The sequence below is a fragment of the Ovis canadensis genome, chromosome 1 (genome assembly GCF_042477335.2).
Source record: "Ovis canadensis isolate MfBH-ARS-UI-01 breed Bighorn chromosome 1, ARS-UI_OviCan_v2, whole genome shotgun sequence".
Classification (NCBI taxonomy): domain Eukaryota; kingdom Metazoa; phylum Chordata; class Mammalia; order Artiodactyla; family Bovidae; genus Ovis; species Ovis canadensis.
Window position 1 is genome coordinate 95,828,022 of NC_091245.1, and position 576,716 is coordinate 96,404,737.

At 40.2% G+C, this 576,716-nt stretch overlaps 3 protein-coding genes, 1 long non-coding RNA gene and 1 pseudogene across 9 annotated transcripts; 2 read left to right on the forward strand and 3 right to left on the reverse strand.

The window, feature by feature from the left end:
- The first annotated feature begins 25,475 nt into the window (after positions 1-25,475).
- LOC138446839 (uncharacterized) lies at positions 25,476-98,914 on the forward strand. Of its 2 annotated transcripts, XR_011259573.1 has the most exons (3): positions 25,476-25,567; positions 44,042-44,147; positions 98,683-98,914. It is a non-coding gene; the product is annotated as an uncharacterized lncRNA (long non-coding RNA). The 2 variants fall into 2 exon arrangements; XR_011259572.1 differs by lacking the exon at positions 98,683-98,914 and having other exon boundaries at positions 44,042-44,475.
- On the reverse strand, positions 93,036-181,335 carry GDAP2 (ganglioside induced differentiation associated protein 2). 3 transcript variants are annotated; one of them, XR_011259558.1, is made up of 15 exons: positions 181,106-181,335; positions 170,513-170,755; positions 168,780-168,919; positions 159,485-159,638; positions 158,989-159,077; positions 149,673-149,749; positions 146,098-146,257; positions 144,196-144,352; positions 132,355-132,431; positions 131,504-131,580; positions 128,658-128,797; positions 128,300-128,354; positions 118,526-118,669; positions 114,114-114,337; positions 93,036-93,684 (listed from the first exon to the last, which is right to left on the reverse strand). XR_011259558.1 is itself a non-coding variant. In XM_069602136.1 (14 exons), the coding sequence occupies exons 2-14, from the start codon at positions 170,686-170,688 to the stop codon at positions 93,532-93,534; spliced, it is 1,599 nt and encodes a 532-aa protein (XP_069458237.1). In that variant the 5' UTR covers positions 170,689-170,755; positions 181,106-181,335; the 3' UTR covers positions 93,036-93,531. The 3 variants fall into 3 exon arrangements, 2 of the variants coding, with proteins under 2 accessions (XP_069458237.1, XP_069458242.1); XM_069602136.1 differs by lacking the exon at positions 114,114-114,337; XM_069602141.1 differs by lacking the exon at positions 93,036-93,684 and having other exon boundaries at positions 113,870-114,337.
- WDR3 (WD repeat domain 3) lies at positions 180,607-220,605 on the forward strand. Of its 3 annotated transcripts, none has more exons than XM_069602128.1 (27): positions 180,607-181,209; positions 186,095-186,302; positions 187,536-187,745; positions 190,117-190,235; positions 191,993-192,071; positions 193,204-193,299; positions 194,225-194,338; positions 194,498-194,599; positions 195,029-195,126; positions 196,543-196,650; positions 197,155-197,385; positions 200,382-200,475; positions 202,195-202,296; positions 203,613-203,698; positions 203,866-204,001; positions 204,733-204,789; positions 205,953-206,053; positions 206,260-206,371; positions 206,507-206,641; positions 206,909-206,959; positions 207,863-207,928; positions 214,608-214,700; positions 215,142-215,189; positions 215,900-215,943; positions 217,600-217,728; positions 219,493-219,586; positions 219,881-220,605. In XM_069602128.1, the coding sequence occupies exons 2-27, from the start codon at positions 186,132-186,134 to the stop codon at positions 220,034-220,036; spliced, it is 2,832 nt and encodes a 943-aa protein (XP_069458229.1). In that variant the 5' UTR covers positions 180,607-181,209; positions 186,095-186,131; the 3' UTR covers positions 220,037-220,605. The 3 variants fall into 3 exon arrangements, with proteins under 3 accessions (XP_069458229.1, XP_069458225.1, XP_069458231.1); XM_069602124.1 differs by lacking the exon at positions 180,607-181,209 and adding an exon at positions 181,311-181,439; XM_069602130.1 differs by lacking the exon at positions 180,607-181,209 and adding an exon at positions 181,430-181,624.
- Positions 214,464-474,119, reverse strand: SPAG17 (sperm associated antigen 17). Its single transcript, XM_069602119.1, has 49 exons — positions 473,939-474,119; positions 436,766-436,906; positions 436,092-436,175; positions 406,752-406,883; positions 392,769-392,955; positions 391,078-391,272; positions 389,056-389,237; positions 383,932-384,093; positions 380,989-381,094; positions 380,624-380,736; positions 375,575-375,712; positions 375,376-375,489; positions 372,403-372,553; positions 366,459-366,686; positions 366,172-366,363; positions 357,224-357,285; positions 356,543-356,656; positions 346,022-346,176; positions 332,105-332,286; positions 330,444-330,541; positions 325,304-325,543; positions 323,776-323,887; positions 321,213-321,368; positions 319,745-319,858; positions 308,540-308,715; positions 304,150-304,267; positions 299,863-300,041; positions 298,983-299,142; positions 287,319-287,434; positions 282,886-283,030; positions 280,761-280,915; positions 271,643-271,831; positions 269,617-269,762; positions 269,382-269,512; positions 267,486-267,613; positions 262,189-262,371; positions 260,918-261,031; positions 260,116-260,161; positions 257,168-257,267; positions 256,627-256,674; positions 253,744-253,843; positions 252,925-253,027; positions 251,150-251,281; positions 240,819-240,955; positions 234,783-234,967; positions 232,534-232,594; positions 229,743-229,887; positions 226,564-226,710; positions 214,464-214,650 (listed from the first exon to the last, which is right to left on the reverse strand). Exons 1-48 carry the CDS (start codon positions 474,023-474,025, stop codon positions 226,571-226,573), a joined length of 6,582 nt encoding a protein of 2,193 aa, XP_069458220.1. The 5' UTR covers positions 474,026-474,119; the 3' UTR covers positions 214,464-214,650; positions 226,564-226,570.
- On the reverse strand, positions 265,568-266,438 carry LOC138446834 (inorganic pyrophosphatase 2, mitochondrial pseudogene; annotated as a pseudogene).
- Positions 474,120-576,716: the final 102,597 nt, after the last annotated feature.

Below are 576,716 nucleotides of genomic sequence, written 5' to 3' on the forward strand. Positions count from 1 at the left end.
AAAATTTAAAACCACTGCAATATCTGAAAGCATTTATATGGAGAGGAGAGAGGCTGAGCCTCAGAGAGGGGAAAGGTTGAAGATAGAGACTGGGTGTGAGGGAGACCTCTTCAACAATGATCATGCTGCCCCTCAAAAGGGCACTAATGGAGCAGATCCACTGTCAGGGATGCTAGAGAAAGGGCTTTTCCTTTGATCAGCCTAGATGAGCCCAGTGATACCTTCTAACCTGTAGATGTCTCAGTGTGACAGTGGCTTATTGATCTGTTTGTATTTATATTGCTGCACACTGACCTAGGTGGAACATTCAGATAAACTGAAGCCACATCTTAGTTTGAATCAGTCAGTTCTGTAATCAGACCACTTGGCCCCCTTGGCCACTCGCAGCGCCGTGAGATTCAGAGGTCACAATGAATTAATTCAGGGTAGAGGTGATTGTCAGGCCAGTCATCTCCTCAACAACCTTCCCACATCTACCTTGGGGAAAAACCACGCAAGGCCACTTCTCTCCAACTTCTAAGGCAATATTTGCCTTCAAAGTCTACTTATTTAAATTCAACTCAACTCCATTCAGTTAGTCAAACATCCATTGAGGCTATACTGCTTGCCAAGGTTGCGGGATAATAGGAACAGGCTTCCTGTCCCCAGGAACGCAGTCCTTCCCCAGTCACTCATCTTTCCTGTGAGCTGGAGGTGAATAGAAAAGTTGGTATGACAATCAGGGGAGTGGTTTTCGAAGTATGTTTACAAAGCCCTTGGATTTGAAGGAGGCACTCCCCGACCAAGGAAATGGATGGAAGGAGAAGAAGCACCGGCTCCATAATTCCCCATTTCAGCTTCAACTCAAGCAGCTCCACTTTCTTTTTATGTATTTATTTTTAATTGAAGGACAATTACAATATTGTGTTGGTTTCTGCCATACATCAACATGGATCAGCCATAGGTATACATATGTCCCCTCCCTCTTGAACCTCTCCCAGCCCCCCACCCCTCCCACCGCTCTAGGTTGTTACAGAGCCCCGGTTTGAGCTCCCTGAGTCATACACCAAATCCCCACTGGCTCTCCATTTTACATGTTAGTGTATCTGTGTCCATGCTGCTCTCTCCATCGTCCCATCCTCTCCTTCTTACCCTGTCCCCACCCCAGTGTCCATAAGTCTGTTCTCCACATCCATGTCTCCGTTGCCGCCCCGCAAGTAGGTTCATCGGGACCATCTTTCTTGATTCCATATATATGGGTTAATATACACTATTTGCTTTTCTCTTTCTGACTTGCTTCTGACTTACGCTCTGTATAATAGGCTCTAGGAAGCAACTCCACTTTCATTTGCTTTATATATCCAGGTTGTCATAGATTTTTGTTTGAACCAGAGCTTCAGTGCTAAGAGACGCTGAAAACCCCACTAAAGTCATACTTGCCAATCAAAATCAAGAAAGGCCTAACTCTTAATACTAAGAATTACCAGAAAGGCAGATTAAAAGCGTTGAATAAAGAGGTTCTTTTGTTCTTTCAAAACTCTGTTGATGTATTAATTCATCTGAAACACAAACATATAGCAGTAGTATATAACACCAGTTCCATGCTGGGCACTGGGGAAACAGAGGCAAAGAAAACCTGCTCTTTGCCCTTAAAACTTCATAATCCAGTAATGGAGACAGCCAGGGGAATGCTCGCTGTCTGGGATGGTAAGTGTCACGATCAAGCTGTGGATTAAGGGTGCTGGGGAAACAAAGGAAACGAGAACGAACTTTGAGAAGTAGGAGGAGAAGATTTGTCAGGAAAAGCTTCACAGGAGACCTGTTTGGCCTGAGTCCTAAAGGGCTTACAGGGGTTTGCCGGGAGAGGGAGGAGGATGGGGGTGCCCCTAGTCCTATGGGGGAGCCCCAAGGGCAGGGAGGCAAAAGGCAGGAGAAGATGAGCAGACTCCGGTGCTGAGTAAATGTGTGCGGATGAGTTGAGTAAGCGGTCTTGGCAGCTCTCTCAGGCTGCACCTGGGCCTCCTAGAGGCCCTAAGCCCTCTAGAGCTCTTGGCACCAGTCTTGACTGCAGCTCCGTGTCCTTCCACGCACTGCCACCTAGTGGTCACGCTCGATTTCCACGTTTCCCTGGAGAGTTTTGAATCTGGATGCAGACTAGGAGTCATCTTGATCTTTCTACTGATTGGAGGAAACAGTGGACCTAAAACATCCATAAGTGACTCCTCTGGGAGCACAGGGTTTGTGAGAGCCGGAGATGAAATACAGCCCAGCTCTTGTGACCCCAGGACCAGCCTGGGCGTGATCTAGCTTGCTCACAGCCACACTCTGGCTCTGGCAGGCTTAGGCTGAAAGTCAAGTGAAACTCAAGCTGTTGACTGGCCTCTGGAGTGTGCTTAAAAGCCTCATCTCAGGCTTTGGTGGGGTGGGGACACTTTAAGAGAGAAGGAATGTGGCAGTAAGTAGTTGAACTGGAGAGAAAAGAAGATATATTCTCTACATACCCACTGGTCCGGCCTTCAGATCTCTAACGGCAATGAGAAAAAGGTAGCTAGTGATGTTCTGGATGGATAGAGACTATATACTTCAGGCACCGAAAGCCAGCCTGAGAGACGGGGAGAGGCCTCTGCAGCCAAGTCCTTCCTGAGGAATAGATGAGGGTGGAGGAACCCCAGAGCCACAGGCAAAGGAGACTAGTTCAGGGACAGGCCTAGAGGCCTCTGAAAACATCGGTCAGCTGCTGAATGTTCAAAAAAGTGCATTCAAGTGGGATTCTCTGTTTAAGCCAACCGTTTTCATGCATTGTGTTTCAGAAGCCAATGTGGAATTGCAAAACCCATTAATGTTCCAACCTGTAGTGTGATAGAGCCATGCCGTGCACTTTTTTGATTAAACCTCCTTTGTCACTGTGCATATGTGCAGTTGTACCTCATGGTGCCTGCATGTCTTTCATATTTTATAAATATAGCTGATATGTATATGCTTAGTTTATACCCGGAAGCTAATGCAGAATGGATTTTTAAAACTTTACAATAAAAATCATAGAAACAATAAGGCTAGCTGATTGACATAGTCAAAAGAAAATAGGAACTAGATAATTAAGGAGGTGGGAGGAGAAATTGATGTATTAAACAATAATGGTTTCAGGCAGGGGACTCCAAGACTGAACCTACGCTTTGGTCTGAGCATCCCATCAGCTTGGGAGAGAAGAGAATTGCCGCTTACGAGCCCTGATTGAGCACCAGGCATCTCATACATTATTACATAAGCATACTATCAGGTAGGTATCTTGATCTTCATTTTGTAGAGAAGAAAACTAAGGCTCATGGGGTTATGTGACTTTCATGCGTACAGTCATTCTATGAAATAAGAAATGGGAGATCCCTTAATTATTCCACGGGCACCATAATCTGTTAATCTGTTTACTTCTAAAACTCTGAGCTGTCTCCACTCCCTCTTGGTTTTTTTTTTCCCCAAACATCCTCAGAATAAAGGCTTCTGGCACAAGAAGAGAAAGTTTTCTGGCTGGGAGTAGGATGAGCTGGGCTTGCTCATAGCTCATGAGAGAGTCCTGGCCAAGGTGGGCTCACAAGATACTCCCCTCCCAACTCCCAATCGGAAAACTCCTTCAGTTGTTTCTGAACGTCTGATAATTGAGGCTAGGCGGCATGGCCAGGGGTCAACTTGCACCCATCAAACTGAACTCATAGAGGGAGGGAGAGGAGAGAGATGGAGAGGCTGGAGGCTGCTTCTGATTAGCCTATGTCTTCTGCCAAAGTGAGATGTCCTCTCTCTCTCTGCAGACGATTAAATGGTTCTCATGAACCTGCCATCTGGACTCAACAAATGTGAAGTGGCTTGCTATCTCTCCACCCTACCCCATCCTGGCCAGGCCAGAGAGATTTAGAAAACCTAGCCCTTTCCCCACTTCCCACCCTTCCTGGCATGGCTTCTGCTAACCCAGTCCTCCAGCTACCCTCCTCTCAATGGAGAAAGCCAGCCCAGGAACTGACCCTCTCAGTGGTCCTGAAAAGGGCCAGGGAGCCAACCCTGTCACTGGGTTGGGCCTTGGGACAGGGACTTACGGCCCCCAAAGAAGAAAGTGGCATCAACTTCCCAATCACTCCAAGGGATGCAGTTCTTGGAGAAGCAAAGCCCTGACTCAGTCACAGCTTACTAACGGCCGCATGCCTTGCTGTGGCTGTTACTGTTCTTGTGTTTTTGAGTGGACTGACATATGGGTGGGCCAGCAACGGGTAGTGCCAACAGAAACAGGCTCAGACAGCGTCATCAAGCGGGGCGGAATGTCTGACATCCTTGTCCTGTCTTCTCTGACCTTATCATCCTCACTTAGTCATCTACAGCCGCAAATCCATGTGTTAGCAAACAGATACTTTGTTCACCTCCTGTTTACCCGGCACTGTGCTAGGTTCAAACCCTATGACCTATCTCTTGGCCAAGGAGGATAAACAACCCGGTAAGCAGTGAGATGACTGTTAGGATTATAGAGAAGGGACCATGAGAAACCAGGGTGAAGGCATGAGAAAGACCTCTGAGACACATCTCAAAGGGTTCAAGGGAGCTTTTTGAGCTTAGGAGACAGCTAAGTGCACGAAAAGAAAATAACTAACGACTGTAGTATGCTTTGTTTCATACAATGCTTCCTCCTAAGTTATCTCGTTTGACCCTCAAGACAACTCTTTTAAGTTGGGAAGGGAGACATTATAGTTCTGGCCCACAGCCGATAACTCATCAGTATTTTCCAAGTGCGTCAATCTCCCTGTTTTATATGAGGAAACATGTTCCAGACAGAGTAGATCTTTCCCCTAGATTGCAGAGCAGGAAGCAGGGAGCCAGGGTTCAAATCCAGGTCTCTGACTTTGAATTCTGGGTGTTTCCCATCACATCTGGGTGGTTTTCAGTATGGGTCACAGACCCTCATAAGTTCTCTGTGAGGATTTTCAAATGTTGTGTTTATTTTGCTGATAGTTTAATGAATTAACGTAGACATATTCTAGGTCACTATGCTGACTCTTTGCAGACAAGTACACATGGGATTTTGGTGCCCACATCTGTGTTTGTATTTACATATGAATCAGAGGCAACATGGATTGGAAAGGAAGACATACAACTATTTTTATTTGCAGACAGCATGATTATCTGTGTAGGGTATCTGATGGAATTCACCAAAAAAAAGCCACTAAAATTAATCAACAAGTTTATCAAGGATGTAACATCAACTTTAAAAAGTCAGTTGTATACCATAACAAAGAACCAAAACTGAAACTTTTAAAAATACCACTTACAAGATAAGAAAAGAAATAAAAAATATTTAGGGATAAATCTGATAAATCCTGCACTTTGAATACTAAAAATCATTGCTGAGAGGAATTAAAGAAGACCTAAATAAATGCAGACAGATACTGTATTTACAGATCAGTAATTGAAGTTGGTGATGGACAGGGAGGCCTGGCGTGCTGCGATTCATGGGGTCACAAAGAGTCGGACACGACTGAGCTACTGAACTGAACTGAACTGAATTCAGTATTGCAAAGGCATCAATTTTCTCCAAGTTAATCTGTAGATTCAAAGCCAGCCTAATCAAAATTCCAGTAGGCCATTTTGTAGAAATTGACAAGATTCTAAAATTCATTTGGAAGTGCAAAGGGTCTGGAATAGTTAAAACTTTGAAAAAGAAGAAAAATGTTGGTGGACTAGAACTACCCGACTTTCGGATTTTTTTTTTTTAATTGGTTCCACAGCATGTGGGATCTTAGTTCCCCAACCAGAGAAATATGGAGTCTTAACCACTGGACCACCAGGAATGTCCTCCCAAATTTATCTTAAAACTTATAGTAGTCAAGACAGAATGATATTGGTGTCAAGACAGACAAATAGATCAATGGAAAGAATAGAGAATCCAGAAATAGACCCACATACATAGGTTAATTGTGTTTCAGCAAAGATGGAAAAGAATTTCGTAGAAAAAGGATAGTCTTTTCAACAGTTGATACTGAAATAATTGGTATCTATGTTAGGAAAATGAACATTGATCATACCTAACACCATGTACAAAATTAATTCAAATGGATATAAATCTATAAATATTTAGAAGTTTTACAGAAGGAAACAGTAGAAAATCATAATCTTGGATTAGACAAAGATTTCTTAGCTACAACACCAAAATAAAAGAAATAATTGACCAATTTGGCTTCATTAATTATTAAGAATTTGCCCTTTTAAGAGAATGAGAGACAAACCACAGATTGTGAGGAAGTATCTGCAAAACATACTTGATCTAGAATATAAGAAACACTCTCAAAACTCAATAATAAGAAAACAACAACAAATAGGAAAAAATGGACGAAACGTTTGAATAGACACAATACAAATGGCACCTAAAGATATACTTATTACTAATCATTAGAGAATGCAAATTAAAACCACAATGTGATATCACTGCTCTCCTATTAGAATGGCTAAAATTTGAAAGTCTGACCATACCATGTGTTGGTGAAAATTTGGAGGAACTAGAACTCATATACTGCTGGTTGGAATGTAAAACGTTACAACTTTGGCAAACAATTTGGCATATTCTTAAAGTTTTAAATACATGCCCACATATGATTCAGCCATTACAGCCCCAGGTATTCACCCAAGAGAAATGAAAGCATATGTTCGTCCAAAGACGTGTACCAACGTTCTTTGTAGCACTATTTGTGATCGCCTGGAAATAAAAATAGTCATTGACAGGTGAATGGATAAACAAATTGTGATATACAACTCATCAATAAAAAGGCATGAACTATGGATGCACACAAAATGAATGAATCTCAATATAATCACACTAAATAAAAGAAGCCAGGTGAATAAAACTGTACGTACTGTAGGATTTCATTTATATAAAATTCTAGGAAATGGAAACTAACGTATAGCAACAGAGAGTAGATCAGTGGTTGCCTATTGATGAACAAGAAGAGGGTAGTGTGGGATGGAGGAATTACAAAGAGTGCAAGAAGACTTTTACAGGTAATAGATATGTTCATTTTCTTGATCACAGTGATGGGACATGTCAAAAATTGTCAAATTTTACACTTTCAATATATGCACCTTTTGATGTTAGTTGTAATCTGTTTAACAAAACTTGAATGTAAAATCTTTTAACTTCTTTGTTTAAATGTCTTATCACCCTTATTTTTATTGTCTGTAAATACAATCAACTTCTTATTGAAATGTAGTTGATTTACTATATCATATTAGTTCCAGATACGCCAGAGTGATTCAATATTTTTATATTTATCCCCCATTTAAAGTTATTATAAAATATTGGCTATATTACCTGTGCTGTGCACTACAAGTTTGTGCCTTATTTATTTTACACCTAGTAGTTTGTACCTCTTAGTCTCCTTCCCAAATTATGCTCTTCATCCAACTCTTCTCCCCAAACAAGTCCAAGCAACAGTAGTGTGTTCTCTGCTTCTGGGAGTCTGTTTCTGTCTTGTTATATTCATTCATTTGTCTTATTTTTCAGATACCACATACAAGTGAAAACATACCGTATTTATCTTTGTCTGGCTTATTTCACTAAGCATAATATCTTCCAGGTTGACCTATTTTGTTGCAAATGGCAAAATTTCTTTCTTTTTAATAGCTGAGTAATATTCCACTGTGTGTGTGTGTGTGTGTGTGTGTGTGTGTGTGTGTTATACACCACATCTTCTTTATCCATTCATCTATTAATGGACTTAGTTTGCTTCCACATCTTGGCTATTGTAAGTAATGCTGTAATGAACACTGGGTTCGTATATCTTAGTGTTTTTCTTTTCTTCAGATATATACTCAGGAGTGGAATTACTGGATTATATGGTAGTTTTGTTTTCTTCAGAGCATTCTTTGTAGTGAAAATAACTACCATATAAACTAAATTCTTATTTCCAGTCAAACTGGTCGTCAGTCAAGTTGACTGTGTGGTATAGTGTAGCACATGGGATGCCTGTCTGATTAGTGGTTTATGGGGAGAAGGAAATGCGTGACCTGGCATTCTCCAGACCAGTACTTCAAATTTAATGAGCTTCTGAACTGCTTTAGACTTGTGCTGTTCAGCACAGGAGCCACTGCTACATGTGTCCATTTAAGTTAAAATTAATTATGATTAAATTAAAATTTATGCTAGTCTTCACAGCCACTTGTGACCTATGGCTCCTGTATTGGACAGTGAAGTCAAAAAATATTTCCATCATTGCATAAATTTCTGTTTGACACTGCTGTTCTGAAGACTCACTTTTCAAATGCATGGTCAGTGGAAAAACATTGCGTTATCCTGAAGTTTGTTAGAAATTCATACTCTCTCCTCCCAGGGGCTTCTATGCTCATGAAAGTTTGAGAAGTCCTTGTCTAGGTAGCCTAGAAACAGCTCAGTTCAGTCGCTCAGTCGTGTCTGACTCTTTGCGACCCCATGAATCACAGCATGCCAGGCCTCCCTGTCCATCACCAACTCCCGGAGTCCACCCAAATACATGTCCATCAAGTCAGTGACGCCATCCAGCCATCTCATCCTCTGTCGTCCCCTTCTCCTCCTGCCCCCAATCCCTCCCAGCATCAGAGTCTTTTCCAATGAGTCAACTCTTCACATGAGATGGCCAAAGTACTGGAGTTTCAGCTTTAACATCATTCCTTCCAAAGAAATCCCAGGGCTGATCTCCTTTAGAATGGACTGGTTGGATCTCCTTGCAGTCCAAGGGACTCTCAAGAGTCTTCTCCAACACCACAGTTCAAAAGCATCAATTCTTCAGCACTCAGCCTTCTTCACAGTCCAACTCTCACGTCCATACATGACTGCTGGAAAAACCATAGCCTTGACTAGATGGACCTTAGTCGGCAAAGTAATGTCTCTGCTTTTCAATATGCTATCTAGGTTGGTCATAACTTTTTTTCCAAGGAGTAAGTGTCTTTTAATTTCATGGCTGCAGTCACCATCTGCAGTGATTTTGGAGCCCCCCAAAATAAAGTCTAACACTGTTTCCACTATTTCACCATCTATTTGCCATGAAGTGATGGGACCAGATGCCGTGATCTTTATTTTCTGAATGTTGAGCTTTAAGCCAACTTTTTCACTCTCCTCTTTCACTTTCATCAAGAGGCTTTTGAGTTCCTCTTCACTTTCTGCCATAAGGGTGGTGTCATCTGCATATCTGAGGTTATTGATGTTTCTTCTGGCAATCTTGATTCCAGCTTGTGTTTCTTCCAGTCCAGTATTTCTCATGGTGTACTCTGCATATAAGTTAAATAAGCAGGGTGACAATATACAGACTCGACGTACTCCTTTTCCTATTTGGAACCAGTCTGTTGTTCCATGTCCTGTTCTAACTGTTGCTTCCTGACCTGTATACAGATTTCTCAAGAGGCAAGTCAGGTGGTCTGGTATTCCCATCTTTTTCAGAATTTTCCAGTTTATTGTGATCCACACAGTCAAAGGCTTTGGCATAGTCAATAAAGCAGAAATAGATGTTTTTCTGGAACTCTCTTGCTTTTTCCATGATCCAGTGGATGTGGGCAATTTGATCTCTGGTTCCTCTGCCTTTTCTAAAACCAGCTTGAACATCTGGAAGTTCATGGTTCACATATTGCTGAAGCCTGGCTTGGAGAATTTTGAGCATTACTTTGCTAGCATGTGAGATGAGTGCAATTGTGCAGTAGTTTGAGCATTCTTTGGCATTGACTTTCTCTGAGATTTGAATGAAAACCGACTGTTTCCAGTCCTGTGGCCACTGCTGAGTTTTCCAAATTTGTTGGCATATTGAGTGCAGCGCTTTCACAGCATCATCTTTCAGGATTTGAAATAGCTCAACTGGGATTCCATCACCTCTACTCGCTTTGTTCGTAGGGATGCTTTCTAAGGCCCACTTGACTTCACATTCCAGGGTGCCTGGCTCTAGATGAGTGATCACACCATCATGATTATCCGGGTTGTGAAGATCTTTTTTGTACAGTTCTTCTGTGTATTCTTGCCACCTCTTCTTAATATCTTCTGCTTCTGTTAGGTCCATACCATTTCTGTCCTTTATCGAGCCCATCTTTGCATGAAATGTTCCCTTGGTATCTCTAATTTTCTTGAAGAGATCTCTAGTCTTTCCCATTCTGTTGTTTTCCTCTATTTCTTTGCATTGATCTCTGAAGAAGGCTTTCTTATCTCTTCTTGCTATTCTTTGGAACTCTGCATTCAGATGCTTATATCTTTCCTTTTCTCCTTTGCTTTTTGCTTCTCTTCTTTTCACAGCTATTTGTAAGGCCTCCCCAGACAGCCATTTTGCTTTTATGCATTTCTTTTCCATGGGGATGGTCTTGATCCCTGTCTCCTGTGCAATGTCACGAGCCTCATTCCATAGTTCATCAGGCACTCTATCTATCAAATCTAGGCCCTTTAATCTATTTCTCACTTCCACTGTATAATCATAAGGGATTTGATTTAGGCCATACTTGAATGGTCTAGCGGTTTTCCCTACTTTCTTCAATTTAAGTCTGAATTTGGTAATAAGGAGTTCATGATCTGAGCCACAGTCAGCTCCTGGTCTTGTTTTTGTTGACTGTGTAGAGCTTCTCCATCTTTGGCTGCAAAGAATATAATCAATCTGATTTCAGTGTTGACCATCTGGTGATGTCCATGTGTAGAGTCTTCTCTTGTGTTGTTGGAACAGAGTGTTTGCTATGACCAGTGCATTTTCTTGGCAAAACTCTGTTAGTCTTTGCCCTGCTTCATTCTGCATTCTAAGGCCAAATTTGCCTGTTACTCCAGGTGTTTCTTGACTTTCTAGAAACAGCTACAGGATGGATTTTGAGGTATAGGGGGATTTAATGTTGCGTATCAGGATAAGAGACATAGTCTTTCCTCTGAGCTGCCGTCATGAAGTTAAACACTTAGGGAAAGGAAATGAATCATAAATCCCAGCTGGATCCTGGAAAAAAGCTAGAATACTATGGGGATAGTTGCAGAACACAACCAGACAGTGAGATTCAATCACAGGTGACCAGCCCTTAGCTAAAGTTAGGAAGAGGAGTGGCGGAACCAGGCATGGTGGTGGATACACCACAATTCCATTTTCACAGGCAGGGACGGGGCAGGCCATGGCTCTAGAACACAAGCTGGGGCTGTCATCACTGTTTGCTTGAACACCTGCCTGGCTGACCCTGCTTCTTTTTCTTCCAATTACAGTGTTCTCAAATCTTAAAGCTAGAGGCCCTTTACTGGCAACTATTACCTCATGATCACTCAAGTATCATAAATACACTAAGACTTCTACAGGCTTCCTGCATTTGTGCCACGATCACTAAGCATCTACTATATGTCAGAAAGAGCCTCTGTCCATCTCAGAGAGGACTGTGGAAGAAACCTGGTCTTCCCCTTTGCAGGAATAGTAAGTTTCTGACTATTGCCACTGACTGTAACAGGTACTGTTCTAGGTAATATTCTAAAAGTCTGATTCAGGGGGGCAGAGACATGCATTCTAAGGACTTGAACATTCTGGATAAATGTTTAAAGTCCAGTATGCACACTCTTCCCCTGTGGTTCAAGTGGTAAAGAATCCACCTGCAATGCAGGAGATGCGGGTTCAATCTCCAGGTCAGGAAGATCCCCTGGAGGAGGAAATGGCAACCCACTCCAGTACTCTAGCCTGGGAAATCCCAAAGACAGAGAAGCCTGCAGTTCATGGAGTTATAAAGAGTCAGACACAACTGAGCTACTAAACAATAACAAATGCATACTCTTACCCTTCCTTGCTTCTTTCAAATATAACCCTGAATAAATGGACCAGTTATCATTTCACATTTGTTGAAATGCAACCATACATTTAAAACCCACAGTACTGTACCTCTGCCTTCTTAGGCTTCCTCATTTCCCTGTTATGCTGTTAAACATTATTTGCCCCCTGGGACTGCTTTGGCCACACTTCTGTCCTACTTTATCCCTCTAACTAACCTCCTGTTTCACCTCCATGCCCCACCCAGCCCTGAAGAGTGATCACTTTCCTAGGCTGCTCTGACCTAGGTAACTTTCAGCTCCCTTTGCTGATTGTTCTCGGTCCAGCTGGGTCAACTCCTTGGCGGTTGGTGTGTGTAACTTGTCTACAGTTGATGTGCTTTGCACATTTTCTTGACATTTGTTTGTTCCTGCTTTAAAATCATTACAAAGACGTTAAATAAAACCATATCTGACCTTGCTCTCCAGGGAAGTGCCCTCAGCACCTCATCCCCTTTACTGGAGCTGTTTCTGGGTGTTTATATCATTATGCTTCATTTGTGATCTCCCAGCCAGTGGTGGAGTCCATGTGACCACATTCTCATCCAAAGCAATCTGAACCGGCCTTAGAATAGAAATGGTGTGGCAGGCTGAGCAAAATCCTTCACCCAGGTTCCAAATCCTTTAAAGACCTGGCCTCACTCGAATTTTCTCTTCTGCCGAGTCTCTTAAACTCACTCCTTTCCATAAATCCTTTGTAACTTCATCTTTTCCAGATATTGATGGATTTTTCACTGTTAACATCTGTTTTATTACTATCATGATCCAATTTACTGGCCAGTAATTTCCACAATTAGCTTTCTTTTTTGAATGTTAACACCATATTTATGGCCTCATCTTATTCTCTGCCCTTGATTCTCAATTCTCTTTTTAGTTCTCCAATAATTTTTAAACTCTTTGCACTTTAACCCAGGATGGCGAGCTCAGGCCATCATTCTTGGTGACAGATTTGAGCATTAACAGAGGTGTGTCTTAACCTAAATTTGGAGCTATTAAAATTTTTTTGCCAATTAATTGTCCAGGATTTTCTATAAAAATCACTGAGATAAAAAGAAAAAATAAACAATGATATTAATAGTAACTCTACTTATTTAAAAGTCACTTATGTAGTCACTCAGGTATCTAGAATTATAGCAAAAGAAAGAGAGCATAAAACATATAAAAATCTAAAATGAATATCAGAAAGAGTCAGAAAAACCACTACAAAGCCAAAATAGATGTCAGTAAGTCCACATCCTGAATGATGCCAAATTTCATCACTTTTTGCATTCCTAGGAATTATCTAGTAGTTTTCCTGCACGCTCCATGGACAGGGTGCATGTGGGTGCATGTGTGTGTCATCTCCAACTGTTTGCAACCCCATGGACTATAGCCTACCAGGCTCCTCTGTCCATGGGATTTTCCAGGCAAGAATACTGGAGTGGGTTGCCATTTCCTCCTCCAGGGGATCTTCCCGACCCAGGGATCTAACCCCCATCTCTTGCATCTCAGTCATTGGCAGGTAGGTTCTTTACCACTGAGCCTCCTGGGGACGGTGGTTGCATGGACAGTGAGAGATGTTATCTCTCAATTTCTTAGGCATCTTCTCTAGAAACACTCTGGTACCAGGTAACTACTTTGGTGTTCTCCAGACCTGCCTACTACCTGCTATGTGAAGGCTCAGCACTGTATGATTTTCAGTGAGAGAGAAGAAAATCTGGGATTAGAACACCATTCAGCCTCACCCACTTTGTAGAGTCATAGCCCATATAGCTGATAGCACTTTTTCTAACTTCTGAAATTGTCTTCTCCCTCTCTCCACTTGAAGAATTCTATTTGTCACCTGAGATCCTTTGACTTTCAAGTCACATCAGAACAAATGAGCAAGGGACTTTCCTGGTCCGACGGCTAAGACTGCTGCTGCTGCTACTGCTAAGTCGCTTCAGTCGTGTCCGACTCTGTGCGACCCAATGGACGGCAGCCCACCAGGTTCCCCCATCCCTGGAATTCTCCAGGCAAGAACACTGGAGTGGGTTGCCATTTCCTTCTCCAATGCATTAAAGTGAAAAATGAAAGTGAAGTCGTTCAGTCGTGTCCGACTCTTAGCGACCCCATGGACCGTAGCCTACCAGGCTCCTCTGTCCATGGGATTTTCCAGGCAAGAGTACTGGAGTGGGGTGCCATTGCCTTCTCCGAATGGCTAAGGCTCTGCACTCCCAATTCAGGGGACCCAGGTTCAATTCCTGGTCAGGAAACTAGATCCTACGTGCTGCAACTAAAGATCTCACATGCCACAATTAAAGATCCTGCATGCTACAGTGAAGATCAAAGGTCTTGCATGCCACAGCTAAGACCCAGAGCAGCCAAATTAAAAATAAAAAGAAGAAGAACAAATGAACAAGTCAGAATGGGTGGGAGTGGGGTAGGGAGGTGGAGGGGTTTAGGGTTGCTAATAATGGTTGCTGTAAGTAGTCACTATAATAACAACAAACAGTGATAGCCATCAGGGAAGAGATAGAAAATCTAAAAAGTAAACCAAATCCCAAACCTCTGGAGGCTTAGAAGTTTTGGAGTCATTTAGTATAGGGGCAAATAACACCATATAACTTTAACTTTTTTGGGTTTTTTTTTTTTTTGCATAACACTATTTAGGAACAAGGCAACAAATAATATTTGTAGTGATTTCCTTGATTCAGAAGGAAGAGTTATATTGGGTTCAGCAGCTACATTGAAAGAAGTAAGGAAGCGTGTCATTTGTTTTAAATTAAGAGGTAATATATATACAAAGAGTCAGACACGAATGAGCCACGTCACTTCACTTCAATAGATATACATCAGTTAAACTCAAAAGGTACAAAAGATACATGGTGAAAAATAAGTCTCCACCTACCTCTCCCCACTAATCTCCAAGTCATCCTCTGTGGACACAGCCACTGTAACCATTCACATTTGAACTTTTCCAGAGACATTCTAAATGGCTTTAGAAAAGGCATTATAAAATCATTTTCAAAATTTTGGATTCTAATGAGTAAGCTCCAGTGATTTGGAAAATTCATTTAGATGGAACTGCTTATTTCCCAATGATTCAGAGTGAATTAGGCATCACTGAGTGTGAATTTAGTTTTTTTAATTTATTGGGTCAAAAAAACGTCATTGTCAACCTCAAAGAGACTGTAGGAGAGACCTGGTTTTGCTCTTTGAAGACTTGGAAGTTTCTGATAATTACCACTGATTTCTGTGGTAAAGATTGTTTTCTCAACTCTATTTTCTCAAGTTTTTCTTAATGCTACCATGAGCAGATGCAGGGTGGCTGGGGGAAATGCAGAGCTTTAGGGTCAGGGTGATATGTAAAGAAGAATGAAATTTCTCTCATGAGATGCTTAGAACTTAATTTTTAAAAAGGTAAGGCATGCACAAAGTGCTGTAATGTAAGATATAATATTTGTTATAAGAAAATTTAGAATGCTCTGACAAGAGAGCCTGTTTACTTGGAGCTGGAAGACTCCAGGAAAGTGTCATAAAAGAAGTAGCACTTGAGATAACCCTGGAAAGAAAAGTAGGACAAGATGGAAGAAGGCAGAGAACAACCTAGGGAGAAGAAAAAGCATGAACAAAGTTTGGAATGGAAAACCATTAACAGAATGAGTATTTGGTGTCCCTTCATTCTCTTTCCTGAAACACTTTGAGCCTGATATTAGAGCTCTCAGATATTAGAGCTGTGACTGGACATAGGTCTGCAGACCCAAGAGATGTTTTAGGGGAGGGAGCAGTGATCATGTTCAATCAGGATTTGTTTGCAAGAGAAGCCAACAGTCTCCTCCGCCCTGACTCCAGCAAGTCAGCTCTTGGCACCTCTTTGCTGGCCTCATGTGCCTAAGCCATGAGTCTAGTTACAACTCCTGCTTTTCCTGGAACCATCCCTCATTTCTGTGGTAGTGCTTGGAGGAATATGCCCAGAACGTTCCCAGAACGCTAGGCCATCTGCTCACTCTGGCTTGGATTGGCTCACTGGCTGCCTCGCTTTCCTGAAGCAGAGTCCCTGAAGCAGCACCGAGAGCCAGAGGAAGGGGACCAATGCCAGAAGGTAAACTTTCCTGGAAATGGGTTTGCATTTTTCTAACATGGTCTCTTCCACACTTTCCCAGAGGTAGGAATGGCCTGAGACCATGTGTTTGACATTTTCCTCTGGCAGAGACCCGCAAATACACTCATGTACAAAATGGGTTTAATGAGAGATCCAGACAAATTCTTTTGTTTTAGGCTGGAGGGGTGCTTTCGTAGGTGTTGGGTTCTGTATTCCTCTCTATTCAGCCCACCACTCTCAAACCGCAAAGAGAAAAGGCATTTGCCTTACCAGAACACAAAGGTTTGTTTGACGTGTTTTCTTTTTTTATATATATCTTAGAAATACACATTTATAGACCTCCAGAAGAGAACTCCAGGGTCACCTAGTTCAAACCTATTCAGAAATCCCCAGGAACTGGGACATGCTGTCAGATTTGAAGACCCATGAGGACAGACAAGTGCCTTATTTACTATGCTGTATTCCCAGTAGATATTCTGTTAATAAGTGTTGAATGAAGATAGCTCAGTCTCTTTTGCATGCTTCCAGGGACAGAGATTTCAGTCTCTTCTCATTCTTTCTCATGGGGAAAATATTTTGAAACTGATAAATTGATTTATTTTTTATTTCAATCACACATAATCATGTTTTTCTGTTTGTTTGTTTGCAACTACCTCTACAGTTTGAGGGAGAGGACAGGACCAAATACTACCTTGAAAAGGAGGATAATAAGAAACAGTATAACTCTCTATTGGACAGACTTGAAAAATGAAAATTAAAGAAAAATATAGACCTAACCCTAACCCCAAAATAAATTTAAATAAAATAAAATGAACTGCAATATCTTTAAAAAAAAAAAAAAAGAATAAAAGAAAAGGGGACCAAAAGTGTTAAGATGAAATTAACCAAAGAGTCGGACATGACTGAGTGACTTTCACTTTCACTTTCTTTTCATTTTCAACCATCTTTAGGATTTTGAAAGGAACTTTGGTGTTTCTTAGGGTCTTAATACCATAAAGGACACCAGACGAGTACAGGGAAAAGTCAAATATTAATGGAATTATTTGTTTATTTATCACACTTAAGTTGATCCATGTTCAGGTCAAGGTATTCCATCACCGTTTAACAAACATTAAGTGATGTGGAAACAATAGAGTTCTCACTGCTACTTGAATGCTGATGAATGACTCTGGAACTTCAGGATTTGAGAAGGCAATTGAAGCTCTCCAACATCTGTCCATGCTAGTAAAGGAATGCTCAAAATTCTCCAAGCCAGGCTGCAGCAATACGTGAACCATGAACTTCCAGATGTTTAAGCTGGTTTTAGAAAAGGCAGAAGAACCAGAGATCAAATTGCCCACATCCACTGGATCATCAAAAAAGCAAGAAAGTTCTAGAAAAACATCTATATCTGCTTTATTGACTATGTCAAAGCCTTTGACCATGTGAATCACAATAAACTGTGGAAAATTCTGAAAGAGATAGGAGGAATACCAGACCATCTGACCTGCCTCTTGAGAGACCTATAGGCAGGTGAGGAAGCAACAGTTAGAACTGGACATGGAACAACAGACTGGTTCCAAATAGGAAGAGGAGTACATCAAGGCTGTATATTGTCACCCTGCTGATTTAACTTCTATGCAGAGTACATCATGAGAAATGCTGGGCTGGAAGAAGCACAAGCTGGAATCAAGATTGCTGGGAGAAATATCAATAACCTCAGATATGCAGATGACACCACCCTTATGGCAGAAAGCAAAGAAGAACTAAAGAGCCTCTTGATGAAAGTGAAAGAGGAGAGTGAAAAAGTTGGCTTAAAGCGCAACATTCAGAAAACGAAGATCATGGCATTTGGTCCCATCACTTCATGGCAAACAGATGGGGAAACAGTGGTTGACTTTATTTTTGGGGGCTCCAAAGTCACTGCAAAATGGTGACTGCAGCCATGAAATTAAAATATGCTTGCTCCTTGGAAGAAAAGTTATGACCAACCTAGCCAGATTATTAAAAAGCAGAGATATTATTTTGCCAGCAAAGGTCCATCTAGTCAAAGCTATGGTTTTTCCAGTGGTCATGTATGGATGTTGAGAGTTGGACTATAAAGAAAGCTGAGCACCGATGAGTTGATTCTTTTGAACTGTGGTGTTGGAGAAGACTCTTGAGAGACCCTTGGACAGCAAGGAGATCCAACCAGTCCATCCTGAAGGAAATCAGTCCTGAATATTCATTGGAAGGACTGATGCTGAAGTTCAAACTCCAATACTTTGGCCACCTGATGTGAAGAACTGACTCATTTGAAAAGCCCCTGATGCTGGGAAAGAATGAAGGCGGGAGGGGAAGGGGATGACAGAGGATGAGATGGTTAGATGGCATCACCGACTCAATGGACATGAGTTTGAGTAAACTCCAGGAGTTAGTGATGGACAAGGAGGCCAGGTGTACTGCAGTCCATGGGGTCACAAAGTCAGACAGGACTGAGCGACTGAACTGAACTGTGGGTCCTAGAAGCTATTGTGATGGTGACTTAGTCACTAAGTTGTGTGACTCTTGCGACCCCATGGGAGTAGACCTCCAGGCTCCTCTGTCCATGGGATGTCCCAGGCAAGAGTACTGGAACAGATTACTATTTCCTTCTCCAGGGGATCTTCTCCACCCAGGGATTGAACCATATCTCCTATATTGCAGGCAGTCTGAGTCACCAGGGAAGCCCCCTGTAAGCTATAAATATCTACAAAAGTCTTACTAAAAACAACCTAGGATTACAATGGCTGTTAGTGTTATGCCCAGAGTCTGAGTCCCCAAAACTGAGAGAATAAGATGTCCACAGCAGTGCAAAAGCATGAAGGGGTTTATTGCTAGCTAGGGCTCAAGTCTCATCCAGCACAGTGGAGTTTTGATGAGAGCCCCGAGCTCTGAATCACATCTACTTTTATACAGACGGTTCTTTGTTCCTGTAGCAGCATAGCTGATTGGTTAAACTGTATGCGCGTTTGGGACTTTTAACCTCGCATCCCTATCCGGATTGGCTCAGGTCTGGCGCAGGTGGGGGGCTACAGGGATTTTTTTCTGATTGGTCGAGCTTCACTGCCTGCGGGAATTCCCAGTGCCTCAGCTTTTCTAGAGACTAAACCTCAGGCCTAGCCTGCCCCTTAGAGCCTGTCCTGGCTTCAGTTTGGTCCTAACATTCCCCCATCTTCAGCTATACAGAGGAATCTTCCTCTTTATTTTGGGGCAGGGCCTGATACTGTTGCCTCAGTACCATCAGTTGGACGGTATTGACACAGTCTTTTACAAAGGCAACAAGCTTAGTTATTATGCATGGACCAAAAGTAAGTATTAATAGTAGCACTATTAGATGGCCCACCAGGGTGGAAATTAGCATTGTTAACCACAGGGACTGTTGGAACCAGGACTCAAATTAATTTTGAGACATTTTTCTTTCTTTCTTTCTTTTTTTTTTAAATTTAGCCCTTTTCTTATCTTGGCCAGGGACTCCCTGATTACCCCTGAGTGATTCACATAAAAACAACATTTTTCCCCTAACACAGCACATAGGCTCCCTGAGAGACTTCATACTCAAGATACTTTTTGGAAATTGGGGCGGAGGTCTCTTTTTTCTGTAACTTTTTCCTGCTGTGCATGGGTGTAGGCCTGCCTAGCAGAGCAGAAGTCTCTCTACCTGATCTAAGTTGGGGTTTTTCACATCTGAAACCAGCTTCTACCCTTGTAGTTGCAACAATTTAGTTGGCCCCTCTCAGAGATGAAATAGACAAGGGCCAAACAAGAGACCTAACAGGATGGTCATCTCTGGTCCCCAGAAACAGAAGGCAACATTTGGGGTGAGGGTTACAGAGTTTGTGACGCCTTCTGATTGGTTGGTGGTGAGGCAACAGAGCAGTGCTCCAAGAATCTTGTGTTCAGTCTGAAGTTACCATCTTCTACCTGGGTGAGGGCTCAAAAACATTGTTATGCATATTTCTTTGAGTAGGAACCAGGACTCTGTCTGGAGGCTGTACCAACCTTTGATTGTTTCTGTTTTCGTATCCCCTCCCTTCCCTGATTAGCAATTGTTTGAATCCATGCTTTGGAATTCAGGGAAGGCCAAGGAGGCTGAACAAAGTCTATATCCTACAGATAAGAAATGGAGAACACAGAACAGATCTGCACTCCAGAGCCCCACAGAGTCCCGCTCAGTTTTAATTTTAGGGAACTAGGCAACAATGACTATGATAACTTCCTGTCAAAATGGGGCATAGGACTGCCCCAGCTTGGAGCAATACAAGCTCTAATCTGGAAGTACACCCATAGCATCACCTAGTTATTTTCCAGGATATCTGAACCGTAGCTACTCTATTTTGACTTTTAATTCTAAACTATTTTTTAATAGCCAAAGCAGATTTTACCATTAATGACGTCAGTGTTTTTCTAGATATGAGAAGATGCAAGAATTGGGACTCATAAAATCTTTTCCTGAAAAGATCTAACTATCTGATGGCCTGTTCTGCCAGTTTTTCCCAGAGCACAGAGTGCCTCATTCCTGATTTCCACCCTGAACTCCTTTTAGGGGCCTTGAAAGTCAGCAGTTGTAGCGGCCATGATTTAATCTTTGTAGATGCAGATAGCGAGTGTCAGTCTTCAGTTGGCAGAGCCTCTTTTTGCTCATAAACTTGACCATGATTATGAGGGGGAGCGCTTCATGACCATTTTATCCCATGGTGCTGAGAATGTCCATTCTCAGGTTTGGCAAAGATTTTGTTGACAGGCCACTCAATGTGTTGTTACTGGATTAGGCCATAAAACAGTATCCAAAATTCTCTGGACCACCTGTCTTATTAGCTTCTTGGTCCAGGAAAATATTTCCTCTTGTTGCTTCTTGCCATATCTAGAGTTAAACTGTTACCATCATTGATCTCATATGGGACTATATATTATTCTATTAGAGGCCTCATACACACATTTGACAGTGTAAGAAACAGCAATTTTGTAAGACAGGGGAAATACAAATAACATAGCCAGCAGTATTAGTAAAGTCACAAGTAAGACTTATGTTAAGAACTTCCATTAGATGTAGCCCAGTATATCTTCAGGTCATCTGACTTAGTCCGTCCTGTAGAATCTTTATCTTTTAGGGAAATTATATATTGGCACCATCTATAAGGCACATAGTCCAGTTTTTTAGTGTTACTAGACTGATTATCTTTAGTATGATTTATTTATTTATTCTAACAGAGGAGACTTTAAACCTAAATTATTGTAGCCTGCTATTATCTATATAAATCTATCCCATAATTGTGGGAGATTTTTTACTTCTTTTTGGAAACTTTTCTTGTTCTGATTAAGCTTGGGTAGTAGAAAAAAGCTCAAATTTATAGCCAGAGTCAGAGCAGGCATTATTAATTGGCCCGGTGAGGGGATCCTATCTAGTAATACCATAGTGACCTGAATATGACTATAATTTTTAAGTAAATTTTTTCAGAGCCAACCAGTTAGAGTCTGGTAGTAGAGAAATTTACCAAGATAACCCAGAACTAGACACAGCTAATTGGCCACAAACCCAACAATTTGATTGATTTTTAAAACTAGCATAGGATCAGGCCTATGATAGAAAAGCATTTGACTTATATGTAAAGGTCTAAGAAATCAAGAAAACATAATTGATCATACAAATCAGGTCCAGCATCTTGGGGAGGCTGTCTACCTCTGATGTCGTCGTCTTCTCATCCTGGTGTAGTGTAGTTTCTCCTGATAAAAAAGTCCTTCCATCCAGGTTGGAGACAGTCCCTTAAATTATGTCTTTTTTCCAGTCCTGGTTGCAGGTCATGAGGTATCTGATCTTCATCCAAAGATAGATTACTGAGATAAGCTTCAGAAACAAACTTAGGGTGTTTTTCAAGAATTTAGTTAAATTTTACATCAATATCACATAACAGCAAAGAACTATCTAAGAGATGAGTCTTATAGATGCAGACCTCCATTAACAAACTGGGATTTAACGTTTTGAAATATCTTTTTGTCCTTATAGTTACCCTTATTTTTATTAAATATAACCAAATTAAGGCTAGTTTATTTGCAAAATAGGTCTGTTCTCACTGATTTCGGTCTGATGATTTTTATAACCATAATTGATTATAGGCTTTTTATTTTGCTGAAACATTTATAGAGTCTCAGACTGAACTTTTAAAATAAAACAGGGCTGGGAAACTCACACCAAAGGCTTATCACAGATTCTGCCTAACAAATCTAGGTGAATTCTTCTCTTTTTAAGGTCTCAAAAATTTCTTGAGATTTTTTGTATCCGTGAGATAAACTTCCTAACTCATTTGATGAACTTCCTGGAAACCTAAGAACTCCCAATCTTTAGAGGAGTCAGAAAATATAATTGTTTTGTTTATAGCGTTTAATTTTACCAAAGTATTGTCATAATTAGTTTGAGAGGAAGATTTTTTCTACTTCTTGAAAACATAAGATTCAAACCCATAATTTTTCAGATAGAAACCATAAAAGTTATAAGCAAATTTACTGATTTATTCAGTCCTTTTGCTAACTTTTGTGAAGTCATCAGGTTTTTCATTAAAATACCAGGACATATCAGAATGTTAAAAACTCCATATAATTTCTAGGATATCTGTATTAGTTTATTTACCATATATTATAACATGAGCGGATTTATTACTCATTTGATAATCTTTTCCATGTAATTTAACCAACCAAATAAACACAGTTTAATATCTCTCCTTGGGATGTTCCAGGGGCCCTCTGAAGCACCCCAAAGTTAGCTAGAGATATAAAAGCTCATATCTCATTTACATTTTTAGAAGTTTTTTCACTTGAGGTAATTTCCTTGTTGACAAACTTGTAACAGATATAATATTTAACTTATATTAATCCTAGGTACAATGAAAATATTCTAATTAATGTTAATTATTTTAAGACATGTCTATATTAGATAGGTCAACAAACAAACATTAATATCAGGTATTTAACATTGAATATTTTCCAGTTCACATGAACCTGGAATTTATTGTTTAATTTAGAATTACTTGATTTGTAAGCGCTTACCCCCCTTTTTCTTTTAAGCCAAATAAACAGAGCTCATATACATATTAACCACAAAAATATTACCAAGACATATTTAGACAGACACAGTGCAAGATCTAGCTTTAAGTCTTTTTTTTTTTTCCCCTTTTTCCTCAGTGTCAGGAGTTAGAGATGGTCTAGATAAGTGTTCCTGAGAGCCCTGGTCTCAAGGCACAGGGAAAGAAAATCAAGTTCTAACAAAATGGTGGCAGTCTAAACCACATGATGGCCAGACAAAGCAAAATTTCCTTCTCCAGGGGATCTTCTCGACCCAGGGATCGAACCCAAGGCTTCCATATTGTAGCCGAGGCTTAACCTCGGCTCCACCATGGAAGCTCTTAAATACAAAAATATAGTCTCTCAGGAAACCTCCTATAGAGACACAGAACTTCAGATCTAAGTACTAACATCAAAGATTTCAAGGGAGGAAAGGAAGCCAGGTTGAAAGAAGAAGGGGGAGGAGGCAGGAGAGGGGGGCAAAAGGGGTGGCCTTACAAATGTCTCCTGCCACCTACAGATACCCAGGCGTTATGGGACTTTTCCCTGGGCCTCCAGAGAAGGAAGGACTGGAACTCGGCCCTACCAGAAATCAGAACCAGAATTCGAGTTCTCTGCCAAGAGGAGGTGATCAGTCTCCAGTCCTCAGCTCAGGCTGAGGGCCCTTCGACCAGATTCCTGTGTCCAGGACCGGGGGAGGGACTAGAAAAACAGGGAAGGATAGGAAGGGTTAAGGAGAGGAAAGACAGAGGGGAGGGGAGAGAGGTCAATAAAGTCTCTTGTTCCTTACCAGTCGGGGCACTCTGGCCAGTTGTCCGAGTCAGGAGGAGACCAGGGACAAAAGGGTCCAGGTTGCGGCCACTGGGTCTGGTCCATTGGCAGGCAAACTGGCCCCTGAGTACCCTGAGTGGTCAGGATGTCAGTCTTGGCTTTTTCACCAATAACGATAGATTTTGCTCCCTAGATTTGAAATCAGAAAAATGGTCAGTCATAAGGGACAAAGGAGTAGAAGTCGCTTGCCCCATGATTGCAGAGAAGAACACAGGAGACAAAATGAACACACAAAGAGCAGAGACAATGCTGGCACTCACACAGACACGACAAACAGATAACAAATACACGTCGGCCGAGAACACAGCACTAGGTCTTCCTGGGCCCCCCTGAAACTTTCTTTCCCTCGAGGTAATCTTACCAACAAGGCATCCACAGAGCCAGCCGCCTCCCCAGCACGATACCAGGCCTCGGCCTTACGCTGGTCTTAACCAGAACTAACACCGGTGTTCAGATATCTCTCCTCCTAGTGAGGAAACCGCTTCTACCGGGAGAGTGTTATTCTTCCCAGTTAAAGGGATCCCGGACGAGCCCCCAAATGTTATGCCCAGAGTCCGAGTCCCCAAAACTGAGAGAATAAGATGTCCACAGCAATGCAAAAGCATGAAGGGGTTTATTGCTAGCTAGGGCTCAAGTCTCATCCAGCGCAGTGGAGTTTTGATGAGAGCCCTGAACTCTGAATCACATCTACTTTTATACAGACGGTTCTTTGTTCGTGTAACAGCATAGCTGATTGGTTAAACCGTACACGCGCGCGGGACTTTTAACCTCGCATCCCTATCCGGATTGGCTCAGGTCTGGTGCGGGGGGCGGGGGGAGGGCGGGGAGGGGGGGGGGCCAAGGGGATTTTTTCTGATTGGTCGAGCTACCCTGCCTGCGGGATTTCCCAGTGCCTCAGCTTTTCTAAAGACTAAACCTCAGGCCTAGCCTGCCCCTTAGAGCCTGTCCTGGCTTCAGTTTGGTCCTAACAGTTAGAAGGAGCATTCCAGTTAGGTAAGATCACCTAAGAAGTGCATTTAAAAGTAAGAATTTCCAAATTAAATAAACAGAATGGGATAGATATTCTATTGGTATACATAAACTTCTAGAAGGCTTCAAAATTCCAAAATAGCTTCATTAAAAATTCATTGCAAAAGGATAATGAAAATTTTGACTTAGATTATAAACAAAAGCCCACCAAGTTAATGGCCTTACAAACACTCCCGTGTCTACTCCCATGCCCAGATGACACCAAGCAAGAGTCTGTGGTGGTCATGGGCACAAAGATTTTTTGTGTCTCCCTTTTCTTTGAGTATAAGAAATAGCTTTCATTCAGCCTCCGTGACCTTCCCTGAGTTCCAACAGGCAGATTCCAACAGTTGCTAATTAGGGAAGGGAGGGGATGTGAGACCAGCAAGAAATAACCAGTCAAGAGAAACAATAGTGCAGCCTTGGGGCGAAGTCCTGGTTCCCCATCAATGGACACACAACAATAACTTTGAGCTATTTTGCAGTTCTTGAAATCCCCTCCTGGTGGGAGAAGTTAATGATTAATGTTGGTACGCTGCCCACAAGCATGTGGATTCCAGCACAACTGGAAGTCTGAAGGTTGATGATGCTGACTCCAACTTACCTCACCACCAACCCATCGAAGAATGTCTCTGTAAAACTTCTCACCATCCTCCCCAAGTGAAGGCACACAGTTTCTGAGGCAGGAGCCCACTGTGTCCCCCTTTGCCTGGCAAAGTAATAAAGCTATCCTTTTCTACTTCTCCCGAGACACTGTCTCCAAGATTCACTTCAGCACCAGTATACAGAGAAGCTGCGCTTTCAGCATCACAGAGTTGGTGGGACTCTTGAGGAATTTTCTGGTAAGCTAATGACTATGTTATTCCTTTGCATAACAAAGAGGAAATTAAAATTAATTGTAAAAAAACTCTTGCTAAATTCTGCAAATATCAGAGCTGTGCTCTCCACTTTACCTCAGAGCCTGCAGATGGGATCCTGAGAGAATATGCAGAAGTCAGTGAAGTGTGAGAATTCTTACCAAAGCTGACTCTCCTAAATCTTCATCTCAAATATGTAGAGAGGAAAATTAAATTTCACATTGTCCCTTTCTTTCCAGATCCAGGCCCATTGGTTATTGACCCTTTTTCTTCTAGGGATAGCTATTGCCTTCGTTCTTGTAGCATTTTGTATCCTAAGAGATTGGCTTGGCTTTCTGCCTGCCCGGGACATGTAGGTTGTCAGTTCTTCTTGGCTTTTCTTTAGGAGTGACTCCAGATATTGAGAAGGTAGTACAATCTGCACCTTCCCTAGGGACACCTCTTGAATCCAAGAGGTTGTTCAGCATTGCCAGAAATATTTGCTATTTGTCCCAGATGAAACCTGACAAGATATTTTAAAAGATTGAATAATTCTGAGATTAGAATTATTATGAAATGTTGCCATTTTGGAAGCTGATATTGATAGTGTGATAGAAAAAAAATCAGGCTACCTATCCTAAACTAAATATACTCAGAGGGAAAGAAAAACTTTCTAAAGCTCTTACAAAAGGGTTTATGGTAGATCAACATATGATGTCATTCAAGTTGCAACCCAGGTCTTTGAGCCATTAAAAGCAACTGTCTTTATCATCTAAATCTTTGCAAAGCCAGAAATGCAGCCCTACAGTTCAAAATTTACCTATTCCTTCTACCAACCCCCCAAACCTCTCTTTTTTATTTTAAAAGGCTTGCAAATGTTGGCCTTGGGAAACCAAAGTCCTTCTTCTGGGAACTTGTATTCCTTCCCTTGTACCTTTGAGGTATAAATATTCAAGAGCACTAATAAATTGGATTAAAATTGAATAAGTGCAGATATGAGTTAAAATATAATAGAAATTGGCATCTTCCCTGGTGGCTCAACCTGTAAAGAAACCGTCTGCAATGCAGGAGACCCAGGTTCAGTCTCTGGGTGGGGAAGATCCCCTGGATGAGGGAATGGCAACCCACTCCAATATTCTTGCCTGGATAATTCTATAGACAGAAGAGCCTGGTGTACAGTCCATGGGGTTGCAAAGAGTCAGACTCGACTGGGTTGCTAACACTTTCACTTTCATAATATAAACTAACCCAAATGCTTTCCAAGTTTATGTTATCTAGGGTTAATCTTCAGTACATTAAAGTTAGTTTAATGTTGTTGGCTTAATTAAAACAGGCATTTGTTTTTAGAGTTATCAATATTGAATATAAGGCAAATATACAACTTTTATACTACTTGGATTTACTAAACAAATAAAATACAAAATCTGTCAACAAGAAAAGTACCTTGGTATGAAAACATTTTCGTAAGTCATCTAAATCTAATTATTGAAAATGAGCAGATGTAAGTGGGATAAACGTTTTTAAGTGATTTTTTTTTAAAAAACAATAATTGTTTTATGATGTGTGTACTTAAAAATACTCACTGAAATCTCTTTGGTGACTTCCACTGTTAAGAGTTTTGCTAAGCTAAATTAAATGATAGAAGTTCATTGAATATGTAGATCATTTCTAAATAAGATAAAATGCTGAAACGCTAATTTTTGAACATAGGTTAATCTAGCTTTGGCTTCCTTTTGCAGAGGAATTAAAGATATTTGGGTATATCAACAAACATATATTATGTAATTTTCTATAAAAGGGCATATGTTTCTAAAAATTATAAAGAAAATATTTATAAATTTTCAAGCAACAGAATGCTATTATAGGACAGTTCACAAATGCTTACTTAACTTTCACTAGAAATTAAGGCCTTCTAAGGCCTTTCATTAAAAAACAAAACTAATACTTGTGATTAAAGCTACAAGAAATAATAAGGAAACTATCTCTGTATACAGGAACATAGGATGTATGTCTTCAGTAAAAGAAGGTGTAAGAAAGGAATTCCCTGGCAGACCAGTGGCTAAGACTCTTAGCTTCCACTGCAGGGGGTACAGGTTTGATCCCTGTCAGGGAATTAGGATCCTGCATGTGGTGTGGTGTGTTGTGGCCAAAAAAGCAAACAAGCAAAAACAGAAAAGAAGGTATGAGGAATAAAGATGCATTCTCTGTTGAAGGAAAAGAAAGTAACTTTGTTCTAAAGAACAACTGAGAAAGAGAACAAAACATAGGACAAAACCTGAATGGAAAATAAAAAGGGAAAAATATTTAAGGTTTATAAAAAAAAGGAATCTTGGAAAGGAATTTTGTGCATTGTCAGGACTTGATAAAATCAGAATAAATTTAATTGAATCAGTGAGTTCTAATCTAATATCAATAGCAATCTGGTACAAAATTAAAATTTGGTTTTTCTCTCTGTTAAAGGAATAAAGTATTATTGGACTATGGGTCTTCTCTTGAGAAGAGACTATAAAAGTTGGGTTTTCTTTTTCTTTTTTTTAACCTTTAAAAATAATCTTCTTGAAAGCAAGGGTTCTGTGTTTTGTCAATAATTTTCTGTATTCAGAAAGCTAAATCTTCTGTACTAACAAGAGAAAAAGCAAACCAAAAAAAGCTAAGGTTTTTTTTTTTTTACAACTATTTACCTTTCTGTATTTGCCTTTAACATCTTCTAGTGTCACTTTGATTAAACAGTTAACAAAGTATAATTTCACAGTTGCCTATGAGCCTACTTGACCAAGTGGTTAAAAACACCAATACAGTATATTAATGCATATACATGGATTTTAGAAAGACGGTAAGGATGATCCTATATGCAAGGCAGCAAAAGAGACAGATGTAAAGAACAGACTTTTGGACTCTGTGGGAGAAGGTGAGCGTGGGATGATTTGAGAGAATAGCATTGAAACATGTATATTACCATATGTAAAATAGATGACCAGTGCAAGTTCGATGCATGAAGCAGGGCACTCGAAGCCGGTGCTCTGGGACAACCCAGAGGGAAGGGGTAGAAAGGCAGGTAGGAGTGGGGTAAAGGATGCAGGGACACATGTGTACCAGTGGCTGATTCATGTCAATGTTTGGTAAAAACCACCAAAGTGTTGTAATTATTCTCCAATTAAAATTAGTTAATTTAAAAAACCTTCTGATATTTTTAAAACAAACTCCTCTTCCTAAAAATCAAATTTTAAATGAAGTCTTTTTCACCTCAAACTAAATTTGAAATATTCCAGGGGAGCCCTGGATAGTATATGTTATGTGTTTCAGAAATTATGTAATTCCTGGAAATCTGATATGTCCTGGTATAATATTCGCAGTCATAATACCACTTTTCTTAAAACACGATGTGCCACAGAAATGATCACATTTTGACTTCCCTGGTGATCCAGTGGTTGAGAGTCTGCCTGCATATTCAGGGGACATGGGTTCAATCCCTGGTCCAGAAAGATTCCACATGCTGCGGGACAACTAAGCCTGTGTACCACAACGGCTGAGCCCGTGCTCCACAACTAGAGAAGCCACCACAATGAGAAGCCTGTGCTCTGCAATTAGAGTAGCCTCCACTTGTTAGAGAAAGACTGTGTGCAGCAACACGACCCAACACAGCCCAAAATAATAAAACAAAAATAAGTAAAGCCAACCTTATTTTTAAAAAAGAAATAAACACAAATTTCCTTGTCAATGTCATTATAATAAAATCTCAGCAGATCTTTAATAATGGGCATTTTTAAGTCTTTTGCCATCTATAGACAGTTACTGTTTTATTCAGATGCTTTTACAAAAATGTTCCTGCAAAAGTACTTCATTCTCAAGGAGATTCATGGAAAGGACTTTGGACAAATGCAGGTTTCTTATTAGATCATAAAACTGAACTAGGTAACAAATCATAGAGTTCTAAAGGAAAAGCTGATGGCTTCATAAAATTGCTGACAAAAGATCAAGGTCAACAAAAATTAATAACATGGGACTAAAAAAATTGAGGAGGATGATCATTTCTGTTTGAAACATTATTTTAAGGAAACTTTTTCTCTCAAGCTATTTATGACATACAATTTTCATTAAAATATGTTTTTGCAAACAAGAATGAAATATTTAATTTTTCTCCCTACCTGATCCCTCCAGAATTTGGAGATTTAACTATTCTTTTTAAGGCAATATAATTAGTTATTTGCATAAGTTCCATGAGAATCTGTTCTTATAAAATGACACAATTGGAAACTTTTGGCTATATTACTAACGCTTTGACTGGAATGTCATATTTGTAAGAGATAGTCATAGACTCAGATACAATCAGACAATTTTAAGGAAATGCTTGAACTTTGACTTGGCTTCCTAGCCTTGAGAATTTCTTAAGAAGTTCAATCAGAGGTTCCACATAAAAAGTATCAGCAAAGTAGTCTTAAAAGTAATTTATGTATTCAATCACTATTCTTGCTGCATTTGTGTAAATAATTAGGCCAAGCTTAATGCAAACAAATTAGTTGTATTGTGATTATCCTTAGAAAACTATTTGGGATAATTAGGGAGAAAAAGTATGTTTGCACTTCTGTAAATGTTATTTTCTAGTCCTATTAATTGTCTTTGAGGCTTTGTTGTATGCATTTAAAGTAGATTGGATCCTGAATTCTTCTAAGTTTTTGCAAATATCCGGCTATTATTCTCAAAACTAATGCTTCTAATTTTCCCCCACTCTTCTAATTTGGAATCAGCAAGAACAATGATTGCCCTTAAATCTCCTTGTAAGGGACCATACCAGGTCTTCTTCAGTACCCAGTAGCAGCAAAACTTCAGGGATTTAAGCCTTGGGAATACATTCACAGCTTAAGAAGACTCCACTTGACTTGTGGTCCTGTACAGATGCTGGAGACCTCCAAATCAAATTGGGAAGAACAGTAGCTCACATCAACATAAACTGCTTTCTCCCAAGAAGCCAGATCAAGACTTCATACTTTAATTAAACATGAACCCCTGTCTTTTCTTTTAGTCTGGCATTGGCCTGCAATGATAATTCTATCACCCATATCTCCCAGCCCATTGCCAAGACAGCCAGATTTTTCATCTCTGATTTGTCCACTAACAGTGCCACTCTAATGCCAATGGCATGTGCCCTGACAAGGTTTGTTTTTGGCTGTGGTGGTTATCACTCTTCTTGGGCCAATCAATATCTAGGAAGCTGGCACGGAGTTGGGCAATACTTCTTAGGTTGTCTAACTATACTACTGCCGACAAACAGACTGAGATACCTCACTGGTTGACTTCCCTGAATTTACAGTGTCAAGTTAAAAAGAAATTACCAGGAGGCACTCATGATTTAGGATCACTTCCTTTGGCAGTACCCTACTTCCCTGATTAGGAGTAAATGTGAGGCTATGATCAGAAACCTCTCCTTAGCTCTTGAAAATAATGCAGAATCTGCTGCAAAAGCAATAGGGGTCCAACAAAATTCCTTAGACTCTCTGGCCAAAGTCTAAGCTGCACAAGAAGGTGTTTGTGCTATAACCATTAGTACTTGCTGCACCTGGACTAACACCTCTGGAGAAGTTAAAACTCATTCATATAAGATCACCAAGCAAGCCACTTGGCTTTTCAGGGTGACTCCTTCAGGAGAGTCTTTCTTCGACTTATTTGATTTTGATTGGTTTAGGTCTTAGTGTTGTAGCCACGCATTCCGGGAAACAAACTCACTCAGAAGGACAATGCAGATAGTGGAGTGCAGTTTATTACACTGGCGGGCCCAAGGCAGAGTCTCCTCTTAGCCAAGGACCCCGACCAGTTTTTGTGAAAACCTTATATACCCTAAGTGTACATGCTCAAACTCACCTCCCCCAATTCCTTGAAACTAGTCTGAACAAAGGAAAAGAAAGATACAATCAAAGTTAACCCGTGATTCACATGCCTTAAGCCTAGGCAGTTAACAGTGGACAATTATCAATAGGCCTGTGGCCATACCCCAATAAGCATAATAGAATGTATGATTCTATTCAGTTACACAGATAATTAGGGCATTCTTTTAGGCTACTGAGAGTCTAGGTAAGAGCCCTGGAGCTCTTCCTTTCAGGGACCTGGTTTTCCAGTTGGTATGTGGTTTCCATAGATACTGGGCATATGGCTCAAAGTCCACAGTCCGGCCCAAGATGGAGTCCTGCTTTCAAGATGGAGCCTGTTCTATTTCCTCCTTCATTAGTAAGAATGGATCCAAAGTACACTCTAAACATTGGGAATTATCCTGTTTATTACAATCATAATTTCCTTCATGCATCATATTCCTCAAAAGCTTTAAATGCATGTTCATAGCCATCAACTGCCAAGCAAATGATCTCCTGAAGACTGGAATATGAGAAAAGGAACAAAGTGAATAACTGACTTAAAAATTATGAACCCAAAGACGTGACCTGTGAATACATTAGCAATTAAGCAAAAAAAAACAAAAAAACAAAAAAAAACCCCAAAAACCAACAAACAAAAAAAGCCCTTAACTGTTAATAACACACAAATGATGAACAAAAGCTGTAAGAATTATAGAGAAGTAGGTGAAAGTGGTACTAGTGCCTTAAATTTTGATCATATCTTTAAGTTAAGCTGAGAACCTGATCAAAAGAGGGAAATTATTAAAAAAAGATACAACAGGTCCAATATAGAGCCATTCTTGGTAGGTCCAATGCCAGCAAACCAAGACTTAATACCTAATCTAATAATTTCAACTAGGAAGTTTCAACTTCCCTAGGAATGTGACCTTCAATCAGTCACTCTGGAATATCCTAGTTAGCACTAGGAAATCTGCTGATAGACTGATGGCACCCCACTCCAGTACTCTTGCCTGGAAAATCCCATGGATGGAGGAGCCTGGAAGGCTGCAGTCCATGGGGTCACTGAGGGTTGCACACGACTGAGCGACTTCACTTTCACTTTTCACTTTCATGCATTGGAGAAGGAAATGGCAACCCACTCCAGTGTTCTTGCCTGGAGAATCCCAGGGACGGGGGAGCCTGCTGGGCTGCCATCTATGGGGTTGCACAGAGTCGGACACGACTGAAGTGACTTAGTAGTAGTAGTAGTAGCAGGAGGGCAGCCTTGCCTAAAACAATGAATTCTTTGCTAATAACTTTCTTTTGTAAGCTCCTTCTTTGCCTTTAGAAACTTATTTCCTGCACCTTGACAGAACTTCTCTCTACTTAGTAGGTGGGATACTGCCTGATTCATGAATTGCTCAGTAAAGCTAATCAGCTCTGTTAAATTCACTCATTTGAATTTTTTAAACGGAGTCTGAAGAAAGCACAAAGTCTAGAGAAAGAAAAGACAAAAGCCTCTGCATTCCCAGCACTCAGCCTCCTGGGGAGGCGGATGCAATAGGCATTAGGATTCTCAGGCTCACTCCCTGGTTTGGATTCCATGCTCATCAAATCACTCTCTGATAATAATTTGGCTTTCCATGTAGACTTTCCAACAGAGGAGAGATTCTGCTAAGATGATATTTGATTTTTATTCTTAACTGAGAATGAGGCAGGAGATAGACGGGCCCCTGGTGCGAACAGTTGGAGTTTGTTCTCTGTGGACAGATACTCCAACACGGATAGCAGGACAACTGAGGGAGGAGGCTGGGCCCTGCCCAGATAGAAGTTAAGAGACCATATATTTCTCAGTCTCAAAGTCAGGAGACCTCTTCAACTATACCTGTGCAGAAAGGCTCCTTGGAGGTCAAAGGGGAATGATGCTAAGAGATGCTAACTACCCATAGGCTTTGTCGGTGGAATCCATCTTGGCTAAAAGATGAGTGCTCTCACAGGGGAGGATCCTGAGCTATATCAAATATGGACTCTGAACCAGGCCAACCAAAATGATTGGCTAAAGAGAACTTGGAAGAAATGCCCCATAAAAGAGATTCAAGCTGCCACAGGGGTGCAGCTCTCTCTCTCTGAGTCTGTCCATGTGCTATGTCCACGTGTACTGTACTCTTTTTCCCTCCTAAAAAATACTTTCACTACTCTCACTATACTTTGTGGGGATTCTTCTGCAAAGCCAAAGAGCCATGGCTCTGTCACTGCCCACTGGTCTAGTGGCTAGGGTTTGGTGCGCTCACCATGGTGACCCAACCTCAATCTCTAGCTGTGAACCAAAGCCCCACTTCAAGCTGCAGGCTGAAACCACTTGAGATCAAGAATATATACATAGGCATCTGCTTTTATGTGGGTTGTTTGCCATCAGTCTCCCTAAGTCAAATCACCTTTGTGTGAACCAAAAAGCTTCAGTTTTGAACCTTGCAAAGCTGAGAAACAGACCTAGATTCTGGTTATCACAGCAAGACATAGCAAGTCTCCTCAGCTACATTTTGGATTGTCACTCTAACTTGAACACCCGTGAGTACTTTAACCCAGGAAGAGATTAAATAATTTATACAGCTGTGTCTGTGCCTCTGTGTTAAATTTCACTGCGTGATAGTAACTTGTGAAAATTAATAACTCTTAATTATATTTTCTATGGTAGGGTACTTAGAATTAAGTAATTATTCCACCTACAAACGAAATAAATGCCAGCAACAGCTGGGATCTTCAAAGCTATTACTTCTATATTTCTAGACTTTTTTTTAAAAAGCAGCTTTCCTCTCTCTTTCCTTAGTCTCCTTACTTCCCTTTTGGTCTTTCTCTCTCAATTATAGTGAACACTTCCACAACAATAAATGCCTTTAAACTCTGATGCAAATGATTAGATTTGGCTCTGAAGGGTTAAACGGAAGTGAAAGTCATAGATTTCCTGTTATGAACACGTGGAAGTTTTCCTCCACAAGGTCTTTAGCTGGTGTCCTTAAACACTTAGGAAGGCAATGCAGATATTGTGCAAACTGAAATGCAACTCTCGAATGGGTCAATTAGCCTGCACAGAAGAGTAACTCTGAAATTTAGAAACAAAACTGCACGTGTCCAACTATAGAAACTTTAAAAAAAAAAAGAGTTGTTTGATTCAACATATGCTGAGAACTTTGCTTCGGGATCAGATGGCGGGTCAGCACTGCTTGTTCACACCTTGTCTGTGAAAGGACCCCTTCACCCTCCACCATGCGGCTGACTGGTGCTCCGTGGTCATGACCTACTGGACCAGCAGACTCAGTGCATGGAAAAGCCTTCTTGGCTTGACAAGAAGCTCAGCCTGGGAGGCTAACCTGGGGCTGACCAAGAGCAAAATAGAAAAACCATAATCAGATCCAGCTGGAACAAATAACCTCTATTTTGGGAAAATAATGTTATGTCATTATGACACATATCTAACTCTTGTGTTTCCAACGGAACAGGCCAGATATGTGAGCAGTAACTCTAGCCAGACTCAACTTCTCTGCTGAAAGACAGATTTATTTGTGCTCATGGTCTTGCTCTTCAGGTGTGCCTTGCATTAAGCAACTGCATTATCAAGAATTTCAAGCACTGGAAATCTAGGGAGGCTGCTTCTCTGACATAAAAACAGATCAGAGTCAAAAGTGATTTTTAAGTGATAAATGCTGGGTTTAATGGCAGTAGCCTATCTTGCACCTTTAGAAACAACGCTCCATCCAAAGGAGGGAGGGACCAGCCTTTCAGTAGGCAACCACTTGGTACTCTAAGCAAGTGAGGCATCTCTATGGTCTTGGTCTGAGAAAACATGAGAGGAAAGAAAGGGAAGACCTGGGAGGCTACCAGAGCAAAGAGAAGAGCAATGAGCTATAAAGTGTCATGAAGTAAGTCACCCTGCCAGGAGCCAGGCACAACATCCAGCTTACAGTAGTGATGCTGAAAGCTCAAATTCTCTGTATGCTGGTGTTCAATCAACATTTAGAGACAGAGTTTTGGGTGAAGTAGAAAAGAATATCTTTATTACTTTGCAAGGAAAGCAGGCCACAGGAATCAATGACCTCAAAACCATGTGTTCCCATGGGGAAAATGGTAAGAAGTTTTATAGCAATTGTTCAAAGAGGGCCTGGTCAGCTTGTGGACATTCTTCTGATGGGTTGGTGGAGAGCTAAGTAGAAGTCAGCATCATCAACCTTCATATCCAGCTGGTCTTTGTTCTATATGCCAGTGGGAAGCATACAATTCAGTTCAGTTCAGTTCACTTCAGTTGCTCAATCGTGTCTGACTCTTTGTGACCTCGTGGACTACAGCATGCCAGGCTTCCCTTTCCATCACCAACTCCCAGAGCTTGCTCAAACTCATTGAGTTCAAGCCATTGAGTCAGTGATGCCATCCAACCATCTCATCTCATCTTCTGTCGTCCCCTTCTCCTCCTGTCTTCAATCTTTCCCTGCATGAGGGTCTTTCCAATGAGTCAGTTTTTTGCATCAGGTGGCCAAAGTATTGGAGTTTCAGCTTCAGCATCAGTCCTTCCAATGAATATTCAGGGTTGATTTCCTTTAGGATGGACTGGTTTGATCTCCTTGCAGTCCAACGGACTCTCAAGTGTCTTTTCTAACACCATAGTTCAAAAGCATCAATTCTTCAGTGCTCAGCTTTCTTTATAGTCCAACTCTCACATCCATACATGACTGCTGGAAAAACCATAGCTTTGACTAGATGGACTTTTGTTGGCAGAGTAATGTCTCTGCTTTTTGATATGCTGTCTCTGTCTAGGTTTTAGTCATAGCTTTTGTTCCAGGGAGCAAGCGTCTTTCAATTTCATGGCTGCAGTCATCATCTGCAGTGACTTTGGAGCCCCCCCAAAATAAAGTCTGTCACTGTTTCCATTGTTTCTCCATCTATTTGCCATGAAGTGATGGAACCGGATGCCATGATGTTAGATTTCTGAATGTTGAGTTTTAAGCCAGCTTTTTCACTCTCCTTTTTCACTTTCCTCAAGAGTCTCTTTAGTTCTTCTCCACTTTCTGCCATAAGGGTGGTGTCTTCGGTGTATCTGAGGTTATTGATATTTCTTGCGACAATCTTGATTCCAGCTTGTGCTTCACCCAACCCAGTGTTTCGCAGGATGTACTCTGCATATGACCTCTCCGGTGGCTCAGAAGGTAAAGCGTCTGCCAACCATGCGGGAGACCCAGGTTCAATGTGTTGGGAAGATCCTCTGGAGAAGGAAATGGCAACCCACTTTAGTACTCTTGCCTGGAAAATCCCATGGGAAGAGGAGCGTGGTAGGCTACAGTCCATGGGCTCACAAAGAGTCAGACATGACTGAGTGACTTCACTTTCACTCTGCATAAAAGTTAAATAATCAGGATGACAATATACAGTCTTGATGGACTCCTTTCCCAATTTGGAACCAATCTGTTGTTCTGTGTCCAGTTCTAGCTGTTGCTTTTTGACCTACATACAGATTTCTCAGGAGGCAGGTCAGGTGGTCTGGTATTCCCATCTAAGAATTTCCCACAGTTTGTTGTGATCCACACAGTCAAAAATTTTGACATAGTCAATAAAGCAGAAGTAGATGTTTTTCTGGAACTCTCTTGCTTTTTCAATGATCCAGCAGATGTTGGCAATTAACATGCCATTGTTAATTGTCAACTTCTCCCACCTGGAAGGGGTTTCAGTATGTCCAAACTATGTCAGAAATACTGTGTGTATCCTTGATGGGGGAAACAGGACTTTGCCCCAAGGCTGTTCTTGACTGTTTCTCCCTGATCTCATATCCCCTTCTTTTCCTAATTAACAACTGCTTGAATCTGCCCAGGGATTCTCAGTGTCAGGTACACAAATCTGAGTATCAGTACCAGGGATACTCAGGGATATCAACAACCTCAGATATGCAGATGATATCACTCTAATGGTAGAAAGGAAGAGGAACTAAAGAGCTTCTTAGTATGGATGAAAGAAGAGAGTGAAAAATCTGGCTTAAAATTCAACATTCCAAAAACTAAGATCATGGCATCTAGTCTCATCACTGGGGAAAAAGTGGAAGCAGTGACAGATCTTATTTTCTAGGGCTCCAAAATCACTGGATGATGATTGCAGCCATGAAATTAAAAGATGCTTGCCCCCTGGAAGGAAAGCTATGATAAAACTGAAAGTGAAAGGCTTAGTCAGTCAGTCGTGTCCAACTCTTTGCGACCCATGGACTATGCCCACCAGGTTCCTCTGTCCATGAAATTCTCCAGGCAAGAATACTGGAGTGGGTTGCCATTTCCTTCTCCAAGGACACTTCCTGACCCAGGGATTGAATGCATGGCAAGCAGATTCCTTACCATCTGAGCTGCCAGGGAAGCTATGATAAACATAGACGGCATATTAAATAGCAGAGACATCACTTTGACGACAAATGTCCATATAGTCAAAGCTATGATTTTTCCAGTAGTCATGTACAGACGTGAGAATTGGACCATAAGAAGTCTGAGCGCCAAAGAACTGATGCTTTCGAATACTGCTGGAGAAGACTTGCGAGTCTCTTGAACTGCAAGGAGATCAAACTAGTCAATCCTAAAGGAAATCAATCTTGAATATTCATTGGAAGGACTGTTGCTGAAGCTGAAGTTCCAATACTTTGGCTACCTGATGTGAAGGGCTGACTCCTTGGAAAAGATTCTGATGCTGGGAAAGACTGAAGGCAAAAGGAGAATGGAGTGGCAGAGATGGTTAGATAACATCACCAACTCAATGGACATGAATTTGAGCAAACTCCGGGAGACAGTGAAGGACAGAGGAGCCTGGCATGCTGCAGTCCACAGCGCTGCAGGGAGTCAGACACAACTTAGTGACTGAACAGCAACAACAAATCGTGCTTATCTCATAGGTTGTTGTAAAGATCAAGCCAATTAATAAGTGTACTACACTTAAAGTAGTGCCAGATAAATAGTATTATATAAGCATTTGCTATTATTGGAATACTTACGTTGTTGTTGTTGCTGTTGTTGCTGTTTAGTTGCTTAGTCGTGTCAGACTCTTTGCAAATACATGGACTGTATCCCGCCAGTCTCCTCTGTCCATGGGATTTCCTAGGCAAAAGTACTGGGGTGGGGATATCCTCTTCCGAGAATACATGTAAGTACTTGCTACTTTCGCTTTCCTGACAGCTCACTTGGTAAAGAATCTGGGTTGGGAAGATCCACGGCAGAAGGGATAGGCTAACCGTTCCTGTATTCTTGGGCTTCCCTTGTGGCTCAGCTGGTGAAGAATCCGCCTGCAATGCAGGAGACCTGGGTTTGATCCCTGGGTTGGGAAGATCACCTGGAGAAGGGAATGGCTACCCACTTCAGTATTCTGGCTTGGAGAATTCCATGGACTGTATAGTCCATGGGATGGGAAAGCGTCAGACACGACTGAGTGAATTTCACTTTCACTTCTAAATGATTTACATATGTTGACTTACCTAATTCTCATAAAAACCCTATGAGGTAGGTTCTGTTATGATCCAGGTTTTATGGAAGAGGAAACCAGGCACAGAGAGCTTAGGTAATCTGTCTAACCTTGTCCTATAACTAGTAAGTGGTGGAGCCTCTTCTGGAGTCTGTGACCTCAACTGTCATGCTATAGAGCAATGTTCTTTTAAAGAGGGCACACACTTTTGTTCACCACAGTGCTCAGCACTTAACATTGTATACATAGTCCTGTTCTATCTCCCATACCTCACCCTTCAGCTTATTTTCCTGCCAGTTGGCATTTGAATTTTAGTTTTTTATTTTTTAAATTTTAAAATCTTTAATTCTTACATGCATTCCCAAATATGAACCCCCCTCCCACCTCCCTCCCCATAACATCTCTCTGGGTCATCCCCATGCACCAGCCCCAAGCATGCTGCATCCTGCATCAGACATAGACTGGCGATACAATTCTTACATGATAGTATACATGGCATTTGAATTTTAGACCCTGATCTAGCAAATGGATATGCTGCATTGCTGATGGACAGTCCTCCATGTGGAGCACCTTTCCTAACAGTAGCCAAGCAGAAGACAAATTGTGTCTATCAAGGGCCTACTCTAGTGTGGGTAGTCTGTGCTAGTGAAGTGTGGCCCCCAGAGAAGCAGTATCAGATCACCTGAAACTTATTAGAAATGCAAATTTGGGGGCCCCATGCCATGTCTACTGAGTCAGAAACTCAGGTGTAGAAATCCCAGCAATCAATGTTTCACTAAGTCCCTCTAGTGATTTTGATGCAAGCTAAAATTTGAGAATCAAAGCCTTAGAAGGTCATAGTCTTTTATGCAAAATACAGAAGCTAAGACTTCAATGGTGTAGGATAACCATGTCAGCTCCTACAGAGTTGGCCAAGAGTAAGATGTAGAAAAATCACAGAAATACTGCAGTGGAAGCTGGGGACAACATAGCTTTCCAGTGAAGCCATCAGGAAGAAATAGTAGCGTACTGTGTGCTTAGGCAATTAATTAATGACACTTTTTGTTTATTGTCCTATAAATTACATGCTTCCTACAGGATGAACCAATTAACATTTGGAGACCCACTGTTCAAAATTATGATTGTAATTTTATGGGAGCATTTTTTTCCTGGCAATAAATGGACAAAATGTCCAGTTGTGTGCAGAGGCCAGTATGAAGGAGAACACATATCCACATAACTTCCTGTGGTGGTGTGCCTGCATCAAGTCCTGCAAAAGTTGCAGAAAATTACAATCTGTCAGGACTCTGGTTATAACCGACAGAAACCCAACTCAAACTAGCTTAAGCAAAACAGGAAAAGCATTTTAAAAATAATACTGACCACACTGAGGTTCAGAAGATGAATGTTTTGGTATAAAATATAAACCAGAGGTAATTTTATGTGGGTCAATAACACCTAGTCAGAAGAATCTAATTACTGATTCCAACTTCCTAATAATTGAGTCAACCCTAATTAAACCCCGATTGACCCTTGACTGGGTCATTGGAGGAAATAATTCAGTGAGTGATAAAGCCAATTTGTGAGAGTATAGCCTCAGAGGAGAATGTCCAGAAAGACCAAGCCCTGCTGGCGGGCAGTAGAAATAGAGGAAACTTAATACAAATCTGAGTCCTGAACACAGACCAGGCTCTTGCTCTTTGGTGCAACACATAGTCTATTTGGATTGCACCATGACTCTACCCTACTTCCCTAATTATCCTGGGAAGGACACTGGGGGATCTTGCAGCTGATCTATTGTCTGGGAAAAGCCATTAGCATGGCACCTGCAGTCAGCAAATTCATACGCAGGAAAAGAATGCCCAAACCTTGAAAGCATCTTGCCCTGAAATTATGGCAAAGGGAATGTGGGTGGGTGCGCCACTTCCTTCTCTTGGATGAGTACCACCCAATAAATAAGTGAATCTCCTCTTTTTTTAGTTTGTGGCTTAAAGAACGTTTATTTGAAACTTATGAGTAGGCCATAGGGCATTTGGCTAAGATGGTCCAATTGCTTTTCAGTAATTCCATGTTGAGTTTTTACTTTATCCTGAGGGCAGTGGGAAATACTGAATGATTTTAAGAAGAATGACATAATTAGATGTGAGTTTTAGAAAAATCGACCATGGTTGCTATACGGAGACTAGAAGGATTATAGTGTTCAAGGCAATAGTTGATACTGGCCCGGAAACAGTCTTACACTATCTTTAACAGATCTGCTCCTCTTGTAAAATATCACGTTGATAAATCAACACCTACAGTTTGTTAAAGAGTAAATTTGCATGAAACTTCTTTCAAATGTCAGACAAGCTAGTAATCTAAAAGTATAATAGATGATACTTTTGTTTCAGAGAGTTAGATTCAAACCTGTGGAGTTAAGCCTATTGGAAAGAATCAGAACCAAGTTAATACAAACTTTGACTAGTTTTAGAGGAAAAATTTGTTCTGATCATTTAATATTTTAAGCAAGTAACCTATATAAAGAAATGTCCATGAGTCAAGGCAACAACCCTAGAACTTTAGAGCTGAGAGAAACAGGCCTTTTGGGCATAGAGTTGTATCTGTATTTTCAGGGCCTCTTTCAAACAAAATTGTGCTATGGACCATGACTCTAAAAGTTTCTCATTTATGGTTACAAAGCCAGACGTCTGGCTTCTTAGAAGTATTTATTGCATGTATGTTAAGTCACTTCATTCATGTCGGACTCTGTGTGACCCTATGGACTACAGCCTTCCAGGTTCCTCTGTCTATGGGATTCTCCAAGCAAGAATACTGGAGTAGGTTGCTATGCCCACCTCCAGGGCATCTTCCCGACCCAGAGATCGAACCCATATCTCTTAGGTCTCCTGCATTGGCAGGCAGGTTCATTACCACTAGTGCCCCCTGGGAAGCCCATTTATCACACCCAGATTTTCTGGAGGCAATAAGTTTAAAATGAGATTTAAATTTGATCAAGTCATGGGCCATAGAAGGTAAGCAATGTAACTTGTTTTCTTTATGAGTCAGCATGTCCAGGTAGAGCTTACAGTTCGTTTTCCTTTGGCTTTCCAACATGCTTATCAAATCAGGAACTTGCTCAAAAAGGAAGAAGGCAATGCTGGACCCAGTTTATCAACAGATCCCCTGTAATAGGAAAAAAGGGATGAGTCTCATCTAAGCAGAGGGTGGAAATCAAATAATTAAGCAATGAGAAGATCATGGTATATTCTGCAAGTAGTAGACATTTTTATAAAGAAGGTAAGTGTCAGTCAGTCAATTCAGCTGCCCAGTCATATTTGACTCATTTTAACCCCATAGACTCCAGCATGTCAGGCTTCCCTGTCCTTCACTATCTCCCAGAGTTTGCTCAAACTCATGTCCATTGAGTCAGTGATGCCATCTAGCCATCTCATCCTGTGTTGTCCCCTTCTCCTCCTGCCTTCAATTTTTTCCCAGCATCAGGGTCTTTTCCTATGAGTCAGCTCTTTGCATCTGGTGGCCAAAGTATTGGAGTTTCAGCTTCAGCATCAGTCCCTCCAAGGAATATTCAGGGTTTATTTCCTTTAGGATTGACTGATTTGATCTCCTTGCTGTCCAAGGGACTCTCAAGAGTCTTCTCAGCACCACAGATGGTATGTGTAGGGAACGTCTAAGTCTTTAGGAAGGGAACTGTTCTAGCAATACCAACACCAGCTGCCATGATGGGTAAAGCAGCCCACTACATTCTTTGTATGTCAGAACCTTCTTGGGTTGAGGTCTTGGCCCCAATTAAGCCAGTTCTGAGCTTTTCACATATTTCTAAATCAAGTCCTCCAGAAATTTGCAGTAAAATTTTGTTCTTGCTGTTATCTCTCAGTGATGTTAGCTTTAGGCATTTCCAGACCTTTCTGTCCAGCTGAGTCCTCTAGAGGAGACTTGTACAATTCTGCCTTTTGTTTCTATTTGTAAAAAGTCCTTGCTTCTTCTAGGACATCTGTGTCTCCTCCCTACTGGAGGAGGAAACTCTTGCCCTCCACCCACACTCAGGAATATAAGGGCTAGGTTCACAGCAGGACAACTGGTTTAGTCATGCAACTCAAAATTGCTAGGTACACAAACTAAACTTAGACCAGGAAAATACAAAATGTGCTCTCATGTTTGGCATTGTATAAGCTTCTATTATCACAGAATTTAGAATTTAGATTCTTGTGGTATGGCATAAGCCACAAAGAAGTGGAGAACTAAAAATCAAAACCAACTTGGCCTGTTTGAGGTGACCACATGACACTCTATCAGCCCAGTGAGGAGTGGCCAGGAGGGTTCTACAGAGATGAGCTCACACATGGTCTCACCTAGTGGCATGCATGCAAATGCTGCTCACACTGATGTTAAACTGGATATATATTTATACCAAAACCAAGAACCTTCAAATAGATCATCCACATGGCATGCCTGTGACTTCCTATCCTGGAGTATGAGATGGCTTCTTTTCAACCATTTATGAGGAACACAAATTTTTAGTTTGCTTTCCCAAGTGAATTGCAACAACTCATGATGGGAGAGATTCCACCAAAAAGAGGAAAACATCCCCAGTCACAATGAAAAGAGATGTATGTTGTTTTGGCTAGAGAGAAACAGCATTTCGAGTCTGAAATACAAGAGCCTGCCAACTCTCAATGGGAAGGGGGATTAATGTGACCCAGTAAGGCCTAAGCAGAGAAAAATCTACTAATTCTGAGCTGTTGTCAGACTTATAAAGAAATTGGTGTGGAAGAGTAAGAGCTAAATTGGGAATGCTCTTAGAGATGTTTCCTGAGGTCAGCACTATCATGCTGAAGATGGTGAGACTCATCCTGACATAAGAATTCAAGATTACTGAGGATTGACATAACCAGTCCCCATTTGACTTGGCAAATGGGCAAAGTGAGTAGACAGTAGGAAGTGCACACAATATTTTGGTCTAATCTTATCAAAGTTCGGTTGGATGATATATGCCATATTTTGTTGACAAAAGACAGTCTAGATTAAGGACCATGGCAAATATGTGCTAACCTAGACCCTTTCCCTCAGAAGGGGAAGGCAAGTTGATTATTCACTGATGGATGAATGGACACACAAAATGTGGTATATGTGTACTGTGGAATATTATTCAGCTTTAAAAAGGAAAGAAATTCAGATAAACACAACACATGCTTTACCCTTCCACCAGGTGAGGACACAGTGAAAAGACCACTATCTATAAACCAGGAAAGGGGCTCTCACCAGACATGGAATCTGCTGGCACCTTGACCTTGGACTTCCCAGCCTCCAGAACTGTGAGAAATAAATGCTTTTTATTTAATTCAGCCCACCCAATCTATGGTATTTTTATTATAGCAGCCTGAATGGACTAAGACATAGGAGTTGTTTGATGAGTAAAAAGTGTCAATTTTGTAAGATGAAAAGTGTCCTGGAGCAATGTAAATATACATAACACTATCTAATTCTATACTTAGGATAAAATGGTAAATTTTATGTTATATGTATTTTATCTCAATTAAAAATTTTTTTAAACATATGAAACTGCATATTTTATATTGGTGCAGTTTATTGTATACCAGTCATACCTCAGTGAAACTGTCTTAAGGAAAAAGAAAAAGAAAAGCAACTACTCCAGTACAGTTCAGTCTCTCAGTCGTGTCCGACTCTTTGTGACTCCATGGACTGCAGCATACCAGGCTTCCCTGTCCATCACCAACTCCCAGAGCTTGCTCAAACTCATGTCCATTGAGTCAGTGATGCCATCCAACCATCCTATCCTCTGTTGTCCCCTTCTCCTCCTGCCTTCAACCTTTCCCAGCATGAGGATCTCTTACAATGTTGCTAAAGAAGGTGGTCAAAGTATTGGAGCTTCAGCTTCAGCATCAGTCCTTCCAATGAATATTCAGGGTTGATTTCCTTTAGGATTGACTGGTTTGATCTCCTTGCAGTCCAAGGGACTCTCAAGAGTCTTGTCCAGCACCACAGTTCAAAAGCAGGTGGGGTCAACAGGGATGAGGTCATTGTCCTCATGGTTAGAGGAGGCTACAGTGCAGGTCTATGTGGGATAACTGTACTAAATGGATGTGAGTGGATTCACGAAGTATACTTTGTGAAGTAGTCAACACTAGCATTCTGTTGTCTGAATCATCTTTCTGTTCATGAATCCATGTCTAGTGATTTCATGATTCAAGTCCTTACTTTCTCTTGTTTATATTTTTTGAGTAACTCCCTAAATTGCTTTCCCACCTAAAAAGTCATGTCAGTGGGTTGGGTGAACTGTGACCTTTGAAAGCACAATTTCAGTAGAAAAGTAGGATATAAATTATGTCATAACAATCATCTCTAACACTAATTGGGCTATATTCTTAGTTGTCTCTTCACTTAACCCTAATAAAAATCCTGTAAAATTACATACATTTTAGAGATTAAATCTGGGGTTCTGAGTGGTTGAGCAATTCATCCAAAATCCCCAGCTATATTGCCGAACAGGATCTTGGCAAAGGGAGAATTTCATTCAGATATTCAAATGAAAGATACTGTAATGAGTGGACCACTTCCAGGGGTATGTGGGCCAGGTTGAGGAAACCAAGAAGAAGTGTTATGTCACACAAAGTCTAATAAAAATGAAAAGCCATTTCTATATGAGAAGAGGCCAAAGAGGAAACAGATGGGTGAAAAATCAGATGGTTATAGGATTGAGATCACATGACAATGTGAGCTAAGGGGAAGAAAGTACGAGAGAGGTTGAAAAGGGAAAGCTAGGAAAGCAGGAGGAGACAGGAATGGGTGTGATCAAGAGCACAGGGGAGTTAGCGCTGGGGACAAGACAGAACTCATCTTTCTAGCAGGTGGGAGAGCAGATTGGGAGGGCAATGAAGGTGACATCGTCCTCTGAATGTTGAGTAGATGGTGAGGATATCAGCTAGGAGGAAGGAGCCTGGGTGCCTCAGGATCGGAGAAGAGCTGACACAACAGCTGTTGGGGTGATCTGAAGGAACCTCAGCTGGAGATGGAAAAATAATTAGGACATGGTTCTGTGGAACATACAAATGCCTGTGGAACCCCAAATCTGCCACATATTCAGTCAGCATTGTCACAGAGCAAACATCACATCAATTCTTTTATTGATTTCATCTTTAAGAAAATGCTCTAGGGACATCCCTGGTGGTCCAGTGGCTAAGACTCCATCCTCCCAATGTCAGGGGCCCAGGTTAGATCCCTGATCTGTGAACTAGATTCCACATCCACAGCTAAGAGTTTGCATGCCTCAGCTAAGACCTGGCATAGCCAAATAAAGAAGTGATTTTTTGTTTTAAAGAAAATGCTCTAAATAATAAAATTGAAATGGTAAAAAGGGAATCTAAGAGATACTTACTTCTAGAATTACAGCTACTAGTAATCTGTATTAGTCATATATTCAGTTCAGTTCAGTTCAGTTCAGTTCAGTCGCTCAGTCGTGTCCAACTCTTTGCGACCCCATGAATCACAGCACACCAGGCCTCCCTGTCCATCACCAACTCCCGGAGTTCACTCAGACTCGCATCCATCGAGTCAGTGATGCCATCCAGCCGTCTCGTCCTCTGTCATCCCCTTCTTCTCCTGCCCCCAATCCTTCCCAGCATCAAAATCTTTTCCAATAAGTCAACTCTTTGCATGAGGTGGCCAAAGTAATGGAGTTTCAGCTTTAGCATCTACCTATAGAGAGAAGTTTTATATATATATATATATATATATATATATATACACACATACATATACATATATATTATGTATATATATATACATATAAAATTGTATATGACAAGTAGATTTATTATGAGGAATTGGAGGCTGAGAAGTCCCAGGATCTACCATCTGCACTCTGGAGGACCAGGAAAGTCAGTGGTGTAATTCAGCCTGAGTCTGAGGATCTGAGAACCAGGGGAGCTGATTGTGTAAATTCCAGTCTGAGGGCAGAAGATGAAATAAGTTGTACCAGCTTAGCAGTTAGGCTGGAAAAGGGGGGTGAATTCTTCCTTCTTCTCCCTTTGTTCTATTCAGGCTCTCAGTGGATGGGACATATCCATGGAGTCAAATGCTAATCAGTCTCATCCAGAAAATCCATCATGGATACTAACAGAAACAATGTTTAATATGGTACTCCATAGCCCTCTCTAATTGACACAAAAAATTAACCATCACAAGTCCACCCCTGGTCAACTTGACACACCATATATCTCCTTAAATAAAACCACAAATCTGCAAATTGAGACAATAATAGGTCATAATTTCACCCAACACGATACAACTAACCTGCATACAACTGAAAACACACTAACTCCCTCTCTCCAAAAAAGGAGGTAAGGTCCTTGAGTGATATTTACTCTTCTCAATATGCTATAAACACAATGATGTAAAATTAACAATAGTTAAATACAATGATATAAAGTCAATACATCTTATGTTATATGATATAGGAATAAGAGAGGAAAGAAAACAAAGACTATCTATCTACCTATCTATCAATCTATCTATCTAATGGTTTTTGGTTCCAGCCTATTAATAGTGATGTTCTTGGCTAGAACCTGAGGCACTCATCCCAGGCAGCATTTACTCATAGACAGCCCCAAATTCACTCCACCCCTCACAAAGGCTGATGCTGTGGCTGGGCCAGCCCTTGTGGTTCTTATAATCACTGGATATGTTTCAACAAGAATCTATCAGGGAACTTTGAAGAACAAAATTTATTATTCACAGGCCCTAAAGGGCAGATGGCATGCCTGATGGCCACACAGAGTTCAAGGGGAGAGAGAGAAAGAAGAACAGATTTTGAGCTCTGCCTTTTATTAGAATCTGAGGGTGGAGTGCCTAAGGTTTTGCAAGTTCACTCTGCATTAGTGAATTAGTGTATTAATGAATTTTAAAGCAAAAGAGTGGGAATTGGGTCACAAGAAGAGAGAAGCAGGGTCACTCAAGCAGTCAGGTTACTCGGGGCTTTCTAGAAGGGGACCTTCATGGGCAGAGACAGCCTGGTTCCTTAACTGCTTCGCTAGTAGCTGTGTCACACAGCTGGTAATAGGTTTATTCAAGCTGAATGTCTTCAAAAAGACTACTTTGGCATTTGAAAGCTTAATGTCAGGTACTACTATATATTTCTGTATCTATCTATCTATCTATGTCAGTAACATGGACTTCCACTCCCCAAGGCCAGTCTGACATACCCTGAGGAGCACAGTACAGATATATTGTTGGCCTTGCCAGCTGAAAGTAAACTGCTTCTGGTGGGCTTTATGTACAGGTGTGGAGAAAGAGGTGTTTGCTAGTTCTATAGCTACATGTCAGGTAAAAGGGGATCTGTAATTTGCTCAAGCAATGAAACCATTTATTGCTATAAATAGACATGCCTCCTAGAACTGCTTTTGCTGTGTCCCACAAGTTTTGGTATATTCTATTTCCATTTAAATTTTTCTCATGATACCTTTGATTTCCCTTTTGACTTCTTTAACTCATTGGTTGTGCTGGAGCATATTGTCTAATTCCATATATTTGTGGATATTCCAGTTTCCCCTTTGTTATTGATATCACTAGTTTCATATCTCTGTGGTCAGAAAAGATGCTTCATATGATTTCAATCTTCTAAAATTTGTTGACTTGCATTGTGGCCCAACATATGATCTATCGTGAAGAATATTCTATGTGAAGTGGAGAATATGTATTCAAGTGCTGTTGGATGGGATGTTCCAGATATGTCTGTAGGTGCCTTTGATTTCAAGTATAGTGTAAGTCCAGTGCTTCCTAATTGACTCTGTCTGGATGATTTATTCATTGTTGAAAGTGGGGTGTTGGTTGCCTACTGTTATTGTATTGTTATCTATTTTCCCTCTCACACCTGCTAAATATATTTAGATGCTCCAATATTGGGTGCACATATATTTATAATTGTTATGTTCTCTTGATGTTAATCCCTTTATCATCATATTAAGACTTTTTCCCTTGTTATAGCTTTTGAGTTAAAGTCTGTTTTGTCCATGTACAGCTATGCTTGCTCAACTTTAGTTTCAATTTGCATGATATAATTTTTCTATTCCTTCACATTCAGTATATGTATTCTTAAAGGTGAAATAAATCTCTAGTAGGTAACATACAGTTAGATCTTATTTTAATCTATTCAGCAACTCTAAGTCTTTTGATTGGAGAATTTAATCCACTTATATTTAAAGTTCTAAATGATGCATTAGCACTTACTATTGCCTTGTAATTATTTTCTGAGTATTTTGTAGATCATATATTCCTCTTTTCCTCTCTTGATGTTTTTCTTTATAAATTGGTGATATTCTACAGTGATATGTTGTGACTCCTTATTAGCTGTTTTTAGTGTATCTACTATAGGTTTTTGCTTTGTAGTTACCATGCATAAAACGTCTTATAGTATACAAGCAGTCTATCATGAGCTAATAACAACTTATCTTTGATCACATACAAAAGCTCAAGATTTTTACTCTTCTCCACATATTTTAGTTTTTAATGTCACAATTTACATTTTTTAAAGTGTATATTTGCTTACAAGTTATTGCATCCATAGTCATTTTTCATAGTTACAGTCTTTTATTTTTATACTAGAGTTATAAGCAATTTACACAGTACCATTATAATATAGTATTCTTTTTTTTTTTTTTTTTTACTTTATTTTACTTTACAATACTGTATTGGTTTTGCCATACATTGACATGAATCCGCCAAGGGGGTAAATGTGACTCTCTATTTACCTTTACCAGTAAGTTTTATGCTTTCATATGTTTTCATGTTACTAATTAGCATCCTTTTATTTCAACTTGAAGAACTCCCATTATTATTTCCTGTAAGTCAGGTCTACTGGTGATGATTTCTTTAGCTTTTATTTGCCTAAGAATATCTTTCTCTCTCCTTCAGTTCTAAAGAACAACTTTGCCAGCTAACATTCATACTCTTAGTTGACAGGTTTTCTCCCCAACCCAGCAATTTGCATTTTGTTTCATTCCCTAACCCCACAGGCTTGGGAAGTTTTCAGCCATTATTTCTTTGAATAAGTGTTCTTCCCCCCTCCTTTTTTCTTCTGTGCTCTTATAAAGCATATATTTGTCCACGTGATAGTGCTTCATAAGTCCCTTAAGTTAAAGTCACTGTTTTTCATTCTTTCTCTTTTTGCTTCTCTTGTTTTGGGTGATATCCCAAAATTTTGTTGACCTTTTGCTGCGTTCACCAATCCTTTCTTCTGCTTGAACTAGTTTGATATTGAACCTATCTATTGAATTTTTATGTTCAGTTATGGTATTTTATGGCAAAGTATCTGCCCGCAATGTGGGAGACCTGGGTTCGATCCCTGGGTTGGGGAGATCCCCTGGAGAAGGAAATGGTAACCACTCCAGCACTCTTGCCTAAAATATTCCATGGATGGAGGAGCCTGGTGTGCTATAGTCCATGGGATCGCAGAGTCGGACATGACTAAGCAACTTCACTTCACTTTCATGGTATTTTTCAGTTCTATGACTTCTGTTTGGTACTTTTAAAGTATTTTCTATCCCTTTGTTGAAATTTTCACTTTACTTATACATTGTTCTCCTGACTTTGGTGAGTATTTTATGATCGTTATTTAAAATCCTATAATGAACAAATTAACAAATTAACAATTTAAAAGCAAAATTGATAAACCTGTCATTAAACTAGATTTTAACACACCCCTCTCAAATATTATAGAACATATATGCTAAAAGAATATAGCACTATAGGTGATTTGAACACAATTCATGAACTTGATCTAACATATAGATGATATATAAACTCTGCTTTTCAAGACTAGAGAATCATCTTTTTCCTTAACACTCACAAACACTGATTATAAACATGTAAAGCAAACTACAATACATTTTAAAATGGGTACATAGAAAATAAAACTGACAAGAGTATAATTTGCTAAGAGTCAGTACAAAAAGTTTTAAAATCTTCATATCTGAAAATTTAAAAACACTCTTCTAAGTAAATCATGGGTCAAAGAACAAATTGTATTGGATATTAAATTAATTAAATCTAAATAATATTAAAATTATGTATACCAAAACTTACAGCATGCAATTAACAGAACTTTGAGGGTAATTTACAGCCTTAAATATTTATCTTGGAAAAGAAGAAACCTGAAATAAAATGAGATTAAGAAAATAGAAAAGAACAAGGGAATAAACACAAAGGGAAAAAAGATAATGATGAGTATAAATCAATGAAATAGGAAACAAAGATGTAAGAGAGAGCATCACAAAAGCAAAAAATTAAGTCTTTGAAAAGGCTAATAAAATTGCTAAACCTCTGTTAATATTGATAAAGAAGAAAAATGAAATGTACAATTAAACAATATTATATATGGTAGTGATTAAAAGGAAAAGATACTACAGACTTCATACCAATAAACTTAAAAGTGCAGATAAAATGGACATACTTCTAGAACCTAAAACTTACCCTGGAAGACATAGAAAACCTTAATGGCCCTACCCATATAAAATAAATTGAAGAAATACTGAAAACTCTTTCAATACTAAAAATTAGCTGTACAAGTGAATTCTACCGAATTTTCAAGGGACATATTCCAGTCTTACAGAGTTTCTTACAAGGCAGAAGAAACATTCCCCCAGTGAATTCTACAAGGCAAGAATAATCTTAATGCCAAAACCAGACAAGGATGGTAAAAGAAGTCAAATAATAGGAAAAAAAAAAAAACACTCATGAATTACACACAAGTATATTAAATAAAGTTAAATCCATCTGCTTTCTAAAAAGAGAATATAGGGGACTGACTGCAGAGGACATGAGAGAATGTTATGGTGACAGAAAAATCTACATGTTGATGGAGCAATGGCTAATGACTACATATGTTTGTTCAAGTTCATTGACTATACACCTTAATAGGTGGATTTGGTTTTACGTAAATTATGCCTCAGTAGCCTTTTTAAAAGAGAGATTTTATGGAATTTCACACTCTTTCATGATAATTTGTTTTTTGTAAATTATATGAATAAAAGAAAACATTCTTCCTCTGAAAAAGACTATCTACCAAAAGTATACATCAAATATCATTCTTAATAAAAAATATTAAAAGTGTTATCTTTAAAATTCAAAAGAAGACAAAGGTAGCCACTATTAAGACTTCTATTCAACATCATACTGGAAATTCTAGGCAAATGGTAAGACAAAAAAGCCACTAGAGGCATAAGAATAGGAAGAAGGAAGAAACAAAACTAATATTTCCAGATATATGTTTGTCTATGCTGAAACTCTCAAACAATAGAGTTAGAAATAATAATAGAATTTGGCAAGGTGACTGACTAAATAAGCAAGAAAAAAGATAAACTTGTATTTTATGCCAGCAAGAATCAAAACCATTTTAAAAAGTAAATCACTTGGAATAGCAATAAAAGATGAAGTATTTAAGAATAAATTTAACAAAAAATGTGCAAGACACTTGTAGAAATTTAAAAGTTTTCATTAGAAGAAAGGAGATGAATGGAGAAATTTTCTTTGCCTATGAATAGAAGGATTCAATATCATAAATATGTCAAGTTTCTTCAAGTTAATTGAATGATTCTATGCAGTGTCAGAGTTCCAAGTGGTTTCAGTTCAGTTCAGTTCAGTCGCTCAGTCGTGCCCGACTCTTTGCGACCCCATGAACCGCAGCATGCCAGGCCTCCCTGTCCATCACCATCTCCCGGAGTTCACTCAGACTCAGGTCCATCGAGTCAGTGATGCCATCCAGCCATCTCATCCTCGGTCGTCCCCTTCTCCTCCTGCCCCCAATCCCTCCCAGCATCAGAGTCTTTTCCAATGAGTCAACTCTTCGCATGAGGCGGCCAAAGTACTGGAGCTTCAGCTTTAGCATCAGTCCTTCCAAAGATATCCCAGGGCTGATCTCCTTCAGAATGGACTGGTTGGATCTCCTTGCAGTCCAAAGGACTCTCAAGAGTCTTCTCCAACACCGCAGTTCAAAACCATCAATTCTTCAGCGCTCAGCCTTCTTCACAGTCCAACTCTCACATCCATACATGACCACAGGAAAAACCATAGCCTTGACTAGGTGGACCTTAGTCGGCAAAGTAATGTCTCTGCTTTTGAATATACTATCTAGGTTGGTCATAACTTTTCTTCCAAGGAGTAAGCATCTTTTAATTTCGTGGCTGCAGTCACCATCTGCAGCAATTTTGGAGCCCCCAAAAATAAAGTCTGACACTGTTTCTACTGTTTCCCCATATATTTCCCATGAAGTGATGGGACTGGATGCCATGATCTTCATTTTCTGAATGTTGAGCTTTAAGCCAACTTTTTCACTCTCCTCTTTTACTTTCATCAAGAGGCTTTTTAGCTCCTCTTCACTTTCTACCATAAGGGTGGTGTCATCTGCATATCTGAGGTTATTGATATTTCTCCCAGCAATCTTGATTCCAGCTTGTGTTTCTTCCAGTCCAGCATTTCTCATGATGTACTCTGCATATAAGTTAAATAAGCAGGGTGACAATATACAGCCTTGACGTACTTCTTTTCCTATTTGGAACCAGTCTGTTGTTCCATGTCCAGTTCTAACTGTTGCTTCCTGATCTGCATACAGGTTTCTCAAGAGGCAGGTCAGGTGGTCTGGTATTCCCATCTCTTGAAGAATTTTCCAGAGTTTATTGTGATCCACACGGTCAAAGGCTTTGGCATAGTCAATAAAGTAGAAATCGATGTTTTTCTGGAACTCTCTTGCTTTTTCCATGATCCAGCAGATGTTGGCAATTTGATCTCTGGTTCCTCTGCCTTTTCTAAAACCAGCTTGAACATCAGGAAGTTCACAGTTCATGTATTGCTGAAGCCTGGCTTGGAGAATTTTGAGCATTACTTTACTAGCATGTGAGATGAGTGCAATTGTGTGGTAGTTTGAGCATTCTTTGGCATTGCCTTTCTTTGGGATTGGAATGCAAACTGACCTTTTCCAGTCCTGTGGTCACTGCTGAGTTTTCCCAATTTGCTGGCATATTGAGTGCAGCACTTTCACAGCATCATCTTTCAGGATTTGAAATAGCTCTACTGGAATTCCATTACCTCCACTAGCTTTGTTCATAGTGATGCTTCCTAAGGCCCACTTGACTTCACATTCCAAGATGTCTGGCTCTAGATAAGTGATCACATCATCATGATTATCTGGGTTGTGAAGATCTTTTTTGTACAGTTCTTCCGTGTATTCTTGCCACCTCTTCTTAATATCTTCTGCTTCTGTTAGGTCCATGCCATTTCTGTCCTTTATCTAGCCCATCTTTGCATGAAATGTTCCCTTGGTATCTCTAATTTTCTTAAAGAGATCTCTAATCTTTCCCATTCTGTTGTTTTCCTCTATTTCTTTGCATTAGCATATGTATATATATCTGTTTATATATATCTGTTTATAGCCTGCACATTTTTGATAAATACTTTTTTGAATGTACCAAGTATTCTATTAAACACAATAGAGGGGATGCTTCAAAAATGAATGAAGAAATGAAAGGCTGAGGTGGGATAGGTATCTACTCAACTTAAATTTTTGTCTTGAATGTTAAGAGAATTTTGCAGATGTGGCTGCTAAAATCTTGACGAAAATCATGTGTAGGAGACATGACAGTAAGTTACTTATTTATAGCTAAACAAATACCCTGAGTTTTTAGAAGCTAAGAAAACTAGACTTTAAGAAAGAATTGAAATGAGCTTATTACTGATTTCTGTCACAAATTTCTAACAGATGATATGTTGGCATTTAGGAAAGAGTCATGTGCTCACCGGGAGCTTCATGGGTTACTGACAAATGTAATTTCCTGTTGTTATTGGGCACCTGAACTTGGAGCATGACTAGGGTAGGCATGAATATAGTGTAACGTGATTTTAGCAAGGCTTTTGAGTCTTGTCTGTTCAGAGAGCTACGGATTCAAAGCAGTAGAGTGTTGGGGGTATGTGACTGATTAAACAATCCAAAGGATGGGTCATTATCAGCCCAAGTTGAGGTACAGTGAGCTCTGTGTTTGGCCCACTTGTCTTTTTACGCAAATGTAAAACGTGGAAGGAGAGCTGATGCATTGAGTGCCAGAAGTAAGACTGAGGAAGACCTGGAGAAGATGGAAGAGACACAGATTCAAAACAAAGCCCTCAATTTCAGTTGAAAACATACTTGGAAAAACAGTTTTGAGGAACAGCTGAATTAGCAGCCAATATCTGAAAAAGGGATGGGAAGCGGCAGAGACAAGAGGTATTTACTCCAAGTTCAACATGAGGAAATGGTCTGCTAGGGCTGCCAAAAGAGCTGTTAAGACTCCCACTCTATTTTGCCAATGGTTAGAATGAAGGGCATGGCAACCCACTCTAGTGATCTTGCTTGGAGTGTTCCACGGACAGAGGAGCCTGGTGGGCTACTCTCCATGGGATAGCAAAGAATTGGACATGACTGAGCAACTAACACACACACACAGAATGCATCAGGAGTTTGGGCCCAATTTTGGGCAACATATTTTAAAATAGAGGGACACTGACCAGCTAGAAAGAATCCCGTAGAGGACAGGCTGACTGAGTGTGAGTCACCCCGGAGAGAGTCAAAGAGATTTTAGAATTTCTTTGATTAAAACGAAATCACACACCTTGGGGTGTGATGCTTACTTTTAAATATTTAACCTACTATCATGCTAAGGAAAAGGATTAGGGATTAGATTTAGGCTCTAAAAAGTCTAACTTGGTTTGGTAAAAGGAATCTTCAGGAAGACAGATTTTCTTTCTGGGAGGGGGTGCGGAGAGAGAGAAAGAGAGAGAACTTTCTAACAAAACCATCCAAAGACTGAATAGCTGCCTCTCATAGAAGGAGTTCCCATAACTGGAAGTGATCAAGCAGTTCTGGGTGTTTTACAAGAACTCTACCACTGGATGAAAGGTTTCACTACATGACCATCAAGAACTTTACCAGCTGTTAAGGTTCAGGGATTCTATACATAGCCCTCACCAAAACCCCTTCAACCATGCTACTGAGGTGATATTAGAAAAATGCTATTTGACTATCAGTTGACTAAAAGTACAGTTGCTTCTGGAAGTAGCAAGCTTTAAGCAATTAGCACATAACCCTAACCTAATTTGTCAAAGACTGGCAATACAGCCCGCCTTAAAACTCTGCAGGGAAAGAGAAAGAAATTAAAAAAATATTACTTTTATTAAGAAAATATGATCACAATAACTGTAAAGGAATTTTTATGGCAGGAAAAGAAGTCACCCTTGCCCTATTGTCTTAAAACTGATTTCACTTTGACATTTCCTGCTTTTGTCACTTCGCGCACTTAGGTCTTTTCTTTCTCTTTTCTTTCCTTTCTTTCTCTTCTTCTTTCTCTCCTTCCTTTTTTTATTTTCCTTTTTTTGGGGAGAACATAGTAGTAGACATATTTTGATGGGATAGATCAAAATATGTTGGGGGGATAGATTTAGACTTAAAAGTTAGAAGCTTGGCTCAGAGCAGAAGAGTCCCAAGAGCCTAAAAGTAAAGGGCTGGGAAGAGTGAAGGAGATAAGGAACTGATTTGGTTAGGGCCCAGAACAGCGCAAAGAATGGGCTTTTGGGTGGTGATTTTCTACTTGCCGGGTCCTGCTTTACTCAGGAGGAATGGCCATTCCCTCCTCAGGCGAAGCCCACATGCCCTGCCCACTTCCACTGCTGATAATTCTCCTGTGTCCTCTCCTGCTCTGCCTCCTGGGCCTCTTCCTGCAGGGAAGCCCAGCCAACTGAGCCTCCTTTTATTGCAATGTGACCAGATACACTCCCAGTTCCAGATGTTGCTGGCATCAGTTGAACAAACCTCATTAAAACCATAAAGCCATGCACAAACCCTAGATTAGCTGTTTTTGATGTTTGTGTTTTTTTTTTCTTTCTGGGACAGGAGTCTCAATCTTTTTCATGCCTCTCTCAAATGAAAGCTATGCGGGGACAAGCAAAAGTCAGTTTTCATCATTAATCATGATTGTGTAAGAAGAACATAGGGTCCAGGAGAGACTACTGAATGTTACCAAGGGATCCAGATATGACGCTGAGGAATCTGGCTCATTCCTGTTCAGCACAGTGGGGTTGTGGTCCAGTTGGCCTAGAAACTTCTAGAAAAGCAACAAAAGGGGGTATTTCCTGGCTGTCCGGTGATTAGGACTCTGAGGGCCCAGGTTCGATCCCGGATTGGAGAAATAAGATCCTACAAGCCATGCAGTGCAGTCAAAAGGAAAAAAGTGACAAGATATTTTAAGGCTTGTTTCCTTACTTGAAGATAATGAAACACATCAGGATGGCACAGAAAAATATCCCGCAGTTAATGCAAGTGCCAATCCATGCCAGAGTTGGGTGAACCCGTGACCCAGGTGTGCTCAGTCCCTCAGTCGTGTCTGACTCTTGGCAACCCTTTGGACTGTGGTCCACCAGGCTCCTCTGTCTGTGGTATTATCCAGGCAAGAATACTGAAGTGGGTTGCCATTTCCAGGGTATCTTCCCGACCCAGGGATCAAACCCACATCTTCTGCGTCTCCTGCATTGGCAAGCAGATTCTTTACCAATGAGCCATCTGGGAAGCCTACAGCCCATGTGAGAGGCATTAGAAAAGATAAGGATAGTGCTGTGATGGGGCAACACCAGGAATCTGTTCTCCCAGGTAGAGTCAAGTCTGAGTTCCATGGGGGAAGCTGTCACCTGTAATGCTAGAATCCTGGTAGGGCCTGGAGCCCTGAGTATTACAGGCACATCAGGTCCCAAAAGTTAAGACAAATATTTACTTTTTTAAAATCTCTAACTCACTCCTATGCCTCTGGGTCAATGTGTATGTTATCCCCCCTGCCTAGGACTCCAACCCTATCCTAGATCCCTTTGTCTGGTTTCGGCTCATCCTTTAAAGTGCTTCTCTGTGTAACACCTCTGGACATCTTGCTGAACCATCACTTCCAAGTCCAAGTTCCCGTGGCTCTGTGATTGTGTTGTGTGTTTTTGTCTCTAGTCTGCAGGCTCCTCTGAAGTTAGGGCTGTGTTTTGTCCACTTTGCCACATAGGAGACACTCAGCATTGTTATTTCAATAAACAAATACAGGAATGGCATCCTGGGATTCTGAGGAGCTGCAGCAATAGCAGCAGAGATATCCTAAAGAGACAACATCATCAGAAGGGAGTAGAGAGACTTCTCTCCGGGACCTCAAGACCAACAGTTCCCATCAGGGTCAAGGATGGGAAAGAGAGTGGAGGTCCAGGGATGGCTTGATGGCCATGACATTATTAGAATTAGATAGGCAGAATGGTGTAGCAGTTTAGAGGCAGCTTCCAGAGCAATGAGGCCTGTTTTAACTTACGAAGTGCCTCAAAACAGCATTGGGAGGGGCCCCCTGAGACATCTGAATATGGTATTGCCTCAGAGAGGCTTCCAGGGCTGGACAGATAGAAGCCCCAGTTAATCCATGTTCTTTTACCAGATACAGGGCAGCGTCCAGACAACCACGGGGATGGTCACTATGGTGTGGGGCCTTGACATGATAAAGCAACGCATGAGATCTGGCACTAGTTTAAGTCAGTCGAGTTGCCACACATGACATAAAGCTCATAATTCTTGGCAGAGTTAGCTCTGTGTATGGGAGAATCATAATGGCAATTATGTCATCATTATTATCAAGCCAAAAATTAATATGACTAACATTAAATGGCCAATTATCTGTGGGTGGAGGGGTTGACTATCTATGGCTCAAATGGTTTCACCACGAGATGAAAGGAATAGGGATTAAGTGGAAGCCAGGAACCCAACTAGGTCTGGGCATCTAAAGCCGTGGGAATATTGCATTTTACTGGTTGATAAGTCACGTTAGACAAACATCGCATAGATTTATGCTAATGGGCAACTGTTTAGCTTCCATGAAAACGTCTTTTGTTTCTGTCCCTGTGGCATCAAGAAGCTCTCACTGAGAGGAGTGGTAAGAAAATTGAGGGAATCTGCCCCGGGGAATTGCTGCCCTGCTTCAACCAGCAGGCAAGGGCTCCTCGTGCTCTCCTTCCTGGAGAAGGAATATCCTCATCTCTACAGGGTGCTGTGCTACTTTGTGGGAACAACAAGGCAGCTGCATCTCCTCTTGTCACTGACATTTTGTTGTATGGCATTCACTAATATCTTTCAAAGGCTCAAGCACTTTTTTCTTTAATATTTCTGTTTGTTTATTTATTTGGCTGCACTGGGTAATAGTTGTAGCACGTGGGATCCAGTTCCCCAAGCAGGGATCGAACCTGGGCCCCCAGCACTGGCAGCATAGAATCCTAACCATTGGACCACCAGGGAAGTCCTATAAGCAACTTCTGAATAAAACACCCACACACCACTTCAACACAGCAGAAACAATCTGGGGACCTTATTCGAACAAGCCTCAGACTTGTCAAGGTATATTCTAGGTCAGAGGCTGATAATTTTTTTTCTTTTTTTTTTTTTTTGGTAAAGAGCCAGAAAGTAAATATTTTAGGCTTTCTGCAGACCGTGTGATCTCTGTCACAATTACTCTGTCCTTGAAACATGAAAATAGCCATAGACAGTATATAAATGAATGGTGTGGCTATGTTTCAATACAGTCTTACTTACAAAATGGTAGGCCATATTTGACCATGGGCCATCGTTTGCTGACCACTAAGTTAGATCAACTGAAGGCTGTGATTACTGAAATGGTCCTTCCACATTATAGCAGGTTACTGGAGTGTTCCAGTTTCCTCTGGGGAACAAGGCTGAGGATGGTTGCCCTTGAGGGCAGGTGGTCATCAGTAGCTTAACAGTCCTGTACTATTGTTCTCAAGGCCAACCTGAGAAGGGAGCAAGAGGAAGAGGGACTTTTCAGGAAGAGAGGGGAGGAAGAAGAGGGAAAATTAGAATGCATGGTGAAAAAGAGAATTCTGTCCTCTGGATCTGAAAGAGTAGGGCAGAGAAGGGATTGGGGAGAGGTTGGTGGAGAGTAAGACAAGTGGATGAGGGTAGGTAAGGACCTTTGCTTTAGGCAATCTCCTTTCTCTGGGGCTGGGACCAGGAAATACCACTGGTCTTAGCCATAGCTGACTTCTCCCAGAAGCTGCTGGACAAAAACTCCAACAGCTTGAGCTGGGTCAATCCTGACTTGGTCCATGGTGTAAAGACCTGGTCCATTCTTTCTGCTATCTCAGTTGTTGCATCCCTCTCCCCAAAACTCACTAACACATATTTACTTTCAACTGAATGCAATGAAATAGACGGTGTCCTTAGAGGTGTCCCAGGGAAAATCCTCACTTCCCAGGCCTGCTTCTGCTCTCCACCACTGCAGAGCTAATCTTTCAAAACATTGAGTGCCCAGGATAGTCATGGACTCCCTACTGGATGAGAGGAAATACTCAGTGACTGTTTTCTTTCTTGGGCTTCTTGTAATACTTCTTGTGTTGGGAATTCTGCTCTGCTCGCTGTTGATAGCTCCCAAATAATGGATGGTAAAGTCATGGAATGACTTCAGAAATGGCAGTCAGCTCAATGACAAAGTACAGTCCTTCCAAGGATGCTTGGGTCATGTGGAGTTCTACATTATGCCTGTATGAGGGCTTGGTAGAGGGATGCATGGGGTGTGTGGCTCCATGGTGAGAAATTTTGAACAAATATTTCATTGGAAGGAAGCATACAGGAGACTGAGTGGCCTTTGGGGAGCCTTTACTTCCCTCTCCTGGCCGAGATTGTTTTTCAAATTGACTGACATAGGGGAGAATAGCAGAGTGTTTAAGAAGGGGGGCTCTAGAGTGTGACCCTAAATCCCTACCTTGATTCTTTATTGTTGAGCCACTGGGGAAGATGTATTAGTCTGCTAGGGTTTCCGTAACAGGATACCTTAAAGTGAGTGGCTTGAACAACAGAAAAGATGTAAAGATATTCCCATAAAACCCCCACACCTCCTGTTCTGAGCCTTTTCTAGCTACATGAATTCTCCAATGGAGATAGCTTTGAAATAAAAGTAAATCTCTCTAGAGATAGAACAACGTACATCATTATCAGCTATTTTTATCTCAGGGAGAGTTAATACGTTCCTCTATGCAGTTTTTCTTCATTTCAATGAAACATTTTCAAATACATTACCATGTTCAGTGCTCATACAATTTTGGAAAAGTAAGGTCAGGGAGGGATCATTCTCATTTTACTAAGGGAAAAATGAGTCACAGAATCTAAGTCATTCTGCGAGAGCCTGGACAGAAACCAAGTGCTTATTGCACTAGGAGAGTTTCTTGGCGAATTGTCCAAGGATGCTCCCTGGTCCAGAATTATTTTGGAGACTTAGCTAAAAATGCGCATTCCTGGCTCACATCCATGTGAGACCTATTTAATTAGGCTCACAAGAGGTGGAGTCTGGGAATCTGTATTCCTAACACATTCCTTATGTAATTCTGATACATATTACAGCTGTGAAGATCGTTCCTCCAGAGTCTGCACCAGTGGTTCTCAACCCCAGGGGAGACATCTAGATTATCTGTGGGGTTTACTTAAAATATACTCAAGCATGCCTCATCCCCACATTCCAGAGTTCTGATTTAGTAGGTTCAGGGTGGATCTCTGGCACCCACAGTGATTCTGATCCTCAAATTAGAGTTGAAAGTTTCTGCTAAAACAGCAGTTCTAAAACTTGGCTGCCACATTAAAATGACCTGCACAGGTTGCACTCCAGATCCATGATGCCAGGATCTCTGGGGCTAGAACCTGACCATGGCTACTTAGACATCTCTCCCAGTGATCCCAATGTGCAGTCATGGCTGAGAACCAGTGGTCTAGATCAGGGGTCAGTAAGCTTTTTCTATATGTCCCATGTAGTAAGTATTTTTTGCTTTGTGAGCCAGGTGGTCTCTGTCACAATCAGTGCTGCCATGATAGTGTGAAAGCAGCCACAGACAGTGTGCAAATGAAAGGGTGTGCCTGTGTTTCAAGAAAACTCTATTTACAAAATTAGATGACAGGTTGGGCCTGGCTCATGGGCCAGAGTTTGCTAACCTCTGGTCTGGATCAATGCTTCTTAAACTATCTATGGTATAGGATCATTATATTATAAAAATTTCCAGCCTGTGGTAGACCAATTCTTTTGTAAAATACAATGAAGGTGAATTATAACAAAAATGAAATAAAAAAGACAAAAGGTAAGCCCGCTAATTAGGAAACTGGTTGTCATAGCAATGTCAAATCGCTCTCAATTTCTGAATACTTTCTTTATTTATCTTGCATGAACTGGCAACAAACATTTCAAGACTAGATCCATCAGGCTATATTGAGCTGCACTGGTCAAATCACAGTAATTTTTCTATTTAAGGGATAAAAGAACAGAATCAGATAAATTAGTTGGTATAAACTTTGTAGAGAAAGAGCTTTTGAGTCCAACTTTGAAAAAGGTAATGGGCCTTGATAGAAGGAAAGACAAGGCATCTTAACATAATACTTGCCACTTAAAAATCTTTTAGTAAAGTGAGCTGGATTTGAATCAGGCAGTGGAAAGCAAGATTTATTTGTTAAACAGATAGACAGAAGTGCTTTTGCCACTGTGTACACTGTAATGTCGAAGGACCCCTAAGTGAAAGAACACTGAGGGGCTTTGAAGTCAGGCAGGATTTGAAACCTGGTGTTGTCACTTGTTGGCTGAATTGGGGGCTGTCAGTGACTTCCTCTATGAAGGCAAGGCTACCACTAACTCCCCTAGACTGATGAGGGAATCTGAATCACACATACAAAGTCCCTACCTCAGTACTCATGCAGCCGTGGAGGATGGTGATTGTTGCTGAGAGCACCAAGCCCCAGAAGAAGACACCATTGCTGCAGTCAGGCAGACTGAGTTCAGATTCTGACTCTGCCCCGTGTGTGACACTGGGCCATGTAAATCTCTGAGAACATACATTTCTTTATCTGTAAAACAGAGACATTAATACCCACCTTTCAGGTTACACAAGGATTTGGGGGTTATAAAAAATATGTCAAGTGCTAGCACACACACACAAAAGAAAACAGTGCTTAAAAGGTGGGAGTTATTATCGTTCTAATTTTGTATTGAGTGATATCCATATATCATAAAACATCCTTTCAAAGTGTACAGTTCAGTGATTTTTTAGTATATTCACAAGGTTGTGTGAGCATAATCACATCTAATTTCAGAATAGCTATGATTCTTTAGTTCATTTGACTCAATAACCCTGAGGTCTGCCTCTGCTCTTACACTCTCCTGAAAGCTTTAGTGTTAATAAATAAAGCTTGTTGATTTGCTCAGTTGTGGCCGACTCTATGTGACCCCATGGACTGTAGCCCACTAGGTTCCTCTGTCCATGGAATTTTCCAGGCAAGAATAATGGAGCGGATTGTCATTTCCTTCTCCAAAATGAAGCTTGAAAAGGGACAAATCAGACCACAAACACTCAGTACCAGCACTCAGTACACTGTCTTAATCGGTTCTTCCCGAAGTTTCACCTGGATGGCACCTGCTCCAGTCTAGTTTCCAGAACTCTGTTTTGACCGGCTCTCCTCCTCACTCCTCTCCCTTCTCTCAGCTCTTCTGTAATCCTTACCCCATAACTTCCCGTGCTCTTCCCCTGTGGAGTGATGTATCCCATTCCTTTAGCTTCTTCCTTTTGCACTTCGGATCATGACTTCGCTGTGTCAGGGACAGCTCGCTGTGTTTCTGAGATCCGGGCTCCCCTCTCATAATGAGGCAGTCTCGCGGAGGTTCTTAGGGTGGAGCTACATTTCTCAGCCCTGCCTGCCCTCCATGCCCCTGACCCCATCGCTACCCCACTACCCAAGCACATCCGGGTGGAGCCCTGTGGACTTGGTAGACTAGACCTTGTCACTAGGAGGTGAGCAGAAGTCATGCATGTCACTTCCAGGCCAGAGTGACTGACAACTAGGTATTGCTCTTCTGCCTTCCCTTTCTTTGTCTGCCAGATAAAGGCAAAGGACCCCAAGGCCCCAGGGGATAGCTCAGCCTCAAGCAAGGAACCTGCAGGTCCATGAATCACAGCGTGAGACTGTCTGCCAGGTACTTGATGTGGACTGATGGGAGCAACGAATAAAAACATTCTGGTTATGCTACTCACAGTTGGAGGACTTGCTTATTACAGAGGCTGCTGCTGCTACTGCTAAGTCGCGTCAGTCGTGTCCGACTCTGTGTGACCCCATAGACGGCAGCCCACCAGGCTCCCCGTCCCTGGGATTCTCCAGGCAAGAACACTGGAGTGGGTTGCCATTTCCTTCTCCAATGCATGAAAGTGAAAAGTGAAAGTGAAGTCGCTCAGTCGTGTCCGACTCTTAGCGACCCCATGGACTGTAGCCTACCAGGCTCCTCCATCCACAGGATTCTCCAGGCAAGAGTACTGGAGTGGAGTGCCATTGCCTTCTCCGATTACAGAGGCTAGTTTTGCCTTAATGGACTTCAAAAGAAGTCCCCAGAGGGAGAATGGTTATAAATATTTTGCTTTATATAGATTTTTCTGTTATGCTTCTATTACTCTTATTACATACCCCATTCCATTTAAGCCTGGTACTTAAGCCTGAGAATAATATTAACATGTCCCTGGTGGCTCAGATGGTAAAGAATCTGCCTGCAATTCAGGAGACTCAAGTTTGATCCCTGAGTCAGGAAGATCCTCTGAAGAAGGAAATGGCAACCCACCCCAGTATTCTTGCCTGGGAAACCCCATGGACAGAGGAACCTAATGGGGTACAGTTCATAGGATCGCAGAGTCAGAAACGATTGAGTGACTAACACTTTCACTTTTTTTTTTTCCCCCACTTTGTTGACAAAGAGAGATATTGAGTTGTTCCCCCAGGGTGAGTGCTTCTAGGGTGGTTGGTGAGAGCCCTCCACCAGCTGGGCCCATGAATCTGAAGCCAGAAGCAATTGGCAGGCACGTACTTTCCAAGGAGACACAAGATCTCACACAGAGAAGAGAACAGGAGACAGGCAGAGAAGCCTTCACACTGACTAAGGAGTAGCCATAGCTGTTGAATACAGGGAGGGCGGCCTGCAAATCAGTACTGTTGTCTCAAGCTTGGAGAAGGCAATGGCACCCCACTCCAGTACTCTTGCCTGGCAAATCCCATGGACGGAGGAGCCTGGTGGGTTACAGTCCATGGGGTTGCTAAGAGTCGGACACGACTGAGCGACTTCACTTTCACTTTCATGCATGGGAGAAGGAAATGGCAACCGACTCCAGTGTTCTTGCCTGGAGAATCCTAGGGACAGGGGAGCCTGGTGGGCTGCCGTCTATGAGGTAGCACAGAGTTGGACATGACTGAAGCGCCTTAGCAGCAGCAGCAGTCTCAAGCTTGGGAAGACGGTGGATTGGATGGTGATTCAGGCTTTGGCTCAGGGAGACAGTGGGATGGACATGGGGCCCTGTAGGTGAAGCTCTGAAAACCCAGAGCCTTCAAGGTCATCTGTGAATATCTTGCCCAAGTCCACATTCCTGTGGCCAGAGAGCAGGGTGGGCATGGGGCACAACCTCTTTTTCTTATATACCCCCACCTCCTATATGATCCCTTTTACAATGTCTTTATCTCCCAAGGCTGCCTTTCATCCACCTGTGTCCTTATCTCACCTTACTGTTAGTGGAAGAAAACACAGTGTGTGAGTGGGCAGAGGACTGGCCAAGAGTTGAGGATGCCAATAGCCCACCTCCCTCCCATCTCTACTCTAGACTGAGATGCTCTAACTCAGCTCCCAACTCAGTTGGTCAGTGGTTTCCGATGTTTATTCATTTGTGCATTTACCTGTTTGTCTACCAGACATTTCTTGAGAGTTTACTCTGCAAACAGTACCATGTCAGCTGCTACTATGTCAGGGCATGGAGAACTGAAGAGGTCATCATCCCCATCCTTAAAAAGGAGAACAGAGTAGTGAGAGCAACAACTTGTAATTCTGTCTCTGTCAGCAGCAGCAATCCTCTGGCAGTGTATCAGGAAGGTCTGGGGATTTGGTGGGACTGAGAAAGTTGGAGGCCCACAATGTTCTAGGGCCTGTGGTCAAGAAAGATGAAGCCTTTGGCAGTGACTGCTCATCTTGCAGCAGGCCTAGGGTGGAGTCCGTTGGCATGGTGCTAAAGCACAATAATGAGAAGGCAATGGCTGCTTGGAAGTACTTGGGAGTAGGCTCTAACTGACTCCAAACAGAGATGACACCTGGGTCCCTGAAGTTGGCTGGAATAGTTCCAGAGAAGAGAAGAAAATCTTCCTTGGAGACTGGCACTTGGGCTGAATTCAGTGGCTAGGCCTGGCACTCTCCTCTTTCTGCATCTTCAGCCTTCAAGTTCACCAGCCCTTAAACCAACAGTGCAGGTGAAACATTGGCCAGAACCGTCCTGTCCGAGAAACCTCCATGGTGTGTCACATGAAGGGGATCCAGCACACCTTTCTTTAGTGTTAGATTAGAGGATGGACCTGCTGTGTGTGTTGGGGGTCAGTGGGAGTCCCCTGCCGATGAGCAGGACTCCTCGGGGCAGGTGCGAGGTTTTCAGGCCACTGCTACCTCTTCCCTCTCTCCCCTAGAAGGAAGTCAAGAGGGTCATATTTCCCAAGGCTGAGTGGGTAGGCAAAACAAGTTTGAAATCCACCTGCAATCTGATCTGGGGGCAGCTCTGGGGTCAGGTCACCCAACGGTTTGACCTCTTTGGTGTTGTCGAAGTTCACAACCACACAGAGAAAACACCCAGTGTTTCCTCTTTACAACAAGGTGAGAGAGAATGGGAAGATGATGATGGTTCCAGCGTCTCTCCATTTGCCCCAGGGACCAGATGTTAGAGAGTATGTCACAAATAATTGTGCTACAGGACTCAGGTATCCCCACAGGGAGCCAGCCCCAAGCTCACGGATCAGATGTCAGCCATCAAGGCTTCCCAAACTCCTTCCCACCTGCCCAGTTCTGGACAGAGAATGTAGCTCCAGAATTCTCATGTGTCCATGGCAAAATATCACTTCTCCAGTGATCAACTCCCTCTGTGTGAGATGTTTCCTTACTGTACTAAATGATGCCCCTGGGAGAGAGACTTGCCAGAGGTTTCCATACCTGGTCACCAACATCCAGAAGTTAGCTCTCAGCTTTGTTGGTCTGGGAACTTAATTCCATTAGTTTCTCAAAGATAAGCAGGCTAGAGAGAACTGGTTCTCTAAATAAGAGCATTAATGACAACCGAGACATGGACTTGTCAGTGAGGGGTATCAGGTAACATCACTGGGACCCAACATTTCTTCAGATCACCCCTGAATATAATCCCACTGTGGATGCTGAAACAGAAAGCATATTTTTCCAAGAAGACAATCCCACCGTGGATGCTGAAACACAAAGCATATTTTTCCAAGAAGACAAAAGTAGAGCAAAGCCTCAAGAGTGAACCTGTTTTTAAGGAATATGTCATCATTCGAGGGTATATGGATAAACTGCCCTTCTGCATCCTGGAGGTGTTTCTGGATAAACAGCGCTGGTTCTCAGAATTAGAGGGCTCCCACTCTGGCACACAGAGCCATCTCCCCCTGTGATGCCAGCTCTGCCTCCACATAATATGACACAACTGAGTAGATAACAGCTTTCTTTATAAGTTAGCACTTTCCAGCTTTCTGAGCATCACTGCACCTCACTGCACCCATGCTGCTGCTGCTGCTGCTGCTAAGTCGCTTCAGTCGTGTCCGACTCTGTGCGACCCCATAGATGGCAGCCCACCAGGCTCCCCCGTCCCTGGGGTTCTCCAGGCAAGAACACTGGAGTGGGTTGCCACTTCCTTCTCCACCCATACATGTCTATATGGCATACTGGGCTGAACTGATAAAGGGACTCCAGTCACCCCTAAGTCCTGTTCTGCCACCTTACGATTTAAAGGAAGTAAAAGCCCCCACACATCTTTGACTCATCGTTGCCCATCAGTGGGCCTTGGCACATGGGCAGGAAAGCTCTGGTGCATGCCATACTCTTCTTCACTAGATCTGGGAGTATTTAGTAGTGACAGTAAGTACTTCAGTCTCTAATGAGCAACACACCTGTTTTTAGGATCTGATTCTCTTCATGCTCTGTCTTGAGGTGTTTTGATATTACTTTCAGCTGGTGAATTCTTCTGACTCTGCCACCCCCAAATCTGGAATGCCTTTAGTAGAGAACATTTTATATTCTCTCCAGATCCCTTCTTCAGGGTTGATCTACCCAGCTCCCAGCTGCTGATGCCTCCCAGCTATGTCCCTTACTAGGCAAAGCCCTTGGCAGATAACTGCCTGGCATGAAATGAAGCCCCTCCCAGTGTCAGCTCCAAGCCAATGACTGGCTAATGCAGCAACATAAAGGTTGGGCCTCCTTCCTTCAGTTGGAGAGAATTCTGAAAACTCATCCCAGCTCTAGAGCTCCCTGGAAGATTGCCTAAGGCCTCAGTTACCATCATGCTAAGGGTCAGTTTCTCCTTTTGACCAATCTTTATATGGAAACACACCCAGTAAAACTTTTGCACATGATTTTCTGTCACCAAACCTGCTCCCAGTAAACCACACTCTCTTGGAGGTCTCTTTAGCATTTTAAGCACATAGTGTCATCTACCTTTTACTATAGAAAATGATCAAATTTATATCAGCACAGATTAAATTGTTAAGTTACTTGATAATGTGAGGATTGGTGAGCTGTTGGAATGTCCGAGAAAGGACAGTAATTCAAAAGAAAAAATTGAGTTTCCTTGTGGGAAAGAAGAAGAACCCAGAGGGACTAAAGGGTCATTTGTCTTCTACACCTTCTAGGACAATGCACCTTTTTTCTCTGGGCCTCACTTCCTTCATCCGTCCTATGGTCAGGTGGCCACCTGATTGCTCTGTATTTTTTTTTTTTTGCACCACACAGCATGTGGGATCTTACTTCCCTGACCAGGGATTGAACCTGTGCCCCCTGCACTGGAAGTGTGGAGTCTTAACCACTGGGCCACGAGGGAAGTCCATCATGTGATTGCTCTGCTCACACTTCCTATGGATCTACATTTCTGTTTTTCTAAAGCAGTAGTTCTCATGCTTGAGCATGCATCAAAACCTCTTGAAAGACCCATTAAAACACAAATTGCTGGGTTCCACCTCCAGAGTTTCTCACTCAGTAGGTCAGAGCGAGACCTGAGAATCTGCATTTCTCACAAGTACCTGGTAATACTGAGGCTAATACTGTTGGTCTGCGGTCCACACTCTGAGAACTACAGCTCTAATGTCATGGGAAGGGCTGTCTGTTCGCTCAGCTAGAAGAAGGACCATTTCACAAATCGTAATGTAGTGGCATTATTACTCAAGTGACTTTAAAAGAGTTAATGCAACTTCTTGATTTGCTTGGTGAGAAATTCTCTGTCAAAGGAAAAAAAGTTCCCAGCCCAAGAGGCCTAACTATCTAAAGCTAAATCTTATGTGAAAAAAGAGATCACTTTTTCCAGAGGAGACTATGAAGATCATAAACCAAACAGATTTGGATTTAGGGAAAGTTCATCTAGGCAAGAGGAAGGAGGGAGGGAAGGAATTGCCTTTTAGAGAGGGTCTTCCTGGACCCTCCACACCCTTCGTGTGCAGAGGACCCTTGCCACCTGCATGCAATCCGGGAGGCTAAGAGCCGCAGATGCTGAAGCTCTCGCTTGTGAACAAGATCTCAGACTTCAGCCCCCTGGGACCCTGGGGTGTGCCCAGTGCCAGCAAGAGTTGTCTGCACAGTGCTGCACTGCTGGAAGCACTTTCCCTTCTCTGGCCTGGGGCCTTGCCACCCAGTCTGTTTTTACTGGACATCTTGGAGGTCTGAGAGCCCAGGCGTCAGGGCACTTCCTTCTTAAGAGTGTAGTGTCTGGGATGCTGAACCTAAGCCTGCCAGTTCCCATGCACGCCTCCAGGCCATGATGTAGCCCTGCTGGCTGGAGGAATATAGGCTTTGCCTGTTCTCACAGAGTATTTGGTTGGACAAAGCCCTGGGACTGTGCTCTGGAGGTACTTGGGTACTGCATGGGATAAGGAAAATCTTCAACTAAATCTTTCCTTTCTCCTCAAAGACAAGTTACCCATCTTGAAGGCATCAGAGAATCTCAGGACTCTGAGGACCCTCCAGAGACCATCTGGTCAAGCTCTCTTTAATAATCATAAAATCCTATTCATAAAGAAGGCTGAGCACTGAAGAACTGACTTTTTCAAACTGTGGTGCTGGAGAAGACTCTTGGGAGTCTCTTGGATACCAAGGAGACCAACCAGTTAGTCTGAAGGGAAATCAACCTTGAATATTCATTGGAAGGACTAATGCTAAAGCTCCAATACTGTGGCCAACTGATGCAAAGAGCTGACTAGTTGGAAAAGACTCTGATGCTGGGAAGGATTGAAGGCAGGTGGAGAAGGGGTGGCAGAGTATGAGATGATTATATACCATCACTGACTCAATGGATATGAATCTGAGCAAACTCCAGGAGATAGTGAAGGACAGGGCAACCTGGTGTGCAGCACTCCATGGGGTTGCAAAGAGCTGGATATGACTTAGTAACTGAACAACAACAACAGCAATTCATAATAATGATGATAACATTTTACAGTTGGAAAATTTTACAAAGTGCTTCCATGTATATTATGTATATCTTCACAGGCTACATTGAGTCTGTGAGAAAGTCCTGTTGGCTCTTCCCCAAAATTATGTCCCATTGCTCTGTCCACTCTTTCCATCTTTTCTGCTACTGGTCTAGCAACCAGTACCTCTTCAGCACCAGCCTCCAAATATATTTCTCCTTTGGACTCTAGCTTCTTGAACACCATCCATTTCCTACACAGCAACCAGAATGATCTTTTAAAATATAAATTGGTGGTGATTGTACAACATTGTGAATGTCACTGAAATGTTCACTTTAGAATGGTTCATTTTTTATTATATGACTTTCACCTCAATTTAAAAAAATGTGTGCATATAAATCAGAACATGTTACATGCTGGCAGAAAAACCCTTCAGTGATTTCCCACTGCACTTAGAATAAAATTCAAATTCTTTACCATGAGAATAGCAGTCTCCCTGATGGATCTTGTAACCTTACCTACGTTGTCTCCTGCCTTTTTTTTTTTTTTCAATATTTATTTTTTTGACTGTCCTGGATCTCAGTTGTGGCATGCTGGATTTAGTTCTTTGACTAGGGATTGGACACAAGGCCCCTGCATTGGGAGTACAGAGTGTTAGCTGCTGGACCACCAGGGAAGTCCCTCCTGCCACTCTTTATCACACCCACTTGTTCCCAGGCACACCATCTTCCCCTCTGCCCAAGCACACTGAGGTCATTCCTAAGAAACTTTGTGTTCCCCTCTCTATATCAATGCTTCACCCAGATTCACTCAATCCAAAGGAGCTTCATCCTTCACTATCATCTCCCTGTTTTGTATTTATTCACATCACTCCCAGGTATTATAAGGGATTGGCTCACATGATTATGGAGGCTGGTCAGTCCAAAATCTACAGTGTGGGCTAGCAGCCTGGAGACCCAGAAGAGCTGCTGGTGTGGATGAAGTCTTAAGGCAATCTGCTGGAGGATGCCCTCTTGATGGGGGAGGCTGATCTCCTTGTTCTAGTCTGGCCTTCAACTGATTGGATGAGACCCACCCAGATTATGGTGGGCAATCTGCTTCCTCAAAGTTTACCATTTTAAAAGATAATTTCATCCCCAAACATTCTCCAAGGTGACACAGTAAATTAAGCATCACAGTGAGTATTTTATAGGTGTTTGTTAATTGAATGATCTAATCTGGCACTTGGAAATTCTGTGGTGTAGGGATTACTAGCCCCACTTCATAGGTGTCCCTGGAGCAAGGAGGTTAAATGATTCATTGAAGAACATAGAGTTGGAAAGTGGCAAAGGCAAGTCAAGTCCCCTCTTCTACCACTGAATCTAGAGCTTGAACAATTTAACAATGTTCAGTGCACTCTCTATGCATACTGTCTCATGCATATTCTTGTTAGGACTGCATCCAAAGAGGTAAGAATCCTCTCAGCTCTTCTCTCTGGAAGTTGCTCTGTAAACAGTTACAAAAATCATCCTGCTAGGAAAGCAGGCAAGAAGAGAAGAATCTGAAGAACAAGTGTGGTGCTTTTCCCTACGATTCAACGCACTTTGGTTTCTTGGGCCCTTTGCCCTTCAGTCATTCTGCTCTAAGTCAGTCGCCAATGCTTCCAAGGGAAAAACTGAGCCACATTTCTACTCTAGCCCAGTACTAGCTTAAGTAGCTACCATTTATCAGATGCTTACTATATGACAGGAAACCTTAAAGAGCAGATATTATTAACTTCCATTTTTCAGTTGAGAACATGAAGGTTTGGAGGATAAGTAACTTGCCAAGGTCACAGCTTGTAAATAGCAAGACAGATTCAAATCTTGTCTTATTCCAAAATTAGTCTTCTCACTCTACCATGGGACCTCTTAAAAGTATTCAGATCTGTGACTCATTCCCCCTGAATCCCCTCCTCACTCCCTTCTCTTCCTCTGCCAAACTGAAGTGGTCTGGTGTAGTGGACAGTTCATAGGTCCTCGAGAGAGAAGCACTGGGCCCTTTCAAGCTGTCTGAGCAAGTCATTTGGTCTCTCAATCATTCTATATTTTCAGTTCAGTCGCTCAGCATGTCCGACTCTTTGCGACCTCATGAATCACAGCACGCCAGGCCTCCCTGTCCATCACCAACTCCTGGAGTTCACCTAAACTCATGTCCATCGAGTCGGTGATGCCATCCAGCCATCTCATCCTCTGTTGTCCCCTTCTTTTCCTGCCCCGAATCCCACCCAGCATCAGAGTCTTTTCCAATGAGTCAACTCTTCGCATGAGGTGGCCAAAGTATTAGAGTTTCAGCTTTAGCATCAGTCCTTCCAAAGAACACCCAGGACTGATCTCCTTTAGAATGGACTGGTTGGATCTATCTCCTTGAAGTCCAAGGGACTCTCAAGAGTCTTCTCCAACACCACAGTTCAAAAGCATCAATTCTTCGGCACTCAGCTTTCTTCACAGTCCAACTCTCACATCCATACATGACCACTGGAAAAACCATAGCCTTGGCCAGATGGACCTTTGTTGGCAAAGTAATGTCTCTGCTTTTGAATATGCTATCTAGGTTGTTCATAACTTTCCTTCCAAGGAATAAGTGTCTTTTAATTTCATGGCTGCAATCATGATTTTCTTATGTATAAAATGAAAGAAAAAAGTCCCACTGTTCAGTTGAAAAGAGATGCTGTCTGTGATGCTGAGTATTAGAAAGTATGTATATAATTAGGATTGTTATCATCTAAATATGTCACTTTCTTTCTAGATCTGAAGGAAAAACTTAACTCGCAGGAGTCTTTTTCCACTTGACACAAACCCATTTAATCATTTGCTTGATTTATGTACCCTGAGCATTAACAAGTAATTATGAGCTCATTTTCAAATAAATTGGGTATTTGCTTTGTCTCTTCAAAGGGATTATTAACCAAGGCAGGGGTTGAATTTTCTATTTCTGTTTTATCTTCTTATCTTTCCCAGTGCAGGGATCTTCATTTACCAGGAGCTCAATAAGTTCAGGATGAAGAACTGACTCAAGAATGAGAGTCTGTGGGAAAAGTCAAGATGTCATTATGCTTATGGAGAGTAACACATTTGATGAAGACAAGTCTGAGGAATCCAGAAAGTGCAAGTTAAGTTGGGGAGATATGTCCTTAAATGGATTAGTAAGAAATAATGGGGTCATAGAGAAGGGCAAAGTCCCTAAATCCCAATCTCACATTCTGTGAGGATGGATATTGGCTCTTTCTGGTTTAGGGATGGTATGGTGAAGTGTAAAAATGACTAAACTAGGACTCAGCATCCCCGGCTGGGGATTTGATTTAATATCTTTAAATCAGTTAAAAAATCTGTAGCATGATGAAAGTGAAAGTGGAACTTGCTTAGTCGTGTTCAAATCTTTGTGACCCATGGACTGCAGCCCACCAGTGTCCTCTGTCCATTGGATTCTCCAGTCAAGAAGACTGGAGGGGGGTAGCCATTCACTTCTCCAGGGGACCTTCCCAGCCCTGGGATTGAACTCGGGTCTCCTGCATTGCAAGCAGATTCTTTACCCGCTGAGACATCATGGAAGCCCTTGTAATACAATAGGCTGAACTAGATTACTGTCAGGTTATTACCTCTGCTTCAAAAATGTTACAGAATCACAAACAAGAGACTGACTTCTAAGTCTTAACATATAAAAACCTTCTACAAACCAAATTTAAAAAGCCAGTAACCCAACAGAGAAGGTGAAGGATGTAAGTAGAGAGTTCACAGAAAAGAAATCACGGCAACTTTTAAACCAAAAGAGCAATGCAAGTTAAAACTACAAAGAAATTCAATGTTTTCAACTATCAGGAAATAATGAGTTCCACAACACACTGTGTTCACTGTGTTGCTGAGCATGAGGAAGCCAGCACTCTCAAAAAGTAGTGGAAGTGAATATTGGAATATCCTCTAGGGAGGACAGTTTTGTCATCACCAAATTACTTATTAAAATTAAGGGCTTCCCAGGTGGCACAGTGGTAAAGAATCTGCCTGCAATTCAGGAGACGCAAGAGACACAGATTTGATCCCTGGGTTGGGAAGATCCCTTGGAGTAGGAAATGGAAACCAGCTCCAGTTTTCTTGCCTAGAAAATTCCATGGACAAAGAAGCCTGTCAGGCTACAATCCATGGGGTTGCAAAGAGTCAGATGCGACTGAGCACACACACACACACACACACACACACACACACACACACACACATTAAAAGTAAAAGTTCACATACCCTTCGATGTGGCTATCTTACTCCTACATGTTTATCCTTACAGATATATTCACACATTCGAGAAACTATGCATGTAAAAGGACATTCACTGCAGCGTTTTTGTACTATCAGTGGATTTAAAACAAACTAAATGTCCACCTATGGACTGCTAATTAAATAAACTATGGTATACTGTGTTTCCATACAATGCAATCATGACAACCTTTAAAAAGAATGAGTCATCTCTAAATGTACTAGCATGAAAAAATCTTCAAGATATATGTTTAATAAAAAAGATAGGAGCAAGATAGTGTGTATAATATAGTACCATTTGAGTTATTAAACAGAAAACATATTTATTATATAATATGCATATTCCTTTTTACTTAGAAATACTTTAAAACTTACAAAGTTGTAAAAATAAAGATATAATCTTTATTTTTTATCTTTATGGAAAAATAAAAGATAAATGATATTCACATACCCTTTACCCATTCACTTACTGTCAACATTTTATCCCATTTGCTTTAACATATGAATATATATAGTTTTAATGTCTCTGGAAGCTGTCATAAGAAAGTTGTAACAATGGCTGCTTTGAAGGAGGGAACTGAATGACTAGAAGACTTACTTTTTACTCTATGCCCTCTGGGACCTTTTGAATTTTTTATGACATTTCAAAAATTAAATTTAAATTTATATGAGCATCTCTGCAAAATTTCTGAGGTATGTAACTTCAGAGTAAAGATCACTATTCCACTGAAGGAAGACAGATATCTGGAAATGAAAGTCAAAAGGTAGCCAAGAGTGACTACACAGTGATGAGAGATAGCTTCTCTTTATAGAAGTCTTCCAGCTGATAAAGAAAGAAAGATGATTATTTTATCAGCATTTGTAACCCCTGTTGTGGCAGTGGGTCAATAGCTGTTAATATCAAAATGACATTTATTAACACATTTGGATGTCCCCTGATGGAAGTAACATCACTGCCTGTGAAGGATTCCTACCCAAAAACTTGATTTTGAATTAGGTCAGCTTCTACTGCATGCACTCAGTCGCATCTGACTCTTTGCGGTCCCACGCACTGTAGCTCATCAGTCTCCTCTGTCCATGGCATTTTCCAGACAAGAACACTGAAGTGGGTTACTATTTCCTTCTCCAGGGGATTCTCCCAACCCAGGGATCAAAACTGAGTCTCTTGTTTTCCTGCATTGGCAGGTGTGTGTTTTTTTGTTTGTTTTGTTTTTTTTAACTACTGTTACCACCTGGGACTATAAAGAAAGCTGAGTGCCGAAGAATTGATATTTTTGAACTGTGGTGTTGGAGAGACTCTTGAGAGTCCTTTGGACTGCAAGGAGATCCAACCAGTCCATCCTAAAGGAGATCAGTCCTGGGTGTTCATTGAAGGACTGATGTTGAAGCTGAAACTCCAATACTTTGACCACCTGATGTGAAGAGCTGACTCATTGGAAAAGACCCTGATGCTGGGAAAGATTGAGGGCAGGAGGAGAAGGGGATGACAGAGGATGATATCGCTGGATGGCATCACTGACTCGATGGACATGTATTTGGGTGGACTCCGGGAGTTGGTGATGGACAGGGAGGCCTGGCGTGCTGCGATTCATGGGGTCGCAAAGAGTAGGACATGACTGAGTGACTGAACTGAACTGAACCACCTGGGAAGCCCTCAACTTCTGGACTTGATGTATCAGTTATAGGATACACAGGGATCAGAAGAATGCATCATCCTTGGTGGGTGCATTCCTGTGGGCTGTGCTCCCAGCTCTCGTGTCCGCAGGCTTCTGGTACATTCAGGCCATGGGAGGTCCTGGGAGGTACGTAGGAGGCTGAAGTTGGAGAGAAGCCAGGGTCTTGTCTATTCTGTTGTGCCCCTCATGGAGGCCCCCCACACTGGATACTTCTTTTCTGCAGCTCAAGCTCCTGCTAGTTACACCAACGTGATTCCTGTCTCTACCGCCTGACTTTATCCCTTAGACTCCAGTAAAACCTTCTCTTCCTTTTGTTCCTTCTGGGTTAGGGGTAACAGTTGTTTCCTCCTACTGTAACTTCACTTGTTTGGCTTTTTGGCTCCTCCCATCACCTGTGTAATTAATTCCCCTCTTTTTAAATCCTCTGAGTGGTTTCTGTTTTCCTGATTGGACACTAACTGATATACATGGCTTTAATGATTATTTCAAACATATGTGCCTTGGAACAAATAATTTCTAAAGTAAGTATTTTTCACTATTTCTCATAGAAAAGAGATCCTCTGGTCTCTATTTTATGAGATTACCACAATCTTGATACAAAACCTGTAAAGATGACAGAGTAAAACTATAAGCAAGTCATAAGAACTGTTTTCCATATGGCTACCTGATTTGTGACAAAGATGCCATTACGCTGCAGTGCAGGAAAGTCTTTTCAAAAATGATGTTGGGTCAATTAGAACTCATTAAAATAAAAGAGAAGCATTGATCCTCTATCTCACACCATACCGGAAAAAAAAAAAAAAAAAGATTGTGATGACCTATAGACCTATACAGGCTTCCCTGGTGGTGCAGTGGTAAAGAATTTGCCTGCAATGTAGGAGACGTGGGTTTGATCCCTGGGTCCAAAAGATTCTCTGGAGTAGAAAATGACAACCTGTTCCAGTATTTTTGCCTGGGAAACCCAATGGACAGAGGAGCCTTCTGGGCTACAGTCCATGGGGTGGCAAAGATTCAGACACAACTGTAGACCTATATATAAACCCTAAGGCTATAAGTTCCTAAAAAAAGCCATGGGGGAATATCTATGATTTAAGGTAGACAAAAAATTTTAAAATAGTACTTAAAAATCACTAAACAAGAGAAAAGCTTAATATGTTGGTTCATTAAAATGAAGAACTGTTCATCAAAAGATAACATTAAGAGATTGAAAAGGCAAGTGATATACTGGGAAAAGAAAACCTCTCTCTGCGTGTCTCTTTCTCTCTGCCTCCCTACCCAGGCCCACCCTGCTCCCCTCCATGATAAGGGACTTAACCAGAACATGTAAAGAAGCACAAATCAAAGGAAAAAGACTTCCAATCCAATGGAAAAATGGGAAAACCTGAAACAGGCACTTAACAAAAAAACACATTCAAATGACCAATAAGTATATGAAAAAGTGCTCAAAGTCATCTGATCAGAAAAACATAAGTTAAAACCATAATGTGATATCACCAGAGTATGGCTAAAATTAAAAGGACTGGATAAAACCAAATGTTGGCAAAGGTGTGGTAGACAACTAGAATTCTTATACATTGCTGATGGAATATAAGTTAGTTTAACCACATTGGAAAATTATTCAGCAGGCTTTTTAGTTTTTAATAGCTCTGAGGTATAATTCATGTATAATAAATTATACATTTTTAATGCATATAATTTGATGGCTGAGTTTTGACCTATGTGTGCAATCATGAAATGACTACCACAGTCAAGAAAATGAACATGTTCATCATCCCCAGAAATTTCCTCATGCCTTGTGGAATCCATCCCTTCCTCTCTACTCCCCCCAAGCCCATCCTTAGGCATTACTGATCTATTTTCTATCACTATGAATTAGTTTGCCTTTTCTAGAATTTTATACACACGGAATCATATAGTATTTTGTATCTAGCTTCTTTTACTCAGTTATTTTGAGATTTATCTATGTTGTTGTGTTTTTCAATAGTACATTTTTTATTGCTGAGTAAGCAATGGCACCCCACTCCAGTACTCTTGCCTGGAGAATCTCGTGGACAGAGGAGACTGGTAGACTGCAGTCCATGGGGTTGCTAAGAATTGGACACGATTGAGCGACTTCACTTTCACTTTTCACTTTCATGCATTGGAGAAGGAAATGGCAACCCACTCCAGTGTTCTTGCCTGGAGAATCCCAGGGATGGGGGAACCTGGTGGGCTGCTGTCTATGGGGTCGCACAGAGTCAGACACGACTGAAACGACTTAGCAGCAGCAGCAGCAGCAGCAGCAGCAGCAGCAGCAGCAGCAGCAGCAGCAGCAGCAGCATTCCATTATATGGCTATACCTCAATTTGTTAATGTAGTCATCTGTTGGTGAATATTTGGGTTGTTTCTGGTGTTTTGCTATTACAAATAAAGCTATGAACATTAGTGTACAAGTCTTTGTGTGGATAGATGCCTATTTCTCTTGGGTAAATACTTGGAACAGAATGGCTGAGTCATAGGTCAATGTATGTGCAACTTTTAAAGAAATGAGCATAAGTTTTTAATTGAACTAAATATTCAATGGATATTGAATGGATAACATATTCAATGGATAACATATTCTCTGTGATCCATCAAATCCACCTTGGATATATTTCTAAAAGAAATGAATGCATATGTCTGCCCCAAAATACATACTTTATTCACAATGGCCAGAAGTCAATCAGATGTCCAAATATGTACAAACAGTAGCCAAGGATCCTCCACCACTGTGGTGTTATAGAATTTCCCTGGGCCAACAAGGGTACTTTGTTGTTCAGTAAATCTGACTGTCACGACCAGTCCATGACATACACCCTCAGTTCCCCTGTCTCTTTCTTCCATCAATGTTGTTGTCTGTCAAACCCAACACTTATCAACCCAGATTTCTACCTGTTTCCTGCCAGTACCGAGCTGCTGAAGAAAAGCATACCATAATCTTGTGACTGGTTCCCAGTTGTTCTTAATTGAGAATGGCTTGGCTCCCTAGAGGGTACTTGGAAATTTTGTGGGGAACATTTTTGATCATCATAATCAATGATACAGGTATTACTTAGGGCCAGGGATGCCAGATGCTGAAAAACATGCATTCCCAAAAGGCTAATTGCATCTCCACTGAAAAACACTTCTTGATCACAAATCTCAAGTGTTCAGTTCAGTTCAGTCACTCAGTCTTGTCTGACTCTTTGGGACCCCATGGACTGCAGCATGCAAGGCCTTCCTGTCCATCACCAACTCTTTCCATACATCTCACCCTCTCCTCCCTTCTCCCCATGTCTGTAAGTATATTCTTTATGTCTGTTTCTCCATTGCTGCCCTGTAAATAAATTCTTCTGTACCATTTTTCTAGATTCCATATATGTGCATTAGAATAGGATATTTATCTTTCTCTTATGACTCACTTAACTCTGTATAATAGGTTCTAAGTTCATCCACCTCATCAGAACTGACTCAAATGTTTTCCTTTTTATGGCTGAGTAATATGCCATTGTGTATATGTACCACAACTTCTTTACCCATTCATCTGTCGACGGACATCTAGGTTACTTCTATGTTCTAGCTATTGTAAATAGCACTGCAATGAACAATGGGATGCATGTATCTTTTTCAATTTTGGTTTCCTCAGAGTATATGCCTAGAAATAGGATTGCTGGGTCATACGGTGGTTTTATTGCTAGTTTTTTAAGGAATCCCCATACTGTCTTCCACGGTGGCTGTATTAATTTACATTCCCACCAACAGTGCTAGAGTGTTCCCTTTTCTTCACACCCTGCCGGGAGCCACCACGGGAGATCCCACCCATGACAAAGGTCATGCGGAGAAGACCTGACAGGCAAAGGCAGATCAGGATTTGAGGGACTCCCTGGACCTGCTCAAGCATCTACCCCCAAACCAGAATCTATCTGTCTTACTATTTTATGTCTTTCACCAACTCTTCTGACATTAACAGGGGGCTATCCCTGACCACCTTTCTCTGGAGAAAATCAACTTAGGGCTCTAGCTAATAAGTCTTTGGGCATGAAAGGAGTATTTCAATTCAAACCCCCCTGTTAGCATTCTAGCTTGCCTGACAGGTTTATCCAGACTCTTGCAGCTATGCATGTGATGATTCACAGCCTCCCAACTGTGAGAGGCATGGGAAGCCTAAAACATTCTAAAAATATAGAGTCTTTCAAAGAGTTAAAAGCTATTAGAGTAGTGCTGATGTAGGATTTCACTGTTGAGCCAAGGCTTGCTGCTAAGTTCCCATATCTCTTATCCACTGTGCACCTGGGAGTGCAATAGTTAATGTAGTTGAAATTTAAGAAAAACAAGCAATAGCCTTGAAATTAACCATATCAGACCTTTGAGCTAATTGCTTCTTTCTTTGTTGTAACTCACTGCACCTTTGCTCCATGAGAAATGTAACTCTGTTTAATACTTTCTGAGGCTGACATAGATTAAAAATATAAAGAAAAAAACATTTCAAGGGAAAATAAGGTTGAGCAGCCTTTATCAAAAGAGGGTCATAAAATGTCCACAGGCCTCCAGGGCCAGAAGATAATGTACACAACATTGTTTATGGGAAAGGTATGGAGAAAAAAATCCTGGTTTCAATAAAGACAAAACAGATGTAATGTTTGGGCTGACTCTATGACTTTGCATCTTTCATTTACCTCTATGTATAAGTCACGGTATAAAAGCTTCCCTGAAAAATAAAGTGGACCAGGACCAGTGCCACGAAAGCCTGGTTCCCCCGTGTCTTTCTTTCTCTCTCTTACTCTCTTTTTCAGGCTGATCCCTTGGAGCATAGAGGCTCTCTGCATTCACTTTCCTGCCTGGGCTTCTAAGACCTGAACCGGAAAGTGCTCTGCATCTTCACTTCCTCGGGAGACCGGGAGGGCGCCTGAGGCCTATGTGAACAGAGCAAGTCCCTTGTCTTGGGACTTTATTGGCGTTCTGTGTAAACCAAGGAATATCAGCTTCTATCCTTTCCTCTCTCATTCATTCATTCATTCATTCGCCGACACCGTCACACTTCGGATACCCTGGGTCCAACCGGGGCAGGACCCCGGCAACACCCTCTCCAGCATTTATTGTTTGTAGACTTTTTAATGATGGCTATTCTGACTGGTGTGAGGTGATATTTCATTGTGGGTTTGATTTGCATTTCTCTAATAATGAGTGATGTTGAGCATCTTTTCATGTGTTTGTTAGCCATCTGTATGTCTTCTTTGGAGAAATGTCTGTTTAAGTCTTTTCCCCACTTTTTGATTGGGTTGTTTGTTTTTCTGCCATAGAGTTGTATGAGCTGCTTGTATATTTTGGAAATTAATCCTTTGTCAGTTGCTTCATTTGCTATTATTTTTCTCCCATTCTGAGGGTTGTCTTTTCACCTTGCTTATAGTTTCCTTTGCTGTGCAAAAGCTTTTAAGTTTAATCAGGTTCCAGTTGTTTATTTTTGTTTTTATTTCTGTTATTCTAAAAGGTGGGTGATAGAAGATCTTGCTTTGATTTATGTCATCGAGTGTTCTGCCTATGTTTTCCTCTAAGAGTTTTATAGTTCCTGGTCTTATATTTAGGTCTTGAATCCATTTTGAGTTTATCTTTGTGTATGGTGTTAGGAAGTGTTCTAATGTCATTCTTTACCATGTAGTTGTCCAGTTTTCCCAACACCACTTATTGAAGAGGCTGTCTTTGCCCCATTGTATATTCTTGCCTACTTTGCCAAAAATAGCATACCCATAGGTGCATGGGTTTATTTCTGGGTTTCCTATCTTGTTCCATTGGTGTATATTTCTGTGTTTGTGCCAGTACCATCCTGTCTTGATGACCATAGCTTTGTAGTATAATCTGAAGTCAGGAGGGTTGACTCCTCCAGCTCCATTCTTCTTTCTCAAGACTGCTTTGGCTATTCGGGGTCTTTTTTGTTTCCATATGAATTGTGAAATATTATGTTCTAGTTCTGTGAAAAATGCTATTGTTAACTTGATAAGGAGCACATTGAGTCCATTGCATTTGGTCGTATAGATATTTTCACAATATTGGTTCTTCCTATCCATAATCATCTGTTTATGTCATCTTTGATTTCTTTCATTAGTGTCTTATAATTTTCTGTGTACAGTTCTTTTGTCTCCTTAGGTAAGTTTATTCTTAGATATTTAATTCCTTTTTGTTGCAATGGTGAATGGGATTGATTCCTTAATTTCTCTTTCTGATTTTTCATTGTTAGTATATAGAAATGCAAGTGACTTATGTGTATTGATTTTGTATCCTGCAACTTTGCTAAATTCACTGATTAGCTGTAGTAATTTTCTGATACTATCTTTAGCGTTTTCTATGTACAGTATCATGTCATCTGCAAACAGTGAGAGCTTTACTTCTTTTCTGATCTGGATTCATTTCTTCTTCTTCTCTGATTGCTGTAGCCAGGACTTCCAGAACTATGTTGAATAATAGTGGTGAAAGTGGACACACTTGTCTTGTTCCTGATCTTAGGGGTAATGCTTTCAGTTTTTCACCATTGAGAATAATGTTTGCTGTAAGCTTATCATATATGGCTTTTACTATGTTGAGGTGGGTTCCTTCTATGCCCATTTTTTGAAGAGTTTTAATCATAAATGGGTGCTGAATTTTGTCAAAGGCTCTTTCTGCATCTATTGAGATCATCATTTGTTTTTACTCTTTCAACTTGTTAATATGGTGTATCACATTGATTTGTGTATATTTAAGAACCCTTGCATTCCTGGAATAAATTCAACTTGATCATGGTGTATGAGCTTTATGATGTGTTGCTGAATTCTGTTTGCTAAAATTTTGTTGAGGATTTTTGCATCTATGGTCATCAGTGATATTGGCCTGTAGTTTTCTTTTTCTGTGTTGTCTTTGTCTGGTTTTGGTGTCAGGGTGATGGTGGCCTCATAGAATGAGTTTTGAAGTATTCCTTCCTCTGTAATTTTTTGGAAGAGTTTTAGAAGGATAGGCATTAGCTCTTCTCTAAATGTTTGATGGAATTCTCCTGTGAAGCCATCTGGTCCTGGGCTTTTGTTGTTTTGGGGAGATTTTTGATCACAGCTTCAATTTCATTGCTTGTAATTGGGTTGTTCATAATTTCTATTTCTTCCTGGTTAAGTCTTGGAACATTGACCTTTTCTAAAGATCTGTCCATTTCTTCCAGGTTATCCACTTTATTGCCATATAGTTGTTCCTAATAGTCTCTTCTAATCCTTTGTATTGCTGCATTGTCTGATATAACTGCTCCTTTTTCATTTCTATTTTGTCGATTTAATTATTTTTTTTTCTTGATGAGTCTGGCTAAAGTTTTGTCAATTTTGTTTATTTTCTCAAAGAGCCAGCTTTTAGTTTTATTAATCTTTACTACTGTTTCTTTCGTTTCTTTATTTCTGCTTAGATCTTTATGATTTCTTTCCTTCTATTAATTTTGGGGTTGTTTTTTTTTTGTTCTTCTTTTTCCAGTTGTTTTAGGTGAAAAGTTAGGTTTTCTGTTAGATGTTTTTGTTTCTGGAGGTAGGATTGTATTGCTATAAACTTCCCTCTTAGGACTGCTTTTTCTGCATCCCACAGGTTTTGATTTGTCATGCTTTCATTGTCATTTGTTTCTAGAAATTTTTTCATTTCCCTTTTGATTTCTTCAGTAACTTATTGGTTATTTAGAAACATGTTGTTTAATCTCCATGTGTTTGTGTTTCTTACACTTTTTTTTTTCTTGTAATTGATATCTAGTCTCATAGTGTTGTGGTCAGAGAAGATGCTTGATATGCTTTCAATTTTCTTAAATTTACTGAGGTTTGATTTGTGACCCAAGATGTGATCTTTCCTGGAGAATGTTCCATGTGCACTTGAGAAGAAGGTGTATTCTTCTGCATTTGGATGGAATGTCCTGAAGATATCAATGAGATCCATCTCATCTAATGTATCATTTAAGACTTGTGTTTCCTTATTAATTTTCTGTTTTGATGATCTGTCCATTGGTGTGAGTGGGGTGTTAACGTCTCCTACTATTATTATTGTGTTACTGTCAATTTTTCCTTTTATGTCTGTTAGCGTTTGCCTTATGTATTGAGGTGCTCCTTTGTTGGGTGAATAGATATTTACAATTATTATATCTTCCTCCTGGATTGATCCCTTGATCATTATGCCGTGTCCTTTCTTATCTCTTGTAATCTTTAAGGTCTAGTTGGTCTGATATGAGGATTGCTATTCCAGCTTTCTTTTGCTTTCCATTTGCATGGAATATATTTTTCCATCCTCTCACTTTCAGTCTGTATGTGTCTTTTGGTCTGAAGTGGGTTTCTTGTAGACAGCATATATATGAGTCTTGTTTTTGTATTCATTCAGCCAGTCTGTGTCTTTGGGTTGGAGAACTTAAGCCATTTACATTTAATGTAATTATTGATATATATGTTCCTATTGCATTTTCTTAATTGTTTGGGGTTCATTTTGTAGATCTTTTTACTTCTCTTGTATTTCTTGACTATGTAAGTCCCTTTAAGATTTGTTGTAAAGCTGGTTTGGTGGTACTGAATTCTCTTAACTTTTGCTTGTCTGAGAAGATTTTTATTTCTGAATGAGAAATTTTGAATGAGATTCTTTCCAGGCACAGTAATCTTGGTTATAGATTTTTTTTTTTCCATTCAGTACTTTAAATATATCCTGCCATTCCCTTCTGGCCTGTAGAGTTTCTGCTGAAAGATCAGCTGTTAAGTGTATGGGGTTTCCCTTGTATGTTACTTGTTGTTTCTCCCTTGCTGCTTTTAATATTCTTTCTTTGTGTTTAGTCTTTGTTAGTTTGATTAGTATGTGTCTTGGTGTATTTCTCCTTGGGCTTATCCTGTATGGGGCTCTTTGTGACTCTTGAACTTGACTATTTCTCTTTCCATGTTGGGAAAATTTTCAACTATAATCTGTTCAAAAATTTTCTCATACCCTTTCCTTTTCTCTTCTTCTGGGACCCCTATAATTTAAATGTTGGTGCATTTGATATTGTCCCAGAGGTTTCTGAGACTATCCTTAGTTCTTTTCATTCTTTTTACTTTATTCTGCTCTTCAAAAATTATTCCCACCATTTTATCTTCCAGCTCACTGATTCATTCTTCTGCTTCAGATATTCTGTTATTGATTCCTTTAGAGTATTTTTTATTTCAGTAATTGTGTTGTCTCTGGATATTTATTCTTTAACTCTTCTAGGTCTTTGTTAATTGATTTCTGCATTTTCTCTATTTTGTTTTCAAGGTTTTTGATCATCTTTACTATCATTATTCTGAATTCTTTTTCAGGTAGTTTGCCTATTTCCTCTTCATTTATTTGGACTTCTGTGTTTCTAGTTTGTTCCTTCATTTGTGTAGTATTTCTCTGCCTTTTCATTATTTTTTTTTAACTTATTGTGTTTGAGGTCTCCTTTTCCCAGGCTTCAAGGTTGAATTCTTTCTTCCTTTTGGTTTCTGCTGAAGGAAATGGCAATCCACTCCAGCAGTCTTGCCTGGAAAATCCCATGGATGGAGGAGCCTAATAGACTACAGTCCATGGGGTTGCAAAGAGTCGGACACGACTAAGTCACTTCACTTTCACTTTCTCCTAAGGTTGGTCCAGTGGTTTGTGTAAGCTTGTTATAGGGTGAGAGTTGTGCTGAGATTTTTGTTTGCTTGTTTGTTTTTCCTCTTATGGGCAAGGCTGAGTGAGGTGGTAATCCTGTCTACTGATGACTGGGTTGTATTTTTGTTTTGTTTGTTGTTTAGATGAGGTATCCTGCACAGGGTACTACTGGTGGTTGGGTGATGCTGGGTCTTATATTCAAGTGGTTGCCTTTGTGTGAGTTCTCATTATTTGACACCCCCTAGGGTTAGTTCTCTGGTAGTCTAGGGTCTTGGAGTCAGTGCTCTTACTCCAAAGGCTCAGGGCTTGATCTCTGGTCAGGAACGAAGATTCCATAAGGGGTTTGTTATGGCACTAAGTGAGATTAAAACAAATATCCAAAAATGACAAACCAAAGATGAACCCCAGACAAATGGCAATTACAAAATCAGGCAAATAATAATTAAAATAATGAAATATACACATATACATAAAAACCCATGAGCAAAGTCAAAACAGTCCAACAAAAATTAAGTACAATAGGTTGATCTGGTGAACAAAGGAAATAAAAAATTATATTTACCAGTTAAGGACAAAACTAAAGCACCAACTGGAAAACAAAACTAAAGCGAGGTGTCAAGTGGGAAATAAATCAATGAAAACAAAACTAACAAATATTTTGAGAGGAAAGGAAAGAAAGCAAAGAAAGAAAGGATAGATATACAAAGTTAAATAGAGGTAGATGAAGAAGATTTATATACATTTAAGATTAACTGCAAAGGGAAAAGAGCAGAGGGAAAGGCAAGCAAAGGAATAAATATAGGAAAAATATAATAGGTTTAAAAATTAAAAATTAAAATTATAAAAAAGAGGAAAAAAAAAACCAGAAGAAAAAAGAAAAACTCCATAGAACTGCAAAAGCCCAACCTAGATGCAGAAGTTTATAACATCAATAAAAAGTGTGACTGAATATACACATATACATATATACACATAAGCAAAATCGTAACAGTTCAACAAAAATAAAGTACAGTAGATTGACCCAGTGAACAAAGGAAACCAAAAACTATATCAGAACAAAACTGACTAAAGCACAAACTGGAAAACAAAACTAAAGTAAGGGGCCAATTGGGGAATAAAGCAATGAAAATAAAACTAACAAATATATTGAGAGGAAAAAAAAAAAGAAAGAATAGACATACAAAGTTAAACAGAGGTAGATGAAGAAGGTTTATAGACATTAAAGATTAACTGCAAGGGGAAAAGAACAGGTGGAAAGGAAAAAATGGAATAAATGTAGAAAAAATATAATAGGTTAAAAAAATTAAAAATTAAAATTATAAAAAAAGAGAAAAGAAAAAAATGGAAAAAGAAAAAAGGAAAACTCCACAGAATTGCAAAGGCCCAATGTAGAGGCAGAGGTTTGACTGAATATACACATATACATATACACACATAAGCAAAATCCAAACATTCCACAAAAATAAAGTACACTAGATCAACCCAGCAAACAAAGGGAACCAAAAATCATGTCTACCAGAACAAAACTCACTAAAGCACAAACTGGAAAACAAACTAAAGCAAGGTCCCAACTGGGGAGTAAAGCAATGAAAATAAAACTAACAAATATGTTGAGAGGAAAGGAAAGAAAGAAAAGAAAGAAAGAATAGATACACAAAGTTAAACAGAGGTAGATAAAGATTTATACATATTAAAGATTAACTGCAAGGGGAAAAGAAAGTAGAAAAAGCAAACAAAGGAATAAATGTAGAAAAAATAATAGGTTTAAGAAATTTAAAATTAAAAAAAAGAAAGAGAGAAAAAAAAAAAAAGGAAAACCCCCAGACCTGCAAAAGGCCAATGTAGAGGCAGAGGTTTACAACAATAGAAAGTGTGACTGAGGAGGGGAAAAAAAAAAAAGCTCAAAAGCTTAATTAGATTTCATAGTGCCAATAAAATCGACAACTACAACAGAGGGGGGATAAAAAGGAAAAAAAAAAAAAAGGGAAAAAATCCAAAAGAATCTACAGAACAAGTCAAAACATAAGAATAATACACTTCTTGAGTCACTGCTGTCAGAGTTCTTTCCCTCGCTGGGAGTCACAGTCCACCTCACCTCCCTAGGATTCACTCTAACACTGTGTTATCACTGGACCTGCTGTGGGGGCAGCTCAGATTCTAATCTGGTTCTACTCCTCTGTGTTCTTGCCTCCAATGTCCACAGCTATCAGAACTAGTGCGTTTTCTTTTGTGGGAGCTCTCAGTGACCTTTTATATATTCCATAAACACAGAGTCTGCCTAGTTGATCATGTGGATTTAATGTGCAACTTATACAGCTGGTGGGAGGGTTTTGGGTCTTCTTCCTTAGCCACACTGCCCCTGGGTTTCAATTGTGGTTTTATTTCCACCTCTACATGTGGGTCATCCACTGGGGTTTGCTCCTGAGGCTGCCCTGGAGGACTTGGGTTTGCCCCTGTGAGGGCCGGGTGTGGAGGTGGTGCAGCTTCTTGGGTCGCAGGGGTTCTGGCAGCACCAGGTACACAGGGGAGTTGGCAGCTAGGGCAGCAGGAAATATAGTGCTCTATAAGGGTATGGCGACCAGTATTGGCCAATACGCTCCAGTACTCTTGCCTGGAGAAGCCCCCTCCCTGACAAGAGAAGCTTGGCAGGACACAGTCTGCAGAGTCGGACACTGCTGAAGCGACCCGGCCACAGAGGCACAAGACTTTTTCTTGCCTGTGGCAGCTCTGCCCCAGTGAGAGTTGAGCATGAAGGTGGCACAGCTGCTTGGCTTGTGGGGACCCTGGCGGTGCCAAGTGTGCAGGGACATGGACTGCCTCCGCAGCAGGAGTTATGGCCCTATCAGAGTCTTTTTTCCAGCCTCTTGTACCTGGCGATCAGAAGGCCTCTTTGGCCAGTCTTTCTCCGCAGCTCCACCTGTTCAGGCACTTAGAGGGCTTCCTTGCCTGGAGTCCTTCTCTGTGGTTCAGCGCATCAGGTACATAGAGGGGGCCCCTCGACTGGGGTCTTACTCTGTAGATAGGTGTGTCAGGCACTTAAAGAAGCACCATGGGGTGCATCAGGCATTTGATGGGCCAGCCTGTCTGTTGTTCCGCTGCCAATGCTGGCGTCTTGTGGGAGGGAGGCTGTGGTGATGGCTCCACCCACTACGTGTGACAGCAGTATCTCCTTGTTTCCATGGCTGCCCAGCTTTCCTCCACAGTCATTTCCCGCCACAATCTCCTCCCTCACAGTCCCTTGATTCGTCTTTCCACAGTCAACAGCAGCCCTCACCCAGGGAGTGCTCCACAATCCCTAAACTCCAGCTCCCAGCCGCTGCATGGTCTGGGGTGTGTATGGCTGCGGGAAGGACTGTCCGATTCTCATTCTATTTAGGCTTCCACAGATCAGCTTCACTCTCAGCCTTAAATGTTTCTTCTCTGACTCAAACAATTGCCTTGATGTGGGGATTGGACCCCTGCTTCAGTTCCCCCACCCACCAAGGGCAGGCCCACTAAACTAACACTCCTGTTTTTCTCCTTAGTTCCTTTGCCCTACCGAGTTTTGTGTGGGTCTATATATTCTTTTCCGTTTCTCAGGTACTCCTGTCCTCTCTCAGCTGGTGTTCTGCATGTATTTCTGTGTCTGAAGGTGTATTCCTGTTGTATCCGTGGAGAGAGATGCACCCCACGTCCACCTACTCCTCCTCCATCTTGTCCTAAACCTCCCATATTTCTTATTCAATAGAAAAAAAGAATTCAGGAAAAAACTTCCACATGCTCTTGATATCTGCCAATATATCTACATATACACCCACACACTCAATGTCCCCATTATCACTATGGGTAAACTGTTCAGGCCATTTTCTAAGTCCTTTCTTCAAATACTGGATTCCATCCCCCCCTCACTCAACAACTTCCCTCCTGCAATCATTATATCATCGATTTTCCTTTCTCTGCTCTACTTAGTCCCATCAGGACACAAATAATCCATACAATTCATGACCATCAAATATTTTCCCGACACCACGTTCCCCTCTACATTTTCAGTTCAGTTCAGTTCAGTCGCTCAGTCGTGTCCAACTCTTTGCGACCCCATGAATTGCAGCATGCCAGGCCTCCCTGTCCATCACCAACTCCTGGAGTTCACTCAGATTCACATCCATCAAGTCAGTGATGCCATCCAGCCATCTCATCCTCTGTCGTCCCCTTCTCCTCCTGCCCCCAACCCCTCCCAGCATCAGAGTCTTTTCCAATGAGTCAACTCTTCTCATGAGGTGGCCAAAGTATTGGAGTTTCAGCTTTAGCATCATTCCTTCCAAAGAAATCCCAGGGCTGATCTCCTTTAGAATGGACTGGTTGGATCTCCTTGCAGTCCAAGGGACTCTCAAGAGTCTTCTCCAACACCACAGTTCAAAAGCATCAATTCTTCAGTGCTCAGCCTTCTTCACAGTCCAACTCTCACATCCATACATGACCACTGGGAAAACCATAGCCTTGAGAAGGTAATAAATTGCAGGGAGTCAGGGGCCCTGGCTCTGTCACCATCTCACCTTGGGTGGCTGAACTCTGGCACACCTCCGTTTTCCCATCTATACAACGAAAGGGTGATACTAGTTCACCTCTAAGGTCCCTTCCCTGGTTAACATTTGACATCTATGACATGTCACCTTACAATGTGTATATGCGGCAAGGCACCAAGGAAGTCAAGTTAAGAAAGCTGTCAGGTTCAAGAAGCACCACAAGAAGGGCAGGGGTGGGTAAGAAACACACTTTTCCACCTGAGAAAATGTTGGGGGACCGAGATAAGAACACAATGATCCTGATTCCATCACACAAGAGATGGAGAAGGTCCGGGTGAGATTCAGCTCAAACGTTTGAAGATAAAGGAAATACTGGTAAGACGATCAGGCTGCAAAAATAGGCTGGAGTCACATTGTTGGGATCTTGAAGTTTTGATGAAAAGCTTGTATCCTTTCGGAGAAGGCAATGGCACCCCACTCTGGTACTTTTGCCTGGAAAATCCCATGGATGGAAGAGCCTGGTGGGCTGCAGTCCACAGGGTCGCTAAGTCAGACACGACTGAGTGACTTCATTTTCACTTTTCACTTTCATGCATTGGAGAAGGAAATGGCAACCCACTCTAGTGTTCTTGCCTGGAGGACCCCAGGGACAGGGGAGCCTGGTGGGCTGCCATCTATGGGGTCACACAGAGTCAGACAAGACTGAAGTGACTTAGCAATTTGGTCAAAAGACATTTGGAAATTATAAACAGAGAATAAATAAGTAGCCCCCAAATATTATTAAAGAATTTTTCTTTCTGATTATTACTATACATTGAAGTCTGGCATCCAGTTTCTCCAAATCAAAAACATTCAAGTCACCATAGGAGAATGCCCATTTCTTGTTTCATACTGGGATGTGCTGTTATTTGTGGGGTGGCTAAGACAAGTCTTGTTATAGGAAGGGCAGTTGTTTAATGATATGACATACTCAGTTCTAAGGTCAAATATACATTCCCATTCAATTGCTAACATATTCTTTGTTTTGTATAAAGCTCAACATTAAACACTTCAATGCCTAAGAACCTTTAACACTGATGCCAGTTGCAAGGTTTGTAAAGCTGTCTGAGGAGCCCGAGAGTCTGAATTCCCATCGACCCCACCATCAATCACAGTGTGTCCTTAGGGAAGGACCTGACTCTATTAGTTGGAAAATTGGAAACCTGGGGACTTCAGTACTAGGTTCAAATCCTGGCCCTCCTACTGATGTGACTTAGAGCCCTAACTCTCATTGTGCCTCAATTTCCTCATCTGTAGCGTGGGGATAATAACTAGCTTCACAGGATTCTTGGGAGAATTAAATGTGTTCATAGATAGAATAACCCCTGGCACATAAGGGATTCTATATACTGACTGTTACATTACTCACTTCACCATGATATCTCAGCCTCTTTGAGGATATCACTGCTTACTGAAGATTTTAAATACAAAAGGCAAGAACATATTTTCAGTAAACTCAAATGACTGAGAAACAGAACTCAGGATGCTCAGAAATGTGACTTTATACTTTCACTTCTTCTATATTCACTGGTGTGTATCCTATGATCAGAGAACTCTGGGAAGAAAGGAAGAAGTTCTGTGGGAATTTTCCTCTTGAGCTGGTCACAGTCATCCTCCAAAATAGCATGTTGTTCAGGAAAACTCTTCTGCTCACCCATCATGTAACCCATTTCCATCTGCCTTTTTCAATGTTAATTCCTTTCCTTTTTTTCCCTTTGATTGGTTCGCTGATGCCAGTTTCTCTTTCCTTCCTTTCACAGCCCATTTTTTATGCGTGTTTATGCACATATGGCGGGGAGGTGGTGGTGGGGTGCTTTCCCAATGGCTCAGTGGTAAAGAATCTGCCTGGAATTGCAGGTGACACAGGAGATGTGGGTTCGATCCCTGGGAACCTGGAAATGGCAACCCACTCCAATATACTTGCCTGAAAAATCCCATGGACAAAGGAGCCTGGCAGGCTACAGTCCAAAGTGTTGCAAAGAATAAGAACAGAGCAAATGTGCCAGAGGTCAAAGCCTGATAACTTGGGTCAGAATATCTGTGTCTCTCATAAGAGGTTGATAAGAGAGTGTAGAGCTTCTTGGTTGACACAATGAAAGAAAGTGTTTTGGGAACCATGTAGGAGACTTTCAACAGCAAAATTTCCTCTGGAAAATATAGAGAGCATGCATTTTCTATTCCTGTGTGCTTTCCTCACACTTGGAGGAAAGAGAGTTAAAATTTCAACTCATGAGTGCCCGTGCGGATGCTCTTAAGACATGGTAAAAATGCAGTGGAATTCAACATACTCTCAGATCTGACCCTCTGGAAAATCTCTGCAAGGTCACAGCTCACTAGTACCGTGACAAAACAGGACATCCTATATAGTGTGATTACTATGGAGTATTTCCGGAACAGCCTTGAATGCAAATAAAGTTCTAGTCTCAAAAATGCTCACTTGCAACTGTCATATCCTAGAGTCCCAGATGTTTATAAGAAAGAAAGTACTAAAACTTTAAGACATGAAAGTACAATATACTATTCTTGTCCATAGGTCACCCAGAACAAAGGTCAGGACTGACAGTTCTCTGCTGGAATGTGTTTATTTTCAAGTCTTCACAGCAAAGTGGGATTCTTTGAATAAGACAGCAATAATTTGGTGAGGAGATGGCCAGTTCTCTTGGCCTTTATCACTGAATGCAACATCCTTGTCTGCCCCCACTCATTCCATGACATATCTGCTTGAGGAATCTTGACATTTTCATCACTTCTTTTCTCTGTCTTCAGGTTGGTTGCCAGCCCTTGCTAACACAGCAGCAGGATGTATTCATCAATCAAAACTTACAGAACTTTGTGAACTGCTTCTGTTGCACCGTGTTCTTTTCAGCAATTTGCTTTGGCAAAGTCCTTGCATTTATTATGTTAAACTTAAGTGACTAGAGGTCATTGCTAAAAAATATAATTCTAGTAGATCCTTACAGTATCCAGAGTCAAAGGGTTGGTACTGAATTTATAAAGGATGTGATGATGGTTCTTTACTAGTTGGATATTGTGCTTTCCAGTTCATGGTTTATCTTCAGCTACATTTTGAGTGATGAAGTATAAGAAGACAATAAGCTTAGAGACAAAGGCCAGATTTTGAAAAAAAACGAAGCTGAGAGGTTGGGGTTCAAACCCAGGTCTTCTAATTTCAGAGCCCATGTTCTTTCTGCAACATTCCACCAAGTTAAGTGCTATAAACAAGACAAGAAGAAAAGGAATCTTCAGCTCTTAAAACATAGGATACTATTAAGCCTTTACAAATAGGGGCAGGCTCTCTTTCACCAAAGAATATACTGTTGGTGAAAATATATCCATCCTTTATGTCTTTACAAATAACTCATGCAAGACCAAAAGTTATTTAGATATTTAAGCAGAGCAAGACATTGATTTTCCTGCCTCTTCTTCTTCCTACCTTCTCTACCCTCCAGTTAAAATGCATAGCTTTGTAGATCCATGTCTAATTATTTTTCACAATAATATTATAGTATAAAGCAAAAAAAAAGAAAACCACACATAAAAATGGGTGTGAAACTGTTAAGTACTGCCCATATCCCTGGCAAGAAGTAGGATATTTTAAAAATGTGTTGTATGGGGCTTCCTGGGAAATTCTGTGGTTAAGACTCTATGTTTCCACTTAAGGGGGAATGGCTTCAATCCCTGGTTGAGGAACTAAGATCTTATATACAAGGCAGCCAAATAAATAAATAGGACATGAGGTTGAGCAAACCCTGGGAGATGGTGAAGGACAGGGAAGCCTGGTATGCTACAGTTCATGGGGTCGCAAAGAGTTGGACGTGACTTAGTGACTGAACAAAACAAAAGAAACTCTCTGTATTAAAAAAAAATAAAATGTGGTGTAGTCAAGGAGTGTATATTTATATTGTCATAGCCAGAAGTAACTATAAAGGGCAGGGCTTCTGATTAATGTGAGAATCCAAAGTGGCACTTAGCTCAGTGTCAGTGAAAAAAAAAATACTTAGTGCAGGTGTTGTGCCCAGCGCTGTAGATACTGGGGTTTTAAAAACAGGTCCAGCATGGTTTTCCCTGCTGGAGGGTATAGTCTAGGTTGTCTTTTGCCAAAACCTACATGGAAGGTTAACACGGTTCCCTTTGTTACTGCAGCAATATGAAGAAAATATTTTGTGGCAGGCAGCATCCAGAGGTCTATTTGCAGAATTGATGAAGCTTGGCAAATCTGAATACCACAAAGGTTTCCAATAGGTAGAGACACGACTGCAGTGACAGAAATACAGCTGGTAAAGATCTTACATGTACAAGCTTGAACCTAGAGAAACCGCTCATAGTGACAAGTAACTCTCTGAAATTTGTTGCTATGTGAAAGGAAGGTCACCAGTCTCTAACAGACCCCCTGGATCCCACAAGCACATGCATGACACAGACCAGCAGAATCTTAATAAAAACAGGACTCTCATGAATCAGGTACTGGCCTCCTGATGGTGACATTCTGCCAGAAGAAGAAAGCGCTATCAGGGACTGAATCATCATAAATGGGAGTTGGTGGTTCCCCTTCCGAGGATGGGCACGTGGTCCCCAAACACATTCAAAGGATAGATGCTAGTGTTTACAGAAAGATGGGTGGGGGGTGTCCCTTGTGGTCCAGTGGTTGAGAATCCACCTTGTGGTACAGGAGATACCAGTTCATGGAGCAACTAAGCCTGTGTGCCACAACTACTGAGCCCTCGCTCTAGAGCCTATAAACTCCAACTACTGAGCCCACGAGCCACAACTACTGAAGCCTGCACAGTCTGCAACTACTGAAGCTTGTGCTGTGCAACAAGAGAAGCCATTGCAATAAGTCAGTGCGCCGCATCTAGAGAAAACCCACGAGCAGCAACAAAGACACAGTGCAGCCAAATATAAAGAAAGATAGATCTCCGAGTGTGACACGGGAAGTTCTAGACAGGGACAATCCTCCGAATAATGTGGACGCAGTGAAATGCACAGCAAGAAAGGCTAGAATTATGGTCTGGCCCTGATTAACTGCTGCTGCTGCTGCTAAGTGGCTTCAGTCGTGTCCGACTCTGTGTGACCCCATAGACGGCAGCCCACCAGGCTCCCCCGTCCCTGGGATTCTCCAGGCAAGAACACTGGAGTGGGTTGCCATTTCCTTCTCCAACGCATGAAAATGAAAAGTGAAAGTGATGTCGCTCAGTCGTGTCCGACTCTTAGCGACCCCATGGACTGCAGCCCACCAGACTCCTCCATTCATGGGATTTTCCAGGCAGGAATACTGGAGTGGGGTGCCATTGCCTTCTCCCCTGATTAACTAGAAAGCCTATATATCACCTTGCAGTAAGTGGGTCAATGAGTCTACGTGCTTCCAGACATTCAAATACCAGATATATGGCAGTCATGGAAAACTGAGCAAATACATGGTACACCAACTGTTACTACTAGATTTCAGCATCTTCTCCTGCTCAGCCCAGGAGGACAGCATGATCATTCTTACCACAGTGATGCAAGTAACTGTAAGTTAGTATCCAAGACATAAGCTTTTTGCAACACTTGGACTAAGGTTTTTCCAGACCTATCTTCTAACTTGTTGCGTATCAAGATTCTCATTGGATGCAGGACTGTGAAGGGGAGCTTTCAGGTAGCTGAGCACATTTTAATGCAGAAAGGAGAAAGACTCAGAATATACACTTCTTTAGTCCCTTTGGCTAAGGATTTTGTCCATCCCTTGTTGTAAGAGAACTGGTCATTAATACCAGATTCACATTTGTCCTGCATGTTTACAAGAAAATTTTAAAATTTAACATCCCTACCAGGCTATGAGATGCATGAAGTTTAGAACTATGACCCTCTTGTACAAGATTATATTCCAGGAGCTCAGGGCATAGTTGCTGCTTGACCATTATTTTTTTGAGTACGTAGTAAACTTGTAACTCCAGTAGGACACAGGAGTGTGGATTCAGTTGCTCACAACTGCAGTTCATTCTATTATTTGTGATCCTTATGTTCTATAAAGTTGCTGCAACCACTTAACAGTGCTTCTAAGAGAAATACAAAGATGAAGTTCCCTTGGGCCTCCGGTCATATTTTCATCAACCAATCAATCCATCACTTTGTTTTATGTGTGTTTCTGTTTAAAGATTCTTTGTATGATATAGACTGTTGATTCATTAACATTGAATTCATGGCCAACAGTACCATAACTGATGCCTGAAGGAAGCTTATTCAACACTTTATGGAGTCATTTTTTCCATAAGAAACACCATAGCCTTCTTGCATTTAGCAATATGAGACAGCACTTCAGCACTCTTCTGGGAGCCACTTTAAACAGAGAAATCAATAAGGAGCAAAACTGCCAAATAGACGGCACCAAATAAACATAGAAAGGAAACGTGCTTATAGTATGAGACCTGAACTGTGCAGGCAGAAGCAGCACTTTGTTCCACATCAATTATTTTCCTGTCCTGAGGGCGAAAACACAGAACCTCTTTGGTATGATTAAGAAGAGTCATGGACCCAGACGGCAGTCTGTGGTTACCACTGGGTGCCCTGCAGTTCCCCAAGAACATGGGGCCTGATCAAGAGCTATTTCCATCTGGGGATGGTGTCACAAGACAAGAGACATTAGGAAGATGAGTGTGCCACAATTTGATTTACAATTTAAACCAAACTGTAAAAAGCTTTGTTTAGCTGGTATTTCTCAAACCTTAAAAAAGGCTTTTTTAGAAAATAAAGTAGAAGATTCTATATCACAGACTAAAAAAAAAAATCACAGTTTGGAAACAGCTTCAGAAGTTCAGGGACATTCAGAAGGGGCTTTTGAGGAAGACAGGAAGTGTTAGAGAACTCTTAACCATGTACCACACTAAATTTTGGATTCTGCTAAAATGATGTGAAATGCACATTTCTTCTCTAATCCCTAGCTTGACAAGACACACACGCTGATGTGGTACCCAGGTATGTGCAGGTAAGCTTTGAGAGTAAGAAGAGAGGGGAGACAGTGAGCATCCACTCTTTCTCTGTGTGTGTAGATGCCCAGCTGCCAGGAAGGGCAGGAACAGCTCTGACCACATAGGCTTTACAGCTCAATTCAACTATTCTGGGTAACTCCATCTCCACCATTACAGAAGACTGCACAAAACTCGGCAAACCTACCTCATCATCTCAGAGCCTTGCCTCAGGCTTCCATACCTTGCTGGCTTAGCGTAAGACGATAGGCTGCTGCTACCTTCAGGTCTAGTATTTCATCATGAATGAGGCAAATTTGGACCTGAAACCCAATCCTCACTTACATTCACCTTTCCTGAAAAAAAGAGAATTATTAAGAGCTAATGTGGTGAAGCAAGGCTGCTCACCGAAGGAAAGGCCATTTGGCTGAGACCTGATTTGCACTTGACTCATGTCTTTTCTGCTCCCATGCCTTATTAAATCATTCCCAAATCCTGACTGATCAAGTGGTTCTCCTGCTTTAGATCTAACTTCTTTGATAACATAAGCACAAAACACAATCTTTTCTTTTAACAATTATTTAAAAGCCTACTACCCATTGGGGACTGTTCAAGGAGACATTGGGAATATGGCAATGCATAAAAAGGAAATGTTTATACCCCTAGTCATTCATATGTATTCATGTATCTATTCATATACACTATATAGTATATATGAATGTGTGAACTCACACACATTATATATATATACACACATACATACAATACATAGATATATATACTTATTTATATATATATAGTAATATAGCCCACCTAGTGGCTCAGGTGGCAAAGAATCTGCTTGCAATGTGAGAGACCCTCGTTTAATCTCTGGCTCCAGAAGATCCCCTGGAGAAGGAAATGGCAACCCACTCCAGTATTCTTGCCTGGGAAATCCCATGGACAGAGGAGCCTGGAGGGCGACAGTCCATGGGGTCACAGAGTGGGAAACGACTGAGCAACTAACACGTATGGTAATACACCAGTGTGATGTTTAAACGGGTGTGGCATTGGAACTGACCAGTCAGAAGAGACACTAGTCATCGTCTTGGAGTCGGGTTCTAGAAGAGCAAGTGGCACTAACTCTTTAGTTGCTAGATTATACAGGTCCTGATGTAAATAATAAGGGTATATAAAGAATAGCTGTCTTATAGAAGAAAACAAAATTCAGTTAGCATCTGAATTTAATAATGTTGGAGTATCAATAACCCCTTCTCTTTGACTTCACAGAAGGCCGTGGGGTAGAGAGTAAAGCTGTAACTGACAAGAAGCAACTGCAGAAGGCCTCTTCTGAGTGACTTCCTGGATTCAGATCCAGCTGGCCTTGGGCACTGAGGAACAGACACTGCTCTCACGGCTGTATCCCTGAGGGCAAAAAATTGCATGTTCATTTTAATAGGGTGTGGTTTCTCCTTTTTCACGTTGAAGCAACTTGGACCCAATAAAAGTCACTTTTAAGTAACATTTTGAAAATGTGCTTTTTAAGAGAATCCAGAGTTTTAAAAAGTATGCCTGGGAGCTATGAGCAACTGTAGAGAATAAAATGTTTTAGGCCTGTTTAACACTTTTAATATCATGATTTGAAGTTATCTTGACAAGAAGAAACAAGACACCTCCAAATCCTGTTTCCATACTTAGGGTAAGAATTGTACTTAGTATTATTCAGAGTATGTGAACAGCATCTTCTTTCAGCAGCTAGCCAAATACTTAAGGCAAGGTTTCTCAGTCTGAAATTTATATGAAGAGATGGTTCAGAAGTTTAAATTATTTCCCAAATGTATCCCTGATCTTAAGAAAGATTAAGGGCCACTGGCATAATGGATGGGTTCATTCATTCATGAATTCAGTTCAGCATTTGAGCAATGTTTATTATTTGCCAGGTGCTAGTCTAGGCACTGGGGGATTTAGCGCAGAGTTACGTCCAATGAGGTGCCCACTGTCATGGAGTGTTTTCTATAGAGAAGCTTACAGGGTTGATAGGAGTCAGACACCTGGGTTTAGACACTGGTACTGTAATCTGGAGCAGATTATTTGCCTCCGAGTCTCCATTTCTTCATCTGTAAATTAAGATAAGATTCACCCATCTGTAAATGTGGACAATAAGATTGGAACTAAAATGATTCAAGTATCAGCACAAAAGCATAAATTCAGTAAATGAATGAATGATAAATATTATTAAACTCCCTTCCCCAGGAAGAAGTAGGTGTGGGTCAGAGAGTTATTACTTCATTTTTACAGATAAAAAGGTTAATCTCAAAGTGGTTGCATGACTGTGTTAGAGCAGGGAGTGATTAATATAGTTATGACCTGGGCTAGCTAGTTGATAGATCCATTAGCTCTTAATTTTCTTCCTTTGCATTGTTTTTCCCTAGTGAGAACTTTGCTGGATTCATTAACTTTAAAGAATTATTGAATTATTTAAAAAGAGGTTGGCAAAACTAAGGCCCACTGCCTGTATTTGGCCTTCAAGCTAAGTGTGACTTTGGCATTTTTAAACTGCTGAAAATAAAGAGAATTTTAATAGACTTGAACATTATTTGAATTCCAGCCTCTGTAAATAAAGCCTTACTGGAACACGGGCACACTCATTTGCTCGAGCACTGTCCACGGCTGCTCTCACATTACAGCAGCACAGATGAATAGTTGTGACAAGACACCATATGGCCCGAAAAGCCTAAACTAGTTACTATCCAGTCCTTTCCCCCAAATGTTCGCCAACCCCTGATTTAAAATGTCATTTCCTCTGGAAGGAGATACATACCAAATATAGCATACATCTTCTGAACTGGTAATATGACACAACTTAAAATTAGGGGGTCAAATGCCTCAGTCTGCGAAGGTGAGACATTTTGATCATAGCACTTAGAATCTTTAAATGAGACAACAGCTATTATATTTGAGAATTTTAGAACTATGAAATCATTGGATACTCACAACTCTAAGAGGTAAGTACTTTTTACATATGAAAGAACTGGAATTCAAAGTGATAGGGAAATGAGCCCAAGGTCATAGAGCTAGTGAATGGTTGAGATACAGATGTGAATAGAAGCCTCTGAAGAGTGGGACTGACCACACCTGTACACACACACGGTGCTTCTGCATACCAGACCGATGGCACTAATGGACGGCCCAAGATTTAAGAAAGAGGCTTTGTATTGGTAGTTACCCAATCTTCTCTGCCCTTCCAAAACCTATTCCCTATGGCCAGTTTCTTCACTTTAAGAATCCCACTCCCCGCCCTCCCCTCAGAAAATGGGGGAAATACCTGCTTACAAGCTTTATCCTAAGGAGGAGAGAGAATATATTTACAATGCCTGGCATCCTGTAGTCGACAGAGGCTAGTATTTCATTACTGTTGTGTAGAAAAGGCTTTTGCAACACGCATGCACAGCGAATCTGCTGAGGTAACTCCGGGGGCAGAGGGGAGGTGGCTGCTTTAAGAGAGAAAAAGTTAAATATGGGCCACAGTCCCTGAAAAGCCTATCAATCAGCCTGAGGTTGCCAATTGCTCAAATTAGGCAGCTTATCCTCCTAGAGAGGATTTCTGCACCCCTGGTGATGGAAAGAAAGTGAAAGTGAAGTCGCTCAGTCGTGCCTGACTCTTTGCGACCCCATGGACAGTGGCCTGCACCAAGCTCCGCCATCCATGGGATTTTCCAGGCAAGAGTACTGGAGTGGGTTGCTATTTCCTTCTCCAGTGAATCTTCCCGACCCAGGGATCGAACCCAGGTCTCCCGCATTGTAGACAGACGCTTTACCGTCTGAGCCACCAGGGAAGTGGAAAGGAGCAATAAATACTGCTGAAGTTGGGGTGAGGTGGTGGTAACCCACCTTGGAGGGTCAGTCTTTACAGCTGATGGACAGTGCTTGATTCTGTGCTCAGTACGGGCCCTCCGTGAGACTCAGCATCAGCAGCAGTGGAGAGGAAACAGCCGGCAATGCAGAAACGGGAGAGGCCGCAGTTGTGAGGTAAGGAAAGTAATCTTAAGTTGCACTCTAGAATTCCCTCTTCTTTGAGGAAAGAAACTGGGGGGACTGAGGTCAGGAAAGTGCACTGCCACTACTCTGAAGCCCTCGGGTTTGACTTTCATTAGGCTTCAGAGCAATCTGGTGGCGGGGATTTCCCCTGGTCATTGCCCTGGGGGTTTCTCTTTCCTTGATGGACAAATTCATAATTGCCTTCATGGTGTGGGCCGGGCTCTATGTCCAGCACTGTAACTATTTTCTCCAGTGATTCTCACAACCATCCTTTGAAGCAGATATTGCCATCTACATGTCATGGATGTTAAAACTGAGGGTGAGAAGGGCTTGTTGCTCACTCACTCAGTCGTGTCTGATTCTTTGTGACCCCGTGGACTGCAGCATGCCAGGCTTCCCTGTCCTTTACTATCTCCCAGAGTTTGCTCAAATTCAAGTCCATTGAGTTGATGATGCCATCCAACCATCTCATTCGGTCGTCCCTTCCTCCTCCTGCCCTCAATCTTTCTCAGGTTCACGGTCTTTACCAATGAGTTGGTTCTTCACATCTGGTGGCCAGAGTATTGGAGCTTCAACTTCAGCATCGGTCCTTCCAATGAATAATCACATTTAATTTTCTTTAGGATTGACTGGTTTGATCTTCTTGTTGTCCAAGGGACTCTAAAGAGTCTTCACCACAGAGATAAGGGTGAAGTGGCTCTAAACCCAGAACAGCACTGCTGGTGAGTATCAGTCAGGATTTAAACCCAATCTTTTGACACGGATTCCACTGCCCTTTCAATTACTCCTAAGTTGCCACCCCCTAGCTGGCGGCTTTGTGGGTCTTAACTTATTCAACGAATATTTATTGAGACTTTCTACCAATGAGCACAACACAAAGTATCTTAGAGGCAGGACGCATGGCAGTAAGATCCAGATGGAGGAGGGAGGTTGAAGAAGAGTGGGAATGGGAAATGACAGTTAATAGGTATGGGGTTTCCTTTCAGGACACTCTGTGTGTGTGCGCTAAGTCACTTCAGTTGTGACTGACTCTTTATGACCTTATGACTATAGCTCACCAGGCTCAACGTAGACAATGGCGATGGCTGTGCAACTTTGAATGTCCTAAAAGCCACTGAACTGTACACTTTAAATGACTGAATTATATGATATATGAACTTTATCTTGTTAGTGGCTCAGACAGTAAAGAATCTGCTTGCAGTGCAGGAGACCTAGGTTCGATCCCTAGATCTGGAAGATCCCCTGGAAAAGGGAATGGCTACCCACTGCAGTATTCTTGCCTGGGAAATCCCATGGACAGAGGCCTGGAGGGCTACACTACAGTCCATGGGGTCACAAACAGTCAGTCATGACTGAGCATCTAACACTTTCACTTTTAAAGCTGCTTAAAAAAGGAAAGAGAAAATAAACATACCAAAAAAGGATATACTCCATAACATTAGAATAGAAATAAAAGACTTTATATTCAAGAAGAATATAACATAGAATTATATTATAATTTGATTTTGGTACATGTAACAATAAATTATAAACACAAAGATAAAACAAACAAACACACATAGATACAGAGTGGCTTTGCACTATTGTGACTAAAACATGGGATTTTTGCCTTTTTTCCACTTCTTGTGTAAGTCCCGTGGGGGTTAGATGAGGCTCAAAACTGAATTGGTTTGTACAACATACCCACAAGATGGATTCAACAGGAAAGTGTTAGTGCCTCTTAGTTCTGGTCTTGCATTAAGTGTTGTACAAAGGAAACAACTTGCAACATTTTGGACCTCACTTGTCAGATGGAAAGGATGATTCCTCTATGACTTGGGAGGCCAGGTCTAAATGCATACAGGCATATACAAATCTAGACTGAGGTGCTCCTATCTGAACTAAAATGCAAGTGGTTCTTGTCTTGTTCCTTTCCTTGAGTGAAAGCCATAATAGTTAGTCTTTCAATTTATTTCCTAATTTTAAATAATCTGATGAACTACAGTAAGCCACCCATAACATCAATAAACATAATTTAATTAAACTGAAATTTTAAAATTGTAACTTAGGAGCAAGAGGAAAAAAATCAAATAAGCTGATATTAGGATCTGACTTTAAAGATGCTTTTAAGTCTCAGATTGTATTCTTAGAGCAGTACCTATTCAGCCTTAACTCTGATAAATTTCTAACCACATAACCACTAACCACATAGGATTAAGAGAAACAGTATTAAAAAGATAAACCCAAGGTGCTGAAAGATCTAGATATGCTTTCTAAATCATTACATAAAGCAAAAATTAACTTTAATATGCATATATTACACTTACTAAATGAGGCACAAAGATTATAGGCTGAAAACCAAGTTATTTTCTAGTTGAAGCAAATTATTTAATTTATAAAGAAATGGTTTTTCCTGTTTCAATGAATCTAAGATTAGATTTCCAAAATCTGAAAGGCTGAAAACCAAGTTATTTTCTAGTTGAAGCAAATTATTTAATTTATAAAGAAATGGTTTTTCCTGTTTCAATGAATCTAAGGTTACTATATATAACTAAAGTTCCTTAAGAATTTACCGTCTTTCAAGCTTTGGCAAGTACGTAGATCATGTCTGTGTATACTTTAAAGTTTACAAAATTCATTGATTGAGATCATGGCTGCTGTCTATATTAGGGCTTACTAGGACAAACACCATTCGCTGACTTTGGAAATGTTTATTTTTTCTGAGCTGACACATTTCTAAGGGACACTAAACCGTATGAATAAAAGACCTCTCACCATTTCAAAGGGCTGAAGTCCTAAGGGTTGAAAGAGGATGCGTTCAGAGAGTTAACAGTTCAAAGAGCTGTGTCTCTTTACAGTTGTTTTTTGAAGTAAATACTTAGCCTAAGAAAATATCCAATGCTTGCTGACAGTCAGGTATTATTTTACATTTGCGTACATTATCTCTAGAGAGATACCCCGATATCCAATTACCCCCCACTCTACAGATGAAGGGAAGGGACAGAGTTGGGACAATATGGCGAAAGTAACACTAATAAGTGTCAGAGCCAGGATCACAATGTGACTCTCAAAATTAATGTGGATGCCAATCACTGGGGGAACCTTGATAAGATGCACATTTTGATTCCATAGTTCTGGGGTAAGGCCTGAAGAGTATGCATTTCTAAGAAGTCAATACTCTTGATCCACAGAATTGAAGTAGTAAGATATTATAAGATGCAGTAAGAGGCATCTGGATGCCTCTGTATTCTTTCTGCTCTAGAGTACAAGCACATTTGGTGTAGAGGGTCTGAACCAGGAGCTTCAGTTTACAGGTATGTCCTAAGCTATGCCATGGGATTTTGTTTCAGGCAAATTTGTGATCATTTGCCAACACCCTTCTCTGACATTTGACATCTCTCTAGTGGAGCATTTCTTTCATTGCAGGGTGATTTATTCCTTTGTGGTTGGAACATATTTTTTATATTTTTTCTAGCATGTAGTAGACTGCTTGGATTATTGCCAAAAGCTGGGCACCAAGTTCCTATGCCTCTCTTCCTGGGCCCAGTTAGTCTATATTCCCCACCTCCTGACCTTGCTGTTAGGTATGCTGCTGCTGCTAAGTCGCTTCAGTCGTGTCTGACTCTGTGCGACCCCATAGACGGCAGTCCACCAGGCTCCCCCATATAGCCAATGATTAAGTTCTAAATAGAGGAATATGAATGGAGGTGCTATGTGTCACCTCCAGGTCCGGCAAGTCCTCCGTGTTCTTCCCCTTCCGCCAGCTTGAAATGGAAAAGTGTGTATCTTTTGAAAGCCATGGGGCTTCCCTGATGGCTCAGAAGGTAGAGTCTGGCTGCAATGCAGGAGACAGGGGTTCAATCCCTGAGTCAAGAAGATCTCCTGGAGAAGGGAATGGCTACCCACTCCCTATTCTTGCCTGGAAAACTCCATGGATGGAGGAGCCTGGCTGGATGTATAGGCCATGGAATCACAAAGAATCAGACATGACTGAGCAACTAACAATTTGAAAGCCACATGTTGAAGATGATGGAGCCACAAAATTGAAGGAGTTCAGGTCTCTGAATCAGGACTAGGAGTGCTTGCTCACCAGTAATATCTATTCAAGCTTTCTGTGCGAAATACATTTTCTAATGTGTTTAAGCCGTTAAGCACGTCCGTTGTCATTTGTTACAGCAGCCAGCATTATTTTAATGTATGGATCCTTAGGAACCATTTACTGAATGAGTGGAAGAAGTATAGCATTCCTCTGTACTTCCTTGCTCACTGACTCAGGAAGAAGTAGAGAATTTCTATGCTATAAAACCACATGACGTCATGTTGATGTATGGCAAAACCAATACAATATTGTAAAGTAATTAGCTTCCGATTAAAATAAATAAATTTACATTAAAAAAACCCTACATGACAGAAAAATGGGCTCATAGATAAGAATTTAGTTTCTCCTGCAAGAACCTCCACAATGTTAATACAGAGCCTGTTTTGGTGCACTCTAGTACTTGATAGGGTACCACTGCCAAAGTCTGTGCAGTTCTCTAGGTGGTATAAGTTTATCATATTCAGATTGGCATTTTCTCAGCGTTTCCAAAATCAAACGCTTTAAAAGCTGCTTTCTTGTTCAGTTTTGTTGGAAGAAGGAATTTTTACTTAAGAGGTGGACAGTGAATGGGAGTGAATGGATAGCTGGGTAAAAAACTAAAATCTCACACCTATAACTTCAAATGAACAATTATCTCCCATCCCCAAATATTTTCACAGTCCCTGAATGACTGATAACCTCTGCTGTTAATTCCCGAACTTGGTCCTTCCCTGGAACTTGGCTAAGTCAAGTGCAACATAAATAAAAAATGATAAAAATAAAATCTGCTTTGGAGGACATAAGAAGGAATGTGAAAATCAAGCAGCTGGGCAAACACAGTTAAACCAAAGAGCTCCAGCTATAGATGTCAAGGTCACCTTCAAACAATCTGAAATCCACAGGATCTGGTGAGGAGTCCAGGCTGCCTTAACCTGCCTGGGCCTCTACTTCTTCATCAATAAGATGAGAGAGTTCAGTGGTTCTCTATTCTTTGAGAACCAACACCCCCTTTCACATAAAATTTTAAAAACCTACTTTTACTACAAGAAATAAAAGTCATAGAAAACATAACCCATCTATGTTTAAAAAGTCAATGATGTTATAATTCATAACCAGTATTTCAGAGTGAAAATGTCAGATACATCTGAACTAGGAGACATAATGAAATAGTCAAATGCTTTATATACCTACTTACAGAGAACAAATCTGGATTTTAAAGAGGCAAAAAAACCAGAAGGCACTATATCCAAATAATCAGAGAAAAGGTAGAATGAACCAGTCTTAAAACTAATAAATGAAAGAGGAGAATAACATAAACTAAGGAAGGACTCATACCCCAAGTCAATGAACAGACTGCTAAAATAGAGAAAATCATGTAGAGCTCGGCCGTATCTGTAATATGAAGCCACAGAAAGATTTTTATGCTGTGATATGGGGTGAGGCAGTGAAGTAACACAGAGAACACATCTTTTCTCTCGGTAACTCACATGGACAGAGAGGCACACATTCACTGAGCTTAAAGATCTTGCTGATGGGGTGGGGGAAAGAGGCTGGATTGGAAAAAGAATCAATAATTTCCACAACAGAGATTATCCTGCTTCTGTGTAAGATGGCAGAAAGGGAAGTAGTTTTACGATAGATTTTGATAAAATTCAACGACAGCCTCACATGTCATGTGTTTCCGACTAATTCTAATCGTTTATGCAAATGTTTACTATCTTTGTTAATAAATGAGTTCCTCTTACAACTCCCTCCTAGTATATTCTCCCAATACTTAACTAGAGAAAAAAAGCAAAACAAAACAAAGCAAGGAATAAACATCTGGCCAACAGACATGTTAGTTTTTTAAAATTCTAGTTTGTTTTTTTTTTAACAGAAAACTAGGAAATGACAGATGTACTAGTAGTAACTATTTTAAAGAACAGTTAGGACAATTTTTAAAAATGTGTCTCACAGGTAAAAATTAAGATGTTTGTGTATTATTTCTCAGACTATCAAGGAATACCAGCATAGTACCATGGGAAGGGGGAATTATTTTCTGCAAAATAGCGATGTTGAGAGAGATTCAATAAGAATCTCATGTTATATAATACCATGAGTTACAGGTCTTAAATATACAAGAGAACAATAATGCACAAGTGAAGCCTAATGGACCTAGTATCTTCACTGGACCACAACCTAGCAAGAGAGCCTTTAAAAGAAACTTAAATTTATTATGTGGCAATTTGATTAGCACATCATACAATCATTAAAAGGAACCTTAGCCATTTCCCCTTCAGGGAAATATCATTAATTTTATAACAAAAATTTTGAGAAAATACAATTTAACAGTAAATAACTTTTAAAATAAGCAACTTAGTGTTGATGTTCTATATTAATTATTTTTTGTAAGAGCATGAACTTTGCAGTCAGACTTGGATTTGAAGCCCAATCCTACAATTGAAGCTCCAATACTTTGGCCACCTGATGCAAAGGGCCTATTCATTTGGAAAAGACCCTGATGCTGAGAAAGATTGAAGGCAAAAGGAGAAGAAGGCAGCAGAGGATGAGACAGTCAGACAGCATCAGTGACTCAGGGACATGAATTTGAGCAAACTCTGGGAGATAGTGAAGGACAGGGGAGCCTGGCGTGCTGCAATCTATGTGGACACAAAGAGTCGAACGCAACTTAGTGACCGAATAACAACAATCTACAACTCAGTATGTAAGATAACATATGCAAAGAGTTTAGCAACATTAGAGGCACAAAGTAAATCGCCAAATGTTACTTATTATTACTTCTAATCAAAGCTATGGTAGCTACCACTTATAAACACTTACTATGCATGTTTTATGAATATGATTACATAGATTTCTCTTAGTTATTGAATCAGTATTATTATCCCTGTTTAATACATGAAAACAGTGAAATTCAGAAAATGCTGAGAAACATGCCCAGTTTTGAATCCAGGTATGTCAGAAGCCAAAGGACCAGTGCTGTTAACCACCATGAAAAATTCTTGTTGGGAGAGAGGAGGGGAAAGGGGAGTTAAGAGTCTGTGTGTATGTTTGCAGGATGAGAGACTCAGGAGTTTACTATGAGAATTAGACAGTTTTCACATTGATGGAACTTCTAAAAAATAATCAGTATTCATGTTCTGAATTATCTGGATAACTGCCTTACAGCCAAATACGTTTCACAGCCCTGGTTTGCATCATTTAACTTGAGTGTTAAAGCCAGGCTCTGCTTTAGTTGTGGAAGCTTATGGAGAACAGAGACTAACTTAATAGGGGAATGATGTACTGAAGCTACATGAAGACCAACCACCACCACTATATGCTACACAAAGAAGTGTTACAGTTTGAACAAAGAACGGGAGAGCTGAGTCACCACACGTGGTAGTTAGTAGGGGCATGCTGAATACATAACCTGTGGCACAGTACTCAGTACCTTAATCATTTCACAGCTTCACCTTGGCAAAACACTGGCATCCACCACACTTAGTCAATGCTATTATAAATTGCATTAGTTTTATTGTTTGTGTCTGATCTGTGAACTTTTGATTTTATATTTGTGCAAGAGCTATAAGCATAAGGCATGTATTATATGTAACTTTATATATACATAGATAACACTATAATAAATAAAGTAAAAAACTGAGGAGCTAAGAGAATTTTTCTGTATTAAGAGGGGATGTGTGTTATTCAAGTTTGAGAAACACCACTCTATACTGCATTGCTTGTGTGTTTAGGCTTTAGCAGCACTTAACCGCTATCACCACATACTTCAGAGGATTTGTTAAGAGGATTAAATGAGATAAGGAATGTGGGAATGCCTGGCCTGCAGAAGGTATTATTACAAGGATAAGTTCTGTCCCTTTTACCAGAAACAGGGACAATATGGAAGCTAAATATAGTCTAGGCTCTTGAAGTGTGGTCTTTCAACCAGGAGCACTGATATCACCTAAGAGCTTGTTAGAAATTGAGCATTGAGAACTTCCTCAGTGGTCCAGTGGTTAAGATTCTGGGCTTCCAAGGCAGGAGGCATATGTTCAATCCCTGGTCAGGGAACTAAGATCCCACATGCCGTGTGGCATGGCCAAAAAAAAAAAAAAGAAAAGAAACTGAAAATCCCAGGCTCCACCCTGACCTACTATATCAGAATCTGCATTTTAATGTATTCCTGGCTGATTTAATACATGCACATTAAAATTTGAGAAGCACCAGCCTAGGTCTCCATAGAAAAGGTTGACAATAAAATTTACTGCATTTTATATTGCTCTGTAGGTGAATTTAAGTGATTAGAAAAATGCCAGGTATAGTGGCCATAAAAGACTGTCCTAACCCTGGGGTTCAATATAAACATTACCATTTTACTAACCGGCTCTTAATGGCTGTATTTGTATAGAGGGGGACTCTCTTTATAAGGGATCTAACTTCTAATTCAAAAAGAACAAAATATATTTTTAAATGAAAAATATTCAAAACTTTTGAATTTTGAATAACCAAATCTCAAGATCACATCGATCAAACTTTGTTAGGTCTCCTTTGCCCAGAAGCAATTAAAATCATATACATATGTTCGGCTCGTGTTTAGATGTTTTGGTCTACAACATCTGGTTTGACAAAGTATTGGCTCAGTTTATGATGACTGTGTGATTACACTAACAAAACACACCACCAGGAAAAAAAAAAGATATGATTGTATATACAAAATGTGTTGGTTTCAACTGTTCAACAAAAATATTAGCTCACATTCAGCAGTTATGATTTTGTCAGTATAATTTACCTAGAGAATATTTATACTTTTAATCTTGAACTCAGACTTTGTTCATGTTAGTTGCTCAGACATGTCTGACTCTTGACATCGCATGGACTGTAGCCTGCTAGGCTCCTGTGCCCATGGAATTCTCAAGAATACTGGAGTGGGCAGCCATTCCTTTTTCCAGGGGATCTTCTCAACCCAGGGATTGAACCTGGGTTTCCTGCACTGCAAGTAGCTTCTCTATCATCTGAACCACGAGGGAAGACCTGAACTCAGAGGCCCTATAAACTTAAATCACGTTGTACTTAAGATTCAGAGATAGTGTTCTTAGAAACACAGAAAACCAAGTTAGTAACTGATATCCAAGGGAGTCACTAATATCTAAAAAGACCTTGATACCATCTTTTCAAGGGCTATTTTGGTAAAATCAAAGCTTAAACTAGGCTATTTATTGCTTTATGTTCTCTACATATGGGCCATTTAAACCACATTCAAAGAATGTAAAACAAACCAGATTACTGTGTGTAAATATAAATATGTATGTAGATATAGATATACATGTATAAATGGTTAGACCTTCTAGGCAATCCTTATAATCTGTGTTTATGACGTGACCTAGATCACAGGTCAAAATCCTCCTTTATCCTTCACGTTCTTTGGCATTGCCAACCAAGAGTCCATCCCATACTACGAGGTATACTAGCACCTGCCTAGGTGAAACACTCTAGCGCTTGTTGATTATGATGACGATAGCCTAAGAGAAACACAATCTGAAAGTCACTGGCTAACTCTAATCCTAAGAGGTTTACATGCTATCTTGTAGTACTTTTGGTCCTTAATACAATCAACCCGTTACTAGAACCATAAAAATTTTCTCTTTCCAAGGCAAATTCCAATAATTTCTGTTCATATATTAAGCAATTTAAACTATATACATACATACACAGACAATGTACCACGGGAAACACCAGGAGTGATTTTTTAGCTCATACTGAACCTATATTTTCTGGCTTTCCTATTAACTGCGGCAAAGGAAAGATTAAACCATTATCTATAGTTTGAATTCATTAAATAATATCTGAGCAAAGACAGGTAGAAACAGGCAGGCCATGCTTTGCTACTACAGTGATTATACCCATCTCTCTCTAGAAATGAGATTAAATCATTTTGAACTTCAGATATTTGATAAAAAAATCTATATCCATTTACCCTAAAAAGTAATCTAAAAATCCTCTCTTAGTCTCAACTATTATAGAGGGTTTACTTTAGAAAAAATAAATATAATGGCGCATCAGCCAATGAAATAAGATATATTATTAAATAAAGAAAAAAAATCTTTAAGATACGAACCACCTGGTCTCTAAACCTTGAGTCTAATAAATACTGAGCTTTTCTCAGGTCTTTTTGCCATCAAGAAATAGCAAAATAGAAGAGTTAAGAATGAATACAGATGAGTTAGGAACCCAAATATATACTGAAGCAAGAAAGATACTTATTTTAAAAATCATATTATGTCTTCCATGAACTAATTTAAATTAACAGTCTATAAGTAGTTTCTACCTCAATTCAACTAGCATTTGGCATGACAGAAATTAATTAAATTAAGGACTTGAGGATGCTTTGAATTAATATCAGATGCTAGAGGTCATCTCCACCCATTTATTCTCTAATGTGTGTATCCTTGAAAGGGGTATGTGTCACCTAGGCAGGTACCCTGAAAGTTACTTCATCATTTCAACATCAAGGTCACTATGCTCCCCTCTTAGGATTTAGTACATTGAAAGAACTTCACTACATAACATTTCAGACAGCTATATAAAAGCATGAACTTGGTCCAATACCAGATTCAGTTTCACTGAGAAGAGCAATCTTATCTTTAGTCATTATTAAATTATTAGATGCAGTTGACATGTATATAGCCCCATACCATCTTTAACCCTAGGACATCATTTGAACATTCTTGCTTGCTATTAATCATTAATATATTGCTGTGAATATTGCAAAGGGACATCTTTTATAAATTACTGCCTATAAGAAATTATAAAATTTGGTTCTTTCCAAACAGCAAAGTAGCTTGAATCCTCTAAGGAAATGATTCAGGCCAGATGCCAACGTGAGGTAGCCAAGTCCAGCTATAACAGAGAAAAGCTGGTGTATTTTTACAACTGGTCCTAGTGAAATGCCACCTCAAATATGATCTAAGAATTGACTGGAGAAGATTAAGCTAATTTTTCAGATTTTTAAAAGTCAAGGCTCTAAGGATTGAAGTAGTACTGTTTGAGATGAAGGTTAATACCAGACATCTGACTGGCTGTCTAGACCTGATGACCTAGGGAACATAACAGGAAGTCCTTAACAAACAAGCATATGCAAGAAACAAGTGGTTTTGATTACTGGCAGAAAGCAGATGTGTCCATTACATGCAAAAGATAAGACTGGTTTTCTGAGAAATGTAAAGGCCCTTCTTGTTTATGCAGGAAAACAGAGGATGGGGTTAACACAACTACAGGGGCATTTCTCTATCATAAATGAAAAATGATGTTTCTTTTATCTCCACTGAAGAACTAATTTGGACCTAAGGGGGTGGGACCCTTGAAAGCATCAATCCTGAGCACATTAGAAGAATTCTAATTTTTCTTCTCCGAACCGCCAGTGTACATGATGGGGTGGGGGATGGGGAATGCAGGAATTAAAAGGAGCATGAAGAAACCCAGATGGAAATGATGTCGGTGTGACCTTCATTCAAGAAGTAACATTTAAAATGGCTAACACATGCCTCTCGCTAAAGTGTAGCACTGGAGAAGGAGTAGGCCAGAAGACACCTGGACAAAATAGGAGGGGATCCTAAGGGTTGGGATTCTGCACTAACTCTTGTTCCAAGGAAAGGGAAGTCACTCAAAATGTGCCAAGGACAAGCGGAGTGTCCTGCAGCACTCCCTCGAGGATATTTATTTATTATTGAAAAACTAACTGAAGACACCCCACCGCACAGCATTTTTCATCCAAAGATATCAAAAGCCCTTTCTGAATGCTATCCTCATGATACCTCTGTGAGGTAGCTAGCATTATTCTAATTTTTAGTCAAGCTAAGGCACAAATAGAGGCTGAGTTGCAAAAGTGGTCTGGTGTTTTGTTCATGTCAACACACTTCCTTCATATTGATGTAGGCAACTCAAGACACACGGCTAGGAAATGTCCGCAGAGGAAGTAGGCCTGAGAGCCAAATAGAATCATTCACAACTCTGGGAAAGCAGCTCTCTCTCTAAAGTTCCCTGACGGCGTCTCAACAGATACCCTCTACTAAGATTACTAATATGTGCTGTCCTGTTGAATATGGAGCCCAAACCACCTCTGGTGGTAGGAAAAGGCTGAAGGAACAGTCTTCTTGTTTTTCCTCCACTGTTGAGACCGTAACAGGGACAATCTTAAATCATACAAGCTCAGGAACTTTAGTCCTTAAGTCTTTGTCTTAACTGGTACAGTAAAATTCTAAGACCTGTATCTTGCTAACGATTTCTGACATTTTTGATCAGACGCTTTTTTCCTACATCTCTGATCCCAGATGATTCTCTTTTATCCTCAGCAAATTATCTTTAATAAAACGTAATGCCAGGATCTGAAGCAAACAATGCATCCAGTCAGCATTCATTGGTTCTATATATTTTGAGAAATACTTGCATACACACAGAAGGCGTGCAACGTGAGAGGGATGATGTGAATGATATTGTGGCTTGTCTAATGGAGAATCCAGTGCCCTTCCAAGAAACTAAAGATACTCAGAAGTTGCTCCCCAATTGCTATCAACAATCCTCTAAAAGTGAACATTTTCATTTGATACAAATATACAAATTTAAAATAAGTATACAGTTCAGAATGGCCTACCATTTTCAGATTGCCTATGTGCCAGAAAATATACAGTCAATAAAAAAATACCAGAGAGGTGGGGGACAAAAGGCTCTCTGGAGCTGTACAGCAAAAATGAGCATCGCTTCAACAGGTAGTGGATCTGCAGAGAAAAGTGGAGTCTTTAGAAACCAGGAGCACGGAATGACAGCAGGTCACAAATCTGGTGATGGAAGATAAGACGTATAGTAAGGTCCATTTTCCTGCAGAAAGGAAAAATGACAAGAACATTAAACACTAGGACCAATGTAACTGGGAATATAAAAGAGAAGGATTTAGAGTCAATGATATAATGTATGTGAAATGTCCAGCACATGCTTGGCCCTGAGCAGGCTTCAGCCAACACAGCAATTTCACTGGGGTCAGTCAGAATTGCTATAATGTAGGCAGAAGTAATCAGGATAATGATACTTAAAAATATTACCATTTATTAACATTCAATATGCCAGACACTTAATCAGCACTTTTCTTTCATTATCCTTTCATAGTGCCATGAAGTAGGTAGCATCCTCATTTTAAAGAACAGAAAACGGAGGGTCACACAGATTAAGTCACCGAGATGGCAACCAAAACAGCCTGAATTTAAATACATGTCTGTTCAAATCTAAAGCCCAGATTCTTTCATATTAGACTGTGTTGTTCCGCTGTGTGCTGAATCTTTGAGATAAGAAACAAAAATTCTCCTTGAGGAATTTAAGAACCATATTGGCAGAAATGAGCTTCTCCATGACATGCCTGTGTGGCAAGGCTTTTAACAAGGAAGGTTTTTAGGGCATCCAAGATCAAGATGGAGAATCAAATGCCAGAATTTTACTGTCAAATGCAGAAAGCAACAAATCAGTGTAAGGGGAAAGTTTTTGACTTTATCTTGGCTAACTTTATCTTAAAAATCAAGACAGTTTTAGCTGGACTCTAAATTAGATTTATGAGACTTAAGATTCATTTCCTGTTATTAAAGTATTTCTTTGACAAGTAACTTTTTTAGTAAGCTATAAACAAAAAAGTAAGATAACAATTAGGTATGAAGAATGAGGTAGGGTGAAAAACAGCATTGCTTGAAGGTATATTTACATTATAGTTCTGGAGCATTAAATCTATTCAGTATTAAACATAGTAGGAAGGTAAATGTTATTTGAGTGACTAAGTCAATCAAAAGCTTTGTATTCTTCAGAGCAGACGCTTTGGAGCAGAAATTGATCTGGGACCATAACCAGGAAAACAAAGAGAATATCTAGGAAAACTTTCTTTTTTTTTAAACTTTCTGATTATAAACCTGACGAGGAAGCAAAAAGGTAAAAAAAAAATTTTTTTTGGTAGAATCAAATCTGAAGATTGGCTACATTTTGGGATATTTGGGGAAAAAAAAAATAATGGAAGTTTTTTTGTGTGTGTATTTTAGTATTTCCTACCAAGATCTGTTATACTAACCCCACCAGTATCTTCAATATGGACAGATGCTATGCTTAAGATACATGCCTGAAGAGAGAAATCCTGAAGTTCAACTAAAAAGAAACGGTTTACTATCCATCTTTAAGATTTCTCCATTTTATTCCAATATGGTATTTTTCTAAGCTTCCTATATTAACATTAAATTGTGATAAAGTAAGAAGGGAAAATCTAATTCTTAATGCCATGAAATAGATCTTTTATATTAGTCTCACACTGTGGAAGAGCCTTCTGAGCAATCAAATATTTTCTCTCTTTCTGGAAACAACTGTAAAACTTTGAAGAATTGTGACCAGGAAAATCTCTACACTCTCTTTTCTGACTATACGAATGCTGACCAGCTCCCTTTCTGAAATGGTCTCAGTACCATTTTGATCTAGATAGATAAAAATTACCTTCAAAAGTGCCTTTTAATCCTATACAATTTCTGTTGCTATTCTAAGTCACATAAGATCCAGAAAAATAGAAGCTGACTGCCAATAATGAACACTATATCGTATCTTCACCAAATAAACAATCTACCATGGGCAAAGCATTCTTGAACATGATAATCAAATTGACCAACAATACACTCATTTCCTTTTTTCTAAGCATATTTTTAATTCTTTCTAGGAAAGGAAAAACTTTTCTTTACAAGGAACTATCTATCCAATTTCTAGACCTTCACTTCAATGTCTCATTTGCTGTTCAGTCACTCAGTTTGTAACCCCATAGACTGCAGCGTGCCGGGCTTCCCCATCCTTCACTATCTCCCAGAGTATGCTCAAACTCATGTCCATTGAGTGGATGATGCCATCCAATCATCTCATCCTGTGTTGTCCCCTTCTCCTCCCATGCAGCACCTCAAACCTAATGTGTCACAAACTTAAGAGACCACCTGTCTCCTCTCTTTGAGCTTCCTAGTGCTGTTTCTCCAAACTGCTTTTCTGGGATGGTGGCAATAACATTCTCCAAGTCTTCCAAAGCAGAAATGTTGGCAGTTACCTCAGGCTTGTTTCCTCCTTTATTCCTCCCAGTGGCTGGCTGCTTGGTCTCCACACTGCTGGGGATCTCATTCCCTAAAATACCTAATTTTAACTATGCTTTAAGACCTTCACACCTCACCATCGTCACCACCACCACCTAGCTCCAGTCTCAGGCCTCCCCTGGCTCCCTCGAACTGCCTCTTCCTTGTCTCCTTGCCTAGGGTCTTACTCTGTCTAATGCTTCTCTACATGGCTTCTTTAGCCATCTTTCTAAATAGAAGCACACGAGTTCTCTGTGTACAACACTCTCCACTGACCACAAAGGCACCAAAGGAGCGCGCCAGGATCTAGGGATGTGCTCTCTGCCTGCTCTGTCCACATCATCTCCTGACACCTTCAGCTGTTTCTTCTCTCTTCTTATTCCCCTCCTTGGCTTTAAGTATAGAGCACGTAATATTTCAGTTTTAGAACGCTCTAGTAGGCAATGGCAACCCACTCCAGTACTCTTGCCTGGAAAACCCCATGGACGGAGGAGCCTGGTAGGCTTCAGTCCGTGGGGTTGCGAAGAGTCGGACACGACTGAGCGACTTAACTTTCACTTTTCACTTTCATGCATTGGAGAAGGAAATGGCAACCCACTCCAGTGCTCTTGCTGGAGAAGCTCAGGGATGGTGGAGCCTGGTGGGCTGCCGTCTACGGCGTCGCACAGAATCAGACACGACTGAAGTGACTTAGCAGCAGCAATACAGATACAGAGACATAATTCAGAGATGATGTTATATTACAGGTTATTTAATTTTAATAAAATTATTAATTAGGCCTGTATTTGATAGATTAGATCTTAAAAAAAAAAAATCAAACCTAAAAGCACATACATATAAGACAGAAAAACAAAACCAAGCTTGAGGATTGTGTTGATATCTAATGAAAGCCTTCTTTGTAGGCCCTTTAGTATATAGAATGGACTCCCCTAGTGGTTTAGTGGTAAACTATCTGCCTGCCAGCGCAGGAGATGTGGGTTCGATCCCTGTGTCAGGAAGAACCCACTCCAGTATTTTTGTCTGGAAAATCCAATGGACAGAGAAGCCTGACGGCCTACAGTCCATCAGGTCACAACAGTCAGACAGGACTGAGTACACCACATAAAGGGAAACAGAAATCGCATCTGAAGTTGGAGAAATTTTAGAGAAAAAATGTCTTGTAGAATATTTACTTTATATATGTTGTACAATAGTTAAGGAAGAATAATTCACTTAAAGCTTAAGATAACCTACAAATATATGCTCTGGTTCATCCCCCAAAATATGCAATCAGCAATAATTAAGTAAAGCAACTGATAATTGCCTTATTATCACTTGCCTTATTTGGCAAGCATGTTACACTTTTTTGTTTTTAACTACTAAAGTGATAGTGCAAGTAACCACAAAGGACTAGAGCTCTGATGAAATTCTAGAGTAGCCATTTCTTAGTGTTTAATAGATTGATATAAGTAACAATGTTACTATTATTGGTTGACACTCTTACAAACATTATACAGACGGAACTTTTAGTAGGGTAAAGACTAAAATAGGCTACTTGGCTTACAATGAATGCTGAAAAATGCTGGATACCAACAGATTCTTCTGGTTCTATTTATGTAGATGAAAAGTCATTTAGTCTTAATAAAATTAGGCCTAGGTATGTCTCAGAGGTGGTGGAAAACTGACAATACAAGCAAGGATTGGATTTATACTTACAGCGAAAATGTTTCTCATTGAAAAGAGGGGGAAGGCCCTGGGGGGTAAGGCCTCTCTTAGAATCAAGCATTTTCCTAAAAGTTACCTTAGGAGAAGAATGTCAAATGATACTATCCAGTTTACTAAAACACATTAACTGTATCAACAGCATCTTATAATGAAAAGATTATGTGCTTAGACGAACTGCATTATAAAATAGTTACAATAATACTCTAGGTGAGGAAGAGTTCCTGGTACTTCTTACCCTGGCATCATATTCAAGGACGAAAGGAGGAAAGTCGATCTGTTCTGGAGAGATGGCAGAAAACAGCTGGTGGAGGCTGTCCACATGGTGGATTTTGTCCTTCAGTCCTGAGACAGAAAAGGTGGTAAAAAACCATGTTGATACCTGATTAATAGAAGGAAAAAAAAATGATTTAAGCTAGTGGCAAGAATCAGAAATACACACACGATCTTGAAAATTTATGTTAGATAAAAACGATTTCAGAATTGAAGTTGATATCAAAAAAATCTTGTCATAAGCAGTGTTTTTTGAAATGCAGGTCATAGTGCATCACTGAATTATGCAATCAGTTTAGTGGACTGTGAACAGCATTAAGAACAAAAAGAAATGTGCTAGAGCAACAATTATTAAGGAACGCAGCAAGAATGAGCTGTCTCCTGAAGCGTCAGTTTCTGTTATATGTCTGTGTGCTCCTGTGCCCACAGTGTCTTGTGATGTGATACAATGTGCTTTTTGTTGTGGGTAGTGGTCAAAACCATTGCACTCTGATGGAATACTGACTCACTGGTACTGTGAAAATGTTTAATACTTCCAAACCTCAGAAACACTTTTCACTTTTTAAAAAATGAGATTGAAACTTTTTGCCAATTTTTGAGACATTTATTTTTCAGTTGACACTTGGCACCGAATCTCTCAAAGTGCATTTTCTGTGGATGAGCCACTCTTGCTCATTTTACTTCACAATATGCAGTTTTTCTATAAAAGCTAACCTGCAAAATTTGCTCATTGCAAAAAAAGAAAACACAGAATTCTTGACAGCAAACAATACTGGCATGAACTAGGCAATAGCTAGAACTTACAAATTATTGTTCATCGATCCAAACTGACCATCATAAATAGTCTTGCTTACCACAGGCTTGAACAACAGTCCCATGAGGTAGGTACAATGTTACTGCTATCCCCGTTTATAAAAGAAGGCAACCTATGTATGTGAATTCTCCCTGCACTGGCACGGCACATTGCAAGATACAACTGGGTACATTATAAATACACTACATGACACTTTGGGCAACTGCCAATCATTTTGTTAGTTTCTCTTTAACACCCTAACATGTTTTTCAGGGCTTGTTCCAAACCTTTCACATATTCCCAGTCCCTAATGCAAAATACTTTCTTCATGCTTACTTATGAGAAAAAGCATGGACTAACAGAGCCAACACTGAACTTATCTTTATCAGAATCTTGCCCAAACTTCCAGATTTGGCAGAGACCCATCTCCATTTCTCCCTGACAGCTCCAAACAGATTATCCCATCTATTGAATTCTCACAACCTTATGTTTAAATCTCATGTACAGCACTTACTTCTATTTCACAGGAATAGAATAGTTTCTTATAATTTCCCTAGCAATTGGCAGGCAATCATAGCATGGTCTAAAGTTTTAAAAGTTACAGACAGAACCATGAATTCATTGAAAAAGAATGAATGAATGACGACAAGGTCTATTTCATAATGAGTTTTATGACCTGGGTCACTATTCTATTTTGGCTATACTATGAGTGACTAGTATAGGGCTCAATAATAACATTACCCTCCGTACCCTCTCACCTTAACAAGTTTTATTTGGAGGGTGGTGGAGGGAAGGGGGACGCACTCAGCCTTTCTAGAACACGGTGAGTTAATATAAATCAAATTAGGCAGTCATTTAATTACACAAAAATACCCAGTTTTTTTACATCATTAAAAAAAAAATACAGGCTGTTATATACCTAACTGATATGAACTTCTGCAAACTCGATGAGTGAAAATTCTGGACTAGGATACAACCAGCCAAGAGTTAGCTGATAAATTAGTAAGAGCTACAGAGAGGGCATGGAGATTTCAGAGATCCTGGGAAGAGTTCAAGAGAATAAGACTGCAGAGTCAGAACAGAGAAGTATCTCAAGGATGTATCAGGAGGTGCATTTGCACAAGAAGTTATACATTTCCTGGGAATCTACTAAGTTCTAAGCATTGTGCACAGCTGTCAGTAATACAGGGTAACAGTGATGTGGCCATTCCTCTAATGTAAATGAGGAAACAGTGGAAACAGTGTCAGACTTTATTTTTCTGGGCTCCAAAATCACTGCAGATGGTGATTGCAGTCATGGAATTAAAAGACACTTACTCCTTGGAAGAAAAGTTATGACCAACCTAGACAGTATATTCAAAAGCAGAGACATTCCTTTGCTGACTGGAAGAAAAGTTATGACCAACCTAGACAGTATATTCAAAAGCAGAGACATTACTTTGCTGACTAAGGTCTGTCTAGTCAAGGCTATGGTTTTTCCAGTGGTCATGTATGGATGTGAGAGTTGGACTTTGAAGAAGGTTGAGCACCGAAGAATTGATGCGTTTGAACTGTGGTGTTGGAGAAGACTCTTGAGAGTCCCTTGGACTGCAAGGAGATCCAACCAGTCCATTCTGAAGGAGATCAACCGTGGGATTTCTTTGGAAGGAATGATGCTAAAGCTGAAACTCCAGTACTTTGGCCATCTCATGCAAAGAGTTGACTCATTGGAAAAGACTCTGATGCTGGGAGGGATTGGGGGCAGGAGGAGAAGGGGACGACAGAGGATGAGATGGCTGGATGGCATCACTGACTCGATGGACGTGAGTCTGAGTGAACTCCGGGAGTTGGTGATGGACAGGGAGGCCTGGCGTGCTGCGATTCATGGGGTCGCAAAGAGTCGGACACGAATGAGAGACTGAACTGAACTGAACTGAAAGGAGCCAGCTGGTAAGCAGAATAACAATCTCCTAAGGCCAAAAAAAAACAAAGCTAAATGCAATGAATGGTTCAAGGACATACCCAACTACCTGTCCTAGGCAAGGCACTGTGCTACTTGGATAAAAGTATAAAATTATGGAGCCAGAAGAAACGACACAGTGAATTAGTGTTCCACGGTCTCTTATCTCAGGACATTTTTACATGCTGCTTTGTTTACTTCTAAACCCTTTTTCTTCAATTCTTTGCCTAGTGAAAAACTGTCCTTCAGAGCTCAGGTTAGAATTCATCTCCATAAGAAAGCTTTCACTGACCATCCTCCACCCGAAGTGCGAGACGCAGCTTTCCGCTAAGAGTTCCAACAACACTGTGTTACTCATATTACTGTGTAACTGACATTCTCTGTGGTAGTAGCTGATTCTTTCAACCAATTCCCCCTGTGGGCATTGTCTCCTTTAACACTATATTTATAGGGTCTAACCAAAGCCCAACATGAAAAGTAAGGAATTCAATATATGTTGAAAGAATTAAATAGTTTCTGGACTTCCTACTTTACTATGTAGGGATGGTCTAATATTCTTCCAATCTACAATAGAAACAAATGTACTTCACTCTGGGCCCAGTCTCTTCATCTACAAAATGCAGAAGTTATACCTGAATGATTTTTAAGTCCCTCTTAGTTATACAGTTCCATGAACGGACTCGACTACGCTGCACATACTGACATGGTGAGGGGTGGTGGTAAATTCAAAGAGAAGGCTGGGCTTAGGAAGAATGGACAGTGATCATATACACTCAGTATCTGAAGGACAAACACATTTCTCCATTGCATTTCCCCCCCATTTTCCCCCGTTACCTCCCTTACATTCTTCAGACATTAACAAGAGAATGTTACTCAAAGCAGACAGAAGTGGAAACTTAGTTAAGAGTTTTCTGTCAGGGAGACCCAAGAGCATTGTCTTCAGTTTTTTTGTTTTGTTTGTTTATTTTTATAAAGCTCAGCTTTTAATTTTCAATTTAGTTCAGTTTAGTAGCTCAGTTGTGTCCAACTCTTTGCGACCCCATGGACTGCAGCACGCGAGGCCTCCTTGTCCATCACCAACTCCCGGAGTTTACTCAAACTCATGTCCATCGAGTTGGTGATGCCATCCAACCATCTCATCCTCTGTCATCCCCTTCTCCTCCCACCTTCATGTTTCCAAGCATCAGGGTCTTTTCAAATGAGTCAGTTCTTTGAATCAGGTGGCCAAAGTACTGGAGTTTCAGCTTCAGCATCAGTCCTTCCAGTGAATATTCAGGACTGATTTCCTTTAGGATGGACTGGTTGGATCTCTGTGCTATCCAACGGACTCTCAAGGAGCAGTGGCGGCAGAGGTGTGGGGTGGCAGTGGCCTGCTGCAGGGTCAGGGGCACTGAGTGCAGCAGTGCTGCATGGGACCTTCTGAAGGAGGTCACCATTATCTTCATTACCTCCACCATAGTTTGGCCTCAGGTCAATTAACAGGGAGGGAACACAGCCCTGCCCTTCAACAGAAAATCGGATTAAAGATTTACAAGCATGCACCCATCACAACAAGACCCAGTTTCCCCCTCAGTCAGTCTCTCCCATCAGGAAGCTTCCATTAGCCTCTTATCCTTCTCCATCAGAAGTCAGACAGACTGAAAACCACAATCACAGAAAACTAACCAATCTGATCACATGGACCACAGACTTGTCTAATTCAATGAAACTATAAGCCATGCTGTGTAGGGTCACCCAAGACAGATGGGTCATAGTGGAGAGCTCTGACAAAACGTGGTCCACTGGAGAAGGGAATAGCAAACCATTTCAGTATTCTTGCCTTGAGAACCCCATGAACAGTAATTTTCAGTTACTTACAACGTAAGTCATACATATACATTTATTTAGGTAAATTTGCATTACTCAGTATGTAGATATTTTTAAAAACAGAAGAAAGGTTTTCAGGTAAGAATACTGGAGCGGGTAGCCATTCCCTTCTTGAATGGTTCTTCCTGACCCAGGGATTGAACCCAGGTCTTCCAAACATGGAGGCAGATTCTTTACCATTTGAGCCACCTGGGAAGCCCAAAGAAAACTAAACATTTGAGAAAAAGACTGCTGAAATAGTCTGTGAATTGCAGAAATTCTTTCACCCAATTATTCACAAGTGCAGAGCCAAGAACATGGGACCACAAAACAACATAAATTAGGAAAAGATTGTTCACATGTGTGCACTCTAGTGATCTAATAGAGCCAGAATCAACAGTGGGTTTAAATATTATTAGTTTGTATCCTATTAGGAAATATCAAAAAAGAAAGAGAGTAGTGATTTATACGAGCAGTCAATTTATTATCACTTTGGGTGGAGTGCACTGGAAAAGATTTGAGAAGTATGGAAATCAGAAGAGTGTGTGTGATTCAGTTGTTTTATTATCCCTTGATTTTTTTCATCTCATTCTTTTATAATTACAACCACTCCATTTACAGTTTTTGACTTAGTATAAAATAATGGTGGATTTCTTTACATATGAGCTTTATTCTCTCAGTCCTCCAATGCTTTCTCCAGGCCAAAGTATTATGGAAAGGTAACAAAATGGTTCTCACTTCATACATTTTCCCTTCAGCCTCTGCCCAACCTGTCATTCACACTGACTCCTACAAGAAGCAGTTTTGGTGATAGCCAAAGTGACTGACTCGAACACTGAAACTTCTGGTAATGTTTATCCACTGATGTCACAGCAGGGGAAGGATAGCTGTTCACTCTCTCGTGTGGGGGATGAAAGGTTAAGTCAGATCTTCGAAAACAGTGGCTATATATTTTCATAAGTCTGGTGAATTCACAAAGAAATGCTCTTTAGATAAGTTTGAATTTGTGATAGAAGTAAAAAACAGTTTTTACCATTAAAAAATTATGAAAATGTTCCAACATTTATCAAAGTTGAAAGAATTTTACAAGGGACATAAGTACAGAAACCACTCAGACAATCATTAACATTTTCCTTATGTTTTCTTAAAAAAAATTTTTTTTATTAGTTCTGTCATTCATAATAAATTATTAGGATTCAACATTTTCTAGCTTTATGAATAGATACTGAGGACCACAAAAACATCTTTTAAATTTTAGCCATTCTAGTAGGAATGTAATATCTCACGTTGCTTTCATTTGTACTTTTCCAATAACTAATCGTCCTCGACATCTTTTCATCTGCTTACTTGCCATCTGTATATCTTCTGGTTAAGCCAGATTTTTGTACAAATCTTTTGACTATTTCTAAACTGTTTCCTTATTACTTACAGATTTCTTTACATATTCAAAAGACAAGACCTTTATTAGATAAATGTTTAATTTACAAAGATTTTCTCTTAGGCTGCAGATGATCTTTTCATTCTCTTCAGTTCAGTTCAGTCGCTCAGTCGTGTCTGACTCTTTGTGACCCCATGAATTGCAGCACGCCAGGCCTCCCTGTCCATCACCAACTCCCAGAGTCTACCCAAACCCACGTCCATCGAGTCGGTGATGCCATCCAGCCATCTCATCCTCTGTCATCCCCTTCTCCTCCTGCCCCCAATCCTTCCCAGCATTAGGGTCTTTTCCAATGAGTCAACTCTTAGCATGAGGTGGCCAAAGTATTGGAGTTTCAGCTTTAGCATCAGTCCTTCTCATTAACACCCAGGACTGATCTCCTTTAGGATGGACTGGTTGGATCTTCTTGCAGTGCAAGGGACTCTCAAGAGTCTTCTCCAACACCACAGCTCAAAAGCATCAATTCTTCGGCACTCAGCTTTCTTCACAGTCCAACTTTCACATCCATACATGACCACTGGAAAAACAATAGCCTCAACTAGACGGACCTCTGTTGGCAAAGTAACGTCTCTGCTTTTGAATATGCTATCTAGGTTGTTCATAACTTTTCTTCCAAGGAGAAAGCGTCTTTTAATCTCATGGCTGCAATCATCATCTGCAGTGATTTTGGAACCCCCCCAAAATAAAGTCTGACACTGTTTCCACTGTTTTCCCATCTATTTGCCATGAAGAGATGGGACCAGATGCCATGGTCTTAGTTTTCTGAATGTTGAGCTTTAAGCCAACTTTTTCACTCTCCTTCACTTTCATCAAGAGGCTTTTTAGTTCCTCTTCACTTTCATTCTCTTAAATATCTTCAAAACAGCAGAAGTTTTCAATTTTAATAAAGTTCAATTTTTTTATAGATTATGCTTTTGGTGTTAATTTAAGAAATAACTTGCTTTACTCAAGGTCACACAAACCTTTTTCTCCTATACTTTCTTCTAGAAGTTTAAAACATTTTATGTTTTACATTTAGGTCCTTGATTCATTCTCAGTTAACTTTGTACATGATGCAAGTCACAGATCAAAGTTCACTTTTTTTGCATATTGATATTCAATTGTTCCAATATCATTTGTTGAACAGACTATCCTTTTTCCACTGACCCAACTTTGCACTTTTGAAAAGATCAGTTATCCATATATATGTGAATCTATTTCTGGATTCTTTAATTCTGCTCTGTTGATCAATTTGTCTACCTTCATGCCCATACCTCAGAGAAGGCAATGGCAACCCACTCTAGTACTCTTGCCTGGAAAATCCCACAGACAGAGGAGCCTGGTAGGCTGCAGTCCATGGGTTGCAAAGAGTTGGACACGACTAAGTGACTTCACTTTCACTTTTCACTTTCATACACTGGAGAAGGAAACGGCAACCCACTCCAGTATTCTTCCCTGGAGAATCTCAGGGACGGGGGAGCCTGGTGGGCTGCCGTCTCTGGGGTCGCAGAGAGTCGGACACGACTGAAGCGACTTAGCAGCAGCAGCAGCATGCCCATACCTCACTGTCTTGAGTACTGCAGCTTTAGAATTAGCACTGAAAGCAGATAGTGTTGGTCCTGCAACCATGTTCTTTTCCTGAGTTGTTTTGGCTATTTTAGATTCTTTGCATTTGAATTGGTCAATTTCTACCAAAAAAAAGCTTGCTGAAATTTTGGTTAGGACTGAGCTGAACCTATAGCTTCAGCAAGAAATGACAATTTAACAATATTAAGCTTTCTAATCCATACATACAGTATATGTCTTCATTTATTTAGGTCTGTTTTAATGTATGTCATCAATGTTTTACAGCATACAGTGGGCTACCGTCCATGGGGTCACAAAGAGGCAGACACAACTGAGCAACTACTACTAATATTACTAACTTGTACAATGTATCAGTCTTTCACGTTTTTTGTCATATTCATCATTAACTACTTAATATTTTTGATGCTAGTGTGAATTATAATGCTTTTTAAATTTCAAAGTATTTCTTTCTAATATGGATAATAGATTTCTGAATATTGATCTTAAACCCTGAAATACTGCTAAAAAGTTACTCATTAATTCTAGTATTAATAGCTTTTCTGAGGATACTACAAGGTTTTCCACATAGATAATCATGTCATCTGTCAATCAAGACAGTTTTTTTTACTCCTTTCTAAATTGAGATGCTTTTTGTTCCTTTTTCTTGCCATATTAACACTGGCTAGCCCCTCTAGTACCATTCTGAGTACAAGTGGGAAATGGCAGGCTTTCTTGCAAAAGACATACTAAAAATCTAGCTAATCCTTCTCTGTGTCTCCATTTAAGAAAAAACTTCAGTAGCTACTGGATGAATAAAAAAGAAAATGGATGATGAAATTTTGGGAAATAGTCAAGCATTACTTCTGTAAGTGCTATAGAAAAAAAAAAAATTAGCCACCTGCTGAACATAATGAAATTAACTTGCCCAAGAGTGGGGAAGTTAATAGTATACTATCTGGTAAGGCTATGCAGTCAGAAGTCAATTGAATGAAGAGCAGGAAAGACAATTATAAGCGATTTAATTGACTACTCAGACATTTTATGTTTTTAAAAAAGCCTGACCAAGCATAAGCATAGCACTTAATACTGTGCTGTTGTGACACTGAGGGACCAAAAGGAAATTTGCAGCTTTTAAAAGAATTATTTAAAACATTTCATGCAAAATTTAAAGATGGTATTTCAATGAGAAACAACAATTTTGTAAACAGTGACAAATTTCCCAAAGTGGAAACCATTCTCATCGAAGTCTTCACTCATCTTAGTTATGAAATATAATGAGGACTTTTCACTACTTATCTTAATTTCTCTACAGCACTTTAAAATAACAACTGTTTCTACCATCTCTGATGCTTTGCCCATCCACTGGCTTCCACAGCATTAGTCAACCTTGGTTCTCCTGCTGCTTTTTTGATTACTTCTTGGTTTCCTTCCCTGATCCCAGTGCTCTGTCTTCAGCTGTTGTCTTTGGTCTAAGTCTGTGGTTTTATTCATTAACACTTTTAAAGAGTTAAAGCTCTATTTACTTGATGATGACTCTCAAAATTTACATCCCAATCCATGACTGCTGTATCTGATGACTTGTAGGAGTACCTACTAGTGGCAGGATTGGTCAGAGAGGTTTCTTTTTTTCTTTTTTACATAAAGTAATTATTAAGCTGAGATCTGAAGGATAAAATAGGAATTAGCCAGGAAGAGGGGCAGGAAAAAGCCCAGATTAACTAAGAGCTGCGCTTAGTCGCTCAGTCATGTCCAACCTCTTTGAGACCCCATGGACTGTAGCCCACCAGGTTCCTCTGTCCATGGGGATTCTACAGGCAAGAATACTAAAGTGGGTTGCCATGCCATCCTTCAGGGGATCTTTCCAACCCAGGAATCGAACCCAGGTCTTGTGCATTGTAGGTGGATTCTTTATCATCTGAGCCATCAGGTAAGCCCAAACAAAGACCACAGAGAGGCAAGGACAGAGGGGCTAATGGCTTGTAAAGGTCACTGACAAAGACATCTGAGTTACATGGGACCAAAACATTAGGACAACTAGAGATCCCTTAAAAATGAAGGGTAAACAAGGAAATTAGCAGTCACAATGGTAACAGCAAGAATTAAGATGATGAAATATATCTTAATATGCAGGTATGTAGTGCACTTAACGTCAAGATTTAGCAGAAAGAAAAATACCTACCTTTGAACGAAATGTTGGATGAACAAAATAAACAGCTTTCAAATTCCTCTTGTACCTGATTCAAAACAAACAAAAAAAAAGGGTCAGTATAAGCCATGCCTAAAACCAATCACCATTATGAACAATTAACTCTTTCTGCAGGAGTTTAGAAGCAGGAAAAAGTTTACAGATGAATTTACTCTGACACAAAATAAACTGGAATTAAGGGGAGACTCCTATTATTAAAATACGCAATCAATACATTATAAAAATCTGTTATATGAACTATCCTTTCACAGAATATACAACAATGTTTGCTACTGCTTAATACTGGGAAAGGAAAAAGCTAGTGACCCCCTTCAAAACTTGAGAAACTGACTTGACATCGACGACGTCATAGAGTTTCTTCAGGAAGTCTGAGTCCAGGTGGTTGTACTCGCTGGTCAGGGTGTGGAAATACACTAACACATATTCCTTCACAGCAATGTGGTCCATTACGTGGATGAAATATAAGAGAGCCTAGAAGAAAGAGGAATAAAAGTAACGGTCACTTTGTATAGTAGTCTGTCTCATAGCGAGTGTGTGCGTGTGTGTGTGTGCGTGTGTGTGTGTGCGCTCGGCTGTGTCTAACTCTCTGCGACCCCATGGACCATAACCTGCCAGGCTCCTCTGTCCATGGGATTTTCTAGGCAAGAATATTGGAGTGGGTTGCCATTTCTTACTCCAGGGGATTTGCCTGACCCAGGGATCGAATCTACATCTCTTGTATCTCCTCCACTGGCAGGTGGATGCTTTACTAATGTGCCACCTGAGGCCAAGAGAGAAAAAAAACCCAGGAGCTTAATCTAATATGTGCTCCAGACACTGCAGACATCAGGAACAAGTCTCTCTTCAAAAAGATCTTCCCAGAATGCTATGGTACGTTCCCTTTCTGTCCTAATTGATGGAGGAGAGTATCTCCCTCCTCTCAAATGAGCTCTTGGTATATACAAAAGAGCTCTTCAGTCAACAACCAGGTCTTTTCTCTCTGGGATAATGATTTCAAAACCGTTAGAGAATTTCTAGACTTTTAATCATTCTTGAAGGTTCTACCTGAGTTCAGTGACAAAACTTTGCAGTCTCCACTGAGATACGGACTCATGCCTCACATGGCTCACTATGAGGGCTAATCTGTTCAGCATCTTTAACACTGAACTGAATGAGGAAAATGAGAACAGGTTTAGTGAGCAGAAGGCAGTAGGCTGGGCAGCACTTCTACTGACTCAAACTTAATGTGACCTGGATCAGTTAGAAAAGTATGCCATTACAAGAAGGATGAAATTTAAGAGAAGCATTAAGTTCAAAGCAGAGATACAACATGGGCAGGGCCAGCATGACCCACTGATGTAGCTATAAACAATGACACACAGGACGCTGAGAGGCAGCCACTGAAGGATTACTATCAAACAGGCTATTTCCCCACTTTTGCCTCAGGGGAGTCCTTGGCATTCACACGAATGGACTGCTAAGGATTAGTTAGCATGGGTCCAACTGCTACCAGAGCAGAGGGAGGAGGGCACTAAGGAAACACATCTTATTTCCAGTCGTTAGCTGGTTTGGGCCTCACAATATAAATGAAGTGATATATCATAAACATTCAGAACACCATGCAAATACCCGTCAGAATCAAAGAGGTTTACGCTTTTATTGGTATGAATCATATTATTACTGCTGTGAATAAATGTCATGCTGATTACTATAAATAGCTGAGTGTTTAAGGGGTGTGTGTGTGTGTGTATGTACTTATTATTTCTGCTCTTACCAGAGTGCTTCTGGTCCTCTTTCTGTCCACTTACCACCTCCTGCCCAGGGCAATTAAGATACCCATTTTCAGCTTCAAATTCTCCATCTTTAACTTAAATTTTTTCATTTATAAAGAAGTATAGCCACATGACAGAAAAATATAGAAAAGAAATTCTCCCTAAAATTACGAAATCCAGTTTAAGATACTGACTTCCAGTTTTGACCTTTATGCTTAAACTCCCGTCCTGCTTCCCTTGCCCAAAAAAAGGTCAATGTGTACATACTATGTATCACTTTTTCTTCTATTGATACTATATCATAAACATTTTCTTATAGTACTTAACCTCATAACCATGATTTTTTCAGGGTCACAGAACATTCCATTTATGGATGCAAAGTAATGAACTTAACAGAATTTGTTATTTTGTGTCACAAATGAGCCTGTGAGTAACATGCCAGATTCAAGGCTTTCCCAATTTTTTCTTTAATCTAAACATCAGGGACTAGGACTCTATGGGCTTAGCCAGGTGTAATCATCTGCTTTTGCACAATGGTGTTTTATCTTAAAATTGTATGCAGCTTTTACACTTTTGAGTCCTTTTTTTTAAACTATAGTTAAAAATTATTTATTAAAGTGAGTCTCTTCCTTTACAGTTAGTTTCTATCACGACTAATCTTCTAGGATGATCTATGTATTTATCCTTTGGATTCGACTGTCCCTTGCCCAAGTATTCCACAATTCGGGCAGTTTCTTGGCCAATAGCTATTTTCATTCTTAGGATTACTTCCTTAGTAGTTAGTACAAATTCTCAGAAATTACTAGGTCACTTTGATAGTTTTAATTAATCTTTGATGACAATGATTATTATTTAAAAGTAATGGCTAAAAAATAAAAGGAATGGCTAATTTTGAAGGTGAAAAAAGATACCTCATTTTAATTGACTTTTTTTTTTCACTACTAATCAGGTTGAACATTTTCTTATTTACTAGTAATACTGTTTCTTCTGCTATGAATCATCTGTTTCTGTTCTTTAACTTCAAAAGAAGGGATTACGAAATGACGACATCTTGGGTTAACTACATCTCTGGTTTCTTCTCTTCAGATAGATTCTCAAAAGTTTACGTTTCTTTTTTCAAGAAAGGCAGATAATACAGAATGAGTCCAACCAAAAACTTGCCGTTTACGTCATGCCTAAAACACAGTAGCTGAATTTTTAGAAACCCCATTGTGGCATTTCAGGATTCTGTTTCTCCAAGAACACAAGGCCAGATCCCCCACTGACAGAAATGGTGTGCGCCACCCTGTAGAACCACGGCTGCCACTCAGTCACAGACATGCAACTCTGTCTCAGCTCATACTCTAAGCCCTGACTCCAAACTCATACCCTACTTAGTTTTTAAAAATCAATGTTATTTATAAAACAAAGCCTCTTTATGGCTTACCTTGTCCATGTCTATTAATGTTACAGGAATGTTTCTTCCAACTACCACCATCACCGTGCGACCACAGTTATCCACACCTACAAACAGGAAATGTGATCAGCACCCAGAAACTTTATTCCAAGAGTATTACTTGTCCTGGGCTCTGACCTTATAAAAATATTCTAAACAAATGTAAAAGACGAAAAACTAGAATATAAGCTTTCCAAATTTCATCTTCGGATTTCTTTCACTAGATGGAAAATCACTTTTTAATTTTTTTTTCAGCTTCATGAAGTTTTGATGACTGCCGTTGCTTTTAAGGTAAGCCCTCTTATAGGTTTTAAATCTGGGCAAACCAAAGGTAAGGTCACAGGATAAAGATCATTTTATAAATAGCTTTCTATTTAAGTTAACTAATAACGTTAGTGATCCAAGAAAAACTAAATGGAACTCAAATCTGAAAATTAACAAGTACTGCCTGGAAAAGAAATATAAAGGGGAAATCTGATAACTTTCACTGTCTCTGTTATATATTTATATAATGTTTGAATTCTGTATAAAGAGATAATGGTACTTTAAAACTAGGAAAAAATTTATAAGACACAAAAAAGGAAAAAAAAGGACTTCATTTAAGAAATGAAGTTGGCCAATATAGAAAAACTAGCTGAAAATCTTACAGGTTGATATGATATTTTTAACATATTGATGATGAGCAAAACCTACCTTCACTGTACCAAAAAAAAAACCACAAAACAAAAACAACTATATATAGTCAAAATGGGCAAAATCAGAGAAGAATGAAGTCCATAACAGCATACCAAATAATGTCTTTTAATCAGTAAAAGAATAAGCTACCATGTCTTTAAGCTCACCTGTTTGGTATAAGGCTTTTAGAGAAGCAATATCAGATAGATCCTCAGATCTTGCTTGACACAACCAGCGATTATAACTAGAGAAATAAAGGATATAATTATAATAAACAGTTGTAAATCTATAAATGAGACCTGTTTTTAGTTTAAAGAATGCTTTATTATAATGAGGAAGGAGTTAAAGAGGCTGTTACACTATGCTGAATCTCTACGGTTATTAAAAAACAAAACAGATGAGTTACTGAGAAAGGAAGATGTTCACACCAGACGACTTTTAAAATTATTTTTTGAGCAAATGAAGGCTACTCATATAATTGGCTAAGATACCAAGCACTCAAACTAACGTTGTTTTTAAAATACTATTATTTTCCTCTACTTGAAAGAAAATGCAAATAAAGCTTAAAGCAATAGCAGTTTTCCACAAGAGATGTTCACTCATTCGACGAAGACTTACTGACTGCTTACTTCATGAGAGGTATTGAGAATACTCTAGTGAATGGACATGGTCAGACACTCAAGGAATTTACTTTTCAGAAGAAAAACAGCTAAGTGTTGTACATGTTTTGCCAGATCACAAAGAAACTAGGTAATTTTTTTCTGGGAAGTCCAGGCTTATTTAATGACTGACTAATCACACTAGCTCTGCTGATACTCCATATACCAGATCATAGAGACTGCATTTTGGCTTTGGCTAAGAGAATGTTAAAATTGGAAAAAACATTAAAAATCTCAAAGAGCTTTTAGGCTCTGAAGCTTTTAGGTCTCATCTGGCAACATCCTACAACATTAAAAACAACAACAACAACAAAACTAAACCAGGAGAGAGGATATTTGGGTTCTCATCTTATCACTTTCTGTGCAACCTTAATAAAGACACTTCAGCTCTATGGACCTTAGTTTCCTGATCTGCGAAACAGTGTTTCTGCAGAACACCTTTCAGCTATAAAACCACACAACTAAGGATATTTAATAGGAAGGCTATTACATAGGGGCCTCCCTGGTGGCTCAGAGGTTAAAGCGTCTGCCTGCAGTGCGGGAGACCTGGGTTTGATTCCTGGGTCGGGAAGATCCCTTGGAGAAGGAAATGGCAACCCACTCCAGTATTCTTGCCTGGAGAATCCCAAAGACGGAGAAGCCTGGTGGCCTACAGTCCGGGGGGTTCGCAAAGAGTTGGATACGACTGAGCGACTTCACTTCACTTCGATTACACAGGGACTGTAATCAACAAGTGATATGCCTGCTAGGTTCATGGAAACTGCTGCTTGTGAAGAATAAACTTAGTATTGGGAATTCCCTGGCAGTCCAGGGTTTAGGACTCTTGTGTTAGATTCCTGGTCTGGGAATGTAGATTCCACAAGCCATGCAGCGTGGCCAAACATTTATTAAAAACTGGAAAACAAAAACAAAAGCCCACTTAGTACTGCACAGTTCTATAGTCTGCCTTTTCAAATTTAGAAACATGCCCACCTGTGCTAACTGAATTTAAAGTCAACAGCTCTTAGTGTTAGTCTAAGATACAATGTGCAAGTCAAGAAAGGATCTATGTTTATTTTAGTTCTCCCTGTTCATATGTACAATTCCATATTTTCACACAGAGCTATTTCCCAGGTTATTTACACTAATCCCCCAACTGTACTGCTTTCTAATTGTTTTATGATTAAACCATCTCCATATCAAGACTAAAGAGAATAGTATATCTTAAGTGTCTTATAAGCACCACAGGTTATAACACAAACATGCAACAGGAATTCAGTAAATATCTGTTCATTTCTATACTCTGTGTATTCATTGCCTCATTTTTCAAAGACTTATTGCAAAAATGCAATGCCTGCATCATAGTAGGGATTCAAATCTTTGTTGAATGAAATAATAAACATAAGTATTATTCAGGGTATTTTGGAGCCCTGAGAAGAGCAAAAGGCCCTTGGATTCAGAGTTTAAGGCTGAACATACGAGACAGACATATTACAAAGACAACTAACACTGTAATAATACAGTATGAGACAAGCAATCTAGCAGACATCGAAATGCTCTATCAATCAAGTATGTCTCTAAGAGGGGGACTGTGGGAGTAGGGGTCTGGGGCAGAGTGAGGAGTGGGTGGAAGCAAGTTCCAGAACTGTGGTAGAACTGCTTCCCGCTTCATACCACAAAGATCAGCACAAGGCTTTTTCCCCACTCACTGCACTATTTGTGTCCATTCTGCTAGACCTCGAGATAGGGACTATGTCTTCATTGTCTCTATATTTCTGGGAAGTCTCTAGGGTAGTTCCTGATACTCAGTCACTATGTATTCAATGAACTCTAAAGAAAAAAAAAATTTTAAATGGGAACTCAGACGCACAGAATAGAACTAATCACCTTGCTTCAAAACACTCTCATCACTGGTACATGCATGGTTCTCTTTTAAAAAGTAGTTATCTAGTTAGTTATTTTTAATGATGTCATAAGCACTCCAAAATCTACCCCAAACAAAAGTTAGCACCATCACAAACCTCCATCTAATCACCATGGTCCAATTCTAGCTTCTGCCTCTCCTCACTCATCATGTGGAATCTCAGGTTCCTCATTTTCTAGTTTTCCTTTTTATATAATTTTAATTTCTCTACACATATTCCTAAAAAGCTTTTTTGGCTATTTTTAACTATTCTAAACAGACAAAAGCTTATCACAAAATTTTAGGGGTCTAGTTTTTGGTCTTACTGCTAAAATTCATCTCTATTGTTGGGTATCAATGTTGTTCATTCTCTTTGACTATTACCTATAATGTACTTACACTATATGAAAACAGTAGTTTTCATCCACTCTCCTACTGACAGGGACTCGAGCTATTCCCAGGTTTCTGCCACTGTGAACATGCTACAATCAACTTATTTCACATATCTCCTGGTATATGTATGTTTGATTTCTCCTGGGGACACCCCTAGGTATGGAAATGGAACATACAGGGTATGTTTGGTTTCAAGGTCTAAACTGTTTTCCACATTTTTCACTGGTTTATGCTTCTGCAAGCAATGAACAGGAGGTTCTAAGAATCCATGTCCTCTTCAATACTTGATCTGAGCAAATATTTTAATTGTCAATCAACTAGGTTTAAAATCATATTTCATTTCCCTGGTTGTTTATGATGCTGAGATCCTGTTCATATTTCCTGGCTTTTTCTTTTTCTGTGAGATGCCTGTTCATACTGTTTGTCCATTTATCTATTGGGTTGCTTGTTCTTTTCTCACTTATTTGTAGGAGTTCTTTATATATTTTTGATCTAATCATTTGTATTAGATCAAAAATACAAAGGTTCGTGACACTGTACAGGAGACAGGGTAAGACCATTCCATGGAGAAGAAATGCAAAAAAGCAAGATGGCTGTTTGAGGATAGCTGTGAAAAGAAGAGAAGCAAAAAGCAAAGGAGAAAAGGAAAGATATAAGGATCTGAATGCAGAGTTCCAAAGAATAGCAAGGAGAGATAAGAAAGCCTTCCTCAGCGATCAATGCAAAGAAATAGAGGAAAACAACAGAATGGGAAAGACCAGAGATCTCTTCAAGAAAATTAGAGATACCAAGGGAACTTTTTATGCAAAGATGGGCACAATTATAGACAGAAATGGTATGGACCTAACAGAAGCAGAAGATATTAAGAAGAGGTGACAAGAATACACGGAAGAATTGTACAAAAAAGAATCTTCACAACCCAGATAATCACAATGGTGTGATCACTCACCTAGAGCCAGACATCCTGGAATGTGAAGCCAAGTGGGCCTTAAAAAGCATCACTATGAACAAAGCTAGTGGAGGTGATGAAATTCCAGTTGAGCTATTTCAAATCCTGAAAGATGATGCTGTGAAAGTGCTGCACTCAATATGCCAACAAATTTGGAAAACTCAGCAGTGGCCACAGGACTGGAAAAGGTCAATTTTCATTCCAATCCCAAAGAAAGGCAATGCCAAAGAATGCTCAATCTACCACACAATTGCACTCAGCTCACACTCTAGTAAAGTAATGTTCAAAATTCTCCAAGCCAGGCTTCAGCAATATGTGAATCGTGAACTTCCAGTTGTTCAAGCTGGTTTTAGAAAAGGCAGAGGAACCAGAGATCAAATTGCCAATATCCGCTGGATCATCAAAAGAGCTAGAGAGTTCCAGAAAAACATCTATTTCTGCTTTACTGACTATGCCAAAGCCTTTGACTGTGTGGATCACAATAAACTGTGGAAAATTCTGAGAGAGATGGGAATACCAGACCACCTGACCTGCCTCTTACGAAACCTATATGCAGGTCAGGAAGCAACAGTTAGAACTGGACATGGAACAACAGACTGGTTCCAAATAGGAAAAGGAGTCCATCAAGGCTGTATATTGTCACCCTGCTTATTTAACTTCTATGCAGAGTACATCATGAGAAACGCTGGGCTGGAAGAAACACAAGCTGGAATCAAGATTGCTGGGAGAAATATCAATAACCTCAGATATGCAGATGACACCACCCTTATGGCAGAAAGTGAAGAGGAGCTAAAAAGCCTCTTGATGAAAGTGAAGTGGAGAGTGAAAAAGTTGGCTTAAAGCTCAACATTCAGAAAATGAAGATCATGGCATCCAGTCCCATTACTTCATGGGAGATAGATGGGGAAACAGTGTCAGACTTTAATTTTTGGACTCCAGAATCACTGCAGATGGGATTGCAGCCACGAAATTAAAAGACGCTTACTCCTTGGAAGGAAAGTTATGACCAACCTAGATAGCATATTCAAAAGCAGAGACATTACTTCGCCAACAAAGGTCAGTCTAGTCAAAGCTATGGTTTTTCCAATGGTCATGTATGGATGTGAGAGTTGGACTGTGAGGAAAGCTGAGCACTGAAGAATTGATGCTTTTGAACTGTGGTGTAGGAGAAGACTCTTGAGAGTCCCTTGGACTGCAAGGAGATCCAACCAGTGCATTCTAAAGGAGATCAGTCCTGGGTGTTCTTTGGAAGGACTGATGCTGAAGCTGAAACTCCAATAGTTTGGCCACCTCATGCAAAGAGGTGACTCATTGGAAAAGACCCTGATGCTTGCAGGGATTGGGGGCAGGAGGAGAAGGGGACGACAGAGGATGAGATGGCTGGATGACATCACTGACTCGATGAACATGAGTTTGAGTAAACTCCAGGAGTTGGTGATGGACAGGGAAGCCTGGTGTGCTGTGATTCATGGGGTCGCAAAGAGTTGGACACGACTGAGCGACTGAACTGAACTGACTGAGCTGAATCATTTGCCAGTTGTGTGTATTGTGAATACTCATATTCTGCAATTTGCCTTTCACTTACTTTAAGCTTAATTGCCCCACTTTCTGTAGTTCTTATCTTTAATATAGTCAAGATTAATTTCTTTTGAAGTCAGTGCTTTTTATATTTTGTTTAAGAAATCTGTTTTTTCTTATTGGTATGAGGAATACTAACCTATGACTCCTTCCATGAATTTTAAGTTTTTAAAAATTTAAGTCTTTAACCCATCTAAAATTAATTTTAGCCCATAATATGAAGTGAAATAATGTAAACTCAAAAATGTTTTCAACCTCATCTGTGATAAACAACTTGAAATCCTAGGATAGGCAAATCTTTATGAACATGATTATGGAAGAAGGTTATAGCTTACATCAGATTCTTAAAGGCTTTATGATTTAAAAAAGGTTCAGAATCACTGCTGAGACCCTAGCAACTATTATTGTTGCTAAGAACCCTGAGATGAATTCCGATGCAACAACTTACAACTGCCATCTTCATCTGGTTTCTTCTTCATTCTCACTGTCCCCTCTGTTCTATAGATTGTGTATATTTGCTTTGATTATCTCTGTTTCCCCCACCTATTCAAAGAATATTTTAAACTTTCCGTTCTATTTTTGAAAACTGCACCTCACTTTTTGCTAGTTTCCATTTTATTTCAATGAAGACATGGAACCTTTCATCCTAATCCAACAATCAAAACAAAAGCTAAAAATCAAACAAGAAAAAACACCCCAACCTCAAAAGCTTATTATTTTGATAGGTAAAATTTAATCACTGGTTAACAGTCACACAAAATACATCACAATGGCAGCAAAAGTACCCACTACTGTGCTCTCCAGGCAGATACACTGAGTAGATGGTTTCTCAATAGACTACAGTCAGCTAAGGTTGGATGTTGCCCTCACGAAGCAAACACAAGCCTGTTTCTTCTAGTTAATAAATTACCATCCAACTGCACAACCAAGAGTTGAATAATGAAGACAATTCAAGCTAAATTACTCTTAAAAGTCTACTAACTAACCTACTTATTGGTATACAACCAACAGCCCAGGGAAAATTTTCACTTTGAAATTAACACAAGCTTTCCCTGACCTCATGCAGCTGTCCCACATTGGACTTAGTTAAAACTCTTGTTATATATACTCTTAATGCATCCTGTAATTTAAATACATTTTCATATATTAATGGGCTTTCTCGGTAGCTCAGCTGATAAAGAATCCTCCTGCAATGCAGGAGGCCCCGGTTTGACTCCTGGGTTGGGAAGATCCCCTGGGGAAGGGAATAGGCTACCCACTCCAGTATTCTTGAGCTTCCCTGGTGGCTCAGACAATAAAGAATCCACCTGCAATGTGGGAGACGTGGGTTTGGTCCCTGGGTTGGGAAGATCCCCTGAATAACAGCTACCCACTCCAGTATTCTTGTCTGGAGAATTCCATGGACAAGGGAGCCTGGCAGGCTACAGTCCACGGAGTTGCAAAGAGTCGGACATGATTCATGCAGCTGTCCCACACTGGACTTGGTTAAAATCCTTGTATATACTCTTATTGCATCCTACAATTTAAATACATCTTTATACAGTAATTAGTTTAACATTTTTTTTTTTCTCTGCAAGACCTTAAGCTCAATGAGGCCTGGGGCTAGATCTGCCCTGCATGTCACTTTGTTATGTTTCTAGCTTGGCACAACAGTAAGGGTTCAATAAATATCTAATAATGAATGAGATAAAGTTTTTACTATGAGAAATGACATAAGAGTTACAGGCAACTGGATCTTAAGCCAATCAAAGAAAAAAGAAAAAGAAAAAAGTACTTGAAAAACAATTTAAGAGTTTTAAAAGCTGGATCTTTGTAAAAGAATATCTGGATTTCTTGCTAATTTTTGTAAGGAAGCCAACTCCTATCTTATGATACACCCAGATTAGTGTCACAATTGGATGGAAGTCCTGAAAATAATAATCAAGAATTAGGCAACTTATCTGATTATTTTAAATGTTACAGTGGAATTATTACACAGCGACAAGCCGATGCTACAAAAGGAATGCGCTAACCCTCTAACCTATCCATGCGACCATTAGTTTTGTTACTGAAGCAAGAACTGAAGGCTTTCAAAAAGATATTCCTAACTAAAGGCTGCCCTTTGTTTCTTGGTTCAGGCTTTAAAAACCAGAGGTGGTGCTCTTCACCAAGCCTGTAGGTTATTACGTGTAAACTAGATGTCCACAACAACCAGAACCCATACATAGCACACCCTGATGTGTTAAGGCAGGGTGGCTCGCTCATGAATTTCTAAAGGGACTACCTTCTTTGCCTGTCTATTTCAGTTCTAGAATAGTACCCTGAACAGATTAAATATCCAATGTTTCCTGAACTGAACAGAAACTGTCAACTCTGAGACTAATTTGAATCTCAAGATCATCACTTTCTGCCAACAAGGGCAATGCTTTGCAGGCTGCATTCACAGTCCTTTGTAACCTACCCCTTGGCTAAGAACCCCTTTCCAGAAAGCATGGGCTCAGTGAATACAGATTTATTTTAATAATACTGGCTTGAACAAGTCATTAGTAAGTGAAACAAATCTCCTCACTAAAAAGAGAAACACAAGACAGGTAAGTATCCAGTCCAGACACAAACAAATGCCAGTTTATCTGCATTACCCACAGAGAAATGAAAAAGGTGTGTGTGTGTGTGTGTGTGTCTGTTTGAGAGAGAGAGAGAGACAGGGAGACAGGAAGAGAAACTAGGGTAATTGATCTGAGAAAGGTGATAACAATGTAATTCTCTGCACATGCATACAGAATGTGTCTGGTCCTTTCCCAGCTTCTCTGAATCGGGTCTTTGTAGATGGCTGGAGATGGTAGCAGAGAAGGGAGATAAGCTTCAGTGTAGCTCATCCTCAATTAGTTGTAACTATGGTCAATTTGCCCTTCTATAAGTTAAAGGGGCCAGACCAGATCAGGCACAAAACAGTCTAAGAAATCATTTAAGAAACCTTAGAAGGATGGACCCTGAGCTCTCCCCACAGAGGTTCTGATTCAAGAAGTTTGGTGTGGGGCCTATGAAATTTTAGAAAGTACCCCTGGTTGATTCTAATGCTATACTACATTTCAGAAAACCACATCAGGTAATTACCAAAACTCCTTTCAACTATAAAGTACTGCTAGGAGACCCAGACCAGTGGTTCTCAAAGTGTGGTCCACAGTCTGAAAACTATCTTCATAATAAAACCAAAACATCTTCTTTTTCTTTTTTTTTTTTACTGTGTTGACATCTGCACGGATGGTACAAAAGAAACTGCTGCGTTAGCATGAATCCAGGTGGAAGCCCCAGATCATAGCAGTCATTGTGTTCTTAACTGTCAAAAGACTCAGGGGGAAAAAAAAGCCAGTTTCATTTAAGAATGTCTTTTATGAGGAAGAAAAATTATTAATTTTATTACATCAACCCTTGGGAATACATCTTTTCAATATTAATGTGTCACAAAACGGGCAGAACACACAAAGCATTTCTGCAGACTGAAGCCTAAGGCTGTCCTGAAGTAAAGAACTAAGTGTCTGACCTGCTAACTGAACTAGTTGCTTTTTTTCATGAAACACCATTTTTCTTCAACTAATGACTGGCAACAAAGGTCCGTCTAGTCAAGGCTTTGGTTTTTCCAGTGGTCATGTATGGATGTGAGAGTTGGACTGTGAAGAAAGCTGAGTGCCGAAGAATTGATGCTTTTGAGCTGTGGTGTTGGAGAAGACTCTTGAGAGTCCCTTGGACTGCAAGGAGATCCAACCAGTCTATTCTGAAGGAGATCAACCCTGGGATTTCTTTGGAGGGAATGATGATGAAGCTGAAACTCCAGTACTTTGGCCACCTCATGCGAAGAGATGACTCATTGGAAAAGACTCTGATGCTGGGAGGGATTGGGGGCAGGAGGAGAAGGGGATGACAGAGGATGAGATGGCTGGATGGCATCACTGACTCGATGGACGTGAGTCTGAGTGAACTCTGGGAGTTGGTGATGGACAGGGAGGCCTGGTGTGCTGCGATTCATGGGGTTGCAAAGAGTCGGACACGACTGAGTGACTGAACTGAACTGAATGACTGGCAAACTGTGATTATTCACTATGAGTATTTGGCAGATATTTTCTCAAAAATGAATAAAGTGACCCTGTCATATCGAGCAAAACAACCAACAGTATTTGTTACCAGTGATAAAACTTGAACTTTTATATATATATATATATATATATATATATAAAATGTTGGCAAATTTGTATCCATTACCAGAAGGTAACCACTCCTAACATTTGAGGACTTTTCTGATGAGAGCAGTGATGATACCAACAAATACAGTATTTTGATATTGTGTAATGTAATGTGTCAATATTTGGAACAACTGATTAATTCAGTGAGTCAATACTTTCCAAAAGGCCAAAGCACCATGTTATAAATTCATGCTATAAACTCCTATTACAAAATCTACTCAAAGTGCAGGATAAAACAACACATTCTAATATAACAATACAAAAATTCATAGATATAGTCTGAGATTCCATATTATAACTAAACATTATTAAAGTACCATTTATTGAGTTATGGTATAACATCAAAGAATATCCCTACTTTAAAAGGCTAGTAAAATACTTTTTCCAATTATGTATCTAGTGAGGTCAGATTTTCTTCATATACTTCACACAAAACAACATATTGCAACAGTCTGAATGCTGATATTAGAATCCAGCTGTTTTCTATTAAATCAAACATTAAAATATTTGCAAAAATGTAAAATGATGCATTTCTTACTAACTTAAAAAACAGACTTTTTTTCATAAAAACATAATGGGTTATTTTTCAAATGAATTAACAAATAATTCTGTTGTTATCATTTAGTTGCTAAGTTCTGCTGACTCTTTGAGACCCCATGGACTACAGCCTGCTAGGTTCCTCTCTGTCTATGGGATTTCCGAGGCAAGAATACTGGAGTGGGTTGCCATTTCCTTCTCCAAAGGATCTTCTTGACCTAGGGACTGAACCCACATCTCCTGCATTGGCAGGTGGATTCTTTATCACTGAGCAACTAGGGAAGGCCGAACAAGTAATTTATCATATAATAAATATCAATGGGTACAAGCTGTAAAGATAAAAGCTCTTTGGGGTCCTCAATAATTTTTAAGCATGCAAAGCAGACCTGAGACCAAACAGTTTGAGAACGACAGCTCTAGTCCAAACAAAGGTATCCAAATCTAGCAGTGCATGAATCATAATATGAAAGTTTCAAAACATATATAAAGGCCAAAGTCTCAGACATGTGAGGCAGAGCCCAGTCACTGTATTTAAAGAAAAATGTTTGCCAGATGATTCTTACGCATGGTCAAGTTCAGAAACCACTGAAGCTATCATTTGATGGTGCGTGCCTTTGGAAAAGCTGTTTACTGATGCCCTCTAGTGGTTAATTTGCTTTTCTTTATGAAAATAATAAAGGGAAGAGCAGGAACTCAGGAAAAACAAAATTCTAATTCTGTCAGGGACTCGGAGATTATCTAGTACAACTTCCACTTTATATATGCAGACTGACGACCGTACATCATTACAGTATAGTGTAATAAATGCTAGGCTATGCTTTGGTTGGTTAAGCATAGGGTGTAAAGAAAAAAGTATATGGGGGAGACAGACTTCTGTTCCATCTATTCCAACTTATCTCCAGGGAGCTAAGTTTCTGGAAGCGATCAAGTCTGAGCTGAAACCTGGAGAATGAATTGAAGGACAAGAGTAATCTGGTCAAAAGGGGTGGCAAGTACCCAAGCTCAAGGTATATAATAGGTCAAAATTTGCTCAGTATTAAAGAGAACAGCAGCGGCCAATTTTAAGAGCTTGTTAGAATTACCAGGTACTGTGCTAAGTCCATTACACTATCTTATTTAACACTCACAACAACCCTAAGAGATGTTATCCTCTCAATCAACCCTAAAAGATAGTGGATATTAACCAATTATGGTTTATGATTTTTCCTTTCCTTTAAAATTTTTTGAAAAGCAGCTAGTTTTCCAAGGATAATCTGTTAGTACTTGGACAAACTTACCAGAAATAACAAAGCTGCTTTTCTTTATGTTTCAAAATGGGTTTATTCAGAATTGTTTTAGAAAACACCTAAAAAAAAAATGGAACGACTTTACAAAGTCCTTCAGATAAATCAGGGGGAAATAAAGCTCTTTAACCATTAATGAGATAACCATAGACTCTGCTTTAATTACAAATATAGTAATGTTATGTAAAAACTTGGTAATTCGGCTTCCCCTTTTCCCTACTTTCTGCTGTTAGAATATAATCTAATTTTATAGAGGTACTATAACTGCAATAGAACGTGTAGAAGCTCTGAAATCAGAGGTGCGTCTGAATACTGCCTTCATCACAACATATTAACTGTGACAAATTAACTTTGAATTTCTGCATCTACTAAGTGGGGACAGTATCTTCCTTACTGGATTGTCAAGAAGAATAAATGAGACCACATTATATGTAGACCATTTAGTAGAGGTAGCCCCTATCTTGTTTCTCTAGTCCGTATGTGTCTGTCTGTCCAAAGGGTTTGTCTTACTTTCTCTGATGCTGCTTTTGTAGAGCTGCCTCTGATAACTGCCCTTGAAGGATCAGTCTTCTTTGCTTGTCAATATCTCCTTCCATTCGGGCAAAAGCATGAGAGCCAATGAAAGAGAGATCAACTCCCAAGCCTTCATCCTCTTCTTCCTGGTTATCTGTAATAAAACAGCTATCAATAGCTTATGGCTATTTATCCATATGATCATTATATGTTTTGCTAGCAGACAATCCTTTGGGAATGGATCACCTCTTAATGTGTTCCCCACTGCCTCACCAGATCTTTTTTGTGGGAGGGGTGGGCAGAAACCAAGACAAAACAGTTTTTTTTTTTAAGAAAGAAAAGCAAACAAACAGAATCCTTGGACCATGGCAGGCGTCCCAAGGCAATGCCACCATCTAAGCTGTTCAGGTGGGACTTCTTCACATTTGTACCACTGTTCCTCAAAGGGTGATAGGCAAGATTTCCAGAGTTTGCTTTTATTAAAAAATACCACTAAATGAATCTTCTTTCAATCCCTCAAGCTGATTTTACATCTCCTTTAACAGATTCAATGTTCTACCTGAAAATATTTATGAAAACTACAGCCTATGAGGTAACAAGGTTTCTTGAGATACAGGTGGAAGTCAAGCAGTGTTTGAGGATGGTGGAGAGGGAACCTTGCGGCTAATGACCACCCAGCACTGCCACCTCAGCTGGTTTTGCTCTTCACTGCCCGCTGACACATAAAATGCATTTTGTGCATTTAAGAAAAATGGTATTCTACCATGGCAGTCACAATTCTGAGGATTTCTGAATGACGCTGGGCATACTTCAAGCCTGTACTCTACTGGAGGCTCCCTAAAGTACTCCTCCAGCAAAGCTTGGTTACCAGACATTTTTTGATGCTAAACCTGTTATTATTCCTTCCATTTGATTTAAATCTGTATACTGGTAACAAAAAAGAGATGAGTAGCTTTCAATAGATTTTAACTTGATGCTCATTTAAAAGTGTTCACAGTAGAAATCTCAGAGGAATCAATCCTTAAATTGCTTAATTTTGAGATCGGGCCCCAGCAATGAAGCTTGTGAGGCATGTCTCCAACTATGATCTTGAACATACATCCATGAAGATCAGTGAAAGCTGTCACACAGAACAGCTCAGAGGGGCTCCCATCCTGCCCTGCTCTACTATCATGTCAATCTACATTGGCATGCAACCTAAAGAAGCAAAACATATGGTTACAGCATTCTTGTTTTAGGGATGGCTTTCAGAGGACATAGTTGAATCTGCTGAAAATTTTAACGATAATATACTGTTTCCTCAACAGTGTCCTGTGTGAAACCATAAACTTCACAAGGGTACAAATGTTGTCATACTCACCTCTGAATCTCTACTGCCTAACACAGACTTCACATCATATATACAATTTATTTATTTTATTTTTTTTTTTTATGCAGATCATATGCTACATTTATTTGCAGGTAACAAATTCTGTTTTATGCTGTTGACATTCTAATCTCTTTAAACATATCTTAGATGGTCACTTTAGTATTAATTTGTGTTATTTTATATAAAGAATTTTTTGGATAATGAAAGGTGAGAGGCTTACTCTTGTCTGCTGGGTTGGTTTCAACCATATTAGTGAAAGACTGTAATATTTCAGCTTAAAATACTGGAGGAAAATGTTTTTAGAACCAGAGTGGTTGCATTTTGTTTTGGGGCATGTTTTCCAACATATATACAATTTAAAGAGTAAATCTCAACAAGAATAAGTCTCTAAAAACACTTATGTTGGTTTTGATCTTAGTGTCACACTAAAAGCTTCCTAAAGAACAGGCTGAACTTGCTATGTCTTTGGTGGCTGATATTTATCAGAGCCTCTGCTTCCTGAAGAGGGAAGTTAAGGAAAGGAAACTCACCCTCTGGGGCGCCAGGTTTTTCACTTATTCTAATCTGCCGTTCAGGTACCACAGGCTCCCCTTCTGCGTTGCCAATATCTGCAGGTAGGTATGGCAACGAACGGCTCTCCTCCTTCAGTGACCTTGGGAAGTACAGAGGTAGCAGCTTTTGGTAAGTAGCCTGTGTAAGAAAAGCCAAACGTTCTGTGAAAAACACCGGAGTGATGAAACAGGCATCAGCAGCGCTCACGCCACTCCACAGACTGTGAAGACAGCCTCCATCACGAATGAAGACCTTACCACGCCTAAGCTCAGACTGGATGCTGCCTGGGCCCCTCAGTCAGTTTCTGTGTCAAAGACCAGGATTCGTTAGTCACTCAAGAAGACCCATGAGTCCTGATCCTGACAGCTCCAGGTCACTGAACCTGGAATGGATATGTCGTGTGACCCCCATCCCCAACCCCTTCTTCACCTCACTAATGATATTTGTCTTTCAAGATTCAGCTCAGACACCGACGCTACTTCCTTAATCCTCAGTGTGCCATCAGGGTCCATGTGACCTAGATTTAATTTTTGACAGTTTTGTTTTTAAACCGTTCTCTCTGAAAAGATTGCTATTTCCTGACTTTTATTCTTTCTTAGAGGTTTCCCAAACAACAAAGAGATATCTTACTTTAAAAAAATTAGAATAAAATTCACTGTATCTTATAATTTCCATATAGGTTGGTCCACTGGACTCATTCTAAATCCACGATATATTATGGATACTTAGTGCTCTTATTTTTCCTCAGTCTTGAAGCATTTTGCTTTTTTTCATCATCCTAGAGTCATTTTATCGTTTCTCACCAATTACCACCAACTCTAACAAACTAAAACAGAATACTAAGAAACCGAAAGAATGATGGAACTGCCTAGAAGGACAGTGAAATCACTGAAGAAATTATTATCCGTCAGTCTCTTTACTGTGTCACCCACGACACTGCATAATCTTTCATGCAAATGAATGTATATATGAGGCATATAGGCTCAGCTGGTAAAGAATCTGCCTGCAATACGGGAGACCTGGGTTCAATACCTGGGTTGGGAAGATCCCCTGGAGAAGGGAAAGGCTACCCACTCTAGTACTCTGGCCTGGAGAATTCCACGGACTGTGTAGTGTATGGGGTCCCAAAGAGTCGGACATGATTGAGCGCCTTTCACTTTCATTTCATGAGGCATATAAGAAGACTGGATTGTAAGTCAATTAAAAAAAATTGTACCTCAATTTAAAAAAATAATCAAAAAAAAAAAAAGAAGATTGGAGACACCACCTTTGTAGCCTTTTAAAAAATCAAAATACAATTCACATGTCATAAAATTCACATTTTAAAGTATACGATTCACTGGGCTTTAGTATATTCATGAAGTTGTGGAATCATCACAATTAATTATAGAACATTTCATCATCTCAAAGAGGAAATCTAAATTCATTAGCTAGGTCATTCTCCATCCCTTCCTCCCCCAGCCCCTGGCAATCACTAACCTTTCTGTTGTATGGCTTTGCCTATTTCAGAATACGCATTCTATTAAAATGGAATACGGTATGCGGTTTTTTGAGTCCAGTTTCTTTCATGCGGCACACGTTTCTAAGGTTCACCCATGGGACAGGATATGCCATCACTCCATACTTTTTAATAGGCTAGTGACATCCCACTCTTTGTGTATACCACACCCACCTATCCATTAATGACATTTAGGTCGTTTTCACCTTTTGGTTACCATGAATATTGCTGATATGAATATTTGTGTGCAAGTTTTTGTGTAGACATATGTTTCCAATGGGCTTCCCTGGTGGCTCAGACAGTAAACACTGCCTGCAATGTGGGGAGACACAGGTTCAATCCTTGGGTGGGGAAGATCCCCTGGAGAAGGAAATGGTGAACCACTCCTGCATTCTTGCCTGTGAATTCCCATGGACAGCGGAGCCTGGCGGGTGAAAGTCCATTGGGTCGCAAAGATTTGGACATGACTGAGCAACTAATACTTATGTTTTCAATTTTATTCTGCATGTACCTAAGAGTAGAATCTGTGTTTAACTTTCCGAGGAACGGCCAGATTGTCATTTTGCCACTCCTAGCCTCACATTTTAGAGAAGGAAATGGCAACCCATTCTAGTACTCTTGCCTGGAAAATCCCATGGATGGAGGAGCCTGGTAGGCTACAGTCCATGGGGTTGTCAAGAGTCCAACACAACTGAGTGACCCCACTTTCACTTTTCACTTTCATGCACTGGAGAAGGAAATGGCAACCCACTCGTGTTCTTGCCTGGAGAATCCCAGTGACGGAGGAGCCTGGTGGGCTGCCGTCTATGGGGATGCACAAACTCGGACACGACAGAAGCGACTTAGCAGCAGCAGCCTCACATTTTACGAAATACACTACACTCTTTCTGCTATTTCTTACATGTACTGGTACTTATGCTTGTATGACTACCATGATTTGCCCTTCCTCTGGAAAATCATAGCTATCTTTTACAATGATTTCAACTCACATATCACTTCCTACAGGAAGTATTTCCTAACCCCACGCCAGACTGGAGCTGTGTGCCCCTATCCTTCCCATGCTTCCACTAGAGCACTTATCACAACTATCATAACTTATCTGACTTTTCTGTCCCCACCAACAGACAGTGGGTTCCTTGGGGATAATGACTGTGACTCATTCTGGTGTAGTCCCAGAACCCAGTGGAGTAAACCTGATGTATGCCAGACATTCAATAAAAGGTCACTGAGAGAATGAATGAATAGGTAAACCAGGTAAAACAGGAAGAGACACAGCAAACATGGTACATGTGTCTGTCTTCAGCAAAGTCAAGATGGTTTATATCTCATATATGTACCTATATATACTCTGAATAGATATTTCACATGTACTAATTCATTAATTACAAAACTCCTGTGATATAAGTACTGTCAGTATTCATATTTTATCCAAGCACAGAGAGGTTAAATAACTTGCCCAAGGACACAAAATTCAGAAATAATATAAGCTGAATGGGACAGAGAACACTACAGCTGAACAAAGCTTAAGAAGATTTTAAAAAGAGCTTATTTCCTAAAATGGCTCTAAATTAAGTTGAAATATAATAAACCTCACCACATACAATGAAACATAAACCTCATAACTGACGCAATACTCGCCACTAGGCTAAGCTGTCACCTGTTTCCAGGTCAGGTGGATACCACGGTTTTTCCAGCAGAGGTTGTTTTCCAGCTCTGTTGCCCAAGGGCCCAGTGCTTAGGTCATAAGGTAATGCCTTGAGATGTCTTGAGAGCTAACATATGAGTAAATGAGAGCAGTCCTGCCTTGTAAGGTTTCACTATGTGATAACCATTCACCAGTGAAGAATATGAACAAAATGCTTCTTCTTGACTTGCTTTTAGTCTCTAATATAGTCTTTCATGGCAATGATGGTAAGCCCCACTGCCAAACATATGTACAGATAATGAGGATGTGCCTGCTGGCAATTCAGTTAACAGATAACGAAGACACAAAGGCAAACACAAGTAAAAATAATGCAAGATAATTAAAACAATGCAAGATAATTAGCAAAATACCTCTTCTAGTTCAGAGACAGCAAATACTACTTTTTCAAGAGTCTCTCCATGAATTTCAAGGAATCTCCTTACAGTGCCTAAAGAAAATAACAGAAAGATTATTAATAAACAATAATAAATGAGAAATTGCTTATGTGTGAAGAAAAATCAGTCCAAGTTTTATTTTTGTAATGGATCACTCCTCCCTTCGTTCAGGCCTGTACTCAATGACACCTTATCAGTAAGGCCTGCCCAGGCCACCCTATCTAACAACGCCTCCTTGATTTTGCTTTCCTCCACAGATACTATTTTAGACGCTTTGTGACGCTTCCTGTTTATTGGATATCCGCCCCCTCTGTCCCCGTCCCATCCTTTAGAAGGAAAGCTCCACACAACAGCAACAGTTTTATCTACTGCTTTATTGCCAGTAAACAGTGGCTGGCCATAGAAGATGTTGACTCCAGACAATTCTCCCTTATCCAGTATATTTCTTCTGTTCTCTGGGGCTTCTCTCTCTGACCAGAATGGTCTAGCAAAAGTGCCTTTCCATTCATCTGTTACAGTATTAGATGCCCTACTCAGCCCTTTCATTGTTGCTGTTCAGTCGCTCAAACATGTCTGACTCTCTTTTGAGACCCCATGGACTGCAGCACGCCAGGCCTCCCTGTCCATCACCATCTCCTAGAGCTTGCTCAAACTCATGTCCATTGAGTCAGTGATGCTATCTAACCATCTCATCCTCTGCTGCCCCCTTCTCCTTTGCCTTCAGTCTTTCCCTGCATCAGGGTCTTTTCTAAAGAGTTGGCTCTTTGCATCAGGTGGTCCTCTCAATATTCTATCAAACCAAAACTGAATCATTTTTTCCTTCATTTCTATCTTATTCTTTCTCTAAACTTGTTAATAATGAGACCGAGTTGCCTTTTCTCAGTCCTTAACTTACCAGCAATTTCTTTCTAGATGCTCACATCCCAACTTTTAAATATGTTGTCCTCTCCAGGTTCTGTCCTCCACATTTTTTGTTTTATATATATATTCTCTTGAGCTCACTAATTTGATGGTTAGATAGTACTCCAAATGCTGATGGCTCCCAAATTTTTATATTGTTTTCTTTTTTAAATTGGAGCATAGTTGCTTTATACGGTTATGTCAGTTTCTGCTGTACAGTAAACTGAATCTGCCATATGTATATACAAATCCCTTCTTTTGTTGGTTTCCTTCTCATTTAGGTCACCACAGAGCACTGAGTACAGTGTCATACAGTAGGTTCTCATTAGTTATCTATTTCATAAATCAGTTCAGTTCAGTCGCTCAGTTGTGTCCAACTCTTTGCGACACCATGAACTGCAGCACACCAGGTCTCCCTGTCCATCACCAACTCCTGGAGTTCACCCAAACACATGTCCATTGAGTCAGTGATGCCATCCAGCCATCTCATCCTCTGTCATCCCGTTCTCCTCCTGCCCTCAATCTTTCCCAGCATCAGGGTCTTTTCCAGTGAGAGAGCTCTTGCATCAGGTGGCCAAATTATTGGAGTTTCAGCCTCAACATCAGTCCTTCCAATGAACACCCAGGATTGGTCTCCTTTAGGATGGACTGGTTGGATCTCCTTGCAGTCCAAGGGACTCTCAAGAGTCTTCTCCAACACCACAGTTCAAAGCATCAATTCTTTGGTGCTCAGCTTTCTTCACAGTCCAACTCTCACATCCATACATGACCACTGGAAAAACCATAGTCTTGACTAGACGGACCTTTGTTGACAAAGTAATGTCTCTGCTTTTGAATATGCTATCTAGGTTGGTCATAACTTTCCTTCCAAGGGGTAAGCATCTTTTAATTTCATGGCTGCAATTGCCATCTGCAGTGATTTTGGAGCCCAGAAAAATAGTCTGACATTGTTTCCACCATTTCCCCATCTATCTGCCATGAAGTGATGGGACCAGATACCATGATCTTAGTTTTCTGAATGTTGAGCTTTAAGCCAACATTTTCACTCTCCACTTTCACTTTCATCAAGAGGCTCTGTAGTTCTTCTTCACTTTCTGCCATAAGGGTGGTGTCATCTGCAAATCTGAAGTTATTGATATTTCTCCCAGCAATCGTGATTCCAGCTTGTGCTTCCTCTAGCTCAGCGTTTCTCATGATGTACTCTGCATATAAGTTGAATAAGCAGGGTGACAATATACAGCCTTGACGTACTCCTTTTCCGATTTGGATCCAGTCTGTTGTTCCATGTCCTGTTCTAACTGTTGCCTCCTGACCTGTATACAGGTTTCTTAAGAGGCAGGTCAGGTGGTCTGGTATTCCATCTCCCTCAGAATTTTCCACAGTTTATTGTGATCCACACAGTCAAAGGCTTTGGCATAGTCAATAAAGCAGAAATAGATGCTTTTCTGGAACTCTCTTGCTTTTTCCATGATCCAGCGGATGTTGGCAATTTGATCTCTGGTTCCTCTGCCTTTTCTAAAACCAGCTTGAACATCTGGAAGTTCACGCTCCACATATTGCTGAAGCCTGGCTTGGAGAATTTTGAGCATTACTTTACTAGCATGTGAGATGAGTGCAATTGTGTGGTAGATTGAGCATTCTTTGGCATAGCCTTTCTTTGGGATTGGAATGAAAACTGACCTTTTCCAGTCCTGTGGCCACTGCTGACTTTTCCAAATTTGTTGGCATATTGAGTGCAGCACTTTCACAGCATCATCTTTCAGGATTTGAAATAGCTCAACTGGAATTCTATCACCTCCACTAACTTTGTTAGTAGTGATGCTTTCTAAGGCCCACTTGACTTCACATTCCAGGATGTCTGGCTCTAGGTGAGTGATCACACCATCGTGATTATCTGGGTTGTGAAGATCTTTTTCGTACAGTTCTTCTGTGTATTCTTGCCACCTCTTCTTAATATCTTCTGCTTCTGTTAGGTCCATACCATTTCTGTCCTTTTTTGAGTCCATCTTTGCATGAAATGTTCCCTTGGTATCTCTAATTTTCTTGAAGAGATCTCTAGTCTTTCCCATTCTATTGTTTTCCATATTTCTTTGCATTGATCACTGAGGAAGGCTTTCTTATCTCTCCTTGCTATTCTTTGGAACTCTGTATGCAAATAGGAATATCTTTCCTTTTCTCCTTTGCTTTTTGCTTCCTGTCTTTTCACAGCTATTTGTAAGGCTTCCTCAGACAGTCATTTTGCTTTTCTGCATTTCTTTTTCTTGGGGATGGTCTTGATTCCTGTCTCCTGTACAATGCCACAAACCTCCATCCATAGTTCATCAAGCACTCTGTCTATCAGATCTAGTCCCTTAAATCTATTTCTCACTCCCACTGTATAATCATTAAAGATTTGATTTAGGTCATACCTGAATGGTCTAGTGGTTTTCCCTACTTTCTTCAATTTCAGTCTGAATTTGGCAATAAGGAGTTCATGATCCAAGCCACAGTCATCTCCCGGTCTTGTTTTTGCTGACTGTATAGAGCTTCTCCATCTATGGCTGCAAAGAATATAATCAATCTGATTCCGGTGTCGACCATCTGGTGATGTCCATGTGTAGAGTCTTCTCTTGTGTTATTGGAAAAGGGTGTTTGCTATGACTAGTGCGTTCTCTTGGCAGAACTATTAGCCTTTGCCCTGCTTCATACATAGTGGTGTATATATGTCAATACCAATTTCCCAATTCATCCCTTTATATCCCCCCACCACCACTATTTCCTCCTTGGTATCCATGTTTGTTCTCTATACTCTGTTTAATGAACTAAAAAACCCTGAAATCCCTACTCCCCACCAAGACCTCCAACTCAACATGTCCAAACCTGGTCATAACAGGTCCAGAGCTGAGTTCCACTTCTCCCCACACTGCTGCTCCCTAACTGCACTCCTCATTTCAGTTATACAGCAACATCCAGCCCTTCACAAAGGCTAGAATCCTGAATTTTTCTGACCCTTCCTTCACCCTGTACTCTCAGTGGGTTGCCGTGCACTTTATATTCTATTGCTAGTATTTCTAACAGTCATTCCTGCTCTCTTCCAGCTGCTCCCAGGCTCTCAATGCTTACAAAAACTTTGGCAACAAGCTCTCAACTGCTTTCTTGTTTCTCTTTTCCAAGCCTACATATTCACTGTTGCCCCTAAGTTATCTTATGTTGCCCACCTTGCTAAATATTTTTGATGGCTCCACACTGCTTATAGGTTAAGGTCCAAAGGCCCCAGCATGGCTCTCCACACTGACCACTAACCACCCTTCCACCTCCACCCCTTAGTTCTATTTCCAACTGTAGCATATGCTTCAGCCACTGGCTTCTTTGCTGGACTCAGAATATGCCACTTGCTGTGATGTTCCCCTACCTCTGCGTTCATGGTCACCTCTGACTAGAATACCCTTTATCCACCATGACCCTCTCTTAGTGAACGCCTGCTCATTTCTCACTACCAGTCAAAGACCATCTCCTTTGTAGATAACACCATGCTTCCTTATGTTACCCCTATAATTGTCTGAACAGCCCTCCTTGTGTGAACTTCTCACAGCAGTTTATAGCTAGACTCTGAGCTTTCTGAATGTCAAGGAAACTTAACATTAATATTACTAAGGCCTACCACGCCTTAGGAATATGGCAAGCAATCATTCAAAAATAACTAATAACTGAATGAACATTTTATGGCTCCAGTTATTGATGTAGTACAGCCTGCCTTGTTCACTAATGTACCTCGAGAACTTAACAGAAAAGACCCATTTGTTGAAGGACTGAACAAAGCTTCCTAATTCTCTCTCTATCAGGTGACAAATTTCTCATCTCTCCCTCTGTTCTGCTTTAATAATTAAAAACAAATTAAAAAAAGAATTTCTTCCATCCTATTCACTTTGACACCAAATTTTAAAGTTCACACACAATAGTTTCCCAGCATAAAACTGTGAGATTTCCTTTGGAAGACAAAATACAACACTCACTAGTAACCAAATTGAATTCTTTCAACAGCAGAGTTCATTCAGAAAAGTAATTCTGCAAAAAGGAGAAAAAAAAAAAGAGTGCTATCATGGCTATGTGGTTTTAGTACTCTACACAAAATCAGACTGCCATGTGCCTAACTTCTAGTAAAAACTGTTCAACGGGAGACCCCGGTTCCATTCCTGGGTCAGGAAGATCCGCTAGAGAAGGGATAGGCTACCTACTCCAGCATTCTTGGGATTCCCTTGTAGCTCAGCAGGTAAAGAATCTGCCTGAAATATGGGTGGACCTGGGTTCGATCCCTGGGTTGGGAAGATCCCCTGGAGAAGGGAAAGGCTACCTATTCAAGTACTCTGGCTAGAGAATTCCATATACTATATAGTTTATGGGGTTGCAAAGAGTCGGACACAACTGAGCGACCTGCACTTTCACCATTCACAACGGGTGAGAATGACATGTAGGACATTAAAATTTCCAACCTGGGAACACAGTAAAGACAACATCATTGCCTTTTTTTCCTCACCATTGTATTCTCTACCACACAGCACAGCTTAGAACACAGTAGTCACTCAGACTTCTGTTGAATGAGTAAATAACCTGATAAATTTACCTAAATGCAGATGGTTCTTTAAGGTTTCTTCTGGAGAAAAACTAAACTGCACATGAACTAAGGAAAAATAAAAAGATAAAGAGCCTTGGTACAACTATCAAGAAGATATTACTTAGACTTTAGATAAAATAACTTTCAATGATAGTTTAATAAGTGAGACAGCTTTTAGAACTAAGGACTTAAGAGTCACATCCTTAGATTTGTTTTTGGCCAATATATGCTATAAAAGCCTAAAGGTCATTTATTTCCCAGATACTCAGAAAGCATATGGGCAAAGGCACAGTTGGGTTTGTGTGTGTATATATATTTTTTAATGAAATGGTATAGTTTTGCTAGTAGATTTAAGGTGTAATAAGTCAAGTAGGTCTTCTAAAATACAAGTTAACCTGCTTATCTGAAAGCTTTACATTTCCTTTGTGCTAATTAAATTTCTGGAAATTGTTTCACCAAAGTCCCTTATGCCTATTTTTTATCTTTATCTGCTATTTCTACAATTACTGTTCAAAGCTGACTCCTTTATGGTACTGTATCAAGTAACTTTCCTGGGGGCCACAGAGCTAGAATTAGATTAGTAGAACTGGGACCAAAAACCAGTAGTCTTAAGTCGTTTTTCAGAGACTTTTCTACAAAATAATGGTGCCTCTCTTTAAATTCTAATCCATATGATTATTTCACTAAAAAATGGAGACACAAAAGGCCTAACTCAAGCTAAGAGATATGGGGCACAGGTTAAGTGAAACCAGAGACAGTTGAAAGCTGCTAAAAGCCTTGCCAGGAAGAATTATATAGAGGCAAGAACTTTGCTTTGGTACGGGATCACTCAGAATACATGCAGGCTAGCCATAACATAGTAGTTTCCCACCAAAGCAGTCCTAACTCGAGCATAATGAATTATGTAGTATAATACACAGGTTACTAGACTTGGGAGTCAGAAGGCCTGGCTATATGTTCCAAGTCCGCATAACTTTAAGAACATGATAAATTTCTGAGCCTCTTTATTCGTAAAACAGATACTACGCTATTTAAAGCTCAGGGTTGATGGAAGAAATAAAATGGAATTTCTTTATCTGCCGGGAGCCAGCGTGAGGAATTCCACCCGCGACAAGGTCATGTGGCAAGAGCTCTGATGGCAAGGCTAATCAGACCTCAGGTTTGCCCCCTGGAATTTCCTGAGCATCCACCCCCCCGAAAAATAAGAATCTGCCTGCTTTTCCACTCTTCTAATATTCTCTGGAAAAAGTCAACTCAGGGCTTTAGTCTTCTGCATTTGAAAGGGATGTTTTCAGTTAACCACTTCTGATTGCTCTCTAGCTTGCCTAACAGGTTCCCCAGACCTCTTACAGCTTGTGAATTGCTTACAACCCCACAACCGTGAGAGGCACAAAGCTTGAAAGCATCTTAAGATACAGAGCCTTTTCTAAAGAGTTAAAAATTATATCGGTAGAGGGTTTTCACTGTTGACTCAATGACTGCTGCCAGGCCTCCATATTCTTTATCTTTTAGGCACCTGGAAGGATGTTACTCAATGTAAGCAGGATGTAGAAAAAGATACATAGTAGTTTTGATGTTAGCAACACTAGACTTTTGAGTTAATTGCTTCCCTTTTGCTGTAAATCACTGTACTCCCTCTACTTGCTATAAGTTGCTGTATTGTTGCTGTGTAAGAATGTAACTTTATTTAGTGCTTTCTGAGAGTGGTACCAGACCTTGGGAAGATCAACACAAATAAGTCTTCTGGTTGACAAACCCTTATCAGAAAAAAGGCTGTAAAATGTTAATTGGCCCTTTTGGCTGGAAGATGATGTAAATTACCTAAGACTTGTGTATACAATTAGGTATGCAGAGAGAAAAGCCTGGTTTTGATGAGTCTGGACTGCTAACACTGCATAACTTTGTGTTACCCATTGATCTCCATGTTTTATCAAAAGTATAAAAGGCCTTCTGAACAATAGAGGACAGAGCCAGTCGCTGCACTGGTTTCCCCCGTGTCTCTCTCTCTCCTTTTCCCCTTTTCCCTCCCTCTGCTCTTTACTTTAATTTCAGGCTGAATTTCCATCTGGGGCGCGGAGGCTCGCCAGGTCTACTTACTTGCCCTGGCTGTTAAGACCCGGCAGGCAAGGCACCCTTAGATATTCAAGCGAGCACCAGTGGCCCAACGTAGATGGTGCAAATTCCTTGTCTGGAATTTTATTGGTCTTCCGCGTAAACCAAGCTATTCAGCCCTCTTCCTCCACTTAATTCTCCTACTGCACTATTTCTTCCTAATCTAATCTTATATTTCTTATATCAGTCAGTAAATAAGTTTTTCTCACGCCAACGCCGTCCACCCTTCGAATTCCCTGGATCCACCAGGGCTGGACCCTGGCATTTATCCCTTTTTAAGATACGTATTTCTTCGGCAAGGACCATTTGTAAAGTACAACAAATACACAGGTGATAAGAAAAGATCTCTGCTCCTCAAGAAGGTTAATGTAAGTATAATGTATATAAGCTGTAACTATAAAATATACAAATTTACTATAAAATCCTTGCATAAGAAGAATTCTAGTTTTCAAAATAACTAATCATTAAATACATTTAAGATTGAATATGCTCTCACTCTAAATTCTAGACATATAACCTGGTAATAGCAATAATAATTTCATACATTCACACACTTTTGTAATTTTTTGGTGAATATAAGACTTCTAGCTTCCCATCTTTAAATTCCAGAAATAGAAAGGGGTTGGAAAATGATCTCGTATAGTATCCTTCCCAAATAAAATGATCATTTAGCCTCGGCGTGAACATTCTAAATGACAAAAAATACACTTAAAATACAGCGAATTTCTATTGCAGATAAGTCCATCTCAGGTGGGACCAAATCTTCCTTGTCACTTGGTCTTAGACCTATCTTGTAAAGCTGAACGTCTTACCTACAATCTTACAAGGATGTGTGAACTTCCTGAAAAAGCATGTAAATGTCCTATGTATGTACATTCCTCTGGGAAAGGGTCCACAGCTTTCTTTCATCAGGTGCTCACTGTAGTTTATGACGATTTCCCAAAAGGTTAAGAACTACTGCTCTAAAAATGTCACATAGAATAAGTCCACATGAGACTCTCTGAGATATCTGGGTACCATGCATGCTAAGAGCATGCTCTTCTTTAGGAGAAATAGCACTAATGTTTCAAACTGTTTGCCCTCCAATTTGTCCGTCTCAGGAGATAGGACATGGAGAACCATATACAAAACTCGAGATGTGGTCTGAACCTGTATAAGACAGTAAGATCAGGGACTCCCTAGAGTATCATATTTTCACATAACATATATGACATTCTGACTCATAAAGATTGAGTCTAGTCTTTTAAAAACCTAAATACAGGGTTTTATATTTAAATAGCACATGTGAAAGCTACTGTTTAAACTGCAAAGTGCTCTATCAATCTGATATTATAAAATCTGTTTTGACATCATTGTTCCAATCTGCTAAGATTATTCTGAATTATGATTTGAATACCAAATGTGTCTCAGCTTGGTATCATTTTTCAAATTTAATAGGTAACTTTTCTAAGCCTTTATTCAAATGGATTAAAACGTCAAACCTAGAAAGTAAACTGAGAGCTCTGCAACCTGTCAATACAAACTTCCCTCCAGGGTGCCATGATCAGTTAATCAACAAACCTTCTTTAGCTATAACTGTTTAACTAGTGATAAAAAGCTTTTCTTTTTAAATTCAATTTATGTACAGCATCCCCAATCCTACTTAGGAAATATTCTGCTAATTTATACAGTTTCTCCAACATTACTTACGAAGAGCTATGTGTGTTGCATCCTCTAAAGGGTAACCCCGTTTTGCAGAGTTGATGACACAGAATCCAACAGAAGACATGGACTGCTCTCTGCAATCAAACAGAAAACACAAAAATTATACTACAAACCTTCAGAATAACTAAGTAGAAAATGCAGCTTTATTTCTCCTTCCCTGTCCCTTCAACAAATCTGCCATAGGTAACCCAACTGCACTATGTAATAATTATATTAATATATAACTTAACCGCACCATTTGGAGGAAATACATTCTGAGTAAAATGGGAACTAAGTGAAATGGGAACAGGTTAAATTCTCAAGTTGCCTAAATCCATTCCTTTCATTCTGTCGAGTTTGAGAAGATGATGAATTCTGCTTTCAGTGTCCTTCTAAATTGTCTAAATTCCTCAAAATTTGACTTTCAAAGCTAGATTTCATTTGAAAACAGGGCCTTTAACAATATATGGCATGCTATATCTAGGAATTGAGTTAGGCGTACTTTGCCAGCTGGAGTACGTTCCTGTAGCAGCTGTACAGGGAACTCTCAGCGGCAGTGCGATAGCGGCTCTTGTATTTAGGTCCCACCGTATGAATGATGAACCGGGCAGCTAGATTAAATCCTTTGGTTAATTTTGCTTCACCGGTCCGGCAACCTGGGAATAATGGAGAATATGTAAGTCATGGAGTTGTTAGGAAAAACAACAAGAACAACAACGAACCAACGGAACAATGCATGGAACAGAGAAAGCATTAAGAACTTTGAGAAATTTCAGTTAAAAATATGGACTGAACACAAACATCTCTAATCACCAAATGACAGTAAAGCAATACAATAGGTATAAAAACAGAGACAAAGAGGGTGGGAGAGAACATGAAGCCGAAAAAAACACCATCAAAAGTTTGGAAGGAATAAAGTCAGTGGACTAGAAGCAACTGATTAAGCAAAGCAGAGAAACCTAACTGCTTGCAGAAATAGGATGACCAGTATGAAGCAAACCGGTGTGCTCGGCAAGGTAGTGTTGGAGGGAAGACAGACTGGTCTGATTCAAATTCTGAATCTACCATGTTCCTGCCATGACACTTTGGACAAAGGTTTGGCCTCCAATTTCCTATATAAGAGAGACACTAGTAGTACTTACTTCACAGGATTAAATGAGTTATTAATATACACAAAGTGAATTCAGAAATCAGCTATTAATATTATTATCGTTGTTATTACTGAAGAACACTAAAAAGGCTCAGGAATTGGATGTCCTAAGAACTTCTAAAGATTATAAGGTGAAGTGCGACTAAGAAGAGTCTGAGTTATAAGTCTGTATAGAACCATTTAATCTGCAACAACCTCTCCCCCCGCCAGCACAGCGAGGTGATGGTTTCTTTACCACCACAGCAACAGGAAGGTTATTCTCAGGAGATACTGAAGTAGAGAGTTTCTGGACTCCAGAACCCCAGGCACGGCTGAAAAGATGGGATTTCATTAAAGTGTTATACTCAAGAGTAATAGCTCCAGATCTCTGCTCCTAACTGGCTTCGAACACAGACACTCATGCTTATACCCCTGGAAGATTCTCTTTCAGGAAACTAAGAGGCTCAAACCGAAGGGCCTATAGATTCTGATACATTAGGGATGGTTCCTCAATGAAACAACAGGGTTCCTGCTCATCATCTGCTTCAAGATCCACCAAGCAATTAATGACCCCTGCCTATGCACACCAGAGAAGGCAATGGCACCCCACTCCAGTACTCTTGCCTGGAAAATCCCATGGATGGAGGAGCCTGGGGGGCTGCAGTCCATGGGGTCGCACAGAGTTGGACACAACTGAAGCGACTTAGCAGCAGCAGCACACAAAGCTTCCCAGTAGCTTCTCAATTCTTTCCTGCTGAGTAAGCTGACACTTGAGGATCACCAGAAGTGAGGAACTGTTTCTGTTGTTGTTCAGTTATTAAGCTGTGTCCAACTCTTCACAACACCATGGACTGCAGTGAACCAGGCTCCTCTGTCTTCCATTATCTCCTGGAGTTTGCTCAAATCTATGTCCATTGCATTGGTGTTGCTATCTAACTACCTCATCTTCTGCTGTCCCCTTCTCCTTTTGCCTTCAACTTTCCCAGCATCAGGGTCTTTTCCAATGAGTTGGCTCTTCACATCAGGTCGCCAAAGCACTGGAGTTTCAACTTCAGCATCAGTCCTTCCAATGAATATTCAGGACTGATTTCCATTAGGATGGACTGGTCTGATCTTCCTGCAGTCTAAGGGACTCTCAACAGTCTTCTCCAGCACCACAATTCAAAAGCACCAGTTCTTCGGTACTCAGCCTTCTTTAGGGTCCAACTCTCACACTTGTACAATGCTACTGCAAAAACCATAGCTCTGAATATACTGATCGTTGTCGGTAAAGTGATGTCTCTGCTTTTTAACACGCTGACCAGGTCTGCATAGCTTTCCTTCCAAGGAGCAAATGTCTTTTTATTTTATGGCTGCAGTCATCGTCCACAGAGATTCTGGAGCCCAAGAAAATAAACTCTGTCATTGTTTCCACTCTTCCTCTATTTGCCATGAAGTGATGGCACCAGATGCCATGATCTTAGTTTTTTTAATGCTGAGAGTCAAGACAGCTTTTTCACTCTCCTCTTTCACCCTCATCAAGAGGCTTTTTAGTTTCTCTTCTCTTTCTGTCAGTAGAGTACCATGTGCCTATCTGAGGTTGTTGATATTTCTCCCAGCAATCTTGATTCCAGCTTGTGATTCATCCAGCCTGGTATTTCACATGACATACTAAGCCTCTCACAAATGGAGCAGGGAAAAGGCAGAGGACAAATGTTAAAAAAAAAAAAAAAAACAGACAATGTTGGGACTTCCTTGGTAGTTCAGTAGTTAAGAATCTGCTTTCCAATGCAGGGGAGAGTGATTGATCCCTGGTCAGGGAACTAAGATCCCACGTGCCATGGAGCAACTATGCCCACATGCTGCTACTGAGCCCATGTGCCTCAACAAGAAGCCCTTGCACCACGACTAGAGAAAGCCCATGCACCATGACGAAGACTCAGCACAGCCAGGGAAAAAAAAGACAATATTGGGAAGGGCAATTAAAAAGAGAGCAAAAAAACTCCCAACACCATAATTACTGCTCTCGGAGAGATAAAGAAAACATAGTACATCTGAAACAAAAGCAGAAGGTTATATTTAAAAAAAGAAATATTCAGGGAAGAGGAAAAGGCATTTATCTCATTGCTATAGTTAAGTGAGAAATATGACAGCAGGCATAAGAAGTTCAATAGACAAGTTAAATCTAAAGTTGAGGAAATCTACCAGAAAATAAACAGATGGAAGACAAAAGGAAACAGATATAAAACCTGGAGGATGAAACGGGAGGTACAGATTCAATCAGGTTTCTTCAAAGACAGAACAGAGAATACAGAGGGAAGGAAATTATTAAACAAATAAGATAAGAAATTTCCCATAATGGAAAGGTGTAAGTTTCTAGACTCAAAGAGCATACGGAATAACCAAACTAGACCACACCACATCACTTAAATTATAGTAAAAGAACATCAGAACTAAAGATGAGATCATAAAAGTTTCCAGAAAAGAAACCAGTAACATACAAAGAATCTGGAATAATAACATCACATTTTTTAAGAGCAATAATGAAAACAGAGAACAATGGAGCAATGCCTTCCAAGTCTGGAAAATAATTTCTAACCTAGAATTTTATTTCCACGCAAACTACCAATTAGGTTTGAAGATAGAAGTAAGATCTCAATAGTTTTGCCCCCTTTCACCTTTTCCACAAATCTTACGGTGGATTTACTCACAAAAATGAAGGACTACATCAGAGAAAGGAAAGTGATGTTACTGGTTTTATTATTACAGCTTTATAGTATAGTGTGAAATCAGCAAGTGTGTTGCCCTAACCTTCGCTCTTCTTTCTTAAGATTTCTTTGGCTATTTGGAGTCACTTGTAGTCCCGTAAGATTTTAGAATTGTTTTATCTATTTCTGTGAAAAATACCATGGGAGTTTGGATAGGGATTGTACTGAACCTATAGATGGCTTTGAGTGGATATTAAACATATTATAGTAACAATTTTACTTCTTTTGGATTTGTTTGCCTTTTGTTTCATTTTCTTGTCTAACTGTTCTGGCTATGTTGAGGTATGTTTCCTCTACATCAAATATTTTGAGAATTTTTATCATGAAAGACGTGTTGAATTTTGTTAAATGCTTTTTCTTCATTGCTTGAAAGGATGATATAATTAAATTGCTGCTGTGTTTGGTTTGCTACTATCTTGTTGAGAGTTTTTGTATCTATACGTATCAGGGATATAGGCCTGTATTTTTCTTTTCTTGTAGTTTCCTTGTCTGGCTTTGTTTTCAGGCCTTGTAAAACAAGTTTGGAAGTATGCGCTCCTCAACTTTTTGACCGAGTTTGAAAAGAACTGAAATTAATTCGTGTGTGTGTGTGTGTGTGTGTGTGTGTGTGTGTGTGTGTGTGTGGTATAATATACCAGGGAAGCCACCAGGTCATGGGTAATCTTTGTTGGGAGGTTTTGATTGCTGATTTAAACTCCTTACTCTTTTTGTCCATTCAGATTTTCTATTGCATCATGGTTTAGTCTTGGTAGATTGCATGTTCACTAGGAAGTTATGTTTTTTCTAGCTTATCCAATATGTTGGCAAATAATTGTTCATACTAGTCTCTCATAATCCTTTGTCTTTCTTTAGTATTAGCTGTAATATCTCCACTTGCATTTAGAATTTTGTTTGAGTCCTTTTTCCTTCTCTGGTTAGTCTGGATAAACATTTCTCCTTTTTAATTTTTTTAGTTTTAAGTCAACTCTTTATTGCTTTTTTTCAACTGTTTATTTTCTAATTTTTATTTCTGCTCTAATATTTGTTTCCTTCCCCCTTTGATAATTATAGGTTTAGATTGATTTTTCTTTTTTTCTAATTCCTTGAGGCTTAAAATTAGGCTGTTTGAGATTGTTCTCTTCTCTTCAGTTCAGTTGCTCAGTTGTGTCCAAATCTTTGAGACCCCATGAACTACACAACACCAGGCCTCCCTGTCCATTACCAACTCCTGGAGTTTACCCAAACTCATGTCCATTGAGTCAGTGATGCCATCCAGCCATCTCATCCTCTGTTGCCCCCTTCTCCTCCTGCCCTCAATCTTTCCCAGCATCAGGGTCTTTTCAAATGAGTCAGCTCTTTGCATTGGGTGGCCAAAGTACTGGAGTTTCAGCTTCAACATCAGTCCTTCCAACGAACACCCAGGAGCGATCCCCTTAATGATGGACTGGTTGGATCTCTTTGCAGTCCAAGGGACTGAATTTGGCAATAAGGAGTTCATGATCTGAACCACAGTCAGCTCCCAGTCTTGTTTTTACTGACTGTATAGAGCTTCTACAACTTCGGCTGCGAAGAATATCTGATTTTGGTGTTGACCATCTGGTGATGTCCATGTGTAGTCTTCTCTTGTGTTGCTGGAAGAGGGTGTTTGCTATGACCAGTGTGTTTTCTTGGCAAAACTCTATTAGCCTTTGCCCTGCTTCATTCTGTACTCCAAGGCCAAATTTGCCTGTTGACTTCCTACTTTTGCATTCCAGTCCCCTATAATGAAAAGGACATCTTTTCAGGGTGTTAGTTCTAAAAGGTCTTGTAGGTCTTCACAGAACCATCCAGCTTCTTCTCTTCTCTTAATGTAGGCATTTATTGCTATAAATTTCTCTTATAATTGGGCTTAAAAAAATTTTTTACATCCCATAAGTTTGGCATGTTTTATTTTCCTTGTCTCAAGATAGCTTTCTGATTTCCCTTTTGATCCAATGGTTTTTCACAAGTATGGTACTTAATTTCCACATACCTCAGATTTTTTTTCATTTTCCTTTTGTTATTGATTTCCAGTTTCATATCACTGTCGTCAGGAAAGATTCTTTGCATGATTTCAGTCTTCTTAAATTTGGCAAGATTTGCTGTGTGGCCCAATGATTGGCCTGAGACAACATGCCATGTATGCTTGAGAAGAATGTGTGTTCTGGTATTTTCTGTACAGGTCTGTTAGGTTCATTCGGACCACAATGTTATTCAGGCCTGCTGTCTCCTTACTAGTTTTCCGTGTGGATGATCTATCCAGTGTTAAAAGTAGGGTACTGACGTCCTCAATTATTACTGTATTGTGTCTTATTTCTCCATTCAGTTCTATTAATATTTCTCTTTGATACACAGGTGCTTCGATGCTAGGTGCATACATATTTACAACTGTTATATCTTCTTGATGAACTGATCCCTTTACCACCATATGGTGACTTCTATTTCTTCTGAACAACTCTGACAGAAAGTCTATTTTATCTAATATAAGTATGGCCACTCCTACTCTCTCTTGGTTTCTATTTGCATGGATTATCTTTTTTTAGTCTCTTCACTTTCAGCCTGTGTCATTAAAGCTAAAGTGAATCTCTTGTAAACAGCATATTGGTGGAATTTTTTTTTTTAATCCTTCAGCTACTCTGTGTCTTTTAGTTGGAGAATTTAGTCCTTCTGCATTTAAAATTATTAATAGGTAATTATTGTCATTTTAACTGTTTCATGGTTTTTTCAGTCCTTTATCCTTTAGTCCTCTCTTACTGTATTGTTTTTTTTTTAACTAGTATGCTTTGATTTTGTTCTCTTTATCTTTTGTGTATCTATCATTACCTTTTGTGTATCTATCATTACCTTTTGTGTATCTATCATAGGGTTTTTTTCTTTGTAGTTATCATGAGGATTACATCAAACATCTTATAGATTTAATTGTCTATTTTAAGCTGATAACAAACCTTCACTTGTGATGTTATAAAATGATGCATCTGATACTGTTAGTGCTTTCAGTAGAAATGATGTATTATCACCTCTGAGTCTCATAAGTTAAAATCCCAGGGAATGTCTATTCATTTATTTATTAGCTACTGAAAGGATGCCTTTACTGTTCTTGGTACTGGGAACACAGAGGACAGTAACACATGCAGTACCTGTCCTCATGGAGTTCAAAGTCTAGTGGGGACATAATCATTACATAAACAATTCATATAATTACAATTAAGAGCTCTAAGAGAAGTACTGCAGGCTGGAAGCATATACCACGGGTAGAATGACCAATTCTGAAGTAAAAGAAAATAGTGCTTTCAGGAAGAGCGGAAAGCAAAGACTTAAGAATAAGAGTTAAGAATTAAGAGAAAACAACAGTACATGCAAAATTGAAAAGGAGCTGGATGACAAGGCAACGGGAGATCAGTTTAGTTCACGCACATTGAGGAAGGTAAAAGGGGACCTGGAAGTGAGTGAGCGAGATCTTGCAAGGCCCTGGAGACCAGTATAAGGAGTCAGGATTTTATTTTAAGTGTAATGAGAGGCCACTAAATGGTTTGAAGCAGGGGAGCAATAAGAAGGGATTTACAATTTAAAAAGAAAATACTTCCTGTATGTGGAAAACAGGTTTATGAAAAGAATGGATGTAGGGAAACCAGTTGGGAGGAAGGCAATGACTATAACCCAGACGGGGATGATGGCAGCACAGGCTAGGAGGAAGGCGGCAGTAACACAGAGAGATTCAAGATAGGTTTAGGGCTTAATGACAGATACGTGGGGAAAAAGAAAGAGCAAAGTGTTAACCCTGAAGCTTTTTGCATGAAAAATGCGGTGGTTGATGATAGTGCCATTTTACTGAGATAGCAAATTCTCACCGAAGAAAAGCTGTTAGACTGAGCTTTCCCATTCTGAACTTGGGTGATTAATATTTTAAATTTACTGCAATACTTTTATATTCATCCCTGTCAATTTTTTCTATTTTTTTTGGCTCATACTTCCAGTCAGTTCAGATATTTAAGAATCTTTAGTCTAGAACCTAATGGCTCTCCTCTTACTTCTCTCACCATTTATCATCATCTACAGATTTGGTTAAGTCATACTTTGTAATCATTTACTAAGTTGTTATTAAAAATGTTAAAAAGAGGACAGAAGTATTTAGCCCTTTAATGCATCACTGATAATCTTTATCCAGGTTGGCACTGATTCACTAAGCAATACAACTGAGGAGTGTAGCCAGCACCATATACAATACTGAACACTTAGGATGTGCCTAGCACTTAATATGGAGAAAGCAATGGCACCCCACTCCAGTACTCTTGCCTGGAAAATCCCATGGATGGGGGAGCCTGGTGGGCTACAGTCCATGGGGTCGTGAAGAGTTGGACATGACTGAGAGACTTCACTTTCACTTTTCACTTTCATGCACTGGAGAAGGAAATGGCAACCCACTCCAGTACTCTTGCCTGGAGAGAATCCCAAGGATGGCAGAGCCTGGTGGGCTGCCATCTATAGGGTCGCACAGAGTCAGACACGACTGAAGTGACTTAGCAGCAGCAGTAGCCCTTAATATCCATTACATAATTTATTCTTCATGATAATAATTTTTTTCCATTTTCAAATATTCAGGAACTGAGGTAGGGATTATTATCAGGGACTACTATCATCCTCCTCCTTTTAGAGATAAGGAAACTGAGGCTCAGGGGCAAAGTAACTGGTCTTAAGTCACATAGTTCATCAAGGACAGAGTTATAATATGAACCCCAGCTTGAAGACTCTCCAAAGATATGCTGCTAAAAACTGAGTTTGTATGTTGTAAACTTAAATTTCGTTCTTTGTTTTTTTTTAAGTCGTAAGTCCAGATTTAAGGTGTGAGAATATGCACACGCACGCACACACACACACACACACACACACACACACACACACACACACACACACACAGGCCATCAGGAATTTTTCCAGACCGGTTTCTGTTACTCTTTCCAAAGAACTTCTCAATTTTATCCCTAATATGTTTTGTAATTTCTACATGTTTTTCATGGCATCATGCTTTTAGTTAAATTGAGGGCTTTTTTCCCCACTTCTCCCCTCACGGTCAAAGTTTAGTTTCTTGATCAGATAATCTAACTCTTCTCTATCTCTTCTTTCATGGTCAACATTATAAATGTTCCTGTTCAAATTCTAATATCTTTATTAGGTTAGAAACCATCAGTCAGTGTTAAATGGCAGTGATCTAAGAAATGAAGACTTTTATATAGAAGGGATTTGTTGTTTACATTTTAAGAGAAATTGCTTTATTTCATAAATATTTTTTATAAAATGGGATGACTAAATTTCACAATATTCTCTTTACACTCAAATAACAGTAACAAAAAGTTGCCAGGTTGGCAAATTAAGAAAATAAATGCAAATAAAGTAAACAAGGTTCCTCCTATTTCCAATTCCAAAGAAATATTCCCAGAAGAATAACATTCTGGTTAAAACAAACAAACTAAAACAGCAAGTACAGAATTAACCCAGAATGCATTTGCTCTTAAAATGCATTTTGGTTTTTTTGCCAGTAATTCAATTTTATTACAGAAGTGCAACATTGTTGTGTTCAGGAGGTATATAAAAATTTCTCTATCAATATCAAAACTCAATAAAAAAAGCTTCAGTTTAGACAAAGCATAGTTGTTTTCTAAGGCTTATCAGGGCAAGACAATATACAGCCAAGAAAATGTTACCAGAAATCTAACCGGCTATGACAACTGTCATTTTAAAATTCAGGAACACAACAGAGTTTTACTGAGTAAAAGTCTCAGCATTCAGTTTCTAACACATTGTGGGTTTATCAGAGGCTGTAACTTAACACCACCAAAAGAGCGACATCTACTTAGAACGAAAACTATACTTCAAACATCAAAATATATGCTTCCTAAGCACTAACAGACCTAAGAAAGTTCACTTACCTCTAAGTTTCTGGAGGTCCTCCTTCAAATCAGGCCCTGCAAGCATGAAGATACTTTCTGACACAGGATTCTTATCCGTAAGACTTTCATTGCTGGTATTCACAATAGCTGTGCAGTTCAGTAATGCCACATCTCCTTTCCTGAGGAAACAATAATTAAGGGCAAGTGGAGGGAAGAGGAGGCAGATGAGAATGCTAGTTTCTGATTCTTTCAAAACATTCTGTCTTCACTGCCTTCACAACATCGGTTTTACTAGCTCACAAGCTTAAGCAGTAGTAAAAAGTTATTCCTAATTCAGAAAGGCTAATAAGGCATCTCACATAGATCCTGTTACAACTGTGAAACCCAAAAAGCTATCATGTCATTCCTTGGCTTCTTCCATATGGCTGTTACATTGTAACAGAAGTTATACAGAGCTGAAAGTAGGTGGTTTTTAAAGTGTTTAAACACAGCAACATTATTCATAATAGCTAAAAAGTGGAAACAACCCAAGTGTCCATCAACTAATGAACTGATAACTAAATGTGGTATACCCATGCAATGAAATATTACTTGGCCATAAAAAGGAATAAATTACTGATTCATACTACAACATAGATGAATCTTAAGAACATTAGGCTACATCACAATTGATTCCATTTATATTAAATGTCCAGAATAGGCAAATCTAGAGATAAAAAGTAGATTAGTGGTTGACTGGAGCAGAGAGTTGGGGGTGGGTACATTTATTTACTAGCTCACAAAACTGAGCAATAGTGAAGAAGCTGTTCCCGACTCAGAAAGGCTAATATACCATATCAGTTCTTGAATACAAGTGCTAAAACCTTGAAACTCACAAAACCATCATGCCATTCTTTTGCTTCTTTCTTAAGAGATGAGTATAAGACAGGGAGTGACAGCTAATGGGTACAGGACTTTGGGTTGATGAAAACTGTCCATGGTGATGGTTGTACAACTTTGTGAATGTACTGAAAACCACTGACTTGGACAATCTAAATTAGTGAATTGTATAATATATGAATTGGGGGTTCTCAGCTGGCTCAGTGAGTAAAGAATGTACCTGCAATGCAGGAGATGTGAGTTCAACCCCTGGGTTGGGAAGATCCCCTGGAGGGCATGGCAACACACTCCAGTATTCTTACCTGGAAAATCCCATGAACAGAAGAGGCTGGTGGACTACAGTCCATAGGATTGCAGAGTTGGACATGACTGAAGTAACTGAGCATGCATGCATGATATATGAATTGCATCTCAATGAAGCTTTTTTATAAACAGCTTTTTAAAGCAGTTTTTTTAATAAACAGAAGTGTACTACTACTACCAATACATGCAACAATATAGCTCAATTCTCAAATAATTATTCTGAATGAAAGAGGCCAGGCTAAAAAAAAAGCACATGATTCCATTTCTAGAAAATGCAAACTAATCTATAGTGACAGAAAGATGAGTGGTTGCTTGGGGATGTAGAAACAGGGAGGAGCAGGAGAAAGGGATAAGCAAGAGATACACTGACTGGTTCACAGGTGTATGCATGTCAAAATTTACCAAGCTGTACACTTTAAGTGAAGTTTATTGTATATCACTTATGTCTCTATAAAGCTGTAAATGTACATGAAAAGTAATACTTCAATAATGAGGTTTTACAAAAAGAGTTTAGAAAAAATTATGAAAAAAAGAATTTAGAAGAAATTATGAGCGTATTATATCACAATATGATTTAAACAAGGAATTACCAAAGAACTACTTTTCCATTGATATCCTTATTATAAAGAAAAGGTGATCTAATAGTCTCTTCCTGGTATGTTTCAGCTGCAATCGCAGAAGCATTTAACTGATCTTCACAAGAGTTGCCCCAGCTTGGCAGTGTATCCACATCCACAAACTGGGAAGGTGCACCCAAGGGATCCATGGAACGGAGACTTCAGCTTGTCTTTTCCCAAATTTCTCAGCAATTCAGTATTCACTGGGGACTTTAGCTTAAGAGAAAAGAAAGAATCATTTTAACAGAGAAGCATAGATACTCCTTTACTTCTATTAGAGCAAAAAACAAAACTCTACTGTGAAATGCTCCAATAGGACATTGTGTGATTACAGTCACTTACATAGTCCATTAAAAAATCAAATGTACAACAATGAATTACTATGGTTTTTTTTTTTAAACAGAAAAAGAGATTATTTACATATAAACTATTTTCAAAGAATTAGTCATTCAAATAATCACATGGCCCACCAGTTCTACTTTCCAGAAACACAAGACTATTCACTCAACATTCTTTGAGTGTCTGCTACCGGCAGGGTGAGGGGAGTGTTAGATGTTGCAAGAGATACCAAGACAAATATTACGTACAACTTAAAGAGTTCAGTCTAACATGGAGAGTGAGAAGCAGGGAGGTTACTGCAATCAGGTAGTAAGAGATAACAAAGGTCTCAGATACGTAGAGAAGCAGGAAGAGAGGAAAGTATAGATTTGTGAGGCAACATACGAAGGAAGCCTTAACAGGAGCTGATGATTTAGAGAATATAGGGTATGAGACACTGATGTGGTAGGAGGCTGGTTGTACAGAAATGTGGAAATTAAAAAAGAAGAGTGATAGGAAGACACACAGTGTCAAGTACCACAGAGAGCTCATGGGAAATTTAACATGAGAAAAGGATACTTCATTTGCCAATAAGTCAAACAGCTGTTTCAGTAAAACGGTAGATTCACTCATTCAATAAATCTTTGGAAGCATCTGTTAGGTGTCAAGCATTGTTTTAGTCACTGGGGACACACCGGTGAATAAGGTAGAGCAGTCCCTGCTAAGCAGTCCCTTAGAGAGCTCATGCTTCCCTGAAAGGACATGAAAAAGAAACAAGCAAGCAAGCAGGTGTCTAACAGAATGGCTAGAGGCATAAGTGTTACAAGGAAAAGGTGATATTTGAGCAGAGAGCTAAATAAAGTGAGAGAGCTCTAGGGGGGGTTGTGTCAGACCAAGGCAATAGCAAGTACAAAGGCCAGAAGGGCAGGAGGGAAGGTACTCTGTTCCAGGAAGAGTGTGGAGGCTGGTCTCGGTTAGAGCAGAATGAGCTAGATAATGAGTAGCAGGTGATGAACTTGGTGAGCAAGGAAAGGTCAGATGAATCAGTCTGTAAGTCATAAGAGGTTTAGATCTTAACACAAATAAGGGCAAGCTACTAGAAGACCCTATAAAGATAATGATTAATATAAATAATATTTGAAAAGATTCCTCTAGCTACAGTGAAACTGAGTGGGGGCAAGAGTAAATGCAGAGACCGGGAGAAAACAAGTGGAGTAATCCAGGTGAGAGGGTGATGAGGGTGGTGAGGAATGGCTAGAACTGGATGAGTTCTGAAGACAGAGGCAACAAGACCTTCTAAATGCACCTGAGGGGTGAGGGAAAAGAGCAAAGATTACTCTTAGATATTCTGCTTGAGCAGGCAAATAGATGGTAATGCTATTTACAGAGAAAGAGAAGACTGGAGTAGGTTACAGGTGCAGTAATAATCAAGCTATTTTTTTCCTTATGTTTCTGCCTGTGTTAGGTTTGAAATGCCCATTATATGCTCAAGTATTTGTATCAGACATGCAATTAGCTACCGGAGGCTAGAGCTCAAAGAAGAAATCAGGTTAAATTTGTAAAATTGGAGGTCTCAGCATACAGATGCTATTTAAACCTATGGGAACTGGGCAAGACCACAGAGACAGAGAATGCAAATAAAGAAAAGACCCAGGGACTCAGTCCTAAGGCAAAATTTGGAGGTTGGAAAAGAATAAAAGTAAAAAAAGAGAAAGAGAAAAGGATCGATAAGAATGGAAGGAAGATCTGGAAAAGTGTGGTAACAAAAGCTAAGTGAAAAAAACAACTTTAGGTGGGATCCTCAAGAGGGATCATCCAGGGTTAAACACTACTGAAATATGGAGGAACAGGACTAAAAATTAGTGCATATGGTAAGTGAAAGATTGCTGGTAACATACATACAGGAGAGCAGACAGATGATTAGGGAACGACAGCTGGTGTGTGAACTTCCTGAGAAGTTTTTCTGTATGATCCTAATGTTCGTTAAGAGTCAAGGAAAACAAGCATGCTCTTCTATACCTACTTTCTTGGTGTTTCTTGCTGAGAGACATGGGATACTAATGGGATGAACTACAGATCTGATACAATATTCTAATTCCCGTACCAACACTGTGTGGGAGGAAATGTGCTCATTTATATAACAATCTCAGAAAGGTCTTGCAGATTATGAAAGCAGTGAAAGTGTTTGTCACTCAGCTGTGTGTGACTCTTTGCAACCCCATGGACTGTAGCCCACCATAGGCTTCTCTGTCTATGGGGAGTCTCCAAGTATGCCCTGGAGAATACTGGAGTGGGTAGCCACTCCCTTCTCTAGAACATCTTCCTGACTCAGGACTGACCCCAGGTCTCCCGCATTGCAGGCAGATTCTTTACCATCTGAGCCACCAGGGAAGCCCAATTTTGTATCAAAGGATTATTCTCATTTAAGTTCTGCTTTGATGCTATTTTGAAATAAAGAAACAAATTCTATCTAGAAGCTGATGTTCAGTCCTGTCCAATCAGCCTTTGAAACTAGAATGTGCGTTTTTGTATGTGTGTTCAGTCATGTCCGACTCTTTGCAGCCCCATGGGCTGTAGCCTGCCAGGCTCCTCTGTACATGGAATTTTCCAGGAAGGAATACTGCAGTAGGTTGCCATTTCCTACTCCAGAGGAAACTAGAGGCAACCACAAGTCCTGTTGATCTGTTCACAAGTATTCAGCCTGGAACTGGACAACTGAATAGAGGAAACGTGAAGGCTACATTCACCGTCTATGGCTGAGCTGCTTTGAGTTCAACACAAAGACACTCTGTAGAAATTCATACTTTCCAAAAATTATCCAGATTTCTGGTGACTGACTCATGCTGAAACTTAACCAAAATATTAAAAAATCCATTAAAAATTTACTTTCATTTTGCAAACTTGGATGTGAAATTACAGGACAAAACCTTTACTTTAAAATAACTTTTTTCTCCAATTCTAAGTAATACTCACTCATAGAACACTTGAAAAATACCAAAAAGGAGAGAAAAACCTTTCAAAATCTGATGTAGTTCCTACCTTTTTCTATGATAGGTACATATAATACAATTTTGAATCCAGTTTATTTAGTATTTTAAGGTAAAAATTGGTTCCAAATAGGAAAAGGAGTACGTCAAGGCTGTATATTGTCACCCTGCTTATTTAACTTATATGCAGAGTACATCATGAGAAACGCTGGACTGGAAGAAACACAAGCTGGAATCAAGATTGCCGGGAGAAATATCAATAACCTCAAATATGCAGATGGCACCACCCTTATGGCAGAAAGTGAAGAGGAACTCAAAAGCCTCTTGGTGAAAGTGAAAGAGGAGAGTGAAAAAGTTGGCTTAAAGCTCAACATTCAAAAAACGAAGATCATGGCATCTGGTTCCATCACTTCATGGGAAATAGATGGGGAAACAGTGGAAACAGTGTCAGACTTTATTTGGGGGGGCTCCAAAATCACTGCAGATGGGGACTGCAGCCATGAAATTAAAAGACGCTTACTCCTTGGAAGAAAAGTTATGACCAACCTAGATAGCATATTCAAAAGCAGAGACATTACTTTGCCAACAGAGGTCTGTCTAGTCAAGGCTATGGTTTTTCCAGTGGTCATGTATGGATGTGAGAGTTGGACTGTGAAGAAAGCTGAGCACTGAAGAATTGATGCTTTTGAACTGTGGTGTTGGAGAAGACTCCTGAGAGTCCCTTGGACTGCAAGGAAATCCAACCAGTCCATTCTGAAGATCAGCCCTGAGATTTCTTTGGAAGGAATGATGCTAAAGCTGAAACTCCAGTATTTTGGCCACCTCATGCAAAGAGTTGACTCATTGGAAAAAGACTCTGATGGTGGGAGGGATTGGGGGCAGGAGGAGAAGGGGATGACAGAGGATGAGATGGCTGGATGGCATCACTGACTCGATGGACGTGAGTCTGAGTGAACTCTGGGATTTGGTGATGGACAGGGAGACCTGGCGTGCTGCGATTCATGGGGTCGCAAAGAGTCGGACACGACTGAGCGACTGAACTGAACTGAAGGTAAAAATTTCCACATGAAATTGCGCTTTGAGGTAGAAGTAGGTTGGTAAAAGCCTGGGCTCTGGGCTTCCCTAGTGGCTCAGATGGTAAAGAATCTGCCTGCAATGCGGGAGACCTGGGTCTGATCCCTGGCTGGGAAGATCCCTTGGAGAAGGGAATGGCTACCCACTCCAGTATTCTTGTCTAGAGAATTTCATGGATAGAGGAGTCTGATGGGCAACAGTCCACGGGGTCACAGAGAGTTGGACATGACTGACTTCATGTCCAACACTTCACACTTCTGTAATCAGAAGGCCTGAGTTTGGGTCTAAGACCTACCACCTAATAATTCATGATCTTTGACTCTGAACCAGAGTTTTCTTATTTCTAAAAGAGTCAGACTGATAGTTCTTTTTGAGGATTAAATGATTATCATCTGTAAAACTGCACAGCAGACCACCTGGCACAGAGCGAGGCACAATAAACGCTGTGTGTTATAACTTTCTCAGTCAATGTGAAAATCACCTGCACCATTGTTGAGATACAGATGCTTTCACATGTGGCCAATACCAAGACACTGTCAAAGATTCCCTAACGAGCACCACATAAAGCAGACACAAACTGCTGAATTAAGATATACTCTTATTTGTCTGCCCTTGTAATGATTCGTTAATCCCTAAAACACCTAGATCAACCCAACATCTGTTTTCTCTGATTCTGCTCCTGTGCCACTAGGGAAAGAAAAATCAGAAATTATTCTCTCTGCTGCCAAAACAAATGCATGTTTTCCTGTGTCTGCTGGGCCCTCCATCAACACTGAGAGAAAACTGTTTGAGTCATTCTTGGATGACTATGCTACTCCACACAGCATCCGTGGTAGACAGCCTTCAAGATGTCTTTCAATGACACCTGCTTTCTGATATAAATGCCCTTGTGTAGACCTCTTCCTTATGAATAAGGCTGGCCAATGTACCCAACTGGATATTGCAGAAACGACAGCATGTGACTTTCAAGGATGGATCATAAAAGATGTTGTAGCTTCCGCCATGCTCATCTGGACTGCCTGTTCTGGGGAAGTGAGCTCTCATGATGTGGGGACACACTCATGCAGCTCATGAAAAGGCCCCTGTGTGGAGAAACTGAGTTCCTGCCAACAACCACCAGCAACGGCCAGACACAGGAATGAATCACCTTGCATCCTCCAGGCCCAGCTGACATCTTGACCACAACCTCATGAGAAACCCTGAGCCAGAGCCACACGACTAAGCAACTTTTGAATTCCTGACCCATAAAACTGAGAGGTTATAAATGCTTATTTGCCTATTATGTACCAGGCATTCATTCATTCAAGCACTGTTAAGTGCTGAGTCTCTAGTGGAAAAGACAGCCCCACAAAAATCACACAAACTTATAATCATAGCAATAAATACACATTGCTACAACAAAGAAGGGGAGGCTCTTTAGGCTGAAGAAGCAGAGAATGTCTCCTTCAGAAAGTGAGCGTTGAGACCAAAAGTAGCAGAAGAGTTCTAGAGACAGCACAAAGAGGACGTCTGGGAGCCTTAAGGTACCAAAAAGCCTAGGACACTAAATAAACAAAAGAAGGCCACTATGGAAGGTATGGTGAGCCAGGAGGTATCAGATCTGTTAGAAATATGCTTTCTAATCTTTACAGTACTCCCACAAAGTAGGTATTCAGTCCAGTTCAGTCGCTCAGTTGTCTGACTCCGCAACTCCATGAATCGCGGCACGCCAGCCCTCCCTGTCCACCACCAACTCCTGTAATCTACCCAAACCCATGTCCATCAAGTCGGTGATGCCATCCAGCCATCTCATCCTCTGTCGTCCCCTTCTCCTCCTGCCCCCAATCCTTCCCAGCATTAGGGTCTTTTCCAATGAGTCAACCCTTTGCATGAGGTAGCCAAAGTACTGGAGTTTCAGCTTCAACATCAGTCCTTCCAATGAACACCCAGGACTGATCTCCTTTAGGATGGACTGGTTGGATCTTCTTGCAGTCCAAGGGACTCTCAAGAGTCTTCTCCAACACCACAGTTCAAGAAAAACTCTTATTTTACAATTAGGGCCTCAAGAACCAGAGACTCAATTACCAGCTCAAGGTAACAGAACTAGTAAGTAGTACCTTGAGATCCAGATCAAAGACCAGCTGACAATGAAACCCATGTCATTTCCATTACATCATACCATATTGCCTCTCTTCTCTTCCTGATGCTCTGAGAAGAGAGAAGTCAGTGTTCAAATCACCTTCTCTACAAATCAAAATGTCTCTATCTTCATTCACTCTTTGCAGCTTGCAAGGAATTTTCAGTGTATTTCACACTTTTAAGCTCGCCAAATCTCTTTCATTTAAGCCTTTTACTGCACCTGACTAGATCTCCTCTAAGGGAAGGTAATAACATTGAGTTTCCCTTCACAACATCTGATCTCTCCTTCCCCTGAGTCTCCTCCTCCAATTTTTTTTCCTACCCCATTTTTTCAGAATACCAACAAACTCCACATTTCACTTTTTAAGAGTAGTCTGTTTCACAGCTCTACTTTCTTTTCCTCCATGTACTTAACCCACTGCAGCTCTGCTTTCATCTCTGTAACACTAAACCTGCTTCTTCAAGGTCAACAATAATTCTCCAAATGTCAAGTCCAAGAGCTAATTTAATTAAATTTTAGCTGCATCTACTATTTATTATTCCCTTCTGGAAACTCTATTATATCCTTTGATAGTACACTTTAGTGGTTCTCCTATACCTCCAACCACATCTTGTCAGTATAATATAAATACGTAGTAAGAAATATTCAGAGCTCTTACTGTAGGGCAAAGTTCAATGGTATTATATGAAAGTGTCATGGTATTTAACAAAGGGTGAATTCTTTTTCAGTTCCGTCTCTAAATAGAAACATTTTTCTCGTTAAAAAGAGATTTAAATCCCCCCTTCCCTCAACACACACACCATGGCAATAAAGCAAATGGAGCAGCAAAGCCAAGCTAGTCAGGACAAACTGATCCCCAATCCTTCAGGAAAAGGCGTTCTTAACATTCTTGGGATCACAGACTCCTTTGAGAAAGATAAACACCCTTTTACCAAACTGTGAGTACATGAGCTCATACAAGCACCGATCTGGAAATAAATCTGAGGGGTTTCAGACTCAATTAGTAATCCCACTGATAAAAGAATACAGAGTGCTCAGGTGATGGAAAGAGGAGAGAAAGGCTATAATAATCTACAGCTGTATACAGAATTTCACAGGGGGCTTCCCGGCTGGCGCAGTGGTAAAGAATCCATGTGCCAGTGCAGGAGACACGGGTTTGACCCCTGGGTCAGGAAGATCCCCTGGAGTAGGAAATGGCAACCCACTCTAGTATTCTTGCCTGGAAAATTCCATGGACAGAGGAGCCTGGTGGGCTACAGTCCACAGTGTCTCAAAGAGTCGGACACGACTGAGCAGACACACACATACAGAATTTTGGAAAGCATTAAAGAAGAGCGGGACTTTCTACTGAAAATCAGTTGATCATTTCTGTATTTTAAATAGGTTCATAAGCAAACACAAAACCTTAGTAAAAAGGCTCCTGAAGCAAGACTTTTATGTCCCAGAATCTGAAAGTTTACCTAGAACAAATAAGATTCCAGAATCAGGCCTACTTCCTTAGCCATACTATCTTAAGGGTTGTCTTCAGTACCTGCCTAGATGAGGTTAAAGAGAACTCACAATGTACCTTTTATAATTCAAATTTGTAGTGAGTATAAATAGTTCTTATTACAGTGTAGCTTGTCTTTTTTCTCAAAATCTTGTCATCTTCTAGTTTAAGAAGTCCTCTAAATAGTGCTTTATAAGAATAACTAGATTGGCTAGAGAGCTCAGATTTTTAATGTTCAAGACAGGGCAGAATCAGGCAGAACATCTTAGATCACTGTCTCAAAAAACCCCAATATTTTGCCTGAATAAGGAGAAAACTATATCATTTAAAAGAGAAAAGAACTCCAAATCTTCTTGTTCTTCAAAATGCTTACACTGACTAGACAGGCCTGTATAAAAGTACAGAGTTGCTGGTCCGTGCTTTTGATCTTCACTAATTACCAGCTCTATTTCACTGTTTTTGCATAAATTATAAGTTTACCATTCTTTATATCTTTGTATGTCAATATTTAAAATTTCAGGATACATTAGATACATCTGCATAATACCCCTACCCCAACATCAAATCTATTATATCTGAGAATCATTCTGTGCAAATATAAAGAATGACTTTTTTAAACAAAAGAACAAATGGAAGCAGTCAAATTATGTCAACAATAAATACAGTATAACAAAAATATTTCTAAGCTGTGTTGGTGACCCAGGTCAAATCTAACACCATCATTCAAAAGCAGCCAAAGCACAAGCTCCAATGGTGAGTTAGTACTACCAACTTTATATTAAAAGAACTTTACTATGTTTCAATTACAATATTAATACATTGAGCAATTCTGAAACTTTGAAAACTAAGTTTATGCTCTTGAAGTGGTGTATTGGGAATTTATAAGATGCATTATCTTAGCATTCATTCATAGTTGATCTTAAAACAACTTTTATTAAAATTATATTTTCTATTTGTGGTTGTCCCTCCCCATAATATTTAATAACATTAATTTTTAAGAGAGAAAATCATGACTCATTCAAATACAAAAATGAACATGGTTTAAGATTTTAACTCACAAAGGAACCTGCCAGATGGCTGATAAAGGGAGGCCCATAAATCAGGTACCTTAATAGATCAAGAATACTGAACCCAAAGTATATGAGGCAAAATCGAACATTTAAGAGACATTTCCATGTCTATAGACAAAATTATTTAGTATTTACAACTGCAAAATAGATTTCTTAGAATCAGATAATCCAAGGGGTATCATCGAGACTGAATCTAGACTAGTGAATCACATTTATTTCTCATATATATAAATACACACATTTTCATGTATGTAATATAATGCACATCACTTTAAGACATATTAACCATACCTCCATCCAGTCGTGTCCGCCTCTTTGTGACCCCATGGACTGGAGCCCACCAGGCTCCTCTGACCATGAGGATTCTCCAGGCAAGAACACTGGAGTGGGTTGCCATTTCCTTCTCCAGGGGATCTTCACCACCCAGGGATCCAACCCACATCTCTTAAGTCTCCTGCACCGGCAGGCGGGTTCTTTACCTCTAGCGCCACCTGGGAAGCCCAGCTTCCCATACACGTTCACCTAAAGGCTCCATTCCTCAACAAACTTACTGAAATAATAAGTCTATTGCTACAATTACTTCCCTTCTCATTCATCACAGTAAGCTTCTTTCAAACACCTACACTTTTACGTCTATTTACAGCCTGATCATATCCATTCTTTACTATGGCAATTTTCTTGAATAAGGCAGACTAGGTGATCATGTCTTAAAAACTCAAGACACGCCCGAAGAAAATCAGATAATATACGTAAAAGTCTAATTTCAAGGCTGGCTGAAGCTATCCTGTACAGTAAGTGACGGACAGTCTTATTTTATATAGCTCTATGTTAACTCTAATTTTCCACAGCTACAGACATCAGAACTCCTTCCTGTGCAGAACACTCCTAGGCAGCCCAAGAATAAATCGGACGGAACTACAAGAGAGAAAAGCTAATCCCGACTTGGTAATAGAGCACCTAAAGCCTCAATTATCAAGCAAGGAGGAGTCAGCGCTGGTCACTTCCCCCTCCTGCGGCCAAGGAGCGGAAACTGAAAGCCAGACCAATGTCACTCCAGGGACTGCGGGGATCCAGACAACTCAGCATCCTGGGCTCGGTGCCTACTCAGCTCTGATTCGAGCCGGGCTTTCGATTCGTGGAACGCCCAGTCCACACGGGCGCCCACACAGACTCGACTCTGGAGCTACAACCAGCAGGACACCGGGCCACCCAATTTCATCTGCACCCCAGGGCGCGCGTCTCCCCGAGGGCAACAGCAGCCCTGCTCCTCGTGCCCGCCTCTGCCTACTCTCTATATTCTGGTGGGTAACTTGTCCCTGACAGCGCCTCGGGCGAGAGGAACCCGAGCAACAGCAGCAAGAGAAGCACCAGGCTCTTTTTTGCAGAGAACGGACAGAACCAGCCTTCTCCTCCCGCTCCCACAGCCGGGGCCAAGTCCCGCGCGCCGCCCGCCGCGCCCCCGGCCCGCTCCGTCCCGCCTTTCCTCCCGGCCTCCGTCCCGCCTCTCACAGCATTCCGGTGGTTCCATCCGCGTGGCAGGCGTGACGGGCTAAGTTCCTCGTGGAGAGTGGCCGAGCTGCATCGCCGGACAGCCCTTACCAGGCGTTAGGCAGGTAAGACGAGCCAAAGTCCCAAGAGGCTGGAATGACCAGCTGCAGGAGCAGTGAGCTGCAAAACACCGCCTTCCGCTCCCGGCTGGTGCTCACCAATCGGAGCCCGACTCTTACGTCATTTCCCCCAGAAGGCAAAGGGAACGTTGGGCGGAAGAGGGTCCGTGAGCGGACCCGGAAGGGGTGCGTTCGATGGGCGGGTTTAATCTGCTCCAAGCCGCGTGGAGTCCCAGGTAGGTACCGTAGGTGCGCTGCGGTCGAACGCCTTTGCTCGGTTCCTCGGATTTGTTTGGTTCCGGCAGAGGCCTTCGTGGTCCTAGCAGCAGACGAAGCAGGGGGATTTGGGGCCGGTCTTGAGGGTGAATGAGTGCCCCACCGCCGTCCTGGGAGGGCGCGGACGAACGCCCGAGGTTCACCGGTGAGATGAAGAGCGAGTTGACCGGCGCCTGCAGGGCTCGCTTAAAGAGGCTCTGGCAGCGTGGTGGGTGTCCGGAACCCCCACCTCAGCCTCTCCTGTCTAAAGACTTGGTTTAGACGTCTAATAGGTCTGTTACCGCCGTCCAGCCTTGCAGCGCATCGTAGAAGCATGTTTTAGGGTACTATGGGTTAGGAAGCGGGGAGAAAGGAGCATAGAGAAAGGTTAAGTTGTGAACTGTCTCCCCAAAAGAGTAGAAATATATGCGTGTGAGACACAAGTGACCTGTACTAAGTTGTGTGAAAGATCGTGGAAGTATTGATACAATACAAAGACTTTAGCCTCGAAGGAAGTGGGTCTCAGAGGAAAACACTTAGGTAGACGGGAGAACGCACGTTATTCTAAGTACAGTGTGAAGGAAGGCAAGGTAACAGGACAAGGAGGGAACCCAACTAGCCTGACAGACAAGGTTATGCGAGACGTAAAGAGGAATATGTAGGATGAATTCTTGGGAACTGTAGTTTGGCCCTTAAAGGGCTTCGGGGTAGGAGCAGCATGTTTGAAAAGATTAGTCAGGTAGTATTAATGGCTTTTAAAAAGGAAAGAATGAAAAACATGGAGGTGGGAATGCTACATAGAAAATTAGTGCCGGAACCCAGTGATAAAGAGCTGAAACAGAAAGAAGTGGAAAGAGAGAAAGGATCCCACTTCAGAGAAACAAGTTTCTGAAGAGAGAGGACAGAGGCAAAGAGAAGTAGTTTAGTGGTTAAAAGAAGAAATTTGTTGGAGTTTTGATTCTAACCTGGCTTTGGCATTTAAAACCAACTGAATGATGTTGGGCTAGCTATTTCGCATCTCTCTGCCTGGATTCCTTGTCTGTAAAATGGGGTAAGAATAGTACTGTGCAAGGTAATTGTGAAGGACTTTTAAAAGTGCTTTACATGTATTAGAGCTTCCCTGATAGCCTTTACTCAGTTGGTAAAAAATCTGCGTGCAATGCAGGAGACCCTGGTTTGATTCCTGGGTTGGGTAAATCCCTTGGGGAAGGGATAGGCTACCCACTCTGGTTTTCTCCGGCTTTTCTTGTGGCTCAGCTGGTAAAGAATCCACCCACAGTGAGGGAGACCTGGGTTCGATCCCTGCATTGGGAAGATCCCCTGGAGACGGGAAAGTCAACCCACTCCAGTATTTTGATGGAGAAGTCCATGGACTGTATTGTCCATGGGGGTCGCAAAAAGTTGGACACAACTAAGTGACTTTCAGTTTACATGTATTAACCCACTTAATTAACTCAACTACTATATGTAATTATCTGCATGTTTACTCAGTTATATACATTTTATGTATTAGTTACCAGATAGTAAGCACTCTTAACTATTGGTTGCTTAAATAGTATTAATGAGCCACTGCTGCTGCTAAGTCACTTCAGGTTACTACAAAGTTTTGCACCTGAATGGCTTGGAGAGTTGTGTGTCGCAGAGCCAGAAAAAAAATGAATAGGGTTCAGGAAGCAAGTTAGGTGTTTTTATACATACTAAATGTGACAGTGTAAGGTATTTGGATGGAGATGTCTGATAAGTTCTCAGAACTCTGTAGTTAATATTACGTCTGTGGGCAGGACTGGAAATAGAGATGCGGGAGTCCCTGGGCCTAGGCATGCTATATGAAGTCTCCAGGGAAGGTACTGTGGTCAGAGACTTCCAAAAAACAGTTACAGATAAGGCGCTGGGGCCGGGAGAGTAAGACGAACTGGGAAAGAACTGATCAAATGGCCTAGGTTAAGAGCATTATTGCCATGTTAATATTATCTTTCCTTCATTTTTAACTGCCTTTATGTTGGTCCTTTTGAACTGTGGTGTTGGAGAAGACTCTTGAGAGTCCCTTGGACTGCAAGGAGATCAGCCGTGGGTGTTCTTTGGAAGGAATGATGCTAAAGCTGAAACTCCAGTACTTTGGCCACCTCATGCGAAGAGTTGACTCATTGGAAAAGACTCTGATGCTGGGAGGGATTGGGGGCAGGAGGAGAAGGGGACGACCGAGGATGAGATGGCTGGATGGCATCACTGACTCGATGGACATGAGTTTGCGTGAACTCCAGGAGTTGGTGATGGACAGGGAGGCCTTGTGTGCTGTGATTCATGGGGTCGCAAAGAGTCGGACACGACTGAGCCACTGAACTGAACTGAACTGATGCTGGTTCCTAGAAGAAAAATGAAGCCAGTGGGTGGTCATTAAAATATCAGTGAAGAGGAATATTAGTAAAAGCATTGAACATTTCCCTGTTAAAGTAGACTAAAACAAGACGTTGTACTCTGAAAGAGACACCCTGTAGCATTAAACCAAACTGAACCACCACCACCAACAAAAAAAACAGCTCTGAAACTGTTTAGTATTGTGGTTTTTAGTGGCACAGGTGTTTCAGGGAACACTTTTCATATTTCCGTACAACAGACAAGCTTGTTATCTCCACCTGTTGTCTCTTTCCTCCATAATATAGTGTTTCAGTGAATTTGATTCAGTTGTTACCAAACCAAACTTGGATCTGCTCACCCATGAGCGCTCAAGCTAATCTCCTGACATGGGATTGTGCTGAGGGAGAGTGCAACATTTATATTGTGAGCCCAAACAAGGAGAATGTGGGGTGGGGTGGGGTGGGGTGGGGTGGGGGGGCGGGGGGAGGCAATCCGCGTGTGTGCGCGTACACACACACAGTTGGCTTTCAAAGAAATGTTTTTAAAGACAAAATGAGGGAGAGGAGGTGGGATGTGTAATCAACTGGTGGAGTGGTAATTGGGAATCAACACCATCAACCTGGTCCAGCCAGTTTGGGGTGTAAGTGCTGGTGGTCAGCATGCAGTTGACTTCTTCCTCCTGGTGGGGATATCAGTATCTGTGAAGTAGCTCAAGGATATGACTCAGTATCATCTGTATAGCCCTTGAGAAGAAACTAAAGGTCCTTGATTTTGTTTAATGGCTAAATTATTAATATTTTGTCTTGATTAATTTCTTTGTTTCTTCATTTCTCACTTTTGATTAAATTTGCTCTTTGGAACTCAGGGAACTTTAGGAGACTAAAGTTTTTCTATAAACAGTAGGCAGATGGAGGGGAGTATTGTCTGACTTGGCAGTTTCGGGTTTGCCTGGTGGCTCAGTCCATAAAGAATCTGCATGCATTGCGGGGGACCTGGGTTTGATCGTTGGGTTGGGAAGCTCCCTTGGAGGGGAACATAGCAATCCACTTCAGTGTTCACAGAGAAGCCTGGAAGGCTACAGTCCGTGGGGTTGCAAAGAGTCGGATATGACTGAGCAGCTATCACACAGCACACACATGGTGTCCTCCTCAGTCACACAGGAACGACGGCATCTGTCAAAGATAGTGTGCAGCTTGTATTATTTTTCTGTTCCAAGGGAAGGTGGCTGCCCTGATTTGGAAATCAAGGATCAACCTACACATGTTGCAGTACTTCTGAAAATGAGGAACTGTAGCAGCATCACCTGGGAACTTGTCAGACTTGAAAAATCTTGGGCCCCACCCCAGACCTACTGAATCAGAAATAGACACTAGGGAGGTGAGGTGGGGATGGTTCCTACTATCTGTTTTCATAACCGCTTGGGTGATTTAGATACATTCTGGAGTTTTAGAGCTGCTGCGCTCAAAGATAAGTGACACGAGATGAGGCATTTTTGTTTTGCTCAACACCGTATCTCTAGCATCTAGATCAGTGCCTGTCTAATTATTAATAGGTTTATAATAAATGCTCACTAATAAATATTTTCAGTCTGAGACTGTCAATCTCAGTGTAAAATCTTTGGTGGTTGAACCTGGGGGGCAGAAGCAAATTGTTCAGGTGCACCGAAGCCTAAACAACTGTCAGATATTAGTGAGGTGGGCATGACGGTGTGACCAATTTGAAACTTGAGGAATGAGAGATGACATGTTGAGTCACCCGTGAATAAAAAATGAAGCCGTTCAGGTAGTTTATGTCAATGGTATATTCAGAGTAAATGAAGCTTTAGCAGCCACGGGGTCAAAGGCTTTGAAGCACATGATGAATAGCTGCTGCTGCTGCTGCTGCTGCTGCTGCTGCTGCTGCTGCTGCTGCTGCTGCTGCTGCTGCTGCTGCTGCTGCTGCTGCTGCTAAGTCGCTTCAGTCGTGTCCGACTCTGTGCGACCCCATAGACGGCAGCCCACTAGGCTCCCCCGTCCCTGGGATTCTCCAGGCAAGAACACTGGAGTGGGTTGCCATTTCCTTCTCCAATGCATGAAAGTGAAAAATGAAAGTGAAGTCGTTCAGTTGTATCCAACTGCTCGCGACCCCCTGGACTGCAGCCTACCAGGCTCCTCCATCCATGGGATTCTCCAGGCAAGAGTACTGGAGTGGGGTGCCATTGCCTTCTCCGTGATGAATAGCTGGTGTTCACCAACTCAGCAGAACCAAAGTGCCTGAAGTACTGAGTCTTCTTTGTTTGTAGGTGCAGCTGCCTCACTTGCGGTATCAGATGTTAAAACATGGGACTCACCAAGCAGTACCTGCGCTATGTTGCCAGTGCAGTCTTTGGCCTTATTGGCAGCCAAAAAGGTAACATTGTCTTTGTGACACTTCGTGGTGAAAAAGGACGCTATGTGGCAGTACCAGCCTGTGAACATGTTTTCATCTGGGACTTAAGGAAAGGAGAGAAGGTAAGCCAGCAGTCATCCAGGTTGATACTATTTATAGGTATTTGAGGGCGGAGGCAGAAGTGGGAGAGGTCTGTCTTATTATGCACAGATTTTTTTCTTTAATGTGTGTGCCTCTAGAAATTGTTTTTTTAAATCTTTGGATCTGGATAGCCAGGTATTTTATTGTGAAATAGAAGACAATAGAAAAGATTCTATTGTGTTCTTCTGCACTAAACTCTGAAAAGCACAACGAAATAGGAGCTTATCTCTTAGGTATTTCTTTGTAGTGATGTTACCAGGTAATTATTTGTAATCATTATTTCCACCATTGTTTTTCATTTTTATTCACTGTTTTTTCTCTGCCAGTTCTCCACTTTTCAACTTCTACTTGCCCTCAGAACTAATTGTAGAATTCTTATAGTTGTTTTAGTCGCTAAGTCGTGTCTGACTCTTTTGCAGCTCCATAGACTGTAGCTTGCCAGGCTTCTCTGTCCATGGGATTTTCCAGGCAAGAATACTGGAATGGGTTGCCACTTCCTTCTCTAGGGGATCTTTCCAACCCAGGGATCGAACTTGCATCTCTTTCATTGCAGGTGGATTCTTTACCCCTGAGCCATCAGGGAAGCTCAGTTACAGAATATTAGGCATTTAAAAGGAACATGTTGACTGAATGTTAAGCAGATGAGGCCAAAACGTTGTTAAACTATCCTTTGATATTTTGTATAACTCTGAATTCCTAAGCCTACCACTTCTGCCAAACCAAATACAGGCATTTTGATCTTGTCCACTCTCTTTAAGACTCCCACCAGGTTAATACTTTGATACTTATTGTCCCTCAAAGTCCCTTGGGGATAAACCACTCTAGTGCCATGCACATTGGTTTCTGAGATGAGGCTCAGTTAAAGTAAGGATGTGTTTATAAGCCTTTATGGAAAATCATTTGGTGTTGACATAGAATGAGGACTTAGGAATTTATTCCTTTGCCTGGGAAATTTTGGCATGTATTATGCTAATGTAGAGCTTTGGAGAAATAGTGTAGTATAGCTTTACATTTTCTTGAATGTTTCATTACCCAGTGAAAATAGTAGTTTTGTATTAAAGAACTTGAGACAGAATGCAGAGTTTCATTATTATTCAGAAGAGTGATTTGGAATTATTGATGCTTTTAATTTCACTGTGCCTAATCAGTCCCACACTTTTTCCTTGATGACATGCTTACCTCCTCTACATTATTTTCAATTTTTATTATTTCAGATCCTCATCCTTCAGGGGCTTAAACATGAAGTCACTTGTTTGTGCCCCTCCCCAGATGGGCTGCACTTAGCTGTTGGTTATGAGGATGGATCTGTCCGAATCTTCAGTCTCCTGAGTGGAGAAGGAAATGTGACCTTCAATGGGCATAAAGCAGCCATCACATCCTTGAAGTATGATCAGCTAGGAGGCAGGCTGGCTTCTGGATCCAAGGTGAGACCTTGAATTAGGTGCCCTGACTTTGATCTGGCAAAGGAGCATAAGACTAATGCTGAAGCAGGTTGTTCACAAAAATTGTTGGTTGAAACAGTGGGCACTCTGTGTACAAAACAGTATCAGTGGTAGTATAGAGTGAGAAGGATGCGTTTGAATTGGGTGGTCCATCTTGTTTCCTGTCAGATTCTCTGATTAAAGCCTATAAAATATGGGAACAAGATGAGGCTGTCCATGATAATTACCATGTAACATCGTTGTACATTTGCCTACCCAAAACAGTACACAAGTGGGTGGATGAAACATACTGGAAAGGCAGAGTCAAAATGATGCTTCTTGGCCATTCATTTTGGTAAAATTTCTCACTTTCCTGTATCTCAGTCATTAGGTAGAAAATAGAATGTAAATGATTCCATTTACACTTGTGTGTTAAGTAATGGACACAAAAATACTGTGAAACTTTACTGAAGAATGTAACAAAGACTTGAATGACTAGAGACACAGGCCATGTTCTTGAATGGCAAGACGAAGCGTTGAGATGATACTCCTATGTTCTAATTAGTTTATATAGATAAAACGATTAAACATACGAAAGATTTTTTTTTTGTCTTTGTTTTTGAACATGACCAAATGATTTAAAAGCGCATGTGTAAAAACAAATGAATAATAAACAGAGTTTTGGGAAAAATTAATAAAAGGGTTTCTGATTATTTTTCAGGGTTGGATTTTTTTTAAGAGGTTTCAGATACTACAATGCATTATGAAGTCATAATTTATAATATGTTATCTCAAGCTGGCATTAATACAAAATAGTCAGATTATTGCAACCAAATGGGAAGACAAGAAACATATCCACTTGATATACCTAGTTAGTGTGTGTATATATATAAATTTCCTAATTAGTTTATTTTAAAGGTGACATTGTGGAGTAGAAAAACAATGGTCTACTTCTGAAGTAGTACTTAAACAATTGGCTCACCATGTGGGGAATTTTATGTTAAAACTTTACCTCATGCCATGTACCAAAAAATTTCTCAAAGACTTAAATATTAAATCATGGTATTTTAAATAAGCTAGAAGATATATAAACAAATATCTGATATCAAGGTGATAAAATATCTGATTTCAATCTGATGAAAAGACTTCAAGCCTATCAGTAAGGAAATAAATTAGAAAGGAAAATTTGAATGCTTAATATTTGAATATTTACAATGTATTTTAAAACATTAAAACAATATAAGAAGGTTGTTAAGAGTAAATCCTAAGAGTTTTCATCACATGGAGAAATTTTTTCTCTTTTTAATGGATCTAAATGAGAAGATGGATGTTAGCTGAATCTATTACGGTAATCATTTCAAAAGATATGTAAGTTAAACCATCATGCTGTATGCCTTAAACTTATACAGTGATATATGTCAATCATTAAGTAAAACTGGAAAAAATAAAGAACAATGAAAAAGGGAAAGGATTTCATAGTTCTAGTATAAAAGGCAAATATTAATATCATGTCTTAATAACAACAAACAAGTAAATAAGACCCAAAGGAAGACGAAAGACGTGACTTGACAGTTCACAGGAGGCAACGAAAGGCCAGTAATCACCACAGAGGACGTACAGAATTTCTCATTGGTATTCAGAAATGCAGATCAGATACTGAGGTAGCCTTTCAACTTGTAAAATTGGCAGTGGTTTTTGAGCAGCTGATAATACCCAGTGCTGAAGGGATGAGAAAACTGGCCTTGTCACCCATAGCTCCTGTGGACCTTTAAATTGGTGCAACCTTCCTGGAGGTCATCCTGAATTTCAAATTAAATTCCATTAAAATTATTATTCTATTTAAAGGTATTAAAATAGAAAAAAATACCTTTTAACCCAAGAATGTCCGTTTTTAGTCTTTATTCTGATCAGAGATATATAAAAGATTGATGTACAAGAATGGTCATTTCCACATATTTATAATAGCAGAAATTGGTAACTACCTAAATGGCTGAAATAGAAAAAAAATTAAAAATAAATAATGATATATCCTTAAGGTTGGTTACTACATGACTATTAAAAATGAGAAGAGTGTAATGATGTGGAAATAGAGAAATATATTAAAGGAGGAAAAGAAGGTTCAAAACGATAGTAATAGCGCGATCTCAATTAACAGCATGTACGTATACACAAAGACTGGAGCAGTGTACACAAAATATCTATGTTGATCATGTCTGGGTGGCGAAATCAGCTGGTGTTTGTTTCTTTATTTTTCTGTATGCTTTCCAAGTTTTCTATAAGAACTACATATCAACTTTCTAATAAGAATATTACACCCTGTTAGTCAAGTTAGGCGTTATGTGATAAAGTTCTTCTATTGATTTGATTCCTTTAGGACACGGATGTTATTGTGTGGGATGTGATCAATGAAAGCGGCCTCTACCGTCTAAAGGGACACAAGGACGCCATCACGCAAGCATTGTTTCTACGAGAAAAGAACCTGCTGGTTACGAGGTAAAGTAGTAGTAACAGTTTCGGGTCCAGTTCTTTTTCTAGGTGAGTTCACAGTGAGGCTTTCACAGAAGGAATTTGCTTGATTCCTTACTCGTTTCTTCACACTGCACCCAAGCTCAGGTGCTAGTTTCCTCTTCTCTCTGCTTTCCTCTCCCCGTGCCTCCCCTCCCCAACTGTATCATGGATGCTGTGCAGAGTTCTTTATAGCATTTTTTAATTCCTTTTTCTGATTTGTCATCATTTCCCCTTGATATCAGCTTTTCCATGTTCCTTAACTCTGACAGATGCATGAACTGTCTATTTTCTGGATCCCTAGAAAGTCAGGAAAACCGAATATGGAACAGTGGGCAGATGTGACGACTAAATGTTTGTTTTAACCTGCCTCTTTAAAAGAGATTTATTTACTCCATACTTAGGGCTCCTGGACATCTAATAGGTTGAACCATTTGTATGGGTTAAAAGTGATATGTCAGATACCTGCAGTTTCATATAGTTCAGCCTAAATGTAATAGTTACCATTCCTAAGGAATGGCTACCCAGGAAAGTTTGAGATCCAAAATGTTGCCAGGAAGTAATTAGAAGGACCGTAGTAATTAGTAAGAACCACAGAAGAACCAGAAGCAGTGTAGAGGAGCAGCACAAAAAGCTGTCCAAATGGTGGATTTGTCCCTGTGGGGTAGGATACAGGGGTGGTAGCGTTCTTGTTCAGATAACACGAGGCAGTGACTCTACAGTTCTGCTAGAATATACATACACCTGATAGCTTAGGGGATGTAAGGAAAAGGAAATGACACCGGGAGGTAGGATTATATAGGAAAGGTTTTGTAAATTGGGTTTTAGGGTATCTCCAGTTTTAATCCTGGTACCAGCGTTATGGTAGATTTCTACTGGTGAAGAAGCAGAGAACAGGCATTTGAGGCAGGAGATTAAGAGCCAGTAAATGGGAGGTTTGGGGAATGGTGCCAAAGAGCTTGATTTTGATTTCATAGAGAATCTTGAGTTAGTGCAAAGTTAGAAAATTGAGATTATCTGCCAGGGGTATATTGGATGTGATGAGGTAACAGGAATAGACAGAGACCACATAAGTTATTAAAATATAAAATAATTCAGGCAATAGTACTTAGAATCAGGTTTGTGTACAGAAGTGGATTGGAAGGAATCAGGGCTTAGAGACTTCCCAGAGGAGGCATTTTCAGGACCTGGAGACTAGCTGAACATTGGAAGACAAGGAAGCAAGAGAGGCTGTGCTCTTTCTGAGTTAGACAGATGAAGGAATGTTGATGCTGTGGCTATGGAAATGATGTGTAACAGCCCAAGTTTTATGTTCTGTAGCACTCTGAATTCAAGGTTATTTTGGGGACATTTTATTTTTCTACCTCAGAATAGCCATATAGAGAATTAGGATTCTTTTTTTCTTACCCCACCCCCCCCAGCAAAAATGGATTTATTTAGGATCAGCAGAGAATTGCCATTTCATTCCCATTCAGCAAGGGGAAAAGAGCACTTTTATAGAGGGGAAGGGAAGTTGGGTGGCTATAATCAGTGAAGAGTCCATGGCTTTTCATTCACTCAGTTCTTGCCAGGAAAGAAGAGGAGTGTTTTGAGAGTTAGGATTCTTTTTTTAAAAGAAAGGTAAATATTAACATTAGACATAATTGCTATGTATTATGTCTTTTTAAGGCAACAAATGAGTCCTTGATCTTCATGTTCATTTGATTCTTCCTAATAAGATTTTTTATTCCTATTTCTTCTTTTAGTGGGAAAGATACCATGGTGAAATGGTGGGACCTTGATACCCAGCACTGTTTTAAAACAATGGTTGGCCACCGAACTGAGGTACGTGTAGGGTTATGGGGCCAGGGCAAGAATGGCAAGGCAGAAAGGGAGAGAGCATTTTTTCACTGCTAACAATAATTGGTATGTCCTGTCTTGAGAGAAGTTGGTATGGTGGACAAAGTGCCAACCATCAGAGCAGATAGAGCTGCTCTGGCATTTAGTAGATATTGGCCTTACATTAGTTTTTAACCAATGAATATGGGTTTCATCACTTTAAATTATAAGTGTCCACCTTTATGACTGTAGGGAAGTATAGTGATACTGCATGTATAGTGCCTGGCCTGGTGACATGTAAATAGCAAATTATAGCCATTATAATAGTTACCTGAACATAGATATGTTCCATAGAGATAGGGAATTTTTGCATCTTTGCATCCTCCATGCTTTGTTCATATTAGGCAGAGGCGAAGGTGAATTAGGGGTAAAAACTTCCAGTTGTGGGATGTAATGCATATATAGGGTACATAGTCAATAATATTGTAACAATTTTGTATGTCAGTGGAATGGTAACTCGTCTTAGTGTGGTGATCATTTCAGAATATATAAAAATTGAATCACAGTGTAATATGCCTTTAGCTAATAATGTAAATTATGACTCAGTTATATAGATTTATATGTGTATATACATGTATGTGTGTGTGTATATACACCCTAGAATGCATGAGGAACATAATAAGGAAAAGCAAATTAGACTTTTTTTGTAGATTTGCAACAATACTGTTATTTTCACTGTTTATTCATGCATGTTTGAGTCTAAAAATGATACTCTGACAGACATTAATGGAGCACCTTTTATTTGTAAGCACTGCTGAAAGCAAAGAAGTGCCAGACTTAAAAATTATCACTTGAGTGGCTTCTAATTAGGATTTATTCTGAACAGCCATTATCTAAATTTAAGGATAGGAAATTACAGAGAAACTGCTAGTTACCACATAAACATCAATTCTACCCTAGATCATTTTCTTTCTAAAAGTGAGCTTTCTTTTAGTATCTTTTGAAAAGGTTGCCCTTAGTATTAGACTTTGCAGTGCCAAAGTGATTTGACTACAGTGTACTTAGATTTTTGGGATGTCATGTCCTACATCCTGGATTCCCTTAAATTGTATTATTTGAGTTTTCTTATGCTCTCCAGGTGTGGGGGTTGGTTCTGGTGTCCGAAGAAAAGCGACTTATCACTGGGGCTTCTGACAGTGAACTGAGGGCTTGGGACATATCTTATCTACAAGAGGTAATTGCTTATTTTCTGATCACGGGCAGTGTCATGTTTCAGCAGTTTCATAGTTTTGTTGAATTTAGAATCAGATGTAATTACTGAGTACTTACACGTTGTATTGGAATTTTCTCTTACTGATAACCTGTGACTTCCACACAATTTTTTTTCCTTCATTCTGTTTTATTTCTATGCTCATTTGCACTTGGATGAACAATAGCTTTAGGCTTACAGCTCTTGGTAATGTTAATGTTTTAGTTTATAGGGCTCTTAGCTTGATATTCCTTGATCTTCAGGTGTCCACGGATGGACTTCAGGATATCTGTGACCCTCTTCTCTCAAACAAATATCTATGTAGAATTTCTGTATGTTTATATAAATACGTATGTTCTGAGACGATCTATAACTTTTTCTCGATCCTCAAAGATTTTGTGTGGATAAAAGGTCATGTACCTTTTATCCGGGGTTTAACTGGGGTGAGATATGTGGTGATGTATCCAGTAGCCATTCTGATGGGTTCTACATTAGTAGGCTAGAGTTTATCTTTTCTTTATATAAGCAGAAAATGTAACCTCTCATACAGTGCATTTGCAATTTGTAATGCTAATTTAATCCTTCCTTCTAGAATATAGTAGATCTTTCACCTAAGAATGTTTTAAAATTAATGAGGTCATCATTTTTTCAGTTTGTTATGGAACAATAGTCCTTATACTATGGGAAGTTATTAAAACTTGTATGATGAATAATGTTTTGTTTGTGTTTGACATAGTCTGTTTTTAATATATTCTGATAAGTGTGCTGCCATCAAAGAGGCTTGATCAGAGAGGTCACTAAATGGAAGTTATCAGTAGCCATGAAGACAGGTTTCTAAGTCATTAGGGTTAAGAGTCACCTCCTAGAACTAATTATTTCACTTTTTATTTTCCCATTTTTATAAAAACAGATTGAAGACCCAGAAGAACCAGAACCCAAGAAAATCAAAGAATCTTCTCCTGGTATACAGGACTCACATGAAGCAGAGGATGGTACCCTTGAGATGGATGAAGCTCCTGAGGATGTAATTCATTTTTGTTTCTTACTTTCAGTTGAGTTGAATGCTGGGAAGATATTCATTTTAGGGATGATCTTTGTCACCTGCATTTCTTGGAATCCTATCTTTTCAGGCGTCAACAGAAGTAACTGTTAAGCTTCACCTTTTTTCTTGCTTCTTCTGCAGCGCATCCTTACATGCAGAAAAGCTGGATCCATAATGCGGGAAGGAAGGGACCGAGTTGTGAACCTTGCAGTCGACAGGACAGGCAGGATTCTTGCTTGCCATGTGAGTATCAGGCTCAGGAGAAAGTAACATGGACTCCGCTGTTCCTTTCAGAGACTCATTTAGTATTTGGTGTGGACTTGAATTTTTCTTTGGTCCTTTTAAGATTTCATTATATGGTACCTTGTGGATCTATACTCCCTAGCTTCTGTTAGCATAACAGTAATTGCTAATATCACTGTTATTATTAGCAAACACTGATTAAATCCCTGCTTTTCTAAACAATTTAAAAACATTAACTTCTTCTTTAGTCTTCAGAGGAACACTGTAGAAAGTGGTATATTTCTGCTTTACAGATGAGACAACAATTACAGAGAGATTAAACTGTCTATAGTAATACCAATAGGGAAGAACAAGAAATGTTCTTACAGAGAAAAAGCTAAATTAACAAGTTGCCTCTCCTGGGCTCACATCAGCCTTTTCCTTTTCTAGGGAACCGATTCTGTGCTAGAAGTGTTTTGTATCCTTTCCAAAGAGGAAATTCAGAAGAAAATGGACAAGAAGATGAAGAAAGCTAAAAAGAGAGCAAAGTGTGTTTTCTTAATATTTACTGCTAATAACGTACCCTGGGTGGGCCACATTGTAGTGATAGAAAAATTGGGGCTTCTTTAAAGGAATATTTACTCTGGTTCTGATTACTATTAAATGCTAGGGAAGGTTTTAACGTGTGCTGGTAGTCCAAGTTTTAATTTCTATGTATAGTTTTATAACTTACCATATTCCTAAATCTTGTACTGAGAACCACACAGAACTAGAAAGACAGTACAGATATTTAAACATAGCTTCTGAATGATTTGGCTTCCCTGATAGCTCAGTTGGTAAAGAGTCTGCCTGCAATGTAGGAGACCCTGGTTCAATTCCTGGGTCAGGAAGATCTGCTGGAGAAGGGAAATGCTACCCACTCCAGTATTCTTGGGCTTCCCTTGTGGTTCAGCTGGTAAAGAATCTGCCTGCAATGTGGGAGACCTGGGTTCGATCCCTGGGTTGGGAAGATCTCCTGGAGAAGGGAAAGGCTAAGTGAAGTGAAGTCGCTCAGTTGTGTCCGACTCTTTGCTACCCCATAGACTGTAGCCCGCCAGGCTCCTCTGTCCATGGAATTCTTCAGGCAAGAATACTGGAGTGGGTTGCCATTTCCTGGATCGAACCCGGGTCTCCCGCATTGCGGGCAGACGTTTTAACCTCTGAGCCATCAGGGAAGCCTACCTATTCCAGTATTCTGGCCTACAGAATTCCATGGACTGTATAGTCCATGGGGGTCGCAAAGAGTCAAACACGACTGAGTGACTTTCAGTTTTCTAAAGGATTTAATTCTGAGAGGCTAGCAGTGTGTCTTCAATGACAGCAGCCTATACAGAAGGGGACTGGGTTGCTTGGTGCTGACCTGTGGGACTGTGAGAAGGAAGACTGGTTGGACAGTTACATAATTGAAGTTTAGGACAGTATCACCTTAAATAGGTCATTATAGCTATAGAAATCAGTTTCTCAGTGGTTGAAATTTATCAAGTCTCAAAAAGTCATCCTTTCTTAAATTTTTTATTTGCTAGAGCAGATCTTGTGAGACCTCTGGTTTACTTGACATGGTTGAGTTGCTAAGTGTAGGCTAATGGATTTTCTAAAAAGTCCCAAAGATAGATAAGCTTACCAGAAACACTTCAGTGGAATAGTTTGAACTACGAATACTCATCCCTAGCAATTTTATGGACTTCAGCGTTTGGAATCCATTTATTAAGGGTACCTGTTAGATGGAATAATACTTTATAATAATTGGATTGTGGTTCACAGTGCATTTCTACATACACCTCTCTGTTTAATTTTCATGGTAATTCCATGTGGTTAAATGACTTTCCCACATGGGTTGTTGGTCTCAGACTAAAACTTGACTCAAGTAATAGCAAAACTTCTAAAAAAGTGATAGGATGATAGTCTTTTTTTCTTTTCTCCTTTAGATTAAATTCTTGCAATGAGGAGGAAGAAGACCTTGAAGTCAATGTCAAAATGACTTTGCAAGATGAAATCCAACGGGTGGCTAATATCAAAACTTCTGCCAAAATCAAGTGAGTGAAGATGTAGTAGCTGAAGTATCTGAAGTGTTATAGAAATAGTAAGCTGCAAAGTTGTATCACCTTTTCATGCTGTTTGTAAGCAGTCACTACAAATTATATCTGGACACGATGGTTGCTCCTGCTCACCATGGCCTCACTTATTCATCATCTTCTGTTTGTTTCATTAGGATAGCCTTTTATCTTTTCATTTATAGTTCTTTACTGCTGCTAATTATAATTACAAAGAAAAACGGATAGCCCGTATTCCAAAAGGATTTTAGGTCACTTAGAAAATATACACAGAAAATCAGATCCAGTATCTGAGCTCAGGTTTCTTGGACTTAGCCTGTACTTGACTACTGTCCAATACTCAGAGCACTCTTAGAAGTAAAATCCTTTACACTTGTTAACTTACAAGTGGAGGGCATTGCCAAGCCTTTCTCCTAAAAATAAGTTAATGCTGAAAATGAAGATGGTTGCTGGAACATTTGAACATCTGAATATTTTCTCATGCAGATCCTTTGACTTGATTTATACTCCTCAAGGAGAGTTAAAGGCGGTTTTCCTGCTGCAGAACAACTTGGTGGAATTATATTCACTGAATGCTTCCACGACGGGTCCTCAGCCTATCCGGACAAACAGAATTACCATCGGAGGTCATCGCAGTGACGTGCGGACTTTGTCATTCAGCTCAGACAATATTGCTATCCTTTCGGCAGCAGCTGATTCCATTAAGATATGGAACAGGTTTGTGAAGTGATGCCCTTCTGTAGCTCTACTCAGTAAAGTTTTCTTCCCTTTGAGTTAGTTTTTAGTACTCTTGATGATTAGTTTTCCTTAGGGCCCTAAATACAGTCCCTTGAAAATGTATTTTCAGTGCATTTTGACTGTAGACCTGTGGAGTTTAGAGTAGGAAAAATTGCCTTTTTAAATTTGGTGCAAAGAATGCAAGTTTATTCCATGTCTAAAGCTTATTGCTGTACTTAGTTAGACACAAACACACCAGCTACTCTAAATTCAAGTAGGCTCTTAGTGCTTTCCAGTAACTTTATCTTGATTTCTAATTCCTCACTTTCCTAGATGACTGTCATACTTCTTTCTTCTCATACCTCACACCTCTTGCCCCTTTAAGCTGATGACCTTGTTTTCTAGTTCACTGAAGAAATCAGTTTAGTCGCTCAGTTGTGTCCGACTCTTGCAACCTCATGGACTGCAGCATGCCAGGCTTCCCTGTCTGTCACCAACTCCCGGAGCTTGCTCAAACTCATGTTCATTGAGTCGGTGATGCCATCCAACCATCTTAGCCCCTGTTGTCCCCTTTTCCTCCTGCCTTCAATCTTTCCCAGCATCAGGGTCTTTTCCAATGAGTCAGTTCTTCATATCAGGTGGCCAAAGTAGTGGAATCATCCAGAAACATTCATATGCTCCCATTACAACTGGCAATTTAGCTGCATCTGTATCACATAATCTTTCTTCCTATGACTGATAGTGCTCCTAACCAAAAGTTAATCACAACCTATATATATCTACTTCTGGCAGTTTTCCTCCCTCTCTTGCATCATTAATTTTCCTTCTCTGTTGGGTCATTCCTATCAGCATAAAGATATCTGAGGTGGCCCTAGTGGTCAAGAACCTGCCTGCCAATGCAGGAGACATTAAAGAGACTCGGGTTCAATCCTTGGATTGGGAAGACCCCCTGGAGGAGGGCGTGGCAACCCACTCCAGGTTTCTTGCCTGGAGAATCCAGTGGACAGAGGAGCCTGGTGGGCTACAGTCCAAAGGGTCGCAAAGAGTCGGACACGACTGAAGTGATTTAGCATGCATACGTGCATGCTACAGTATCTCCCATCTTAAAAGAATATGCTGTCTCATCCTTACCTCTCTCTCTAGTTATCTCTCCCTTCTGCTGATCCTTTTCTTCATCAGGCCTTTATCCCCAGCATTTCACTAAAGCAGCTCTTGTCATCTCATCAGTGGTCTTCATGTTTTTAAATCCAGTGACCGATAAGCTTTGTCTGACATCCTCCTTGAATTGGTAACTTTTTTCCTCTTTGAAACACTGAATTTCGTTACTCCCTCTTCTGCTGCTGGCTGGTTCTCCTCAGTCTTGGCTGGAATCCTTTGAACTTTACTGACCTGTAAATGTTGAAATGCTTCAGAGCAAAGATTTTGAACCTTTTCTCTATCTTCACTTACTTTCTCTGCTCTCTAGTCAGGTGGCTGTCTGTGCTAATGACGCATAAATTTGTGTCTGTAGCCTCAACCTCTCCCTGAACTTCAGACTCTCATATCCAAATCCTTTTCGTATCACCCCTTGGATATCTAATTAGGCATCCTAAACTTTTCTGTGTCCAGACCACATTTGTGATCTTCATTTCTTCAATAGCCTCCTCACCCTCTGTTCCTACAGACTTCCCCATCTTAGTAAATAACTACTTCCTGCAGTTAAAACCACAAATCTTTGTAGCCATTCTTGATTTTCTCTCTCATGTCCTATGTCCAATTCATTAACAAAACCTGTCAGCGCCACCTTCAAAATGTACCTGAAATTTCAACCACATCTCGTCACCTTCACTGCCACGATTGGGTTCAGACCACCACCATCTCTCATCTGGATGGTAATAGCTTCCTGACTGGCATCCATGCGTCCTTACTTGCTCCCTATGGTCTGTTCTCAGCACGGCAGCCAGTGTAATCTTTTTATCATGGAAGTTCCATCACTTCCCGGAGCTCCATTTAATGCTAACTGGAAGTCACAATCCTTACAGCCACTGTCTCTCATCACTCTCGCCTTCTCCACTGCAGCCCCTGGCCTTTTCATTACCGCTTCAGGCAACAAGAACGTGCCTGTGCTGTGGCCTTCGTGCTCCCTCTTCTTTCTTCCTGGAACCAGCTTCCCGTTCGGCTGCAGGCCGTCCTCCCTCTGCTGTCATTGCACGGCCACCCTGCTGTCCCCTGCCTCCCCTCGCATTCTGAGTCCCCTTCCCCCAGCTCTGTGTTTCTCCACAACACCTGCTGGCACCTGAGACACCCATACATGTCTCACTTCTGGAGGATGTTAAGCTTTATGGAATTCGGGGCCTTTTGTGTTTAACTCACTGTCTCATCTCCAGCACCTGGAACAGGACCTGGCATTCAGTACATATTGGAGGGAGTGGGTGTTTGCTGAATGGGTGAATGTTAATGGTCCAATAAAATGAACTTGACTTGTAGGGATATAATATGCTAATTTGACTTAGTCCTCTGGGCTCACACACTTCTTTGTAGCAGCAGATCGGGTTCTCTTGAACCCAGCAGATGGCTTTTTTAAGCTTTGTTTTTATAGAATCTGTTCCTTACGATTGGGAACCTCCTATAAAGAAAACAAAGTTAGGGCCCGTTTACTATTTTCTCCCTGACTATAATTAAGTCAAGAATCTGCCTGCCAATGCAGGAGAGATAAGAGACTCAGGTTCGATCCCTGGGTCAGGAAGATCCCCTGGAGGATGGCATTGCAACCCACTCCAGTATTCTTGCCTGCAGAATCCCATGGACAGAGGAGCCTGGTGGGTACAGTCCATGGGGTAACATGAGTTGAACATGACTGAAGTGACTTAGCACACATGCATTCAGACTTTGTCTTCTCTCATGTCAATTATTCTGTGTGGCTAAGTATGTATTAATATTAAATGTACATGCTGACTTTGCAGGTGGAAAAGCAGGTTCTCTTAACATATGAGTTCTTTATTCCTTCTTCCTCACAGATCTACACTGCAGTGTATTCGCACAATGACCTGTGAATATGCGCTATGCTCATTCTTTGTACCTGGTGATCGGCAGGTGGTCATAGGAACAAAGGTAAACAGACTTTTCTGTGGATTTAGGGGACTTTTCTGCTCAATATTTTTCAAGTTGTTTAAGAAACAACTGCTTCCCTTGTTAGCATATGGGAAATGTATTAGAGTTGGATAATATCAGAGTGTGATAGTTCATTGCCCTTTTTTTGAGGTTTTTATTTGTTTTAAGTTTTGTTTTCTTTTTGCAAACCAAACCATATGTTAAATTATGAAGAAAATTAAAATCATGACCCAAGATAACTATCATTAACAATTTGGCAATCAGCCTTTCATCCATATTTTTATGAGCACACATGTTTTGAGAAGATTAATAAAATACATTAAGTAGCAGCATGAAATGTGGCAGATAGAAGCATTCAGTAAAGAGAGACCAAGTGACCAAGTCTTCAGCTGTGATCACATGGGGAGAGAACCGTGAGGGAATGCACAAACATGGATTTGGATTCAGATTTTTCCCCCTACAAAAGGGGTAACTTGAGCAAGTTGCATAAACTTCTCCTAGTGTGTTTCCTTATCTGTATTAGGAGATGGTAGCACTTGCTTTTTGACAGAGCCTTTTGTGCCAAATTGCCTGGGTTTGAATCCCAGCTCTTCTACTCAACTAGCTATGAGTTGGGCAAGTTACTCCACCCTGTAAGCCTTGATATCTAAAAGTAAAATATGTAAATAACCTGCGTCACAGTCTGCAAGCACTTAGCACAGAGACTGGCTCCCAGAAAATAACTAATAAGCGCTGGCAGTGGAAGTGGCATGAATGGTGATAGTCGGGGTTGTAGTGGGAATAAAGTGTAATAGGTCTGTGGAATATTTTGAGAAGTGCTTTGCAAGTATTTGTCATTATCTCCTTAAACCAATGCCATATGTGCATTTTATTAGAAAACCTGTTATCGCAATGGATATTTTTTTTGCCCACCAAAAAGTATAAAACAAGCTGAAGAGAGTTCAAGAGTCAATGTCAGGGAACATTAAATTTTAGTTAAAAGTACCCTTATTTTTCATTCATTCACCAAATGTTCATCCACTATTTTTTTCAGATGGAAAAACGGGCTCATGGAGATGAATTTACCCATAGTCAGAGTCAGAGAGGCAGCCCTGGGAGTCAAGTCTTCTGCTTACATTCTTTCCACCACATGTTTACAGACTCAGCACACAGCAGGCTTGGCCGCTGTGTGTGTTCTGTTCCGTGCAGGCCGCAAGACCACAGCACATACAGGGTCTAAACAGGAAGCGTGGCTGATAGTTTTCTAAACTACCACGGGTTTTTTTTCAAATTCATTGTCCTCTCTAGCATTGTAGGTGGTATTTGTTACTGTCAATGTATTCTAGAGGGGAAGCCAACACTAGATAGAGAGGAGTTGTTAGTCCACTTAAAGGATTGATTACATTTTTAAAGGTTTTTAAATCCCCCATTTGCTATTATGTTTACTCTGATACGCCTCTGGCCATGATATTTCCCGTTTGAAGTTGAGGGAACCAGTGGAAGTGACAGTGGTCCTGTACTACAAGGTTGTATCGTTCCATAGTTGCAGAGTATAGTGACCTTGCCAAGACTAAACCGCTATGTCTATAGATTTAACAGCACTTATTCACAGAGGAAGTATAGTAGGTAGACCATGGAAGCCATTTCCTGAGTAGTTGGCCACATTGTTGCTGCTTGGTTAGGAAACCGTGGATGTGCATCTTGGAGGTTGCGGGTGTGTTCATTTTGTGTCTTCCATAGACAGGGAAGCTGCAGCTTTATGACTTGGCCTCAGGAAATCTGCTGGAGACAATAGATGCACACGATGGAGCTTTATGGTCCTTGTCTCTCTCTCCAGATCAGGTAACTGAACCAGATGTGACGATCTGGACTTGAGTACTCTGGCTGCACTTCCCACCTCTCATATCAAGTTCTGCTGCTGCCTGACAGGAATGTAAAGAAAGTCTACTCTTTGTGTAATCTCTATATATGGTGCCATACTTTGTGCCTAACAATGCGAAGAGCTGTCACTAGGATCTGAATTCTTGTTCAGCTGCTCTTGCTCATGAGCTACAGGACATCACAATACTTATCCTCCTACATTCCCAGTGATTTGTGATACTTCTTGAGGAAATATTTCCTTGGGCAACACAGTGCAGAGGATAGAGCAGTCTTTTCTGCTCCCGCTTCAGTCTGTATATCTATGACTATACAAGTCTAGTGGTTTCAGTCAGTTTGTGAGCCTTTTCCAGTCAACAGCAGTGTGTTTCCTTTCAAAGGAGTCTCTCTGGAGACCTGAAGTAGTACTATTTGTTGCTCAGAACATTTTGAGATTTTTTTTTTTTTTTGACAATACCTGAGGGGATTGTGGCCCATTTATTTGAATGTCCTCAGTAGTGGCAAACCTGCATTCCCTGAAAGTAGATATTTTTGGAAAAAATGGAACGTGGAATTTAGATTGAGTAATGCCATTGGGGGCAGAAATAAAGCAGCTTTTAAAATGTAAATCGTAGTTAGCGTCTTGGGTTTGTGGAGTGTTCTATTTTCCAAAGTGTTCTCACATCCATCATGTCATTTACTATTATTTTCACAATGGTTTTTTTTTGTTTGTTTTTTTGTTTTGTTTTTTAATTTTAGTTTTTTATTTTTTAAATTTTAAAATCTTTAATTCTTACTTCACAATGGTTTTATAAACTAGGTAGTCTTTATCTCTTCAGCAACACTAAGGATCATTGTAAGGTTTTTCTTTCTATGTTACAGATCTCTGAAACAGCAGGATAGACATTTGAGATCTAGTTTTCTTACTCCGTGTTCCTTATACTTTACACCAACCCTAAAATGTGATGAGACCAGTTTAATACTTCACAGCAAATTCTTTTGACTGTTGTGTTACCCTGTAGTATTTGTTGAGTCTTCCTTCCTGACACTGAATGAAAGTGTAACTGAAACTTCACATCAGTTATCATGTGACTACATTAGGCACTGCCAGGAGTTAGTTCTCAAATAAGACTTGTGGAGGCAGCCCTAAAAGAACAAGAAAGAGGGTTTAAGGAAAAACCACACATCTTAATTCTTATCCCGTGCCTTAAATAAAAATGGTCTTTTGTATTATTTTGAGGTGTCTTACCAAAGTTTCTGTACTAAGATACTTTTCTAACAGAAATGTCTTTGATTTTCAGCGTGGCTTTGTGACAGGTGGTGCAGATAAATCTGTCAAGTTCTGGGATTTTGAGTTGGTGAAAGATGAAAACAGTACCCAGAAAAGGTGAGTAGACTTTTTTTTTAAATTTGTGTCCATTTGTTGGAGTGAAAATAAGGCACCACTGAGTGGGTTTTTGACGCATGTGTTTCTGTTGAGCTCTAGAGGGTGTTAGGAGACTTTGCTTGCCTTTGTAGAATACTCATTTTTCTTGATGCTTTCTGTGGTGCTAGACTTTCTGTGAAGCAAACCCGAACCTTGCAACTAGATGAAGAGGTTCTGTGTGTCAGTTACTCTCCCAATCAAAAGCTGCTGGCCGTGTCTTTGCTGGACTGTACTGTGAAAATTTTCTATGTTGACACTTTAAAGGTACGATGGTTATGCCTATGGGTATTTTCTTTCTGACTGAACTTGGGTTGAGACTATAGGGAAGTGGCCTTGACTATTTCCAGCAGTAGTATCTTTTTGAAAGCTTGTTTATGAATCAAAACATTGCAAGTACACTAGGAAGGCTGGACTTCTGAAAGAATCCTTTGGTTCATAAATTTTGTTTAAAGCAAGTTATATTTCACATGTTCAGAGAAATCTGTGGACAGGAAATCCTGTTGTAGCCAGTAGTTTTAATAGCATTGCTAGCTGTCCTAGGCAGTGATCCCACACTTGGCGGTACATCCGGATCATTTGGGTTGCTTTTAAAAATATGGATTACTGGGCTCTACACTCAAGAGTCTTGGTGGGACTGTATTAGGCCTAGAGGTACTGTTGTGAACCAAGTGCTCCCCAGACTCTTCAGCTAAGAGATCCAGAGAACATCCCTGTGCTGTCTTCTGACTGAGGGATAGGCCTCAGCAGCATCATGGGCTCCACTATACTGCAGAGTTCTTGGCAAGAGCACCCAGGGTTTGTATGCTAAGTTGTATGGGTACAACCTTCAGTGGTTTGTCATCTTCTTTGAAACACAGACATAAAACCAATTCAGGACAGTGTTTAGCATTGTAGTTAAGATTATAGTTTAGATCTGCATATGATAAATTATGCCTGCATTTTGTAGACAGACGTGAGTTGTTTATATTCTTCTTTTTTTTTTTTTTAATATTTAGTTTTTTCTCTCACTATATGGACACAAACTGCCTGTCATATGTATGGACATCTCTTATGTAAGTAAAGTTTAAATAGTGTCTCAGTAACAAGTTATCTTTTCTAAATTGTTTTTTTCTTTATTGGCTTGATAGCTTCATTTTAGTATTTTTCAGTCTGGTATATAACTGACTATCCTAAAAAAATTACAGAAGTATTTATTATAATCATACCTTAAGTATATATCTCTTTAATCATTTTAGAATGTTTTCACAGATACCTGAATTAATCCTCATAACCAACTATCTGGTTTGAATTCCCCAAGTAGTATTTTCTTGTCTAAAGGACTATAATTGGTAGAATGCCCTAAATTGTGAAGGACTTTCAAAAAGGCATCCTTTCTTTGTTCTGAAGTATAATAACGCTCATAAGGAAAATGGAACTTTGCAATATCTATGGTATTTTTCACTGTGTATAGTTTTAGTCTCTTGACCAAAGTCATATGTTTTGCAGTGTCTAGTTATGAGTGGCAGTATGGAGGGGTGGGATGGGGTGGGAGGTGGGAGGGAGGTTCAAGAGGGAGGGGACATATGTATACCTGTGGCTGATTCATGTTGATGTATGGCAGAAACCAACACAATATTGTAAAGCAATTATCTTCCAGTTAAAAAAAAAAATCTAGTCTGTGTAAAAGGAATTGGCCCCCTGCCCTACCTATCTGCACTCAGTGCATGAACAGAATAAATTGGTGTCAGAAAATATTTTTCTTCTTAAGTTGACAGCCATTTGAACTAGGTGCTAAAATAGAAGAGAAACAGTGATAGGAGACATGGCATAAAAATGTCTAGGTCGTAAGCATTCTAATAGCTTCTTTCCCAGGCTCGTTCTTCTCTTTTCCTCTTCTCTCCCCCCAACTTTGTCAAACTCTGTGACAGAGATTAGAGAGTCTTTATTCTATCAATTTTAACAAAGTAAACAGATAACCTACACCAAAGCACAACAATGCCCTGTAGCAGGACCAGAAACATCTAAGCCACACAGTTCTTGCTCACTTAACAAGCTTTTAAAGTAGATTTGTAGGTAAAAGCAAGGATGTGGGTGCTCTTGATAAAGAGATGAAATTAATTTTTTGGCACTGACATTGACATTTTTGAAAGAAACAGGATAAATGTTCTGGTTAACTTTTCTCTATCTAATCAGGGTTTCAGATGATCTAGTAATGTTTCGCTTCTCTTCCTTCTAGGATGGAGCACTGATAGCAACTGGCTCTGCAGACAGGAACGTGAAAATCTGGGGTCTGGACTTTGGGGACTGCCATAAGTCTCTGTTTGCTCATGACGACAGGTAGATGTTGTCTTTTCAAAGACCTCGTGTTGAGTTACCTATCAGTGTCATTTCCTGGGAGCATCTTTTAGTGTTCTCAGATAGTCAGAAATTTAAAGTTCTATTAATTAAACTCTAGAACTAACTGTCCAAAAGCGATTTATGTGTGTTTAAGACTTTAATAATGAAGAAGTTGATGACATTTGAGTTTTTCTGTCACTTTTCAGTGTGATGTTCCTAAGGTTTGTGCCCAAGTCTCACCTCTTCTTCACCGCTGGGAAAGACCGTAAGATTAAACAGTGGGATGCAGACAAATTTGAACACATACAGACTCTAGAGGTAACCTCTCAGCTACTTTGATGTGCTCAGTACTTAACTTCTTTCAAGGTTGAGCACTGATTTCCCACCAATGTAGCAGTCTATGAGTAAGGTATTCTTACTCAGGATTTTTGGTTTTGTCTTTACTCTCTGCAGGGGCACCACCAGGAAATATGGTGCTTGGCTGTAAGCCCCAGTGGGGACTACGTTGTATCATCATCCCATGACAAATCTCTGAGACTTTGGGAGAGAACAAGGGAGCCTCTTATTCTTGAGGAAGAAAAGGAGATGGTAAGGACTTCAGGCGTGGTGGGTATCAGTCCCTGACACGCTGTCTCGGCTGAAGGTTCCTGTCTAGTTCTGTCACACCTCTCATTCAGTGCCAGTCCACTGGCCTCCAGAAGATGTTTCCAAGATTGCCGACACCACTTGGGCAGCCAAGTGGAGATGAAGATCCCATGAGGGGTTCGATTGTGAAAGAAGCAGCTCCTCACTGTCTCACTTCACATAGTAGTCATGTTTCGTCTTTGAAATTAATTCACATCCGTCTCTTGACAGCAAAGGGAAGCAGAATATGAAGAGAGTGTGGCAAAGGAAGACCAACCAGCAGTAAGTAGATCTTCTGGGCTCCTCATTCTGTGCCCTGTCATTGTCTTACTGGCATTTACTGTAGTTTCAAAAATTTCTAATGGAACTAGAACTGGGGCTAGATGCCAAAGTCATCTGCAGCTGATAGGGGAAAGAATCTGTGTAGTCCTTCTTAATTTAGCTGTATATCCTGATTTTATGGGACAAATGACTTGGTATTAAATGATTGATTGTCATTCTTGCTTTTTTTTTTTTGAGGGAGGCTTTAGGGAACCATTTCACTGTAAATCAAAAATCAGAATTGAGAAATTAAGCAATCTCTTTAATCATGTGTTGTAGAGCAGAGTATTCTTATGATAATGCATGTAACACATTTAACATAGTGTCTGGCACTTACTACTGGAGAAGAGAATAGCAACCCACTCCAGTATTCTTTTTTGGAGAATTCCATGGATAGAGAGGAGCCTGGTGGGCTACAGTTCAAGAGTTCGCAGAGTCGGACATGACTAACACTTTTCACTTTATTTCGCTGCTGCTGCTGCTAAGTCGCTTCAGTCGTGTCCGACTCCGTGCGACCCCGTAGACAGCAGCCCACCAGGCTCCCCTGTCCCTGGGATTCTCCAGGCAAGAACACTGGAGTGGGTTGCCATTTCCTTCTCCAATGCATGAAAGTGAAAAGTGAAAGTCAAGTCGCTCAGTCCTGTCCGACTCTTAGCGACCCCATGGACTGCAACCTACCAGGCTCCTCCATCCATGGATTTTCACTGGCACTTACTAATGTCTCATTTAATGGTAGCTGATAACACAGTATAACAATAATCATCATAACATAGTATGTCTGTTCTTTTCTGGATATAAGATTAATTTGTTGGTTCTTTAACACCCGTCAGTTTTATGTGAAAAGGATCTCTTTGTTTCTGGCAGGTTCCAGGAGAGACTCAAGGTGACAGTTACTTCACTGGAAAGAAAACTATTGAAACGGTCAAAGCAGTAAGTTGATATAGAATGTTGTATCTCATGTTAATTTTTTATTTTCCAAAAAGTATTTTATTAAAATCTAAAGAAAAACAAAGGAAATAATTATAAGAAATAAAAACAGCATGAAATTGCCCTGTTCCCATATTTGACCCTAAAATCACCAAATAAGCTTTAAGAGCCCCTAGTCTAATCTCTTTACTTGATGGCAGTAGTTCTCAGAGTGGATCCCCCAGACCTACTGAATCTGAACCACAGGGGTGGGGTTAGCAATAAGTGGGGGTTTTGTTTGCTTTTTTTATAATAGACTTTTTAAAAATTGAAGTATAGTTGATTTACAGTGTTGTGTTAACTTCTGCCGTATAGCAAAGTGATTCAGTTATATACATTCAGTTCATATATATGTGTATATATACACACATTCTTTTTCATACTCTTTTCCATTATGGTTTATCATAGGATACTGAATATAGCTCTCTGTGCTATACAGTAGCACCTTGTTTATCCATGCAGTAGCTTACATCTGCTAACCCTGGTTTGCCACTCCATCCCTCCCCCAAAGCAACCATGAATCTATTCTCCACGTCCATGAGTCTGTTTCATAGATAGGTGCGTTTGTCACATTTCACATTCCACATATAAGTAACATTATATGTTATTCCTCTTTCTCTTTCTGACTTGCCTGGTATGATAATTCCTAACTGCATCCATGTTGCTGCAGATGGCATTATTTCCTCCTTTTTCATGACAGAGTAGTATTCCATTTTAGATATGTACCTCATCGTCTTTATCCATTCACCTGTCAGCGGACATTTAGGTTGTTACCATGTCTTGGCTTTTGTGAATAGTCCTGCTGTGAACATAGGGTTGTGTATATCTTTTTAGATTACAGTTTTGTTTGATTGTATGCCTAGGAGTGGGATTGCTGGATCCTATGGTAATTTGATTTTTAGTATTCTGAGGAACCTCCATACTGTTTTCTCTAGTGGCTGTACCAATTTACATTTCCACCAACAGTGTAGGAGGTTTCCATTTTCTCCACATCCTAATTGTTACTTGTAGAGTTTTTAATGATGATCATTCTGACCAGTGTGAGGTAGTACCTCATTGTAGTTTTGATTGCATTTCACTGATAATTAGCAGTGTTCAGCATCTTTTCTTGTGCCTATTTACCATCCATATTTCTTTGGAGAAATGTCTCTTTAGATCTTCTGTCCAGTTTTTGACTGGGTTGTTTGTTGTCGAGTTGTAGGAGATGTTTGTGTATTTTGGAAATTAAGCCCCTGTCAGTCATGTCATTTGCAGATAGCTTCTCCCATTCTGTAGGTTGTCTTTTTGTTTTTGTTTTTTATGGTTTCCTTTGCTATGCAAAAGTTTGTCCCATTTGTTTTTTATTTCTATTGCCTTGGGAGACTGACCTAAGAAAACATTGGTACAATTTATGTCAGAGAATGTTTTGCCTATAACCTTTCCCAGGTGTTCCATGGTGTCATGTCTTATGTTTGAAGTGTTTAAGACATCTTGAGTTTACTTTCGTGTATGGTGAGAGGGTGTGTTCTAGCTTTGATTTACATGCAATTGTCCAACTTCCCAACACTTGCTGAAGACTTTTTCTCATTATATGTTCTTGCCTCTTTTGTTGAAGATTAATTGACTGTGTATGTATGGGTTTATTTCTGAGTCTCTGTTCTGTTCCACTGATCCATATGGAACAGTCTTTGTGCCAGTAACACACTGTTTTGATTACTGTAGCTTTGTGCAAAAGTATTGTCTGAAGTCTGCCTCCTGTTCTTTTTATTCAGGATGGCTTTAGCAATTCTGGATCTTTATGGTTTCATATAAATTTTAGGACTTTGTTCTGTGAAAAATGTCATGGGTAACTTGATAAGGATCACTTTAAATCTGTGGATTGCCTTAGGTAGTGTGGCCATTTTAACAATATTAATTCTTCCAATCCAGGAGCATGGGGTATCTTTCCATTTCTTTGAATCCTCTTCAGTTTTATTAACAGTTTATGGTTGTCAGTGTGTTAGTCTTTGATTTCTTTGGTTGGGTCTACTGCTAAGTACTTTATTTTTGGATTGCGAATTTGAAAGGTGTTCTGGTTGTTTGGGATGTAATGTCCTGAAAATATCAATTAAATCTAACTGTCCTATTGTATCACTTAGAATCTCTTGCTGTATCGATCTTTCTGAAAGATCTGTCCACTGATGTGAGAGGGGTGTTAAAGTCTCCTGCTATTACTACGTTCTTGTCGGTTTACCCCTTGAGGTCTGTTAGTGCTTGTTTTAGGTGTTTGGGTGCACCTGTACAGTGGCTGCATATATGTTGATGAGTATAAAACCCTTCTCCTGTGTTGACTCTTTTATTGTTATATAGTGTCCCCCTTTTTCTTTGTGGCCTTTGTTTTAAAGTCTGTTTTGTCTGATACGAGCATTGCAGCCCACACTTCCTTGTCGTTTGTGTTTGCACAGGCTATCCTTTTTACATGCCCTCACTTTCAGTCTATATGTGTCCTTTGCCCTAAATTAGTCTCTTGCAGACAGCATACTGTAGCTTTTTTTAATCCAGTCTTCCACTCTGTCATTTGATTGGAGCATTTAGTCCAACGTTTGATAATGAAGGTAACTATTGATACATATTTATGGCCATTTTAACCGTGTTTTCATATTGATCTTATGTTTTTTCTCTGTCTCTTTTTCTTTGTGGTGTTCTTTTGTGGTTTGTTTCCCTTTTGATTATGTTCTCTCTTTGTCTTTGTGACTCTGGTGTGTGCTTCGAAGGGGCCCTGTGTTTCAAGTATGTGGGCCCCATCCTACATCTACTCGCTTCAGTTGGCAGTCATATGGGTCAAGCCCATTCCAGGAAGTGAAAAAAAAGCCAGCCCTGCATTTTCTTACTCTCCTGTCCCACAGTTCATGATTTTGATGTCCTCTTTCACATCTTCATCCTTTTGCTGTTCATTGCAGTTACCATCACTTTCACAAAGACATTTTCTTTTTTTTCTTTCTTTAACCTATTATTGGAGCGACTTACTTTCCAGTTGTGATTTTTCTCTTTCCTATCTATTCTTACTAGTTTTCTATTAAGAGAAGACCTTTAATATTTGCTTTAGGCTGGATTTAGTATTGCTGAATTCTTTTACTTTTTGCTTGTCTGAGAAATTCTGTGTATCTCCTTCTATTCTAAATGTAATCTTGCTAAGTAGAGTATCCTAGGATGCAGATTCTTCCCTTTTAGGACTTTGAATATATCTTGCCACTCCCTTCTGGCCTGCAGTGCTTCTGTAGAGTAATCAGCTGATAGCCTTATGGAAGTTCCCTTGTGATGAACTTTTTTTTCTTGCTACCTTGAGAATCCTCTTTAGTTTGCCATTTTTATTATAGTGTGTCTTGGTGTAGGTCTGTTTGGGTTTACTTATTTGGGCCCCTTAAGTGAACTGTGAACTTCCTGATGTTCAAGCTGGTTTTAGAAAAGGCAGAGGAACCAGAGATCAAATTTCCAACATCTGCTGGATCATGGAAAAAGCAAGAGAATTCCAGAAAAACATCTATTTCTGCTTTATTGATTATGCCAAAGCCTTTGAATATGTGGATCACAATAAACTGGAAAATTCTGAAAGAGATGGGAATACCAGACCACCTGACCTGCCTCTTGAGAAATCTGTATGCAGGTCAGGAAGCAACAGTTAGAACTGGACATGGAACAACAGACTGGTTCCAAATAGGAAAAGGAGTACGTCAAGGCTGTATATTGCCACCCTGCTTATTTAACTTCTATGCAGAGTCCATCATGAGAAACGCTGGACTGGAAGAAACACAAGCTGGAATCAAGATTGCCGGGAGAAATATCAGTAACCTCAGATATGCAGGTGACACCACCCTTATGGCAGAAAGTGAAGAGGAACTAAAAAGCCTCTTGATGAAAGTGAAAGTGGAGAGTGAAAAAGTTGGCTTAAAGCTCAACATTCAGAAAACGAAGATCATGGTATCTGGTCCCATCACTTCATGGGAAGTAGATGGGGAAACAGTGGAAACAGTGTCAGACTTTATATTTTTGGGCTCCAAAATGACTGCAGATGGTGACTGCAGCCGTGAAATTAAAAGACGCTTACTCCTTGGAAGAAAAGTTATGACCAACCTAGATGACATATTGAAAAGCAGAGACATTATTTTGCTCACCAAGGTCCGTCTAGTCAAGGCTATGGTTTTTCCTGTGGTCATGTATGGATGTGAGAGTTGGACTGTGAAGAAGGCTAAGCGCCAAAGAATTGATGCGTTTGAACTGTGGTGTTGGAGAAGACTCTTGAGAGTCCCTTGGACTGCAAGGAGATCCAACCAGTCCATTCTGAAGGAGATCAGCCCTGGGATTTCTTTGGAAGGAATGATGCTAAAGCTGAAGCTCCAGTACTTTGGCCATCTCATGTGAAGAGTTGACTCATTGGAAAAGACTCTGATGCTGGGAGAGATTGGGGGCAGGAGGAGAAGGGGACGACAGAGGATGAGATGGCTGGATGGCATCACTGACTCGATGGACCTGAGTCTGAGTGAACTCCGGGAGTTGGTGATGGACAGGGAGGCCTGGCGTGCTGCGATTCATGGGGTTGCAAACAGTCGGACACGACTGAGCAATTGAACTGAATTGTGCTTCCTCTACATGTATATTTGTTTCTTTAGGTTTGGGAAGTTTTCAGCCGTAATTTCTTCAAATACATTTTCAATCCCCTTTTCTCTTTCTTCCCCTTCTGGAGCTGTATTATGTGTAGATTGGCACAGTTTATTATTATCCCATAGGTCTCTTATATTGCTTCCATTTCTTTTATTTGGTGTCTGTTGTCTTGATTGGGTGACTTCCATCTTCTTTTTTCCAGGTCACTTATTCTGCATTATTTATTCTGCTCTTATTGTGTTTAGTTCAGTTTTTGTCTCAAAAAATGAGTCTTCTTATTTTTTTTGGTTCCTCTTTATAATTGGTTGTTCCTTTAAGTTGGTGTTTGTTAGACTGAAGAGGTCTATTACTGTGGTCTTGCAGGGCAATTTACATGTGAGAACATCCATGTGTAGTTTGTGTGGGTTTGATATTTTTGGTGCAAGGACTGTTTTTAGTGTGGATGCCTGTTGCCTCTTTCCTCAGCGTGTGCCGGCCATTATCCCCTTGATAGGAGAAGGCAATGGCACCCCACTCCAGTACCCTTGCCTGGAAAATCCCATGGATGGAGGAGCCTGGTAGGCTGCAGTCCATGGGGTCACGAAGAGTCGGACACGACTGAGCGACTTCACTTTGACTTTTCACTTTCATGCATTGGAGAAGGAAATGGCAACCCACTCCAGTGTTCTTGCCTGGAGAATCCGAGGGCTGGGGGAGCCTGGTGGGCTGCTGTCTATGGGGTCGCACAAAGTCGGACATGACTGAGCGACTTAGCAGCAGCAGCAGCAGGGGGTGCACAGATGCAGCACTGGGTTCTCAGCGGCAGTGGCGGCTCAGGCGCACCCCTGGAGTACACAATGGGAGCAGAGGTGGCTGGCAGCCATTCCTGAAGCCTGGGGCATTGTGGCGACTCACTACCGCTCCTGGAGCTCATGTAGGCAGTGTCCTACAGCCTGAGCGGTCCCTCAGAGGAAAAGGCTGTAGGGTGGACACCATGCCTCCCGTCGCACACTGCCACACAACAGCACCTGGCCTCTAAGGTGGCCAGGCTTCCTCTACATGCACCTTCAGGTGTGGTTGCACTAGACTCCAGACCCTCAAGACTGCGTTTGCACAGCCCACCCCAGTCTTCTTCCTGGGTATGATCTCTGAAGCCCGAGCTTCCACACCCAGCCCTCACATGCACCCATGGACACACATCTCAGGCTGGGAGTGTAGAGGGGTGGCAGTGGCCCTCTGTGCAGGCCTCTCTCTATTCTAGCTGCTGCAAACCAGTTGCTGTATTCTCCACTGAGGCTCGGAAGCTCTCCCTCTGTCCTGGCTGACTTCCTCCTAGTGAGGGGACTTCCCAGGGTGCAGGAACCTTTCCTCTTTCACAGCTCCCTCCCTGGGGTACAGGTCCCAACCCAGTTCCTTTCTCACTTTTGTCTTTTGTTCTACCCGGTTATGCTTATGTGGAGATTTTCTTGTTCTTTCAGAGGTCTAAAGTCTCCTACCAGTGTTCAGTAGATATTCTGAGAGAATAGTTCAGCATGTAGATGTATTTTTGATGTACTTGTGGGAGGAAGTGAGCTTCATGTTCTTCTACTCTGCCATCTTGATCACTGCCCCATATCTAATTTTTAAAAGATCCCAGCCAAATAGCCCTTTTGTGGCAAAAAGATTGATGAAATTTATAGACGGAGATCATAATCTCTGTTTTCCCCCCTTGTAACCAAGGACATGAACAGTGCTGAATCTCTTTAATCAGTGTGTGGCTTCTAAGAAAGGAAGGGTTGATCGCAAGTGTACCTGTCAGGTGTACCTGGGAGCTGCCCTGCTCAAGGTGTCCACTTGCAATCTCACCTGAATTCACACTAGTCTCCTTGTAAATTAAAAAACAAAAGCCAAAGACATCTTTGAATGCTGTTTGGGACGCTCTTGGCACATCTTTATTAAACTGATTCAAGCAGTTTAAGTTGACAGCTTTTCGTCAGGCCTTCCATCTGCAGTGTTGTGGGATGATGAGTGTATTGTGATGACTTCCATTCTTTGTCATTGTCTGTAGGCTGAGAGGATCATGGAGGCTATTGAGCTGTACCGAGAAGAAACTGCAAAAATGAGAGAACACAAAGCCATCTGTAAAGCTGCAGGGAAAGAGGTAAGACAGCTCATTAAGTTACATTCTGAGTAACATTTATTTATAGAGATAATTGCTGAGGGAAAAACATCATTTGTATAGATGTGATAGAATCGTTTCTAATTCAGACATTAGAAAGAAAGAATTGAGAAGCTCTATCTTAATAAAAAGCCAAGGATAGTTAATTTGAAATCAACGTGATTACTGTATTGAGTTGCAAACTCAGGTTCCTGCTTTAGTTTGGGAGGCTGGTGAGCCATTTTGGATTTCTAGATGAAATGCATTACCCACACTCATTCATAAGCCCTATTGAAACTTAAAATATATTCTTAAATAATAATTCGTTAGCATCAGTTTTTAGGGTCTCCTTCAGAACTATAAAATACTGTTATGACCCTGCCTGCGATAAGCACTATCAAAGGCTTATTTTTTTAATGACTTGATTTAATCATTTCTTCATAGGTTCCTCTTCCCATCAATCCCATCCTGATGGCTTATGGCAATATCTCTGTAAGTAGAATGTTTAATGGTTTCCCCCTTAAGGTTTAACCGCCATTCTAAGGTTAAATTCAGACAGGCACAAGAGAGGAAGTGAAGAGGCATTAGATTTGAGCATTGACATATTGGGAAATACTTTGTTGTTAAAAATCTCTGTTGAATGTTGGACTCCTTTAAGATATTTTGTGTTTCAAAAGGACTGTTTTAGTGTAACTTTCAAGTTGTCTTTTCTGCTTGGACTGGACTGTTTTTTTTTGTTTTTGTTTTACTGCTTATTTATGTTTAGTATCCAAAGTGCTCTCTGAAAATTCTGTTCATTGAAACTGAAGTTTTTGGACAGAAAGTTGTTACAAATCAGTCAGATAAAAGAGGAGAGAGGGAGAATCACGGGACAGTGTATACGGGACAGTGTATACATACTTTAGTAATCTTTACTTACTCAAACTTTGCTTTCACCTTTCATCCATCACAATAGTAATACATGTCAGTGTCATTTTATAGACAAGAAACTGTCCTGACTTACAGATTGAAGGGAACATAGTTGGCAAGTGGCAGAGTCGGATTGTGAACCCAGATCTGACTCAGTCTAAGCCCATGCACGTATTGCCATTTTTAGAACATGGTTTCTCCTGGGAGAGATCCCTGGTTTTTAGAAGATAAAGATTAGAGAGCTTCAGTTAAGAAATAGAAGTATCACTAATGCTGTCACATTTCCATTCTAGCCTTCAGCTTATGTGTTGGAGATTTTTAAAGGAATCAAATCCAGGTGAGTGTCAGTGCATGGATTATTGTAAGTTGGCAGCTAACACCATTTACTGAACGTGAGATAAGTACATTATAATTGATGATTAATTGATGGCTATTTTCCTTAGAGGGTTAACTATGTCAAAACTTGGATCGAAAATAATTCATTATAGTGTTCTTTTTGAATTAGAACGAGAAGGCTCACTAGAAGGCTCCTCCTAAAATAGGAAGGGAGATACTTTTAAGGACAAATGAAGGGCAGTGCTACTTTACATCATAGGTAATGAGATTATTTGCAATTCAGTCAGAGGTACCAACTATTAACATTTTTTGTTGTATATTTCCTTTGAATTATTTTCTGTGTACGTACAGAATTGAAATCATATGTATACATTTTTATATCCTGTCCTTTTTCATGGGATAGTTCCTGAGCATTTGCTCACCTTAGTAACATTCTTCAGAAACACATCATTGAATTAATTCAAAATATTCCATTGTACATATAGTTACTATTAGGTGTTGCATAAGGGTTTTGCTATTATTAATACTGCTTCACTGAACACCTTTACATATAAATCTTTGCCATCCTCACTGATTATTTTCTTAATGGTCCTAGCAGTCTGTTAACTAATTAATGGACATGAACTTTTCAAAGGTTTATGTTGCTTACTTTCCAGAGTGCCTGTAATGACTTTCACCAGGCTTTTCAAAAATCCTTTGCTGGTTTGAGAGGCAAAAAGTAGTATTGTATCATTTTCATTTTTAATTAGCAAGGTTAAAATTTCATTATATTTGTTGGCCATTTGTATTTTTTCCTGTGAATTTTTACTTTCCCATTCTTGTGCTTTATGGATGTTTTTCTTACTGGTTAAGAATTTTTTTTTTAATATCTTTTGTCATTTTTGGAATAATGTTTCTTATTTGTGATTTGTCTTTTGGTTTTATTTGAGTTTGACCTACTTAGTTATCATTTTTATAACAAATCACAATATCTGAGTATGTCCCATATAAGAATCAAATAGAACCTAAGATAATTAAACTTTGCTAGAGAAATGTAAAGTAGAATATAGATTGATGGAGGTAGGGTGCATGCATAGATGGGAAGACTCTGTGTTTAAAGATTCAGTTTTTCTTAAGCTAATCTATAGGTTTGTGATCCCAGTTGAAAGCCTCTTGAGAATTCTAATTGGAATCGATGGAATGATAATAGAACTAGCTCAAGAAAAGTAAACAAACCAACCCAGAACAAGAAAGAGATTAAAAAATGATAAAAACAACAACATTGAAACAGTACAGGATTGTCAGAATCAATCATCAAAACAGACTCTAAAGCCCTGAAGCAGACTCTGTCATATAAGAGGACTCAATAAATAGTAAAAGAAGTATCATACAAAGATAGGAAATTCAATAAAAAGCTTTGAAGAAATGAGTTATCTGAAAGAAAGAAAGATTCTCCTACACTGCCATGGACCAAAATGCATCAAGTAGGTTAAAATACTGAATATAAGAAAAGTAAAACGTTGACAAGAGAGAGCCATCATAATGTAGATGGTGAATCTGGATGGGCAAGATCTACCGAAGTAAATAAAAGGAGAAGAAAAAACGGGAGGGGAAAAGACTTTTAAATTGACCATGTAAAGAAACGTGACATCTTTAACGTTTATTTCTCCCTCTCCAGCGAGCTGGAAGAATCCCTCCTCGTGCTGCCTTTCGCTTACGTCCCAGACATCCTCAGGCTCTTTAATGAATTCATCCAGCAGGGCTCCGACATTGAACTGCTGTGTAGGTGCCTCTTCTTTCTCCTCAGGTAACGTCCTTTCCCCAGAGAACATCATATGTCTCACGAGCCTAACTCCTCCAGGAGTGCCTCACCGGAAGCTCTCTCCATGCTTTGCAATTAAGAAACGTGACACTTCAGAGACTGTTAGGAATTGCAGTGCTGCCCAACACAGACTCTCTCTTATCCTTTGGTGGTCAGTCTTGCTCCTAAGGTGCCGATAGTGATGACCCACCTCTTGAAGTAACAGGAGGTACTATGCTGCTCAGGGTGCTCAGGCAGGTGGAGGTCTCCAAGTTACAGTCTAAGGCAGTGGCCCTGGTTCTTCGTAGGGTGCTGAAAGGCCATCCCTGAATGACCAGTCTCCTTCAGTGGTGTTTCTTTTTTTAACTGTTGAGTTTAAACTAAATGGTTTGGTTTTGTTTCCATAACAGAATTTTAAGGAGTAGTCAGCTTATTTCCCAGGCCTCTACAAGTACAAATGGAAGAGCAGTGGCATATTTGGAGGGAACTAAGAAACATAACTGCTTCCCCAGTAGCTTGGATAGTAAAGGATCTGCCTGCAATGCAGGACACCTGGCTTCAGTCCCTGGGTTGTGAAGATGCCCTGGAGAAGGGAATGGCTACACATTCTGGTATTCTTGCCTGGGAAACCCCACGGACAGAGGGGCCTGGCAGGCTGCAGTCCATGGAATCACAGAGTCAGACACAACTGAGCAACTAAGCACCCAAGAAACATAAAGAAAATGTTCATTACATGATATTCTTAAATAGGAAGGATTTGTATTAAATATGTAACGGAGGAAAAATGTCTTTACAAAGGCTTAGTATATTCTTAGTGAAGGAAATGGCAGCCCACTCCAGTATTCTTGCCTGGAGAATCCCACGGACAGGGGAGCCTGGTGGGCTGCACTCCATGGGGTCATGGAAAGTCGGACAGGACTGGGTGAAAAGCGCACACGCACCCTACATTCTTATCTCCTGCTCTGCCCCCCAGTCTCCAGCTGTTGTATAAGAGAACAGGAATACTGGCAAACTTGAACATTCCTTAAAATGCTGTTAGGAAAACAGTAGAAACTGCTCAGCCAATACCACGTAATTAAAAGAAAATGGTGTACTTGGTAAATTGGCATTTTTTCATGAACCTTAACCCGTCATTCCTTTTTCTTTCTTTCATGATAGTAGCAAATGAAGATATACACGTTTACAAGGTATTTCTTATTGCTGTGGCATATGTTGAATCAGGGTTACTGATTACAGTATTATCAGGTTACACTGACTATTTCTAGCATTTTGGGGTTGTAGATGGGTGTAACTCGGAGGTAGATATGGCAGGTCATAGCTGTGAATGAGGGTGAGCATGGAAGTTAAAAAGCATTACGTCATCCAGGGCATGTTGGTACTCTCAGTCAGAGTTTGATCATCTCTCTCTCTCTCTTTTCTTTTTTTTGGCTGAAATATAAATCTTTGAGTTAGTGTTTCTTAGAAGGCTCATTTTCCCTCTGAAATCCCTATAGAATACTGTTGTTAAAAATCTGTGGCCACTTGATAGATTGCTGGGAAAAGTCAGCTTTTTAGATGTTAGGACACTAGGTTTTAAAAGTATTAGATAGAACTGAATCGTATGGAAGAAACATCTTTAGCATTTTTTTCTAGAAGCATTTCTATATTCCCATGATGGGTGAAATGATTTTTTTTTTCCCTTGCTTTGACATTTGTTTTGTTGCTGGTTCTAGGAGGTATAGCCAAAACCACTATTCTTTGTGACAATGCTTGGTGTTATTTTTCTATTAGGATTCACTTTGGCCAGATCACTAGCAACCAAATGCTTGTGCCAGTGATTGAAAAATTAAAGGAAACAACCATTTCAAAAGTCAGACAAGTCCGGGTAAGTATCTTTGTAGAGGTAGCCATAGAATAAGAAGGGGAAATCCTAGTGTATATGTGACTTACAAGTAGCATGGTATGCTGTGCCCAGTCTTGGGTGATACTGACCTGACATACATACATATTTAAGATGAGGTTTTTATTGGAGCTGGTAGGCATAAGGAAAAAAGACAAGAAAAGACCTTAGGGAGGGATGGGTAACAACACATGAAGCGTTGGTTCCTCTGACTCACGTATGTGACACTGAACTGAAGTGAGGGGAAGTTCACTTAATCTCTCTTCTATTCTTCCTCAGGATGTTATCGGCTTCAACATGGCAGGTCTCGATTATCTCAAGAGAGAATGTGAAGCGAAAAGTGAAGTTATGTTTTTTGCTGATGCTACCAGCCACTTGGAAGAAAAGAAGAGGAAGAGGAAAAAGAGGGAGAAGCTGATTTTAACAGTGACTTAGAACTGAAATGTGCCTTTTCCAACTTTTCCTTGAGAAGGACTTCCAAACTAAGCAGCAGTAGCATTGGTGTAATCTTTAAGATATCATGTTGCAGAGGATCACACGATGTGTTTCCCAGCTCTGCCTAGAGGAATTTCAGCATAGCGGTGTCTTGGATTGAAACAGACTAGTTTAAAAATCTGTGCTCTGAATGGGGCGCCCTCTAAGAGGTGTGCCCTTTATAGTCTAGCAGGAAGCAGAGAACTTTTTAAATTAGGTATTGTTTCACTAAAGTTGAAACTAAAGTTGAAACATTTCAGAATGTTTCCTTATTTATGTCAGAAGATTTGATGAGTAATTTGTTACCTCTCCAGATTAGGTTTTATAGCCCACTGAAACAATCAGGTGTGTAATTGATCACCCATAAAGGTAGTCTTGAACTTTCAGAGCTGAAAGGGACTGTAAAAGTTACATGAACCAGCCTCCTTAAACTTAACCTCTTATAGGTTGTTTTATCTGTATATGATGATCCTAATTGCTGTTTCTACTCCTCTAAGTACTTGTCTCTAATTAAAGAGCAGTCAAGCTGAGATACCTGGCTGTGCTTTTTGGGTGACTAATATGCTGTATATGTATCTTCCTGGTGGGGAGGTGATAGTGTTTTAGGAAAGGAAATTGACACAGACCTTTGGGGCTGGGCTTTTCTTTGTGAAAGTTTTAAAATCACTAACTGGGTCTCCCTGTTAGAAATCAGTGCAGAGTTTCCCTATCTTTTTGAGTCTGTTTAAGTAGTTTGTATGTTTCTATGAATTTGTCCATTTCATCTAAATTACTGTGTTGTAGTACTACCCTTTTCTTGCCAATTTCAGATGCAGTTCTTATCTCTCCTAAAGCAAACACGTCTAAGTGTTAAAACAGTCACTGAACTGAAGTAAGGAATTGAATAGTACTATTTTTTTTTTTAACAATGAGAGTAAAAAGAATTTAGGCATAGAGTTCCTGACACTTCACTGTGAAAAGGCAGGAGGATAGACAGTATGATGGATTCTAGGTGCATTCCACTCTGAAGAATCAACCTTGGAGGCAGTTATTCCTTCCACCAGAAAGAGGAATTACTTAAAGTGTTTCTCAGTGACAAGTATAAATCACATTCACCCCAAGGAAATCTAGCTGAGCACCTAGGGCAGTAAGCAGGGAGACAGTGGTGTCTGTCACTGGGAGCTAGGGTTCCACTCACCCATCTGTGCAGCCTTTCCAGGCCAGACGAGGCAGGAGCTCAGGAAGAAGCACCTGGTCTACAAACAGGCTTCCCCGGGGGCTCAGTGAACCCGCCTGCCGCTGCAGGAGGCGCAGGTTCCACCCCTGGGTTGGGAACATCCCCTGGAGGAGGAAATGGCTACCCATTGTAGTATTCTGGCCTGGAAAATTCCATGGACGGAGGAGTCTGGCAGGCTACAGTCTATGGGGTCACAAAGAGTCGGACACGACTGAGAATGCGCACACTGCAAACAGTATCTACAGTGCATCCCTTTCCTCGTAAGAGCCTGAGTTTTGAGATAAGACTAAGGCTCTTAAGGATAACATCACCTTATATTCTAAGTCCTGTCACTTTATTTCTGAGGTTATGGGATGGAAGCAGCTCTGATGTATACAGCAGTCACTGGCCCATCCCTTGTTAGGCCAAGTGCTAGCTGCCCTTGGATAATTCCTACCCTTGAAGCATAGGCTGGACCTGTTCACCTGCTTCTAAAGAATAGAATACAATAAATAGGTTATTCACACCCTGAATTCTGCTGTGCTCACGCTCTCTCAGATCTTCAACGCTCTAGTATACACAAGCTGCCTATCGTGAGATGCCCTGAGAGCAATCTCCCAACACCAGCTAGTAAGGGACTGAGGTCCTCCGTCTAACTGCCTGCAAGGAACTGCATCCTGCCAGTGACTGAGTGAGCTGAAAGCAGATTCACCCCTAGTTGAGCCACAGTAACAACAGCTCTATCCCTGGATTCCTTACCCACACAAGCTAGGAGATCAGGAGTGTCTGTTGCTTTAAGTTACTGAGTTATAGAGAAATTTATAGCTCATTATCTTAAAGCAATAAGCATTCATGATGTCTGTTGATAACAACTGGAGTACTTACCACTGGCTCAGAGTAGAAACACAGAATATGTTACTTTTTCTGTTTGAGATACATACAATATGAAACTATATAATGATTCCAATATATACATAGGTAGAAAAGATTGGAAAGAAATAGATGAAAACATTTTCTGTCAGATATCACAGAATCTTTACAATAGGTGTTTAAAAGATACTCATTGTACTTACATAAATATCATTAACTGGTAATATGAAAAAAGAGGCATAAAGACGTACCATTTAAGACATTTCTATTAGGTACACTCATGTCATTACTTTTGATAGATTGGTGCCAACAGGCATTATGAATATTGGAAAGCTGTGCTGTAGTTTTCAAAATGGTCCAACTAGAGTTTCAGACTTCATCACTTTTTAGTTTAGGGTAACTTCTGAAAGTCATGGACTAGAACCAAGATAAACCACACCTTAACCAGTGGTTTCTAAAGAATGTTCCCAGACCTTTAGGGTCTGAAGACCCTTTTGAGAATAATCTGCATGGTCAAAAATATTTTAAAATGGTAAGTATAATAGTGTCCTCCAGAAATTCATGTCTACCTGAAACCTATAAATGTGACATTTGGAATTAGGGAGAAGGAAATGGCAGCCCACTCCAGTACTGCCTGGAGACTCTCCATGGACAGAGGAGCCTGCTACAGTCCATGGGGTCACAAAGAGTCAAACATGACTGACTATTTGGAATTAAGTTATTTATAAAACATTCTCTAACAAATAACCATGTGCAAAAATAGACAAAAAATGTATCAGTCCATTGGGTCACAAAGAGTCACACACATCTGAAGTGACTTATCACGCACACACAGGAAACTAATAGATTTTGGTACCAGGAAGTGAGGTGCTGCTTTACCAAATACCTAAAAATGTGGAAGTGGCTTTGGAATCAAGTAATGGGTGAAAGCTGAAGAAATTTTGAGCTGCATTATAGAAAAGTTCTATTATAGATTACCTTGAAAAGACTGCTGGTAGAAATAATAGATATTAAAAGCAATTTTGATAAAGGTTCAAAAGGAAGGGATGGGGACAGTAAAGAACACTTCAAGCATCTTAGAGAATTTCTGTATTGTGAACAGACTGTTGGTAGAAATATGAACCTGAAAGGTGTTTTTGGTAAGACCTCAGATGGAAACAAAGAACATGTTATTGGACAGTGGAGGAAGATAGATCCTTGTTACAATGTGGCAGAAAATTTGGCTGAATTGTCTTCTGCTTTTGGATAAAAAGTAGAACTTATAAACAATGAAGTTGTATTTTTAGTTGAAGTTTCCAACCAAAATATGGAAGATGTGTCCTGGTTTCTTACTGCTTCTAGTAAAATGCAAGAGGAAAGAGATAAATTGAGGAAGGAAACAGTCAGCAAAAAGGAACCTGAACATGATGATTTGGGAAATTCACAGCCTGTCCGTATTGTAAGATATGCTAAGGCATGCTCTGAAAAGTTTATCAAAGGTTTAACTGGAAAGCCTAGCGGAAAAACAGGTTTGTGACCAAGATGACTACCGTCAGCCATCTCAGCAGAAGCCGGGAACAGAGGTGAGACTTCAGGAAAGACCTGTGGAGAGCCCTCATGCCTAACGGTTTGGAGCCCCTTGACATCAGCAAAAACTTCCGAGAATGTTCTGTCAGCAGAAACACTGCCTGCTTGGCCTAGGGGACAGAGGCAGGAAATGAAGGGAGGCTGCCAGACTTCTGGGCTTCTATAAGCAGAAAGCGGGCTGCCCAGAGGATAATACTTTATCAGGCTAAGGACAAAGGGTGGGACCCAAAAGGCCTCTGAGGGCCCAAGGGTGGGGCTGGGGAAGCCCCTGGCCCAGAGCACAGATCAAGACATAAGTGATTGTGTTCATACTCTGAAACCTCAGCAAATCTGCCCTGAGCATTGCAAACACTTAGCCTGGTGATTGCTTAATTCTTTGCATCTTCTCTTTTTAAAAGGGGAATGTCTTCTTATGTTATCCCACCATAGTATTTTGCAAGTTTCTGAGTTTCACAGGTCCCCAAATGGAGAGGACACCAGGATAGGTGAAGACTTTGGGGAGTGTTGGGATGGACTGAGTGTATTTTGCATGTGAGATGGATGTGAATTTTTGGGGACCAGAGGGTAAACTAAATTGAGTTTGTCCCCACAAAATGCTTATCTACCAGGGACCTATGAATGGGACCTTATTTACAAATAGGGTCTTTTAAGTATAAATTTATTTAATTGGAGGTTAATTACAATATTGTATTGGTCTTGCCATACATCAACATGAATCCGCCACGGGTATACACTTACAATCAAGTTAAGATGAAGCCTTATCTTATTCAAGTACATGCATGCCTGCAAAGTCGCTTCAGTCATGTCTGACTCTTTGCGACCCCATGGATTGTAGCCTGCCAGGCTCCTCTGTCTGTAGGATTCTCCAGCCAAGGAGAGTGGAGTGGATTGTCTTTTCCTTCTCCAGGGGATCTTCCTGATCCAGGGATCAAACCCACGTCTCTTGTGTCTCCTGCATTGGCAGATGGGTTCTTTACCACTAGAGCCACCTGGGAACCCCATTCAAGATTAGGGTAGCCCCTTCATCCAATGAGGAGCCCCTGGTGGCTCACACAGTAAAGAGTCTGCCTGCAGTGCAGGAGACTCAGGTTCGATCCCTGGGTCGGGAAGATCCCCTGGAGAAGGAAATGGCAACCCACTCCAGTATTGCCTGGAGAAGCCCGTGGACTGAGGAGCCTGGCAGGCTACAGTCCATGGGGTCGCAAAAAGACTAACACTTTAAATCCAATGACTGTTGATCTTATGAGGAGAGAGGTATAGAAACACAAAGGGAAGAATGCCGCTGGAGACAGGCAAAGATGAGAGTGGTGAGTTGTAGGCTGAGGAACACCAAGGGTTGCGGGGAACCAGCAGAAGATAAGCTCACAGAGCAAGTTCTCCCTCAGAGGCTACAGAGGGAACCAGCCCTGCTCACACCTCGATTCCAATCATCTGGCCTCCCAGACTGCAAGAGGAGAAATGTCCACTGTTTTAAGTCACCTGGTCTGTGGTACTTAGTTAGAGCAGCCTTGGGCAACAAATACAGATTTGTTACAGCAGTCCTAAGAAACAAATGCAAGATGTTATTGGCCTTGTTCTCGCATGACTATACAGTGGAGTCTCCCAGAGACTCTGCAATGTGCGATACGGTGACAGACGGAAGACAGAGCAGCTGTGAGAATGCAGCTGTGTTCTAGTAAAAGATTTGCCAAGATTTAATCTTCCCCTCATTAATTTTTGTTTGGAAAATTTATTTTTCATCAACAATTTATTTACAGTAATGTACTGTTTTTTTTTAAAACAATTTTTTAAAAGTTTTTCCCAGTTTTGATTCTATTATGGTAAATACTGATAAAAAATGACCCACATACACAAAAGCTTTGGGGGATCCTCAGTCATTTTTAAGAATACATAAGGAGGGCTTCCTTGGTGGCTCAGTGGTAAAGAATCCGCTTGCCAATGCGGGAGACACAGGTTTGATCCCTGGTCTGGGAAGATCCCACATGCCACACAACAACGAAGCCCGTGCGCCACAACTTCTGAGCCTGCGCTCTAGGGCCTGGGAACTGAAACAAATGAAGCCCTCGTGCTCTAGGGTCTGTGCTCTGCAACAAGAGATGCCATTGCAATAAAAAGCCCATGCACCACAGCTAGACAGTAGCCCCTGCTTGCCACAGCTAGAGAAAAACTGTGTAGCAACGAAGACCCAGCACAGCCATATATACATATTTAAGTACATGTATACAGGCTTCCCTGGTGGCTCAGACAGTAAAGAGTCCATCTGCAAGCGGGAGACCCGGGTTTGAGCCCTGGGTTGGGAAGATCCCCTGGAGGAGGGCATGGCAACCCAGTCCAGTATTCCTGCCTGACAGTCCCCAGGGACAGGAGGCTGGCAGGCTGTAGTCCACGGCATCGCAGTCGGACATGACTGAGAGACTAAGCGCAGCACATAAGGAGTCTTTGAGTCCAAAAAACGCAAGAACCACTGACCTAACTGTAAATTCTCAAGTACAGAAGGGCATCCTGCTGTTGGTGTTTCTACCCTTGGAAAGTCAGATCAGTGTCAAAAATAGCACTTGAAAGAATAAACTTTAGAATCACACTGAAGTAAGTTAGATTTTTTTACTTCTTCAAGATTCTCTGAGCCTGAGTTTCCTTATTTATAAAGTGGGGGAAATATCTACCTTGTAGATAGTATGAGGATTAGATGGATAATGAATATAAATGGGTAGCTGTTATCATTATTAAAAACAAGTATTTTAATTCCACCAGACTAAGTGGCTCAGTGGTTGCTGGCTGAATGAAGATGAGAACAAATGTGAGGTCTATGGCCTCACATTTGAATGGATGACAATCAAATTACAAATGTATTACTTACCTGACTCCTAATGTGGAGAAATTTTACGGGACATGAAGACTCCGAGTGCAGAGGAAGAAATTGTAGAAATCCTCTGGACCGTGGGATTTTCTTTTCCCTGGGGAAAATCTTTTGGTCTCTTATCATAATTGCTGCTTGTTAAAACTGGTAAAATACCCATTAAGGACTATTATTTTCATGAACAAATGAGTTGTATATGCAAACTCAGATAATATTTTAGAATTAGAATCTTTGGCATCATTAGATCACTTTTAGATATTTTCGATTTAATGCAAATTCTATATGCCAAGCTTAGAGGATGAAGGATGGATATTGATCTGGAATTTCTCCGGTCCCCTCTAATGTATGTTTTTCTGTTATGTGACTGGCCTTTCTATAGGCACCATCAAACCATAACCAGGTCCCAGACCACATCAACATGCAGATTTCACGCTTTTTTGGTGCGAAGGGGAAGGAATAGATCTTGAGAAATAGGCTATGAACTATCATTGTTGACCCTGGAAGTAGACTAAAGATTTAGTAAAACTCTTTTCCCATTTCTCTGTGCCAGACAGATGGTCTCTAATCTGTAAGCAAGGAAATAGAAATGTTATTAGAGTAAATGCAAAATTATTTAATTGCTGTGATCATCAGCACGGATTCAGTCAGTCAGTTAGTTATTAGATTCAGCATCTAATAACTTGTGTGAAGAGGACGTAATTCCCAGAGTGGGGAAATCCTTCTCAGTGAGGTCTTTCCCGACTACTCATTTTAAATTTTAGTCCTTAACACTCCCTGAACTTCCTTTCTTATGTTGTCGCTGTTGTTTAGTCTTTAAGTTATGTTTAACTCTTTGCAACCGCATGGACTGTAGCCCACAAGGCTCCTCTGTCCATCAGATCTTCCCGGAAAGAATACTGGAGTGGGTTGCCATTTCCTTCTCCATGTGCTTCCTTTCCTGTTACATTTTCTATTTCTTACATTGTACTTATTGCCATTAGAGTCCACATTTCACTTATTTTGTCTACTGTCTGTCTTCCTACTGGAATGTAAGCTACATAAAGGCAGAGATTTGTTTCCTGTTCATTGCCGTATCCCTGATGCCCAGCACATTAGGGACACTTTTGATCTTTGAAAGAATGAACATACGTGCTCAGTTGCTAAGTCATATTTGACTCTGTGACGCCTTGGACGGTAGCCCACCAGGATCCTCTGTCCGTAGGATTTTCCTGGAAAGAGTACTGGAGTGGGTTGTCAGGGTATCTTCCTGACCCAGGGATTGATCTTGCATCTCTTGAGCCTCTTGCATTGGCAGGCAGGTTCTTTACCCCTGAACCACCTAGGAAGCCCATAAACAAATGAATACAAGTCCACTTCTATTGAATCAAGATCGCCTGACACAATTCCCCTAATTTCTCTTTCGCCTCAGAACGTCTAGACCCTTGCCCATCTTTACCCTCTCCCTTGCCAAGATTAACCCTTTAGCTCTGTTCTTGATTATCCTTTCGCCCTCTTTTGGATAGTGCTGCCTCAGTTCTCTTATTCATATTTTTAATATTTCTCTTCTGATCCATTCTTTCTCGCCTACAAGCATACGAAACATACTACACTAAACTGAAAATCTCTCCTTTGCTCTGTTCCCTCTCCAAGGCTGAGACACCATATGCTCTTGCTCTTTTCTTCAATAATAAATTGAAAGTGTATCCATACTCAGTATTTCTGCTTTCTCAACATGCAGCCATTCTTCATGTTTTGCAGTTTTTTGTCCCAACAAAATTGAGTAGTTCTACGTAAATCAGAATCCTCCTTGACATCTCCATAGCATCTGTCACCTATGTCCATATTTTCCTTGAAATTCTTTGAGATATTTCACATGTTGCCAATTGCTTGTTCTATCTCTCCTGAGTTCTCTTTTTTTCCCTCCTGCTCCCTAAACAAACCCAAATTTCTACTCATTTCCCCCATACTTTCTATCACCACTTCTGCAGCTGACAATTAAACTTATTATATTTCCAACTCTGACTCCTCAACTGAGACCCAGTCCTAAATCTCCATGATTCATTACCTGAACCTCAACACTTTCCAGTGAACTCTATGTCCTCTAACTTTCTTTTCTTAATGGGTTCCACAAAGGTCTTTCACCCACGTCCCTCTTTCATATCTACTGTTGCCACACTATAGTTATTGTCCTTACACTTGAAGGCTTGCTGAAGGAACCTTCTAATGGTTTGTTGCATATCCAGTATCTCTTCTCCTTCAACATAGCCTATGTGATAACAATGAATTCATTTTTATAAAGACATGCTGATTATATCACCCAGTCGATCAGAATTTCAATGATTCAGTGTTGCTTATATAATAAAGTTTAAGCCAAGAATTCAAAATCTCGCACAACTTGGTTCCAACCAGTTTTGCCACTATATTACTAATACTCTAAGCTCTCAACAAATTGAACTCCCTGCTTACCCTCCTGAACAACTGGAGCTTTCCTATTGCTACGTTTTGTTCATTCTTCCTAAGCCTCTTTTCATCAAAAGTTTTTGTATTCTACAAGACCCAGCTCAAAAATCAAATAGATATACCTATAACACAAAGTGGTATATGATTCATACTATTAGAGTTACAATACAGTAATCAAGCGTGAAAATTTTATTCCTGCTACCACCTTATGTGGCTTTTTAAGATAGAGTTCAATTTTCACTTTTATATGTGATAAAATATTTCATACAGGACATTGCATATACAAGGCTCTTGGTATATCTATATATTCTACATACAGGGGATCCCAATATGAAGGAATATGTCTGCAATTCAATACTTATTCATTCTCTTTCTATAATAAGGTATCTTCTATCCCCCAAGAAGATGACCAGGTTTTTTTTCTTAACACAAAGACTTGCTTTTTAAAACATTTCTGACTGTTTGATACCCCAGAGATGGCCAATAATATTGAGATTTATCCAACTTAAAGTTACATGTACTATGTGTCAGGCACTTTGCTAGATGCTTTCAAAAATGAATGAAGACACAAGTCTCTGTCCTAAGAAATTTAACTCTGTGGTTTTAAAACTAGAATAAATGAAGCTACAGAGGGCAGATGTGAGGGGATTAGGAAACACCATTTTGACCTCTGTGTTCTCCTTGCTCGAATGTAATTTTTACACTATATGTGGTGACTCAAATTGAACTTTAAAGGATATTTGCTTCCACAGGTAAGAACAGGACGTCATGCTCAGTCATAATCTCTATATTGTGAGAGATGTGAGCCAGTCCCTTGGTGCCATCCTCCCCGACAGCCATGGCGAATAACTCCACTCTCAGGTCTGCCTGCAAACCAGCCGCCACCTGAAATGCACAATGGAGCTTCAGAATCAGGCATACAGAAGCTCAAAACTTTACCATGATTCTGAGCACGTTATTCAAACTCTCCAATCTAGCTTCCTCATCTATCAGTCTGGCACAAAGGAATGACTGCTGTTTCAGCATTTAGAAGAATTACTTCATGGATTAGTTAGGTAGATTTCCATTGAGTAAGTGGGACCCAGGATAAATTTTGGAGAAAGTCAGGTGCCATTTAGGCAAAAGCCATGAGGAAACTAAATGCCAGGGTGCTGGAGGGCAAACTCTTAAGATGTCTGTAACTGTGCTATTTCTTGAATATCAGTAGTGAGGTTCTATTTATTGTCATCTCTGTGAACAAAGATGAATTTAATCAAAGACAAACATAAATTTAATCTTAAATTTAAGAGACCAGGTGAATCCCACAGTTCCTGTGCCCGTGTCCCATGGTTTAGCATATTCCTACTGTAGGACCTGTAACGTGGCAAAGCCAGCAGAGGGAGACAGAATTAGTTTAAATGCCAAACTGCTTAGATCCGAAAGATGCATGGAAGAGGGTGTATCAGCAAAAAAGAAACCTGATAGACCATGAAGGAGAAACACAGCAAGGAATGGGCTTCATGCCTTGTCCCCTGAAAAGAATATATCATCTAAGCCAAGAAGGAAAGGGCTGTTTATGTTTGGAAGCCACCTCCCTAGGAGGTGGGTTAAAAAGCCAATGTGTGAACAGTTATCTGGAAAAAATAAATCAGAAACCACCACATGGAAAGCAATTAGGTACGAATATACAGTTTTTTTTCTTCAATTGGGTTTTATAAATACTAGAATTGAAAAACGTTTCGGTTTTTTTTCAGTGCCGTGCTTGCGGACGTCCGCCTGCTGGAGGGTATCCAGCAGCTTCTGAGAACCAGGCCCTCAGCCCTCCAAGCCCAACAATCAGAGCAGGGCTGGGGGATGACGACGCTGCACGAGGGGAGCTGGAGGGCTGCCGTAACACAGGTCCACCTGGGTTTGGAGTGCATTCATGTGGTGCTGGCAATGAACCAAGCTGAACAGTGGTGAGATTTAGATACAGAGAAGTCTACGGGCTACATTTTTCTGCCAGAGCCAAAACTACCATCAGAAAGAAAAAAGGTATAGAGTGAGCTTGGGTTTTTAGTACATATAAAGGTTGATCTAGCAGTCGTTTAGGGTTTTGGCATAATCCCTACTTAAAATGAAAAAGATTTGCTAACTTCCCAGAACAGTGGGAGAAAAGCTTGCTTTAACTGTGTTTTTGCTCTATGTTGTGAAGATTCTGAAATTCTGACATGGGGCAGTGATGAAGTGTTTCAGAGAGGTACTCGTAAATTAGTGGATTGAATCCCCAAAAGGATGTCTGTTTTGGAATTGCAGCCTGCATATTACTGTTTTATAGATCATAAGATATTGGAGCTGCAAGAGGGCTAAGAAATGATCAGTCTAAGCTCCTTTTATAGATGAGGAAAGCAAGGCGCAGAGGATTAACCAACAGCATCACAGAGCTGCTTAGTAGCACAGTTACAAGAAACCAGCTGACTTTGCACTATAGCCAACCGATTCTTCTGTGTCAACACACAGCAACTGTGACTGCTTTTAGATCTTGGGATTCAGTCAGCACAATGTGCTGGTTATGGGACTGGATGCACTCGCTCAGAGTTCGCATGAGCCTGTGCAGTCCCCATCGGTGATGAATGGCTCATTTATCTACCAGTCTTCTTATACCATCTGTTACTCAGTCACACATCTCTTGAGTGCCCAGCACGTGCCTGCTTTGTATACTTCTTATGTGTCTCACTCATTTTTAACATCTCCTGTAGCCTGGCACTATTGCTGGCATATGGGAGGAGCTCAAAGCTTGTTAAATGAGATGACAAAAGTGTTAAAGCAAACGATGATATACTGCCCAAGAAATAAAAGTCAAGGTTGATGAGTGTGATTTTATTATATTTTGAGATAACTTCTTGTTTAATCATACTACACCTCTGAAATTATATTTTGAAGTAAGTGGCAATACACATTTTATACTAAATATAATGTATCAAATAAAATCAGAACAGTTTGACATTTTGAAATTCATATTTTCAGAGATTTTTGGAGAAATGAGACAGATGGTTAATTTAAATATGCTACTATTTCTTAATATGTCATTACTATTCTCTGACAAATACCAGGAGAGCAGAACAGATTTACATAAAATGTAAAGAATGGAGTATTTATTTTTTCCAATGACTTTTCACTTTGCAGAAGGATTTGTCACAGGATATCTTTAGGTAATCAGTTTACCAAATGCATGTTAAATCATATTTTAATTTTTTTTAAAGTATTTTCAGACAACTGTATAGAATTGCACTACTGGGGCAAGTGAAGTGAGCTTCAGAAATGGTTCCATAGCTGGAAGTTTAATTCTACGTACACATAGGAGTGCTTATGTTTGTTACATGAAATGAGTGACAACAGCCAGAGAGTGTACCAGGGCCAGGAATCTGATGCTTATGATACTAGAAAAAGTCGACTTATCAACGGCTTTAACTGAGTTGGTAGAATGGCGCAAAAGCTCACTTCACTGGAAACATATACATATCTGCATGCACACACATATGGACACACACAAGACACAGCACATGGACTTACAGGCCCAGGTTTGTAAGTCACTTTCAGTCCTGTGCTGGGTGGAGGCTGCTTCACCCTAAACCTACCAGGAAAAAAAGATGGGAATAAATTGATGCCATAATGAAAAACATGAGCACGAATGAACTGGGAAGTAATAAAATCAGGAAGGTGTTAATATTGGCTACACGGGAGCAGGGGGTCCAGACTAGTAGAAAAACAATCTAACATCCAGTTGGAAGGAGAATCTGGGGCCTGTTTCACAACTGCGTTTCCAACAGTTTTCATCGGCGTCAAACTGACTCCAAACCGGGTTTCAACCCTTTGTTATCAGATGCTGACGAGCAGCCTGGGCCTGGGCAGAGGGTTGTGAACGTTTGGCTGGCGTGTGCACCGCAGCGTAGCCGCCAGCATGAACACAAATGCTGACTGCCAGATCATTAAGCTGAAGAATAAAGGCTCTTTTGGAAAGCAGTGGAGCGTGGGAGCCAGTCTTGCTCTGTCGTGGTATGGGGTTTGCATGTTTGGGGAGAAGAGAAACAGAAAAGGCTCAGAAAATGTAGGAGAACTTGAAAAGCCCTGGACTCACACATGGTACTTGTTGATCTCTTCCCCTTCCTGCGGTTTGTGGGCTCTGCCTGAAGGTTAAAGACCTGGAGTAAATTAAAATGTCAAGGGCAGTCGATCTCCATGTTGACCCCAACTGGGCTCCCTCTACCATCTGCTTTGCTATCTGTCCTGTAGTGGCTGATCTGAACAAGCTGAGCAGTGACATCTATAAAACTAAAATTCTATACTGGACACACAGGGTCTCCTTGGGTGAGTTTAACTAAGTTTGAGGTTGACTGTCCATTTGTCCCCACCCATTTTGTGGCAACAACCCCAAAAAGCAATGATGTCTGATCTGGCGGTGTGATCCCCTCCAGTTTCTTCCAAGGAAATGAACATGATCCCTGAAGTTGAGGACCTGCCTCAACTAAAATGGGACAGTGATCTTCTCAATCAGATGCTCCTGTAGCTATGCCCTGTCTGACTTCCAATCCTGAGTCCAGAATCATAAATGCTCTCAAAGGACTTGTTAGTGACACTGAGAATAACTCTGCACGCTGAAATATACATGTATCTCATTTTTATGGGGGTAAAGTTCCCCACAATCCTGATGCTTACTACAAAATAGTACAGAGGAGATTTTGTAATTGGGAATTGTCTTGGAATAGATGTGGACCCAATGGGAAGGACTGATCTCCCACAAGAAGCAGTGACCACAGCTGTGTTGATAAAGCAAGGTGCTCCACAGAACTGTCACTCAGGGGATGAGAGATCTACCCTTGCTGAAGCCTACAAGACCTTTTAAGACAAGTTACTCAGTTCCCTTATATCATAACAGTCTCCAAGATCTCTACACACTTTAAGATTCTATTGGTTTTGACCTGGAAATGAAGGACTGAAGTGACTTTCTTGTCACTTAATGCCAGATAGAGTATATTTTCTGTTGGGAATACAGACTGTGAGTTAAGTTATTTGCTATTAATTTTGAGTCACATCATTAGAGTCAAAGTGACCTTGATGATTAAGGGTTAATTTTTTCCTTTTTGCCTCAATTATGCAGAATTAACATAATTAAAATCATGTTTAGATCACAGAGTGTCAACAAATATTAGTTGGTGTTATAGTTGGTGGTGGATTTGAGAAATGGACTTTCAAGTTTTCCACATTAGTTATTGTCTTGTGTATTGTTTATTGTAACACTTGTACAGCTTCTCTTTGATTTTTTGCTGGGACATATCAGGTCTTGAGGTGCTCCTACTAAAGTAAGAATAATCACTAATGGTAAGGCAAAGAAATGGGTCTTCCCTGATAGCTCAGCAGTAAGGAATCAGCCTGCAATGCAGGATATGTGGGTTCAACCCTCAAATTGGGAAGATCCCCTGGAGGTTATCAAACTGGCAAACCACTTCAGTATTCTTGCCTGGAGAATCCCATGGTCAGAGGAGCCTGGTGGGCTACAGTCCAAAGGGTTACAAAGAGTTGGACATGACTGAGCAGCACATAAAGAAATACCTACTATATAACTGAGGTTTGGTAAATACTGATTTGTTGAAGAATGGATGAATGGATGAATTAGTGAATGGCTGAATGAATGATGTTAAGATTCAAGAGTTCAGGTGTAATTACAGTTCAGTCCAATAAACATTCACTGATGTAGGCTACCAAAGGCAAGTCACAGAGCAAGGGAAGGTGATCTGAGCATACACTTGGAGCCTTGGCCTCACCTGCAGAAGTCCACTCCAACATTCTTGAGCTTTACAGTGGTGGCATACGTGTGTCCTTCTTCGAGCACTCCAAATTTCACCACGGGTGGGAGAAGATGGAATCCAAAGGGTGATGAATTTATATTATTAATGGCAGCAGATGCCACAGAGGATGTTCTCACTCTTCCTCCAACAGAATCTTGCGTCTTCGTCGAAAAAGGAAAAAAGCAATAAAACAATTGCATTCCCAAGGTAATAAAGACATAAGTGACTCATGTTTGACCCCTGGGTTGGGAAGATCCCTTGGAGGAGGAAATGGCAACCCACTCCAGTATTCTCACCTGGAAAATCTCATGGTCAGAGGAGCCTGGTGGGCTATATATATATATATATATATAGTTGCAAAGAGTTGACACAACTGAGCAACTTAACATGCAAGATAATAAAAAGGCTCAGGCCCTACACACATACCCACCCCAGGCCATGCAGCAAACCATGCAGCAAGCCTCCCCTGCGCTACAACCAGCCTTTAGTCACCACACAGGCATGGCCTTGCAGACAACTGAGTCAGGGCCCGTCTTGCCTCCAGCATGCCCATGGCAGTAGGCCCTACCACAACAGAAAGGCTCAGGCAGCCCACATAAGGACACCCCTCCCTACACAGCTCTGGTGACCGAGGGAAAAAGGACGCTGGGCCCAAGGGACATCTCCTACATGAGCTGCTTCTACAAGATCAGACACTGTAACCAACCTACTTAACTCATGGAAATAAACAAAGAGAACTGGGCAAAATGAGGACACACAGGAATATGTTCCAAACAAAGGAACAACACATAATCTCAGAAAAAGAACTGAACAAAGTAGAGGTGATCAATCCAGCCAATAGAGAGTTCAAGACAAAGATCATAAAGATGCTCACTGAACTCAGGAGAAGAATGAATGAATCCAGCGGAAATTTCAACAAAGAGTTATAAAAAATAATAACCGGGGTTGAAGAATATAATAACTGAAATAAAAATCGCACTAGAAAGAAAACAGTAGATTGGATGATACAGAGGAATGGTTCAGTAACCTGGAACACAGTAGTAAAAATCACCTAAGCTGAACAGAAGAAAAGGGAAAAAAGCAAAAATAAATAAATGAAGATAGTTCAAGGGACTTCTGGGACAATATCAAGCACACTAACAGTTGCAAACAGGGGACCTAGATGGAGAAGAGAAAAGGGGGCAGAGGACTTAGTTGAAGAAATAATCGCTGAAAATGTCACTAACCTGGGAGAAGAAACTAGACATTCAGGTCCAGGAAGCACAGAGTGTCCCAAACAGGATTAACCGTAAAAGGCCCATTCCACAACAAATTAATTAAAATGCCAAAAATCAAAGATACAGAGAGAATCTTAAAGAAGGAAGAGAACAGCAACTAATTATGCACAAGAGAACTACCATAAGACCATCGGCTGACTTTTCAACAGAAACTGTACAGACCAGAAAGGAGGGACATAATACATTCAAAGTGATGAAAGGGAAAAATCTGCAACCAAGAAGACTCTACTTGGTAGGGCTATCATTCACATTTGAGAGAGAGAGAGAGAATTTTGCAGACAAGCAAAAGCTAAGAGAGTTCAGTGCCACTAAACCGGCTTTCCCCAAATGTTAAAGGGACCTCTCTAAGGGAAAAGGCCACAACTATAATTACAAAAACTATGCAAGGAAAAATCTCACTGATAAAGACAGATATATAGTAAAGGTAGTAGATCAACCACTTATAAAGCCAGCAGGATAGAAGGTTAAAGGATAAAAGCAGGAAAATTATGTATATCCACAATGAGAAGTGAAGGGGTACAGAAAACAAAAAGATGTAACACAGCTGACATCAAAACACAAAATGTGTGTGTGTAAGGGGAGAGATGAAGAGTTGTTCGAATGCATTCAAACCCAGGAGATTATTAACTTAAAATAATCTTGTGTGTGTGTGTGTTTGTGTATATATGGTTATATGTTATAATATATGAACCTCATGGTAACCACAAACCTATAAAATATACTCACACAAAAAAGAGAAAGGAATCCAAACATAACACTAAAAACAGTAATCAAAGGGAAGAGTCTAAGAATGAACAAAAAAGAACTATAAACACATGCAAAAAAATGAACAAAATGTCTGTAAGTACATACCTATCAATAATTACTTCAGTGTAAATGTACTAAATATTCCAATCAAATGACAGAAAGTGCTTTAATGGATAGAAATCAGGACCTATATAAATGCTGCCAACAAGAGCTTCACTTCAGATTTAAAGACACAGACTGAAAATGAAGGGATGGAAAAAGCTATTCCATGCAATGGAAACAAAAAGAAAGCCAGGGTAGCAATACTTTCATCGGGAAAAGTAGACAGTAAAACAAAGACTGTAACGAGACAAAGAAGGACATTATATAATGATGAAGCCTATAAATAAACACACGCTTTTATGGTTAGTCTATGACAAAGGCAAGAGTTACAGTGGGAAAAGACAGCCTTTTTGATAAATGGTGTTGGGAAAACTGGACAGCTCCATGCAAGATAATCAAAGTGGACTACTTTCTCACATCATATCCAAAAATAATACTTAAAATGTATTGAACACTTAAATATAAGACCTGAAACTACAACACTCCTAGAATAAAAGAGAAACAACATGCTCTTTGGCATCAATCTTAGTAACTTTTTTTTTGGTATCTGCTTCTTCATGTAAGAGAAACAAAAATGAACAAATGAGACTACAACAAACTAAACTTTTTGCATAGTGAAGGAAACTGTCAACAAATTATACATTGCAGTACTGAATGGGAAAGGATATATGTGAACAATATATCAGATAAAGGGGTAATATCCAAAATATTCTTGCCTGGAGAATTCCAGGGACAGAGGAGCCTGGTGGGCTGCCGTCTATGGGGTTGCAGAGTCGGACATGACTGAAGCGACTTAGCAGCAGCAGCAGCATCAAAAATATACAAAACATTCAAACAATTCACATCAAAAAGTTAAGCAGCCCAATTAAAAAATGGACAGAGGACCTGAAAAAACTTTTTTTTTCCCAAAGAAGACATACATATAGGATAGGTAACAGATACATGAAAAGATGCTCAGCATGACTAATCATTAGGTAAATGCCAATCAAAACCATGAGATGCAACCTCATGCCTATCAGAATGGTTATCATCAAAAAGATATCAAATAACAAGTGTTGGCAAGGATGTGGAAAAAAGGGAATCCTCATACACTCTTGATGAAACTGTAAACTGGGGCAGCCATTATGAAAAACAGCATAAAGGAAATTTAACAGAAACTACCATATGATCCAGCAACTTCTGGATATTTACCCAAAGAAAATAAAATTACTAATTTGAAAAATTATATCCACACCAATATTTGTTGCAGCATTATTTATAATAGCCAAGATATGAAAGTAACATATATTTAAATGTTCACTAATAGACAAATAGAAAAAAAGATGTGATATATATACACATATATATACACACACATATATATATACACACACAGAATATTCCTCAGCCATAGAAAAAGAAATCTTGTCATTTTCAACAACATGGATGAATCTGCTGCTGCTAAGTCACTTCAGTTGTGTCCGACTCTGTGCGACCCCATAGACGGCAGCCTACCAGGCTCCCTCGTCCCTGGGATTCTCCAGGCAAGAACACTGGAGTGGGTTGCCATTTCCTTCTCCAATGCATGCAAGTGAAAAGTGAAAGTGAAGTCACTCCGTTGTGTCTGACTCTTAGCGACCCCATGGACTGCAGCCTACCAGGCTCCTCCGTCCATCTAGAGGGAATTATATTACGTAAAATAATTCAAAGAAAAGGCAATATTGTATGTCACATATATAGAGTCTAAAAAACAAAACAATCAAAACAAAATGAAAATAGACTCAGATACAAAACACAAATGGGTGGTTGACCAAAAGGAAGGGACTGGGGGGATGGAATAGGTAAAGGGGGTTAAGAGATACAAACATCCAGTTATAAAATACATAAGGCACAGGAATGTAATGTAAGGAATACAGTCAATAATACTGTAATAACTTTGTATGGGACAGATGGTTACTAGACTCATGGTGATCATTTCATACTGTATGAAATGATACAAAGTATCAAATACAAGTATCAAATACAAAAATTTGATACAAGTATCAAATCTCTATGTGGTACAAATGAAACTAACATAATCTTGTAAGTCAATTATATTTCAGGTAAATAAAGGCTCTGTCACTGGAGGAAAATAACTGCTTGGCTAGGAGAGGAAATGAACATTTATGGTCTACGTAATCCTTATCACAGCACAGTAAGGAAGTATTTTAGGCTTTAAGGATAGGGAAGTTCAAGTTCAGAGAGCTGGAAGACAGATAACTTGCTCAAAGTGGTAAGTGGCAGACTAAAGTTTCAGACTCAAATTTACCTGGTTCCAAAGTTGGTGCTCTTCCCTCTGTGCCTGTGGTTATCCTATTTTAACTTCTATCAGAGCCACCAGGAAGACCGGTTAAGACACCAATTGATGACTCGACTCCCAGAGTTTCTCCATTAGTAAGTCTGGGATGGGCTGGGGTAGAGCAGCGGTCCCCAAACTTTCTGGCACCACAGAACAGTGTCATGGAAGACAATTTTTCCACAGATGGGGCAGGGGTAGATAGGGATGGTTTCTGGATGATTCAAGCGCATTATATTTATTGTGTACTTTATTTCTATTATTATTACATCAGTTCCACCTCAGATCATCAGGCATTAGATTCTGGAGGTTGGGGACCTCTGGAGTAGAGAATAGGTAGGTGCAGAGGGGAAGGGCCTACAAAGATAAGGGAAACCTGCTCTGCAGAGGAGCGCTGTCTACTGAGAACAAATTGCTGACTCCACCCCCCAAATTTCTCCACTAGCACATCTGGGGTGGAGCCCATGAATTTGCACTTATAACAAGTTCTCAGGTGTTGCCAGTGCTGACAGTCAAATAATCATGCTTTGAGAACCATTGCCCTATGCAGTTATTTCCCAGGTCAGCAGCATTGACCTCACCTGGGGGCCTGTTAAAACTGCAGAATCTCAGGCTTCACAGCAGACCCAGTGAGAAAGAATCTATATTTTAACAAGGTTCCTAAATAACTCACATGTACATTAAAGTTTGAGAAGCACTCCTACCACATGTCAATTATAGACACTGCAGTACATTCTCTGACTGCAATGAACACAGTGTGCCATGAAATTTCTAAAGGAGGACTATCGAAACTTGGTTGGTGGGCTCTAGGAAAGCTTTCCAGCATAGCTGAGATGGATCTCAGAGGCTCTGAGGAAGGAGTTTGGTACTTTGAAAGAACTAATAGAAGGCCACAATGGGGGAAGTATAATGAGTCTGGAAAAGCGTGAGGGTAAAGAAGCAAATGGAGCCATGCCTTGCAGTCACACTAGGTCATCTGGATTTTATCCTAAGAGTATTGAGAAGGGTGCCCAAATGATCCCCTTAGCCAGCAGCAGGCTGGTAAGAAAAGAACCTTCATCAGTAGCATCTGCCAATTTCTATGGCAGAAGAACTCCAAGCATGACTGACTGCAGACTGGTTGTGATTTAGTCGCTAAGTCATGTCCAACCTTTCTGTGACCCCACGGACAGTAGCCATCCAGGCTCCTCTGTCCATGGGACTTCCCAGGCAACAATAGTGGAGTGGACTGCCATTTCCTTCTCCAGGAGATCTTCCTGACCCAGGGACTGAACCCGACTCTCTAGCGCTGCAGGTGAGTTCTTTACCACTGAGCCACCATGGAAGCTTGCCAACTACAAGCTAGTGATGGCTTAACAGTGGCTCATACAATTCCTCTCATGAGCCTATGTGAGTTGACTCTAGCAAAGCACTGCCTTGGTTTATCCCTGTGTGCCCTGAAGCCCTTCATGTTGAGATGGTTCGCATACTAAATAGCAGTTACATGGTGGCTGGAAATCAGTAACTTCAGTCAACCAGGAATACATAAAACTCTAACTGGCTCTGGCAGATTTATTTCCAAGTCCGTTTTACCTTTGTGAGAGGCTGAGACTTGGGCTTGGAACTCAGCAAGTAGTGAGGTAGCCTCACTTTCTGTTTTCTTGCTTGTCCTGCCACATCCTGCAGCATTGACTGGGTTGGGATTTTCAGAGGCATACACGATTCTGGTTCTGTTAGAGAGAACACTGAAATTACACCATGTGATATTGTTTCCAAAGACATCCAACGTCATACCAGGGGCCAGAAGAACACAGAACCTAACTTGGGACATTTTCTTTTCTTCTTAAAAAGCTTGTGTACTCTCTGCGGCGCCATGGACTGTAGCCTGCCAGGCTTCTCTGTCCATGGAAATTTCCAGGCAAGAATACTGGAGTGGGTTGCCATTTCCTACTCTAGGGGATCTTCTGGATCCAGGGATCAAACCAGTGTCTTCTGCATCTCCTGCACTGGCAGGCAGACTCTTTACACTAGCACCACCTGGGAATTCCCTTACAGGAATAAAGGCTTATATTAATTCTACTGTTTGATCTACATTTTACAACAAGATTGTACCTAATATTAGTTCTCAGAATAACCCTAAGAGATAAGCAGGGCAGATGCTATTTGCATCATGTTTTTTAAATAAATGAGAAAAATCAGATTCTAAGAAATCGAGTGACTTGCCTATAAATCAACAAGGTACGGTTCAATAAAATGTTGCCTCTCAGAGATTTCTTAAAACTAAGGAGTATAAAAATCTTAAGAATTTCTTTGTTTCAACTAGTAAGTTTATAGTTTGAAAAGGGGGTAGAGTTATCATGGATAAATTAAGCCAGGAAATTAAATCCCCAGATCACTAAACCTGGTGAAGGTGTAGCTGCAGTTGCGTGTATGTCTCTAAATATCCAGGAGGTTTAATAAAAATTGTGCTTTAGGTCACCTTTTTAAAACATCCTTTCTTGAGTTTAAATCATCAAGAGAGGAAAGGGAAGGAAACCAACGTCTGAGTGTCCACTGTCTGCAGGCAAGCACCACATGTACATTAACCATGCACTGTCTGTATGCATGTCTCCTGCACTGCAGGCAGGTTCTTTACCATCTGAGCCCCCAGGGAAGCCCCAGCATTTCACTCGTTCTCAAGTCCTCAAAGCCAACACAGGCCCTTGACCAAGATGTTTCCTGAAGCTAACAGGGATGACCCTATCTTATCCGCAGGGTTATGGGTCTGGAAGAATCAGAATTTTTAACCCCTCTAGACATGTCCCTGCCACATGGCTATAGCTCGTTCTTTGTAGGAGAGGACAAAACCACACAGGGACGAGCAGGGATGTGACAACATGGAGAAAGCCCAGGAAGACAGGCAATCAGATGCAAGCACTCTCGTGAAAAGCCTGCGTGAATGTATCCAGTCATCCCTAGGCTAGCACTTCCCTGGGCTACTTTTCTTCGATTTGAGCATTAACAAGCACCATCCCATCCCGTGTTTTGTTGTTCAATGAGTTTGAGTTTCAGTTCTCAAACTGAAGAGTCCTTACTAAGTCCACAAGGAACACACTCCCAATAGTGTGAGATACTAGAAGATGTTTCTTGGTCTCTGCCCCTGGTTCCTGGCACAGTGTTCCCAAATCTCTTTTAATTTCCTAAATGATAAGAGTACCAGGAGCATCTTTTGATATTTGGCCCTTGCTCCTGATTCCTGATACAGAGCTCCTAAATCCCTTGGAATTTCTTGGGGGATAGCAGTTTCTTCTGATCTGAATTAAGTGACTTTTGGTGGGCTCCTGGATAGCTTCAGGATGAGGGCTGGTCATCAGGAAAACCAAGCCATGATGAGAAGCTTGGAAATTGCAGCCTCACTGAAGAAGATGGGATACGGGGATGGAGTTCATTATGTCCACATGATGAAGTCTCCACAAAAATCCTACAGCATGGAGTTTGGAGAGTTTCCAAGCTGGTGAGCACATGCCAGGAGGGTGCTGCACCCCAGTCCCACAGGGACAGAAGCCACTGCTAGAGCATTCCAGACCTGGAGCTGCATACCTCTCCCTACATCTATTCATCTGTGCCATTTATCATGTTCCTTATTATATAATAATATCTGAGCTCTGTGAATTGTTCTAGCAAATTAGGGAAGCATAAGAGGAGGTCATGGGAACCCCACTTTATAGCTGACTGGTTACAAGCACAAGTGACAACCTGGACCTGCAGTTAGCATCTGAAGTGGATGATGGGGAGCCTTGTGAGACCAAGCCTTTAGCTTATAGAGTCTGTGCTACTCTGGTTAGTTTAAGGACTGAATTCTAGGACACCCAGTTGGTGTTGTAGAATTGCTTGGTGTAATAAAAGTTCCCACATATCTGGTCACAGAAGTGCTCTGTATGAGTTGCGAGTTTTTCCTACACAGCTACCCAGTGTGTCCCCAATTCATCTGTGCATCTTAATCCCCTGGGCTGACTCTGGAAAAATAGGGATTCACTAGCCACATGCCAGATAAGCTGTATTTCAGGCCAGAACAGAATCAGAATCCCCAGTGATGGAGATCATTGACCAGTGTTCTAATATATTTACTCTCTTTTGTCACTATTGCCTACATAGACAGCAATCATGATGGCCTGATGCATCTTCTTGTTTGTATTTCTTACCATATGCATATTTCTGTCTTATAGGAATGCATTTTATCAGTCTGATGGGGACCAAACAATCATTCATTCTATTATTATTAATAGTAAATGCTGATGTGGAGTTTCTCATGAGTTAGGCACTGCTGTAAGCATTTTACATATATTAAATTTAATCCTCACAACACTGTGATGTATATAACATTATATCCCCTTTATAGAAGAGAAAACAGGAAGATATAGAGGGGTTAAAGAGCATGTCACTGTGACTTCGGTCCAGTGGTTAGAATTCCACACTTCCACTGCAGGGGGCGTGGGTTCAATCCCTGGCAGAGGAACTAAAAGCTATTTGTAGCTCGGCCAAAAATAAATAAATCAATGATTGAAAAATTAAAGAGTGGATATATGTTATGTAGGGCTTCCCTGGTGGCTTATATGGTAAAGAGTCCAACTTCAATGCAGGAGACATGGGTTCAATCCCTGGGTTGGGAAGATCCCCTGAAGAAGGGAATGGCAATCCACTCCAATATTCTTGCCTGGGAAATCCCATGGATGGAGTATCATGGGGGGCTACAGTTCATGGGGTTGCAAAGAGTCAGACACAAGTGAGGGACTAACACTTTAACTTTCATATGTATATGTATAATTGATTCACTTTGCTATAAAAACCTGAAACTAACATAACATTATAAATCAACTACACTCCAATAAAAAATTTTTAAAAAAGAGCATGCTTACTGTAACACAGTTATTATATGAGGGGTGAGGTAGAGCCTTAACATAAGTTATTATATAAGTCATATTAGATACATGTCATTATATAAGACATATAATTATATATAAGTCATTGTCAGTATATAAGTCATAGTTGTTATATAAGGAGTTAGGTGAGCCTTAGCTCTGCTTTTTACCAGGTGTATTTCAGTCGCTCAGTCGTATTCAACTCTTTGTGACCCCATGGACTGGGGCCTGCCAGGTTCCTCTGTCTATGGAATTCTCCAGGCAAGAATACTGGAGTGGGTAGCTATTCCCTTCTGCAGGGGATCTTTCCAACCCAGGCATCGAACGCAATACCACCACCCATAATAGATGAATTACTATTCACTGAGCCTACCTAGGGCTTCCCTACAGATGGGGATAGAAGAGGGGGTATTTGAGAGGCTTGAAGCAGCAGCTGGTCATCAACTGATACAGAGAAATTTTAGTATTTGAACAGCTGGGATGGTCCAACTAGCGGTATCATCTGAAATTATGGCCAGACTTCACACAACTGAAGAACCAATAATGGTTCCCTCCCTGTTTCTATGCTGAAGTCAACCGCAGTATTTATGCACAATACTGTTTTTATCTTTTTTACTTCCTCTCAGAGCATGGCTTTATTTACGTCGTCTCTGAGCATGGCTTCCCTGTAGGTGGGGCACATTTCTTTGTCCACTGACTCTAAGCTCGGTCTTAGGACTTGCTCTGACCCACAAATGTGTGTCTAAGTGGCTGAGCCAGTTCTGAGCAGAGGCTGAGAGGGGCCTCATGGCATCTGTCACATCAATTCATGGCAAATTGATGGGGAAACAATAGAAACAGTGACAAATTTTATTTTGGGGGGGGTTCCAAAATCACTGCAAATGGTGACTGCAGCCATGAAATTAAAAGATGCTTGTTCCTTGGAAGAAAAGCTATGACCAGCCTAGACAGCATATTAAAAAGCCGAGACATTACTTTGTCAACAAAGGTCTGTTTAGTCAAAGCTATGGTTTTTCTAGTAGTCATGTATGGATGTGAGAGTTGGAGCATAAAGAAAGCTGAGCGCTGAAGAATTGATGCTTTTGAACTGTGATGTTGGAGAAGACTCTTGAGAGTCCCTTGGACAGCAAGGAGATCCAACCAGTCCAGCCTAAAGGAAATCAGTCCTGAATATTCATTGGAAGGGCTGATGCTGAAGCTGAAACTCCAATACTTTAGCCACCCAATGCAAATAAGTGACTTATTGGGAAAGACCTTGATGCTGGGAAAGATTGAAGGCAAGAGGAGAAGGGGATGACAGAGGATGGGATGGTTGGGTGGCATCTTCGACTCTATGGACATAAGTCTGAGTAAGCTCTGGGAGTTGGTGATGGACAGAGAAGCTGCAGTTCATGGGGTTGCAAAGAGTAGGACAACGACTGAGCGACTGAACTGACCGAGGGGGCAGCCCACAATCTACCTCTCCTGAGCTCCAACCCTTTGCCCTGAAGGCAGCCAGCCACAGAGGGAGGGGCCCCTTCAATGTGGGAGGGGAATACACCCAAGCCCTCCCTGCTGCTGCTGGTGTGCTGGAAAAAAGCTTAACAACTGCCTCCCTGGAGAAAAACTGTCCTGCTTGGTATACTTTGCACATTTGTGGCATTTGCTGATTTCTCACTGTGGCTGACTCAGGCTCTCAATGTGGTGTCACTGAACGTGGGGCTGGGATGAGAGAGCGCCATCAGCTCTCAAGGGCCTGGTGCCAAGCCCAGAACACGCCTCCTGCAGTCTGGAGAAGGCTGCACAGTTGGCCCACAGCCCCTGAAACTGGTTTATGTCACCATAGGATTTTTCACAGTGTTATCACAGTGAATGCTGTCAAATTCATTTTTATTTCATCAAATCTAAATCTCCTCTAGCTGATTCTACCGTATTTTCCAAGCATTTCTTGTACTATTACCAAATAAGAATAATCTACTTACATTTGTTTCCAGTTCATTTCTACTCAAGCTTTGAACACATTCTTTCCTTTCTTTTTTTTTTTCAGTATAAAATACTCTTTTCTGTTCCCTACATCTGGAGGGCAGTATAATAAACTACAGAGAATTCAGAGTCAAAAAACTCATTTTCTGGCCTTGGCAGAGTCCCAGATTTTCAATGTTGCTTGACTTTCTCTAGGTTTCAGTTTCCTCAAGTGAAATGAGGGCTGTCTCAGGTGATTCCATTTTTAATCTTAAAATCTATGCAACTCTATTTATTCTTTAAGACCACCTCTCCCATAAAACTTTCCCCACTGTTGTGTTAATCTCTTCCTACTCTGAACTTCTTTAAACTTTATTGTTTATATTAAAATTTAATTTACCACTTATAGTGGAATCACATCATTGTCTCTATTAGTTCAAGTATTTCAGTATGTCGGGGTGCTGGAAGAAAAGCTACGACAAACCTAGACAGCATATTAAAAAGCAGAGACATTACTTTGCCAACAAAGGTCCATATAGTCAAAGTTATGTTTTTTTCAGTAGTCATGTATGGAGGTGAGAGTTGGACCATAAAGAATGCTGAGTGCAAAGGACTGTTGCTTTTGAAGTGTCATGTTGGGGAAGACTCTTGAGAGTCCCTTGGGCTGCAAGGAGCTCCAATAAGTCAATCCTAAAGGAAATCAACCCTGAATAATCATTGGAAGGACAGATGCTGAAGCTGAAGCTCCAATACTTGGGCCACCTGATGTGAAGAGCTGACTCGTTGGAAAAGACCCTGATGCTGGGAAAGACTGAAGGCAGGAGGAGAAGGGGATGACAGAGGATGAGATGGTTGGATGGCATCACTGACTCAATGGACATGTTTGAGCAAGCTCCGGGAGTTGGTGAAGGACAGGGAAACCTGGCATTCTGCAATCCCTGGGGTCTCAAAGTGTCCAGCATGACTGAATGACTGAACAGCAACATAAGGGGTGCTATAGGTTTTTCTTTAGTTTCAAAACATTTTTTTCCTCCTTCGACCACTCCCATTCTTTTGAAGCTCATGCCATCAGACTATTTTATTATTAATAATACCTATGACATCTCCAAGTAGTTGCCAATCACTGACTACCTCAAACATTCCCTTGATTCACCGCAGTTCCAACACCTTAGTCGGTCTTCCCCTTCATCTCTCTTGGTGGCATCCCCGGATAACTCTGTCCTCTCTGATTTTTCCATCACCCTGTTTCTTCATCTTTTCCTCTTCTCCACCTCAGAAACTCCCAGGGTCATATCTTTGCCCTTGCCAACACCAATCATTTTACCACTTTCCAGACCTCTGTTTTAAGCTTCCCTCTCTAGATCACCATCTTATTACTCTATCATATCTGCTGAGCAATTATTTGACCTCCTGAGAGCTCCAGTCAACAGACACTGTCACTTTAAACAATAAGTCGCACCTTCTTGCTTTGCTTTCCTGTTTCTCTGGAACGGGTTCCTGTGCTCTCATTACATCCACTCCTTTGACGTCACACTCGTTCACCTTCCCAATACTGACCCACAACCCTCCTGCCCATGTACCTGATTCTTTCTCCTCTCTCCTGCCACTGTGGATGAGGTGACCCTACTCACATCCAAGGTCAACTCTGTCATTCAGTTCAGTTCAGTTGCCCTGTCGTGTCCGACTCTATTTGACTCCATGCACTGTAGCACACCAGGCTTCCCTGTCCATCACCAACTCCTGGAGTCTACTCAAACTCATGTCAATTGAGTCGGTGATGCCATCCAACCACCTCATCCTCTGTCCTCCCCTTCTCCTCCAGCCTTCAATCTTTCCCAGCGTCAGGGTCTTTTCAAATGAGTCAGTTCTTCACGTCAGGTGGCCAAAGTATTGGAGCTTCAGCTTCAGCATCCGTCCTTCCAATGAATATTCAAGACTGATTTCCTTTAGGATGGACTGGGTGGATCTCCTTGCAGTCCAAGGGACTCTCAAAAGTATCCTCCAACACGATAGTTCAAAAGCATCAATTATTCAGCACTCAGCTTTCTTTATAGTCCAACTCTCATATCCATATATGACTGGAAAAACCATAGCTTTGACTCAGGGTCTGCCCCAAAGGTCATGGTCTCTCAGCTTTTTCACACTTTGCTGTCCTGCAATTATGTTCCCTTCTCCTGCATCATAAGTTCTCTCTTGACGCAGAATTATCATCATTTAGCAAATCAACATGTTCTACTAGTATGTCTAATTAAAAGTTTTTTTTAATTGGCTGTGCTGGGTCTTAGGTGCAGCACGCAGGATCTTCGTTACCACATACAGGATCTTTAGTTGAGGCAAGTAAACGCTTAGTTGTGGCATGTGGGATCTGGCTCCGTGACCAGGGATCATACCTGGGACTGCTGCATTGGGAACATGGAGTCTTGGCCACTGGACCACCAGGGAAGTCCCTACTGTGTCTAATTTAAAACAAAGCCGAAAACCTCTCACTTAGTAACACAGCTCCCTCCACCTGCAGTCTTTCTTCTTTATTTTTTCAACAAAGCTCTTGGTTCCAGCTATCCATCCCCGCTGCTGCTGTTGGTTGCTCCTTAGCCATTCTATACATAGCGGCTCCAGTCGGCTTCGGTCTCCTCTGTGCTTTGGGGCTTCTCTTGTCTAGATCACCAGTGACCGCAATCGTATCCAATTCCACGGTTATTTTTTATCTTCCTCAGCTTTTCAGGAGCATTTAATATATTCAAAACACTCAGTGATTTTCGCGTTCCCATTTTTCGCCTATTTTGCTGGCTTTCTCTTCGTAGTTGCCTTAACTGGCTCCTCCTCTGCCTGATTTTACATTCCAGAGTTTGCCATAGGGCAGTGGTCGTCAACGCATGAGCCTGTATCAGTGACATCAACACCACCTGGAAACTTGTTGCAACTACCAATGCTCAGCCTCGCAACTGGTCACATTAGTTAACCCAGGAATCCCCTTGATTCTTCTTCTGTTTCAGCCCCATATCTGATCAACAAGCAAGCCCTGCTGGCTCTACCTCTGATCACACACACACACACACACACACACACACACACACACACACACATATACACTGGATATATTTCCAATTAACTTGCTTCTCACCACCTCTGCCTTGAGCCCCTAGTCCAGATCTCTGTCCACGCTCACAAATATCCTCTGTTGCTTCCTCCCTGCTTCCATTTCCTCCAGTCCTCCCCTTTCCCTTCTCATGAGCCACTGTCCACACAGTTGCCAGAGGGATCTTTTTAAAACATAAGCTTGTCATGTAATGACCCTGCTGCTCAAAACCTTCTGGTGGGGTTTAACTACAACTTCTCTCTGAATGATAGCTCAGTAAAGGATCCACCTGCAAAGCAGGAGACCCTGGTTTGATTTCTGGGTCAGAAGGACCCGCTGGGGAAGGGATAGGCTACCCACTCCAGTATTCCTGGGCTCTGTGGCTCAGCTGGTAAAGAATCCACCTGCAAATATGGGAGACCTGAGTTCGATCCCTGGGTTGGGAAAATCCCCTGGAGAAAGGAAAGGCTACCCCCTCCAGTATTCTGGCCTAGTGAATTTCATGGACTGTATAGTCCATGGGGTTGCAAAGAGTTGGACACGACTGAGCCATTTTCACTTTCACCTCTTAGAATAAAACTCAAAACTCCTCACGGGATCTTACTGCAGTCCCTCTCTCTGACCTCATCTTCCTCTGACTGTTCCAATGCCCATTTTCTTCCAGGTCCGTGCCTTCTTTTTATTTCTATTTCTTCTCCTCTAAGGTCCTTCATGTTTGCTGTTCCCACTTCCTGGAATATTCCTTTCCCTCAGTCTTTGCATGGCTGCCTCCCTCTTGTCTCTGTTGTCTCAGCTCAAGTGTCCCTTCACAGACGGGCCTTCTAACCCTCTAACTGAGTGGTATCTCTCTCCCCAGATACTCTCCATACATTATGCTGTTACATTATGTGACACCACTTAATATTATCTGAACTTATTTGTTTACTTATTGTCTAGGTCTGCTCATAGTATGTTCAGCTGCATATGATGTTAGCTTAATTGCTGTATTCCCATGCCTAAAACAGTGCCTGACATTGAGTAAGTGAAGTGGAAGTCACTCAGTCATGTCTGACTCTTTGCCAGTCCATGGACAGTAGGCTGCCAGTCTTCTCTGTCCATGGAATTCTCCAGGCAAAAATACTGGAGTGGGTTGCATTCCTGTCTCTAGGGGGCAATGAGTAAGTCACCTCCTAAATGAACAACCCTCACAAGAGACATAAGATTAGAGTCAGGAAGGCAAGAGGACTTGCATAAAGTAAATCTCTTAGTTCTGACTCATAGATGAAGCAAGATGTTGCTTCTGTAAGAGGTAACTAAGACCCTTCAACTGATCCTCACCTCACTTTCAAAATGGAACATGCCCACAGGAATCAGGGAGTGCAAATTTATCTATACCATTTAAATTATCCCTCCTTCCTTCCTTTCCTTTCTCCCTCCCTCTCTTTCTCCCTTCCTTTCCTTCTTTCCCAATCATATTTAGTCCAGCTGACTTCAGTGAAATCAGTATAATGTGACTCCACAGGAACTAGATATTATTCTGCAGTATTCCACACTTGAGTTTCCGCTACCCCAATAAGATGACACGCTGTGTAAGACAGATGTTTCTCTTCCAGCACCTGCAGGCCAAAGAAGTATTGAAATCATAGGTAAATCTAAGTCCAGCTACCAAGCCACTCATGGCTCAGCAAAGCTACTAGGTTCCCGACTTTCAGTAAATCACACAAACTCTTAGAACCACGAAGCATATAATAATAAATGAATCAAAATAAATTGAAGAAATAAAATAACAAATCTCAAAAATTCGTCATTTCTTTCCTTCAATCTGGGACTTATAGTCATTCTCAAAATATTTTTTGAGATACTCTGGTGTGCTAAGAAGCCTTACAAAGTCCTGCAGGTTCATGACCCATGACCCACTAGGATTTTTTTCTGTAACTGCCAACCATGCCCCGAGGGCCATCTCCCGTACTCCAAAAAGATATGATGTTCAGTTTTCAGAAGTAGTGAGATAAAGCAATAGACTGCCATACCTTTGATAGATACTGTTAAATTTTCAGTTTGCTTTTGGCTAGCAGGCTCCTTGGTATCTTCAAGGTTCTCTGATTTTGAAACACTAAGTATATCTGAGGATTCCTGTTTTGAAACTTTATTTTTCTGGGAATCTGAAATAAAAAACCCAAACAAATAATTTAAAGTGATATTTTGGACAGTGATACAATGACTACTAATGTTTGTATTACAATGAACAAGGTGCTTTCCCCCTATACTCTTTAAAGAGAGTAAATGGAAGCAAGCCATTAAGAGCCAGGATTTTTCGTTATATGATACAATGTTTGCCATTAACAAACAGGATACTGTCTGTAAGACTCACTCCCAAGGAACTAGCTGGTTCTTTCTGGGCCTTATGACCAGAGAGTAGTTGTTATCTTGGGTTATGAAACAGAGACCAGGTAATTCAATCTACTTTTACCTGGCAAGAGTAACTGAATCGTCATTTCTTTTTTAAAAAAGTTTCCAATCATAAGTCCATTTATTACTCTGAAAATGTAGCTCTGTATTAAAATGTGCTCTAAGAAATCAGTGCAATATGAAACAAATTTTAAATATATTTATTTCAAGGACTGGGGATGCAAATACATTTGAACTTGTGTGTGTGCCAACCCTAGTTCAATGGTGGCAACTACCTGAAGGACCATGCTGAAAATATTGTGGCCTTGGCCCCCTTTCAATGGAAAGATAGGCTTGACTGGTTAGTGTCGTCTGCCCAGGGTGCCTTCATCCCTGACTGGGCTCCATCACGTCTGTGAGTTCTTGTTCCAGCCTTAATCTTTGCTTTGCAAATGCTGCGGTAATCAGGTGTTTTCCTTGGCTGTCCTCATTCCAGGCAGCCGAGCTCGTGGTATTGCATTGTACAGCAGAAAATCCCTCTGTCTGGTTATTTTAACAACTCAGTTTATTCAAGAGAACAACTAAATTTCATTTCATCCCTAAATTCTTCAACATGCACCTCCTGAAATGAAGACATGTCCACTACATGTTTACTACACCATCACCATACCCAAGAAAACTTACAGTAATCCCACAATACCCTTTCATACAGTCCCTAAATCAGACTCAGCTAACTGCTCTGAAATATCTTCTATAGCTGTTTCTTTCTCAATCCAGCATCTAAAATATATGTGTTACAAGTAGTTTTCACGTCTCTTTTGTCTCTTTTAATACAGAACAATCACCTCATCTTTTAACATTTTTAAAATGACATTGACTTCTTTGAAGAGTTCATCAGTTGTCTTATAACATGTCTACACTCTGGATTTCTTGGCTTTTTTCCTTTTGATGAAATTCTGGCTAAAGATTTTTGGCAAGAATTCTACACAGGTCCTAGGAACTCTGTATTGTGCTATATGAGAAAATACTTCATGCTAGGTGGTCTTGCAATTGGTAGGAGCTTGATCACCTGATTAAGGTTGAAATGCCACCTTCCTCCATTCATTCACCTTATAATTAGTAGGCAATATGCGAGGTGATACTTTGAGACCACATGAATGCCCCATTCTCCAACAACCTTTCAATACTCCCATGATTTTTATGTTTAGTCAGGTCTTCTCAATACTTTTAGGCAAATTTTAAGCATACAGGGTGAAAACTAAATTTTATTTACAGCTTAGCTTCCTCGTATAACTCAGCCAAATCTGTAATACGTAGGTCACAGTGGGTTATATACTTAGCTATTACTGAGACAAAAAGTGGTAGGAAACTGGCTATGTTCTACGTGAGCAGGAATAAGAGCTACATGAACACACACCTGGAGGAAGACTGGATGTATCTTGAGCGGCTTCTTTGCTTGCATCCTCATCTTTCTTTGTAAAAGGAGGCAAGTTTTTGGAAAGGGTGTCCAGATAATTAAACTTAAAGGAAAAACCAAAGACTTATTTTAGACTTAACTCGTGGCTGAAAGGCAACTGCTACAAGCACACTGAGTTGGTGAGCAGTGATTAAAGCATGTTTTTTAGGGCCCTGGGAAAAAGGTTTGTAAACTACAAGTTTTTCAAAAGAGTAACTTAATTCTAGATTTTGTTCTCCATAATTTCCCATACTTTCTTGTCAGGCCACCTGTGGTAAACAATAGCATTTGGAATTTTCACAGAAGCACAGGGAGTTCTGAACATGTGACAATACTCCTTTTGCTTTAGAGTTTCAAAATTTCATAGAAGAGGTGAAGTATGTTCTCCTTCCATGGACTTCCCAGAACTTATAATCTCTTAGTGTTGCTTTAGCAGCTGATGAGTGAGGACATTTTAATAGAATAAAAATTTCAAAATGGGATTTATCAGAGGGTAGTCATCAATAGGGAGAATTCAGTCCCCCAAAAGGGCTTAAAATAGCGGTGGGAGAATGGAATTAATAGTGCTAATGCAAGGCAGGGAGGTGGAGCTATAGTAATACATTGGCAAAGAACCTCCCTCTCATATGCTTGTGAAAGCATGGACTTGAAGAGTATGGGCTAGTCAGTTGGGTTGATGGTTGAAGCAGGGAAGAAACAACATCACGACAGGTGGGTTACATTAATAGTGTAGGCATTGTACCAATTCTTACGAGGACTCATTCAATTACATTCAATTACCTGAGACTGATAAAGCTTGCTCAGTTCAGATTTGAAGTAGGGTGATATTGCTTTGCTCCTAATTTCCTTTAGATAGTTCTGTGTTTTTTCAATTTCCTTCCTGGTAGATATTTCCACAATGATGCAGAAGATGACAAAAAATATTTTAAAATATTATTTGCTTGTGTTTCAGCTCTAAATCCCACAGAAAGTGCAGTTCCCAAACAGTAAAACTGATAAGAATTAACTCAGGCATTTTTTTCTGTCAAATTGTTTTAGTTCATTTTCTGCTTCTTCTAGACTCGGTCACACTTCCTACATTGGAAATTAGACTTTCAAGTAAGCTAGGCAATAATGACACCAGCTTGTTGTTTGGTTTTACAGTTGATCTCGGAAGGCTACAAATCACATGTTGACCTTTTTGCCTGTCTTTCCAGTTCTCTGAAGTTTGATAGTTAGATTCTACTGATTTCCAAAATTTCAGTAGCAATGGTAATAAACATGGAAACTTGGGGCATGAATGGCTTATGAATAATAAGATTAATGATCATAAAGTAAAATAAAAACAATCACAAGAATACTGCTAGTTATCTTTCCAATATTAGAACCTGTATTGGGGGAAGGCAATGGTCTAACTAAAAAAGCTAAAAGGTATACTTCCCAGCCTTCCTTAAATATACGGATAGCCAGTAAGATGCAAACTGAAGTCACTGGGTAGGACTTCAGAAAGCTTTCAGAGAGGTCTCAGTTGGAAGGTTTTCCCTTTGTCCTTGCCTCAACTCTTCCCCTACTATTTAGAATATGAATGAAATGGCTGTAGTTGCAGCGGTCATCTTGCACCTATGAAGCAAACTTGAGGATGGAAATCATGTGCCAAGAATGATGAAGCAGAAAAAAGAAAAGAATGTTAGTTCCTGATGGTGTTGTGGCACTGCTTGCCAGGGATTACCCACCTCTGACTTCTTTTACCTTAGGAAAAATAAACTTCTTTCTTGTAAAAGTACTGATTGGGGGGCTGTTTGTTGAATGTAGCTGAACCTAACCCTATCTGAAATAATTTTCATTTTTCAGTGCTGATTGCATCCCAGGAAAAGTTTGCAAAATACTTTATATTTACATTTTATTGGTCAAAAAAATCAAGGCATATAGAAGTTAAATAAATGTGCATGTGAGTTTTAGTCACTAGGTTGTATCTAACTTTTATTGCAACCCCATGCACTGTTGTCTGCCAGGCTCCTCTGTCCATTGCATTTCCCAGACAAGAATACTGGAGTGGGCTGCCATTTCCTTCTCTAGGGAATCTTCCCAACCCAGGGATAGAACCCAGGTCTCCTGCACTGTAGGCAGATTCTTTACCACTGACCTATCAGGGAAGCCCACGTAGAAGTTAAGTAACCTACCCTAAATCACGTCACCTGTAAGAGGCAACGTCTGAATTAAAACCCAGGTAGTATGCCCTTGAGCCAGTGATCTTGATTAGCGCCCCTGCAAGTCAGCTGTTAGTGAACTGACAGAGGTCTTAGACATTAGGCAATGTAATCATCCTCATTTTATAGATAAGCAAACTGAAATCCTGAAGTCAATTTTACTGAAGTAAAATAGCCAGCTGGCATCATACAGTCTGCAGATAATCAAATGGAAGCTGATTCTAGGTCTGCTGCCTTTAAGACTAGTGCTTTTTCTCTTATACTAGACAGCCTCTCTAGAAATACTGGCTGAATGAAAATTGTCGTATTAAACAACTTGAATTTCTCTTTAAATCTCTACTGCCTCAGTGGATTCATTCGTCAATCTATGGCAGTCTAGCTACTGCTTACCACTCTCTTAAAACTGTTTTCACAAAAGAAATCAATAAACCTTCCAACTGATAAGCCCAAATTCCTCTTTTCATTTTCCTTTCCAGTTCTTCCACAGCATCTGTCATTTGTTGACCATCTTCTATATCCTGGAAACTTTTTCCTTCCTTCACCCTCATCTCCCACCCATTTTCCATGTTGTTAGCCCTTCTCTTTTCTAGGACACATATCCAATTCCATGTTACACTTTCTTCTTCAAAAACATTTGTTGGCTTGCCATTATCTAGGTTAAAATTCAAAATGTTAATGTTTCAAAAAAATTTAAATGAATGGATAACGCATGCACGTGTACATAAGTAGAAAAGAGTACATAATGGAAAGGAAGCTCATCTTTTACTGTCCCCTAACCTCTTAATCTCCTTTCCCACAGACTCTGTCACCAGGCTCTTGGAAATTCTTTCAGGGATATTCTATAGGACAGTACATATCTTCTAGTTTTATAGGGGGGTGGCCCATGAGACCTAAGGTCTTATATCTCACTACTTCTCCAACACATTCCACAACCCAGACGTTTTTATTAAGAAGCATATTCATCCTGGGAGCCATTCTGGAGAGCAGCCATGCAAATGTGTGCAATGGTACAATATGTACTCCTGTATACCCAATAAATATATCTGGCTTCTTTTCTTTAGGGCGAGAGGGCTGGGGTTGGAACCCTCAGCTAAGACTGAAAGGAAGCCAGCATACATAATGCTTAGAGTACATTTCTCACGTGCATTATAAGAACTCTTGCGAGTTTATGACTATGCTCTACATTAAGTTCTAGAATATTTATCAATATATTAGAATTACCAAAGCACAGAGAATACAAGAGAGCTTTCTTGCTTATGACAGAGAGAGGATCTACCTAATGTTCAAATGGGTTTCCTCAAAAGATTACAACATCATTGCACAATGAATGACCATTGGGCAGAAATGTATTAGCAGAGATTTGAAGAACAGGGGGAGCCTAGATGGTAGGACCTTGCAAACCATCCCATCCTAAAATTCTATGACTCCACAAAACTGGGCCTTTCCCATGCTTATGTAGACTTCAGGGTAGAATTACCTCTTTTGAGCTAACTTTTCTTTCCAGTGCTTTGTCGTCTCTGTGTGCCTGTGTAAAAGGAAAGGAAAAATATGATGAAAAAGGGCCACGCTCTCAGTTTACAGACAACAGAAGAAAAACCATCCTTGCAGGATAAATTGTTAACAGCGTGGAAGATGAAAGGCTGAGAATTCCTAGATATTATCACCCTCAGAAGGCAGTGGTACCCCACTCCAGTACTCTTGCCTGGAAAATCCCATGGACGGAGGAGCCTGATAGGCTGCAGTCCATGGGGTCGCTAAGAGTCGGACACAACTGAGCGATTTGACTTTCACGTTTCACTTTCATGCACTGGAGAAGAAAATGGCAACCCACTCCAGTCTTGCCTGGAGAATCCCAGGGACGGCGGAGCCAGGTGGGCTGCCGTCTATGGGGTCGCACAGAGTCGGACACGACTGAAGTGACTTAGCAGTAGCAATCACCCTCAGTATTATACTCTTATCTCCCCCTTTCCTCCTCATTTCCTTAATACTGATTAGAACACATTATTGGATCAGCTTACCTCAATTTCTTTTCAAGGAAATCTGTCTCAAAGGTTTCTGGTGGACATTCCATAGCATTAGCCAAAGACTGCTTAAACAGATCAGTTAGGTGGGCTGCAACTTTAAAAATAGATGGATTTAGCTTTTATCCTCACTTCTTGACAGCACAACACACAACCAGCCCTCACTTACTCATCTGAGATGTTTTCTAAGAGCCTATATTTAGCTTCCCAAATGTTTACTAGAATTTGATGACCAAGTTATAATATCACAGGAAACCAGGTAGCTCTATGAAATATCCGTCTAGAAAACACACATCTTAGAATCAAAACGTAAAATGTGGCAAACTCTTCATCTGTCCCACATCATCAGGGGAATCAGTGTTCTATATGAGTTTTTTCACATCTGAAGCACCAAAACTCCCCCAAAGTAGATATCTTATTGAAATTGTGTTTTTAAAAAGATATCTTAGGGTCTGAATCCAAGGATATGAATACAATATGATGGTTGTTTGATAATTTGGGCAGTGATTCTCAGAGGTTATTCCACAACATGGTCTCAGCAAAATGTTAACAGGAGATAAAAAAAGGAAGGAAGGTTCCATATCCCATGGTTATATGAGTTTAGGAAATACTGATTTATACAAAGTTAAATATGTTTCATTACTTTAGGACTTTTCTGAACCCTTAATTAGTTCATGTACCTTGTGGCTGTCTAAGAAAATAAGGCATCATGCAGCAGTATCCAAACTTATTTTATTATAAAACTCATTTTCCTCTGGAACCATGTCATAGACTAGTGCTTTAGGAAGTACTTTGGGGACCAATGACTTACGATCACCACTATTAATGGGTCAGGGCAGCTGTAAACATGCAAGACTGTTGATTCCTGCATCTGCTTGTCTGTTTGAAAAATACGTTTGGTTTATCCTTCAATATTGGGCAACTTGTGCATTTACCTGTTCACTGATTGTTCCCTCACACCAGAGGTTAAAAATTCAAATGCTACACTGTAGGGTTACTAGTGTAGGACATCGAGTCAAATGGGAATTTCAGAGACGCAATGACAGTTGTTTTAGTATAAGCATGCTCCTCGTTATTTTGGAACTTGCTCACAATAAAAAAAAAAATTTGTTGTTTCTCTGAAATTCAAATTTGACTAGGTCTTCTGTATTTTTATTTGTTAAATCCGGCAACCCTAATGTAAGAGGCCACCCACAAAATGAGTGACAACAGACTGTAAGGACCAGGAGATGTTGGGGGCTTTGATGGACCCTTTTGTCCATGGCAGTCCTGGAGGGGCAGCTGCTAATTACCTTCAGCTACATGTCACTGTATGGTAGAGGAAGACTCATATAAAAAACAACAAATACAGCTGTGCAAGCCAACACCACGCAGGACATGCAAACACGTCTGTGGGCTGAATGGAGCCCATGGCTGCCAGTTTCTGACTTTTGTCATACAGTCAAATTAGAAAAGAAAACCCCAAACCACAAAAATTCTCCACTGCTTATCTTCTATGAACTATGAAACTATATAACCAAGTTTTCTGGGGCTGTCAGTTCAGTTGCTCAGTTGCGTCAGACTCTTTGCGACCCCATGAATTGCAGCACGCCAGGCTTCCCTGTCCATCACCAACTCCAGGAGTTCACTCAAACTCATGTCCATTGAGTCAGTGATGCCACCCAACCATCTCATTCTCTGTCATCCCCTCCTCCTCCTGCCCCCAATCCCTCCCAGCATTAGAGTCTTTTCCAATGAGTCAACTCTGCATGAGGTGGCCAAAGTACTGGAGTTTCAGCTTCAGCATCAGTCCTTCCAATGAACACCCAGGACTGATCTCCTTTAGAATGGACTGGTTGGATCTCCTTGCACTCCAAGGGACTCTCAAGAGTCTTCTCCAAAACCACAGTTCAAAAGCATCAATTCTTTGGTGCTCAGCTTTCTTCACAGTCCAACTCTCACATCCATACATGACCACTGGAAAAACCATAGCCTTGACTAGACAGACCTTTGTTGGCAAAGTAATGTCTCTGCTTTTTAATATGCTATCTAGGTTGGTCATAACTTTTCTTCCAAGGAGTAAGCGTCTTTTAATTTCATGGCTGCAATCACTATCTGTGGTGATTTTGGAGCCCAGAAAAATAAAGTCTGACACTGTTTCCACTGTTTCCCCGTCTATTTCCTATGAAGTGATGGGACCAGATACCATGATCTTTGTTTTTTGAATGTTTAAGCCAACCTTTTCACTCTCCTCTTTCACTTTCATTAAGAGGCTTTTTAGTTCCTCTTCACTTTCTGCCATAAGGGTGGTATCACCTGCATATCTGAGGTTATTGATATTTCTCCCAGCAATCTTGATTCCAGCTTGTGCTTCTTTCAGCCCAGCATGTCTCAAGATTTATTCTGCATATAAGTTAAATAAGCAGGGTGACAATATACAGCCTTGACGTACTCCTTTTCCTATTTGGAACCAGTCTGTTGTTCCATGTCCAGTTCTAACTGTTGCTTCCTGACCTAGCCCCAAATAAATTACTTTCTGAAAGTAGACTGCTTGGGCTACACGTAGTGTAAAACAGGGCAAGGTTTTTGTTATACCTATGTAGTTGCTCCAGAGTTTTGTGTATGTGTCTGTGTGTGTTAGGGGTAGGGTGTTATTTGGTTGACTGCTTCCTTCCTGTATGTTTGCTATGTTCTAAATGCAAGTTGACACTAACTTAAAAGCCAAATGTCAACATTTTTCACTCAACATGTGATAAAAATGAATTTGAGGCAATCATGGTTTTAAGACTCTCACAATTTAGACAGGAAAGCATATAAATGTCATTACAGTACAACATGGCCAATATGACGACAGAAATATGTATATGCTACTTTGCTATCAGATGAGAGAATAACTGAGAAGTGTATTTAAGATTGCTTCTTTGAAATCTATAACTATTTTACAGAAAACTATTAAGTATAATTACCTTCAGTAACATGACTTTTTGTAGTTTCCTCCATTTTAGGGAAAGACTGAAATGAAGAGAGAGTTCCTTAATAGTAATTATTATATTACATACAAAATTTACTTTGTTTAGCAAGATTCTTCTTTATATATGCAAATTGATCTTTTATGGAAACTACTGTAAAATGAATTAGTTTTTAATGCTGATACAAAAAGTGATTTTTCTTTTAGTCATTTATTTCATTTAGCAACTTTCTAAAAGTGGAAATCATTCTACACTTAACTGTAGAAATTGCTTTTTCTTCCTTCTTCCAATTTCATTTATTAATTCATACATTCCAATGAATGCCAGCTTCTCTGAAGACAATAAAAACTTTTATTTAAGAGCCTTCAGAATTATTCATGAGTTAAGGAAGAGACTAAAAAGCATCATATTGGGATGCCCTGGTGGCTCAGATGGTAAAAGAATTTGCGTGCAATGTGGGAGACCTGGGTTCAATCCCTGGGTCAGGAAGATTCCCTGAAGGAAATGGCAACCAACTCCAGTATTTTTGCCTGGAAAATCCAATGGATGGAAGAGTCCATGGGGTCACAAAGAGTCAGAAATGACTAAGAGACTTCACTTTCACTTTCTTTCAAAAAGCGTTTACAAAATGTGATACATATAAGGAATCAGGGTTCCACAGAAACAAGAAATTATAAGGAGGGAGAAAAAGCTTCATAAAAGTGACAGATATAGCTGTTATTTGCAATATTTTGTCTTGATGCATTGAATACTGGAACAAAAGTAAAAAACACTGGACTAGAAAACATTTCTTTCTCACCATAACCAGCTTGAGGAGATCTGCAGCGTTGCCTCTCTCCTCCTCAGTTCTGGAATCTTTAACTGTCATTTCCTGCAACTCATCTTCTTTCTTGAGAATATGGTTTATATAGTCCTAAGTCAGTAGAATAAAAGAAATCAATAAAACACAGAAGTATGCTAGAGAGAGATACAAAATAGTTAACAGCAACTGGAAATATTACAAAAAGGTTAAGAATATGTAAGTTTACAATGCTCAGCAACCAGCTACTAGTCAAGCAATCTGGAAAGGCTTTTCCTTAATACGTTAATAAGCAAAGACCTGAAAAGCACAAGAGTAAAGCTGTAAGAGCCACAGGCCATTAGAACTGTCTGAAGACCTCAGAGAAGCCCAGCTTCTCACTCAGTGTCCTCATCAATAAAATGGACAGAGTTGGGATAAATGATTTCTAGGGTCCTTTGCAGGTATAGTCTTTAAGATGATACTTATGAATGCAAGTTGCTCAGTTCATGCCTTTGCTGAAAACCATAAATACTTGAATTTTCATGAATAACAGTCCCCCGCTGTGTGCCAAGTATTGGCTCTATAACCATAAACTAACCACACACGGCCATGTTCTGAGGGAGTTGACCCACTTGACAGCGAGACATTGCACAGATGCTTAATAGTGAACTATATGTTAACAAAGCTCAGACTGTTTCCAAAGACTAACAGAATCCTTTTCTTCCATGGAAGAATGAAGATTATTCAGGGAATACTATTGCTTCCCATTTTCAACAAGTAACTAGTTGCCACTGATAAACACACAGCCAGCAGTCTGTCAGAAATGCTCAAGAAGTGTTATATAATACAACATGCCTGGTCACAGAAGGAGAAAAACTAGGAAATAACTTACATTAGGGACAAGTATCAGGTTAATATGCAGTTCTACCTTTTTCCAGAGGTTACTAGATCAGTTTTCCGTAGAGTGAGAAAGGAGGACAACGATACTGCAATCACATTTAAAAGGTATACAGTATTGTAAAGTAAAATAACGTTAAAAAAAATTAAAAATAAAAATAAAATTTAAAAAAGGTACTTATCTTCTCAATGTCTTTGGAGCCTTAATACTTCCTCTACCTTATGAGAACCATTAAACATTTTCCATCATTCACCTTCCTACCCCCTAGAAGACTGGCATTCATGTGTTGCATTAAATAAATATTGGTACAATTCTGTAAGTTCAGGTTCCTTAGGAAACCAAGAGGAATGGTTGCCCCATTCTTTTGGTCAGGTTACCTGCAATTCCTTACCTTCAGGGAAAGCTGCAGTTTCAGTTTCACCTCATTCTTTATGACCTCATGCTGGATGAACTGGCGTATCTGTAGCACATTGGGGCTCTCCAGTATAGGGGCTGGAGTGTTCACTAATTGTTTGGAGCCAATGTCGAGGCCCTTCCAAATCTGAGTGCCAAACGGAGGTCCTGGAGTTTTTTTCTGTTACCAAAATAAGCAAAACCACCATCAAAGAAATGAGTATGTTTTAACATTCCGCTGCATACTTATTATGTAGACACTATGCTCAAACTACCACACAATTGCACTCATCTCACACGCTAGCAAAGTGACGGTCAAAATTCTCCAAGCCAGGCTTCAACAGTACGTGAACTATGAACTTCCAGATATTCCAGCTGGATTTAGAAAAGGCAGAGGAACCAGAGATCAAATTGCCTTTGGATCATTGAAAAACAGAGAGAATTCCACTAAAACATCTACTTGTGCTTTATTGACTACACCAAAGCCTTTGACTGTGTGGATTACAACAAACTGGAAAATTCTTAAAGAGATGGGAATACCAGACGACCTTACCTGCCTCCTGAGAAATCTGTGTGCAGGCCAAGAAGCAACAGTTAGAACCGGACATGGAACAACAGACCGGTTCCAAAACGGGAAAGGAGTACATCAAGGCTATATATTGTCACCCTGCTTATTTAACTTCTATGCAGAGTACATCATAAGAAACACTGAGCTGGATGAAGCAGAAGCTGGAATCAAGATTTCTGGGAGAAATACCAATAATCTCAGATATGCAGATGACACCATCCTTACGGCAGAAAGTGAAGAAGAACTATAGAGCCTTTTGATGAAAGTGAAAGAGGAGAGTGAAAAAGTTGGCTTAAAACTCAGCATTCAGAAAACTAAGATCATGGCATCTGGTCCCATCACTTCATGGGAAATAGATGGGAAAACAGTGGAAATAGTGACAGACTTTATCTTTTTAGGCTCCAAAATCACTGCAGATGCTGACTGCAGCCATGAAATTAAAAGACGCTGGTTCCTTGGAAGAAAAGTTATGATCAACCTAGACAGCATATTAAAAAGCAGAGACATTACTTTGCCAACAAAGGTCCATCTAGTTAAAGCTATGGTTTTTTCAGTAGTCATGTATGGATGTGAGAGTTGGGCTGTGAAGAAAGCTGAGCACCGAAGAATTGATGCTTTTTAACTGTGGTGTTGGAGAAGACTCTTGAGAGTCCCTTGTACTGCAAGGAGGTCCAACCAGTCCATCCTAAAGGAGATCAGTCCTGGGTGTTCATTGGAGGGACTGATGCTGAAGCTGAAACTCCAGTACTTTGGCCACCTGTTGTGAAGAACTGACTCATTTGAAAAGACCCTGATGCTGGGAAAGATTGAAGGTGGGATGAGAAGGGGATGACAGAGGATGAGATGGTTGGATGGCATCACCGACTCAATAGACATGAATTTGAATAACCTCTGGGAGTTGGAGATGGACAGGGAGGTTGGCGTGCTGCATTGCATGGGGTTGCAGAGTCAGACACGATTGAGTGACTGAACTGAACTGAACTGAGACACTATATGCTAGGAACCTCTCATTAGTGAATATAACAGTTAAAAAAAGGGATCCCTGCTCTCAAAAAGTTTTGCAAATATAAGGAAAATTGGGAATGAACTGGACAAGTTTACCTCTTTATATGTGTTACCAAAAATAAGGACATTTTAAAATGTCCTGATGTCCTGCTGCTGCTGCTGCTGCTGCTAAGTCGCTTCAGTCGTGTCCGACTCTGTGCAACCCCATAAACAGCAGCCCACCAGGCTCCCCCATCCCTGGGATTCTCTAGGCAAGAACACTGGAGTGGGTTGCCATTTCCTTCTCCAATGCATGAAAGTGAAAAGTCAAATTGAAGTTGCTCAGTCATGTCCGACTCTTCGCGACCCCATGGACTGCAGCCTACCAGGCTCCTCCGTCCATAGAATTTTCCAGGCAAGAGTACTGGAGTGGGGTGCCATTGCCTGATGTCCTACTGGATAGCATTTAAGGGACTGCTAAGCCATGCTGTTTCCATGGTGATGCAGCAGAAGCCTTGTTTATGCCAAATGCATGAGACTACCTGGGATTCCCAGGTGGCTCTAGTGGTAAAGAACCTGCCTGAGAATGCAGGAGATGCAAGAGACATCGGTTTGATCCCTGGGTTGGGAATATCCACTGGAGGGGGAAATGGCCTCCCACTCCTGTATTCTTCCCTAGAGAATCCCTAGAGAATTCCCAGGACAGAGGAGCCTGGTGGGCTACAGTCTACAGGGTCACAAAGAGCTGGACATGACTGAAGTGATTTAGCACACACACATATCTTTATTTTTTTATTTTTTTTATTTATTTTTATTTTTTTTAATTTTAGTTTTTTATTTTTTAAATTTTAATATCTTTAATTCTTACATGCGTTCCCAAACATGAACCCCCCTCCCACCTCCCTCCCCATAACATCTCTCTGGGTCATCCCCATGCACCAGCCCCAAGCATGCTGCATCCTGCGTCAGACATAGACTGGCGATTCAATTCTTACATGATAGTATACATGTTAGAATGTCATTCTCCCAAATCATCCCACCCTCTCCCTCTCCCTCTGAGTCCAAAGGTCCGTTATACACATCTGTGTCTCTTTCCCTGTCTTGCATACAGGGTCGTCATTGCCATCTTCCTAAATTCCATATATATGTGTTAGTATACTGTATTGGTGTTTTTCTTTCTGGCTTACTTCACTCTGTATAATCGGCTCCAGTTTCATCCATCTCATCAGAACTGATTCAAATGAGTTCTTTTTTACGGCTGAGTAATACTCCATTGTGTATATGTACCACAGCTTTCTTATCCATTCATCTGCTGATGGACATCTAGGTTGTTTCCATGTCCTGGTTACATAGGCAAAACACTCTCAGACATAAATCACACATATCTTTATACCCACAGAGAGCCCAAGACATTTGGAATTAAGCTGGGAGAGATCCTTTGAGAAAGAAATCAAGCCATAGATCTGGGTGGTCTTTGAGCTTACTCAAGATTAAGCATGCTGCCAGAATCTTCCCAGGATCTCTCAGGCAGAAATGTGTGCCTTGCATAGACGCACAACTCTTTTTTTTTTTTTTTTTGTAATTACTTTCAGGAATGGTGTGGGCTTGATGTGTTTCATTTTAAGTTGCTCTTCAGTATCAAATGCAAGGTCAGTGACAGCTACTCAGGAGCTTGCCTGGGCTGGGTCACTCCACTGGGCAGAGGTCACAGCTATAAGAATTTTTTTTTTCAAAAATGTCAATTTTTTTTACACATTGCATATGCAAAAAGCTTGAAGAAAAAAAAAAAGAAGTTTCAACAGGAAGTTAATTAGCAAATTCTGCCTGTTTCTAGCACTTGGGGGAGGTTGAATCTCGGCGTTCTTAGAGACTGGGATCCTGATGGCAGGCCTTCAGATGTTCTAATCACTTGCCAAGGAAGTGCTGTACTTGATCTTCTTCATTACTTCCTTTATTCAATGAAAACGACACCGATTCAACTAATGATCTTGCTTCCTCTTAAGAGCAATGGAAAGGGCTATCACATACTTGCACATTTGTGCAATTTATAGCCCCGCCATCACACTTGTCCATAAGCAAGGCTTTCCAACATTCGTGAGTAGATTTAATGACTTCAAGAGCAAAAGCCTTGTTCTTGAATTCTCCATTAAATGCAAACTGGTTTTCCGGTTTTCCCTCTGGTATCTTATAGGATCATTATCTCCACAGCAGTCTGTGCTCTTATCTTTTCGATGGGGATCTTCCCAAGTCTGAGGGAGGGCACCATAATTCCATATATAACCTTTGTGAGGAAAGATATTTGCCACATAGTGAAGCTTGCCATCCTTTACATCTTGTTTGATGGGAGTCAATGGTTCCTTCAGGGCAATCTCTGTTTTAGCATTTGTCCACCAAGGTACTTCTACAACCATGTTAAACACATTCTCATATTCATCATTTGGTGCTTTTTTTGTAGGAATGCCATTTTCCTCTTCAGAGTTCACCTTCAGAGGAATATCATGCAAGGGGGAAAAGTAGTGACCAGCTACATTCTTGAAAAAGAGGCGGTAATCGGGAGAGTGGGGCTGGCCGCGCTCCTCCGTGCAGTACAGGGCCATGGTCCCACGCGGCCCGGGCCCTGCGCTCGCGCGGCAGGTGGGTGGGGGCGGCGCCCACGGGTCAGGCCCATCTGGTGCGCAGCAGCGGCAGCAGCGCATGCATGGCATAGACACTGCTATAAGAATTTTGGAGGAAGAGAAGGAACTTCCTTCATTAATCTCAAATGCGGTATATTATTTCTCATAATGCAATAAATACATTCAACTTGGAGATAGCCTTAGTAAACCATTTGGTGTGAGCTTTCAATTTTCAAATAAGGAAGTAGGGATCCAGGGTGACTTGTCTCAAATTCCACATTAATAATTGATAAAGTCAAGATTAGAATTCAGATCACCTTCATTCACCATGTTGATTACAGGCACCAAACTAAAACAGAGGGCTAGGACATCTTTGCTATCTTAAGTGTTCATTACCTGTGGTTCCACTACTATAAGACTGGATAAAGAAACCAAGATAATCATAACTAAAAAACATTATCCTCCTTACTTCACACTACTATCTTTCTCTGATCATGTTACCAACGTCTTCACTGATTTAACAATTAAACATTTGACAATTTGCTGGACATATTACATAAACTGCTTGCAAAATTAAATGACAAATCTGGCAAGATGCAGGACCTTATGATTCTTTCTCAAGATATTTTCTTTCATTCTTTAAAAAAATCTTAGGTGAGGCTTCTCTAAGCTGATAAAATTACAATGCTTACTTTTTAACACTGAGATTCCGAGTCCCTATATTTAATATTTCACGTTATTCTTACATACTCAGTTTGTGCGTTAATAAATTAAGAACAAAGGGAAAGTGAAAGACCCCAGATTGTGTGTTAAAACTAGCAAATATTAGGAGAAAGGAAGCTTTCTATATTGCATAATATCAGTAATGGGTTACTCAGAGTAGATATTTTTATATGATAGGAAGATGTTCAAACCAGCAATGTAGGCTAAAAAAATAAAATTGAGATTAGTCAGGTATATTTCTCCAAAATCTACAAATGTCAAAGTATTCAAATATAAAACTCCTTGATCCCATTAATAATTTATAAAAGAATGAAAAGAGGTGAATATACAGGAGAAGACCTGAGCTCTGGTCCGTGGATGGATGGATATGCATATATGGTAACTTCACAGCAGAAAAATTTGTACCTGAACTGAGGGAAAGGTCTCCCACGTCCTTGACTGGAGATTAGGAGGAACAATCGTATCTAATTCTTTCTTCATTAGCCACGGCGACACTTCATGGAAAGGGCGAAGGACAGTGATGCTCAGGGCACCTGGATCACAGAGAGTCACCTGTCAGAAATACTCTGAGAAATCCGACAGATATTAAACACATTTGATAAGCCAGACACAGCAATAATGCTTAAGGACCTTGGGGTCTAATAAGGAAAGTCTTCTAGTCAGAGTAACATCTAAAAGCTGGATTTAGACCACTTGAAAGCATTAATTGACACTTCACCGTCCTTCAGAAATCACATGCAAGTCCTGTCAGTTCTACCACTAAACATTTTTTGAGTTCATCTACCTCTTTCCCCTCCACTGACCCAACCTTAGACTATTTCCCTCAGAGAGATCCTGTTTTGGACCTCAGCAACAATGAACTTTTCTTCCCACCTCTACTCTGTGAATGAACCTCCTTCCACAGGCAGGGTGACTGATTATGTTAGCCCACCATGTAAACTCTTCTTTGACTTCCCATCGCTTATATGATAAAACTGAGGCCTTAATGTTTTCTCCTGCCTCCTCAACTTGGGCTATTTTCCCTTCTATACTTTGGCTCCTTTGGCCTTTTCTCCTCTGTTCTCCAAAGTTCCAAGCTTCCTGCTTTGTATTCCCTCTTCCAAGAAAGCTCCTCCTCCCATTTTAATTAGTGCCTACTTATCCAGCAGTTCTTGGCTCGAGCGTTTTCAGGAAAGCCTTCTAGATTATGTCAGGCTCCCCTGTTAGATGCTCTAACATCTAACCATATTCCTTTACTCCATAGGCCTTATCCCAATTTATAATCATACAGGTATTTGCATGACTATGTAATTAACGCCCATCTCTTTCCTTAGACTCTAAGCTTTGTGAAAGTAGGGTTTGTTGCTCTCTTAGCTCACCATTGTATCCCTAACACCCAGCCAAGTTTTGGTACATGGTGGGTTATCATGTAGATGCTAAATGACTGACTACTGAAGCAATTTCAGATGAATTCTTATTCTCTCACAGTTCTACACAGACACTGTACAACCAGTCAGAGCTCCCCACTTTCCATATTCATAGAGAAAGAGCAAATTTATTACATCACATACATGTACATGGATGCATTCAAAGATACAACTGCACATAGAGGTGGGCATACTCATAAATGAATACAAAATATATCCCACCAATCAGAGAAAAGATAAAAAAGGAAACACACACATAAACCTAGATAGACACAGCATATTGCTTTGGTGCATGGATAACATGAAAGTTTGTTTTTTCTGTGCTTAAATACACATGTTACATATACAGTGGTTTGTACCTAATGCAATGTATGTCTCTATTTTTTAGTCATACCCTAATTTCTTTGAAATTAATGAAAATATGTAAATGCCCAATGAATATAATACATAACTTATCCTATATTTCAGGTTGAATTTCTAACTGACACATCAAATCTACTTTATTCTCTTGTTATACTAAATTCATCAAGGCAACGCCATCAAAATGACAAAAAATGAAGTTAGGAAACATACCTCACTTTTGTTTTTTGCTACCAAGATGAAACTAACACATAAGTAGGAACCTAGGTGCATAACTAAATCTACCTAACAAGCCTAGATGCAGATACGAATCTACTTATAGGTAGGAAAGGGACTCACACAATTTACGTAGGTTGATGCTTAGATAAAGCATGGTACAAACACACACCACTGTACAACCAGGCTGACATGGCCAGGTGGAAAGCAGAGTTGAAAAGTGAGCAAAGGGGAAAACATAGAGACCACATTAGGGTAGACTGGATATGGAGGATGAGAGTTGGTAAAGGACACAGTAACTTCCAGTCTGGCTCTCTACCTGGTTGTTCCTGTACTGGCTCTTGAAGAACTACAGTAGTTGATTCTCCATATGCCAAGGAGAGGTACTCTTCTATGTCACTGTCCCGAAGAAGCTCCACTCCTGATCCATCAGCATAGATAACAAAAAACCTGTTTGCAGAAATAAAAATCTAATCCCTTGACACATTCAACTACAATGCTCCTTAAACTGGGAACTGAAAATAAAAGTCATGGTTTTATTTTCATCATATTACCTGGGGACATGTTCACCATAGATTTGCAGATGATTCTTATGAAGGTGAGTGGATGACAAACTGTCATAACCTTCAGCTTTTGCGTTTAAATCATCTTCCAAGTTGTTTTCAGGTAGGATGGTTGATGCACTACCATCAGCCATGACCTAAGGGACACAGTATATAAGCAACTAAAAAAAAAAAAAAAGCCATACAGCTTACATTTTTGTTGATCTCATTTGAGAAAGCAGGTAATCTTTTGGATATTCAGAAAATCAAAGATATTTACGTATAAGGTATTATTCCCTAAGTATTTTGTTGTTGTTTAGCCACAAAGTCATGTCTGACTCTTGCAACCCCATAGACTGTAGCTCACCAGGCTCTTCTGTCCATAGGATTTCCCAGGCAAGAATATTGGAGCAGGTTGCCATTTCCTCCTCCAGGGGATCTTCCCAACCCAGGGATCAAATCCACATCTCCTGTATAGGCAGGTGGATTCTTTACTGCTGAGCCACCAGGGAAGCCCCAAGAGACTGCATTAATAAAAATGAAAACCTAGGAGCACATCTTCACTGACAAACTACACCGAGAATGTGAAAACAAATGGGAAGACAGACCAGAATACAATCAGAGGAAGGTGACTAGATGGCAGGGGACACACCAGGGGACAATCTTATCTTCTGAGGATAAGTTCAGGGAACTGGGAATTTAAACATGAAGGAAAGACTACTCATGTGACAGTTGTCTTGAAATATTAAGAGTGAGTATGGATTCTAAGCACAGAATTAGGGACTCATGGATAGACCACCTTGGGGAACAGATTGAGGTTCACTCTGAGAAGTACATTCCTAGCTATTGCTACTGTCGAGATACAGAGTGTGGTTTAGGCTGAAAGGCCACTGAAGGGAAGGCACAAGAAGATCAAAGCCTAGAGTAATGCTTGGCTTAGATATCTCAACTTAGAGGGTCTGGGCTTTGGGTTTCAATTTCAGTTCATTGTAAATCAAAGTCTCTTAGTAGCCTGAACTCAGGCTGTGAAGAGTCTCACTTACTTAGCACAGAAAAACAAACTTGGATCAGGCCTTGTCTGCATCCCATACAAAGTTGGGGACTCTTTGTCAGGGTTTCAAATCTAAAAAGTAACTTCGCCACCCACCAACCAACACATGAAATTCCACCAAGGGGTGAGGAGTGGAAAAAGTGTGCCTAGAGAAAGGGCTGGTGGACCACTCCTTGTCAAGGGCCAGATAGTATATATTTTAGGGTTTGTAGGCCATAGAGTTTGTTGCAACTAGTCAATGCTGCCATTATATGCAAAAACAGCCACAGGAAATATGTAAACAAATGAGCATGGCTATGTTCCAACAAAACTTTATATAATGACACTGAAATTGAATTTCCTATAATTTTTTGGGTCATGAAATACTCTTCTCCTTCTGATTTTTCCCAACCATTTACAAATGTAAAATGCAGTCAGCCTGCATTTTTAGCTCAAGGGCTCATATAAACAAATGACCGTGGTTTGTCACTGCCCGGCTTAGCAATAAGAGGAAGGACAGAGAAACAGAATACAGAGCTCTACCACTGACTAGCTAAGCAACTCACCAGGCTTCCCACCTCCCCATCCTCAGCTCTCCTGGAACCCTCACGCTGATAATATTTCTAAGGACTCTCTACCTAGTCGAACAGACTTGCCTGCTGTCTTGTGTATTTTCTCTCACTTAAACCCAGATACAGAGCGTTCTTACATTATTCTTCATTGTTGACATTATTTTTAGATGTTTAGTAACTTTTTCCCCTTTTGTTCTAATTATTTATTTGGCTTTAACATTTCAACCATCCTCATTGTTGGGTTTGCTATCCCCTAATGAAGCATAATCGAGAATTAAAGCTACTGACATTAATTGCTGTTGTCCAAAGCACTGACGGTAAGTAGATAACGGATCCCAAGGCAGCTAAGATAAAAAGCTATTGGGGAGCTCTCTAGGGTGAAATATCTCAAAAGCAAACCCATTGCCTCTCTCTCCATACTAATGATGCACTTTACCTGAAAGGTATTTCCTTCAGGATCCATGACCTCGCAGATAACCTCTGATGTGTGTTTCATGATGTACCTGCTAGCTCTCAGCTGCTCACGTTTTTGAAAAGGATGGTATATGTCACTGCTTGATTCATGGCAATATATAGCTGAACAGTCCCTAGCAATATGAAGACAGCCTGTGTTTGGTGGTAACACCTGAAAGGGTCACACAAGGAGATAAATTATTCAAAATTTCTTGATTGACTTGAGAGATTTAGAAAATCATTTAAGGAAAAAATACTATCCATTGTCTCGAGACACAAACTGTGTTTTCAGGAAGAAAATAAAAGAGGATGTAAGTTTTGGGAAAGACTACTTAATAAGGAGGCAAACAATGATTAGGATATAATTGTTCCTGCATCTCATATTTTATCTACTCACTTTAATACTTCTTCCAAGTAATGCAATCTGTGCTCCTTCTTTTTTTCAGGTTTTAATTAAAGTATTTAAAAGCATATGTTAAGTAAACACACTTGGCCCTATTCAAAACTCTTGAAATCCTTTAATGTTTTTGGGCAAGGAGCATCTTCAAAGGGGTCAACAGCAATGGGACAAATGCTTTTAGAAGCTTTTATTTTTCCTCATTCCTCTGGTGGCTGACACAGACCTGAAGTAATAGCTTTTGTATAATGACTTCTGGTTTGGATAGAGATATAATTCACATACCATATATTCTCCCCTTTAAAGTATTCATTGAGTGGACTTTAGTGTATTCGAAAACTTGTGCAAACATTATCACTAATTCCAGAACATTTTCATAATCCTGCAAAGAAACCCTGATGCCATTTGTCATTCTGCATCTCCCCTGTCTCTGGCAACCACTGATCTGCTGTCTCTATGGATCTGACTATTTCAGACATTTCATGGAAATGGAAGCATGTGATATGTGGCCTCTTGCGTCTGGCTTCTTTCACTTGGCATAAAGTTTTTAAGCTTCATTTATATTGTAGTGTGTATCAATACTTTATTCTGTTTATTTCCACTTCAGTTGAGATGTGTGAAATTTAAAAAGCTTTTATGCTAATATGAACTCAAGTTTTTTCAATTTAGGTAGTTTGGGGAGATTTGAAACTGAAATCAAGCCTACATTTGCTAAACTGAGGAGTTCAAAGGTCACAAATTCAGCCAGTAAGTCCTCAGTTTTCCCATCATTTGACTTGCAGTTGCCCAGGACAAGTTCTCAAATAGCTGCCAGAGTCTGGTTCCTCAGTTCCAGGTAGATCCTTCTCTTCATAGCCATGTTTCTCTCTTCCCCTACTCTTCAGACTTAACTTTCTGTGGCAGGTGGTGGCAGGGGTTGGGGAGAGGTGTCCCAGCCCGTGCAGCAAGGGCCAACAGAAGGGGTCTACTTGCAGAAGACATATGAAAAACACAATGAGGTATCTATCACCTCACACTGGTCAGAATGGCCATCATCAAAAAGTCTACAAATAATAGATGCCGGAGAGGGCTGGAGAAAAAGGAACCCGCCTACACTGCTGGTGGGAATGTAAATTGGTATGGCCACTAGGGAGAACAGTATGGAGGTTCCTTAAAAAATTAAGAATAGGGCTACCATATGACCCTGGACTCCCACTCCTGGGCATATATCCAGAGAAAAGCATGGGAAAGGATCCATGCACCCATAGTTCACCGCAGCATTGTTTACAATAGACAAGATACAGAAGCAACCTGTGTCCATAGAGAAATGGATAAAGAAGATGTGGGACATGAATACAATGGAGATATATATACACACACAATTTTATATATATATATATATAATTATATTACTCTGCCATTAAAAAGAAAGAGATATGCCATTTGCAGCAACATGGATGGACCTAGAGACTGTCATACTGAGTGAAGACAGAGAGAGAGAAAGGTGATATCACTTACATGTGGAATCTAAAAAAATGATGCAAATAAACTTACTTACAAAACAGAAACAGACTCACAGAGAGTAAACTTATGGTTACCAGGAAGAAAGGGTAGACAGAAGAGATGGGGAGTTTGGAATCTACATGTACACACTGCTATATTTAGAATGGATAACCAATAAGGACCTAGTGCATAGCACAGGGAACTCTGCTCAAAGTTCTATAGCAACCTGGATGGGTGGGGAGTTTGGGGCAGAATGAGTACATGTATGTGTGTGTGGCTGAGTTGCTTTGCTATGCACCGGAAACTATCACAGCATTGTTAATTGGCTATATGCTAACATAAAATAAAGACTTTTTAAAAAAAGATTTGCATTTTCCAGTTTTATATATGTCTTATGTCTTTGGTTTCCCTTCTAGTTGTGCATTACTGCCTTCTTTTGTTTTAAATAGATTATTTTCAAGTGTGCCATTTTAATTCCCTTGTTTCTTTTACTATGGGCTTCCCTGGTGGCTCAGAGGGTAAAGCGACTGTTTACAACGCGGAAAACCGGGTTCGATCCCTGGGTTGGCAAGACCCCTGGAGAAGGAAATGGCAATCCATTCCAGTACTATTTGCCTGGAAAATCCCATGGACAGAGGAGACTGGAGTCGGACACGACTGAGCGATTTCACTTCACTCTTCACTCTTTTACTATATATTTTGAGTAATTTTCTCAGTGTCTCTTGAGTATTACAATTAACATCTTAATTTATAACTGTCTAGATTGGATTGATACTAAGGATTTCACTATTATACAAAATTTTTGCTCCATGTAGCTCTATGCCTTCTTTGTTTTATTGTCAAAACTTACATCTTTATACATTATAAGCACATAAATAAACTTTTATAATAGTGGTTTTATGTAGTTGCCTTTTAAATAAAAAAGGTCACAAAATACATGTATACTGTCTTTTATATTTACCTATATTTTTATCTTTACCAGTACTATTTATGTGTAACTGAATTACTGTGTAGTGTTCTTTTGTTTCAGCCTGAAGGATTCCCTTTAGATTTTCTTGTAGGGAATGTCTAAGAGCAACAAATTCTTTCAGTTTTTGTTTCCCTGGAACTATATTAATTTCTTCATTTTAGGATAATTTTACTGAAAAGAGGAATTTTTGGATGATGATCTTTTGCTTTAAGCATTTTGAATATGTCATCTCACTGCCTTCTGACTCCACGTTTTCTGATGAGAAAATAGCTATTAATCTTATTGGATACATCAATTAAAAATTTTTAATTATGATATAGTTGATTAACAATGTTGTGCTTTAGGGTTTTTTTTTTTTTGAGGTCTCTCATATTTGATGAGCCTTTTCTCATTGCTTGTGAGACTTTGTCTTCAGACAATTTGACTGTGATGTGTCTAGGTGTGGATCTCTGAGTTTATCTTACTCGAAGTTTGTTGAGATTTCTTGCAATTGTAGATAGTTTAATCAAATTTGGTAAGTTTTAAGCCATTATTTCCTCAAATAATCTTCCAGCCCTTCTCTCCATTCCGTCTCAGGCTCTCGTTGTGCGTGTGTTAGTATGCCTGATGGTACCCTCTGAGGCTCTGTCCATTTTTCTTGATTTTTTTCTCTCTCTCTCCCCCAGACTGTGTCATCTCAACTGATCTATTTTCAAGCCAGTTCAAATAATTGCTGATTATTTCTTCTGCCAGCCAAAATTTGATCTTGAGAGTCATTAGCAAATTTTTCATTAGAGTTATTATGCTTTCCAACTCCAGAATTTCTATGTGGTTCTTAAAAAAAATAATTTCTATGTATTGATAGTCTATACTTCACGAAGCATCATTCTCATTTTGTGCTTTAGTTCTTTACACAAGGCTTCTCACTTTTTAAAACATAACAGCTGACTTAAAATTGTCTCTTTAAATGCAAAGTCTGGGTTTCCACAGGGATGGTTTCTATTGACTGCTTCCTCCTTTCCCATTCCTGTTTATGGGCCAAAATTCCCCTCTTCCTCACTCCCCCATGTCTTATAATTTTTTGTTGAAAGCTAGATACTTTAAAATAGTATTATGTACAACTCTGGAAATTAGATCCTTGCCCCAGAACTTGTTATTGTTATTACTGTTCTTGTTGCTATTTGTTCAGTGATTCCCCTGAACCATTTCTTTAAAGTTTATATTGTCATGCATGGGGCTAATCTGCCTGTTAGGCTTAGAGTTCTCCTCATAACTGGGCAGATATGTTCTTAAGTACTTTGCACTAATAGATCTTTCAGCCTCTGCTGAGGGCTGTATGGGCTCTATGTGCATACTGGCAAATGTTTTCAATGCTGTAGTAGCAAGTTTTTAATTCCACCTTACCCTGCACTCCCTGCTTGTGCAGAGCTTTTTGATCAGCAAGAGCGAGAGATCAGGGCTTTCTGAGTCCTTTTATGGGCCTGTTCATAGCCTTTCACAGGAGCGTGGCTTTCTAGATTCCAGAGAATATGTCAGAGCTTATCAAAGCCCTCTATGGACTTCTCATTCTCCTTTCCCTTTTAACTCTTTTGTTTAGCTTCTTGGTTTTTGTCACTACTTCAACAGCTATAATGTTCAATTATCACCTCCTATGGGGAAAAGTCTATTTGTAGGGAGTGAGTTCAGAATCAGACCAAATAAAGACAACCCTTGTTGAATAGAGATTTCTAGAAAATGGACAGACAGGTCAAATAATGACATTTTGTGATGGATCTTTTGGGGAGCTCTAGATCTATTCTTCTTTCAATGGCTGCTGGCCTGCTGGTTTTCACTGCTATCATGCACGTGAGAGTGTTGATGTTCAAGGCTACCTTGGAGCTGGGGGAGGGGAGAGGAATGTGGCAAGTGAAATCACCACAATTCTTGCTGTTCTTCCCAAGATTGTCTTTTTTCTTTTTTTAATCTTCATATCATTATAGTCATTTGGTTGATTTCCAGACTTCTGAAAAGGTTGATTCTGTCAATAGTTCCAGTTTTCTAGTTGGTTTTAGAGAGCAGTAAGTGGATTTTTGAAGGGTCTTACTCCATCATTCTGAAAGCTTCTCAGATTCACTCTTTACCATTAGCCAGGCCGGAGAACTCTCCCTGGACCTTGACTAATTCTGAGGCTTCTCTGTGGTTTCAGGCATATTTAAGTGTAGACACTGGTGACTAATTGAATTTGTTATTTTCCCAGGCTCCATAGGTCCTCAATAAAATAGACTCAAACTATCAGTTCAGTTCAGTTCCTTTCAGTGGCCCAGTCATGTCTGATTCTTTGAAACCCCACAGACAGCAGCATGCCAGGCTTCCCTGTCCATCACCAACTCCCAGAACTTGCTAAAACTCATGTCTATCAAGTCAATGATGCCATCCAACCATCTTAGCCTCTGTCATCCCCTTCTCCTCCTGCCTTCAATATTTCCCAGCATCAGGGTCGTTTCAAATGGGTCAACTCTTCGCATCAGGTAGCCAAAGTATTGGAGCTTCAGCTTCAGCATCAATCCTTCCAGTGAATATTCAGGACTGATTTTCCTTAGGATTGACTGGTTGGATCTCCTTGCAGTCCACGGGACTCTCAAGAGTCTTCTCCAGCACCACAGTTCAAAATTATCAATTCTTCGACGCTCAGCTTTCTTCATAGCCCAACTCTCACATCCACACGTGACCACTGGAAAAACTACATCTTTGACTAGACGGACTCTGTTGACAAAGCAATGTTTCTGCTTTTTAACACGTCAGATTGACTGTAATTTACTGAAAGCTGCTCTGGACAGAAAAAGATGGCCTAACATTCCCAGAACTGAGACATATACACTAGGTGAAGCACCACCTAGAAAAGCCAAAGAGAAAACCTGTAAAAAGGAGACGGCTTTCCTTCTAGGAAGTTAGCCTGGAAAAACAGCTATGCTGAAACATACAGATTCAACACGACAAATAGAGCAATGACTCATATACACACGTACATAGCAGTACGTATGTACAATATAGCAGCCAGTTGGCAAATAGAACTGCTCAGAGTTTAATATAAAATTTTCCTCTTTCAACTGATTTCACACACTGAGTAGAGGATAAGCCTCCCTCCACTATGATGTTTGTTTATGGTACTGCTGATAAGGAAAAGGACCTTCGAAGTCCTTTTCAGCAGTATTGCTAAGAATGCTTATTACATTTCTTTAACTTCTTCCAAAGGAGTCAAGTTCAGATTGGTATAGAAGAGTAGTCAAAATCTTATTCCAGTGTGCACGTACGCACACACACACACATCCCTGTCCCCAGGAAGACAATCTTCTGGTCTAGGGAAACAAGTTTCTGTTCCTAGATCCAAGGACAGAGGAAGATTTCCCATGGGAGACAAGAGACCCATTATTTGTCTTCTTGTCTCTCTGAAACCTCCCAACTGGGTGGATGTTCCCACCCTCAATTGTGAAACACTATAATCATAGACTGCCGGGAGAAATAACAATAACCTCAGCTATGCAGATGACACCACCCTTATGGCAGAAAATGAAGGGGAACTAAAAGCCTCTTGATGAAAGTGAAAGAGGAGAGTGAAAAAGTTATCTTAAAGCCCAACATTCAGAAAACGAAGATCGTGGCATCTGGTCCCATCACTTCATGGGAAATAGATGGGGAAACAGTGGAAACAGTGTCAGACTTTCTTTTTTGGGGCTCCAAAATCACTGCAGATGGTGACTGCAGCCATGAAATTAAAAGACGCTTACTCCTTGGAAGAAAAGTTACGACCAACCTAGACAGTATATTCAAAAGCAGAGACGTTACTCTGCTGACTAAGGTCCATCTAGTCAAGGCTATAGTTTTTCCTGTGGTCCTGTATGGATGTGAGAGTTGGACTGTGAAGAAGGCTGAGTGCCGAAGAATTGATGCTTTTGAACTGTGGTGTTGGAGAAGACTCTTGAGAGTCCCTTGGACTGCAAGGAGATCCAACCAGTCCATTCTGAAGGAGATCAACCCTGGGATTTCTTTGGAAGGAATGATGCTAAAGCTGAAGCTCCAGTACTTGACCACCTCATGCGAAGGATTGACTCATTGGAAAAGACTCTGATGCTGGGAGGGATTGGAGGCAGGAAGAGAAGGGGATGACAGAGGATGAGATGGCTGGATGGCATCACGGACTCAATGGACATGAGTCTGAGTGAACTCCGGGAGATGGTGATTGACAGGGAGGCCTGGCGTGCTGCGATTCATGGGGTCGCAAAGAGTCAGACACGACTGAGCGACTGAACTGAACTGAACTGGCTGATAATCATAGACAACAATGGCTGTTACACCTACCTCCTCCTTGATGTTTTAATTAATCTTTTTAGTGCTGCTAAGGTATGCTGCTGCTGCTGCTAAGTCGCTTCAGTCGTGTCCGACTCTGTGCAACGCCGTAGACGGCAGCCCACCAGGCTCCCCCGTCCCTGGGATTTTCCAGGCAAGAACACTGGAGTGGGTTGCCATTTCCTTCTCCAATGCATGAAAGTGAAAAGCGAAAGGGAAGTCACTCAGTCATTGTCTGACTCTTAGCAATCTCATGGACTGCAGCCTACCAGGCTCCTCTGTCCATGGGATTTTCCAGGCAAGAGTACTGGAGTGGGGTGCCATTGCCTTCTCCATGCTATGGTATAGCAGTGGCCAAAATCAAGCTCTTTCTCACTCTCTTTCACATTGCCTAAAATCCAGCCTCACTCATCACACTGCTCAATATCCTTATGCTGGTGAGTAAGTAATGACACATGTGCCAAGGCCAATTAGGATGGGCAGAAGGTGTTTGTGAATGCCAGCTTTCAACTCTATAAAATTATAGAACTATAAAATAAGTGTTGCTAAGCTTATTTGGAGTTCTTTTCCCCAATTGGGAGCTAAGATGTGTGTTTCTCAATGAGGTGCAATAAATGTTTCAGGAGATGTAGGCAAAGATGCAGCTACACAATTGTATCAGACACTGAATGTCTCCAGATTGGATCTCTTTTCTGTTACATCTCTTCCTTCAGTGGTAGCTTACACTGGTGCTAAAATTTCTTTGCCTGTATAGTTGTAACCAGCAGAGTCTAGGGCTATGATAAAAATAAGGCCTCATCACAGCATCAAGGATTTTTATGACATCTGGTAGGACAGGCAGTACTGAAATATGGATACTTTCTTAAAAAATGAACATTCTGATAGCACAGGAACTCTGCTAAATGTTATGTGGCAGCCTGGATGGGAGGAGAGTTTGGGGGAGAACGGATACATGTGTATGTAAGGTTGAGTTCCTTCTCTGTTCACCTGAAACCATCACAACATTGTTAATCAGCTATACCCCAATATAAAATAAAAGTTTTTTTAAATTGGATATTTTGAATGTTATATAGGGAAAAAAAGCATCCATTTCTCCAACTGCAGCCTTTCTTGGTCATCTCTCACTTTCAGCACCTTGCTTGTCCCACAAGGATCTACACAGTACGAGGGAGTATCAGGAGAGAAGGGAGGGATAAACTGGCTCCAGTAGCTTTTACAGTAACAAACATTTGTTATGGAAGTCTTTGTCTATTACCTTCTGCCTTTGCACCCTCAGTATACTGTGACCCTGGATGTGACATCCTGGCACTTGTGTCCCTTCTCCAGCAAGTAGAAAGGCAAAGGCAAATCCCTCTAAGACTGGAGGGACTGCAGGCTGCGCCTGGGGCATTGTGTTTAATGGGGAAATGCAAGGAGGTGGAGGAGTTGCTAACAGCATTCCTCCCCAGCCCTCCAAAGACACAGCTGTGCTTCACTTGGGCTAGTTCTCCCCCTAGACCACACAGAACACATGTGTCCTTCCATCCCACGGGGATACAAGGTAAAGTGGGGACAGACTGGAGGTGGGAAGGGCGGGAGAGTGAGAATGAGTTAAGAGGAGGCAGCAAGTGAAGCTGGTCGGGAAGGGACCCAGCACTGAGTGCTCCTCACACCGACAGTGCCCATCACCTACCACTAAATGATCCCCAGCAAATACACTCCGGAGTGTAACTTTGATCCCCAGATACCAAAGTACTGAAAGACAGGGAGGACACTGATTTTCTGCGATGGATTTTGGAAAGAAAGTAAATAAATGCAAAGATATTGAGAAGTGTGTCCAAGATCAGTTGAGATGAGAGCAACAGCCAGGCATGTGGCAGGAATGTTCACTGCCCCAGATGGGTGTGCTTTCTCAGTCACAAACACACTTCGACACTTCCCTTTGGCACCCCTCATCTTGCTCGGACCCACCTGGTACGTTCCCTGTGGCTTTGCAATGATGGACGTCCCGTCCGCAAAGGTGGCACAGCAGCTACTGTCCTCGCAGTTGGTGATGATGGTGGCGTAGTGTGAGCTTTCAATCCGCATGCACTTCACCTGCCTGGCGATCCTCTGAGGACCTTCGGCTGTGGGCAGATGCAAAGGATCAGGTCTGACAGGATGCAGGCAAGGGGAACACGCCTGCCTGCCGACCGCCTGGCTGAGAACTCACTCCGTGGGGCTGCCGTACGGGCTACTGCTATATCAACTCGGAGCCCTTGTTTGAGAAGGTATATTAGTTTAGTGTGCCATTTTTGTCCTCACCGTTCTTTTTGAGAAATTGAAAACATCCAGAAAAGCACAAAATATAACTTAACTGTACATGTTTGCCAATCAGAATTTACACTCATTAATATTTTGCCATATTTGCTTCATTTTAAATATGTACGTAAGAGAGAAATTACAGGTAAAGTTCACATCTCTCCCTATCTCTGAGTTTATTTCTTTTTCTCACAATCCAGTATAATACTTTTATATAAATGTATATATAAGAAATATTTTGTTGCTTTAAATTTACATAAGTTATATATCACCCTGTGTATGATACTACTGGGCTTCCCTGGTGGCCCAGACAATAAAGAATCTGCCTGCAACTTAGGAGGCCTGGGTTCGATCCCTGGGTCAGGAAGATCCCCTGGAGAAGGGAATGGCTACCCACTCCAGTATTCTTGCCTGAAGAATTTCATGGACAGAGGAGCCTGGTGGGCTACAGTCCATGGGGTTGCCAAAGAATTGAACATGACTGAGCAAGTGATACACACTTGAATTTTTCACTTAATGTTTTGAGGCCTTTAGCCATCTTGATATATATGTGCCTATGTAAATAGGTACATTTGTGGGTACTTCATTTATTTTAATTGCTACATAGTATCCCTTTGTAAGAATAAACCACATTTTATTTTCCTGTTCTGCTGTTAATGGACATTTATGCTTTCCCAATATTTTAATATTATACACAGTGTTACAAGAAGCATGTCTGTACTTATCTCTTTGTGCAAATGTATGAGTGTCTTTCCCAAGAAAAGGAAAAAGCTTTGAAAGCTATCCCAGGAAAATTAGAATGGACATTTCTTGGTGGGGAATTGACTTGCAGAGATATTTCCCAAACCATCCCCTATAACCCAATAAAAATAAAAACAAAACAAGAGTATCTTTCTATATATACCCTGATGGAGAATTAGTGTATCACATGATATGCAGTTTTCAATTCGCCAGATATTTTAAAATTGCTCACCCAAGTGGCTTTTTAAATTTTTACTCTAACAGGGTATAAAGGTTCCTCTCTTTCTACTCACTTGCCATTTTGTTGCATTTAATTTGGCAATGAATCATTTAATACATTCAACAAATAAACCCTAGAATTAAACAAAAGTGAATCAGGGAATAAAATTTTTTTTTCAAAATTTTTGTCTTAATTTTGCTTAGGAAGGGTGTTAGGCTTTTAGATAATATGAACAGACTCGAGTTCACTAGCAGCTGTCACTTGCTTTTCTGAGAACTGTCAGAATTGAAGGAGGACATATCTGAGGTCTATGTAGGAAAACTGGATTCCTTGAGGATCAAAGGAAACAGGTCTGAAATCTAATTGCTCAGTACAGTTGAGTCATGATTATTAACTTTTAGTTAATACCAATCCAGGTTGTAGCTTTTTAGTGGCCAAAATAGGAAAAGCACTATTACTATCCATTAGCTAACTAGAGCTGTTACCACTTCTATGTCAATTGAGGATAAAGACCATAATAAAGGTTCTCATTGGTTCTGGTTTGGACTGCCTAGGTATTCTTTGGTTGATTTGAGTTCTTAAAAAAAACCAACTCTTTTTCTTACAAGTGTTTCAAAAAATCAGTGAAGTTTTCACCTATCCTATCCTAAAGACATAGAATATTGTCATCTACTTGAAAAAGAATAAGTACATGTATATGTATAACTGAATCACTTTGCTGTGTACCTGAAACACAACAATACTAACAAACTGTCTGCTGCTGCTGCTTCATTGCTTCAGTCGTGTCAAACTCTTTGAGACTCTATGTAGTCCGCCAGAAAAATTAAAGCTTACCTGTCTCTTGATCCTCCGAAGAAATAGTAGGATCTTCATAAACTTGATAAAAGGTTGTGATTCTGGTACCATCAGCATGATCCACGATCCGAGTACCATCTTTCTTTTCAATGATGATCACTTTGTCTTCTCGAGTTGTCATAACCTGAACATACAAAGGCAGAGCACCATCATTTGCTCAGCTGGTTGGCTAATCCCAAGTTTGCTTACTTTGACACCCCAGTGATCACCATCAAAAGCCTGATTATTTAAAAGTGAAAGTTTTATCTCATTTGCTTGATCTAATCTTTATAACAATCCTGGAGGAAACTCAGGCTTAGAGCAGGTAAGTATCTTGCCCAAAGTCACTCAGCATGTGCCAGAGCTGATGCTGGACTAAGACTGTCTTCCTTCAGCAGTGATGCTCCTTCCATAGTCACACATTTGTGAGTCAAAAGCTAATGTCAGGAGTGATCTGACCCAGGTACATGCAGGAAGATGACCCCAGGTCCTGTTCCCTTAGAAACTGCAGGTTTAAGATAAGCCAAGGACCACTGGTGTCTGTAGTGAGGGTTCTGATGTGGTCTGCTTCCCCTGAGGATGCAATGCCAGAGCCTGGATTTTATGTGTTGGTACAGGGAGCCATGGGTGACAGGTTGGTACAGGGAAACATGGATGAAAGGTGTGCTGGACACAAGGGAACTCAGAGACCAATGAGCAGAGTGGTGGGAGCAAGGCTAGAAGGTGAGGGACCATACCGGGAAGCTTGTTAACTCATATTAAGGACTCAGTTGTTATCCAAAGGGGGCAAAGCAGTAGAGAAGAGTTTTAGGTATGTGGACTAGAGCCGGAAACACAGAAAGAATTTAGTCCTAGTAAGTGCTTCAATTTGAAAGAACACTGAGACCTTTGTTTCCTGTAGCCAGATGGTTCAGAGGAGCTCTAAACCCCCAGCTGCACATGTGTGTGTGCAGGTGTGGTGGGCATGGAGATGCACTGCCCAGGTCTCTCTTCAAGACAGGACTTGCTCCCCACCTGTGGGGAGGGAAGCTGGCAAACAGCCTCCAGATGTCTGTTCTTCTAGCACCTGCCTCAACTGCAAAGAGATGCCTTGCCTGACTTTCACTGTTCTGCTGAGGCAGAGATACACTGATCTGGCTCCTGCTCCCCGACTTGGGACACTGGGACAGATGACACTGGCTCCTGAGCCCCTGCCAGTGGAACTTTGTGGTGTCTCCACCATAGCTCGCCTACTCTCTCTGCCCATTCCTGCTTCCCCTCTGCTTCCTTTCACAAATGGTGTCTCTTAGAAACATCTTATACAAGCAAACTTCATGTTTGCTACGGCAGATCCCAACTGGCAACAATGCACTCCAGTTGTATAATGCATATTATAGGCAAAAGGAGAGGAGGGCGGCAGAGGATGAGATGGTTGGATGGCATCACCAACTCAAAGGACATGAGTTTGAGCAAACTCCGGGAGATAGTGAAGGACAGGGAAGCCTGGTGTGTTGTAGCCCATGAAGTCACCAAGAGTAGGACATGACTTTGCGATTGAACAACAACAATGCATATTTTAAAATCACTGGGTACTTTCTACCTTGCACTGCCCTAACTGTAAGGGACACAGTTTTCTCATTTTCAGATGAATATAAAGTTTGCTAGCTGTTTTCTGACTCGTGTCTAGGGCTTTTGGGAGAAGATGATAATTATATTTGTATCTTTTTATGGTAGGCAGAAAATAATATATTTCAGAGAGAAGTCCATGCTAATCTGTAAGTTCTTCTCTTTCACACTTTCAGCCAATGATGCAGATGTGTGTATCTATATCTATCCAGCTACTGAATGTATATAATGAGGAATACTGCTATAGAATGCAGGATTGAGAACATGAGCTTTGGAGTTAACCTGCCCAAGTTCAGTTTCTGACTCCACAGGTGATTTAGGCAAATTGCTTACCTTCTCTGTGTTCTAGTTTCCTCATCTGCAAAATGGAGCCAACATCAGCATATTTTTCAGAGACATTATATGGATTAAAGGAGAGGATGCTGGTAAAGTGGTTCACATTTAATTGGTCAAGTTAGCAATGCTAAATACTAGCTCTTTATCGAGTATAGAAATGTACAGATTATTACTTAGAACTATTTTAAAATTTCATGACATCACATAACATTGACATTTTCTGGTCACCATAGGCTCAGGAAATAATCATTTTTAGTGGTAGCAAGAACACAACAGCAAGACTATTTCCTGAACACCTGATAGTGTTAATCTGGTATTAATCTTCCCAAGTATTTTAGGTAATGACCATAATCTTCATTTTAGGAATAAGAAAACCTAAATTAGAAATAGTCAAAGCCATGCCTCTTGTAAGAAGCATGGCTGGGGTTCAAAGCCATGTCTGCCTCACTGCAAGGTTAGTGCCACTCCTGTAAAATGTGATACTTCATGTCGCTTTTGATCTTATTTCATATGACCATTGGCTTTTATTTGCATAATGGTTAAGCCCTTGAGACCTAGAATGCAACCTTGGGGTCCACATTCTAAATCTACTACTTGCTGAGTGATTTTGGAAAAATTATTTAGCCTGTTTGTAGCTTCTTTGTCTCATATGTAAAATGGAAACAGCAATAGTTTCTTGTGAGAATTAGATAAGTTATATCTGGAAAGCACTGAACAAGGCCTGGGATGGTGCTGCTGCTGCTGCTAAGTCGCTTCAGTCATGTCCGACTCTGTGTGACCCCACAGACGGCAGCCCACCAGGCTCCCCCGTCCCTGGGATTCTCCAGGCAAGAACACTGGACTGGGTTGCCATTTCCTTCTCCAATGCATGAAAATAAAAAGTGAAAGTGAAGTCGCTCAATCGTGTCCGACTCTTTGCGACCCCATGGACTGCAGCCTACCAGGCTCCTCCGTCCATGGGATTTTCCAGGCAAGAGTACTGAGTGCTCAGTAAATGTTACCATTGTTGTGATTAGACTGTTGGGTGTCTATGTCTGAATCCAGGCTCGCAACTGTCAATTTGTGCTTCCCATAATGGTCCTAGGTATCAGTAAAGGAAGGGGCTTCCCTGGTGGCTCAGTGGAAAAGAGTCTGCCTGCCAATGCAGGAGACCTGGGTTCAATTCCTGGGTCAGGAAGATCCCTTGGAGAAGGAAATAGCAACCCACTCCAGGGGAAATCCTTGCCTGGGAAATCTCATGGACAGAGGAGCCTGGCAGGCTACAATCCATGGGGTCGCAGAGAGTTGGACATGGCTTAGTGACTAAACCACCACCACTACCAGTAAAAGAAAGTAAGGATCATTAACTAAGACATATCAAATTTGCATATTAAACCAAATAATCTGTATTGAGGCTGAATTAAAGTGAGCTATTTGAAGTGACCAAAGCCATCCTGATATAATATGTATTTTGAATCTCATAAGAAAGAACTAGCAAACAAGGTAGAAGAGTATGAAATCGTTACAGAAGTAGGCTGAAGAAGAAAGGAAAACACGTTTGGTAAGAGAATGAAATTTATCTCAATGGGAAGCAGACATTCTGTTTCTGACTAGCAGTATGTGGTTGTAAACAAAGGTTGGAAGTCCAAAAACTAGAGACGAGGCATGCAGGAAATTCTTTGTCTTGTTTAGATTTAGAGGTGCAAAGCTCCATGTAAGATGATAGAGGAATAGCTGAAGAATGGAGAGAGCCCAGTTTTTCGTCACCAATCACTGACTACAAACCTGGTTCCAGCACTTTCTGGCCACATTACTTCATTTGCTGAGGCTTATCGTCCTTGTCTGTATAATATACATTGGTGTGAGGCCTGAATAGAGAATGTATCCAAGATGGCTAACAGAAAGCCTGGCCCATAGGAAATGCTATTGTGCATCCCAGGGGTTTAAATTTCACATCTGCTTCACAGATAAACAAAACCATTATTTTCTATACCACTCATATATCACTTTTCTTAGGTTATGAATAAAATCTTTTTATAGAGGCTTTATGGCATTGTTGCATTTTTGAGTTATTTGATATGAGCATCTCATTAAATATACTGTAAATTATTTGAAGTCAAGGATCATGAACAAATTTCTACAATTCATGTCAGGTACATACGAGAAGTAGAAGCAAGGCAGAGCCCCACATGTCTAGAATATAAGGCATACAGACAAATACATTTAACATGAAGAAATGTAGGATATCACTAATCATATGCCTTAAAAGTGGAATAGAAAATTCATCATCTGTCTCTTACTTCAAGAATTAGTATTTCATGATACATTACTCTAGGTCAAATAAACCACACAGTAGTTTTAGATTTGGAAAGATGAATCCATCTATTTATACATAAGTCGGCTACCTAACAGATAGTTATGGAAAATTTATTATTTGCCAGGTATTCTTCCACATGTTGTTTTACAACTCTAATGATTTAGAAAAATTTGTAACATACAATAGTTTGTCATACCGTTCCATTGATAGGATCTGTGGCTTTAAAGGATAAAAATGGGGCCAAGTCTGCTATTCTTTCTGATCCTTTGGTGCCAATCCGATTTCCTTGAGGTGTAGTTGTAAACCAGGTGCCTAAGTGAACATCCATAGGAGTTATTGTTTGAACTGTTTCTGGGGGAAGTTCATGGCTTTCATTTTTATGTGCCATAGATGACTGATTTTTCTGAATTTTTCCTGTGGGAGTTCAAGTAAATCAAATACAACAATTTAACTGTAATATCACTTTACATAGAATTATTCATTAAGTTTTAATACAGTGTAGGCTACCTCAGACACTGTTGCGTAGAAAGTCCAAGTGGTAGTCATCAGTTATATTATTTCTCAAGTAGGAAAAAAACAGTTTATGAATATCTTATTCTTGGCACTTGAACCTTGTCTGGATTCCCATCACCTCCCACAAAAATACACATGCAGAGAAAGTTCACTGCCTATGGAACAATACACATTATTATCAATTCTCTACACTTTTAAGTCATGCTTACCTCTCCCCAGATTCCAGGTTTGGAGCCCTGTACCCAGCTTTTTAAAGTCTACATTTTCTCCCATGGATCTGTCAAGATTTCAGATTCATTTTCTTTGGCTTACTATACTCTAGTATGATAGAGTATAATTTTAACTCTCCATTCCCCTAATTTTGTCATATTTCAGTTCCAGGAAACATCTCTCTGCAGCCCTGGATCTGGAGAACATTACCAATCAAGCATATCATTGGCCTCTCATACAGAGAGGATTTGTCCAGTTTAATTACTACACTTAAAACCATCTTATGCACATCCCTCTCAAACTGCCCCCCCCACCATTAAATTGGAACAAGAGGACAGAACCGAGGAAACTCACATGGAACCCTGTAAATATTATCTCAGTTCCTCTATCAAGGTAGATTTACTCTATTTGTATAAGTAACAAGTAATCTGTAGACAAGATCTGCCTGTATTGTCAAGCATCAATGATAAAGTAAATTCAGACTGAGGAAAAAAAAAATTGCAAAAAGGTGAAGGATTGTTGCCTCCAGGGAGGTTGTTTAGATTTAAACCATGAAATGTGCAACAGGGCATGGATCTTGGTGTAAGATGCTGACTCAACTAACAGGGGGAACCAAAGAAGAAAGATACACTTCGATACATTTAAGCCTTTCCATTGCCCTAAGACTTAATTTGGACATATTAGTATTTCCAGAGGACTGAAAGAGAACTGAAAGATAGACATGTAGAAATTATTTAGAATGAAGCTCAAAGAGCCAATGTAAAGAGAGGTAAAAGTTCTCTAACATAAGTTTAATTGGAATTATAAAGGAAGAGGAGAGAGAAATGGATCAGAAGCAATACTTAAAAAAGATAATTATTGGGAAAGTTCCAGAACCAATGAAACATACTAATCTACATATTCAAGAAGCCCATTATAGTCTCATTTGGGTAAATAAAAAGAAACATATACCACTGCAGATGGTGATTGCAGCCATGAAATTAAAAGATGCTTATTCCTTGCAAGGGAAGTTATGACCAACCTGGACAGCCTATTAAAAAGCAGAGACATTACTTTGCCAACAAAGGTCCATCTAGTCAAGGCTATGGTTTTTCCAGTAGTCATGCATGGATGTGAGAGTTGGACTATAAAGAAAGCTGAGTGCAGAAGAATTGATGCTTTTGAACTGTGGTGTTGGAGAAGACTCTTGAGAGTCCCTTGGACTGCAAGGAGATCCAACCAGTCCATCCTAAAGGAGATCAGTCCTGGGTGTTCATTGGAAGGACTGATGTTGAAGCTGAAACTCCAATACTTTGGCCACCTGATGTGAAGAACTGACTCATTGGAAAAAACCCTGATGGGAAAGATTGAAGGCAGGAGGAGAAGGGGACAACAGAGGAGAGATGGTTACATGTCATCACCAACTCAATGGACATGAGTTTGGGTAAACTCTGGGAGTTGGTGATGGACAGGGAGGCCTGGCGTGCTGCCGTTCATGGGATTGCAAATAGTCGGACATGACTGAACTGAACTGATACCTAGTTAAATCATATTGACACTGCATTAAAAAAGAAAATGTTTTAAAGGCGGCCAGATTATCTTCTAAGCAACAACAATTAGACAGACAGACAACTTTTCAACAGTAAAAATGAATGCAAGACTAGTATGAAGAATTACTGTCCACATCAGTCAGTTCACTCAGTCATGCCCAACTCTTCCCTGTCCATCACCAACTCCCAGAGCTTGCTCAAACTCATCAAGTCAGTGATGCCATCCAACCATCTTATTCTCTGTTGTTCCCTTCTCCTCCTGCTTTGAATCTTTCCCAGCATCAGGGTCTTTTCAAATGAGTCAGTTCTTTGCACCAGGTGGCCAATGTATTGGAGTTTCAGCTTCAACATCAGTCCTTCCAATGAATATTCAGGACTGATTTCTTTCAGGATGGACGGGGTTGGATCTCCTTGCAGTCCAAGGGACTCTCAAGGGTCTTTTCCAACAACACAGTTCAAAAGCATCAATTCTTTGGTGCTCAGCTTTCTTTGTGGTCCAGCTCTCACATCCATACATGACTACTGGAAAAACCATAGCTTTGACTAGATGGACCTCTGTCAGCAAAGTAATTTCTCTGCTTTTTAATACACTGTCTAGATTGGTCATAGCTTTTCTTCCAAGGAGCAAGTGTCTTTTAATTTCATGGCTGCAGTCATCATCTGCAGTGATTTTGGAGCCCCCCAAAATAAAGTCTCTCACTATTTCCATAGTTTCTCCATTATTTGCCAGGAAGTGATGAGACTGGATGCCATGATCTCAGTTTTTTGAATGCAGAATTTTAAGCCAACTTTTTCCATTTCCTCTTTCACTTTCATCAAGAGACTCTTTAGTTCTTTATTGCCCACATACTAAGAGGAAATACCTGTCAGTCTAAAATTCTATACCTAGTGCAATTATCTTTCAAGAATGTTGTTATTTAGTTGCTAAGTCATGTCTGAATCTTTTGCCACCCCATGATCTGCAGTACACCAGGTTCTTCTGTCCATGGGATTTCCCAGGAAAGAATACTAGAGTGAGTTGCCATTTCCTTCTCTCAGGGATCTTCCCGAATCAGGGATCTAACTTGTGTCTCCTGCACTGGCAGGAGGATTCTTTACCAGGGGGTCACCTAGGAAGCCCCTTTAAGAATGAGGACAACATAAAGATATTTTCAGAAAATATGGTATGTAATAAGTAGCCTAAAATCTCCAGTTAAAACACAGAATCATCTAATTTTAAAATATACACCTACATGAGTTTGAGCAAACTCCGGGAGCTGGTGATAGACAAGGAAGCCTGGCATGCTGCAGTCCATGGGGTCTCAAAGAGTCTGACATGACTGAGTGACTGACTGATATTATGCTCACAAGGGGGCTTCCCAGGTAATTCAGTGATAAAGAATCCACCTGCCAGTGCAGGAGTTGCATAAGATGGGGGTTCATTCTCTTGGTCAGGAAGATCCCCTGAAAGACGAAATGGTAACCCACTCCAGTATTCTTGATGGGATAATCCAATGGACAGAGAGCCTGGGTGGATTATACTTCATGGGATTGCAAAGAGTCAGACATGAATGAAGCAACTGAACACACACGCACACTGCTCACAAGAGACATTTTTAAACATAAACCACAGAAAGTAAAATTAAGTGTGGAAAACGTTATACTGGGAAAGTACTAAACAATAGCTGGTGTAGCTATAATAATATAAGCAAAATCAGTATTAGGGCAAAAAAACCAGAATCCTAGAACAAAAAGTCATTGTATACTGATAAAATGTTAAATTGCTCATAAAGATAAAACAATTCTACATTTTTAAGTATCTAAAATCATATTTTCAAAATATACAAAAGCAAACCTGAAAACAATGAAAGGACTTAGATTATTTCAGATTTAAAGAACTAAGGATTAAATGATAAGGAGTGAAGAAGCTATTCTACCCTTTCAAAAATTTTAAATATACTTCTACTGAATAAATTGACATTGTACATTAAAAAGTCTGTAAGGATATAGAATAAAAATGGTCAAAGTTTGAATATGGGGTAAATATGGCCTATTGTCTGTTTCTAAAAAGTCTGTGAAGTGATCATTCTTTATACATTTCTACATAATTAAAAAAACCAAAGGATATTAATTTTTAGTTGGAGGAAAACTGCTTAACAATGCTGTGTTGGTTTCCGCCATTCAACAATGCAAATTCACCATAATTATACTTGTATCATCTCCCTCTTGAGCCTCCCTCCCCTCCCCCGACTTCGCCCCTTTAGGTCATCACAGAGCATCAGGCTGAGCTCCTTGTATCATACAGCAACTTCATGCCAGCTATCTGTTTTACACACGGTAGTGCATATATGTCAATGCTAATTTCTCCAATCATCCCACTCTTTCCTTTACCCACTGTGCCCACAAGTCCATTCTCTCTATATATCTGCATCTCCATTCCTCCCCTGCAAATAGGCTCAATACCATTTTTCTAGATTCCATATGTATATGTTAATATACAATATTTGTTTTTCTCTTTCTGACTGACTTCACTCTGTAAAATAGGTTCTAAGTTCACCCATCTCCCTGGAACAGACTCAGATTTGTTATTTTTTATGGCTGAGTAATATTCCATTATATATATATACATATATATATACACACATATATGTGTATACATATCTCACATTTTCTTTATCCATTGATCTGTTGATGGACATCTAGGTTACATCCATGTCCTAGCTACTGTAAACAGTGCTGCTATAAACACTGGGGTACATGTGTCTTTTTCAATTATGGTTTTCTCAGAGTGAATGCTCAGTAGTGGGATTGTTGGGTCATATGGTAGTTTTATTTCTCATTTTTTAAGGAATCTCCATACTGTTTTCCATAGTGGCTGTTGCAGTTTACATTCCCACCAACGATAAAAGAGGGTTCCCTTTTCTCCATATCCTTTCCAGCATTTATTATTTGTAGATTTTTTGATGATGGCCATTCTGACTGGTGTGAGATGATATCTCATTGTAGTTTTAATTTGCATTTCTCTAATAATTTGTGAGGCTTCCCCAATGGCTCAGCAGGTAAAGAACCTGCCTGCAATGGGGGAGACACAGGAGGCATGGGTTTGATCCCTGAGTTGGGAAGATCCCCTGGAGGAGGAAATGGCAGTCCACTCCAGCATTTTGCCTAGAGAATCCCATGGACAGAGGAGCCTGGCGGGCTACAGTCCATAGGGTCATAAAGAATCAGACATGACTGAAGCAACTTAATGAGCATGCATGTACTCTGCATATAAGCTAAATAAGCAGGATGACAATATAGAGCCTTGTCATACTCCTTTCCCAGTTTTGAACCAGTTTGAATTTTGAACCAGATCATTCCATGTCTGGTTCTAACTATTGCTTCTTGACCCACATGAAGCTTTCTTAGTAAACAAGTAAGGTGGTCTGGTATTCCCATCTCTTTAAGAATTTTCCAGTTTGTTGTGATCCACACAGTCAAAGGCTTTAGCACAGTTAATGAAGCAGAAGTAGATGTTTTTCTGGAACTCCCTTGATCTCTCCATGATCCAGTGAATGTAGGCAATTTGATCTCTGGTTGCTCTGCCTTTTCTAGACCTAGCTTGTACATTTGGAAGTTCTTGGTTCATGTACTGCTAAAGCCTAGCTTGAAGGATTTTGAGTAAAACCTGGGTAGTATGTGAAATTAGTGCAGTTGTGAAGTAGTTTGAACATTTTTTGGCATTACCTGTCTTTGGGATTGGAATGAAAACTGACTTTTCCAGTCCTGTGGCCGCTTATGAGTTTTCCAAATTTTCCGATATAGTGAGTATAGTACTTTGACAGCATCACCTTTTAGGATTTTAAACAGCTCAGTTGGAATTCTGTCACCTCCATTAGCTTTGTTCATAGTAATGCTTCCTAAGGCCCACTTGACCTCACACATTTGTCTGGCTCTAGGTGAGTAACCACACCATCATAGTTATCTGGGTCATTAAGATTTTTTTAAACAGTTCTGTGTATTTTTGCCACCTCTTCTTAATCTTTTTTGCTCCTGTTAGATCCTTATCATTTAGTTTTTTATTGTGCCATCCTCACACAAAATGTTTCCTTGATATCCCCAATTTTCTTGACAAGATCTCTAGTCTTTCTCCTTCTATTGTTTTCCTCTATTTCTTGGCATCATTCATTTTAAAAGGCCTTTTCTCTGCTTACTAAAGGGAATATCTTTCCTTTTCTCCCCTGCCTTTCACTTTTCTTCTTTCCTCAGCTATTTGTAAAGCATCCTCAGACAACCACTTTGGGCTAAAACCCAAAAACTAACAATACCAAATGCTGAGAAGAACAGGGGGCAACAGGAACTCTTATTAATTGCTGATGAGAGTGCAAAAGAGTGCAGCCTCTTTAGAAGAGGCCCTGGCTATTTCTTATAAAGTTTCTTACACAGTTGCATGCATGCAGATGTTCATAAGCAGCTTTATTTATAATTGCCCAAAACCTGGAAGCAACCAATATATCCCTCAGTAGGTGGATGGATAAACCATTGCACATATATACAGCGGAGTATTATTCTGTGATAAGAAATGAACTACCAAGTCATGAAAAGACCTGGAGGAATCTTAAATGCATATCGCTAAGTGAAAGCAGACAGTCTACAAAGGCTGCATGTTATCTGATTCCAATGATGTGATATTCTCAAAATGGCAAAACAATGGAGAAAATAAAAAGATCAGAGGCTTCCAGGTGTTCTAGGCAGGGATGGGTCAGGGTCAGAGAAAGGAGAAATTTGAATAAGTAGAGCCTAGGGGATATATCAGAGAGTGAAACTATCCTGTATAATATTGAAATGGTGGATTCATGACATAATTTGTCATAATTCATAGAACTGTACAACACAAAAAGAGAACCTTAATGTAAATTATATGGACTTGAGTTAATAATAATGTGTCAACATTGGTTCTTCAGTTGTAACAAATGTAGCACACTTTTGAGATGGTAAAAATAGGGAAAAACTGAGCCTGGAAGAGAGGGAGACTTTGGGAATTCTGTCTACTTTCTGCTATTTTTTTTTCCTGTAAAACTAAAATTGCTCTAAAAAATAAAGTTTGTGGATGGTGACAGCCATGAAATGAAAAGATGCTTACTCTTTGGAAGAAAAGCTATGACAAACTTAGACAGTGTATTAAAAAGCAAAGACATCACTTTGCCAACAAAGGTCTGCTTAGTCAAAGCTATGGTTTTTCCAGTAGTCATGTACAGATATGAGAGTTGGACTATAAAGAAGGCTGAGTGAGGAAGAATTGAAGCTTTTGAACCATGGTGCTAGAGAAGACCCTTGAGAGTCCCTTGGAAAACAAGGAGATCATAACAGTCAACCCTAAAGGAAATCAACCCTGAATATTCATTGGAAGGACTGATGCTAAAGCTCCACTACTTAGGCCATTTGATGCGAACAATCAATTCACTGGAAAAGACCCTGATGCCACTGAGGGCAGGAGGAGAAGTGGGTAACAGAGGATGAGATGGCTAGACGGCATCACTGACTCAATGGACGTGATTTTGAGCAAACTCTGAGAGATAGTGAAAGACAGGGAAGCCTGGCGTGCTGCATTCCATGGGGGCAGAGTTGGACACGAATTAGTTACTAAATGGTAACTTCAGAAACGAGAGATTGTGTCACCTTAGATTTAAGAGCTGTGAAGAAATCTGGACACATTACTCTGGAGGCAGAAGACTCTGGAATCAGGCAATTAGAGAAGCAGCTATGCAGACCACCCTTACATCAAGTCCTCTTGTAGACATGAGAGAGAGCTATTGAGCTGGGAAGTCTCAAAAGCTATAGGAATACTTTCATCCACTTCTCCAACAAGGAATCTTCTGCTACTATCCAAGAAAAATCTATTTCATTGTTTTTTTAATTGAAGTGCAGTTGCTGTGCAATATTATATAAGTTACAGGTATACAATATAGTGATTCATGATTTTTAAAGGCTATGTTTCATTGATAGACATTATAAAATTCCAGTTATATAACCTATGTTTTACAATATATCCTTGTAGTTAATTTTATATCTAATAGTTTGTACCTCTTAATCCTCCACCCCTATACTGTCCTTTTCCTCTTTCCTCTCCCCATTGTAACTACGTTTCTTCTCTATACCTGTGAGTTTGCCTCCTTTTTGTTATATTCATTAGTTTGCTGTATTTTTTAGATTTCACATTAAAGTGATATCATACAGCATTTATCTTTCTGTATATGATTTATTTCACTTAGTATAATGCCCTCAAAGTCCATCCATATTGCTGCAAATAGTACATTTTCATCCTTTTTTTATGGATGAGTAGTATTCCATTGTTCGGAGAAGGCAATGGCATCCCACTCCAGTACTCTTGCCTGGAAAGCCCCATGGATGGAGGAGCCTGGTAGGCTGCAGTCCATGGGGTTGCGAAGAGTCAGACACGACTGAGCGACTTAACTTTCACTTTTCATGTTCCTGCATTGGAGAAGGCAATGGCAGCCCACTCCAGTGTTCTTGCCTGGAGAATCTCAGGGATGGGGGAGCCTGGTGGGCTGCCGTCTATGGGGTCACACAGAGTCGGACACGACTGAAGCGCCTTAGCAGCAGCAGCAGCAGCAGTGGTCCATGGTATATATGTCCCACATCTTCCCACATCTTCTTTGTCCATTCACCTCTTGATGGATGCTTAGGTTGCTTCCATATCTTGGTACTTGCAAATAACATTGTTATGAACATTGGGGTGTATCTTCTTGAATGACTGGTTTTGGGGTTTTTTGGATATTGCATAGTAAAGAAAGCCATCGATAAAATGAAAAGGCAACTTACTGAATGGGAGGAAATATTTGCAAATGATATGACTGATAAGGGGTTAAAATCCAACATATATAAATAGTTCAGACAACTCAATATTTAAAAAAAAAACTGATTAAAAAATGGGCAGAAGAACTGAATAGACATTTTTCCAAAGAGGAAGGGCAGATAGCCAACAGGAACATGAAAAGATGCTCAACATCCCTAATCATCAGAGAAATGCAAATCAACTACAATGAGATACTACCTCACACCTCTCAGAATGGCTGTCATCAAAAAGGACACAGGTAACAAATGCTGGAGCCGGTATGGAGAACAAAGAACTCTTACACACTACTGGGGGAAATTAAATTGATACAGTCACTGTGGAAAACATTATGGAAGAAAACAAAATAGAACTACTATAGAGACCAAAGGAACGAGCTGCTTTTGCAGGGGGCTTCCCAGGTGGTGCTAGAGGTAAAGAGCATGCCGGTCAGTGCAGGGAGTCAAAGAGATCCCTGGGTTGGGAAGATCCCCTGAAGGAGGACATGGCAACCCACTCCAGCATTCTTGCTGGAGAATCCCATGGACAGAGGAGCCTAGTGGGCTATAATCCATGGGGTCTCAAAGAGTTGGACAAGACTGAAGCAACTTAGCATGGCATAGCTGCTGCTGTTAAGTCGCTTAAGTCATGTCCAACTCATTTGCAATCCCATGAATTATAGCCCGCCACACTCTTCTGTCCATGGGATTCTCCAGGCAAGAATACTGGAGTGAGTTGCCATTTCCTTCTCCAGGGGATCTTCCCAAACCAGGGATCAAACCTGAGTCTTTTAGTCTCCTGCACTGGCAGGTGGGTTCTTTACCACTAGCACCACCTGGGAAGCATGACCCAGTATTTCTCTAAATTTTGAGTTACAATAAAGAATTCACTTTGCCTTCCTATGAGGGTTCCTGGATACTGTGGTGAGCTGTGAACTTGAGAAAAAAGATTAAATCTTGGTCTCACAGATTATTAAAGGCATATGAGACATTGAGAAAAATTTGTAACGCATGACAGTGTAATTTAGGGATTAGTCGCCCTGGCTCAAATCCCAACTTTACCACTGACTAGCTGAGAAATCTCAAGGAACTTACTTAACCTGTGTCACAATTACCTTGTCTATAAATTGAAATTATTAAGATATATATAGATATATACCTCATGGAACCATTGTGAGGATTTGCTAATTTAATATTTTAAAATAGCCAGAATTGTACCTGCTACATAGGCACACATCACCTATATATAAAGATTTCTTAAAATGAAAATGGTGAGCATCTCAACAGTAAACCAAGGAAAGATGTGAATAGAAAATTCACACAAAGGAAATAAAAAGCAATAAGCATCTTTAAATGTTTAATCTCACCAGTAATCAAAGAAAGGCAAAATAATATAATAAGATGCGTTGATTACCTTTCAAACTGAGCAAGATGAGAAGACTGACCATAGCACTGGCTAAGGTATGAGGAAGCAGACATCTTCATACTGTGCTGGAGGTAGGGGTATAAACTGCAATTGTCTCGGAGGAGAGCAAGTAATTTAGATCATGACAGACACTGTTGATTGCTTACCCAAGTCTTCTCCACCTTCCTTTCTCCCTACTAGTAGTGCTCATCTCCTGAGAGAAAAGCCAAAACTGTCAGATGCTGTGTCCCCAGCCTAGGTCCCCATCCAGGTCTAGTCAATGAGACATAAGAGGCGACCTGGGTGGGGAGGGGGTTGCTGGTGGACTCTGGAGGTATTTTTCTCCCTGATAAAGAAAGACACGTGAAGTTTCAGCATCAAACTCTCAGAAATTAATAGAATGAATACACAGAGAAGTAGAAGGATTTGGTAGATCTGAAAAGCACCATGAATCAATTCAACATAATCAAGATTTAAACAATTTTCACACAATAGTGGGAGACAAATTCTACTAAAAATCTTAATTTATCTACTTAAAAATAATGGCAATATATAGTGGAACTGTATGTAAATTTGTTCTGTATTTTCCAAGTTTCCTGTAAATGTGTTATCATACTTTCATAATTTAAAAAGTAAAAAAGAAAGAGGAAAAAAGGACACGTGAAAACTCTTATGTTCACCCTCTTTCGTTTCATTTTAAAATTTACTTTTTTAATTGAAGTATAATTGATTTTCAATGTTGTGCCAATCTCTGTCATACAGCACAGTCACTCAGTTATACACATTACAGGCATTCTTCACTCTCTTTCCTTTCTGCTTTGGAAGTTGCGACACGAGGACCTCACACCTGGAGCTGACGTGGTCTTCTTGCTATTCTGAGGAAAAGAGGACAGAGACGCCTACCCAGAACCTTGATATCACTGATTGTTCATCTAACCCTAAAACAGTAGCCGAGGTGTTAGAGCTAACGTTGTCCCTGGTGGCTCAGTTGGTAAAAATCTGCCTCCAGTGCAGGAGACTCAGGTTCAAGCCCTGGGTTGGGAAGATCTCCTGGAGAAGGAAATGGCAACTCATTCCAGTACTCTTGCCTGGAAAATTTCATGGACAGAGAAGACTGGCAGGTTACAGTCCTGGGGTTGCAAGAGCTGGACATGACTTAGTGACTAAATGACCACCACCACCATTTCAGAGTACATAATGATAGAGGAAAATGTCTGCTATTTATTACAAAAAGATCAAAATGATCAAGGAATGTGTAGAGCTGTGATTCCCGTTGAAATTTGCATTTATTCAACAAAAAGATAAGCATAATAATAGTAATGATAATACTGAGCATTTACTAAGCTCTTGGATTGATTAAATCCATTATAAATTGAGAGGCTTCAGTTACTACCTTTCTTTGTGATGACAGTCTCCGATGGTGCTGTTTCTGATTTCTGCTGAGAAATTGTGTCCATCAAGTCAGCACTGTGAGCACTGGCCCGCACGTCAGTAGGAAGACTGACAGGACCTGAATCGGGACTACTGCTCACAGTCCCATCTGCAAAGAGAATCTGAAGAAAAAGCCAAAGGGGAGCATTCTAAGAGATGAGGAAGAAACTGGTTAACAACACTGTGTGTCAAACTGCAATAGGTTAAAAATAACGAAGTGCAACTTGCTGACTTGCAGATCTGATAGGATAAAGCATGTTATGATTTGGAGATCTGGAGCTCACAGACCACAGAGCCAGTAACACTATAACACAAAACGATGGTATTACTTTGTTTTGTTTTCTTTTTTTTTCCCGTTTTTTAAAAATTTTTATTTATTTATTATTATTTTTTTAAATTTTTATTTTTACTTTATTTCACTTTACAATACTGTATTGGTTTTGCCATACATTGACATGAATCCACCATGGGTGTACATGAGTTTTTCTGCTTTGTTTATTTTCATTTCATGTATTTTGTCAGTTTGACTTGTTTTACGATTTTCCACTCTTCACCCTTCCTCTCTGTAATTGGGAAATGATTCACTCTATTTCAATTTTTCTAATGACTACATTTAAAACTTCATCACATTCAGATGCTTAGTTTCTGTCAATATCTGTCTAGTAGGTATAACATCTAAGGTAGTGTTTTTCTTCCAATGATAACATTCTTTGTCATTTTTAAAGCATTATTCATTTTTCAAATGAGTTGTTTCTCTTCCCTGTCATAGCACTATTACCCACCTCCAGCTTGTTTGTATTTTACTTTGCAGCAGGAAAGAGTAATTTAATATATTCCATTACCTGTGTGGATCCATCCAGCATGTATTTGACAACAGTCCCTTGACTGGTGATAACTCTTGATGCTTCCTGCTCCAGCGGTGGCATCACCATTTTGTAGAACTCATAGTGCCTCACCTTCTGGGGGTAGTTCTGTCGGACCATGATATCCCAAGTGGGTTCCTCACCTACAATATATTGATCTTAAAAAGAGAGAGAGAGGTTAAAAAAAAAAAAAGGCTTACTGTGAACTGGGCAATGCTGTGTGGCTGGAATTTCATCTTCTTAATTTTTTTCATTATTTTGTTTCTATCTGGACACTAGGACAGTTTTCAGGTCATGACAGATGGCCCAAATATGGGTTATTTGCTGCCTTAAAAAAAATTATTTTCTTATGGCCGTGCTGGGCCTTCTTTGTTGCTTTGGCTTTCTCTAGCTGAGGTCCGTGGGCTTCTTGGTGTGGTGGCCTCTCTTGTTGCAGACCGCAGGCTCTAGGTGTGCAGGCTCAGTAGTGTGATGCACAGGGTTAGTTGCTCCATGGCATCCTGGTGTTCTCAGACCAGGGATAGAACCTGTGTCCTCTGCACTGGCAGGCAGATCCTTAGCGACTGGACCACCAGAAAAGTCCCTTTTCGTTGCCTTTCTTACTGTCATATATAGTAAATAAGGCCATTTACTTAATAGGCACTTTCTTCATGAATTAGCCATTCTCTCTACTGATGTTCAGGAAATTTCAGGACAAAATTAGGAAGGGAGCAGTTAGTTATGCTGTCTTAGATATTGCCTTTTTTTCCTGTTGGTATTTTCCTCTCATCCTCTTCTTTTCTCTCTCTTCCAGGGATGCACAATGCTCCCTGGCAGTTCCCCAGTCGCTTGGAGCCCCAGGAGAAGTCATTCATTCAGACCCATTCTTTTTAAATCACTTACCATCTTTCAAAGTTAACACAATCCTCTCATCTCTAACCAAGTCCAGACTTTTCTCATGGTTCTACTCTTAACTGGCAATCAAGGAGCAAAGCACCTAATCAATTCCTCCAAAGGAAAGTACTATTATAGAGAATTTCTGGCATACAGCACCTACTCAGGTTTTGCTAATTGAATAATTTCCTCTTCTCCATTTAAAAAGTTATTTACTAACATGAAATCCAATGTCTATCAGTGATGGAGTACATTAAAAAATCACAGTCTCTTCATTTGATTACATGTTATCTATATTTTTAAATAAATCTATTTGATACATGTGTATCATCTTGGATATCCAAAATAGAGATTGAATAAAAAGGCTATTTGTAGAAAAATATTTACAATATAATTTGTGTAAATGTTGCATTACTCACATTATTTGTTATTATAAAGGCATACATATAGCATATTTGTACAAACCTACTTGCACAAAAATCTAAATCTTGTTTACTATAGGAGAAAGAAAAGGAATAGAACACAGTGGGAAATTTGCGGTTACAACTACGTAATTTTTAAAAATATTTTGATTAACGTATCACAGAAAACAGTCTTTATTTTGTCTGGCTGTCACATGAGTATGTTATATTACCTATTATATTTTTCTGTATTACAAGTTAAAATAAAATGCTATTGGTTCTGGAGGAAAAATAAAGTGCTTTACTAATACGAAATGATGGCATTTCAAGGACTATATAGGGCTAGTGGGAAAATATTTTAGAAGGAGCATCCTTCATGGTACCCTTCAGGTCAAAGAAGGAATAATAACAAAATAATAAACATCTGTTGATATATTTCTACATTTTAAATGTTTTGTATGTGTATTTTGCTCAGCCTACCTCAACAACTCTTTAAGGTAGACACTTTTATTTTCCAGAGTTTTCAGATAAATTAATGGAGGGTAACTTCTTTAAGGTCACACAGCTAGTAAGAGCTAAGATTTGAAAGAAAGTCTCTGTGCTCAGCCTTTCCCTTATACTGCAAAAACAACCACTGCTACCATGACTAAAATCAAACAAATAACAACCTAACACTGCAGGAATAGTCTCCAGATTAGAGAGTATTTTATCATTTAATGTTTACAACAATCCTGTTTAGTAGATAATGTTATTTTATAAATGAAGAAATTCAGGGTGGCGGGTGGTTAACTTGTTCAGGGTCACCCTGAAAAGTACTCAAGTTTCTAGGTTCTTTCTTCTTACAGTATGTCACCTTCTTTCCCTTGCCCTAGGCTGATCCTATGAAGACAGTGCTACTTTGATGTTTAGGTTGTCATTATGTTCAGACTTGAATTGGCATATACATAATACATGGGCTTCCCAGGTGGCACTAGTGGTAAAGAACCTGCTTGCCAACGCAGGAGATGCAGAGATGTGGGTTCAGTCCCTGGGCCCGGAAGATCCCCTAGTGGAGGGCATGGCCACCCACTCTAGAATTCTTGCTTGGGGAATTCTATGGACAGAGGAACCTGGAGGGCTATAGTCCATAGGGTAACAAAGAGTCAGACACTACTGAAGTGACTTAGCACACAATACATGGAACATTTTAGAAAGATTATGTGTTCCAGGCAGAGTTATTATTAATTACACTGTCCACTCGAACACAAAGATGAAAACATCAGACTAGGAAATGAAACTAACAGAAAAGACAGGTAAAACAAGTATTAAGCTGTGGTTCGATAATAGAATCAAGAAAACAAGCAGCAAACAATTATGTCTCTGAACTTGAAAATAATATCCCTCTCAGCACATTCATAGCATGTTTGACTTTGGAAGACCCTCCAGGGCCTTCAGTCTTAGTAACACACACAACTGATCCCATCATGGAAAACTTGGACCACTAGGAATTCTCAGAAATAGAAACAAAGGTCCAGAGTCTATTTTTAATGATTCAGAAAGCCTAATATAAAAGTAAAACTGAGACATAATAGCTACAATATTGTTTCTTCTCATTTGGCTGGCAAGTGAATATACCACTGAATTGCTTTTCAGTTAGCATACTCTTTATCTTTGATGGATACACTTTTCAAATATGGGATACATAAGGGAATTACAGGAGGGGCTTCCCAAGTGGTTCAATGGTGAAGAATCCTCATGCCAATGCAGGAGGCATGAGTTTGATCCCTAGGTAGGAAAGATCTCCTACAGTAGAAAATGGCAACCCACTCCAGAATTCTTACCTGGAGAATCCCATGGACAGAGGAGCCTGGTGGGCTACAGTTCATGGGGATGCAAAGAGTTGGACTTGACCGGGTGACTGAGTGCATGCACACACACACACACACACACATGAATTATAATAAAGAGGGTATTCGGTTGTGAAAAAAAATGTGATTCACTGATACAATATAACATTTATCAAGTGGGGAACTATGGCCCTGAGGCAGTAAGCTCTAATAAGGGCTATACAATTAATTAGAACCCGAATCCCAGCTCAGCAGCTTGCTTTGTTGCCTCTTCCAATTCTACTGCAATAGTGGGTCTCCATTTAAATGATATTCAAGTCAAATCACCACTATGGATGTCCTCTCTGTATTGGATTAGTTAAATAAGTCCTATTGTACTTGTTCATCTTAATAAGGTGCCATAAACTCTGTAACAGTATGGGCTTCCCAGGTGGCGCTAGTGGTAAAGAACCCACCTGCCAATGCAGGAGATGTAAGAGACACAGGATTGATCCCTGGGTTGGGAAGAACCCCTGGAGGAGGGTACAGAAACCCACTCCAGTGTTCTTGCCTGGAGAATCCCATGGACAGAGAAGCTTGGCGGGCCACAGTCCATGGGGTCGCAAGGGGTTGGACACGACTGAAGCAACTTAGCATGCACGCACCCTCTAAAAGTATATGCTGCTACCTGGAAACAAAACTGGTTTTCTTCATCCATTTAATCTGCACTTATCTCAATCAACTCTGTGCTCACTGTCCTTTGCTTTGATTAGATCAGCAAAGTTCTGTACATGTAGCCCTTTGTAGAGGCAAGAACACAGAGACACATTGTAGTTATTAAGAGCATTAGCTTTGCCAGCACTGGACCAAGAATGGCATTTTATCTCTGCCACGTAGGAATTGAGTGACATGGGGAAAGATACTGAATCTTCTGATGTCTCAATTTATTTCATGAAATGAAATTAGTAGGACTTAGAGTACAGTAGTTGTATTTTGTCATGTATGTTAAGTACTTAGTGTCTGGCTCAGAGTAAGTGCTCAAAAATGGTGATTACTATTAGCCCATTATTCATTATCAATAAACGTATCTAACTGGTAGGAAAGTACACAATTGCAATGGTGATTCAAGTGTTTTCTATGTAACTTCCCTCCTCCCTTGCCTCCGCATTCCCCTGGCCAGCACTCACCTGGGGACTCTTGCCCAGTGAAGGTCACTTGGAGCCCATTGGGGCAAGACACATTCAGGTTTTGGAAGATGGGAACACGAGGACTCTCTTGTAAAACAGGCTCTGGTTCTTCTACTTCCTATAAATCATTCAACACGTGAATAATTTCCTATCATTTTCTAAATGAGTTACTGATTTATTATGACTAAACAAGGACTTGCTGAATACTCAGAATATGACTTTCACAGGACTATAGGGCCCAGCAATGGAGCCTAATAAGGATGTCTCTCTACTGTGCAACTAATATTTTACTCGTAGCATAACACACAGACATGTGAAACAGCTAAATAATAGTACCAAATGGTTGGCATCTTTCCTCAGAAAAGGGAGATGTCAAAGTTAATAAGACTGATTAGGAAAGGATGATAAAGAAGTTGGGACTTGAACGAGGCCCTTGAAAGATGCCTCATGTAGGTGTAAGGGCTGACCAAGATCCCCAGCACCTTCTGTCTGATTCTCACAGTTTGGATGCTAGAGACATTATGCTATTAGGATATACATCTTTTTTTTCCCTCTAGTGAGCATGCATTGCTTTTGTAGTAAGTAAAAACAGTAAAAGAAAATAAAGACAATAAAAAGGATTATAAGTTTTAATGAGGGCTTGGGTGTGTCTACTTAACAAATTGTAAATGATTTTATGCTAACTGTGCCTGAATCCCTTGTTTGGTTATGTGTACTTTAGGATAAAAGTTATTTGTTATCTCCAACAATAATCATTTCAGTTTTTCCAATTGACTTTCTTAGTGGCTCACCACTGAAATCATTCCAACTGATCCCCCAGTACTGAATCTTTAATTTATTCTCTGTGGTCTTCTATTACTGATCATTTAGGTGGTTCTGCCTTTGTTACTAACAGAGAATAAAATCTGAATTGTCAACTAAAAATCAATTAATAACAAACACAGCATAATTAAGAGGAAAAAGGTTATGAACTTCTGTAAAATGAACAGTATTGCTCAAAGACACAAACACGCCATGACAAATCTGTCATTACATTCAGAACCATTATCCCCTATTCCTTCATTATAGTCAGTTAAAAAAAAAATGGTTGGCCACCAAATTGCTTTCAGGTAAGTTGATGAATATTTTCAACACTTCAATATTTTCACTTAACAAGGAGCAAATGTCTGAGCTTGAGAAAACTCATCCAGTAAAGCTGTGTAAATATGGTATAGAGGCTCAGTAACATTGAAACCCCATAATTTTAAACTTTTACTTATTCATTTTTTGACTTACAGCTGTGTTACCGTGTTATGTTATAATATTATGTTATATAGCAAAGTGACTGAGTTACACTCATATATATTCTTTTCTCACGTTCTTTTCTATTATGGTATATCATAGTATATCAAATATAGCCCCCTGTGCTACACAGTAGGACCTTGTTATTTACCAATTCTATATATACTAGTTTGCATCTGCTAATTCCAAACTCCCAACCAACCCTCTCCCACCCACTCTCCCCTGGCAACCACCAGCTTATTCTCAATATTCTTGATTCAATTTCTGTTTCATACATAGGTTCATTTGCATCATATTTTAGATTCCACATATAAGTGATATCATATGATATTTGTCTTTCTCTTTCTGACTTCACTTAACCATGATAATCCTTAGTTGCATTCACATTGCTGAAAATGGCATTATTTTGTTCCTTTTTTTTTGGCTGAGTATTATTTCACTGTAGGTATATATATATATACCTACAGTGAAATATATATATGGTGGCTCAGATGGTAAAGCATCTGCCTGCAATGCAGGAGACCCAGGTTCAATACCTGGGTCAGGAAGATCCCCTGGAGGAGGGCATGGCAACCCACTCCAGTACTCTTGCCTGGAAAATTCCATGGACGGAGAAGCCTGGTAGGCTATAGTCCATGGAACTGCAAAGAGTTAGACACGACTGAGCAACATCACTTTCACTGTCATATATATAAATATATACATATGTAGATGTGATATATATAGTAGTATAGCAATATTTCACTACATACACACACACACACACACACACACACACCTTCTTTATTCATTCATCTGTCAACGGACATTTAGATTGTTTCCAGGTCTTAGCTATTGTGAATAGTGCTGCTATAAACACAGGAGTGACTGTGTTTTTGAATTATAGTTTTGTCTGGATATATGCCCAGGAGGGATTGTTGGATCATATGGTAGTTCTAGTTTTAGTTTTTTGAGAAACCTCCGCAGTGTTCTCCATAGTGACTGCACTAATTTACATTCCCACCAATAGTGTAGAGGGTTCCCTTTCATACACACCCTCTTCAGTATTTATTATTTATAGACATTTTTTTTGATGGCTGTTCTGACTACTGTGAGGTGGTAACCTCATTGTAGTTTTGATTTGCATTTCACTAATAATTAGTGATGCTGACTGTCTTTTCATGGGCCTATTGGCCATCTGTATTTCTTCTTTGGAGAAATGTCTCTTTAGGTCTCCTGCCCATTTTTCAATTAGATTGCTTGCTTTTTCTTGTCGAGCTGTAGGAGCTCTTTGTGTGTTTTGGAAATTAAGCCCTTGTCAGTTGCATCACTTGCAAATATTTTCTCTAAGTAGTCTTTTCATTTTGTTTATGGTTTCCTTTGCTGTGAAAAAGCTTTTAAGTTTGACCAGGTCCTATTTAATTCCATTTTTTATTTCTATTGTCCCAGGAGACTGACCTAAGAAAATATTGATATGATTTACATCAGAGAAATGTTTTGCCTATGTTTACTTTTAAGAGTTTTCTGGTATCATGTTTTATGTTTAAGTCTTTAAGCCATTTTTAGTTTATTTTTCTGTATGGTGATAATGTGTGTTCTAGCTTCATTGATTTACATGTGGCTGTCCAACTCTCTCAGCATCACTTGTTGAAGAGACTGTCATTTTCCCACCATATATTCTGGCCTCCTTTGTCAAAGATGAATTGACTACAGGTGTGTGAGCTTATTTCTGGGCTCTCTATTCTGTTTCACTGATCCATATGTCTGTTTTGTGCCAATACTATGCTGTTTTGGTCACTGTAGCTTTGTAGTATTGTCTGAAGTCTGGGAGAGTTATGCCTCCTGCTTTGTTCTTTTTCTTCAGGGTTGGTTTGGCAATTCTGGGTGTTTTATAGCTTTAGGGTAAAATTTTAGGATTTCAGGATTATTTGTTCTAGTTCTGTGAGAAAGATCATGGGTAATTTCATAGGAATCACATTAAATCTTGGATTGCTTTGGGTAGTATGGCCATTTTACCAATAGTAATTCTTCCAATCCAAGAGCATGGGATATTTTCTATTTCTTTGAGTCCTCTTTACTTTCCTAACCTTTCATAGTTGTTAGCATATAAACTATTTACCTCCTCGACTGAGCAAACCCTAGAATTTTCAAAAGGCCAGGCTAAAAATTCCAGGGCCCTAATCACTTTTTAGCACATTTTTTTTTCTAATTTAAAGTTGAGAATCTGTACATTGTAAAAACTGTACAACTGTACCAGTAAAACCAAAAGAGTCAAGATTTGATCAGTAATTTCCTTCTTGTTCTTCATTTAGAAACTCTTTTGATCTGTATACTATTAGGAAATATTTAGAGTCAAAGAACTTATGAGTATATGTGTATATGTGCCTACATGCCTGTTTGCAGGTAGAGGGCAGACTACTCTTTAACTTGAAGTGGATTGTCCTTTAGTCTTGCTGAATTCCAAGCACATCAATTGCCCAGTTGCTCAGTCATGCCCAACTCTTTGTGGCCCCATGGACTATAGCCCGCCAGGGTCCTCTGTCCATGGAATTTTCCAGGCAAGAACACTGGAATGGGTTGCCATTCCCTCCTCCAGAGGATCTTCCCGACCCAGGGATCGATCCCATGTCTCTTGACCTCCTGCATTGGCAGCCATGTTCTTTACCACTAGCGCCACCTGGTAAGCCCAAGCTCATCAATATCTAAGTCCAAATCTACCAAATAGAAGTGTTTCCACTATTTAGTTAAAGATTCTCCTCTTCCAATTGTTGTTTACCTCAATGGAATTAAATGAAGTATTAAAAATAAGGAATGGTAGGAACTTTATAATCCTAAAGCAAAGAACATCCAAGATCCAATGTGGGGAAAGGTTGAATTAGTTATTCTAAATTTGGAATGAGTAACCTGAGACAGTTTGTAGATGACTGAAACATGTCTCCCAGTGTGGGAATTGAACTCCTGTGTGCAGGCCTCTTTTGTCCATTTAAAATAGAAAGTACAAGGAGTGTTAGTTAATCTGAACAGTGAAATATATGCACTGTAATAACACTGTTGGCATAAATCATGATCTTAAAAAAGTTAACACTGAGTCAGAAGCAGAATCTGGGAATCCATGGCAAGGTCCACTTACCTTTTTCTCTTCTTCTTTTGGGTGTTCCTCTTCTTTAAGAGATTCTTTGGGTTTTTCTTTGCCTTTTGTTTTCCCTTTTCCTTTGCCTTGAGGAATACTCACTGTAATAGGAATTACTGTTGGAGTATGTACTGATGGGATATTCAACATAGATTCCAAGTTAGGATCCTTATCCTCTATAATAAGAGAAAGAGGAAAAAACAAGTAAATTAGACATTTACATTTGATATGTTTGTTAAATAAAATTTGCATCTCAGAAACATACAGTCTGACAATTTTTACCTTGCTAGTAGCATTTATCAGTTGTATAGGTTTCAGGGGGTAATGTAGTTGATTTGAAGATCAAAATTGTAGTTTAAAAATTTGAGGCACTTAATACTTTGATACATTTGGTTGAGTCATTATTTCACATGTTCTTCCATCCCCATCTAGATTGTAAACTGCTAATGATAGGGCAGTAACCATCTCTTCATTTATTTGAGAAATATTTATTGATAGACTCTTATATGTAAATGTGTGGAGCAGTGAACAATAAAGGGAAAAAAGACCTTAGGAAGATAAAATAGTCTAAATAAGATCTGCTCTCAAATAACTTCAAGACAAAGACATATTAAATAGGAACATAATAAGGGATACAAACAAGGAAATTTAGAAAAGATTATTTCTAGCTGAGATGATAAAAGAAGTTTTCTTGCAGAAGACTGATTTTATTCTGGATTTTAATGCAGAACTGTAAAAGGAGAGGCAATCCATGGAGGAACTATGTCAGGAACTCCTGAGCATCCCTTGCATCTTGAGTTGCGTTTCCTGGGTTCCAGAGTAACACCCCCACCTGGATCTCGTCTTACCTTTCTGGTCATTTCGCCTCGGTCTCCTTTACTAACTCTTCCTGTTGTTGAAAGTTGGTAGGCCCAGGCTTTCACTCCTCTTCTCATTACAGATATTCTCAACCCTGGTTGCCCATAATAATTATTCACAGAATTTAAAAAAAAAAATCTCAGACTCCCACCTTGACCTACTGAGTTAGACTATCTGGGGAGGAGGCCCAGGCATTTACAGTTGTGAAACACCACATGTGATGGTGATACACAGTCAGGGCTGACAATCTTTATTATCTATATTAGATCTGAGTATCTTGTTCACTACTGGGGCTCCAGCTGTCATCTACATGCTAATGCCTCCAAAATTTACATATCTAGGAATGAGATTTCCTCTCAGCTCCAGATCTGTATTTCCAACTGCTTTTCTTATTTTTTTTTAATAAAAATTTAATTGGAGGTTAGTTACTGTACAATATTGTATTGGTTTTGCTACACATCAACATGAATCCTCCACAGGTATACACGTGTTCCCCATCCTGAAACCCCCTCCCTCCTCCCTCCCCATACCATCCCTCTGGGTCATCCCAGGGCACCAGCCCCAAGCATCCAGTATCATGCATCGAACCTGGACTGGTGATTTGTTTCATATATGATATTATACATGTTTCAATGCCAATCTCCCAAATCATTCCACCCTCTCCCTCTCCCACAGAGTCCAAAAGACTGTTCTATACATCTGTGTCTCTTTTGCTGTCTCACATACAGGGTTATCATTACCATCTTTCTAAATTCCATATATATGCATTAGTATATGGTATTGGTGTTTTTCTTTCTGGCTTACTTCACTCTGTATAATAGGCTCCAGTTTCATCCACCTCATTAGAACTGATTCAAATGTATTCTTTCTAATGGCTGAGTAATACTCCATTGTTTATATGTACTGCAGCTTTCTTATCCACTCATCTGCTGATGGACATCTAGGTTGCTTCCATGTCCTGGCTATTATAAACAGTGCTGCGATGAACATTGGGGTATATGTGTCTCTTTCAGTTCTGGTTTCCTTGGTGTGTATGCCCAGCAGTGGGATTGCTGGGTCATAAGGCAGTTCTATTTCCAGTTTTTTAAGGAATCTCCACACTGTTCTCCATAGTGGCTGTACTAGTTTGCATTCCCACCAACAGTGTAAGAAGGTTCCCTTTTCTCCACACCCTCTCCAGCATTTATTGCTTGTAGACTTTTGGATAGCTGCCATTCTGACTGGCGTGAAATGGTACCTCATTGTGGTTTTGATTTGCATTTCTCTGATAATGAGTGATGTTGAGCATCTTTTCATGTGTTTGTTAGCCATCTGTATGTCTTCTTTGGAGAAATGTCTATTTAGTTCTTTGGCCCATTTTTTGATTGGGTCGTTTATTTTTCTGGAATTGAATTGCATAAGTTGCTTGTGTATTTTTGAGATTAGTTGTTTGTCAGTTGCTTAATTTGCTATTATTTTCTCCCATTCAGAAGGCTGTCTTTTCACCTTGCTTAGAGTTTCCTTCATTGTGCAGAAGCTTTTGAGATTAATTAGGCCCCATTTGTTTATTTTTGCTTTTATTTCCAATATTCTGGGAGGTGAGTCATAGAGGATCCTGCTGTGATTTATGTCAGAGAGTGTTTGCCTATGTTCTCCTCTAGGAGTTTTATAGTTTCTGGTCTTACATTTAGATCTTTAATCCATTTTGAGTTTATTTTTGTGTATGGTGTTAGAAAGCGTTCTAGTTTCATTCTTTTACCAATGGTTGACCAGTTTTCCCAGCACCACTTGTTAAAGAGATTGTCTTTAATCCATTGTATATTCTTGCCTCCTTTGTCAAAGATAAGGTGTCCATAGGTGCATGGGTTTATCTCTGGGCTTTCTATTTTGTTCCATTGATCTATATTTCTATCTTTGTGCCAGTACCATACTGTCTTGATAACTGTGGCTTTGTAGTAGAGCCTGAAGTCAGGCAGGTTGATTCCTCCAGTTCCATTCTTCTTTCTCAAGGGTGTCCACTTTCACCACTACTATTCAACATAGTGTTGGAAGTTTTGGCCACAGCAATCAGAGCAGAAAAAGAAATAAAAGGAATACAAATTGGAAAAGAAGAAGTAGAACTCTCACTGTTTATAGACGACATGATCCTCTACATAGAACACCCTAAAGACTCCACCAGAAAATTACTAGAGCTAATCAATGAACATAGTAAAATTGCAGGATATAAAATCAATACACAGAAATCCCTTGCATTCCTATACACTAATAATGAGAAAATAGAAAGAGAAATTAAGGAAATTCCATTCACCATTGCAATGAAAAGAATAAAATACTTAGGAATATATCTACCTAAAGAAACTAAAGACCTATATATAGAAAACTATAAAACACTGGTGAAAGAAATCAAAGAGGACACTAATAGATGGAGAAATATACCATGTTCATGGATTGGAAGAATCAATACAGTGAAAATGAGTATAGTACCCAAAGCAATCTATAGATTCAATGCAATCCCTATCAAGCTACCAACAGTATTTTTCACAGAGCTAGGACAAATAATTTCACAGTTTGTATGGAAATACAAAAAACCTCGAGTAGCCAAAGCAATCTTGAGAAAGAAGAATGGAACTGGAGGAATCCAACTGCTTTTAGATTATCACCCCTCTGCTTGTGGTAATGGAGATATTTCAAAAACAATAAACCTCTATTCTTCCAAGCAGATAACCCTCCTTCCTATGTTCTCAACCTCAGTCAATGTCATGATCAATCATGCACTTTGTTTCTCAAGTTAGACATTGAGATCATTTGCATTTTCTCTTTTTGACTCACCCATACATCCAGCCATTTACAGAGCCCTCAGATATTGCTTTCATATCATGCCTCTCATATCCATTCCTACCACCTTAATTCAAATTCTAATTCTCTTGCTTTTTTTGGTAGTAGTTTCCTAATATATACACTCCTCAGTGTATTTCCAAACTATCACTATAATTATGTTCCTAAAATAAAATCTTTTCATTTCACTTTCCTTTTCTTACTTAAAAACCTTCAGTGTTCACTAATCTTAAAGGACACACAATGCTCACCCATTTCCACTCTAGTCACACTCAACTTCTCATCTTTCTATAAAGATGCCATGCTTTTACACAATTGTATATTTATACCGATGGTTCTTACTGTCCAGAATTTCCTTTCCTTGTTGCTTTGTCTTGATAGTTCCTACTCAGCTATAAAGTCTCATCTCAAGGCATTATGCCTTTTCTCTCAAGTATTTTCTGGCTGTCCCCAGTACTAGGTTTATATATAATTTTTAGCACTTATGCAGTTACCTCACTATTTATGATTTCTCTTCCCATTAGACAACGAGTTCTCTGAGTAGATGTAACCAGATGCCTGACTCATAGGAAATAGTGAATATCAGCAGTGAATGGTATCTAGTTGGGGGCAGCTGGAAACTCCTCCCTCTCATCTCCATCCTTTTACTCAATCAGCAAATATTTACTGAGTACCTATTACTATGCACCATGAATTGGGTAACCAGTGCTGAAAGACACAACAGGAACTTGTAATGAAATGGCAATTCAGATCAAGAGAGCCTCAGGTAGTCAATGTTGTGTGTTAAGCCTGTGTTAGCAAAAGTACAGAGCACTGTGGGAGCCTAGAAGGGCATTAGATACTAAATATTTCATACAAGCTGTATTTTATATGGTCATCCTTCAACTCCACAGGGGTTGGTTCCAGGACACCTTCATGGATGCCAAAATTCCATGGATGCTCAAGTTCCATATAAAATGGTATAGTATTTATTCGCATAGAGAGGTGTAAGAGAAGGAGGCTGGGGTCTTTCACACTGTCCATTTCAATACCCAATTCTCTTGGTATGTGAAGGAATCTTCTGCCTGTGAGCCTGAGCACAGGCTGTTGAAGTGTTGATATTCTTTCCCCTTAGTTAAAGAATCATCTACATTTTGCAGTGTTTAAGGCCATTTTTGGGCTTTCCTGGTAGCTCAGCTGGTAAAGAATCCACCTGCAATGCAGGGGATCCTGATTTGATTCATGGGTTGGGAAGATCCCCTGGAGAAGGGATAGGCTACCCACTCTAGTATTCTTGGGCTAATAGCAATATAAAAACTTACTGGCTACATCCCATTCAGAATACTCCTAACTTTTGGGCTTCCCTGATGGCTTAGACAGTAAAGAATCTGGGTGCCATGTGGGAGACCTGGGTTCTACCCCTGAGTAGGGAAGGTCCCCGGGGGGAAGGCATGGCAATTCACTCCAGTATTCTTGCCTGGAGAATCCCATGGACAGAGGAGCCTGGCAGACTATAGTCCATGGGGTCACAAAGAGTTGGACAGGACTGAGTGACTAACCACATGGACATTTTCCCATATACTTTACATTATTTCCAGATTACTTATAATACTTAATACAATGTAAATGCTGTGTACATAATTATTATATTGTATCATTTAGAGAAAAATGACAAGAAAAAAAAGTATGTTTATATTCAGTATAGCCACAACTATGCAACCATCATAGGCTTAACTGTATGGTACACATCAACAAGGTAACCTTTTCTTTCAACAGTTACAGATTGCTTTTATTTAATGATGTAAAAAATACAAAATAAAACATATATTATTTAAAATACAAGTTTATATAGAAAATATAATTATAGAGAAAATATTAATTCATTCTCTCTTTCTCTCTCTCACACACATACACAAACATAGTGCTAACACTCACCATAGCCGTGGTTCTTCTCTCCTGATTCCCTTAGATGATGATGATGACAATGATGATCGCTATATGGTATCTATGGTACCAGTGTGGCGAGGTGAGGTGTGTGGCACTGTTGGTAAGTGGTGAGGCATCAGGCTGAGTTAAGCCTTATGACAGGATGTCAGAATGTATTCAGTCCAGATAATTGGGTTCCAATTGCAGACTGACACTTTGGAGGAGGCTCAGTAACACTAATGTCAGGATCCCTGGAGGTTGAGGGCTGAGGATTTTCAAGTGTTGAAGGTCTAGGCTTCACAACTGCAGATGCTTTAGTTAGAATCATTGTTAGAGGAAGCTGTTTATTCCTTCTCTATGTATCATCAAACAAGTTTTTCAGTAGTTGTAGGTATGCTGTTATACCTTGGGTGACACAGAGGCTTCAGTCCAAAAAAAGATTGTACTTGAGGATCACATCCTTTGACACTTGCACCTATTGAAAAGTCAATGCCATTTTTTCAAGTGTTCAAATTGATGGCTCTGCTTCCTCTAAATTTTCTGCATCACCACAGTCATCTGCAGAAGACTTCAGCGGATCTTCGAGTTCCTTGTTGCTAAGGATCCCTTTATCTTCTTCTATATGTTCTTTGACATCATCCTAGACCATGTCAGAGGAGGCATCCCCTTAATCTTCCCTTGCAACATTTGAGATATTTAGATATTTGATGATTTCTACATCAATATTGGGGGAGTTGTTGAGACCATCAGCCATCTCATTCCATAATGGCTTCAAACATGCACTGACTGTCTCAGGCTTCAGGGTACCTACAGACTCTGCAATAAACACAGTTCAAACCACAACTGTGGAGCTCTTCCATAAATCCATGATGCTGAAGTCCAGGTTAGCACCAAGGATAGCATGAATCTCCCCCAAGGTAAGGTGGGTGTAAGTTGCCTTAATGTCCTCGATGATGCCTTGATTGAGTGGCTATAATGGCAATCCACTCCAGTACTCTTGCCTGGAAAATCCCATGGACGGAGGAACCTGGTAGGCTACAGTCCATGGGGTCACAAAGAGTCGGACACGACTGAGCGACTTCACTTTCACACTTTCTTTCAGCACTGATGCAGCACTAGGAGGCAGGAATGTCACTTCCACTTTCTTGTCAATGAGGCAGAGAAATTCAGTTGGTTGGGAGCATTGCCAGTTAAGAGGAGCCCCTTGAATGGCAGCCCCTTCTCTTCGAGATATTTCTTCCCTTCAAGAATGAAGCGTTGGAGGGACCATTCCAAGAACAAGACTTCTGTCACCCAAACTTTCCTGTTGTGCTTCCAGAGCACAGGCAGACAATTTTTGTTCTTGTTCTTTCGGGCCCAGGAGTTGTTTGCTTATAGACTAGGCTTGATCATGTTACCTGCTATATTGCCACACAGACCCAGAATAAGGTGAGCTTTGTGGGCCTTGAACCCCAGGGTTTACCTGGCACTGTTACAGATGTAATATGATTGGGCATCTTCTTCCAGAATAAGACTGTTTTGTCACAACTGAAGGCTTGCTCTGGAAAGTGAACTTTCTCTTCTGTGAGTTTCTCGAGGTCTTCTGGAAAGACCAATGCTGCTTTGGCATCGGCTGATGTTGATTATTCCATGACCTTTAAGTTTTTGAGGGACCTTTAACACTCTACTACCTAAGTAGCCATCTCTTAAGACCCTTAAACTCCTTCCCCTTGCTCTCCTCACCATCCCCACAGCATTGCTCACAGAGGCTATGTGCTCTTTCATCCATAATTTTGCTACCCCCAGGGACATGCTTCACGCTTTGGCCCTTAGTTACACACAAAATGCTTTCTGTCTTTACAAGCACTTTGGCATGAACCAGAGAGATAATTTTTGCCATTGTAGGGGCAGCTCTAACACTTCTATGAATTTCAGCTTCTTTCTGCATTACTGTGAGAATGTTCCATTTGTTCTTAGTGACCTTACATCCCACTTCAGCAAGGCACATGTCATTTTTAAAAGATCTAAAGATTTGTATTTTATTGTTGAGAGATAGCATTTTGTGCTCCCTCTTGGCCTTTGTGGGATTGTTTTGACCACTTAATTGCTATTGGGAGCCATTTTCCCACAGAAACCAAGCATGCACACATAACATGTGTAGCAAACACACAAAATGCCAGAAGAACAATGCTCATACAATGAGCACTAGAGAGACTGTGGATTTGTGATGTGGTGGGAGGTCACAGTAGGGTGGGCCTACACATCCCATCATTCACCTGACTTCAGCAGTGCTTGGCATATAGCCAATTTGGGGGCAAAGTTTTGCTCTTTGAATTCTTGAATTTTTTAAAAGAATATTTTAAACCTGAGGTTGGTCGAATCTATGAATACAGAACCCATAGATACGGGATATGGAGGCCTGACTATACTGTGCAATTGTTTTTCTACAAATGTGCCACACTTTTATATTACAAAGATTTTGCACATGCTGCTCCTGGTATAGAATTCCCTTTCTTTGATTCTTTGCCTAAGCAAGTTCCACTCACCTCCAAAGACTTAGTTCACACGAGTGAAGCATTTCTTAGAGCAAGTAACCTATAAGCTGAGTCCTGAAGCATGGGAGGAAGTTCACTGTTGAAAGTGGTGGTATATATAGCAAGAGGAAGAGTTCTGAGCAAGCGGCACAGGATGGGCAATTGGTCGGAGATAAGAGATAACATGGATCATCAAGTAACTGAAAGGCACAAAAAGCGTAGGGGAGCCAAGTTGTGGAGATAATACAAAAGGCCCATTGACAGACGAATGGTTCGAGTGTGATGTATACCTACAATGGAACACTATTGTCTTTAAAAAGAAGGACATTCTGTAATGTGCAACACTGTGGATGATCCTTGAGCACATTATGCTAAGTGAAATAAAGTGAAAGTTGCTCAGTTGTGTCTGACTCTTTGCAACCCCATGGACTATACAGTCCATGGAATTCTCTAGGCCAGAATACTGAAGTGGGTAGCCTTTCCTGTCTCCAGGGGATCTTCCCAACCCAGGGATTGAACCCAGGTTTCCTGAATTGTGGGCTGATTTTTTTACCAGCTTAGCCACAAGGGAAGTCCAGGAATACTGGAGTGAGTAACCTATCCCTTCACCAGGGGATCTTCTCAACCCAGGAATCAACCAGGGTCTCCTGCATTGAAGGTGGATTCTTTACCAACTGAGCTATCAGGGAAGCCCTAGCCAGTCACAAAAAGACAAACACTGCTTGATTTCACTTATGTGAATATCTAAAATAGCTGAATTCACAGAACTAAAGAGTAGAATGGTGGTTGCCAGGGCCTGGGGAGAGAAGGAAATTGGAAGCATAAAGTAGTATCATCATCAGTGGGCATAAAACTTCAGTTAAGCAAAATGAATAAGCTCCAGAGAGCTCTGCATACTGAATTAAGATGGGAGAATTGGATTGAAAATTTGTTTAGCCATTAGTAGATAAGTATTCTTAAATATTATTAATATTGTATACATCCTTAAGGAATTTATAATTTATATATTTTTTTACAAAGACCTATGCCTTCAACTTTTTAAAAATATACAGGAACTAAAACAAAACTTCTTATCTACTCTATAAACATTTTAAAATGCAATACCTATAACCTAAAATGAGGAACATCTGTATTAAATGGAAAGATTACATATTAATTTAAGGATTCATTGAGAATAAGGAAATCACTTAAGAAATAGCAGCAGTAGAGTTGATAGAGAGTAGAATGTAAATATCTTAATGTAAAAAGTTGATAACCTTGTTCAGAAGGAGTGTGGTTAGTGATTGTATGCGATCATGGATTTTAATACATAATTTGCTAGGCACCAAATGACTTCTCCAAATTGATTAAAAATAAATCAAAATACAAAGTTCAAGGTCAAAACCCAAATAAAAGCAAGAATACTATCAAATTTAATTCACTAAGGGACTACAATATTTGGCACAAGGTAAGAAACGCTTATTTAACTTATATGCAGAGTACATCATGAGAAACGCTGGACTGGAAGAAACACAAGCTGGAATCAAGACTGCCAGGAGAAATATCAATAACCTCAGATATGCAGATGACACCATCCTTATGGCACAAAGTGAAGAGGAACTATAGAGCCTTTTGATGAAAGTGAAAGAAGAGAGTGAAAAAGTTGGCTTAAAGCTCAACATTCAGAAAATGAAGATCATGGCATCTGGTCCCATCACTTCATGGGAAATAGATGGGGAAACAGTGGAAACAGTGTCAGACTTTGGTTTTTTGGGCTCCAAAATCACTGCAGATAGTGATTGCAGCCATGAAATTAAAAGACACTTGCTCCTTGGAAGGAAGGTTATGACCAACCTAGACAGCATATTAAAAAGCAGAGACATTACTCTGCCAACAAAGGTCTGTCTAGTCAAGGCTATGGTTTTTCCTGTGGTCATGTATGGATGTGAGAGTTGGACTGTAAAGAAGGCTGAGCGTCGAAGAATAGATGCTTTTGAACTGTGGTGTTGCAGAAGACTCTTGAGAGTCCCTTGGACTGCAAGGAGATCCAACCAGTCCATTCTGAAGGAGATCAACCCTGGGATTTCTTTGGAAGGAATGACGCTAAAGCTGAAACTCCAGTACTTTGGCCACCTCATGCGAAGAGGTGACTCATTGGAAAAGACTCTGATGCTGGGAGGGATTGGGAGCAGGAGGAGAAGGGGATGACAGAGGATGAGATGGCTGGATGGTATCAACTACTCGATGGACATGAGTTTGGGTAAACTCCGGGAGTTGGTGATGGACAGGGAGGCCTGGCGTGCTGCAGTTCATGGGGTTGCAAAGAGTCAGACACGACTGAGCGACTGAACTGAACTGAACTGAAGAAATGTGGATTAATGATCCATAGGAATCCTGTCTCTAGAGAAATGGATCTACATGGTCAGGCAGATAATTGATCACAGAGATTCCCACATAGTGTAAGGAAACACAGCATTGGGATTACCTTTTGATTTCATAAAGCTTTTTTTTTTTTTTTTTAAACATCTTGTGGATAGATCCCTATAAAATGCCTGAGAACCCACAAGTTCTCCTAATTGGTTCTTGGTAAAGTGACAGGTTATTTTGCAGTTTGTAAGGAAGTAGCTTCCAGTTGGAGAATTTGTTTATTGAAAGTAGGGTAAATAAATCCTTCAAGATGTTTAGTGAATGGCTCCTTTAAGACTAATGTTCTGAGGCACAGTGAGAAGTTCTACAAACACAGGATTCAAAGAAATATTATTCTGTAGAAAATCAAGAGGATTCCTCAGCCAATCATGTTGGTTTTGTCACCATCTAACAGACTGATTTTCATGGGCTAGTTCACAAAGATAACTTATATGTATGTATATGTGGTTATAATATGCAGTTATATGGGAGATTATACATATGATAAATGCTGTTTAAAATGCCTTTCCACTGTTATTTTCTATGTATGAAAGATTATATGTGTACATACATATGCACTTACATATATATGTACACACACAAATATTCCCACTGCTCAGGAAATGAGGGGCATTAAATCAGAACATGTTTATCAACAAGAAAGCAGATGGAGGATGAGCAGCTGCCCTTGGTCACAGGACATTTATCCTTTCTGTTGTGTTTAATTCACCTGGTGCTGATCCACTTGATCCATAGTAACTTATTGAGAGGCAGATTCCATTTTCCAAGGTGGCAGAAAAAGATCCAAACTTGCTGACAGCTTTATTCTCTTTATTTGATTCTTCTAAAAGATAAAATTGAATCAAGGACATTTCTGTTTTATCAAAGAAAAAAGTAAGCAAAATTCAGTGAGAAGTGGAAATCATCTAAATATGTTTAAAACAAGGATATGATTAAGCAAATTATGATATATATAAATATACACCAATGAATTATTATGAAATCATTGAAAAATGGTTTGTAGAGGATATTTAATGAAAAGGAAACTGCTCATTATCCCTTGGAGAAGGGAAAGGCTACCCACTCTAGTATTCTGGCCTGGAGGATTCCATGGATTGTGGAGTCCATGGGGTCACAAAGAGCTGGACACGACTGAGCGACTTTCACTTTCACATTATGATAAAGAAAGAGAAATATACTGTGAATAGTGGTTATTTCTGGGGTGGTAGACTTATGGGCAACTGTCATCTTTTAAAAATATTCCTTTATTTCCTAATTTTTATACTAAACCATGTATTTTTATATCTGGCAAAACACAGAAAAGCCATTAAATTTTTTTTAATTTTTAAAACTAAAATGTTCTTGGGTACATTCATACTTGTCAAACACTGTATTCTTACCTTGAATTTGGAAAATACTGAGACTGTAACTACATTTGTTAGCAAGATTTAGTTACTGATCTTATTATAACTTATTATTAACTTGTGTTCAAAGCATTTTATTAATTAACTCATCTTTGTTTGCAGGTATAACCCACACTGGGTGAGAAGCAATTGATTTCTCCAGTGAAAGGTGCCTGGAGACGTTAAATGGTGTTATCAGGAAGTTTTATGGTGTATGATTAATGGACATCCATTTGGAATTCTCACCTACAAGCAGGTAGAGATGCTCATGGCCAAATTTAGGATTTTTTTCTTGTCCTTGCAACTTGGGAAATCTGAGACTACAGGGAGAAGAAAGTGAGAAGAGCCCAGATAAAAACTCTACCATTTGCAGTCAATATTGGAGAGAAGCCAAGCCTTCCAGTACGAGTCGATTAACAGGGACCTGACTCCTAGAGACTGCACATGGCATAGTGCATAACATAAAATTCAGGACAGGATGGATACTGCAAACTCAGTGTTACTATATAAACACAGCCAGGCAAGGTAGCCTGCATGGCAGCTGGAATCAAAAGCTGGGTTCCCAGAGGAGGCAAAACCAAGGAAGCAGCCCACTATAGATCAGTTATATATACAATGTGTTATATATGCACATTATGTTATGGAAAATGTATAGACATAAGGTAGCAAAACACTTCAGTTATCATCTGGAAAAATTACACATGCTACCTGCGGGGGACACCTGTGTTTCTGCTAGGTGGATGTGGTTGACCTACTGAGGTACTAATACACTGCCACAAAGATGCAGCTGTTCACCTGCTTTGAAGTTTTGCTCTCCTCCTTCTTCTTTCTCATCTTCTGAAGGATAATCCTCTTCTTTTTTTTCCTTTTCCACAATTTTCCTAGGGTCTCTTAAGTGAATTAAAAAATTGTGCTTGTCCTTTTTCACTTTCATTTTGATAACTGTTGGACCTGGGGAAGAATCATGGGATAGAAAGTGGGCTGGTGGTGATGCCCCGTTAAACTCTGTAATAAAACCTCAAAATAATGCAGCCAATTTACATAATAGAATGTAAGCCAGGACTGGAAATACCTAGGGATGTCACCATTTTCATAAAAAAGATACCTAAAGGAATAAAGTAATGGCGGGATTCCAGGAAGAAATAGCAGGTGGATCAGGAAGACGTTTTCAGATTTTCTGCTCACACCTAAAATCAAATTACAGAAGGGAGAATAAATAGGCTGAACTAAGGTTATATGTGTGCTAAGTTGCTCTTCAGTCATGTCTGACCCTTTGCAACTCTATGGACTGTAGCCTGCCAGGCTCCTCACCTATACTCAACTTTATGATCAATCACGTGCGAGGGTTAATGTGAAAAGATTTTGCGGTTTACAAAGAATTGCATGAATGTTAGTTACAGCAGTTGTTATTAAGAACACATAAGAATTTCCCAAACAACATATTCTTTCTTTCAGTGTCTTGACTCATTCTTTCTCTCCTCTTTCAGCTTTTTTCTTTTTTTTTTTCACCCAGGCTTTTCAACTTTCATTGAATGATCATCTCTCAAAGTTGATAGGATTAAGATGAAAATAGTATACTTTCAGATAGCATATGAACTATCTGAAACTTATATATATTAAAGAGTCCATGGAATTCTCCAGGACAGAATACTGGAGAGGGTAGCCTCTCTCTTCTCCCAGGGATTGAACTCAGGTCTCCCACATTGCAGGCAGATTCTTTATCAGCTGAGTCACAAGGGAAGCCCAAGAATACCAGAGTGGGTAGCCTATCCCTTCTCCAGCAGATCTTCCCAACCCAGGAATTGAACCAGGGTCTCCTGCATTGCAGGAGGATTCTTTACTAACTGAGCTGTCGGGGAAGCCCACTTTCACATTTCTCCATACATTATATGCATATGAAAATACTGATGAGTGAAGAATAGTTACTGAAAACAAAACATAGCATTACAAAACTAGAGTCTAGTGCTCTTCTCAGTTATGTGACTCTGAATTTCGTCTTTATCACTGTACTTATCACTGTAATTATACTGTACACCCAGGGATGATATTCAACATACTAAATACTGAAACTTGTGGTAATAGAAATACATATGTATATAAATCTATTAATGAGAGAAGGTAATGGCAACCCATTCTAGTATTCTTGCTTGGGAAATGAGGAGCCTGGTCGTGTATAACCCATGGAATTGCAAGAGTTGGACATGACTTAGCAACTGAACAACATCTATAATAAAAATCCCTTTCATGTTTCAAATAAACAAACTTTATATAGTAAAAAAGTCTGGCGTTTGATAGAAGTTGTACCACAACAATTCTTTAAATAATTTGAGTAACTTGCAGGCCTTTTTATTTTAAAAATCATTAGTATGATCTTTTGTTTGATGTGGCAATTACTACCTAATGATGCTTGAGCCATGATTCCACATAGGGAATAGCATTCTCACTCTTGTAATGATTTCTTCATTGAATTATGGTCATTTGATGACAAGGAAGGGAGGGAGGAAGGAAAACTAAGAGAGGGATGGCAGGTGGAGGAAGGGTGGGAAGTGAGAAGGGGTGGCTGGTGTCATAGGCAGAGTGTAGGTGGGAGCAGCCCTGGTGGCCCTTGTTGGGTTGCATAATCTTGTGGACATTAAACAGGATCCTGCTCACATTCCCTCCCTACTGAGTCTTCCCAGCTCTCAGCAACCACTGCTCCCTACAAGATAAGTTGTTCAAATAAAGCCCAGGTCCTCAAACCCATCCTAAAAAATCTTTAAAGCACAGTAAAAAGACGCTCTATGAGATATCCTTGGTAAGTTTCCTAGAGCCCAGATCTGCCCTTCCCTTGGGGGGAACAATGCATGTCCTTTTTCCAGAGTAGGTCTGCCTCAGTTCATTCTGCAAGATCTCCTCCCCTGAAGACTTCTGAATCCAGAGGCGATTACTCTTTATCTAAAATACCTGGATATCAGAGGCAGGGCCCCAAGCTCTGTGCTCCAGAAGACCAAACCAGGAATTGGCTCTAAATTTACAGTTTGTGCTTGGTTTCTGAGATAATACTGTCTGTTGTAATGAACATGATTAAATAATGATTTGTTTATTGCAGTTACTATTATTTTCCAATCCTATAGCAATATTTTCACATCATGGAATATTTGTCTTAGTATGTCCAGCTAACCTTGAGGTGGCCTGTGCCTTGCAGAGGCTATTATAACAGAAAAGAGTGAAGTCTGAAGATGGCAAACATGGTGCATAAATGAGCTACTGGGGGCATATCACTACTCTCACTCATCACAGTCAGGAGGACAAGGCCCCACGGTGATCTGAAATGGGCTAATATCTTCCAAGCCATTAACCAGCTGCTGTCAAATGGTACCTTTTTCAAATGTTGTCTTTTCTACTTCAATTTGCCCTCCATCGGAAGGATACAGATAATAATTTGTTCCTGAGATTTGCACAGGTATTTCTCCCATGTTGTATCCATGAAACTAGAAGAGAAAACATCATGCTTTGAATGTGGAATGGCCATTGACAAAGATTAGGTCATCCGCGTGAGAGAGTTAAAGTTGCCATAAGCCTTATTTTTGCTAAAGGATTTGTCTATCACTTTTTAGACTCAGAGGCCAGTGTCCATCTTATTTTGGCACCTTCTGTGGTCTTACAATAACAGGCAGAATTAAAGGAGGCTCATGATTTTAAACTCTGTTCATTGGGTTATCTTCATAATACCATAGGAAGAGAAATCAATTTCTTTCATTGGCTATTAACTTTCTATTTAAAGTGAACTGATATAGAGGAATATTAATAACTTTACACTTTAGAAGGTCATGTGTTAAAGACTTTTCCAACTTTGTGGCTAATACAGCTCCAAGTGACACCGATTACATACTAAAACTTGAGAACAACGGGCTCAGAGTAGTAACTAGAAACGATGAGGACTATTACTTTTCCCCTAATTTTTGCCCATTATGTTTTTCTTGTAAAACTGCTTGAGGGAGAGACTGGAAAAGGTAAAAGCTACAGGCAAGAAATGTGGGTGCCGACAGAGAGACAACCCAATGCCCTCAGCAAGTCCAGTCATCTAAGTCAGATAAAACCAACCTCTGTGTCCTCAGGACCCTATGAGGCCTTCACAGGAGAGACTACCTCCCTCATATCCTCTGCTTTAGCTCCTCTAAGTACCTAGATAATAGTATCTCATGCACATTTCCTGAGTTGTTTTATAAATGCTAAAACTCCCCTTAAATGGAAGAAACTAACTACTTGATGACAATAAGCACAGTAGCCCCCAGACCTATTGACATCTAAGGATTGATAATGTTAATACCTGTGACTCTGCTACCCCTGAGACCTATTACCTCGCCATCAACTAGAGAATTGTGCACAGCTGATCGTGTAGCCTGGGACTCCCCTCCCTCACTTGGCCTTGATATCTGCTTTCCTGAAACCCACTGGGGAGTCAGCTGCTTTGAGTCCAGGACTCTCTGCTTGGCGCCCTGGATAAATGCTGCACTTTCCTTCTCAACAACCCGGTGTCAGTAGGTTGGCTTTACTGTGTGTGGGTAAGTGCACCCAAGTTCGGTTTGGTAACATTTTGACCTATCACACTTGCTTATTTACATATACCTAAATGCATGCTTTTGTGCCAAAATTCCATCTAGAAACCTAGCTTCATGGCACTCAAGAAAAACTGGCCTGAGGGTGTTGCTGTCTTGCCAATTGGCTGCAAAGAAGGTTCCAGGTATCAGAGGGTGGATTGCAGGTGTGAGATCACCTATACTGGCAGAAACCCCAAGGCCTCTCTGACGGCAATGAAGACTGAAAACCTTGTTTCTGACGAAGCTGAGTTTTCCCCCAAACAATTAGGAGTAACCCAAAGGGGCTTTTTAGAAAATTGATTCTACCGGGTAAACTATCTCAGGTTCTGGTTCCTGGAGGGGCTCCTCTGTTACTTCCGGGATCTTCATTTGCTCTTCTTTCAATTTCTCCTTTATAAAAGATTTTTTCTTCAAAATCTTACTATCTTCTTTTTCTAGCTTTTCCTTGCCTTTCTTTTTACCAGCCTCCTTACTCTTCTTTTCTGCTTTTTTTTCTTCCTTTAAGCGTTCCTCTTCAGCTAACCGATCTTGTTCTTCTTTCCAGGCCTGTAAACACATTTAAAACATTTAACAGGATTTTGAAACAAATCTGATCCCATTCAGGTTCACTTTGGAGACCATTTTACGTGAATTTTTATAAGCTATGTCTCTGATGGATCAAAATACTGAACTAGAGACTGTCATACAATCCTTGATTCTCTCACTGCAGCTTCTTCACTCACCTCTGTTGCAGTTTTCGTTTTTTAACTTCAGGTGTCTCTTTATCTTTAACCTGAGTTACTGCATCAGCCTCTTAGCTGGTTTCTCTGCCTCCTATATTTTCCACATGAGCCAAATCCAAAATGTAGGTTCTAAATAATCGGTAATATGATAGACTAGATGTTCAAGGAAACATTCCTAGCATAATGTATTTCAAAAACAAGGTATTAAATCATCATTGTAATATAACATATAATACTGTGTATCAACTAAATTTAAAAAGCCAACATAACCTTAATAGGGATGCTTGTTAAAAACAATATAAAAGCCTATAATTTCAATCAACTTAGATACAAAAATTTTAGATAAAATACTATCAGATCAAATCTAGTTATTTATTATAATAATATGCCATGAAAAACTGGTGTTATAATTTTCATCAATAATGTACATAAAGATGGACCCAGGAGCTTACTAAAATTTAAAATTCCTAGGTTCTACTATCAAAGATCAGTTAGGATGGAACAAAAACATACATATTTTAACTCTTTCCTCTTTCCTCTTCCAGAGATACTTAAGCAATTATGGCATATGTGGTTTTGTAGGATAAGGATTAAACTTTAGGAAATGCTGAAGGGAAGTTTGTTTTAGAAATGCAAAGGCTATTCATACTGTTAAATCAATCTCCATAATTCAATGTATCTCCTAAATAAAGGAAAAAGCCCCAAGAGATATTAGTTTCAATACCAACAGGTACTTTAAAATTTAGTATAAGCAGCAAACATATATTTTGCCATGTAATTTATCTTTACCATTAATACCAAGAAGCCTGGGAGGCTCTCCAATATCAACCAACAACATTTTGAGGGTAACTGAACACTGATGGAGATTGGTGGGATGGGGAAATCAACTCCTGCCTACCCAGTGTATAAGCTTACAACAAAGCTAATGTAATTAAAATAGTGTGGTACTTGTATAGGAATAAATAAGTGGGTGACTGAAACAGCATTCAGCATTAAAAAATGGCTTAAAATACCTTCACATTGGGGTTAGATTTTCAGCATATGAATTTCAAAGGACACAAACACTAAACACTCCAGTGTTCAGAAGAGCTTAGAATATGTCTTTTATCATTTTATAGGGATTTTAAAATATAGATTTAAAAATGGGTACCTAATATGTGACATATCAACATTTCAATTTAGTTTAAGAGGTGGGGATTAATATTACATTTAATCAAATAGTACTAGTAAAATGACAGTCCATCTGGGCAAAGAAAAATTAAGACACTTACATTACACTACAAAAATGTATTTCAGATAATTTCTAATGATCTCTGAATATGAAAAGCATATCTATGAAAATATTCTAACAGAGTGCATGAAAATGAACATAAACTCAGGGTAGAATCAACCTGATGGAATCAAAAGCAAAGAAGTCCTAAAAACATTATAAAAAATGACAGATATTTTAAAAACTTTTTTTTTTTTTGGATAAGCTATAGCATACATTAAAGTGACTTAGCAGCAGCAGCAACAGCAGCATACAGTCAAAAAGAGCACAAATCCTAAGTGAACATCTAAGTGAATTACCACCAAGTAAGCACAAAAGAATGCTCAAACTGCCACTCAATTGCACTCATCTCACATGCTAGTAAAGTAATGCTCAAAATTCTCCAAGCCAGGCTTCAGCAATACGTGAACTGTGAACTCCCTTATGTTCAAGCTGGTTTTAGAAAAGGCAGAGGAACCAGAGATCAAATTGCCAACATCCACTGGATCATGGAAAAAGCAAGAGAGTTCCAGAAAAACATCTATTTCTGCTTTATTGACTATGCCAAAGCCTTTGACTGTGTGGATCACAATAAACTGTGGAAAATTCTGAAGGAGATGGGAATACCAGACCACCTAACCTGCCTCTTGAGAAATCTGTATGCAGGTGAGGAAGCAACAGTTAGAACAGGACATGGAACAACAAACTGGTTCCAAATAGGAAAAGGAGTACGTCAAGGCTGAATATTGTCACCCTGCTTATTTAACTTCTAGGCAGAGTACATCATGAGAAACGCTGGGTTGGAAGAAACACAGGCTGGAATCAAGATTGCTGGGAGAAATATCAATAACCTCAGATATGCAGATGACACCATCCTTATGGCACAAAGTGAAGAGGAGCTAAAAAGCCTCTTGATGAAAGTGAAAGAGGAGAGTGAAAAAGTTGGCTTAAAGCTCAACATTCAGAAAACGAAGATCATGGCATCTGGTCCCATCACTTCATGGGAAATAGATGGGGAAACAGTAGAAACAGTGTCAGACTTTATTTTTTTGGGCTCCAAAATCACTGCAGATGGTGATTGCAGCCATGAAATTAAAAGACACTTACTCCTTGGAAGAAAAGTTATGACCAATCTAGATAGCATATTCAAAAGTAGAGACATTACTTTGCCAACCAAGGTCCGTCTAGTCAAGGCTGTGGTTTTTCCTGTGGTCCTGTATGGATGTGAGAGTTGGACTGTGAAGAAGGCTGAGCGTCGAAGAATAGATGCTTTTGAACTGTGGTGTTGGAGAAGACTCTTGAGAGTCCCTTGGACTGCAAGGAGATCCAACCAGTCCATTTTGAAGGAGATCAACCCTGGGATTTCTTTGGAAGGAATGATGTTAAAGCTGAAACTCCAGTACTTTGGCCACCTCATGTGAAGAGTTGACTCATTGGAAAAGACTCTGATGCTGGGAGGGATTGGGGGCAGGAGGAGAAGGGGACGACAGAGGATGAGATGGCTGGATGGCATCACAGACTCGATGGACATAAGTCTGAGTGAACTCCGGGAGATGGTGATGGACAGGGAGGCCTGGCGTGCTGCGATTCATGGGGTCGCAAAGAGTCGGACACGACTGAGTGACTGAACTGAACTGAACTGAAGCACTACTGTGGGCTTCCCTGATGGCTTAGCAGGTAAAGAATCTGCCTGCAATGCAGGAGAAGATGCAGGTTTGATCCCTGGGTCAGAAAGATCCCCTGGAGGATGAAAATGGCAACCAAGTCCAGTATTTTTGCCTGAAAAATTCCAGGGACAGAGGAGCCTGGCAGGGTACAGTCCATGGGGTCATAAAGAGTCAGACGTGACAGAGCGACTGATGCATGTATGTAAGCACTCCTGTAAAAGAACCACCAGGTCAAGAAATAGATGATCTCTAACTCCCCAGAAGCCCCCTTCATTCTCCTCAACTACTACCCACTTGGACTGCCCCAAAGGCAACCAGCATCTTAGTTTTTAATATATTAGTTTTTTAGCTTTGCCATTTAAAATTTTCTATAAATGAAATCTTATATAATGTATCAATATATAGTCTTTTAGCTTTCTCTTCTTTTTCTTAATATGTTTGTGAGATTCATACATATTTCTGTAAGCTAGAGGCCATTTCCTGGAGAAGGCAATGGCACCCTACTCCAGTACTCTTTCCTGGAAAATCCCATGGACGGAGGAGCCTGGTGGGCTGCAGTCCATGGGGTCGCTAAGAGTCAGACATGACTGAGCGACTTTACTTTCACTTTTCACTTTCATGCATTGGAGAAGGAAATGGCAACCCACTCCAGTGTTCTTGCCTGGAGAATCCCAGGGCTGGGGGAGCCTGATGGGCTGCCGTCTATGGGGTCGCACAGAGTCGGACACGACTGAAATGACTTAGCAGCAGCAGAGGCCATTTCCAGAGCTGCATAGTATTTCATCACATGAGTAAACCATTCTAGACTTTCTATTGATGGATATTTGAATTGTTTTGAGTTTGGGAGAGTTAAAAACAACACTGCAAGAACAACTTTGTCCGTATGTCTTGGTGCACCCGTGCATGCATATCAGGTATACAATTAGGAGTGACATTATTAGGTTAAAGAGAAATCGTATGTCTGACTTTAGTAGTTATGCCCATTTTCCAAAGTGAAAGTACCAACTTATACTTCAGCAGTATAGGAGAATTTGCTTTACTTCACATCCTTGCCAAAATCTGGCAGTGTCTTCTAAATTTTGGCCAAAAATGATTGATTTGACTATATAAAAGTTGAGTGTTTCTGTATATTTTAAACATTAGCATTTATTAATAAGGAAATTGTTTTATAAATTAAGTTACATCCAAATGATAGACTAATATAATGCTATGAAGACAAGTTAGATCTCTCGATACTGTCTGGAAGTGATATTCAGGATGTACTGATAAGAGAAAAAAGTATGTGGCAGAGTTAAAATATATATATATATATATATATATATATACACATATATATACATATATATATATGTATATATATATATCTCAAACCTAAACCAAAACCAAACATGAAAACTTTCTTTACATTTGTGCATGCATGCTTGTATGAGCATAGGACAAACCAAACTTTTACTATTTCTGATTTCAGGAGCTTAGGCCAGCCAGGTTAAGTTTTCTTGTAAAAGCAGGTATTACTTTTGTAATTAAAAATCCCAATAAAAATGCAAACAAAAACAAACCGCTGCCACAGAAGCAGCAAGTATACCAACTATGAACAAGGGGCACTGCCCTGGGTTTTGGCAGAGTTCCCTAAAGGTTTATCATCTGGTGGAGGAATGAGCTTGGTGGAGAGACTGTTATTTCATTGAAGATGCAATTATCTGAGAGTTTAGCAAAAGACCATTTCCTGTGATGCTACACAAATGCTCTAGCACAAAATAATTTTGCACCTGTAATTTGTCAGTGTCATTTGTCTTTCTTTGGATTACCTTGAGAGAGCCTTCTAAAATAAAATTAATCTTTTCCTTCTCTTTTTCTTTGTCTTTTTCTTGATCTGATATTTCTGTTTTGCTCATTCCTTTGTTACCTATAACCAGAGAAAATTAAACTTGGTAAAACTCTCTAATTTTCATAGAAGGACCAAACATCTGAGTTGTAGGAGATCCCTATTCACTCATACCTGAATTCTTTTTTTTTTTTTTTTTTTTGGTCATCTCTAGAGTGGACATCTGAAGTAGAAATGAACTCTTTTAGGGATGAACAACTCACCGTCAGTGGAGGCAGTGCATTCCATTCTCAATGTGTTGAGATTCGGAAGCTTTTATTGAGGTGGACTTTCACTAGAGTTTTAATCTAATTAATCCTAATTTAACCCCTTAAAACCACACAGGACAAATTTATCTTTTCTTTCCATACTGAAGCCTTCCTCTTGCCATTACAGTTATTTTGTGGTGAAGATTTATATCTGTCCTGACTTGAGAGGCCTCAAACAGAATGTAATACCTACCAGGTGCATTCCAACTCTGATTTCAAATAGATCATTTTCTGACTTTGGTCCACAGACACCCAGATAATTATTGAGCTTTCAGTTCTGCTCAGAAGCAGAATAAAGAAAAGGCAGTCAACCCACAATCCTTGGTACTAGCAGATAAGCATGACCTGGATATAACTGTAAGGGCGGCCCTACCTGTCTTATACAGTCCCATTGAGTATTCTAATTACTTGGTGCTGTCCTGTGCTGCCCCACCTGGAGGAAGGCTGAAGTGATGGACAGATTATGGAACCATTTTGGTGAAAGGTGAATCGTTGACTTGGTTTGCCAAGTTTCATCTTAGAATCAAGCCAAGCACTAATTCCTCTGGTACTTTATAGAGGTTGCAAAAACTTAGGAAATTATATAGTTTTGCTTATTTATAGGAAATCACTCTCAACTTAGTTACCAGAAATAATGAATAGTAATTACACAGAGTTCATTCCCTTTGTCTGAACCCAGTAAAATATCTTTATTTTCCAGATGAATTACATCAACATTTCATTCATTGATCAAGTATCCTTTATCTTTTTGTCACCTTCTTCTCTCTGCTTGCAGCATCAACACCATGAAAATAAACAACAAAAACAAAAATGTATATTGATGCAACATCCCATCTAATCCATGTCACAGGCCCCCAATAATTCATTTTCCCTTCATTTGTTATTCTAATCCCCCCAGTTAGGCTCAGGACCCTTTTGTTTACTCTTATAAGGAAGGTCTTGTTTTATTCTCACTTTGGCAACCATAATTATTCTTACAGAGACATACTGTCTCTGAATTTACCTCATACATTGCCAACAAACCTTAGATAGCGAACCTATCAAGCCCACCAAAATAAAGACATTTGGCATTTCCCTAACATCACATTTAATCTGAACAGACTGAATCTTTCAAATCCGGCAGGAAGTGGGGTCAATATAAGACAAGTATCAAATCAATATAACACAAATATTCTCATCATATTTAGAAAGCAGCTATTCTATTTTATAGGGAAAGTGAAGAGTCACAGAAATGTTGTGGACAACTCTTTAATCCTGAAATAGTTACAGACTTGATTTAATTAGTAAACAGCAGAATGTCTTGGGACTTTATATATAAGTTAAATTGGTCACTTACTTTTAGATTTCTTAATAGAATAAATTTTGCTAGTAGAAGAAACTTTGGTAGCAACAGAAGATTTTATTTCCAGCTCATACTTAGTTTTATTGATTTCATCAGACATTTTAGTTTCCTGATATATAGCTTCTTCTTTTATGATCCAATCTTGAATGGATTTTGCAACAAGTTCCAAATAATTTCTAAAAAAGGAAAAGATCAGCAGGTGACAACTGAGTTAATAGGCAGCTCACATGGTAAACAATTTGACTGCAGTTCAGGAGACCTAGTTTCAATCCCTGGGTCGGGAAGATCCTCTGGAAAAGGGAATGGCGATCCACTCCTGTATTCTTGCCTGGAGAATCCCACTGACAGAGAAGCCTGGTGGGCTACAGTCCATGGGGTCACACAGAGTCAGACGTGACTGAACAACTGACACTTCACTTCAAAGTCAACAAGTGCAAAAGATACTGATTGTGCAAATGAACTTTTCAAAAATTAACTGATTCTAAACTGCCCATATAACAAACATAATATAGAGATCTATGGTAGAATATATTTTGTACAAAGTAGTCATTTATAAATATTCAATGAATAAGAAAGATCTTCAACTTCCTTCATGATTAAAGACCTACAAAATTAAAAATTAGATATTTCCCTCCAAATCAAAGATTAATGCTTGATAATACCAAAAGTTAATGACAATCTGGAGAAACAGTCATTCTTAGCACTGTTAATTGCAGAGTAATATGGTAAAATGTCTTTATAGGGCAATTTTATAGCACAATAGGTACCATCTGAATTGACCACCAGCTAACTGACTCACTGGATTAGTTGAAACACTGTAGTCTTGCTATAAACTTATCAGGCTTGTGAATACCCTCATCCTAAATTCTACACCCTAAGCTGCTTGTGCATTTATGTATATGTCAGCATTTTACTGACCAGGAAAAGATCAGTTTTCATTCCAATCCCAAAGAGAGGCAATGCCAAAGAATGCTCAATCTACCGCACAACTGCACTCATCTCACATGCTAGCAAAGTAATGCTCAAAATTCTCCAAGCCAGGCTTCATCAGTACGTGAACCATGAACTTCCAGATGTTCAAGCTGGATTTAGAAAAGGCAGAGGAACCAGAGATCAAATTGCCAACATCCACTGGATCATTGAAAAAGCAAGAGAATTCCAGAAAAACATCTACTTCTGCTTTATTAACTATGCCAAAACCTTTGACTGTGTGGATCACAGCAAACTGTATAAAATTCTGAAAGAGATGGGAATACCAGACCACCTGACTTGCCTCCTGAGAAATCTGTATGCAGGTCAAGAAGCAACAGTTAAAACAGAACATGGAAAAACAGACTGGTTCCAAATCAGGAAAGGCATATGTCAAGGCTATATATTGTCATCCTGCTTATTTAACTTATATGCAGAGTACATCATACGAAATGCCAGGCTGTATGAAGCACAAGCTGGAATGAAGATTGCCAGGAGAAATATTAATAACCACAGATATTCAGATGACACCACACTTATGGCAGAAAGTGAAGAGAAACTGAAGAGCCTCTTTATGAAAGTGAAAGGGGAGAGTGAAACAGTTGGCTTAAAATTCAACATTCAGAAAGCTATGATCATGGCATCCGGTCCCATCATTTCATGGGAAATAGATGGAGAAACAATGGAAACAGTGACAGACTTTATCTTTTTGGGCTCCAAAATCACTGCAGATGGTGACTGCAGCCATGAAATTAAAAGACACTTGCTCCTTGGAAGAAAAGTTATGACCAACCTAGACAGCATATTAAAAAGCAGAGACATTACTTTGCCAACAAAGGTCCATATAGTCAAAGCTATGGTTTTTCCAGTAGTCATGTATGGATTATATGGATTACATTATGGAGAGTTGGATTATAAGGATATCTGAGCGCTGAAGAACTGATGCTTTTGAACTGTGGTGTTGGAGAAGACTCTTGAGAGTCCCTTGGACAGCAAGGAGATCTAACCAGTCAAACCTAAAGGAAATCAGTCCTGAATATTCATTGGAAGGACAGATGCTGAAGCTGAAACTCCAATACTTTGGCCACCTCATGGGAAGAAGTAACTCATTTGAAAAGACCTGATGCTGAGAAAGATTGAAGGAGGGAGGAGAAGGGGACAACAGAGGATGAGATGGTTGGATGGCATCACCAACTCAATGGACATAAGTTTGAGTAAACCCTGGGAGTTGGTGATGGACAGGGAAGCCTGGCGTGCTGCATTCCATGGGGTTGCAAAGAGTTGGACACGACTGAGTGACTGAGCTGAACTGATAGCATCTTACTGCTTACTGGGATTTAGTAATGTTATTATTTTCAGTTGCCCAGTCGTGTCCAACTCTTTGCAACCCCAAGGACTGCAGTAGGCCAGGTCTCCCTGTCCCTCACCATTTTCCAGAGCTTGCTCAAACTCAAGTCCATTGAGTTGGTGATGCCATCCTACCATCTCGTCCTCTGTGTCCCCTTCTCCTCCCGCTTCAATCTTTGCCAGCACCAGGTGTTTTCTAATGAGTCAATTCTGTGCATCAGGTGGCCAAAGTATTAGAATTTCAGCTTCTACATCAGTCCTTCCAGTGAATATTCAGGACTGATTTCCTTTAGGACTGACTGGCTTAATCTTGCAGTTCAAGGGACTCTCAAGAGTCCTCTCCAACACCACAGTTCAAAAGCATCAATTCTTCAGCATTCAGCTTTCTTCATGGTCCAACTCTCCATCCATACATGACTACCGGAAAAAACCATAGCTTTGACTATATGTACTTTTGTCAGCAAAGTAATGTCTTTGCTTTTTAATATGCAGTCTAGGTTGGTCATAGACTTCCCTGGTGGCTCAGATGGTAAAGAGTCTGCCTACAATGTGGGAGACCCAGATTTGATCCCTGGATTGGGAAGATCCACTGGAGAAGGAAAATGGCAACCCACTCTAGTACTCTTGCCTGGAAAATCCCATGGACAGAGGAGCCTGGTAGGCTACAGACCACAGCCTTGCAAAGAGTCAGACATGACTGAGCAACTTCATTTCACTTCACTTTCTTCCAAGAGGCAAGCATCTTTTAATTTCATGGCTGCAGTCACCATCTGCAGTGACTTTGGAGCCCAAGAAAATAAAGTCTGTCACTGTTTCCACTGTTTCCCCACTGATATGCCATGCAGTGATGGGACTGGATGCCATGATCTTAGTTTTTTGAATGTTGAGTTTTAAACCAGCTTTTTTTTACTCTCCTCTTTCACTTTCATCAAGAGGCTCTTCAGTTCCTCTTCTGTTTCTGCCATAAGGGTGGTGTCATATGCATATGTGAGGCTATTTATATTTCTCCTGGCAATCTTGATTCCAGCTTGTGCTTCATCCAGCCTGGCATTTCGTATGATGTACTCTGCATATAAGTTAAATAAGCAGAATGACAATATACAGCCTGGATGTACTCCTTTCCCAATTTGGAACCAGTCTGTTTTTCCATGTTCTGTTTTAACTGTTGCTTCTTGACTTGCATACAGATTTCTCAGGAGGCAAGTCAGGTGGTCTGGTATTCCCATCTCTTTAAGAATTTTCCACCATTTGTTGTGATCCACACAAAGGTTTGGCATAGTCAAGAAAGCAGAAATAAATGTTTTGCTGTAATTCTCTTGCTTTTTCTATGATCCAACAGACATCGGCAATTCGATTTCTGGTTTCTCTGCCTTTTCTAAATCCAGCTTGAACATCTGGAAGTTCTCAGTTCACATACCGTTGAATCCTTGCTTGGAGAATTTTGAGGATTACTTTGGTAATGTGTGAGATGAGTCAAATTGTGTGGTAGTTTGAACATTCTTTGGCATTACCTTTCTTTGGGATTGGAATGAAAACAGACCTTTTCCACTTCTGTGGAAAATTTGGAGTTGTCCAAATTTGCGGGTATAATGAGTGCAGCACTTTAACAGCATCATCTTTTATGACTTGAAATATTTAAGCTGGAATTTCATCACCGCCGCTAGCTTTGTCCAAGTAGTGATGCTTCTTAAGGCCCACTTGACTTTGCATTCCAGGATGTCTGGCTTTAGGTGAGTGATCATATCATCGTGGTTATCTGGGTCATCTTTTTTGTATAGTTCTTCTGTGTTTTCTTGCCACCTCTTCCTAATATCCTCTGCTTCTGTTAGGTCCATACCATTTCTGTCCTTTTATTGTGCCCATCTTTGAATTAAATGCTCCCTTGGTATCTCTAATTTTCTTGAGGAGATTGCTAGTCTTTCTCATTCTATTGTTTTCCTCTATTTCTTTACATTAATCCAAGGAAGGCTTTATCTCTCCTTGCTATTCTTTGGAACTCTGCATTCAAGTGGGTATATCTTTCCTTTTCTCCTTTGCCTTCTGATTCTCTTCTTTTCTCAGCTATTTGTAAGGGCTCCTCAGACAACCATTTTGGCTTTCTTTTTCTTGTGGATGGTTTTTGATCACCACCTCCTCTACAATGTCACAAACCTCCATCCATAGGTCTTCAGACACACTGTCAGATTTAATTCCTCGAATCTACATGTCACTTCTACTGTATAATCATAAGGTATTTGATTTAGGTCATTCCTGAATGGTCTAGTGGTTTTTCCCTACATTTTTCAATGTAAGTCTGAATTTGGCAATAAAGAGTTCATGATCTGAGCCACAGTCAGCTCCCAGTCTTGTTTTTGCTGACTGTATAGAGCTTCTCTATCTTCGGCTGTACAAAAATATAGTCCATCTGATTTTGCTATTGACTATCTGGTGATGTCTATGTGTAGAGTCTTCTCTTGTGTTGTGTGAAGAGGATATTTGCTATGACCAGTGTGTTTTCTTTTCAAAACCCTGTTAGCCTTTGCCCTGCTTCATTTTGTACTCCAAGGCCAAACTTGCCTATTACTACAGGTATCTCTTGAATTCCTACTTGGCCTGTCAGTTGGTGGTAAGTCTACACTTGTCAACATGTCGAGTTGAACAAGTCAAATACCCTGAAGTTATCTTGACTACTCTTGTTTCTCAAGTTCTTCTTCCAACTGTCAGGAAATCCAAATGATTTTTTAAAACATATTTAAATATATTCAAAATCCTATCACTTCTTATTCTGCTTACTGCCGAATCCTGGTCTAAGTCACTATGATCTTTTGCTAGGATTGTTGCCATAATCTTCCAACAAGTCTCCTTGTTCCTATCCTCGAGTCCCTGTAGTCTATTCCTAACAGAGCAACTAGAAAGATCCTTTTAATCCTTAAATCAGATTATGCTCTTTGATTCTTAGAAACTTGTAATAAATCGGCATTTTAAACAAAACCCACTAAGAATAATAACTGCAATGGACTGAAACACATCAAATATGTCTAAATCCATGCATCCATAATGATGCTAGAAAAACTAATTAGTTCCATTTGCATGGTGCTTGGCACTTAAATCATTATTTCGATAACTGGCAAATAAAGGGAATAAATTACACATTAAAAAAAATAAATAAACAAAACCCAGAACGCTTTCTGTTGATCTGTGATGACGGAACACAGATATGTATATTTCGAATGAAATGACAAAATAAGAAGCATTTCAGCACACAATGATTCAAGAAGTTTGCCACCCAGGGATACTTTCTGAAAGAATTATGCAAAAATGTATTCCAGAGCTTAAAAGAAAAGTTGAAGAAAGACAACATGGGATATAAGTAAGAGTTGAGAAAGAATAAAATTAATAGTTAAATGTAAGTAATTATTTATATTCAGTTCTATTACTTGTTATCAAAAATATTACTTTATGATTAGAAATAATATTTATAGACAATTTCTAAACGGGAGGTAGGAGATGCACTGGGAGTATGTGAATGTACGTTAAAGATTTTAACATTTTCTGGGAAATGATATTAATATTCATTAACCCTATCTATTATATAAAAGTATTTAAATGTGATTTAAAAGGATAAGTGTAACTTCTAGAAAAATATAAGAATTTATGACTTTAAAAAAATCACATGCTAAGAATGAATTAAATTGAGTCTAACAAAGGAAGAAAGGGATTAATCTTGAAGTAAAAACATGGGTTGTATAAATTTAATGGTAAGAATGAGGCCAAACATATTACAAATAAAGTAAAAGTGAATAGATTAAGTTATTTAAAATGTAAAAGAATTAACATTGTTATTATTATTAGAATATTTTAAATGATAGAAGATCTCAGAGTGGCTAAAAAACTCAAGTTGATATTTAAAAGAGGTGTACCTAAACCAGAAACAAACTCAAAGACTTAGAGAATGAATTTATGGTTGCCTGGGGGAAAGATGGGGGGAGGGGACAATTAGGGATTTTGAGATGGACTTGTACTATTTGGACTTGTACTACTTGGACTTGCTATATTTAAAATGGATAACCAACAAGGACCTATGGTATAGCACATAGAACAATGCTCAGTGTTACGTGGCAGCCTGAATGGGAGGAGAGCTTGAGGGAGAATGCTGCTGCTGCTAAGTTGCTTCAGTCGTGTCCGACTCTGTGCGACCCCATAGACAGCAGCCCACCAGGCTCCCCCATCCCTGGGATCCTCCAGGCAAGAACACAAGTGGGTTGCCATTTCCTTCTCCAATGCATGAAAGTGAAAAGTGAAAGTGAAGTTGCTCAGCCGTGTCCAACTCTTAGCGACCCATGGACTGCAGCCCACCAGGCTCCTCCATCCATGGGATTTTCCAGGCAAGAGTACTGGAGTGGGGTGCCATTGCCTTCTCTGGGAGGGATAACGGATACATGTATATGTATGGCTGAGTCACTTCACTGTTCATCTGAAACTATCACAACATTGTTAAGTGGCTATATCCCAGGAGAAAATAAAAAGTTTAAATTAAAAAAAAGAGATATATCTAAAAATCCAGTTCAAGCAGAAGAATATAAAAATGGCAGAAGTCTAGGTCCTTAATTTTTGTGAGTAGCTGCACTATCCCTGAGACAATGCCCAACTACAGATATTTTTTTGCTACAGGAGAAAAATAATTCCCTTACTAGTTTAACCATTATAATCAATTTTCCATGAATATAGTGAAACATCATTCCTAGTTGACATGCAAAATGACTGAGAACATTACATCAGTAAATTATTAACATAAAAGAATTTCCAATAATATTAATATCAAATATGGTTAAATTCAAGGTGAAAAGCATTAAAGGGAACATAGACTTGTTATCATGTTGATAAGTTACAATCCTTTAAGAAGAATGTATCTAAAAATAGAAATTCAAAAATAACTTTATGCATATATATATACACATACAGTACCAATGCAGAACTAACAGGAAGAAGAAACAGAGCTATAATCATAAAGACAGACATTAATCCATCTCTCTCAGAAATGGATGTTTATTTGGGGAATACTGATTAATTTTATTTTAATAGACTGGAAAATCTAGATGTCATGCATGGTTCCTTAAGAAAATAAAAATCTCTAAAAGTAATTGAAGAAGAAATAGAAAAGCTGAATAGAGAATTAACTTCAGAAGAACTGACAAGGTTGTAGATTAATCTATTCTTCATCCTTCTGGCCTACTATCTCTCCCATCGGGCCCTGCTACCCAGCCCCTTGGAATCCACTAACTCTAAATGGTTTTCCATGTGAAGTATTCTTACTCTCCATAAAGCCAGGTACATACTGTGGAAGCTCCTGTATGTGTAAGCAAAGGGTCTTGGAAAATGACTTTGTAGTCTAACTTCTAACAGTATTGTTTTTTCTACAGAGTTAAGATAAAAGGTGGAGTAGTTTGACTGCCTTATGTGCTGTGAATCCTCAGAACTGTGGGCTCGCACCTTAATGAGACAAATGGGAGTGGAGTGTAGGCTGTGGCTTCTCAGGTGAAGGGGGCAACACAGGACCTTGATGCTTATTTCAGCAGGTACATGCAACCAGTGTGGGGGAGGGAAGCAAAAGAAGTGGTGCCTTGGGGTAGCTGCTGAGCCCCCTGATGAGGTGAAGATGGGGTCATGCTGTATCTCCTGCACTGGGTTCTTGCAGGAAGCTAAGTAAACACATAATTGGATTAAATTCTACTTACCATGTGATTCTGGTTGTTACCTTGAATCTACAATTATCTTGGAGAATCAGATCATAAAAAATACACATAATTGTCAGTGTTATCCATAAGGTTAGTGTAACACCAATATAATCTCTAAGGATATATTTTACACACTTGGGAGAATAATATAAACATCACTGGAGAAGTAAATTATATAACATGTCATAAAATAGGTTACTGAAAGAGAAAAATTGCAAATAAAATGTATCTATTTTATTAAGTTATAAAATATATGTAAAGATCAATATGTTGGGTTTTATTATTTAATTTGTAATATCTGAAGCCAAATATATCTAACATTTTCACTTGGGAGGGGAATGGAAAAAGAACGATTTTCTTTGGTCAAAGTGTGGGTGTAAATAACAAACCCTAAGTTTTGCTTTTTTGGGTATTCTAGTTTTTGTTTCTGTTGTCAATGGTATTTTTTCCTTTTTTAAACATCACATTTTCTAACAGTTTCTTGTAGTGCAAAAAAAATGCAGTTAGAGGATATGCTGCTGTTGTTATCCAGCTGCTAAGCTGTGTCCAACTCTTTGTGACCCCATGGACTGGCATGGGGTCATGCCACAGCATGCCAGATTCCTCTGTCCCCCACTATCTCCCAGAGTTTGCTCAAATTCATGTCCGTTGAGTCCGTAATGCCATCCAACCATCTCATCCTCTGCTGCTCCCTTCTCCTTTGCCTTCAATCTTTCCCAGTATCAGGGTCTTTTCTAAGGAATTGGCTATTTGCATCAGGAGACCAAAGTGTTGGAGCTTCAGCATCAGGGTTGCTGAATGAATATTCAGGGCTGATCTTCAGGTAATTTCTCCCATTAATTCACATTTTTAGATAGATTGTTTGGGATTTTCCTGTGTCATTAATAACCTCAGCTGCCAATAATGACAGTTTCCTTTTGGATTCCTATACTTTAAAGATACTTTTAGTAATTTTTCTGATTTAGATCTTCATTAAATGTTGCTTAGAACTGGTCATGGTAGTTACCTCTATTTTGTTTCTAATTTTATAAAGCATGCTTGTAACATTTCTTATTAAGAATGATGTTTACATCTTAATAACTTTAAACGGATTCAGAAGACAATGGGATCATTTTCTTCAAAGTGCTGAGAATTTACATGTCAATCAAGAACTATATCCTGAGCAAAATTATCTCTCATGAACAGGGCTAAAATGAAGATATTTGCAATAAACAAAACTGAATTTACTACCAAAGATCCTCACTATATGAACTTTTAAATCTCTTATCTTAGGAAGAAGGGAAAATAAAATAGTAAGCATATATTAATTTATAAACACTGGATATGAAAGCAATAATGTTATTATATTGTGGGGTAAAAACATTAAGATAGAATTAAAGTGTTCTACAATAATAGAAAATGTGGAATGGGGATAAGAAATTAAAACACTCTATCATGCTTATATTATTTGGTAGGAAGGTAAAGGCACGGTCTTCTGCAGGAGATGAAAGCAGTCGATCCTAAAGGAAATCAATCCTGAATATTCATTTCAAGGACTGATGTTGAAACTCCAGTACTTGGCCACTTGATGTGAAGACCCAACTCTTTGGAAAAGACCCCGATGCTGGGAAAGATCAAAGACAAAAGGCGAAGGGGGCAGCAGAGGATGAGATGGTTAGACAGCATCACTGACTCAATGGACATGAATTTGAGCAAACTCCAGGAGACACTGAAGGACACAGAAGCTTAGCATGCTGCAATCCATGGGATCACAGAGTCAGACATGACAGAGTGAGTGAACAACATAACAAAGGTGCTGATGACTTTGTAAATTTAAAAGTGTATATCACAATTTCTGAAGGATGAGTTGAGATATAGTATACAACTGTCATTCTGGTAGTAGTAATAAAAATGAAATTAATTCAAACCAAATAAGGAGAAATAAACAAACAGAAAAAAAGGGCAAATAAAAGGACAAAATTAAATGGTTGAAATTAATCCAAATATATGAACTAGGTACTCAAGAGGTAAATATTGTCAGGTGAATTTTTAAAATTTGGCTATATATATATATTTTGCAAGAGGTAAATGGATAGAAAAGGATATACAAGATAAAATATAAAAGAGGCTTGTAAAGTTTATCACTATCAGACAAGATATGTATGATAAAGTCTGTACAGATATATCACTATTGGACAATATAACCATGAAAGCAAAGAGCAATCCTAAAGACATTGCATATTGATAAAAGCTTAATCAGGGAAACAACTCAATTCTTGTTTTGCTTATTAACATAATCTTAACATCAGTTCAGTTCAGTCAGTTAGTCATGTCCGACTCTTTGAGACCCCAGGCTTCCCTGTCCATCACCAACTCCCAGAGCTTGCTCAAACTCATGTACAAGTCGGTGATGCCATCCAACCATCTCATCTGTCATCCCCTTCTCCTCCTGCCTTCAATCTCTCTCAGCATCAGGGTCTTTTCTAAGGAGTCAGTTCTTCGCATCAGATGGCCAAAGTATTGGAATTTCAGCTTCAGCATCTGTTCTTCCAATGAATATTCAGGACTGATTTCCTTTAGGTTTGACTGGTTGGATCTCCTTGCAGTCCACGGGACTCTCAAGAGTCTTCTCCAACACCACAGTTCAAAAGCATCAGTTCTTCAGCGCTCAGAAATCCTTATAGTCCAACTCTCACATCTGTACATGACTACTGGAAAAACCATAGCTTTGACTAGATGGACCTTTGTCGGCAAAGTAATGTCTCTGCTCTTTAATATACTGTCTAGGTTAGTCATAGTTTTTCTTCCAATGAGCAAGTGTCTTTTAATTTCATGGCTGTAGTCACCATCTGCAGTGAATTCGGAGCCCAAGAAAATAAAGTTTGTCACCATTTCCCTTGTTTCCCCATCTATGTGCCATGAAGTGGTAGGACTGGATGCCATGATCTTAGTTTTTTGAACGTTAAGTTTTAAGCCAACCTTTTCACTGTCCTCTTTCACTTTCATCAAGAGGATCTTTAGTTCTTCTTCACTTTCTGCCATAAGGGTGGTGTCATCATAAGGGTGGTGTCAATCTTAACATGCATAAAGTCAAAAACTGACAAATTTATAGGAAAAAATCTACAAGTTCCATCACACATTGAGTTTTTAAAAAAATCAATTCTCATTAGTTAATTGACCACGTTTTTAAAAATCAGAAAGAATACTGAAGATTAAGAAATACAAACCTGTATTAAAAAACCAAAGAATATACTTCCTTAACACACAAACTTGGAGTATTTATAACAACTGACCACATATTAAGCAACAAAGTGGATCAACAAATATCATAGCATCAATATTCTATAGAACATGTTATCTGACTACTACTTTTGAAATTATCAACTATAATAAGAATGTAACTCAGACAAATGTTTAAAATAAAAACTCACATTTCTATGCAATCCATGGGTCAAATAAGAATTATGGAAATAAGAAATGAATGATATAGCAGCATTGTTCAAAACAGCCAAGATATGAAAGCAATCTAAGTGTCTATCAACAGATGAACAGATAAAGATATGGTACCTATACATAATGGAACACTACTCAGCCATAAAAGAGAATGGAATTATACCATTTGCAGCAACATGGATGGACCTACTATGTTCAGTCAAATAGGTCATACAGAGAAAGACAAATACTGTTTGTTATCACCTATATGTGGAATTTAAAAAATAAAGCAAATGAATGAATATAACAAAACCAAAACAGACTCGCAGACACAGAGAACAAACTGTGGTTACCAGTTAGGAGAGAGAAGGGGAAAGAGGCAAGATAAGAATAAGGGTAAAGAGGCACAAACTACTAGGTATAAAATAAACTACAGGGATACACTGCATAGCACAGGCAAATGTAGGCAATAATTTATAATACTTTAAATGGAGTACAATCTATAAAAATATTGAATCACAGTGTGGTACACCTGAAACTAATATAATAGTAAATCAGCTATAATTCAATAAAAAAGAATTATATGTTCAAAAAAATGAACAACAATAAAATTCCATCAGTCAGATATTTTGTAGTGCTAAGGTGGTATTTAACAAGAAATTTTTGCTTTAAATACTTGTAAAGCAACAAAAATAACTCAAAATCCTGAGATAAAATTCTAATTTGAAAAGTTAAAGGACATTGGAATAATCCAAAGAAATTGAGAAAAAATAAAAAATAATAAAGATGAGGGCATAATTTTAAAAAATAAAAAGGAGAAAGGATCAAATGCAATAGTTGCTTTCAAAAAAAAATTAACAAAATTGGCAAAACGTTGGCAAGACTGGTCCAGAAAAACAGAGAAATCACAGATTAAAAGCATTAGGAATTAGAACAGATATGTGTAACACAAAAAGGCAAGAGCATATTGTAATCTACTTTATGCAATAATTTTGAAAACAGATAAAATGGTCAAATTCCTAGAGAAGTACATATTATCAGATCTAGTCCAAAAATACACAGTAAACCCAAAGAGTCTAATAATCATGACAGAGGTTAAATCAGTAGTTAAACATCTTCCCAAGTCCAGATGTTCTTATTTGCAAGTTTTACCAAATGCCAAAGGAATATACAACTTAGTCTTACATAAATTCTTTTAGAAAATAAAAAAATAGAGATAAAAAGAGAGAATATCCACCCACTAATTTATGAGGCTAATAAAAATCTCAATCATAAGCCAGACAAGAACATTTAAAGATGGCAAAAATTATAGCTGAGTCTTATCCAGGAATACAGATGGACATATTCTAAACAATATATCAGCAAACCACATGCAGCAATTTTATAAACAAGATAACATAATGGACAAATTGGATTTTCATGGGAATGTAAGTTTGAACATTAGAATATCTATGATAAAATTTCACACTTTAACAGATTAAAGGAAAAGAGAGAACACCTAAATTGATGCAGAAAAATCATTTGATATTATTTAATAGTCATTTATAATTAAGAACCTAGAGCAAACTAGCAATGTAAGAAAATTTTCTAACCTATGGCAAAAAAATGAAAAAATACTTAATAGATGAATATTCAAAACCTAGAAAAAGACAGTAATGTTCTCAAAGTTGTACTGAAGTCCTAGCCAACAAAGAAATGAAAAGCATAATTACTGGCAATGAAAAACAAAAAAAAAGGAAAGCACAGTTTAATATATTAGCTTGGTATACCTATTGTGTATCCTAAATTTAAAAAATCATCTTATGACTTTAAAGTGTGTGTTTCTGTGTATCTGTATGCATACAATCCATTTCTCCAGTTTTCTGTAGGTCCATGTTCATCCTCTCTGTATTCCTTAGGACTAAATTCTGTATAAATACCAAATACTGAATATACGTTAACCAGTACAGAAAAATAATAAAAAGTTCTCATCATTAATGAGAAAGGAGAGAAAAATTTTAAGATAGCAATGAAATAATTAAGGAGCTGGGGAGGAAAAACAAATTACTGATTCCTAGAGGTCTCAGTTTGCTGGGAACCTGAGTGCGTGGGTCATTCAGTTACCTTACGTTTGAGTCTTCCCTAGATCAAGCGGAGTTTCCCAAAACCAGCATATGGAATGCCATGTTTTGTAGTTCCTACTTTAAACCTTTCAGACGCTGTTATATTGGAGTCTAAATGAATCGAGTATAACTTAATAATATCCCCACCAGATTCAATGGGGCCAGGAATGATATCTGTCTTCTTCAGTGTACAGTTTCAACGCCTATCACAGTGCCTGGCACACAGCATTCAACTTGGTGAACTTCACTGAATCTATAGTACTGCACGAATGTTTTTATTAGGTGGAACCACTCAGCTTAGGCTAAGGAACTAAAAACCAAGTAACAAGCTAACTAAGATAACTAACTAAAATGTCTAAGTTGGTTACCTGAATCCAACATTAGAGTGAAGGCCAGCGTTCCAATATTCGTGATGCAGACGCTGTAAATTCATTGGATTATGAAAGACCAACAGTAACGAGTTGTCTTGTGTATGGTAATAAGAATCAACACACCTGTATTGCTGACTGGCTTCTTGAAGAACCTGAAAATCAAAACGAATGCATTGTTTTGTCTTTTTTTCCCCCAAGAGAAGGGTCTCCTGCTAGGGCCTTTCTCTGCTTCCTCCTTTTTCTCCCCTATCTCCGTGATGCTAGTCAAGGTGAGAGCAGAGATGGCAGATATTTTCAGGACCATTGTAGTGACTCTTATAAGAAAAACAAATCCTAGGCTCCAAGCATAGAGGTATTTGCTCAAGTGTTTTTCATTAATGCTGTGAGATAATAAAGTCTTTCCATACCTTCATTTTAAGCTTCTCTGGTAGCTCAGCTGGTAAAGAATCCACCTGCAATGCAGGAGACCCTGCTTCGATTCCTGGGTCAGGAAGATCCCCTGGAAAAGGGATAGGCTATCCTCTCCAGTATTCTTGGGCTTTCCTGATGGTAAAGAATCCACCTGCAGTATGGGAGACCTGGGTTTGATCCCTGGGTTGGGAAGATCGCTTGGAGGAGGGTATGGCAATCCACTCCAGTATTTTTACCTGGAGAATTCCATGAAAAGAGGAGCCTGGTGGGCTACAGTCTATAGGGTTGCAAAGAGTCAGACATGACTGAAGCGACTTAACACATACACACACACCTTCAGATAAATCATCTCATTTTATCATAAAAGCCTCAGATAAATTGGTATGACTATTTTTTCTCATTTTAAAATATTAAAAGCTGCATCTTTCAGTATCGTTTGTGGCCAAGAGAGAATAAGAGACTTGCCTAAGGGTATGGAGTTCCTAAGTTCTGGTACAAGGGCTTATACCAGTCTTTTGACTCTAAATGTCACATTTCACACTCCACACAGCGCTCTCCACTACACCACGGTGTGGTGCAGAGACATACTGTGAGTGGTCTTCCTGATACATACTGTTTCTACACAACTTCTATCCCTGATCCTTTCCAAAACATTTTATCCTCAGCACTGTAATTGCAGCCACAAACAGAGAGGCCCTGTGGGCAGCTGCCTTTTCCTTATGCCAATCAACATAAAGAAATATGTCCATAGGGAAAGAAATTAGACAGTTGTGGGGTTTTGTTTTGCTTTTTCTTGTCCATATCAATTTGGTGGAGGCAGCTTTCTGTTCGCCACTGTTCAGATGATCTGAAGGCATGGAATTGCATATTATGTCAGGAAAGGACTATTTTACTTTTGCTGTCAATTGCACACTGGTAGTATAACTAAAATAATACATTTACTCCCCAATCTAACCCCCATAAGCCTTTATGAAGCGGCATTTAAATTTTTACAACTGTTCCTGAGAGCCAATACAAGAAACACATATGTGGTAAATTTGTTTCTTTCTCTTTTTTCAGCCTGCACAGTGCAGATGTGGGGATCTTAGTTCCCTGACCAGGGCTCAAACCCATGCTCCCCTGCAGTAGAAGGATGGAATCTTAACCACTGGACTGCCGGGGAAGTCCTGACATGGTAAATATTTTTGCATTTAAAACATTTTGCTCTATGGGGGTCCTATCCGTTACTTTACTTTTTTTTGGCAAATTCCTTTCAGATTTTAAATTAGAAAAACAAACAACCAGTCAAAATTCTATTTTTGATGAATGTGTAGGTGTTCTCAGTCAATATTTGATAAAAGTTTCACACAATTTCTTTCTTTTCCTTTTTAACAATTTGGCCACAACATTGCAAATCAACTATACTTCAATACATTTAAAAAACTTGGCTTTTACCTACTATTATATATTGATATTTTTCTCCTTAATTAAGCTTTTCATTAAAATGGAGACCTACAACATTCACAGGAAAACAAAATGAACGAGATGGCTAAGACTCTTCTTTAAAATATGATTAAGATTTTTACAGAGGATTCTGGAGTTCAGAGATGTGTGTTTAAGAAGCAAGTGATGGTGCACCTGATATGGAGAGAAGGGATTGGAGTGGGGGGAGAGTGAAATAGGCTGATGATATTACAGTAGATGGGGAGGATGGAACTTAGATTAAAGTAGCAGCAGCGGAGATGGTGAATAGCCTCAAGAGGTCTTTTGAGGTGTATCCTCAAAACTCGATGATGGATCAGATATGTGGGACAAAGGAAAAGCTGAAGTAAGGAATGACTCTCAGCCTTTTGGCTTGACGCTGACATTTTCTGAGATGGATGAGGGGAGAAGCATGCTTAGGTGGGGAAATTATTTGCTTCAGGTGGGACACTAGATATTTAAGATGCCTATCAGAAATTCACTAATGTGGAATTCACTCAAGATAGAGAGATAATTTGGAAGACAAACTTTTATGAGTCATCAGGATTAGACATATGTAGTAGATGAAATCATTGCGACCTCGTGGACTGTAGCCCAGCAGGCTCCTCCGTTCATGGGGTTCTCCAGGCATGAATACTGGAGTGGGTTACCATTTCCTTCTCCAGGGGATCTTCCCAACCCAGGAATCGAACCCACATCTCCTGCATTGCAGGCAGACGCTTTAATCTCTGAGCCACCAGGGGAGATAGTAGATGAAATCATTAAAAGAGTGTTTACAGAGGAGAGAAGACACTTCGAGACTGAGGCTTGAGGCATTTCAATATTTAAATGGTAGGTAGAGGAGAAGTACTCAACAAAATTCCAGATGGAGCACGGAGGAGGAATCCAGTATGGTGCTTTGGGAACCAGGAGTGAACAGTGTTTTGTGGGGAAGTGATCACTTTTGTGATGAAAAGGTCAAGGAAGATGAACACAGAAGTGTTCATTAGGTTTGGCAGGACAATTACAGGTGACCTTGAAAAGTGAAGCTTCAGGACTTCCCTGGTGGTTCAGTGGCTAAGACTCCAGGCTCCCATTGCAGAGGGCCTAGGTTCGATCCCTAGTCAGGGAATTCGATTCCACATGCTGCAACTAAGACTTCACATACCGCAACTAAGACCTGGAGTAGCCAAATAAATAAATAAATATTTTTTTAAAAAGAAATAAAAGTTAAGCTTCTATGGAGTGGGGAGGACAGGGCTAAAACAAAATAAAATCTGAAATGAACTTCCAGTTAAAAAATGAAAGATTAAACACATGCACTTCCTAACCCCTCACTAAAGGAACAGTCAAATTCGAGTTTTAATATCACAAAGTTGAAGCCCAAGGAAGATGAGACAAAAGAAACATTGTGGAGGCTAGAAAGCAGAAGAATAAATGGTAACTCATTTAGCAGAACATGAAAAGTCAAATTCCAAGATTAGTTTTAAGAGAGACCAGAAGGAACTTTATGAGCAGAAACACAGAAAGGCTCCGGAAATGGCAGAGTTAGGTACCTCTGAAAGTGGAGTGAAAGTGGCAATGAAAATAGGAAGATTAATGTCTTTTGAGAAGCCTCAACCATTCTGGGCTGCCAGGGTAGTGCCCATTTCTCACATCAGCAGAAGAAAGGAGGATTATTACTATAGAAGCTCCTGGATTTTTAAGGGGAGGGACCCTGGGCACCACTGAGGGAGAGCTATACCACAGAAGAAAGAATTCTGTAAAAGTTGAATTGGCATGGTCTAATAGAAATATAAGGTCAGCCACAAATGTGAGCCATGTGTGCAATTTTAAAATTTATAGTAGTCATATTTTAAAGGTACAATTAAGCTATATATTTTATTTAACCTAATACATCAAAATATATTATCATGTCAATATGTAATCAATATAAAAATTGCTAAGTACTCAGAAGCTACACGTGACTAGTGGCTACCATATTGGACAGTGCAGATCTAGACACTGGGTGGTAAGAAATCTGAAATTCCTCTCCTCCATCATTTGGCTCCTAAAACCCTGACAAGTTATGTCTTGGAAGAGAAGAGACCAGACTTTTTCCCGTAGAGACTCTAAATGGCCCAAGAGTATAGAATTAATACATCAACATTCACAGGTCGTTCAAGACACCCCGCTTCCCTGCAGCCAAATTACCCAACAACAAGGTCAGGTTATTGACAGCTTTCCCCCACTTTGACTTTATGCAGCACTTCCGATCATATTTTTTAGTATCTCATTATGAATATAAACAAAGAGGCAAATATCACTAGATGCTATTCTTCAATATGGAAAATGAAGACACCTCCCCCACGAAAAATAATAGTTAAACCTGGGGTGGTTTTCAGGGGGAAGACTTCAAAGGACTTTAGTATATCCTCATAGAGATAAGAGAAGATATGGTACCAGGGAATGTGAAGAGTATGTTTTATAAATATAATTTATAATTATAAATATAACTTTATGATATTAATATTATAACAACACATACAGAAGATTTGATAGAAAAATTCAATGAAAGCAGAGACATATTTCCAGAATAAGAAGAAAAGCTGTTGGAAACTTGGACAGAAAGGATAAGGAAATTGGAAGTTCAGTCTAGAAGTCCAATACCAGAACAACAGGAGTTTCAGGAAGAAAGACTAAAGAAAAGGGAGGGGAGGGGATTATTAGAGTGATGATTGTATAATATTTTCCAGAATGTAAAGATCGGAGTTTCTGGATTATACTGGGCTCCCCGGCGCAGTATTAGGAATAGAACCACACATCAAGACATATCAACAGGAAATCCAGAACACTGGAACAAAAAGAAATCTTAAAGACCTTACAGAGAGAAGAAAAAACACAGACTCACTGATCAGGAATCAGAATTTCACTGTTTTGTTTTTGCTTTTTTTTCTCAAGGACATTCTGGAAAGCTAGAAGACTATTGAGGAATGGCTTCAAAATGTTGAAGGAAAATACTTTTTAACTTAGCATCTTATATAAAGCCAAACTGGCAGTTGAAAGTATAGAACTAAGGTATTTTCAAACATCCATCACCTCAAAAATTTACCTGCCATTTATGTTAACACAGGAGGCGACTTGAAAAGACAGTCCCCTATAAAAAGAGAGTAACCCAAGAGAGGACAACATGGGATACAGAAGACAGTATCTAACTGGAAAGAGAGGCAAAGGATATGGCCAGGATGACAGCAAAGGGGATGGCAGGACCACAGCTGTGTAGCATGCCCTCTCTGAGAACTGGCGGAATTTCCTTTGCTGCTTTGTATAGTAGCTTCTGACAGCGGTCATCAATCCTTGGTGTATTTTAGCTTGGATCTGCCTCATTCTAATCTCCACCTCTCTGGTTACAAAATATTCTCCCTGTGTGTCTTTAGTTGGTATTTTCTTCTTCTTACAAGGACATAAATCACATTTGACTGGAGCCCACTATAATGACCTTAATTTGATTACATCATTTAGACACCCTAATTCCAAATAACCCACTTTCAGGTCCTAGGTGTAAGGATTTTAAAAAAATGTTTTGAGGGACACTGTTCAACATAAAACAGTTCACACTGAAAGTGAAAGTCGCTCAGTTGCTCTGACTCTTTGTGACCCCAGGGACTATAGAATCCATGGAATGTTCCAGACCAGAATAATGGAGTGGGTAGTCTTTCCCTTCTCCAGGGGATCTTCCCAACTCTGGGATCAAACCCAGGTCTCCTGCATTGCAGGCGGATTCTTTACCAGCTGAGCTACCAGGAAAGCCTACAGTTCACCTTGTGGCCTCTCAAATTCATATCTTTCCCATGTATACAATATAGTCAACCAATCCCAACATCCTTCAAAGTTTTAACCCTTTCCAGCATCAACTCTAAGGCTTAAATGTTATCTAAATATCTTCTAAGTCAGTTATGGGTGTGACTCAGTTTCTGGTCCATCCTTGGGCAAAATTCCTGTTCACCTGTGACCCTGTGAACCCAGAAAACAAGTTGAAGGCAAGCAGAGGTTCAGAACACACAGGAAAGATATTGCTTAGACAACACAACTGATGGAATATCTGTTAGGTTTGAATGTACTGAGCAGAGATTTACTCTTAAGCAGAGAATTTAGGGGAGAGTAATGACAACTGTTTATCAAACTAAACAAATAAAAAGGAAATGTAATCCAGGATACTACACAGTGCAGCTATGAATCAGTTCAGTTCAGTTGCTCAGTCATATCTGCCTCGCTGTGACCCCATGGACTGCAGCAAGCCAGGCTTGCCTGTCCGTCACCTACTCCCAGAGCTTACTCAAACTCATGTCCATTGAGTCAGTGATGCCATTCAACCATCTCATCCTCTGTCGTCCCCTTCTCCTCCCGCCTTCAATCTTTCCCAGCGTCAGGGTCTTTTCCAATGAGTCAGTTCTTCACATCAGGTGGCCAAATACTGGAGTTTCAGCTTCAGCATCAGTCCTTCAAATGAATATTCAGGACTGATTTCCTTTAGGTTTGACTGGTTGGATCTCCTTGCTGTCCAAGGGACTCTCAAGAGTCTTCTCCAACACCACAGTTCAAAAGCATCGATTCTTTGGTGCTCAGCTTTCTTTATAGTCCAACTCTCACATCCATATATGACTACTGGAAAAACCACAGATTTGACTAGATGGACCTTTGTTGGCAAAGTAATGTCTCTGCTTTTTAATATGCTGTCTAGGTTGGTCAAAACTTTTCTTCCAAGGAGCAAGTGGTTTTTAATTTCATGGCTGTAGTCACCATCTGCAGTGATTTTGGAGCCCCAAAAGATAAAGTCTCTCACTGTTTCCATTGTTTCCCCATCTATTTGCCATGAAGTGATGGGACCAGATGCCATAATCTTAGTTTTCTGAATGTTGAGTTATAAGCCAACTTTTACATTCTCTTCTTCCACTTTCATCAAATGGTTCTTTAGTTCTTCGCTTTCTGCCATAAGTGTGGTGTCATGTGGGGTTATTCATATTTCTCCTAGCAGTCTTGATTCCAGCTTGTGCTTCATCCAGCCTGGCATTTTGCATGATGTATTCTGCCTATAAGTTAAATAAGCAGGGTGACAATATATAGCCTCGACATACTCCTTTCCCTATTTGGAACCAGTCTGTTGTTCCATATTCTGTTCTAACTTATTTCTTGACCTGCACACAGATATCTCAGGAGGCAAGTCAGGTGGTCTGGGACTCCCATCTCTTGAAGAATTTTCCACAGTTTGTTGTGATCCACACAGTCAAAGGTTTGGCATAGTCAATAAAGCAGAAGTAGATGTTTTTCTGGAACTCTATCGCTTTTTCTGTGATCCAATGGATGTTGGCAATTTGATCTCTGGTTCCTCTGCCTTTTCTAAATCCAGCTTGAACATCTGGAAGTTCACGGTTCACATACTGTTGAAGCCTGGTTTGGAGAATTTTGAGGATTACTTTGCTAGTGTGTGAGATGAGTGTAATTGTGCAGTAGCTTGAGCATTCTTTGGCACAGCCTTCCTTTGGGATTGGAATGAAAACTGGCCTTTTCCAATCCTGTGGCCACTGCTGAGTTTTCCAAATATGCTGACAAATTGAGTGCAGCACTTTCACAACATCACCTTTTAGGATTTGAAATAGCTCAACTGGAATTCCATCACCTCCACTAGCTTTGTTCCTAGTGATGCTTCCTAAGGCCCACTTGACTTCCTTCGCATTCCAGGTTGTCTGGCTCTAGATGAGTGATCACACCATTGTGATTATCTGGGTCATGAAAATCTTTTCATATAGTTCTTCTGTGTATTCTTGCCACCTCTTCTTAATATCTTCTGCTTCTGTTAGGCCCATACCATTTCTGTCCTTTATTGTGCCCATCTTTGAATGAAATGCTACGTTGGTATCTCTAATTTTCTTGAAGAGATCTCTAGTCTTTCCCATTCCATTGGTTTCCTCTATTTCTTTGCACTGATCACTGAGGAAGGCTTTCTTACCTCTCCTTGCTATTTTTTGGAACTATGCATTCAAATGGGTATATCTTTCCTTTTCTCCTTTGCATTTCTTTTTCTCAGGGATGGTCTTGATCACAGCCTCCTGTACAATGTCACCAACCTCCATCCATAGTTCTTCAGGCACTCTATCAGATTTAATGCCTTGAATCTATTTGTCACTTCCACTGTATAATTGTAAGGAATTTGATTTAGGTCATAACTGAATGGACTAGTGGTTTTCCCTATTTGCTTCAATTTAAGTCTGAATTTGGCAATAAGGAGTTCACGATCTTAGCCACAGTCAGCTCCCAGTCTTGTTTTTGCTGACTGTATAGAGCTTCTCCATCTTTGGCTGCAAAGAATACAATCAATCTGATTTTGGTGTTGACCATCTGGTGACCTCCATGTGTAGAGTCTTCTCTTTGTGTTGTTGGAAGAGGGTGTTTGCTGTGACCAGTGCTTTCTCTTGGCAAAACTCTATTAGTCTTTGCTCTGCTTCATTCTGTATTCCAAGGCCAAATTTACCTGTTATTCCAGGTGTTTCTTGACTTCCTACTTTTGCATTCCAGTCCCTTATAAAGAAAACATCTTTTTTTGGGGTGTTAGTTCTAGAAGGTCTTGTAGAACTTCATAGAACCATTCAACTTCAGCTTCTTCAGCATTACTAGTCAGGGCATAGAGTTGGATTACTGTGATATTGAATGGTTTGCCTTGGAAATGAACAGAGATCATTCTGTCGTTTTTGAGGTTGCATCCAAGTACTGCTTTGTGGACTCTTTTGTTGACTATGATGACTACCCCATTCCTTCTAAGGGATTCTTGCCCACAGTAGTAGATAGAAGGGTCATCTGAGTTAAATTCACCCATTCCAGTCCATAGCGGTTTGCTGATTCCTAAAATGTTGATGTTCACTCTTGCTATCTCCTTGTTTGACCACTTCCAATTTGCCTTGATTCATGGATCTAACATTCCAGGTTCCTATGCAATATTGCTCTTTACAGCATCGGACCTTGCTTCCATCAGCAGTCATATCCACAACTGGGTGGTGTTTTTTGCTTTGGCTCCATCTCTTCATTCTTTCTGGAGTTATTTCTCCACTGATCTCCAGTAGCATATTGGGCACCTACCAACCTGGGGAGTCCATCTTTCAGTGTCCTATCTTTTTGCCTTTTCATGCTGTTTCAGCTGTGAATAGCACTTACATGATAAATCTTGAAATCTAATGAAAAATTATGATATGGTTACAAGTTTCAGAGAATGGCAAGGTTTGAGTTTATGAGTGTGTATATGTATGTATAGGTGGAGAAGGCAATGGTACCCCACTCCAGTGCTCTTGCCTGGAAAATCCCATGGACGGGGGAGCCTGGTGAGCTGCTGTCTATGGGGTCGCACAGAGCCGGACGTGACTGAAGCGACTTAGCAGCAGCAGCATGTATGTACAGGAGTGCATGAGTGAGTGTATGTGCACGTCTCAGTGTGTGTTATATGGGGGTGGGCAAGCTGTTTTCTTAAGAGGGAGTCAGTTGATGATGGTAACTCAATATCTTGTTATTTAGAGATAACCGAGTTAAGTAGCAAAAGAAACAGGTAAATACCTTGAAGACTTTTGCCTCTGGGAGTTGTGTCATGGCATGGGAGTGTGCATGCTCAGTCATGTTTGACTCTTTGTGACCCCACTGACTAACCTGCCAGGCTTCTCTATCCATGGAATTCTCCAGGCAAGAATACTAGAGTAGGTTATCATTTCTTTCCTCCAGGGGATCTTCCTGACCCAGGGATTTGACTCCTGCATTGGCAGGCAAATTCATTACCACTGAACCACCTGGAAAGCTCCATGGGCATGGGAGGGGCCTGGTATTTTTCACAAGACTCTTTACACAACGCTTTGGCTTTAAATAATAAGTGGATGTAAAATTTTAATAAAGGTAAAATTTAAATTAAAAGAATAAAATAAAAAAGAGTACAAGTTTTTGCATAAAATGTAAAATTGACAAAAAGAGCTTGCTTTAGTATTACTCATTATTTTGCATAGTGGTTAAGAGCACAAGTTCTGGGTCTGATTTCTTGGGTTTGTTTGTATCTTGCTTCTCTCATTCATCAACCAGTGAGACCCTTTCCAGTGTGACCTTGGACAAAAGTTACTAGTGGTTAAGGTGCCTCCGTTTTCTACTATTTAAATAGTTTCTACTTCATAGGATTACTGAAGAGATTAAATAACCTAGTAATACATATTAATCATTGACTAGCAGCAGCACCATGTGGTAAGTGCTCAACAAATGTTAGCCATTACAGTTTACATTGAATTGTTAATTCCATCAGAAAATATTTAGAAATGTTGTGAAAACTGAAGAGAGCCAACAGGCAACATGGGGAAATATAAGGTTGCTTCCCAATAACATCTTACTTTTATTACTATGGTTTTTTTTTTTTAAACATGTGCAGCAGTCATGCACATATCTTTTTTCTTAAGAGACTTCATTAAAAAAAACACATCCTTTAAGAAAGTATATTTTAAACTATTTTGGGCATGCATAGCACACAGTCTGGGAATAAACTCACTTTATAGCTGAAGTAAATGGGAATATTGATCTGAAATAGATCTGAGAGTGACCTAGAAGTGAACTGTTCTAAATCACACTGAGCCTCCCCAGACCAATCTGATGAGACTCATAGCCCATTAATACCTGAAGCAGAACTTTTGGTTTAAAATGTTCAGTAAAACTCCAGTCCATTAGATTGCGTTGCTGGGTTTTCTTTATGTCCTCTAACTCGGCTTCTACAGTCATCTTCTTTGGTTTCTTAAAAAAAAAAAAAAAATCAGAGGAATACAATTTCAGCTTTAATTTGTTTAAGTCCAAATGAAGCCCTCTTGGACTCCATCAACTAACCAGCATGCACTCCATCTAATTGGGGGAAATCTGCATATGTATAAATCCATATGGCAACATTTTAAGAGAACTGCTGCCAGAAAAAGTATGCCTTTGACTTTTTTTTTTATGGGCAACATAATCTAAATATTTTTATTGTTAGGTTATACTCTTCTGAGTCCTGTTAGCAATTATAGGCAGGTTTTCTGAACTCACTTCAAGACAGCATTAGTTCTACATAGCTGTATGGTCAGCAGGTGTTCGTGACGTTGCCAAGCCACACTGTCTAGAGAGAAGCATGGAGCCTGGAAGTTTTGCTTGAGCGGCTGGTGAAATTAACTCCTTTCTCTCCAGCTGGAACCGAGCTGGGGTAGGGGGATCTGAATAAACCCCTCTCCTCTAGTATTAGCCCCTTCCTGCTAAGTTTCTCTCTTTTTTTAGTTCATGGTTTTCTCAGATCTTACTGGCATCTACACTTTTAGGGCAATAATTCCCTACCTTTTCAAGAAGATCAGCATTTGTGACCGCTTCATCTTTGATCTCATTGTTCATGGTCTGCTCTGTAAATCAAAGACACCGATATCCAGTTGTGTTTGGGCTTTGTTCTCTCTTTGGTCAATGCTGTGCTTTTTGTTGCCATGTGATCTATGTTTCTGTGCTGAAAAGGTAATTCCTGAAATGCATGTTTCATGCCTCCAAAAAGGTGTTTTTGTCAATAATTCTAAATTAGTGTCTACCTAGAAAAGTTATACTAAGTCCTTTGAAAAGAACCCAGCTCCTTATATAATACATTCCTAAATCATATATTAGATATTCTGCCTTCAGACTGTATGGCTTGCTTCTGACATGTACTTTTATCTTATAAGCTGATATTTACTGATTAAACTATGTCAACTGCTCACCACACACTGTTGTCTGTTATGATGCTGGTACTATCACAAAGCCTTTTCAAACTTCTGGGTTGTATCTTGTGAGTGACAGACTAGGACAGGGGCAGGGATGTCTGGAAAGGAGAATCACCTGACGAAAGCACCTCCTACTAGAAAAAGCAATTCCATACACTATCCTGGTAAGCTTTTCCCCCATTCATTAACAATTTATTAATTTAAAACCTATTTAATGGGCATCTGCAGATTTACAGAGTTTTTAAAAGTTAGTTAAATGAATAAAATGAATAGGGAGCTGGATTCCACGGGGCCCCTTATCATGGACACACTAGCTCTCACTATGACCAAAGAGTATACTTATATGATAACTGGGACTGTGATAACCTCCTTGAGTACTAAGCACACAGCCATAAATGGAGAGGGAAGAAACCGACTGATGGTGTTGATTTCTGAATCACCCTGTTTCAGTAAATCTTAAAGTTAACAAATGTGTTATGTAGAGGAATTCCATGACATATGAGTTTCACATGGATAAATGGACACTTTACTGTGAAAGTTTCAGAATGTGTAATATACTCTTGTGACTGTGAATCTCTAAGAAAGAAAGAAATCAAGGACATAGCATATTCCAAATCTGACCAAAGTAATAAAGTGGGGGGGGCATTGAATCTTGTAACATATCTGTCTTACTGCTCAAAGGCAGCCAGTATGACTTTTTATCACCGTCCGAATAATAGCAAATTGTTCCCTGGGAAGTCATATATAAAATGGTTCCAGCTTGACTCTCCAACCGCACCTCCTTCTACTCTCCCTGGCTCATTCCACTGCAGACTCACTGGCTTGCTTGTTGTATCTTGAAGTTTTTGAACTTGACTTTCTCTCTGTCTGGCATGCTTTGCTTTTAGATAGTCATCTGTTTCAAACCCTTCATTCATATTGCTGTTCAACTGTCACCTCCTCAAGAGTCTTCTGCTTCTTATCCTGCTTGATTTTTGATCATAGCATTTATCCACGCCTAATAATATTTGTCTGTCTCTCCATCTCAAATGTGAATTCCTAGGGAATAAGAACTATTTTCCCGAACCGTACTCTGAGCACCCAAAACACACCAGGAACTCGGTAAATATATATATATATATATTTTGATTGAATGAGAGAAATCTACATCATGTATTAAAACTATCGAGCCAAATAGAGAGTGCAGAAATGTGGAAGAAATCCTACAACAAAAGCTTATTTGTGGGGTAAGCCTAAGCTCAGCTGGTAAAGAATCTGCCTGCAATGCAGGAGACCTGGGTTCAATCCCTGGGTTGGGAAGATTCCCTGGAGAAGGGAAAGGCAACCCACTCCATAATTCTGGCCTGGAGAATTCCATGGACAGTCCATGGGTTCGCAAAGGGTCAGACATGACTGAGCAACTTTCACTTTCACAAGATCTAAATTTTCACTGTATGGCAAAGAGAACCACATCTGGGCTTTTAGAGGGACCAGCTAATTACATCTAAGCAAGATAGGCCAAATGTTTTACTTGTCTTTAGGAGCATAGCTACTTACATTTTTGCTACTAGATCCATCTCACTTTGGGCTGGTGAGGGTGACAGCATGAATGTTCCATTTTGATTTATAAGAAAACTATAAATTCAATTCAGTTTAATATTTATATAATACAGACACTCAAGAGAAAACTCAGGCCAACTATAACTCTAAATAGACCATTATGTCCCATGTGTCCTTGAAGCAATTGATATGCAATCTGTGGAATAAAAATTATTCTATTCTATGGGCTGCCAGATTTCCGGGAGACTTGATATTCCCTCTTGTGTCTAAGGATCCAATAGAAAAAAAGTCTCCAGTTTAGAAAATACGTTTTAAAAAACTGTGCATCAGATATTTTGTCAAAGGGAAGAACATTCTAAGACTAATCTGAACTCTATTTAATAGTAGAGTAAAAGTCATTTTTTTTTCTTTCTTTCTGATTTCTTCCTTCAACCGCATAATCCTTTGACAGTGTGATTCAGTAGTTTTTGACACATCTGGAAATGGATGCATTCTCATCCCTTTGAAAAATAGCTTTCCTAATCTGTTTTACTTTAGAGATAACAAGATCCCTCTGCAAAGCAGTTACTTTATTAAAAAAACACTCAACAAGCATAAAGGGCACATCTAAACCTATAGCCTCATGGTTATCAACTCTCAGGTTTTCCATAAATATCCAATAGGCCCCGTCAAGTTCAAAACCAGTCTCAGATGGAAATCTACTGTTCGGTTGAGAAAAGCACAAGTATTTAGCCCTTCAAGTCCAGGAACAGGCTTTTCTATGTATTTGATGCTAAGATGGCTGTGCAGGAAATACGTGAACAATTTCTGCTTTGTTTAGAGATTTAAAAGTGGCTGCTTCAGAAATGTGACTCAGTTAGGGGAAAAATGCAAAAACAAACAAACAAAAGATTAGCAACAACAAAAATTTACCTTACATGTTAATAACCCCAGTGAGGCACCAAGGTTCATCTACCCATCTCCATCCAAATGTAACAAGTCCTTGACATAGGCCAGCCTACATCAGGTAGAATCCCTCACAGGCCATGCGTTCAGCTCTCAAGATTGCTTGGCCACTAGGATACACCGTCCATTATAGCATTTTTAGCCACGATGATTTAGGGAATTGCTATAAATGTTTACTTTGCACCAGGACTCAGAACACAAATTTACGTGGTTTGACCACCAGGTGGCAAAAGTTGCCTGAGGAAAACTATGTACCAACTGCTCTGTTTTTTCTTTAAAAACAAAAAAAGGCAAAATAAAACAAACAAACAAAAAACCCCTCTGGCCTTATCTCTCTCCTGGCTTATTCTGGCTCTATATTAACTCAAAATGACTTCTTTATTATACATTTATATTCCCATAGGACTCACTAATGCTGTAATATCTCAAGTTAATTTTTTGTGAGTTAGACTAATAGGTAAGGGTATCTAGAATAGGGAGATACAGAACCAACCCTAAAGGTAAGGAATCAGCCCTGAAGGTAAGCAACCAGCCCTAGGAAGTCCCAAAGGCAGCAAAATTGGGTATGTATAACCATGAAGAAGAGAATATGGATATGGTTAAACCACTAGATGCATCACAAGGAATTTCTTGGAACTGAGGAAGCCACAAGACACAGTGGAGGAAGCACTGGTTTGGATCCCTCTTTGGAATCCTGACTTCCTGCTCATATGTGGTTGAACAAGTTACTTAAACCCCTCTGAGTCTTTGTTTCCTCATCTTCAGGATTAGGCTAATGCTAACTTCCTCATAGGCTTGATGTTAATATAAAGCACTAGTTAATATATGTAAAATAGCATAGTCCTTGGAATATAGCAGGCAGTATTATATAAAAGTTATCTCCATCACTCCTTGGTCCCCTTCACTTATCTACTCTACTAAACAGGCAAGCAGATTTTCCCTAATTCCACTCATTGATGACTTCCTTTTCTACCCTCACTTAAATAAATAAAAATAGTTAAGATGATCATTTAGCCCATACTCACTTAACATCTATTCTTTTATAGCGGTGACCATTTTTTAGAATTTTGAAATAATACAGAAAAGAATTTAAATGCTTGCTATAATGAATAATGATAAAGAAAAGTCCCAGCACTTCAGACATCTTACTCATGTTATTTCACAATCACATTTCTTTACTAAACTTTCATATAATTTCTGACTTTTTTTGGATCGTTCTGGGTTTTTTACACACAATTTACAAATAACAGTTTTGCTTCAACATTTATAGCTTTATCTCTTTTTCTTACCTTACTGAGTTGGCTAGCATCTCCAATGTGATCCTAAATATGAGAGTTTATAGTGGATAACCTTCTGATCAAGTGAAATCTTTCAACTTTTCATCTTGATATACAATGTTTCTTACAGTAAGTTTTAAAATACACTTTATAAGGTAGAGAAGTTTTCTGTCTATTGCTAGTTTGTTTTTATAAATTGCTATATTTTTTCTCCATCCACTGAGATTATATTTTTCTTAGTGTGTTAACTGATAAATTATATTGATTTTATAATGCATGCTTTTCCTTGTTACAAAAACTTGTCCTGATTATTATGATTTTATATATTGCTATATCAGTTTGCTTATTTTTTATTCAGGATTTGGGCATATATGTTCATGAATAACTGAGTTTTAATTTTTTGTTGTTGTTGTTGTACTGCCCTTGACAGTTTTATTATAAGGCTGATGCTAGTTTCATAAAATGAGAAAAGAATAATCCTTCTATATTTCCTGGAATTAATTTTTGTTAAGATTAGAAATATATTTTGAGTGTTTAGAACTATTATTTTTTTTTGAGTGTTTAATATCACTAGTCAATGAGATTTTATTTGAGTTTGGCATGTCTTCTTTGGGAAGTTTTTAAATCGACTTAATTTATTTAAATAATTATAAGATATTCAGGTTTCATATTTCTTCTTGAGTGAATACTTTTCTAGTAATTTGCTCATTTCATTTTTCAGTTCAGTTCAGTCGCTCAGTTGTGTCTGACTCTTTGCAATCCCGTGAATTGCAGCACGCCAGGCCTCCCTGTCCATCACTAACTCCTGGAGTTCACTCAAACTCACGTCCATTGAGTAGGTGATTGCCATCCAGCCATCTCATCTTCTGTCATCCCCTTCTCCTCCTGCCCCCAATCCCTCCCAGCATCAGAGTCTTTTCCAATGAGTCAACTCTTTGCATGAGGTGGCCAAAGTACTGGAGTTTCAGCTTTAGCATCATTCCTTCCAAAGAACACCCAGAACTGATCTTTAAAATGGACTGGTTGGATCTCCTTGCAGTCCAAGGGACTCTCAGGAGTCTTTTCCAACACCACAGTTCAAAAGCATCAATTCTTCAGCGCTCAGCTTTCTTCACAGTCCAACTCTCACATCCATACATGACCACAGGAAAAACCATAGCCTTGACTAGACTGACCTTTGTTGGCAAAGTAATATCTCTGCTTTTGAATATGCTACCTAGGTTGGTCATAACTTTCCTTCCAAGGAGTAAGCATCTTTTAATTTCATGGCTGCAATCACCATGTGCAGTGATTTTGGAGCCCCCAGAAATAAAGTCTGACACTGTTTCCCCATCTATTTCCCATGAAGTGATGGGACCAGAGGCCATGATCTTCATTTTCTGAATGTTGAGCTTTAAGCCAGCTTTTTCACTCTTCTGTTTCACTTTCATCAACAGGCTTTTTAGTTGCTCTTCACTTTCTGCCATAAGGGTAGTGTCATCTGCATATCTGAGATTGATATTTCTCCCGGCAATCTTGATTCTAGCATGTGCTTCTTCCAGGCCAGTGTTTCTCATGATGTACTCTGCATATAAGTTAAATAAGCAGGGTGACAATATACAGCCTTGATGCATTCCTTTTCCTATTTGGAACCAGTCTGTTGTTCCATGTCCAGTTCTAACTGTTGCTTCCTGATCTGCATTCAGGTTTCTTAAGAGGCAGGTAAGGTGGTCTGGTATTGCCATCTCTTTCAGAATTTTCCATAGTTTATTGTGATCCACACAGTCAAAGGTTTTGGCATAGTCAATAAAGTAGAAATAGATATTTTTCTGGAACTCTCTTGCTTTTTCCATGATCCAGCAGATGTTGGCAATTTGATCTCTGGTTCCTCTGCCTTTTCTAAAACCAGCTTGAACATCTGGAAATTCACAGTTCACGTATTGCTGAAGCCTGGCTTGGAGAATTTTGAGCATTACTTTGCTAACGTGTGAGATGAGTGTAACTGTGAGGTAGTTTGAGCATTCTTTGGCATTGCCTTTCTTTGTGATTGGAATGAAAACTGACCTTTTCCAGTCGTGTGGCCACTGCTGAGTATTCCAAATTTGCTGGCATATTGAGTGCAGCACTTTCATAGCATCATCTTTAGACATACTCAAATAAAGCTGCAGATTCTTTACCAACTGAGCTATCAGGGAAGTCCCTTATATCCTTTTACTCTCTTTTAAATTTCTATAGCACCAAAGGGAAATCTGATTCTTTATTTCCCCAATGATTTTTATTCCTGAAATAATTTTATTTCTAATATAGTAATTCATGCTTCTTTTTGTGATCAGCCATTTACTAAAAAATTTTCAATTTTAAAAATCTTTCAAAGGACCAAAATTTTCATTTTATTTGTTCTTCCTATTGCATCTGTATTTTCCATAATTTCTTTGTGGTTCAAGAACATACTCTGTAGTTTTGATCTGTGAAATTTGTTTCATGATGTAGTATACAGTTAAGGTTTTTAATATAAGCATACATACTTATGATCTCTAAGAGGCTATAGTATTAAGGAGGCCTTAATATAGGCATATGAATAACCATTATAAGTAGTAGGAAATCCCTGGGAGCTCAGCTGGTGAAGAATCCTCCTGCAATGCAGGCGACCCCACTTGGATTCCCGGTTTGGGAAGATCCCCTGGAGAAGGGATAGGCTACCCCCTCCAGTATTCTTGGGCTTCTCTGGTGGCTCAACTGGTAAAGAATCAGCCTGCAATGTGGGAGACCTGGGTTTGACCCCTAAGTTGGGAAGACCCCCTGGAGGGGGGCACAGCAATCTACTCTAGTATTCTTGCCTGGAGAATCCTCATGGACAGAGGAGCCTGGTGGGCTACAGTCCATGGGGTTGCAAAGAGTCAGACATGAGTGAATGACTAAGCAAAGAAAAGCACAGCACAGCAGAGTAGGAAATAACTGATGCTATAAAGGAAGCATATATTAATTATGAGCATGGGAATGGTAAGAAAGGCATTTCCAGATAAACACATCTAACAAAGCTTCATGGGCATGTCATTTGAACCTCAGTATAGTCAAAAAGACAACTCTAGTGGGAGGTTATTGTGGGGAAAAGTTAGAGATAGAAAAGAGCAGGCTGCCTAAAGGAAATAGGGCCTAATTATATTGACTACAGCATGTGCTAAGAGAACAAAAGTGAAAAAGTGGAAAGGGTTTAGGAAAATAATTTGGTACTGTTGAAGAAGTGTATAAAGCAGGCCAAGAAGTTGGGTTCTATTTGTAGGTAGTAGAGAGCCATTGATAGCTGAGCAGTAAAGAATCTGCCTACCAATGCAGGAGACACAGTTTTGATCCCTGGGTTGGGAAGATCGTTTGGACAAAGAAATGGTAACCCACTCCTGGAACACACTCCAGTATTCTTGCCTGGGAAATCCCATGGACAGAGGAGCCTGGCAGACTACAGTCCATGGGGTCACAAAGAGTCAGACTTGACATAGCAACAAACAACAATGAGGGAGTCATTGAAGGTTATAAGCAGGGTAACAGCATATTTTAAGTAATTAATCTGATAGCTGTGTGTAAAACAGCTCAATAAAAATATAGCCCGATATTCTTCTATGCTTATATATCTCTTAATATTACAATATTTATTATGATTTATTCTATAATGAGAATAATTACCTGAGTAGGAGGGTGTTCAGGTAAACTGATGTTCATTGAGTACTGATTTTGTACCAAGCTCTGTACTACACAGTTCATTGCTATTGAGGGTAATTTTGGATAATTTTTTTTGCATAGAATCACAATAACCCTGTGAAATACTAATGATAAAAGTTTTAATCCTGGTCACTGTACTACATTTACAAAGGTAGTAAGAGTGGCTTAAGAGGCCTTATGACACATTGAAAAACAAGGGTTGAAACAATGAGGACTTACTCTACAAATAATAAATGCGAGAGTGGGTGTGGAGAAAAAGAGAACCTTCCTAAACTGTTGATGAGAATGGAAATTGGTAAATAAACCCACTATGGAGAATAGTATGGAGGTTCCTTATAAAAATAAGAATAGTTACCATATGATCCAGCAATCCCACTCCTAGGCATATTATCTAGGCAAAACTGTAATTCAAGAGATACACTCATCCCTATGTTCATAGCAGCACTGTTCACAATAGCCAAGACATGGAAGCAACCTAAATGTCCATCAGCAGATAAATGGATATACAACACACATATATGCATATATATAATGTACATAATAGAATATTACTCAACCATACAAAGTATGAAATAATGTCATTTGCAATAACATTTATGAACCTAGATTATTACATTAAGTGAAATAAGTCAGACAGAGAAAAACAAAACAGAAATAGATTTCCAATGTAGAAAAAAATACTTGGGGAGAGGAGGATAAATTAGGAGTTTGGGATCAACAGATACACACTACTACATATAAGACAGATAAATAAGGACCTACTATATAGCACAGGGAACTATATTTAGTGTCTTATAATAACCTACAATGGAAAAAATATGAAAAAAATATGACTGAATCAATCTGCTGTATACCAAAGCGCTGTAAATCAACTCTACTTCAATAAAATTTTTTAAAAAATGAGTAGTTACTGAATAACACTCAGTAACAAAGTTTAATTAACAAAACAATATGAACCAGTTTTTCAACTGAAATAGGGAGGCATTTAAATAATGTATCTTGAATTTTTTTGGTTTATACATTCTATATCAGTATCTATACACACACACACACACACACACACACACACACACACACACTTGCTCACCCAGAGTCTCAGGTTGGAGCTGAGACTTCAAGTTTGTCTCCTGCTCTGTTGGTTGTCTATTATCAGAGTCTAAGGATTTCTTGTTACTACCAGGCTGGCGATAATCTGATGGTTTTTTGTTGAGCTCATCATCTGGCATAGGTGTTGACCAATTCTGATTCAGAAATAAAATTCTGTCTTTGGTTCCACCATCTAGGCAGAGTAAAGAGGATCCATAAGATACAATACTAGACAAATCGACAATCATACAATGCAAGAATGCCTTTTTCTCCCTCCAGGCAGTGTACCTGTTTGCTGTTTGGCTTCTTGGGTATTCATTTTCATGATGTACTGTTGCCTTATCTGTTTAGCAAATCTGGCAGGGTTGTCCCATGGTATGTTGAACATCTCAGAATCTGTCCCATACATCATTTTAGAATGCTCTAGATTTCCATCTTCATCAACCTTAGAGAGTTTCAGGCTCTCAAAAGTAAACACTTTGAAGGCTCGTTCTACTTCATTCCAGCTCAAGACTTCTGTAAGAAAGCAGACCAGTGCTGTTAGAAATGTTCTTTATTACCATACAGTACAGGGGCAATGTGGGTGGGGGGCGGTTGGTCAGTCCACCAGAAAGACAAAAGAGTCACGCCATAATGCGTGTTGGCCTGACTTTACACATGGGCACCCCAATTCTGCAACAAATATCACAGGCAACTAATAATAAGAAACGTATACAATCAAGATACATCAAGATAATGCCCATAAACTGCTTCATAGATGAATGAACATGAGGTGTCCAGATTGGTTCACACCGACTTTCCAGAGCATTGGTTGAATATGTTTAAAACTTGTCATTTTTTCATAGAGAATAGACTCGTGGTTGCCAAAGGGGAGCAAGGTGAGGGAAAGATAGGCTGGCAGTTCAGGGTTAGTAGATGCAAACTATTACATATAGAATGGATAAACAGCAAGGTCATCTTGCATAGTACAGGTAACTGTATTCAATACTCTGAAATGGAACAGAATGTAAAAAAGAATGCATATATGTATTTAACTGAGTCACTTTCTCAGTATAGCAGAAATTGATACAACATGGTAAATCAACTACACATTAATACATTAAGGCAATGTCATTTTAAGCAAAAGCATCTTTTGCTGCTGTTGTAATTTAACACAGAAATTACTCACTTGTGTCTAATATAGGCTGTCATGTTTAGTAGGCTTTTTTTGTTCACTCAGGCTTAGAAAAGGCATCTTTCCACCCAATAAACTGGTACAGAACTTTTCATAATTTTATTTCAAAGGTTATCAGCCTTCAAGCGGCTATATTAAATTATATATTTAATATTTTATAGAATTTGTATGTTCACTCATGCACTCATTTTTGTCTTCTATGTTCCGGGCTTTATACTCTATGTATTTTTCTTTGCCTGACATTGAAAGAAAAGATTTGGTTCTGCACTTTAAAAGTTCAAGATAGAGAGGTAGGAGGTAGTATTAACAAACAATCATGGAATTCAGTGAGGGAAAGTGAAATGATAGGGACAGATCAAAGAATCAGAGGTCACCTCCATTCTTCCTCTCCAACAGAGAAGAGTGTAGTGGGAAGGTTCCTTTTGGAAAAAAACCACAAGGAAATTCTGGAGAGAGACACGAAAAAGGCATAGGTGACAAAATTAAGTTTGTTCATTCATTCATTTCACAAACATTTTTTGGGCACCTACTAGTTGTCAATGACTTTAATAAAAGGACTATAGCAGCAAACATCCATGAACTCCTAACTTCACAGAGTATCTATTTTAGCAGTTGGGAACACAGAATAAACAGGCAATTGTATACTCTATCAGAACCAAGAAGAAGAGTAAAGCCAAATGAGGGGATAAGTGGTAATAATGACTGGGGAGGGACTTTATATTTTATATAAAGAAGTCAGAGCAAGGGCTTCCTAGGTAGCTCAGATGGTAGAGAATCTGCCTGCAATGCAGGAGACTCAGGTCTGGTCCCTAGGTAGGGAAAAATGCCCTGGAGAAGGGAATAGCAACCCACTCCAGTATTCTTGCCTGGGAAATCCCATGGACAGAGGGGCCTGGTGGGCTATATTCTTTGGGGTTGCAAAATAGTTGGACACAACTTAGTGACTAAACAACAACAAATATCAGAGCAGAGTAAAGCCGGTAAAGCAAAAATAAGAAAGAAGTGGGGGAGTCATACCACTATCTGGGAGTAGAATGATGGAGGCAGGGGAGGGAAATAGCTAGTGCAGAGGGGGAGACAGGGGTGTGATGGACTTGTCCAAGGAAGCACAGTGAAGTCAATGAAATAGAGTGGAGTAGAACAATGAGAATTTGACTGAGGATGAGCTCAAAAAGTTTAGATTTTACTTTGAGGGAAATGGGTGATCACGAGAGGGTTTTGAGTCAAGGAGGAACAGGATCTGACTAATCTTTTGGAAGGGTCATTCCTGCTATTATGTGAAGAAAAGACTGTAGGTAAAAAGGGAAAGCTTGGAGACCAACTGGAAAATTACTGAAATAGTTCAAGTGAGAGGTGGTGCCGGACTGGGCTGGGCTGGTAGTGAGAGATGTGGTGGGATTGGTTGTGGGGCATAAAAAAAGAACCAGGGATGACTCTAAGGTTTGCGTAGAAAAGAGTTGGTATTTACTGAAATAAATAGTGCTGCGAAGGAACAACTTTCAAGGAAATTGAGAATTTGGACCTATTAAGCATTAAGAAATCTGCCTGTAGTGCAGGAGACCCCAGTTAGATTCGGGGGTCGGGAAGATCTGCTGGAGAAGGGATAGGCTACCCACTCCAGTATTCTTGGGCTTCCCTTGTGGCTCAGCTGGTAAAGAATCCATCTGCAATGTGGGAGACCTGGGTTCAATCCCCGAGTTGGGAAGATCCCCTGGAGAAGGGAAAGGCTACCCACTCCAGTATTCTGGCCTGGAGAATTCCACGGACTATATAGTACATGGGGTCGCAAAGAGTTGGACATGACTGACCAACTTTCACTTAAACATGAAGAAGGATAAAAGAGGAAGGAGAGGTGGAGGAACAAGGGTCCAGGATGGGACATACGAGCAGGATATGTGTATGGGAAGTTTCAGTGATGGCAACAAAAATAAGAATCTTGTGTAATTTACAATGTGGGGAATACAGCCAATATTTTATAATAAATATAACTGGAGAGTGACCTTTGAAAAATTGTATAAAAAAGAATATGTGTTACACATTTTCCCCATAAAAGACAAAAGCAAATGTTAGCATACTAATCATCCTCTTCTTATCCTTGGTTTCCTTTTCTTTTTAAACTTAATAGGAGGCTGTTCCATATCATGATAGAGATAGCCCTCCAGGTTGTTAAGATACATGATCTTGTACCACACAGGTGTCTGATATTTTAATGAGAGCTTTTGATGGGCTAGTTTGTTTCTAGTATTTTGCTACTGTGAAAAATGATTCAATAAATGTACTTTTTCATATTAAAAAGAAAAGAATCCTGTGCTGTGTGTAGAACCAAGGTAGAGAGAGAATGAGGTCATATCACAAGGCAGAAGGAGAAGAGGAAAGGACAGATGTTCTCAGGACACCAGGAAGAGGATGATTATGGAAATAATAGACATGACACACCCAGGCCCATTTCCATGAGGTTGACAGCATGACAGTATTAAAAATTTTGTTTCTTTTTTTTTCAGTTTCTTCAATAAGTGGTGCTGGGGAAACCAGACAGCTAATGTGTAAAAGAATGAAATTAGAGCACTTCCTAATACTATACACAAAAATAAACTAAAAATGGGTTAGATACCTAAATTATAGACCAGAAACTATAAAACTCTTAGAGGGAAACATAGGCAGAGTACTCTTTGACATAAATGGCAGCAAGATCCTCTAGGACACACCTTCTAGAGTAATGCAAATAGACAGAATAAACAAATTGGACCTAATTAAACTTAAAAGCTTTTGCACAGCAAAGGAAACCATAAACAAGGTGAGATGACAACCTTCAGAATGGGAGAAAATAATTGCAAACAAAGCAACTGACAAAGGATTAATCTCCAAAATACACAAGCAATTCATGTAGTTCAGTATCAGAAAAGCAAACAACCCAATCAAAAAATTGAGCAGAAGGCTTAAGCAGACATTTCTCCAAAGAAGACATACAGATTCATAAATACATGAAAAAATGCTCAATAGCACTCATTATTAGCAAAATACAAATCAAAAGTACGATCAGGTATCACCTCACACTGGTCAGAATGTGCTGCTGTTTAGTTGCTAAATCATGTCCAACTCTTTCTGCAATCCCATGGACTGTAGCCCACCAGGCTCCTCTGTCCATGGGATTTCCCAGGCAAGAATACTGAAGTGGGTTGCCATTTCTTTCTCCAGGGGATCTTCCTGACCCAAGGATCAAACCCACATCTCTTGCATTGGCAGGCAGGTTCTTTACCACTGAGATATCTCCTCACACTGATCAGAATGGCCAACATAAAAAAATCTACAAACAATTAATGTTGGAGGGGATGTGGAGAAAAGGGAACCTCTCTTGCAGAGTTTGTGGGAATATAAATTGATACAGGCACTATGGAGAACAGTATGGAGGTTTCTTAAACTAGGAATAAAACTACCATTATGACCCAGCAATCTCACTACTGGGCATATACTCTGAAGAAACAGTAATTAAAAAAAAACACATGTACCCCAATGTTCATTGCAACACTATTTATAACAGCTAGGACATGTCTTAGATGTCTATCAACAGAGGAATGGATAAAGAAGGGGTGGTATACACACACACACACACACACACCAATATTACTCAGCCATAAAGGGAACCGATTTGAATCAGTTGTAGTAAGGTGGATGCACCTAGAGCTTGTTATACACAGTGCAGTAAGTCAGAAAAAGACCAAATATCATATATTAGTGAATACGTATGGACTTCAGAAAAATGGGACTGAGGAGCCTACTTGCAGGGCAGGAACAGAGATGCAGATGTAGAGAACAGACTTGTGGGCACTACAGGAGAAGGAGAGGGTGGGACCAACTGAGAGAATGTCATGGAAACATATGCATTACCATGTGTTAAAACAGTTAGTGGGAAGCTGCCATGTAACATAGGAAGCTCAATCCAGGGCTCTGTGACAACCTAGAGGGGTGGGATGGGGTGGGAGTTGGGAGGGAGGATCAAGACGGAGGAGACATATGATACTTATGACTGATTTATGTTGTTGTATGGAAGAAACCAACACATCATTGTAAAAAAATTATCCTTCAATTAACATTTTTAAAAATCTGGCTATTACTAAGGCTACTAAAAATGAAAAAAAGAAATCAAAGTACAAAGATTTCATAACTGTCTTAGAGTTAGATGAAAGGAGAAGGAACAATCTGCATTTTTTTTAATCTAGATCAAATCAAGATGTCTATGTAATTTCCTATTTCTTCTTATAAGCAGCAATATATCTGCCTATTGCTTCAGCTGGAAATAAGATTTGTGTTTCAGGAAATGATTGTCTTTATCTTGAAATCCCCATGAGCTCTGCAATAAGAAGCTGAATTTTAGATATTTTTAATGACCCTTCTTTCTACTGTCCTTAAAGAACATACAACACACCTTCCTATTGTGAGAGATGAACTGGAATTAACACTTAGCATACGGCTCAGCGAGTAAAGAATCCACCTGCAATGCAGGAGACACTGGAGACATGGGCTCAATTCCTGGGTTGGGAAGATCCCTTGGAGGAGGAAATGACAACCCACTCCAGTATTCTTGCCCAGGAAATCCCATAAACGGAGGAGCCTGGAAGGCTAACAGTCCAAAGGGTCACAAGGAGTCAGAAAACCACTGAGCACACGTGCATACACACCACACCCAGGCATACACACTGCCCACGAGGGGTACTCTCAGTTCTCCTCTTAACTAGGATGGGGACTACCATGTCATCTCCAATCCTGTTAATGAGTAGACGGGGAGAGGGAGGCAGGGAGGAGGAAGAAAGAAGGGGATTACTCTTGTCATAGAAACACAGCAGAATGAAAACCCAGGGCATCAAATTGAAGAATGTTGTAGTTATCATCCTGCTGTTAATGACATTAATCAAAATAAAAAGAAACTGTAGTCAATCAAAATACTCCCCAGCCTCTGAAAGGACAATAACAAAAATCTTTTTGCAGATGGGGGTATAATCATTAGAGGCACACATGACCATAAATGAATGAGTTTAAGCTACAATGAAGCAATGTACTCACCACTTGTACAAAAGTGCATGAGCTCATGAATTGTAGCTAGACGTTTCGTGCTATTCCATGGCGGAGGTAGAGGGAATTTAAGGAATTCCCACAGTGGCAACTTGGACTGCATCTCTTGTTCAATTTGAACTGGATCAAAATTCTTTAGGTCCTGATGAAAAAGAGCAATGTGACAGAAGACGTTAAAATAAGCTGTCAACTGCCTTATGCATATGGAGAAGGCAAAACATGATACCTTTGCTCTCATTATCTGGGAACAGGGGAAATCAATCGTAATTGGGGAAGACAAACCGTTGGTATTTTGCTGAAGGTCAAAAAAGCTACTTCTCACTTTGCCAGAGATTCTTGGTGCACAGAAATGATGGATTCCTTATTCACAGTGACAAACTGCCAAAGTCTCAAATATATTCCTGCCTCCCTTCTTAGATTCTTTTCTTGCCTCCACTAGTGTTTTTTTTTTCCATATTAGCAGATACATAAAGCACATAACTACAAGGTTTTAATACATATTTGGTGTAGCTGAAATGAATTTAATGGTTCATTGACCCTCTATACGTGGACCAGTTTTCTTTGCTGGTGTACTTTTTCTTTCATTCATGTCTTACTTTGCAGGTATCTACTTTGTAGATTACTTTTAATCAGCATTGGTAAGCTATTGAATTAAGATTTCTAGCATTTCTCCTATAGTCAGGAACAAGACAAGGGTGCCCACTTTCATCACTACTATCCAACATAGTTTTGGAAGTTTTGGCCACAGCAATCAGAGCAGAAAAAGAAATAAAAGGAATCCAAATTGGAAAAGAGGACATAAAACTCTCACTGTTTGCAGATGACATGATCCTCTACATAGAAAACCCTAAAGACTCCACCAGAAAATTACTATAGCTAATCAAGGAATATAGTAAAGTTGCAGGATATAAAATCAACACATAGAAATCTCTTGCATTCCTATACACTAATAATGAGAAAATAGAAAGAGAGATTAAGGAAACAATTCTATTTACCATTGCAATGAAAAGAATAAAATACTTAGGAATATACCTACCTGAAGAAACAAAAGACCTATATATAGAAAATTATAAAACACAGGTGAAAGAAATCAAAGAGGACACTAACAGATGGAGAAATATACCATGTTCATGGATTGGAAGAATCAATATAGTGAAAATGAGAATACTTCCCAAAGCAATCTATAGATTCAATACAATCCCTATCAAGCTACCAATGGTATTTTTCAGAGAGCTAGAACAAATACTTTCACAGTTTGTATGGAAATACAAAAAAGCCTCAAATAGCCAAAGCAATCTTGAAAAAGAAGAATGGAACTGGAGGAATCAACCTGCCTGACTTCAGGCTCTACTACAAAGCCACAGTCATCAAGACAGTATGGTACTGGCACAAAGACAGAAATATAGATCAATGGAACAAAATAGAAAGCCCAGAGATAAATCCACTCACCTATGGACACCTTATCTTTGACAAAGGAGGCAAGAATATACAATGGAGAAAAGACAATCTCTTTAACAAGTGGTGCTGGGAAAACTGGTCAACAATTGGTAAAAGAATGAAACTAGAACACTTTCTAACACCATACACAAAAATAAACTCAAAATGGGTTAAAGATCTAAACGTAAGACCAGAAACTATAAAACTCCTAGAGGAGAACATAGGCAAAACACTCTCCGACATAAATCACAGCAGGATCCTCTATGACCCACCTCCAAGAATATTGGAAATAAAAGCAAAAATAAACAAATGGGCTCTAATTAAAATTAAAAGCTCTAAGCAAAGGAAACTCTAAGCAAGGTGAAAAGACAGCCTTCAGAATGGGAGAAAATAATAGCAAATGAAGCAACTGACGAATTAATCTCAAAAATATACAAGCAACTCTTGCAGCTCATTTCCAGAAAAATAAATGACCCAATCAAAAAATGGGCCAAAGAACTAAACAGACATTTCTCCAAAGAAGACATACAGATGACTAACAAACACATGAAAAGATGCTCAACATCACTCATTATCAGAGAAATGCAAATCAAAACCACAATGAGGTATCATTTCATGCCAGTCAGAATGGCTGCTATCCAAAAGTCTACAAGCAATAAATGGTGGAGAGGGTGTGGAGAAAAGGGAACCCTCTTACACTGTTGGTGGGAATGCAAACTAGTACAGCCACTATGGAGAACAGTGTGGAGATTCCTTAAAAAACTACAAATAGAACTGCCATATGACCCAGCAATCCCACTGCTGGGCATACACACCAAGGAAACCAGAATTGAAAGAGATACGTGTACCCCAGTGTTCATCACAGCACTGTTTACAATAGCCAGGACATGGAAGCAACCTAGATGTCCATCAGCAGATGAATGGATAAGAAAGCAGTAGTACATATACACAATGGAGTATCACTCAGCCATTAAAAAGAATACATTTGAATCAGTTCTAATGAGGCGGATGAAACTGGAGCCTATTATACAGAGTGAAGTAAGCCAGAATGAAAAACACCAATACACTATAATAACACATATTATGGAATTTAGAAAGATGGTAGCGATAATCCTGTATGTGAGACAGCAAAAGAGACACAGGTATAGAACAGTGTTTTGGATTCTCTGGAAGAGGGCGAAGGTGGGATGATTTGGGAGAATGGCATTGAAACATGTATATTATCATATGTGAAAATAATTGCCAGTCCAGGTTTGATGCATAATACAGGATGCTCGAGGCTGGTGCACTGGGATGACCCAGAGGGATGGTATGGGGAGGGACGTGGGAGGGGGGTTCAGGATGGGGAACACATGTATACCCATGGCGGATTCATGTCAATGTATGGCAAAACCAATACAATATTGTAAAGTAATTAGCCTCCAATTAAAGTAAATAAATTTATATTAAAAAAGATTCTACAGCTGAATAATTACAAATGATCTTTCTTGCATCAGTTATCCTCTGGGTAACTCGGTCAATTATTACCTTTAGCATGTACTTCTTGTGGGCGTGGGCATCATGATAGTTAAGCAGGAGAGGGCCTGTTTGCACTGGTTTGCTTTCATTTTCTTCTTCAGATAAGAATATTTCATGGAGATTCTATTCAAATTAAAATAATGATTTTAAGAGAGAATTCATACTTTTCAAAGCATGCATACTTTTTGGATTTCTCATACCATCTGACCTTTTTCTCCCTCTCTGTCAGACAGAGAGAGGGCAAGATGGATACGATGTGAGCTGCTATTCTGTAGTCCAACCCATCTGCCCTGGGAGGCAGCTCTACAAGACTTGGTGGGACAAGATCTTCTTCACTTGCTACAACCTGTTGATAGAAAGAGTTGGGAGGAAAGAAAGTCACTCAGTCGTGTCCGACTCTGTGATCCCATGGACTATATACAGTCCATGGAATTCTCCAGGCCAGAATACCAGAGTGGGTAGCCTTTCCCTTCTCCAGGGGATCTTCTCAACCCAGGGATCGAACCCAGGTCTCCCACATTGCAGGCAGATTCTTTACCAGTTGAACCACAAGGGAAGCCCAAGAATACTGGAGTGGGTAGCCTATCCCTTCTCCAGTGGATCTTCCAGACCCAGGAAACAAACCAGGGTCTCCTGCATTGCAGGTGGATTCTTTACCAAGTAAGCTATCAGGGAAAAGTTGGGAGGTATTAGTTTTAATGGTCAGCTCTTTATTGATATTTATGTATTTCCTTTGCTTTTAGTAAAAAGAAGGCAGTTTCTACCCAAAAGTATGGTGATTATACAAAGTGGCAGTATAATTAACCAGTGACTACCAAAATAAAAGGGATAATGTTTATAACCTATGTATTGAAGTATAATTTTAATGCATGCATTAGAACAGACAACACAAAATGCAAATGGTAAAAAACAAAATTTACCATAATAGAAATAAAAATAACAATATTAATATATATTTTAATGATTCATTCATTCTCTTAAAGCACTCAAAACCTTGATTTCATATCTTTGGATCCAATAAATATTTATTGAGTGCCTAGCACATGCTAAGCATGTGTGGGGCACTTTTACGTACATTATCTCATTTAAGCCTCACAGCAATATTGCCAAGCGGGTATTATTTCCTATTTTACATAAATGGAACTAGAGTGAGTGAAATTAGGTGCCTGGCCCTAATTAGTAGTTCAGAAACTAATTTAGACTACTAAAAAGTAGTCCAAAACTACTTAGTGGGTGGAACTGGGGGTTCAGGTTAAATCTCCAAGATAGAAAAGTTATAGACAGTGAGATAAGGAACTGGGGGTTCAGGTTAAATCTCCAAGATAGAAAAGTTATAGACAGTGAGATAAGGGTAATATTCTGCTTTTTATGGGAAAAGTGAGGTCTAGAAATATTGATCGTCTTGTTCAATTTTACATGGTAAACAAAAAAGTTGAAATGTAATCAAGATAGGCACCTAATTTATAATTGTTCTCTTCACCTTAAATACTGAAATCACCCTCTGATTTCACACCCCTCTGCAGGAGTTCTCAACCTTGAAACTTAAGGCATTTGGACTAGATGCTTTTTGTCATGGGGGCTATCTTGTGCACTATATGGAATGTTTAGCAGCATCCCTGGCCTTGAGCCATTTGATGCTGGTAGAACACCTTCAACTGTGGCAACCAAAAGTATTTCCAGACATTGCCAAATGCCCCATTTGAGGCAACTCCCCCTGTTGAGAACAATAGCAAAACAGTCTTACACTCTTACTGTTTATCAACACCTTACTTTTCAAATAGTCACTTCTATCTCCACTTTCTCTCTTCCTACCATCTCTTGGACCCACTCCGATCACAAAAGACCATATGGAACTGTTCCAACTCTGAAATGTTAAAAATTCTAATATTCCCTCTAATAATATCCCACCCGATTCCTCTTATATTTTAATTCTTCATCCCTTTATTATTAAGCTTGTGTTCAGCCAACATGTATCTTTTATCAGAGTCTATGTGTCAGGCACTGAGCTCATCAACTGTCTGTCACCTTTGGTACCTGGAAAACAGTAGATGGTTAATAAATGTTTGTTGCTCTAAGTTGAAAAAAATAAGGAAGACTAAGATAAATAAAATGATACTATAAGCTCTCTAAGGCTGTTGAACTTTTATAAATGTATTGATATAGTAAAATACTGATCTCCTCAAAATGTTATTGGGTAATTAAAGGCAAATAAATGTAAATGTGTTTACCTAATTGGTTAGAAGACTAAAGCAGTCAGCAAACAAAATATATAATGGAGGTAACAGATGATAGAATCTAAAAACATTTTAATATTCAGTGAGATAAAGGAATGTGTTACGTACATGAAGCAAGAACAATAGGCAGTTATAAGGTAAATTAAAGAATTTATCATTTTAAAAAGTTACTGTTGAACAAAATTTCAAGAGCAGACTGGACTCCATAGAAAAATGAGTTAGTTGGAAATCTTAAGCTGAAAGTCTCAAAGGGGTAAAGTTGCAAGAAAATTTCAAAAACATGGAGGAGAAACCCAGAAATTCCAACATCCATCTAATAATAAGTGTGTGTGTGTTCAGTTACATCCAACTCTTTGCAACACTTTGGACTGCAAACTTGCAGGCTTCTCTGTCCCTGGGACTTTTTGGGCAAGAATACTGGAGTGGGTTGCCATTTCCTCCTCCAGGAGATCTCCCTGACCCAGGGATCAAATCTTTATCTTTCTGCATTGCAGGCAGATTCTTTATTGCTGAGCCATCAGAGAAGCCCTAATAACATTTAGGATAAATAAATAGAAATAATATTTGAAGACATAATTGAACAAATACATATCGTGTCTATTATGGGTTAGGTTATTGGATGCTGAACAGAGAGCAATGAACAAGACTAGATTAGGGACTTCATTGGCAGTCCAGCGGTTACGAGTCTGCCTGCCAACGCAGGGGACACGGGTTCAATCCCTGGTCCGAGAAGATTCCATATGCCTCAGGACAACTAAGCCCACACACTGTAACTCTTGAGCCCATAACTCTTGTGCACAGTAGACCTCATCCTCTGCAAACAAGAGAAGCCACTGCAATGAGAAGCCCATGCACTGCTACTAGAGAGTAGCCCCCACTCCCTGCAACTAGAGAATACCCGCAGGCAGCAGTGAAGACTCAGCACAGCTGAGAACAAATAAAACAAAAAACTAAGTCAGGTCCCTACTTGCATGGAGCTTACATTCTAGTGAGAAGAAGAAAGACATAAAGCAAAGAAACATATTCTTGCAAAAGCAGTTGTTGTAAGAAAGTAAAATAAGGTGAAGCAGTAGAGAGCACTTTTTGTTGTTGTGGGCCTTCTTTAGACCAAGTGGTCAGAGAAAGCCTACCTCAGGAGCACTGTGTTCTCTGAGGACTGAATGACTGAGTATCCAACAGGCAGACATGTGGGAGCAAAATTTTCCAGGAAGGGAAGTTAGAGTGAAAACACTAAGGTGCAATTAGTATATGTAAGGAAAAACTAGAAGGTCTATGACCAATGGTATGAGTGTGTGTGTGGTGGGGGGCAGGAAATGACAGAAGCAGCCCAGAACCATATTTTTAGTATCTTTATGGATCAGCATAAGGAATTTTGATTTTACTCAGAATGTTATCAGAAACCAGACTTTAATCTTTTCAATCATAAAGACAATGATAAAACAAATCCATATCTACACACACCCTTGTGTTATCGATTATAAAAAGAAAACTCCAATAGCTACCAGAATGAAAAAATAGATTACTTATAAAGGAAAATATTCATTGGAAGGGCTGATGCTGAATCTGAAGCTCCAATACTTTGGCCACCTGATGTAAAGAATTGACTCACTGGAAATGACTCTGATGATGGGAAAGATTGAAGGCAGGAGGAGAAAGGGACGACTGAGGATGAGATGGTTGGAGGGCATCACTGACTCAATGGACATGAGTTTGAGCAAACTCAGGAAGACAGTGATGGACAGAGAAGCCTGGTATGGTATAGTTCATGAGGTTGCAAAGAGTCAGACACGACTTAGCAACTGGACAACAAAAATAAAGGGAAAAGTATCCAGTTGATGTCAGACTTCTTATCAGCAACTTGAGAAGGAAGACCACAACAGAGCAATGCTATGAAAATACTTTCCCACGTAGACTGATAAGATTCAAAAGCAGTTTCTGTCACTTACTGCTTGGACAAGTTACTTAACCTCTTTTATGCCTCAGTTTCCTTATCTGCAAAATGGAAATAAAAATAGTTCCTGCTCCCTAGGGTTATTCCAAGAATTAAATGAGCTAATAACACTCAAATGCATATATAGCACTCATAAGAATTGACCATGTGTACTAGGTCATACAGGAAGTCTGGGAAATTAAAAAAAAATTTTTTTAACACCCAGATCGATCATGTTTACTGACCATAATGGAATAAAATTAGAAATGGACAACAACCAGTGGAAATTAAAAGACTTAGACCTGAGTACACTGAATGCATTATGATGTGTCCAAGAAATACTCAAAATGCATAGGCTTAAGTAAAGTGAAATAGAAAGTAAACCAAGTGAACTTTCAATTAAAATGAATTGCTAAATAAACCAAAGAAAGTAGGAAGAAGGAAATAATAAAGATAAATGAAGAAATTAGTAAAGTAAAAAGGAGTGGATCAATGAAAAAAATGCTGGTTTTTTGTAAAGACCAACAATCGATAAACCATTGACATCTATGATCACGAAAAGAGGGCACTAATAAGTAACATTGGTCATAGGGAAGGGACATAACTGATACAGAGAGAATTTTTAAATGTATATTAGTGAATAAAGGGCTTCTAGGATATTGAAAACACAAATAAAATGGACATTTATTTTAAAAGATGAATGACTAAAATTGGCCTCAAAAATAGAAAAATCTGATTAAATCTACAAGAGTAAAAGAAACTTTAAATGCAGTTGAAGACCATTAACCACCCCGTCCACCTGCCCAATTCCTTTCCCTTTCATTAAAATGACACCTGATAGTATTTAAACATATGTCTACCAAAACTTCAGGGCATGTTATATAAATGGTTCCAGAGCATAGCAAAGGAAAGAGGATTGAAGCTCATAAGAAAATTTTAGCTGTATCTAAAATGTCCTAATCTTTGTAAAGGAGAATGCATTCAGGTATTATGAGCCTATTTTTAAAATAGTTTTTTGAAAAAGAAAGGGAGATGAAGTACCTGACTACAGGTCACCCACCTGGGAAGAAAGCTCCAGGATCTATCCACCTACCTGTTCCAGCATACAATGCAGTATCAAGGGCACAGAAATGAATTCTTCTGGGATTGGATTCAGCAAATCATTGTAGTATCTCATGTCTACTTCATTTGTGATGACGGAAGCCACTGTAAAAGATGCAAAATATTGTTGTTCAGTTAAAATGTGCTGTCCATTTCTTCCATCCACAGATTCAACCTCTGATCATGTCCTGATAAACCAGGAGCTAGGGGTGGAGAGAGATGTGTAAACAACCTGGAGGACAATCATCCCCTAAAGTGCCAGCTCCCGACACTGATTTCCCTAAAGCGCCAGCTCCCATCACCGATTTCCCTAAAGCACCAGCTCCTGACATTGATTCCCAGCTGTTCCATACATGCCTGGTGGTGGTGGTAGCAGTGTTGCTGGAGGAGGAGCTGGAATCTGTGGCTCTTCATATGGTTGCGTTTTCTTCTTTCCAGGGATTGCAACAACAGGTTGTGGAGGCTAAAAGAACAATTAAAAAGGAACAATTGAAACATCCAGTTGAGAGATGCTTTCATCCAATGCTGGTATGATGGGATTTTGACGGGATTCTGAGGTTGTATGATTCTGTTCACACCACAAAATCATTTGCTAATATGAGGGTCAAATAAGCAAATTTGGTCCACAGAAGGAAAGAAGTTAATGGGTATGGAGATTTCTCAGTTTTTTCCTAATAGAACCCAATAAGCAATAGAATTCCAGTTGAGCTATTTTAAATCCTAAAAGATGATGCTGTGAAAGTGTTGCACTCAATATGCCAACAAATTTGGAAAACTCAGCAGTGGCCACACGACTGGAAAAGTCAGTTTTTATTCCAATCGCAAAGAAAGGCAATGCTAAAGAACGCTCAAACTACTGCACAATTGCACTCATCTCACATGCTAGTAAAAGTAATGCTCAAAATTCTCCAAGCCAGGCTTCAACAATACATCAACCATGATATTCCAGATGTCCAAGCTGGTTTTAGAAAAGGCAGAGGAACCAGAGATCAAATTGCCAATATCTGCTGGATCATGGAAAAAGCAAGAGAGTTCCAGAAAAAAATCTATTTCTGCTTTATTGACTATGCCAAAGCCTTTGACTATGTGGATCACAATAAACTGTGGAAAATTCTGAAAGAGATGGGAATACCAGATCACCTGACCTGCCTCCTGAGAAATCTGTATGCAGGTCAGGAAGCAAGAGTTAGAACTGGACATGGAACAACAGACTGGTTCCAAATAGGGAAAGGAGTACATCAAGGCTGTATATTGTCATTCTGCTTATTTAACTTATATGCAGAGTACATCATGAGAAAGGCTGGGCTAGATGAAGCACAAGCTAGAATCAAGATTGCCAGAAGAAATATCAATAACCTCAGATATGCAGATAACACCACCCTTATGGCAGAAAGGGAAGAACTAAAGAGGCTCTTGATTAAAGAGGCTTCAAGCTCAACATTTAGAAAACTAAGATCATGGTATCTGGTCCTATAACTTTATGGCAAATAGAAACAGTGATAGACTTTATTTTTTTTTTTTTACTCCAAAAATCACTGAAGATGGTGACTGCAACCATGAAATTAAAAGACACTTGCTCCTTGGAAGGAAAGTTATGACTAACCTAGATAGCATATTAAAAAGCAGGGACATTACTTTGCCAACAAAGGTCTGTCTAGTCAAGGCTATGGTTTTTCCAGTAGTTATGTATGTGAGAGTTGGACTATAAAGAAAGCTGAGTGCCACAGAATTGATGCTTTTGAACTGTGGTGTTGGAGAAGACTCTTGAGTGTCCCTTGGACTGCAAGGAGATCCAACCAGTCCTCCTAAAGGAAATCAGTCCTGAATATTCATTGGAAGGACTGATGTTAAAGCTGAAACTCCAATACTTTGGCCATATGATGTGAAGAGCTGACTCATTTGAAAAGACTCTGATGCTGGGAAAGATTGAAAGCAGAAGTAGAAGGGGACGACAGAGGATGAGATGGTTGGATGGCATCACCAACTCAATGGACATGACTTTGAGTAAACTCTGGGAGTTGGTGATGGACAGGGTGGCCTGGCGTGCTGTAGTCCATGGGGTCACACAGAGTCGGACACGACTAAGCGACTGAACTGAAGTAATTACCAGGAAAGGGATGGGAAGATGGGGCACCAAGAGTCAAGAAGATTTTCTTCCCTAGGGTGATTCAGAATCGTGCCATTCTCCCTCTGAGAATCCTTGAATGGTTCCCATTGCTTTCAGGATAAAACCCAAACTCTTGAGCTCAGCACCCAAGAACATCCTGGCTCCCACCTTTCCAGCTTTTGTTGCTGTTCTCCACTCTGTACATATGGCCTAGAAGCACTGCCCCACCCTGTGGTGTGGTTCTGGCCATAATACTTCTTTGTTTTGACCTCCTTGTCTTTGTAACGTCTATGCCCCTTTCTCGAGAGTACCACCCTGTCCCTCTCCCCAACCAGGCTTTACCCAGGCAATTTATCCTCAGCCTTCAGCCCATCACTTACTCTGCCTGGTAAGGCCTTCTTGATTCCTGTCTCTCTAACCTCCTTTGCTCAGGAGCAGGCTAGGTGCCATATTTATAGCTCCTCCTGCAACCTCGGCTGACTATCCTCCCAGCACTCCTCATGCTAAATTGAAACCACCTTGAACTTGACTGCCGTTCCCTTTAAAGCTTAATCTCAGTGAGGAGGACAGGGGATAGATCTTGTTCATTACTGTATTGCCAGCACCTGGTACAGTGCCAGCACAGACTAGGTGTTAAATAACAATGGTTGGGCTTCCCAGGTGATGCTAGTGGTAAAGAACCTGCCTGCCAAGGCAGGAGACATAAGAGATGCGGGTTTGACCCCTGGGTCAGGAAGATCCCCTGGAGGAGGGCATGGCAACTCACTCCAGTAATCTTGCCTGGAGAATCCCATGGGAAGAGGAGCCTGGCAGGCTACAGTCCATGGGGTCTCAGAATCGGACACCACTGAAGCGACTTAGCATGCACATAAACATGGTGATTAAGTTATCAATAGCCCTTCTGGTTCCAGATGTTATTTATTGCACCATGGCTGAAAAGTAGGTTCTATCATGCCCTCTGTGGAATGATAGTTGGAAGGTAGTTGGGGAGCTTCATTAAGTCCCTACCATATGGGTATCTTTACTACTGTACCTGGGGTCCTTGATCCCACCCTCACCTGTTAAACAGCAGCAGGCAGAGTCCCCTTGCTACCAACATTTGTGATTTTTTTCTTCATATGCCTTATAAATGTGAAAATTAAGTTGTTTAATGAATCGTTCGGCCCACTGAAGACACTCCAGCATGTGCCTACCTCAGGAATCAACGTCACTTCAAAGACAGACTTCTCACTGACCACCTGTGGGACGTTAATAAGCCGCATGCTTTCCAAATAGTGCTGGTGCTGCCTTTTCCAATCCAGGGTGTCGTACATCAGACAGGCAACATTTTCAAAAATTTCGGTGCCCAATCCCAGCTACGGGTGAGAATTAACAACAATTAGTTCTTGGCTTCATATTATTGGAATCAGAGGTATGGTTTATATCTCCCTTAGAGCCAAACCTATGATTTTCACAGGGAAGCCCTTTCCCAGCTGGACCCCAACCCCTGAACCCTTCTGGCCCTTCCTGTTCACCATAATGCAGACTGTTCCCTTTGGAGGGCTTCTGGCTGCCTAATATTTTAAGAGTCTAATTAATGCTTCAACAAGGCAGAAAATGCCATATTCGTTCACTTCAGCAGACAGGCCTATTTTCTAGGCATCTCCATTCCCAAAGCAACTCATGAGATAGGTAATTTCCACATCATCAGCCGAAGGCAAGCTGGAATTCTTGCATCGGCCACACAAGAATTGCAATGGAAATCTCCCACACTCCCCACAAAAGCACACTGCAGTGTGTGCCATCAGGATTTCTTCCTCTCCTCACCTGTGCTACCTTTAGGGAGAAAACCCTAAGAGATCCTGATAGACCAATACTACTATGATACCTACAAGTTTTATGATCTGGCAAGCAGGTCATAGATCAGATATCTCTATTACCTTGGCTTTCATTTCCAGACGTGGAAAAGCACAGTTATCATTAAGTCTGCTTGAAAGCAAAGGAGGATTAGATAGGCTCCTCCTGTTTCCAAGCTGAAGTGCTAAAGTAGAGGGAGAAAGCTCCTAGTGGGGCCAGTGACTCAGCCTGGCAGGAGTCCAGAGACAAGCCAGCTTTGCACATCCTTACAGCACACCTCTTAGTCTGGGCTTCATGGGTCCCCTCCAGGGCTGAGAATTCCTCAGTAAAACTTCAACCTAATATTCTCTGTCCATATTCTGGCACAGAAACATATTTTTGCGTGCTTGTATTTATAAGAAATAGAGTAAAAGCTTCTGGTCAATTATCCCTTAGCTTAACTAGCTAATTTCTTTTTAAATCAAACAGCAAATTACATGCTAAAAGCCAGAAAATTATTTCAGCAACGCAGGGCTTAACTTGAGATGTTGCAGATGTCGTTCATAGGCAGTTAGCACTTCTTGATGGGCATTTATTTGATGTAAAGCTTTCGTTACCTGGGTTCAGCAGAAATACAGCCTGCTTGTTTGCAGCCAAAGGTACTAATGCTTTCCTTCTTCCAGAGAGAAAGACGACTACTTGGCTGGCTCCTGGCTTGGATGTGAGGCCATTATCAACTTACAGATAGAGCTGAGAGTGTAATACCATCTATCTACAGTATGTATGTAGGCTACTTGTATTAGAAATAGGTTTATTACTTTTATATTTTTCAAGTGATCCTAAGGTTACAATTAATTTTGATTTTCAGTATTAAACCCAAAGGCCTTTTCTTCTGAAACCCCACTCTATTACTGAACTGCTTTTAAGGCTTTCTTTGTCCATCATTATTTGTGCTGGGTTGCTCACTCACAAACTGGACCTTGTAAAGGCATGCCTTGGCTCTAAAAGTCTGCTGCAGGTGGACCCAGATTACAGCTCTGGCATGAAGCTGATGTTCAATAAATACTTGCAAAGTGGCTGATAGAAGATTGGTATGTCTGTTCGGGCAGCACAGTTGATTGATCTCATTTCCTCATTTACCTTCCTCATTCACCTTCCTCATTTACCTCATAGCCCAACTAGAGACTCTAGACATTAATCTTCTAGTTCTGAAGTTCAGAGTATATGTGCATAAGGTACATATGTGTGTAAATGTGTTAGTCTCTTAGTCATGCCCAACTCTTTGCTACCCCGTGGACTGTAGCCTGCCAAGCTCCTCTGTCCATGGAATTCTCCAGGCCAGAATACTGGAGTCTGTAGCCATTCCTTTTCTTCAGGGGATCTTCCTTAACCAGGGATTGAACCTGGGTCTCCTGCATTGCAGGCAGATTCTTTACCGTCTGAGCCACCAGTAAATTCCCAACAGTATTTCAAACTGATATTATTTTCCAACATGAAAGTTCTTAACTTTAATTGCCATTTAAATTCTTCCACTCTATATTTTTAAAAAGGAAAATATAGCCACATTCACTTTCTTTAAAAAATGGAATGATTAGGGACCTCCCTGACAGTCCAATGGTTAAGATTCTGCACTTCCCTGCAGCGGATACCAGTTCTATCCTGGGTTGGGAATGAATATTCCACGTGCCACATGGTGTGGCCAAAAAATAATAAAAACTGTTTTTTAAATGGAGTGATTAAAATCTAATGAGCAGAAAGCTTTTAATATTGGCATAGGAAACAGGATGCTGTGAATGGTGCTGGGTCTTTTGGAGTTGCAACTGTGTGTCTTGATGTTCACATCTGTGTACCGAGGATGCAATGGAATGTTTTCTACCCTGAGCTCAATGCACATCAGCTCCTCTCAGCCTCTGTCTGGGAGGACATAAGACACACAGAAGGGAGCCCTAGTTAGAGCAGGAGCAAAATGTTCTTGGTTTGAGGCTGCCTTAGAAGACTCTGTATTGCCTCCCCTTAATTATGATTCATCTTCCCTGATGGCTCAGCAGGTAAAAAATCTGCCTGTAACGCATGAGACATAGGATATGCAAGTTTGATTCCTGGGTTAGGAAAAATCTCCTGGAGAAGGAAATGGCAACCCACTCCAGTATTCTTGCCTGGGAAATCCCATGGACAGAGGATTCAAGATCTATATGGCTGGGATCTCCTGTGCTCTATTAAATCAAAATTGTACCTGAGTTCTTTCGAAGGTATGTGGCCAAAACTTGGTCCAAATGACAGGAGGACTGTTTCCACAAAACTTAAATTTGTGGATGTGAGTTTTAAAGTTAGGATACATTTTTAAATTCTTGGAAGAAGAGCTGGTTTATCATCAAGATAGAGTAGACAGCTGCCTTTGAAATGGTGTTTCAGGATCCCAGGGCTATAGCCTCTTTCCCAAACACATCTCACATTTGCTGGAAATAATCTAGAACTCCAAGAAAACAGGATGGAGTAGTCACAGTATGACAGTACCTGGAGTGCCAGTATCTCTGGGATAGAGAAACATGGCCCAACTTAACATGAATTTGTGAAGGACAGGTGGACTCTTTTCTGAGCTCAGGTTTAGGAGGTAGGGGACTGAAAGACAAAGCGGGACAGAGGAAGATGTCTAGGTGAAGGAATGGGGTGATGCAAAGCAGAGGGATTTCACAATAACCAGCTTTGCCTTCAGCCACAGATTTTCTATGTTCAGCTTTGTTTTCATGTATCTTAGTGATAGTGAAAGTCACTTAGTTGTGTCTGACTCTTTGCGACCCCGTGGACTGTCAGCTGCCAGGCTCATCTGTCCATGGAGTTCTCCAGGCCAGAATACTGGAGTGGGTAGCCATTCCCTTCTCCAGGGGATCTTCCCATCAAGGCTAGTATTTATTCTTTCTACTGCCAAAGTAGATTTCCCTGATGGTTCAGTGGTAAAGAATCTGCCTGCTAATGCAGGGGACATGGGAAATGCGGGTTTGATCCCTGGGTCAGGAAGGTCCCCTGAAGAAGAAAATGGCAACCCACTTTAGTATTTTTGCATGGGAAATCCTATGGACAGAAGAGCCTGGTAGGCTACAGTCCATGGGGTTGCAAAGAGTTGGACACAGCTTAGTGCCTAACCAATAATAACAATAGCTGCCAATAGTATGAGACTTAAGTGTTCTGTTTCTACATGGTAACATCCAATACCTTATGTTAACAATCTTTGTCACTCAACCTGATGTATCCATCGCTACTTATTCAAATCCTGTCTGTCCTTCAAGGTTCAAATCTAGGCTTCCCTCCCTAGTGTTTTCACATAATTCAGCCAGTGCACATCCATCTCAAGGTAACAGAATCAGGGATTCTCATAGTGCGAACTGCGCATGTGGCAACCCATGGTTATGAGCAGCCTACCCTTTGGCTCAGAAACTCCAGGATTTGATGTCATTCTTTTCCTCGCAGACTGTCAGGTTTGCATTTTGTTTGTTTGGGAGCTACCCACAGTCACTGTCCACAGACACTCATCCTCCCCTTCCATCCTGTTTCTCCCAGCTTCCTTCAGGACACAATTGATGTGGTCCTTCTCCAGGACTGCTTTCAGTTCAAGTCCTTTCAATACTGACATATATTACCCTGTAAGGGCTTCAACACTCCTGGTTCCCTCATTGTTGGAACACGTGGTCAGCCAGAAAGAGACCTGAGAGGTCTCTTTTTTTTTATAACAGGAATGACTGGATATGGATATCTTTCCCAACATCTGTAATAAGTAGTTGCTCAACATTCTTTTTTACAACACCCTCATATATATATAGATTTCGTTACTTTTCAGAGCATCCCAATTCTTCTTTTTCTGAATTAGTAAGAAACAGAGTGTTTCATATAACAGAGCATGCAGATGTGTGGCATCTTGAACACTGCTTCTCTGTTTCATGATTTTGGTCTTGCCTTTCTGCAAGTACCTCAAAAGCAGGGGGCCAATAAATACACTCAGGAAATGCCTGCTAATTGTTGGCTTGGGGTCAAGTCATTCTATTAAGATAAACCTTGTCAGGCAAATAAATTAAAAATACAATTTTGGCAATAAAAGCAAAGGCCTAGAAGAACAATGTCTTGAACTAATGCATAAAAAAGAAAGACAATGTAATTCAACAAACTGTAAAATTTAGTATTTTCATAATTTATATATATTAAGACTCTGCTGCCTAGAGCCTTAAGGTATGAAGCAAACCCACATATCACCAAATAAAATAATTACCATGCTTTATCTTTATCTACATCTTATTCCTTTGACATTAATTCATACACTAAAAGCTGAAGTATCAGGCTATAGCCATTATCAGACATTCAATGTGCCCATTGTCTTGAAGATAAACCAGCCTAGCACAAAACCTTCTCTATAGACAGTGATCAATAAGTATCTGTGGAATGAACGGATGGGGCAAATGGAAGCACAGTGTCACATGTTCAAACTAGTCCGTCTCACTAATGCATATACTAACCAACATCTCGCTGTCTGACCAGTCAGAAGGAAACTTGTCAGCCTTGACCGTGTATTCAAGCTGAGCGACATCAAAGAGATTTGTTCCTGGTTTCTGGTTATTCAGGATTGGTTCCAAGTACTTCCAGAAGATTTCAAGTTCTTTTATGCCATTCTCTTTCTTCAGTTTTTCAGCTTCTATTTCTAATAAGAGCAACATGTTTATACTGCAAAATGAGAGTGCTGAATTTCATCCCACTTGCCGTGCTTGTGGTGAGTCATATACATTGCCCAGTGTCTGTACAGTACCAGAAAATACAAATAAAGGTGATTTTGAGAAGTGTTTGGACCTGGACTATATAATTAAACATCAGAGGATTTTACTGCTGAAACTGTTATTAAATATGAGCTTTTCCAACCCCTTTATTTTACAGTTGAAGCCTAGAAAGATAATAATACGGTCACACATTTGGGGAGCTAACTATGGCCAATATTCCCATCACTCCTATACTGTATCTGTAGAGGAGAAATTTTCCTGCCAAACCACTTTTTGACCATTTTAGCATTTGTTTGATGCATAACTGCAGTTGATCCAGTTCTCCTTTCTACGTGGCTAAAAACACACTGGATCCATGATTTCTGCTTCAGTTAACTTTAGGCCACATTGAAATAGCTACTAGCTTCTCTGGGCATTTGTACTCTGACTGTAAAATAATGACAGTTTTCCATAAAGTTACACTTGAAAATTTGTCTGACATGTTTTATTTTATTTCCATCTATAACTAAATAGGTCCCACTATTAAGATCTTATTATTCTAAAGTCTCTCTTTCTGTGATTTTATTTTTATATATTAAATATTTTTTAATAGAAAGACTATGGAACTTATAGGTTTCTCTGGTGGCTTAGATGGTAAAGAATCTACCTGTAATGCAGGAGACCTGGATTTGATCCCTGGGTAGGGAAGATTTCCTGAAGAAGGAAATGGCTACCCACTCCAGTATTCTTGTCTGGAGAATTCCATGGGCAGAGGAGTCAGCATTTTCTCACTGGCTTCAATAATAATTATTTAACGTTACAACTAGCCTTTGAGACAGGAGTAGCTGGATTTGAATTCTGACTTTTACTTAATAGCTGTCCCTAGACTGAAAGTCATTTCCTGTAAAATGGAAATAATAAAACATACTTCCGAGAGTTGTCATGGAAACTACATGAATCAACACACTTAAAGCCCTCAGCATTAAGTCAAGTTCCAAGGCCTATGCCCAATAAATGGTAGCTATTATTATCAGGGTTAGCTATTTCTAACCTGGAATGGCAAATTTTAAAATGTCGTGTTATAGAAATTGGGATGTGGCTGTGTAAGTTACAAAGTCCTGTGCAAAAAATATTACTAATAAACAACAAAAAAGTGAAATAGCATATGGCAAAAAGAGCATGAACTTCCAGATCGCAGAGGCTTATGCTGAATCCTAATTCTAGTACCCACACAGTAGAGTTTTGTTCCCTTCCCATAGAGGGAATCTGGTTCAATTCCCTTAGAGGAAGACCCTGAGGTTCAGAATAGCTGAACAGCAGTATAGGTAGGACTTCATCCTATAGCTTCCTGGTCCAATGCCCGGAATATAAGTGCCCCTTCTGATTTGTCACAATAAACCAGTAGCAAAGCCAAGTAAGAATCCAAAGTGATGACCACCCCCCAGGGCCATTTGGTGACTGTGGCTGCTGGCAGAAAAGATTCTCTACAGTTGATCCATCCAGCACATACTTTGGGTAAAAGTTATATATCAAAATTCCTGAGAAAGGAGTTGGATAACCAACTCTATGTTCTCTGCGGCTAAGCAGGGATAGAAACACGGTATGATTTGAATTTGCAAAATTTACAACACCTGGCTAGTGCAAGCAGCATAAACAGCAAATCAGTCTCAAAAGGATTTAATAATATATGTATCATAGGACTATGTTTTGGACAGAGAGTTGTATTTGTTCTTTAAGGACAGTGGGTAATATTCAAGGATTCGGTAAGTTGCTTAGCAGACTGCATACCTTCTGGCTGAAGAAAACTTTCCTGCTGTTGGCTAACTGCTGCCAGGTGTGTCTGCAGAGGTTCATAATTCTCTGAAGATATTTTAATCACGCTGCTTATGGGAATGCCAAGCTCCGTCATGATCGCTAATAGCTGAGGATTGTTGAAGCCCACGACTATAAAGTAATGCTGGGCACCGTCATCTGGCTCATCGTCTGTTCAAAAAATACCATAGAGAAGAGCAGCCATCATTTTAAAAGAGAACAGGTTGCACGCAGCCAGTTCAATGGCTCTATACATTATGCATGCGTTTATCATCCCCAGGGCTTGCCAAGAGCAGTGGGGTTGGCTGAAATGCAGTCCTGTTGACTGGTTTTCATTATTGCCCTTCCAGTAAGAAGGCTGTGGCCATTTTACAAAATATTAAATCACTGTTGCAAATGAGACAAAGGCATAATAGAAAGACAAACATACAGAGGGCCTGTCGTCATGGAAAATGTGTTTGGATTTTCATGAAAAAAAAAAAAAAAGTCTAGGTTGTAATTTTTCTTGGTTCTAATCTCTTGAGCAACATCTGGCTTTACTCCTGAATTACGAGTAGCTGAAGCTTCGTGATATTTTATAAGTAGAGGTGTTTACAGGAGAGGGAAATATTGAATATGAACATACTCCCTACCAAAGCATTCTGTGTATTTACGTCAATAGGTGTGGATGCAGAGTATGGGTTATGTAGCAACAATATTATTTATTGCATTCAATTTTAAAATATATATTGTGCACATTCCTAAAATTTTTCTCCTTGATTTTATCCTGGCTACATTGTTCTATTAGTGTTAGAACACGAATTTATATTAGAACATTAGATTCTGAGGGGTGAGAAAAATTGTCATATTTGATATCAATAATAGATGGTACATGAAAACATTACATCTCACAATGGTTCATTAAGATCAACTTAAAAACAGAGCAACAGATGCACAAACTTTTGATTTTCAACTAGTGATTTTGCTTCAGTTACTAAAACAAATCAGTATTGATATAGCCCATGAAATCCATAATATAACTGCTCCTAAGTAAGTAGGTTTAGAGCAGAGATTATGGGAGTCAAATTGGTAAAGAATGGGAAGACCTGCCATCTCATTTAAATACAATGTGCATAACAACAGTAGCTCCATGTAGATTCACAGGAAAGGAGCAATAACTCATAACTGTCTAAGTTGAATAGTTTTTATGTAGACAATCTAAATGACAGAAAATTCTCGTTGCTCTATCTAGGACAAACATAGTCGGAGAAGTTGAGGTTAGGAAGCTATATGCTCTACATGAATCACAAATTAACCGGTCTGATTTTATTGGTATTGTGTTTCATTTGTGACAATAATTACTTTTGCTTTGCCTTACAAGTGTCTCTGACTTTCTCAAAATGTTTCCAAACAGACACTAAGCTGCTTGGTAGCACAACTGGCTTGTGACTTCATCTTTTATTTGCACTGTGAAAATATGCCTATAGCAAGACACATGCTAAAAAATATTGGCTGAAAACATAAATGAATTGCAAGTAGAAATATTTTTCTACCAAGGTGTCATGGGGAGCATGGGATTTATGGTTTTAAAAAAGGGGAAAGCCTGGGGAAGATTAAGCATAGTGCTTGGAATGATTTCTCAAGTTCATAGGTCATAGGGCAAGAAGCGAAAGCAGCATCTCACTGACCAATGTATTGTTTGATGTCATCCTCTTCCCCCCTCCTCACTAACTGGGTGGTCTTTTTCACGGCAGTGTTTGCCTCTGTCTGGTCCTTTCCCTTTCCTTTGGCAACCTTGGCAGATGGGGACTTCTTCTCCTTGGGAGATTTTGCTTTCACTTTATCCTTTTCTATCTTAAATCTGTCTTCTATGACCTGGAAAGACAGAATACTTTTCATTAAACCATATAGTGAGCAGCCAATGGATTTCCTACTATCAGGTAAATTAATGTTTTATTTCATGCAATCACTCCTCTACTCATTTATTCATTCTTCAGGCCAGGAGAGTGGAGATTTCAGGTTGAGTCTAAGCTGTGAGAAAGTACATCAATTCACCAAGAAGGGTGGATGCTAAGAGACTGTCATACACACATCCCTCTTGAAGGGAATTCATCTTAAAGGAGCCAAGCCTGACCTAACAACCAACCAACTGAGAAGGTTGGTGGTGGATCCTTAATACATTGTGATGGCAGGGACTTAGGTTTATCACGTTGTCTAAGCTGGCGGGGGCGGGGGTGGTCTCTATTTTTGTCTTACAGACATGTGGGGTTGATAACAAAACAAAAATTTTAAATAAAAAGGGAAACAGAAAGAATGCTCCCCCCACCCCCCCTAGAATCTCCATGATAGTTTTCCCAGGTTTAAGAAGTGTGTCAACCACTTTTAACTGTTAAAGGACTCTTTGGGGAACTGAGCACTAACAAACTATTTTTGGTATAGTGCCACTTAAAAAATGTGTAGATGGGATCAATGGTTGCTATCTGATATGTTCAAAGAGATTAACACAACACTTCGGTTGGCAATGCTAATTCTTTATACACTGCTCTGGGGCATGCTGAGATTGTCACATACCAACTAAAGACCTATTTTTTTTTAAACCATTTTTCTTTCCAAACAATTGCCAAAACCTCTGTACATTATTTCATAATGTAATTACAACTTTCTCATGTGTTATAAATACAAACAGACTGAGTTCACTGAAATGATGTGGTAGTATTGGATAATATAGAAGACCCAGAATATGTTTATGTTATTTACTTTCCCCATGTTCAACAAAATAGGACACAAATATAACTAAAACTACTGTAGCAACATTGCTCTGTGTTTTCCTGAGTTCTTAAGAGCAAATTTGAAGAACTCTGTTCTAAGACAGTAGAGATAAGGAAAAGAGAAGATATATTGCTTTGGGATCCAGCTAACAAATCTTGGCACAGGAGGGGAAAGGGGTGTTTGCCTCCTCCACATGGCTTCTGGATGTTGATGGTTCCAGAGAACCTGGTTTAGCTTTAGCACCCGGAGGATGTGACAGAGATGCCCATGGACTCTCCACACATGCTTAGCACCTGTGGTGCTCAGTTCAGTTCAGTTAAGTCACTCAGTCATGTCCAACTCTTTGCAACCCCATGGACTGCAACATGCCAGGCCTCCCTGTCCATCACAAACTCCCGGAGTTTATTTAAACTCACGTCCATTGAGTCAGTGATGCCATCCAACTATCTCATCCTCTGTTGTTCCCTTCTCCTCCTGCATCTAATAATTCCCAGCATCAGGGTCTTTTCAGATGAGTCAGTTGTTTGCATTAGGTGGCCAAAGTATGGGAGTTTCAGCTTCAGCATCAGCCCTTCCAATGAATATTCAGGACTGATTTCCTTTAGGATGGACTGGTTGGATCTCCTTGCAGTCCAAGGGACTCTCAAGAGTCTTCTTCAACACCACAGTTCAAAAGCATCAATTCTTCTGTGCTCAGCTTTCTTTATAGCCAACTCTCACATCCATACATGACCACAGGAAAAACCATAGCCTTGACTAGACAGACCTTTGCTGGCAAAGTAATGTCTTTGCTTTTTAATATGCTGTCTAGGTTGGTCATAACTTTCCTTCCAAGGAGCAAGCATCTTGTAATTTCATGGCTGCAGTCAACATCTGCAGTGATTTTGGAGCCTGAGAAAATAAAGTCTGACACTGTTTCCACTGTTTCCCCATCTATTTGCCATGAAGTGATGGGACCAGATGCCATGATTTTAGTTTTCTGAATGTTGAGCTTTAAGCCAACATTTTTACTCTCTTCTTTCACTTTCATCAAGAGGCGCTTTAGTTCTTGTTCACTTTCTGCCATAAGGGTGGGGTCATCTGCATATCTGAGGTTATTGATATTTCTCCCGGCAATCTTGATTCCAGCTTGTGCTTCTGCCAGCCCAGCGTTTCTCATGATGTACTCTGCATATAAGTTAAATAAGCAGGGTGACAATATACAGCCTGACGTCCTCCTTTACCTATTTGGAACCAGTGGTGCTAGTGGTGGGAAACTCAACCTCCCCACCACCTGCTCCTCGGCACAGGGAAATGTCCGCGGAGGCTGTAGATGTCACTAATAGCCTTGGGTAAGGCAGCAAGAAAAGCACAAGAGAAAGTACAGAGGTACAAAAAGCCTCTGCATTTCCCTCTGCACCAGACATAAGGTGTTCCATAAAATATGGCTGGGCTCTATTCCCTTGAGTTTCCACTCTACTGGGGAAGAAAGAGGGAAAAAAGCACATGAACAGAGAGATGTTCATGCATTTTATGAAGAATAAAACGTGATGTAGTAATAGACACACAGTTCACCACTCTCTAGTAAGCTAGTGCTGGAAGGCCTTTGAGGAAATGGCATTTGAATGAGGACCTGAAGGATAAGGAGTCATCCATGTGAGAAGTGGGGAAAAAGTGAATTGTGTATGCAAAGGCCCTGAGTCATAAGGACATGAATGTGCTCAAAGGCTTGAAAAGAAGTGAGTATAGCAGGAGGAGAGTGGGCAAGGGAGAGAGCAGCCAGAATAAGGAGAGGGAAGCAAGGCATAGGTCAGGTCATCCAGGGTTCTGGAGTAGGGGATTCACATATTTACATGTTATTAAAAATGCAATGGTAAAGACCATAATGGTTTTAAATGGAGGCTTACTGTGAAGTTGCCACATAGGAACACAGGAGACCAGTACGTAAATTCTAGAAATAGTCCAGATAATACTTAATGGTAATTCAGATTAAGGTGTTGGGAGAGTGGAGAAAAGAGGATGATTTAAGATCTGTTGTGAAAGTTGAAATTGCAGGGTGAAAGATGCGAGACGAGGCGTGAAGGAGGAGGCAACAACAAAGATAACACCTTGGATTTAATTTGAGTAACAGGGTGGTTGATGGTGCCACTCACAGAGACAGAGGTGTTGGGATGGGAAATTGCTTTTAGTTAAGGTGGATAGACTATTCAGAATGATCCTGTTAAATCTGAGATGCTCCTGAGATGACAAGGAAACAGTTGAATACAATTGTTCTCTTCCCAGAAGAAAAAACATTTGACTAGAGTTACAAGTTTGGGTGTGAGTAACATAGAGATAGTAGCTAACGGCATGGGAAGAGACAAGACTCTTGGGGAAAAAGTTCTCAAGAAATATGAGAAGTGAAGCTGGGGTCATGCTGGTAACTCCAATATTTATCAGTTGGGTATAGGAGGAGATGTTGGCAAAAGATAGAAATGACTTAAAAAGTGGGAAAAAGTACAGAGTATGCAGCTAGAGAACCAAGGAGCTGAAAGGTATGGGTGGTTATAGGTGACATCATGGGAGCAGCCTTGGTGGGGTGTGGAGGCAATGAATAGGGAGGCAGGAATAGTGGGGTGACCACTTGTGTGGACCACTGTCTCAACAACTTTCCTTGTGCGCACTCTTCACAATAGCCAAGGCATGGAAACAATCTAAATGTCCATCAACAGATGAGCGGATAAAGAAGATTTGACATATACATATATACACACGATGGAATACTACTCAGCCATATAAAAGAACAAAACTATGCCATTGTAGCAACATGGAAGTAGCTAGGGATTATCATACTAAGTGAAGAAAATCAAATAGACAAGCCAAATACTATATATTATTTATATGTGGAATCTAAAATATGACACAAACGAACCTATCTATGAAACAGAAACAGACTCACAGACATAGAGGATTGACTTGTGGTCGCCAAGGGGGCAGGGACTGGAGTAGGGATTGAGTAAGAGGTTGGGTTTAGCAGATGTAAACTATTATATATAGAATGCATAAATAGCAAGGTCCTACTGTATGGCATAGAGAACTATATCCAATATCCTATAATAAGTCATAATGGAAAAGAATATTTTAAAATGCATATATATGTAAAACTGAATCAATTTGCTATATAGCAGACGTTAACACAGCATTGTAAATCAACTATACTCCAGTAAAAAAGTAAAGCATAAAACTAATATAAATGCATTTTTTAAAGAAAAGAAAAATAAAAAGAGAAAATCCTTAAAAAAGAAGTTAGCTTGTGAAGGGAAACTAGAGTTCTGAGCTTGTTCAATGGATGAGTGGGCAGAAGGGGAGTATATATAAAGCTATGTGTGTATATATATTAATATGTATGTATGTAAAATCAGGAGATGTTGTGTAGGCAGGCTGATGGAATGCTCCAGCAGAGAGGGAGACATTGAAGTCATCGGGGAGACTTCTTGAGGAAGCAAGATGGGGTAAGATCAAGAGAATGTGTCAATAACTGGACTTTGATAGGAAGAAAGGCAATTTCTTAGTTTAATGAAAGGAGCAAAGATGGGATGGGTAGCTGGGTGTGGGTGCAAGGAAGAGAGAGGTCTTGAGGTGTTGAGGGAATGTTTCAATGTTTTCAAGTGAAGGATGAGGCAAAGTTATCAACTCAGGATGGGCAGGTATGAGGTAGGAGGTTTCACAAGAGAAGATAATGTGAGTCATCTCAGAAAGTTGGGGAAGAAAGCTCACTCTCCGCCAGTGTGGAGAGTTTATTGGAAATTTTGAGACTGCTCATTTAAAATGAAACCAGAGCCCAGATCAGTGCCACTGAGTCCAATTAACTCAGAGGCGTTGGTAAAACTTGTGTGAGCTCTCCTAACCACACCTCTGATCACGGTGAGTCCGCTAGAGTGAAAAACTCCTGTGCAGCTCTGAGGTGGACAGCTAGCCTCATCACAGAAAAGTCTCAAGTTGGCCAACAAAATCTTCCAGAAACTTCTACAACCATCATTTCAAATAAAATCGCAGGGTGATCTTCAGAAAAGAAGAAACTGTTTGGGGTTAAATTATTCTGAAGTTCACCTTCATTTCTTCATTCACCTTTATATATACATTAATATTCCATCGTTCCAAAATCACTTTCTGAGTGTGGTGGTCATTTGTGTCTCAATAAGACCGTTGTTGTTTAGTCACTAAGTTGTGTCCAACTCTTCTGCAACAAAATGGACTGTAGCCTGGCATATTCCTCTGTCCATGGGATTCTCCAGGCAAGACTATGGAGTGTGTAGCCATTTCCTTCAGCAACCCACTCCAGTATTCTTGTCTGGAGAATCCCAGGGACAGAGGAGCCTAGTGGGCTGCCGTCTATGGGGTCGCACAGAGTCGGACATGACTGAAGCGACTTAGCAGCAGCAGCAGTAGCAGCAGCAGCAGCAGCCATTTCCTTCTCCAAGGCATCTTCCCAACCCAGGGATTGAACCCAAGTCTCCTGCATTACAGTGGATTCTTTACCATCTGAGCCACCAGGGAATGCATTCCCTTAGCAAGGCCAAACTTGATACACTGGAGACAAGCATCTTTTAAACTAATTTCCATTAACACTGAAATGACCAACACTGATCTCCCTCCTTTCATAAAAAAATTCTTCCTGATTTACTTGTTACATTTTTAAATTATAAAAATAATCATAATTGAAAAATTAGAAAAAAACTGAGGATTTACCAAAAATTTCACAGTTCCACCACCCAGAGAAGATGGGTAAAGAAGCTATTAATACCTTTTTTCAAATTATGTTTAGGCGTCATTTTAATGTAATCATTACTGTCACCTCTACACAAGCTCTGCATTTTCCATTTAACAATGATGTACCTTTAATTGATAAAATATCAAACAGTATTGCTACGTAAAATATTTCTCATAGTAACCCTATACACGCTTTTCTGGTGTGCAGACACTAATTGGTAAAGAACAGAAGCAAGTGAAAACACCTTGTTCTTCCTGAGGCGTCAGAGGCAGGCAGAGAAGTCCTCAGTACATTTCTGAACATGTTCTTTGCCCTACTCAGTCCCCACTGCTCCCTCCGGCTGACTCTAGCGGTGGTCTAATTGCTCCTCTCCCGTGTCCTGTCTGTATCTCCCTCCCTCCACACCTGAGCTGAACCAAGGCAGTCCCTTTGTCCCTTTTTCTGAACAATGATTGACCACTTGCCCCCTAGGAATCTACTTTGGTCAAAAAGTTCATGCTTTTCCACCAAGCCCTAATCACAGGAAAATCACCTCCTATCTATACCTTCCCTTTCCCTTTCTTCTCTTCACTCTGAATAAGCCCCTCCCCGCTATGGGTTTATATCTTTGGATCTGAGGGCAGGAGTGGGGAGAAGTAAACCAGGTTTGCTGAGCCCCCTCCTAAATCATAAGCGAAAATTTGTTTGCACCAACCTCTTCGGGCTTTCTTTCTTCTGAGTAACATGACATGCCTGCTCCCCTTCTATGGTCATCTCCTTTCAACTTGAAAAACTCAGAAGAAACCCTTGCCAATTTAAGACAAAAAACTTAGGAGGGGGTGTATTCAATGGCCCTCTTTCTTCGGGTTTGTTACACAGTACATTTTCTTTAAAATGCAGTGGTTCCAAAAGGCATCTTGATGCCTCCTATGGTGAGAAGATCTTGGACAGGCACAGAGATCTCTTACCAGTTAAGCTACATAGCAGATTCAGGCTCTTGTCTTAGCAATAACCAAAAAAATGTATTTGGGTTTCATGTACTCAGCTGAGTATTAAATGACACCCACCAAGAATCCTTAATCTTGTTATTCTCACTTTTTAAAGGTTAAAATACAAAATTCTCCCTCTTTGGAATTGGGCAGACTAGTTATTGGACACTTCAAAAGTATTTTAGACTATATTTTATTTCTAAATGATTTCTTAATACCAAAATTCAAACACTTTTATGGGTATTCATTCTGTTGGTTTTCACAATAGAAGGGAGGGAAATGGTAAAAGTCAGTGGGACTGATGGTAAATATCTATACTTCGTCTTGTGTGTGCGTGCTACGTTACTTTAGTTGTACCCGACTTCTTGCGACCCTATGGACTGTAGCCCGCCAGGCTCCTCTGTCCACGGGATTCTCCAGGGAAGAATACTGGAGTGAGCTGCCATGCCTTCTTCCAGCAGATCTTCCCGACCCAGGGATCAAACCCACGTCTCTTAGGTCTCCAGCATTGGCAGGCAGGTTCTTTACCACCTAGTGCCACCTGGAAATACTTCATCTTATGCTTCTAGATAATAGCACATCTACATATTTGTGTATAATTTGTGTTCAATATATGTTCTATCGTAAGATTCTCAAAATGATATTATTAAGGATATAGATAAGAAAAGATGTCATAGAAGTTAACTAAGTCACTCCATTATCACGTGACTTCTGAGGAACAGGATTTATCTTCAGAGTGCTACTCAATTCTCTTTCAAAACATCATTCTATGTATCTCATAAACGATCTATTGACAAGATGGACTGAAAGAAATGTATGGTGTCCCATAAGTTTGAAAAAACAGATTCAACAATATTAAAGAGATTTGTTTTCATGAAACTCCTCCACCTTTAAAAAGCTAATACAAAGTTAATCTGAACAGGGCATTATTTATGGTTTCTTTTCATGGAGAACTGGGACTAAATGGTTCTAGAACCTACTAGACACAGGTTGTGGGAAACTTTGGTGGCTCAATTAATCCATATTTATAAACCTAGGCTGGGGCTGCCCTGACAGCTCAGATGGTAAAGAATCCGCCTGCAATGCAGGAGACCTGAGTTCGATCCCTGGGTTGAGAAGATCCCCTGGAGAAGCAAATGGCCACCAACTCCAGTATTATTGCCTAGGAAATCCCTTGGACAGAGGAGTCTGGCAGGCTATAGTTCACTGGGTCACAAAGAGTTAGACACAACTAAGCAACTAATACACATATGAACCTATTCTAAGGAAAGTATCCAAAATATGAAGAATTTTACAAGATAAGATTGTTCATCATGACATTGTTTATTATGAAAGAATACAGAAATAATGGAGAAGATGAACAATAAAGGAATTTTAAGTATGGTAGTCAATAGAATGTCACCTAGCCAATAACAATGGTAGGTGTGGATGCTGTGGTAATGAGAACAAATTATGGCATATTTTAATTGAAATAAAACTGGATTAAAAATCTTTTAAAATATTACAGCTGTGTAAAGAAACACATCCATAGAAAGAAACAAAGCAAATATACCAAAATGTTAACATTAGTTGTAATAGGGTTGTGGCGTTATGAACATTTTGTTATTTCTTTTCTATACTTTCTATTTCTTTGCCCTCCCTGCACGCCTGCCAAACAGAAAATATAATGCATGGGATTGAGTGCAGGGGATGCTTTCCTAGAGAACTGCTGAGGTATAGGGAAGGTAAGCCTACAAGTGTCCTGGGTTCACTTGACCAAATGGTACAATCTAGAGATTGCACAAAGTCCTGGGGTGCCATAGTGCCATCTTCAGGGTGCAATTCTTCACCCACAGAAGTAGGACATAGCCATGTCTGTGTGGCGGTAGTGGGCAGGTCTGATGTCTGTCTGATGTCTGTCTGATCCTTTGAGATTCAGCCAACGTTATCCTACATCCAGAAGGGAAGAGAGTAGGGCTGAGGACGTTTGGAGGAATCCCAGTAAATCTAGTTCTAAGAGATTCCCCCAGAGACAAGCTCATTTCTCGCTGCGGTGGGTGGGTGGGTGGGTGGGTGGTGAGATTGGAGAAGTCAGGATTCCCTTGGGAACTGGCGGTTTCTTTGAGTAGTTCCCCCACTTAACCTCAAAATGTTGCGCATGCATGCTAAGTTGCTTCAGTTGTGTCCGACTCTATGTGAACCTATGGACCGTAGCTTGCCAGGCTACTCTGTCCATGGGATTCTCCAGGCAAGAATACTGGAGTGGGTTGTTGTGCCAGGGGATCTTCCCAACCCAGAGATGGAATCTGTGTCTCTTCTGTCTTCTGCATTGGCAGATGGGATTTTTTACCACTTGTATGCAGTGTAATTAGCAAGTTGGTAGATCCCACTGAGTAGTCATTCGTTCCTATAATGAGGCATTTCTGGGAAGTTCTCTACTGATTGCCAGCCAAAAGTTCTATTTTGCATAATTATTGAGACACAGAAGGGGTTTGTACAGCGGTTAAGAACATGATCTTAGAATCTGACAGTTCTGGATTTAAATCCCAGCTCCATCTCCATTCAGCCACTGGAAATTTACTTAACTTTTCACACCCTCAGTTTTGCCATCTGCAAACTGAGAATAATACTCTGTACCTCATAGAGTCATTTAAAGGATTAAACGATGTAATGAATGTAAACAGCTTAAGTATAGTGCCAAGCAGACAATAATAGTAGCTAATCACTATTATTAGCTCCTGTAACAGTAGCTATTCATATTTCAAAGTACTATTCTATTTTAAATATGTATATTTCTTTACATTTTTCCCAAAGTCTGTAGAAGGTTTCATTAATTAATAGCATCCCAATTAGGAAAGCGCTGCTCCAGTTTACAGATAAACCGCCAAGGAATCATACATGATTTACCCTGAATCACTGGATTTTGTAGCTCTTCAGATCCAACAGTTCTCTTGGTAGTATCCTCATCTCGATTATCCAGCCTCAAAGAATTCCACGCAGTTAGTGAGGCGAGTTATTCCTTTCCGGAAACCACACGGGTCCCTCTAAACGGAGTTTCTGCTCTTCCTCTGTTTGATTTCTTAAAATAGTTTCTGAAGATTTTAACCACAACTGAATCAAAACTAACCAGCCTGTAATTTCCTGGTATGTCCCTATGGCCTTTCTTTTAAAACAAAACACACATACAAAATGGCATTACATTGGCTGGTTTCCAGTGTTTCGGGGTTTTAACTGGAGTAAGCTGGAAAACGTCAATGAAAGTTATCCTAATTTCTCTTTGTCAGTTCTTTGGAGCAGGTTCTGAGCTGTTTGGGCTTCATCATGATATCTTATCAAATTTAGGTGCTTTTAATTTTGAATTGTTTTCAGAAAAGTTTACCAATATCAGCTGTCCATATTCTTTACTGCATGTCTTCCTTCTCTTCAGTTCTAGGACATCAAAAAATAAGGCAACTTGTGCTAAGTAGATAAGTCACAAAGAGAAAGAACTGCTCTGCTTTTATATAAAAGATATGCCAAAAAATAGCTAAGAAAATGTGGACTGGTTATTTGAATTCACAACTTAAAAGCACAGTTAGAATATATTTGGATCTTTCCCCAAAACCTATCCAAAGGTTCTGAACTCAGCTCAGATGTGCAGACTACATTTAATTTGGCTGATTATTTAAATTAGTTAATTTTTTTGTTTGTTTTATAGCCATTTAAATTTTTTCCATGATTAAATGTTTTCTTTTAGCTGAATTCTCAATATATTTAAAATATTTTGATTCAAAATGAAGTGTTTTGGTTTTTAAACTGTTTATAATTAATACATAACCTAAAAGTTGTAATTAAAAAGAAGTGAAAATGTGAATAATATTGTAATATTCAGATAATGACTAAATTAAAACATGGTACAGAATGGAAACCAATCAATTATTTTAAAATTATAATGAACCTTATGAAAATATATGTCCCAGTAGATTATTTCTCTAAATGCTTGTTTCCACAAATGTTTGTTAAATTAACAATTAACAACAAATTGATAATGATATGACTAAAAATGCACAATAGATGTTCAGATAATGATGTGCGCAAGGAAAATTCATTTTCAAACAAAACATTAACAGCAAAAGAGACACAGATGTATAGAACGGACTTTTGGACTGTGAGGGAAAGGGAGAGGGTGGGATGATTTGGGAAAATGGCATTTAAACATGTATAGTATCATGTAAGAAACGAAGCGCCAGTCTATGTTTGATACAGGATACAGAATGCTTGGGGCTGGTGCACGGGGATGATCCAGAGAGATGATATGGGGTGGGAGGTGGGAGGGGGATTCAGGATTGGGAGCTCATATACGCCCGTGACGGATTCATGTCAATGTGTGGCAAAACCAATACAGTATTGTAAAGTAAAATAAAGTAAAAATTTAAAAAAAATTCTCCTATTCAGATTTTAAGATAAAATAAAATTTAATTTGGGATTAATTATATGAAAGACTCATATTCAGAAGTTCTGAAATGTTAAAATATATTTCTAGAAATAAAGTATATTTTCTTCATGATATGTATGTTTGGAAATAACCAACAAGATGTTTCCACACAGATAAAGGTTTCAAAATATATTCAATTTACTACAATTAGAGGCAGGAATTTGTCTCCTAGAGATTCACATGCTAAAGGGTTCTAAACTGTTCTTCTAAGAAATATCTTCCTTGTATTATTTTTTATAATATTAATTATCCAGCATACTTTCTTCATAGACAAAGAAAATACAATGTTAAGCATAGTCTAAAGTATTATAAATGATTAAAATTAGTGGAATCTAAAATAATGGTATTTTTACTGTATCTGGCTATTGGAACTACATTATTAAGCATAGATGGTTAAAACAGAATCAAATATGTAATGTACATTACATTTTTTTCCATTGGAGAAAAAGGACAGGGACCTAATTATATTACTGTTTTTTTGTCCACATAGTCTCCCTAGTATTTTCTATAACTACTGCTATGAATAATTGTCAAGCATTCCTTTTAGAAAATGCAGTTCAACAAAGAAGAAACAAAACACTCTGGCTTGTACAAGTGTAAACATATAACTAGAGTTTGAGAGAAAGCAACTATACATATTTCATGTTGATGTGAAAAAGCTAAAGAGAGAGTCACTCCTTGCAGGAATCTCAGAATCTCACCAGGGGTTCAGAAAGAAGAAATTGGATAAAGTCCTCTTTTCCTTTTTACATTTTCTAATCCACAACGTAGTGTCAGTTTTCATGCTTTATACTTATTTTGCTTTCTGCTCAATTCCCTGGCTGACAAGCATTAACCTCAATTGTTGTAAGTGACCTGCTGGGCAGTGTCGTTGAAATGAACATAGATTATATCACCCCTCCAATAACTCCCTTAGTCTTGCCTTCACTGAGATAACTTTTCTGGAGAGTACTCCCTTCCTTTCAGTTTTCATCCATTTATTTAGCACTGACTTGTGTGTTTTCAACTCAGAGATTTGGGGTTGATGTTTTGGGAATCCAATCTAATGAAGATACTGACTAGATTACATAATTGTTGTCTCTTAATTGCTCAAAGAGTTCTCTTATGCATCTATTACTTTTTTATTTTTATAAATCTAAAATTCCTTAAGACTCTTAAATTTTCAACAAAAAGATTATTTCTGTATCTTAAGAATTTCACAACTGCATTATTACTTTGTTCACATTTCAAAGAAATAACAGTGCAGAAATAATTTTATACTGTTAGCCTTAAAAACTTCTTCGGCTTCCAGGCTATCCCATTTATTGTTACTTAAAATTTGTTAACTGAAATATAAAACCTACTCCTATCACAACTACTGACTTAAAACAGGTAATAAACAAGTAAATCGACACTCAGTAAGTAACTTACATTTGTAGGTGCTGTGGGAAAGCACAAAGCTAACAGAAGGTGTAAGAATTTTCGGAGGACTCAGAGTCTACTTTTTATAATTCAGATTCCCATGTGACACTGGAATTTTAAAAAGGCAAGAAAAGCTGTTTCTATAATAGTTTCAAATTTTCCAATTTTTATTCTGCCAAGTCTTAACATCCCTGAGTTCCCTGAGTATTGCGTAAGGTAAAAATCTCCTGTACCCGATAGAAAGAGCTTCATATAGATGGAAAACTGTACCATCAACTGTGTCCGTATATGTAGAATTTTCCTGGGAACAATATGTATCACCCTAGTAAGAGGCTAAATAGGGAATCTCTTTGAAAAGCATAAAGCCCTTTATTACAATGGAAGGTGGCATTGTTATTTTTTTTCTGTGATTATCCTGTCAAGAGTTTAGTGCAAATAGGAAAGCCAAATTTGGGTGGGTGGGGGGGTGGGTGGTCTTACAAAGAGGAAGTAGGTATTATTGGAATGTGTTCACTTTTCTCTTTTTTCCTTCCATGACTTCGTTTTGCCTCTCCCATTTAGAGGCACAAAGAAACAATTTACTTATAAATGCATTTCATACAAACAAATGCACACATACTTATTACACATGTGCAAACAGAAGCATTTGACTTTCCAAAAATATTTCAGCATAATTTGGAAAATAAGAAAAACATTTCTCATTTTGACAAAGGTTAAATAGCAAATAGGTTTGCAACTGGCATCACTTTGCCAAAAGGACTTAAAAAATTTTTTTTTTCAGATGAAAAATACAAATCTTTGGAAAACACATAGATTGACTTCATATGCAAATGAAAAATCTATATGTGAAGAAATAATCAGGTACATAATATGGGAGTAGAAGTGATGGATTGCTGCTGAAATATTTAGATTATTAGGAAGGTACAGATGTAGCCTATTATTTTAATAAGTACTCTACTGAATATCACGTAAAATATTTAAAATAGTTAGACCCTGACTTTGCGGGCTTTTCTCACCTTTTTATATTCTCCTGACTCCGTGTCTCTCTTCTGGTTCCTTAATTTGTCCCTAGCACATAAACAGACTGCCATAAAAATGACCTCAGCCACATGCCCTGGAATATTGTCGCGTTTCAGGGGAACTTACTTTTAATGGGTTTGTCTTTGAGAAAATGTAATTCCTCCACCAGCTCTTTGGATAGACTTTTCCCCTGAAAAGTTGAGGTGACAGTTAAATGTGCTAGGTAACACTTCGTGGCAGGCTTACGGAGAGAGGAAGTGCCCCAGAGAACCTGGCTGTGGCTCAATCACTCTTGCTGTGTTTAGAAAACCCACCATTGCCCGCCCAGTACCTTCTTTTCGCTTTCCCGTCGCTGTTGGTCTTTCAACTTAATCTGAAGAAGCTGAAATTTCAAGAGTTTCCCTATCAGTGGTAAGGTTAATTTCTCTCCGCTGTCCATAATTGCTTTTGCTGCCGTTAACACCTATGAAGAAACACAATTATTAGGAAAGTGGCATTTTATAACCTTTGGCATGTCTGTCAGTGATGAAAAGACAGAACGGTATTCTGAGTTTTGTAATATTTGTCTTACTGCAAAGGTGCCTCAATGCTGGCCAAAAAAATTAGGGGAAAATGCCCCAATGCCATAAAGAGAGGCATTTACCCTCTACTCTAAATATACTGGGTTGTCTGAAAATGAACTTTTTCCAATCAGGGCTTCCCATAATGATGCTAGACTCAGACTCCCAAAGAGGGGTGGAGGAAAGGCAGGCAGGGCTCGGTGTCAGGATGACCAACGGGTCAGTTTCATGCTACAGAAAGTCTATTGTGTGGCACAGCCAATAGCCCAAACTGTCAAACCTTGACTTATTAGGATGCTATAAATTAAGTAGGGTTTTATAATAATGGAAATGGCTATGTTAGCAGTCTTTTATTTCTTGGTGACCAAAGTCAAATGAAAGATAAAAGCTGTTTGACACAGAGGCGCCATGTGAATGTTGCTCCCCTGCCCCCGCTCCCTGGCAATTTAATGTTGATCCCGTTGGTATGCAGCCTAATTGGGGTGAAATAAGGTTATTGAGTTTTCTTTGGGTGACGACAGCCACTAGGAACATACAGCTGTATTGTCCAGATGTGTAGCACTGACAGCCTGTTTTATAACTATGCTTTTTACAGCTTGTTTCCCCTAAATTTCACACAACTCTAACATCTGGGCCCTTTTCCTTGGAGCCCTATAACCACTTTATTTACTGCAAAAAAAATAAAATCATGTAAAATATACCATAAAAAGTTGTTACGTGTCTCTCTTCCTTCATGTTGTCTCCCTAATAAAGTTCACCGCGGCCGGAAGCACTGTCCAAACGTAATCTAGTCAAAGTGTTTCTCGACTTTTGTTTTTAAGCAAGCATCAGATTTATTTATAACCTCGGGATGAATTAGGTGTTACTAAAATGTTCTGACATGTTGCTTTTCTCCCCCTCTTGGAGCAATTACTCCTCAGGGCGCATATGGTGTCAATTTCAGAGCCTCCCGTCTCAGACAATGATGGCGCACACTGCATCGCATCAGGCTGCGTCTTGTCTGAGGTTCAAACCAGTCCTCGGTCAGGGCTTTCCTGACCGATCCGGTTCCTTAGGACTTTTCACTTTGCCAAGGGAAATAGCTGAAAGGAAGGGAGATGGCTATTTTGCTTCTAACTGCAGATGGTCCTGTGGATTATCATACGCCAAAATGTAACTGGACCGCCTGGAGACCACATCGGGGTTTCCTGCCTTGCATCGCAAGAGGGGAAAGCCAGGGTGAGGACTCCTTTAAAGCTGCTGTTTCCAAAAACCAACGGAACAGACCAAATGTCAGAAAGCTTTGCGTGTGTCTAAGCAAACACCCTCCGTGAAACAGAGCTCTTTGCTTTTTATGGCAGTTCTGCTCCTGCTAACACGATTTAGGGAAAGGGACATGATGGCTGTGAATTCTGGGAGCTGGAAAACATAAGGGTACACCTGCAGAACCTCACCATTTAATGATGACCAGGCTCGAGAGAGAAGGGAATCCTGAGGGGTTGGACAGTTAGTTACACATAAAATGAAAGCAGTCTGATTGGTTCCAGTCTCAGGGGTAGGCGTATCTGGTTTGAAATGGTATGTTTCAATACCAGCTAAACAGTGTGCCGACAATCAGGCTTCTTTGTGACATCTGGTTCAAAATATACAACTCTGAGTTTGTAGGGCTCAGAGCAGTCTAGCATGGGGTGTTTCCCTGTGATACAAATATAATGACAGCGTTGAAGGGAAGTCAACACTGGCCTGGGTCTCTTTTCCTGATGATCTGTGAAAACAGGATATTTACCTACGTCTGGGGTGGTGTGGGTGAAGCCTGCCTGGCGTCACGGTGATGGATGGGATGTCTCTGGAATTGCTTTTTATCCCCATGTCCCTATGAATGTTACCTCATGGTGTTAAAATGTACTCAAAGCACAACAAAACTTCCCAAGAGAAGGGTATTTTTCAGGCCATAAATGTTATTTCTGGTTCATCAAAAAACTGTCTGTAGAGAGCTGGATTTAAAACAAAAAGCTGGCAAAGCCTCAAAATATGAATGATATCCTCCTGTGAAATGGGGAGATGAGGAGCTGCAGGGCACCGGGTTCTCACGGACACAGAACCCATAAGAGCAGTGGCAGGGCGAGTCCCAAGGAGGCATCTTCCTCCCTGAATAGGCCTAGTCGGAGGCAGACTCAATGCTGAGGCCCACACTCCTGGAGATGCATGTGGCCTCATGAGCCACCAGCAAGCTTCTCCTTCCTGGAAGAGATGTGACTCCCACACATGCCACTGTCTTTCTGTGCTTCCCCCAAAGGGAATGATCATGTGACTCCTGGGGGGTAATTAAAGTAACTGAAAGTCTCTTCTGAAAAAATTCTTAGACTGAAAATGTTTATGGTATGTGGGTCATTCCTGGGAGAGGTAGAAACAGAAAATTATTTATAAATGAATTTCTACGGAAACGTCTTTCTTCTCAGACCCCACAGTTCACACTTCCACCCATCAGGAATCGAATCTCAGATGAAAAACAAATCCTTAGAAATCTTCGTCTGAAGGGTAAGTCTTTGAAGGAAGAAAAAAATATGTGCAGAAGATGTTGATTTTAAAAGGTGGTGCAGTTTCTCGAGTGACATTTGAGAAAAGCTTCCCTTTCTTGCCTCACTTGTAGTAACTGAAGTAGTAATCAAAATGTCAACCTTTCAGAATTTTAAGCATTTCTTGTCTAGTATCTGGGCTTCCCTGGTAGATCAGATGGTGAAGAATCTGCCTGCAATGCAGGAGACCTCAGTTCAACCCCTGCGTTGGGAAGATTCCCTGGAGAATGGAATGGCAATCCACTCTAGCATTCTTGCCTGAAGAATTCTGTGGACAGACCACAGGGTAGCAAAGAGTCAGACAAAACTGAATGACTAACACTTGTCCAGTATCTAGTCAATGTGTGTGTGTGTGTCTCTGTATGTATATCTGTGTATCTGTGTGTGTGTTTCTGTACATCTCTCTGTATGTGTGTGTGTTGGGGAGGTAAGATGGCAAGGGCTGTAGGTCTTGGGAGGATGAGGGATAAAGGAGAAAAATGGCACAGTGGGCTGATCAGAGCTGTGGTGTAATTAGACAAAATCCCGTTTCCAGAACTAGGCAGAAAAAGTCCTAAGTGGGTTAAAACCTGGGTACTCATCAAGTTAAAATACCAAACAAATGATCCTGACATGAGTCAGAAACTTAAAAAAATGAGTCTTACGGGCAAGTGAGACTTGTTAAATAGAGAAAAACTGTTGCCAGACAAGGCCAGTGTGTGTCTCCTAGACCTACTCAGGCCAGGCCACAGGGCCTGCCAGGGCTGTGGGGGATGTCCAGGTCAAGGTACCCGAGGTGCTCAGTTCTGGAAAAGTCTAGTGGAGGAAATTTAGCTTCAAAGAGTGCAGCTGAGGCAGGAAGACACGTCTGTGTTTTACTGTGTGAAGGTCTGATTTTGAGGGTGGATGCCCTTTGTCTTCTAGGAAGTTTGTGATTCTCAGCACACTAAGAAATAATAGCATTTCACTCTGTATCACTGGCCTGCCTCAAAGATTTATGTCATATTTACTGTCTAATGATCTGATTCAACAAAAACACACCAAGTGAACCAAATTCTTTGCTTGCCTGGGGATCAGGCCCACCCACAGCCACCAGTGTCCTCCCCCTTGCTCTTCATCCTGCTCTGAGGGTCCTCCCCACATCAGTAGTAAGCACGGCGTCAGTCTGGACAATACTTAGAACTGCTCCAAAGGTTTCCAGGGGAACCAAATGTATGCATGTGTGCAAATGTAGGTATACATATATATATATATGTGTGTGTGTATAGATGATAGATAGATAGGACTTCTACGGAGTCTGCAGATCTGCTGCCTGGCTTCCCTGGTGTGCTTATGGAACAGCTTGCATTGTTGCTTAACTTGCTGCATGTTCAATCCAGGTGAGTTCTAAGGAAAGGTAAGCCTTTGGATCTGCATTTCTCTTGTCTGAAGCAAGCCACGGGAAGGAGGTGGTGGGGAAGAGAGAAAGGTGTTTATGTCGGCAGAGAAGGGAGGGATGATGAGAGAGGCATAATGTGAGGGAAGACTTTCCCTGCAAGAGTTCCAAGTAATCACCCTTTCTCCTAAAAATCTCTTGGTTTCAGGGTCTTCTTTGAGTGTCCATGGTATTTGTTAGAGTAGCTGTAAAAATGCATAAGACATGATTTCACATTTAACCCATTATTCCTGCATCAGTGACTTAGGGTTGGTTGGGAGATGTAAAGACCTCAGCAAATAGGAACAGAATCCATAAACCTGACTCAGTCCAGACTAGCCCAGGGCTGAGCAAATAGGTCTTTAACTTGCTAATTTTATTTGTTCATTTGTTTTTTCATTCATTCATTCATTTGGTATCACATTCTCTTGTTTCTTTCATTTCTTTAATACATGACTAAGTATAATACTTGCTTATCATGGTACAAAGTCCAAACAGTACCAGAAGGACATATAGTGGGCAAAGAATGCTTCCCCAATCTCCTCCATTCCATTGACCAATTCTTGTCTTAAAATAATTTCCTATGCAAATATAGACATATATCTTTTTATATTTTAATACAAGTAGTATCACACTTTAATATTGTCAGGTGGTTTGTGTTTTCACATCCACAGGAAGCCAGGACAGCTTTCTAGGCTGACATATATTGTTTGCATACGCATTTTTAGATTATTGGCATAAACCTCTATTGTATGGGTGTTTGGTCATTTACTTAACCAGTTCCCAACTGATGGACATTTCGGTAATTTCAGGTTTGTTTGTTTGGTTTTTTTTCTGTTAAGCTCATGTACACTTTAAATATTTATTGATACTTCCAAATTGACATCTGAAAGGTCAGCAGCATTCTTGTTTCCACCACTGTATGAAAGGATCTGCTCCCACACGGGAACTGTTAACCGGATATTGTCCAACTTTTGTCGGTATTCATGCCGACAGGTCTGTGATCGTGGAAATGTTCTTTATCCGTACTGTGCGACAGGGGAGCCACCAGCCACTGACTGTTATTGAGTACTTGAATATTGCTAGTGTGACCGAGGAACTGAATGTTTAATACTTACATTAGTTTTAATATTTAAAACTAAATGTAAATAATACTTAAATTAGTTTTAATATTTAAAACTGAAATGTAAATAGCCACGTGTAACTCGGGGCTTCTGTTTTGGTCAGGACATGTCTGTGCTGCGATAAAAAGTGGAAAAATTACTATTTCATTTAAAATTATGATTATTTAAGACAACAAGGATTTATTGTATAAGCACAGGGAAATATATTTAACATCTTATTATGACCTATACTAGAAAATAATTTATATATATATATATATAACTGAATCACTTTGCTGTATACCTGAAACTAATACAATATTATAAATCAACTATACTTCAATAAATAAAGTAACTTTTGTTTAATCATCCCACCACTTTGTCCCTTTGATTTTACCCTTAAAACTGAAAGAAAAGATATTCTTATGGCACCATCCTTGGCAAAGTTGATTAATGTAGGAATACTTATATGCATTATTAAATATAATGGTACACTAAGATATTACCCAGTGAAAGGTAATGGAAATTTATGACTTCCAGGCTAAGATATTTTTTTCTGCTCATTTAAGAAATACGCCCTTGAACAGGTGAGGATAAACGGGACTTGCCTGAAGCATAATTTAGAAAGATACAGAGTGCCTTTTTGCTGTCTAAATCACTCCTGCCACTGAAACAGAAAAAGATTTAACTTAGTAACTCACTCTGAATGAATTTTACTATACCAGTGAGTAAGCTGTATTATAAGGTTTTATCCTTTAGTTATAGAATGAAAGGGACTAGCAACTGATGATGTACTTTCAAGCAATAAGTAACAGGTGTGACAACTGAGAATTTAGGGTGGGAGATGACTACTGTCTTTCACCCAAAAGCCTGAAATGCCTGAGGCTGACTCTGAAGATGAATACAGTTTCGCTTTTGTGGCCCCAGAAGACTGCAGTGTGACAGTGGCCTTCCAGCCATGACTAGCTTCCCCTGCACCCACCCTCAAGTTTCACTGCCTGGAGTTCCTACACTCCACGACTAGCTCTGCAGGGGAAGAACTGTGCAGGGAAAATGGAAATAACCTTGGGAGCAGGGTCAGAGGAGGAGCATCTGAGAGGATGAGAGGTGGGTGGGACAGAAAACCAGCAAGACAGCAGCTCTGTGCTGTGGGGAGGAATACAGGCAAGGAGACTGCTCTGGGAAGTAAGACCCGGGACTTGTCTGTGTATGATTGTGTCTGAGTGTGTGTGCACCTGTGGTGTGTGTATGCACGTATCTGTGCCTGAATGTATCCGTGTGCATGTGTATATGCACGTCTGCACAAGTATGTGTGTCTATGTGTTCAGCTGCCTTTGGGGATGGTAAAGACCTTTAAAAGATAGTTTATAAAAACACTGGCAAAACTGAGACAGCAGATACGAAGAACTGGTAACAAGAGAAAACTAACGTCTTTAATTGGCACCTTGAAAGTAATACTGTTGATTAGTTACCATTTCTAGCTAATTATCCTGCAGAACGCAAGTTCTTATGTTTATCAATAACACACGTCAGAATATATATCTATATTTTCATCAAAGTAAACTGTAACTTTATGTGCCATCTGCAAAGTTTGCTGCTTGTGTATTCTGCTTTTGTCTTATATTTGCTATGCGTGCACGTGTTCATTCAGCCAGTTGGGTCTGTCTCTTTGAGACCCCATGGACTGTAGCCCACCAGGCTCCTCCATCCATGGGATTTCCCAAGCAAGAATACTGGAGTGGGTTGCCGTTTCCTCCTCCAGGGGATCTTCCCAACCCAGGGATCAAACCCATGTCTCCTGTGTCTCCTGCATTGGCAGGTGGATACTTTACCACTGAGCCTCCTGGGAAGCCCTGTATATGCTATATATACTTATAAAATGACAAAGTCAGAGGACATACTACCCCAGTGTAAGTGTGTATATATGTGTGTGTGTGTTTTCACAAAATTTTCAATGTTTAGAGTGAAAGGTGGGTGAAAGGTGAGTGAAAGGTGCTTTAGGTGGGACTGATTCTAAATATTTGATGAAAAGGATGGATGAGCAGGTGAATTCAAATAACTGAAAAGAGCCACTTATATAGAGATTCCCTCATAGGAAAAGATTCCTGTTGGGAATTTAGGTCCTTGGGTTCAAGGGATGATGAACCAGCTGCTGAAGCCACAACTGCACATGGGCAGCATAGTACAGAAGCACAGGCTGCATTTGTATTCCAGTCTTCTCAAATAATGCCACTGGGTAGCCTTGGGAACGTTCCTCAATGCCTTCAAACCTCAGCTTTTTAAGCTACATCCGGGTTTCTCAACAGTGGCACTATTGACAGTGAACGCCAGGTAATTCTTCATTGCAGGAGGTTTTTGTGTGCCCTGGAGGCTGTTTTTACCGCATCCTCTGGCTACCCCAATGGTGACAAGCAAAGTTATATCCAGAGATTGCCAAATTTCCCCAGGGAACAAAAACATCCCTGGTTGAGAATCACGGATGTACACAAAGAGGCTATGAACAGTGCTCATTTCACAAGACCATATTGAGAGTTCAACGCAGTAGCACACAGAAAGGCCTAGCAAGACTTAGGTGAATGATATACACACAGAAAACCCTCACTAAAATGAGCTCTTCCTGTTCTTACGCTTGCATCCAGAGCAGGCTAAGAGTTCGTAAAGACCCTTCAGTTCAGGCTGGGGGAGAGAGAAAAGGAGTGGGGCAATGTGCATTTGGGCAGGCAGAAGGGGACCTTAATCTGTTACCAGATGGTGGTAACCTGGATGTGCCTTTCACTTAACCCTTTCTCTGTTCTGACAAGGACAGGTCAAGGTCCATTTAGTGAAAGCAAAGATAAAAGCAAAAGGTGTAAAAATGGATTTCATCATGGTGCATAATGGGAGTGTATAATGGGAGAGGGGAGAGAAGGAGGAAGTCTGCTGTTCTTAATTTCTTCTAAAACTAGCGGGAGGAATGAGCTGAGTGTTCGGCAACTCCTCAGCTTCCCTTCTGTCCCCTCCACGCTCTTCCCTCCTTCACTCCTCCTGCATTTACTGAGTGCCAACTTCATTGCATTACTTGATCCTTTATGTGTCAAGTCTATCCAGCTCACATTCTTTAAGTAATGAATAATTTCCAATGAGGCATAATTGGAAAAACAGCTGGAAGGAGCAGGGTTAGCAGTGAGAGAAGGCAATGGAGAGAGACAGAGAAAGAGGAAAGAAAAGGAAGAGGAATGATTGAGAAATATTTTCTCACTTTGAGCAGAGGAAAAGAAAATAATCAAGCAATACGAAGCTGTCCCTACATAAATTTCAAGGTGATAGAAGACCTAGGTTCCATATAGATCATCCTGTCTGTCTCACAACTGGAACGTTATGAAAGGGCTCAGACCACAGCTTAGTGAGAAGTTCTTAATGATGATAAATATCCAGAGCAGGTGACTCCTGGATCATTTTCAGCTGTCCATAATTAAACTGGTATCCATCTCTCGACAATGTCAGGGCTGTAAAATAATTCCAGTCACTGGACCCCTTACATCTGTGCTGAAATGAAATAATATTTGGCAGTAACAAGGAGTCACTGAAACTAAATAAACAACCCCTTTCAAGACTACATAAAAGTCGGTAACATAATAACATTTGACAGGGATTAAGACCTCTTTGGGGCCTAAGGAAGTGTCAGAAGCAGGAATAACAAATACATGGACGGTAGAACAGATCTGTGCTCTAACAGACACGTATAATTTGAAATGTGATGAATTTCCCGAGAGAGATGTGTATTTGGAACACCTAGTTTGCACATGTCAAAAAGCACAGGACTTATCTTAGAAGCCTTTGTTGGGGTTACTCTTCCAAAGAAGGACAAAAGCAAAGCTTCCCCTTTCCATTAAGGAGTGTTTGGGGTTTTGTATATCTCTGCACAGTACATACAGGCACATGAAACTGAATGTGATAACATGGGGAAGGATGGTGAGAAGTTCAGATATATATTAGCTTCAGGTGTGTACTACTCACACATGAAACTATTATCATGGTAATTTTTCTTTTTTAGATCAAGCTTTTTCCCTCAGTCCCAAGATACCCTCACCCCTCTGATACCATTCTTGGTTCTTTCAGCTTGTAGTGAAAGCTACAACTGAACAACCTTCTCATTTTTTTGAACCTTCCCTAAGGGAGTCAGCTCTTTTGTATCAGAGTTACTTGTGTCCAGGGTCTGCAATCTCTAGGAGCTTGGAAGGGCAGATCCTGATCTGATTTATCTTTCTCCATCCCTACACAGAATCTTACGCATATGTCATTCAATAATTTTAAAATGGTCTTTGGAGTTATTTCTTCCTTGATTTGAAGATAGGTGTTTTCAAATGTTCACAGCTACTATCATAAAGCTCCATGGGTATACTGCAAGTATCAGTAGGTTCCCAGGCAGAGTAACACACAAATGGTTACATAGCACACAGTATGTCCTAGGTAAGGATTATTCCAGCAGCAGCACTAAAGTAATTTAAGGATTGCACTTTAGATGGGCTTCACAGGTGGTGCTAGTGGTACAGAACCTGCCTGCCGATGCAGAAGATGGAAGAGATGTGGGTTTGATCTCTGGATCAGGAAGATTCCCTGGAGGAGGGCATGGTGACCTACTCCAGTATTCTTGCCAGGAGAATCCTGTGGACAGAGGAACCTGGCGGGCTACAGTCCATAGGGTCACAAAGAGATGGACATGACTGAAACGACTTAGCATGCATGCACTTTAGACAGTCTAACATTTAATTCTCACTTTCCCTTTGAGTTGGTGACTCATCATCCCATTTTACAGATAAAGAAACTGAGGCCTGGCAATCACATAAGTCGTGGCTGTGGGATTTGAACTCAGGTTACCTGGATCCAAGGTCCTATTCTTCATTACCACATTCTGTGGCCTCACAGAAGCCTTTTTATCCTGAAGCTGGAGTCACTGAGCTCCTACCTAGTATCCCAGCCCCTCACCCATCTCTAGACCCAGTCCCCATCTTAGTTGGAGGGGTGTAGAGCTTTGTAACTTTTTTTTTTTTTAAGTTTAAATACTCTTGACTCTCTTACTCTTTACCTGGTGTCTCCACTCTAAAGAGCTGTATTTCTTTTTTTCCCCTGAGACCTAGTGGGAATCTGAGACTGGGAGCCCTCAGTCCTAAAACAGCTCTGAAGGGTGGCAGACCATGCTATTCTGGGATAAGAATTATTTTGAACTAAAGATACTTGAAAGACAGATCCCTCTGGGGACTTGCTGTTCTAGGGGTGGACCCCTGTGCACTAGAAATACTCCTAAGCTCCCTGGTCCAGGATTGTTTCAGGATGAGCTTGTGACCTACTTCAGCCCAATGGGATATGAGTGGTTTCCTGGGGTGGCCAGATCCTTCCTCCTCAGTCATGACAGAGCTTTGGGAGAAGGCTGCAGCCATCCCACCTCCCTGGGAAATGGGTCGCCACACAGATGGGGGAAGGGTCATTCCTCATAGACACAGGAAGTGGGGTTTAAGCCCATGGGCTAAAGATGACTCCAAAACCTGTCTAGACTTCTAGTTATACAAGCTAGTATACACCCTTTTGTTTAAGCCAATTATCGTTTGTGTGTGTGTGTGTGTGTGTGTGTGTGTGTGTGTGTGTGTGTGTGTGTGAAGTTAGAAGTAAGATGACCAACCTGGTACTGATATGGTGAAATTCATGCCTTCAAATTAAGAGACTTAAAAAATACATACATACACACACACACACACACACAGTGATTATAGGTGTGTCTCTGCACATTCAGCTTCCAGCTTTGTTAGACTGTCACTTGCTTCTAGTGCCGGAGGCATGTAGACTGGTCAGAGGTGTTCTAATTTGCTCAGAGGCTATAGGACAAGAAGTGGACAGGCAAGCAGTACCATCTGCTTGATGAGCAGGGGAATGAGCAAAGCATGAATATTCTCTGGCCCTTCTCAGATTACTGTTACTTTGGCAGAACTCAACAGATTGGAGGATGTAAATATCCTAAACGCTTTGATGGTATTTTTGTCCCTCCAACTCCAATAGTACCCGGTACAAGTGCTCAAAATGAAAGAATGGATGGATGGATGAACATTGGACAATGGAGAATGTGAGGAGGGGAGAGAATAAGCGGGTCCATTGTACAGTTCTGGGTGGGTGGTAAGGGCGAGGCAGAGTATAGATGGAGAGAGTTCATCCTTGGGAAGGATGGCCTCTTTTCTGACCCTGTGAATAGCATGTGGACATAGGTGAGACTGTATGTCTTCAAGCACAGGCTTGGAAGTACCTGGATGCTCACTGAGAAGGTGTGTTCCTGGACTTGTCTGAAGATGCCCCCGGTCTCCATCACTGTGGCTGAGATCTCGAATAGGCATTTTTTTTGGTAATCTTTAAAATTTTTTTATTTTTAAGTTCTTTATTACTCCTTTTATTTTCATTTTTATAACCTACTATTACCTTGCAAAAAAGACCCTATTTTATTTATTTTTATTTTCTCTAATTTTTATTTTTACTTTATTTTACTTTACAATACTGTATTGGTTTTGCCATACGTTGACATGAATCCGCCATGGGTGTACATGAGTTCCCAATCCTGAACCCCCCTCCCACCTCCCACCCCATATCATCTCTCTGGATCATCCCTGTCAGTTCTAATGAGATGGATGAAACTGGAGCCGATTATACAGAGTGAAGTAAGCCAGAAAGAGAAACACCAATACACTATACTAACACATATATATGGAATTTAGAAAGATGGTAATGATGACCCTGTATGCGAGACAGCAAAGGAGACACAGATGTATAGAACGGACTTTTGGACTCTGAGGGAGAGGTAGAGGGTGGGATGATTTGGGAGAATGGCACTGAAACATGTAGACTATCATGTAAGAAACGAATCGCCAGTCTATGTTCAATACAGGATACAGGATGCTAGGCATTTTTAAATGAGTGCTCCAGGGACTCTGAGTCTCCCCACTTTGAGGACCACTGACACAAGATGGCAAGAAGAGGTTAGAAATCGGAAAGACTCACACCAAAGACCTTCCTGCAGAAACCTTCCCACACCCCCATCTGACACCATTCTCCCTGGCCCCACTCCTCGGCCCTTGTTCACATTTTCAACTAGGCTCCTTCTGCAGGTGTGCCTTTTAGGAGTGGTCTTGCACGTGTGTCCTTCATGTGCAATGGACCTGGAGCTTGGGCAGGGCTCTGATGATGGCTTCCTTCTTTTTGTATCCCTCACAGTATCTAAAGTCTGCTCTGAAATCACTTAAAGCAAATATTCCCTGTTCTGAATTTAGACAACAGCGGGTCTCCTCCCATTATCACAAGAAATCTGAAAATGAAATTACATAATCATTTTGCTTTAATGAATTCCATAATTACAAAGCACAGCCAATAAAAATGTGATTAAGCGTTCAACCTTAACAAGTTTTTGTTTATCAAATAGATTAAGATAAAAAATACAATGTTGCAGAGGGTATGGTTAAATCGGAACTGTTAGAAGGAATGGGAATTGGCACAAACTGTCTCGAATGCATTCTGACAATGTGTGTCAAGAGTCTTACAAAGATTTACATACTTTGATTCAGTAATTCTACTTCTTGAAATGTTCCATAAGGAAATAATCAGGGTCCTAACTATTGGTAGACTATTGGTAAATTTAGCAAAAGGGGGAGTGGTTAAATGAATTATTGAATAGAATAGCTTTTCATTAATATTATGTAGATATTGGATATGGTTTTAGAAAGAGGCTAATATAATATGTGAAAAAGCTATGATAGAAAGCATATTAAATTCCTATTTTTTAAAACAAGTATACATCTCTGAATGGGTGGAGTAGTCTACAGATACTTACTTACTACTATATGGGCTATGCTCTTTCTACGTTTCCCAAATTTTCTACAGTTAACATGTGTTACTTTTACAATAAAACAGCTAATAAATAAAATACACAGTGTAAATGCTATACAGACTTTGTAACAGTGCCACCCCTCCATCCTCTTGCATAATTTTTCCAGCACACTGATTCTAGTATCTTCACCGCTCACATTACTTTCCAGCCCACTATTCTTCAAAGGCTTCCATACTGAAAGGATAAAGTTTTCACTCCTTAGCAGGGCACACCAAGCCCCTGATGACCTGGCCCTGACACACCTGTCCAGCCTCGTGCCTAGCTGCTGCTTTCACTTTCCCTCCTATCCTTCCAGGATACCCACTATATGGAGTTTGTTGATTATACTATGCTGTGTATATATCTGCCTGATTTTGCCTGGGCTGATTTCCTGTGCCTAGAATTTCCCTTCCTCCTTCATTACTTCATAAATTCCCCATTCAGCTTTCTAGCCATTTTCCTAAAACCTTTCCTCCAAAACTTTAGAAAGATTTAGGCATTGCTCTCTGCACTCAATGTACTTTCAATAACTTCTTTGTTATCACATGGTAATAGAATTGCTCATTTCCATCTCCGTCTTTTGGGTTGAAGGGTGAAATTAACGTTGTGATGGGCACATGGTAAACAGCCAATAAAATACATGCTGAATGAAAGAATCAGCATACAAATCACACAGCCCTTCACTACCATCATGTGGGTTGTCCCTTGTATAAGGGCACCCTGCAACAGCCAGCGTGTCTGACATCCAGCCAGCCCTCCTCTCACCAAGCCAGGGTGCTCAGAAGCTGGGAAAGCACTTGGAGCCAGTTCACTAATTGAGAAAGTGACTGGTGTCAGGGGAAGGGCCTGATATGCCAGAGGCTCATTTCACAGATCCATTGCACAAACATTTATTGTGTCCTGCCAAAGTGTGAAAATCAGTGGCTTCGGTTTCCAAATGCGGCCCTGGGCATGTGCAAGACTATCCATCAGGAGCGTGAAAAAATTAGGACCTCTGATAACATTTGCCTTTATTTTTGTCCTTTTTAATCCTTTTTTTTTTGAGAATGTTCTATGATATTTGTAATTCATATTCTTGTACATACTTCTCTCTCTGTATACACACACAACATACATGGAAAAAATGCTGGTTTTTGTTTTAACTGATGGGATATGTGATGAAAATAACTTGGGATTGCTAGCCTAGAGCACTGGGGTTTTAGTAATGAATAACACATGTCCTCTAATGCGTATGCCGTTCACTACGAACCGGGGGGAGACAGATAAAAACAAACAACCACAATACAATACAGCAAGATGAACTTTGCCTACAGGAATCCAAGGAGACTTCACAAAAGAGATGGCATTTGAACAGGGTTATTTGGCTGTGAAATGGGAACATCTAAGTGTAAACTCTACATAATTCTATTTGACGGGGTGCACTTGGTGAAGAAGGAGTGTAAACTGAATTAAGTGCAAGATGGCTGAAAAAGAATGAGCTAGCGCTGTGACGAAACTGGCTTCATCACCTACAGTGATGGGGATGTGTGTGCTTGCTCATGGAGCAAGGCAGATGTGGCTGGATACAGAAATTCTAGATTTACAGTCACTTCGTCACACCTGATCAAGTTCTACCCTGATTTTTTTATCTACTCAAAGGGTTCTAAGTTAATCCTAAGTTAATATCTGCCAATTCATATTTTTTATTTTTCCTGTATAATTGGTTTAATACATTTTACAACTTCGTGCAGAGGGGTCAGTACTCTAAGTGGGGAATGTCTTTAGCTCTGGGAATGATGCAAATGACTGACAAAGCCTACCTCAAATGTCTGAAGCCAAATGCATGCCCTCAGAAGCCTGTGTTTGGCACAGTCCTTTTAGAAACTTTAAGACCAGGGAGAAACACTTTCTCAGTAGGGACACTAGGGAAAACTCCCACAGCTGGCTCTTCTATTCAGATGAATTACTAAGCTGGTTAAATTTAACTGTTAGCTCCTCGACTGTAGAGACTATGTCTCAAAGAGCCTGAAGTAACGGGGTGAACCCTGAATTTGGAGTCTAGGTTCCAACATGGGGCTCTGACATTACCAGCTGTGGGCACAGGACAAATCTCTTAACCTCTCTGAAACTCTTGGCTCATTTGCTACTGGAGAATAATAAAAGTTAAGTCAGCCTTACAACACTGTTGTGATCAAATCTGACATTCTGTGTGAAACTGTTTTATACTCTCAAAGGCATCTTCCAAATGTGAGTTGTTGTTATTATTATTGTTAATAAGGTCCCAGTAAAAAGCACTGCCTGTTTGATAAAATGCCATGTTCCATAAAATATTGATTCAAAAAAGACTGACTGAATGAATGTGGAAGAGGTTTAGTTTCAACAAACTCACTCAGTGGTGATGCAGAAATTATTTCTGGGGACTCACATCCTTACCCAAAGCCTGGGATCCTGTTAACTCCTTCCCCCACTGTCCCTACACAAGTGAAAATCCCCTCAAGGGTCCAGCCTTTATTTCTGATAAATAAATGCATGCCGCTAGGAAAATGGTATAATGGGTTAACATTCTGAAAAGGCAGCTTCATTTCATCTGAACCAAGGTTTTACGGACACTATGCCTGAACTCAGGCGTTGCGGGGGCTGTTTTTGGACAGGCAGGACTTCCAGCACCTCTTAAATCACATCACAGGGCAACTGCCTGCTCCACCTACACACAGGGCGGGCCTGCATACATAAAACAGGACTCTCAGACCTCTACGATCTGATGACTCATCCTTGTCTCTGCTTTCAGAAAGTACCATACACAGACTTTACCAGTCCAATACATTTTCCTTTGCTTGCTCCAAAAAGGGGAGAAAATGTGTGTGTGTGTGTATGTGTGTGAGTGTATGTATATGTCCCTCCAATGACTGAGGAATCCTGAAATGAACCTCTATAGGAAACCCCTGACAATGTTCTGTGGATGGTTTTGTACAGGGGATGGAAACAAGTTGGCAGGAAGAAGAATTCTTTCTGCATAATTCAAAGCAGACATTTTATGAGGGGAGAAGCAAATCAGAAATTTGCTGTCAGTCCTTGAAGTTTTAGTAGTTACAAAAAGTAATATATTAGCCCCTTGCATTAAATCCAGATAGGATCTATCCTTTTTCCCCCCTCTCAATAATATTCCTAAAATGAATCCTTGAGAATGTAATACAAGACTAGCTCCTCATAAATTAGTAGGACTCAGCAGTGGTGGCCTGTGACTAGGTTACATGTTATTAGACTTGCTCTGTTTCTCTGCCGCTCCAGCAATAAATGGAAGAATAATACTGTAAGACTTGAGAATAATGAAACTAATTATGCATTCCTATCTTCTTCAATATAATCTAATTAAATATTTCCCAATGAGTTAGTGAGCCCAGACTGAGTTTGTCTTTTTCATATAAAGACTTGATAAAGGCTAGCACAAATAATAATAAATTTGTTCATTTGGGAATGTTTGATGAAGCACACGGTACTCTGCAGGGTATTCTATTGGCCTTGCTCACGATAAGCACTCTGCTGCTCCTGCTGCTGCTGCTGCTGCTAAGTCACTTCAGTCGTGTTTGACTCTGTGCGACCCCAGAGACGGCAGCCCATCAGGCTCCCCCGTCCCTGGGATTCTCCAGGCAAGAACACTGGCGTGGGTTGCCATTTCCTTCTCCAACGCATGAAAGTGAAAAGTGAAAGTGAAGTCGCTTAGTCATGTCCGACTCCTAGCGACCCCATGGACTGCAGCCACCAGGCATCTCCGTCCATGGGATTTTCCAGGCAAGAGTACTGGAGTGGGTTGCCATTGCCTTCTCTGGATAAGCATTCTATAGATTTCAAATGGTAATGGGCATTGTTACCCAAATAAGAATGAAGTTGAAAGATGTAATTTTAAAGGACTAGATTTATTGAACGATTTCACCTTTTCTAGGAAAGAATTTTTGTAGGACTGGTTTTCTATTTTTCAAACCTTTAAACTTGTAATTATATATTTAAATATATTTTTGAAGCAATATAGAAATTATATTTTAGATAACTTACATGATCAGGATACTTAATTGGTTTTGAGTGTTTTGGGGTTTTTTGGCCAGTCATGTTTGTGAAATAGAAGAATGGATGGATTTTAATGTATAAATAGCTATCTGAAATCCACTTATTTAAAATTAATACTCTTTGAGTTAATATGTGCATTTGCTTTTCAGTAAATATATATGAATTTCTATTAGTCTATTCTATCACCTTTAGTTTGGTATTTCTTCTTCCTTTCCTTGCTACCAAGGATCCAAGAGAGAGAATTTCAGAAATAGAGGTCACACTAAAAATATGTAGAAGCATGAAAATTGTTACCATACTTCAGTTCCAGCTACACATTCTCCACCTCTAAGGAATCAAGGCTGTCTGTATCTTTGGTGCATCTTTGACTATTTTGGTGACTGCTCCGCCCCTCCCTCTTTTGTCTTTCCAACATACTCTGTCTGGGGACCATTACCCTTTTGGCTGAAAGTGGTGAACAATAACTGAGGTCAGCCACAGGTCTCAATGAATAACAGATTCAATTATAACCAGGGAATAAATCTATAACTTTTACATCAGACTTGCTACAAGGTATTAAAATGTCATGAAATAGCAAGAAACAAACATATTGTTTACAACATGATGGACTACCAGCTCTTGAGGGAAGAGACCAGGCCTAATCTGCCATTTATCCAGACTGTAATAGAAACTCTGTAAGTGTCTGCTGCATGAGGACTGAGCTGGGATGGGTATCTACCATAATCTTCAGTCATCTAGAGAGATGCAAAAGGAAGAAAACATGAAATGGGCTTAGAAGACCCTACAGTCTTATTTTTTCAAAATTTTCAGACCTATATTTATAGCAAGAAGAAATATTTACAACACAAACCACATACATACACACAGTTGCCACCAGCTAAATATCTGTGTAAACCACTAGGCTGTTATCCACAGTTAGAAAACCACTGTGTGGGATATGGAACCAAAAAAAAAAAAAAAAAAAAAAAAGAGGAAATGGAAGGGACCAAAACCTCTAGTACCCAGGAAATATTCCTGAACAACTGCTGTTGAAATGGTCCATTGTGTCCTATTTGTGCCTTCCAGTAACTCTCACTATCCTTCATTAATAAGTTGGTTTCTTCAGATCACAAACACCTCTTCAATACTATGCATCAGTACTGTGCTAGACAGGCAAAGATATAAAGAATGAAAAAGACTAAAAAAGCTGACTTCCTCTTTGACTTCTCCTCTATAACATCTCTCAGACACATAAAATTTACTCCAAACTGTACTTCCACACTTTCCCCAAACTTAGTCTTTTTCAATTTTTTATATTGAAGAATATATTTTTACTCAGCTTCTCAGTTCAGGACTTTAAAATCATCCTGACATCATCATCTCCTTCCTGCCTCCCATCTCAGGGACATCATCCAGAAGATTCTTCCTCCTTAATATAGTCTTGGCCCAGATGACTGAAGCGACTTAGCAGCAGCAGCAGCAGCAGCAGCAGCAGCAGCAGCAGCAGATGGTAAAGAATCTGCCTGCAATGCAGGAGACCTGGGTTCAAACCCTGAGTCAGGAAGATCCCCTGGAGACAAAAACCTATCAGTTCCTTCAGATCCAGCCTCTGCCCACTTCTCTATCACACTTTCTCTCTTTAATGAAATTCTAAGCACACTGGCTTTTCTTATTACTCTGAGAAGCTGACATTGTTCCCTTCCTGCCTCCAATTCTTTGCACATGCTGTTCCCTCAGCCTGAATAATTTTCCCTGTCTCTTATCACTTGGCTCTTTTTCATCTTTATCTCCAAACACTCAGTTGAAAGTATTTTCCCATGTAATTCCTTCTGATGTAAAGCAAGTATTGCAACTTATGCTTGTGTATGTATTTGTTTGCTTATTTGATTTTTGCTTAATGTCTCCCTTCCCATTCAAAAGTAAACTCTCTGAGGGCAGGAAATTATATCTGTTTTGTACATTAAGACAGACTCAACCATAGATTTGGTACATGATAGACCTTTAGATGGGCTTCCCTGCTGGCTCGGATGGTCAAGAATCTGCCTGCAATACAGGATATCCAGGTTTGATCCCTGGGTTGGGAAGATCCCCTGGAGAAGGGAATGGCTACCCACTCCAGTATTCTTGCCTGGAGAATTCCATGGACACAGGATCCTGGTAGGCTACGGTCCATGGGGGTGCAAAGAGTTGGACATGACTGAGCAAATAACACTACCACTACTAGAAATTCAAATATTTGTGCAATGCATAAAATAAAACATTTTTTAAACCTTAGTTATCTCTTGATCATTTAGCCAAAGCTGTATCCCTGTGTACCACTGATTGAGTGGATAAATAAAATGTGGTAAATACATATACTGGAGTATTACTCAGCCTTAAAAAGGAAAGAAATTCACATTTGCTACAATATGGATGAACCTTGAAGACATAATGCTTAGTGAAACAAGCCAGTCCCTAAAGGCTAAAACAATCATACTATACGATTCTACCTATATGAGGTATCTAGAATTGTCTAATTTTTAGAAAAAGAAGATAGAATGATGATTATCAGGGGCTGGAGGTGGGAAGTGAGGAGCTGTTTACTGAATACAGAGTTTCAGTTTTATGAGATGAAAAAGTCATGAAGGTTTCCTTCACAGCAATGCAAATATACTTAATACTACTGAACTGTACACTTAGAAATAGTTAAGATGGTAAGTTTTATGTACTTTTTACCACAAAAAATTAAAAATCCCTGTTTATAGGTATTTCAATTCTTTCATGTTTTCTGGAATACAAAACTGCAACAATCACTGAAACTGAGAACAGAAATTAAAAATAATAATAACAGCTAACCCTTATTGGATCATTATTCTAGATCAAGCACTATGCTATTTTCTATTTCCTGTTTCATTTAATCATCATTACAGCTTTATGAGGTAGACAGCATTATCAACGCTGAGTTTACAAAGAGAAAACTGAAGTACAGCAGAGTTATGTAATTTGTCCAAGATTACATAGCTAGTGAGTAGCGGAATCTGCATATGAGCCCATGCAGTCTGGTTTGGATCAGTGCATCTAACTCCTGGGTACAGGTCTCATCAAACTAGTAAGAGACACTCTGGAGATGAATTTAAGCTCTCAGTAAATAGTTTGTTGTTGAGTCGCTAAGTTGTGTCTAACTCTGCAATCCCATGGACTGCCACACATCAGGCTTCCCTGTACTTCACTATCTCCTGGAGTTTGCTCAAACTCATGTCCATTGAGTCGGTGATGCCACCCAATCATTTCATCCTCTGCCGCCCCCTTCTCCTCCTGCCCTCAGTCTTTCCCAGCATCAGTCTTTCCCGACTCATTTTCTACTGACTCAGCCCTTTGCATCAGGTGACCAAAGTATTAGAGCTTCAGTTTCAGCAAATAGATCGTTTTTCTACACCTTCATCTCTGATTAATTTCCATCAAATTCTCTCATTTCCCATCTTTCCTTCTTTTTTCCAAGGAAAAGACTCAGTCACCTTAACCATATAAATCTTAATTGTAAGAATTAAAAGTTTCTCTTGATCCAAACATTTGAGCAGAAGCCACTCATCAACATGGCTCAAAATAACTAAAATTGTTCAGCACCTTTATTATCTGCTAATATATCTTCATTGTTTTCACCTGAGTAGTAGGAAAAGTAATAAACATAGAACTACTTAGAGGTTCATTCTCATTACGGACAGTAGCTTGTATTCAAGAAATGTGCAACCACAACCACAACTACCACTTGTAGAATCTAAACTAATTTCAATTTTTGTGTAAGACAAGCAGAAGGAACAAAAAGAAAGTGAAATCGCTCAGTCGTGTCCGACTCTTTGCGACCCCATGGACTGTAGCCCACCAGGCTTCTCTGTCAATGGAATTTTCCAAGCAAGAGTACTGGAGTGGGGTGCCTTTTTCTTCTCCAGGGGATCTTCCCAACCCAGAGATCGAACTTGGGTCTCCTGTACTGCAGGCAGATGCTTTACCTTCTGAGCCACCAGGGAAGGAACAAAGGCTTCCAAATTAATGAGATACCTAACCTGCCTGAGCTTCACTTTCATCATTTTCTCATTATCTCCTGGCAAGCTGTTGAGAAGATTAGGTTAGGTAATAGATACTAAACACTCAGCACACAAAGCTTGGTACAAATTAAGTGTTCGATGGACAGTAACTATTATCACCATACATAAAAGGGGTTTACTGGCAGTCTTAGATACAAGAATCGGATGAGATTGTCTTTATGATTCTTCTCCAGTATCCTTCCAATCATGGTAGGCATGTAGTGTAACATGCTGGAGAGGCTCCAAACCCACCCAAGCAAGGGCAATGACGGTCACTCTTTACCACTTGAACCTTGCTTTATTATTGTGGCTGCACCTCCACTAATATGTGTCCTGGAATCCGTGACTGGATTCCTGCCTTGCCCAGCAGTTCTCCCACTGACCAAGGTCCTAACCAGCACCTCAGTCCTCACACATGTGCATTTCGTGCTGATGGATGCCAGGGTCCTCGACTTTGGGTACCACTCTTCCCCAGTGACTATCTGCCTCCTTCTTGACTGCTGACTGCTTGCTACATGGGCTTGGCCAGCTGCCTCGGCCGCAGGGTGGAAAAGAGCTGGGGGCACGATTTGGATGTCTTTGCTTGAGTTGTGCTTTTTTTTTGAAAACAGAACTTCAGGTTTCTGACGTGAGAAGCAAACATATTTTCACCCCAGGAGCACTGACCTTCTGCTCCTCAGTTACCAGCTTGGCCTACCTTCTCTGCTGGACTGCTCTGGCCTCCAAAACGCAGAGGCTCAGAGCTGATAACCCATCTGACTGTTCTTCCCTATCCTAACAAAATTCTTTCAGTTGTAACTCTTCATAACTCTTTATAAACATTTCTAGTATTGTGATTTCTCCTCATTTTCCCTTCTTTGGGTGAGAAATGCCTCCAAAGCTCACATTTTGGCACAAGAATCCCTAGATTGTTTTTATAGTCCCAGCGTAGTACTTCTTTGTTACAGCTCAATATTCCTAAATTTTGTTCCAAGTCATTATTTTACATTTATAAATATCGGGTTGTATTAATTGGTTCCAGCTTTCAAAATGTTCCATCAGAGGTTATTTTCTGCTATTTTGATAGTGGTTTCTAAACCTTAAAGTGCCAAGGCCCCGATGTGGGCCGTGTTCTCTAAGCATCCCTGAAGGACTGATGTGGGACAGAAAAGATACGCAGACCCTGGGCCTCGCTGTGCTCTTTGAAGACTATACTGGCCATAATAGCTTCAAAGAATTTCAACAAGTTCCTAAGACATGACCTTCGCTTTCCGAAAACCACGTTGGCCAGGCTTGTCTTAATCAAGCTGTGCTTTTCTAAGCATCCTTTTACTTGATCTCCTGCAGCAGTTTTTAATACTTTCCCTACAAGTGAAGTTAAACTAACTGGCCTGTAATTTCCTGGTGTGTCCCTAAGCTCTATGAAATAACGGCATTAGGTTGGCTACCTTCCAATTCTTCCTGAATTTTTTAGTTTTGTTTTAAAACACAGGATTGAAAAGGCCAGAGAATGCTTCCTGTCTCGCTTTCCCTTCGTTCCTTCCATGACATACTGCTCTCTCTGTTCCCAGTAGATCTGCCATTTTAATAACTTCAAACCTCTTAAATGTGTTCACATATTATTTGTTCCTATCTCTGAAGCATGAGTTTTCCATTTTTCATTTTGACAAGGGCCACCCCCCAAAACAAGGGCTTACAATTCTATCGAATAGACTTAATTCGAGGCACTGTTTAAGGAATGAGTTTCACATTAGGAATCTGGAAAAGGGTGGCAACTAGATAATAATTAAGCCTCTGTTCTTACTTGTGAGTTATTATGATTACATGTTGGGGAAAAAATTGAGAAATATGTCTACACACCCAGGAGTAGGGGCTAAAAAATGGAACTATTACCTCTGGGGGTTCTAATCCAATGTACTAGAAAAAAAAGTGTCTTTAAAAAACGTGGTGAAACTAATTAGATCTGAAGGTATAAACATTTGCATCCTATACTTGTTTAAACTGCATTTGGTTGATAACTCATATCTAATACAAAAGTCTTTCCACATTTAATGATCTCCCAAAATTATTTCCTAATGGAAAAGCCCATCTTAAGATACCCTGATAAAAGGTTTTGTTTTTTTACTGATGGGGTAAAGAGGAAAATTAATAATTATTTATATTTGTAAAATTGCAATGTATTACATGAAGTTTAGGATTGTCCCTGTTTGCTATTATATAGAATTTACTATTCTTTGAAGTGAACCATAAATGAGGATATAAAAACCTTTATTCTTTACGGATGACTTTGTTTCAGCAGACTGTTGGGATTTTGTTTGTATAGTGACCCGATTTGTCTTTTCTGAATAAGTCAGAGACAGGCACATAAACCACAGTCTGTGTGTGGACAGAGTCTCACTACCCATAGTGAGGTACAGTAATCACCATTATGAAATAAGAACTATGGAGTGCAATACAAAACTTTTAAGACAGCTGACCCTGATTTCAGATAAGTTGGGTAAATGATCCCTTTGCCCAGTTGGTGCTTTTTTCTTTCTAATTTATCAAAGCCACAATGTCAAAGTCTGAAAATTTTACATCTAAGAGAGTTTCAGAAAAACATCTATTTCTGCTTTACTGACTATGCCAAAGCCTTTGACTGTGTGGATCAAAATAACCTGTGGAAAATTCTGAAGGAGATGGGAATACCAGACCACCTGATCTGCCTCTTGAGAAACCTGTATGCAGGGGAAGCAACAGTTAGAACTGGACATGGAACACCACACTGGTTCCAAATAGGAAAAGGAGTTCGTCAAGGCCTGTATATTGTCATCCTCCTTATTTAACTTATATGCAGAGTATATCCTGAGAAACACTGGGCTGGAAAAAGCACAAGCTGGAATCAAGATTGCTGGAGGAAATATCAATAACCTCAGATATGCAGGGATATGCAGGGAGAAGGCAATGGCAACCTAGTACTCCTGCCTGGAAAATCCCATGGACAGAGGAGCCTGGTAGGCTGCAGTCCATGGGGTCATGAAAAGTCGGACACAACTGAGCGACTTCACTTTCACTTTTCACTTTCATGCATTGGAGAAGGAAATGGCAAACCACTCCAGTGTTCTTGCCTGGAGAATCCCAAGGATGGCAGAGTCTGGTGGGCTGCCATCTACGAGGTCACACAGAGTCGGACACAACTGAAGCGATTTAGCAGCAGCAGCAGCAGATATGCAGATGACACCACCCTTATAGCAGAAAGTGAAGAGGAACTAAAGAGCTTCTCGATGAAAGTGAAAGTGGAGAGTGAAAAAGTTGGCTTAAAGCTGAATGAACATTCAGAAAACTAAGATCATGGCATCCGGTCCCATCACTTCATGGCAAATAGATGGAGAAACAGTGGAAACAGTGGCTGACTTTAATTTTTTGGGCTCTAAAATCACTGCAGATGGTGATTGCAGCCATGAAATTAAAAGATGTTTACTCCTTGGAAGAAAAGTTATGACCAACCTAGATAGCATAAAAGCAGAGACATTTCCTTATCCACAAAGGTCCGTCCAGTCAAGGATATGGTTTTTCCAGTAGTCATGTATGGATGTGAGAGTTGGACTATAAAGAAAGCTGAGAGCGGAAGAATTAATGCTTTTGAACTGTGGTGTTGGAGAAGACTCTTGCAAATCCCTTGGACTGTGAGGAGATCCAACCAGTCCATCTTAAAGGATATCAGTCCTGGATGTTCATTGGAAGGACTGATGTTGAAGTTGAAACTACAATACTTTAGCCACCTGATGCAAAGAGCTGACTCATTTGAAAAGACCCTGATGCTGGGAAAGATTGAGGGTGAGAAAGAAAGGAGGAGGAGAAGGGGACGACAGGATGAGACGGTTGGAGGGCATCACCGACTCAATGTACATGGGTTTAGGTGGACTCTAGAAGTTGGTGATGGACAGGGAGGCCTGGTGTGCTGCGGTTCATGGGGTTGCAAAGAGTCAGACACGACTGAGTGACTGAACTGAACTGAACTTATAAATGCTCAGATACCATCGTGTATCAGATTTACTCACAAATGGGAGAATTTTTGCACGCATCATACACACAGAGCTCTCTCATAGATAACATTTCAGTTGGCTTTGAATGTCCATCAATAGTTTCCTTTTGGTTTTTGTCAGAGCTGAGTCTGGCCAATGAACAGGTCAGATTCTCTCTGTGGACCATGAATGAGTGAGTGAGTGAAAGTCACTAAGTCATGCCTGACTGTTTGCAACCCCACGGACTCTAGCCTCCCAGGCTCCTCTGTCCACGGAATTCTCCAAGCAAGAATACTGGAGTGGGTAGCCATTCCCTTCTCCAGGGGATCTTTCCAACAAGGGATTGACTCTGGGTCTCTTGCATTGCAGGCAGATTGCTGACCATCTGGGCGACCAGGGAAGTCCAGTATGTGGACCATGAAGCACACACAGAAATATTTGTGCACATTTAAAGAATAAACTTAAATGCAGGCATGAATATTAAAGATTTTTTAATAGATTTTTTCCCCCAGTGTTTTAGATAGTTTCACATAAAATCCCACCTTTAGGATTTTAAAGTTGTAATTAAGATATGTACTGGGTGTACCTTTCCTAATTTGTGCACATGGCACCATGTAAGGACAAATTTAGTACATATGCAGCCTGTCTTCTCTTCCCTTCCTGTTCCTTTGCTTGAGCTGTTTGTTCCCTTTACATAGAATGTCCCCACATTTGAAAGTCAGGACCTATCTCTATCCAAGGGTGGACAGTTTTGATCCCAGTGAAAGAAGACTGGGTATGTGGCAAAGTGGAAAAATCGGAGGCTATGTTTTTAACTATGATAAATTCATTAAATCCAATTTTCTAAAATTTTTTAATTATTAAAATTCCTGCCTTCTCTATGCTTCCATTGCCCTCTGTGTAAGAATGGGGATATATATGCATGTATATGTATATATATATATAGCATATAATTTTAATTATAGTATGGGTCAATTGGGACAATATATTTAAAAGATCAAAATTGTCAGCTCCACTTCCTTTCCAACGCCACCTTCTCTGCAAGGCTCCTCTAGCTCTCACCACCTAGGCTAACCTAACTTCATCTTCCTTAAAATGCCCAGAACACTCCATTTCTCCTTCACAGACTTCACTGACAATTTTCTGCACTGTGTTATACAATTTAACAAACACATATTGAATACCTACTCTGTGTCAGGCATGTCTATTTTCTTTTTTTTCCCCCCCTAACTAATCCTTAAACTTCTTGAGGTTAGGATCGTTATACTATTCATATTCCACTCCTTCCACTGTCTACATAGTCTGACACCTAGTGCCTGAGCAAGAATGTATTTATTGTTTGGCATTTAGTAAAACTGGTCACTAATAATGCAAGAAATGTCTGTATATCCATTCTCATGTGTGTACACATCTTCATATAGAATTACCTGGTGGAAATTACATGTAATGCCAGTATATGGGATCATAACCATCTTCATCCTCATGATGAAATACTACCACCGCCACTACTAGAATGGTGAAGTGATAGCTAACATTCCGGAGACCATATACAAAGGGGCAAATTCTCTTTCCATTCCCACATGGGTCTTTGGAGTAGTTCCTTCCAGAGCAAAACTAGTTTCCCTAAAGAGACGCGGAAAGCACACAGACCGCTATGTCTCTGTGGAGTCGCATTAGCGGAAACCTAAGCACGTTTTCAAAGAATGATAATTTATAAATAAAGACTATCTCAAAAACACAGTACGGTGGCTAGATGAAATTCTAAAGTTTCAGGGGGAAATTACATAATTTCAAACTGAGGCTGTGTGTACATAGCACCAAGCCATCCAAATGAAAGCCTGAGCAAATCACTGTGGAATGCGGTCTTTGCTGGCCCAGACATTTCAAGTCGTTATTGGAAATATGTAATGTGGTTCTGACACTCTTTTACTACTCATGGATCAACTGCACTGGAGTGAAGTTTCACTTGAATTCTCTGCTCCTAATCGACCGCAGGTTGGGAAACCAGAAAGCCAAACAGGTTAGAATTGTGTTTAAAGTAAGAAAGAAGAGGCTCTGATTTAAGGCTGATGAGAGTATCCTACAAATAGAAGTCAGTGTCAGTACATAGCCTTTATATTATCTATTTTGAGTTCTCCCTCCTCCCTCTATGAATTTCCCATGTAACAGAAGCAATTTTGTTGGATTATCTTTTCTTCCCCCACCGCAGAGTTTCCTTTGAGAAGAAAAATAAAAGACTTCCTAAACAGGCTCTTGAGGAATTCACCTGCGGCCACTGTCCTAGTTGCTCCCGACCGTGAAAGCTTTTAAGCAGAAGTGGAGCTAAGAGCAGGCCGTCTGCATGCCTGGACGGTCCAGGGGTCCTCAAAGAGTTTGGCTCTGGGCCTCCTTCAGGGCCACCACGCCTGACTGCCTTGAGACCCTCAGTAGGCACCGGTTGTACCATTTCACTTCTCCTGGGAAGAGGGGCCAAAACAGGCCCTAAGTGTGGAGGGACTGCGGTTGGAGAAGTGCCCTCTTTTCCGGGTGTGCATGCTGGCCTTGGCTGATGCTACCCAGGAGCCCGCATTTGTTCATGTGTCTGATCCACTTTGGCTACAGTGACTGACATTAATGCAGGTCTGGTGCACCCCAGGCCCATCTCTGTGGTGCTCATCCTGCCTCCCTTTTTCTTCTGAAACCATTCAGAAGAGCGTCTGTGAGCCGGTGTGGGAAGCTTGTTGCCCAAATGCTCCCCTGGAAGAATGTGGGGGAGCCAGATGTGAGATGGACCTCCTCCGAGTGAAGGCTCCTCAGAGTCGCAGCACAGATTGGAGATGAATGGCTTTCTAATTGAACTCTGGGTCTGTAACATCGGGCTATCCCACATCCAAGTCAAGATGCCTGTCTACATCAGATGTAAAAACTGGCCCGTTATCATCCCTGATTTTCTCTGAGCATCTTTGAAGAAGAAAGAGTCCTTTGGGTGGGAGGGGGAGGAGGGGCTAATTGATCCCAGGTCTGAGAATTGGATGTGGATTTCTATGGCTACTTCAGAAGAAAACTTGCAATATTTTAAATCCAGGTATCACGTAATGTTTCAACTTGGGCACACACATATGGGACATCCTAACAAAAGATAGAAGGCACGTTCTCTGACCTTAACAGTGCAGAATGAGTTTTCCATGACAGCAGGGATAGTGCAGCAAGAGTTAATGCTACAAAATCCACAGTATTGGCAGTCGTAAATAAATCCAGGGGAGCTCGTTCAGATAGTACGCAGGCAACACTACAGAGCCTATTATGAAACCATCCAAGAACCGAGACACATAAAAACTTTTATTAGTCATCACTGAAATAAAGTGCAAACAAGTTTGTTTTGAAAGATCCCAAAATCTTTATGCTTTTGGTCTGCAGAGTCATAAAAATAGTGCCTGACAAATTTTAAGCGATATTCTAATTAATTGTTGGATTTTTATAGTTTCTTGTAAGTTGGATATTAACAAGGCAGGGTAAGAGGAAAGCCCCTGTACTGAGGCTGAGTTCTAAGTACTTTGTACAAACCCACTGGCCAGCCAGGACAGATTTTTGCATCTGCTAGGAGCGGAATGAATCACTAATCTGAAGATCATTGTTATTTTCACACTGATTAAAGTAGAATGTGAAGTGTACACCGAGTTCACAGACAGATGGAAAACTATTCCAGTTGTTTCTCTGTCATGCGCAGGAAGCACTTTCTGGGGCATTTTTACATTGTTTCTTCGGTGAAACTAACACTTTGTAATACACCAATAACACGACCCCCTTTAATACCATCACACACTCAGTGATTACCATAAAAAAGTTTGACCCAACACTTTTATATATACACATTTCTGATTTATAGTCTTCAACTGGACACAGTGATAGTATAGACAATGTGGGACAACTTTTTTTCCTAAAGGGAGATTTTGTTAAAAGGGAAATGGATTTTTTTACATGCCCATCATTAGGAACAAACAGCCCCAACAATGAGAGGGGATTTGCTTTCAAAATATGAATTAATTTTTTAATAAAGTGACTATAAAATTATTACCTCAATTCTTGCTTTTTTTAAAAAAAAATTACAAAATTCTCTTCAATCAATGCATTTACCTACCTCAGAATATAAGGGAGCATTACCACCTAGAGGTTTCTTTGCCTTTTTAGATGTACTTCCAAAAACTGCACTTGATCCATTGACCTGTAAGAAAATTCATTCATAAGGAAAAAGAAGGGCTTACTTAAAGAATACTTAGATAGGTAGATGTTCCTTTCAAGTACCTAGGTGATTTGAGAGATTGGGGAAGAGGCAGTCAGTTAGTTCAAATATTTATAGCCACTGTGGTAAACCATTAGCAATTGTACGAGGATGTGCCATCTGACAGAACTTCTCTGTGTTATCATTTTCCTTCAACCTCTGACAGCTAGGAGTCTTCGGAGGCTTCGTTTTTCCAGTTAGCTATGGCCTTTCTTGGAACATTAAATAGTTTTGTCTTTTATTGCTGTTGAGACCTTTATTAAATAATTCCTCACAAAACCTAGCATGGAGCCTAGTATGACCTCAGACATTTTTGTTGAATGAATGGATGCTGAAAGGGCAGCGTTTACGGACAAAAAACAACCCCTTCCAGATTAGATCTTTCCAAATTTATTCTAGCTAAGTGTTTCAGCAAAGTCATGCACCCAAACTTACCAAACCGCCCAAGAATGTGTTAGTTTTATTGATTTCGTTACTTTATTATTTTAAGAAAGATGTCTCCAACGGGCGTCGGGGTGAGACGGGACAGGTACCTGCTGGACGATGTCTTGCCAGGAGACCATACTGAAGAGTCTGCGCTGAGGAACTTGGACAGCGAGGGTGAGAGCGTGAATGAGAACCTCGTCCTCGATCCGGTTTCCAACGACAAAAGCGATGGAGCCTTTCCAGTCGTTCTGTGACAAAATCAGAAGGAATCAGGTTCTAAGTACTTCTGGAGAGGTAATTTTGTGTCAGAGGCTTCCACTGACAAACAGGGTTAACAGTCCTAGAAACCTTACTTTAAAGACAGGCTGACGTTACAGTGTATGTGGGTTTTTGATTCAAGCAGCCACAAGGCGGCAGTATTGTGCCAAATTTCATGCAACTTGCCCCAAAAGCAATATCCCTGAGAAACGAGATCTATATTTTAAGGAAGACAATTTTTAATTTTTTAAATGACACATTTTCACTATAATGCTGTGCAATAATACTTTGGTACTGGAAAGCAATAGTTCATCTGGCTGTTACATATGTGCACGAAGGTACAATTTCCAATGCAGGAATCTTTGTTTTGTTCCCTGATACATCTTAAGACTCTAAACACTGGTAGGAAAATAGGAGGAACTTGATAAATATTTTTTGATTGTTCGGTAATATTGAATGAGTTGCCAAATAGGCTTTTTTTACATGAGGTAAAATTCAATCCCAGAGTTTTTGATGTAAAATATTTTTCACTATTCACCGTCCATGGATCTAGTTTTTGTAAAGCACAGAACTAGAACACATATTCTCCTCTTAATGTAAACACAACAACTCTCATTGCTAATTCACATGTGAGTTCTTTTCACTCACAAGAAACAGGGTGCAGTTTTAAACTTGAACATGAAATGTTTCATCAAATAAAAAAATAAGTTACTAAAAAACAATATATTTATTCGGTAATCCCTTTCTATTATAATTTTGTTGGGAAGAAGCAATTCTCTGGAGGAAATGAGGAATGGAATTGACTGACTTTCCCATGATGCGATGCTAAGGAAGGCCAAACTCATGCAAATCAGGTCTATTGCTGCTGAACACTCACTACCTTGGGGAGAAGGACGAAGCAAACGTGATACATTCATCAGGAAAGGGAGACAATAATAAGGGAGGACACCCTGGCCCTGCGACCTCTTTAGACCTTAGTTTCTCCATTTATAAAATAAGGGGGTTGGACAGAGGCGTATGTAAGATTTCCTCTAGCTCCATTCCAGAGATCTGATAAAAATAGAGTAAAATTCACCCTTGGTAAATTCCAGAATATTGTCTAAGAAGATCTGGAAAGATTTTACAGAAACTTAATGAAACACATAATTTTCCATGGTTCTCTGGGTTTCTGTCCAAATCATGTGTCAAGATACTGATAGAACTAGAGTATGGATGGGAGAAAAGACAAATTCTTCTTTACCATCAAAGAGTGACTATTGTTAAATGTCTCTTCTCTGCATGGAAACTCACTAACCCTTACCACATAACAAAACCCACACAATTTTCAATGTTGTCACCAAGACAAATAACACACATAAAAGCACAGAAATGTCTATTTAATCTACAAAGTGTGTACTTGTACATGTACAAGCATGCATGTAGGTGTGGCTCTGCGTTTCCTTCTGTTACACTGGATTTCAAGTCTTTTTTTGTTGACTGATTCACCATAGGAAGACTGAGCATCTGTTTTTCAAGTAGCCTGATTCTGAAAAGCAAGTGTGATATTTATAACTGGAAAAAAACTCCATAATCACCAAACGACCTTTCTCCACATTGGATGACTTTTCTTTCCGTTTGTCTGCTCCCTTAGTCAAAACTGCAATGACAATCATCATTCAAGAAGAAAAATCTTTCCTTCCTTAGTAAAGCAGATGAAGTTCCTGAATAGGCAATGACTTGATGTTCCTATTAGCTATAGTTTCTACACTGAAGATTTTAATGGCTACATTTACCCGCTTATCCCACACCCTCTTACAGATTTCTTAGCCAATTTTCAAAAGCTAATGATGACGAGAAATGGCTGCCTCTTAGCTCTTTGGGGACAATTCACAAAGAGGGCATCGTAATCCACCATCTACCCATTAGTGTCTGGCATTCGAGACAAGTGTTGACTATTTCAGATCAGGAAAAAAAAAAAGGTGAGGGAAAGAGGAGGAGGTAGGAGGTAACAATTATTGAAATCTGCCATGTGTCAGGCATATGTTATCTCATTGAATCCTTAAGTAATCCCTTTAAATAGGGGCACTAATACTTTATAGATGGAAAAACAGAGGCCCAACGAAGTTAAACAGCTTGTTTCAAGGTCATTTTGGCAGAACTTCATGGAGACCACATACATGGCTCACAATTTTGTGATTATTTCAGAACAGTTTTGAGAGCAAGCCTTTAGGTTCAGAGCGCCTTTCCATAATCCTTAAATTGCACCTAATGGCTATTTTGGCCACAGTATACCTAATAGAGGAAGATTTATATCACATGTTAAAGTATATAGAGGTTTCAAAATAGATGATGTATTAAAACTTTAAAATGTCTAAGATTACTTTTTTTTTTTAATCAAGGACTATTTTACAAAGGCTAAAAGAGTTTGAGGAAATTTCCCAAGCTTGTCTCTCTCTCAAAGCCCATTGTTCTTGTTGCTTTGCACTGTAGGAGTGCATCTTGACACAAAATCTTTTCCTCTGATTATTGGCGAGGTACTGAAACTCCTGGGGTCCCAGTGATCACCCTCTGACAGACTGCCTGCACTAGAGCAGGAGGAGATTTGTTTGCGTTCAGAATTCTCTACAAGGTCCGTCAGGAGCTAGGCCATGTGTCTCCACTGGAAGGGGTCTCAAGAGTGCAATTAAGATCTACTTTCTGCACTCTCAAGCCCACCAAACACCTACTCTAAAAATTGGGTCTATTTGGCAAAATAGGACCGACACAGGACTTTGTTGGAATCATGGATTAGTGTCTAATTACATCGCCAGAACCCAGGGAAGCATGAAATGGACTGATCAGTCTGTAATAACCCAAAGATCGCCTGCCCAGAAGGACGCGCTCACTGGCATTCTGCAGTAGGGGGCAGCGAGATGCCAGGAAACACACAATACTCTCATCGCAGAGAGCAATCATTTCCAACTGTGTCTAATTAGGGAGACTCCTTAACTAAATGATGCTCGACAAATATAATTTTTGAACTTTTTTTCTTCGTATTTCAGGACAATGGTAGATTTCAAATCTCTCCTATCTGGCTGCAGTATTAAAAACAGGAAATCAATTTGGGGAAAAAAAAATTCAACCCAATTTAAATTTGGCAAAATACAGTTAAAATGCCCCCTTCCACCGGTATCCCACCCTAACGCACAGCTAAACACAGTCCTTAAATTTGAGTTCACAGGGCAGCAAGCGAAGTGAGCACAGAGAAAACGAGAGTTGACCAGTGAGGACAAATGAAAGTGCAACACACAGAACCTGGTTCATCACACTCCTGAGTCCTGCAGGGCCCCTACCTGTGTGTGAATTTGATTAAGACAGTTCAAGAAGCTTGGGTGTAATTAGCAGCATGAGCCTAGAGAAAGAAACCATTACTCATCTTCGGGAAACTGCACTAGATGTATCCAACAGTGAGGGAAGAGTGTTTCAGTCTGGCACATCTCAAACACCTTAGGAAATAAAATCAGCTTTCCATTGCCGGCAGACATCTACTGCACATGCTTATTGCCAAGTCTTGCCCTCGAGTAGTTATTGATAAAGTCATACCCAGGGTGGAATGAAGTCATGAATGGACACAATCCATTACCTTCTATTTACTTTATCAGCCTCACCTAATTTGAAGCCTGGCAGGAGGGTGTCCTAACCCAAACACATTCCCGACGCCTACGGCAAGAAAGTACTCAAGCAAATGCAGAGAATCTGGCTGCTCACATAAACCCACTGTCCCAGAGACACATGGTAGATTCATAACAAATTCTTTCATACACTGAATTTCTCCAACTTTTACTTAGGCATTCCTATATTCTAATATAATTACCAAAACCCTTTCAAATGTAAGTGAAAAGTAGTACAGTGTAGGGCACTTAATTCAATATGCTATGATGAACCATAATGGAGATGAATATGTAGAAAGAATATATATATATATAATGTATACTATATATACATATATGTAAAACTGAATCACTTTGCTGTATAGAAGAAAGTAACACAATGTTATAAATCAAATATATGTCAATAAAATAAATTGAAAAAAATAAGTGAAAAGTAGCTTTTCCATGATGAGAGTGAGATTTCTTCCTTCGGTTAGCGCACTTGAGTGGCTGGTACAGGGAATGGCAAGGGCAGATACGCACGTGCTCGCTTCTGCTTCCTTGGCTACTGTGTCAGGGGATCTGCTGCCCTGGATGATCGGGCTGAGATTCCCACAGTCCTCTACCCAGAACTGATTGGAACCTGTGGAGCTCTATGAAGCAAAAAGCCCTATGAAGCCCCAAATAAAATCAATGCAACATCGAAAAAGTCAGGTTTTTGTTGAGAGTTATTTAACACTGTGCAGATATGCAAACCTGTACTTTATGTCAATACTCTGCTGAAAGGATAACCTTTTTGTTAAGTAGATTTACTGCCTAATGGACAGGGATTTGTGAATGTCTTTCTCATACAGGGTTTTTCCTTCAAAAGGAGTCTTGGATCTCCATCAGCAAAGGAGTGTTAGTATGGGCTGTTGGCCAGAAGAAGAAATATTTTTATTACATTGAACTGGCTGCTATAATCGTATTTGTTAAAAGGGGATCCTAACTGTAAAATGAGTTGGAAATATAAGTTAAAAATTGGGTACATACTGTTATGTAACAAACAAGAACAATACAAAGGACCAGGATGCAGTTTGACTGTCTTTACTAAATAAGTTCGCTTCCCTGGTGGCTCAGATGGTAAAGAATCCGCCTGCAATGCAGGAAGCCTGGGTTCAATCCCTGGGTTGGGAAGATCCCCTGGAGGAGGGCAGGGTAACCCACTCCAGTAATCTTGCCTGGAGAATTCCCATGGACAGAGGTGCCTGGTGGGCTATAGTCCACTGGGTCGCAAAGAGTTGGACACAATTGAGTGACTAAGCACAACACAGCACATGGATGCTTCTTTAATTATGGGTTTCTCACAATTTATTATAAAGGCTACAGTTTGGCATAGCATCACCATGCTGTTATACGTGTTCCTTATTTAGGAATTATTTCACAGAACTGTCACATTTTCTCAAGGAGATTGTAAGCCCTTTAGATTGGAAAAATTGTTTTATGTGCTTTTGCAGCTCATAGTGCCCAGCAGTGAATACACAACAGAGCAGGGTGCTCTCTATGTAAATATCTGTTAATCAACAGAGAAGATGCTCTAGAAAGAAATCTGACCCTGGGAATCATAAAGCCCTAGAATGTCAGGACTGAGCAGGACCTACAGTCCCTAGCCTTGAAGTCCTTTGGGAGGAAAACAGACTGGATCTGATCAAACATGGTTCATATCAGGGGTCAGTAACAAGGGTGTGGGAAGCTAAACCCTGCTAAGCCATCCCTCTGCTAAGACCTGTTTCCTGGGAGTGACTTGGACCAGTATGCAGGGTGGCAGCTAGGGGAAGGACGCAGCTCTTCCTGAGAGGAGGGAAAAGCCAGAGGATCACATATACATACGTGCACTAAAAAACTACTCCTCCCACCTCTGTCCTTCTTCCTGCTTTCTCCCATCTCCCATCAAAGGGGCCATTGGTGGGCAGTTCCCTCTTCCCTTTCACCTATTGCCTACAGGCTGCAAATTCTATGATTCCCTTCTCTTTAAAGATGCCTTTGACATTCTTAGGAGCTTGATTTTATGGTGGAAGGTATCAGAGTAGGGTGGGGAGAGAAGGAACCACACATAATATGAGTTACTAGGTCCAGAACATACACCTGAGCCTTGTCTCCTGCAGCAGCACCACCCTCTCTGAACACCCTAATTTTCTGACTTTGTCCAGGAGTGTTGCCATTGTTGTCGTTGTTGTTCAGTCGCTCAGTCGTGTCCAGCTCTCTGAGACTCCGTGGACTGCAACACACCAGGTTTTTCTGCCCTTCACCATCTCTGGGACCTTGCTCAAATTCATGTCCATTGAGTCAGGGGTGCCATCTAACCATCCTGTCCTCTGTTGCCCCTTGTCCTCCTGCCTTCAATCTTTCCCAGCATCAGGGTCTTTTCTAATGAATCAGCTTTGGCCGAATTTTCTGACTTCATCCAGGAGTGTGCTGAATCAGATTGCCCACAGCTCTTCCTGACTCTATTCAGTGAGGCTGTGTTGATAGCCTGAAATTTGCTGTGGTGGGAGTATTTACACTGCGGCAATAGCAATGCTACGAATCAGAGCTTCCCTCCTGAAGAGCAGGTTATAACATATTTAGCAGCGCACTGTGGCCCCCATCCCAGGAAGGTCTGTGGGTCTGAGACTGATTTAGAGCTGATCTTGACTTAAAAGGCCAAGGCTGTCGCTGAGAAAACACTGAAGGGCAGAGCAGATTTTCTCCATCCTCCCCCTTCCTGCCCCTAATACACATTGTGCAGCAGTGTGCCATGCGAATTCATAATTAAGTGTCTGTTGATGCTGGTTCAGTGGTGGCCGGGCCTTTAGCACTATCGTTCAAAATGGATAAAAGCAGGTGACGAGGTAAGGACAGGGAGGCCAGTGTGGCAGAAGCAGGGCCAACCCACTCACTCTGAGGCTCTCCTTTCCTCTCGGCCATCTCAGGGCTTACGTCCCCACTCAGGACCTGAGCACTGCGGCTGTTGCCACGGGAAGTGCCCAGTACTCCCTGCCCACAGATGATGAAGCTCCCTCATACTCTGGTGGCCCCTTGGAAAAGCACTGGTCATTGCGGCATAGTGGTCTTTGAGCCTGGTCTCAGGATACGGAATGCCTGTTTTTGAAGCTCAGCGAACCAGCTGTGCATCCTTGGGCAAGTTACTTAGCTTCTCTGTGCCTCATGTATAAATAAGGGCAACTACAGTATCTTGGGACTGTTTTAAAGACTGAATGAGAAAATCTATAGAGAGCCTTTCTCGGCACAGCACTTAGCAATAATCAAAACCATCATGCTGGATATTATTTTGGGGGCTTCTCCTTGTGTTAGTCATTAGAGCAAACATGGTTATCCCATATATGCTGTTTCAAGTGTGGAAAGCTTATGGGTGAACCAAGAAAAAAAATCAAACAATATCAACAGCTGCCTCATGAGTGACAGTCAATTTGTAAAACAGTTTTCTTTTGATAACAATAAACTTGTTAATTATATATTTTTAAAATATTTTAGGTCTTTAGAAGAGATGGAAAAAAATCATGAACACAGGATATTTAAAACTCTACAGGTATAGAATTTGGGGAGCTGTGGGAGAGAATGTGAGTGTGAGGCAGGAGAAAGCTTTAAATCATTTTGTACTTGGTGCAGATCTGTCAGAGATGTCAACCCATCATCAGCTGTGAAAAGACAGGGATTAGAGTTAAATGGAGAAGGCAATGGCAACCTACTCCAGTACTCTTGCCTGGAAAATCCCATGGACGGAGGCGCCTGGTAGGCTGCAGTCCATGGGGTCCTTAAGAGTGGGACACGACTGAGTGACGTCCCTTTCGCTTTTCACTTTCATGCATTGGAGAAGGAAATGGCAACCCACTCCAGTGTTCTTGCCTGGAGAATCCCAGGGACAGGGGAGCCTGGTGGGCTGCTGTCTATAGGGTCTCACAGAGTCAGATACAACTGAAGTGACTTAGCAGCAGCAGCAGCAGAGTTAAATGAGGAGTACAGAGGCTGAATAAGAACAGGATGAGTTCTGAAACAGCCACACACAGAAGACTGGCTACCAGGCTAATTTTCATTAGAGATGGGGACCTGCTTACTTGAAGAACTTGGATCAAATGTTTGGTATTTGCATTGCAAATACTCACCTGGTTAATCTTATGGATCCAATTCTGAAATACTGATTATCAGGTAGGACCAGTTCTTGAAAACAAAAGCAAAATGAGCTTTTTCAGTAAGCGGCCTGAGCTGCCTTCTAAAAATGGTGCGCTATATTCACTTGACCCAGAAAATGCCACAAAATTGTGCAAATCAAGGGTTCCATTCTTTGTGCTCACTTTAAGAACACTCGTGAAGTCTCTCAGGCCATTAGGGGCATGCATATCCAAAAAGCCACCAAGTATCTGAAAGAAGTCTCTTTAAAGAAACAACATGTGCTAGTCCGTTGTTACAAATGGTGGAGTTGGGAGGTGTGCACAGGCCGAACAGTGGGGCTGGATGGGAAGGGTTGGTGGCCCCCAAAAAGTGCTGAAGTTTTACTGCACAGGCTTAAAAATGCAGAGACTAATGCTGGACTTCAGGGCTTAGATGTTGATTCTCTGGTCACTGAGCACATCCAGGTGAAACAAAGCCCCCCAGGGTGCAGGATTTACAGAGCTCCTGGTCAGATCAATGCCTCCATATGCCCTCCCGGCCACACTGAGATTATCCTTACTGAAAAAGAAAAGATTGTTCCTAAACCAGAAGAGGAGGTTGCACAGAAGAAAAAGATAGCTCAGAAGAAACTGAAGAAACAAGAACTTATGGCCTGGAAATAAATGCTGCAAAAAATACTTGCAAATAAAAGTTTAAAAAAAAAAAGCAAAATGACTGAAGTTTATTCTGGATAGAGACCCTTAGGGCAACCCTCTCTCTGGATAAGATGGGCTCCCTGACCTGTTGCTGCTGTATTCTGGCTCCCCTGGGTCCTGATAAGTGAATTTCTACAATTCCCCATCCCTTCTCTTGGGTAGAATAAAAGTATCCACATCACTTCCTATTCAACTCAGAGACTTAATAGTTGATTTTGCTAACTGGATAAATAAATATACCCCAAGATTTTGGTAAAATTAAAAGAAAAAATTTTAAAGTATTTTCTTCTTTTCAAGCTACCTACAGTTTTCAAAGGAATCACGGTGACTCCCGGACTAACTCAAAGGGATGCCCTGCTGAGGAAGGTATTTTAGGCAATGGGCTGGGGCAGTGGAAAAGGCTTCGCTAGAGTCATATCACCTAGATAACTTCCTACTGTGCCCACGTGCCTGGCATATAGTAGCATTCAATAAATGTTCCCGGAACTTCGCAGCCAAAACCACACACTAAAGAGAATTTTTACACATTCTTAATATGGGAATGCCAACTAAGTATGTGGCATTTTATCAGCTACACTTAGCACTTTGGAGGAAACCATGTCTCTGAACCAATGCGCATTTGAATGAAAGGAGGAGTATAGTCTCTTGCAGTTTAGACAACAGTACAATGCCTTATATTCATTGATAGGAACTCAGCAGTCCAGAAACATCTTTACTGTGTATGCACTCTACTCGTCCGGTGATCCTTGCTTCATGAATATTAAATTTGATCACTAATATAAATTATTGAAGTTCTGGTGTAAATACACAGAGCTTTGAGGCAGTATCCAATTCTGCCTCTGTAGTTTCTCAGCCAAACGACCTTGGATCTATCTTTGTGACAGTTTTCTCATTTATAAGAATGGATCTAATAACACAAACTTCCAAAGTTGTTATAAGTCTCTAACAAATAAATGTGTATATTTATACATATATTAACTTACAAAATGCTTCATATATATTGAAGCATTTTGTAAGTTGTAAAATTCCATGCAAAAAGCATATATATATGCTTCATATATATTGAAGCATTCTGTAAGCTGTAAAATTCCATGCAAAATAAAATATTAATACACGTAAAGAAAAAACTCAAATTTTCCTTAGAAAGTCCTGCAAAAATGGGTTAAATCAGGTGATCATGTCTTTAATCTTCAACTTGGGTATGTCTTGAGGATCTTCTTCTGACAGTTAGCCTCTGAGCTTAGGCTGTTTGATTGTTTCTCTTTTGTTTCTCTGGTTGCTTGGCCCATCCCAGCAATCTAGCACATGAGTCTAATTCAGTTTTGCTCCATGCATCAGAGAGTTTTAAGACAGCTATTAAAACACCACATGGAAAAGCTTTGCAGGGAATTCTACTCCACATAGAAACCACAGAAACCACTACACACCTTAACTATCTCCCCGCCCCCCAGAGTTGGCTAAAATTACGGCTCCATTATGTTAGTACAAGCCAACCAGTTTTATTGCTTGGAGCAAAATCTGAGGTCCAAAATGAACTTCAGAACATAAAAAGTAAGGCAAACCTCAAAAGGAAACAAGCTTCTTTGGGTTTTGAAACAAATATTACATATCAGAGGCATTCTTCTAACAGAGGAGACCAAGCAAAGCCAAGAGGCGTCCTGCTAATTGCTCCACAAATGTAAAATTGGAATCAGGGACTCACCCCAAAGAAAGAAGGTCTCTTTTCATCATCAGATATTAAAGGCTACAAACTTTCATCAATTCCCCCCTCAGACATGAGACCCTTATGTGGCTTCCGTGAGTCCCTTGAGTGTTGAGTTACTATCTTCCACATTAAAAACTAAGATATATATATATATTCAATATTTATTTATTTCTTTGGATGCCCTGGGTCTCAGCTGTGCCACCCGGGCTCCCTTGTTGCACAGCGCGTGGACACTCTAGTTGCGGCACACAGGTTCGAGAGCATGCGGGCTTTAGTAGTTGCGGTGCTCACACTCAGTTGCTCCACGGGATGCAGGATCTTAGTTCCCGAACCAGGGATCAAACATGTGCCCCTTGTATTGCCAGGCAGATTCTTAACCACTGAACCACCAGGGAAGTTCCTGAATATTAAGATATATTTTAAAGATATATTTTCAAGACTCAATATGAGCTCATTAGTTACTCCATTTTACTTTTTTTGGCCTTGCTGTGTGGCCTGTGAGATCTTCATCTCCTGACCAGGGATCGAACCCATGCCCCTCGGATTGGGAGTGCAGAGTCTTAACCACTGGATCACCAGGGAAGCCCCAGTTACTCTACTTTCGCCCTTTCCTTCTGTTTCCTTTTTCCACTTTCCTTTCTCTAATTAAATGCCGTTTATTCACTAGGCATTGGACCTAATTCATGAACTTGTATGGATCTGGCACTAGGATTTCAAAATAAACAGCTGATGCTCTTTCTAATGAGCTACCCATGCCCCACATCTGCTTCTTGGTTAGTGTCATCTCACTTATTTGTTCACTACAAAGTCACTGATACAGCTTAATTTCTACATCCCTCTTGCGTGAGTGCAGAACATCTAAGGATGCTTCTGATTATCACAAGGATATAAGACTGTCCTGATTACAAGCCCTCTATCCTATTTGCCCCCAAATTCAAGAAAATGTCCAAGAAATGTCAATGTTGTGGTAATCAAATTTCATTCCCTGTATGATCTCTGATACCTAGAAGCAAAACAAAAATTCTCTGACGACCTGATCTGATTTTTAAGCCTAAAACTGTGATCTTCAGATTATGTTATGGGAAGAAGGGGCATGCATGGATGATCCTGGGTGAGATCAGATCTTCTAGTTTTTGTTATGTGAGGAGGGAATGTTGCATCTATTTGAGCACTGGGGGTGTCAGGAAAACTGTAAGAGTGCATCTTGAGCAAGAGGTGTGACAGAGAATCTGTGCCCTGACTCAATTCAACAAAAAAAAGAGGCAGAGTCCACCTCAACAAGCATTTGTTAAATTGGTATGGTTAAATGCTCTTTATGTGGGACTGCCTTTGTGGCTCAGATGGCAAAGAATCCGCCTGTAATGCAGGAGACCTGGATTTGATCCCCGGGTCAAGAAGATCACCGAGAGCAGGGAATGGCTTCCCACAGTTCAGTATTTTTGCTTGGAGAATTCCATGGACAAAGGAGCCTGGCTGGCTACAGATCATGGGTTGCAAGAGTAGGACATGACTAAAGCGACCAACACTCTAAATGTGACAAATTGTAAAGGATGCCCCAGATGACCAAGATATGAGTCTGAAAGTGAGTTAATAGTGCTTATACTTCCAAATAAGTTCCTTAAAAGGCCTTTTCTGTGCAGACTGACCACCCTGTTGCTCTGTCAGGGGAGTTAAGGTGTGTTGCTCTCCAGAGCTGGTTCTTTCCAGCAATCCCAACTTTAATAGGAGAAGGCAATGGCACCCCACTCCAGTACTCTCACCTGGAAAATCCCATGGACAGAGGAGCCTGGTAGGCTGCAGTCCATGGGGTCGCTAACAGTCGGACACGACTGAGTGACTTCACTTTCACTTCTCCTTTCATGCACTGGAGAAGGAAATGGCAACCCACTCCAGTGTTCTTGCCTGGAGAATCCCAGGGATAGGAGAGCCTGATGGGCTGCCGTCTATGGGGTCGCACAGAGTCGGACATGACTGAAGCGACTTAGCAGCAATAGCAGCAGCAGCAGCTTTAATAGTTTCCCAGGACCCAAGAGTTGTTCCAGGAAGGCAAGAGGTGATGGAGACCTGCTTTTGAGTGAGGAAACTGGAGTCAAAGCTCCAGTTCATCAAGGGAAGGGTTAAAAGTACCAATCGATATTAATCCAGCCTAGAGAGAGGACAGATTAGACTGTGTGGGGGGGTGTCTGAAGGAGTTTCCTGAGATCTTTTTCCCTAGAACTCTTGCCATGTCCTTCAGATCTCCACTCAACTGTCCCTGTTTGAGGGAAGGGTTTTTTAGGAGGTAGTCAAGAAAGTGAGGGGGAGGAGTCAGGAGCAGAGGCGTCACTGAACCCAGAAGGGGAGACAAACACTGGTATGTCATCAAAGGCAATTAGGTTACCAGTATCCTTAGCAAAAGAGTTGTACTTTAGTAAAACTGCTTCCTGCCTATCCTTCACTCCTGCAATCCTGTACATCCTCATAACTCACCTATCTCGTTTACAATATGGACCTCACGTGGTTTAATGACCATGTGATAAAACATTCTAAGTTAATGCTCATGATAACTTTCAAGGCCTTACACCTGGTTTTGGTTATTAATTTTCCTCAATCACACAGGTACTTGGAATCTATTTATTGGTTATATCAGGGCAATGATTCATTATAATTATTTCTTTCCTATTGATTCCCTAGTATAGGCCTTATAATAGCTCTTTCAATAGTAAAATGAAAAGACCACTGGATTTAGTATCAGAAAACCTGATTATTAGTTGGAAAAACTAACATGGTCTTGGAAAAACATTTATGTATTCAGAATCTGGACTTTCACAAAATAATACTTACAGTAAAGAGTCACTCATTCAATCACTGTTTACTGAGGAGTTACAATGGTCTTCCCTGATAGCTCAGTTGGTAAAGAATCCACCTGCAATGCAGGAGACCCTGGTTCGATTCCTGGGTTGGGAAGATCCCCTGGAGAAGGGATAGGCTACCCACTCCAGTATTCTTGGGCTTCCCTGGTGGCTCAGCTGGTAAAGAATCTGCCTGCAATGCAGGAGACCTGGATTTGATCCCTGGGTTGGGAAGATCCCCTGGAGAAGGGAAAGGCTACCCACTCCAGTATTCTGGCCTGGAGAATTCCATGGACTGTATAGTCTCTGGGGTGGCAAAGGGTTGGACGCAACTGAGCGACTTTCACTTTCACTATGTGCCAAACAGTGAAGAAGGCATTAAGAATAGAATGTATTGGTATAAGGCATAATTACTCTCCTTTAAAATCATTAGCCTGGGGAAGAAAATACACAATGACAGAGAAAAGAGATTATAGTTAAAAGTATTTCATAACAAAGAGCTATACAAAGTATCTGTTTCTTTTATGATATTGTTTGCCCTAATTTATTCCCTAATAACATTTGCTATGTGGGTATGTTGCTATGCTACCGTGGAGATGGAAGATGCAAAGATTAATAAAATACAAGAAATTAAAGGAACGGAAGTAAGTCTATATTTTTCAACATGGTGAGACTTCAAAACTAATTTTAAAAAAGCTAAAATTAAAAAAAAAGAGATAAATTGCATAATCAGTAAGTATAATATGAAATCATTTGTGTAAATTTTCAAAATCATACAGTAAAAATATCATGGAATATTAATGGATACAGATAAATAGATACACAGTTAGGCTGAGGGGATATTCATTCATGATAGTGTTTGCTTCTAGGAAGAGAGAGAAAGGAATGAACAGGAGATAAAAATAAGGACAAAGTGTTTCTCCATTCTTTTCCCAGTGTTTATTTAAAAAAAAAAAAAAGAAAGACAAACTAGAAACTGTCACGATGGTACAAATGTGCTTTTGTATCACCCTGTGTGCTTTCTGGCACTTCAAAAAGTACTAGAAAGAAGCCTCTACCTTCAAAAGACCCACATTCTAGTAAGGGAGGCAGGCGTGTGAACAGTCATTATGTAAAATGATGTGGGTTTTATGATACACCACATCCTCCCTGTGTTTTATCTCCCTGCCTCATGGGAAGCTGCCATTTGAAGAAATAGTGGGAGGAATTCTTTGTCTGTGTCTCTTGCTCATTTACTTTCTGTCTACGCAGTGGCCCCACCTCCACCTCTTCAGAAGACCAAGGCTCTCCGAGATTTTTCTCCTTTTCATACTTTTGTCTCAGATCTTCCTTCACCAGTTGTGAGGACTTGCTCCTTTTCTTGGGCTGAGAGAACGATTCCGACCCTTTCTCTCTTGTACTACAGCAAATGACCTTCTTTCCTTTTACCTGTTTTCGAACTTGGTTCCTTCAATCCTTTTATCCCCCTTCAGTTTTCAATCCTTTCCTCCCAATTCCCCTCCATCCCATTTCACAAATGCACAGCTATCTCCACCTAATCCCAGTCTCGCCACTAACTATCTTGTGGAATCCTATCCCAAGGCCACAGGTGCAAGGCCTTGCATCAAGGCCACAGAAGCAGAGCCCAGAAGCAAGGTCACCTGCAAAACTGTCTAAGCCCCATTGCAACCACTGCCAAAACCCCCGAGCCTTACTGGCCAGCTTCCTGAGCCCAAATTAGGCAAAAGTGCCCACCCCTGTAACACCCTGCAGCACCCAACCAATCATTTAATGCTACCCTTCAGGCAGGGATTTTCTTTGTCTTGAGGCTATAAAAATTGTCTCAGTTCAGTTCAGTTCAGTTCAGTTGCTCATTCATGTCCGACTCTTTGCGACCCCATGAATCGCAGCACGCCAGGCCTCCCTGTCCATCACCAACTCCCAGAATTCACTCAGACTCATGTCCATCGAGTCAGTGATGCCATCCAGCCATCTCACCCTCTGTCATCCCCTTCTGCTCCTGCCCCCAATGCCTCCCAGCATCAGAGTCTTTTCCAATGAGTCAACTCTTCGCATGAGGTGGCCAAAGCACTGGAGTTTCAGCTTTAGCATCATTCCTTCCAAAGAAATCCCAGGGCTGATCTCCTTCAGAATGGACTGGTTGGATCTCCTTGCAGTCCAAAGGACTCTCAAGAGTCTTCTCCAACACCACAGTTCAAAAGCATCAATTCTTCGGCGCTCAGCCTTCTTCAAGTCCAACTCTCACATCCATATGTAACTACTGGAAAAACCATAGCCTTGACTAGACGGACTTAGTTGGCAAAGTAATGTCTCTGTTTTGAATATGCTATCTAGGTTGATCATAGCTTTTCTTCCAAGGAGTAAGCGTCTTTTAATTTCATGGCTGCAGTCACCATCTGCAGTGATTTTGGAGCCCCCCCAAATAAAGTCTGACACTGTTTCCACTGTTTCCCCATCTATTTCCCATGAAGTGATGGGACCAGATGCCATGATCTTCGTTTTCTGAATGTTGAGCTTTAAGCCAACTTTTTCACTCTCCTCTTTCACTTTCATCAAGAGGCTTTTGAGTTCCTCTTCACTTTCTGCCATAAGGGTGGTGTCATCTGCATATCTGAAGTTATTGATATTTTTCCCAGCAATCTTGATTCCAGCTTGTGTTTCTTCCAGTCCAGTGTTTCTCATGATGTACTCTGCATATAAGTTCAACAAGCAGGGTGACAATATACAGCCTTGATGTACTCCCTTTCCTATTTGGAATCAGTCTGTTGTTCCATGTCCAGTTCTAACTCTTGCTTCCTGACATGCATACAGATTTCTCAAGAGGCTGGTCACGTGGTCTGGTATTCCCATCTCTTGAAGAATTTTCCACAGTTTATTGTGATCCACACAGTCAAAGGCTTTGGCATAGTCAATAAAGCAGAAATAGATGCATTTCTGGAACTCTCTTGCTTTCTCGATGATCCAGCAGATGTTGGCAATTTGATCTCTGGTTCCTCTGCCTTTTCTAAAACAAGCTTGAATATCAGGAAGTTCACAGTTCATGTATTGCTGAAGCCTGGCTTGGAGAATTTTGAGCATTACTTCACTAGCATGTGAGATGAGTGCAATTGTGCAGTAGTTTGAGCATTCTTTGGCATTGCCTTTCCTTGGGATTGGAATGAAAACTGACCTTTTCCAGTCCTGTGGCCACTGCTGAGTTTTCCAAATTTGCTGGCATATTGAGTGCAGCACTTTCACAGCATCATCTTTCAGGATCTGAAATAGCTCAATTGGAATTCCATCACCTCCACCAGCTTTGTTCATAGTGATGCTTTCTAAGGCCCACTTGACTTCACATTCTAGGATGTCTGGCTCTAAATGAGTGATCACACCATTGTGATTATCCGGGTCATGAAGATCTTTTTTGTACAGTTCTTCTGTGTATTCTTTCCATCTCTTCTTAATATCTTCTGCTTCTGTTAGGTCCAGACCATTTCTGTCCTTTGTTGAGCCCATCTTTGCATGAAATGTTCCCTTGGTATCTCTAATTCTCTTGAAGAGATCTCTAGTCTTTCCCATTCTGTTCTTTTCCTCTATTTCTTTGCATTGATTGCCGAAGAAGGCTTTCTTATCTCTTCTTGCTATTCTTTGGAACTCTGCGTTCAGATGCTTGTATCTTTCCTTCTCTCCTTTGCTCTTCGCTTCTCTTCTTTTCACAGCTATCTGTAATGCCTCCCCAGACAGCCATTTTGCTTTTTTGCATTTCTTTTCTATGGGGATGGTCTTGATCCCTGTCTCCTGTACAATGTCATGAAAATTGGCTACTAGCCCACAAAAAATGTTAACTTTTCCTGGTTTGTCAAGAGGTTGGCCTGCTGTGTTCGCAGCTCCCACATTATCTCTGCTCTTTGTTCTTAATAAATTCACTCCTTTCTGCAATGCTCTTTGTCTGGAAATTCTTTTCCAACCTGCTTTAGGACTGCCATACACATTTTCCATATGATCTTCTTTTATTCAGTTAAATTTTCCCAAACACGGGACTTGAGGCCCACCTCCTGATAATACACATGCCTCCCATCTTGCTCCCACCTCCCTTCTTCTCTCATCACCACCACCGCCATCACCACCACTCACTCTATTGAAATTGCATCCTTAAAGATCACCAGTGGTGTTCTCATCACCACGTATGGTTGCCTGGCCCTGTTCTACCTAGATCTCCATAGGGAAGGATTCAAATGCCATTTTGTGCCCCTTTCTCTGACCTGATTCCCATAATATCACCCTGTCCTTACTCTGTCTTTATACCTTTGGATGTTCCTTCTCTGACCACAAGGCTTTTTCTTTTCTTTCTGTCTCATAAGTGAGGCCCTCTAGATATTTCATAGAATTCTGTGCTCAAATGTCTGTGCTTCTCTCTGTTGGATATTCTAGCTACTCCCATGGCATCCGCTTCATCTCTCAACTGACAATTCCTAAGTCAATGTCTCCAAGCATGGACTGTGAACTATAGTCCATATTTTGGATTTTCTGATGAGTTTCTACTTTGATGTTTTACAGTCATCTTGCACTCAGGATGTCTAAATTCTTTACCACTCTTGCTGTTATTCTATTAGTCGCTCAGTCATGTCCAGCTCTTTGTGATCCCATGGACTGTAGCCTACCAGGCTTCCCTGTCCATGAAATTCTGTTGTCAAGAATACCAGAGTAGGTTGCCAGTTCCTCCTTTGGGGGATCTTCCCACACCAGCGATCAAACCCAAGTCTCCTGCATTGCAGGTGGATTCTTTACCATGTGAGCCACCAGAGAAGCCATCTTTACCTCTTCAGTTCAGTTCAGTTCAGTCACTGAGTCGTGTCTGACTCTTTGCAACCCCATGAATCGAAGCACACCAGGCCTCCCTGTCCATCACCAACTCCTGGAGTTCACTCAAACTCATGTCCATCGAGTCAGGGATGCCATCCAGCCATCTCACCCTTTGTCGTCCCCTTCTCCTCCTGCCCCCAATCCCTCCCAGCATCAAAGTCTTTTCCAGTGAGTCAACTCTTCGCATGAGGTGGCCAAAGTACTGGAGCTTCAGCTTTAGCATCATTTTTTCCAAAGAAATCCCAGGGCTGATCTCCTTTAGAATGGACTGGTTGGATCTCCTTGTAGTCCAAGGGACTCTCAAGAGTCTTCTCCAACACCACAGTTCAAAAGCATCAATTCTTCGGTGCTCAGCCTTCTTCACAGTCCAACTCTCACATCCATAGGTGACTACTGGAAAAACCATAGCCTTGACTAGACGGACCTTAGTTGGCAAAGTAATGTCTCTGCTTTTGAATATGCTATCTAGGTTGGTCATAACTTTCCTTCCAAGGAGTAAGCGTCATTTAATTTCATGGCTGCAGTCACCATCTGCAGTGATTTTGGAGCCCCCAAAATAAAGTCTGACACTGTTTCCACTGTTTCCCCATCTATTTCCCATGAAGTGATGGGACCAGATGCCATGATCTTCGTTTTCTGAATGTTGAGCTTTAAGCCAACTTTTTCACTCTCCTCTTTCACTTTCATCAAGAGGCTTTTGAGTTCCTCTTCACTTTCTGCCATAAGGGTGGTGCCATCTTCATATCTGAGGTTATTGATGTTTCTTCTGGCAATCTTGATTCCAGCTTGTCTTTCTTCCAGTCCAGCGTTTCTCATGATGTATTCTGCATATAAGTTAAATAAGTAGGGTGACACTATACAGGCTAGACATACTCCTTTTCCTATTTGGAACCAGTCTGTTGTTCTATGTCCAGTCTAACTCTTGCTTCCTGACCTGTCTATAGGTTTCTCAAGAGGCAGGTCAGGTGGTCTGGTATTCCCATCTCTTGAAGAATTTTCCACAGTTTATTGTGATCCACACAGTCAAAGGCTTTGGCATAGTCAATAAAGCAGAGGTAGACGTTTTTCTGGTATTCTCTTGCTTTTTTGATGATCTAGCAGATGTTGGCAATTTGATCTCTGGTTCCTCTGCCTTTTCTAAAACCAGCTTGAACATCTGGAACTTCACGGTTCATGTATTGCTGAAGCCTGTCTTGGAGAATTTTGAGCATTACTTCACTAGCGTGTGAGATGAGTGCAATTGTGTGGTAGTTTGAGCATTCTTTGGCATTGCCTTTTTTGGGGATTGGAATGAAAACTTAATACTCTAAAAACAAAACAGACAAAATCACTCCCTACCCCGGCCCTGTCACAAACGATAAAAATCACCTAAGTTCATTTAGCTAAATTTGTCAGTTTCTGAGACTTGTCATTTTTCCCAGTCATCCTACTTCAAATCCTCCTCCATTCTCCTTTTAGACAGACAATGATTTACTTTCTTTCCAGAAACTCTTGAATCTATCACCTCTTTTTTATTCTCATGACAATTCTTCTAGTTCAACTGATAGCTACCTCAAACCTAGACTATTGAAAATACCTCCTACTGGGTCTATGCAAGCCTCCAAAAACTTCTTCCATTTCTAACCTATTAATTTTTTTCTGAGACATCAATTAATCACTTCAAGTTTCCCTCACAGAAAGTATTTTAACTGTCTAATTATTAGGCTGCAAATTCTGTTCCACATGATCAAAACCTTTGGTCTCTAGACATGATTGCTCCTAGTTACTGGACACCAGAGAGATTAAGCTAAACAACTTTCTTCAGAAAAACAGATCATTGTTTTAAATATATTTTAGAGCATATACCCTTCTGAGCAAATATGACATCTTCATGTCAAAGAGTAAAATAACACATCCACGATTATCTCCATCACAAAGGCTGAAAATCTGGTCCTAATAAATCATTTTTCCACAAACATTTTCCTAGGTTGTTGCTAAATTTATAAGGTACGCATGACAAGTTGAATAATAAACATTATCTAATGTATTATCTTTGTGATTACAATAAAATGCGTGAATAATGAAGCTCTATCCTTGTTCAGTCACCTAAATACTTATGCAAAGAGAGAGGTGGCTGACACAATGAAAAAAAATATGAAAAAGAATTTATGCACATGTATAACTGAGTCACTTTGCTGTACAGCAGTAATTAACACAACACTGTAAATAAATTTTTTTAAGACAACAGAGGTAGTTGACGTCAATATTCCTAACCTTAAAATAGTTTAACCCAAACTCTCAATTATTAAATACATATATGGAGTCCTAAGGGCTTCCCAGGTGGCTCAGTGGGTAAAGAATCCACCTGCAATGCAAATGTAGGAACTGGGTTCCACCCCTGGGTCAAGAAGATCCCCTGGAGGAGGGCATGGCAATGCACTCTGGTATTCTTGGCTGGACAATTGCATGGACAGAGGGGCCTGGTGGGCTACAGTACATTGGGTCTCAAAGAGTCAGACATGACTGAAGCGACTGAGCAAACGCGTGCGCGCACACACACACACACACACACAGAGTCATATACATTCTTTGATATCAGATGATTTTCCACTGGTATTTATACAATTTGGGAGGTTTACTCCCCACAAGTCTATTCAATATACCCTGCCTGAGAAACTTCTGTGTTATCTGTAACACCTAGGGCCACACACCATAGTAACATTTAGCAGGAAACAAAGAGGACTAATACAAAGTATCAAGGTTGTGAAGGGTAAAGACAAGGTAACGTCAGGAAGCAGGATTGACTTAATTTTAGAAAGCATTTCACAAATTTTCATACTAAAAATACTGACATCGTGGAAGTGGAGGAAATATTTCATCATAAAGTTTTGGCCACAGCAATCAGAGCAGAAAAAGAAATAAAAGGAATCCAAATTGGAAAAGAAGAAGTAAAACTCTCACTGTTTGCAGATGACATGATCCTCTACATAGAAAACCCTAAAGACTCCACCAGAAAATTACTAGAGCTCATCAATGAATATAGTAAAGTTGCAGGATATAAAATCAACACACATAAATCCCTTGCATTCCTATACACTAATAATGAGAAAGTAGAAAAAGAAATTAAGGAAACAATTCCATTCACCATTGCAATGAAAAGAATAAAATACTTAGGAATATATTTACCTAAAGAAACTAAAGACCTATATATAGAAAATTATAAAACACTGATGAAAGAAATCAAAGAGGACACTAATAGATGGATAAATATACCATGTTCATGGATTGGAAGAATCAATATAGTGAAAATGAGTATACTACCCAAAGCAATCTACAGATTCAATGCAATCCCTATCAAGCTACCAGAATGTTTTTCACAGAGCTAGAACAAATAATTTCAAGATTTGTATGGAAATACAAAAAACCTCGAATAGCCAAAGCAACCTTGAGAAAGAAGAATGGAACTGGAGGAATCAACTTGCCTGACTTCAGGCTCTATTACAAAGCCACAGTCATCAAGACAGTATGGTACTGGCACAAAGACAGAAATATAGATCAATGGAACAAAATAGAAAGCCCAGAGATAAATCCACACACCTATGGACACCTTATCTTTGACAAAGGAGGCAAGAATATACAATGGAGTAAAGACAATCTCTTTAACAAGTGGTGCTGGGAAAACTGGTCAACCACTTGTAAAAGAATGAAACTAGAACACTTTCTAACACCATACACAAAAATAAACTCAAAATGGATTAAAGATCTAAATGTAAGACCAGAAACTATAAAACTCCTAGAGGAGAACATAGGCAAAACACTCTCCGACATAAATCACAGCAGGATCCTCTATGATCCACCTCCCAGAATTCTGGAAATAAAAGCAAAAATAAACAAATGGGATCTAATTAAAATTAAAAGCTTCTGCACAACAAAGGAAAATATAAGCAAGGTGAAAAGACAGCCATCTGAATGGGAGAAAATAATAGCAAATGAAGCAACTGACAAACAACTAATCTCAAAAATATACAAGCAACTTATGCAGCTCAATTCCAGAAAAATAAATGACCCAATCAAAAAATGGGCCAAAGAACTAAATAGACATTTCTCCAAAGAAGACATATGGTTGGCTAACAAACACATGAAAAGATGCTCAACATCACTCATTATTAGAGAAATGCAAATCAAAACCACAATGAGGTACTACTTCACACCAGTCAGAATATCTGTGATCCAAAAATCTGCAAGCAATAAATGCTGGAGAGGGTGTGGACAAGAGGGAACTCTCCTACACTGTTGGTGGGAATGCAAACTAGTACAGCCACTATGGAGAACAGTGTGGAGATTCCTTAAAATATCGCAAATAGAACTGCCTTCTGACCCAGCAATCCCACTTCTGGGCATACACACCGAGGAAACCAGAATTGAAAGAGACACATGTACCCCAATGTTCATCGCAGCACTGTTTATAATAGCCAGGACATGGAAACAACCTAGATGTTCATCAGCAGAAGAATCGATAAGAAAGCAGTGGTACATATACACAATGGAGTATTAGCCATTAAAAAGAATACATTTGAATCAGTTCTGTTGAGATGGATGAAACTGGAGCCGATTATACAGAGTGAAGTAAGCCAGAAAGAAAAACACCAATACAGTATACTAACACATATATATGGAATTTAGAAAGATGGCAATGATGACCCTGTATGCAAGACAGCAAAAAAGACACAGATGTGTATAGCGGACTTTTGGACTCAGAGGGAGAGGGAGAGGGTGGGGTGATTTGGGAGAATGGCATTGAAACATGTATACTATCATGTAAGAATCGAATCGCCAGTCTATGTCCGATGCAGGATACAGCATGCTTGGGGCTGGTGCACGGGGATGACCCAGAGAGATGTTATGGGGAGGGAGGTGCTTGGGGGGTTCATGTTTGGGAAAGCATGTACACCCATGGTGGATTCATGTCAATGTATGGCAAAACCAATATAGTATTGTAAAGTAAAATAAAGCATAAATAAAAATTTTAAAAAATAAAATAAAATAAATAGCATGAAAAAAAAAAAGAAAACTTGCTTAAAAACAAATGTAAAGTTAAGCAGACACTTCTCTTGATGGAGAAGCGTTAACAGAGAGGAGGACCTTCCTTGTATATGTCTTATTTAACCACCTTTATGCAAGATGTGTAAACAATTACAGTGAAACAAAAGCTTTTAGAATTTGGTGCTAGGTGGTTTCTTTCATTGCTGTTTTGTCTAATTCCTTCATTTTGCAGATGGGAAAAGAAATCTATAGCATGGTGACTTGGTCAAGGTGTCACAGATAGGAAAAAACACATCCTGAGTCCCAGACAATGGGCCTTCCTCTACCACTCTGCCTTGTCTTCACTGGCAGACATTGACAGTGACGCTGTGTGCCAAGGGAGTAATTAAACACCGCAGGGAGACTTGACAAAGCTGTCTGAATTGAGCAAGCATGTGTGTCAAATGACATTCATTGTGTTAAATGTAAGTAGATGCATTGAAGAAAACATAATCTAAACTTTAGTTAAAAGTTTAGAGGCTTAAAAAAAAAGTTTAGAGGCTTTATAAATGCAGCAGTCCCATTCCTGGACATACATCTAGAGAAAACTAATCCAAAAAGATGTGCACCCCTGTGTTCATGGCAGCATTATTTACAATAGCCAGGACATGGAAGCCAACTAAATGTCTATCGACAGATGAATAGATAGATAAAGAAGATGTGGTACCTACATACAGTGAAATATCACTCATCTATAAAAAAATAATGAAATAATGCATTTTGCAGCAACATGGATGGACCTAGAGATTTTCATCTTAACTAAGTCAGAAAGAGAAAGACATATATCATATGATATCCTTTATATGTGGAAACTAAAAAGAAGTGATACAAATGAACTTATTACAAAACAGAAACAGACACACAAACTTAGAAAACAAACTTAGTTACCAAAGGGGAAAAGGGCAGGGGAGGGGTATATTAGGAGTTTGGGATTAGCAGATACAAACTACTGTTTCTAAAATAGATACGCAACAAGGTCCTACTATAGCAAAGGGTACTATATTCAATATCTTGTGGAGAACCATAGTGGAAAAGCATATGACAAAGACTATAGATATATAGCTGAACTACTTTGCTGTATACCAGAAACTAAAACAACACCGTAAATCAAATATACTTCAATTAAAAAAAAAGAAATTTCATTTATGAAACTTTGAAAAAAACTTCATAGGCTTTGATGATCAGTTATAGGAAGGGTGTCTGTGTTTAATGCTTTCCCATAACTATCAACTTAATGTGCTGCAGTTCTGGTTAAAAGGCCTTGGCTCACCAGATCTAGAAAAAAAGTGGAAACAAAATAGAAAACACTATCCTATAGCTGTACAAAACTAGAATATCTTTGTACTTGGAAAGCTGTGTTGAGTTTTAAGCATAAAACCTAGAAAAGGATTGAATAGCTGGAAAGAGTCACAAAATGGCAAAGAAACTGGTCACAGGGTAGGAGGGACTTCAATGGGGGGACTGACGACTGAAACAAATTTAGATCAGAGAGGGAGAACTATTATAGTATGTCTTGGTCTGTTTGGGCTAATAACAAAATACCACAGACTTCGGGGGTTTTAAAAAACAATTTTGTTTCTTACAGTCCTGGAGTTAAAAGTCCAATATCAAGGCACTTACAGATTGAGTGTCCAGTGAGAGTTCACTTCTTGGCTCATGGACGGCCCTCTTCTCACTATAATGTAACATAGCAGAAAGAGGAATCTCTCTAGAGTGTCTTTTATAAAGGCAATAACCCTCTTCATGAGAGCTCCACTTCCAAGGACCCATCTCCTAGTACCATCACATTAGGAATTTAGTCTCAACATATAGATTTGGTGGAGGACAGGGAAGCCTGGAGTGCTGCAGCCCATGGGGTTGCAGAGTTGGACATGGCTGAGCAATTAACAACAACAACAATATGAAGTACAGTAGAAATACAAAACAAAAAAAATTATGGAATTAAAAAGACTGATAAGTGACTTGGAACTTCATATATTACTGCTGCTGCTGCTAAGTCACTTCAGTCGTATCAGACTCTGTGCAACCCCATAGATGGCAGCCCACCAGGCTCCCCCATCCCTGGGATTCTCCAGGCAAGAACACTGGAGTGGGTTGCCATTTCCTTCTCCAATGCATGAAAGTGAAAAGTCAAAGTGAAGTCGCTCAGTCGTGTCCGACCCTCAGCGACCCCATGGACTGCAGCCCACCAGGCTTCTCCATCCATGGGATTTTCCAGGCAAGAGTACTGGAGTGGGGTGCCATTGCCTTCTCCGTCATATATTACTAATGGGGTGTAAATGGGTACAATCCTTTTAGAAAACTCTGTGGTTGTAGCTACTAAAGCTAAACATATGCCTGTCCTATGACCAGCTTTTCCATCCCTAGTTACATACTCAGGAAAGTGAGTACATGTGTCCAAAGAAAAATCCATACAAGAATTTTATAGTAGTATCATTTGTAATATCTCAAACTGCAATGTCCCAATGTCATTGAGATGACCCAAATGTCAATCAGCAAGAGAATACACAAATAAATCATAGTACGTTCATACATGGAATACTGCAAAGTCATCAAAAAGAAAACATGATTCATAATGCAACAATATGTATGAATTTCACAGACTTTATGTTAAGCATAAAGAGTTCATGTGTATCATTTAAATAAAATTTAAGAACAGGAAAAGTAATTGATGATGGTAGAATAGTGTTAATAGTCAGAACAGTGTTAATATCCTTAGGGGTGTAGGTATTGTTTGGAAGAGGCTTGAGGAAATCTTCTATATGACTGAAACTGTTCTATATCTTGGTATGTACATATACCAAAAGGCATTAGAATGAACATTTAATATTGCCATTTGTTTGTTTTATTTCAGTAAAAAAAATATGGAAGGTAGGAAGAATGTGATTTAAAGGTGGGTGGTTGTGGTATAACAGGAAGAATGACTGCATTTGTTTTCATCATTCCTCCAGTTATGAATGACTGAGTGTATTCAGCAGAGAGGACCCAAAGACAATATGACTCACTACTTGTCCTTGAAAAGTGCAGTCAAGTGAGAGAGCAGATCCACCAATAACTCTAATATAATTACCATCATCATGGTATGCATAAGGACTGTGGAACCATGGCGAACTGTAAATAGGAAATAGGAAGTCAGTCTTAGTTGTACAGAGGAAGTACAGCTGATTTATATATGACTTTTTTTTAGAAGGGCATTCTAAACAAATCCTATATACATGAAGGCACAAAATTACCTAGCAGGTTTGAGTTGTGGAATTGTTAGGTATGACAGGGGCTGGGACAGAGGAGGGAAAATGAGGCTGGAATGGAGCCAGGAGGATTGCGAAAGGCCAAGTAAGTAATAGTAAGGGTTGAGACTGAAGCAGGATGTGACATGATCACATTGGCAGCACAGAAGGACAAATGGGTGGCCATGTAGAGGGAACATAGAGGGGAGATGAGGAGATATTCTGACACCTCCTGGACACACACAAGTATGCCCACCAAGTGGGTAAACTGGATTGTAGGCTGGTTGCTAGAAAAAAATTGGTAAAGTTAGGAATGAAAAATATAACATTGTTAGTACAAACTGATCATTATAAGATGTTGCTTTGATCATTGATACCTGAGTTCCTTAGCAGTGTAGCACTGGGGGAAATTTTGCAGCATGGTTCATGGTCTAGACTTTGTCCTGATAGGCAGCAAAGGTACACTGTGCATCTTTTCCTAAGCACTCTGGGCTTCCAGAGGATCCCCAGTCATCATCCTCAAGCTCAAACTATTGCTTCTGACTTGTTTAGTTTTTACTGTTTTTAAATGATAGTGTAATTAAATTCCTGTGTACATAATTTTAATGTATTATATACTTATATTAATAACATGTTTATATAAATTTATAACATAAAATATTTAAAATGGAAATCCACAGTGAAGAGGACTTCAAAGTTGGATAGGTTTTTAAAATTTTTTTCAAGTATCATGAATAGGTAAGTATTCGGACTTTCCAGGAGATCAAAGAAGAAAAACATAATCAATATAATCTGAGGCATATTCTGATACTAGGTAAAAATCATTATGACATTAATAAATAGTTTATATTTCTGAAGTGCAAAACAACAAAATTATTTCAACATAAACATCTGATTAATTAAATCTGATTATTATTGCAAATGATATAAATATTGGATGGAAATGGAACTCTTAAGTTCGTATTGTTAAAAGTTGAACAGGCAAGCACATTTTTTAAATCAGAATGGCAAACATGTTTTGCTAAAGCTCACAATTTCAATAGGGAAATTTTGCAATAATTAATGAAGGAAAATTTAAAGAACATAATATCAGTTTCATGCATTAAAAAAACTGAAACAAAATTTTTAATCAAAATGTGTCAATGAAGTAATTGCAAAACATTTAAAAACATATCATCAGAGCTTTTAACATAACCTACTATGTAGTTAAACATAAGTGAGCATTTTTAGACATAAAATACTCAGCTGAACTTTATGGCTGTAACACTGCAATGTAGATTTACAGCTTTGACTATGGCAAAGCATTTATCTACTGAAAGGAGAAGGAAACCTTTAGGAAAACATATAAATCAAAGTAGCACATTCAATTACTATTGCAAAAACTTTGAATGTTTCATGCAAAAGTGCTTTAATAATACCTTATTTGCAAAACTCAAGATGCTAAAACACTAGAATTCCCTGGTGGCTCAGATGGTAAAGAATCTGCCTGCAATGTGGGCGACCTGGGTTCGATCCCTGAGTCAGGAAGATCCCCTGGAGAAGGAAATGTCAAACCACTCCAGTATTCTTGCCTGAAAAATCTCATGGGTGGAGGAGCCTGACAGGCTACAGTCCATGGGGTCGCCTACTGTCCATGGGGTTGGCTACTGTCCATGGGGTCGCCAACAGTCAGACACATCTGAGTCACTTCACTTTCAGGTCTTTTATTTTTCCTTTCTGGTAAATATGCTAAAGATATTAACAGTTAAATGTTTTTTGTTGATCTGGGGGTGCTAGTAGGACAGCACCTGTGATATCTCAAACTATTTGAATAGGTACCAAGAAAGATGGCTTCACTGAGAACCATTAACATGAAGAGAGTGCCAGAGTGGTGAAATGGCATTTCTGGAGTTTCAGCCCACAGTTTTTTGAAAAAAGTTCCAAATGTTTTGTTTCGGTTGTAACTCACTGTAGACCCAGTTGCATCAATATACCCAGATGATGCAATAAAAGATGTATATCAAATAAATCAATATAAATATTTCCTTTTCACTACCATGTATTAAATATAAACCAGAGATATTTAAATTAATTGAGATAATTAAGATAATTGAGCCCCTCTAAATGTCAGGTGCTGGTGATGTATTAATGAGTGAGACATATCCCTGCCCTCACAGAGCTTACTATCACAAGAGGGAAAACAGACAGTAAGATAAATGAAGTAGAAGGTCAGGAACTGAACAAGAATAAGTGAATAAGAGTGAAGATGTAGTTTACATAGGGAGGTCAGGGAAGGCAATATTTGAACAGAATTCTGAAGGACAGTTGGGAGTGGCTCATGTGACCATCTTGAGAAGTGTCATTCTAGGCAGAAGGCATAGCAAGAGCAAAGGCTCTAAAGTAGTAGTGTGCTTGCTGATGGACTCAAAGCCTGCCAAAAGGCCAGTGTAGCTAAAAGAACCACTGTCGTTGCTGTATGAAGACAAGACTCCAGGGCAGCGAAAATGGGAGGAGACTAAGTTCTGAAACTCTTGAGCTGTTTGTCGCTAAGCAAGATAGCAAGTATGGGTGGTGCCAAAAGAAGAGATGAGCTAGATGATAAGTCAGTCTCAAAGGCAGAGCCAACAGGATTCAGCAAAGCTTGATTATGGGATACAGGAAAGGAGGAGGAACAATGAATGCAAGGGCTTTGGCTCTAGCAACTTGTTGAATGAATGGAGACACCCTTCAGTGAGAAGGTGAAGACTTGGGAGAGAACAGGTTTGAAAGGGAAAATCTAGAGTCTGGGTTTGGATGTGTGAAGTCTAACTTCTAACACGTTAGAAGTTTTTAAATCTTCTCAACAATCTTTTTAATATCTCCAAAGGAGGTATGACCACTTTCTCTGTTTTATGGATATCAAAACTAAGGCTTTGAGATTTTCTCATGAGCAATGAGTTGGGACTAATTCTGGAGATCAAAAAAGGAAACAGGCCAGGAAATTGAGGCAGTAAAAGACAGTCAATGAATTTCGTTCAGTAGGTATTTGTAGAAGACCACTATGTACCACTATGTACCACTATTAGGTGCTGTGGGCAAGAGGGAGGGAATTAAAAACATTAATCTTTTGCTATCCTCCAGGAATTTGCAATGTTGTAAGAGAATGCAGGAACAGTAGGTAACACTGAAAGCGTTGTACCATAGCTCAAAGTAGGATAGCATTAAAGATAATCACTGAGGTAGCTTAGTGGAAGGAGAAAAGTCAATAAGGGCCAGAATAATGTGATTAAACTCCTTTCTGGAAGATATGTTGTTGTTTAGTGCCTAAGTCATGTCTGACTCTTTGCAACCCTATGGACTCTAGCCCACCAGGCTCCTCTGTCCGTGGGATTTCCCAGGCAAGAATACTGGGATGGGTTGTCATTTCCTTCTCTGGGGGATCTTCCTCATCCAGGGATCAAATCCATGTCTCCTGCACTGGCAGGCAGATTCTTTACCACTGAGCCACCAGGGAAGGCCCTGGAAGATATAAGGGAGGGTTTTAATGAGAAGGAGTTGGATGGAGGCAGGGAGATCTTCAGGCCAGGAAACTGCATGAGAATAGTCAGCATGTGCCAGGGGATACCACAAAGATCATTCAGCTGGAGCAAAGGAAGATAAAGATGTTTGGGCAGAGAAAGACCAAATTAGGCAGGGTTGTGAAAGCCAGGCAGACTATCTCACGTTGTACCCTGTGGGTAACTGGAAGCTAATGATGGTTTCTATGGCTAGAGCTGAAACATGATCAACGTTCACCATTTCTTAACTAACATTTTCCTAGTATGTTGCCAAACTCATACTGGCAACACTTAACATTTTACTTGCATTTAATATTTTTCATTTGCAATAAAAATGATCACATATAACATCCAGGTAGATATTTTGACATGCAAACTCCTTTTGGTTCCAAACTCATTCAAATAATACATTTTTGTCCAAAAAGAGAAATTATAATGTGAGGTTATGAAAAGTCCATTTCCCTCTTAACATTCTTCCTAGCAACTCAGTTGTTTTCATTGGCTTTTATTAAAACAACCTTTGTGCGAACTGGCAATTTGTTTTGTAAATATCAGTGAAAGCATATTTCAGAAAATATTGTAATAAAAACCAACCCAATTTCAGAAATATGCTTGCTGCCAGACATCAGTCTTCAGCTCATATTATGAGTATTTCCAGTAAGTCTTAAATACACATTAACATGAGAAATAGGTTACTGTTGAAGATCAAAAAAGGTGAAAAATCCTCCACTGCCTCTCAAAAATTACTCAAGGGTTCTTCCCAATAAAGCATATTTCTCTTTTGATAAACTGCATTCATAATGGTTTCGAGCACAACTGAACATTTTTCCTCCCAAACCTACTTAGACTGTTTATTATCATCCTAGCATCTCTATACTTTATAACTTTATTTAAGATGTCTGGAATATAAACATTTCAGCAATACCTGTCCAGAACCCTTATCTACTTTCCAAACCTTTACAAGGTGTAAGCTTTGTTCCAGATTCCTAGGAAATTTCATTACTATTTTTTCAAGTGTGTACAACTCAGCAATTGTCACTAAGCTATGTTTAATAAGAGACAAGTATTATTCCCCAGCTGATGTATAATATAATGAGGAGTAACTGCTAACTCGGAGAAGGCAATGGCACCCCACTCCAGTACTCTTGCCTGGAAAATCCCATGGACAGATGAGCCTCGTGGGCTGCAGTCCATGGGGTGGCTAAGAGTCAGATACAACTGAGCGACTTCAATTTCACTTTTCACTTTCATGCACTGGAGCAGGAAATGGCAACCCACTCCAGTATTCTTGCCTGGAGGATCCCAGGGACGGGGGAGCCTGGTGGGCTGCTATCTATGGGGTCGCACAGAGTTGGATGCGACTGAAGCGACTTAGCAGCAGCAGCAGCAACCGCTAACTATATGTTCTAAAGAGTTTTCACTTTAATGCCTCCTGGTTGGCAGAGAAATATCTCTGTGAAGTGAAATGGAATCATTGCATTTTTGGGGGGGGGTGGGGGGTGGATACTGCTATAACCAGCCTATTTATCTGCTGTGATGCTTTTTTATATAAATGTTTTCTGTCCCTTCCTCTTCTCTTGGAAAACAGCTGCTCAGTCTACTAACTGTCCTGTCCTGGTTTCTACAATAAAAGTTTCTTCATATTCCAAAATCAGTCAGTGAATTAATTTTGTACAGATTTTGAGTATGGGTTTGTGTGACTAGAAACATGCTAGCCATTGTGGAGTATAAGATATTTTTCTGTGAAGCAGCTCACATGATACTTAATGCTCTATAAAACATGAAATGATAGAAAATAACTCAAGGCATACTTGCAACCAAGGACTGAGTTGTAAAAGACAGGGCCAAGAGCAAAGGTGAGGGAAGATCGATGTGGGTTAGGGTAGTTAGGAAAGCTTACTGCAAGGCATGGCTTTATGATAGCCTAAAAGAATAGGTCTGACAAGGAGATGGAAGGTGGAAGTTCATTTTAAGTAGAGAAACTATTATGAGTGAAAAAGCAGAACGGAGGGAGTGAACTCTCTTACTGCACTGTTATTAGAAGCCAGGTGCAATACAGTCTCTCTGAAACGAAGCAAATATCATTTACTCCTCAGTCTTACTCCGGGAGGTGGTAAGGGACAGGGAAGACTGGCATGCTGCTATCCATGGGATCACAAAGGGTCAGATACAACTTGGCGACTGAACAACAACCTCTTTGAGGTGACTATTATTATCTCCGTACGACAAAAGGAGAAAGAGGCTTAGGGAAGGTAAGACACTTGCTGTAGGCCATCCATCAGGCCGTTCAAAATTACGACTATTTACCCAGATCGGCTGGGCCCCACAGCTGGGGTTTTCTCCGCAAGCTCATTAGCTTCTTCGTGTGTCTGTACCTCGAGGAGGAGACTGCCTTGCCTGGAGCAATTCAATTTGATAGTTAAATGGGGACCAGTTTAAAGAGGGTTGAAGAAGCCAGGGTGATTAGGTTTTGAGAGTACGGACAGTCACTGATACTTTCTGATGGGGGAGTGAACACGGTGTGAGCAGTGTTTAGGAAAGGCACAGTGGCCCCTGGTTTCACAAACAGGCTTGGTGTGACAAAAATAGATGATTCTATCATAAGTAGAGGTGAGGGGGCTATTGTAAAAATTCAAGGATCAAAATGAAGAATGAAGGCCTGAGGAAGAGACAAAGATGAGAAAATATTAAAGGAAAAATTAAGAGAACGTTGAGGCCAGCTGAATAACAAGAGCAACGACTCACTCTTGATGAACTTCAGTGACTGTAGGAATTCCAGTGCCACTGACAGAAACTGGAAAGTGGAGAGATGAAGGTGGTCTTAGACACTGATGAGCCAAATTTCGACAGGCACAACCAGGAAATGTGGCATACTTCTAGGTAGTAGAAGGAGGCATTTTTTTTCACACTTTAAAAAAAAATAGCATTTTGTATAGATCTTGAAATTTGAAACAAAGTATTTAAATTTCCCCTTAGTGAACTTAGTGAGGTCGCTCAGTCCTGTCCGACTCTTTGTGACCCGTGGACTACAGCCCACCAGGCTCCTCCAGCCATGGGATTCTCCAAGCAAGAATACTGGAGTGGGTTGCCATTTCCTTCTCGAGGGGATCTTCCCGACCCAGGGATCGAACCCAGATCTCCCACATTGCAGACAGATGCTTTTAACCTCTGCACCACCAGGGAAGCCCTTAATATTGGTTTAAAATATATTTTTTAAATTGCAAGGTCTATATTAAATGCTGTAGTTATATCATAACATATAGTCCCATTAAGGAAGAAGGACTAGAGAGAAAACCTATAATCTGGTCCCTCACGTGCCAATTCATTGCATATTTTTGGACCAGAATTTAACCAGAACTTAAAATACTTGAATCCTCAGATCTTTAAAAGAAACAGGTTAGCCCAAATACCCCAGGAGCCTCAGCCTCTGAGTGAGTATTGTGAAGGACAGCATTGCCATGTATATTATTAATCTGTGCCTTTGATGCAAATATTATTATTCATTTGAAAGGGATAAACAAACATACACTGATAATGAAAATATATAAATTTAAAAAGCAAGACATCATGAGTCTCAGTAAAGACCTAAATATATTACAGTAGATGTTTACAAATGTTTTTAAATATGTGGATATTTATATTAAAGAAAGATCAAAGGCTTAATCAAGAAGTAAAATCTTAATGATGAATGTAAGGTAAATGACAGTAAGTGTCCAATACCTTAGTAGGGGATTAGGGACCTAAAATCATCTTTACAAAGTGAAATCAGTAAATTTGATTAGTTTGATTAGTGAGGTTGACTGGGTTAAGGTATATGTGGATTGCCAGAAATTTTTTTTTTTCTGTTTTTTTAACGGTTTCTATGGTGGGTCACAGTAAACAAATGAAATAATTGCTATGCAAATATTTGGTCTCACAAGTTATGGCTGCCTTCTTGCCACACCTAAAAATGAGACCTTAAACTTGGAATAAATGAAAAGATAAAATCATCCAAGGATAATTTGAAAATATGAAAGTATTTAAGAATTAAGATTAACAAAATCTCAAACCACACTCTACCTATGAGATTTCTAAATGAACTCAAACTTTTAGAGACTCCTCACATTCTGAAGACATTTTGGGGACAAAAATCCACAATAAAGAAAAATGGGTGTTTCCAGGTGCTGGAGGGAGGGAGGTAGTGGAATTAGGAAATGGATATAGTTTCAGATGAGGAAGATGAAAGAGTTTTGAAGATGGAAGGTGGTGATGGTTGCACAATAATGTGAAGATACTTCATGCCATTCACTGAACAGTACATTTAAAAATGTTTATGGTGATAACTTTCTTGTTATATGTCTGTTTTACCACAATAAAAATTACAAATAAAAATATCATAGACCAAAATGCTTCAGGATAGCACCTTTTATCACCGAAGACCTGGGTTAACACCTGTTCCTCTCACTGTGGCCAGTAGGGGCTGCCTTCACAGTTGCAGATGTATGGCAAAACCAATACAGTATTGTAAAGTAATTAACCTCCAATTAAAATAAATAAATTTATATTTAAAAAGATTTTAATTTATAAAACACTACAGTATCTCTAATACTTAATGCTGCTAGATATCATAAATATAATGTCTATGTCATATACAAGACAACATAAGATGCATTTTTATAGTCTTGTCCCTAAATATTTCCAATTTACCTAATTTGAAGTGTGACGGTTCAATACACTAATAATATAATATATTCATATATAACAATATTATCTATTCACATATATAATAACAAGCTAAATGTTTGGACAGCAAAGTTAGTAAATGATCATTTGATTGACAGAATTAATTTACGAGCAATGTACACCTAGAAGCCATCTAACCTACATTTTTTTCCTGTCTCAATTTAAGTGTCCCAGGTTCATTTAAGGCACATATTGGTCTCCTTTCTGAAAATAACTGTCCTCCTGCTTTCTACCTACTCAAACTCTACCTATTCTTCAGAACTCAGATAAAGGTATATATCTTAAAAAGCATTTCCTGGCTATCTCATCCCCCTCTGATCTTCCTAACCTCTAGACTCAATATAATCATCTAATGCTTAGAAATAGACTGCCTTGTATTATTTGCTATCATTTTGTGTTTTAGAACCAACTAAAATGTACTGAAAATCTGATGATTATTCTAGCCTCCAAGAGACAGCCCAAAAGAAACTGATCCAAAGAGACAGCCCAAGAGACTGATCCAAAGAGACAGCCCAAGAGACAGCCCAAGAGACTGATCCAAAGTAAATTTATTAAAACCAAGTTGTGAATCTATTTATTCTCTGTAAACTCTAGTGCAGCTCAATGCAAACAGGACTTCAAACTTGCTACTGATTAGGACTATTTAATCAGTTAATTTTAAAAACTGTCTTCTGGAGGACTGAGAGGAAAACTTCCCTCTCCCTGGCCCCCAGTGAACACACACAATCACAGAGAAGCACACACATACTCAGCCATATATAATGGAGCACAGTTTGCACAGCAGTAGAACTCCATGGAAAGAAATCCTGGAACTAAAGCAGTAACATTTTTTGCGCACCCAGTATGTACAAAGAACTTTGTTAAGCCCTATGAATAAGGAATTCACACATCTATAGTCATCTTTAACCCAAATTCAGAGTCTATTACATTGTGGTTAGGGCATGCCTCTGGGCACTGGACTTCAGGTTTAATTTGGGAATTTTCCTCTGGGATCAGACATGAAACCAAGCTGAGAAAAAAATATGAGAGGAGGTGGAGGGTAGTTGCCTTCCCTCTGCCATAAAGAACCTGTATTTCAACAAACTGAAGAAGTTTACTTGTTGTAGTTAAAGTTACATATTTCTTTGAGTTCAAATTCTTTCTATTACATATAAGATTTATTGAAATTATATTGTTTAGGCAGGAACAAGAAAGCTGAATATTATTTCAGGTTTTCAAATCATAAGGGAAAACAGTGCCTTTAGGTTTTCCATTCAACTAGGAAAATTATAGCTTCATGTTTGCAACACTAAAGCTTAATGCAATGTCAGCAGCTCCATCAAACTCTGTTGTTCAGCAGTTTATAATTCAAGCAGAAATGTTCTCTCCAAGCCCAAACTTGGCCTACACAATTTCAAAGAAAATGGAGAAAAAATTATTTTGGCTAGTAGTGAATTATAAAAGCAAAAGAGAGGGTGCTTTTATAGAGTATTTTAAAAAACATCTTTGAGAATTTGAGAACGTAACTGGGAATTACTGAGTTGACATCCTTCATTCCTAAGGTTATAGAAATAACCCCAAATTCCATGACATCATGTCAGAATCGGCAATATCTTAATTACTTTCACAAAATCCTTCATCTGGTGGAATTTCATATCAGACAGGATCACTGTTCACAGGGGAAAACAATAATAGTGGAAAATAAGGACAAATAGAAATCTCTCATGAGAATATCATGAAACTTCAGATGTATTTTACCTTTAAGTACTCACTCTCTAGCGCAACATATATGCATAGAAAATGAAAAAAAATTTTTTCCAGTTTTTTAAGGTGTTTTTGGAACGGCTGCCTGGAATTCCCAGAATTCCTTCTTGCAAATGTTATCTTTCACTTAGAAACAACTTAGTGTTGAAGTGAATTTCTGGCAGCAGATGACAGGAGGTACTGGGCTGCCCAATTCGCTGGAGGTGGTGGGTGTGAGTAGGGTGGAGAACTGGTCAGTGATGGATGGCAGGTGTGTTATAGATTACCTTTGTGTCATCCTATGGATGAGTCTAGCAGTCAACCCCTCACTACTCTGATCTCCTAGACTACCTTCAAAATACATCCAAGCGTTTGATTTTGTGGTATTAGGGCACTGCATAAGAAAGTCATCCTTTCCTATCTGTAGAAGGCTCTTTTGTATTAAATACACTGATACCAAATGCATGGATACTCCATGTCTATTTTCATACAGCTCTTATTGAAGCCTTACTATGTGCCAGGCTATAAATGATTCAGCAGGATTTTTTCCTCAGGAGAAATCAGGAGAAAGTGAGTAGTTCATAAAGACAACTCCAGTATATTTGTGGAGTACCTTCTGGATGACTTCACTGAAAAGGATGGTGAGATGTCAGAACCTCTACTCTTCCCCCACCACTCACTTTCATCCCCTCTTGAAATCGGAGTCCCTGTTTCTCTTCCCTCAATGCTCCCTGCGGTGGGACCCTAGGATTTTTGTGAACAAAACCATCAAGCCTGGGAGAGCGGTACTAAGTACAGTTTTCCGAGAGGGCAGCGGAGATGTCTAGAAGAGAAGGCCAGCCTGGCGGCGTCGCCTGGGGAGTCTGGCTCGGGCTTTCAGCACTGGAGTCGGGGTAGGCGCGGGGGTGGGGTGGTCAGAGAGGATTTACGGGGTTCCGGGCATACCTGGTTGAATTGTGCAGCTATGAGCGAGGGTTCCCATATCTTAGAGCCGGTGGTGGTTGTCCCGCCTTTCTCTTTCTTGGGTGCCATGCAAAGAACGGGAGGAGCATTAGCCTCTAAACTGGCCTCAGGGCTGGACTAAGCGTCCCCGCTGCCACAGTAACCGAAGCCACGCCCAGTTCCTGAAAGGATTGGCTACCCTCTGCTAAACGTGTTCTAAAGGCTCTGGTCAACCGCTTCCGTCGCCACGGTAACCGGCAACTCGTGGGCGGGACTCCAGTCCCCAAGGTTAAATCAGAAATTCCCAGCCACAGAAATGTGCAAGTGGGGGAGGAAAGGATACAACTAGCCTCGAGCTGGTCAAGCTACTTTCTTTTACGCCCACCCTCTGCTTTCTCTTTAGAGCCTTCTCTGGTCCGAGACATTGTCGAGAAATTCAGAATCCCTAGAATCCCGTCCACGACTTCTTTACCAAGATTTCTTCCACCTTGGGAAACTCAGAATGAAGAACTGACTCCACTCAGAGGATAGCCCATGATGTTTTCTCTTCCTCTCTAATCTGCCCAAGATGCTTCTCTGTATGAAGCCAAATTTGTCTCCCACCTCCATTCCCTGCTTTGGTCTAGGTTCTGCCTCCCAAGGCCTTACTAAAACAGGTCCAATTACTCTTGCACAGGATCCTTGATATAACTGTAGTAAGGAGGAGTGTCTATAAACTGTTTTCTCTTCCCGATTAGCCCAAGTTCTTTTACATTGTGCTCCACTAAGTCTTTTCCCTCTTTCCCTCACATAGCACCAATATCTAAAGTATCCTGATCAGAGTTCCCAAAGTAATAATGATAGTTATCATAATAATGTAACAACAACTCCTGTTTCTTGAGCACTGGTCATATGCTGTACATTGTTACATTATTTACTTAAAAACAATCTTGCTCCAAGTCTCACAGTGTATCACTGATGGCACTAGAATTAAAATCCAAGATTATATGAATCCCAATTCCAGTGTGCTTAAATTCTACACTACTATTACCACTGTTTTAGGCCTGCTAAAATGAGAGATGTCTCTCTTTTAAGGCTAGATTTTTTTTTTTTTAATTTTTATCACGATGGGACAAATTTGAGGACAACCAGGGGCAGAGTTCAGCCAAAGGTATTTTGTTATCTCTTTAGTCTTTAGTCTTTTTCACCATATAATGCAGTGTGACCAGTGCTTATCCATTCCTCCCAGCCCTGCACTTGGCCTGGAGGTGAGGTGTTTCAATTATCCCAGTGGGCCAGGGTAGCTAAGGTGATGCATGTGACTTGAACCTTAACTTCATTCAGCACAACCTGCAGATGATCCTTCATTGCAAGAAAGTCTTCTGACACTTTTTATTGCTTTTGTTGAGGAAGAAATTGTGTTGATAATGATACCTATTTACCACTGTCTTACTTCATCTGAGGTTTAAAGATGATGCTTCTTTTCAACTATTGTTCATAATTTGGATCAATGAAGGGAAAGTTTCTCCTCCTACCCCACTTTTTTTAAAACAGATATTAAAGAGAAAGTATAATTTATAGAAAGTCTTTTCACAGGAAATTTACAAAAAAAAATTCCACTTTTCTTTTCTTGTTGAAATACAAATGGTTTATCTTTTGGGAGAGTAGATCCATGCAATCACAAATCACAACCTGAATCCCTTTCTTCTTGTCATAAGGATAAAATGTCTGATGTATAGTGATGCCAGAGGTATTATGCCAGAAAGGGGTTTTCCTGAGGGTCTCCAGAGTAACCACCTAGGCTACTATTGTCTCATTATCATAGAATTTTCTCCAAAATTTGATTCTTCACTAAAATTTTTTATATAAGATGAAAACTGTCTCTGGATTATGGCTTGAATATAAAACTTAAACCTTTATATTGAATATATAAACACTTATATACAAAAAAATAAGTAATAACTGATTACAACATTTTGAATTTTGATCATAATTTTTCCTATAGGTTTTTACTGTTTGGGAAAAAAAGTCCTATGTCTTTACTAGAAAAGCATTAAAAATTTTTTGTTGTCCTTCCAGTTATGTTTTATAAGAAAAATTTGACTAGATGTTTATATATGTCATACCATGTTACCAATTTTCTTTCTTCTTGAATGTGAATGGGTATTTCAAATAAAACATATTACGTACAATCAGTTCAGCCAAATCACTAGCAGATGATTAATAAGACAGACTGCAGATAAGAAAGAAAAACAATGGAGAAAAATGGAATAGGGAGAAGAGAGTAAAATTAAGTGTTATTTTATAATCACAGAGAAAATGTCACTAGCTTTGTCTTACAACTTAAAGTTGTAAGTTACATCTTCCAAGAATTGTTCATTCTCTTCCCATATTTGCCTCTTTATTGGGGTGACACAGAAATCCTTGAATCTCTGAATGATTGCTGTGACGCAAAGGGCCCCTTTTCCCTCAGTTTTGCCTTGATTTCTCCACCAAAGGCATTTGCTTGAGAATATTAAGTATATGATTAAGTGGATGAGTAATAGGCTTTTATTTTCTTAAGCTGCTGAAATGTTGGGGTTTGCTATAGCAACTAAAGTTACTGTAACTATTCCAGTATTTTTAATAGTTTTCATTTGAGAATCAGCTTTTAGTAAATCTAACAGTAGTCAGCTTTCAAAATGGCATGAGAAAACAGCCTTGTTACTTTCAAGTTGGCAGGGCACAATCTGGCTACTGTGAACAGCACAAAGATCTAATTCCTGCTGCTCAAGAGACTTCCTTTAGTATTACCAATGAGAGCTCACCCTTTGCCAGGACTTCCACCTGCTCATACAGCACATTCTTTCACTTATTCATCAAGTAAATGCATTTCTTACTTTAAAATAGTCTGCATATTAAAGTGATGCAACAGACTAGTCTGCCCATGTCACATATACTTAGGAAAATATTTGCCCATTTTTCAGAAGATGAACCAACAAGATCCATTGCTAGACATTTAAACACACAAGTTGTAATTTAGCAAGTGATTTTTTAAAAAGAACTGAACATTTTAAAATTCAAAAATAAAGATTTCAAGCAGGAAGAATGCACTTGCAATATAATTTTTAATAGTTCCCTTTGTAAAGTCCTACCAGAATAAATTTAAATATAGGTTTTCCAAAATTGATTTGGAGAATTAAAAATAAAGATTTTTATTATATAATATTTTCCCCTCGTTTTGGCCTATTTCATAATTCTAGAGAAAGTGGTACTCTAGATAATTTATGATACAAAAGGGGAAGACATTTATAGTAACCAAATTTATAGGGAGTTTCATCTTAGAATTGGTCTGTTTAATTTCAGAAAATAGGTGTGAATGACAGTGTTCATAGTTTTAAGAAGCAAAAGCCTTTCAGCTAGAAGTGTACCCTGCCAAGAATAGAGAAAAAGAAAAAAAAAATGCATGCCCATCTGTCGTACATTTATGCTCTTTTGGTATAATAAATTGTTTCCCCCACTAAATATAAGTTGAAACTTTATAAGCATATACTTTACTACATAAATTTTCCCATATGTCAGTGGCTAAAACAAAACTATACTATTCAGAGGATTTTCTTTCACATTGGCAGAGTCACTCCAGGCTTGTTTTAGTTTTTCCAGTAAGATTTTGCATTTAATATTATTTAGCTCACCAAGGACTGTCTCCTTTAAGGGTTGCACAGTTTCTTTAGGATACTATGGTTACAAAAAAATTATTTTTTTCAAGTTTTATGATTTGATCTTACAATAAGTTCAATGAATTCAGGTGTAAACTCAAAGGCATTAAAGGGTCTGATACCTGACCCTTTCATATGTGAAAGGGGCTAGCCAGCTGTTGATGTGTCCAGTTTTTCCATGTTACCAGGTAGCATCAGAAGCTATGGACAAATTCACCTGTAGGCCAAGACTGCAGGTATTCAAAGTACATTTAGATGCAGCAACTTGCTTGATTTCAGCTCAGAAGGCCTCACAGAAGACCTCTGGTTTCTCAGATTGGCATCCTACATCTAAGAACACCTCTCACTATCTGGCTGTGCTATTTACCATCATGATCTTTGTGTTGCTAACCTTTCAGATAGCATGTTATAACGCATTGTCCTGGAGTTTTTATTGTGTGTGATGCAAAGGGCTTGATCTCTTTCAGTGACAAGGTCCAAAACATATGGAGAATATTACACCTGCATTCAATGGTTAGCATTAGCTTCCTATTCCATCCTGAGTGCAACTTAAAGTGTTGACTTTAATCTTTAAAGCCCCTCATTGTTTAGAAGCCAGTTACTCCAGATATCACATCTCTCCTTATGCATCATCATGGCAATTAAAATCAGCTGCAGGCTTGCAGTTCCTAATCCCTAGTGGATTGTGGGGAGCCTGGGAGTAGATCATTTTCTAAAGAAGAACTTCCCTAGGAACCCTGTTTCTGTCAGCGATAAAAGTAATATTCGAAGTTTACAATTCGGGCCTTGAATGTCTTGTCATATAACTGCACGCCTTTAGAACCATAATGAAGTGCTTTTGATTTAATTTTTATGTTATTTTATGTAATTTGTGGCCAAGAGTTAAGAATATCAATCTACTTTTTAATGAATCAGATAAATAACAGCTGTATATATTAAAAATAGAAAAAGCTAAAAATTCATCTGTTTCATATTTGTTAGTGTGGGAGTTTTCACTTGAATATTCTCTCACTCAAGTTTTTCTTTGAATCTAATTTTAAATGTCTTCAGTGAAGGGATTTGCGGTAAATCCTTTGGGGACGATTTCAAAACCCATAACTCATGGTAAGTCATTTCTTTAAATGCTTATCTAAATGTTTGATTTCTTAATGTTTTATCAGATATCTGTTACTCATACATTTGTGCTATGTTAAAACTTTTAAAAATTGTGTACAAAGTTCAGAATTTATGGTTGAGGGGAACCTACACTGAAGTGTATTATGCCGATCAATGAGCAGTCTTTTGGGGAAAAAGATGATTGGTCATAAGGTTATGAGGAGCTGTGAGTATCACATATGGTAGTGCAGACAAACACTGGGCTTCCCTGGTGTGTCAGACGGTAAAGAATCTGCCGGCAGTGCAGCAGACGGAGGTTCGATCCCTGGGTCAGGAAGATCCCCTGAAGAAGTGGCCACTCCACTTATACTGGCCACTCTCCAGTATTCTTGCCTGGAGAATCCCATGGACAGAGGAGCCTGGCAGGCTGCAGTCCACAGGGTTGCAGAGTGAGACACAATGGAGCATCTTCCACACACACAGGCAAAGAGTCTGCTACCTTTGTTACCCCTCCTTCCTCAACTTCTGTTTTCCAGCCTGACACTCTCTGACTCTCAACCTTCCTAAAAAATGCAGGGTACTGCTAGGAAGATGTCTGAATGATGTCAAAGGAAGTTTGTCTCTGACTACGATCTTGTACATCTTAAATGCAACTATGCAGAGTTGCCTTTTTCTATTTTATACATACCAATTCTTGTTTCCATGAATTAAAATTTTGCTTTTGCTGGCTTCCAACTTTTGTGTAACATTCTGCTGTCAAATGAACCCAAATTAAGACTATCATAGGATAAGTCCACTTACTGAAAGACGGGGGTATTGTTCAGTAGAATGTAGCTGCTTCATTTCTTATTAAATTTCAAATTCATATATATCATTTATTTATTCAATGTCTTTTAGTATGCTTGTTTAGGTTTCTTATGCCCTCCAAATGTGGTATTTTCTGTTGTCATTGTTCAGTTGCTAAGTCATGTCTTACTTTGCCATCCCATGGACTGTAGCATGCCAGGGTCTCTTGTCCTTCACTATCTCCCTGAGTTTGCTCAAATTCATGTCCATTGAATTGGTGATGCTATCTAACCATCCCTTCCTCTGTCGCCCCTTCTCATTTTCCCTTTAATCTTTCCCAGCATCAGGAAGGTAGTATTTTATACTATATCCATCTATCTGAAAGAATATGAATTTATCTGATTAAAAATAATTTTATTTCACTGGTTGATTGGTGTCGTTGTTTATAAGGATAGGGAGTACCAGAAAAAGAAGAGTCTAGGAGTGGGCTAATGAGAAAATTAGGACTTCGGTTTTTAGATAAATTCAGTTTGTACATGGTGCGCTTCCCTAGTGGCTCAGATGGTAAAGCTTCTGTCTGCAATGCAGGAGACCCGGGTTCAATCCTTGGGTTGGGAAGATCCCCTGGAGAAGGAAACGGCAGCCCACTCCAGTATTCTTGCCTGGAAAATCCCATGGACCACAGAGCCTGGTAGTTTACCGTCCATGGGGTCGCAGAGAGTTGGACACGACTGAGTGACTTCACTTCACTTCAGTTCGTACACACCTGAGACATCCAAACATGTCAAGTAGGCAACTGGTGGGCCTGGTGCTCAGAGGAGGGGTAGATATGGGTGAGTCATCTACTCATACATAGCAGTGAAGCCTGGGTGGAATCTGCCTGGAGAGACCACACAGTGAGCAGTGGAGCTAGGCTAGAGCTGACTGAGCTTTGGGAGTCCAACAGTCGATGGCTAAGAGGAAGAGGACAGGCCTGGGAGTGGAAGTATGGTCTGAGAGGGAAGAGGAAATCCCAGTAGGGTTCCTGTCTCTGAAACTGAAAGTTAGGGGTATTTCCAGAAGGAGAGAGTGGCCAGTCATTCTGAATGCTACTGAGAAGAAAGGTAAAAAAGTCTGAAAAATGCTTGCTGGATGTAGGAACAAGAAGGTCAGTTGTGGTTAGCTGTTTTACCTTAAAGTCTTTGGAAAAGTGCATTGGTAGATGAGTGGATAAAGAAAATGTAGATACAAAGGAATATTACCCAAATGTAAAAAAAATGAAATCTTGCCATTTGTAACAACATGGATGGATCTAGGGGGTATTATGCTAAGTGAAATAAATCAGAGAAAGATAAATATTTTATGATCTCACTTATTTGTGGAATCTACAAAAATAAAACAAATAAAAACACATTCATGGATACAGAAAACAAACAGGTCGTTGCTAGAGAGGAGGAAGGGGAGGGGGTGAAACAGGTGAAGGGGTGATTAAGAGATATAAACCTCTAGTTACAAAATAAAGAAGCCACAGGGGTGTAATACACAGCATAAGGAATATGGTCAATAATACGGTAATAATTTTGCCTGGGGACAGATGGTTACTAGATTTATCATGGTGACCATTTTATAACATATGCAAATATCAAATCACTATGTAGTATACCTGTATGTCAAACATTAATAAAAAAAAGAAAATAGGAGCTTGATTGCAACTCCTATGTAGATGATTTTTCTTACTGTTCTTTGGTCAAACTAATTGTGGCGGTTGATTTCCTATGTCAACTTGGCTAGGCTAAGGGATGCTCAGATAACTGGTCAAATAATATTTCTGGGTATATCTGTCAGACTGTTTCTGGAAGAGATTAGCATCTGAGTCATTAGACTGAGTGAAGATTGCCTTCACCAATGCTGTGAGCATCATCTATTGATTGAGGGCCTGATGAAAGACAAATTTGCTGTTGGCCTAGCTGGGACATCTATCTTCTGCCTTTGAATGTCAGTGCTCCTGGTTCTCAGTCCTTGGGTTTTAGACTGAAACTACATACCACTGGCTTTCCTAGGCTTCCAGATTTCAGATAGCAGATTTTGAGACTTCTTAGCTTCTAAAATCTCATGAGTTAATCTCTCTCATCTAGAGCCAGACATCCTGGAATGTGAAGTCAAGTGGGCCTTAGAAAGCATCACTAAGAACAAAGCTAGTGGAGGTGATGGCATTTCAGTTGAGCTATTTCAAATCCTGAAAGATGATGCTGTGAAAGTGCTACACTCAATATGCCAGCAAATTTGGAAAACTCAGCAGTGGCCACAGGACTGGAAAAGGTCAGCTTTCATTCCAATCCCAAAGGAAGGCAATGCCAAAGAATTCTCAAACTACCACACAATTGCACTCATCTCACATGCTAGTGAAGTAATGCTCAAAATTCTCCAAGCCGGGCTTCAGCAATACATGAACAGTGAACCTCCTGATGTTCAAGCTGGCTTTAGAAAAAGCAGAGGAACCAGAGATCAAATTGCCAACATCTGCTGGATCATGGAAAAATCAAGAGAGTTCCAGAAAAATATCTATTTCTGCTTTATTGACTATGCCAAAGCCTTTGACTGTGTGGATCACAATAAACTGTGGAAAATTCTGAAAGAGATGGGAATACCAGACCACCTGACCTGCTTCTTGAGAAATCTGTCTGCAGGTCAGGAAGCAACAGTTAGAACTGGACATGGAACAACAGACTGGTTCCAAATAGGCAAAGAAGTACATCAAGGCTGTATATTGTCACCCTGCTTATTTAACTTATATGCAGAGTACATCATGAGAAACGCTGGATTGGAAGAAACACAAGCTGGAATCAAGATTGCCGGGAGAAATATCAATAACCTCAAATATGCAGATGGCACCATCCTTATGGCAGAAAGTGAAGAGGAACTCAAAAGCCTCTTGATGAAAGTGAAAGAGGAGAGCGAAAAAGTTGGCTTAAAGCTCAACATTCAGAAAACGAAGATCATGGCATCTGGTCCCATCACTTCATGAGAAATAGATGGGGAAACAGTGGAAACAGTGTCAGACTTTATTTTTGGGGGCTCCAAAATCACTGCAGATGGTGACTGCAGCCATGAAATTAAAAGATGCTTACTCCTTGGAAGAAAAGTTATGATCAACCTAGATAGCACATTTAAAGGCAGAGACATTACATTACTTTGCCGACTAAGGTCCATCTAGTCAAGGCTATGGTTTTTCCTGTGGTCATGTATGGATCTGAGAATTGGACTGTGAGGAAGGCTGAAGTGAAGTGAAGTGAAGTCACTCAGTCGTGTCTGACTCTGCGTCCCCATAGACTGCAGCCTGCCAGGCTCCTCTGTCCATGGGATTTTCTAGGCAATAGTAATGGAGTGGATTGCCATTTCCTTCTCCAGGGGATCTTCCTGACCCACGGCTTGAACCCGGGTCTCCCACATTGTAGACAGAGGCTTTACCATCTGAGCCACCAGGGAAGTCCTGAAGAAGGCTGAGCGCCGAAGAATTGATGCTTTTGAACTGTGGTGTTGGAGAAGACTCTTGAGAGTCCCTTGGACTGCAAGAAGATCCAACCAGTCCATTCTGAAGGAGATCAACCCTGGGATTTCTTTGGAAGGAATGATGCTAAGGCTGAAACTCCAGTACTTTGGCCACCTCATGCGAAGAGTTGACTCATTGGAAAAGACTTTGATGCTGGGAGGGATTGGGGGCAGGAGGAGAAGGGGATGAGAGAGGATGAGATGGCTGGATGGTATCACTGACTCGATGGACATGAATCTGAGTGAACTCCGGGAGATGGTGATGGACAGGGAGGCCTGGCATGCTGTGATTGATGGGGTCGCAAAGAGTCGGACATGACTGAATGACTGAACTGAACTGAACTGATTGATACAGATTTATGGATATATCTCCTAATGGTTCTGTTTCTCTAAAGAACCCAAATACATTAATGTATAAGAGTGCATTTTAAAAAGTTACATTTCCTATAGTTTTATATGCAGAGTTCTATTAAAAATCATATCAATATGCAGTTTTTATTGTGTGCATTTTATTTGACATCATTTTTGATATTGATAAGCATTGGCTTCTATGTGAGGTATAAAGAAATATTGATGTTTACAACACTAGCATCTTTAAGGTTTTGAAGAAGTTAGAGAGGATTTCTTGGAAACTAAATGATTTTTTTCTAGTAAGACTTTAATAGAAAGAAAACCATCTTACTGAAATCTACTTTGACTATGTTCTGTGAAGATGTCAGTCTATGAAAGGAAGACATATTCTCTGATATTAAGGAAGAGGTCCAACTCTCCATTTCTGTCTCCTTCCAATATGTGTTCTCAGAAAACTTCCACTGAAAGCTCCACCTTATGGCTGATGTAAATGGGTATAAGGAAGGAATAAGATTAAAAAGAAAACATTTGAAGGCAGATAGTAGGAAGAAAAGGATGACTATAACACCGATTCAAAACTAAAATAATTTCAGGTGATGCTCAAGTCAATCAGCAGAACAAATACTGCGTCAGAAGATCATATCAGAGGCTGCTCCCTCTGCCTCACTCCGTTCCTGAATGAATCTATTCAGTTCTTCCACCATTTCCTTCACGGGAGTCAGCTATTTCTAACTTCACCTGCTAAAATAATGGTTTCATTGACTCTTTCTTATATTTCAACTCTTTAATATATTAAACAAAACAAACCTCATTTTCTGTCTGCTATGCTTTGATTGTTACACTTCACCTTTTATTTTGCCCACAGCAGTGCCTTCTTTATGTGCCCATAGTTTCTTGTTTTATTTCCCCCCTTTAGGCTGGCTATTAATCTCTTAGCTTCTATTTTTGTTCACAATCAAGTTATACAATTTGTCAACCGTCCACATTTTAAAACTTTTATGATTGTTTTTGCCTAACGGTATGCCCACCACCTGAGCCAGCTGCCTTAATCCTTAAGAGTGTAGCCATTTTTCTACACTATACTTTTGGGGAATAACCATTGCCAGTTTATCCCACTAAGTAAATTTCTCATTTTATTGAAATTGTTTTTACAAAGCTTAAGTTACTCGCATGTATGCCCATAATCTCTTCTCCCTCCGCCTTCACTCTAGTAGAAGTTTGAAACCCTATTACTCTATTTATTATCATAGTTTCTCAAACTCCTCCACATTAGCTTTCAGACTTGCCATAACCTCCTTCTTCTTTACAACAAAGGCTTATTAAAAATCAGAGAATCAAACCTTCGTGCCGAGAAGCACCTCCAGCGATCCTCTTGTACTGAGAGGACAAAATTCTTTCTCCTGATCCAGTTCCCCTGCTCCAATCCTTGCTGGCTGTGTGACAAACTTGACGAAATAATTTACTCCTCCTTCATTTCAGTTTCTTTTTGAAATGCAGATAATTATGCTTACATTATGGGGTTGTTATGAAGATTCAAACAGTTAGCAGATATAATTGCTTTAGAACAGTTTATGGCAAATGTTGTGTTCTCAGTATATGTTAGCTACTATTTTTCAAATATACTTTTTATTTTAAAATAGTTTTAGATTCACAGAAAACTGGCAAAGATAGTGCACATTGTACCCATACACCCCACATGCACTTTTCCCTACTGTTAACAGCCTGAATTAGCATGTTACATTTGTCACAAGGAGTGAATCAATATTGACATGTTCTTACTAACTAATGATTTTTTAACTTAATTGTCCTTTATCTGTTGCAGGATCCCACCCAGGGGACTGAATTCCATTGAGACATCATGTCTCCTTAGGCTTCTCTGCTGCTGCTGCTGCTAAGTCACTTCAGTTGTGTCCGACTCTGGGCGACCCCATAGATGGCAGCCCACCAGGCTCTGCCGTCCCTGGGATTCTCCTGGCAAGAACACTGGAGTGGTTTGTCATTTCCTTCTCCAGTGCATGAAAAATGAAAAGTGAAAGTGAAGTCGCTCAGTCGTGTCCGACTCCTAGCAACCCCGTGGACTGCAGTCTGGCAGGCTCCTCCGTCCATGGGATTCTCCAGGCAAGAGTACTGGAGTGGGGTGCCATTGCCTTCTCCGGCCTCTGCCAATTTCTCAAACTTTCCTTAATTTTGATCATGCTGACAATTTGGGGTGGTAAGATATTTTGCAGGATTTTTGGTTTGTCTGATGTTTTCTTAGATAGGAGTCATGGGACTGGGGAGAAAGAGTAAAGACATCAGGTGCCATTCATGAGGACCACATCAAGAGTACTTGCTCTCAACATCCCTTCTCACTGAGGATGTTAACCTTGATCCCCTGGCTCAAGTTTTCCCACTATCAAGTGTTCCCACCCCCAAATTTCCATACTATAGACTTTGTAAGAAAGTTACCATGTGGAGTCACAGCCCCTCATTTAAAGTGTGGGGAGTTATGTTATGCCTTGAGGGGGGCAGTATCTATGAAAATATTTGAAAGTCTTCTGTATTAGAAAATTTCTACTCCATTCATTCAATCAATCATTTATAGCAGAAAAGATCCTAAATATTTATTTTATCATTTGGTACATAACTACTTTCTTGATTGTGTTACTTAACTCCGTTGTTCCTTGCTTTGACTGTTGGGAGCTCTTTCAGTTGGCTTCTGGGTCCCCTTGACATATCCCTTCATTGTTTTGTTTGCCATTTCCTGTGAGCACTTCCTTACTTCCTAGCATTATAATATGTTTCAGGCTCCTATTGTGTATTCTTGCCCCAGTCTTTGAATCAGCCAATTTCCAAAGAGCCCTGGTTCTTTTATTGGAGAAATGTATTAAAAACCAAGAACTGGGCACTGGGCATGCTCTTTGCTACTGGAGTGTCTTTTGTTTCTAGGCTGTCTCAGTAAAAAGAACTAAGAAATAACACATGTATATATGCATATATACAATTATTGCTATAAATATATATATGTCTCTATTAAGGTAAACATGTGTTCATAATGATGTTTACCACTCTAATCCAATACCATACAGTTCCTTCTAGCCTGCTAATATTTTATTAGCTACTTATTCATTCAACAAATTTTGTTGAGTGTCTATTATTTGCCAGGCCTTATGCTCATGACTGCACAGAAGCATGGCTGAGAGGAGCTACCCCATGCCCAAGGTCAGGGGTGACAACGAGAGCACCAGGCTGTGACGGCGCAGGAGTGGCTGAGAGGAGCTACCCCATGCTTGAGGTTGGGGCGGTGGCCAAGAGGAGCTACCCCATGCCCAAGGTCAGGGGTGGTTGCCGAGAGGAGCTACCATATGTCCAAGGAGTGGCGGCTGCACTGGTGCAGGAGGGCCGAGAGGAGCTACTCCACTTTCAAGGTCAGGAGAGGCAGTCATGAGGAGATTCCCCCAGTCCAAGGTAAGGAGCAGCAGCTGCGCTTTGCTGGAGCAGTCTGAACAGTTACACCATGTCCAAGGTAAGAGAAACCCGAGTAAGATGGTAGGTGTTGCAAGAGGGCATCAGAGGGCAGGCACACTGAAACCATAATCACAAAAAACTAGTCAGTCTGATCACACGGACCACAGCCTTGTCTAACTCAATGAAACTAGGCTATGCCGTGTGGGGCCACCCAAGAAGGATGGGTCATGGTGGAGAGGTGTGACAGAATGTGGTCCACTGGAGAAGGGACTGGCAAACCACTTCAGTATTCTTGCCTTGAGAACCCCATGAACAGTATGAAAAGGCAAAAAGATAGGATACTGAAAGAGGAACTCCCCAGGTCGGTAAGTGCCCAATATGCTACTGGAGCTGGTGCTGGGAGGGACTGGGGGCAGGAGGAGAAGGGGACAGAGGATGAGATGGCTGGATGGCATCACTGACTCGAGGGATGTGAGTTTGAGTGAACTCCAGGAGTTGGTGATGGACAGGGAGGCCTGGCGTGCTGCGATTCATGGGGTTGCAAAGAGTCGGACACAACTGAGCGACAGAACTGAACTGAACTGAACTGATGCTCATGACTGGGAAATAGAGAATATGGTGGATGTTACCCCTAGTCTCATGTGACTTAGAGCTCAAGTAACAGTTTAAATTTTTATTTTAGTTTTTTGGTACTAATAAGGATTAACATCATTCATCATAGTCTATTTTCTCATACGTTCATTTCTGCCCCCATCATACTTCATTCCCCCACTTCCAAGACTGTATCACTTTCTATTGGCCATCTATTTTTCTCTACCCTGATTTCTCTTCTCTCAACTCATTGTCCTCTGGGAGTTTTCATCGCCCATAAAACACACTCCAGCAGAAAAGTAACTGTAATACGATAAGCATATTACTGCCACCATTCCAAAGCTCTTTCACGTCTCATTTTTGACTACAGAATTCCTTGAAGAAGATAAGGTTGTTGCTAAGATGCTTTGTCTATAGGGGCATCTTACGACTGCTACTGACTGTATGAACTTTTATGGGATGTGTCAAGGAGGAGCCGCTGCATGGTCAGCTACAGCTGTCAGAAATTGGAGGCCATGGCCAATAAACATAAGAAAAAATGCTCAACATCACTCATTATTAGAGAAATGCAAATCAAAATTACAGTGAGGTATTATCTCGCACTGGTCAGAATGGCCATCACCAAAAGTCTCTACAAACAATCAGTGCTGGAGAAGATGTGGAGAAAAGGGAACTTTCTTGCACAAGTGGTGGGAATGTAAATTCATAGAGCCACTATGGAGAACATTATGGAGATTTCTAAAATATCTATAAATAAAACTATCATATAAGCCAGCAATCCTACTACTGGGGATATACTCTGAGAAAACCATAATTCAAAAAGGCACATGTACCCCAGTGTTCACTGCAGCACTATTTACAACAGCTAGGACATAGAAACAACCTAGATGTCCATCAACAGATGAATGGATAAAGAAGTCATGATACATATATACACGATGGAATATTACTCAGCCATAAAAGGAACCAATTCGAGTCAGTTGTAGTAAGGTAGATGAACCTAGAGCCTGTTACACAGAATGAAGTAAGTCAGAAATAGAAAAAAAAATGCCATATATTAATTCATAAATGGTACTGATGAACCCATTTGCAGGGCAGGAACAGAGACTCAGACATAGAGAACTGATGTGGGCACGGCAGGGTAAGGAGAGAGTAGAATGAATTGAGAGAGTAGCACTGAAATATATGCACTTCATATACAAAATAGATAGCTCGTGGGAAGTAGCTGTACAACACAGGAAGCTCAACCCAGTGTTCTGACGACCTAGAGGGGTAGGGAGGAGTGGGGGCTGGGAGGGAGATTCAAGAGGGAGGGGACATATGTATACTTATGGCTGATTCCTGCTACTGTATGGCAGAAACCAACACAACACTATAAAGCAATTAATATAATTAAGTAATTAAAAATAATGGATGCTTCCCTGATAGCTCACTAGGTAAAGAATCTACCTGCAGTGCAGGAGACACAGGAGACACACGTTCGATCCCTGGGTTGGGAAGATCCCCTGGAGAAGGAGAGGGCAACACACTCCAGTATTCTTGCCTGGGAAATCCCATGCACAGAGGAGCCTGGTGGGCTACAGTCCAAAGGGTCACAAAGAGCAGGACACAACTGAGTGACTAAGCACAGCATGGCAAAAATAATAAATAATTAATACAGTAAGTTTAAAAAAGAAATTGGAGGCCATGGGTTATTCTACTGTGCAGGTGGAGGATCTCTATTCACGCAAAACACTACAGGAATCCTGATTTTAGAGGCTTTCTTTGCTGCTGACTGAAAAAATGCATTGACACTTTAATATAGTGTTATATTGGTAAGAATTTTGATTCTTTTATGTTAAATCCAACCCGATCTTTCTCACCTAAGAGAAAAACTAAGATTATTTCTGTCCATGAAGAAACTCACTTGTAATTTTCTTTTTCATACTGTTCTAGTTTTGTTTGGATAATAAATTTACCCTAGCATGGAAAATGGACTGAGCAGTACATTCTTTTTGTCTGTTTGCTGATGGAGTTTATATAAGATTGGGATAAACAATTCCTAGATTATTTGGAAGGGTTCACCTACAAAACTATATGGGCCCTGTGATTTAAAAATTTTTTAAATTGTTTAACTACTGATTTCATTTCCTTAGTGACTTTAACATTATTTAAGTTTTCAAGAACCAATACAATATTGTAAAGTAATTAGCCTCCAATTAAAATAAATAAATTTATATAAAAATATCCAGAAAAGCTATTCTTGAGCTAGTTTTAACCAGATATACTTTTCTAAAAATATTTTCATTTCTTTTATATTAAAATTAATGAAATAAGGATGTCTTCTCTCCCCACTTTTATTCAACATAGTTTTGGAAGTCCTAGACATGGCAATCAGAGAAGAAAGATAAATGAAAGGAATCCAAATTGGAAAAGAAAAAGTAATACTGTCACTGTTTGCAGATTACATGATACTATACTTATAAAATCTAAAAGTGCTACCAAAAGCTACTAGAGCTCATTAATGAATTCAGCAAAGTTGCAGGATACAAAATTAATACACAGAAATATCCTGCATTCCTATACACTAACAACAGAAGATCAGAAATATAAATTAGGAAACAATCCCATTTACCATCATATCAAAAAGAATAAAATACCTAGGAATAAACTTCCTTAAGAAGACAAAAGACCTCCACTCTGAAAATTCTAAAATGCTGATGAAAGAAATTGGAGATGACACAAACAGATGGAAGGATATACCATTTTCTTGGAATGGAAGAATCAATATTGTCAAAATGACTGTATTACCCAAGGCAATCCACAGATTCAGTGCAATCCCTATCAAATTACCAACAGCATTTTTCACAGAACTAGAACAAAAACTTATCAATCTATAAGGAAACACGAAGATCCCAAATAGCCAAAGCAATTCTGAGAAAGAAAAATGGAGCTGGAGGAGAGTCCTTGACTATACTACAAGTATAGTAGTATACTTGTACTACTATAGTATATAGTAGTTTCAGTTACTGAAACAGTATGGTAGTGGCACAAAGTCAGAAATATAGGTCAATGGAATAGGATAGAAAGCCCAGAAATAAACTCACACACCTATAATCAATTAATCTATGACAAAGGAGGCAAGAATATACAATAGGGAAAAGACTGTATCTTCAATGAATGGTGCTAGGAGAAGTAGATAGCTGCATGTAAAAGAATGAAATTAGAACATTCTCCAATATCATGCACAAAAATAAACTCAAAATGGATCAAATTCCTAAAGAAGACAAGACAGAATAAAACTCCTAGAGGAGAACATAGGCAGAACATTCTTTGACATAAATCACAGCAAAATCTTTTGGGATCCAACTCTTAAGGGTAATGAAAATAAAAAATTTTCTCTTGAAGTCTATTATTCTTTATGTTAGTAAGGCTATTCAAACTTTAAATTGGTAAACGATTTGCATGGCTTATCTATTTTCATCCTTTGCAAGCTTTTTTTGTATTCTTTTTGTTTAATAACAAATGGTTATTTAAGAAATTCAGTTTAGAAGTCTTTGTCTAATTTTTGGTCATCAATGCCTGTTTGCTTAGATACTTCGGTTTATCCACCATTTGGGTTATTCTTTACCCATCATTTCTTCTTTCAGTTCAGACCTTTCCTCTTCTATAATTTCCCTTCTTTGTGCAGTTCAACTCATAATTTACTTTAATAACAATCTGTTGGAGATAAAATATCTTAGATTTTATTCATATGAAAAAGTATTTATGTTACTAAATTCTTAAAAGATAATTTCACTTGGCATATAATTCTATAATAATAATAACTTCCTTTCAGAATGCTAAAAAAATTATTCTCCAGTTTTCCGATTTCTATGGGTACTGTCAAGTCGGCAATAAGATTATTTGCTGTTTCTTTGTGTGTAGCTGTTACATTCTCTTTGGTTTTATCAGGATCGTCTCCTCATCTTTGGTTTTCTACAGTGTCATTATGATGTATCTAGTAATGATTGCTTTTTATTTTTCCTGCTTGGGATTCAATTGGCTTCCTGAATCTGTCAATTAATATCTTTAATAAATTACGGACATTTTCTCAGCAAGTATGTCTTCGTATATTTCCTGTCATCCAATTGTTCTGTTGTTCTCATTGGAAACTCCAAAATATATGTTTGATCTTCTTTCTCTGTCCTTACATACGTTACTTGTCCTATCGTTTCCATATCTTTGTTTCTCTTTGCAGGCATACCACAGAGATATTGTAAGTTCAGCTCCATAGCATTGCAATAAAGCAAATATTGAAATAAATGAGTCACATGAATTTTAAAATTTCCCAGTGCATATAAAACTTGTGTTCACACTGTACTGTAATCTAACGTGTGCAGCAGCATTATGTCAAAAAAAATAATGCGCACACCTTAATTAAAAATGGAGCTACAGTGTGATCCAGCAATCCCACTCCTGGGCATATATCCAGAGAAAACTGTAATTCAGAGAGATACATGCACCCCAGTGTTCATTGCAGCGCTATTTACAATAGCTAGGTCATGGAAGCAACCTAGATGTCCATCAACAGGATGGATCAAGATGTGGTAAAGGTATACAACGGGATATTTGTTGTTATTGCTGTTTAGTCATGAAGTCATGTCCAATTGTTTTGTGACCTTATGGACTGTAGCCCATCAGCCTCCTTTGTCCATGAGATTTTTCAGTCAAGAATACTGGAGTGGTTGCCATTTCTTTCTCCAGGGATCTTCCCTACCCAGGGATTGAACTGTATTGGCAGGTGGATTTTTTTTTTTTAACCACCTATCCACCAGGGAAGTCCCGCAATGGAACATTCAGTTCAGTTCAGTTCAGTCATTCAGTTGTGTTTGACTCTTTGCGACCCCATGAATTGCACCATGCCAGGCCTCCCTGTCCATCACCAACTCCCGGAGTTCACTCAGACTCACTAGTCATCGTGAGTAAGGGTAAGTCACTGAGTCAGTGATGCCATCCAGCCATCTCATCCTCTGTCATCCCCTTCTCCTCCTGCCCCCAGTCCTTCCCAGCATCAGAGTCTTTTCCAGTGAGTCAACTCTTCGCATGAGGTGGCCAAAGTACTGGAGTTTCAGCTTTAGCATCATTCCTTCCAAAGAAATCCCAGGGCTGATCTCGGTCATAAAAAAAGAATGAAATAATGCCATTTGTATTCATAGCAACATGGATGGACTGAGATATTGTCATGCTGAGTGAAGTAAATCATACAGAGAAAAATATCATATGATTTCACTTATAAGTAGAATCTTAAAAATGGTACAAATGAACTTATTTACAGAACAGAAACAGAATCACAGATGTAGAAAACAAACTTATGATTATGACAGGGTAAGTTAGGGAGGGATAAATTGGGAGACTGGGATTGATATACACACACTACTATATATAAAGTAGATAACTAGTAAGGACCTACTGTATGGCATAAGGAACTCTACTCAATACTCTGTAATGACCTGAAAGTGAAGTCACTCAGTCATGTCCAACTCTTTGTGACCTCATGGACTGTAGCCTATCAGGCTCCTCTATCCATGGGATTTTCCAGGCAATAGTACTGGAGTGGATTGCCATTTCCTTCTCCAGGGGATCTTCCCGACCTAGGCATTAAACCCAGGTCTCCTGCATTGTAGACAGATGCTTTACCATCTGCGCCACCAGGGAAGTCTCCTGTAATGACTTATATGGGAAAAGAATCTTAAAGAGTGGATATATATGAATATATGTATATATACATATATATAACTGATTCACTTTGTTGTACATCTGAAACTAACTCAGCTACACTCCAATAGAAAACTTTTTGAAAAACTTCATTGCTAAAAAATGCTAACCAGCACCTGAACCTTCCGTAATTTATAATTTTTTGCAGTAGTAGCATCAAAGACCATTGATCACAGATCACCAAAGAATATGACAATAAAAAAGTTTAAAATATTGTGAGAATTACCAAAATGTGACACATAGACAGGAAGTAAACAAATGTTGGAAAAATGGTGCCAACAGACTTGTTCAACACAAGGTTGACACACATTTTCAATTTGTAAAACACACTATACCTGAGAAGCACAATTAAGCAACGTGCAATAAAACAAGGTATGCCTGTACTAAATTTTCTGTAATTCATTCAGATTTATCTTGTAGTATGCTAATTTTCTCTTCATCCCTGTCTAGCTTGCTGTTTAATATTTCATTTTCACAAGAATAAAAATTATGCATTTCTTTCATTAAAAAAACTATGTGAATGTTTTTCAAATGTGCCTGATAATTTTTCTTTGAGTGTCTTATTTATGCCTTGATCTAGTCTATGTTACTTCTTTTAACATAGCAAGTATCCTTATTTTATATTCTTACCTGATAATTCTACCATTTGAAGTAATAAACACCTCTTGGATACATCTTTTGTCACTCTTGGAGCATCATTTCTTTATGCATTTTTATTATTGTTTTCTTAGAGTACATATTAATGAAGTATTTAAGGCCTGGGTTGAAAGTATCTTTCCTTCATAAGCATGTATATGTTATTTCCAGATTTAAAGTTTTGTGGATCACAAAACTACAACCTAAGAGGGTGGACTTTAAGTTTTAAAGTCTCAGAGAGATTTTGTTTTCACTCTCTGCCAATGCTAAGACAAGCAAGTTTGTTTCTGTTGCTCTCCCTGGAGTGGAATTTATATATGCATACATTTGGACTACTGCCACAAAGGTGCACTCCCGTGTGGTTTTGGCTTTATGTGGGGACCTACTATCAATGACCCCCCTCAAGTTAGCCCTAGGCATGCTCTCTAGTGTCCCCACTCCTCAGAGGATTGTCAGATCAGAAGTGCATGATCTCTTTGGAGCTATCTTACCCTCCCAGTTTCCCGTTTTCACTTTGTTTTTGGCCTCTGAGGATTTCTCTTACATTATTATCGGCTCAATAGCATACTTAAATATATTTAAAAATATAATTGTAGTCAGAGCTTTAAAGTTTTTGTAAGGAGAAGGTCACTTGTATTTAGTCTATCATACTGTCAGAAGTGTTATAATCCATTCTAATGCCTATTCTAGACAAGACAGCTTTCAAAATAAAAGTTCAGCAGGTCACCTCTTTCCTCTTAAATTATCCTCACACTTAAGAACCCTTGTCTGATCAGTTTGTAGACATCTGGTAATTCTGCTTCAACATATGCAGGCTCATTAGTATTTATATCTTTTAGGAAAAGCATGTTTTATGTGACCAGGTTTAAGAATATTTTTTCCTTAAATTGATATTGTTTGCTTATATGTACCAAAAATGAACTAAACCTATTCAATAACAGAAACACTTGAATATAAAGAAGAGAACTTATGTGAGGTGGTAAAATCTCTAAAATATATGACCACTGGAATATTCTCAGGAACAGCCAAAGGTAATGTCCTTTACCCTAATCCCCCCACCCCCCAAAGACTTTGAAAACTAGTGTAAGCCAAAAATGCAACAGAAGGATCTTCTGAGAGTGAGACAGAATAAATCTTCCAAGCATGGAATAAATGTCATTGCAATCAAAGGCATTGTCTACCACATGAGAGGGATACTCAGCACATATGCAGAGCATAGGAAATCCTCCAGTCAGAGGTCACACATTAATAGGCAACAAACTGTACAAAATCACTTACTGGGGCAACAGCAAAGATATAAAATGCAGATCTGAATGGAACCACACCCTGCATTTACTCCTTTTTCCTGGTGTATGAGGCCCTCTATTGCCCTTGGGAAATGAACAATGCACTAAGAAATATTAAGGAGGGGCTTTATGGATGGAAACAGATGGAGTAGGCTGCTGGCAGGATAACAGCTCTGTGAATTGCATTTCTCGAGCATTCTGAAGTGGGAGGGAGTAGAAGAGGAAAGCATGAAGAACAAGAGGAAGAAGGTATAGGGCTTAGGTTTTCAGAACAGAAAGACTAGGTGTGGCAGCCAGATGGGGAGATGTCTGCGGAGCTTGTTTGGATTTTCTTTGGTTCAATAAGGGAAAACAATTTTGACTTGATTCAGAGTCCCTTTATAATTGCTACCCGCCTCACATTTATATCCAGTGACAATATGGAATAATGGAAGATCTTTATATTTAACTTTCTGTCCAACTGCTGTAAACAAGAAAGATCTGATTTCTCACAGTGAGCTCTATTTCCAATGCCCGCTGAAATGCTAGTGCAAAATACCTGTTCTGAAAATAATCACTTGAAAGTCATATTTATAATAAGACTAGTTTCTTAAATTTAATTAAGTTAATTAAATTCTATTTAGCAGCCCAAGTAAGGCGGAGGGATAAATACTTTCCAAATCAAAATGTTACCAGTTTTACATGGAGCAGAATTTGGTTTTATTTTACTTATCTTTTTCATTCTCATTGGACCCTGAACATAGGCATTTATCTGAAAAGATGACACATACTTCACACAACTTAATCCTTGATGATTGGAAATCAAGCCGAGATAAACACATGTGCTAAAACTTAGCTGAAATTCCGAATACTTAGATTCACATAAAACATCCAATCTAGAAATCAAGAGTTAATCATCCCCTCTCCACACATTACATATTGACACCATGATTCTGATTAAGATAATAATTCTGATGACGGTTAGCAGTTACAGCAAGTTATAGCAGTTACAACATTTTTGTGTTGGCAGAAGAATACAATCACCAAAAAAGAGACAAAAGTGACTGATTCTTGCTTCTGTAATTATTGCCACAAACACTGAAAAATACCACGTACTTGATGGTACCACTAACAGAGTATAAGAAGTTTCTGTAAAATCAGCATTAGCAAGTTATTGACTCATAGAAACATCAAAAAATGGTAGCCATTATGGACTTCATTTTCATTATTACTGGCCTTATAGAATAGATTTTACCAGTAACTCACAACATCTTTATGCTGATGGTCTCTGATAAACAAATGCCAACTCATTCATATAAAATGCCATGGCTGTTTTCCCTATTATTTTAATCTGGCCACTAGTGCCTTTGGTAGGAGAGGGCAATGGCACCCCACTCCAGTGTTCTTGCCTGGGAAATCCCATGGACAGAGAAGCCTGGTAGGCTAGAGTCCATGGGGTTGTGAAGAGTCAGATGCGACTGAATGACTTCACTTTCATTTTTCACCTTTATGCACTGGAGAAGAAAATGATGACCCACTCCAGTATTCTTGCCTGGAGAATCCCAAGGACGGAGGAGCTTGGTGGGCTGCCATCTATGGGGTCGCACAGAGTCGGACAGGACTGATGTGACTTAGCAGCAGCAGCAGCAGCAGCAGTACCTCTGGTTCATCTGCAATATTAAATAAGGACTTTGCATATTCTATTTTCTTATCTAACCTCTCACCCCCATCAGAATCTTTATTTTATTTTTCTGTTGCTGATGTTCTGTCAGTGTTAGGAGACAGAGTCCTCTCCCTTCTTCACTTCAGGAAAGGAGAAGAAATGAAAATATTACAAATTTCTCAAGTTGAAACTCAGGATGAATTTCCCTTGGAAACAAAGCCCAAGTGGAAGTAACCAAATAAGTCAGCGACATTCAGGCCTCTAAAACATTCTCTGTGCTAGGACAATAAAGATGCTAGTCAGTGGGAGGAGCAGGTGACTCTGCCCTCTGATTCAGTGCAAGGGGCCCTTAAACCTGACAATTTCAGAGAAGAGCTGGAAAGGACTTGGATGAAGAGAGAGAACATTATAGGTGAGAGAGTTGGCATAGACAAAACCTCGAAAAGGAAAAGTCTATGGCACGTGTGTGTTTGTGTATGTGTTATGTTGGGGTGGGTTGGGGGGCTAGAGGAACAAGATCAGTAAGATTGGAATCAAGAGTGTGTTAAAATAAAGACAAGCAGGACATAAGGTTGGTAGCCAGTGTTAAGCCAGATTATAGAGGCTCTCCTTAGAAAATACTAACACTTTCACTTTAGAAAACATCAGAGACATCATCACAATGGGTTTGACTCTGGGTCTTGAATCTCATTAGGTTCTTTTTCCCCAATAAATTCATCTCCACTCAGAAGCTCAGTCCTCACCCAGGTCAAGGCACAGACAGTCATGCTTCTGGGACCAGCCTGATTTTGTACTGATTCAATCATCAGGCTTTTGCTTTGCTTCTGGTTCTGAAACCTGCGTCTGTACCCTGATCCTAGTGTTTGTGTTTCTACCGTTTCCCACTCCTGGGGTCTTGCCTTGTCCAGATTATGTCAGCATCCTTCCTCCCCACTTTGGCTTCTCTGCTCCTTATTCTGGTCCCCTTGGTCTCCCTATACATTCAATTTTTTCCCTTGACAGCTAGTTCTTGCCACTCACACCAGAGCTTTTTCATACAGATTTCTTTTTGAAAATATTACCTGTAACCTGCCCTAACCACTCTGCCACCTAACCCACTCTGCCCCAACCTAACCACTCTGACACCATGAGGGGTCTATAATATTTCTCTTGCCCATTTGTTTCTTCTCTGTCTGCAGTTTAAAGAGATTACAGCTATGTAGAGATAAAATTTTATTTTGTCACTACCTTACTCAAGGACCTTTCATAACTCCCTCTTGCTTATGGTGTGGAATCCAAGTTCTCAAGACTGGGAGCAAATACTTTTGATTAGAAGATACCATGATTTATTCATATTTATTTATCCCTAGGGCTTAGCACATAGAAGGTATGCAGTAAATTTTTGTTAGAGGGATGGATTTTGCTCGCTTTCTAAGTCATCCTCTATAACCTGGTTTCATTCTACTCGCCCACTTTTTTTTCTTTCTTTTTAATACAAACACTAGACAAGTTAAACTTATCTTTGAGGAGCTTTCCCCACCCTCCTCCTCATCCACTCACATCACGGCTAGTCATTATTTCCATGTCTTTACTCATTATGACCTACCACAGGCAATATCCATTCTCTTCTGGTTTTCTCAGATAGGAAGTGTTAGTGGCTCAGTCGTGTCTGATTCTTTGTGACCCCATGGACTGTAGCCCACCAGGCTCCTCTGTCCATGGAATTCTCCAGGCAAGAATACTGAAGTGGGTTGCCATTTCCCTCTCCAGGGGGTCTTCCAGGGATCGAACCTGGGTATCATTAATTCTTCTAGGTAACACTAGTTACTTAATTTCCATAATTGTTTCACGTATTTTAATAAGGTACATGCTTAGGCAAAAGACTCCTCAGATATGTTCCATTTCTCTTTTGGTTTCCTCTGTGCCTAGGTCAGTGTTAGACACACTTTAGAACTCGGCACTTACCATCTAGGTATTGATAGTAAGTGGACAGCTGGAGGCTTTTGTCCCAAGCACAGAAAAGGTAGCTTCCTCCCCACTGGACTTCTATGCACTCTCTCCAAGAAATTTGACTTTTATATATGCCTTGCTGGCAGTGCATTGCACTTAGTAGGTGCCAGAGGATTTGGAGTCAAGAGTCTGTGTACAAATTCCAGCTCCAGCTGTGTGTATTGGTCAGTGTTGTTCAGAGAAACAGACTGATGGAAAAAGATATGTGTGTGTATATATCTATATCATATATCTCACACTGAGGGATTTAAAAAAGAGCACAACAAATACAGATAAATATGTATATGTTTGATGAATATATATGTATACATTATATGGGGCTTCCCATGTGGCTCAGTGGTAAGGATCTGCCTGCCAATGCAGGAGACGCAGGAGTTACAGGTCGATCCCTGGGTGGGGAGGATCCCCTGGAGGAGGAAATGGTGACCCATTCCAGTATTCCTGCCTGAGAAATCCATGAACAGAGGAGCCTGGTGGGCAACAGTCCATGGGGTCGCAAAGAGTCAGGCACAACTGAGGGCACAGCACACACATATATTATACATATATATATATATATCTGCCACATATATTAGTAATATATATAATCTGCCACATATATTAATAATATATGTGAGTGTGTACACACACACACACACACACACACACACAAAATCGCCACATGTAGCTCCAGTCCATGCTGGAAGGCCTGAAAACCAGGAAAACAAATAATAAAGTGTAAGTCCCAGTCTGAGGGCAGGAAAAGACATATCCCAACTCACTCAGGCCAAGACCACAATTTCTCCCTTGCTACTTTTGTTCCATTCAAGCCCTCAGCAAACTGAATAATGTTGCTACACCCCCACATTGGAGACGACAACCTGCTTTACTCAGTCTAATGATTTAAATGCTAACCTTTTCCAGAAACGCAGTCACAGTCACATCCAGAATGGTGTTGAACCAAATGTCTGGGCATTCCATGACCCAGTCAGGTTGATACATAAAATTCACCATCACAGAGTATGATGTGTTACTATTAAGTAACAGAGTTACTTAAGCTTGTTAGGCTCAGTTAACTCACAAACAGTAGTTAAGTATAATAATAATTGCCCCCATAATATTATTATTATTATTTAAATTTTAATTGGAGGCTAATGACTTTGCAATATTGTAATGGCTTTTGCCATACACTGACACGAATCAGCCTTGGGTGTACATGTGTCCCCCATCCTGAACCCCCCTCCCATCTCTCTCCCCATCCCATCCTTCAGGGTCATCCCAGTGCAACAGCTCTGAGCGCCCTGCCTCATGTATCAAACATGGACTGGTGATCTGTTTCACCCATGTTAATATACATATTTCAATGCTATTCTCTCAAATCATCCTGCCCTCGCCTTCTCCCATAGAGTCCAAAAGTCTGTTCTTTATATCTGTGTCTCTTTTGCTGTCTCGCATATAGGGTCATTGTTATCATCTTTCTAAATTCCATATATATGTGTTAATATACTGTATTGGTGGTTTTCTTTCTGACTTACTTCAGTCTGTATAATAGGCTCCAGTAAGCTGTGGTACATACACACAATGGAATACTACTCAGCTATTAAAAAGAATGCATTTGAATCAGTTCTAATGAGGTGGATGAAACTGGAGCCCCCATATTATTATTTGAGGATAAGATGTGATAATGCATATGAATAGAGCTTTAAAAGTACATGGTAAATATTAGCTTTAGGGGTTTGAACAAATGTGTCAGAGAATTACTCATCATTCCTCGTGTGCTACCAAGATGAGGAGACTCTAAACTTTATGACAAAATGGTTTGATAGAAAAAGGATACCAGCCACCCCATCTGTATTTGATGTGTTCTTCTTAACGTGTTGTTTCTTAAATTTCTTTCTTCTTCACTTTCATTAGCATATCAGCATCTTAATAAATAATTAACACATACTTTTCTGTTTATCTCTAGTTTTTCCTCACTTGGGTTATTTTATGTGGTTTCCCTAGCCTAAGTGAGGTTCACCACTTTCTGTGGGGTCACTCTGCTTGTCTTCTCTCCTGAATTCTCCAGGGAGATGCTATGTTGGTTGATGGGCAGTTTAGTTTAAAGGGGAGCTTATACCTCTTCCTTCAGGAACTTTCTGCACCTCCCCTTTTCTACCATCATGCCTTTAATAGGAATTCCAAATGGAAAGGGCCCCATGTTGGTGAGATCAACTGCTAATCTGCACATAACTCATTCTGATGTGGCACTGAGAGAGGAGAAAAGCTGATGGCGGCATGAACCTGAGCAGCAGGTGGTGGCGCTGGTCCAGGGCAAGAATCCGGACACTCAATGGCACATGCCTGGCTGAGGATTCTTTTTTCCTTCCACTCATTATGATCAGTTCTAAGAACAGGGAAGAACTTGGCAGAAAAGCCCCAGAGGGAAAGCTGTTCTACTAAATGTCTCTCAGTTCAGTTCAGTCGCTTAGTCATGTCTGACTCTCTGCGACCCCATGACACCAGGCCTCCCTGTCCAACACCAACTGCCGGAGCCCACCCAAACTCATGTCCATCGACACATGATGCCATCCAACCATCTCATCCTCTGTTGTCCCCTTCTCCTCCTGCCCTCAATCTTTCCCAGCACCAAGATCTTTTCAAATGAGTCAGTTCTTCACATGAGGTGGCCAAAGTACTGGAGTTTCAGCTTTAACATCAGACCTTCCAATGAACACTCAGGACTGATCTCCTTTAGGATGGACTGGTTGGATCTCCTTGCAGTCCCAAGGGACTCTCAAGAGTCTTCTCCAACACCATAGTTCAAAAACATCAATTCTTTGGCACTCAGCTTTCTTTATAGTCCAACTCTCACATCCATACATGTCTACTGGAAAAACCATAGCCTTGACTAGATGGACCTTTGTTGGCAAAGTAATGTTTCTGCTTTTTAATATGATATCTATCTATCTAGGTTGGTCATAACTTTCCTTCCAAGGAGTAAGCGTCTTTTAATTTCATGGCTGCAATCACCATCTGCAGTGATTTTGGAGCCCAAAAAAGTAGAGTCAGCCACTGTTTCCGCATCTATTTGCCATGAAATGATGGGACCAGATGCCATGATCTTCGTTTTCTGAATGTTGAGCTTTAAGCCAACTTTTTCACTCTCCTCTTTCACTTTCATCAAGAGGCTTTTGAGTTCCTCTTCACTTTCTGCCATAAGGGTGGTGTCATCTGCATATCTGAGGTTATTGATATTTCTCCCGGCAATCTTGATTCCAACTTGTGCTTCCTCCATCCCAGCATTTCTCATGATGTACTCTGCATATAAGTTAAATAAGCAGGGTGACAATATACAGCATTGATGTACTCCTTTTCCTATCTGGAAATTAATATCTCTAATGATCAAAAACTGAGATACAATATTCCTCCATCATACATGATGGGATATGTTCCAAACCCCAAGTGGATGCCTGAAACCATGAATAGTATCAAACCCTATACATACTATACTTTTTCCTAGACATTCACATCTATGATGTTTACTTTGCAGATAGGCACAGTAAGAGATTAATAATAACTAATAAAAATATCCAACCAGTCCATTCTAAAGGAGATCAGTCCTGGGTGTTCTTTGGAAGGAATGATGCTAAAGCTGAAACTCCAGTACTTTGGCCACCTCATGAGAAGAGTTGACTCATTGGAAAAGACTCTGATGCTGGGAGGGATTGGGGGCAGGAGGAGAAGGGGACGACAGAGGATGAGATGGCTGGATGGCATCACTGACTCAATGGACATGAGTTTGAGTGAACTCCAGGAGTTGGTGATGGACAGGGAGGCGTGGTGTGCTGCAGTTCATGGGGTCACAAAGAGCTGGACACGACTGAGCGACTGAACTGAACTGAATAATAAAATAGAACAATTATAAAAAGTAAGTGTAATAAGAATTATGTGAATAGGGTGCCTTTCTCTCTCAAAATAACTTTTTATACAAATTTAATGCCTTTTCCATCTTAACCTCAAGCTTAACAACCTTAAACAATCCCAGAATATGATTTTTTTCCTCTTCCTTGTAAAGTCAAGAACTTCCACCTTTTCACTTAAAGGAAGCATTTAGAGATTGTCTGTGGCACATTCGAGTTGCTGGCATCACTCTTGTGCTTTGGGGCTTTGATTAAGCAAAATAAAAACTTGAACACAAATACTGTGAAACAGATCAGTTGATCTGATAACCAAGATGGATACTCAGCGACTAACAGGTGGGTCGAATGGGACAAAAGGATGGTTCACAGCCCAGGAGGGAGGGTGTGAGATTTCATGGTGCTACTCAGAATGATGCACAATTTAAAACTTATGAACTATTTACTTCTGGAAGTTTCTATTTAATATTTTCAGACCTCAGTTGACTGGAGGTAACTGATACCATGGAAATCAGAACCACAATGAGGTGGGATCTGCTGTACAATCCATTTATGTTTGAGCTACACTGGAGGGTGTTCATGATGATTACACGTAAATGTCTTAGCTTTTGGCCAAGTGATTTAAATTCTAAGTTGTAAAGAAACAGTAAGTTATGATGCTCATCACTGTGTGCTTATAATAGATTGGAAAATAACTTTCTGCCAATATGAAATTGATTAATTCATTAATAATGGTTTATCACTATGATGAAATACGCACCTGTGAAAATATGCACCTGTTACAATGATGTTTCAGAAGAGTATTAAATTACATGAAAACTTTTCAAGGTATATAATTACCTATGAAAAAGCAAGTTACTAACATAGTTTGTACAGTCTGATCTCAAGTTGATGTGTGTGTGAAGAAGCAATGTATCTTAAAACAAAACATATTCTTAAGAGTTAAGCTATTTTGGTTCAAATTCTATTTCTTTCACTTAACATATGAGTGGCCTTGGGCAAGTCAGCCTGTCCTGCCTTAGTTTTCTCAAAAGTTAAGTGTAGATAATAATTATGCCAACCTCATGAGGTTGTTCTGGGGGTTAAAATTAATCCACATAAAGCGCTTAGAGCAGTGTCTGCTCACAGCATTTATGGAGTAGAATATCTATTAGCTATGCAAATAGACAAATACACAGAGGAGAGAAGTCTTATAGAGAACTCTGGAGAATCGTAGAAGGGAGTTACTTGGTGCAGAGCCAGGTGGTAGCCATAACAGAGAATGAGGCTCTTTGTGCTGAGTAAAAAGAGAAGGGACTCACATGATCGTGTATGTCAACTATACTTCAATTTTGTATTTAAAATAAAAGGGAGAAAGAGAGCTCAATCACATCTTTGATAGAGAGGGGTGATCTTGGGTTAAGTATGGGATGGTAAGAATTTCATCCACTTTGGAAACAGAAAGACCTGGGTTCAGTTCTTGTTAGCCTTCTTATCCTCTCCCTTGACTCCCTTCCCTTTTTCTCTCCCTCCCTTTTCTTTCCCCTTCCCTTCTTTCACGTTCTCATTCTTTCACTTATTCAACAGACTTTCTGAGCTCTCTTTTCTTTTAGGTATTATGGTAAATCTTTGGAAATACTAATGTATATATTGAATAAAATATGTTCTGTATCCTTAAAGAGGGTAGGGTCTGAAGGTGGTGACATTTACCTTAATAGACAGTTACACAATGATGTGCTCAGTGTTTTGGTTTATATGTTCATCAGGTGTTGTGATAGTCAGAGGTAACTCTGGTTCTGTGATGAAGGGGTTAGTGGCAGGGTATGTGGGGGCAGGGAGCTTCCCACAAAAGGGGCTACATACTATGCTGGAGGAAGTAAAGGGGGATGAAGATGGGAAGAGCGAACAGCACATACGATGCACATGGGGTTGAGACAGTGGCCTGTGGGGCTGGAAAAAGCTCCACCTGACAGAAGAGGTTGGTGGAAATGTGGGGGCAGAAAGGTGGGCAAGAACCAGACCATGATGGGCCTGGTGTATTAAGATGAGGATTCACTTTTATTCTAAAAGCATGGAAAGTTCTGAGGGCCTTTATTATTGAAAGTCATGGAAAGTAACCGATAGATTTTAAGCAAAAAGCCTCAGAATCATTTCTGCATTTGACTATGTAATGTTGGGCAATGTAACCTTTATGAGCCTCATTTCTGTACCTTTTCCAAGCTAACGATACTAAAACCTACCTTGGTGGGCTATTGTAAAAATGAGAGAATGTCCATAGGGCACCTAGTATAGTACCTGGGTTTATGCTTATGATGTGGTGTGTGTGTGTGTTCAGTCGCTTAGTCCTATCCAACTCTTTGCGGGCCCAAGGACAGTAGCCCACCAGGCTCCTCTGTCCATGGGATTTCCCAGGCAAGAATACTGGAGTGGGTTACTTTTCCTCCTCCAGGGGATCTTCCTGACCCAGAGATCAAACTCATGTCTCTTGCATCTCCTGCATTGGTAGGTGGATTCTTTACCACCAGTACCATCTGGGAAGCCCCTATGATGTGGTAAATAGCTTCAAAGACAAAGAATTGAGGCCTAAACAAATCAGAGAGAATGCTGGGCTTGAGATAAGAATCTGTCTTTAAACCTTGGTTCTGCCCCATCCTGGCTCTGTGACCCTGAGTGCCTCACTTGGCTTCTCTAAGCCTCAGTTTTCTCATAAGATGCAGATAGTATCACCCTCACAACATTAAGTCAGGATAGTGCTTTCCATTTAAAAAGTTCCCAGTGCAGATGATTTCTCTAATTTCTCTTTCTCTCTCTCTCTCTCTCAGTTCTCTTGATGCTACAGGCTTTTGTAAATCAACCCTCTGCCTCGAGAGAAAGGACACCCTCAGGTGGGATCTCACATCACTGGGACCTTGATTAGTAAACCGGAATATTGGGAACACCATCTGGAGGTGCCTGCAGCCAGCCAGGGAAGGAGAGGGGCTGGCCTGCCTGCTCCGGGGGTGGGGGTGTGCACAGAGCTTGACCTCGCCCAGCCACCCGCTGAGCCATAGCTTCAAGGCCTACACAGGTGTAGACCAGAGTCAAGGTCGATATCAAGGCAAAGCATTACCACATGTTCCTGCACAGAGACTAAAGGAGAGGGGGCTGCTCATGACAAGGTGGGGAGGAGGGGAGAGGTGGGAGTGAGGAAGCCAGAGAGGAAGGGAGAAAAACAGAAGAGCTGCCAATATAAAGAATTCATTAGAGGAGAGTCACGTTGTGACCTCCAAGATGAAGATGAGTGAAAATTCTTGTATGATTTAATATTCTCTGGAAATATGCCAAACCACATGCTCTCTGAGCAGGCTGCAGTCTTTCACCTTCATTTCAGGGAAGCCCTACTCCCCACCACTCTGCATATTGCTCACTGAGTCTGGGTGTTTTGTAAGGTGCGGGCAGGTTAGAGAGAGAGGCTTAGAGAAGCCTGATAATGATTTGTCTGATGGGAGGGAAGCGAGCTAGTAGAGTATCACGTGGGTCATCAGGCGGCCTTGCCTCTGTCCCCAGACACATCCTCTGTCATCCATCCACGTCACTTTCTCCAACTTTCTCAAGTAGTCAGATGGAGTCCAGTAGTTTTCAAGTATAAAAATAAAAAGTATTAAAAACATCTTCTTTAAAAACTTATAAAGTAGTAGCCCTCCTTTGGGAAACAAACAAAAACACAAAACAAAAAAATCTGCTCTAAAATCTAATACATTAAATATACATCTGCTCTGGTTGGAAGGTAGAATATGGATCTGGGGCCCTACCCACTAGCCTTTTTCCGCTGTGCAAATCAATCCGGAAGGCTTCACAAAGGATGTGCTCGCACCATAGTTCCAATCCGACTTCTTCAATGTGCGAAAGAGGAAATGGAGACATTAATGGTGAAGAGGTTTGTTCAGCACTGGTAATTAATTAGGGGCTGAGTTAGGGTTGAAATGACAGACTTTCTCAAAGCAAATGGCTTTGCCTCTGGGACTGGGGAAATGGAGTGAAAAATAGGTATGTGGGTATGCATTTCAGTGCATTTCCCCAGCCCTAGAGGCAAAGCTATTTGCTTTGAGAAGAGCAGTGGTTAAAGTGATCTTGCGTCTAATCAGCTAATACAGATCCAGGAAGGAGTGGGAGATGGGAGGAACCTCTACAGGACCTTCCGCAGATGCCCTGGGGGGAAGCCTCCACACCTGGGTCTCCCTTGGCACAAAGTCTGCATCTGTTGAATTAAAATGAAATGCTGTGTTTTTAGGTAAAAGTCCCTGGGAGTCCCTCCAGCCTTAGGGGATCCTTGTCTCCAGGACCCACGGACTCCGAGGACCCACCTCCTCTTAGGAATGCTCAGTGCTCCAGGATCTGGACTTCAGACTCAGGCAGAAAAACCTCAGATGTTTGGTTTGTTGTTTAGATGGGCAGGTTCACAATTTGCAGCATCTCTCAAGTGTGGCAAAGGTCAGAGGAAAGCCTCCCTGGGGATTTTATTCAGCTATAAATCTCCTTCCTGGTCACAGAAGAACTCTTGGTTTGGCACAGTAGTATTTATTAATAGGAAAAAATATTGTTTGAAGATTCTTGTTGAGCTTCATATTTCCCCAAGGCATTCCGTCAGTTCCTTTATTTCTCCTTAACACCTTCCTGGGTGCCCTGAATATGGTGTGTCCTGAACCATCAAGAAACATTGATGCCTGCTAAAAACCACCATGGGTGTGATGAGACTGTGTGTTTGCTTTAGTCAGTCAGTCATGTCTGACTCTGTAGACCACCATGATCCTCTGTCTATGGGATTCTCCAGGCAAGAATACTGGAGTGGGTAGCCGTTCCCTTCTCCAGGGGATCTTCCCGACTCAGGGGCCATACTCCGGTCTCCTGCATTCAGGCAGATTCTTTACCATCTGAGCCACCAGGGATCCTGATGAGACTGTGGTGCTCCCTAAACAGTCCATCAGCTCTCTCACACTTGCCAAATCCCTTGCATTTAGGTGGCACTGTGAGACTAGTTCTGACTAGTATAATGTGAGCCAGTGATGAAAGCCAAGTACAAATCTGCAGGCTCTCTGTCGCTGCCACCAGCACTGTCCAGATGGTGAGGCCCCATCAGTCTGAAACCTGAGTTATGTTAACAAAGTACCCTCCTACTGAGGACCCATGCTGGATAGGCATCATGAATGAAACAGAAACCTTTGCTGTTTTAAGCCACTGAGATTTCAGGGCTGATTTGTTGTGGAGCATATCCTTGCTAATCATGGCTAGAATAGAGGAATGTGGATTCGAAGCAAGGAGGGTCTGAAAATCTGCTCTGGTAGGAGCGAACACCATACTTCTCTTGAGATCAGGTGGCCCAGGGTTTCAAGCAGTAGTTCCCTGGAGCTGGCTCATGCAGGCTTTGAAAAGCCGACTGTGTATACATCTTTTCCCAACTCTACAATCGGTGCCATTACCTTGGTGACTTATGGGCTGAGGTGGGAGTATTTACACCACAGAAATTGGCAGTTGTCACAGATCATGGCATTTTTCTCCCCTGGCAAACTGGCTATTAAACATTTTCAGCACACCACTGGTTTTAAGTCTCTCCAGAGAGATTCATGGTGGGAGTAGAAAATGGGACAGGAAGATCTTCAGTAAATAAGAACCCATAAGATCCTTAACTGTTTTAGAGTTTCTCTAAGGGGAGAACTTGGTAAGGAGATGTCCTGCTGGATACTGTTTTCTCCAAATCATATAATAAACAGCAAAATAAGGTTTTAATTCTGAGCTCATTTTATCTCAATGGTTACCTTTGCACAGGATAGAAAAAACCAAGGTCACCTTTTACCATTAACTGACAACACAGAGCAGGATCCTTTAGGATTTCCAAGCAGCTGATAAAGAAGTTTTAATTATGGCTTTGCTAATTACTGGCACACTCTGGAGAAAGGGGCTTCCCTGGTGGCTCAGTGGTAAAGAATCTGCCTACAGCGCACAAGCCACAGGAGACACAGGTTAGATCCCTGGGTCGGGAAGGTCCCCTGGAGGAGGGCATGGCAACCCACTCCAGTATTTTTGGCTGGAGAATCCCCATGGACAGAGGCACTTGGTGGGCTACAGCCCATGGGGTCACAAAGACTAAGACACAACTGAGCAACTTAGCACTATGGAGAAGATTCCCAGTTCAGCATTGTACTTTCTCCAGCATTCTGGAGCATTCTTTTCTAAAAATATACTTTCCATGTAATTATTTCCCCTTTCTTACCACTATCTTTCTTCGTGAATACAAAACAAGTAGATTCCAAGTTTGATTTGTTCGGAGTTTGATATTAAATATCAAAGCCTAATTAATTATCATCTTATTAAGTGACATTTAACATAATTGCTTGACAGCTCCAAGTACTATGGTTTTTCCAGTGGTCATGTATGGACGTGAGAGCTGGACTGTGAAGAAGGCTGAGCGCCGAAGAATTGATGCTTTTGAACTGTGGTGTTGGAAAAGACTCTTGAGAGTCCCTTGGACAGCAAGGAGATCCAACCAGTCCATTCTGAAGGAGATCAGCCCTGGGATTTCTTTAGAAGGAATGATGCTAAAGCTGAAGCTCCAGTACTTTGGGCACCTCATGCGAAGAGCTGACTCATTGGAAAAGACTCTGATGCTGGGAGGGATTGAGGGCAGGAGGAAAAGGGGACGACAGAGGATGAGATGGCTGGATGGCATCACTGACTCGATGGACATGAGTCTGAGTGGACTCTGGGAGTTGGTGATGGACAGGGAGGCCTGGCGTGCTGTGATTCATGGGGTTGCAAAGAGTCAGACACGACTGAGCGAATGAACTGAACTGAACTGAATATATTACCTATAATTTCATGTATAGAAATAAGTATAATCTAAAGAAACTCCTTGCCTTGAGTGCCCACTCATGACACAATCTAAAGAAACTCCTTGCCTTGAGTGCCCACTCATGACAGTTCCCACCCTTTACAATGTTTGTGGCTTTAAGAATGTTAGAGAGGAGGTTATGAGACTGGCAATGCCACCTGTCTCCTCCTCCTCAGAAGTTGAGGTAAAGGACTTGCTTAGTAAGCTACACAGTATCACAAATTAGTAAACAGTTCTTTCTAGTAGCATTTCTGTGTGCTAAGTTGCTTCAGTCATGTCTGACTCTTTTTGACTCCGTGGACTATAGTCTGCCAGGCTCCTCTGTCCATGGGATTCTCCAGGCAAGGACACTGGAGGGGTTGCCGTGCCCTCCTCCAGGGCACCTTCCTGATCTAGGGATCAAAAGTGCTTCTCTTATGTCTCCTGCACTGGCAGTCAGATTCTTTACCACTAGAGCCACCTGGGAAGCCTAGTTGCATTACTATATACCCATATTCTTTCTGACATTTTCCCAGTTGTTCAGCTGTGACACATGGGTGGCTTGGAGGAGGGAGGCTAACATACTGACTTAAGAAAAATATCTCATGCAAACTTGATTTATTTTATAAGAGGTTATAAAATCATTTTGATCACCATATTACATTATTTGGCTTGAATATTAAGTATCATTGGTGAATTACTTATGCTTCTCTGCACTGGCAACTCATATCTACTAAAAATAAAATACTAGAATACTTTTCCAGCTTATGTCATTCTGAGAAACAGTCTTGCCCTGAGTTTCTTTATTTGTAAAATGAGGGGTTTACCTGATGATTTACTGAGTCCCTTTCAAGTCAAATTTTGAGTATGCTGTCATATCAGAGTCCTATGGGCATGCAAGTATATTCATTTATGCAAAACACATTAATTGCCTATTATTTTCAAGCACTATGACAAAGGCAGTTATACAAGGTTCCTGCCCTCAAAGCAATTATAGCTGATGGGGAAGGAAAACAAGCAAAAAGCAATTACAACAGAATAAATGCTATAGCAGGGAGAACCATGGATACAAATGGAGGTAATAGGAGAGGCACCTAGTCCATTTTGAGAAAAGAAGAAAATAGGGATCAGAAATGAAGTGATATTAAGTGAATGCAGGGCTGGAACTAGGGGGAGGCAAGAAAGGCCCTTGTGATGTAAAATTAAAGCAGGTGCCCATCCTTGGATTCATGCACATCTACTCGCCCTAGTCCCAGGCTCTGAATCTGTAATCTCAAGTATGTATGCTTGAGTTTACCATTAGGGAGACAACAGAAGCTGTTTCAGGCAAAGAGAACAGCATGTGCAAAGGCTTAAGAACAAGAGACAGAAATCTAGGAAACTGCAAATGCCTTCATATGTCTGGATTTGGGAGTTATAGATATGAAAGATGAGAGGTAAACAGGGATAGCTCATGAAGTATCTTGTAGAATATGTTAAGGTATGTGAACTTTCCTCTTAGGTTAATGGGTACCTGTCAGGGAATTTTAAAAAAGGGATTAATATGACTAGACATGCTTTTTAGAATAGTCTCTTTGGCAGCAGTGTGGAGACAGAAATGGAGAATTAGGTAGGGACAAAGACTGGAGGCTTTGTCTACCACTTGGGTGGTTGTGGAGCTGGGAATGGAGAGAATTAAGCCAAGCAGCTTTTAGAGGTCCGTATGAGTAAGAACCATCTGGAACTGATGCCTGATTAAGTTGGGCGTTGCAAGAGGGAGAGATAGAGGATGCTCAGAGTTTCTGGTTTGAGAGTTGAGGGGAAAGTGGTGCTGGCTGGTGAAATATGGAGCACACCAGAATGAACTGGGTTGAGAGAGAAGGTGTTGAGCTCAGACTTTGGTTTGTAGGGTCTGACACCTGAGGGGAGATTAGGGAGTTAGGTGGTTGTTGTTTTTGTTGGTTTAGCAGAGAGAGAGGGGTGCAGAGTATGGATTGGAGTGACACTTGCCTGTAAGTGATAAGGAAAGCAATGGGGATGGAGGAAGCTGTCCAGGGAGGGAAGGTAGAATAAGAAAAGAAGGCTTAGCAAAGGTACCGAAATCTCCTGGCCACCCTTCGTAAAACCATTACAAAATAAAAGCACAGCTTTGGAGCCATCACTGGAATGTGAGCGAGGATGGGCTACATAAGCAGCTGTGTTGGGGTGCCCTTGCTGCGATGAGTTTCCAAGACCACTGGAGAATGTGTGTTAGTTTTTGGAGACAGAGGTTGTTTGCTGCAGCTGGCGAGTCTGTGCTCACCCTGCAAAGAAGGAGCACGGGGCCCTCTTGGCCTTGTGGTTTTGGAGAGCACGCCACTGCTCATTCCTGAGGGGAGGGAGGAAGTTGGGCAGATTTAAATTTCTCTTTCCCTCTAAGTTGCAAAAGCACAAAAATTAGTGACTTTTTTGGATGCCCTCATTGAAATGTTCACACTTGAGAGAAAATTGCTCTCTCCAGGAAGTAAGTAATAAATCTCTCTCACCAATGGAAGTCGCTACATCCTGAAACAACACTCGTCAGCTGAAAAGGAGAAAAAAAATAAAACATTCCTTCCCACCATGAAACCCTCTTTTTCCAAACATGTGTCCCTATTGGACTATAGGGAGCACCATTATGCAGACACCTCAGACTTCTTTAAGACTTGCCCAGAAACATAATTGGCTGTGACCAAATGACCATGGAGAACTGCCCAGAGTGTGAAAATGTTTAGTCAGGGTCACTGCGGGAGGGGCTCTGCTGGGTGAGGCAGGTTGAATGAGCAAAGCAGGCTGAGCAGACGCAGATGTGGCCAACTATTAATGTGAGGAGAGAGCATCTGGGGAGGGGAGTTGGAGGGAGATATTTGGACACATGCCTTTTAAATCATTTACATCTTCATTTTCAGGCCGTGTGTGTGTGTGTGTGTGTGTGTGTGTGTGTGTGTGTGTAAAACACCTTAGTGTCTTGCTCCTTCTCCTTTATCTGTTTTATACTTATCAAAACTGTTAGCCACTCAGTCATGTCTGACTCTTTGTGACCCTGTGGACTGTAGCCCGCCAGGCTCCACTGTCCATGGAATTCTCCAGGCAAGAACACTGGAGTAGGTTGCCATTCTCTTCTCCAAGGAATCCTCCCCAGCCAGGGATCAAACCCGCTCTCCTGCATTATAGGCAGATTCTTTACTGTCTGAGCCACAGGGAAGACTTTGTCCTTATTATCAGGCTTTCTAAATTTCCCGTTTCTGGTCTTGCTTCTTTCTTGTTTATCTTCCAAACTGTTGCCAGAACAGAATGCCTCCTAGAATCTGCCCCGGATTTTGCCAGGGCTCTGCTGCTCCTGCTGCTGTGGGTTTATATACCCTGAATGCAGAAGAGAGGACAGGCCTGACTCAGGAGACTTCGGACAATTCTCCCCAAAAGGGAAAATCTCACTTTTATTTTAAAACTTCAAGGAAACTTTGATTCACTCAATAGTATACTCATGTTTGTTTTAACAAAAATTATTCTTTTAAACTCAGAGAAGGCGATGGCACCCCGCTCCAGTACTCTTGCCTGGAAAATCCCACGGACAGAGGAGCCTGGTAGGCCGCGGTCCATGGGGCCACGAAGAGTCGGACACGACTGAGCGACTTCCCTTTCACCTTTCACTTTCATGCATTGGAGAAGGAAATGGCAACCCACTCCACTGTTCTTGCCTGGAGAATCCCAGGGACGGGGGAGCCTGGTGGGCTGCCGTCTGTGGGGTCACACAGAGTCGGACACAACTGAAGTGACTTAGCAGCAGCAGCAGCAGCATTCTTTTAAACTATCATTGAGGGAAAAAGAATGTTTCCCAGGAAGATGTGTCACTGTGTCCTCCAAGAAACTGGGCCCTGGGGGAACCATTCTCAGCTCCTATCCAGGGCTCCTTTGACTGACCTCCTTCTACTTGAAATTCTTCAGATTAATGCAAGTTTCTACACAGACATTTGGTGAAGTATTTATTTTCTGATTAATCGTGTCTACTGTCATATTTGTTGTTTAGTGGCTAAGTCATGTTTGACTCTTTTGTAACCCCATGGACTATAGCCCACCAGGCTCCTCGGTCCATGGGATTTCCCAGGCAAGAATATTGGGGTGGGTTGCCATTTTCTTCCCCAGGGTATCTCCCTGACCCAGGATTGAACCCATGTCTCCTGTATTGGCAGGTGGATTCTTTACCACTGAGCCGCCAGGGAAGCCCCTATTACCATATAACTGATTTACAGATGAAATCACTCCATTTGACATTAATGTGAGTAGCACAGAAGTTAGGAGAGAGTTAAACAGTTCCAACCTGATCACTTGTTCTGTCATTTACCAAGTGTATAGAGCCTTAGTTTCCTCATCTGTAAGATGGTCATTATGGTGACAATTGACTCCTGGGGCTGTTGTGAGGATTCAATGGAAGGTCTGTAAAGTATTCAGCATATGCCCATCACATAGTAAGAGCTCAACACATATCAACAATTATGCAATGTAAATAATTTTAGAGGTAATTGAGATATACAGTCTGTTCTCTGTATCTTAAGGTATCATATAGTGATGCAACCAATTTTGGATCAAAAATATTTGGAAAAAAACCCAGAAAGCTAAAAAGACAAAACCAAAACACTTGGCTTTACTGCACACCAGCTTCTATTTTCTGAACACTTACATTGTATAAGGTATTATAAGTAATTGAGGGAGGATTTAAAGTGCACAGGAGGATGTGGGTAGGTCATATGCAAACATGACATTTTATACAATGGACTTGAGCATCTGAGAGTTTTGGTATCTATGTGTGTGTGGGGGTGTCTTGGAACCAATCTCTCTGTGTACAGAGGAAGGACTGTAGTTATAGGCACTAAATGATCACAGATACAGTTGGGTTGATTATATTAAACAATTTGCAGGAGTGAAACAATTTTAAAAAGGCGACTTTGCATTGTGCCAATGGATGCTTCAAGACATACTAAGAATATGAAATAAGAAAGGATTTAAGAACTCATAATAAGTATGTACTTAAGAAATTATATTAATAGAACATATCACTTTTTTTGTTATAGTCAATTTTGGTGAGCACACTATTTTGACATCTTGTGTAATACAGTTTATTGTACTAATATGTCTTTCCCCAGAGCAGAAATATCTTAAAAACTTCAGCAAAGAATCTAAATAAATATGAACATCTGGTAGAGGAACTGAAGCAGATGTGCAGATTTGATACATCAAAGCAAAGCTCCTTATTATCTTGGTGACGGACCAGTGCTGCATAATATAAACAACTTATAGAAATGGAAATTAATGGTCCAGAGGTGTCAGCTCATATAAAATATATTCTCAAAGCAAGAAATATTATTTAAACAATAAATAATTATAGTGTCTGTAGTCAATGCTCAGATTGATAAAGGGCATCAATAGAAGATGCATTTAAGACACAGAAATACCGAAAGTTTGGTTCTGTATACAGGAAAACGGTTTCCTTCAATGTGGAGATTAGAGCATCCCTTTGAGATTGTTTCATACAGTACTTCACATACTGGATAGATTATTGTTCCTGAATTGATAGGTTACATATGGTGATTACCTGACACATTTGATGCTGTTGTGTATACACAATTGTGTGTCTGTGAGACTGCAGAGTGAGAATGATCATGTGACATGCCGCATTTTAATTCAGGGAGCAGTGGAATGGCCTTATGACCAGAGTGATTCTATCTGATGTCATGGAAGATAGAGAACTTCAAGTCTGCGTTTGGTCAGAAAATTGGACAGAATAACAGGATTTTAGATTCACTCATACAAATCTGAGTAGTTTCTCTAATGTCTTACTGATAACCTTTATAGATTCTTTCTGAAATCCTCAAAGACAAGATATGCAACAAGTACTTAGGTGTGATGTCTTTCTTCTGATAATATTAAAGGTGACAAAACATCCATTCAAATACTGAACTTTGTGTAGGTGGAGAATTACCTTCAAATGCACTGAGTCTTCACTGCAGAGGAAAAATAAAAGTCATCCTTTCAGCATAAATTCTGCAAGTTCTGTGTGATGGGGTAAGCAGAAGAGTCTAAAACTTCTTCAAATGTCACAATCTGATTGGAGAGGCTAAGCACGGTCCTAGGAAGTATTAAATAATACAGTTGCAATTGCTGAGTCATATAGCGAATTTCCACTGGCTATCTGGGATGGGAAGGGAGGTGGGAAGGAGGTTTAAAAGGCAGGGGACATGTGAATACCCATGGCTGATTCTGTTGATGTATGACAGAAACCAACACAATATAGTAAAGCAATTATCCTTCAATTAAAAATTTTAAAAAAGAAAAAAATATAGTTGTAATCCAAGTAAACTTGGGTACCCAGACATACAGTGTAATACCCCTAAGTGCCACAAAAGAGACCCCATAAAACACTGAAATATAACAGGAGGCTTTTACTGAAGATATCATGAACAGGTAGCAATGGAGAGATTATTTTAAATTCAGAAAATTTCCTAAAATCTCCTTTACTTATCTCTCTTTATCAGAATCTAGACCAGTTGGCTCTTCTATTTAAATACCAGCCCCTCTTTCTCACCTTCTTTTTCCAACTTGCAGGATATATCCTTGTGTTCTCAGGGTATAACAACTCTTTTTCCTATGTAGCATGACCTACAGCATCTCTCTGCTTTTTAAGTTCCGCTATTCTGAAGGAGATCAGCCCTGGGATTTCTTTGGAAGGAATGATGCTAAAGCTGAAACTCCAGTACTCTGGCCACCTCATGCGAAGAGGTGACTCATTGGAAAAGACTCTGATGCTGGGAGGGATTGGGGGCAGGAGGAGAAGGGGACGACAGGGGATGAGAATGCTGGATGGCATCACTGACTCAATGGACGTGAGTCTGAGTGAACTCTGGGAGTTGGTGATGGACAGGGAGGCCTGGCGTGCTGTGATTCATGGGGTCGTAAAGAGTCGGACACGACTGAGCAACTGAACTGAACTGAACTGATGACTGTGCCTCAGCACAGTAAAGTCTCAACAGTCAAGCAATGCAACTAAGGATACTCCTGGGAAGGGAAGGGAAGGGAAGGAAAACACTAATACTTTGTGTGTGTGCGTTTTCATCTACAACATTAAAATGCCACTTATTAAAACAATAGAAAAAATGCCACAAAATCCTATACAATAAGTGTCAAAAGGGTGGTCTAGGCAGGCAGCAGCAGATTTAATTCTTCAATTTCAGCCAGGATGATCAAGAAAGAATTGATGGCAAGGTGAACAGGAAGAGGGTTGAGATTCAACTAGGGAAAAAACCTAAAAGATTCCTTCAATTCAGTTCAGTTCAGTCACTCAGTCATGTCTGGCTCTCTGTGACCCCATGGTCTGCAGCATGCCAGGCTTCCCTGTCCATCACCAACTTCCAGAGCTTACTCAAACTCATGCCCATCGAGTCAGTGATGCCATCCAACCATCTCATGCTCCCCTTCTCCCACCTTCAATCCCTCCCAGCATCAGAGTCTTTTCCAATGAGTCAGTTCTTCACATCAGGTGGCCAAAGTATGGGAGTTTCAGCTACAGCATCAGTCCTTTCAATGAATATTCAGGACAGATTTCCTTTAGGATTGACTGATTGGATCTCCTTGCAGTCCAAGGGACTCTCAAGAGTCTTCTCCAACACCATAGTTCAAAAGCATTAATTCTTCAGCGCTCAGCTTCCTTTATAGTCTAATTCTTACTTCCATACATGACTACTGGAAAAACTATAGCTTTGACTAGATGGACCTTTATTGGCAAAGTAACATCTCTGCTTTTTAATATATGCTATCTAGGTTGGTCATAGCTTTTCTTCCAAGGAGCAAGTGTCCTTTGATTTCATGGCTGCAGTCACCATCTGCAATGATTTTGGAAAATAAAGTCACTTACTGTTTCCATTGTTTCCCCCATTTATGTGCCATGAAGTGATGGGACCAGATGCCATGATCTTCGTTTTTGAAGGTTGAGTTTTAAGCCAACTTTTTCACTCTCCTCTTTCACTTTCATTAAGAGGCTCTTTAGTTCTTCTTCACTTTCTGCCATAAGGGTGATGTCATATGCATATCTGAGGTTATTGATATTTCTTCTGGCAATCTTGATTCCAGCTTGTGGCTCATCCAGCCTGGCATTTTGCATGATGTACTCTGCATATAAGTTAAATAAGCAGGGTGACAATATACAGCCTTGACTGTATATTGTCAAGGTTCCAAATCAACGTTCTGATTTGGAACCAGTCTGTTGTTCCACGTCCAGTTCTAACTGTTGCCTCTTGACCTGAACACAGATTTCTCAGGAGGCAGCTCAGGTGATCTAGTATTCCCATCTCATTAAGAATTTTTGAGTTTGTTGTGACCCACACAGTCAAAGGCTTTGGCATAGTCAATTAAGCAGAAGTAGATGTTTTTCTGGAACTCTCTTACTTTTTTGATGATCCAATGGATGTTGACAATTCGATCTCTGGTTCCTTGGCCTTTTCTAAATCCATCTGGAACATCTGGAAGTTCATGGTTCACATTCTATTGAAGTCTGACTTGGAGAATTTTGAGCTTAGAATTACTTTGCTAGTGTGTGATGTGAGTGCAATTGTGCGGTAGTTTGTACCTTTTTTGGCATTGCCTTTCTTTGGGACTGGAGTAAAAACTGACCTTTTCCAGTCCTGTGGCTGCTGCTGAGTTTTCCAAAAATTCCTTAGGTAATCAATTTTAGAAATGTACCCTCAGCATAATGCATGTAAGCTCCTTGAAGGCAGAGGAATTTGAAAAATTCTTGACACTACAATAGAAAATAAATATTTGTCAAATGAATATAATCTGCATTTGTGGAATGGATATAGTATGTGAAATAAATTACATGTTTGCGGAATGTGTTATTTGAGTATGATCTTAAGAAAGATCTTAATCCTTCTGAGATAGCATCTAGAGCAGTGTTTTCCAGACATTTTGGGCGACCACCACAATAAATACATTTCAAATTTGTACATATAGTCTATGCACACGCATGCATGCATGCTCATATACATGTGCACAAACCGGTATGCACACAGGCAAAGGCTTTATAAAATAGGTTTATCTTTATACTTGTGATGCACTATTAATTTCTATCTAATCTCATCTATGGAAAACAATGCTGATCCCAGACCCACTGAATAGATTTCATAACTTCTAATGATTGGAGACTGTCATTTTAATAAAAAACTGGGAATTGAGCTGCCATATGACTCAGCAATCCCATTTTTGGTCATACACCCAGAGAAAACCAGACCTGACACACGTATCCCAGTGTTCATTGCAGCACTAGTTGTGATAGCTAGGACATTGAAGCAACCTAGATGTCCACTGGCAGATGAATGGATAAGGAAGTTGGGGTACATATACACAATGGAATATTACTCAGCTATGAAAAGGAACGCATTTGAGTCAATTCTAATGAAGTGGATAAACCCGAAGCCTATTATACAGAGTGAAGTAAGTCAGAAAGAAAAAGACAAATACTGTATATTAAAGCATATATATGGAATTAGAAAGATGGTACAGATAATTCTATATTCAGGGCAGCAAAGGAGACACAGATGTGAAGAACAGACTCTTGGACTCAGTGGGAGAAGGCAAGGATGAAATGATTTGAGAGAATAGCATTGAAACATGTATATTACCATATGTAAAATAGATGGCCAGTACAAGTTTGGTGCATGAAGCAAGGCACCCAAAGCCAGTGATCTGGGACAACCCAGAGGAATGGGGTGGAGAGGAGGTGGGAGGGGGGTTCAGGTGGGAGGGGGTTCAGGTGGGAGGGGTACGCATGTAAGTCTATGGCTGATTCATGCTGATGTATGGCAAAAACCATCACAATATTGTAAAGTAACTATCCTCCATTAAAATAAATAATTAAAAAATATAAAAAGAAAACTCTGGAATAGAGATCAAAGTAAAGACAAAGTAAAACAAAATAAATCTAAAATGTATAGAAGAACCAGTTAGTATAAATGTGTTAAGTTGCCTGGATATGAAAAATAGCTAGGCTGTGGATAAATTAATATAAAGTATGACCCTTGTAAAGACATTTAAAATGTCCTAAAAATACGAACAATCATAACCACATCAAAAAAAAAATGCAAAATAAAACAAAATGTACTGTGTAAGCCAAATAAAGCTAGTTTGGTTCTAATTTGACCCATGGTCAGTTGGTCTGTCACTTTTTGATCTAGAGGGTAGAATATAATTTTAGAAATTTTAAACAATTCACAAATGTCTTAAATGTGACAGTGCAATTTCATTCTTAGTCATTGAGTTTCCTCATCTACCTTCAATTTCTTCTCTCTTCAGGCATATTAGCAGTGATCAAAGAAATAAGACCTTTCAATAAAATAGAAATGACTATTAAAGCCTCAACTGAGATGCACAGATCGATTTACCCAATTAGAAGCTACTCACTGACAACTTTCCCATTCAGTGGTTGTTCAGTCACTAGGTTGTGTCTGATTCTTTGTAATCCCATGAACTACAGCACACCAGGCTTCCCTGTCCCTCACTATCTCCATGAGTTTGCTCAAATTCATGTCCATTGAGTCAATGATGCCATCCAACCATCTCATCCTCTGTCACCCCCTTCTCCTCTTGCCCTCAATCTTTCCCAGCATCAGGGTCTTTTCCAATAAGTCAGTTTGTTACATCAGGTAGCCAAAGTATTGGAGCTTCAGCTTCAACATCCGTCCTTCCAATGAATATTCAGGACTGATTTCCTTTAGGATGGATTGGTTGGATCTCCTTGCAGGCCTAGGGACTCTCAAGAGTCTTCTCCAACACCACAGTTCAAAAGCATCAGTTCTTCAGTGCTCATCTTTCTTTATAGTCCAACTCTCACGTCCATACATGACTACTGGGAAAATCATAGCTTTGACTATACAAACCTTTGTCAGCAAAGTGATGCCTCTGTTTTTTAATACACCATCCAGATTTGTCATAGATATTCTTTGAAGGAGCAATTGTCTTTTAATTTCGTGGCTACAGTCACCGTCCTCATTGATTTTGGAGCCCAAGAAAATGGCATGTGTGTTTAATTGTTGTTGTCATTATCATTATTATTACTCTGCCTATAGTTCATTTCTGAAAATATTTGAAATTTCTATATCTGAGTTTGTCCTTATGATATGAAAATATCTTTTCCTTTTTTTAATGTTCAATGGGAGCTATACATGATCTTAAATTCTGCTTTTTTGTCCTACATGCAGACTCCTTTTTATTTTGCACAGAAATAAATTTCAACTTAAAATAATTTCCACACCTACTCTGTTTAGTTAAAGAAGAGCTACGAAACATTAAATTTAATTTATGAAGCCCTCTATTTGTGTTCCAGTTCTCTGCACATACACACTGTGGTAATGCTGTGTCTCTATATGTCAATGACATTAGAGTTCTGGCAAAACTCAATATGTAATCAATTATCACCTGTCATGAATAACTTTTAAGATCCAGCCAGATATTTTAGAAATACTGCTTAGCTCCACTGAGAAGGGAAATCTCCCTCTGAAAGTAGTATGGTCCTCCTCCTTAAATCCCTTACTCAAAGGAGTTTGGACAACTTTCAGCTTGGTCAATGTGAAGTAAGAGTCCAGCAACTTACATCGTAAAAAACATTTTAGCTATTTCAAGACTGCTTCGAAGAGTATGCTTGCTGCTTAGAAAAGAAATGATAACAAATCTTTAATCATTTTTTTCCCTGTAGGGGAGCAAAAATCTTACATGCACCAGTTACAGGCCAGCACCTCTTTTTTTTCTCCCTGCTTTAATGCTTGTTTTGATTTCAAACTCACCAATTAAGAAGAACTGGATTCTGTCTCTTAGGATTCCTATAGTGTTGTACCTTCTTTTCCTTTTCTTTACTTGATTTTCTCACAAAACATAAAAACAAATTGCTATACCACCATCCAGAGACAATTGTTAATACCCTGACAAAACTGCTTTTATAGGCTTAGACACATATTTTTGTTTTCTCAAATATTATCAGATGGCTCTGTTATCTGCTTTTCTCCCAATTAGTAACATGTGATCATCTCTTTGTGTCACATTTAATTGACTCCTAACTATCTCTACCAATAGCAGAAAGCTGTAATGAGGAGAATTTCCACATGCTCCCCACCCTTAAATTGGATAGGTTTTCACATGAAGTGAGATAACTCAGGCTGGTCCATGCTCATCACTACATACTCTCTCAGCCTCACACACTCTTTCCTACATATTCAACAGGTGCCCAGCCAGGATCATGAGCCATTTGACCCTACTGTGTGTAGCTTGGGGAATCAGTTCTAATGAATTGAAATTGATTGTGCAGAGACACAAAAAGCTTGGCCATTTACCTGCATTGCTTGCTATAAAGAGTTCAGAGGATTACTGCTTTAAACATAATCATCGTCATAGCACCAGAAACTTGAGCAGTTACTCTGGATAATTTCCTTAATTAGGTATATTGGGATTAACAGATCAGTTGCAGTGGTCTATGGATAACGCTAAGCTTCTTGTCTTATCTGCAGTAGATTTTCAATACGTGCCATAAAGACATAAATGGTCTTCCTGAACAATCTGGATACTAATAAACTTAATGCACTGTTTTCCCAGTTTCAGAAGGTGCGGTAAGTTTCCTGATGAGAAATTTTCTATGAATCTCACTGACCTGCATTGCTGGGAAGGATTTCTGAAAATGACTGCATCTGTGCCAATTGATTCCTAATGTTGAAGCTGCTCTAACCTATTTGAGGGGTAGGGTTATCTCTTCCAGACTTAATATGTAAAATGCCTCTAGGTAGATCTTCTGACTTGCCTTTAAGGGAACAGGCTTTCTTAAACCTCCAGGGGGCAGCCCCATACCATCTGTGATGAGGGACAGGGTTGGACCATTGGGAAGAAGAGGGCAGAGTTTCTGTGCCTTGTTTAGACAGGCAGCAGGGCCCACAAAAAGCTGCTGACACAGATATTTGCATGAAATTCATAGCACCTTCCAGGGACACAGCGTGGGGCGGGGTGAGTGTGGGGCAGAGATAAGCTGTCTTTCCAGGCTAAACAGTCAAGGCTCCTAATCCCAACACTTTTAGATATTGTCAGTGAGTTCTTGAGGAGTTTGGTAAGTTTGTGTCCACAAAGCAATTGCAGATGACTGATCACATTTCAGTAGTCTGTTTCCTAGGATTTGAGGACACAAAAAGCATGTTCATTCATTGCATTTTGTGTGTGTGTGTGTGTGTGTGTGTGTGTGTGTGTGATTAAACTTGGGAAATTAACAAACACCATTCAAATATCTGTTTGAATCCATACGTGCAGTTCCCTGAACTGTCCTTGGCTCAGTTTATCCACTCAAAGCTATATCCTTTAGCATCCGACATTGGCCTCCCCACTAAAAGGCAAGAAAAAAAATGCAGTGATTTAGATGCTTATTTGTGCTCTGCAGAAATATAAACCACTGAAAGAAAAAGAGACTCATTAGTGTTTTTGAAGCCCATACTCAGTTCAGTTCAGTTGCTCAGTCACGTCCAATTCTGCGACCCCATGGACTGCAGCACACCAGGCTTCCCTGTCCTCTGAGTCCCGGACTTTGCTCAAACTCATGTCCATTGAGTTGGTGATGCCATTCAGCCATCTCATCCTCTGTTATCCCCTTTTGCTGCCTTCAATCTTTCCCAGCATCAGGGTCTTTTCAATGAGTCAGTTCTTTGCATCAGGTGGCCAAAGTATTGGAGCTTCAGCTTCAGCATCAGTGCTTCCAATGAATATTCAGGACTGATTTCCTTTAGGATTGACTGGTTTGATCTCCTTGCTGTTCAAGGGACTCTCAAGAGTCTTCTCCAGCACCACAGTTCAAAAGCATCAATTCTTGGGAACTCAACTTTATGGTCCAATTCTCTCATCCATACATGACTACTGGAAAAACCATAGATTTGAAGCCCCCACTAGAAATGCTTAATAGCTAAAGTTGGTGGAAAGCAGATTCTATTATGGAATCTATAGGAGTCAGAAGTGTGTAAGGAATGAACAACTTGGCTTGGTTCATTTTTGGCTCTATAGATTCCCGCTACTTTCTTTCGAGAAATAAGATCAGAAAGGCTTCTCCACTGATAGACCAACCTTTTACAGTGGGTCATTTTGTAGAAATACTTATCAAGCATTTCATGTGGGGGTTTCAAAAACACTAATGAGTCTCTTCTGTTTTCAAAGAATTAATTTTAGTAGGATATCAAAGAACACAAAATAGGCATCTAAACCTCTGCATTTTTTTCCTTTTGGGGGGAGAAGTGTTAGATACTGGGGAGGTTTGCAGGACGTAGCTACACTAAGAGAGGCCTGGTCTAGAATATAATGTTGGAGGAAAATCAAAGATTCCCCCTCTCCCCCTGGTGCTTGGAAGCCCCAGTTCTCAGTTGTAGGAGAACATCAAGCAGAATGTCAAAAAAGGTGGATAGCGATCATATCGAAACCAGTTCTATACAGAAGTGACATTCTATGCTTTGCTGATCATTTAAGTTGAGGCAAAGATTAAATTATCAGCATTCCTCATGCCCATTTCCCTGAGAAATGCTTCCTAGAGGGAAACTCTCATTTATGAGCTTCAAGGACTTTTAGAGCTGCTTGAGCAGGAATTGTGTGTTTCACATGGACACACACAACACACATATGCACGCACATATGCAACAGCTTGCTAGGGTGGTCCCACTCAAGGAATTCAACTGCAGGGAAGCAACTGACTGATGCTATCTTAAAAAAAAAAACCAAACAATTCAAATGTTCATCCTTGCACATAAAAAGAAGTCTAAAGAAAAGTCAGTTCTTAGAGGAGACCTCTCTTGGAAGATGCTGCAGAAGAGGAGCTTACATTCCCTTCATAAATCCTGAGGTACATGACATGTGTACCTCATGGCTGCCTTCTCTTGGATAGAAGTTGATCCAGCTAGACTTGGAGGTCTCCCAGCTTTGAGACTTAAGAGTGACAGCTTAGCCATGAGTTTCTGGGCTGAGCAAAGTGAGATTTAACCTCTCATCTAGTATTACTCATTCCTAAGTTGAGAGTTCATCCATCTGTGATGTTGTTTCAAAACATCATTTTAGTAATACAACTTAACACTGAGCATTTTGCGTCCATTATGTTATTTAACCCTCACAACTATCCTGTTATGATGATACTATTAACTCCATTTTCTAGAAGAGTGTGCTGGGCTTCTCTGGTGGCTCAGTTGGTAAAGAACCTGTCTGCAATGTGGGAGACCTGGGTTCGATCCCTGGGTTGGGAAGATCCCCTGGAGAGGGGAACAGCTAACCACTCCAGTATTCTTGCCTGGAGAATGGGGTCACAAAGAGTTGGACATGACTGAGAGACTTTCACTTCCACTTTCACATGCCCTATGCCTCATAGGTGGAAAGGTGCAAAACCTGACCTTGAGCATGGGTACTTTTCACTATAACTGCAATGTTATTTCCCTTGCATCATCCTAAATGCCCGTACATCTGTTCTGGATATAGTTTCCTGGTTGGTTATCATAATATTTACATGAACATCAGACAAAGAATGGCCATGAAATATGACTGATCAAATAAGGCACATTAAAAATTATTCTCATCACCACATGGTCTCACCTATACACATACTTAGCTATAGCTTTTATCTATGCTCACTGTTAGTGTGTTTATCTGATTCCTCGAAGATTCTGATAAACACTCCCTGTCCCTACTCACCTGTAGGCCCTGAACAGCTGGATCCACCTTCCATCCCAAATACAGCAGCCCCATCTTGGTAATAAAGACTGTCAGGATTTATCTCTTCCTTCCCCCCAGACCCGTGTATCCCAGTCAGATGGGATGGCCAAGATTCTCAGGTCATTTCCTTGTCACTGGACTCTCTTCTCCTAAACCAACCCACTGGCACAGCTCTCTAACCCCTGATGCCTTCACTGGGAACTGACTGTCTGTCTTCATCAGAAACCTCCAATCCTCAACTCCTTCCTGATCCTATCTTAACCCAAACTTGGCTCTTCTCTGAGGGTACTTTCTTTATAGCTCTCTCAGGCAGTGCCTATGTCTTTCCTGCAGCCAGGGTGCTTGAGGTGTTTTCCTTACTCTTCATTCATTGGCTTTCATGGTCTCCTCCAGAGCATTCTCCTTCCCGCTCTCTATCAACCTCCCTGGCCTTCTTATTGCCGTGTTCTTGGGCTCTATTGCCTACTACTTTTTCTTGTTGTAGTCAGTTACAGCCCTCTAGGTTACTCCCTTTCATGTCTTGCATATTTCAGCACCTTGCTGATGCTCAACTCTATACACTAATTCCTGTAATAATGCAGGATGTTTTCAGTCCCTTGGGGGGCAATGAATGCCCTGAACAGTCTGTTCTCTGGCTCCTCCTGCTCTTACTAAGGGCTTCCCTCCGGCTCAGTGGTAAAGAATCCATCTGCCAAGCTGGAGATGCGAGTTCCATCCCTGGGTCAGGAGGATCCTCTGGTGAAGGAAATGGTAACCCTCTCCAGTATTCTTGCCTGGGAAATCCCATAGACAGAGGAGCCTGGCAGGTTACAGTCTATGGGGTCACAAGCAGGACTTAGCAACTAAACAACAACAACTTTTACTAAACCGCTCATTCTTAGAATGAGTTCTATCCTAGTTTAGTCATGACCAAGAACTGAAGCTACTCCCAATCTCATTTCAAGCATTCCCTCCATGACGAACACTTCCTATCTTGTAAATTCATTCCATCGATTCTCTTATCTCCAACAGTTCCCCAACTCCACAGCAAGCTACAGATCTATGGATTCCACTCCATTTGCACTATCAGCCATCTTTCCTTGTCTCTTCTTTTTCCTCCCACCTTTGATTCCGTGGTTCATCATCATCATAAACGATCTTGAACATAAACAGCTCTCTCATTCCTCTCTCCCATTACCATACTCATCTAGCAAAACCATAGTTTTAATTAAACCAAAAATCTCTGACTATTCCCTATCATTTCCAAGAAGCTGAACGCAACTGGGGGACAAAGCACTCAGCCTTATGGATGGAGCTCACATTTAAGCCACAATCACTTAGTGCAGGTGGGCCCTTGTGCTGCCCAGTAAGTCTACTCTATTTTCCTTGACCAGTCACTCCATCACACTCCTAGATGACTGCTTTACTTCTATTCTTATTAAACCTCCAACATCTCCTCCAACTTCCCTCTTAACCATTACCTGGCTTCATATTTCAGGAAGGAAACAAAGAACCAAGGAAACTCTGTGTATCTGTTCCCATATCTTCTTCCTTGCACCCTCATTATGGATGTGCTAAAACCTTTTGTATATGTACTTGAGCCCATCCCCTCTCACCTACCTGAGGACGTCTGTTATGGGCTGAACCGTGTCTCTCCAAAATTCAGATATTGATGTCTTAGCCCCTAGTACCTCAGAACGTGACTGTATTTGGAAATAAGGTCTTTAAAGAGATAATTAAGTGATATCATATGGATGGAATCTAATCCAATAAGAGAGATGTCCTTATAGGTGATTAGGACACAGGTGCAGAGGGCAATTATGAAGACAACTGAAGAAGACAGCATTTACAAGCCAAGAAGAGAGGTCTTTAGCAGAAACCAGTCCTACCAACACCTTGATTTCAGACTTCTAGCCTCCAGAACTGAGGTGATACATTTCTACTGTGAACCACCCAAGCTTGATACTTTTGTTATGGCAGCCCTGGCAAACTAATAGAGCATCTCTCCTGAAATTCTTTGTATGTTTCTATATCATCAACTTTTTCCTTTCTACTAACCTATTCACATTGCAAACAAGCTACATATGGGTACTCTATTGTCAATAACAAAACAAAACCCTGCCTTGGCCTCACATTGCCCTCCAGCTCTGCTCCTTTATAGGAAAACACCTCAAAGGCATTGTCCCTCTTCACTGCTCCAATCATTGTCTTCTTGGGATCCTCTTGACCAACTCTGGTTGGGCTTTCAGCCCCATCACTCCATCCAAACAGCTTCTTCCAAGTTCAGCTATGACCTTACCTTGCCATAGTAAGCAGGCTCTTCTCAGTCTTTCTCATTTATCAGTATACCTGATGTGATTTCTTTAAAAAATAAAATTCTCTTGGCTTCCAGTACTATGTTTTCCTGGTCTGGTTATTCTGATCTGTCTGGTTTTTTTCTGTTTTTTTTTTTTTTTTTTCTATATTTTCACTTGTTTCTCCTGACTTTTTTAACCTCTTTTTCTGTCATGGTTTCCAGAGCTCAATCTTTAATTTTTTTTTCTTTCTCTTCTCTTTTTTAGTAACTTTTTTTTTCCCCCCTGCTGTTCAACTTGCAGGATTTTACTTCCCTGACCAAGGATTGAACCCTGGCCCACAGCAGTGAAAGCAGAGAGTCCTAACCACCGGACTACCAGGGAACGTCCTTAGATTTCTTTTCTGACTACACTCACTCTTGGGTAAAACGTCATCTTAAGGTCTTTGCTTCACAAGTGCTCTCTATGCTGATGACTCCCACACTTGTAACTTTGACTCAGACTCTTCCCTGAGCCATAGACTACTCTATTTGAATGTCCATAACATTCTGAACTGGAGCAGCTCAAAAGAGAACTCTTAAACTACCTTCCAGCCTTGCTCCTCCTACATTCTTCCTCATCCTACAAGTGTTCCAGTTTCTCAGGGGAAAACAGTGGAGTCATGCATCTCTTCTCTTTCAATCATATTGCATCACATTCAACACAATTTCCTAGAGGTTTTTTCTTCAAATATACCTGGAATCCATCACACCTCAGCACCTCCACAGCATCTCATCTGGTCCACGTCATCATCTTCTGTCCCCTGGACTAGTGAAGCTGTCTTCCAGCAGCTCATCTTGCTTCCACAGGTGCCTCTGATGATCAGTTCTATAACCAAAGTGGTGCTTCTAAAACTTGTCGGTCTGTCTACTCCCATGCCCTGGGAAATGCTTAACTAGCATCTCATTTCACCCAGAGAAGATCCAAAATCTTTACTGTGACCTCAGGATGTAATGTGATCTGGCTCCTTGACGTCTCTCTGACCCAGTGTCTTCTAGGCTCCACTTACCTGTTCTGTTCCCTCTGCACAGCTTCTCTCCGTTCCTACAACTTAGCACAAACTCTCTGTTGCAGGGCCATTTCCTCTCTCTCTCTCTAATGCTCTTTTGCTGACTATCTTCAAAACTCATATCTTTTAGGCCTTTATTTTTCATTGACTCCTTAGAAGAGAGATCTTGCCTGTATTTTGTGCATGAAATTGTCCCTCTCTCTCTTTTCTCTCCTTCTCCCCCTCTCTCTCTTTCTCCCTCTCTGCTCTGCCTTCATAAAACCTATCAACATCAAACTTCTAATGTATGCATTTTTAACTGAATAAAATATATAGTGAGAAATTTATGAAAAAAAATTGGTATCTTTATTTCAGATACTTTTATAAAAGAGAAGAAAAGATTCCTGAATTCTCATTTCCCTTAGTTAATGATTGCTCAGAATTTTGTGCTTGGGAAAATAGCCCCTGATACACTTCCCAATTTTGGTAAAAACATTATTTTGAAATATACAGGGGATATATAGCTCCTTCTTTATGGCCAAACTCCTACACATTGAACACTGACTTGAATGACAAGGAATCTAAACTAAGGGCTCATGTGGATGAAAAATCAGACCAAGTCTAATGATATTCAGGAAGCAACTGAAATATTTAGACCTTTGTTCATTCTATTAATGAAAAAGAAATATAACAGTAATATCTCCCAGGCTTCATCTTGCTGCGTAAAGTTTCTATACTACTCTAGCTCTTCCTGGATTTATTTCACTATGAATCTATAAGGAATGTTTTCTAGATATATGCTTGCTTTTATTAGGTTTGCAACAGCAACAACAAACAAACAACAGAGAGGCAGAAACTGCTGCACCAGCTGCAGGCTGTGGTACAGGCAAATGTAGGCAAGACCGAAACAAAATGCCATTTCTGTGGGCTTGGTGAAAAAAGGAACATTTCAAGTTAGGGGGTTCAAAACAAAATGAACAAATTACTAAGTAGGAAGCAAAATACTTATAGAAGAAAGTAGGTATCGTTTTCTAAGGGATTTCCTCAAAACTACTGACAATGGAGATAAAGATCAATATGGACTTGTCTGCTTTATCTTCAGAGAAGAAATGAACCATCTGTATGTGTGTCACAAATATTAGCAACAAAAAAGCCTAGGATTAACCTCATGACTAATCATCATTAGTCACTGTTACTCTTTTTATTGAAAAACCAAATTGAAATCTCATCTAGTGACCATTTATTTCCCAAAGCTATATGCATATGTCCAAACTCATCAAGTTGTATACATTACATATATATAAGGTTTTTTGTACATCAACTGTACCTCAATAAAGGTGCATTTGAAAAGAAAAATTCTTAAAGTGTGATGTGTTTTTTTTTAAAAAAAAAACATTAATAGTAACCAATCTTCTGAATTCCTATTTAAAACTCTACAGAGTAGGATAATGCTATGGTTGATAAAGGCAATATTTGATTGCTTTGATTATTCTTTGTTGTTAAAAGATTGCTGCCACGTAAAATTTGGAATTTAGGGCTGTCTGTTCCTTTTAAATAAATGATATTTAATATTTTTATTATAATGCATAAATGTTTTCACCATCACTTCACCAACAATACAAGAATATTTTACATTCACCTGGTTCTTCTGAATTGTAACTGCAATGGTTCCTAATTTTTTCTTGGACATAATAACAATAGAAACTTGGAGAAAAGGAATATATTCCTTAAAAATATGCCCTCTGAGAATTCCTTTGTATAATAATAAATTGCTATACTAATAATCCATATCTTATATTCATACAGTACTTTGTAATTTACAAAGTCCATCATTAACTTTTTGTCTTTTAACAAATTGATCTTTATAATAATTGTATGATGTATGGCTTAGATACAATTTATAGACAATGAAGTATAAGTTCCACAGGCTTAAGCTACTTTTTGCTGCTGCTGCTGCTGCTGCTGCTAAGTCACTTCAGTTGTGTCCGACTCTGTGCGACCCCATAGACGGCAGCCCACCAGGCTCCCCCATCCCTGGGATTCTCCAGGCAAGAACACTGGAGTGGGGTGCCATTTCATTCTCCAATGCATGAAAGTGAAAAGTGAAAGTGAAGTCGCTCAGTCATGTCCGACTGGCAGTGACCCCATGGACTGCAGCCTACCAGGCTCTTCCGTCCATGAGATTTTCCAGGCAAGAGTACTGGAGTGGGATGCCATTGCCTTCTCTGTAAGCTACTTTTCAGAGAAACACAATTAAGCAAAATGAAATTACTATCTGTGTTTATTTTCTTTATCTGTAGAGGTTTGGCCCCTGTAACTTTCCTACATCCAGTAAGATAATTTAAGAAATTGTGGGTCCAAGGCTTGTTTTGCCATCAATGTGTTCAGAGTAGGCAGGCAGTGGAAGAAAAATAAAGACTTTATTCCCAAGACAGCAGCTCAGATGGGAACTCCAAATCCTAGGGTAGCAGCACCAAGAGAGCAAAGAGGATGGAGTTGGGCAGGGAAGATATTTAAAGACAGGTATTTGCTCTCTGAAATGTTTGATTTTAGGCTTGACCTCCAAAGCAAAAACCATTACTCAAATCCTGTCTTTCATCAGGTTTCGAGTCTCTGAGATCAACGGCAGGGCTCTGACTTTCTATTTCTAGCATGGGGTATTGGATAAATATTCGTTTAGAACTTTCACCTCCCTCTGACAAAGCTTCACAGATGAAGTGCAAAACTGAGATTCTGGCTGTTTGTGCTTATTAAAGGCCCCCAGGTACCTTTTACAAGAATTGGGTGATTAACATTCACAATCTTGGCCAATTTCCAACAAGGAGAAAGAAATTGTGCTTCAATATTGCAGGCTTGCTCCTGTAGTTTCCACTGGGTGAAACACAACCAGCAACTGTGACCCAAATAGGCTGGTCAGGGTAGAGTAGTTGTGAAAAACCCATTCTCACTATGTTTTAATTTAGGACATCTGAGGACCACCTGGTTGAAGGAAACCAAATTTACCACTGCCTTCAAAGGAGGGGAGAATCAAGGCTTAGGAGTAATTTACTTCAATCAATTTCAACTTCACTTCCCTGGGCTGTTTTTCTCCTCACACTGAAAGACACTGGCTCTAGGCAACAGCATGTGCCTGTTTCAGAACACCTGGTAGATACACACCTATAGCTGTGTCTTTTCACTCTGGGTTTGGAATGGTGGTTTCAAGGTTAAAATACCTGACTCGTCTTTTAGCTTGGGGGTAGATGGGACAAAATAAACAGCCTCGTGATTCTTGCTGCAAGTGTTGAGAAGGGGGAGAGAGTAGACAAAGCAGGAGAAAAACTTGGCTCAGTTCTGCATGTGCTTTGTCTTTCAAACCTTCTGGTAGTCTGGTCTGCATAACCTTGTTAAAAATCACTCTCCATAAAATGGCTTGGTGGACATCAAATGGCCCTTATGGAGTGACCTACGAGTTGAGTCAATGAATCTGAAGCAAGTAAGTTTCAAATGACCCAAAGTTCACAAACCAAGGGAAAACAGTCTGCAGAATATGGAAAGAACCTAAACACATTTCTAGAAAGAAAGTAACCTCTTGGCTGTGGTCAGTAGTTAAGTGTTCACATAAAAGCATGAGCAACCCCAAGGTTTTGATTTTGAAAAGAAAGCCGTCACCAGGAGAGGGTCTAATTCGTAGACACTGATAAGAAAGACTGATCATGGTTTCTTAAGTCCCAGGCTTTATCATTGCCAAAATTTATGGAATACATACAGAAAACACATCTCTGAAGATAAATAAGTGGACAAATCTACACTGCTTTAAGTCTTAAAAACATGTTTGGATCTAAGGCTACAGAGAGGAGGCAGATACAAATGTTTGCAAACATAAGTGAAATAAAAGAGGGGATAGGTTTGCAGATTAAGCCACTGCCACCCATCTTCTTTAGCCTATTTATTTCAGGGTGAGGCCTGGATACTCTTTATTCTCAGAGGGGATTCTGCTTCCTTTCATTTTCCAATCATGGGCACTGCCTAACACCACTTAAGCCAGTAACTCTCTAGATCTTACCCCAGGGGCCCAACTTCTGGCAAAGCTCATTCCTGCCAGTTTTCTGCTAGGCTTTGGGTCATTTTAGCCATTTCAAAAGGCAGAAGAGGTTGCAAATTTGTGGTGAGTCACTAATTACTCAGAAATTGCTTGTCATTATAGAAGAAAATGACAACAACAATGAAACAGGCCCCAGATAACTGGTTTGGTCATGGAACATGGGAAAATTTGAGTAGACCCACTCCTAGGCTGGACGAAATTAAAATGCTTTTCATACCATTTCTCTCTTCTTCACATTTCTATCCTCTAGTGAAAGGGCCAAAGGAAAGCTTGGTTGGAAAAGTGAAAGGGCCTCTCTCATGTGAGCCAGAGAACGATCATTTCTTATTCATGCTCTACTTTTAGTGCCTTAAATTGTCAAACAGATATTTCTTGAGCAAGGCCATATTCCAGGGACTTTGTTAAATGCTGGGAATATAGGAAAAGCAAACACAAGAAGCCGGACACTAAAGAGCGGACCCTTTGGGATAGGCGTGGGCACCAGGCAGGTCAGAAGCTATCTCTAACAAGGTCAGCAGAAAGTTGAAAGTAAGAAAACAGGATCTTATCCTGCTCTTCCCCACAGCAACAGCTGTGGCCTCTTGCAAAGCAATTAAGCCTGTGGCTAGCATTCCAGTCCCATCTCATCTCAGCAGCCTCCTAGCCTTGGAACGTTCTTGAAGGGAGACTCTTAATCGATTGCATTCCTTTGTTTTTGCCTTGGCATCTCAGATGGTGGCATTCCCAAGGCTGATTAGCTTGGAGTTCCTTCCCTATGAAGCTAAAGCCACCATGTAATTTCCATTAGACCTGAAAATGATCCTGATTTAAAGCATAGATGGAGTCCATAAGCCATCGTCTAATCATATTTAAGAATTAACTGGCCCGGGCTGCATGTTCTTCATTTCTTTAGCAGTAAAATTATGCTTAAAAATATGTGCCGCTCTTTGTAGGCAATCAAATAAGCATGATGACAGCCTAGTTTAGAATTGAGTACTCCGTTAAATGTCAGAACACTGATGCTGAAATGCTGTGTGACTTTGGGTTAGCCACTTAGCTTTCCTCCTTTTGCTTTTTCTTTTCTGCTCTTTTAGTATCTTTGATGTGCCATTCTTTAGAACTGGGGCTTCCCTGGTGGCTCAGTCAGTGAAGAATCTGCCTGCAAGACAGGAGACCCAAGTTTGACTCCTGGGTCAGGAAGATCCCTAGAGACGGAAATGGCAACCCACTCCTGTATTCTTGCCTGGAAAATTCCATGGACAGAGGAGCTTGATAGGCTACAGTCCATGGGGTCACAAGAGTGGGATATGACTTAGTGACTAAACGACCACCAACCAAAGTATAGGTAGGTGGGGAGAGGAAAGCATCTACAAAAACTTTATCTTCTAATTTTACTGAAAATTTTCTGAGTTCAGTGATTACTTCTGGAGAGGAGCACAGTCTATTGGGGAAACAGACTTCAGTGTCAGCAGTTAAGGCATCGCAGCCCAGGACTGTCACTGAGGGGAGTGCAGGGTACTGCAGGAGCACACAGGAAGCAGTTGCAGTGCTTCCGGGAGACTGTGCAGGGAGTTTGAGAAGATGTCCAAGAGGTAGTTATTACCAGGGAGCTGAATTTTGAGGGATGTGGAATTCCCTGCATGGAGATGAGGAATACATACTTCTTGTTCTATCCCTGAAAAGGAATAATAGTCTTTGATTCTGCTTACCTCTCAGAAATACATTGACAGCAGATACACAAAACACAGAAGACCTGGGAGTCCAACTCCTCCATGAATGCCAAAGCGCTCAAGCCCCACCGGAAAAACGATGCCACTTTAGTCTTTAGAACTTCTGAAGGCTTCTCTGCCCATGCCAGGAAATGCTTGTTAATCTTTTTTCCCCTGGCAAGTGAGAGAAGACCTGCTGGCAGCCGACTTCTTTATCCTCTCCCGTCTCACAGGACACTGGGGCAGGCACAGCTTGTGGCGACAATGGTTCTGAGTTGCTGTGGGGGAACCAGGGTAGCACCCAAGGGGTGAACACCTCCCTCCCAGGCCCGAGGCTGGGACCTCCTTCTCCCACCATTTCAGTGGGAGGTCCTTTTTATGGAACTTTCTAGACATACACTTAGCTTCTCAGTTAGCTCTAAACACTCTTACCAGTAAAGGTCCTCGGATATAGCCCTCATGAGCTTACAGCTGCCAAGACCTTCATTGCCTCTGTGTAGGATCAAGGGCACCTCGGTGTGGTGGCAACAGAACTTGCAGACATTATTAAGGTACCCCAAAAGCTCAGAAACCTCAGGGATTTTGTGTCTAATCAGTCAACAGTGAAAAAGAACAAATATTAGGTAATGCTAGCTAGGCCTTGCCATAGTACTCAAAGCTATGCTAAGCACTGGGGATCCCATGAAAAAGCTTGCAAGCAAAAAAATGTGAATGCTGTCCATACTGCACCCCATGCCCTGTGAAATCCCTGGGATTCTGCTTCCATATTTGTGATGTGGTAAGGAGGAGAGGACTTAGATTACAGGATTTTTTCAGAGCTAGATCTAAAGTCTGTGGTTCTCTAAATTCACAATGTATGTAAGACTCTCTAACCAGGAGAAGACTATGGTTATTTTATGGGAGTGTGGATTTTAAAGACTGATTTAATAGGACATGGTTCCAAGAAAGCATACCTGAAAAAGGTGTTACATTTAATATGCTATATTGGTGAGTATGCTAAATAGATTGGCGTCTATCTTCATAGACAGTAGTATCAATATTAACAACTCTATTGTATAAAAGTGGGGAAAAGAGGTCACAGGTAGATTAAGTACAATATGGATTACTCAAAAAGGTATAGTTCTAATGTCTCCCCCTCTTACCTGTTGCAAACACCACAGTGGCTTCAAGAATAAGCATCAGAGAAAATGCAGGAAGCAGTTGGATTGGGATAGTGTTGGTTTATGAGGCAGGGAGATCCGAATTTCCCTTTCTGTTGTGTGACCTACAGTATGTTGCCATTACTTTTAGGGCCTTCATTTCTGTACCTTTCATATTAGGGGTGGCAAGGTCATCCTCGAATTGATGTCCTAGGGACAATTAAGAATAATGACAGGTGTGCATTAAGGGCTTGTCTGAGATAAAAGTGCAAAGGGGTGGTCAGTCAGTACTCTGTCTGGAGGCTGATGGGGTCCATATGTTTGGCTGTGGGGAGATGTTCCCTGCATGAGGCTGTTGTGTGTGAATTCAGTAGGGCTCATGGCTTATAGAAGAGCCTCAGTCATGTTTCACTATTGTTTTAACCCCCGGTGGGGAGCAAGTCCCCTGTCCCTTGGCTGCCACCCTCACTCAAACTGCCTGAGGATCTCAGAGCATAGGGACTGGCTCAGCTTGGCTTCTTCACCAGGCTAAGCACTCTAAACCTTCTTTGTTTCTCCCCATCTCCCTTTAATTCACCTATTTACTCACCTGACTTGAGAGTCCCTTGGACAGCAAGGAGACCAAACCAGTCAATCCAAAAGGAAATCAACCCTGAATATTTACTGGAAGGACTTGACGCTGAAGCAGAAGTTCTAATATTTTGACCACCTGATCCGAGGAGCCAGCTCATTCGAAAAGACCCTGATGCTGATGAAGACTGAGGGCAGGAGGAGAAGGGAGGGGACAGAGGATGAGATGGTTGGCTGGCATCACCAACTCAATGAACACGAGTTTGAGCAAATTCCAGGAGACGGTGAAGGACAGGGAAGTCTGGCATGCTGCAGTCCATGGGGTCCAAACAGTTGGACACAACTGAGTGACTGAACAATAACCACTCACCCAACAAATATTCATGAAGCCTCAGCTATTTGCTAGGTTACTGTTCTGAGCAGGGAGTTCCAGCTCCTTTGGAACATCTCTTGGATGGGGAAGACAGGAAACAATAAAAAACCCAGATGATACCATTTCAGGTTATCCTTTATGTGCAGCAAAGAAGAAAATACACAGCATGATGTGAGAGAAAGCAGACCATTCCACCCACAGAGATTCAGACTCTGGCGGCTGGGGGTGGGGCCCAGGCACCTGCATGGTTAACCAGAAGGTCAGGGGATTCTGCTGTAGCTGGTTCTGGATGACTCTTTTGGCATCACTGCTCTAGGGAATGTCCCGAGTGTATGACCCTCGGGGTCGTGGTCTCTTTGTGAGTGGTGCAAGTGGAGTGGGCCACGTTTCAGGGACATGTTTCAATTGCTGTGTGCAGATTCCCACCTGAGGATCCCCTTTCCTGGCACTCTTTCTTGCTCCAGCAGCTGCCTTTGTTGCAGGGATGGGCCTTGCCACCTGTTGTCTATAGCCTCACACTCAGAGGATTAATATGTTCCTATCTGAAATGACAGAAAGAGGAGGAGGGGGAAGCAAAATTGTTAACATGGTTCTCCTTATCTCTCCTCTCCCAGATCCTTTTCTGATCCCCCCTTCCTGGGTCCTCCCCCAGCCCTCTCAAATCCGCTGTGAGCAGCTGCTGGCCTCCTGGCCTGATGGGCCTCCTTGCCAGCTGTCTGACGTCACACATCAATCTTCCATCTTTACTGCAAATCTCTGCTGATCAAATTTCACATTTTCAGGACTCTGGCCATAAAGCCCCTTTCTCTGGTATAATTAGTAATTAGAGGAAAAATGTTAGCTAACAGACACTCAATCCCCATCTGTCAAGTGAGGAAATTCCTATTTAAGTGAGGCCTGACCATTCCATCCAGGTGATGGACCCCTCATGGTCTGCTCTCTGAACTAAGCGGTTCTAAGGGAATGAGAGAGCTATGTTTCCAAATGTCCATTTGTCTGTACACGTACTTTCTGTAATACAATTTAATCCATAACTTTAAAAGTCCCTTCCTCTCGTCTCTCATCTTTTCCACCCTGTGTTTAATAAAGCCAAAGGAAATATTATTAGAAGGTCCTCTTTCTAACACACACTATCTAGGCTGTTATTAGAACATCCTCATGATTCCCTCCTGAAAGGCTGGCTGCAGCTGCCAGTTAGTCAATGAAGGGTCCTTAGTATGAAAATGGAAGGTTTAGGAAAAGCCCTGTGGGAGGCTGATGTGATACTTACAGATTGGCCCAAGTGGGGACAGTTTTGGTTGAGGACAATCTTTCCTTATTAATTGTTTCTGTCACTTATAAATGAATCTCATGAAATACTCCCCAAACCCATGCTTTTGGTTGTTGCTGTTGTTCATTTGCTCAGTTGTGTCCAATTCTTTGTGACCCCATGGACTGCAGCACACCAGGCTTCCCTGTCCTTAACTAACTCCCAGAGTTTGTTCAAAGGCATGTCCATTAAGCCGGTGATGCCATCCAACCATCTAGTCCTCTGTTACTGCCTTCTCCTACTGCCCTCAATCTTTCTCAGCATCAGGGTCTTTTCCAGTGAGTCAGCTCTTCACATCAGTTGGCCATACTTTCAGAGGTTTAGTTATTATTTAGCTAAACATGCGCCATTTGCCCAGTACGGATATCGCAATTAAACACACAAATACAACTCCTCAAATTGAACATGTTTCTATAGACAGATGACATTTTGCTGTTCTTGTTGATGGCTGAACTACACCAGGCTGGCTGGATATAGTTTATGCCTTATTTCTGAGGCATAAGCTTAATGAGGACACAAAATCACAGAGGTGGTTCAGACGCCAATCATCAAGAAGATAAAAGACTTTTAGACCTTGTCATCTGAAGAATGGTTGAATAATTAGAAGATTCAGAGAAGAGAGGCCTCAGAAAGAATGTTGGTTGTTTTCAAATAGTTAAATGGCTTGCATGCTGTAAGAACTTGGACTCATTGTATAGAATCTAAGAAGCCAACAACAACAACGGGATTACAATGACAAGGAGAGGGATTTTAGCTTCATGTACAAGACACTGGAGTCAGAAGGTCTGGGGTTGAATTCTGCTTCTACCACTTACTAGCTGTTTGATAGTGGCCAGATTTATTAGCCTCTCTATACCTCAATTTTTTTCTCATCTGTAAAGTGGGAATGATAATTGTACCTTATGTGGTTGTGAGAATTGAGTTCATGCATAGAAAACATTGCAACAGTATTGAACACAAACTAGGCACTGGATGTTTACATCACTACAAGAAAATGTGGCATGATCTGGTCTGGAAGTACAAGGTAGCTCAAAGTATTTTCCACAAAACGTAACTGACTGATTTCAGAAACGAGTTCTGAAATCAAATTGGTTGAACAATCTCTAGCCTTGAGATTCATGCTACACAGGACAGGAAGAGAATGCAAGTTACTTTTGTATAACCAAATATTTCCCATTTATTTAACCATAGGATTTTCCTTTAGTGAAAAGATACAGTGAAATACAGTATTACCCTAAACACATTGGAGTAAAAACTGAACGACAGAATTGGCCAATCAGCTGTGCCCTTGGGAACACATCTATTGGATGAGCTGGGTGGATCTGATTTCTGGAAAGCACTTCTGACAAAGCATCACATATCTGAGGGAAGTTCATGGAGCATCTTAACACCAACACTAACAGTGTAGAGAGACCACATCCATCACATTCCCCCCAACCCCCTGCAAAAAAAATGTCTGCCTTGAAACTGACAGAAATTTAGGAAGTGAGAGATGGAGAGAAAACAAAACTTTTTTTTTTCATTTAAATTTATGAAAAAGGTGTTTATCTCAGACCTTGCGATGAGCACTGGAGACACAAAGATGACTAAGACACCATCTTTCCCATCCAGTTCAGTGATATAGCCACAGGGGTCAAGCACATACTTGCGACACAGTATAATCATTGCCTTAGTGCAAGGTTACAAATAAAAGGCCCAAGAGAACAGACAGGAGGGAAAACTAATTCTACCGGTAGAATTCTAATTCTACAGGTTTCTGGAGACGGGGTCGGGGAGTGACTCCATATCTGCCCTGCGAGGGAAGAATAGGTACATATTACAAGTAGGTACGTGGGCCAGGGGCAGGTTCTTCATTAGAAAAAGGAAGACTAGAGAGAGGAAGAGAGCTGGGGGGAAAGGCACCAGAACAAATAGAGAATGAATTTATGCTCAAAGACAAGAAGACATCAAAAGTGACACCACATTCATAGATGGCTAGGGTTAAGGGTTCATAATCAAGAGCTCCTGAGGTTTCGAATTTACTTCTATTGCTTGAGAAATCACTTTAGTCAACTGCACCCTTTTCTGAACTGTTCGACTCTTGACTTCATTTGTAAAATGGAAGAGGGATGGAGTGCATTTCTAAGACCCCCCTCCTCTAATATTCCCTGATTCCGTGAAAGTTAATACACAGGGATCCACCATGCTCTATGTTCCTACTAGAGCCTGATACCAGCCAGCTCACTCTGAAATTTTAAAATCTTCATCTTAAATCCGCCACCTATAAGTACCTAATTATTAGTTTTGCACTTTCCTGACCTCGTCTTCATTATTCTTTCTCATCCTTTACTTTCAAAGAGAGAGACTTGAACTCAGAATTCCAAGTTCGGCCTCCCCAGAGCTACAGTGATCATCCGTCTTCTGTTCGCTGGCATGACGATTCTGTCTCCAGCTAATTTGGTTGCCACAAGACACTGCAAACTCACATGTTTCTGGTTACTCACTCCCAAATGTATTACTTTGCATTTTTAAAAGTTGAATCCCATTTTACTTTTTTTTTAAACCCATATTTCTATAATCTTTTAATATCATTCATGTGTTCAATGCCTGCCCACACTGGGGTCTGCTTCTACTAGCTTGGTACCATCTGCATGTTCTAGTAATCTTTTTTAAAAGAACACTGGATCTAATACTTTTCCCCATGTCTTTTACCTATTACTTTACAGGCCTATGCCCGCTCTGGCACTCAGATCCAAGGTCGCCTTTGCCTTTTAGTCAGAAACACCACTTTGCAAGTGCAGTTAACAATTCTAAATGCTGCTTCTTTATCCAGTAACTGCTTAGTCTTGGGGATTTTAACATCTTTAGTTAGATGTTATTATTAAAATAGTATTATTCAATACTCCCACTTTGGGGATGAAGAAACAGGCCCAGAGAATTTAAATATACAACTGGCGGGGCAGGGTATGGAAGAAACCAGAATTTAAGGTTCCCATCTTTCAGACCAGAAGTGGAGAGCATACATAAAGGCCCTTGCTATCCTAAAGGTGGTGTAGGAAAGATAAAGAAAGGGGAAGGAGTGAAGAAGAAATGATGTTGTAAATTTCCTTGCTCTGAGTAGAGCTTCACTGCTGTGGTGCCAATTTACTTCTTAAGCCCTGGAGTCTCATTCGCCCTGAGATGCGTTCACAGCGCATGCGTTTATCCTCTGTCCTTTTCCGTGCGTCTTTAAGAGGACAGTGGGGTCAGGGGGTGGTGGAGCTTATCAACACTTAAAGGACCATATTCTACAGATTTGTGGACACAGCAGGGGAAAGGGAAGGTGGGACTAATTGAGAGAGTGGCGCTCAAATGTATATATTACCATATGTAAAGTGGATAGCTAGTGGGAAGTTGCTGTAGCTCAACCCCGTGCTCCGTGACAACCAAGACGGGTGGGGTGGGGTTGGGGTAGGAGGGAGGTCCAAGAGGGAGGGGGCATGTATACTTCTGGCTGAGTCACATTGTTGTATGGCGGAAACTGACGCAGCATTGTAAAGCAGTTATCCTCCAATTAAATTTTTTTTTTCTTAAAGCCATGTTCTAATGAAGAATAATGTTCAAAATTTCTTTTTTTTCTTATTTTTTAAATTTTAAAATCTTTAATTCTTACATGCATTGGCCTAATATTTATTTTAAGCCAGATTCCTGGGATTCTTCTCCATCCTTCATTAGCCTTCCAAAATATTATAAGTGGATTCCTCCATATACTTCTTTGTGCCTAGCATTGTAGTTTATTGTTTTCCTTAAATCTTTGTGCATTCAGGATTTCCAAATACCTGAAAATGATTTAAAATTCATCTTATTTAAACTTTTTATATTTTTACTTCCTAACTTATCAATCATTTGCCTGAATTGTGCAAGAGGTCTAAGAGTTTAGTTCATTATTTTCTGTTGCCTGGTCATTACTCACTGACTTATTTAGAAAAAAAATTTTTTTTCCAGTGTCTTCTCACATCATGCAATCATAAATGAAAAATCTTCATTCTTTTTACACTGTTATGCTTGCATTAAGTCATTCTGGTTTTTTTCCTGCCAAGTATTTTTTCTCCAAGTCTTGACTGGGGCTGGGTCTACATGACACCAAAACATCCAAATGAGAAAGAAAAATTCATTTGAACCACTCAGATGTTTATCCACCAAATCCAGATGTTTGGCAAGTGGGGATGATATTTTTGGATAATGACTGATTCCTCTACAGTCAACATTTTCATCTTAATGCTGTAATAAAGACACAGCTTGACTATGTGCGTGCATTCTGTAAAGAATGGTAGTTTCTGATAGGCTCAACTCCTGTATGAAAAGAACCTCTGCCCACTGGTTTGTCAGGTTGAGATGAAGTATCTTCCTATGTGGATACAATGGGCTTGTTACCATGAAGAATTGTGGATTATGAAGTGGGCATCTGTCCCAGCATAAATAAATCCAGATGCCAGGAAAAAAAAAAAATCAAGGGAGAAAGAATCAGGAACTTGAATCTTCTTCAGCTGTAGAATCATAGTAAATACTTCTAGATATCCTCCACACTATTCAATTCTTTAAGTCTGCATAATTTGCCTAACTTATTCCTTAATATAATTAAATGAAAAACACACACTTTGCATTTAGACACTGACATTCTGCAAGATTTGAAATGCTGAACGCATGGTACCTTTTACGGTCTCTCAATATTCCAGTGAAAATGGTTTTATCATCTTAACTGATCAAATGATGAGAGTGAGGCTTAGGCAGTTTCACATAAAAGGTAGAAAACATTCAAAGATTAGACTTGAGTCTAGGATTATAGATTTGAAGGATTTTAAAGGTCTTTTAAGGAAAATCCCCACCCAGTGCTTCCACATGCTCCCCACGTGGCACATTTGTTGAGGGGTATCCAGGCAGTTCAAGAACTATCTCTTGTGGCTTCCATTTCCTAACCCTCACTTCCTCCTTGAAGCCCCAGGACAATCAGGCTGTCTTTTCTACATCATTGTTGTTTGAAGTAATTATCTTATCCTTTACATCTGACTACCCACTTGTCCTAATAGTTCACCAGGACTTCTCTTCTTCAGCCACCTCTGCCCCTCCTATCATGAGGGCTGAGGTTCTTCCCAGAATGTGCTCGTTTGTTTGTGTTTCTCTTAAAGCAGTAAACACAGGGAGGGCCTGTGCTTCCCCAAGGCTTCCTGCCCCCCAAACCATTGCCCCTGCTTGGAGTTTGGCAGCAGGCCACCAAGGTGGGAGGGGGCCTCACCAGCCAGAACTAGGTGGCTTCCATTCTGGGTTGGTTCACTTCTGAGTTCATCCTCACCTTGGGGGCCTGGCTTTTTTGACGATGAACATTACCTTGAGTACTGCCTCTCTCCAACACAGTTAACTGCTCCTCCTAGCAGTAGCCACTGCCACCTGGCCTCTCCTGGCAGGGTTCCAGCACGAGGTGAGGGCTCTGAAACTTTTACATAGCACTAAATAGGTCAGGCTTTCTAACAGGTACCCGGACCACCTAACGATGGAAAGTTTGACCTGGCAGGTAGTTAATCAGCAGCAACAATCCTGGAGAGCAGAGTTGAGAAGCGAATGTCCATGCTCCCTTTATTTGGCGGGGGTGGGCGAGTCACCCCCTTTTCTCACCTGAGCTTTCCTGAGGCTCCCACACATCTGCAGTGTCTTTACAGCTTCCAGCAGCCATTCTTGAGGCCCCCGTGGTGACTCCTTAGGTAAGAACTCTGAACTTTCCTTCCACATTTTTAGCCTTCTCCACGTACAGGGTAACATCGCCTGTTCCAGAACTGAAACTTCTTTGAATTGTGGTTTGTACCATGAGCACCTTGGGTTTATAAAAAAGGGTAAATTTTCTGCCTTGTACTCTGGTTATAAAATCCCTTAACCTAATTTTCCAGCTGAGCCAATTTCAAATTAAACAGCTTCATGTCAGGAACATCAACATCTGGACAAGACTCTAATTGATCCTGGGATAAATCAGCAGCTGCTGTGGGCGAAAGGTCACTCTAATTCCAGATTCTCGGCCTGGAAAACACCAAGATGATAAATTACCACACAGATTCTGTAAAACCCACAAGGGGTTCATGTGGGAGAGAGACCGAAGGTGAGCAGGACTGTCTTGGGTGGCAAAGTGGATGACTTCTGTGATGTTGCTGTTAGCTTGAATGAGCTGGCAAGGGTGCAAACCAGAGGTGACCGGGCGGCTTTTGTTCTTAGTCTGCCCCTTCATCGCAGAACCCAGCGTATCATAAAACAGATCCAGCAGAAAATATCAGTAAAGACTTGATGGGGGAGGTGATGGGAAAGAGAGTTTGCATCACAGGCTACCTGACAAAGCCCCATAAAGTCCCGTTTCAATATCTCGGTCAATTCCCAGGATTCCCCTCTGGGCCTTTGTCACGTCATCTTTCCTCTCCAGTCTTCTTCAGGGCCAGCATCTACCTCTTCCTTTTGGCTCCTACTCCCAGCCAAAGCTCCAGCCCTACCCTGGGCCATCCAAGGGTTTCTCTCCATCCTTTTCTTATACAGAGCATTGCCACACCTTCTCAGCTTCTAACTGGCCACTCCATACCCATGGCTGCATGCTGCAAGCTAAGGACTCATCTTTGATGCGAGGGATGGGAGTGTGGTTGTAGCTAGCAAAAGTCCCCTAGAAACAAATAATTTTTCCTTGACACGTGGGTAAATTATTTAGGGCTGTATCTAGCATACAGTTCATGTACCGAAATGGGAGAGTCTAGCATTGTATTAATATTATTTTAGAGGGGGAAAAAAAAACTCTCTGAAACTCATTCATCTGTTCTCTTTTGATTTGAAATTCTGCTAATTTTTCAGTTTAAGGACTGTGATTATTTGTAGTTCTCTACCTTGGTGTTCAAAAGAATAACCTAAATATAGGAATCTCTATTTTAACAATCTCTGCAGGTAATTCAAGTGAAGGTGGTTTGGCCCAGCTTGGAGAAATACTGTCTCAGCTTCTAGCTTCTTTCTGCTTCTGCTGCTGCTAAGTCGCTTCAGTCGTGTCCGACTCTGTGAGACCCCATAGACGGCAGCCTACCAAGTTTCCCCGTCCTCGGGATTCTCCAGGCAAGAACACTGGAGTGGGTTGCCATTTCCTTCTCCAATGCATGAAAGTGAAAAGTGAAAGTGAAGTTGCTCAGTCGTGTCCAACTCTTCATGACCCCATGGACTGCAGCCTGCTAGGCTCTTCCACCCATGGGATTTTCCAGGCAAGAGTACTGGAGTGGGGTGCCATTGCCTTCTCCGAGCTTCTTCCTACTATCGATATATTCTTTCATCCATCTCGATGGCCAGTCAATTTTCTTGAAGCCTGATTCTGATCATTTCCATGCCCCCATCCCAGGCACCCTTCCTTCTCACTGCACTGTACCATGGCCACCCTAACCTCTCTGAAACCTCACCAGAATCATCTGAAAGCACTCCCAACCACCCTCCCAGATCCTGCCCTCACCTCTCTACAGTGAACACTTGGAACAGTAGCCTCGGTTGCCCCAGAGGCATCCTTTGCTAATCACATTTAGGTGTTTCTCCTTAGCTCAAAATCCTCCAGTGGTTTCCAATTTCACTCAGAGTAAAATCTTCATAGTTAACTCGTGTGAGCTGGCCCAGCCATCTCCCTGGCCTCATTTCTTGCTACTCCCCCTCTCTCACTCTGTTCCAGGCACACAGGTCAGGACACAGTGTGTTTCCTGTTACCTCCTTCTCCTTGAGCAGAGAAAGTGGACTCTGCTAATAAGAATGAGATTCTTAGATGAAGAGCATCATGTGAGTGTCTGAGAAAGCCATGGGAAGTTATATTAAGTCAGAGCCTTACCCCCCACACAGCTGTACAGCCACAGTGGCTTTGGCTGAGTTTCTCAACTGCCCCTGCTAGACTGTGAGCTTTCAAACACTGATATCCAGTGCTTTTGTCCACCATTACCCTTCTCTTCTCAGTTTATGCACAAGAGCTCATAAATGTTTGTTGGGGAAATAATGATGTTACTGCTACATAAAAAAGACTGCTCTGTTCTACCACAGTATAACTACCTCAATAAAAGCCTTTCCTAATATTATTCTGGATTATTCTGGATTCAATCTTTTGGAGACTCTTAAATGTGGTTCAAAGAATAATAACCACTGTAAGTTTATTTGTACTACACAAAGATGGTACCCTTATCTTCTGTGTTATGAGAATGTACCTCTCTCTGGAGCAAAGACTAGAGCGCTTTGTTGAGGCTGTAGTTTTGGGTCCCCAGGATACCTTTAAGGGATGCAGAATTAGTGGGAATAGAGATGTTTAAAAAACATCTATTGTTAAGACTTTCCTCCTTACCTGTTCAAGTTTGAACTGCACTGACTTTCTGGTTCCAGTGATAATAGCCAAGATTTTGACTGAGATTCCTTCCTTCTTTAGTATCATGGACAAGGACCACAGCCTTCCTAGATTTCAGAATACTGTCCGATTGTCTGGTTCCTTGGAACGTTTCCTCCTAGCTGACACTGACTAATAACTCTAGAACACTTCACAGGGCTAAAGTGGTAAGGAGCAGGAGAAAACCACTGTCTATACAGCAGTTCCTCATCACAGGGATATGCTGCCTATCACCAGATTTATATCAAGCCCAGACTGCTGTTGTGTTTCAGCATTCCTAAGGACATTGTTATCTGTATCAAGCAGGATACTTCTCTACAGAATGCACAGAGTACGCTTTTTTAGTGCACAGGAATTGAGAAATGCTCCTTTGAGCAACGAGCTTTCTCTTATCTTACAGATGCTGTGACTCAGGCAATTGATTATCTTTCCCCTCCCCTTTTTTTATCTGGTTTCTGGGAAGCTCAGAGTCAGATTTACAGCAAATATGCAGGATCTTATGGTCTTCATGTTCTATAGTAATCATTTTCTATGTTAATAATTAATCATCTACTTGTTCTACATCCCCTTTTCAATAATTTTCTCACTTTAAAAACTATCTTTATGTAATCTTCCTAAAATCCTTTTAGAATAGGGAAGAGTTTTAAAAAATAATAATCCTTTACTATAACAGGTGTTCTCACCATGCTCATCACAACACCAGCCACTAGCTCATCACAACACCAGCCACTATCTTCGCAGAATCCAGAAAATCCAAGGGCCTAGAGATGTAGGACTTCCCTTACGGAGGCAACAGAGAAACAAGACCAAAGCATTTCTGCAGACTGTAGCTAATAAGTTGTACGAATGCCCAGAAGCCCACCCAGAAGCCTGAGAAACGTGGGTAGACTTCCCAGGGTTACAACAACTTAAGGCAAAGTTAGTAGTCAGAAAGACAAGCCCCACCCTTGCCTGGCTGTTTTCATTCTATGGATGTATCTGGATGCTCAGCTGGTCCCAACTGGAACAGCTGTCTCCAGCTGGGGACTTGAGTACCACATAAGCCAGCAGCTGGGGAGAAAGAAGCACTGTAGCTTGACTATCTCTGCTCAGAAAAGCCATTAGCTTTAAACACCTCTTTGGCATAAGGAAGTCTCCAGACACCTTGGGCTCATTCATTCATTAACTGGCTTCCACCGTGAGTCAGGCATCATGACAGGAAGTCTAAGAAAGGCAAACGTGGGTGATGCAGACTTCAAAGCAAGCAAAATAAGCCTGATACATAAATAGCCCTAATATAAGGTGAAAGTGCTAAGTGCCAAAAAAGCATAAGTAAACTGCTATAGGAGTTGGAAGAGGGAAGGGTTCCTTTTAGCTAGGAGATCAGAGAAAGCTTCAGAGAATTTTAACTGCATTTCTGAAGTGTGCAAAATTTCAACAGTACAGGCAGAGGGAACTGTAAGAGCAAAGCTATGGAAGTATTTAAGTGCAGGGTATGTTTGGAGAATAGTAACTAGGTCAGAACGTGCAGGGGATTCAAGAGATGTGAGTTCCATCCCTAGGTCGGGAAAATCCCTTGGAGGAGGAAATGGCAACCTGCTCCAGTATTCTTGCCTGGGAAACCCCATAGACAGAGGAGCCTGGTGGGCTACAGTCTATGGGACCGTACAGAGTCAGACACAACTGAGGATGATGAGCGACTAAGAGCGACTAAGCAGTAGCAGCAGCACAAAACGGAAGGGGATGAGGCTGAAAGCAGAACTGGCAATGGGATTGTGCTTTATGGGAATCAACCTCATAATGACAGACACCAGAGGCAGAAATTCTACCAAGGGAACTGCGATAACAGTCTAACAAGAGGGAACACTAGATAAACATGCTAGTGATAGTTCAGAGAAATGTGATCAAAGGTATTGTCAAAAAGACAGATGTCCTCAGTCTCTGCCTTATGCTGCCTCCTCCCTGTCTCCTCCACCCCCATGTACACTTTCACACAAGCTTGCAAATAATTCCCATTGCTTGTAATCACCAACGAAGTTAGCTGCTCAAGAGTTGCCAAACTATTTGGAAGGGAAGGATATTCCCAAAGTAAACTAGAAAATCATGGTATGAATGCAGGGAATATGTTGAGGAAAAACCTAAAGAATTCAGATAAATCTTTATGACTTTTAAATTTAATAAGTCACTTCACGACTTCAACTCTTTCCTTCTTTTATAGACAGAGGCTGAGTGCTATGAAGCAGGCCCGTCACTCTCCCTGATCCAAGTGCAACAGCAGTGCTGAGATGAATATGGCCTTGAGCTCATGTAAAAGGTTTACTACCGTTGAACTTGGGTAGGGACTGATCCTTTTCCTTCCAAGAGTTAAGAGTCCAGTTGATTCTGGATTTCTCTCTTTATTGTGTCACTGTTCTGCAGGACCAGGGGATTTAGGTGTAACTGGAGCTTCGGCTCTTCAGATGAGCAGTTTATACCTCTGAGTGGTATCCTTAAGAAACCCTGTTTTCTCATGACTAAGGGTGAGCCATATTCCTAAATATTAGCTGGCTCTGCCTACAGCCTCATTCATTGCCATGCCTCCACATGCCACCACCCAATCCTTAAGAACAACTTGAAGTTCCCTAAGCATCTATAGTTTCCCATGTTTATGCATTTACATAGGCCTTCCCTGGTGGCTCATACGGGAAAGAACCCACCTGTAATGTGGGAGACACAGCTTTGATCCCTGGGTTGGAAGATCCCCTGGAGGAGGACATGGGAAACCACTCTAGTATTCTTGCCTGGAGAATCCCCATGGACAGAGGAGCCTGGCTGGCTACAGTCTATGGAGTCACAAAGAGTCGGACACAACTGAGCAACTAAGCACAACACAGCACGTTTATTTACATACATTTCCCTCCATGCCAAGAAAGCCCTTTCCTGTCCTACCCAACTTGTTGGGCTCTCCTTGACCTTCAAGTTCATTCACATTTTCATCCCTTAAGAAGCTTTCTCTGACCTCCTATCTCAGATGCCTGTCCATGTAATCCCATGTCACTGGGGTTTACCTCTATCAGTGCTTTGTTCATTCATTTCTTAAATTAATATTACTAAATGACTACCAGATGCCAGGTACTATGCTGAGTCCTGCATACATCAAAAGTAAGCAAAGACTCCACAAGTGTGTGTGTATAGACACACACACACACACACACACATATAGAGAAGACAACCTATAAAAAATGACCATGAGACCCAGTTAGTTGTATTCTAATTACTGGCTTTCTTTCCTGATTTTCCTGCTCTACTGTGAGTTTCTTCAGGGCAAGAAAATAGCTCAGTATCTCTCACATATCATGTGCCTAGTATTGAAAGAACAAATGGAAGTTGGCTACTAATAAGGAAGACTCAGCAACTGTAGATGTCAGGTCTTGGGATTACAGTGAGGTAAACAGTTGACTGAGTTATCATCAGATTGAAGTCATTTGGGATTGGAAGGGACCTTAAAGGAAATGTGACTGTGCATCCCGGTTTGACTAGGGCAATCCCAGTTGACAGCCTGTTCTCTAGCATCTGAGTCAGCATTTATTCCAGATTTTTCTTTATTTCAATGACATATTATTTTATCAAAGTAAGATGGGATGGATTTGGTAGACCTCCACTCTTTATTCTCAGATTATGCAATGAGGAGAGGGGCTGAGGATAAAGTTAAATCACCCATGGTCAATGGTCTGATCAATCATGGCCATGTAATAAAACCCATAAAACCTCACAGAGTTCAGAGATATTCCAGATTTGTGAACATGTGGAGATTTGAGGGTGGAGCTAGCACTCTAGGAGAGGGTATGGAAGCTCTGTGCCTCTGTGCATCTCTTCTATCTGGCTATTCCTGAGTTATATTCTTTTATAATAAACAGATAACTTAGTAATTACAATGTTTCTCTGAGTTCTGTGAGCCACTCTAGCACATTACTCAACCCAAGGAGCGGGTTATTGGGACCTTCAAACTATAGCAGATAGGTCAGAGGCACAGGTCACAACCTGGATTATGCCTGGCATCTAAAGTGAAGGACAGGAAGCTGTCTCATAAGACTGAGCTCTTAATCTGTGGATCTCATACTGTCTCTAGGTAGACAGTGTTAATGTTTCCAGCTGGTTTTGTGTGGGGGAAAATTTATAAATATTGGAACTGTAGGTGCCAATGTTAAAAATAATAAGTATAAGAACTTTTAGATAAATAATAAATGCAATGATACATTTTAATAGTTTCTAGTAATATTCCATTTTACAATAGACAACTGCTGTCTTCATGATTTTTACATCCAATTCCAACACAAGTAAGAGGGTGTTGTTGTTTAGTCGCTCAGTTGTGTCCAATCTTTGCGAACCCATGGATTGTGGCAGGCCAGGATTCCCAGTCCTTCACTATTTTCCAGATGTTGCTCAAACTCATGTCTGTTGAGTCAGTGATGCCATCCAACCATCTCATCCTCTGTCAGCCCTTTCATGCCCAGAATCAGGGTCTTTTCCAATGAGTCAGTTTGTTGCATCAGGTGGTCAAAGTATGGGAGTTTCAGCTTCAGCATCAGTCCATTCAATGAACATGCAGGACTGATTTCCTTTAGGATGGACTGGTTGGAACTCCTTGAAGGCCAAGGGATTCTGAAGAGTCTTCTCCAACACCATAGTTCAAAAGCATCAATTCTTTGGCACTCGGATTTCTTTATAGTCAAACTCTCACATCCATACATGACTACTGGAAAAATGATAGCTTTGACTAGATAGACCTTTGTTGGCAAAGTAATGTCTCTGCTTTTCAATATTCTGTCTACATTGGTTATAGCTTTTCTTCCAAGGAGCAAGTATATTTTAATTTCATGGCTGCAGTGATTTTGGAATCCAAGAAAACAAAGTCTGTCACTTTTTCCATTGTTCCCCCATCTATTTGCCATGAAATGATGGGGCCCGATGCCATGATCTTCATTTTTTGAAAGTTGAGCTTTAAGTCAACTTTTTCACTCTCCTCTTTCAATTTCATCAAGAGGCTCTTTAGCTCTTTTTCACTTTCTGCCATAAGGGTGGTGTCATCTGCATATCTGAGGTTATTGATATTTCTCAATATACATCAAAGCTGTATATTGTCACCCTGCTTGTATAACTTACATGCAGAGTACATCATGTGAAATGCCAGGCTGGATGAAGCACAAGCTGGAATAAAGATTGCAGGGAGAAATATAAATAACCTCAAATATGCAGATGACACCACACTTATGGCAGAAAGCTCAGAAGAACTAAAGAGCCTCTTGATGAAAGTGAAAGAGGAGAGTAAAAAGTTGGCTTAAAACTCAACACTCAGAAAACTAAGATCATGGCATCTGGTCCCATCAATTCATGGCAAATAGATGGGGAAACAATGGAAACAGTGACAGACTTTATTTTCCTGGGCTCCAAAATCACTGCAGATGGTGACTACAGCCATGAAATTAAAAGACACTTGCTCCTTGAAAGAAAAGTTATGACCAAACTAGACAGAATATTAAAAAGCAGAGACTTTACTTCGCTGACAAAGGTTCGTCTAGTCAAAGCTATGATTTTTCCAGTCGTCATGTATAGATGTGAGAGTTGGACTATGAAGAAAGCTGAGCACTGAAGAATTGATGCTTTTGAACTGTGATAATAGAGAAGACCACAATAACCTCAGATATGCAGATGACACCACACTTATGGCAGAAAGCGCAGGAGAACTAAAGAGCCTCTTGATCAAACCAATCCATCCTAAAGGAATATTCATTGGAAGGACTGATGCTGAAGCTCCAATACTTTTGGCCACCTGATGCGACAAACTGACTCATTGGAAAAGACCCTGATGCTGGGATAGATTGAAGGTGGGAGGATAAGGGGACAATAGAGCATGAGATGGCTGGATGGCATCACTGACTCAATGGGCATGAGTTTGAGTAAACTCTGGGAGTTAGTGATGGACAGGGAGACCCGGCATGCTGCAGTCCATGTGGTCACAGAGAGTCAGACACGACTGAGTGACTTAACTGAACTGAACTGAATGCATCACTTTCACAGCATCATCTTTTTAGGATTTGAAAGAGCTTAACTGGAGAAGGCAATGGTACCCCACTCCAGTACTCTTGCCAGGAAAATCCCATGGATGGAGGAGCCTGGTAGGCTGCAGTCCATGGGGTCGCAAAGAGTTGGACACGACTGAAGCGACTTAGCAGCAGCAGCAGCAGCAACTGGAATTCCATCACCTCCACTAGCTTTGTTCATAGTGATGCTTTCAAAGACCCACTTTACTTCACATTCCAGGATATCCGGCTCTAGGTTAGTGAATACACCATTGTGGTTATCTGGGTCATGAAGCTCTTTTATGTATCATTCTTCTGTGTATTTTTGCCACCTTTTCTTAATATCTTCTGCTTCTGTTAGGCCCATACCATTTCTGTCCTATATGTGCCCATCTTTGCCTGAAATGCTACCTTGGTATCTCTGATTTTCTTGAAGAGACCTCTAGTGTTTCCCATTCTATTATTTTCCTCTATTTCTTTGCACTGATCACTGAGGAAGTCTTTCTTATCTCTCCTTGCTATTCTTTGGAACTCTGCATTCAAATGGGTATACCTTTCCTTTTCTCCTTTGCATTTCTTTTTCTCGGGGATGGTCTTGATCACAGCCCCCTGCACAATGTCAGTCACCTCTGTCTATAGTTCTTCAGGCACTCTATCAGATTTAATCCTGTGAATTTATTTGTCACTTCCACTGTATAGTTGCAAGGGATTTGATTTAGGTCATAGTTGAATGGTCTAGTGGTTTTCCCTACTTTCTTCAATTTAAGTCTGAATTTGGTAATAAGGAGTTCATGATCTGAGCCACAGTCAACTCCCAGTCTTGCTTTTCCTGACTGCATAGAGCTTCTCCATCTTTGGCTGCAAAGAATATAATCAATCTGATTTTGGTGTTGACCATCTGGTGATGTCCACGAATAGAGTCATCTCTTGTGTTGTTGGAAGAGGGTGTTTGCTATGAGCAGTGCATTCTCTTGGTGAAACTCTGTTAGCCTTTGCACTGCTTCTTTCTGTACTCCAAGCATTCAGAAAAGTCCCTAAAACCTGTGAAGCAATAAAGTTTGTATTTATGGTTTTTATTGTCATTGTTAGTATAATAATTATTATTATTATTTAGCATTTGTTGTTGCCCTACTCTTTTGTGATCCCATGGACTATATAGCCTGCCAGGCTACTCTGTCCATGGGCTCTCCCAGGCACGAACACTAGAGTGGGCTGCCATTTCCTTCTGCAGGGAATCTTCCTGACCTTGGGATCAAACCCACATCTCCTGCATTGGCACATGGATTCTTTACCACTGAGCCACCTGGGAAGCCCATTTTTTAGCATATATTTACTGAAATATGGGTGCTAAGGCCTGCAGATACCTGGACAATGATTATGATACTATAAATAGAAGAAAAGCTTATCAAGAAATATCCTCAGGCTGTGTAGGAACACTGCCTACTTTTTCATTTTTCACTCTCTGTGTAGACTTTAGCTGAGTAGTGTCAGTGGAAAAGCTCCAGGCCCTTAAAATACCATGGAACTAGGTACTGTTCCTAGCTCAGCCACCAATAATCTTAATTTGCTCATCCAATAAAATGGGGATAACAGTGCCTAGATGTGCAAGATGGTTGAGAAGAGATGAGACCATAGTTGTAAAGAGGCCAACATAGTTCCTAGAAAATCTAGATGCAAAGGTATTTAAAATATGATTGACTCCATGAAGTCTACTTGCATGCCACCTGGATGAAACTAGCTTGGTCAGTTCTGACATGGGTAGGCTCTTTGGCAGGAATAGCTGAATGAACATTAAAGGCCAAAGGTATAGCTCTTGATGGGCTCATGGTCGAGGACACTGCAGACAGATTTCTCCAGTCATCACAGCATCACGGGTTAAAGGAAAGAAAATATTGATGCTTTATTGAATTACTCCTATAGGTCAGATCATGTATCACTGCTGTGATCTAAACAATGAGCCGGTGCAGGAGGAATGCACAGCTGAGACTGATGAGATAAGCCTTCCCCAGGCCTGACTCCTCCAAGAGTCCGTAAATTGCTTCCTTTATTTAATTACAAATTAATTGAAAACACTCCCATGCTGATAAAACAATACTAGTCCCCGATTTGTTGATAATGGCCTAATCCTCCTGTAATAGTCCCATAGACACCATCGCATGATTATGTCATCAATTTTACACTTGCCGGGTCTGGATAAACATGGCTGCCTGAGGTTCAGGAAAAGGATAAACACAAGGAGAGGCGCACTTCGGGAAGGCCGATTAGAGGTAAGGTTAGTGTCAGATGGTTCTTGGTCGAGTCCCAGTTCTGCCACTCATGAGCTAGGAGGCACTTTGGAGGCTTTGGAGCCCTTGAAGAAGAATAAATATATTAAAATATCTAGCATTGGGCCTGTCACATAGTGTAGGACTCATTAATGTTAGCTGTGTTCTTTTTTTCTCCTCCTCTCTGCAGTTAGGGGAACTCATGCTTTTCTTATCAGTTCAGAAGGCTTAGTTCCAGGAGATCAGAAACTATAATGATATCCTCTCCAGCACCCAAAGCCCCTTATCAGTCTGGTCTTCTATATGCATCAGGGCAATTTGCACCCCATGGTCACTCCTTCCTGCTTATTACATGCTTGCTTATGCTTGATCCCCAGATTGTCCCATCTTTCCAGAGTGAGCAATGGATCCAGTTGGGTGAAGTGGACACCAACATTGCTGGCTAGCAAAACACATGAGTTAGGGAGACTACTCACCCCTGGGTAAGGCAACTAGAGAAATGTTACTGCACTTAAGGACAGGGACACATAATAGAAAGTGAAGCAGCGTCCCAAAGCATGCTGCTGCTAAGTCGCTTCAGTCGTGTCCAACTCTGTGCGACCCCATAGACAGCAGCCCACCAGGCTCCGCCATCCCTGGGATTCTTCAGGCAAGAACACTGGAGTGGGTTGCCATTTCCTTCTCCAGCGCATGAAAGTGAAAAGTGAAAGTGAAGTCGCTCAGACGTGTCCAACTCTTTGCGACCCCATGGACTGCAGCCTACCAGGCTCCTCCATCCATGAGATTTTCCTGGCAAGAGTACTAGAGTGGGGTGCCATTGCCTTCTCCATCCGAAAGCATAGGCTCATTTTAAAAGGGCAAGTAAGAACGAGTTAATGTTAAAACTCAATGGATTTTAGAGGCCAGGTCAATTGCTAAGATAAGATAACGGTCCTTATTAAAAGAAGAATAATCTCTCCACTATAACTGTTAGAATAATAAGATTCTACCAGGAAGGGCAATTATTTTTCATGCACTTTTGTATAGAGCAGAAACCAAGATTCTCTGTCTTTATTTTAGTGGATGAAACTTTGAGAACAGGGCAGAAGAAAATCAGATGCTGGTTTTGCCTACATTAAGAGGATGAACTGGTCTCTCAAAGTTTTTATCTTCAAGCTGAAAACAGGACATGGGCATGTCTATAAAGCAGAGAGGGACACTTCTATGAGACTGGCCCAGGAGTCATAGTTTTAAAGGCTATGACCTCTGAACCTCAGACCACTTTCCATTTTCTTATAGAACCCCACACCTTCAACCTATGGGAGAAGGCCAAGAGAGGAAGTTCTTTCTTAAGACAGTATCATAATCCTTATTATATGTTCATGTCATTTTTGCAGGAGTCATTTTTGAGATTATCTAATTGCAAAATGAATTGGTATGGGATAAGGGACAATTTTTACATAAACCTCAGCCAAAAAAAAAAAAAATCCAAAGACACTGATGCTGGGAAATATTGAAGGCAGGAGGGGACGACAAAGGATGAGATGGTTGGATGGTTTCACCAACTCAATGGACATGAGTTTGAGCAAGCTTCAGGAGAAGGTGAAGGATAGGGAAGCCTGGCATGCCATAGGGTCTCAAAGAGTTGGACATGACAGAGTGACTTAACAACAAAATCTTGAAGCAGGAGTTTAGGGATTTATGAAAAGTCTTTATGTGGGATCAGAAAGAATGACTTGCTCTCTCTCCTCTGCAGCACATGGCTTATACACTGTCACTGGGTTTTTCTCCTGGCAGGCCTGACACTTCTCTAGGCATGAGAGCTTTGAGGGCAGGTTATGGGTCTTGTTCATCATTGAATTTCATTCACCCAGTGACTGTCTGACAGATAGTAAAATATCAATAACTATTTGCTTTATGAAATAACTAGAGAGAAATAAAAACAGAGGAAAAAGGACCAAAGAATGAAAAATACTTTCAATCATAGAACTTTGTTTACTTCAAAGTTAATCAGAAAGTAAAAGCTGATTTTACGCATATTATAAGAAAAGATATGTTTTTTGGATCTGCAAGTTGATAAGTCAGTATCAGCTCATGTAACTATTTAAGCTACACACAGACATCTCTGGAGTTAGAGCCACAACAACCTGCAGCACAGTGCAAACAACGGTTTCACCAGGTGAAGATAAAGTAAACTTCTCAAATTCAAAGCATGCTTAGGCCAAGCCTATCACCCTGACCAAGGGACTAATGTGCTGTATTGAATAAGATCATCTAATCGACAAAACCAAGATAAAATACTAATGGCAGATGTCAGTAATCCAGACGTCTGCTAGATTTCATTTTGCTAAAACTAGAGAAGGCATCAGATAAATTTTTGATTAAGATGTCTTACTGATAGTTTCACTTTTTTCTTTTTTTAGTGTATAGGAGTCAATGAAGGGGCTTAGTCTAAAATTTCATTCCGACCAACCAAGCATAATGGATTTACATCAATTAGAATGTGTTCAGCCGCAAGTATATTAAAATCTGTGTATTGTTTAAAGGAAATACATTAGCTCACATAAATGGAAGAGCAATCATAGCACACATTTCTCATTTGGTTTGTCCAGTGGCTCAATGGTATTATCAAGAATTCTCAGCATTCTCTTCTGCTGAACCACTGGCTGTTGTCAGTGTGAGCCTGTCTAGCTTCTTTCATGGCAATGGAATGGCTGCTGGTAGTAATTGGGTCTACTTTCTTTATCCTATCTAGTGACAGAGAAAGAAAGGCCTCATTGGCTTTCTTTTAAGATCGAAGAAAAAAATTTCCCCAAACTTTCACCAAATCCCCCCCTCACATCTCATTGGCTAGAATTCAGTAATATACTCATTTCTGAATCAGACATTGGCAAAGGGATAGGATTTCTCTAAGACCCACCAGACCCATCCTTGAAACTAAGAATGGAGACTGCTTCCCCTATCTTGGTAGCTTCATGGGAGAGAGAGAAAGACTTTGACCTAGCATGCATACATGCATGAATGCATATATATATATATACACACATATATATGTATGTGTATATATATATATGTGTATGTGTATATATATATAAAGAGAATGGGGAAAATAGATATGGAGATTGCAAACAAGAGGGTTCCTAAAAAAGCAAAGCTGGACCAAATACACATTTTAACAGAATCCCAAATGGCCAGGAACTAAAATAGATATCTGGTTAAAATCAAGACTTAAGTCAGATGTTACCATCATAAAATTGACTTTTGGGATAAGAATAAATTGATAAACTTCAAAGATTATTATTGTGATTTACTATTTAAAGTATTATTGGCTCATACTCACAAGAAGATGAAGGGATCACTACACGTGCTAAAAAGATATGTGCAAAAGGATTGCCTCTCGCTTTTGAAGCAGTAGAATTGAAGGAGAAGTCTCCACATCTGAGGAATAGATGATAGAAAATTCAAAGCAACAAGACGATGGATGGTTAAATGTTTCATGCTTGAAGCAAACCTGTCATTAAGGCATCAAACATCAATCTGGGGACTTCACTGGTAGTCCAGTGGCTAAGACTCCATGCCCCCAATGCAGAGATCCTGGGTTCAGTTCCTAGTTGGGGAATTAGGTCCCACATGCCACAACTAAGACCCATCACTACCAAATAAATAAATAAAGTTTTGATTTAAAAAAAACATCCATTTGTCATAAACTCCCTGCTGATTAAACATAAGAACATCATGAAACATTCTTTAAAGAAATAATTTATATATGATACACTGTATTATATATGTATTTTACATGTATAGTATTATATATTATTATAATGTATTATACATTATTATTTTGGTGCAAAAGATGATACCATCTGGAAAAATGTGGATGAAAAATTATATAGAGGTGTTGGACTCACAAAGTCATGGATGACAACTTATTTTGCTTCTGTTTTCCTTTTTACGTAAGCACCACCATAAATGTGATAAAACTATATCTAAATTATTCTAAAATTTATTTTAATAAGCATAAATAAACATTTTAAATGATACAAAATGTTGGGGATTACATTTAAAAGTTTGACATTACAATGTAAGAACAACGTATTCTTGGAAACATTTGATGTTAGACGACTCCCCGGGTAATACTGCTCATTTGTGACCTTATATAGGCACCCACTATTAACTAATATCAGTGGAAAGCAAAATATCATTTGGCAAGCTCATGCTAGAAATATTTTCTGTCTTTCCAATAGCAACTAAGATGAAAAGTTACCTTTTCTTTATCTCCTGAATTGAAGACTTGGCCCATGATTATGGCAGTCTTGTTGAAGCAATCCCCAACCGAAGCTTTATGCACTGTCTGAAGGGACTTCCTGAATATTTTCAGAGCTAAACTTAAATTGTTCCTCCTGTTTTTCATTTTATTTCTAACACTTTTGCAATCACTTCCTGCTTTTCCTAATTGGTTGCGTTTTTATCTTTTCATCTATTACTGTAGCGTTGGAGCTGTATCACTAGATTTCAAGATAAACACATGGCTCTGCCTTTTCATCTATACCTGCTTTCTTGGCATGCACACAAATGCTGAAATCATAGCTGGAGTTGAGTGATAAAAGGCTCTTTACCACAGGATTCATTCATCAGTCAAATGACTTTGCAGCAGGCTCCAGCAAACCACTTTCATTGGGCAACCTTTCTTTAGTTAAATTCTGCTTTGTTAGGTACTGTCATTTACACATTACAAAGTTCAGGGTTGTGTTGTTGTTGGAACAGACTTTTAACTTGTACTCACTGTGATTTCATTTTAACATCTTTTTATATTACAAAGTACTTATCACATCAGTTAGCTGATAACGGACCCACTGTCTTTCTGGGTCTGTGATTCTGTTACATTCTGCTGTGCTGTCATTTCTGTCTGAACACCCTGTTGAAGGCTGTGAATAAAATTCTTATTTATGTTCGTGACTTCTAAATTACTTCACCTGATTGTTCCATTGTCAATGACAATTGCATGACATTTTCTCAGTCTGTAATTATTTCTTCAATTAGATTTACTATGCTGTTAGCTGTACAGGGACCCTGGCAGAAGAATAAAGCAATAGTGTGGTTTAATTCATCTTTAATCTCCCATTCGGTGAAAAGTTAAACAAGATTTGTGTTTGCAGTTGCAAACTGTCTAATTAGTGTGAAGAGTTATTAAAAGTGCTACTACTTTGTCATGTAATCAGATTTTTGTTTGAATAAGCGTCAGATTTTCTTGAACACTATAGACTTTAAATAATAAATGCAAATAATAATATTCCTAAACATAACAAAATACTAATAGTATGTGTTGATTTACTGTATCACTTCTACATTAAATTCTACTAATTCCCAGGTTTGAAATGCACTTTCACTATGATGAAGAATAATTTTTCTATTTAAGATAGAAATAAGCAAGCTGAGGTTTCAAAACTGGATAAGATTCAAGAGAAGAATATGAGACTTAGGTTGTAAATATCTAGGATGAGTGTACTGGTGTCACAGGTGATCATGAAAAAACTATAGGACATCACTTTACCATCTTGGGAGATTAGCCATGATTGGATGAAAATACATGACCAAGTTACAGTTATTTTTTAAGTAGAGAAAATGAGGCCAGGACACAAGACCTGTGTATTATGACGTGTAAGATAATACTATTGCAGGCACTGCTGGGCTGCTGGGCCTCCTTTATGGCCCTTAACTCAACAGGATTTCAAGTCTATATCCTTAGACTGGATCAATTTCATATCTTGTGTCCCTAGGTTCAGTTTAGCCACCTCCCTAGTTCTGTTTGTGCATGTTAAGTCACTTCAGTTGTGTCTGACTCTTTGTGACACTATGGACCATAGCCTGCCAGGCTCCTCTGTCCATCAGATTCTCCAGGAAAGAATATTGGAATGGGTTGCCATGCCCTCCTCCAGGGGACCTTCCAGACCCAGGGATTGAATCTGCGTCTCTTACACTCCCTGCATTTGCAGGAGGGTTCTTTCCCACTAACGCCACCTGGGAAGCCGCCCACCCCAGTTATATAAACATATTCAAAGTTTATTACCTGATTCAGGTTATCTACCTAAATTCCAAAAACCCCTCTCAGACTATTTTCAATTAATTTATTTGACATGTATTTGATTCTTCATTTTTTTTACCTTCCTGACCAGTTCTGGTCATTTTAATGTCTTTACGTTTAGCTCTGGTCAGAACTCTAATATCATTTCATTGAATTGTGAATTTCTGTACTTTGGCTGCCAGTCAAAACTTTGAAGTCAGAAACCATAAAAATCAAGAAAGCGTAATTTATAAGAAAGGAATGTTGCAAACCATCATGTAGTTTCTTCTCCTTTGTAAATGTATAGTTGGATTCTTTACCAGCTGAGCCACCAGGAAAGCCCAAGAGAAAGGACACACCAGTTCTTATTGTACTTTATGTAAAAACAATACCGTTTTTAGTCTATCTGGTTCCCTTGATAAAGGAAAGATGCTGGTATCAGGTGGCTCGATGTCAATTTACCAAAGGGCAATTCCCTGAAAACCAAATTGCCAAATCTGACTAATTCACAGACTTGCTAATTAACTAGATTTATTTGACTTTTAAAAACTACTTATAATGTTTATAGTAATTCATAGCAGCTTTTGGAAGTTTCTGTGAAGATGTTTTGATCAATTTTTATTTGGTACTTGTAATAGTGTGCTGAGGAATGCTCCTGGCCAAGTCCCTGGTCAAGCAGCTGGAGAGAGCTAAGGCATATTAAAAGAATCCTCTGCAGTGGAAAAGACTGAGAAAAGAGTGAGCAAACAGCTCAGAGTGGGCTATCAATCCTAGAGCAGGGGATGCCTGAGGGCAGGACTATAGGGCAGGGAAAGGGGCAGACAGAAGGACTGGTATTGGACATACCCTTGAGGATAATATTTTCTTCAGCTTTAAGCTTTACTGAGATATAACTGGCATAATAAAGTGCACATATTTAAAATACTCAATTTTCAAAGTTTTGATATATGTGTATATCCATGGAACCATCAGCACAGTCAAAGATTATAAACGTAGCCATCACTTCCATGATTTCCAGTTATATATACAGGAAGCCATCTGAAGTCATCTTACAGATGACTGTGATTCTGTTCATTTTTCTTCAGTATTTTTCTCTCTGAGTACCTTTTGGATAGAATGTATTACTTGTGACCACCATGGGGTTAAAGAATGAAATAAATAGACAGCCTAAGGTAAGTCCTCACTTTTCAGCCTGGAAGACTGGGAAAGGGTAGGAACACTAACAGAAATTAGAAGTCCAGAGAAGCAGGTCCAGATGATGACCTAACTCCTAAATGACAAGACTCTTTTCAGGAAGATTGAACTGGGGAAGATTCCTGGGAAATACAGTCTAGTTGTGAGAGATCTGAACTAGAGTTAGATTGGGAAAACTGTCAGCTCAAGAGTGTTGGGGAGGCTAATTAAGATGAACCTGGCATTGAATCCCTGGTGGGGAGCATATACATGTAGGGGATACAAAAAGTATGGAAGGTGTTTCCGTCTATGACCCATCTCAAAATGAGATGGATACACACAAAAGATGGTGTAGTGCAATGAAAAAGGCACAAGCTTTGCAGCTGGGTGGAATGAGGCAGCTTCTACCAACTGGCTTGTAGAGTTCTGTAGCCCAGACTCTTTCCCTATTTTGGCCTCAACTTGCCTACTGTGTCACTTTCAGCAAGTTTCTTATCCTCTAATGTTCAGTTTATTTCAAAATGGGGATTATAATAACTAATCATAAAGTTATTTTGCATCTAATCAAGACAACAAAGTCTAACTGTGAACAAGCCTGCCTTGTGAGATACAAAATCATAAAGCAACTCTTCCCCCCCCCCCTTGTTTCCTCCTGCCCCTCTATGAAAACTTTAATAAGTCCCATATATCTGCTACTTTTGGTCAGTCACTCAGTCATGTCTGGCTCTTTGTGACCCCACAGACAGCAGCACACTGGGCTTCCCAGTCTTCTACCGTCTATCGGAGCTTGCTCAAACTCATGTCCACTAAGTCGGTGACGTCACCCAACCATCTCATCCTCTGTCTCCCCCTTCTCGTCCTGCCTTCAGTCTTTCCCAGCATCATGGTCTTTTCCAGTGAGTAGGCTCTTCCCATCAGGTGGCCAAAGTATTGGAGCTTCAGCTTCAGCATCAGTCCTTCCAATGAATATTCAGGGTTGACCTCCTTTAGGACTGACTGGTTTGATGCATTAATCTGCTATTGCTGCTGTAATAAAGTACCCCAGACCTGGTGGTTTAAAACAACACACATTTATTATCCAATAGTTCCGGAGGTTGGTCATCCTCACGGGTCAGTGACCTGTGCTCCTTGTGGAAGCCCTGGGGAGAAATTGATCTCCTCATTGTTTCTAACTTCTAGAGGCTGCCTCATTCCTTGGCTCCTGGTCCTGTGCTCCGTCTTCAAAGCCAGCAGTGGAGCATCTTATAATCTCTTGGTCACTCTGGTTCTGTAATCACGTTGATTTCTACGTCTGTGACCCTCCTACCTCTCTCTTAGAAGGACCCTTGGGATGACTCTGGGCCAACTTGGAAACTCCAGGATAATCTCCCCACCCCAAGATTTTTAACTTAATCACATCTCCAAAATCCTTTCTGCCACTTAAGGAAATAGACTCACAGGTTCTGGGGATGAGGTTGTGGACATCTTTGGGAGACCCTTCACCCTATCATACCCTATTACTTCTCCAGTGGCTCTCAGGTAATATATGCGCTACATTGTTTCATGTCAGAAGTATTTCAATTAAGGGATTAAAAACAACAGTTTCATGTAATAAAGCTAAATTTTATTTAACTTGATGCTTCTGCTCCTCAGCATCTCATGCCTCTTTGAGCAGAAAGTGGGCAGTCAGTCCTAAAAAGAGGTTACAAAGGGCTACTCTTCTCTTTCCTCATGGAGTCATCTTCTGTTCTGATCAGTGCTTCTGATTTCCCCAGGATTAGAGCAGGTGGGGAGAAGGAAGAGGTGAGGGAAACAGGAAGTCTGGGGTGGTCTAGAGTCAGCAGCCTGCGGACCTGTAGATATTTAAATGACTCTTACTTTACGGGATGCTTCTTGAAAGTCACCACTAGGCTTTTCTCACCTGAAGTTCTCCCATGCATTAATACTTGGCTTCTTGTGTGGCCTCTGGGCATCCATGTGTACCTTAGGCTTCCCTGCTCTTTAGGTCCTCTTGTCCCTCCAGGAAGTTCTCTCTAATCATCTGGTTCATAGGAAATGCACAAAGTCTTTGCCTTGACTCTGGGATCATACGCAATTCCCATACCTTAGCTGCCTACTCCGTTTCAGCCGGCCTCTGCTTGTTTATATTTTTAAGATGTGGTTCAAACATCAAACCATTTTGTCCCCCAAAGTTCACAGGAATTATATTAAGATCTTGAATTGGTCTCTTCAAAATTCCTCTTTCTAGATTTGGGTTTAGGAGGTGGTATTCTCACCCCTTTCTCCTTCAAAAGGGCAGGGTAGAAGACACATAGTACCAGTCTCTCCAGAGAAATCTCTTCAAATATGTACCTCTTGAGCTTTTAATGTGGGTAAGTAATTGACCCTGTAAGAGTTTCTGAACATCTCCGTTGCCATCTGTACAAACTGGAATGAATTGTTTCCTTGGTGTCTTAGCATCAAGTTCCATTTACCATCTTGTTGTATTTGTCAAATAGCTACCACAGTGTCTGGCATAGAAAAGCACTCAATAAATGTTCATTCCCTCGTTTCCAAGGAAACTAGCAAAGCATAATTACGGACATATAATTAAATTAGTCAAATGTTTTGAGATATTCCAGATGGAAACACCAAAGAAGGTGTAAAGAAAGCACTATTCTTAGAGCAATTTTCATCCTCTCTCTTCATTCTGGGCAGCTGGCAGTCTTTTTATATGGAGTGCTGACACATTCTGATGTGTCTTTCTCTGGGACCAATTTTGATGACAGGCAAATACAATTTGATATTATTCAGAGCTGTAAAATTCCTCCTTTATCCAGGAAGCATGTACATCAAACTGATCATCTCAGTTTTTTTGTTGCTTTTAATATTTTAGAAGTATGGCAGGTAAACTGAATTTTTAGTATGTACCATTTATGCCACTTACCTGGAAAATTAGCCTATCACTATACATGTGATATACCATGACTTAATTGACCCCAGATGAGTAAATTAGATTGTTTTACAATGACTCTATGATAGGCAATCATGGGGCAATAAATGGTTAAATTGCTCTAAGTTTACTGGTGAGATGGCCAAGATAAAGTTTAAGGTCTGTAAGTCACCTGATACATGAATTGGGTGGGTCAGTCAGGGCTTGATTTGATCTTTTAAGAGGGTCAATCTGTTAGTTTTCTGGGCATTTAAGAGAAGCTGGACCCTATTGACCTCTGCTTCTATCAAAGCTGTCAGCACAACCTCAAAGCTCTTCATGCATCCACAGGAAATAGGAAGCATAAAAAACTGAATGGTCAACCAATCAGGCTTTCTCATATGAGGATTATTGCTCTACACAGATTGATGGAGTTCACCGATAGAACTGCAACAGTTGCTTACCAAGATTTTAACAAAACTTTAGCCTCAGTCATAATTTATATGTGCATATAATTCTGAAGGCTTATTAATGAGGTGGCTTTATTTTTCTTTCTTTCTTATCTTCGATCATCAGTATCCATGCTAACGATTCTTTATTTTCAAGGATCAAATGGTTGAATGTTGGACAACAGGATCAAGGAGTCTATAGAAATCTTTTCTTTAAAGCTTTTGAAATATACTGCCCAGTTGTTCTCTACAATGGTTGATAATAAGATATGCTTCCTCTAAGGGGGATAAAAGTGCCTGTTTTTTCAGGTTTTTAGGAATACTGCTAAATTCTGTTGGCCCTTGACTTTGGGAGCGCCCATGCAGTCTTACACTTGCACAGTGTTCCTTCTGTTGTGATAACTCAGGAACTGATATCAGCAACTCATTTCTATACTCATGACCTTGCTTTTGATTCATGTATTAAGGTTTGGTATGATGTTAAGATTTTATTTTTTTTTTTTGGATCACCAATCTATCCTTCATCTCATCTCATTTAGTCAATCTTATCTCAATCTTGTACACTTATTGTGACTGATATGTACCTCATGGTCAAGATAGACCAGAATTGAGATTCTAGAAAGAGTACCATAGGATGAAGACTTTATGCATAAGACAGACACTCACTTCTCAGGCCTGGTTTATATATTGGATGGCTGACTCCCTGGTAGCTCAGTGATAAAGAGCCAATGCAGGAGATGCAGGTTTGATCCCTGAGTTGCGAGCATACTCTGGAGAAGGAAATGACAACACAAATCCAGTATTCTTGCCTGAGAAATCCCATGGTCAGAGGACCTGGGTGGGTTACAGTCCATGGGGTCACAAAAAGAGTTGAATACAACTTAGCAATTAAGCAATAACAAAATATCTTGGATTAGTTACAGAGGTTAATGAAAACTTAAAAAAATTCAGAGCTCCTTAAATTTCCTTATGGTCAAAATCAGTCCCAGAGCTTAGAGAAGGATTGAACCTTTTGAAAATGGGAGGGAGGTACAACTGGCTCTCTGGTGGAGATAAAAGGCAAGGATTTTAAAAGCACAAATTCCCCAAGTTTGTTTTGTGGCCCTCCTCCTCTCTGTAAAATCTCACCATATCCACACTCATCATTTCAAATATCAGTTTGTGCCAATGACTCTTAAATGCATATCTCTAGCCCTGACCTTCTCAAAACTCCAGCTGATTTAACAACTTCTGATGAATATATACATAAATATTCATGTTTTGAAACTTCCAGTGTCAATATCAGATCTAATCCCTTGAATCTATTGCTGGGAGAAATATCAATAATCTCAGATATTCAGATGACACCACCCTTATGGCAGAGAGTGCAGAAGAACTAAAGAGTCTCTTGGTGAAAATGAAAGAGGAGAGTGAAAAGTTGGCTTAAAACTCAACATTCAGAAAACAAACATCATGGCATCTAGTCCCATCACTTCATGGCAAATAGATGGGGAAACAGTGGAAACAGTGACAGACTTTACTTTTTGGGCTCCAAAATCACTACAGATGGTGACTGCAACCATGCAATTAAAAGATGCTTGCTCCTTGGAAGAAAATTTATGGCCAACCTAGATATCATATTAAAAAGGAGAGGCATTACTTTGCTCACGAATGTCCATCTAGTCAAAGTTATGGTTTTTCCAGTAGTCATGTATGGATGTGATAGTTGGACTATGAAGAAAGCTGAGCACTGAAGAATTGATGCTTTTGAACTGTGGTGTTGGAGAAGACTCTCGAGAGTCCCTTGGACTGCAAGGAGATCAAACCAGTCCATCCTGAACAAAATCAGTCCTGAATATTCACTGGAAGGACTGATGTTGAAGCTGAAACTCCAATACTCTGGCTACCTAATGTGAAGAACTGACTCACTGGAAAATACCCTGATACTGGGAAAGATTGAAGGTGGGAGGAGAAGGCGACGACAAAGGATGAGATGATTGGATGGCATCACTGACTCAATGGACATGAGTTTGAGTAAATCCCAAGAGTTGGTGATGGACAGGGAGGCCTAGTGTGCTGCAGTCCGTGGGATCACAAGGAGTTGGACACGACTGAAGTGACTGAACTGAACCGAGTGTCAATATGCATAAAAACAAGTGTTTCTTTGCTTTCTTTTACAGTTTAAAAAAATGGCAAGGGTCCACAGAGATAAGTCAGCATAGTTTCTGCCCAAAAGTAACTCACAAGTTGGTGGAACAACAGATAAATACATAAACACTCCAGCACAATGTGGCAAGTGCTCTGATGGTGTGGGGCCATAGGACCAACCGGAAGTGGGGTGTATGATGAACTGTATGTGGGTAAATTAGGAAAAGTTTCACAGAGGGCTTGACATTGGGTTAGTTCCTCATTTCCAAGAGGTCTAGGAATTTGTTCCCAAGAAGAATGAGCAGCCAGCCATAGTTAATATAAGAGATTCATCCTTAAGGAAAGTGGAGGTTGGGAAGGTAAATCACTCTGGGTTCTTTCCAGGACAGGGTTGCAATGAAAACCACAAGGAAGGAGATTTCCATTCCTTCCCCCTGGTGATGACACCAGCAACAACAACAGCAATCACAACAGGAGTGATAGCTTATAACTACATCGCACTTAGTATGTGCTGGGAGCTGTCTTAAGTGTTTTCCATGGGTAAACTTGCATAAGTAAAATAGGTGGTTGTGGGGTGGAGTCTGGATGAGAGTCCCTGCATTCAGGCATGGGCTTGCCTGGTTTAACTCTCCCACTGTTGCCAAAGGAGGAAGCACTCAGCTTTCTTATTCACTTGCCCAGATATCAGACACAGGGGAGAAGTGGGAGTGAGGCTTAAATGCTGTTAGGAGTCCAGCATTACAAAATGGAGTCACATGCTATTAAAATGCAGCCTGATGATGTCTGACTGGTGAGTGAAATGTGCCATTTTTCAATGAATTCACTTTGAACTTCTTTAAGTAAACTATCAGTACACTCAACAAAGCCTGCAGCCTGAAGGCAGTTAAAAAAGATGCGTGTTCCCCTGACTGCTTCCCAGTCATGTCTTAAGGCCCCAGCATCATGTCTTCTAAGAAATGAGATGGATGCCTTGGTTACCATTGGATAGTGTCTGACATTCTGAGGAGCAAAGGAGTGTCCTGACAAAACCTTGTGTCACGGTTGGCAACTGCCACGCTATGGCATATACTATGAGGCTTTCTCAAGAATACCTAGCAATTTTCCTTAGAGCTGTCCTCCTATTAAATACACTTTGGACAAGATGATTATAACAAGAGTTTAGGGCCATCTTTAAAACGTTTTAGATTCCTGACAGTGTTTGGCTTATAGTAGGCATGCAATAATTATGTAGGGGAAGAATCGCTGAGATTCAGTGATTCTATATTTAAAAAATTAATGTCTGGGGACAGACATATCCTTAGGATACAGAATGCAGTGGGGCTTCCCAGGTGGCACTAATGGTCAAAGAACCTGCATGCCAATGCCAATGCAGGCGAAGTAAGAGACGCAGGTTTGATCCCTGGGTCAGGAAGATCCCCTGGAGAAAGAAATGGCAACACACTCCAGTACTGTTGCCTGGAGAATCCCATGAAGAGAGGAGCCTGACAGGCTATAGTCCATGGGGTCGCAAAGAGTCGGACACGACTGAGCAACTTAGCACACATGCACACAAAGCACACAGACAGCAGCACCAGCAATACCGGATACTAACTACATGCAGCTAATTGGAATAAATCGGCAAATGTGACCTTCGGGCCTCTTTCTGCTTTCCTCCTTCTCACTCCCATCCAATGAATCATACCCAGGCCAAGAATGGCCTTGAATCTCTGCTCTTACTATCTCAATTTCTTCCTTGGTTAGTGTGGGGGGGCTGAAGACAGTTTCAGACTGAAGTCAGTGAAATGAAGCAGAACTGCTTTTGTTTTATTCTGCCTACCCTTCTTAAATATCCCTCAACTGTAAGCTTCTTCCAGAGACCCATGTCTTCTACCATTACACCCCCATTCCTCGCACTTTGCCCTGTGCTCAGAAGGCACCCGACAATGTGAGAAGCTCACCACCCCTCAAGCCCCCTCATGGTGGGTGAGCCTGTCAATCGGCTTGCCCAGCAGATGCGCCCAGAGCTCTTGCCCTTGAGCCTATGGCCTCGGGCCAGGAAGGTTCTACTGTGTTGCTGTCAACTTTTCCACTGTGTCCTCAGCTCAGCCCCAAATAGCTGGTGTTGCTGTCCTCACACTATTTTTAGTCATAGATCAGTTATCCCTGACACGCAGTGATGGGGATTAACAAAATGCACCCATATGCATCTCTGAAGTTTGAGCGTGTGTGTCTCCAGCCCAAAGTAGTCTTGGGCAGTTCTGGGTAGGATTAGCAGGCTTAGGTGTTTTTTTTTTTTTTTTTTTTAAATTATTTGTCTCTTTCTACTGCTCCTGGCAGAGAGATCCTGGCCAGAACCAGTCCTAAATTGTTTAAAAACTTTGGTAGGACAGTATTCTAAACTGCACATCAGATCTCTACTTTGCCACCTTTGGTACTAGTGGCCTCTTGTTGGTATTTGGGTGAGGGTTTCCTTCTGCCCAGGGGAAGGGGCCTGTTGAACTCCATCCTGGTTTTATGAGAACACAGAGTAATAGGTCACGCAGTGGGGATGTCCCCACCAATCTCTCATGTGGCGAAGGTTCCACATGCCCGGGGCAGGGAATTTCAAAATGCCCCATGCCAGCTGGGATGGCTGTACATGACAGAGTGAACACCATCGTAATCACATCATGTCCTGAAACTTCAGCCCTGATTACTCTGATCTTTATCCTCTTTTGACCTGAGATGAATGCAAGGAATGGTCTTCAAATGACCCCGTTGTTTTCAAACTCTAGTACAGTGTTTGACTTGGACTTCCCCAGTGACAGAAAACCACACCAGCTGACTTGAGCCTGCTTGACTTATTTATTTAATTATGTTAATTTGGGGAGGGTGCGTCACTTCATCAAATGACCCTTGATTTTTATATAACAGGGAGGTTAGGGCATTCAAGACTTTATCTGAGTTTTTGTAAAATTATTTGTCTTACTTGGGAAATCCTCTCCTGCCTGCTGCTTACACATCTGCATTTATTTCATGACCCTGTTGTTTTCTGCGGAGACTTTGTGGTCAGCTTAGAAATACTGGGCCAGGGGACAGGGGCCTGACGTGACCGTCTCAGATCTTGAAAGTTATGCCAACATTATTTTAGGATCCTTATTCAGAGGGTTAGAATCTCTTGGGAGATCTCTCAAGCTAACCTGCCATTCTCCTGTCTATGCAATTCCTTATTTGCTATGGTTGTCTAGGCTCCCCAGCAGGAAGGCAGTTCCAAACCGTTGGAGCCAGTGGTTTTAGTTCTACTTGATTTTTATTCTTTTACCATCCTTTCCTCTGCCTTCTTCCTTAACTGTCCCCTCTGTCATGATTTCAAGGCTCTAGAAAAATTCTTCATCGTCATCGTGTAAATAACAACTACAACTACCAAAAGGAAAAAGAAGGAAAGAAAACCAAACCCAAATCTATTTTTTGTTGTTTTTTAATCAGGCAATAATTATTTGTTGAGTACCTAGTATATGAATAGCAACAATGGTTTTATATGCCTCCCCTCCATGAGAATTCTCTAAATGTAACTTTTCCTATTTAGGATTTATCTGTAGATGAGACCTTGCTCCATACCTGAGACAAATCTGGCATGGGATGAAAGGACGCATATTAGAGCTTGCTTTAGGTCTCTCTTTTAGCATTAAATAAGAAAAAGCGACCTTTAATCTCTAGTGTACAAGCTTCTGCTGAGTGACTGTCCCCAAGTAAGCTGGGGCGGCACTTCTTAGGAAGTTTCTGGACTCAGTCTCAGCCTGGCCGCATGTTGCCCTTATTTACCAGGTCCCCAGGGTCTGACATCCCGATCCTTCCTACTGGCCGTGACTATGGAAATACCTGGTGTATTAATTTCCTCGGTTTCCTGCTACCTGTTACCAAACCTCCCCAATAGCACCTGTCTGTTCACTTACTGACCCCTCCGCATCTATGTCTCCCTTGCTTGCAGAGCCTTTCAGAGCTCCCTCTTTTCTTCCTTCTGATCTCCTTATCTTCTAGGAATTGGTTCCCCAATTTTCATGTCCCCAGTTTAATATATCCTTGGTCTCACACATCTTCAGACCCACCAGTACACTTGGTCTTTACAACCCATTGAGTCCCCAGTGATGATATCAGACCACAATAGCTGCGGGGTTTTTAAAAATTATGGTGAACTTGTTTATTTTAAGGTGCTTGTGACCTAGATAGAAGGGGAGGATAATTCTATGTGAAGATTGCATAGGACAACTGAGCACAAAATTTTTACTTTCTGTTTCAGGGTATTCCTATGGATGACTCATGCTGATGTTCGGTAGAGACCAACACAATATGGTAAAGTATTAGCCTTCAATTAATGATAAATAAATGTAATTAAGAATACAAACAAAAAGGTCAGAGAAGCAAGATCCTGGTGACAAGTAATACAGTAGAAACAGCTTGAAGGAGCTGCATGGAAAGCAGGTTGGAACCTGAAGAATGGACAGATAGAGAGTAGAAGAAAGGTGGTCCCAACAGAGAAGAGCAGCATGAACGAAGGCAGAGAGAGGTGGGAATGGGAATGCTATGTTCAATATGTATGAAGAGATGGAGCTGGTTAGAACCGGGAATGAGTCCTGCAGTCACTGGTGAAAGGTTTCTGGGCTTTCACTTGGACATCTGAATGAGAGATGCCTCCTCTGTTTCTCTCATCAGACTCTCCAGGAGGAAAGAAATGCACAGCACAGTCTTCTTTCCAGTTTGCATATTTGTTTCCTGTGTTCAGACATCCAGGCAGCACATTTTTCCAGGGAATTGTCAGTGAAAGCTGTGAGCAAGTGAGACCTGCAGCCGTGGGTGGAGAGAGGCCCCTCAACTGCAGAGGCCTTGGGGGTTTCCCCACTTACATAAACTCTTTTAGGTGAAGTTACTATTTTGTTAAGCATATGAGAGAAAAAGTGGGGGAGAGGCAACCTAGGTACTCAGCAGTAGAGAAAGGTTGAGTAGATTTTGACTATTCATGGGATGCAACATTATGTTGCCAAAGGTGGCCCAGTGCTAAGAATCTGCCTGCCAGTTCAGGAGACACAAGAGATGCAGTTCCAATCCCTGGGTCAGGAAGATCCCTTGGAGAAGGAAATGGTAACCTACTCCAACATTCTTGCTTGGAAAACCCCATAGACAGAGGAGCCTGGTGGGCTATAGTCCATAGGGTCGCAAAGAGTTGGGCAGAACTGAGTGACTAAGCAGAAATAACACTTAGCAAAAAATTTTTTAAAGATACAGATATTTACTATAGTAAATGAAAAAAAGCAGGATTCAAAAGTGTACACACAGTCTGATTTCAACTTTGTGAATATTTCTATATTTGGACGTTCGGTAGGACAGGTTAAAAATCAACTGAGCCTGACAGATTGCTCCCAGAGGGCATATGAAACTGAGCAAGAGGATCTCAGGAACAGGATGTCCTACCTGAGGACTCTAGAGACCACAGCTGAGAGGAGAAAAATGACTGAGACTGTCTATCTTCATGGCTCAGATACTTGGCAGGCCAGCAGTTCCTGGAGTTGAGGGTTTGAAGGAGAAAATGTTACTGCATCTGGGGCTAGATGTGATAACAAAACTCACCAGTTTTAATACACAGGTTGACAAAAGAAAGCAGATCAAAGTATGTGGGTTAGAGCTGAGAAACCTCTGGAAATGACTGAATTACCACTTAATAAGGAGCATTTGGAGTTGATTTGCTTTCTGAAATGTCACTGTACAGAGAAGCTTCCACCCATGCTCTAGCCAGGTATGCCCTGGACTGGAGATAGCCCTTGGGTCCTGGACAAGTTCCATAAATCAGTGCTAAGTCATGTAATCAGCTGTCTCCATGGTGTTTGCACGATACCATCCCAGGAATCCAGGCCAGGATTTTCCTGTAAGCTAGGAGGGGTTTGGGTTTCCCAGGGAACTTGCTGTCCCCTCCGTTCCTCCCTGGTTAATGCCAGAGACATCATCGTCTTCATTGTCTTTTATTGAGTGCCTACTATGTGTGAGGTACTTTACAGATATTATTTTTAATCTCCTCCACAATCCTATTGGATGGGCAGTGTTACCCCAATTTTATAGATGATGGAATTGAGACAGAGTATGATCAAGTAACTTGCCAGAGGCACACGATTAGTAAGTTTGAAACTAGATTCTGCTTCTCTCCTTCCTGTGACACCTTTCAGCTTCTAATTTGCCATTATGTGCCTGTATATGTGCGTGTTGTAGGCATGTGAGTGAGAGACAGAGAGACCTAGGTGTATTTTTGAGTTTGAGTGTTTCTAAATTGTACCCATTCCCTGGCACTGGTTTATTTCTCAAATGTTCTCTTCACCACACCTTAGGTCTTACTTGTCTTTGTTATAAGTCCAAGCCATAGGTGGAAACAGGATAAAAAAATAATGGTAATTTTTGAAACTAAAATTTTTGTTAGAAAGCAAAATTGAGACTTCTAGTCTCAGGACCACAGAGAAGCTCGTATGTAAGTTAGGAGCAACCTAAAATTAACGCCAAAGGTACAAAAAGCACATTTCAACAAAAATCCTCCACTTAATGTCTGGCAGAGCCCACGCTCAGACCCTTTGATTCCACTGCTTCTCTGCCGTGCTAGGATCCATCACTTGGTGTTAGCCTTCGGACCTAGAATCTGAAGTTGACTTTGTACTGATCTAGCCCTGATCACTGTGGATCCAGTAATACAGCATCCTTGTGCTTCTCTCTTTCTTTTTGCAATAAATATTCAGCTAAAATCAGGCACCATACTAGGGAACAGCAGGTCAAAAAAGATCACAATGAGTATGGTCCCTGCTATCACTGGGAAACGAGACAAATGAGGAGTTAGGATACAGTATGGTAAACGATCTGATTAGGAAAGCAGAGGAACTCAGAGGGATAAATTTGGCCAGCAAAGGCTTCCTTGACCAAAATGCCTCTGAACTGAGACCTGCCAGACAGGGAGGCACGCTATGCCCATCTTAGCTCTCTGTCTTCGTCCACCACTTGTACAAGAGTGTGGCAGACATCTATTGGGTTTGTTTTTAACTTTTTAAGTTGAGTAGCATTAGAATTCAAGGAATATAAGAATTCCCCTGGTCTCTAAGAGTTTCACAAAAACACTGAGATAAAGGGAAATTCCACAGAGGAATCATAGACCTCAGCTTGGAATTGCTACCTGGGGAAAGGAATGCAACACACATTTTCTAGAAAGATCTTGGGCCCATCGAGGGAAAGGCTGTGTGGTGCAGTTTTATTCTATACCACATTGGACTATACTTTTTCTGCAATTAAACCAAAGCACTTGGTGTGTCAGACTGAGTCAAATTCAGACATGTAACTGTGATCTCAGCCATAGAAGAGGACTAGAAAAATAGCCACAGGTTGACCTTGAAAAGAGCAGTACTGATTCAGGTATGGAATAGGATTTATCTCACAACAGCTTGTTAGAACCACTTATAAAGAAATTCTAGTTCGGGATACACAGTCTTCAAAGATAGCACCTGAGGATTTAGACACACTAAATATTTGAGCCCTGGTCTAATTCCAGGGTCAGTGTTAGGATGAGATGGACCGGCTTCAGGTTTATGGAAATTTCAAACGCATGGCCTGTTACTAAGGGTCTAATTATATAAGAAACTCCATATTAACATAAAGCTCAAGATTAGTTGGCAGGGCTTCAAAACAGATGTTATTATTAGAACTCTTTCCTAGTTATACAAGTTTATCATTTGACAAAGTTCTGTTTCTTTCCTTCTTCCTCTCCCTCCTTTCTCCTTTTAAGTAATAGTACATAAAAATATATCCCATAAGTTGAATGCTTAGTATTGGGTGGGCCAGAAAGTATGTGTGTGTTTTTCCATAATATATTATGGAATGAACTTTTTGGCCAATCCAGTATTTGCCACCCGCTTCCCTGGTGGCTCAGAGGTTAAAGCGTCTGCCTGCAATGCAGGAGACCTGGGTTCGATCCCTGGGTTGGGAAGACCCCTGGAGAAGGAAATGGCAACCCACTCCAGTATTCTTGCCTGGAGAATCCCATGGACAGAGGAGCCTGGTGGGCTGCAGTCCACGGGGTCGCAAAGAGTCGGACACGACTGAGTGACTTCACTTTCACTTTCAAGGCTCCCTTATTACATAAGTCACTTAATTACTCTATGGAATAGATATTATTTCACTGTTTTTAAAGATGAGGAAACTGAGATTTAAAGGAGGATAATTAACATGATCATTATAAATGGACACACAGATCATCACACAAATGGAAAGTGTCTGAACTGGGATTTAAACCCATTTTGTCTGAATTCTCAAGTCTGTGCTATTACTGTCTGTGGTTGAGCAATTAAAATATACATGCTGGCTGCAATGTCTGCCTGCCACCCCTGTGCCTTCTCCGCTGGAAGTAGCGATCTAGCTTTCCTAGTTCTCCTCTTTGCCGATTCTTCTCTAAGCACAGCCAGAGCATGTGATAGGACGTCAATAAACGAGGAAAGGCCTGGTCTAAATTTATCCCTGTCACACAAATCGCGAGACTTTGTACCACTCTTATAAGGACAGGTCTTGCTCCTGTCTGAGGCCTGAGCACCCATACCAGAGAGCTCCCTGTCCCTGTGACAATAGGAAGCCATGGCAAGGAGAGCCATAAATTAGGCCAGGGGAGCAGGGCAGAGGAAAATAGATACAAACTGCTGACAAGATTAATATGCAGTTGACGGGGTGTGCTTTCACACCCGAGTGCCAACAAATAAACACAATTCAGAAGGCTCATCCCTGCCTTACCAGAGGAGGCAAATTCCCGAGCCAAAGAAAGGGAGCAAATGAGCAAGAGGAAGAGAAGAGAGGCCTGTGGGTGCGCAGGGCTTGGTTTGCCAGAAATTCCTCTACATTGTCAGACAGCTGAGGGATGATGCAAGCAGCAGGCCCTGATGACACATTTTCTGACCAAAACCAGGGAAAGGAGAAACAGGGTGAGGCCCTGCAGGGGAGATGGGTTTGAGGACAGCGAGTGCAAGCTGAAGATCAGTGCCTTCCTTGGGTACGGTCTGCCCGGTGTGCCAGCTAAGCTAGGTGTCATTTCTCACAGGAGTCAGCAGAACTGCTGGGCCTTTGGTTAGACTCCTGATGGGCTGTCCCACTTCCTGTGGTAATGAATGGGACCTCAGTAAGACTCCAGAGAGGAGACCCAATTCTTCTATTTTTTATTAGGTTGAACCATACGAAACTGCCATTTTTGAAGGTCAAGCATACTTGAATATTGGCACTTTCATGTGGCTCAAGATAAGAGTAAAGGCAGAGATAGTTTTCAAACCCAGGGATCAATTTTATAATAAAACAAAATCAATTTTATAATAAAACAAGATCAATTTTATAATAAAACTAAGGCTCTTCAACTGTGCATTGCTAGGGTATAGTACTGACTAATTTAAAGCAATGGTTATTTTATTTAAAAAATGAAGTTAAGGCTCTTAACCATTGTGCTATACAGTACTGTTTTTTAGGTAATTCTTGTTTGAACATAAAATCTGGACATCAAGCTTGGCCTAAAAGAAATTTCACGATCTGATCTTTTCTTAGGTGGCCAATTTCTTCCTCTGAAGTAAGACTAAACTTCTGGCTATTCAATTATTACTTCAGGTTAGTACTTCTTTACATATACTCTTGCTTCTTTCTGGAATAGTCACACCACCCCACTCTTTTCTCCCTCAGGTATCATTCCATCTTTCAGGCCTTTGCTATCATGGCAGTTTTTAGGCTATATTGCGAGCTCCATGTG

What these genes read in the sequence shown, in the direction of transcription:
- WDR3 (XM_069602128.1), top strand. Translation starts at nt 186,132, where the DNA reads ATGGGACTCACCAAGCAGTACCTGCGCTATGTTGCCAGTGCAGTCTTT. An exon ending in GCAGGATTCTTGCTTGCCAT is followed by an intron (nt 194,600 to 195,028) that starts GTGAGTATCAGG and finishes TTCCTTTTCTAG; the next exon opens with GGAACCGATTCTGTGCTAGA. An exon ending in CTATTGAAACGGTCAAAGCA is followed by an intron (nt 207,929 to 214,607) that starts GTAAGTTGATAT and finishes CATTGTCTGTAG; the next exon opens with GCTGAGAGGATCATGGAGGC.
- SPAG17 (XM_069602119.1), bottom strand. Translation starts at nt 474,025, where the DNA reads ATGGCACCCAAGAAAGAGAAAGGCGGGACAACCACCACCGGCTCTAAG. An exon ending in TGCTGGATGGATCCACACAG is followed by an intron (nt 299,143 to 299,862) that starts GTAATGGAATAT and finishes CTTTTTCTTCAG; the next exon opens with ATTCTCTTTGCAGATGGGAC. An exon ending in TTTAACAGTATCTATCAAAG is followed by an intron (nt 240,956 to 251,149) that starts GTATGGCAGTCT and finishes TCTCTCTAACAG; the next exon opens with AACCAGAATCGTGTATGCCT.
- GDAP2 (XM_069602136.1), bottom strand. Translation starts at nt 170,688, where the DNA reads ATGGATCCCTTGGGTGCACCTTCCCAGTTTGTGGATGTGGATACACTG. An exon ending in TATGACGTCGTCGATGTCAA is followed by an intron (nt 128,355 to 128,657) that starts GTCAGTTTCTCA and finishes GTTTTGAATCAG; the next exon opens with GTACAAGAGGAATTTGAAAG. An exon ending in TCCTTGAATATGATGCCAGG is followed by an intron (nt 93,685 to 118,525) that starts GTAAGAAGTACC and finishes TCTTGTTTATAG; the next exon opens with CACTTAACTTGGTGGAATGT.